The sequence below is a fragment of the Rhinatrema bivittatum genome, chromosome 5 (assembly GCF_901001135.1).
Source record: "Rhinatrema bivittatum chromosome 5, aRhiBiv1.1, whole genome shotgun sequence".
In the NCBI taxonomy this organism is placed as follows: Eukaryota; Metazoa; Chordata; class Amphibia; order Gymnophiona; family Rhinatrematidae; genus Rhinatrema; species Rhinatrema bivittatum.
The window spans coordinates 259,250,724-259,827,439 of record NC_042619.1 but is presented as its reverse complement, the minus strand read 5'-3'; the positions used below and the strand labels follow the sequence as shown (position 1 = coordinate 259,827,439).

The window sequence follows — 576,716 nt, the reverse complement described above, 5'->3', positions numbered from 1 at the left end:
CCTCGGTGCCCGTACCTTCTACAATGACCTGGTAGAATCGCATATCAACAGCAAACACCTAGTGAGTACTCTAACTCTCAGTCTATCTCATCCACAGTATCTCCTCGCTGGGAAACCTGCTGCGGAACCTCCTGACGTCATCTAGGAGAGAAGGGCTCCCTCTGCCGAGGTCCCTGAGATTGCAACTACGAGACTGCCTCACTACTGCCATCTCTGGTGGTTCTCTTCAAGCTGTTAAATAAAGAACACTTGTGTTTGTGTAGTACGAGTCTAGCCCAGTGCTGTGGCTCCTCATGGTGCTCCTCCCCGTGGGCATTGTGACCTCCACAGCACCCAAGGATCCACAAACACACATAATAACAACAGTAGGTCCTCGCCTATGGGTTGCGTCAACCCCACCTCAGCCCAAGAGTCACCTCTGACGCAACAATTTTCTAAGATAGAACCTAACACATCACCTCCTATCCCATGACTTTTTAGTTTTCTTAGAAGCCTCTCATTAGGGACTTTGTTGAATGTCTTCTGAAAGTCCAAATACACCACATCTACAGGTTCACCTTTGTCCTCATGTTTAGTAACCCCTTCAAAAAAATGTAGATTTGTGAGGCAAGACTTCCCGTGGGTAAATCCATGTTGGCTATGTCCCATTAAACCATGTCTATCTAAATGTTTTGTGATTTTTTTCTTTATAACAGTTTTCACGATTTTTCCCAGCACTGAAGTCAGGCTCACTGGTCTATAGTTTCCCGGATCACCCCGGATCTCTATTTTAAATATCAGGGTTACACTGGCCACATTCCAGCTTTCAGGGCCAATGGATGATTTTAATGATAGGTTTCAAATTAATTGAAATAGGTCTGAAATTTCATTTTTTAGTTCTTTCAGAACCCTGGGGTTTATATCATCCGGTCCCGGTGATTTACTACTCTTCAGTTTGACAATCTGGCCTACCACATTTTCCAGGTTCACCGTGATTTGGTTCAGTTCATCTGAATAATCACCCTTGAAAACTGTCTTCAGACTGGGTATCTCCCCAACATCCTCTTCAATAAATACAGAAGCAAAGAATTTGTTTAGTCTTTCTGCGATGGCCTTATTTTTCTTAAGAGCCCCTTTAATCCCTTGATCATCTAATGGTCCAATCGACTCCCTCACAGGCTTTCTGCTTCAGATATATATTTTAAAGTTTTTATTATGAGTTTTTGCCTATATGGCCAACTTCTTTTCAAATTCTCTCTTATCCTGTCTTATCTGTGTCTTATATTTAACTTGCCAGTGCTTATGCTTTATCCTATTTTCTTCTAATGGATCCTTCTTCCAATTTTTGAATGAAGATCTTTCATCTCACTTTTTAGCCATGCTGGCAATCATTTGACCTTCCTTCCACCTTTCTTAATGCATGGAATACATCTGGACTGCGCTTCTAAGATGGTATATTTTAACAATGACCGCGTCTGTTGCACATTTTTAACCTTTTTGCTGCACCTTTCAGTTTTTTCTTTAACTATTTTTCTCATTTTATCAAAATTTCCCTTTTGAAAGTTTAGTGCTAGAGCCATGGATTAACTTACTGTACCCCTTCCAGTCATTAATTCAAATTTGATCATATTATGATCACTATTGCCAAGTAGCCCCACCACCATTACCTTTCTTACAAAATCCTGCCCTCCACTGAGAATTAGATCTAAAATTGCTCCCTCTCTCATCGGAATGCTCCATAAAACTGTCATTTATTCCATCCAGGAACTTTATCTCTCTAGCATGTCCTGATGATACATTTACCCAGTCAGTATTGGGATAATTGAAATCTCCCATTATTACTACACTACCAATTTGGTTATCTTCCTTAATTTCTCTTAGCATTTTACTGTCCGACACATCATTTTGGCCAGGTGAATGGTAGTGTACCCTTATTGCTATATGCTTCCCCAACATACAAGGGATTTCTACCCATAAAGATTCGATTTTGCATTTAGTCTCATGCAGGATATTTATCCTGTTGGACTCTATGCCATCCCGAACATAAAATGCCACCCCGCCACCAAGTTGCTCCTTTCTATCATTGCAATATAATTTGTGCCCTGGTAGAGTACTATCCCATTGGTTATCTTTTTTCTGCCATGTCTCTGAGATGCCAATTAAGTCTATGTTATCATTCACTGCTATATACTCTAATGGGCAGATTTTAAATCAATTGTGCGCTTGCAAAACGTGGGTTATGCACATGCCTGGCCTTGCACATGCCACACGCATTTTCAAAGACGTCAGGCCACGTGCATAATCCCTGTTACGTGCCAAAGTGCCAGGCCCAGATAAAGGGGTGGGCTGGGGGGTGGGGAGGGGTGGGGCTGGAGGTGGTTTCTTCTGCTCCAGAGGAGCAGAAACTTAAAAAATAAAAAAAGTAAAATAGGGTAGGTTTAGGGGGTGGAGAGGGGAAGGGAAGGGGAAGGCAGGGGGTTAGGGAAGTTCCATCCCAGTCCGCTCCTTAATTGGGGAAGGGAAGGGGAAGGCAGGGTTTAGGGAAGTTCCATCTCAGTCCGCTCCTTAATTGGAGTGGACAGGGAGGGAACTGGGGAAGTGCCGATTGCGTTGCTGCACGGACTTACAAAACTACACCTCCCTTGCATGCGCTGCATACGCATGTGCACGCAGATTATAAAATCGACACGCAAATGGATACGCGCACACACGTATTAAAATCTACCTTTAATTCTCCCATCTTACTTCTTAGACTTCTGGCATTAGCATACAAACATTTCAAAGTGTGTTTTGTTTTTGTATTATCATTCTGCTTTTCAGTTGACAGGGATAAATTGGAATCTTATAGCTCAGGTGAGCCTTTAATTATAGGCACTTGGACTACCTTTCTTATTATTGGAACCGCTCTTTTGGGATGTGCTAATGCTAATGCTTCTTTAGTATCCTTCAAAGATACCTCCCTCCAAACCATGCATTGCTGAGTGAATGTCGGCTTTCCCCCTTTGATTTAGTTTTAAAGCTATCTCCTTTTTAAAGGTTAGCGCCAGCAGCCTGGTTCCACCCTGGTTAAGGTGGAGTCCATCCCTTTGGAAAAGACTCTTCTTTCCCCAAAAAGTTCCCCAGTTCCTTACAAAATTGAATCCCTCTTCCTTGCACCATCGTCTCATCCACACATTGAGACTCCGGAGCTCTGCCTGCCTCTGGTGACCTGTGCGTGGAACAGGGAGCATTTCAGAGAATGCTACCCTGGAGGTTCTGGATTTAAGCTTTCTACCTAAGAGCCTAAATTTGGCTTCCAGAACCTCCCTGTGACATTTTCCTATGTCATTGGTGCCCACATATACCATGACAGCCAGCTCCTCCCTATCACTGTCTAAAATCCTATCTCGATGATGCGTGAGGTCCGCCACCTGCACACCAGGTAGGCATGTTACCGGGTGATCCACATGCCAACCAGCCACCCAGCTATCTACATTCTTAATAATCCATTCACCAACTATGACGGCCGACCTAACCCTTCCCTCCTGGGCAATATCCCTGGGAGACACATCCTCGGTGTGAGAGGACATTGTACCACCTGGAGAGCAGATCCTTGCTACATGATCATTTCCTGCTGCACCAGGTTGATGGTGTCTGACCAGAAGACCTTCCTCCTCCAAGGCAGCACCACGGCTGCCAGTCTGGAGTTGGGACAACTACTATGTCCCTGAAGGTTCATCGATATGCCTCTCTGCCGTAGCTCTTCCAGGTCACCCACTCTAGCCTCCATAGATCGGACTAGTTCTCTGAGAAACAGGAGCTCTTTGCACCAGGTGCATATATACAACCTCTCACTGGTGGATAAAATATCATAAATGTGACACTCGATGCAAAAGACTGTGAGGGCCCCCCCCCCCCTAGCTGTTGGACTGCTGCCTTCATCCTAAATTTGTTGAGTTCCTAGTTAAGTTTAGGTTGCTATGGGAGTAGGAATGCGTACAATTAAGGTCCTTTAAATGTATTAGTGTATTCACTATTTATCTGGTAGTGACTTACAAGGGAATAATTAAACTCTTGATAAGGCTTGGGGAATATCTGAATTTAAGTTAAAAGGCTGATTAATTTTTTTTGTGTGTGGGTGAAAGTGTCACCTGCCTATAAATCAAAGGTTGAGCTAGGGGTGGGTGAGAGAGGGGTGGGAGGGAAGTAAAGACAAACACACAAATTCCTGGATTTTATCTCCCCTCTGACTAGCTATTTAATACACACAAACTCCTGGTTATTTTGCATGCCTTCTGACTAGCTATTTAATACAGACACATAAACACACTAAAGAATATTCCCCAATAATTTACTTCTCCCCAAAACTTTGAAGTTCTAAAATTTCCCCAAGCAGTACTTATTGATTCTTTTCAGCCATCAGCAAGGTGATCCTCTCCTCTCAGTGCTCCCACTGGATTGTATGATGACACTTAGTGGGGCACTAGTTCAAATCTAGTTCAATATTAATAGAGCTGCATTGATCGTAAAAGAAACTGGTAAATGGTGCAATTTAACCAAAAGCAGTGCATCATAGTCAAATCATTTTGCATTGAATAAGAGCTTGACTGCTGTGTTTTGCAGTAACTGAATTCTTTTTATGGATGTAGCAGGACAGCTCTGGTAAAGTGAATTACAATTGTCAAGTCGATTGGAAACCAGGGCATGACATAAATATCTTAAATGGAAAAATGTCATGCAGGTCAGGGCAGAAATGTTATTCTGCAATGATAATTTTGAATCCAGCCTGATACCAAGAATGGTAACTGAATCTTTACATAAGAACATAGCAATTGCCATACTGGGTCAGACCGAGGGTCCATCAAGCCCAGTATCCTGTTTCCAACAGTGGCTAATCCAGATGACATGTACTTGGCAAGGTGCCAAACAATAGATAGATCCCATGCTGCTAACACCCAGGGATAAGTAGTGGCTTTCCCCAAGTCTATATGGTTAAGAATACTTTATGGACTTCGCAAGGAATTGGCAACCATTTGTTTAAACCAAGCTACACTAACTGCCTTTACCACATCCTCCAGCAATGCATTCCAGAACGTAATTGTGCATTGAGTGAAAAGAATTTTCTTCAATTTGTTTTAAATGTTTTACACACTAACTTCATGCAGTATCCCCTAGTTTTTTTATTTTTTGAAAGGGTAAATAACTGATTCACACTTACCTGTACTATTCCACTCATGATTTTATAGAACTGTATCATAACACTCCTCAGCTGTCTCTTCTCCAAGCTTAACAGCCTTAATCTCTTCAGCCTTTCCTCATAGGGAAATCATTCCATCCCCTTTATCATTTTGGTTGCCCTTTTCTCCACCTTTTCCAGTTCAACTACCTATATCTTTTTTGAAATGCAGTGACTAGAATTACACACAGTACTCAAGGTGCAGTCTCACCAAGGAATGTTAGAGAAGCATTATGACATTCTCCATTTTGTTCTCCATTTCTTTCCTAATAATTCCTAACATTTTGTTTGCTTTTTTTGAGCACAGTTGCACACTTGAGCTGAGGATTTCAAAGTATTGTCCACGATAATGCCCAGATCCTTTTCCTGGGTGGTCATGCCTAAAATGGAACCTAACATCATGTAACTACAGCGTGGGTTACTTTTTCCTATGCGCATCACTTTGCTCGTAGGTTAAAATAAACTCCATCAACTGCAGGAAAGTGTACTGGTGGGTTGATTCAGTCTAGTGTTGGCTTCATTATAGCCTTGTCCTCTCATATCTGCAATGTAAAGTCCATTTCCTTTAACTTTTGAAGTAGCACGTCTGCCACCCCAGCTCCTGTACTGTCATCTATGTCAATGAATTCCAGGAAATGTTTTCTGACACTTACTACAGAAGTTTCATTTTTAAAAATTCTACTGTTACAAAATGCACCATTAAACTCCTTTGTTCAGTACAGCTGATGTCAGGGGTACAGTCCAGATTTATAGAGTAATATTTTGCAGACGTCAAGTGTTCCAAAATCTTCTTTTTTATTTGTGTGGCCAGTAACCAGACGGTTTCATTTTGAATTACTTTTCCAAGGTAGGTAGTGTGGATTTTCTTTGGAAATTGCTTTTCTTAGATGCTCCTTAAGTATTGAATTAAACTCTCCCATCACCTCCACAATTTTAAGAAGTTTACCATTGTTTGACACAAATACAAAGCAATTTCTGTGTAACAAGAACTTTCATAATTACAATTGAAGCCCAAAGTAGCATTATCATCCATCCAGTGGTCCTATACTCACCCTCCAGACTAGCACCTTGTTACAGGTCTAAAGAGACTAATTGCAGTTAAGCTGGAACAATATAAACCATTAAGAATCAAAGGTGTGGCCTAGGCAGCGTGTGGGAAGCCCACCTTACCTGGTCTGGAGATTCTATTCCAACATTTCTAGATGCTCTCTTTACATGGGGAGAGACACCTAATCAGATCTGGCGTGCTCAGTATCCATAGCACCCCTTTTTGGTCCAGAAGGCTGAGAGTGTATAAATTTACATCCACAGATCCCTTCCGTGCTGAGCCCCTAGGTTCCTATCAACAGACCCTTCTCCTGTGGGTTCTTGTTAACCAGTGCTATTAGGAGCAGAGGCCACTGCTCTCCACCCATAGTAAAGGCAGACCAGTCTCTTAATCAGCAGGTCAGTTTGCAGTCTTACAAAGTTCCACGTGGCAAACATATTTCACACAATGGCTTTTATTTTCAAAGCTGCGTGTGTACAATTTCCAGTCATCAATATAACACATTGATCATTCAAGCAGAAATGAATTTCTTCAAAACTGAGTCATAATTCATCTTCTCTAAACAAAACCAGTTGCCCATTTTCCCACCTTGGGCCATAAAACATGGGTTAACTAGAGTTAACAGAAAAGCCCCTTTGCTGCTGTTATTACTGCTTCCAGTCAGTTCCCCAGTTCAGACAGATACAGCACAACTCCTTGACTAGCAAAAAAATTCAATTAGTTAAATGAGCACATCTCATTCCTTCTGATACCCTTCCTAGGTGTGGTAGTCTGCACCTCTCCCCTCCCCCCCCCCAGCCACTAGTTTCTATATAAAACACACTTTCAAGGAGCAAACCATTCCTCTCAGTCCCTCCCTCATAGAGAGTCTGAATTGGATGTCCAGCCACTTTAGGACATCTTGGGATCAGTTTGAGGAAGCCTTTGAACAGTAAGGATGTTTACGTTATACACTTTGGTGAGGCCCCATCTTCATCCAGACAGAGTTTCATTTAGAAGTGAACCTCATCATGCACTCCCTGTCAGAGGGTCCTTTTCCTACTAATTTACAGAAGAGATAGATTTTTACGCCCCTTTTGGGGCAAAAGGGTTCTCAGCAGAGGAGCAAAGACCTGTGAGCCCATTCTAAACCCTAGGTGGGCAAGCTCCAGTGATGGATCCTGCTGCACGAGAGACGGTGAGGACAGAAGATGTACTCAGTTTTAACTTTAAAATTATTTTTTGGACCTGAATAGTGTGGGGAGGATTTCGGATGCCTCCTTCCCACTGGGGAGTCCCCTCTGACTTTTCCCTACAGGAAGTCCCCCCAGAACCAACAAGTAAGGATGGAAGAACAAGATCGGGGGACCCCATCCGGATCTCCAACCATGGCACCAGGACAGGCTGGGTGTCCGAGGAGAAGAATAACCTAAGGTAGGACTTTTGCTGGGAAGTTGGGGATCCCCTCCACTAGGATTCCCGGCTGGCCCCTGGGTGAGTTTTGCGCATTAAATATCACCATGGGAGCTCTACCTGGATGCCTGAATAAAAGGACATCTACCTACAGAGAAAAATATACTTGTACCAACAGTCAGATGTAACTTCACTCTTATGGGCAAATGGACTTAATTTAATGATTTCCAATCAGTAAACTTTTATTTAACACCATGAGCCTAGTCATGTCTGATTTGTCCCAGCCCCTCACTTCAATGAGATGCACCTACAGTCCACACACACACTGGGAGCAAAACAACATCATCTGGGCATAAGCGAGAGCTTCCCCCCATAAAAAGAATCCCCTATCCCCAGGGATTAAGAGTCAAGCATGGGATGGAATTTGCTAGCTGGAGAAGCCCCTGAAGAGAAATAAATACCTTTGTGTGCCCTTGGGGTAAAATCCCACTAAGGGTTACATAGGGAATGCAGGGGTCACAGTATATAAGATCACATTCTTTAGTTGGTAGGTCTTCTTCTTCCTCAGTTATAACAGCTTAGTCTCACGTCCATCATGTTCCTTCAATTAAAAAACAAACAAATCTCTCTTCTGTGAAGTCTGAACCCTTATTGGTCAATAAGTGTGGGTTTAAGACCTGGCTAGTTTAAACCACTTTGCTGGTGGATCGAACAGTTATCCTCCCCGGACAGTTTGTCAGTTCCCCGGACAGTTTGTCAGTTCCCCGGACTTTGTCAGTTCAAAGATGCAATTTTCCTGAGTAAAACTAACTTTTCTTCTGGATAGTTTAGCTGTAATAACTTCTAGTTACCTTGCACTTCAATGTGAATAACATGGTTAGCCAGGATCACCTGGCCCATCCACACTCACCTCTCCACTCACAAGAACACACTGACAACATTATGGGGTAAATAAGGCTGCAGCTTTATTGTGTAATATATGACCCAAGCCGAAACAAGGAACATCTGTTCCAGCTCTACCCCGAAGCCTGGGTGTCTCACACCTGCATCACTGTGGGGGCCACCTACAACCCACCTGGATCTCATGCTCCTTCCAGCGAGCCACCACCATCTGTTTAGGCCCTCTCCTGCCAAAACTCAACAAGGAAGGCTCTTTGGGGAAATAGCTGCTAATGGCCATCCCCGACCACATATCCAGCGTGCAGCCCCTGGCACACTATCAGCATCCTCTAACTCCTGAATCATAAGATTAACTGCCAACTTAAACAGTGTCACCACACCAACCAACAAAATTGGTTCGGGTCTCCTGTCCCACCACCCCAAACTGCTCTGCTTCATCACATCCAGTCTGCCCTGCCTCATCTCATCCAGCCTGCTTTGCCTTGCCTCTCCAGCCTGCCCTGTCTCGACTCACCCAGCCTACCTTGCCTCATTCAGTCCTCCCTGCCTTGCTTCTGCCCTTGCCTTGAACTGATTTCCTGGATCTGATCTCTGCCTAGACCTTGACCACTCCTCGCTTGCCACCTGCTACTGACCACTGCCTGGACCTGTTCTTGTTGCCTGCTGCCTTCCCCGATCCTTGGCCTGTCCCAAGTATCTTCTTTGATCTCTTGCTGCCCAAACCCAGCTTAGCCCCAGACTCTTGTTCTCAGTACCCTGAGGGACCTCTGCCTAAGTCCTGCTGGCTTCAGAACCCAAAGGCTCAACCTATGTGGAAAGGGATTGGTGAAGCTCCTGACCAGTCCTATTCCAGGGTGCGTCCGCCAGCTGTCAGTGTAGGCCTAGGGGGTTCACTCTCTAGACTGTGTCAACCACACCACAGTACAAAGATCCACCCTCCTAATAATTCTAAGGCAACTGCAACCTCTGGCTCCACCATGCTCATAGATCTTGCTGTCTCTTTATCAGGTACATGCACATCTTCATCCATTTGAGATGTTGCTGTGGATGTAGTGGTTGTCACTTGTCAGCTCTTCTGGAACAACTGGAATATCTGCAAGAGTTGCTCGATTTGAATTGTCAAAGTTAAGACTTTCCATCTTAGAAGATTCTTCATGCTGAGTATCAGTTGCTTCTGTTCTATCAAACAAGCCTTTTTGTTTTGATAGAACAGACTCCTTTGCTTCCCTCCTTTTTTCACATGTGCTCTTCACGTACTTGCAGCAGATTGTGTCCTACTGTGGATTGGTAACTGATGAAAAGATAGGAAACAGAGGGTAGGACTAACTGATCAGATTTCCAAATGGAAAAAGATCATTAGTGGAGTATCACAGGGATCAGTACTGTGAGGTGCGTTGTATAACATATTCATAAATGTTCTGGAAAAGGGAATGACAAGTGAGATGATCAGATTTGCAGATGACACAAAATGATTCAAAGTTGTTAAAACAGCAGCAACAGATTGTGAGGAACAACAGAAAGAACTTGCAAGACTAGGAGACTGGGCAACGAAATGGCAAAACTTCACAGAAATATAGAAACACTGAAATACGAAGGCAGAAAAAGATCATCTCTATAATCTGTACCATACCAACAGCTCTCTATAATCTTCAGAGATTCTTGTGCTTGTCCCATGTTTTCTTGAATTCAGATGCTGTCCTTGTCTCCACCACCTTCTCTGTCAAGAAATATTTCCTTAGATCACTCCTGAGTCTACCTCTTTTCACCCTCATCCCATGGCCCCTCATTCTAGAACCTCCTTTCCATTGAAAAAGGCCTTCTTCCCGTGCATGGAAACCTCTGAGAAATTTAAATTCTCTATCATATCTCCCCTATCCCACCTTTTCTCTAGGTTGTACATGGTCCCCATACACTTTACAGTGACGACCACTGACCACTTGAGTAGTCGCCTTCTGGACTGACTCCATCCTTTTGAAGGTTTGGTCTCTAGAACTGCAAACAGTATTCCAAATGAGGTCTCAAAAGGGACATACAAGGGCAATATCTCCTCCTTTTTACTGCTGACCATTCCTTTCCCTATGCAACCAAGCATCTTAATGCCTTTTGCCATCACCTTATCCACCTGTTTGGCAACTTTAAGATGATACAATTACCCTATGATTTTGCTCTTGTTGCGTGCTTATAATTTCACTACTTCCTTTGCATTTTTTTAGCATTAAATCTTAGCTGCCAGATACTAGACCATTCCTCAAGCTTTGCCAGATCCATCCTCATCATTTGTACACCTTCCTGGGTGTCTACCTGATTGCAGAATTTGGTATCAAAGGACAAACTGTTTTTGATAGTCCTTCCGCAATATCACTTATGAAAATGTTAAAAAGAACTAGTCGAAGGACAAATTCCTGTGGCACACAACTAGTAATGCTCCTGTCCTTGGAGTGAACTCCAGTTACCACTACCCTTTGTTGCCACTCAACCGGTTTCTAACCCAATTATTTACTTTAGGACTTAAACCAAGAATGCTTAAACCAAGGATATTTATAACCAAAAAACCATGCACGCCAAATAGGAAAAACTCTACATCTGCTCAATCCATTGAAGAAAAGAATGTTATCCCAGATTGAACCGCAAAAAAAATGTTTATAGCTGGAAAGTGGTAATTTCATATATAGCAGACTACCATAGCAATTAAGGTTATGGTGCTATCAGTTTTAATCATCAATACCACCTACCCACCTATTCAGTTCAAGCATTCAGTGCAGAATAACAGTTTTTTTTCAAAAAAGATTTTTTCAACTTACATTTAAAAGCAGTCATCTTTGATGACCTTTGAACTTTAACACTCCATCTACTTATAGTGCATACTAGCGCTTAATAAACACTTTATTTTGATGAACCATTCCAACGTGACCACATTTTGAAAAGCTATCTTCTTCAGGGATTAGAATAATGTGCTCTCCGCTGGATCGGCTTGAAGCAGAATCATCCAACCTGCATGCATGAACTTTAAACTTTAATACTGCCAGGAGAAATCCTACCCATTAAAGGCAGCACTGCAAATATTACACCAGGCAGGACACCAATATACCCCCTGCTGGGAAAACAGAATAAGTCAGACTTCTACAGATCCCCGAACAGTAAAATACCTCATTTCTCTCATATGTGCAGAATACAGGCAGACTCCTACCTAATACAGACAAAGAGACTGGTTCATCAAATAGGGAAAACTCTACATCTGCTCAATCCATTGATGAAAAGAATGTTAACCCAGATTGAACTGCAAAACATTTTTTTATAAATGGAAGGTGGTAATTTCATTTGACTGACTACATAGCAATTAAGATGTGGTGCCATCAGTTTTAATCATCAACACCAGTTATCCATCCATTCAGTTTAAGCTACCACCCAGGAAATAAATCTAGGCGTCATAGTAGATAATACAATGAAATCATCAGCTCGGTGTGGTGCAGCAGTCAAAAAAGCAAATAGAATGTTAGGAATTATTAGGAAGGGAATGGTGAATAAAATGGAAAATGTCATAGTCAAATGTCAAATGTCATAGTACTTTGAGTACTATGTGCAATTCTGGTCACCACATCTCAAAAAAGATATAATTGTACTGGTGAAGGTCAAGAGAAGAGTGTCCAAAATGATAAAGGGGATGGAATGGCTCCCCTATGAGGAAAGGCTAAAGAGGTTAGAGCTGTTCAACTTGGAGAAGAAACGGCTGAGGGGGGATATGATAGAGGTCTCTAAAATCATGAGAGAACTAGAAAGGGTGAATGTGAATCGGTTATTTACGCTTTTGAATAATATAAGGACTAGGGGGCACTCCATGAAGTTAGCAAGTAGTACATTTAAAACAAATCAGAGAAAATTCTTTTTCACTCATTGCACAATTAAGCTTTAGAATTTGTTTCCAGAGGATGTGGTTAAAGTAGTTACTGTAGCTGGGTTTAAAAAAGGTTTGGATAAGTTCCTGGAGGAGAAGTCCATTAACTGTTATTATTGGCATTAATAGTATGGGATCTATTTAATGCTTAGATACTTGCCAAGTACTTGTCACCTGGATTGGCCACTGTTGGAAACAGGATGCTGGGCTTGATGGATCCTCAGTCTGACCCAGTACGGCAACTTCTTATTCAGTGCAGAAAAACAATTTTTTTTTTCAAAAAAGACTTCTCAACTTACATTTAAATGCACTCATCTTTGATGAAATTTGATGATGTAGAGTTTTCCTGTTTGGTGAGTGCATGGTTTTTTTGGATATCAATAGGTCATTCCCTGTGTGGAGATTAGTTATTGTCAGTTTATTTGTAAGTCACATAAGAACATAAGAATATGCCATACTGGGTCAGACCAAGGGTCCATCAAGCCCAGCATCCTGTTTCCAACAGTGGCCAATCCAGGCCATAAGAACCTGGCAAGTACCCAAAAACTAAGTCTATTCCATGTTACCATTGCTAGTAATAGCAGTGGCTATTTTCTAAGTCAACTTAATTAATAGCAGGTAATGGATTTCTCCTCCAAGAACTTATCCAATCCTTTTTTAAACACAGCTATATTAACTGCACTAACCACATCCTCTGGCAACAAATTCCAGAGTTTAATTGTGCGTTGAGTAAAAAAGAACTTTCTCCGATTAGTTTTAAATGTGCCACATGCTAACTTCATGGAGTGCCCCCTAGTCTTTCTATTATCCGAAAGAGTAAATAACCGATTCACATCTACCCGTTCTAGACCTCTCATGATTTTAAACACCTCTATCATATCCCCCCTCAGCCATCTCTTCTCCAAGCTGAAAAGTCCTAACCTCTTTAGTCTTTCCTCATAGGGGAGCTGTTCCATTCCCCTTATCATTTTGGTAGCCCTTCTCTGTACCTTCTCCATCGCAATTATATCTTTTTTGAGATATGGCGACCAGAATTGTACATATGCAGCGACAATTGTACATATGCAGAACTGTGTCAAAGGTCTTGCTGAAATCCAAGTAAGCTACATCTAACACTGTCTCCTGATTCAACTTTCTGTTCCCCCCATCAAAGAAATTGATCAGATCCATCTGATAAGCCTACTTCTGGTAAAACCATGCTGCCTCAGATCTTGTAATAAATTAGTTTCCTCTTAGCAGTAATTCCATTAATTTACTCACCACAGAAGTCAAACTAACTAACCAGTAGTTCCCCAGCCACCACTTTTCTGAAGAGGAACCACTTCAACCTGCCTCCAGTCCTCCAGAACTACTCACATACTGGGTCAGACCAAGGGTCCATCAAGCCCAGCATCCTGTTTCCAACTCTAAAGAAGCATTGAAAAGATCAGCCTGCAGAGCTGCCAGAACGTCTCAAAGTTTTTCTAAAAACCTTGGACCTCACTTCCAATCCTATTTGTGTCCATTTGCTGTGAATTTAAGTTGGCCCTTCCTCAATGAACACTGAACAGAAATATTTGTTAAGCAATTCTATTTTTCCTTGTCAGCCTCTACATATTGTTTCCCTTTATCCTGGGTTGGTTCTATGGCAAATTATGCTCTGGTGAAAATTGTCAATGGTGATCTTCACCCCTTCAGGGCTGTGCTCCTCCCCTTCAGGGCTGTGCTCTTCACCCCTTCCGGGCTGTGCTCCTCCCCCCTCGGTGACGCGGCCGATGTCACTGAGAGACCCCGAGGATAAAAGCAAGCTTGGGACCCGGAGGGCACCATGCCTACCTGCCTCCGGACACATCTGAGGCTCTCTCTCACTGATTTTTCTCCCTTTTAGCTCCCAGGTTTCTCTTTTCTTCCCCACAGGTTTCTTACAGCTACCCCGAACCCTCCCGGACTTCCGGGCTGTGTTTCTCCCCCCTCGGTGACGTGGCCGACGTCACCAAGGGACCCCGAGGATAAAAGCAAGCTTGGGACCCGGAGGGCAGCGTGCTCCGAAGGGGCGCACCAAAGGGGCATGCCCCTTTGTATGCCCCTTCGTACAGCCTCTCGGACACCCTGAGCAAAAACAAATGGACAAAGACCACCACCTACCCAAAAACATGACCGTGCCAATGAACACAAGCTCCGCATGCAACATCCAAGTATGCACAGGAAAGGGTAAGTACTCAAACAACACAAGAAAGGGTAAGTTCACAAACAACACAAAGAAACAACACAAATTTCTTCATAGTTATAAAGAAAATAACAATATGACTTCAAGTAACCTCATTCCAGTGAACCGTTCCAACAGTCCCAAATTAAACAGCCTACTTATGATTTCTTTTCTTCTAATCAATGCACAATCAGTCACAAAAAATTTCCCATCATCACAGACCTGCTATATTACACAAAACCTAATTTTATAGCAATAACAGAATCATGGCTAAAAAAATCCGATATAGTTCTAAAAAATCAGATACCTAATAAAAACTACGAGGTCTTTTCAATCCCAAGAATAAACAAAAGAGGAGGCGGATTAATATTAATTATTGAAAAAATATTTAAAATTAAAATAATCCCGATCACATCACCATTGAATCACGAAATTGCCCTTTTTGACACTAACCATTTTCAAATATGCCTGGTATACTGCCCACCCAGTCTCCTAGAGCTAAACATCTCCCCACTAATAGAATTTTTCACAACTCACCTAATCCCCACTAAACCCACCATAATATTAGGCGACTTTAATCTTCACATGGACGCTCTCCCCCTTTCTAATACCTGCCAAACCCTACTTGACATTATGAATGCATTAGGTTTTAAACTGATCACAGATAAACCAACACACAAAGTCGGCCACTCATTAGATCTAACCTTCATTAACAGTAACCTCCTTGAAAACATAAAAACCGAATACACGCAAATCCCATGGTCAGACCACTTCCTCATTAACTCCCAAATTAAGCACACAGAACCAATACAAAAACAAAATAGGGAAACAGCTGAATTCTCATACCGCCCCCCCTTTCAATACAGACATTCTTAAAGACAAATTAAGTAAAGAATTAATACACATCAACCACACAAATAGCCACAATGACACAACCGACTGGTTAAATAGCATTTAATTTAATTTAATTTAATTTAATTTAATTTAAAAGCTTTTCTATACCGTCGTTTAGTAATGTACCATCACAATGGTTTACATTTAGGCACGAAATAGGTTTGGTTTATAAGTTATCCATGGTGTGCCAATATTTGCGGTTACATAGTTCAGTAATATACTCTAATTGATGTGGGTTGGGGTAACCATTTATATGATTGTTTGGATAATCGTATATGTGTATACTGTTTTTAATTTAATATTTAATTATGAGTAATAAAATCAATTTTTTTTTTTATATCTATAGGTGACTTTCAGCTGTGTTTGTTGTTATTCAGCGCCTTCACTGTGAAATGCTTTTTTGAAAAGCCAAGTTTTTAGGCTTTTCTTGAAGAGTTTTAGATCTTTCATTAGTCTTAGTTTGAGTGGTAGTGTGTTCCATAGTAATGGTCATGCCAAAGATAGTGCTCTCTCCCTAACCTGGGTCAACTTTGCTGTTTTGACTGAGGGTATAGTTAGCAGTGCTTTATTGGCCGACCTGAGATTCCTTTGGGGGACATGTAATCGTAGTGCCGTGTTTAACCAGTCAGCATTTTTGTCAACCACCACTTTAGCCAATGAATTAAACCCGCTAAAAATGGCCCGCGTTAAAGAACCAAAATTAAATAATCCATGGTATAATGAACAGATCAAAGAAGTAAAACGGACCCTTAGGAAGAAGGAAAAAGAGTGGGTAAATAACAAAACGAATGAAAATTTAACAAAGTATAGAAAACAGCATACTACAAAAAAACAATCTTAGACACCAAAAAGAAATACTACAGCTCAAAAATAGAGAAATTCGCAAATAACGCCAGAACCCTATTTAATATAGTAAAGAACCTAACAAGCGACAATACAAGCAATCACTCAACTCTACAAGAAAACCAATGCAATGATGTAGCCCTATTCTTTAAAGACAAAATTGAGAACCTAAGAAAAAAAATCCCCACAACTACAAAACAAGAGATTAAGATGCCCAACAGAGACGTCAGTATCTGGTCAGAATTTGAGGAGGTATCACCCTCTGAGGTCGAGAAAATGATAAACCAACTTAACCCTGCTACCCATGCAATCGACACCATACCTATCTTAGAATTAAAAAAAATAGCCAACACAATAACCCCAACTCTAACCAAAATCATTAACCTCTCATTAGATGAAGGAGTAATGCCGGATACCTTAAAAGGAGCTATAATCAAACCAATTATCAAGAAAAAGAACCTCGACCACCTTAACCTTAGCAACTATAGACCAGTCTCCAACTTACCCCTAATAGCCAAGCTAATCGAAAAAACAGTACAAAAACAACTGTCTAACCATCTTGAAAGTAACAACATATATTACCCAGCACAACATGGATTCCGCAAACACTACAGTACAGAAACTTTGCTATTAGCTCTCTCTGATAATATCTTAAGAGGCTTCGATGCAGGAACACACTATATACTGGTTCTATTAGATCTCTCCGCAGCATTCCACACTGTAAACCACAGAATACTGATCAGCAGACTGAAAGAAATTGGCCTCACTAATAAAACAATAAAATGGTTTGAGTCATACCTAAACAATAGATGTTTCCAAGTACAAATCAAAAATATACTTTCAGATAAATTCACACTGCTAATCGGTGTCCCACAGGGATCAGCACTGTCTGCAACACTCTTTAACATTTATCTCCTCCCAGTATGTCACCTACTAGCAGGCCTCGGAACCATACATTACTTATACGCAGATGATATACAACTACTGTTACCCATTGTAAACACCATTGAAGAAACAATGAAACTAGCCAATATGTATCTTGAAATAATCAAACAGCTCCTAAACCAGATGGAACTGGTAATAAACATCGACAAAACTGAATTCTTACACCTTGAACGTAAAAATACACACCATACACAACCTACATTCACAATCAAAAATATTAAAGCCGTTGAGTTAGCATTAAAAGTATGGAATCTAGGAGTAATAATAGTCCCTGAGCTAAACATGAAACAACACGTCTCACAAAAAATAAAGAAGGGTATGCAAAACTATTGATCCTGAGAAAACTAAAACCTTTGCTAACACTAAGCAATTTTCGCACAGTCCTTCAGGCAATGATTTTCGCAAGCACAGGTTACTGTAACTCCTTGCTTTTAGGGCTACCTCAATCCACGATTCAGCCACTACAAATACTGCAGAATTCCGCCGATAGAATTTTGACTGGAAAAAAAAAGAGGGACCACATAACAGGTACACTTGCCGAGCTACACTGGCTTCCAACTGAACAAAGAATACAATATAAGGCCCTATGTATAATTCATAAACTTATCCACGATGAAAAAGCAGACTGGCTTAACACCGCACTACGCGTACATGTCCCCCAAAGAAACCTGCGATCTGCTAATCTGTCAAATCAGCACACCTCACGCAAGTGAGGGAGAGAGCACTGTCACTGGCTGGTCCCGTACTATGGAACACCATGCCACTCGAAATAAGGCTGCAGAGAAATTTGAAAATATTCAAAACCAATCTGAAAACCTGGCTCTTTAAACAAGCTTTCTATAAAGAGAAGGAGAAAAACAGTTGATCTATAAGGACGCACCAAGCCAGAGGTTATATTAACCCACAAACGCATATTAATATTAAATTCAAGCCGACTAATATATACCTGACAAACAAGCTTAACTCACTCACATAGTCTATTATTAGGGATGTGAATCGTGTCCTCGATCGTCTTAACGATCGATTTCGGCTGGGAGGGGGAGGGAATCGTATTGTTGCCGTTTGGGGGGGTAAAATATCGTGAAAAATCGTGAAAAATCAAAAAATCGAAAAATCGCAAAACCGGCACATTAAAACCCCCTAAAACCCACCCCCGACCCTTTAAATTAAATCCCCCACCCTCCCGAACCCCCCCAAATGACTTAAATAACCTGCGGGTCCAGCGGCGGTCCGGAACGGCAGCGGTCCGGAACGGGCTCCTGCTCTTCAATCTTGTTGTCTTCAGCCGGCGCCATTTTCCAAAATGGCGGCGAAAAATGGCGGCGGCCATAGACGAACACGATTGGACGGCAGGAGGTCCTTCCGGACCCCCGCTGGACTTTTGGCAAGTCTCGTGGGGGTCAGGAGGCCCCCCACAAGCTGGTCAAAAGTTCCTGGAGGTCCAGCGGGGGTCAGGGAGCGATTTCCCGCCGCGAATCGTTTTCGTACGGAAAATGGCGCCGGCAGGAGATCGACTGCAGGAGGTCGTTCAGCGAGGGTTCCGGCGCCTCGCTGAACGACCTCCTGCAGTCGATCTCCTGCCGGCGCCATTTTCCGTACGAAAACGATTCGCGGCGGGAAATCGCTCCCTGACCCCCGCTGGACCTCCAGGAACTTTTGGCCAGCTTGTGGGGGGCCTCCTGACCCCCACGAGACTTGCCAAAAGTCCAGCGGGGGTCCGGAAGGACCTCCTGCCGTCCAATCGTGTTCGTCTATGGCCGCCGCCATTTTTCGCCGCCATTTTGGAAAATGGCGCCGGCTGAAGACAACAAGATTGAGGAGCAGGAGCCCGTTCCGGACCGCTGCCGTTCCGGACCGCTGCTGGACCCGCAGGTTATTTAACTCATTTGGGGGGGGTTCGGGAGGGTGGGGGATTTAATTTAAAGTGTCGGGGGTGGGTTTTAGGGGGTTTTAGTGTGCCGGCTCACGATTCTAACGATTTATAACGATAAATCGTTAGAATCTCTATTGTATTGTGTTCCATAATGGTTTAAGACGATATTAAAATTATCGGACGATAATTTTAATCGTCCTAAAACGATTCACATCCCTATCTATTATATTATATTGTTACCGTACTATGATGGCACATGATTAATTTGTAATCTATACCACTCATATCTTATTATCGTTCTTTTTGTAAACCATTGTGATAGTTATTTAACTTAACGACGGTATAGAAGAGTTTTTAAATAAATAAATAAATAAATAAATAAATAAATAAAATTTCACCCCTTTTCTGTCTCTCTCTTCCTCCAGGTATTCTCCCTCACTTTCCCTTCCTACATCCACTCTTTCTCTCCCATCTCCCCATCCATTCTTCCCACTTATCCCTTCTTCCATCTATTCTCCATCTTCTCTTCCTGCTTCTTGGCAATAGTTCCTCCCACCTGGCATTCTCCCTCTCCTCCATTCTCTTTTCCTTTTCCCCTGCCTCCAGGCATTTTCCCTCCTTCTCCCTCCATACATTCTCTCTCCTCTTTCTCTCTCTCTCTCTCTCCCACCACCGAGGTGAGGCTAACCGGCCTGTAGTTTCCAGCTTCCTCTCTGCTCCCACTCTTGTGAAGCAGGACCACCACCGTTCTTCTCCAGTCACTCGGCACCGCTCCCATTTCCAGGGATCTATTGCACAGGTCCTTCAGCGGACCCGCCAGCACATCTCTGAGTTCCCTCAGTATCCTGGGATGAACCTCATCAGGCCCCATAGCCTTGTCCATTTTCAGTTTTCCTAGCTCTTCCCATACATTCTCTTCCATGAACGGAGTTTCATCCATTCCACTCCCCTCCAGTTTTTTGTTAACTAGCGATGGTCCTTCTCCAGGGTCTTCTTTAGTGAACACTGAACTGAAGTATTTGTTTAATATTTCTGCCATTTCTTTATCACTCTCCCCCCATTGATCTTTGTCGTGTTTCAATTTCACTATACCACTTCGGACCTTTCTCCTTTCTCTGATGTATCTGAAAAATGTTTTGTCACCTCGCTTTACCTCTTTGGCAATCCTTTCTTCCACTTGACTTTTTGCTTTCCTGATTTCTTTCTTCATCTCCCTTAGTTTCACCAGATATTCTTCTCTATGTTCCTCTTTTTGGGATCCTTTATATTTCTTGAACGCTGTTCTTTTTGCATTTATTTTATCAGCCATCACCTTTTAGAACCAGATCGGTTTCTTATTTCTCTTACTTTTGTAATTGCTCCTTTTAGTTTGGCCCACTGTTGTTTCACTTCTCATTTTCTCCCAGTCCTCTAGTTCTACTTCCAGGTACTTCCCCATTTCAACAAAGAATGCCAGGGGCACCACAGTCTGAACCCAGAACACCCTACCCGAAGGCCAGTTCTGAGTCTCACAGTGCCACGTTTGCACTCCCTCTTACCACTAACAAATGTTAAAAAAAAAAAAAAGTCTTTGCTATTTTTCTTCTATTACATCTTTGGTCTCCTGACTACTTTCCTAGCTTCTTCCATCTCCGCTAGTCCCCCTCTCTCTCCATCTCCACATCTGCACCAATCTCCCTTTATCTCACATACAACCCCATTCTCACCAGTCTCGCTCTCTCTCACACACCCAAACCTGGGGGTGATCCTCCCATCCTCAAAAATCTCTCTCTCTCTCTCCCTCTCTCATTCCTCTTTCCTCACCAGTTTCCCTCTCCCTTTCTCTCTTTCTCTCTCATCCCTTATCCCCACTATTTTCCTTTTCCCTTTCTTACTCCCTCCACCCCAGCAGTCTATGTTTCACTCGCTCACTCCCTTGCCCCCACCAGTCTCCCTCTCTCTCTTTTTCACTCTCAGGTTGATCCCTCCATCTCCACCAGTCTCCCTCTCTTTCCCCCATCCCTTCCAATTTCCCTTTCTCTCTTTCTCTCTCTCTCAGTCCCCCGACCCGATCAGTCTCCCCAGCTCTCTCAACATCTGTCCCTACCAATCTTCCTCCCTCACTCTCCTCCAGTCACTCAGGTCTCAGCCCCCTCATCCCTCAGACAGGATCTATACAATACAAAGCAGTTCTTACCACAGCACTGCTGCTGAGCCTTGAGTCTTGCCTGCTGTGACTGCCCCGCTGATCAATCTCCCCCTTTCTGTTGGGATCATAACTGCTGGCTGCTGCTGACGTGCCAGTCCAAGGTGGCACTGCTAGAGCCCTGCAGCACTACTGACCTGGCGTCTTGGCACTAGGCAGTGGCGGGCCTACACAGGAGACTGGAGAGTAACAGGGTTTCCATGGTTGGTTAAGCCATCTTCCTGATGCTATCACTTCCAGCCTGCAGGCTGGAGCGCAGGCAGAGTAACCCCACGTGGCCTGATTGAGAATGATTAGCCAACTGCCCAGGGGCTGTACCTTTGCATAACATCGGTGTTAAGATGTTAAGTGAGGCAGCTGCTGCGGGGCATTTTTGGGAGCACTTACTACCATCCCAAAGGTTTGCCACCTGATGCAGCTGCCTCACTCTGCCAATTGATAGAACAGTTCCTGAATACCTCCCTCCACCTTCCCTCCACCCCCTGTAAACACCCACATACACACACACACCCCCAAACATTTCTACCCATCCATTGCACACACCACGCACAAACCCATAACTCACACACTCCTACATTCAAACATCCACACCTCTCACATGCACTATATACCCAACACCCTGCCCCCACAAAATCCCACATCTCACAACCCTCACATTCCTACGCCTGCACAAAATATACTCCCCCACACATGCCACCTTCATCCACTACACCTTCCAACTCCACCTGTACCACAAACTTCCCACACTCACACACACCCCTTCTACAAATCTATTCCTGGAGCTCTGCCTCTGTATGCTTTCCCTACCTGTTATGCTTTCCAACTAATAAGACGTTGGAAAAAAAAAACTATAGAAAAGGGATCAATGTCCATCTACCTGTCCATCCATAGTTACAGTAACCAGGGATGTGCAGGGGGAAAAAAATTCAGTTTGTTATTTTTTTCATTTCATTTCACAATTTCTAATTTCAGTTTGGTTCATTTGCAGAACCAAAATAAACATATAAAAAAAAAAAAAGAACATCCCACTTCCTCCCCTTGAAACCCTTCTCAGTCCCTCTTACCCCTTCATGTGGGTCTCCACTAATGAAAGAGGCAGAAACCCCAGACTCTCTTGCCCCACTGGTTTTGCTTGAAAGTGCCAGCCAGTGCCAGCCATAAATCAAGTTAGCAGCAGCCATCCCTCAGACCGGCAGTGGGGCAGCAGTGACTAGGGATCACTCATGCCCCTCTCATCACTGGAGACCCACGAAAGGGGTAAGGAGGATCCAAAAGTCACACACACACAAACACACTCAACACTCTCAACACTCTCACGAAGTCTAGCTCCCATAACACCCCCATACACCCAATACCCCTCCGCACACACACACACACACACACACACACACACACACATTCCCAAACATACGTCTACACATTCCTATCCTTCATACCCACCATCACTTCCACATACCTGTACATCACATCATATATGACACCACATATGTCTACACACACACACATCCTCACAGCCACATTCTCTCACACACACTCACCTATTCTTCATACACCCCATTCACCTGCCACCCACTAACACATCCACACCACCCTATAACACCTCTACATACCTTCACCCACCTACTCCCTGCTTTCCTCTACACATACACACCCAAATATACTCCACACATTCCTACACACCCACTACACACAAACCCACAAATCTCACACCATCCCCTCCATACAAAACCCCACTCCACACACTCCTATATCCAACCACACACACCTCCCCTCCCCTCCACACACACCCTATACCTACCTACACACTCATGCAGGCATAAACACCCCACAGATACACATGCCCCTCACACCCCACCTACATTCCCACAATCATCCCCATCCCCCATTCTCTCCAAACACATTTCTTCTACAACCCCGCCACACCCATACCCACAACATCCTCTTTACAAATCTATGTTGGAAAGTGTTCCTGTGTGCTTTATGTCTTTAATATTTTTTGTTCTCCTCAACGTATTCCTTTCAGGGCTCTTAATGAATGGTGCAAAGAAACTTGTCCTACAGTCTCACACACACACACACATACACATACACACACACATACACACACACACACATCTCTGGTAACATTAGAAACAGAGCCATAATAGCAAAGAGGTGAGCCTGGCTTCCAATTTCAGCAGAGTTCATGACCAGCTATCCATTGCTCTTTACTCAGAGGTGACTGGAACTGCAGTTGTCCACGCCTGCCCAGGTCCTCGGTTGTACCGCTCAGGTCCGAGTGCTGAGACTGGTTTCCTGGCCATGAGCTCTGATATTAGAGACTGAACTCTGCAGATTCAGAGGTTACACAGTACAAAACCCTCATCCTGCAAGACAAGATGTACAGATGTACTGCTGAATTTAAATTGCTGGACTGGGCTGGAATTCATTCCGGTCCAACCCACTCAATAGATTTGTGTTCAACATCTACTAAAAAGTTCCATGGCTCAAAAAAAACAGAAAAGAAAAAATGAACAGTGCCCAGCGTTATCACTGCAGTTTTCACAGCATTTCTAGCCCCTGCATTCTGCACTTTACTGGAGTCTCAAATCATTTCACCCTCTGAAGTCTTCAATTTGCTAAAGCTGCCCTCATATTAAACAGCCCCATATCAAAAAAGAAATAGCTGACATAGAAGACACTCCATGAAAATAGAAATGGCAGATTTAAAACTAATTGTAGGAAGAACTTTTTCAACTCAGCATACAATCAATCTCTGGAATCTGTTGCTAGATCATGTGGTGAAGGTAGCTAATACTAGAGATGTGAATCGTGTCCTCGATCGTCTTAACGATCGATTTCGGCTGGGAGGGGGAGGGAATCGTATTGTTGCCGTTTGGGTGTTTAAAGTATCGTGAAAATCGTGAAAATCGTGAGCCGGCACACTAAAACCCCCTAAAACCCACCCCCGACCCTTTAAATTAAATCCCCCACCCTCCCGAACCCCCCCCCAAATGCCTTAAATTACCTGGGGATCTAGCGGCGGTCCGGAACGGCCTCCTGCAATTGAATCGTGTTGTCTTCAGCCGGCGCCATTTTTCAAAATGGCGGCGCAAAATGGCGGCGGCCATAGACCAACACGATTCGACTGCAGGAGGTCGTTCCGGACCCCCGCTGGACTTTTGGCAAGTCTTGTGGGGGTCAGGAGGCCCCCCCAAGCTGGCCAAAAGTCCCTGGGGGTCCAGCGGGGGTCCAGAAAACGATCTCCTGCCGCAAATCGTTTTCCGTACGGACCCCCGCTGAACGACCTGCAGTTGATCTCCTGCCGGCGCCATTTTCCGTACGGAAAACGATTCGCGGCAGGAGATCGTTTTCCGGACCCCCGCTGGACCCCCAGGGACTTTTGGCCAGCTTGGGGGGGCCTCCTGACCCCCACAAGACTTGCCAAAAGTCCAGCGGGGGTCCGGAACGACCTCCTGCAGTCGAATCGTGTTGGTCTATGGCCGCCGCCATTTTGCGCCGCCATTTTGAAAAATGGCGCCGGCTGAAGACAACACGATTCAATTGCAGGAGGCCGTTCCGGACTGCTGCCGTTCCGGACCGCTGCTGGACCTCCAGGTAATTTAAGGCATTTGGGGGGGGGTTCGGGAGGGTGGGGGATTTAATTTAAAGGGTCGGGGGTGGGTTTTAGGGGGTTTTGGTGTGCCGGTTTTCCTGCCCTCCCCCTTCCCCCGATTTACGATTTTTTGACGATAAATCGGGGGAATTGGTATTGTATCGTGGCCCTAACGATTTTTGACGATTTAAAATATATCGGACGATATTTTAAATCGTCAAAAAACGATTCACATCCCTAGCTAATACAAAGACTGATGCAATATCATGCGTATAAAAAACATGCTTCCAAACTGTGTGCACCTCTCCCGGGCGCTTGATGCAATAGGCAAATGAGCTGCCATGCTAAAAGGGATGCACAATGGATTTGTGCATCCCTAGCACTCTGCATCGGGCACCCAGGAGACATGGCATAACAGCCTAGCCGGAGCTCACTCTCCGCCCCTGACAGGGCTGCTCCTGATTGGTCCTTTTCACTGACACTTGTCGGTAAAATGACCAATCCCCTTTCAGGAAAGCATTCTGAAAGGGGATTGGTCCTTTCACTGACATGTGACAGTGAATGGACCAATTGGCACTGTGATGGAGTGAATAAATGCATTTTTAAGTGTGGGCACCTTCCCTCAGCAGCGGAGCCACCTGGGCAAGCACTGCTGGAGCCTGCTACCTGCGCTGGTTGGAGGGTATTTATTTATTTACTTAGAACTTTTCTATACCGACGTTCATGAAAAGACATATCACATTGGTTTACATCGAACCAAGGTTAAAATACATCGAACAAGGGTTACATCAAACAGGGGATTGCCATGAACAATAGGTAGTAATGGTCAAAATGGGTGACCAGGGTAAGATTCCACCACTAATCGATAACAAGTGAATAACTGTAGAACGAACAAACGCGAGTAACATGAAGAGAAGGGAAAGGAAGGTAGCCCTCATCTATCAGGTTGAGCAGCAAGTGAGCTGTCAATGCCACCAGACCACATGCCCAGAAATTCTTTTTTTTTTCAAGACTTGCATGTTGCTGCTTTCTGTGGTTCCTCCTACTTAGTATCGTCACAATACTAATAGGAGGAAACACAGAAAGAAGGACTTTTGTTTTTTGTGGTTGAGCCCTTGAGTGACATGCCTTAACGCCTTTTCCCAGTTTAGTGTTAAATTTGCCACGTTACAATGGGAGCGGTGGCCGCATGGGAATATTTTGAATCGCGGGATAATAGTAGCCTCATCTACATGGAATTTACATGTAATGAGCACTATTAGCCATGTGCTGGTTTGGACGCGCGATTTGGACATGCTAATCCCCCGTATTGCATCGGGAGTAATTTTAGCGCGTCCAAAACACACATCCAATCACGTGTTAAGCGGTGCGCTAGCATTGCGTCGGCCTGACAGTGGGGTTCAAATGAGGGGTTGGACAAGTTCCTGAAGGAAAAATCCATAAAGAGTGATTAGCCTGCGCTTATCCCTGGGAATGAGCTTCAAGCAATAGATCAACAACTGGCGATCTGCTGGATACTTGTGCCCCAGACCGGCCACTGGGCTGGATGGACCTTGGCCTGATCCAGCATGGCGTATTCTCATGTTCTTAAGCTGAAGTTCTGGCAAAAGAAATCGACCAGCATGGTTCTGAAAGTTCTTTTTTTGTATGCTCGGATTGAACTGCCTGTACATTATTTCAGGGGGCTGACAATAAAATAAAGTCAAAGAGAAAATGATATAAAAAGAGCAGCTAGTAATGAGCAGGGCTGAGCCCTTCATTTATAAATGTCAGGCTCCCTTGGCCATAACAATGCTGATCCTTCTTCTTTGTAAATGTCACAAAGAGTTCCAGGCAACTTCATCCGGAAAAAAACAGACTCATCACTGGTATGAAGTACAGTTTAATATCTGGGCTGAAAATTCATTACAAAACAAATTACTGATCCTCTGTGACGCTGAGTACAGCAATGATCTGTCAAAATGGAAGACCAGGAGCCTAGATTAATGCCATCACCGAACTTCTCTCTTTCTGTCTCTGCCTGTCTGGGGCCGATGCAATAACATGTGGTTTAAAACCATGCCCTGAAATCCAGCACACAGTTTCTTAATGCACAGGTTAAAATGTTTTTTGTATCTCCCAATGCAGTAAGCTAATGGTATGCTAATGCATCGAGAGTAAAAAAAAAATTGCACTGGCTGGAAAATGTGCACACAAACCGGAGTTATAATATGCGCTCAGCACAGGCTGAATGCACATTTTATACTCGGGGTGGTGGGGGAGTCTCTCGGCCCTGATTTATGCACACAAAACACATGCTTTGTGTGCATAAAAGACTTCGATGAGTACAAAACATGATTTATGTGCACAAAAATGCTTTTCAGCGCAGAAAGCATTTTTTGTGCATGTAAAGCGTGTGTGTGTGCAAAGCTTGATTTCTGAGCATAAATCCTGGTTACAGGTCCCGTGTCGGAACTTCAGCTTCTGCCCATAGACTGACACAAGCGCTGGAGACTTTACTCCATTCCTGACCAGGAGTAAGGTTTCCAGCGCTAGGAACACCTGAGTTTAGCTAGCGGCCCCTCTCTGAATTGGGGGGATAATGGTTAATGCCTTCATTTGCATGGGCTTTCCAAGCGAGGGCACTAAGCAGGATGCACAATTTTACATGCATATTTTTTGTGCTGCATTGGGAGTAACATTTGCACACAAAAAAAGTGCATACAACTGAAGGTAAAAATGTGCACTCTGATGAACGCACCATATTACATTGGCTCCGTTGATTGCCTTTGTCTCCACTCCCATCCACTCAGTCCCCCTGCTCCCAGCATCGCCCTATGTGTGATTCAATCTGCATATATCTTTGTTTCCACCTCTGAAGTGATTGCACTGAAGTTTCTCTCACTCCTCTTTTGTGTTGTTGATGCAGCGCCCTGGTATTCAGCTAGTATGCCATACCAGACTGACTTGACATGCTATCCTAGGCATGCCTCGAAAACATACGGTATTTCCAAACAATTTTTTAAAAAAATCTATCCAAAAATATATATGAGGAATAACACCAGCCAGGGCTGGCTCACCCACAGGCCTGACTTTGTCAGTTGATACATTAGGCATGTGCCTAGGGTGGCAAAATCTGAGCGCTGGCTGAAGATTTGCTGACCTCCCACTGTGCTGATTCAGACCCTCTGCTTCCTGATTCAGTTCCTCCCAATGCTCCCTCTCGGGTTGCGCACATGCACGTGGCCATACGGTTTCTTTCCTGCAGCTGCATACACCGCACTTCAGCCCTTGCATGACCAAAACCTGGAAGAGCGAAAGGAAACGAGGGAGTCCATTCCACCACTCTTCCTGGTGTGCCAGTCCTGTAATCTATTCCAGTACTGAGGGGGGGTGCGTGGGGTGCGGTCAACCCCGGGTGACAGCCAGGAAGGGAGTGCCAACTGGGAGGTCAGCGGCCGCGAGCGGAGCCCATCTCGCTCACGGCAGAAGAGGGAAGCCGCTGGGCCGCAAGAAGTGGAAGCAGGGCTGGTAGAAGCACTGGGCGGCTCCCGGCACTCACAGCTGCGAGCAGTTTTTAAGAGAAAGTGGTGGGTCCACATGGGTGGGAAGAAAGAAAGGCCATGCAGTCGCGGCCCGAAGCAGGAGGAAGATCGACGCGCGTCCCGGGTCTTTGCAGGAAGAGGCAGCATTGGTATTTGAGTGCACATGGAGCAGCAAACAGCGCTGCCCCCTCTCCCCACTGCAGGTGCAGGAAGCAGAGCCGCACCAGTCCCTGCAGCCTCAAGAAAAATGAAGGGGGGGCTGAAGGAGGAATCTGCTGCTGTGCTTCTGATGGGGAGCAGGGTAGGAAGTGAGAGAGAGTGTGTTTGTATCTATGTGTGTGAGAGAGCATGTCTGTGTGTGAGTGCGTATGTGTGTGTGTGTTTGTGTATATGGGAGTGAGGGTGTGAGAGGGAGCCTGTGTGAGAGACAAATGGAGGGAACCTGTGTGCAGGGGTGTGTGAAAGTGTGTGCAAGAGAGAAGGAGCCTGTGTGAGGGAGATGGGAACCGGAGATCACTGGGGGTGGGGAGAAATGAACCTGGAGGAGGGGGAATGGAGAAGTGAATGGGGGAGGGGGATGGAGAAGTGAACCTGAGGGAGTGCCAAAAGAAGTATCCACCCTGGGTGCCAAATAATTTAGGTATGCCACTGGTCTATTCAACATTTGCAAGACTGGTACTTCCTCTATGCTGATCTTACAATGAATGAGATTGGCATACAGGAAATACCAACCCAGCAAGTTTCAAACAGTCTGCAAAACTGGCACACAAGGAGGAGTGGCAGCTCCTGCTCATCAAATCCTCCTCATTTGAAGGCTTAGTGGAAGAAATAGAGAGAGCGATATACTGGTGCGGCCATTAGTGGAGTCTATTCCACTGACGGATGAATTAAGGAAGGCATGAGAGCGTCACCAGAGTGAGAGAGACAGCATGGATGTTTGTGTATGTGAGAGCGAGAAAGCGTGTGTGTGAGGGGGAGAGAGAGAGAGAAAGCATGGGTGTGAGGGAGAGAGAGAGAGAGAAAGCGTGTGTGTGAGGGGGAGAGAGAGAGAGAGAGAAAGCATGTGTGTGAGTGAGAGAGAGAGAGCACTACTGCATGTGTGAGGGAGACTGTGTGTTTCATGGAATGTCTACAGTCCTGGTTCTATTTGAAAGGGATCCCTATTAATTTATTCCATACTGCTCATGACTTTATAAACCCATATGTTTCCCTGAGCCATCTCTTCCATTAACTGAAAAGCCCTAGCTTATTTAACCTTTATTCATAAAAGAACAGTTCCATCTAGTGCTTTCATTCTGGGGGGGCGGGGGAGATGCAGGAATTCTCATGCAGGATCCTTTTTTTTTTTAAGAACCACAGGGCAAATCAAGCAGGTGGAGGAAAAAGATGCCAGTATTCAGTACCAGAAAGTATCTCTTGGAAAAAAAAAAAAAGCCCTGGCTCCATCCTTTTTACTATTTTTTCATCCCTTTCCGGTACCTTTTCTGGTTCTGTCCTATCTTTAAGATGGGGCAACCAGAAGTGCACTCAGTTCTCAAGATGTAGTCACACCCTAGATTTATACAGAAACATTATGTTATTTTCATTTTTCTCAATTCCTTTCTGAACAATTCATATTATTCTGTTGGCATGTTTGACTAGGTCTTTCCTCTGAGTGGTAGCCCCTAATCTGGAACCCAGCATTGCATACATATAGTTTGGATTGTTTTTCCTTATGTGCATCACCTTGCATTAAATTTCATCTGACTCTCAGATGCTCGGTCTCCCAGTCTTGCAAGGTCCTTCTGCAATTTCTCATAGTCTACTTGCAGTTGAACTGTTTGCTCGTGGGGGAATTCTGTGCAAAAAAACCTGAAAATTCTGTGCAAACATTTTCTAAATTCTGCAAAATTCTGCACATTTATTTGTCAAAATAACACAAAATGTTTTGCAAATTATTCTGCATTTAGTGCAATCCAATATGTTCATGAAATGAGGTAAACAGGAACAGAAGCCGAGGTCAAAGGAGGATTCACATCTCCACCTGCTCTAGGCCAGGGGCAGCAACCCACGGCACTGGACAGCTGAGCAGACAATGACCGCCGCCGCTCCCTGAATCAGAAAGCTAGCTCCAAGCCTCACGTGCAGCAGCAGGAGTCCCATTTAACCAAACATCTCCCGCTGCTGTGGGTCCGGTCTCGCATAGCAGGAGATGATGTTTGGCTAAACGCAATCTCTGCAGCGGAAGTCAGAGTCCGCTCAGCTGTCCAGTGCCAGGGCACACATGTCAAGGGCTGCAGACCTCTGGCTTAGAACAAATGGAAATATGAATCCCTCTTGGCTTCTGCCCCTGTCCCCATTCACCTGCTTTCCCTTCATACCTCGAGCCCCCACTAGAAACACTCTTTCCCCCTCCCCCTCCCCCTCCCCTTCCCTTCCCTCTCTCTCTCTCCCCCCTTTCCTCTTTCTTCCCCCTCTCTCCTCCCCTCTCTCTCTCCCTCCCTCTCTCCCCTCCCCTCTCATTCTCTTTCCCTCTCTCCCCCTCCCCCTCCTCATTCTTTCCCTCTCCCCTCTCTCATTCTTTCCCTCCCCCATTCTATCTCTCCCCTCCCCTCCCCCCTCTCTCCCTCCCCTCCTCATTCTTTCCCTCTCTCTCCCCTCTCTCATTCTCTCTTTCCCTCTCCCATTCTATGTCTCCCCCTCCCCTTCCCCCCCCCCCCCCCCCCGTCTCCGATTGTAGGATCCTGTCCTTTGTACAGTGCAGCTTGCTAACCTCGCCCATGCCGCGCTGCCTCTGCTCTCCCTGTGGGAACCTCGCCTGCGATGCCTCCGCTCTCCGTGAGCACGCCCGTGCCGCGATAGTTCTGCTCTCCGTGCGCGGCGAACCTCGCTCGGGCTGCAATGCTTCTGGTTTCCCCTTCCTCTTCCGGCAAAGCATTCGGAAGGGAGAAGCATTCGGCTGCGGTGGGTTCTGCAGGCCAGGGAGGAAATCTGCGGGAAGGGAGAATTCTGTGCAAGTTCTGCATTCCGCAGTCGCGCAGAATTCCCCCAGGACTAAAAACTTTGACCTACTTTGAATAATTTTGTGCCGTCTGCAAATGTGATGACTTCACTGATTTCTCCTTTTCCAGATGATTAATGAATTTGTTAAACAGCACTGGTCCCAGTGCAGATCCATTTTTACCCCTGTCCTTTGGGAACACTGAACATATAATTTCCTAGCCTTGAACCAGTTACCAGTCAACATGAGGATGCTGCTTCCTAATTTATGACTTAATTCACTGAGGGGCCCTTCATGAGGCAATTTGTCAAAATCCGGTTGAAATCCAGATACACCAGTCAAGGGGTTCACCCTTGTCCACATTGATAAGGAAGACTTCCCTTTGTTAAATCTGTATTGTCTCTTTCCCATTAAGCCATGCCAAAAGAGGAGGAAGAAGGGTGGATGCTGGGGATGGAGGCAATGAAAGGTTGTTAAGAATAGAAATGCAGGCATAATATGGATGCTGGATGGTGTATAGATGGGGGAATGGGAGACTAAAGGAAGGCTAAGAGAAACTGAGAAAAGAAAGATGGAGGGAATGAAGGAGAAAGAATGTGGGTCCTTGGTGGTGAGCTAGCAGCAGTGGTGGCACTATCACAGAAATAGCCTCTTGTCTCCCCCCCCCCCCTATGAATACACACTATACAGGCCACCAACATATCTTTCCCCTGCTCACTAATTTATATCAAAATGATAAATCACTTTTTTAAGTGAAAAGGTCTTTTTATTGATTAGATCAAACTTTCATGTATAAATATTATCCTATAAAGCTTCCAAATGGGAAATATATATTATTTTCTCAACAAGCCAATCAACAACATGTCTCAATTTTTCATTCACACCAACATACCCCATACACATCTTTTACCTCATTCATGCACACCTTCACCCCATTCATACATCCCCATAAAACATATACCACTGCTACCCCAACTCCCAAACTATTTTGTAAACATCAAAGTTGCAATGGATTACACATTAATTCTTCACCAAAGGTGAGTATGGTGAAGTCACTTTGGTCCATCAACCATATATTCAAGTCCACTTGTTTTTTACTTTCCAAACCGTGCAAATAAGACTTATCCTTTCCAAGAGAGAACTTGCTGGTCAACAGATTGATAATCATGTACTCCAGTACTCCAAAGGATTATGCTTCAAATGCAACAAAAGTTGTAGTTGAAGGTCACAAGCTCCGCTCCTCCAGAGAGCTCCCACTTTAAATGTGACGCCATAGCGTTTCGGCGGGTCCTGACGCCTGCATCAGGGGATTGTTTTTACTCAGCTTTCGGGATATCATCGGCTCTATGATATACGATGAAACTTCAAATGTATCTTCTAGTTAACATTGATAAGTCCACAAATTATCCTGGAGAGACAGGAACAGATATTTCAGGTTTTATGATATTGAAGATACTGATGTGTTTATTGTTATTTTTATTGTGTAATTATGTTTTATTCATTTTTAATATATTGTTATAAGTAAATATATAATTATGAATGTTTTTATGTAAACCACTTAGAAATGTTGACTGATGGTTTATAAATTTTAAATAAATAAAGTTATCCGGGTAGATATACCCAGATAATTTTAGGTGAGCATATTCAGCGAGACATTTAACCTGCTGAATATCCCTGACAACTGATTTTCTGTCTATTTGCCATTTTTCTGAATATTGTCCTCAGACTGTTTCTGCACGAGTTTATATTGTATTGCAACCATAAATCATCAGTTCTTTCCTTACCTTGCTCCTTAAAAAAAAGGAGAGCAAAGCCATTGCTGAATTTACATCATATTTCTTGCAGGGCTGAGATGCTTTTTCTTAGTTTAATGTAAGCAGAATTCAGAGAGGTGGCAGGTACAGGAGCTTTCAGGACCATAGAGCTGTAAAGAAAGGACCTGTGTGAAGCTGTACAGCCTTGGTCCCAAACGTTTTAAGCGAGGAGCCACATGTGGCATTTCAAATAACAGACAGGGTCAGGGGGAGGGGTCCCCTTGAAATGCTACAAAAGGGGGGTAGACAGGGGGAAAGGACATCCACAGAGGTGTGGCAGATAGGATGTCAGTACAAATATTTCAGGAAGTTGACATCCCTGCCATACTCTGGGCAACCCTTTCACCTGCCTTCCCTCCATCTGCATCTGCCCCTCCTGGAGGAGAATGGCAGGATGGTGGTGGTTATGGCACATGCTCTACAAATCATAACCCCCGATACACTCTTACGCTACCTATTTTCCTCCCCTTTCTCACACTTTTCCTCCACCCCTCTCTTTTCCACTCACTCCTCTCTCATCCAGCCTCCTTCTGTCTCTTCATTCCCTTTCTCTCCTTTATCTCTCCTCTTCTTTCCTCACTCACACTCCAACTCCCTTCCTCTCCTCTTTCCTTCTTCCCTCCCCTCTCATCCCTCTCTCCATTTTCCTCCACTCTCTCACCTCCCTCCATCCATCTCACCTGTTTCCATCTCCCTCACCTCCCTTTCACTCATCTCCCCTCCTCACTTCCCTCCATCCTCCTCCTCCTCTCCTTTCCTCTTCATTCCCCTCACCTCCCTCGCCTCTCTCATTCCCTTTCCCTCCTCCACTCCTTCCCATCCTCACCCCCTTCTCACTCACATTCCAATCCCTTCCTCCTGGCGGTGGACCCTTGGTCTGACATAGTACTTCAAGTCACTCACGGCGGTAGGCGAGGCAAACTCGGAAGATCTTGTGCGGTGTGCAGAGGAAAATCTGGATGCAGGCACCTCCTGCCGGTCATGTGGTCCAGATAGCTGGCACCTCCAGCGGGTCGTAACTGCTCTGGCTCACGCACACAAGTAGTCAGGTAAAGTCCAAAGGATAATCCGCAGCCAGTCCAGGGATCAAGAACCAAACGATACTCCGCAGCCAGTCCAGGGATCAAGAACAAGACATAGTCAGCAGCCAGTTCAGGAATCGAGCATGGGAGGTCAAACAGCGGATCAGGAACGGAACACAGGAACAAACAAACCACAGGAGCCAAGAAGCCAATCCCATTTCCTGTAGTGGCTCCTTAAAAAAAATAGCTTCTGCCACACACGCAGCTCTAGGGAGATCCAGCGGGGGGCGGAGGACGGCCGACGCCACGGCCATGTTGATTGAGCAGCGGAACCGCCGCGGGACGAACCCGCTGAAGTCGAGTGCGGTCACCGCGGGCGGAACGGTCTGCCATGCCGGTGAGTGGCTGGCCCCGGTCGCGGCTTGCCGCCACCGGTGGCCCTAACACCTCCCTCACACTCTCTTCTCTTCTTCTCCCCCTTCACCCCCCCTCCCCTCCTCACATACACTGCCTCCTCCTCTTCTCTTCCCTCACAATACCTTCCCCCTCCTCTCACACTCACTTCTCCTTCTGTTTCTTCTCACTGCCTTTGCCTTCCTTTCACCTCGGTTTCCTCTTCTGCTGGTAGGTATTGGAAACACCACCAACATTGTGGCCCTCGCTGCACCACATTAACAGAGTTTTTCTTTTGCTCTGTGAGTTGAAGGCCCCACCAACCTTGAAGACTTTACTGCTGCCACTGCCATGCATGAGCAAAGCAGAAATTAGTGAACCTTGCTCCATTGGCTGATTTGGCCAAGAGCTGGGAGATTTCAGCGGGCTATAAAAAAGTTGGTCTGCAGGCCAGATGTGGCCTGCAAGTTGTAGTTTGGGGATCCCTGCTGCACAACATCTTCATATAATTCTTCTGTTAGTGCATTTAAAATAAGACAGTCTGCAAGAGGATCATGTTTTATCCAGTACTAACAAGACTACTAGAGTTCTATACTGCAGGCTTACACTCACGTGGCCTGTGTGCCCTTCAAAACGTGCAATACAAATCACCTGGTAGGCGCAACCATTGCAAATTGCAAATTACACTTTAATACATTTGTAGGATTAGTTGTCCCACATAAGCAATCAGATATTCCGGAGCCTGTTATTTGCTTGGGGGAGGAAGGGTATAGAGTATTAAAAATAAAACTTGCATTATAACTGAGTAGCCTCTTGAAATATCCTTTCGTTTTGTTAGCTGTAGCAGCAGGAAAACAGAAAATGTTGCAAATGAAAAAGTCATGTTTTTATAATATGATTCTCTTCCTTCAGTATTTCCTGCGGGCCCTAACACACAGAGGAGTTGAGACTAGAAAGAATGTAGAGAAATGGAATTTCATTTACATAATTGCTTATTAATATGTATGAGATGATGACTGAATGCGCTACGTAGGAGTCATATTGGCATTGCACTGATGATGTATCCATATTGGTTGGAAACTCTATGGTTGCAAAACTACCAGATCTTGCTTTGTGTAGAGACCATACCAAACTCCCTCCTATTGGAACCAATTTCTTCACTATGCAACATGTTTTTCAGACTGAATAAAGATGTTTATCCATCACTCTCAGCATGGCTGTTTCTGTTGTTTATTCACCTTTATAGCCAATTGCATGAACATGTTCAGCTCAGTTTTATACATGTCTATGGAAAATGTCTTGGTTAGCTCCAAGAGTCCCCCCGAGCAAATATTTTTACAGAACAGGTTAAAAGGTTTTGGGGCAGGGGTTCTCAACCCAATCCTTGGAACATAACCTAGCCAAACAGGTTTTCAGAAGATCCACAATGAATATGCATGAGGTAGATTTGTATGCAAAAAATATTTCCTTAGGGGCAGATTTTCAAAGGGTTACGCGCGTAACCCCTGAAAAGCTGCCCCTGCGCGTGCCGAGCCTATCTTGCAAAGGCTCAGAGGCACGCGCAAGTCCCGGGACGCGCGTATGTCCCAGGGCTTCGAAAAAGGGGTGGGAAGGAGGTGGGTCTGGGGGCGGTCCAGGGTCATGGCGGAGGTTCGGGGGCTGTCTGGAGCGGTCCCGAGTCCTCCGGCACAGCGGCCTGTGCCGGGGGCTGGAGAGCCGCCGCGCATAACTTCTACAGTAAAGGTTAGGAGGGGGTTTTAGATAGGACTGGGGGGCGGGGGGGGAGGCAGAAGGAAAGCTCAGAGCGGCCTCGAAGGGAACGGAGGAAGGCTGCGCGGCTCAGCGCATGCAAGTTGCACAATTGGGCACCCGCTTGCACGGCCGATCCTGGATTTTATAACATGCAGGCGGCAGCGCACGCGTGTTATAAAATCGGGCGTAGATTTGTTCGCAGCAGGTTGAGCAAAGAAATCTACGCCTGCGCGCAGGTTTAAAGATCTGCCCCTTAGATTTTAAAGTAAATTCATCCTTGGTCAGTAAAGCAAACTTTCTGGTTCTACCAGTTCTATCAGTCTTTAACAATCCCGCTCCTGAATCTATACTTGGCCTTCTTAAATACTTTTATAATATTGTCTCAGCTCCTCTTGAGCTCGGTTTTTCCACAGAAGATATTTCAGTTCTTTCATTTGCATGCACTGCCTCTAAAACACGCACATTTCCTCTCATGCATATTCATGGTGGATATCCTGAAACCCTGACTGGCTGGGGGGGTCCCCAGGACAGGGTTGGGAAGTGGGAACCAGTGACCACTGCTCTAGGTTCACCATGCTCCCACTCTCTTCAAACTCTAACAGCTCTTTGCAAGTCTCTCTCTAATATTTGAATAAAGAGAAGCAAGAAACAGAGCTCCCCTTCACATAGCTAAATAACAAAATATAAGAAGTAGGGGTGTGCATTCGTATTGAACATAAATGTAAAACGCTACTTTTTTTTTTTTTTTTAACTTAAAAAAGTGATAAGACATAAACGATCGGATTTCCAACTTATTCAACATAGCTATGTTGAATAAGTTGGAAATCGCGATTGTTGATCCAAAATAAAATTTAAACCCCTCACCTTCCTTAATCCCCCCCCCAAAGACTTACCACAACTCCCTGGTGATCCAGCGAGGAGTGAGGATGCCATTTCGGAAAGCCTTTCCGAGGAGCACGTGACGTCGGCGCCACGTCGGAGTGACGCGGCGTCACGTGATTCCCAGCGGGTTCGCGCCGGAACGCTCGTTCGGCCCAAAAGGAACTTTTGGCCAGCTTGGGGGGGTCAGGAGGCCCCCCCAAGCTGGCCAAAAGTTCCTTTTGGGCCGAACGAGGGTGCCGGAGGGAACTCGCGGGGAATCACGTGACGCCGCATCACGCCGACGTCACGTGATTCCCCACGGGGTCGCTTCCGGGATCCTCGTTCGGCCCAAAAGGAACTTTTGGCCAGCTTGGGGGGGCCTCCTGACACCCCCAAGCTGGCCAAAAGTTCCTTTTGGGCCGAACGAGGATCCCGGAAGCGACCCCGCGGGGAATCACGTGACGTCGGCGCCACGTCGCAGTGACGCGGCGTCACGTGATTCCCCGCGAGTTCCCTCCGGCACCCTCGTTCGGCCCAAAAGGAACTTTTGGCCAGCTTGGGGGGGTCAGGAGGCCCCCCCAAGCTGGCCAAAAGTTCCTTTTGGGCCGAACGAGCGTTCCGGCGCGAACCCGCGGGGAATCACGTGACGCCGCGTCACTCCGACGTGACGCCGACGTCACGTGCTCCTTGCAAAGTTGGTCAGAAATGGCGTCCTGACCCCGCTGGACCACCAGGGAGTTGTGGTAAGTCTTGGGGGGGGGGGGGATTAAGGAGGGTGAGGGGTTTAAATTTTTATTTGCACATATGGACATATACTCAACTCATTGAATTCTGTTTATGTCCATATTGACCGCAAATGGGACCCCCTTTGGACATATGGACATATGAACTTAAACTTTTGCTCTGCACATCCCTAATAAGAAGCTCTTATTAAAATAAGCTAAAGTCTTGTCCTCCAAAGAAATGTTTAAATGGTACTTGGTTATAGGCAGTCTAACACTGCTATAGAAAATGTTCTTCCAGGCAGACACATTTGGTATAAAGAAGGACTCCCCAGTAGTACGATAGAGCTTCAATGCATATTGCTAAAATATCACATTTGTCTTTTCCAGGAACTACAGTAATACATAGATGATGCAGCAGCTGAAGGGCTGTGATGGAGGTAGATGGAGGGATACCAACCTCCTTGCATGTGGAGAGACAATTACTCAGTTTGGTTATGAAAACAAAGCATTTGAAAGGTGACCACTCAGGCAATTGCAAACTTGCCATACTATTTTAAGACTGTGCTGCTGCCTGATAACCTAATTTAAAACTCATAGAAGTCAATTTTCCTTAACAAAGCAATGGATTCCATGTAGCACAGTGCCATTATAGAACACAGTACATCATATTGAATTGCATAGCCTGCTAACCAATGGAGTTACTCTTGAATCATGGGATATACAGACTCAGAGACCTAAGTGGAACCTGTATTTGGAAACAGAAATAGTAAGTAGTAACACTCAAGCTGAATCAATTGTGCATTCTACCACAAAGTCAAGAATTTACAAAATTTCAGAAGCTGATCCCTGGCAATTTCCCTGGCAGCAGCCATACATGACCACAAAAGGACTGGAGTTTGGTAGGGTCATTTACTATATGATGTCACAGTCAGTGAGGATCAATCAGATCCAGTGAGTGTGAGGCATTACATGTGATCTACGATGAGTATTGAAATATTCATGCTTGAGATGTGTCCTTTTGAAATAAAGCAGGTAGGGGTTAAGGAGGAGTGTTGTTCATATGCAAATGGAGTTGTACACTTCAAAAGAGAAATAAAATATTTTTGGCCAGAGCTCGGTAGTCAAAGCACCTAAAACCTTGTAGAACTCTGTAACCTTTATAACATTTTTAAAATTTGAAAAGTATTTTTAATGTGGTCAACTATCCGTCTGCCGCAGGAGCTTTCCAACTATGGTGCAGAACTGCAGTGAAACACGCTTTAATTAATCCTAAGGTTTACTGGTCATTCTTGCCTAAAATTGACTTTTGGAAGAAGGAAAAGCTGCTAATGAAAAGCAATATTCTTTTCCCTAAAATATCCCATGCTAAAATTCAAAATAGTGCCCCTCGAAAACACCAAGATAACACTGAGGAAACTGGGATAATTTTAAAAGAAATGATGAGCGATCTGTAACCTCAGCAGTGCCATCAGTACTACAATAAAGAGTTACAAGGCTGGACTGTGGTTTGCTGGTGCAGTGACATAGAATGGGAGTGAGGCAGGGAATTTGTCCAACAAGGACTGGATACAGAGAGGTCAATTTTCTAAATCTTGGAAAATGGAAAACTTGCCAAGTTGAAGTTAGCCAGATAAGTTATCCTCAGATAAAGTTATGTGAGTAACCCACCCTGATAACTTTGAAACCTAACCGGCTATGTTTGAATATCACTAGTTAGGATTCAAAGTTATCCGAGAATTCCTGGATAACTTCAACTTAACCATCTGCATTCAAAGTAAATAGCTGGTTGAGAAGCACCGGCCCAGTCCCTCGGTTCCAGCACAGTGATATCAATGCCTGCCCTGCCTGCCCATGCTTTCTCTCCCTGAATCCCACTAATATTTGTCTCAACTGTTGTGGGCCTACAGGCCTAAGAAGCCTCCCTCCCCCTTCTGCCTCTCACCCAAAAGTCAAAACAAAATTTAAGCAAAAGTTCCCAAGCATATGGGCACCCTCCCCCCCTTTCCCCCACCATATCAACCCATCCCAGCCAGACCCCCATCCCCCAATCCCCTTACCAAAACCAGGAGCTCAGAGCTAGCAGCGGGCTCCTGATGCATCCAGCATTGCTCTGGGACTGGGAGGGGGCCGATGCCATTTTTAAAAGGTTGCCAGTGGGACAGGAGTTGAGGACGTCTGTGGAAGAGGTAAATGGGGCTGGGGAAGTCCCTGCTTTTTCGTGAGGATTTGGAGGGATCTAAGGGGGCCTGGACTGATGACAGAGGGGTTTTTTCGTATTTTAAGAAGTGTTTTAAATACCAAACAAAAGGGAAATCAATGCAATCACATTGTTGTTCATTGTATTTTGAAAACAAATGAAATTAAATAGGAAATTTTGACATTTCCTATTTTGTTTCAAATAAATGCCCATCCCTAGTGTTAACATTCCAAAGCAAAAATTGAGGAGAGGAACAGGGGAACAAGAGTGGAGATACAAACAATACCCATGGCACCAAGAGAAGAACAAGGCAGCAGCAACTGCAGCAATGACACTGGAGACCATGAAAAAGGGGCAAAGTGGCAGAAATAGGGGCATTTATACCCTAATGCACCAAAAGAGGTTCAGAGGAGCAGGAGCGGTGGCAGCAACACGTTAAGGCATCAAGTGAGGGTAAAGAACTGAGCAGCTGTCACGTTAACATTTCAAGACATTGAGTGAGGGCCAAAAAAGCAGGAGCAGAGATGAAATGAACACCCCAAGACACTGCAAGAGGGGCAAAGCTCCAGGAACAGTGGCATGAAAACCATCATGAACAACCCAAGGCACCATAACAGGGGCAAGGCATCAAGCCTAGCTTGATGTTACCCAGGTAGAAAGTCCATCATGCTAGGTTGAGAGAACATTGCACCAATCTCATCTTTGGGTGAGTTTCCTCACTCTGAAGGTCATCAAATCTTCACAAGAGAGCACTGTTCTGTTCGTATGTCTCACTCTGAATGTCAAAGTGGCCCCTAACCCCTACACTAATACCTAAACCTCACCTTGAGTAACTAGGTGGGCCTCATAGAGATATAAATACCTACCTACTCCTCCCCTTTTTCTGATTGCACCGGGATGCGCATATGTCCCGGGGCTTGAAAAAAGAGGTGGGGCATGGCCAGAGGCCTCTAGGCCCGGGGATCGTGTGCCGGTGCATGCAACCTACACCTTCCCAGAGGCAGGCGCAACTTGAAAAATGAAAGGTAGGGGGGAGCGGAAGGAAAGTTCCCTCAGAGGCTGCTCAGATTTCAGAGCTGCCTTGGAGGGAACAGGGAAAGCCATCAGGGCTCGGCATGCACCCCCTTCTGCGCGCCGACCCCAGATTTTATAACATGTGCGCGGCTGCGCAGCGTATGTTATAAAATTGGGCATAGATTTGTGCGTGCCGGGTTGCACGCACAAATCTACACCTGCGCGTAGTTACTAAAATCTGACCCAGAGTGTACAGCAACACAGGAAGCACATTGCCATCAACACCCTGAGACATGGAGAGAAGAGGACTAAAGAAGGAAACACAGTGGTCAACACACAAAGCCATAGAGCAAGAGGAAAGGCAGAATGAAGAGTGGCAGTTAAGTGCCAAAAGAGAAGCAAAGGCACAAACAGCAGTGGCACGAACAACCCAAGGAGCTAAAAAATTGGCAAAGGTCATGAACAACAGTGGCACAAACACCCTACAGTGTTTTGGGGGCAAAAGGCACCAGCAACAGTGACATTAATACCCCAAGGCACTGTGAGAAAGGGAAAGCAGCACAAACACTGGCATGAAGACCCCAAGATACAGAATGCAGAGTGAGGCAGCAAGAAGAATGTCAGCCCTGAGTAAGGGTTAAGGCGGGAAGAAGAGTGGCATGAAAACCCCATGCAATGGAGTGCAGAGTGATACAGCAAGCACAGCGGCACAACACAGCAAGCTGCTGAACCAAGAGAAAGGAATGGCATGAAAGAGAGGCAGGGTGGCAGGAGCAGTTTGGGCAGCAGCAACAGCAGCAGCACCAAGATCTCATGGCTTCCAGAGAGAGAGACAGGTGAGAAGAAAGTTTTTCTTTTCTTTATTCATGTTTTATTTTTTGGGCCAAAACACCTCCGTGCAGTCAAAAGAGAGGCAGGGCAGGGGCAACAGTGACAAATGGTAACAACAAACCAAGGCGTTGAGTGCGAATAAGTGTGAGAATTGGTTCAGTGTAGCTATGCACTCAGTCCTCCTACCGCTTGCATGGAAATTCAGGGAAATCGTGCAGAAGGAGTTTATCTTATGAAGAAACATCAAATGAAAAAGGGATCCCAAAGTCCACAAAGTGAAAAAAAAAATATCATCCAAAAATAAATAAATGGACTTACAAAAATTGTAAACACTTTATTTATTCCATAGCACACCAGTTATGCTAAATATATTTGGCATCAAACTAATAGCTAGGACAAAATTTTCACCTAGCAAGAAGCCCTTTTTTGACTTTTTCTTTATCAATCTTTTTAAGCTTCTTCCAACTTCACGCTCCAATAAACAGTGAAATAAAAATGTCAGTCAATCAGCAAGCACATTTAAAGAGCTATTTCGCTATTTCAAAGATGCAAAATCTTCACAGAGGTCTCAACATTGACAAAGACCAACTTTTCCACCAACTCCGGTACCAGCCTTGAATGACATGGACTCATGATATCCCTTGGAATTGAGAATACCTGTTCAGTAGAAATACTGTTGGTGGGCAGCAAAGGAAATGCTGAATGACCTTGGCATGATCTGGCCATACCATGGCCTTCTGTGCTCAATATTCTAATGGGTCTGTGGCCATGACTGATGGCCTCTCTACGTGCCACATTCCTGAATTTGTGCAGGGGGTCTCCTTTTCTGAGGAGGAGGGATACTCATCTCTGCTGACAACCACTGAAGCTGTGGTCTGTTTCAGAAGAGCCCATTCTGTGGCGGCCCCAGAGGAGTGGCAGATAAAGGTAGGGTCAGAAGTGATAGCTGACAACTTGCTGATAGTAATGGATAAAGATCCCACTTTTTCATCCTCTACATCCCCACTGCACTTCTGCCTCTGGATTGGAAGCCACATTCCTGCACGCTGTTGTTGGAGAGAGAGGTAATTTTTACAATGCTAACTGACAGATTCTCCTTCCAGTAAACCAGAGATTTTGGATTTGAAGACTGGCCACAACTGTGGGTCACAAAGGGTGGCCAGCATGTAACTATTCAGCTAGATGAGGGGTTTGAGCAGATTTTGCAGTTGCAGCTATAAGGAGGCCGTGAGCAGCAATACTTTCAGTGCCATTCTCCTCCAGGATATTGACCTCACAAAGGCTGGCTATTGTTGAACTCAGATCCACTGTAGCATCCTTGAAGGCCCTTAGGACTTGCATCACCTGCATTATGTGTAACCTCTCCTGATGCCCTGGGGAAAATTCATACTGATTTCAGCGTCTACAACTCATGAAGGGATGTCTGTTGTTCCACTAACCTCAGGGGGCCTATCAATCATCAACCCAGTTTCCCTGATAACGTAACTGTTATATCTTTCCCGAACACAGCATCAGAAAGGGTAGAAGTGTAATACAATTTAAATCCACCGCATCTCACCACGCAATGGGCCCCAAGCGATTTCAGCAATAAAACACCTTCAATTGTCACTCATCTGCTGGTTCAATGAGAAAATCTCATTCAAATCCTGACCCTAATTTCTGTTTATTATTTATTTCATTCTTAACCAACCCCAATTGAAAAAAACTCTTTGTTACTTATCTTAAAATTCAATTCATAGAATCCTGCTGTTTATAAATGTTCCACATGTTCGCTTAATTTCAGTCACCTGGCATGAGCTCACGTTGGCGACCACAGCCACCTGCATCAGGGGTTACCAATCTAATTTCACTGTGAAACTCCATCCCAATCCTCTCAATACTTACCTCATGCTTGAATCAGAAATAGTCAAGCTAGGGGGCATTCCATGAACTTAGCAAGAAGCACATTTAAGACTAATCGGAGAAAATTCTTTTTCACTCAACACACAAAGCTCTGGAATTTGTTGCCAGAGGATGTGGTTAGTGCAGTTAGTGTAGCTGGGTTCAAAAAAGGTTTGTATAAGTTCTTGGAGGAGAAGTCCATTAACTGCTATTAATCAAGTTTACTTAGGGAATAGCCACTGCTATTAATTGCATCAGTAGCATGGGATTTTCTTAGTGTTTGGATAATTGCCAGGTTCTTGTGGCCTGGTTTGGCCTCTGTTGGAAACTGGATGCTGGGCTTGATGGACCCTTGGTCTGACCCAGCATGGCATATTCTTATGTTCTTAAGCAGCATGCAGAGAAGACAGGGAAAGGGTGCTGAGAAAGAAACCCATTTTTTAAAAAGTATCTGGGATGCCGTCCTGGGGAATGAAGCTAAAGTCATAAAAAAATATAGCAAGAATCATACATTGCCACAGATCCTGCTATGATTTTCATCTTCTTGCTATAAATTTCAAAACCTATTTAATTCTTTTGGGGCTTTTACACTAATTTAATTAAAAGTACTCCTGGAGCACTCACTCCCAAGTGATGATTTCAGCCACACAGGCCTAAATGATTGTCTCTATCTGTCTTTCTAGTTCTCTACCCTCAAAACATTTCTCTTTGTCCTTCTCTCTTTCCACACCTGAAGAAGGAATCTATGTGATTGTGATTCCGAGTGATCCTTAGCTTACAGAGAGGGTCAGAGGACAGAGTAGTGTGTAGACTCCGGACCTTAGCTTTACAAGATACATTATTATTTACAGAAAGCAGACAAAGAAAAGATTGCTTACTTCAGCAGTTTGACTCTATCACAAAGCTAGGGGTAACCCTGTCACAAAGTTAGGGGATCCAGAACTATAAACTAGTGTCTGGTATAGTCTGCTTACCTCAGCGTTTTTAAATCAAAAGTTACGGCACTTACAGAAAGGGCAGTCTTGTAGTAGGCGCTGCCTTCTGCTCATCCCCCGGGGCCTGTCTGATCCCTCCTTGGCTTAATTTTTTATTCCCCTGTTTAGGGAAATGCCCTGGAACCAAAATTCCTTTCTGAACTGTCTGAAGGTGGACCAGCCTAAATGCCTGGTCCTAGTCTTTTAAAGGGATCTTGATGTACACCCCTTTACAGTGATGTATGGTGGCATTTCTGAGGATTCCTGGATTTGAAGGGATTTGTAGATGTTTCTGGAATCATGGGGACTGGAGGTGTGTATGTGGCTGGCCGGCTGGATAAGAAGTCATTTTGGGGTGTGTGCATGTGTGTGTGTGTAGCTGGCTGGGTTGTGAAAGGGGAATTTTGGTGAGGGATGAGCATGTGGGGGTGGGGTGCTGCAGGGTAGGAGGAATAGCTTGGTGGGGAGGCGTGTGTGGCTAGGGTGGTGAGAGGTTCTTTTTGGTCGGCGGGGGGAGGACTGAGGAACATTTTGGTGAGTATGTCTGTGTGTAGCTGGAGGGTGAGAAGAGTGTTTGGTGCAGCTCCTCCTTTTTATTGACTGGCTGGGCCTCGGATCCCTGCCAGCTGTGCAGCTCTGTTCTGCCAGCACTGTTTCCTCTTCTGCTGGCTGAGCCTGGGATCCATGCCAATCCCATTGCTTGGCCTACTGGCTGGGATCCCAGCCTGAGCTACTGATTCACCTGCTTCCTCTCCAGAACTTATGATCTGGGCTTGTCCGCCTGTTCACCCCTACTCTTTGCCAGCAACATCTGTGTTGCAGATGAACAGACAGGCAAACTCAAGTTTGCTTACCCTTAAATCTCATTAAAAACAATGTTCATTCAAAATAGTAATGAAAAAGAAGCCAATATATTTGTCTTATTTGAAGCTTGTTCATAAAAATGCACATTTTTGATGGAGTTAATTAATATCTTTATGAAAATTGCCCATCGACCTTCCAGAGTAAGAAAAAAATTGTAATTTGGCCCCTCATGTGAAAAGGTTGGACAATCCTATTCTAGAATATTCTTTCCTCTGCAAAGGTTTGCTTCCTGTGCCTGATTTACATCCTTGGAATATTGGAATATCTCTATCATTTTCTCTCCCCCTGTCTCTCCTTTCCTAGGATACATGGATTTAGCGCCTTCAAGTATAATCTCATATGGTTTTTAGTGTTGAACCCATGCCGTCTTGGTAGCCTTTCTCTGAACCACCTCATGGTGACCTAGGAGCACTGCCTGTTTGCAGCCACAAGAGTCAGGTCAGGCCAGTTCAACTCCACAGCTTCCCGCTAATCCGTGGGAGTTGTGCAAGGTGAAATGGAAAAGAACAGCAGAAGGCATCCAAAGTCCAATAGCTTGTCTCCAGCTAAGCCTGATGATAATACAGAGACTGCTGGGTGTGCCCAGGCGGCCCAATCTATCGTCACCCAGGCAAGATCCCCAAACCTTCCTCCTCCTCCCAGCTGCAACACCACTCAGCTTTGAAGGGTGGCAGTACCACATCCGTGCAGCCGCTCTCCTCTCGCTCTCCTTGGCCTTTTGTCCTTCTGGATGGGATGCTTTGCATCCAGAGCTCACTTGTTGGAGACTAGTGTAAGAGAGGAGGGGGATAAAATAAAAGCATGTATTGACCCTAGACTTGGAAGTCACCATATTTGTCCTAGTTTCCCAAAGCTGGTCTATTAGCACTGAAAAGTCCTTATTGTGCATGGGTCAGGCGCTCCTTTGACTATATCTGCTATATTTACCAGATGTTTCCATTATGACATTATTGCTCTTCCCCTTGCTGACTCCAGTGAAAATCCTGTGAATGCTTTTTTTTTTTTCTAATGTACTGAGATAGCATTTAATTGAGCTTTTATTTTGCCATTCAGAGAGATGAGGGCAGAGGACCTAATGACTAGAATACATTTCAAGGTAGAACAGTTGTCTGGTTTCAGGTACTTTTTAAAGCCGCAGTACACAGGAGAGACAGCTGCTGATGGAAGGATGATCCCCTGCTACACTAAAAAAAAGATTTTCCAATGTTAGAATTACTGTTATTAACGAGACACAAAAAGTTCCCAATCCACAGAAAATAGGCTCACCGCTCCAATCATACAGCCACCACCTTGCAAAGGAGTGCCTGTGCCTGTCACGCCAGTCCTCGAGGTGACAGGCTCTGTAGCCCTAACCCAGTCCCTGAGTCATCCAGTCCTAGAGGTGACAGGATCTGCAGCCGTATGCCCATCCCTCAAGCCCTCCAGACCTAGAGACTCTGGATCACTGGACCCATCCCCCTGGGTCATCCAGTCCTGAAAGTGTATCCCTGTGCCCAATCTCTGAACCATGCATCCCCAGAGGTGAAAGTCTCCTTAGTCTAGGATCCTTATGATGAAATGCTGTGTATCTTCATGCTAGTCCCCTCTGCTTTCCCAACCCAAGCCTTTAAAATGTCTGTTTAATCACCCCCAACCCCTCACCCATTCTTACGTTTCTCTCACTTGAACTTGCAATTGGCTGCCCGTTACCGTTGCTGTTTATATCCGCTGTAGTCACATGACTCCACATCTCCCTAAATCAGATTTTCTCCTTCTTAAATACTCCCTGACACTGCAGGCACTCAGCAGGTCTTGGTATGTTGTATGTGGCCACTGCTACACTGAGATGTCCTGAGAAAGTGACACCTATCTGCTGATAAGTTAGACACTAAGACCAGCTACAGAGCTGAATCCATCTTGACTCCTCCCCTCCCCCCAGTAATCAGCAGAGCTTCTGCAAGGCAGCACGAAGTAGATGGGTTGTTTTTATTTTGACATATACAAGATAGTGAACAGTTTGTCCATTATTGCTGTGTCCTTCAGCATTTTGCAAGCACTGACATGTATCCTAGGGCTGAGTTGCTCTGCATCAGATCTGCCAATGAAGAGGGATTAAAAAAATGAAATTTAGGAGCTAGCTTCCCAGTTCAGAAGGTCCCTGCTTTGATTCTCGGTTCAGGCCTTCCACTGCCAGAGCAGACAGGACCTCGGATGTTGCAAAAGCAACATTCTCAGCCCCTGGAGATGAGGGAGTCCCAGTAATTGCACAACAGCAACATCTAGTGGTTTCCTCCTGCTCCTTTAGGCTTCATTCCGCCCACTTTAGCTTTACTTACTGGAATAACTGGGCTAAAGTGAATTGGGAGGGGTGAGGAGTCCCTGTGTAGTTGCAAATGAAGGTTCACAGTACTGGATCTCAGCCCCAGTTCTAACTGAGCTGGAAGTCCAAAGGAGCAGGAGGAAAGAAGAAACTTACTTTTGTCTTCCCTGGGACCCAACTGATTAATTGATGTCATTATAGAGGCTCCTCCATATGTGCATGTTAGGGAGACTTGAGAACATGTCACCTTGTGGTGTCTACTGACTGAAATCTCCATCCTGACCCAAAGCTATTTATCAACAGTATTACAGCAGGGGAGCCAGCTTTCAAAGAGAAAGTGAAATCATTTATAATTGGGTTTTTCCTAATTTCTCTTGCCTCTTTCAGCAGAGTGCACAGTTTTTTTGTTTGGTTTTTTTTTTTTTTTGCCATACTGGGTCAGACCAAGGGTCCATCAAGCCCAGCATCCTTTCCAACAGTGGCCAATCCAGGCCATAAGAACCTGGCAATTACCCAAACACTAAGAAATCCCATGCTACCGTTGCTAGTAATAGCATTAGCTATTTTCTAAGTCAACTTAATTAATAGCAGGCAATGGACTTCTCCTCCAAGAACTTATCCAATCCTTTTTTAAACACAGCTATACTAACTGCACTAACCACATCCTCTGGCAACAAATTCCAGAGTTTAATTGTGCATTGAGTGAAAAAGAACTTTCTCCGATTAGTTTTAAATGTGCTACTTGCTAACTTCATGGAATGCCCCCTAGTCATTCTATTATCCAAAAGAGTAAATAACAGATTCACATCTACCCGTTCTAGACCTCTCATGATTTTAAATACCTCTATCATATCCCCCCTCAGCCGTCTCTTCTCCAAGCTGAAAAGTCCTAACCTCTTTAGTCTTTCCTCAGAGGGGAGCTGTTCCATCCCCTTTATCATTTTGGTCACCCTTCTCTGTACCTTCTCCATCACAACTAAATCTTTTTTGAGATGTGGCGACCAGAATTGTACACAGTATTCAAGGTGCGGTCTCACTATGGAGCGATACAGAGGCATTAGGACATTTTCCGTTTTATTCACCATTCCCTTCCTAATAATTCCCAACATTCTGTTTGCTTTTTTGACTGCCGCAGCACACTGAACCGATGATTTCAATGTGTTATCCACTATGACACCTAGATCTCTTTCTTGGGTTGTAGAACCTAATATGGAACCTAACATTGTGTAACTATAGCATGGGTTATTTTTCCCTAACTGCATCACCTTGCACTTATCCACATTAAATTTCATCTGCCATTTTGATGCCCAATTTTCCAGTCTCACAAGGTCTTCCTGCAATTTATCACAATCTGCTTGTGATTTAACTACTCTGAACAATTTTGTATCATCTGCAAATCTGATTACCTCACTCGTCGTATTTCTTTCCCCAGATGTGTTCAATTTTTATTGTCACTACTGCCAATATAGGCCTAGATTCATCAAAATGCAATAACTTTCACATGATGAATAACATCTGTGATAAGGAAAAGGGGCATGGCTATGATAATGAGAGAGAGACTCTTTATAAGGCTTGCATAGTAGTCAATCTCATCTTTGTGTACTTTTCCTCATTCCAAATCACATCAAATCTTCACTGATGTGTACTGTGCTGTTCGCACATCTCACTGTGCATGTAAAACTGGCCCCCAAACCCTAGTCCACCCCCAAAACCTCACCTCGAGTTACTAGCTGGCCCTGCTATAGTGGTATAAAGAGTTGACTACTAGGTGTGCCAGCCCAGAGATTTTCTCTCTCTCTCTCCCTGCTTAAAAGTGCCCAAAACAGAATTTGCAATATTTATTGCAAAACCCGCTTCAGGCATATCACTCATCTTAACACCAGGAAAAAAAAGTGTAGTTATTTCTGGCATTGATAGCGAGCGTTACACTATTGCACGGTTCAAAAATGCCCCTCATTTTCATTGATCCCGCCCAAATCCTTCCCTAATCCTGCCTCTTTGAATAAATTCAAAAAACTTGCATTCGCGCCCTAACACCATAACACATTTTGATGAATGGCCCTGATAGTAAGGAGTTCTGCATACCAAAAATATGCTCACAAAACTGTGCATTTAACAGGGGTGTCATTAATACTGGTCACGTGGGATGGCCCGAGTCTCCACATATTTGACCACTGGCAGAGCAGAAGAGGCTCTGCGGGAATATCCGCATTTCCCCTGCAGTCGGTGGCCAAAGAGGTCCTGCAGGCTGCCCATGTTACTCCTGCAACCAGTGGAGGAAGATGCCCTGGGAGGTCATCAATAGTTCTCCTGCAGCCAGAGGCCGAAAAGGCCCTGTGAGCGACTTGCATTTCCCCTGCTGAAATGTGGGTTGAAAAAGAGAAGGGGAGAGCCTGTGTGACAGCCTGCTGTTTATATGAGAGTGCCTGAGTATGTGAAAGTGAGAGAAAGAGAGAGAGTGCCTATGAATATGAGAGTCTATTTGTGCGTTTAAGAGAGACCCTGTTTGTGTAATAGAAAGAGAGTGCCTGTGAATGTGTGAGAGTGTCTGCAACAGAAGAAGAGAGAATGGATGTGAGTGTGTAAGAGACAGTGCTTGTGAGTGTGAAAGAGAGAGAGTGTCTGTGGGTGTGTGATAGAGAGAGCTTGCTTGTGTGTGAAAGAGTGTGAGTATGTGAAAGAACCTGTTTGTGCAAGAGAATGCCTGTAAATGTGTGAGAGATCCTGTGTGTGTATGAGTGCCTGTGAGTGTGTGAGAGAATCTGTTTGTGTGTAACTGAGTGTATGAGAGAACCTGTTTGAGTGAGAGAGTTTCTGTGAGTGTGTGAGAGCCTGTTTATGTGAGAGAGTCTTTGTGAGAAAAAAAGAGTGCCCGGGAGTGTGTGAGAGAGCATGTTTATATGATAAAAAGAGAGAATGTCAATGAAAGTTCCTGAATGTGTGTGAGCCAGTTTTTGTGTGTGAGAGAGCCTACCTGTAAGTGTGTGAGAGAAAAAGAAAGTGCCAGTGAAAGAACTTGTTTGAGAGTGAAAGAGTGCCTATGAATGTGTGAGACAGCCTGTCTGTTTTAGTGAGAGTGCCTGTGAGTGAAACAGAAAGTGCCTGTGAGTGTGTGCGAGAGCTGTTACATTTGATGGCTTGTGGGACTTTCCTGCAAGCTGCCATACTCACCCCAATGATGCCGGTACCTGGACCCCTCTTTTGCGGCAGATGCTGCCTCGGCCTGGGCGGCAGCACACCACTCAAAACTGTCACCATCAGCTTTCCTTAGGCTTGAGTGCACTCAACCCAGCATTTAAAGGCCTGAGGCAGGAAAAGGCCACAGCACCCTTGGTTGACATTACCTACAGCTACCCTATATAAGGACTCTCCTTGGACACTTCCTCTTCGCCTCAGCAACGGGTCTCCTGCATCATTGTGTGTTGTGTGTGTTGCTGCTCCTGGTTTCTGCCTCATCTCTCCAGCCCAGCCCAACCTTGCCTCGTCTCTCCAAACCAGCCTGCCTTGTCTATCCAGCTCAGCCTGCCTTGTCTCCTCAGTCCTGCCTTTCTTCAGACAGAATTCTGGATCTGACCCTTGCCTGGACATTGACCACACTTGCTTGCTACCTGCCTCTGACCCATGCTTGGACATGACCATTCTTTTCACTGTGCATGTAAAACTGGCCCCAAAACACTAGACCCCCCCCCCCCCCCGCCCCAAAAAAAAACAAATCACAAACCTCACCTCAAGTTACTAGCTGGCCCTCCTATAGTTGTATAAATAGTTGACTACTATGAAATCCTTATAAAGAGTCTCTCTCTCTCTCTCCACCCCCCCCCCCACCCCCCTCTCTCATCATAGGTGTTGATAAATCTAGCCCTCAGTGAAGGCCTACATGGGTAGGCTAAGCCAACCTCACCACAGAAAGAGAGAGAGCACTATAAAGTACCCCACAACAATCCTTTAGTGTTTTGTAAATGTTTTAAACCTTTAAATATGTATTTTTAATTATTTATTTATTTAATATTTTTCTATTTTTTCAGCTGATTTGAAATATGTATTCTTTTTATTGGTATGGTTGATGTTTTATATTTATTGATTGTATCTGATGTTTAACAAGGAATGGTAATGTTTCTGTTTTTTCCATTGTTGCATGCATACAGAGTCTAACTTGTTGCGGATTCCAGTTCAGTTTCTATCTGCACTTTTCTGTTTATACTTTATGGTCTGTATTTGGTGTGGGTCTGTTTATGTTCTGCATATGTGACCGAGGTGAGATTTTCTGCTACCGTAGACCTTCTGTGTATGGATCTTTAGCAAACTGACCTGTTATGTTTTCCAAATAGGAGGTGTATTGGGTTTTAGGACACATAAACATAGAAACTTAAAAATGATGGCGGAAAAGGACCAATGGTCCATCCAGTCTGCCCGGCAATCTTCCCATGGGAACTATCTGCTGCCCATCCAGGTTACCTCCATGTAACAGTCAGTTTTGCTTGATGTACTTTGCTTATCAAGTACTTATCAAGTGCACTTGGCCATAGAAGCAGTCTTGTGTTTTTTTCTTAACGTCTGAGCATCAGTAGCCCAGACTGAAAAATGTCATGGCACGTGCTGGTTTTTCCCTGAATCCAAATTTCTCTTTACTTTCAACCCCCACTCTCCTCCTTCAAAGCAGAGAGCAATGTTATAGTTGCATCAAAAGCATCAAGGCCTATGGGGGAACCAAGATGGTCGCTCTCAAGCTGTAGCTGACCGGAGTTGCTCCCGTAGCATTCTACCCCTTTCTCCGGATCTTTTCCTGACAGCTTATCTTTCTAGATGGGCAAACGCAAAGGAGCTATTCAGAAGGGCAAGCATGAAGAACATTCGGCTCCCCTCCGTCAGATCACCATTCCGGAGCTGGCATTTACCTCGCAGGCAGCGGCAGTAGCCAGCTTGGCTGGTGTTGGGGCAGCCAGCCCATCGGACGCACAGGTTTCACTCAACTCTGTGCGCTGTTCCACGCCGCGTCTCCCCGATGGCGCCGTCAATCTCCTTCTTTTCTGGAAGGAGCAGAATCACTTCACGGTTCTGCTGTGCCTTCGGGACAAACTCTCTCCGCCCGCCCAGAGCAGGTTCAGCTGCGGGGTTTGGGTGGAGCAGTGCCAGATTCTCGGGAAGCGCTGCTGCATGCAGAGGACACAACTGAGCAGTTTACTCCGACTGGAAGACTTTTAGAAATAAGTTCCAAAGCTCCTGCTGTTTCTTCATTTGCTCCCCTGAGGGTCTGATTAATTCTGCTCTTGCTTTGAAACCTCCTGTAATAAATCTGGAGACTCTATGGACAGCAATGGTCTCAGTTAATAAATCGGTTACATCTCTGGTATCTATGACTTCCGATTTACATAGTCAATTTCATTCTCAAGAGTTTCGTTTAAACTCTGGAAAAAAGAGTGTCCGAAGGTGAAGCTTCTTTGGAGAAAGCTCAAGAAGTTCAGGTTAACATTATTAAAGACCTTTCTTCTACTTCGCATAAAATTGAAAATATTGAAAATTCCTTAAGGTCCTTAAACTTGATGATCCTCAAATTTTCTCAGATTCCTATGATGACACCTGCTGATTTATTTACCACCTACTTGAAAGAAGGTCTTCAAATCCCTGAAAATGCACTACCTCCTATGGAAAAAAAAATCTATTTTTTGCCCATTTCTAAAGGCCCAGGGATAATGTTGCAGCAGAGATTCCCTCTAACCTAACAGATTTTCTGGAAAACTCAGAAGAAGGGAATGTGATCAGCAGGTCTACTTTGTTGGTGACCTTCGTTTTTTCTATCGGTTAATATTCCGTCACAAGGATGCTCTCCTCAAGGATCTAAAAATGTGGATGTTCCCAGATGTCTCAAGAGCTACACAGGAACGTAGAAAGAAATTCTTAGCAATGAGATCTGAAGTCCTTTCTCTGGGGGCCACCTTTATAGTGTGTTTTCCTTGCAAATATGTGGTAACTTTGGAGTCTTCTCATTATTTCTTTTTTGATCCTTCTCAGCTACGGAATTTTGTTGGATTCTAAAAGAAATTCCCTGACCTTTGCCTCTTCTGTTTAATGTGGATGTGTAATGTTTAGGTAGTACCCAGCTTGATTGCTTCCATTCCTTTGTTTGGGAACATTTCTTTGCATTTTTGCCATACCCCAGGGTAGTCCTTTCCCCCCATTCTCTGTGGAGTCTAAATTTGGTGATATATATATATATATATATATATATATTGTTATTTTTTCTTCTTTAAGTTTTATTTTTCTTTAAATTTGATTTCAATATGTGTATTACCTATTTTTCTTTTCAAATGTATTGTCATTGAATATTTGATTAAACTTATAAAGAGTTAAAAAAAAAAAGCATCAAGGTTTATTGGGTAAGGGTAGTAATCCCATGCCTTCTATTAAGGGTGGTAACCACTGCACTGTGCTGGTTACCCCCATGCTCATCAGTTCCACAGACCGTAAAAGTCAGGGCCCTGGATGATTGCTGTCTAAATCCAGTTCCCCTTTTCCCCTGCCGTTGAAGCAGAGAGCAATGTTGGAGTTGCATCAAAAGTATCAAGGTTTATTTGGTTAAGGGCAGTAACTGCCCAGGGCTGGTGCCGGCCTTTTTGCTGCCCTGTGTGAACAATTATTAGGTTGCCCTCCCCCCTTGCATTTTCATTTAATCTCTGTCTTGGGCCCACCAAAAACAGCCCAGCTCCTTCCAACAACCTAAATTTAAAAAACTGTCACTCACCCCTCCCCCTGAAACCATGGCCAGTGCAAGAGTATTAGGTGCCCTAGGCAAATCTTAATACCCTGAATCCCACCCCCACCCTCTCCACACACACAGTTACAAATATGCATTCATAATAACAGATTTTACATGAAAAAGAATATTCAAAGTGCAATCTTCTGAGATAAAAGAAAATCAACATTTATATTATATTTACATGCATGCACTGCTATGTGGCCAACCAGAAAACGCTACAAAAAGACCCTTAGAACCCATATGGCATTAGGGCTACTGTAACACGTGTTGGGTGTGGGCTTGACCCTCAGAAAGCTCTGAGTAAAAATTACAATTAAAATATAAGCCTCCCATACCAAAACAGCACTAACTGCCAGCACTTAAAAAGAAAGAACCCTAACAATGAGAAGGCAGCACTGGAAATATTACACCAGGCCCTAAAACACCAACACACCTCCTATTAGGAAACTAGAACAAACCAAGCTGCTATAGATCCCTAAATGCTAGCAGAATATCTCTCCTTGCTCACACATGCAGAACACAGGCAGACCCTCACCAAACCATAAAGTATAAATAGAAACATGCAGGCAAAACTGAATTGGAAACCACAAGTCAGACTCTGTATGCAGTGCAACAATGGAACAACAGAACCATCACAAATCCTCAGCCATTAAACAACAAAATCAAGAAATATAATAAATACATAAAACATAATAGTATAAACATAAACATACTATAAAAAGAATTTTTCAAAACAGCTGATGAATGGAAGATCCAGTAATTAAAAATGCCTATAAAATTTGTTTTAAATTGCCCAAATATCAATAAAATGTTTCAAAACAGTACACACATCAAATAATATGCAAAAATTAAAACGAATAACTAATAAGGATTCATGCTCTCCATAACTGGGGATTTTTTTATTTCCTGTCACCCTGGGATTGTCATAGATTAGTGGGAGAAGGATATACAAGCTTTCTCTTCCCTCTCTCATAGATATATATCTATACATACACACACACAAACATACAAACATATGTTCTCTCTCAAGCACATGCTCCCTTTCACATACACACACAAGATCTTTCTCTCAAACCTACATGCTCAAACACATACATGCTCTCACACATGCTCAGACACACACATTCAGCATTTCTCTCACACACCACATGCATGCTGACACACACACACGATCCCTCTCACACATACATGCTCAGACCACCACACACATGCTCAGACACACATATGAAGAGAAGTGGCAAGCCTGGACTCCCACCCATTCAGAGAACAGCGTGAGCGTATGCTTGGATACCACAATCTTTCCTGATATAAACTGCAAAATGTATTGCTCAAAAAGAACCATTTAGACCTCTTACTCCATCAACCCTAGAGCTTGTTCTCTTCACCAGTCTCAATGCTCCCTTTCACACATGCTCAGACACACACACCCTCTCACACACACATGCTCAGACACCCACCTACACGTGCAAGCTCCCTTTCACACACATATACTCAGACACATGCAAACACACATGCTCAGACACACACATGCTCAAACATGCACACGGGTTCCCTCCTGCTCATACATACACATGTTGGCTCCCTCTCTCACCCACACACCAAGGACTCTCCTGGCAGCCGTGGGTCCACCTCTTCTTCTCTTCGTCATGGGGAAGGTTGGGAATTACTTTGCAGCCTTTTTTTCTTCTGGCAGCTTGGAACTGCCAGGCAGCCCTGCAACTCCTTGCTCTCAGCTACGCAGCAGGTTGGGAGTACCGGGTAGCCCCGCAGCTCCTTCCATTCATCCATGCGGTGGATTGGGGGCACCGGGCGGCCCACAGCTCATTATGTTCCGCTTCAGCCTTTTCTTGGTCTCCTGGAGGGGGTCCAGTGGTGGTGGCGTCAGCCATATTGTCTTCATCTTGGGGCTGAGTGTGGCCCCCCAGGTCGCTGCCCTTTTCAGGCCGCTACCCCGTGCAAGTGCACGGCTTGCACAGTGGGTTGCACTGGCCCTGTAACCCCCACACCAGCAAGTTACCCCCATGCACGCTTTCTTCGTTTCCTTTATGGCTAGACCATAGAAGCAGTCCTGTGCTTTTTTTCCCCTTATGTTCACATACAGTATCCCATATTATGGAAGTCGAGGCCCTAGGTTGTCATCTGAATCAAATTCCTCTTATCCCCCTGACGTTTAAGCAGGGAACAGTGTTGCAGTTGCACTAAAAGCATCAAAACATGTTGGTTAAGGGTAGCAATCTCCATGCCTTCCGCTAAGGGTAGTAACTGCTGTATCAGCAAGTTACCCCCCTGCACGCTTATCTCATTCCCATCCTCTAGCCTTTAGAGATCTACAGTGCTTATCCCATGCCCCTTTGAATTCTTTGACTGTTTCCTTCTTCTCTGCCTCCTCCGGCAGGGCATGCCAGGCCTCCACATGGTGTAATATTTGCAGTGTTGCCTTTTCATGGGTAAGGTATTACCGTTTGAGTCTGGCAATGAGTGTAGTATGGTATAGCAAGTTCTTACATTTATTTCAAGGTTTTGAAGTATTACGTAACGTTACTGAGATGTGCTAATGAGACTCAGCATGGAAGAACATTCACCAAAATAATTTGGAAATAAGAAAAGTTCCTGATAAAAACATGTCAGGTTAAGACCATGTTCAGGGGATTTTTTTTCATTTCCCTACAATGTTGGTTAGCAGGGAGGATAACTTTCAAACTTATTCACATTACTAGATATGCAAGTGTAAATGGACATGTGGAGATTTATCCTAGTATTTTATAAACCGTGCCAATAGGTTGCTCCATAATTATAAAATACAGCATGGGTTCAGCTCTGAAAGTATGCACTTATATTTCAATATGCACAAATATTTGAAATGCCACGAAAGGGCTTCGTTTCTCTACCTATTTCATAAACATATGCATGTATATTTTATACACAAAATAATTATAACGTGTATGCATAAAACCCTGATTTATACGTGGAGGCCGGTATATTTTTAAAGATGCACATGAACTTGAAATCACCAGTTTGCCGATACCTCCACCAGTTCACCCAGTCCATCTCCAGTTCACTTAGATTCTCTGGTACTTCACCCTGAACTCCCCCTGGTTCACCCAGGCCTCCCACTCAAAAATAACAGATGAGTCTGATTTCACTTACCCAACTCAATAAGCAGGTGTAAAATTGTGATAATAAGTTGGCTAATGTATTCGCAAAAATCGCTTATAAAATCGTAGCTTCCGCACGTACCCGTTGACCCCACCTTGGAACGTCCTAGACTGCCCCCTTTTTCTGTGTGTGAAACTGAAAGTACACATGCACCTTCAATGTTTATAAAACAGCATTAACGTGAATGCGGGCTACTTACAAGCGTATATGCGCTCATTTTCCACCCGCAATGCACTCAGAGTTTGATTAAATGCATTTCTTCTTTCCATGGAGAGGGAGGTGAAACAAAAGTACTGTTTATAGTAATGGTGTGGGAGAGCAAAATGCCACATTAATAAAACCAAAAAAAGTCATCATAATAGAATGGGTGCATTTTGTGAAAATAGATGTTTATTAGTCTTTCTTTGAAGCCATTAGAAAGGGTCGCTGACAGAAATGCTATTGCTTTCTGTTTCAGTTTTCATAGACTGTTCATGGATAACCATGGAAACAAAATACATAATTAATAATAGAAACACTACCACAAAAAAAAATAGGGCATAAACAAAGAAATGTAATTATACTATAATTTTGTGGTTCCAAAGTGATTTTCACAGAAATAATGTTCTTCTGGTTAATCCCTCCATCAGCCAGTAAGGATCTCAGTGCTCTTGTACACACACACAGTTGAACGTTTTAAGACCCTTTAATTAGTGGTTGTCCATACTTTTATTTTTCTCGACATGCAGGGCTGTTAAGGATTTCCATCTCTCTTTCCCCCCCCCCCCCCCCCTCTCTTTGTAAGGCTTTCCCTGGCAGGAGCTGCACAGAGTTCTGGGAGTCACCTGGGTCCAGGAGAAAACTGGATTCTCTATAGGCAGTGATACCGGATAGGGAACCAACGTAAGAATTATCGTAAGATAATGTTACACGTTGTACATCAGCTTCCAACAGGGCCGTCTCTGGTGCCAGTGCTGCCCCATGCCAGAACCGGGAACGGTGCCCGCCGTGGCTGAAGGGGATGATCCTCGCCCATACAGAAGTGTTGCAGGTGGCAGCGCCCCTTCAGAGCTGCTGCCATATCCCTCAAACAGCAGTGCCCTGTGTGATCACACGTGTCACGTACCCATAAAGCCAGTCCTGGCTCCTGGGACCATATCTGAAGAATGAACCTGCGAGCAGCCTTGAAAGTTCATACAGAATGTCTTTGAATTATTCTTTTATCTGGATTTATCCGATGCAAGATAGGTTGGTGGCTTTTACGTTACTCTAATTTCATTCGGGCCAATACAGTAAAGTCCGCGGGAGAGCGGGCGAATGCCCGCTCTCCCAGCGCGCGCACAGGCCACTCTCCTGTGCGCGCGATTCTGTATTCAAATTAGGTCCAGCAGTAAAAACAGGTAAAAGGAGGCGCTAGGGACACTAGCGCGTCCCTAGCGCCTCTTTTTGGACACGAGCAGCGGCTGTCAGCGGGTTTGACAGCCGACGTTCAATTTTGCCGGCGTCGGTTCTCAAGCCCACTGACAGCCATGGGTTCGGAAACCGGACGCCGGCAAAATTGAGCGTCCGGTTTTCAACCCGCAAGCCACGGGCCAACTTCAAATTTTCTTTTCTTTTTTAACTTTCGGGACCTCTGACTTAATATCGCCATGATATTAAGTCAGAGGGTGCACAGAAAAGCAGTTTTTACTGCTTTTCTGTGCACTTTCCCAGTGCCCAGAGAAATTAGCACCTACCTTTGGGTAGGCGCTAATTTCTGAAAGTAAAATATGCGGCTTGGCTGCACATTTTCCTTTCTGAATCACGCGGGAATACCTAATAGGGCCATCAACATGCATTTGTATGTTGCAGGCGCTATTAGGTTCGGGGGGGTTGGACGCGCGTTTTCAACCCCTTACTGAATAAGGGGTAATGCTAGCGCGTCGAGAACGTGGGTTAACAGTTGCTCCGCCGGAGCGCACTGTACTGTTTCGGCCCGATTGTAACTGTTCTCTTACACCAACAATCCTTTGGCTAGAACAACCGGTACACTCTGAGCCTGGCCTCTGGGTGTCAATGCCGCAGGATGGCTGGGTATTCCCTCCCTCCTTGGGCCAGGGAATGCTGCAAATGCTGTGTTTCCTGCTCCTGGCCACCCTCAAGAGCAGAAGCAGGGCTGTGCTGTCACTTCTTGTGCACAGAGCAGTATGAACGTGTTCTCCAATTCTTAAATGTACTGCTGTTGGACAAGCCCCCAGCAGCATTATCTGCCCAAGTATTTCCTTGCACGAATGTTTTCCGTGAATGTTTTATCCCTTCCTGATCCCAAAGGAGAAGATGTGTTATTCCAGAATGGTACACGCAAACTGACCTGCAGGCTTTTTACTCTTTTTTTTTTTTTTTTTTTTGCTTTTTTTTTTATGTTCGAAACTTAAAATCTAGCCCATCGCATTTAAGATTAATTAACAAGGGTAATTGACTGTGGGCTACATAATAACTCAAGCAACTAGCTTACTGTAGAGGATAATGTAAAATGAATGCTTCTGAGGCATCAGGGTCTTGTGCTCCATCAACTGTCCAACAACTAGGGGTGCTCTTGGTTTCTCTGCTGTGTGTGTCTGGGGCAGGATTCTTTGTTGACTGATAAGGAAGGGAATGTAGTTATTATTAACCAGGTTTCAAAGTTCAAAACAGCCTGTGTTTGGAGAAACAGAAAATCAAGCCCATGCTCAACATGCTGTGACATTTGAAAATTGCGCTTCTGCATCTGACCTTTAGAGGAGCTGTCATGGTGCCATATTGTACACCTCGGAGCTCTCTCAGATTATGCTCTTGACTCACCTCAGACCTGTGACAGCCCAATAAATGACAGAAGGTAAAAATAAATCCCGGGTGGCCACCTCTTTAATGAGTACCAAGACACAGGCGTCGTTAATCACCGGGAGCTCACTGCTGACTCCCAGCTTGAAGGGCCCACTCAGCCTCCTCGCTCGCCGAGGGAGGTGGCTCATCGAGCCTGCACTGAGCTTTGGCCTAATCCACAGCCTAGGATATCACTTTATTAAAGGTGTGACTGGTGATGGCCCGTTTATAAGTGCAGGAGGGAAGGGTGTGGCATCAGACCAACCAAATAAATTAAGAGGTTGATATTGAAAAGAGGTTGTTTGGGTAATTTAAAACTGGAGATTTAAATTCCCTGCTGTGCTGACCAGCAAACCTTTACCGGGCTAACGTTTCACCTGGGTAAACTTTAGCTGGATATAAAGCAGGAGGGCAGGGATCATTCCAGGAGCGTGTCCTAAATTTACAAGAGTAGATATTTTAACCGTCTAAAATGGTTAAGCTACTATTTTAAAAATCTTAACTGGCTAGTATATAGCCGGTTAAGTTGGGAGCGTTCTGAGGTTGGGCGATAGACGTTCATAGGAGAAGTGGAGTTAATCAGTTAAGGTTAACCTAACCGGCTAACTCTACCTGCGTTGTCGGGCTGAGATAAAGTTAGCCGGATACACTTTAAGATATCCGGGTATATTCAGCGGTGCTACCACACCTCTGCATATCTCCTGGTTAAGGGCCGGATTTTCTAAACTACCGCGGCTTCCTGAATCCCGACGCTAATGGGGGGGGGGGGCCGGGGGGTGAAGTGGGGGGCAGGCCTGCGAAAGCCGGCAGTGATCGCACCTCTGTGGGTTCGATCGCCGCTGGGTTTTGCACCCAATAGCGCCATCGGCGGCGATACGGGGCCCCGACGCCGCCCTGACTCCTCCTCTTCCGGTGCAGACGCAGCCCCGTCTCCACCCCTTTTTAGCTATCACATGCGAAAAGTCCCTTATCGCGTGCGATACGGTAGGAAAATGACCCCCTAAGTTAGGTGGATAGGTGTATTCGGCTAACTTTACTAGTCGCTCAGTGGCTGAATATGGACCCTCCAGGGTTAAGGTAGAGTCCATATTCAGCGTGATCCAGATACACTTAGCTAGTTAAGTCTGATTGGGGAAATGACTGCCCTAAAGTTACCCAGCTACCTTTATCTGGGTATATTCAGCAGCAGACTCACCTGGGTATATTCAGCTACAGACTTACCTGGGTACCTTTGTATGAGTATATTCAGCTGCAGACTTACTCGGGTAACTTTATCTGGGTAAATCCAGCAACAGACTTACCTGGGTACCTATATCTGGGTATATTCAGCTACAGATTTACTTGGGTGCATTTAGATGGGTCTATTCAGCAGCAGACTTACCCAGGTAACATTGGGTAACTTCTAGCTCATCACATCGCTTAATAAGGATCTCTCAGAGCTTTGGCAGAGAGAGTGCTTCTGTCTTTAAACTGCAGCGTCTGGTAATTTCTACAGTAACTATGTTCTTCAAAAGTTTTTATGTATCTGGAGGTAAAATGGTACAAAGCACCTGACATAGGGCAGTGCCGGCGCTGTGTTGGAAGCTGATGTACAATGTGTAACATTATCTTACGATAATTCTTACCTTGGTTCCATATCCGGTATCACTGCCTACAGAGAAGCCAGTTTTCTCCTGGACCCAGATGACTCCCAGAACTCTGCATTGCTCCTGCTGGATAAAGCCTTACAAACAGGCCGATTCAGTAAACTGTGTGGGAGAGCCGGCACTCTGAGGCAAGTGCCCGCTCTCCCAACACGCACCCAGGCCACCCTCCTGGGCGCGCGATTCAGTATTCAAATGAGGGCCTGCACTAATAAGGAGGCACTAGGGACACTAGTGCATCCCCAGCACCTCCTTATTGGTGGAAGTGGCGGCTGTCAGCGGGTTTGACAGCCAACGCTTAATTTTACGGGCATCGGTTGTCGAACCCGCTGACAGCCATGGGTTCAGAACATGGACGCTGGCAAAATTGAGCATCCATTTTCCAACCCGCGGGCCATGGGCAGATTTTTTATTTTTGGGGCCTCCGACTTAATAGCGCTATGATATTAAGTGGGAGGGTGTACAGAAAAGCATTTTTTTCTGCTTTTCTGTACACTAGCCCAGTGCCAGTGGGAGTTAATTTCTGAGAGTAAAATGTGCGGCTTTTGGTCGCACATTTTACTTTCTGTATTGAGCGTGACTAACTAATAGGCTCAACAACATGCATCTGCATGTGATGCACGCTATTAGTTTCGGGGGGGTTGGCCGCGCATTTTCCATGCGCTATTACCTCTTACTGTATAAGGGGTAATAATAGTGCATCAAAAACGCGCGTCCAAACGGGGGCTATCGGTGCACTCGGCCTGAGCGCACCATACTGAATTGGCCTGAAAGAGATGGAAATCCTTAACAGCCCTGCACGTCGAGAAAAATAAAAGTATGGACAACCACTAATTAAAGGGTCTTAAAACGTGCAACTGTGTGTGTACAAGAGCACTGAGATCCTTTCTGGCTAATGGAGGGATTAACCAGAAGAACCACAAAATTATAGTATAATTACATGTCTTTGTTTATGCCCTATGTTTCATGGTAGTGTTTCTATTATAGATACACCCAGTAGATATGAGAAATAATGGGAACAGATATATATATGAAGAAAGTGACAGACAGAGGGAAACATGGACAGGCAAAGGACAGACAGACAGACTGATTGGCCAATGCAGAGAGGAGTGTTCAGATGAACACAGAATTTTACCAGCATTAGAATGTATATTTTGTGAGCATAAACCTTACTGCCCTCGCATTTAAATCCCCTGCAAATGAGAGCGTTAAGCAGTGCTCCCCGATGCAGAGAGGTGCGCTGGCCAAATGCGGTCTTTCTTAGTATTGTAAACTTAATTCCTGGGTCAGAGATGGATTTAAGTTTCAGCACTACCTAAATTCCTCTAAAATGGACAAAACGTTTTTTTAAAAAACAAGAAGTCTGGACTTATCAGGCTTACCGCTGCCACTTACCTGCATAAGCATGGACTTATCTGGATAAGCAATGGCTGCTGCCAACTAGATGGATACATTTATACTTATCTGGATAAATGGTGGCTAACGGGACTTCATTGGCCTTGGACACCCCACCCTCTCTGAGTTAAAATGTCATTCGGCTAGTGCCAAATGCACACTTTACAATCAATGTGCTTTTTATACTCCTAATGTATTTGCATAGCATTAGCTTATTGCATCCAGAGATAAAATACAATTTTAATCCGTGCCCCGAAAACCAGTGTACGGTTTCTTAGTGCTCAGATCATTCCATTGGCCTGTGAATTAATAGTATAGGTATATGTGTGTTTTTCTGTCTTCATCTGGAGGGAGGGAGAATTTAATACTCTTTTTTTTTTTTTTGCATTCTTTGTGGGGTTTTTTAAATCTAGAAATAGAGCTGTTTTTCTTTTCTTTTCCTACACATCTGTCCTTGGACTTCATTTAGTTCTGTTTCTGGGAACATATCCGAGTACAAGTCCCTGCCGTCACCCACGATTGTTCTAAATCGACAATGCGCTGAAATCCCTGGGTACACAGTGTATCACAGAATATGGACAACATAATAAAACAGACACTGTACAGAGCAAAAGGACTTTTACACACACGCATCCATTTGTACAGCATTGTGTAAAAGGGATTCCAGGATTAATTGATTTGGGGTTACAAGCACATAATTGCTGTACACAGAGTGCTGTAGAAGTTATCGGCAGTTGTCAGTCTTCAGAAACAAAAATAACTCTTGTTTGGAATTACAGATTTTTTTTCATCCAGGCAGAAAATTAGCGTCTTTTGCAAAATAATTCAGATGCATGTATGCAGACATTTCTTTGGCAATACCTTGCTGATGCATCCGGGGAGCATAAATAAGTCTTTATTATTGGCCAATTACAGCTGGGTGAACTGAGGCAAAATTTAAAGCGACGAGAGATGAAAAGAAAGAAGCATTTGCATAGAACATTGTTTCTCAACCACTGGTCCCCAACAGTAGTTCCGCCCATCCAAGGAGCGACGGTAATTGAAGGAGGACGAGGAGGAAGCGAGAACTGCCCTGCACCACAACTTTCTCCTCCCCCTACCCCACCCCACCCCGCCTTGCCCCGCAGACCTTGATTTCATTCGGCCACTGACTGGCAGGGGCGTGGCTGCAGCTGAATGCTAATGAGTCCAGGTCTGCGCCACTCTCAGGCCCCGCCTCCGCCAGAAGGACTGAAGTCTCTTGCAGGTTCATTAACATTCACTTGCAGTTGCCCTTCCTGAAGATTGGGCCAACTGAAAAAACAAAAAGTCAAGGAGGCAGGGGTATTAAGTTTGGTAGTGTTGCTGGCTGTCAGGAGAGAGGGGGAGGGATTTATTATCCTTTTTCTTTAAATGATGAACTGGTGGCTAACTGGATAGGAGAGGAAAGAGAGCAGGAAGGATTATTTTTATCAGTGATCAACTGATGACTAGCTAGGAGGGAGACGGAGGTTTTGGGGGGGTTTTCTTTTCTGTGGATAATACCGTTGGCTAGCTGGAAGAGCTAAGAGAGAGAGAGAAGGATTTATTTTCTTTTTTTTTTAATAAGAGCAACTCTTTTTTAGAATTCCATTTTCTTAAACTGGCTAGTTACCTTCTTAAAATGACACAGATCAGCTACAGGGCTGATCCATAAGATTAGAGATCTGTGATGGAGGGAGTATTGGTTCCCCTTTCCCTGCCCCATTCATCACTGGGTCAGGGGAAACAATATGCTCCCTCCAGGCAATTTATAGAAAGTAGCTAGCCTGTCCCTGGCATACAAAAGGTTAAGAAACACTGCCCTAGAACATGTGGGCAGACTAGGGAGCTGTCAATGTGTGTATTAGAAATAGTAGAAAATAAAGAAGTAAAAAGAAGGGTCATTTTCTGTTTGAGAATGAATGATTCATGGGATGAGCATTGGTATGGAGAAGCCTATCAGCTTTAAGACTAGAGGACTCAGGAGATGGGCACAGGGGTGCAATGCCTGCCACATCTAGGACCAGGAGGCTCCTGGGTTGGGTGGAGGGATATTCAACCTGTTGTCTCTAGGATTGGAGGGCTCAGGGGGATGGACACAGGGGTACAAAGTCTGTCAGCTCTAGGACTGGAGAGCTCAGGGGAAATCAGAGAAACATGATGGCAGAAAAAGACTGTATGGCCCATCCCATCTGTCCAATTAATTTAGCATTAGAGTTCTCATCACTTCCTTAGAGATCCCCTATGTTTTGTCCCATGCTTTCTTGAATTCAGATACTGTTTTTGTCTCCACCTCTGCCACTGGGAGGCTGTCACAGGCATTCACTACTCTATCTGTAAAGAAATGTTTCCTAAGATTACTCCAGAGTTTATCCCCTTTCAACTTCATTGCATGACCCCTCATTGTAGATCCTCTTTTCCATTGAAAAATACTCATCTCCTGTGCATGGAAACCTTTGAGATATTTGAATTTCTGTATCATATCTCCCTGTCTTGCCTTTACTCTAGGGTATACATGTTTATACCTTAAGATCAATGAGTAAATGTTAATCCAGGGATGGCGAACTCCAGTCCTCAACTGCCACAAACAGGCCAGGTTTTCAGGATATCTACAATGAATATGTATGAGAAAGATTTGCATGCATGAGAAAGACTTGCATATAACCTGGCTTGTTTGTGGCACTTGAGGACTGGAGTTCTCCATCCCTGCATTAATCAGTTGTTTACTCTTTTGAAAAGTACAAAGACCAGGGGACACACAATGAAGTACCTAGGTAATACATTTAAAACTAATAAGAGAAAATATTTTTTTTACTCAATGCATAATTAAGTTCTGGAATTCATTGCCAGAGGAGGTGGTGAAAGCTATAGTATAGCTGCGTATAAAAAAGGTTTGGACAAGTTCCTGGAGGAAAAGTCCATTAACCATTATTAAGGTACAGTTGCAGAAATCCACTGCTTATTCTTGGTACAAGCAGCTTGGAATCTATCTACCCCTCGGGATCCTGCCAGGTAATTGTGACCTGGATTGGCCACTGTTGGAATCAAGATACTGGATTTGATTGGCCTTTGGTCTGATCCAGTATAACAAATATTATCTTCTTATGAGATGGTTCGTTGAGCCTGCACTGATCTTTTTTCTAATCCATTCCCTAGGATATCACTTTACTAAAGGTATAACTGATGCTGACTCATGCAGGAAGGGCTATCTGTGCCATTGGCTATCCCTCCATTGCTCCTACCATGTGACAGAGACTGGACAATGGCACCAATAGCCCTGTCACACTGTAAGGGCAAAGGGCCATCGGTGCCATTTAGATTAGTGGCAGCCGACGGCCCGAGAGGGGGAGATCACTCCCGGGACCCCGCTGGACCACCAGGGACTTTCGGTAAGTCTTGGGAGGGGAGGGGTTTGGGCAAGTCTTGGGGGGTCGGAGGGTGGGGGGTTTCAATTAATTAAATTTGAAGGGTTGGGGTGGGTTTGGGGGGGGTGTTTTTTTTTTAATCTGAAGAGTTGGGGTGGGCATCGTTTCAGGGACAGACGAAATAAAATCGGCCCAAACCGCAGGAAAACAAAATTTCCCGCGGCGGGCCGATAACGAAGGACGAACCAAAAGGTTCTGCCAAATCACATCTCTACTACTACATAACCAAGAGCGCCAACTGCAGTCCCTCAGTATTTCTCTGTCTCCAGCAGATGGTAGAGGTGCAAACCTGCAGTCCTGACTGACTTGGAAGTTTGTGAAGTGGTGCAGCTCCCTGAGATGCCAGGTTCTGATTGGCAGGCCATCCCTTGGGTCAAGCTGTTTCAGCCCGCTGTTTCTGGGGCCCTTGATAGCCAGGGGACTGGCTCACTCTCGGCGCCCCGAGCTCCCCTCCTACCCGCTGCTGGACTCTCCAGGGAAGTATCCCCGGTGGGGATGTTTGCTCCTTTCTCTTTGTGGGTAAAGCTAATTAAAAAAAAAAAGTAGAAGTCTGCATTTGCTTCTGCGGAGGTTGTGGAGAGTTTCCAGCCCAGGCTAATTGGCCTGGGGGCTGTACTGGCGGCAGCCAGGCTCCAGAGCTGTTGGGACCGATAAGGGAGTGGGAGCAGTGTGCGCAGGTGCAGGAATCTTCTCCCGACAGGGGATGCATGATTTTAGCGTGCCACATTTTTTTTCTGTGGACCCGCGTTTCACGTGCTCTGCCTGCCTGTGTTATTGATGACTCCTAAAGAAGGAGGAGTTAGCAATCTGTTATCAATTCAGTTAAGATCTGTTTACTCCGTAGGTGGAGTTAGCAATCTGTTATACTCCGTAGGTGGAGTAGCAATCTGTAATGAATCTGATATAGTAGTGGGTGGATCCCTGGGCCGGTGGCAGATGACCACGCTCCCGGGAGGATATCCCGAGAGGGACCACCGGCTAGGCTTGAGTATGGAGAAGGACATACTTTAGTTCTTTTATTAAACAGGTTTATGGAACCAGCAAAGATGGCAATAGTGAGCTGATATGCCCGGCAGGGCTGTAGTCCCTCAAGTACTGGAACTGCGATCCAGGATGGTTGAGCTGTTGAGAAACTGTAGAAAGTGAGTAGGCAGAGTTCATGAACAGAACTAGATGACATAAACTCACATAAGGTCTCAATGGAGCTCAGGAGCTGGAAAGGTTTAGGCCCTCGAGGAGCGAGTACCTGGTTCCAGGTGTTCAGAGACAGCAATGGTAACTCGCAATTGTTTGTAGCAGCGATAGCTTCCAGGCAGTAGAGAATCTTCAGAGTGTCCAGGAACATGGGCCCTCGAGGAGCGAGTACCGGTTCCTATCTGTAATCTGAAAGTAAAGAAAAGAGCGAGGCCCCCGAGGAGCGAGTACCTCTGGTAAGTCCGAGGAGGCAGAGTAGCTTGGAGGAATCGTAGCCGGATCCGTATCTGTATCTTCTCTACTCCTTGCTAACTCAATTCGATAGTGAATAAGAGATCTTTAAATATTGGAAGCAGATGATGTCATCTCAGGGGGATGCCCCTGAGTTTTGCGCCCTTGCTGGTACTTCAGTCAGAGCGTGCGTGCGCGCCCTAGGTCATCAGGCAAACATGGCGGATCTACAGCGTCGAGCCGGTCCGGGGACGATGGAGGGAGACGGCATGGAGATGCCGCGGCAGCCAGATGTCCATCACACCCGGAGGGAGTCGCCACAGAGATAAAGAGGGCGGAGTGAGGGCGTCGAGCAGCGATGGACGCAACAGTACCCCCCCCCCCCCTTCAAAAGGCAATCTCCTCTTCGGGTACCAGGTTTTGGTTTGGAAGGATGCACGAGGTGGAACTAATGGAGCATCTCTTTATCCAAGATATTGGTCTGAGGCTCCCAAGAGATTAAATCGGGGCCGAAGCCTTCCCATATCAGAAGTTATTCAAAAGTCTTGTCTCTGTTACGAACATCTAGAATCTCTTTGATCTTAATTTCTAATTTGTCTTCTGCATAGATGACAGGTGGATCTTGAGATTTGGAAGAATCTTGCAGAGTGTTATTGATGATATCAGCAGCAATGGATTGATCTGCTATGGATGTCACTGAAGGTTTCAGTGGAAGTGGTGATGTTGGGGTACGTCCAAGATCCACTTCTAAAGATGACTCTCCAGTAGAAGATGCTGGATGAGAGATGATGGCATCACCAGCGGAAACAGACTGGCTGGTTGCTAGAGATATCTTCTTCGGATCTATTATGTGCTGTGGTTCATCAGGTACGTCTTCCCACATTGCTTCCTCGGTGAGAACTGAGGAAGGATACACTCGTCCTTCTGGTGGCACCGTTTTGATTCTCAAACCCAGGACACCATCACAAGCCCCATGTAGAGGAAGTACACCGACCACCTCTTCGGAAAACACTTCTCCAAAGACTGCATCTTGGGGCGGCAGTTCTGTCCTCACTGGAGTTGTAGGCATGCATGTGATAGGTGAGATCTCCTTAAGGCACCTCCTATGACACTCTGGGCCCCAACGTGAGTGATCCAGGGATGCCCAGTCAAATTGGGGTTGGTGCAATTTCAGCCAGGGCAACCCCAGGACGATAGGGTGCATAGCCTTTTCCAGTAAAAAGAAGGAGATTGTTTCTGTATGGAGTGCTCCGGTGTGAAGCGTAACTGGTACGGTTTTGCAAGTTACGTTGCCCGGTAAGGGCTCCCCGTGAATGGAGGATAACAGTAGTGGATCTTTCAATTTCATGAGAGGGATCCTCAAGTATTCCACTAAATGTCTGAGAATTAAGTTGCCTCCTGCCCCTGAGTCCACCAGGGCAGGAGTCTGAACCGTGACTGGTCCGTATGTCAAGGAGACTGGGAGAGAGAGCGGAGGAGAGGACACAGTAAGGCCTAAAAACAGTCTTCCCGCAGGACTTAAGTCCGTCCATTTCCCAGACAAAATGGGGCATGAAGAGACATCATGGCCGGGCTGACCACAATACATGCACAGGCCGCGTTTCTTACGAAATCTTCTCTCCTTAGAGGTCAAGTGTCCACGACCAAGTTGCATCGGTTCATCTTTATCAGCAGCAGAAGTTACTGGAACCATCCGAGGTGCAGTGATAGTACTAGCCTGTTTCAACCCAAGTAACACCTTAGGCCGGAGTTCCTTCACCTTGTCTCGGAGCCAGTAATCAATCCAAGTGGCCAAGGCTATTAATTTTTCCAGCGAGTCAGGTGTCTGGTGAGTGGCCAGTTCGTCCTTCAAGCGGGTATTCAGGCCTCTGCAGAAGAGAGTCTCGAGACAGTTGGGGTCCCAGCGAAGTTCCGCTGCAAGAGTTTTGAATTCTATGGCAAATTCAGCCAGTGATCTGTTTCCTTGCTTCAAGTCCACCAAAGCAAATCCAGCAACAGAATTACAAGCAGGGTCATCAAAGACGGATTTAAACAAGTCCATAAATCCTTATATGTCCTGCAAAATAGGGTCCTTGCATTCCCACAAGGTAGATGCCTACGACAGCGCTCTCCCATCCAAATATGACAGGATGTAGGTGGTCTTCAAAAGAGCCGTGGGAAATAAAGTTGGCTGTAAGGTGAAGTGCATGCAGCACTGGTGCAGAAAGCCCCGGGTCTTCTGGATTTCTCCGGAAAAGTGGATAGGAGCCGCCAGTGGTACAGCAGTCTTTAAAGTTACCTCCTGTAACTGACCTTCTTGGTTAGAAGCTGTGCTTTGTATCTTCTGTGTGTGTAGCTGATGAAATGCTGCACTAAGTTTCTCCAGAGTTTCTTGTTGTTCTGAGATGTGTTGGGCCAGGCCCGGTATAGCCTGCAAGGCAGAGAGATGTGCCGGATCCATAGGTTAACAACATCCAATATTAAAGCCGAATCTATTGGAGTAACAACATCCCATATATAAGTCGGATCCACTGGAGTTAGCAATCTGTTATTGATGACTCCTAAAGAAGGAGGAGTTAGCAATCTATTATCAATTCAATTTAAGATCTGTATACTCCGTAGGCGGAGTTAGCAATCTGTTATACTCCGTAGGCAGAGTTAGCAATCTGTTAGCGATTCTGATGCTAGGAGTAGTAATCTGTAATGAATCTGATATAGTAGTAGGTGGATCCCTGGGCCGGTGGCAGATGACCACGCTCCCGGGAGGATATCCCGAGAGGGACCACCGGCTAGGCTTGAGTATGGAGACAGACACACATTAGTTCTTTTATTAAACAGGTTTATGGAACCACCAGAGATGGCAGTAGTGAGCTGATATGCCCAGCAGGGCTGTAGTCCGGGAGGTACTGGAACTGTGATCCAGGATGGTTGAGCTGTTGAGAAACTGTAGAAAGTGAGTAGGCAGAGTTCATGAACAGAACTAGATGACAAAACTCACATAAGGTCTCAAGGAAGCTCAGGAGCTGGAAAGGTTTAGGCCCTCGAGGAGCGAGTACCTGGTTCCAGGTGTTCAGAGACAGCGATGGTAACTCACAATTGTTTGTAGCAGCGATAGCTTCCAGGCAGTAGAGAATCTTCAGAGTGTCCAGGAACATGGGCCCTCGAGGAGCGAGTACCGGTTCCTATCTGTAATCTGAAAGTAAAGAAAAGTGCGAGGCCCCAGAGGAGCGGGTACCTCTGGTAAGTCCGAGGAGGCAGAGTAGCTTGGAGATATTCTGGTTCTGATGACATCCCAGTAAAAGCAAAACAAACTCCTTTTACTACCAGGCACAATAGCCTTCCTTATGGAAAGACAGTAATTTACCACTAAAGCATATCCTATTGAGAAAACACAACAAATAAGATTGATACAAACTACATGCTAGTTAAATACCTCACCTCGGTCACACACCCTTCACCAAGTACAGAAAAACCACAAATTATAAATATGGAGACAGAAACTGGAGTGGAAAACCAAAAAAGCCACTCTGCATGCAGTGTGAACCTGGAGAAATGGAAAGAGAAATATAGCACCTAACAGACTCTCAGGATTTGCAATAATGCACAGAAACTTATCCACACAAAGTTACACCTGTATTATCGAACACACTCAAACAGTAACAACCCTATCTAAGAAATACAACTATTAAAATAGGCCCTAAACACTAATACATTTCCTATTGGGAAAACAGAATAAGCCAAGCTGCTATAGAGCCCCACACAGAAATAATAGTAAAGCTATACTAAAAATGTTACAAAACAGCTGCTGAACAGAATAATATCCAACAATTAAAAACTCATAAAAATTATTAAAACATGTCCAAATATCAATAAAATATTTCAAAACAGCAGACATTGCATAATACCCAATAATTAAAATGGCAGTCAATCAAGAAAAATAAATTTAAAAAGCCACCTTTACTTACCCTCTCCAGCAACTCTCCTACTCCTTTCCCTTCCAGGCCAATAGCACACACCAGAAGCAGCAAGGGCTGCTGAAGCTCTGTCCTCACAGTCCTCTTCCTTAGCGCCCACAACCAGTCACTCACACACATAGCCCCAATTAGACCCCACGACCAGACTTGGTCTCTCTCACACCAGTCATCTTCCTGACCAGTCTCTCTCTCAATCACAATCATGCTCTCTTATATACAAGCACTCAGTCACACACAAATGCTGATGCACCCATTCATACCAGGCACTGATTCACCATTCATACCAGGCACTGATTCACACCCACAAGCTCTCATCTAGGCATCCATTCACACCCACACACACACAAGCTCTCACCCAAGCACCCATTCACACCAGCTCTCACCCAGGCTTCCTTTCACACACACAAGCTCTCACCCAAACACCCATTCATACCAGCTGGCACCCATTCACACCCACACACACAAGCTCTCACCCAGGCACCCATTTTCACCCTCAGACACAAGCTCTCACCCAGGCACCCATTCACACCCACAGATACAAGCTCTCACCCATGCATCCATTCACACCCACACACACAAGCTCTCACCCAGGCATCCATTCACACCCACAGACACAAGCTCTCACCCAGGCATCCATTCACACCCACACACACAAGCTCTCACCCAGGTATCCATTCACACCCACAGACACAAGCTCTCACCCAGGCATCCATTCATACTCACAGACACACAAGCTCTCACCCAAGCACCCATTCACACCAGCTCTCACCCAGGCTTCCTTTCACACACACAAGCTCTCACCCAAACACCCATTCATACCAGCTGGCACCCATTCACACCCACACACACAAGCTCTCACCCAGGCACCCATTTTCACCCTCAGACACAAACTCTCACCCAGGCATCCATTCACACCCAAAGATACAAGCTCTCACCCATGCATCCATTCACACCCACACACACAAGCTCTCACCCATGCATCCATTCACACCCACACACACAAGCTCTCACCCAGGCATCCATTCACACCCACAGACACAAGCTCTCACCCAGGCACCCATTCACACCCACAGATACAAGCTCTCACCCAGGCACCCATTCACACCAGCTCTCACCCAGGCTTCCTTTCACACACACAAGCTCTCACCCAAACACCCATTCATACCAGCTGGCACCCATTCACACCCACACACACAAGCTCTCACCCAGGCACCCATTTTCACCCTCAGACACAAACTCTCACCCAGGCATCCATTCACACCCAAAGATACAAGCTCTCACCCATGCATCCATTCACACCCACACACACAAGCTCTCATCCATGCATCCATTCACACCCACACACACAAGCTCTCACCCAGGCATCCATTCACACCCACAGACACAAGCTCTCACCCAGGCACCCATTCACACCCACAGATACAAGCTCTCACCCAGGCACCCATTCACACCCACAGATACAAGCTCTCACCCATGCATCCATTCACACCCACAGACACAAGCTCTCACCCATGCATCCATTCACACCCACACACACAAGCTCTCACACAGGCATCCATTCACACCCACAGACACACAAACTCTCACCCATGCATCCATTCACACCCACACACACAAGCTCTCACCCAGGCACCCAGGCACCCATTCACACCCACAGATACAAGCTCTCACCCATGCATCCATTCACACCCACAGACACAAGCTCTCACCCATGCATCCATTCACACCCACACACACAAGCTCTCACCCAGGCATCCATTCACACCCACAGACACAAGCTCTCACCCAGGCACCCATTCACACCCACCGATACAAGCTCTCACCCAGGCACCCATTCACACCCACAGATACAAGCTCTCACCCATGCATCCATTCACACCCACAGACACAAGCTCTCACACAGGCATCCATTCACACCCACACACACAAGCTCTCACCCAGGCATCCATTCACACCCACAGACACAAGCTCTCACCCATGCATCCATTCACACCCACAGACACAAGCTCTCACACAGGCATCCATTCACACCCACAGACACACAAACTCTCACCCAGGCATCCATTCACACCCACAGACACAAGCTCTCACACAGGCATCCATTCACACCCACAGACACACAAACTCTCACCCAGGCACTCATTCACACACAGACACATAAGCTCTCACCTAGGCACTCATTCACACCCACACAAACAAGCTCTCACCCAGGCACTCATTCACACCCTCAGACACAATCTCTCACCCAGGCACCCATTCACACACACACACACACACTCTCACCAAAAATTTCTTCTTCCTTCACTGCAGGGATGGGCTCCATCTAAAGATGTACGAGCAGATATGAACAAAGGGAAAACATTGGTGGAAAGCTATTGCGATAAGGCTCACCTCTTTAAAGGAGCTATATCCAAACTGTATACAGTTCTTAATGGGACGTTACCCCACATGGTGGGCCACCTGAAAGCATGGGAGTCTGATTTGGTGGGCATCCTGACGGAGGGAGATTGGGATGCCTGTTTTCAGGAGGTGAGCCGGAGTTCTTTATCTGCTCAGTTAGTAGAACAAAGCTATAAGATGTTGTTTCGATGTATTTAACACCATATAAGTTACATAAAATGGGGCTTAAAGGGGACAATTTATGCTGGAGACAATGTGGGAAGGTGGGCGATTTCTATCACATGTGGTGGACATGCCCGGTTATTAAACAGTTATGGGAGATGGTGGAGTCATGGCTCTGTGACTTGTTACGAACTAATATACGCTGGACTGCAAGGGGGGCCCTGTTGCATGATCCAATGGATGGAGTATCCTCGTTACAACAGCCTCTTCTCAGAGCGGTTGCGTTGGCAGTGAGGGGGGAGATCGCGAAACATTGGAAAGAGGCGAAGGCACCTTCTTTAACGTCGGTGCTCCAGAGACTGAAGTGGACTCACTATATGGAATACCTTACTGCATTACGAAGAGATAATATGAAATGCTTTAATAGTAGTTGGCATATCTTTAAATTATGGATTGACACGAATGACAGCTCTTTGGATTGACTTGAGTCAGGGGGGAGGGGAGGGGAGGGGGGAAGGGACTAAGAGATATCCTGTTATGGTAATAGTCTCAATTTGTGCATATATAACGTGAATGTGTTAGTTGTTCTATGTTTGTTAGTTGTTATCACTCAATAAACAGATAATTGCAAAAAAAAAAAAAAAAGTACGGGTCCCAATACAGATCCCTGAGGCACTTCTCTGCCCACTCCCTTCCACTGAGAAAATTGTCTAATCCTACTCTGTTTCCTGTCTTTTAGCCTGTTTGTAATCCACGAAAGGACATCACCACTTTTCCCATGACTCTTTACTTTTCCTAGAAGCCTCCCAAGAAGAACTTTGTCAAACACCTTCTGAAAATCCAAATATACCACATCTGCCAGTTCACCTTTACCCACATGTTTATTAACTCCTTCAAAAAAGTGAAGCAGATTTGTGAGGCAAGACTTGCCTTGGGTAAAGCCATGCTGAATTTGTTCCATTAAACCATGTCTTTCTATATGTTCCGTGATTTTGATATTTAGAACACTTTCCACTATATTTCCTGGCACTGAAGTCAGGCTAACCGGTCTGTAGTTTCCCAGATCGCCCCTGGAGCCCTTTTTAAATACTGGGGTTACATTAGCCACCTTCCAGTCTTCAGGTACAATGGATGATTTTAATGATAGGTTACAAATTTTTACTAATAGGTCTGAAAATTCATTTTTGAGTTCCTTCAGAACCCTGGGGTGTATACCATCTGGTCCAGGTGATTTACTACTCTTCTGTTTGTCAATCAGGTCTACCACATCTTCTAGGTTCACCGTGATACTTCACTTTAGATGCATATCCAGCATAGCTCTCTGCTTCAACGGCAGGGGAGAAGAAAAACAACCAATAAGGGCTGTATAACATAGTCTGGGTTAAAACAAATAAGCATGGGTGTAGCTTGCTTATTGCGGCGGTTACTACCCCTACTACCCCCTAACTAATCAAGCTAGATATTTCACTTGGATGCAGCTCCATCACTGCTCTCTACATTAATGGTGGGGGAGGAAGGGAAATAGAACCAAGAGCTAAAAGAAACAGATAAGTATGAGAGAAAAAATGTGTGAAGCTTGCTGGGCAGACTGGATGGGCCGTTTGGTCTTCTTCTGCCGTCATTTCTATGTTTCTATGTTTCTATGTGATTTGGTTCAGTCCATCTGAATCATTACCCATGAAAACCTTCTCTGATACGGGAATCTCCACAACATCCTCTTCAGTAAACACTGAAGCAAAAAAAATAATTTAATCTTTCCGCAATGGCCTTATCTTCTCTAATTGCCCCTTTAACTCCTCAGTCATCTAACGTTCCAACTGACTCCCTCACAGGCTTTCTGCTTAGGATATATGTTTAAAAAGTTTTTACTGTGAGTTTTTGCCTCTACAGCCAACTTCTTTTCAAATTCTCTCTTAGCCTGTCTTATCAATGTCTTACATTTAACTTGCCATTGCTTATGCATTATCCTATTTTCTTCTGTTGGATCCTTCTTCCAATTTTTGAATGAAGATCTTTTGGCTAAAATAGCTTCTTTCACCTCCCCTTTTAACCATGCCAGTGATTGTTTTGCATTGAAGGAACTCAAAGATCTGTGCCCATCCAGGGTGACCTGTGACACTGGAGACATGTGCCAGGAGAGTACAACCGTCTTCCCTGGAGGGACGGTCACGGAGGTAGCCAGGAGTTTCTTGGTAGGGTCAATTATATGTCTGGGAGGCTCTGGAATATCCTCAGTCTGGAAGGAGCGAAAGAGAGCATCTGTCTTTTGGTTCTTGAGGATGGGATGGTACCACAGTTTGAAGTCAAATGGGGTGAAAAACAGGGACCAGCATGCCTGCCTAGCATTTAGCTGCTCAGCTTGGTGAACATGTTCAAGGTTTTTATGGTCTATATATATTTTGATATGGTGTTGAGCTCCTTTGAGTAAATGATGCCACTCTTCGAGGGCCAATTTCACATCCAAGAGCTCTCAGTCACCAATGCCATAATTGTGCTCTGCAGGCAAGAATATTTTGGAAAAGCAAGAGTAGAGGTGAAGTACTCCCTCTGGTGAATGTTGAGTTAAGACTGCTCCTATGCGCAGGGTGGAGGCATCAACTTCCAGGACAAATGATCATGCTGGGTCTGGATGGTGCAGACATGAATCTTCTAAGAAGGCATTCTTCAGCCTTTGGAATGCCTCTATGACCTCAAGGAGCCAGTCCTTGGTGTTAGTACCCCTTACATGTGAGAGCAGTGAGAGGCGCAACCAAGGTGGAATAGTTGGGGATGAACTGTCTATAATAGTTGGCAAATCCCAAGGACCTTTGCAGAGCCTGAAGTCCTACTGGGTGAGGCCAATCTCTGATTGTTTTTACTTTGCCAGGATCCATGTGGAATCTGTCACATGAGATGATGTACCCCAAGAAATGGAGCTCTTTGCACTTGAAAATGCTCTTCTCTAGCTTGGTGGACAAGTTGTTCTCTCACAGGCATTGCTGGACTGTGCTCACATCTAGGCCTTGGGTGCAAAGGTCTTGATAGAAGATTAATATGTTGTCTAGGTACACGACTACACAAGTATAAAGCAAGCCATGAAAGATTTCATTAACCATCGTTTGGAACTGCAGGTGCATTGCATAAGCCAAAGGGCATGACTAGCTATTCATAGTGTTCATCACAAGTGTTAAAAGCTGTTTTCCACTCGCCACCCGCCTTGATCTGCACAAGCTTGTTTGCCTCCCCCCCCCCTTAACCCGGAATTCAGTTTTGTCAAGATTATCATGCCTTGGAGGTGGGCAAAAAGCTCTGATATCAATGGCAAGAGATAGTGGTCCTTCTTTGTGATTGTGTTCAAGCCTCGATAATCGATGCACAGCCTAAGGAGTTATGATTTTTGTGGATCCAATGGAAGAAATTAACAGTCTTACCTTGAAATGGAGATCGAGCAGAGACCGTTGATGAGCAGTCCTCAACCAGAGACAAACAGTTGACCAGGACAAGCGGTAGTCGGTCTCGTCCAAAATCAGGCAGAGTGTCGGAGTGAGCAGCAAAGAATCCAAGTCCTGAATCTAGCAATGGGTTGAGGCAGGCAGCGAAAAATCCAGGTCTAGAATCCAGCAAAGGGTCGAGACAGGCAGAAAACAATCCAAGTCCAGAATCCTGCAATGGGTCAAAGCAACGAAAGAAAGCCCAAGAACAGAACTCACACACAAGAGGAACTCACAAAGCAGGACCAGGGAGTGAGGGGAACACAAGAAGCAGGACAATCAGCAATTGAAACAGCAAAGCACCTACTCATGAGCCTGTTGCCAGGCGATAAACTGCAAAAAGATGCTGCTTAAATGCCAACTGCCCCCTGATCTCTTCTGTGGAGACTTCCAACAGGGACGATCAGCGTGGGGGGAAGGAGGGGCCAAAATGGAGCATGCCTCATGTCATGCTCCTCTCCGAGGGAGCCGCTGCTACCACCAACAGTGGCCATCGCTATGCTGTGGGACCGCTACAGACAGGCAAGGATCGGATTGTTTTGTAACAGTACCTCCCCCGCAAAGACCCTTCCCTGCCTCCTAGGCCTTGCCTTAAATGGAAAGCAATTATGGAATTCATGAATAAGTTGAGGAGCTTGAATATTACTGATGGGCTCCCAAGAGTTTTCCTCTGGGCCATAACCTTTCCAAGAGATCAGATATTGTAGTTCTTTTCTTCCTTTCCTAACATCCAAGATCTCATCTACTTCATACTGGGGCGGATTTTCAGAGCCCTGCTCGCCTAAATCCGCCCAAATCCGGGCGGATTTAGGCAAGCAGGGCCCTGCGCGCCGGTGAGCCTATTTTACATAGGCCTACCGGCGCGCGCAGAGCCCCGGGACTCGCGTAAGTCCTGGGGTTTTCGGAGGGGGGCGTGTCGGGGGCGTGTCGGGGCGGGACCGAGCGCAGCGGCGTTTTCGGGGCGTGTCGGCAGCGTTTTGGGGGCGGGTACGGGGGCGTGGCTATGGCCCGGGGCGGTCCAGGGGCGTGGCCGCGCCCTCCGTACCCGCCCCCAGGTCGCGTCCCGGCGCACAATAGGCCCGCTGGCGCGCGGGGATTTACGCCTCCTTCTGGGAGGCGTAAATCCCCCGACAAAGGTAAGGGGGGGGCTTAGACAGGGCCGGGTGGGTGGGTTAGGTAGGGGAAGGGAGGGGAAGGTGAGGGGAGGGAACGGGGGTAGGCTGCGCGGCTCAGCGCGCACCGGCTATACAAAATCAATAGCCTTGCGCGCGCCGATCCAGGTTTTTAGCAGATACGCGTGGCTCCGCGCGTATCTACTAAAATCCAGCTTACTTTTGCTTGCGCCTGATGCGCCAGCAAAAGTAGGCCAATTCGCGCTATTTGAAAATCTACCCCACTGTGTGTCATCATCAAATATTGTAGGTGAAGATTGTTTTGGCTTCCTAGTCGGCCAAGACAGAATTACAGGCTTAAGGAGAAATACATGGAATACATCATGAATTTGAAGAATTTGTAGTTTATATGTGACATTTCCTATATGTCTCTCAACTGGAAACGGTCCCATAAATTGAGGAGTGAATTTTAATGAGGACATTCTTAATCAGAGATTGTGAGTACTTAACCACACCAATTCTCCTGAATGAAAATGTGGTGCTGGTCGTTGCTTCCTATTTGCCTGTTTTTTTAGCATAAGCTGTGGCCTGATCCAAAACCTGACGAGTTTTCTACCATAATTTGAGTAATTCTTGAGTAGCGAGATTGACAGCCGGCATGATGATGTTGTAACAACAGGTAATGGTTTGAGGATGTCGTTTGAAGACAGATTAAAGGGTGATATTCCTGTGGCCTGATTAACATGATTATTGTGACACATTTCGACCCATAAAAGTAAGGAGGACCAATCGCCCTGACGCTGGTTCATGTAACATCGTAGAAAGGTTTTAAGTGATTGATTAGTTCGCTGCACCAGTCTATTAGATTGAGGATGATAAGCTGAGGGAAATCAAAATGAATTCCAAATTTCTTACAAAGGCCCTTCCAATAATGTGCAGTAAACTGAACTCCTCTATCAGATAAGATGTGATAAGGAAGTCTATGAAGTCGAAAAACATGCTGCTCAAACAATCACGCCAACTCTGGTGCAGATGGTAGTCCACGGAGGGCAACAAAATGGGCCATCTTTGAAAAACGGTCAACCACTACCCAAATTATATTGTTCTCTTCCAAAGAGGGCAGATCTGTGATGAAGTCAGTGGCAATGTGGGTCCAGGGTTTCTCAAGGACTGATAGCAGTTGAATTAAACCCCAAAGTTGAGTCCGGGAACTTTTGTGGGCTGCACAAGTAGGACAGGATTCCACGTATCATCTGGTGTCACTCTCCCACTGCGGCCACCAATAGTGTCAGGAGAGAAGTTCCTTAGTTTGTTGAAGTCCTGGATGTCCTGCAAGATGAGAATCATGGGCCCATCGGAGGACTCGTTCCCGCAAATGTTTAGGGACAACTGTTTTCCCCACAGAAACCGTGAAAGTTGCGGCAACCATGATTTCAGCTGGATCTATAATGTGACGAGGTAAGTCAAGGGTTTCACTAGGGTAAAAACTTCTGGACAGAGTGACTGCCCATTGATTCTTCTCTGCTGGATGAATGCGTAAATTAAAGTAAAAAAGGCTAAAAAATAGAGCTCATCAGGCTTCTCGGGGATTTAGCTGTTGGGTGTGAGAAAGGTATACCAGATTCTTATGGTCGGTGTAGATCGTAATGGTATGTTTGGCTCCCTCCAGTAAATGACACCATTCTTCTAATGTTAGCTTAATGGCAAGAAGCTCTCAGTCACCAATGGAATAATTGTTTTCGGTAGGAGAAAATTTGTTTGAGAAATAATTGCAGGTAATTAATTTCTCAGCTGTATCTGTTTGTAAAGGAATTGCTCCAACTCCTACAGCGGAAGCATCTACTTCAACAATGAATGGCCTGGTAGGATCTGGATGTTGCAAACAGGTATCCTTGAACTCTTCCTTTAATTGTTGGAAGGCTTGAATTGCTTCTGGGGTCCAATTACGTACATCAACCCCTTTTTGGGTTAAGGCTGTAAGTGGAGCTGCCAATGAGGAATATCCATGGATGAATTGACAGTAATAATTAGAAAATCCTAGAAATTGTTGTAACGCCTTTAGGCCCACTGGTTGAGGCCAGTCCAGGACTGACTTGAGTTTTTCTGGGTCCATTCATAACCCAGTTCAGGAAATTATATAACCCAAAAAGGTAATTCTTCTTGATGAAAGGCACTTTTCTCTAACTTGGCGTATAATTTATGTTCACACAGACGCTGAAGAACTTGTCATTCATGGTCTTGATGTTGGTTTAATGTCTTGGAAAAATAAGGATATCATCCAAATATACGACGACATGTGAATATAAAAGGTCTCAAAATATGTCATTTACCATGGCCTGGAATACTGCCAGGGTGTTGCATAGTCCGAATGGCATGACTAAATATTCGTAGTGGCCATTGCGTGTGTTGAAGGCAGTTTTCCTTTGTCTCCTTCTCAAATATGAATCAAATTATAAGCTCCGCATAAATCTAATTTAGTAAATATCTGTGCTCCTGTGAATTGATCAAAGAGCTCCGTGATGAGTGGCAGGAGATACCGGTTCTTCTTAGTAATGGCGGTCAGGTCCCAGTAGTCAATACAAGGTTGTAGAGACCCATCTTTTTTCCCAACTAAAAAGAACCCAGCTCCTGCCAGAGGATGAAGAAGGTCTAATGAACCATCTGGCCAAGTTATCTTGAATATATTGATTCATAGCCTCTGTTTCTGGAACTGATATTGAATATACCCTTCCCTGAGGGGGCATTTTTTCTGGAAGTAATTTGATAGAACAATCATAGTCTTGATGCGGAGGTAAGGTCTCAGTTCGCTGTTTACTAAAGACAAGGGCAAATTCTGCATATGGGGTGGGTAACCCAGGAAGAGCTGGAATTGAATGCTCAATTTTGAGTGCTGGTGCCCTTATTTGGATCAATTAATTCTCATGGCATTTTGATCTCCATTTAGCCAAGTGCAAGAAGCTCCAATCAATGTGAGGTTGGTGTAACATTAACCACGGTAGTCCCAGTAGTATCTGATTGACAGTGGAAGGTAGCACATATAGGAATATTTCGTGATGTAAAAGGCTGGTATTCATAGTCAGAGGGATTGTGATTCCAGAAATCCTCTCTGCCAGGGGTTCCCCTGAAGCAGAAGATACCATAAGAGCAACGCTCAGAAGTTCAGTGGGAATTGGTACTACTGCACTATACTTTCTTCAATGAAGTTCCTGGCTGCCCCCATATCTAAGAAGGCTTGAAGATGTATCAGGTTCTTATTCATGGAAAGAATTACAGGAATTAAGATCTGTGGAGAGGAAGCTGAATGACCCAGGGTGGCCTCTCCTACCCACCCTAAGTCTAAGAGTTTCCCAGTTTCCAGGGACAAGAAGCCGCATAATGACCGACTCCCACACAATATAGACAGAGATTATGTTGCTGATGTCGCTGTTGTTCTTCAGATGAAATCCTGAGTCAGTCTATTTGCATGGGTTCCTTGGAGGAGGGTCAAGATTCTTGAGGTTTGGTGGGAAGAACTGGACATTGAAATGTAGGTGCTAATTGCACCGGATAAAAAAGGGAGGTTCTCTCCTGGGATCTTTCCTGAAACCGAAGGTCCAAACATATTGCCAGCTGGATCAATTTTTCTAAAGAATCTGGCAGTTCTCATCCAGCCAACTTGTCCTTTATGGATTCTGATAGTCCTTGGTGGAAGATGGCTATAAGACTATTCTCTCCCCACCAAAGTTCAGCGGTCCGAAACTGAACCGCATACTCTCCAATGGAGCAAGAGCCCTGACAAATTTGTCATAGTTCAGAAGCTGCAGAGATTGAACATCCTGGTTCATCGAAAACCAAATGAAAGTCTCAAAGAAACTGGTCCAAGTTGTCCAATAAAGGATCATCTCATTCCCAAAATGGAGATGTCCAAACTAGAGCTGAACCCTCCAGCAAAGAAAGAATGAAAGTGACCTTTGTTTTGTCAGTGGGTAATAGTGGTGCCTGGAGTGAGAAGTGCATTTTGCACTGATTAATAAATCCTCTGCATTGTCGAGGATCACCATTGAAATGAGGAGGAGGGGGCAATCGAAGAACTGCACTTGCGGATGAACTGGGAGGAGCTGGTGCTGGTGAGGATATGGCAAGCACATCCATTCATGCTGCAAGCTTTCAAGAACCCCATCACTTGATCCATAACTCCTTGCTGTGGCTGAACCTGAGTCGCCAGGCCAGGAATGGCTTTTAAGGCTGTTAGAGCTACCGGATCCATAGCCTCGGCAAACTGTTATGATTTTTGTGGATCCATTGGAATGGAAATTGAGCAGAGACTGTTTGTTGCGTCCGTCAGTCTCAGACAGCTTCGACCTTTGTGCCTCACCTTTCTCTCTGCTCTCCCCGCTAGCTTTGGGAAGATAGCTACCGCCGCATCTGCATGCCGCTCTCTCCGACGTCACTGGAACAGCTATGGCAAAGCCTCATGCCATGTTTCTCCTAAGGGCCTTCTAGGGTGCGCGCGCGCATGCCACCCATGTCTTTATCCACGTCATGGCGGGAATCTCGGGGGCGTCCCCCTCGAGTGACGTCATGCCATCCGGGTATTTAGCCTGCCCTTGTTTGCTACCTCATCGAGTTAGTAAGGATCGTGAATGGATGGAATGCCTCCGGTCTGAGCTACTCTGCCGCTTCCTTGCTGCTGCTGGAAGCTCTCTCTGCCCTTCGGGGTATTTCTCTAACCTGGGTACCCGCTCCTCGGGGGCCCTTTGCTTTCTTTCAGGTGCTTATCTGGGATCAGGTACTCGCTCCTCGAGGGCCTGCTCTCCCGGGCTCGGTGCCTGTATTCAACTACTTCTGCCTGCTGGGATCTCCACCTATCTAACATTCTCAGTCTGTCTCATCTACAGCTCTGCTGCACTGGGAACCTGCATCCGGATCTCCCTATACTAGGGATGTGAATCGTTTTTCAACGATTAAAATTATCGTCCGATAATGTTAATATCGTCTTAAATCGTTATAGAACACAATACAATAGAAATTCTAACGATTTATCATTAAAAATCGTTAAATCGTGTTAGTGCGCACTAACGGGAGTTAGTGCGCACTAACAGAAAATGATACAAATTGACACTTTCCAGGTCACTGAAGGTCAGTTAGGAATGAATATGTATTCCTATTGGCTGGCTGCCCTCTTATCTATTGATGTTACCAAGGTTCACACTGAGGTGATGGTTGGGGGGATGGGAAATGGAACTGGAAACTCACGAACACCAACAGAAAATGATACAAATTGTTGACACTTCCCAGGTCAGTAAAGGTCACTTAGGAATGAATATGTATTCCTATTGGCTGGCTGTGCTCTTATCTATTGATGTTACCAAGGTTCCCACTGAGGTAATGGTTGGGGGGATGTGAAATGGAAACAGTTGGAAGCTTGACAAAAAAAGTAACGTGATGATCATCACTCATGTACTAGAACTTTTTTGTTTATTATTTTTGTTAGCAGGCATGTGAAATGCTAGTGCATGTTGAATTTGCCAATCACTGTGCATTTTAGAAAGGTGGTCCTGGCTGGAACTACACAGTTCAAATATATGTGGTAATTGATTGTTGGTAAGTGTATTTTTTAAGTAGCCACACTGGCCACCAGATCACGGATCATGGAGAGCTGCATCCCTGCTCCCAGCCAGTCTGGGGCTGCCTGTCCCAGTCATCCATGGAGGGCTGCAGCCCTGCTCCCAGCCAGTCTGGGGCTGCCTGTCCCTGTAATCCATGCAGCACTGCATCCCTGCTCCCAGCCAGTCTGGGGCTGCCTGTCCCAGTAATCCATGCAGAGCTGCTTCCCTGCTCCCATCCAGTCTGGGGCTGCCTGTCCCAGTCATCCATTCAGAGCTGTATCCCTGCTCCCAGCCAGTCTGGGGCTGTCTGTCCCTGTAATCCATGCAGAGCTGCATCCCTGCTCCCAGCCAGTCTGGGGCTGCCTGTCCCTGTAATCCATGCAGAGCTGCATCCCTACTCCCAGCCAGTCTGGGGCTGCCTGTCCCAGTAATCCATGCAGAGCTGCTTCCCTGCTCCCATCCAGTCTGGGGCTGCCTGTCCCAGTCATCCATGGAGGGCTGCAGCCCTGCTCCCAGCCAGTCTGGGGCTGCCTGTCCCTGTAATCCATGCAGAGCTGCATCCCTGCTCCCAGCCAGTCTGGAGATCACAACACTCCTGGTATTAATAGGGATAGGGCACTGTGTGCAGGAAGATCACAACACTCCTGGTATTGATAGGGATAGGGCACTGTGTGCAGGAAGATCACAACACCCCTGGTATCAGGGTTAGTGCACTGTGTGCAGGAAGATCACAACACTCCTGGTATTAATAGGGATAGGGCACTGTGTGCAGGAAGATCACAACACCCCTGGTGCCAGGGTTAGGGCACTGTGTGCAGGAAGATCACAACACTCCTGGTATTAATAGGGATAGGGCACTGTGTGTACATGAAGATCACAACACCCCTGATGCCAGGGTTAGGGCACTGTGTGCAGGAAGATCACAACACCACTGGTATCAGGGTTAGGGCACTGTGTGCAGGAAGATCACAACACTCCTGGTATTAATAGGGATAGGGCACTGTGTGCAGGAAGATCACAACACCCCTGGTGCCAGGGTTAGGGCACTGTGTGCAGGAAGATCACAACACTCCTGGTATTAATAGGGATAGGGCACTGTGTGTACATGAAGATCACAACACCCCTGATGCCAGGGTTAGGGCACTGTGTGCAGGAAGATCACAACACCACTGGTATCAGGGTTAGGGCACTGTGTGCAGGAAGATCACAACACCCCTGGTATCAGGGTTAGGGCACTGTGTGCAGGAAGATCACAACACTCCTGGTATTAATAGGGATTGGGTACTGTGTGCAGGAAGATCACAACACCCCTGGTGCCAGGGTTAGGGCACTGTGTGCAGGAAGATCACAACACTCCTGGTATTAATAGGGATAGGGCACTGTGTGTACATGAAGATCACAACACCCGTGGTGCCAGGGTTAGGGCACTGTGTGCAGGAAGATCACAACACCACTGGTATCAGGGTTAGGGCACTGTGTGCAGGAAGATCACAACACTCCTGGTATTAATAGGGATAGGGCACTGTGTGCAGGAAGATCACAACACCCCTGGTGCCAGGGTTAGGGCACTGTGTGCAGGAAGATCACAACACTCCTGGTATTAATAGGGATAGGGCACTGTGTGCATGAAGATCACAACACCCCTGGTGCCAGGGTTAGGGCACTGTGTGCAGGAAGATCACAACACTCCTGGTATTAATAGGGATAGGGCACTGTGTGTACATGGAGATCACAACACCCCTGGTGCCAGGGTTAGGGCACTGTGTGCAGGAAGATCACAACACCCCTGGTATCAGGGTTAGGGCACAAGTTCTAGTCACATTGACTGATCACATTACTTTTTTTGTCAAGCTACCAACTGTTTCCATTTCCCATCCCCCATATACTGTCAGTGGGAACCTTGGTAACATGAATAAATAAGAGGGCAGCCAATAGGAATACATATTCATTCCTAAACTGACCTTAACTGACCTGAAAAGTGTCAAATTGTATCAATTTCTGTTAGTGCGCACTAACTCCCGTTAGTGCGCACTAATCGGAAAAAATGATTTTTAACGATTTTTCAACGAAATAATCGTGCCAAACACGATTTTCTTCTCCTGCCACACGATTTCAATCGTTAAGACGATATGGCACACGATTCACATCCCTACCCTATACTATCTCTGTGAGACGGTCCCCTCTGCCGAGGGTCCCTGGACTGCTACCTCTGGATCACCTCACTACTGCCGCCTCTGGTGGTATACATCAGCTGTATAATAAAAGACGAATCTCTGTGTTTGTGCGTCCTGAGTCTTTCCTAGTACTGTGGTTCCTCACGGGGCTCCTCCCCGTGGGTGTGGTCAGCTCCACAGTACCCAAGAATCCACTCAAACACCTCAAAACCATAACACTGTTGACGCGCATTCTTCAACCAGATTCAAACCATGGACCAGGACTAGCAGTAGTCTGTCTCATCTGAAATCAGGCAGAGTGTCGAGGCGAGCAGCAAACAATCCAAGCCCTGAATCTAGCAATGGGTCGAAGCAGGCAGCAAACAATCCAGGTCCAAAATCCAGCAAGGGGTCGAGATAGGCAGCAAACAATCCAAGTCCAGAATCCAGCAAGGGGTCGAGATAGGCAGCAAACAGGCCTTTATCATTAGCCGGACCAATACTATGGAACACCATGCCATTAGAAATTAGACCACAGAGAGATTTCAAACTTTTCAAAAAGAGTTTAAAAACCTGGCTTTTCAAGCAAGCTTTCTACAAAGAGAATGGAGAATAGTGGAATATGAAATCTGGCAGCAGAACATCAGAACGCAGCACCTTTATTGTTCAATATGTGTGTTTTATTAAAACAAAATATATATTCTGATAGAGTTATACAATGCAATTAAGACTGATAAATGTAGAAAAAGGACAAGATTTATAACACTTTACAAATAGTATTTATTATGAAACTTTGTTACTGGACTTTAATAGCACTTCCTATAGATAGTATTAACTTATACAATTTACCAAAGATGTATTTATGTACCTCAATGTAAACCGTTGTGATGGTATTCAACCGAACGACAGTATAGAAACTTTTTTTTAAATAAATAAATAATCCAAGTCCAGAATCCAGCAAGGTGTCAAGACAGGCAGCAAACAAGCCACATTCAGAATCCAGCAAGGGGTCAAGGCAGGCAGCAAACAATCCAAGTCCAAAATCCAGCAATAGGTCAAAGCAATGAAAGGAAGCCCAAGGGCAGAACTCACACGCAAGAGGAACTTACATGGCAGGACCAGGGAGCGAGGGGAACACAAGGAGCAGGACAATCAGCACAATCCAATTGAAACAGCAAAGCACTTACTGACAATCCTGTTGCTGAGGCGAAGAACTGCAGGAAGATACCACTTAAATGCCGGCTGCCCCTGATCTCTTCCGTGGAAACTTCCAGCTGGGACGATCAGCATGGTGGGAAGGAGGGGCCAAAATGGAGCGCGCCTCACATCCTGCTCCTCTAGAGGGAACCACTGCTGCCTCGGGACCACTACAGACAGGCAAGGATCGGATCATTTTGTAACATAAGGAAACCATTCTTCTTTGCCATGAAGAAGAATCCGGCTCCAGCTAGGTAGGAGGAAGGCCGAATAAAGCCATATTGTAATTTCTCCTTGATATTTATTTTTTATTTATTTATTTATTTAAAAACGTTTCTATACCGTCATTAAGTTAGGTACCATCATAACTGTTTACAATAAGGCACAAATATTAATATTGGAAACAGATAATAAATTCTATCGCTAAACAAGTGCCAAGACTTTACGGTAACATAGCTCGTTATAATTACTCATAATTGGATGTGTTATATCATGTCCATTCTTTATTGTAACAGGTTTTAAAATCAAGAGCTTATACAATATTATTCTGAGGTGGTGAGCAAACATTTTTAAAAATAAAAGTAGAATATATACCCGTGTAGATTGGGGTAGTGTGCTTGAGTGTCATGGCTTGAATCTAGTGAAACAACAAGGGGTAGACCCTTCTCCATGGTGGGGGGCATGGTATCAGGGAGGAGCTCAAGCCTGCAGTCGTATGACCGATGAGGGGGCAGAATCTCAGCTTTCCATTTGGAGAAAACGTGCTCAAAGTCTGCATACTGCGGAGGAATTCCTGGAAGCACATTTGCCAGGGTCAGACGATGAGGAGATTCTACCTGGTCCAGACTGGAATCAGTGCATTCTTGACACCACTTGGTGAGCTGTGAGGTGGCCCAGTCAAATTGAGGATGGTGTTCCTGGAGCCCGGGGTAATCCTAGGACAATGGGATGGATAGCCTTGGGAATCACATAGAAACTGATCTTCTCATGATGGAGGAGTCCCGTGTGCAATGTCACTGGTGTGGTGCTTCAGGTGATCTGGCCAGACAGTGGTTTTCCATAGATAAACAAAATTAAGAGAGGAAATCCTGTCTGCACTGTGGGAATATGAAGTTGGCTCACCAACACTTCCATGATAAAGTTCCCACTGGAACCAGAGTCCATGAATGCTTGTATGGAAAAGCAGGTGTGCTCCAATTCAAAGGACATGGGAAGAAGTAATTGAGGAACTGGAATGGTGAAGCCTAGGGTCACCTCCCCACCAGACTCTAGGGGCCGGATTTTCAAAAGGTTACGCACGTAAATCCATCATACATGCGCTGGGCCCATTTTCAAAAGGCCCGGCGACATGAGTAAACCCCTGGGACGCAGGTAAGTCCCGGGGCTTGCAAAAAGGGGCAGGGAGGGGCGGGACCAGAGGCCTCCAACACAGCGGCCATTTGCTGTTGTGCTGGGGATCACGCGCCGGCAGTTGGCCGGCGTGTGCAACTTACTTCAGCCCCAGGGCTGAAGTAAGTTTGGCAGTAAAAGAAAAAAAAAGAAAAAGGTAAGGGGGAAAGGGTAGGATAGGTAGGGGAAGGGAAGGTGGGGTGGGGGGTAGGGAACAGGGGAAGGCAGCGCGGCTCGGCTTGGCTCGGCAATTGCAAGGTGCACAATTGTGCACCCCCTTGAGCATGCCGACCCCCGATTTTATAACTTGCATGCGCAAGTTATAAAATTGGGCATACATGTGTGCGCGCCCGGTAGCGTGCGCACATGTCCACCCATGCGTACTTCTGAAACTCTACCCCTAGGTGCTGGAGTTTCCTGTCTTTAGCAGGCAATGAGTCACAAGGTGTCCTCGACCAGCACAGTATAGGCAAAGGCCCTGCTGCATGCAATGGATCCCCTCCTTGGGTGCCAGACAGCTGCAGCCTATCTGCATGGGCTCCTCAGATGTGGTAGGAACCAAGAAAACTGAAGTCAGAGGCAAAAGTGGACACTGGAGGGGGGATTCCAAAGTAATCTTCTTGCGTGGAGAACAAACTTCCTGTGCCTTCTGCTGAAGCCAATGGTCAGTCTTCCCGGTGAGGGCAATAATCTCTTCCAAAGAATCTGGGAGGTCTCAGGCCGCAAGTTCATCCTTGATTTTCGGTGCCACACCCTCCAGGAAGATAGTGGTGAGGAAGTCCTTGCACCAATTGAGCTCAGATGCTAGAATGGTGGAGATGCAATACTTCGGTGCCCATGGTGACCATAAGGCCTGGCTCCTCAGAACTGGTCTGAGAATTGATGTAAGTTGAGCAATAGAAGGTCTGCATGCTTCCAGAAGGGAGAGGCCCAGGCTAGGGCTGTGCTGTCCAATAGTAAGAGGATTATATGTGGTTTTTGTAAGATCACTTGGAAAGATTGGTGCCTGTAATGAGAAGTGCATATGGCACTGGTTCAAGAAACCTTTGAACCGTTTGGGGTCTCCAGTATACCAGAGTGAAGTCGATAGCTGGGGTATGGGAAGGTTGCACGCCACAGGCAGTGGCGAGGTTGGTGTAGAGGGTGATGGAGCTGTCACAGAGGAGAGTGCTTCCAGGCATTTGGACAACCATTCCATAGTGCTAGCTAGGATCTCCAAGATCTTCTGTTGGTTCTGGAGCTTGTGGGTGAGACCCAGGATGGCTTGCAGAGCCGTTACAGCTACTGGGTCCATGGCTCGGCAATCTTTTGGAATTGTGGACTCTTGGACTGAGGTGGAATTGGCACACCTGCAGGGAAGAACCCTGCAGGTTCCCACCATCAGCAAGTAGAGTTGGAGGAGGCAGAGGCCCAACTGGAGCTTCTCCTATATAGAAACATAGAAACATAGAAACATAGAAATGACGGCAGAAGAAGACCAAATGGCCCATCCAGTCTGCCCAGCAAGCTTCCCTCATTTCTTCTCTCATACTTATCTGTTTCTCTTAGCTCTTGGTTCTAATTCCCTTCCACCCCCGCCATTAATGTAGAGAGCGGTGATGGAGCTGCATCCAAGTGAAATATCTAGCTTGATTAGTTAGAGGTAGTAGGGGTAGTAACCGCCGCAATAAGCAAGCTACACCCATGCTTATTTGTTTTTACCCAGATTATGTTATACAGCCCTTATTGGTTGTTTATCTTCTCCCCTGCCGTTGAAGCAGGGAGCTATGCTGGATATGCGTGAGGTATCAGTTTTTTTCTTCTCCCCTGCCGTTGTAGCAGAGAGCTATGCTGGATATGCATCGAAAGTGAAGTATCAGGCACATTTGGTTTGGGGTAGTAGTAACCGCCGTAACAAGCCAGCTACTCCCCGCTTTGTGAGTGTGAATCCTTTTTTCTTCTCCCCTGCCATTGAAGTTATGCTGGATATGCGTGAAGTATCAGTTTTTCTTTTCCCCTGCCGTTGAAGCAGAGAGCTATGCTGGAAATTCGTGATGTATCAGTCTTTCTCCCATGCCATTGAAGCAGAGAGCCATGCTGGATATGCGTCGAGAGTGAAGTATCAGGTACATTTGGTTTGGGGTAGTAACCGCCGTAACAAGCCAGCTGCTCCCCGCTTTGTGAGTGCGAACCCTTTTTTCTTCTCTCCTGCTGTTTAAGCAGAGAGCTCTGCTGGATGTGTGAAGTAACAGTTTTTCTTTTCCCCTGCTGTTGAAGCAGAGAACTATGCTGGATATGCATTGAAAGTGAAGTATAAGAATGGAGCCCATTATATATTATATCAGCCCATATTCCCCTCGGGTTGAGCCTTTGGGTGCCAGGGCCAGCAGGTCTTAGGTGGGGGCCTCTGCTGGTGATCATAGGATCCGTCAAGGTTGCTGGAGAATGCAGGCAAGTCCAGAGGCAAGCTAGGGTCAGTATCAGATGACATGCAAGGAGGTCCAGGAGGCAAGCAATGGTCAGAGGCAGGCAGCATTTGATAAGGTCCAGGAGTCATGCAATGGTCAGTGATGGGCAGCGTTCAAGGAGACCCAGAAGTCTGGCCAAGGTCAATACTAGGAGTCTGTCCAGAGGGAAGGCAGGATGGAGAGGCAAGGCAGGAAGACAAGGAACAGCACAGGAGTCAAGGCACACTGAAGAACTGACCACGGGGACTGATGGATGAGACAAGGACCAAAGGAACAGGAGAACAAAGACACTGAAGACACTGAGACCAAAGACAGTGGAACTGAAGAACAAAAGCTCAGGAACTAGAGAACACAGGAATGTTAAGGCAATGCACACTACTAGGCAGTAGGGAGACCTGTTGCTGAGGCCTTGGAGAGGTGTCTGTAGCAGCCTTATATAGGCCAGGGAATGTGATATCATCAGAGAACGCCTGTCAGGTTTTCCCACCACTAGCCCTTTAAGAGTAAGGATGTCGCGTATGCTTGCGTCTTAAGGGGAGCAGAGCCTGGCTGTGTCAGCGGTGTTTGGCTGCGGGGATCTCTGGTGGCATCCTGCCGCAGCACGGCAACCCACCACATTAGAAGCTGAGGCAGTTTGGCGACATCCTGGCATGAGGGTGAAAATCCAGCCTGAAGGGTGAGTGCAGAGGTTCACAGGAAGAGCCCGCAGACCACCAAGCACAAAATTCACTTCCAATACTGTACCTTTCCCTTGGGTTTTTGCATCCTAAATGCACTACTCTGCATCTACTCTTCATGTTTTAGCATTATTTATTTTATTTTATTTTAATTTTTTATATACCGGCATTCGCGATGGGAGTCGCATCATGTCGGTTTACAATTAACAGGGTGTGACAAGAGGAGAAAAACTTAGAACATTAACATGTGATATAAGAAGAAATAGCAGTTACAATAAAACAGGGACATAAAGTAACTTGGAAAGTAAGGAAAGCGATAGAAAATTAACAATGTGATAAAAAGAGTAACAAGGTAATATACCGTATATAATAAATTTATATAATATAATAAAATATAATATATAATATATAACATACCGTATATATAATATACCGTATATAATATACCGTATATAATAAAAGCAACATAAAAAACCTGCTCATTTAATGAGAAATAACATTATGGAGTTTTTAGAGTTTATGTTTACCCTGAGGGGAGGTCTTAGTTGATTTGGTTGAGAGAAAGTTCAATTTGTGTCTGGAAAGGCTTTCATAAATAACCAGGTTTTGAGTCTTTTTCTGAATGTAGGAAGGCAGGGTTCCTGTCTCAGTTCTGGTGGGATGGAGTTCCACAAGGTAGGTCCTGCTGCAGAGAAAGCCCTGTCTCTGAGCGTTGTATGGTGAAAGGTTTTGGCAGGTGGAACCTGTAGTGAATCTCTGTATGACTCTCTGATAGGTCTGGTAGAGGTATGTTTTTTAAATGGTATTTGGAGGTTAAGCGGAGAGAGTTGATGGAATGCTTTGTAGATGATGGTGATGGACTTGTATAAGATTCTATAGTGCACTGGCAGCCAATGTAGGTCTTTGAGAATCGGAGATATGTGTTCTCTTCTTCTTGTGTTTGTCAAAATTCTGGCCGCCGTGTTCTGAACCATCTGGAGAGGTTTAGTATGAGAAGATGGGAGACCTAATAGAATGGAATTACAATAATCTAACTTAGAGAAGATTATTGATTGCAGAACTGTTCTGTAGTCGTGGAAATGGAAAAGTGGTTTAATTCTTTTTAAGACGTGCAGTTTATGAAAGCAGTCTTTAGTGGTTTGATTAATGAAAGATTTAAGATTTAGCCGATTATCAATGATGGCTCCTAGGTCTCTTACGTGTGATGTTTGAAAGCCGGATGGAGGATTTGCGGTGAGATAACTGTTTTCGGGGGAAATTATGATGAGTTCAGTTTTTGCAGAATTTAAGATTAGATTTAGACTGGAGAGGAGGTTGTCAATATTTTGAAGGCAATTTTCCCAGATTTTAATAGTTTTAATAAGGGATTCTTTGATAGGGATGACAATCTGGACGTCATCTGCGTATAGAAAGTATTTGAGGTTCAGATTGGTTAATAGTTGACATAGGGGTAAGAGGTAAATATTGAAGAGCGTGGGGGAAAGAGAGGAGCCCTGAGGAACTCCCAGAGTGGAAGGATAGAACTGTGATTCTTTGTTATGTATTTTGACTTTATATCCTCTGTTTCCCAGGAATGATTTGAACCAGTCTAGTGCAGAGCCTGTTATTCCGATGTTCGCTAGTTGATTTATGAGATGGGAGTGATTCACGGTATCAAAGGCTGCCGATAGGTCAAGGAGTATCAGCAGGTAGGCGTGACCTTTGTCGAGGCCCATGATGAGGTAATCTGTCAGAGATATGAGAAGTGATTCTGTACTTAAGGATTTCCGGAAGCCGTATTGAGTGGGGAATAAAATCTTGTGATCATCGAGGTATTCAGATAATCTGGTGTTGACTAATTTTTCCGTAACCTTAGCTATAAAAGGGAGGTTGGAGATTGGGCGGAAGTTGGAGGGCTCTTTAGGATTTAGATTAGGTTTTTTTAGTAAAGGTTTGATAGAGGCAATTTTCAGGTCATCTGGATAAACTCCTTGGGCTAAGGAACAATTGATGATGTCAGTCAAGGTTTTGGCGATGGTATCAGGTATTAGCAGCAGAAGTTTGGAAGGGATATGGTCAAATGGGTGAGATGAGGGTTTCATTTTCTTCAATATTAGCATGGTCTCAGATGTTGCAATGGGTTCGAAGGCTTGTATAGCAGTGTCTTTGCAGTGATGGTGGTATGTGTTGAATGGAGCTAGGGTATTCGGTTTTAGTAGAGATTGCAGGTTGGAGATTTTGTTACTGAAGTAGATGGCTAGCTCCTCAGCTTTTTTGTGCGCTTGGTTGAGAGGAATGTCGAAGGAGTTGACTTGTGTTAAGTTCGAGACGTAAGTGAAGAGGGCTTTTGAATCGAAGATGAGGTGGTGTATCTTGTGAGCATAGTAGTCCCTTTTTGTTTTTAACGTGGTGCTCTTGTATGTATGAAGCGCGACCTTAGACCTTAGACCTTAGACCAGACCTTAGACCATTCCTCGAGCTTTGCTAGATCCCTCCTTATGTTTTCCACTCCTTCCTGACTGTTCACCTTTTTACAGGTTTTTCTTATCATTGGCAAATAGACAAACCTTTCCTGACATCCCTTCCATTATTTCACTTATAAAAATGTTGAAAAGAACCAGTCCAAGGAACAATCCCTAGGGCGCACCACTAGTAACAACTCTCTCCTCATAGAAAACCCCATTTACCATTACCCTTTGTAGCCCCCAACTCAGCCAGTTTTTAGCCCAGTCAGTCATTTTAGGATCCATACCAAGGGCGCACAATTTATTTATAAGTCTTCTGTGCCATGTCAAAGGTCTTGCTGAAATCCAAGTTTTGGATTTGACAGCCGACGCTCAATTTTGCCGGCATGGGTTCTCGAGCCCGCTGACAGCCACGGGTTCGGAAACCGGACGCCGGCAAAATTGAGCGTCCGGTTTTCGAGCCGCGGGCCGACTTAAAATTTTTTTTTTTTTTTACTTTTGGTAACTTTCGGGACCTCCGACTTAATATCGCCATGATATTAAGTCGGAGGGTGCACAGAAAAACAGTTTTTACTGCTTTTCTGTGCACTTTCCCAGTGCCTGAAGAAATTAGCGCCTACCTTTGGGTAGGCGCTAATTTCTGAAAGTAAAATGTGCGGCTTGGCTGCACATTTCCCTTTCTGAATCGCGCGCGAATACCTAATAGGGCCATCAACATGCATTTGCATGATGTGGGCGCTATTAGGTTTGGGGGGGGGGGTTGGATGCGCGTTTTCGGCCCCTTACTGAATAAGGGGTAACACTAGCGCGTCGAAAACGCACATCCAATCAAGGGTTAACAGTGCGCTCCAACGGAGCGCACTGTACTGTATCGGCCTGAATGAGAATAGAAGCATTGGGAATATGTTCTAAGTTCACTCTCCGATACTCATGCAAGTGTGTAATAAAATATCAGAATTCTACATTTGGTTTTTTTTTAACCATCTCAATTAAGGGCATTTTTGGAATCCCACTCTAGATGACAGCTATAAACTCTGTCAGAGGGCATATGATTAAGGAGTATGAATCTCTGTTTAACTTAATTTTTTTTTGCCACATAAAAATTTCACTTCAGTTTCTATCACTGGCCTCTTGTCTCCCTCCCAATGTTTCCTTAAACTAGGAGGAATTACTTATAAGATAATGTATAATGGAGATGTTTATGTTGTAATCAGTTATCCTTAAGAGAACCTCTTATTTCTGTCACAAATATGTATTTGTGTATAGTTATGAAAAATGAATTTAAAAAAAATAGAAAAAAAAAAACCAGAAAGGCTCAAGGGAGGGGCATGGGATGCAAAGTTTCTTACGATAGATGATTTACATCATTTGTTCCTGTTGAGGACCCAGAAAAAAATCAGAGAGCCCCCGGAAACATGTTAAAAAGTGTGTTTCTATGAAATAACTTTGTGTTCTTTTTTTACTCCAGGGCTGTATTATCCTGTATTGAAGAACTATGCAGCTGAGGGTGTACATTTCATCATGACCTTTTGATGCCAGATAGCCTAAGGCATGCTTAAAGGAAAGGGTACATGTATTTGTTCTAAAATAGAAGTAGAGATTTTTTTTTCCAGACTGTAGCCAGTACTGCACACTAGGACAGCTGGTCCCTCAAGTGATTTCTCAGACAGTTATAACATTATTCAGTGAATCATTAAAGAGACCATCAGATTGCTCACTGCCAAGCCTCCACAGGGCGCCTGAGTGCTCAGACTTGCAGTCCCCTCCCCTCCTCCTTCTCCTCCTCCTCCCCACCCCCCTGCCCATCGCCTTAGAAATCCCAGGTGCTTTTGGGGAAATTCAGATGAAAGAACTTCTTCTGCACCCTCTTATTCCCCCTCCAAAACAAAGAAAATAAAATACTGCTTAGAATTAAAGATTTTGATTCTGAGATTAGTAAAATTAGTGCCTTGAGAATTAATTAAAGCCTAGCCTTCCACTCCCTCCCCCCCAACGTGAAATAGGCATCATAAAAAGAACCCAGCCTTTTAAAGTCTAGGATTCTCCCCCCACCCTGCTGCTTCCCCAGCATAGATCTGATAGCAGTATTTGCAAAATAAATATAGCAATCAAGGCCAATGATGATCGGCCACTTGATGTGTCTTTCCACTGATTGAATAAATGTGTCACTAGTTAACCTGGGTTTAATCTATAGGATGAAAACATACAATGAACTGGTCATTGTGGCATTAGTTTGGTGCAGTTTATATTTTCACTTGATATTCTGCAGTTTAATTGCTGAGGTCTATGCCCCCACTAACAGAATGATCAGTTGGTCCACAGTACATTTTTTTGCCCTCTGTTATACCCGTCAGTCGCAGATAGCTGTGACCTCTCATGCTCAGCTCTTTTCCCCCCCGCACTGTCAATCCTAGGACGAATGGCAGCTTCCGCCAACCATCGCCGACCTCCCCGGCATTCCCAGGATGGTGTGGGCACTGCCGACCGCCATCTTGTTTCCGGAATCACCTAGAGCGCGAGCAAGGGCCTCCTCAGTTCATGGCAGGAACCTAGGGGGCATCCCCTCCCGATGACGTCAACCCACCGTTGTACTTAAGCTGACCGGCCCTCGAGTTAGCAAGGACTTCTCTCGTTGCTGAATCCGCTCCATTCTTGGATCTCCAGTTCCAGTATCTCCTTCTGGTGTTTGGATGCTCTGGGTACCGCTACTCGGGGGCCCTTCCGTGTTCCTGGCTATCTGCTCCTCGGAGGGCCTTCCTGCCTGGGACTTCTCCTGGAACTTCTTCTTGTGAGTACTTTCTACGATACCAGCCTCACTGAAGCTTACTACAGTGTACCCCGTGCCTTGGGCCACTACTGTTCCTCTTCAGTAAATTATCATTCCAGCACATCCTGAGCTGCAGGGTATTGCCGCATCTACAAGATCTTCATCCGGGTTCCTGCACCTCAGATCTTACCAACACCTTCATCATCAATTCAGTCATCCTCGGCATACCCAGCGCTGTGGGCCACTACCGAATCTGCACTTCTGAGGTAATCTACACCCGTCTGCAGGAGTCTCCTGGTGTACCCCACACTGCGGGCCACTACCGGACCTTCACTCCAGCGGTGCCACCCTGAGCATACCTATTGCTCAAGAACTGTGTTTATGTTACGACCGTTGCTGCCTGACGTCTCCACTCCGCCCACCTTACCTCTTTGGCGACTCCCTCTTTGGTTGATGGAAGTTTGGCTGCCGCGGCATCATCTTGCCGACCTCCTCCAGCGTTTCTGGACCGGTTAGACGCTGCCTTCCGCCATGTTCTCCTGAGGCCTAAGGGTGTGCCCCGACTCAAGTACCAGCTGTGGCGCGAACCTCAGGGGCATCCCCCTGAGATGACGTCATCATCGCCAGATATGTTTGTTTTGCTAGCTAATCGAGTTAGCAAAGGGTTTTCTACCTAGCTGCCTCCAGGTATCACTACAGATGGGATTCGCTCTCTGCTTACCTTGCTACTCTGCCTCCTCGGACTTTACCAGGGGTACCCGCTCCTCGGGGGCCTCGCTCTCTCTCTTGCTTTTCAGATCGCATTCTGGAACCGGTACTCGCTCCTCGAGGGCCCACATTCCCAGACCTGCTACCGAATATAACTTCTGCCAGGAAGTCACCGCTGCCTACAACACCAGTGAGTTACCATCTCTCTCTCAGAGCTTTCCCTGGAGCCAGGTACTTGCTCCTCGAGGGCCTACTTCATTCCAGCTCCTAGTCTTCTATGAAACTTTGTGTGAGTGTTACCATCAAGGTTCTGTTCCTGAACTCTGCCTACTCTGCCTACTCACTATATTTAGTTTCTCTACAGCTCAGTTATCCAGGATCACTGTTCCAGTGCCTGAGGGACTACAGCCCAGCCGGGCATTCCAGCTCACCTCTGCCACCTCTGGTGGTTCAGTATACTGTCTAATAAAAGAACTAGTGTGTGTCTGTCTCCCAACTCTGAGCCTGACCGGTGGTCCCTCTCGGAATCTTCCCCCGTGGGCGTGGTCATCTGCCACTAGCCCAAGGATCCACCCACAATTATCACAAATAATAACAGTTTATTTACATTTCCCGCTCCGCGGGCTATGCCTTGTCTTTCCTCTGAATAAAGTCTCTACTACAGCTGTGTCCTACGTCGCTGAGACCACGCCCATCGACGGTGAGGCTCACAGGGGCTCCTCCCTGTGAGTAGAGACATCGCTCATCTCCGCCCAGGGTTCACATTCTTACAAAACCATAACACCCTCAATGTATTAAGGAGCACTAATGTGTGCACACATGCTAACACTGAGCTATGTGCACATTTTGTGTGCACAAACTTTACTCCCAGTTTAAGGAGTTTTCAACACAAAAATATGCCACAACCTGGCACTAACATGTGTGCACACATTAGCATATCTTCATGCAAATGCCATGATAATCAAGCCATTACTCCTCGATGCAGAGAGGTGCATTAAGCTTTCTGCATGGTTTTTGCCTCTAAGGACAATTTCTTTTCAAATTCTCTCTTCGCCTGTCTTATCAGTGTCTTACATTGAACTTGCCAATGCCAATGCTTATGCTTTTTTGGAATGAAGATCTTTTGGCTAAAATAGCCTCTTTCACCTCACCTTTTAACCATGCCGGTACATGTTTTGCCTCCCTTCCACCTTTCGTAAGGTTACGTACCTGATGGTGGAACCAAATGTAGAAAGGACTGCCTTACCTTGCTCTTGCAATTTGTTCAGGTAACCAAGAAACAGTCCGGGTCGAAGCAGGCAGCAGACAAGAGAACCAAGGCGACGTAATCCAAAGGGCAGGCAGCAAGGTAACAGGTCCGAGAGGCAGTCCGGGTCGAGGCAAGAAGCAGTGAGACAACAGGAATCCAGCAGAGCTCCAGCACAAGCAAGCCTGTAGCCGAGGCACTGCTGTGCTGGAGAGCTCCCTCTAAATAGAGCTTTTTCCCGCGCTCTGCAGGAACTTCCGCCAGTAGCTGATGTGAAAAGGGGGCGGGGTCAACCCACGAGTCGCGCGGTGCCGCGTCGAGTTGGGTGCAGCAATCGGGCAGAGTCACGGGAACCTACTGGAGCTTTGCTACAGGTAACAGTGTGTTGAATACATCTGGACTGTGCTTCTAGGATGGTATTTTTTTAACAATGTCCACTCCTCTTGCACACTTTTTACCTTTGTAACTGCTCCTTTCAGTTTTTTTCTATTTTTCTTATTTTATCAAAGTTTCCCTTTTGAAAGTTTAGCACTAGAGCCGTGGATTTGCTTACTGTAATTAAATCAAATTTGATCATATTCTGATCACTATTGCCAAGCGGCCCCACCACCATTACCTCTCTCACCAAATCCTGTGCTCCACTGAGAATTAGATCTAAAATTGCTCCCTCTCTCATTGGTTCCTGAACCAATTGCTCCATAAAACTGTCATTTATTCCATCCAGGAACTTTAAATCTCTAGAATGTCCTGATGTTATGTTTACCCATTCACTATTGGAGTAATTGAAATCTCCCATTATATTACTGCACTACCAATTTGGTTAGCTTCCCTAATTTCTCTTAGCATTTCACTGTCAGTCTCACCATCTTGGCCAGGTGGACGGTAGTATACTCCTGTCACTATACTTTTCCCCAACACACAAGGGATTTCTACCCATAAAGATTCGATTGTACATTTAGTCCCATGCAAGATCTTTATCCTGTTGGACTCTATGCCATCCCAGACTTAAAGCACCACCCCGCCTCCCAGATACTCCTCTCTGTCATTGCGATATAATTTGTACCCCGATATAGCACTGTCCAATTGGTTATCCTCCTTCCACCATGTCTTTGAGATGCCAATTAAGTCTATGTCATCATTCACTGCTATACATTCTAATTCTCCCATCTTACTTCTTAGACTTCTGGCATTAGCATACAAACATTTCAAAGTGTGTTTTTTGGTTTTGGTTGTATTTTCATTCTGCTTTTTTAATAGGGATAGATTGGAATCTTTTAGCTCAGGTGAGTTTTTAATTACAGGCACTTGGACTACTTTTCTTAATATTGGAACCTCACTGTCGGGATGCACTAATTCTAATGCTTCATTAGTATCCTTTGAAGATATCTCCCTCTGAACCATGCACTGCTGAGCATATATCGGCTTTCCCCATTGTTCTAGTTTAAAAGCTGCTCTATCTCCTTTTTAAAGGTTAGCACCAACAGCCTGGTTCCACCCTGGTTAAGGTGGAGCCCATCCCTTCGGAAAAGACTCCCCCTTCCCCAAAAGGTTCCTCAGTTCCTTACAAAACTGAATCCCTCTTCCACATATTGAGACTCCAGAGCTCTGTCTGCCCCTGGGGGCCTGCGCGTGGAACAGGGAGCATTTCAGAGAATGCTACTCTGGATGTTCTGGATTTAGGCTTTCTACCTAAGAGCCTAAATTTGGCTTTGAGAACCTCCCTCCCACATTTTCCTATGTCGTTGTTGCCCACATGTATCATGACAGCCAGCTCCTACCCAGCACTGTCTAAAATCCTATCTAGGTGATGCATGAGGTCCGCCACGTTTGCACCATATAGGCATGTTACCAGGTGATCCTCACGCCCACCAGCTATCCAGCTGTCTACATTCCTAATAATCAAATGACCAACTATCAGCCCGATACTGTAAAACCGCGGGAGAGAGGACGAACGCCCGCTCTCCCGGCGCACGCACCGGCCCTTCGCCGGTGCGAGCTATCCAGTATGCAAATTAGGCGACGCGGTGCAAACGAGGGAAAGGAGGCGCTAGGGACACCAGCGCGTCCCTAGCGCCTCCTTTTGGCCTGGAGCGGCGGCTGTCAGCGGGTTTGACAGCCGACGCTCAATTTTGCCGGCGTCGGTTCTCGAGCCCGCTGACAGCCACGGGCTCAGAAACCGGACGCCGGCAAAATTGAGCGTCCGGTTTTCGGCCCGACAGCCGCGGGCCGAATTCAAATTTTATTATTTTTTTTTTTTTACTTTTTTTTACTTTTGGGGACCTCCGACTTAATATCGCCATGATATTAAGTCGGAGGGTGCACAGAAAAGCAGTTTTTACTGCTTTTCTGTGCACTTTCCTGGCGCCGGAAGAAATTAGCGCCGACCTTTGGGTCGGCGCTAATTTCTTAGAGTAAAATGTGCGGCTTGGCTGCACATTTTACTTACTGGATCCCGCGCGCATACCTAATAGGGCCATCAACATGCATTTGCATGTTGAGGGCGCTATTAGGTGCCGCGGGTGGGCCGCGTGTTTTCCTCCCCTTACTGAATAAGGGGTAAGGGAAAACACGCATCCAGAGCAGGCTGACAGTGCGCTCCGACGGAGCACACTTTACTGTATCGACCTGTATGACGGCTGACCTAACCCTTCCCTCCTGGGCAGTAGCCCTGGGAGACGCAAGAGGACAATGCACCACCTGGAAAACAGGTCCTTACTACAGGATCCTTTCCTGCTGCATCAGGTTGATGTTCTCCAATCATGAGACCTTCTTCCTCCAAGGCAGCACCAGGGCTGCCGGTCTGAAGTTGGGACTTGACTACTATGTCCCTGAAGGTTTCATCTATGTACCTCTCTGTCTGCCTCAGCTCCTCCAGGTCTGCCACTCTAGCCTCCAGAGATTGGACTCATTCTCTGAAAGACAGGAGCTCTTTGCATCACATGCACGTGTACAATTTCTCACTGGCGGGTAAAAAACCATACACGTGACACTCGATGCAAAAGACTGGGAAGCCCCTCTCTTGTTGCTGGACTGCTGCCTTCATCTCAAATTTGTTCAGTTCCTAGTTAAGTTTTAGGTTGCTATGGGAGTAGGACGTGTCTAATTAGGGTCTTTTAAATCTATTAGTGTTTTCACTATATATCTGGTAGTGGCCTACAGGGGAATGATCAAATTCTCAATAAGGTGTGGGGAATTCTTGAAGTTAAAAGGATGAATTTTTTTTTTTTTTTTAGTGTGAAAGTGGCACCTGCCTATAAATTAAAGGATGAGCTGCGGGGGGGAGAGGGGTGGGAGGGTTGGAAGATACAAACACACTAACTTCTGTTTGATATCTGCCTTACTGACTATTTAAAGCACAAACACACTAAATAATATTCCCCAATAGTTAACTTCGACCCAATACTTTAAAAAAAATTCCCAAGCAGACCTTACTGGTTCTTTTCAGCCACCAGCAAGGTGATCCTCTCCTCTCAGTGCTTCCACTGGATTGTGGAGGATTGGTTTGGGTTTTTTTTTTCTTTTGGGGGCTTTTGTTTGTGGGGGGTTAGTGTATTTTTTGTTCAGGAAATGAACTGGACCAAAAGAAACAAAACAAAACAAACTAAAAACATTAAAAACATTAAAGATTAAACAAAGAAACCCCACCATCACTATCCCTCCAAATTAAAAAATGAACTGAATCAAAAGTTTTGGGGCTGCACATCCCTAGTCCACAAGCATGTTTTGTGGGCAGAAATCATGTTTTAAGTGCAGAAGACATAATTTGTACATATAACACATTCTTTCTGTGCAGAAAATGTGTTTTATGTGCACAGATCATATTTTATAGAGATGTGCTTCAGGTTAGGATTTCGTCTCGGGCTTTGTTTCGGGGGCCCCCCCCCCGTGGGAATTTCGTTTTTCCCATGGCTGGGAGGGGGTTTCGGGAGCCCCGATTTTCGGGTTAGTGCCCGCTAACTCCCGATAGTGCGTACTAACGTGGCAGAGTTAGGGCGCATTATCCGAAATTTCAGAAAAAATTCAATAGTTTTTCGGTGCTCCCAAACCATCCCTTTTATGCACGTTCAACCTCTTTTTTGCATACACTTTCAGGTTCCTGTGCTTTTAACTCCTGATACACTTACTGATATCATTAGCTTGCTGCATCCAGATTTAACTCAGTTTTTACCCTCTGAGTAAAGAAAATATGAGCTAAAACGTAACTTACATTTTTTTACTCAGATTTTATTACATCAGTTTTATGACAGGGGGAGATAGACCCCGAGGTTCTTAGCTTTACTCGCACTACTCGAGGGGGTTCGCGTCCCTTCCCCACGCCCTGCCCACAGGGTCCGCGGAATGGCTATGGAAACCTGGTGGCCAGCGATTGTCAGCTAGCGATGCCCATCTGCAGGGAAAGGGACAGAGCAGAGAGCGGGGGGCCGGCAGGGGGAGACGGCAACCTTCCTCTTCCCAGTCTGATTATTCTGTCAAAACGGTGCCTGCCTGCCGCAGCCTCGCTGGCTCTCGGGCTCCTGGCAGCTGCCCTCCGAGCTTCTCCTCTCCTCAGGTGGGTAAATGCTTACATTCGCCCAGAAGGACTTTGCAGCAGGGATTTCTGAAGCCTGGCAAGCAGGTAGGGCGAGGGAGGCGGAGGACGCTACAGCTCCATAAACGGTGCCCAGCTGCCCATCCGTTTTGTTTTGTTTTTTTTTTTAAGTATTTGTATACTGAGGGAAGACTTTACAGTAAAGTGCTCTGGGGCCTCAAATAATGCTACTTGTAATATTTATTATGACAAAGATTCCTCACCAGATGTACTAAAAGTTGTTTTTTTTCCCCGTTTCGTGTCCATGGGAAAAAATGCTTAATATATCCGGCCCAAAGTGCGATAAATAGTTAATCTATCTCGGGGGAGTATCCCCTATTTTCTGTGCTTCCTATGACACGGACTGGATTTTGCTTTTTTTTTTAATTATCTGAAAGAAAAAACATGGCTGGGTTTTAAAAGTTGTCCCGGGCCACTTTACTGAATGCAGCTGGTTGGAGCATCGAAGAGTGGAGCTGAGGTGCGGTGGATACACCTTGCAAACCCCGAACAATTATTACCATAGCTGAATTGTGTTGTAAGGCAAACACTATTCAGGCTGAAATTAAAAATCTTCAAATACAACCTGCTAGATCCCCGAGAGCCTTCTGCTGCAATGGGATCTCCAGATGTAAAAAAACAAAACAAAACAAAAACAAACCCCAGCTGTGACATATATTTAGTGCCAGATCGGTGTATTTAGGGGAAAAGGGAAATTGGATTCAGACAGCAACCAACAAGGACCCTGTCATTTACCGTCTGGGGAAACGCATGGGGGTAACTTGATGGGGCTGTTACTACCCTTAACCAAAAAGTCTGTTACGTTTGATGCAACTCCAGCATTGCTCTCTGTTCAACGCAAGAGATAATGGGGAATTGGACTCAGATAGCAATAAACAAGGGCCCTGGCTTTTACAGTTTGAGAAACTGATAAGTATGGGGGTGACCTATACGGGAAAGCAGATCCTACCATAAACTTGCTGGGCAGACTGGATAGACCTTGGTTCATTTTCTGCCCTCATTTATATGTTTCTATGTTTTGCATGGCAGGGGGCATGCTTAGGACATCTGGCCCCAAATCTATAACTCCAAATATCTCAGATCATTTACTTATTAAAAAAAATTAGTAAATACTCCATATCTCAGATTCCTAAATAATAAAGGCAGGGTATAGGGATATAACAGAGTCCCTTGGTAATAAACCTTGCTTAGTGAATTAAAGGCAAGTATAGTTAGTATAAGTCTTACTTCGGGAGACAGGGGTCAGACTCCGATGATCTCACCCTACAGCCCACAAACCCGCCGATTCCCAGCACAGCTCTTACAACAGGCGATCGCTGAACTTCCAGTCACTGGCGATTTTGATTTCAAGAGACCAGCTTTGTTTATTTTGAAACCATGCATTTGAACAAAACCAAGGTAATCAGTCATCCCTGAATCTGGCAGAGAAAGATATGCTATTGATTTTATCCCTCTGAAAACCTAATTTAATTCTGTCGAAACAAAAATCATTTGTTAGGGGGAGTCAAACACACAGAATCAGAGATGGCAGTAATAGTGATAATGTCTCATCTGCCCGGAAACAACTGGATCGCAACTGGCGGTGCGGCTGCTACGAGGCTCATTTACAAAAGGAGGGCTGGGCAGAGCTGCGGCAGCGCTATCACTTGCTCCCGCCTAATTACAAGAGAAGGGATGAGGGGGTCAATTAATTATTATGCAGCCCGATAGGGGACTTAAGATCTGGCTCAGAGAGCGGCCGGGGCTATTCGCAGACCCACAGATGATGGGGGAGTGGGGGAAAGGGTTAAACTCGATTACAAGTACTGACAAACCTGTCTCAAGTGACCCCCCAAAACATCCTATTGCAAAATTTCAAAGGGGGAGAATGTTTTTAAACTTTTTTTCCCCCCGATCAGCTTGGCCCTTGCTTTTCAGCGGAGCTCATTCTGCAGCCCCGCCTGCTCGGTGCGCTCGCATTTTCAGACACACCGGCAGGGGGCGCTGTTCGGTCACCGATTGCCACGTCAATGAGTCCGAGTCCTTGCTTTACGCTGGGGATGAGCCCCTCTAGGAGTCCAGAAGGCAACCGGCGAGGGAAAGGGCAGAGCAAGACATGCTAGCAACTGATAAGATTCAGCAGACTTATGTGTTTTCCACCCCCGAAAAATCACAGCTTCCTTTGCACTCTTCAACTTCTGCTCTGCACTAAAAGCCATTCGGCCGGCGAGGGGCTGATAATTAATGGATAATGCATTGCTTAGGGAGCCTTGGCGCTTTGATTCCACTCGGGTCCCACTTGTGTCTCTTAGCAGACGAGAAGTTGCAAAGCGCTGAATATTCCTCCTGACTGTCTTTTCAGAACTGAAGCCCGCCGCAGGCACTTCGGGCTGCATCCTCCATGGTACCGCTGGAACCTGAACGGGCAACCAAGTCCTTAGCAACTGGGGAAAAAAAAGACAGAGGACCGAGGAAACTTCAAAGAGATCGTTCATTTGCAAGAGGCCGGGGCTGCCAAGGATGTCGCACCGTGTCCATGTCCTCAGAGCATTAAATGCCAGGCGATGAAAGATGCAAGTCCCAGTTTCCGAGCACCCCCTGCACAGGGACACGAAGGGGCAGCTGGCGCTTGAAATTGCTCGGGGGTGCCAGGAGGCAGTGCCCGCCAGCACCGAGCCTGCACCGAAAAAGTACGCGTGGAAGTTACTAGCGCTGCAGCTCGGGAGACCCGGCTGTTACTTTTAATGCCTTTCCCCTGACTGGAAATCCTGCTTCCAGGGTCCAACGAAAAGCGTTCCCTGCTAGTCATCCTGCCTCCCAGAGCCGGATTAACCGATCAGGGATACCCCCCCCCCCTCCCCCCATGGGATTGTTTTAAGCAGACTTCAGTGGGCTTTCGGCCATGGAGCCTGCGGGCAGCTGCAGCCGCCAGGCGATGCCCAACGCCAGCGTCTACGAGGTCGTCGTAAGGAACGGCACCAACAGCAGCTCCCAGTTCACCGGGGTGCAGCTGATCCAGTCCTTCAAGCCCCTCATCGTCCCCTGCTACCTGCTGGTGGTCCTCGTCGGCATCTTCGGGAACTACCTGCTCCTCTACGTCATCTGCAAGACCAAGAAAATGCACAATGTCACCAACTTCTTCATCGGGAACCTGGCCCTCTCCGACATGCTGATGTGCGCCACCTGCGTGCCCTTCACCCTGGCCTACGCCTTCAACCCCCAGGGCTGGATCTTCGGCAAGTTCATGTGCTACTTTGTCTTTCTGATGCAGCCCGTGACGGTCTACGTGTCCGTGTTCACCCTGACTGCCATTGCCGTGGACAGGTAACTATATGAGCCGCTGCTGGGTTATCATTCATCATCACTGCCTAGAGCCCAGCGGTCCTCAGCCCCTGTGAACTCCAGAAAGTGTTCCCAGCCCGCAAGCGCTGGCAGGAAACCACAGATCTGTCACCGGCTGAGAGCAGACGAGAGGTCTGAAAAGAGCGAGCCCTCACAGTAGGCAGTAATTGACCTGATGATATAATCACAATGTCTTCCGGTGGTTTTAGGACGTCTTTCTAAATCCAATATGACCTAACCCTTCCGCTTCAGAGGGCAACTGGTCCCTCAGAGATGGGCACACTGACCTCCAGGGCCCCTGTCTCTATCATTTTCTCTTAGTCACTCTGGTAGTCAGTATTTTTTCTACTATGAGTCTCATTGTCAGTCCATATTTTCCATTTCTACCTCACTGTTATCTCCTTCATATTTTTGTGTTTTATTATGAACTGATGGTGTTACAGATTTGGACTCTCTCTTCCCTCCTTATTTTTTTTTAAGGCATAAAAAGGGAGCTAGGGCAGGTCAGGTTAGGTTCAGGGATATTTTAAGGAAGGAAAGGGTTACCTAGAAAATGAAGTTTCCCCATTTTTCCCTTCTCCCCTTTCTTCTCCTCTCCCCCAGCATGCAGCAGTGTTTATGCATCACAGTCAGCAATCTGCTGCTTTATATATATTAGACAGGCTCCTGCACACACAGACCAGTGGCTGAGAGCTACAACAAATTTGCACTGACTTGGAGAGCTGGAACTTTCTCAGCATGAAGGCAGAGATAACCTATTGATTTCACTTAAAAAAAAAAAAGAGAAATAGGATGTGTTAGATCTCATTCAGACACACATCACAACAGGTGAGAAAGAGACCAGACTCTAAGGGAGCCAATATGCTATCAGCTAACACAATCATTCTGCAATAAAGTCCAATTCACGAAAAAGCAGCTATTACCCAATTCACCACAGGTCAGACAAATACAACAGAACACTAGAACTACTCTGTACCCTGGTTTGCAAGAGGAATACGGGATGGGGAAGCGCCTTTAGGATGAGCTGGCAGGCTGGAAGGAGATAGCTGAAGTGGAAGAACAATGGGCTGGTCTAAAAGAAGCTAAAATAATGGCAAAAACAAATCTTTATGTAAGAAAAGCAAATAAAAAAAAACCAAGAGGGAAAGGGAAACCACTCCGGTTCTCCAAGGAGGTGGCAGAAAAAAACCAAACCAAACAGATCAGCATTCAAAACGTACAAAAAGATCTCAAAAAGCTGAACACTCGGAAGAAAGAAAGAAGGAAAGAAATCAGGACGGGGGAAAAACACAAGTGGGAGAAATAATTGCTAAAGAGGTAAAGAGAGATGCCAAAATGTTTTTCAGATATGTCAGAGAAAGGAGGAAGGCTAGAAACTGAACTGTAAGGCTGAACAGTGACGAGGTGCAATGTGTGGGGAGAGATGAGTGAAAAGGAGAAATGCTAAACAAATATTTCTGTTTGGTGTTCACTGAAGACCTCGGGAAAAAGAAATGCTGCTGCTGGCTGGCAAGGGTACATGTGGGAGTGAGGTAGACAGCGCCCCACTTACAGATTATAGCGTTTGTGTGGAAGTGGACAGAGCCACGGCACTGGATGAGATACATCCCAGGATACTGAGGGCATTCAGAGAGGTTCTGGTGCCTCTGCTGAAGGATTTGGTCAATGGGAAACGGGCGCGGTGCTGCGGGATTAGAGATGGGTGGTGCGGTTCCTCTGTACAAGAGTGGTAGCAGAGGAGGCTGGAAACCAGCACCGGCCAGTTAGCCTTTCCCCGGTGGTGGGGAAATTAATGGAGATTCTCTGAAGGGAGGCATGGTAAACTATCTACAATCCAGTGGGTTGCAGGGTCTGAGGCAGCCTGTGTTTTACCACAGGAAGATCACGACAAACGAATCCGCCCAATTTTTTTCAACAGGGTGACTCGCGAATTAAATTAACGGTGTGCACTGGATGTGCTTCTCTGGATTACAACAAAGCTTTTGATGCTGTCCCATGTAGGAAGCTGATGAATAAAATGTGCAGCCTGGGAGAGTGGACTGGATTTGAAATTGGCTGACTGATAGATGGCAGAGGAGGAAAAGGTGATTACTAGTGGAGTGTGTCCCAGGGATCTGTTCTAGGGCCATTTCTCTTCAAGACCTTAGGGAACTATCTAACAGAGGAGTTAGAAAGAAAGGTTTGTCTTTTTGTGGACGTCACTAACATTGACAAGAGAGTGGACACCCCTGAAGGAACAGAAGAAACGATCTAAGGAAGCTTGGGGAGTGGTTGAATACGTGGCAGTTAACATTCAGTGCCAAAAAGTGCAGCCATTTATTTATATTCCACCTTAAAACAGGTTGCATTTGGGTCCTGTAGATATTTCCCTGTCCCTTGAGGACTCATGATCTAAGCTCGTGCCTGAGGTAACGGAGAGTGAAGTCACTTCCCCACGATGACAGGGGGGATTTGAACCCTGGTGTAGGCAGCTGATCTAAACACGCACCTTCCCTCCCACTCCATGCATGCACTTATGAGTGCAGAGCTTCAGAATGTGATTGGGGGGTGTGGAGGGGGAAAGACACTGCCTGGGCGAGAAACCTCAGGGGGACAGAGTGACAAGGCAGTGAGTAGGCTGCACAGAGAGGCATAACTAGCAGGAAAAATGAGGGCACCTGCAGCATTATGTTGTTTTGGAGGCCATCACATATAGGATAGAGGACAGCAGCAGCCTAGTTCAAGGAGTGGCCTAGTGACTAGAGCAGCAGTCTGATTATAAGGGAAGCCAGGGTTCAAATCCTGCTGATACGCCTTGTAACCTTCGCCGGGTTACTTCACCTTCCATTACTGAGGGCCCTGTGTACTAAGCATTCTTTCTATAAACACACACACAAGCCAATACAGTAAAGTGCACAGGAAAACAGGCACTCAGTGATAAGCACCTGCTTTCCTAAGCCATGCCCAGCCACCTCTCCTGGGTGTGTGATACTGTGTTTAAATGAGGGGTTGCACTAAAAAGGAGGTGCTAGGGACAATAGTGCACCCCTAGAGCCTCGTTAGCAGCGGAAGCCCAGGAGAGGTGGCTATCAGCAGGGCGCACAGTCACAGGTTAGGAAAATGGACACTTATAAAATTGAGCATCTCTTTTCCTAACCTGACTGCATGCACACTTTTGTTTTTTTAATCTTTTGGTTCCTCCGACTTATTATCGCCACGATATTAAGTTGGAGGATGTACAGAAAAGCAGTATTTTCTGTTTTTCTGTACACTTTTTCAGGCTGCTCAGAAATTAACGCTTGGGCAGGCGCTAATATCTGAGCGTAAAATGTGCAGATCGAGCACACATTTTTTTTTCTGTATCCCGGGCGAATAGCTAATAGCCTCATCAACATGCATTTGCATGTGATGAGCACTATTAGTTTTCGGGGGGGGGGGGGTTTGACGAACATTTTGGACATGTTAAACCCCTTATTGTATAAAGGGTAGTGGACGTGCATCCAAAAGGTGCATCCAACTTCGGGAGAAACAGTGCGCTCAGCTGAGCGCACTTTACTGTGTCAGTCTGACAATGGGAGAAAACCTTTAGGGCAGTGGTTCTCAACCCTGTCCTGGGGACCCCCCACCCAGCCAGTCGGGTTTTCAGGATATCCACAATGAATATGCATGAGAGAAAATTTGCATGTTATGGAGATAGTGTATGCAAATTTTCTCTCATCCATAGTCATTGTGGATATCCTGAAAACCCGACTGGCTGGGGAGGGGGGGGTTGTCCCCAGGACAGGGTTGAGAACCACTGCTTTAGGGGGTCATTTATCAAGCTGCAATAGTTTACCATTGGGAGGGGTGTTCCCGCAATATTTTGCCCCTCCCTGGTTTTGCAGCTATATTTTTATGTTGGAAAAAAATCCACAATACAAAATATTGCCATGGAATATGGAAACATGCACAATGGCGGCCCATTTAGCCCAGGGCCACTATCATGTTAAAGAGCCACATGGCCCCAAAACAAGCCTCCTCCCAAAGTGAAAAAGATCTCCCTGAGGGGGCTTGAGAAAACTCCCGCTGCCTCTAGAGGTGGCTCAGCAGGCCAAAAAGTTAAAAAAATATAAGTGAGGGTGAGTGGCTGTGCAGACTATGAATGAATGTATGATACCATGTGATTGGAGAGGGGAGGTGCTTTGTTAAACGTGTCAATTCAACCAAACAGGCTCCAAATTGGCTTTAGTACATCTCTGCTTTGGTTCTGTGTTTTGCAATACTGTTCAATGAATATGTACGTTGTTGAAATGTAATGCATTTCTCTGCTTACTAGAAAGTATTTTCAAAAAGAAATTAATCATGCAGAGATATCCCAACCCCCTTCCCTTTTCCAAAATTGCTTCCTCCAATTCTAACCCCGCTTATCCTCCCCCCCTTTCCAAGGGCTTCCACTTCTTACCCCTTAGCCCCATTTCCAGAGCTCAAGTCTCATGTCTAGTGGCCCCCCCACCCCCAGACAAGTCCCTGGTGGCCTAGTGGCCCATCCCCTACTCCTCAGACCCTCCCCCTACCTTGAGCAGATATCCCTGGTGTCTAGTGATGGGCTCAGAGGGCTCCTAGGCTCTAGCTGGTCAATGCTATTTTCCAAAATGGCGCCAACCCGTCCTTTGCCCCAGCACATGATAGGGGCAAAGAGCAGTCAGCCCAGTGCCCAGGTGGCACTCTGAGCCACCACTAGACATCAGGGATTTCTTCTCAAGGTATGAGGGGGACAAGGAGTGGGGGGGGGGGGGTCCACTAGACTACCAGAGATTTATTTTTACCTAAACAGGGGGTCTGGGAATGGGGGTGGGAGCCATTAGACACCAGGGACTTGAGCTATGGAAGGGGGGAAGCTGAGGGGATGGAGGCCTTAGGGAGGAGGGGAGGAACCAGTGGGGGGAGTTTGGAATTGGGGAAGATGAGCATCTTGGAAAGTGGAGGGATTTGGAAGGGACGGGATGTTATTGAATGATTATTTTTTTACATTTTTTAAACTTTTTGGCCTGCTGGGCTGAATCTAAAGGTGGCGGGGGTCAGGGTGCGAAGGGTCTTCCAAAATCTCCAGAGGGGAATTTTTCAGTTTTGGAGGATTGTTTATTGGGCCAGGTGGCCCTTTAAATTTTGCCATAGAAGCATCAGGATGTGCGCTAGCATTCCAATGCCCCAGCAGCAAAATATGTACACCTCGATTTCCATTAAAATAATGTGGTTTCCCTTTTTTATGACAAGCTGCATTATTTTATTAGCAAAGGATTACCTACGCATTAGCTGCTTTGCATGCATTTGAACAATTTTTGCATGCATATCATGCAAAGCAGCTAATTTCAATAGGGGGAGGATTTTTAAACAAACTATCATGCAATATCATGAATATCATGTGATAGTGCCACAATATGGATATACCACATGGTAAACAGCATTTAACGCATGAAAAACTCTGTTCTTTGCATGTTATAGCATTTGTGGCACAGTAAATGTACCCCTAAGATTGTAAGCCCTCTGGGGACAGGAAAATACCTACTGTACCTGAATATAACTCATCTTGAGCTACCATTGAAAAGGTGTGAGCTAAATATAACTAAATAACCAATATGGTGCAGGGACTGCACCAAAAGTCCTATGAGATGAAACCTGAGGACCTAAATTTGTACCCTACAGAAGAATCAGGAGGGATATTATACAGACTTTTAAATACCTGAACGGTATTAAAAATGCACAAGCAGCATCTGTTCCATTGGAAAGAAAGCTGTAGAACTAAGCGGTCATGATGGGAGGTAGATTCAGGAAGAACCTCAGGAACTATTTTGTTCATAGAAAGGGTGTGGATGCCTGGAATGCCCTCCCAGCAGAGGTGGTGAAGTCAAAATTGGTGATGGAATTCAAAAAAGGCGTAGGATAAACACAGAAGAGCCCTTAGTGGCAAGAGGATGGTAATGAAAGGGGTACCCTGCACAGAGCAGTGGTTACAACCCTAAACACCTATACTGGACAGACTGCATGGGCCATTTTGCTCTTTATCTGCTGTCATTAACTATGCCACTAATCACCACAAATTTAGACACACAAAGCATGAAGACTGCCCCAAAGCAACCCAATTTTCCAACACAAAGTATTGCCCTGAATTGCTTGATATCAGGTTGTTATGCCACTAAATATACACACATAACATTACTCCTTTTGAAATGATGGTGTGAAGGTATGCACATTATAACTGACATGCATTGTTTTAGGTGGCTGGAAAGCTATTTAAACACATTCAGCTTACCTACATGGGAAACTCCTTATTTTGCACATAGAAGTCTCAAGTAAGCTTTTGAAAATGTTTCCCTTTATATACCCCAGCAAAAACATAGAAACATAGAAATGACGGCAGAAGAAGACCGAATGGCCCATCCAGTCTGCCCAGCAAGCCTCACACATTTTTTCTCTCATTCTTATCTGTTTCTCTTAGCTCTTGGTTCTATTCCCCTTCCACCCCCACCATTAATGTAGAGAGCAGTGATGGAGCTGCATCCAAGTGAAATATCTAGCTTGATTAGTTAGGGGTAGTAGGGGCAGTAACCGCTGCGATAAGCAAGCTACACCCATGCTTATTTGTTTTACCTAGACTATGTTGTACAGCCCTTGTTGGTTTTTTTTTCTTCTCCCCTGCCGTTGAAGCAGAGAGCCATGCTGGATATGCATGGAAAGTGAAGTATCAGGCACATTTGGTTTGGGGTAGTAACCGCCGTAACAAGCCAGCTACTCCCCGCTTTTTGAGTGCGAACCCTTTTTCTTCTCCCTTGCCGTTGTAGCAGAGAGCTCTGCTGGATGTGTGAAGTATCAGTTATTCTTCTCCCCTGTCATTGAAGCAGAGAGCTATGCTGTATATGCATTGAAAGTGAAGTATCAGGCATATTTGGTTTGGGGTAGTAACCGCCGTAACAAGCCAGCTTGTTACGGCGGTAAGGCTCCTCCTTCATGACTATGTGACCTGGGTATTATTCGTTTTCTTACAATAAGGCTGTTGTCAGCCCGGTGGTGGACCACATAACACTGTTTACATCTGCAAAAGAACACTATACTGACATGTCAGCAGAACCAAGGTCTGGAGTGAAGACCTTAGCACTGGGGAAAACAGTTCAGCATTCAACTGATCTATTCTAGCTGTGCCTCTCAGCTACAGTTTGCAAAATGTTCTTTTGAACTGCTTTCATGAAATTGCTTTAGCATTCACTAGACAGAAAAAGGCAAAAAGTGTGTTTTGGAGTTGCTTTTGGGAGAAGAGTATGGAAAAAAAGAAAAGCACATCTGTGGTCTACCTGAAACTAAAATAAAATATTCCATGGCATGGTTGCACAGAGAGAAAGCTCTATAGTATCCCAGCAAATGAAACTCCATATTACAGAACCCAACTATTAGATCAGCAAAGAAGCAAAAGGGAATGCTTTAGATATTTGCATTTTATTATGTTCTTATTGGTTTGGTTGTTGATGTATGTTTTTGTAAATATTTATATTGTTTATAGACATGCACTGCTTTGAAATTGGTTTGAAAGGCAGTAAATTAGTTACATGAATGGGTTGGTGGACTGGTGCCGTGACAATAAATACTGAACCTTTAATTTCTAGGACTGGATGGCTTGGGAGACTGGCACAGGGACAAAGGGGCCTTTCAATGGAAAGGAAATTCTGGATCAAGAAGTCATAATACGAGGCTCAAAGAAGGTAGATTCAGGAGTAACATACAGAAATGCATATTTCTTCACAGAAAGAGTGGTGAAGGCATGGGACAATGGTGGTGGTGATGTGGGAAAAAGACGTAAGAAAACATAAGAAAGCTTGTAATAAGCACAGAGGATCCTTAGTTGAGAGGAAATGAAGGGAAAGTCAGAGATCAAGCACACTCCTCTATATTGCAATAGGAAAGGATAATAGGACTAGTTGGACCTGATGCCTTTTATCTACTGTCATATTCTGTGTTTCTAACATGCTTCAAGCCTAGCATTTAGAGCAGCAAGCTAAGAACCCAGAAATCAGGGTTCAAATCCCCAAGGTCACAAAGTGCAGCAGTAGAAGTGGGTCATCACTTCACCCTTCATTGCCTCAGATACAAACACAGAATATGAGATAGGGAAATATCTATGGTACCTGAATGAAATTCACCTTGAGATTAAGAAGGTGTGTAATTAAATTCAAATATATTTCAAAAACATTTCTGCAGGTCCAGTTGTTTCACTAGACGCTCTTGATGCATGTCTATTCCCCTTGTATCTTTGACATTCATTTTTGTATCTCATCTCATGGCCTTCCAGCAGTGCACACCATGCACCTCTTGCCTTTTCTTTGCTTCCTCTCCATTGTCCATCATTATGCAACTACACAGATTTTCCAGCAATCAATATCTTAGCAATAACCCAGAAGTCACAGTCCCCTCTAAGAGATGGAATTGGCTTCCATAGAAAGATTAGTTAGTTGTGTTGGAAACCTGGTTAGCAGCCCATTTCCACTATTTGATATGGAAAATTAACATGCAGCACAGGGGTCAGCACTATAGTAAAACTTCAGATTAGTTGAATTCTTTCTCAGTGTCCAGTAGCTGATTTAGAGTAGGAATCATTATACACCTACCCTCATCTGGAACTCACTTTACAAAGGGTCATTTATGCTCACAAATGAACTTTTTATACTTCAGCTCCTTATAAATACTGGAATGATTCTTCATGGTTTACCTACTGGTCCAAACCTAGCTGATGGAGTGCTAGAATAAAAAACTTGCAGGTTATAATTTCCATAGCATGGTGCTTGGATTAAGGAAGAACTAGGAAGAATTAATGTCCCCTTCTTTTGAAGCAATTACTGTCCCAAATCATACCAGACCTTCCAAGTCTAATCAAACAACAAACAAAGCAATATCTAAAATCCCAGATTTTGGGGGTCCTTGCCCTTCATCAGATGAAGCTTTCTCCCTTCAAAACAGGTTTCCCATATTCTTCTGTAGTTTAAGCAGTGAGCTGAGGTTCATTGGTCCTACATTTCTTTGGTGTACTTTCCACATCTCTAGGTACTGATGAGACCACAGACCAGCTTAACAATCTAAGGACAGGCAGTCAGGAAATAAATGGTAAATGAGCTCCGGGTAGTTTAAAACTAATGGACTGAAGAACAACGGAAAGAGGGAAGGTCCTGGGAAATGATTTGAAGATGAATGTGGCCAGATTGCACCATAGATACAAAAAAAGGCCTTAAGATTTTCTAAAGCTTAGTAACAGCAGGAGACAAAAGAGTGCACTGATCACCCAACAGCAATATGTCTAAAGCCCTTCTCAGGAGCTTTCAAGGGGATTGCTCCTTCGAGACAATGAATACTACTTGGATTCATCCATTAAGGCCACAGTAGACGTCAGAATGTTCTGCCTCATCCAAAGGGAAGGGCTCTTTGCGCTGAGTGCTTACAGTGTGGCGAATGCTGCTGAGACAGCCAAAGTCACTCTGTAAAAATATTGAGTTGGTTGAGTTTCTACAGAGTAAGGATCACATCATTAGCAGTGGCCATGCACTTCAGATTTGTTTACGGTTTGGGGATTTAATAAACATCAGGGTAACTTGCTGATATGGCACTTACTACCCTTAATCACATACAGGCCGATACAAAAAATGCGCAGGAGAGCCGGCAAGCGCCCGCTCTCCCGGCACACACACAGGCCACTCTCCTGGGTGCGCGATTCAGGAGGGTGGCCTATGCAAATTAGGCCCCGCGGTAAAAAGAGGCACTAGGGACACTAGCGCGTCCCTAGTGCCTCCTTTTTGACAGGAGCGGCAGCTGTCAGCAGGTTTGACAGCTGACGCTCAATTTTGTCGGCGTCGGTTCTCAGACCCGCTGACAGCCACGGGTTCAGAAAACGGACGCCGGCATAATTGATTGTCCGTCTTCCGGGCCGCGGGCCGATTTAAAAATTTTTTTTTTATTTTTAATTTTTTTTATTTGTGGGGCCTCCGACTTAATATCGCTATGATATTAAGTCGGAGAGTGTACAGAAAAGCAGTTTTTTCTGTACATTTCCCCGGCGCCGGCAGAAATTAACGCCAGCCTTTGGGCAGGCGTTAATTTTTGAAAGTAAAACTTGCGGCTTGGCTGCACATTTTGCTTTCTGGATCGCGCGGGAATAACTAATAGCGCCCGCAACGTGCATTTGCATGTTGCGGGCGCTATTAGTTTCGGGCGGGTTGGCCGCACATTTTCAACGCCCATTACCCCTTACTGAATAACGGGTAAAGCTAGCGCGTCGAAAACGCGCGGCCAAACCTGGGCTAACATTGCGCTCTACCGGAGCGCACTGTACTGTATCGGCCCGTAAGTCTGATACTTTTGATGCAACTCCAACATTGCTCTCTGCTTCCACAGCAATGGTTAAGGGAAACTGGATTCAAACAGTATCCGAGGGCCCTGACTTTTAAGGTCTGGTAAACTGATAAGCACGGGGGTAACCTGCACAGTGCAGCAGATACTGGCATCAGATTCAGCATAAGCTTGCTGGGCAGACTGGGTGGATCAATTGGTCCATTTCTGCCATCATTTCTGTTTCTATGTTTCTATGTTGAAGTTTTGAACAATTGCAGCTGATCTTAAACTTGCTCCAATCATCATTTTGGGGCCAGAAAAGAAATTTAGGAGCTATGAAAAATGATAGAAATCTCAAATTAAATGAAATTGGTTGAAGTTGCATGGAATTTATTTATTTTTTTTTTTTGCCATACTCTAGATCAACATAAAGTAATTTTCCAGATCCAAGTCCATGGGTTTCACGTCTTAATTTAAACAATGCCTTTCATAATGCATTGTCCAATAACCAACACAGAAAAAGAGAGTTACTTTCACACCTATTCTATACTAGCCTGACTAGGGGTGGGTTTGAATTGTTGTCTTCCAAGTCCTCCCCTAAATCCCCTATCCTGCCAGTTTGGCGATGCTCAGTACTTTTGTCATAACTGGACTGGGACATAAATTGGCACCGGTACAAGGAATTAAAAAAAAAAAAAAATCCCTGCAAATCTCATTGCAGTGAATGGCAAGGATGATAAGGATTTGTTCACATGCATTTTAAGAAACTTGGGAAAGAAACAGCAAGATTAGAAGAAGAGGAAGGAGAAGACTAAGAACCAGTCTTATCATATGGGCTCCTGTTTGATGCATCTTAATCTCCTTCACATTCAGCAAAACTGACCTGCGCTGCCCTTGACCACCGGTGCTGGTAGGTAAGAATTTACTGAGACTAATTCCATCACATCCTGGGTGAGAGCACAGCAGGCTTAACTCACAGGTGTTAAAAGCTCTTTATTTAAAAACCTTATAGGAACCTGCTGTTGTCCTAGGCAGCTTACAATTTTATATGATGGCAGATAGTCTGTCCAGCTATTTGGGTCTCAGTTGTTAAGGACTGACAATGTTTGCTGTCCTCTTTTGTTCTCTTCTGATTTTGGTAGATGAACACTCAGCCCCCCCTGGTATTTAATCCAACACCCTGCCCGTCTCTCTTCCTTTCTTCCCTCACCTCCATGTTTTCCTACCAAGTTTTGTAATAATCTGAACAGCTAGCAAAACTAGTGAGTCTGTTACCCAAACATTTGCCCGACGAGAGCATTGTAGCCCTGCTGGGCAGTATCCAGCTACCACCAACTTGCTGACTATGACCCACTTGTTTACTGGGGAGTTGCAAACCTTGCATTTCACAGATAATCCTACACCATATGTAAACAACAGAATGACAATTCTTAGACTGTGGTGGAGTACACTTGGTTTGCCAGTAACTCACGGTACTATTGCAATGTCATGACCTGTTGTGATAGGGATGTGCATGGAAAAAAATATAATTTCCTTTTGTGTTTTTTTTGGTTCCTTTTCCTTTTGTTTCATCTATTTTGTTTCCTCTTGAAAAGTATATTTTGTGTTATTTTTAGCACACGTTTTAACACCATGCGCATGCGAAAACTTTTTTTTAGTGCATGTGTTAGTATGCACTAAAATGATATGAACAACAAATGATATCTCAGATATTTGTACCATAGTAACATAACATAGTAATGACAGTAGAAAAAGTCCAAATGTTCCATCCAGTCTGCCCAGCAAGTTTCTTATGGTAGTTACTTCCACTCCCTGCAGCTAATCCCAATTTTTCTATTAAGGATAATAACGTCTGCTCCTTGCTGTTATGACCGTCGGTCGCAGATGGCTGTGACCTCTATTACTCACTTCGTGCCTCACTGCCCTCTCTCCTCTGGGAAGACTCGCAGCTGTGGATAGCCGCCTCCGACCTTCATGGCTCCGTCTCAGGACTCTCCAGGGTGGTGAGGACACTGCCGACTGCCATGTTTCTCCCGGACCTTCCTAGGCGTGCGCGCTCCATGGCCCTCTTTTAAGGACGCCAGGGCGGGAACCTCAGGGGCATCTCCCCTTGATGACATCACTAGCCCTGGACTCTTAGCACCATCGGGGCCTGACTCCAATCGATTTGGCAACGAGTTCCCTCCTTGCTGAATCCTGCTGCTCTCTCTATGGACATTGGTTCCTGCTTCCTGCTTCCCGTGGTGTGAGACACTCTCGGGTACCTGTTCCCACTCCCCCTGCTCCAGTCTCTGGTTATCCGCTCCTTGGAGGGCCCGGAGCCTCGGATGCTGTCTACTTCCCCCGCTCCTCGGGAATAGCTTCAGAAACTACTCTGCTCGTTAGTCTCCACTTCAGTGTACCCCGCTCCGCAGACCACTGCCGAACTACTCTACTCGTGAGCCTCTACTTCAGTGTACCCCGCTTCGTGGACCACTGCTGAACTACGCTGCCCGTGAGTCTCCACAACGTGTACCCCGCTCTGCAGACCATTGCCGTGCTACTCTGCTTCATAGAGAATCAGCCCTGGTGTACCCAGCTCTGCGGGCCATGGCCATCGCTAGGGACCAACCGCACCTCCCATTCCTCAGGTCTGCGCTTGTGAACTGTGACTGCTTGGCATTCTCCCGCTCCTCGGGCTGACACCTTGTTTCTGCTACAACATCTTGCTCCCCACTCCTCGGGGTAGCATTCTGCCTACACTCTGAGACTGTACACACTTCCCTGCTCCTCGGGGTAGTGTTCCCTTGCATTGCCAGTGTCCCCGGGGTTCCCCGTACCTCGGGTAACCTACGTCATCCTTCCTGTGCAGACACTCTCTCTGTGGCTCCGCCCCCGGGGTCATCCTCTCTGTACTCTCCGCTCCTCAAGGCCTGTTCTGCACTCCACCATCAGGGGGATCCTTTCTGGCTCCTTTCTCCCACAGCCCAGTCTCCTACTCTCTTCCCACTCGCTGGGTTGTGCTACCTAAAGCTCTGACCTCACCTCCCGATGGTGAGGCTCAATGGGGCTCCTCCCCGTGGGCGGTACCACCTCTCACCTTGGGCCAAGGGACCACTAACCTACGAATCCTAACAGATTGCCAAGTCCATGGACCCGGCAGAGGTCTCGGCTCTCCAGGCTATTCCTGACCTGGCACAACGAATTTCTGAACAACGAAAGTTCTTAGAAACTCTGGCTACAGCCATCAACAACCTGAGTACCCGGTTGGACTCAGCCTCGATGTCTGCTAAACCTACTCCTGCCTCTCACACGCCGCTCCTCCAGCCTACGGTGCCCTTGCTGGTATCCCCATGTTTCTCAGGAGACCCTCTTATGTGCAGGGGTTTCCTGAATCAGTGTAATATGCATTTTTGCCTACAACCCGCATATTTTCCAGATGTGATTGCCAAAACGACGTACATCCTGTCACTCTTGGATGGTAAGGACCTGGCCTGGGCATCACCTCTCAGGGAGTGAGGTGATCCAGTTCTTCATGATCTGCCGGGCTTTCTCGCCCTTTTTCACTCCTTGTTCGATGATCCAGGTCGGAGAACCATATACGGATCTTCTCTTCTCCATCTCCAACAAGGCTCCAGGACTCTGACCGACTACGTCATTGAGTTCAGGACCCTTTCGTCTGAACTTTACTGGGATTTGGACTGTCTGCGTGCTATCTTCCTTGAAGGCCTAAGCCCGCATATTAAAGATGAACTTGCGGCCCGGGAACTTCCAGAATCCCTGGATTCTCTGATCAATCTCACTGGTCGTATCGATCGTTGCCTTCGAGAACGTTCTCAAGAGGCTAGAGCGCCTAAAAGGATGGCACTGAGTGCACCCCAAATTCGGCGTATGCCTTCTCCCAAGCCTAACACCACCTTGAGTAAAGAAGCAGATGAACCAATGCAGATGGGCCGAAGTAGGCTTTCTCCGAAAGAAAAACACCACCACCAACAATCTGGGCTTTATTTGTATTGTGTCCAACCTGGACATGCTATAGCTACTTGCCCCGTTTGTCCAGGAAACTTCCAGGCTTAGGTCCTGCCGGGGGACTACTCCTAAACCTGACTTCACCTTCTCCTCCACTAACCCTGCCAGTTTCCATAAAGCTGGATGCCCAAGAATTTCATACACTGGCTTTGGTGGACTCTGGGGCAGGTGGGAACTTCATCCTGAGGCAACTTGTGGAACATCTCCGAATCCCCACCATCCGCTCCCCAGTGCCCTTATTACTGTCCTCCATTCATGGCGAACCTCTACCAGGTGAAGTCACGCACTCCATGGTTCCCATTCAGCTCCGCACCAGCTCTCTTCATGTCGAGACCATATCCTTCCTCGTGCTGGATAAGGCTATCCACCCTATGGTCCTGGGGCTGCCATGGTTAAAGTTGCACACCCCGCAGTATGATTGGGTCACATTACAACTATATCGTTGGGGTGACTCTTGCTGCAGTAAATACTTGGAGGCCGAATCACCGGTACCATGTCTAACCACTTCTTCTTCTCTTCTGGGCCTTCCGCCGCAATACTCCTCATACGCGGACTTCTTTTCCAAGAAGGCTGCAGACATCCTGCCCCCACACCGCTCTTTCGACTGCAATAAATTTGCTGCCCAACTCTGAACCTCCTCGGGGTAGGATCTACCCATTATCATTGACTGAAACTCAAGCTATGTCGGAATATATACGAGAAAATTTAGCCAAGGGATTTATCCGGCCCTCCAAGTCCCCCGCTGAAGCAGGCTTTTTCTTGGTGGGAAAGAAGGATGGCTCTCTCCAGCCATGCAATGACTATCATGGCCTAAACTAGATCACGCTGAAGGACCACTACCCACTTCCGTTAATTTTGGAACTCTTTGACAGACTGCAGGGGGCCAAGATCTTCACCAAATTAGATCTTAGAGGGGCTTACAACTTGGTCCGAATTCGCCAGGGCAATGAATGGAAAACCACATTTAATATACCTGATGGACACTTTGAATACCTGATAATGCTGTTCAGCCTCTGTAATGCTCCAGCGGTTTTTCAGAATATGATGAACGAGATCTTTAGAGACATGCTCTACTGGTGCGTTGTTGTCTACCTAGATGACATCTTGATTTTTTCCCAGGATCTTCAGAGCCATCACCAGGTCATCTGCAGTGTTCTTCAGTGTTTGTGGGACAACCGCCTGTATGCCAAGCTAGAGAAGTGCTCTTTTGAACAGGAGTCAATCCCATTTCTGGGCTACATGGTCTCTAGCCAAGGATTCTGGAAGGATCCCCAAAAATCCAAAAGTATCCGCGGTTGGCCTCAACCAACAGGCTTCAAGGCCTTGCGGAGATTCCTCGGCTTCACTAATTATTACAGATCTTTTATTCCTCACTATTCTACGCTGACTGCCTCACTTACGGCCATGACTCGTAAGGGTGCCAATCTGTCTCAGTGGTTGCTCGAGGCCATGACTGCCTTCCAGGACCTTAAAGCTGCCTTCCTGTTGGAACCATGCCTTCGTCATCCAGACCCCCCGACGACCCTTCATCATTGAGGTCGATGCCTCGGATATCGGCGTTGGAGTCGTACTCAGCCAGCATTCAGCCAACCATAACTTACACCCCTGTTCTTTTTTTCTAAACGTTTCTCTCCAGCAGAATGTAATTATGCAATTGGGGATAAGGAGCTGTTAGCAATTAAACTGGCTTTCGAAGAATGGCGTCCCTGGCTCCAGGGGGCACAGCACCAGATTACAGTATTTACCAACCACAAGAACCTTGAGTATTTGCACCGTGCGCAATGCCTCAATCATCGACAGGCCCGTTGGGCCTTTTTTTTTACTCAATTTAATTTTTTGTTACGTTATCGGCCAGCCAGCAAGAAATCTTGTGCCAATGCACTCTCTCGGTCTTTCATCGCTGAAGACATACCCGACCTTCCATGTCACATCATTGATCCAGCCAAGGTCCTTCTTTCTGCCACGTTCACAGTGCCGCCCGGGAAAATGGTAGTTCCCTGACAACTTTGATGGAAATTACTCACGACTCCCTAACTGCAGGTCACCCGGGACAGTCTAGATCCTTGTCTACCCTCCAATGTTTCTATTGGTGGCCCACCATGAAAAAGGACACGCAAGCTTATGTGGACTCTTGCTTTACATGCATGCAACATGAGCCTCCGGCGGGTCATCCTTGGGGGTCTCATGCAACCGCTTCCCACGCCCAGTGAGCCATGGATGCATATAGCCACAGATTTCATTGTGGACCTTCCTCCTTCAAGTGGAACAATACCATTTGAGTTACCGTGGACCGATTTTCGAAGATGACTCATTTTGTAGCATTACCTGGTCTTCCTTCAGCTCCGGAATTAGCGAATTTGTTTATCTGCCACATATTCCACCTTCACAGACTACCTAGACATATATTCTCTGATCGAGGAGTGCAATTCACTGCCCAGTTTTGGAAATCCCTCTGCAAAAAGTTTCACATCACCTTGGACCTTACATTGGCTTATCATCCTAAAGCCAATGGTCAGATGGAGAGAACAAACAGGACATTAAAACAGTTCCTTCGAGCCTATGTAAATTCCCAGCAGCATGATTGGGCTGACCTCCTGCCATGGGTCGAGTTTGCTCTAAATTCCCATCAGTCTGCTTCCACCAAGTCATCCCCCTTTCAGGTGGTCTATGGACATCAGCCACTGCCTCTTCTTCCACTCTCACTGTCCGTACCATCTCTAGCAGCGCAAGCTACCACGCAGGAGTTGCATCAACTTTGGGACCACACCAAGCAACTCCTCCAGCAAGCTGCTCAAAACTGCAAAAGGTTCTATGATGCCCATCATCGAGAAGCTCCGCAGTTTAACCCAGGAGACAAAGTGTGGCTCAGCACTCGCTTTATTCGTCTAAAACTGCCATCGGCCCGTTTTGCCCCCAGTTACCTGGGGCCAGTTACCTACAGCCTGCGACTGCCTGCATCTCTTAAAATCCATAACGCCTTCCATATCTCACTACTCAAGCCTCTGATACTGTCCGACTTTTCTAAGACACCACTTGAACCTCAACCTCTGTCATCAGAAGTGGACATTACCTATCAGATGCAAGATATATTGGATGTCAGGAAGTGTGGTAAGAGATGGGAGTATCTCCTTTTGTGGGAGGGCTTCAGGCCTGAAAAAAACAGCTGGGAGCTTGCGGCCAATATCCTTGACAAGGATCTAATCTGGCAGTTTCATGCCACACATCCTAGAAAACCCAAACACCTGGGGGGAGGCCCTAAGAGAGGGGGTACTGTTATGACCGTTGGTCGCAGATGGCTGCGACTGCTATTACTCACTTTGTGCCTCACTGCCCTCTCTCCTATGGGAAGACTTGCGGCTGTGACTAGCAACCTCCGACTTTCATAGCTCCATCTCAGGACTCTCCAGGGTGGCGAGTATGCCACCGACCACCATATTTCTCCCGGACATTCCTAGGCGCGCTCCATGGCCCTCCTTTAAGAACGCCAGGGCGGGAACCTCAGGTGCGTCTTCCCTTGATGACATCACTAGCCCTGGACTCTTACCACCATCGGGGCCTGTCTCCAATTGATTTGGCAACGAGTTCCCTCCTTGCTGAATCCTGCTGCTCTCTCTATGGACATTGGTTCCTGCTTCCTGCTTATTGTGGCGTGAGACACTCTTGGGTACCCGCTCCTCAGGGGCCCTGCTCCAGTCTCTGGCTATCCGCTCCTCGAAGGGCCCTGCACCTCAGATGCTGTCTACCTTCCCCTGCTCCTCAGGGGCAGCTTCAGGAACTACTCTGCTAGTGAGTCTCCACTTCAGTGTACCCCGCTTCGCGGACCACTGCCAAACTACTCTGCTCATGAGCCTCCACTTCGGTGTACCCCATTTCACAGACCACTGCTGAACTACGCTGCCCATGAGTCTCCACTATGGTGTACCCCACTCTGCGGACCATTGCCATGCTAGTCTGCTTCATGGAGAATCAGCGTTGGTGTACCCTGCTCCTCGGGCCGCAGCCATCGCTAGGGACCAGCCGCACCTCCCATTCCTCAGGTCTGCGCTTGTGAATTGTGACTGCTTGGCGTTCTCCCGCTCCTCGGGCCGATGACTTGTTTCTGCTACAACATCTTTCTCCCTGCTCCTCGGAGTAGCATTCTGCCTACACACCGAGACTGTACCACACTTCCCCGCTCCTCGGGGTAGTGTTCCCTTGCATTGCCAGTGACCCCAGGGCTCCCCGTACCTCAGATAACCTACGTCATCCCTCCTGAGCAGACACTCTCTCTGTGGCTCCACCCCTGGGGTCGCCCTCTCTGTACTCCCCGCTCCTTGGGGCCTGTTCTGCATTCCACCACCAGGGGGATCCTTTCTGACTCCATTCTCCCACAGCCCAGTCTCCTACTCTCTTCCCACTTGCTGGGCTGTGCTACCTATAGCTCTGACCTCGCCTCCCGACGGTGAGGCTCAACGGGACTCCTCCCTGTGGGCGGTACCACCTCTCACCTCGGGCCAAGGGCCCACTAACCTACAAATCCTAACACTTGCAGGTTACCCCCAAACCTTATGTTAAGGGTAGTAATACTACTAGCAACATTTTTACAGGGTGAGCAGCCTTGATAATTCAGACAATGCTGCTTGAACATGCTTTGCTTTTGGACTTGGCTGTAGAGGCAGTCCTGTGCTTTTTCCCTAATGTTTGCATTTCAGTACCCCAGACCATAAAAGTCAGGGCCCAGCAATGGCTGTCATCTAAATCCAATTCCCCATTTTTAACCCTGCTGTTGTATTAAGGCTAATTGGTTAAAGGTAGTAATCCCCATGCCTTCTGTTAGGGGTAGTAGCTGCCACTCTTTGCAGGTTACCCCCATGCTTCCTTTTCTTCATTCCACCTCCAGCCTTTAGGGATCCATAGTGTTTATCCCATGCCTTTTTTTTTTTTAATTCATTTACTATACCAATCCAGATGGGAAATGACGCAAAACGAATATTGCTGATGTTTTCAGGACACTTTCAAATGACAGCATCAGATATGCCTAGGATGAATACCCAAAACTGAACATCAGACTCCAAATGTGATATCACAAATCAAGCCTCTAGGATTATTGTTTTTATTATTATGACTTTGTAACATGACTTAGGAAGTAAAGAAATTAAAAGTTCACAAGAATGTTCCCCTGGGCCAATCCACCAATCGTTGCAAATGTGCCAGGGAAGAATCTTCATCCTATAAACTTAGAAAGCTAGGTTTTCTTCCTATTTCATGTTTCCATGGAAACAGCCTGTTTCTGTGATGCTCAGAGGAATGACACAAAAAAATTAAGCACAGAGAGAGAGAGAGAGACAGTGAAGGATTTGAAACTATGAGATCTGCATCTCTTTCCGATTGCTCAGTTATCAACTGTTTACTGACAAAGGATGGTTAGCAGAAATAGTGCAAATAATATGACATGAGAACAAAGACCGATTCTGCACTAACAGGCCGATACAGAAAAACCCGCGGGAGAGCCGGTGAGCGCCCGCTCTCCCGGCGCGTGCCCAGGCCACTCTCCTGAGCACGTGATTCAGAAAGACAAAATATGCAAATGAGGGCCCGCGGTAAAAGGAGGCACTAGGAACACTAGCGCGTCCCTAGCGCCTCCTTTTTGACAGAAGTGGCGGCTGTCAGCGGGTTTGACAGCCGACGCTCAATTTTACCGGCGTTGGTTCTCGAACCCGCTGACAGCTACGGGTTCAGAAAATGGACAATGGCATAACTGAGCATCCGTCTTCCAACCCGCAGGTCGCAGGCAGATTTTTAATTATTTTTTTAATTTTTAAGTTTTTTTTATTTTTGGGGCCTCCGACTTAATATCGCTATGATATTAAGTCGGAGGGTGTACAGAAAAAAAGTTTTTTCTGCTTTTCTGTACACTTTCCTGGTGCCGGCCGAAATTAATGCCAGCCTTTGGCAGGAGTTAATTTCTGAGAGCAAAATGTGCGGCTTCACTGCACATTTTACTTACTGTATCGTGCGGGACTAACTAATAGGCCCATCAACATGCATTTGCATGTTGCGGGTGCTATTAGTTTCGGGGGGGTTGGCCGCACGTTTTCCACACGCTATTACCCCTTACTGTATAAGGGGCAAAAATAGCGCGCCAAACGGGGGCTAACAGTGCGCTCAGCCTGAGCGCACTTTACTGCATTGGCTCGTATGTAAGGGGAATAAACTCAGCTAGACACCAGAGATCACTGGACTGGGCATTAATTTACTGCCTGACTGGAAGGGATGATTTTTAGACTAATGAGAGTTGCAGTTTCCAAGGCTTAGGTGCCTCCTGATTAGGTTCAAGGCAAAAATGCAAATACAAGCTCGAAGACGAGGGAAGAAGTCTTTGCTTCTGTTGGAAAACTCTTATACTGTATGTTTGTGAGCTTAATGGTGGGGCAGGGGAAGGAGAAGTCCAGCGATGGAGTGAGATGCATGGGAGCACAGTAGGTGAGCATATAGGACCCCTTTTACAGATGGGAAAAAGAAGCAGATGCTCCGGGCCCTGCATAGCAGAGAGCCCATTGCATGTGCACATATGGTTCTACCCCTTTGACTCCATTGGCCAGCAGAGCTGGTGCAAGGGTATTAGGTGCCCTAAGTGAACCTTACTGCTTTGTGCACACACAAACACACACACCCCTCCAGTCCACACACACACACAATTTAAACATTTATGCATTTATAATACATTTTAAATGAAAAGAAAAATGTACAAAATAAATAAAAACCCTACAAAAAGAAAAAAAGCAAACAGACACTTGGAGCCCATATGGTATTGGGCGTGTTGGGTGTGGGCTTGGTCCTCAGAAAACCATCTCTTAACTGAATTACAATTACAATATAGTAAACCTCCCATACCAAAACAGCACAATAACAACCTGACCTATGAAAAGGCAAAACTTTAAATATTATACCAAGTCCTAAAACACCAATACACCTCTTGTAAGGAAAACAGAACAAGCCAAGCTGCTATAGATACCTACACAGAAGCTACACGCTAGTAGAACACCTCACCTCAGTCACACATGCAGAACACAGACAGACCCTCATGAAATACAGAATAAAGAGACCGCAAGTATAAATGAAATGTGCAGACAAATACTAATCTGGAAACCGCACTAAGCCATACCCTGTATGCAGTGCAACAATGGAAAAACAGAATCATTATTCCTCACAAAACTTCAAAACTTTGGGTCAGCCATTAAATGGCTCTAGGTCCTTGTTTAGAACCCTCACATCTATGAGCCTTCCAACCCTCTTTGCCCCTCCCAACCTAGACAGCTTGGATTGGATGCCTCATCATATTTAGTGCAGCCATCTTACTAGCCTCTGTGGTCAGTTTTAAAAAGCCTCTTAACAGTGAAGATTTCTTTTTTCAACTCTCTGATGAGGCCTCCCAGCCTCATCATGCACCTTAGATTTGAAGAGATCCTTCATCATGCTAGCCCTGCCAGAGGGTGCCTCTTCTATTAGTTACAGAGAGATAAATTTTGAGCTGGAATCCACTTTGGGGCACTCAATTCAGAGGACTTAAGACCCGTGAGCTCATTCTACTCCCTAGCGGGCCGATTCAGTAAAGTCCGCGGGAGAGCGGACGAACGCCCGCTCTCCCGGCGCGCGCACAAGCCACTCGCCTGTGCGCGTGATTCTGTATTTAAATTAGGTGGTGTGGTAGAAACGGGCAAAAGGAGGCGCTAGGGACACTAGCGCGTCCCTAGCGCCTCCTTTTGACCCGGAGCAGCTTCTGTCAGCGGGTTTGACAGCCGACACTCAATTTTGCCGGCGTCGGTTCTCGAGCCTGCTGACAGCCACGGGCTCGGAAACCGGACGCTGGCAAAATTGAGCGTCCGGTTTTCGGCCCGACAGCCGCCGGTCCATTTGAATTTTTTTTTTCACTTTTTTTACCCTTCGGGACCCCCGACTTAATATCGCTATGATATTAAGTTGGAAGGTGCACAGAAAAGCAGTTTTTACTGCTTTTCTGTGCACTTTCCCGGTGCTCAAAGAAATTAAGTTCTTAAAGTAAAATGTGCAGCATGGCTGCACATTTTACTTACTGAATCGCGTGCAAATACCTAATAGGGCGCTATTAGGTTTGGGGGGGTTGGACGCGCGTTTTCCGCCCCTTACTGAATAAGGGGTAAGGGAAAACGCGCGTCCGAGGGCAGGCTAACAGTGCGCTCCGTCAGAGCGCACTGTTAGCCTGCAGTACTCCGTCAGAGCGCACTGTACTGTATCGGCCTGTAGGTGGGCAAGACCGGTGACAGCACCTTCTGAGAAAGATTTTGATGGATGTGGGGAGGTTTTTTCTGACACCCTTACCCATGGGGATCCAGATGTGGGGAGGTTTTTTCTGACACCCCTTCCCATGGGGATCCAGAGCTGAAATAGCCTGGTCCTCTCTTTTGAGAGACTTTTCCTACAGAAATAAAGGACATTTACCTAAAAAGAAACTCATATCTGTACCATCAGTCAGCTGTAACTTCAGTATAATGGACTAATTGGACTTTAATTTAATTGTTGCAAAATCAGTAAACTTTATTTTAACACCCAGAGTCTGGTCCTGCCTGGTTTGTCCCAGCATCTCACCCCTTGGGATGCAGCTACAACACGAGAAAAAACCCAACACTGTCTGGGCCATAAGCGAGAGCTTCTCCCCACAGAAAGAATCCACCCTGGGATAGAGAGTTAAGCATGGGAGTAAGTGTTAGCCGGATGTATGCCCCGAAAAGAAGAAATAAGTTTGTGTGCTATTGAGATGTAAAACCCCCCCCCCCCCCCCCCCCCCCAAGTAAGGGTTCCATTAAAAAATATAAATTATTAATAGCAAAACCAAATTAACAGCTGACAGATTGACATTTAATAATTAAAATTTCATATAAATTTTAAACAATTTTGTAAACATCAGTAAAATGTTTCACATAGAAATAACACCAAATAATTAAAACAAATAAGGATTTAAAAAATTCCTCTTCATACCTGGGAACTTTTGTTTTCCATTTGCCCTGAGAGCGTCATGAATTAGGGGGAGGGTTTTTGCACATAAACTTTCTCCTCTCTCTCGCGCTCACACACATCCTCATGCGTGTTCTCGCTCACACATATGCTCAGACGCACATGCTCAATCTCACTTATGCATGTTCAATCTCCCTGTAGAAGCACAAGCAAAGAGCAGCAACAGCTTCTTTCTTCTGCCTCTCTCCTCCTCCCATGGCCCACGGAGCTCTTCTCTTTCTTTGGGCCATGAGTTCAACATTGCTCTGCCTCTCACTTCTCCTTTTTTGGCGCGCAGGCTGAGGTTGCTGCCTCATGCTCCTTCCGGCTCTGTGGGCCAACCCTGCTTCTTCCTGCACTCGGCACATGGGCTGTCACTGCTGCCTGCCATTCTTCCAGGTACCATGAGACAAACCTGCTGCCTCCTCCTTTCGGTGCTCCGGCCGACCTTCCTGCCTCCAGCTCTTCCAGCGTGGTAGCAATGACACCTGCTTCCTGCCAGTGCAGACCCGTGTGGGAGGAAAGAAGATGTCATCACCACCCCCGTACTGCCCCCCCCCCCCCCCAGGGTTGTAGTACCCTAAGCAGCCGCCTTGTCTGCCGAGTGCTTCCACTGCCCCTTATGGCCAGAGCCCAGTCTCAGGCAGCAGAGAACAGCCCCCTGCTTCCTGAGCAGGGGGGCGTTAATTTCTGCCGGCACCCGGGAATTAATTTTTAATATCATGGCGATATTAAGTCGGAGGTCCCAAAAGTTAAAAATAATTTAAAATAATAAAAAATAAAATTTAAAATCGGCCCGCGGCTCGCAGGTTGAAAACCGGATGCTCAATTTTGCCGGCGTCCGGTTTCCGAACCCGTGGCAGTCAGCGGGTTTGAGAATTGACGCCGGCAAAATTGAGCACCGGCTGTCAAACCCGCTGACAGCCACCGCTCCTGTCAAAAAAGAGGCGCTAGGGATGCACTAGTGTCCCTAGCGCCTTTTTTTACCATGGGCCCTAATTTGAATTTATTTTTTTTTTACTGAATCGCGCACACAGGAGAGCGGGCACTCGCCCACTTTCCCGTGAATTTTTCTGTATCAGCCTGTAACTGAGGCTGGTAGGATTAACCTCTTCACAAAAAGCAGTCTTTCTTTCTATCATCATCTGCAGAAGGATTCCATAGTGACACTATTTAATATTTATTTCTGATTTCTACTCTCTAGATGTTTAAGTTGGTTGAGCTGCGGCAGGTCTATCATTAGCCTAAGTATATAATAATAGGGATTTGTTCTCATTTTAAAACCATATATTTATTGTTCCAAAGGGGGGTATATATATATCCAAAGTGTCTGCATGGATGTTTCTGATAAGATTGGGAGGGTTCTGTTACTATAGGCTTTTTTTAATTTTACTTTTACAAAATATGTAATATGTTATAAATATCTGGTTTTAAAAAATATTTGGTATTGGTATTATTATAATTATTCTGGAACTTCTTACAGTCCCTGTCACCAAGGCTGACATTGATTAGCGACTTTAGAGAGAATACAGGCAACTGGGAGAACTCTTCTATAGGTCAGGACCTGAGGAGTGGAGTATAGGCACCCAGGAGAGCTCTTCATCTTCAAGGAGGCATGGTAGGAGGTGCTAAAGAGTAGCTTCAGGCATAATGAAAGCAGTATTTCTTCACAGAAAGGGTGATGGATACATGAAAGTTTCCCAAAGGGAGATGGGAGATAAAAACAGCAGAAAACCTGGAATAAGCACGGAATGTTTGATGGTGAGGGTAAAGCCAGAGATTCAGTACAGCTTGAAGTATAGCAACAGGAAGGGAAAATGAGAAAACTAGATGGGCCAGGAGGTCATAGCATATATATCTATAAGACAATAGGAATTAGGGATGTGCATTCGTTTTTCACAAATTAGACAATGTCAACGATATTGTCTAATTCATCACGGTTCGGTAGCGCCAATATACGAAACGATTTTTGCCGAAATTTCGGCAAAATTTGTATTTCGTGTTAGTGCGCACTAACGGAGTTACTGCGCACTATATATCTCTTAGTGCGCAGTAATACCAATTAGTGCGCACTGTTTCTCTAGCTAACGAACTCCTCATGAATTGAATCTTTTTAATTTTTAAGTAGTATTTTTTTAGTGCGCACTAACATTAGTTACAGCGTACTACTACATATTTAGGGGCAGATTTTGAAACCAGCGTATGCGGGGTACATTTGTGCGCGCTACCCGGCACACACAAAAGTACAACTGATTTTATAGCATGTGCGCTGCCGCGAGCATGTTATAAAATCCAGGGTCAGCGCGCGCAAGGGGGTGCACCTTGCGCGCACCGAGCCCTAGGGGAGCCCCGATGGCTTTCCCCGTTCCCTCCAAGGCCACTCCGAAATCGGAGCGGCCTCGGAGGGAACCTTTCTTCTGCTCCCCCCACCTTCCCCTATCTAACCCACCCCCAGCCCTACCTAAATCCCCCCTACCCTATTTTAAGTATTTACGCCTGCCTCTGGCAGGTGTATCTTGCATGCACTGGCCAGCTGCTGGTGTGCCATCCCCCGGCACAGCCGCTGTGCTGGAGGCCTCAGTCCCGCCCCCAGACCACCCCCGGACCTGCGCCATGCCCACGCCCCTTCCCACCCCTTTTTCAAAGCCCCGGGACATACGCGCGTCCCAGGGCTTGTGCGCACCGCCGAGCCTATGCAAAATAGGCTCAGCGCGCGCAGGAGGATTTTTAAAGGCTTATGCGCATATATTACACGCGTAACCCTTTGAAAATCTACCCCTTAGTGCGCTGTAAGTTCTATTAGGGTGCACTAACTAACCTGTTAGTGCGCACTATCGGGCCTTAATGCACATTAACATCTAGCTAGTGAGCACTATCTCGTTCATTGTACTGTGCACTAATGCGGAGATAGTGCGCACTAACTGGTTGTTAGTGCGCAGTAAAGCCCATTAGTGCGCACTAACACCTTTGTTGAAAATTGCCAAAAAAACCCCAAAACCGAATTGTGAGAAACTGAAATTTCCCATGGAGCGCCCAATCCAAAGCCTGAACCAAAATATTTAAATGAAGCATATCTCTAATAGGAATGGCTTCCTGCTCCCCATGCAAAGCAGAAGAGGTGAGGTGGGGATGTAGCTCCTGAGTGCTTCTTCAGCTGTTACTGTTGATTGTCACCATGCTTTTATTCCTTATTTATTTTAAAATATTTCTATTCAGTAAATAGCAAAAAAACATGCTAGGCAGATTACAATATAAAACAATACATAATAAATACATAACAATTAAACATTGTTAAAACAAATATAAGACAATACATAATTCATAATACAATAAAATATAATATCAAAGATCAGGAGAAGCTGCTTGAAACAGTAAGGTCTTTAACAGCTTATGAAAAATTCTTCTTTCATTTATTTAAAATTTCTCATCAGTTTACTTTCACCCTTAGTGCTTTCCTTTGGAATCATCTGAAACATAAAAGTCAACTTTTCAAAGTGATCTAGGGTGCTCAACTTAACACAATTTACTCCAAACCAGCTAAAAACAGAAAAAAACAACATGGTGGGTCTTGGGTGCAAGCGGTGCAGACATGAAATGACTCATGTGTCCAAAAGAAGAGACTCTCTTGCTCTCTTCTTTCCTTAAACTCAGCTCAGCTTCACCAAATACCCTGCCCCCCTCCCCTCTCAATTCTACAGCTCATCCAACTCTTTCCCTTTCAACCTAGTCTGGCCATTCACCTCCCCCCCCCCCTGCTCTTTCTCTGCCCTCCAACCCAGCCTGCCATCTTCACTACCTACACTCTCTTCCTCCCAGCCAGTAAACAGTCTGTCTTCTCTGTCCAACCTGTACACATCACACATACGGGCGGATTTTAAAAGCCCTGCTCGCGTAAATCCGCCCGGATTTACGCGAGCAGGGCATTGCGCGCCGGCGCGCCTATTTTCCATAGGCCGCTGGCGCGCGCAGAACCCTGGGACGCGCGTAGGTCCCGGGTTTTTTGGAAGGGGGCGTGTCGGGGACAGGGCCAAACGACGCAGCGCTTTTGGGGGCGGGGCGCGGCATTTCGGGGGCGGGCCCGGGGGCGTGGTTTCAGGCCGGGGCGTTCCAGAACTGCCCCCGGGTTGGGTCTCAGCGTAAATCCACGCACTCCAGCAGCCCGCTGGCGCGCGTGGATTTACATCTCCCTCCGGGAGGCGTAAATCCATGGATAAAGGTAGGGGGGTTTAGATAGGGCCGGGGGGGTGAGTTAGGTAGAGGAAGGGAGGGGAAGGTGAGGGATGGGCGAAAGAGAGTTCCCTCCGAGGCCGCTCCGATTTCGGAGTGGCCTCGGAGGGAACGGAGGCAGGCTGCACGGCTCAGCATGCGCCGGCTGCCCAAAATCGGCAGCCTTGCGTGCGCCGATCCAGGATTTTAGAAGATACACGCGGCTACGCGCGTATCTTATAAAATCCAGCGTACTTTTGTTTGTGCCTGCTGCGCAAACAAAAGTACGCGATCGCGCAGTTTTTAAAAATCTACCCCATACTGTCCCCATCCATCCCTACCTCTCTCAAACCATCTTTTTTTCACTTCTTCCTAATCTCTTCTTTCCCTCCCCTTCTGTGGCTAGTGTGGACCCTTGTGCCGAGGTGAGGTTGGTGCTACCTGCAGGGATGAGCCCTGCATGTCCTCACTGTCGGTAGGTGGAGCTGGCTGAAGCAGAGGCCCAACAGGAGCTTCACCAATACCAGCCCACGTTCCTCTCAGATTGAGCTCTTGGATGCCGGAGCCGGCTGGACTTAGGCACGGGCCTCTGGGTGGTGAAGGATCCTTCGTGGAAGTAGAAGGCCAACAAGAAGAAGACAAGTCAGTTCAGGCAGCAGACAGCAGAGACGAGGACAAACCGAGGGCAGGGCGGGTAGCAATCCAACGAGGTCAAAAGGATGTCCAAGGTCAGCCAAGAATCCAAAACAAAAATGAAGCCAGGGTTCAAGCCAAGGTCCAAAGCCGAAGAATCAATTTGGAGGGAGGAAGCAAGGCGTGTCAGCAAGGAGAAAAGAATCACCAGAGGAGGACACAGAACCACCGAAGACACAGGAACAGGAACCAAGAATCGAAGACAGGATGCAGGAATGAAGCAGGAGCAGGAACAGCGTGGCAATCAGCTACTCACAGGAGTTCAACCTAATGCCACACCAATGCTGGAATATCTGAGAAGCCCTTTTATATGGTAGGGTTGCTGGGATCATCAAGAAGAGCCATGGGGCTTTTCTGCCATGGGCCCTTTAAATGTCCAAGAGGGACACGCTCGCGCGCACTTAGAGGCTTTGAATGCAGGGAGATGGAGGCGTCCAGGCCGCAGAAGGCAGGCACTGTTGGCAAAGGTCATGAAAAGTGAGCCTTCAGAAGACTCGATGCCATGACGGAGCAGCAGCAAGGCAGCATTGGTGATGGGAATGCGGCAGATCTGTTCGATGGGTTGGGAGATGAGTGCAATGGGCCGCGGGAACAGCCCACGGTCTGCCATGCATAACAACTTCTTATCCTATTTCTCCCTTCCTCTCTCCTTATTCCCTATGTGAGGGCATGGTTTGACTTCATTTTGGGAGCAGGGAGCTTAATACCCTCTTGCCTGCTTCATTCTCCCATTCTGTCTTGCTGTGCTCCCCACTTTCTCCTTACTTGACTTGCTGTTTCACTCCCAGTTTCTCTTCCCTTCAGGTTCTCTCTCACTACTACTTGGCCAGCATTTCTCCCTTGCAGGCCACTGTAGGCGACTCTTTAATAACCACACCAGATTTTATACAAGGATTGGGGGGGGGGGGGGGGAGGGTAGAGATGGGGTTTTGATAGTGGAGGGGAGGAAAGGGTTAGGTTTCTTTCTCCCTTTTTTTTCTCTTTTCTCTCAGAAAAGATTGAACGTACAAGAACATGGCATCTAATCTTACCAATGAAGGCTTTGACTTGAAACATGATGGGGGGGGGAGTATGCAGGAGAGGGGGAGAAAAGGGGTAAAAGTTTATATTGATGTGTGTATCATGCGATGGGCTGCATTGTTTATCTTGCATGGACTGTTGATATTTTCATGTTATGTATTGAACTTGTTGTGAGTTCCTTTTCCTTTCCACTTGCAGTACCATTTGCTCATGAGTCAATATGAATAAAGATATTTAAATTAAATATGCTACCTATTAGCTTCACGGAGTTTCTGCTAGTCTAGTATGATTGGAAAGGGTAAATAACCATTCCCTGTTTACTCATTCCACCCCACTCAAGATTATATAGACCTCTATCATATCTTCTCTCAGCCATCTTTTCTCCAGAAATAGCCCTAATCTGTTTAGCCTTTCCTCATAGGGGAACTGTTCCCTCCCCTTTATCATTTTGGTTGCCCTTCTCTGTACCTTTTCCAGTTCCTCTATATCTTTGTTGAGATGGAGTAACCAGAACTGCACACAACACTTAAGATGTAGTTGCATCATGGATCAATAGAGAGCCATTAAATTATCCTCTGCTTTATTTTCCATTCCTTTTCTAATAATACCTAATGTTCTATTTGCTTTTTTGACTGCCACCACACACTGGACTGAGGATTTCAAAGTATTGTCGACAATGATTACAAGATCCTTTTCTTAGGTGGTGATACCTAATGTGGAACGCAGCATTACATTAATCTTCCCTATGCACATCACTTTGCATTTGTCCACATTAAATTTCACCTGCCATTTAGACACTCAATACCTCTCACAATTTCTCATGAATCTGCTTCTGATCTAACAAAGTTGAATAATTTTATGCCATCTGTAAATCTGATTACTTCACCATATACTCCCTTTTCTTGATCATTTATAAATATACTAAAAAGCACCGGTCCCAGTACAGATCCCCAAAGGTTACCACTATTTACTTGCAAAAACAAATATTATAAACAAGGGATGATACTTAGGGGTAGATTTTAAAAAGCATTTACTCGAGCAAAACTGGTTTTTGCTCGAGTAAATACACTTTACTCAAGTAAGTGGGCTTTTCAAAATTGCTACAATATATGCCATTGAATTGTCCATAGGATTTACTCAAGTAAGTGCACTTTACTCGAGTAAATAGCTTTTGAAAATTGCTACGATAGTATGTCACATTTACATGCGTAACTCCTTTGAAAATGACCCCCTATATGTTCACAGTTACTCTATAGCAATGTTTCTTCTAATTTCTTGTGGGCGGTGTGTGCAAAATAGGGATGTGAATCGTGTCCTCGATCGTCTTAACGATCGATTTCGGCTGGGAGGGGGAGGGAATCGTATTGTTGCCGTTTGGGGGGGTAAAATATCGTGAAAAATCGTTAAAAATCGTGAAAAATCGAAAAATCGAAAAACCGGCACATTAAAACCCCCTAAAACCCACCCCCGACCCTTTAAATTAAATCCCCCCCCAAATAACTTAAATAACCTGCGGGTCCAGCGGCGGTCCGGAACGGCAGCGGTTCGGAACGGGCTCCTGCTCCTGAATCTTGTCGTCTTCAGCCGGCGCCATTTTCCAAAATGGCGGCGGCCATAGACGAAAAAGATTGGACGGCAGGAGGTCCTTCCGGACCCCCGCTGGACTTTTGGCAAGTCTCGTGGGGGTCAGGAGGCCCCCCACAAGCTGGCCAAAAGTTCCTGGAGGTCCAGCGGGGGTCAGGGAGCGATTTCCCGCCGTGAATCGTCTTCGTACGGAAAATGGCGCCGGCAGGAGATCGACTGCAGGAGGTCGTTCAGCGAGGCGCCGGAACCCTCGCTGAACGACCTCCTGCAGTCGATCTCCTGCCGGCGCCATTTTCCGTATGAAAACGATTCGCGGCGGGAAATCGCTCCCTGACCCCCGCTGGACCTCCAGGAACTTTTGGCCAGCTTGTGGGGGGCCTCCTGACCCCCACGAGACTTGCCAAAAGTCCAGCGGGGGTCCGGAAGGACCTCCTGCCGTCCAATCTTTTTCGTCTATGGCCGCCGCCATTTTTCGCCGCCATTTTGGAAAATGGCGCCGGCTGAAGACGACAAGATTCAGGAGCAGGAGCCCGTTCCGGACCGCTGCCGTTCCGGACCGCCGCTGGACCCGCAGGTTATTTAAGTTATTGGGGGGGTTCGGGAGGGTGGGGGATTTAATTTAAAGGGTCGGGGGTGGGTTTTAGGGGGTTTTAGTGTGCCGGCTCACGATTCTAACGATTTATAACGATAAATCGTTAGAATCTGTATTGTATTGTGTTCCATAACGGTTTAAGACGATATTAAAATTATCGGACGATAATTTTAATCGTCCTAAAACGATTCACATCCCTAGTGCAAAACATTCTTGTGTGCTATGTTTTAGAGGCAGTATTGTAAATAATGTTAGCACCACATATATAGAGTAATTGATTGGAACCTGTATAATGCACAGTATTTATGAATTTATTAATTACTCAGGCTAGAATCGATCAGAATTCATTTTAATCAAAACATGGACTCATTTAGTTTGTCTAACATTAGAGGTTTTATTGAGAGTTTTTCAATTAAATTATAATTGATTGATATAATGATCGTTTAGATGCGCGTTTGTTTCACGACCTGTGCATGGTACGCATGCACACAACTTACAGGAAACATTACTCTAGAGATTCTATAAATTATATAAACGGGGGGTGGTCAACTCCAGTTCTTGAGAGCCACAAACAGGCCAGGGTTTCAGGATATCCACAATGAATATGCATGAGATAGATTTGTATACAGTGTCTCCATTGTATGCAAATCTATCTCATGCATATTCATTGTGGGTATCCTATAAACCTGCCAGTTTGAGGCTCTCGAGGACAGGAGTTGGCCACCTCTGATATAGACTGTATATAGATAATCTATAGATAAAATATATGTGAAGTTAGATGTTGTATATACTTGAGTTTTCTTATTTTAAAAAAGTGCCTATAACATTGAAGTGGAAGGAAAACTAGATTTTAAATTGTGATAGAAACCTAGAACACACTGGCGTATAAAGACCATAAGGCCCGTCTCCATCTCCTATCCCACTTACTGCAGACCAAAGTTGATCCTTGGCATTTCCATCCTTGTTCTTACTCCCAGAATATCCCCTGTGCTTATCCCAGGCTTTCCTGTCATGCTTTATGAAATTAACAACTAGCAAATTTAAAACAAATTATAGAAAGTACTTTTCCACTCAGCACATAATCAAGTTGTGGGCTCTAATGCCAGAAGATGTGGTCAAGGTGACTAGCACAGCAGGGTTTAAAAGAGGTTTGGACAAGTTCCTGGAGGATATGTGCGTAAAACATTAGCCACCAGGTAAAGTAAAGAAAGCTGTTGCTACCCCTGGCAATGAGTAACAGAAATAGGTCTAACTTATGGGATCTGCCAGCTACTTGAGATACCAGACTGACCTCTGTTGGAGACAAGATGCTGGGCTCTCTAGACCTTGGCATTTTTTAATGTTCTTATTAGAACAATTATGGAAATGTCCAAGTTAGAAGCTCAATGTGCAGAACTGGTGCTGGATGACGAGGGTTGTGTGCCCTCCCCCTCCCCACACCACTACCACCACCCAATCCTTGTGTAGGAGAGGCTGAGAGTACTGTGAACAAATGTAGCTAAGTATGACTCAGGGGGACCTTGCAGAAACCTACCCCACAGAGCCGCAGTTAGGAAAACAGCCTTTCAATTCACTGGCATAGGTGGGAGAGAAGGGCACTTCTCCTCAGGTCCTCACATATCCTGCTGAGAAGGTGCTTCACTACATTTTCTTTTTCAATACAAGCTTTTTAACAAAACAACCAGCTCTGTGGATGTTGCTGTGATGTTCTAATTGCATTCAGAATGGGATTGCAGGCATTCAGCTCGGCCATCTGCAATGCTCCTTTTCATTCTGATAGGCCTTGTTACTTTGTGACAACTGCACCCAGAGCTGCATGTTAAAAATTATTAAATTATAGAACAATCAAATGATAATAACATACGTGTTGGGAGGGGTGGTGGAAAAGCTATTCATTATTTGACTAACTAGGAAATAACTTTTGAATCACACAGACCTGCTTTTCATTATTCTTCCAAACTTGAATTAAGAAATGTGTCTATAGAGCATTATTAATGATAAAACTACAGATTCCTCCTTGTTAAGCTGCATACTTAAGTAGCAACATTCTACTTATCTAGTCAAACAAATCGCACATGCAGGTACACATGCAAAACTGGGAGACTGGGCATGCAAATGGCAAATGAAATTTAATGTGGACAAGTGCAAAGTGATGCACTTAGGGAAGAGTAACCCAAATTATAGCTACAAAATGCAAGGTTCCACATTAGGAGCCACCATTCAGGAAAAGGATCTAGGCATCATCGTTGATAATATGTTCAAATCTTCTGATCAGTGTGCAGCAGCAGCAGCAGTCAAGAAAGCAAATATAATGCTAGGGATTATTAGGAAAGGGATGGAGAATAAAACAGAGAATATCATAATGCCTCTAGATCACTCCATGGTGCAACCACACCTTGTTTATTGTGTGCAGTTCTGGTCACCACATCTCAAAAAAGATATAGCAGAATTTAAAAAAGTACTGAGAGTGGCAACCAAAATGATAAAGTGGATGGAACAATTCCCCTATGAAGAAAGGCTAAAGAGGTTAGGACTCTTCAGCTTAGAAAAGAGATGGCTGAGGGGGGATATGATAGAGGTATATAAATAATGAGTGGAATGGAACGAGTAAACATTAATCAGTTGTTTAATCTTTTGAAAAGTACAAAGACCAGGGGACACACAATGAAGTTACTAGGTGATACACGTAAAACTAATAAGAGAAAACGTGTTTTTACTCAACGCATAAATAAGCTCTAGAATTTGTTTCCAGAGGATGTGGTGAAAGCTATTTGTGTAGCTGCTGTTTAAAAAAGGTTTGGACAAGTTCCTGGAGGAAAAGTTCATTAACCATTATTAAGGTAGAGTTGCAGAAATTCACTGCTTATTCTTGGGATAAGCAGTTTGGAATCTTCCTACTCCTTGGGATCCTGCCAGGTACTTGTGACTTGGATTGGCCACTGTTGAAAACAAGATACTGGGCTTGATGGACCTTTGGTCTGAACCAGTATGGTAATCTTATGTAGGTGAGAATTACAGCACACAGGCATTCTGTTTAGGAGCAGAGTGCTTCTGTGTATAAATGCCATAATGAGCACTAACTTAATTCTCTGAATGTGTCCTTGTTTAACTCTCAGCTGTGAACTTCAAGCAGTACTTTATGCTACATGAACATTATTATTAATTTTTTATTATTAGCTGATGTGAATTTGATACAATTTTACTATTCAAGATCAGGCCCAGATCTCCCCCTCTGTGTAATCCTGGGCACGTCCTTGTATCTCCTCCTCATACTTCAGTTCTAATTCCAGGTCAGCTATTAAATTTCAGTATGAATCTTGGACAAGTCCCTTTATCTCCCTGTGCCACAGACTCTTTGTGACCCTGAGCCTATTGCTTTGTGTCTTTGCTCTTGATGTACACACTAAATGTGTACAGTTTTTGCAGCCTCATTTGGATGCTAGACACCATGGCTGGTACTCTGTAGAGGTCACTGATCAAGGCTGTTGTTAAGCCTGGGCTTATGTTATATTACATGTATTACCATTATTTGTGTTGTCTAGTATCCATTCTTCACTCCCTAAAGGTTTGCAGCCAAATTAGATTATTTCCAGTGCCATAAAACAGTAGGTTGTACCAAGCACAGTCCTTCCTAAAAACATATGATCCTTGCTAAGTATATGATTCAGTTACTGACACCAAGAGACTTTTCTGTGACGTTTGCCTTTCTGAGCTAATCGCCTGTCTTTCCTGTCCTAGGTACTATGCCACAGTGCATCCTCTGAAAAAGCGGATATCGGTGACCACCTGTGCATATGTGCTGGGCGGGATATGGCTGCTGTCCTGTGGGCTTGTCGCTCCTGCCATCGCCCACACCTATCACGTGGAGTTCCAGGAAGAAGGCTTCACCATCTGCGAGGAGTTCTGGATGGGCAAAGAGAAAGAACACTTGGCCTACGCCTACAGCACCCTCATCATCACCTACATTCTTCCCCTTTCTGCCGTTTCCCTCTCCTACATTTGCATCACAGTTAAGCTGAAGAACCGGGTGGTCCCGGGCCACCCTACTCAAAGCCAGGCCGAGTTCGACAGACTAAGGAAACGGAAAATCTTCCGCCTCATCGTCTTGGTGGTGGCAGCGTTTGGCATCTGCTGGCTCCCCATACACGTGTTCAACATCCTCAGGGACATAGACATTAACCTGATTAATAAGCACTATTTCCTGCTGATACAGCTCCTGTGCCACTGGTTTGCCATGAGCTCATCCTGCTGCAACCCCTTCCTCTATGCCTGGCTGCACGACCGCTTCCGCAGTGAGCTGAAGAAAATGTTCACCCTCAGGCAGAAAATCATTCCCGCCAACAACTGCGTGGCAGCAAGCGTCATGCTCTGAGACACTTGGGGGGACCCGGCTGTTCTTTGCCTGAGAACTAGGGTTTGGTCCTGTGGAAATGTGCAAATGCTGGTATCTACGTCATTAGTGAGCTGCCCAAGGAGATCTTGTACTGGCCCGCTAATATTATTAAAGAACAAACTGTGCAAAGTAATTACGTTTCAGAATCTCATATTTATCTCTTCTCTAGTCAGTAGTTTGGCTCCGGGCCGGCTTCACTTTCTCTGCTGTGCCCCTGCCGGTCCCCTTGTCTCATGCAGGCACACAGACATGCATGGCTTTCCTCTCCACACTGCCCTTTCTGACAGGAAAGCACTTGTCTTGTCTTTGTCTCTGCGTTGGACCTCTTTCCCATAGGCATTTTCCAGAAAGCCCTCCAAACTCATCTCCTCATCCGGGCCTTCTCAGGGATTTTCATAACATCTCTCCTTTCCCTTTTCTTGCATACAATGGAGGAAGTGCATGCAAATCTGTCTCTTGCATATTCATTGTAGATATCCTGAAAACCTGGTCTGTTTGTGGCTCTTGAGGACTGGAGTTAGCCACCCCTGAGATAGAGCTTCTCTTCCAGGTACTATTGGCCAATGCACTTTATTGTCAAGCCCCTTGCTTTAACAGGCACACCATTGGTTTAGGGAGTGTTAAGGCTTTTCGGTGTGCACTGTTACCAGTCAGAATGTCCCAGTCCTGACAAAACACCAATGACCAAGCAAAGGACTTCAGCGGCAACCTCTCCAACTATGCCATCTCTATTTTCAGGCCACTCTGTGGGTATCCATAGGCAGAAAATGGGGGTTGGGGTTTTTCACCCCTTGGACATCAGAGCAACTGAGAGTCCCACGTTTTGGGCACCTTCACAATTTGGCACCTTAGGCCATGTGCCTACGTTGCCTGTGTCTAAATCCAGCCCTGTCTGAAAGCTGGTTTCTCTTTTGAAAGGTCACAGACACACACACAGGATGATCATGATCTCCTCATTAGGTGTTCTTTCTTTACTTTGTAAATGAATACATAACAGATCCTGTAAAGAATAATAATAATCACTGATGAGTGCATATAAACTCCAGATGTGAGCCTCAAGGAAGCAGATCTTTCCCTGTAATTGAATACAGTAATTATATAAGCCATGCAGATGGAGAGGGGCATCCTGATTAGGGTGACATACTTTGCCACTCTGAATCCCTCCTAACAGTATTCAATTGTATCAGCTTAAGCCACACTTATTTTAATTAGTCTAAAATGTATTTTCTTATTGAGGAGGAAAAAACAAACATGTTAAAGGGCCCATGCACTGAAGGTTTTCTCCCATTTTTTGTTTACAGGAAAAATGCTTCATCCATAAGGCTCTTAGTGCTGGGAATAATTGCTAAAAAAAATAAAATGTCTGTGTGATTCCAGGGAAAAGAGCTAAAAGATAAGGCAAAACATAGGAAAAGTCAAGAGAGGATCCTGCTCATGCTGACTTATAGAACACTTCTGAATGCCACCACATTTGTAACAGCTTTCACTGTGGTGTGCTCGTTACGTCTACGACCCTGTGGCAACCAAAGTCCTCTTACTTCAAAATTGCTTTCTGTATTGGTTTCCATCCAGCTCTCTGCCTAAATGCATTTCCTGTTGAGTTTCAAATAAGGATGGGTGACTAGAGTTGAAATGAATGCAAAATGGGGAGGGGGGGAGAGTAATTAAAGTGATTCGGAGAGGATTAAAGTAATTTGGTAATTAAAGTGATGAGGAGTGATGAGGAGTAGCCTAGTGGTTAGAGCAGTGGGCTACGAACTACGAGACCAGTGTTCAAGTCCCACTGTTGCTCCTTGTGACCTTGGGCAAGTCACTTCACCCTCCATTGCCTCAGGTACAAACTTACAGGCCGATACAGTAAGGAGCGGTAGGAAGAGCTGCGTTAGTGCCGGGCGCACCCGCTGTTGCCGCACGCACCTACCGCTCGATACTGTATTTAAATAGCTTGCAAATGCAAGCCATGTCCGTGAAGCGTTAGGCCCGCGCAACCCATTTTACTGTATAGAGCGCTATACAGTATCCTGGGTGCGCTGGCCTAAAGCTTCACGGACACACTGGTATCTGTCATTTCAAATGTCATTTCAAATGACTTTTTTTTTTTTTAATTTATTCTTTATTAAATTTTTAATGATTTACATCATGAAAACATAACCAAATATGTAACACAGTACAAAGACCATAGTACATATTTACATAATATGGGGGAGATAATCAACTATTTGTCAGGAAAGTTGTACCAAATTAGAGCCCCCAATATCAAATGAGGCTCTCTTTGGACAATCAAACATAAACTGAGACTGGAGTAATTATTTTTACCTAAGGGCCATTTACCATTAATTTCCAATTTCACTTACTGTTTTATCCATTAAGAATGTTTCTAAGTGAATTGGATCGGTAAAGCCAAATTTTTTCCCTTTAAAATTAATATAACACATACAGGGAAATTTTAAAAAGAAAGATGCGCCTAGAGCCACCACGCGTTGTTTTAAAGCTAAAAAGGTTTTCCTTCTTGCCTGGGTGGCTCTTGCTACATCAACCTTCTTGGAGGAGTCCCTGGACCTAATCGAGAATAGGGCAACCCTTTTTATTACTTTCGTTGCAGAACAAGATAAGGATAAATTGTTCAGGAAGTTCTTTTTGTATAAGGATGTTTCTTTTTGTGGATCTAAAGTCCAAGTATTTCAAATGACATTTGAAATGACACCTGGTACCTGTCATTTGAAATGACAGGTACCAGGAAATGGACGGTTCTCCTACGCTCGGGATTGCCAGTCCTCTCTCCCCTTCTCCCGAAGCAAGGCGCAGGGAGGGGGGAGAGAGGACTGGTGAAACGACATGTAAAGTGTAAAGCAACGAAGCGACTTACTTTTCTTGCAGCTTCCCTCCAGAGACGGACATCGGCGGAGGCGGACCGCGGCTCCCCTGCCTCCCGGGGGGGCAGCCGGCGGCGAAAGCGGCCCCGCCGGCGAAGATGGATGCCTGCACGAGCGAAAGCAGCCCCTGTGCGTGCAATTGGGCCGCTCAAGACGTGACGTCACATGCAGTGACGCCAAACGATGTGACGTCACGCCTTGAGCGGCCCAATTGCACGCACAGGGGCCGCTTTCGCCCGTGCAGGCATCCATCTTCGCCAGCAGCTGCCTCCGGGAGGCAGGGGAGCCGCGGTCCGTCTCCACCGATGTCCATCTCCGGAGGAGGGCTGCAAGAAAAGTAAGTCGCTTTGTTGCTACTTTTTTTTTCGCTTTTTTGCTTTTTTTTTCGCTTTTTCGATTTTTTACGCTTTCGTTGCTTCGGAAGGAGGGGAGAGAGGACTGGGGCTGCCCCGGAGACCAGCACCCATGGACGCGGCCAGGGCAGGTGAGCGGGAGCTGGGGGAAAGTTTGCCGCCTACCCTTACCCCTGCCTCTAACGCAGGGGTAAGGGTAGGCGGTAAGTTAGCAGGTTAAATGCACAGCAAAACTGCAGGGTAAAAAAGCGATAGTCCGGACGCGCGTTACTGTATGGGAGGGAATAGCTAATTCGATCGTTTACATGTAATATACATGCCGCGAGCGGAAGGGGTTACCCGGTGATTTAAAGAGGCGGTAAGAATGGGTTAAAGGGGATAGTGTATCGCAGGTTGGACTAACGCGGCCGAAAAGTGAGTAGAAAGCGGGTTAGGAGCAGGGTAACGCGGCCGCACTTTACTGTATTGACCTGTTAGATTATAAGCCCTCTGGGGATAGGGAAATACCTACAGTACCTGAATGTAATCCACTTTGAAGTGCTGAAAAAAAGTGTGAAAAGTGGAATATAAACCTAAATAAATAAAATAAATAATTCATATTAACTCAGGAATTGGTTAGGGACAAATCTGTCTGAAACTCACCTAGAATCTCCTGATCTGCATACGTTTGAATTTTTAAACTGTTTTCCAGTAGTTTGATTCTGTAAAAGTTTGCAGAAATCCAAATGGAGCAGAGCATATCTGAACTAAAAACACAAATCTATCAGAATCTCAGTATAAGGCTCCAAGGGGACAGACTCAGATGCAACATCAGGAAATGTTTATTCCTGGAATGGGTGGTGGCTGCATGGTATGGCCTCCTGGAGGAGGTGATGGAGACAAAAACAATAACAGAATTCAAGAAAGCCTGGGACAAGCACAGAGAATTCCTGGTTAGAAAGGAGAAAGCCGAAGATCAGAAGGGGGTCTATGGCAATAAAGCGGGAAGTTGGGCAGACTAGATGGACTTTGAGGTCCTTATCTGCTGTCATATGAACTAGAAGGCTGGGAGAAAACGAGAGATGTGGGCCAAACTAAAAGAAGCAATTACTGATGCGACTAATATATATCAGGCCGATACAGTAAAACCCGTGGGAGAGCCGGCGCTCCGAGGCGAGCGCCGGCTCTCCCAACACGCACACAGGCCACTCTCCTGTGCGCGTGATTTAGTATGCAAATGAGGGCCCGCGGTAAAAAGAGCGGCGGCTGTCAGAGAGTTTGACAGCTGACACTCAATTTTGCCAGTGTCGGTTCTTAAACCTGCTGACAGCCACGGGTTCGGAAAACAGACGCCAGCATAATTGAGCATCCGTCTTCTGACCCGCGGGCCGTGGGACAATTTAAAAAAAAACTTTTTTTTTAATTTTTCATTTTTTTTAAATTTTGGGGCCTCCGACTTAATATCGCTATGATATTAAGTCGGAGGGTATACAGAAAAGCAGCTTTTTCTGCTTTTCTGTACACTTCCCCGGTGCCGGCAAAAATTAATGCCAGCCTTTGGGCAGGCGTTAATTTTTGAAGGTAAAATGTGCGGCTTCACTGCACATTTTGCTTTCTGGATCGCGCGGGAATAACTAATAGGGCCATCAACATGCATTTGCATGTTGCAGGCCCTATTAGTTTCGGGGGGGGGGTTTGGATGCGCATTTTCGACGCATTATTACCCGTTACTGAATAAGGGGCAAAGCTAGCGTGTCGAAAATGTGTGTCCAAACGCAGGCTAACAGTGCGCTCCACCGGCGCACACTGTACTATATCGGCCTGATTGATAGAAAATTAAAGAAAAGCAAGAAAAGAATGAAACCTATCTGGTTCACAAAGGAGGTGGCTGACAAAATAAAAGATAAAAGAACAGCATTTAAGAAATATAAAGGATCCCAAAGGGAGGATCCAAGGTAGAATATCTGATAAAACTGAGGGAGATGAAGAAAGAAATCAAGAAAGCGAAAAGTCAAGCAGAAGAAAAGATTGCCAAAGAGGTAAAGCGAGGTGACAAAACATTTTTCAGATACATCAGTGAAAGGAGAAAGTCCAAAGTGGTTTAGTGAAATTAAAAGGTGAAAAGGATCAATGGGTGGAAACAGATGAAGAAATGGCAGAAATATTAAATTAATACTTCAGTTCGGTGTTCACTCAAGAAGACCCCGGAGAAGGATCGTCGCTAGTAAACAAGAAACCGGAGGGAAGTGGAATGGATGAAACTCCGTTCACGGAAGAGAATGTATGGGAAGAGCTAGGAAAACTGAAAGTGGACAAAGCCATGGGGCCTGAAGAGGTTCAACCCAGGATACTGAGCTCAGAGATGTGCTGGCGGCTCCACTGCGTGACCTGTTCAATAGATCCCTGGAAACGAGAGTGGTGCCGAGTGACTGGAGAAGAGCGGCGGTGGTCCCTCTTCACAAAAGTGGGAGCAGAGAGGAGGCTGGAAACTACAGGCCAGTTAGCCTCACCTCTGTGGTGGGAAAAATATTGGAATTGCTGCTGAAAGGAAGAATAGTGAACTATCTACAGTTGGGAGAATTGCTGGACCAGAGGCAGCATGGATTCACCAGGGGAAGGTCCTGTCAGACGAATATGATCGACTTTTTTGATTGGGTGACTAAAGAATGGGATCAAGGAAGAGTGCTCGATGTCATCTACTTAGATTTTAGCAAAGCTTTTGATACGGTCCCAGCACAGGAGGCTTGTGAATAAAATGAGAAGCTTGGGAGTGAGTGCCATGGTGGTGGCCTGGATAGCAAACTGGTTGAAGGACAGAAGACAATGTGTGATGGTAAATGGAACTTACTCGGAAGAGAGAGCAGTGATGAGTGGAGTGCCGTACGGCTCGGAGTAGGGACCGGTCCTGTTCAATATCTTTCTCAGTTGTCTGTATTCCTTTCTCAGTTGTCTGTAAACCGACATGATGTTTTTTTACGAATGCCGGTATATAAAAGTTATAAATAAATAAATAAATAAAAAATAAATATCTTTGTGAGCGACATCACAGACGGGATAGAAGGTAAGGTTTGTCTGTTTGTGGATGACACGCCAGAAGGAGTGGAGAGAATGAGAAGGGACTTAAGGAAGCTGGAAGACTGGTCAAAGATATGGCAGCTGAGATTCAATGTCAAGAAGTGCAGAGTCATGCATATGGGGTGTGCAAATCTGAAAGAAATGTATTTGATGGGGGGTGAAGGGCTGATGTGCATGGAGCAGGAGAGAGACCTTGGGGTGATAGTGTCTAACGATCTGAAGTCAGCAAAACAATGTGACAAGGTGATAGCTAAAGCCAGAAGAATGCTGGGCTGCATAGAGAGAGGAATATCGAGTAAGAAAAGGGAAGTGATTATCCCCTTGTACAGGTCCTTGGTGAGGCCTCACCTGGAGTACTGTGCTCAGTTCTGGAGACCATATCTCCGAAGGGACATAGACAGGATGGAGGCAGTCCAGAGAAGGGCGACCAAAAAGGTGGATGGTCTTCATCGAATGACTTATGAGGAGAGATTGAAGAACCTAAATATGTATACCCTGGAGGAAAGGAGGAGAAGGAGTGATATGATACAGACTTTCAGATACTTGAAAGGTTTTAATGATCCAAAGTCAACGACAAACCTTTTCCATCAGAAAAAAATCAGCAGAACCAGGGGTCACGATTTAAAACTCCAGGGAGGAAGACTCAGAACCAATGTCAGGAATTATTTCTTCACAGAGAGGGTGGTGGACGCCTGGAACGCCCTTCCGGAGGAAGTGGTAAACACCAAAACTGTGAAGGATTTCAAAGGGGTGTGGAATAAACATTGTGGATCCATAAAATCTAGAGGATGTGAATGAGAAGAGGCATGGGGGTGGCTTGTGGGAATGATGGCTACAACCTGGTGATTAATAACTTTATTCAATAAACATACACACGGTTAATGCGACTCCAACATTGCTCTATGCTTCAATGGCAAGAGGAAATGTGGAAAAAAGGATTTGCATTCACAAATAAGCAGGGGAGTAGCTTGCTTGTTCCGCGGTTACTACCCCAAACCAAATAAGCCTGATACTTCTCTTGGAATACATATCCAACGCAGCTCTCTGCTTCAACGGCGGGGGGGAATGAAGATAAGAGAATTTACATTGACAACAACCAACAAGGACTGAATTGCATAGTCTGGGTAAACAAATAGGAGTGGGAGTAGCTTGCTTGTTGTGGCGGTTACTACCCCAAATCAATTAAGCCTGATTCTTCACTTGGAATACATATCCAGTGCAGCTCACGGCTTCAAGGGGAGGGGGATGAAGAAAAGAGGATTTATATTCAGACAACAACCAACAAGGTCTGAATTGCACAGGCTGGATAAAAAATAAGAGTGGGAGTAGCTTGCTTACTATGGTGGTTACTACCCCAAATCAATTAAGCCTGATACTTCATTTAGAATACATATCCAGCGTAGCTCACTTGGAATACATATCCAGTGCAGCTCACTGCTTCAACGGCAGGGGGAATGAAGAAAAGAGGTTTTATATTCCGACAACAACCAACAAGGACTGAATTGCACAGGCTGGGTAAACAAATAGGAGTGGGAGGAGCTTGCTTATTGCAGCAGTTAATACCCCTAACCAATTAAGCTGGATACTTTACTTTGATGCAGCTCCAGCACTGCTCTCTGATCAATGGCAGGGGGGAAGGAAATTAGAACCAAAAAGTTACCAATAAGAGCCAAGAGTAGCAGATAAGTATGAGAAAAATAAGAGTGAAAGCTTGCTGGGCAGTCTGAATGGGCCATTTGGTCTTCTTCTGCCATCATTTCTATGTGTTTCTATATGTGTTTCTGTGAGGCCTGAACTAGATCATAGGTGACTCCGGTTCTCTGTGCACGTGTCAGATATGCAAAGATCTGAATCTGGATGAAAAGTGGGGCACAGTAGGATCAGCCATCCTTATTTGCAATGCATTTGAGGTGAGCTGCCCATTGTCTGCCTCACTGTATGATGCATCTCAAATTATCTTTGAAGCACAAAAGGAAATGTACAAACTCATGAGCGAAAATTAATAAACAAGTTTTACAACTCTGACTGGAACACATTTCAAGCTCATTTTAGGAAAAGAAAAACGAGGCTTTCACTGTGTGTTGTCTGGGGACTTGTGAAGTAACCCCCACCCCACCATGGGCAGAAGTTTGCTTTCTTGCTCTTCACTGCATACAAAAGGCAGCCTGAGAAGTTCGGATCTGCTGATCTCTACCGCAAACTGCCCATGCTCAGCTCTTACAGTTCCAAGCTTACCAAACCTTTGCAGGGGCACCTTGGAGCCTTTGAGAGCAGATCTAATTTTCAGGATAACTGAAATATAGGCTTAAACCTGATTTGTAGATCTGAGGTGTGCAGAAACAGCTCATGGATATTCTTTGTACTTATCATATAACCCAGACCAGACTGAGACAATATCAAAGAGTAAAACAACAAAACACAATGAGTGCATGAAAATACCCCTAGGACCCAGCAGGTGGTGCTAATGGTCAGCAAAAACTATTAAATTAAAACGCAATTGCCTTAGTATCCTGGGTTGATGGGGGTCCCTCTGTTCCTTATTAGGTAACCATAATTGTTCTTAAGTTGGGCTTATAGACTATAAATGACACATCCCATATGATTATGAAATACAGATCTATCTTCTGATTCAAGTGGTCAATACCTTTAAAAACCAAACTTTCATTCACGTTTCTGTAACCAAACGTGGAACAGTCCAGCCCACTCACACCTATGCACTTCTTTATATAGTGAAAAACAGTCCTCTTACACAGTCTTTCTCATCATTATCCTGAGCACATTGGCAGATCCTCCCCACAAATATTTTGGGGGGGTTTTCTCCAAATAAATATTCTTCTTACTACTTACTCTCAACTATACTGGAGAGTAAGTAGTTAAAATCATCATGCTATGAGCAGAATACTATGCTGCTCTGTATGACTACAGAAATATAGAACAGAACTATATGCATTTTAATCAAAACAGAGATATATGATTCAAGGTAGCAATTTCTAAGGTAAGATCACATCATCTGATTTAAGAGTTTCCACTTATTTAGATTCAGAGCCCACAACTAGCAGTGATTCCCAGGGATAGCCTGACATCACAGAATTCAATGAATAGCTGGCTGAGATCTAAAATATTTCTGCGCACAGTGCAATACTGTGAAATAACCCTTTCTAAATATGTTTCACCATAAAGAAAAGTAATTTACATTTGAACATATGTTTTAGTACAGGTGACAAACTGCAGTGTGCAGGAGAGTCACAGGTAAGAACACTATTTACAAAACCAGTCAGCAAACACGACACACCCTTCTTTGCAGTTCGGAAATCAAACATTACAGCATGCCTAGTTGTAGATGTTTTTCCACCAGACTTACTTTTTTTTTTCTGTCTTTCGTGTCCATGAACTATTTGCTTCATTTCTCTTTTCAGAATTTACCTGATCTCACTTATCTACACATTTACTGCTTTAAATTGTTATGATTAGTGTGTATGTGGACCCGTGGCCCGAGGTGCAAGTTGATACAGCCTGTGGGGAGGAGCCCCACAGGTCCGCACCGTCAGGAGGCGAGGTGTTGGAGTGTAGGGAAGCTCTGTGCACAGTCGAGGGGAGAGCCCCAGAGACCAGGAGATGACCTCCGTAGGGTAGCAGTCTGTAGATGACAGTTGGAGTGACTGAAGAGAGAGGGCGCCAGGCAGATCACGGGATGATGGGCGCCCGAACAGCCAAGCAGGATATTCTCCGATGGTGCAGCCCGAGGGGCGGAGCCACAGCACAGTTGGCGTAGAGGGAGAGTGTAGGTGAACCCCCCGGGGAGGAGAGCCCAAGTCCAGTAGCTCACATAAACAGGTACCTGGAGATCGCAGGGTAGCTGGCTGAGTAATGGAGAAACAGGCCCGTGGAGCAGGGCAGCTGTCAATCGTAGAATCACAAGGAGCAAGCCCCGAGGAGCGGGAAGCTCAGGGTGGTCTTGGAGTAGGTGAGCGCAGCCCGAGGAGCGGGAAGGCGCAAACAGTCTTTGAAGGATACGGCGCAACCCCGAGGAGCGGGGAAGGCCAGCTGCGAACTCACAAGTCGCTCAGTAGTTCCCAAGGAGAGCCGAATTAGAGCAGGAAGCCAGATGGAACCCAAGAGGTGCGGGGTCAGCCCAAGGAGTGGGGTAGGTCAGGGAACAGGTTCCCGTAGAGTGCACATTGACCCCAGAGGTGCAGGTGCCAGACAGATACAAGCAGGAGTGGCGTCTCAGGAACAAGTCAGGCGTAGGACTCGTACAGAACTTGTTGCCAAGTCGGCTTGCTGGGGGCGAAGCAGGAGCTTAAATACCGGAGTCCAATGACATCATCAACAGGGTACGCCCCCGAGGTTCCTGCCGAAGTGTCTTCAAAGGTGGGACTTGTGACGCGCGCGCCTAGGAGGACCCGACATTGGAGCCAGAAGTAATGGCATCCATGCCTCCGCGAGGAGGCCCGCGGAACACGGCGATGCAGAGAGGCCCGTGCTGCAAGGAGACCTGGGGAGGGTAGGAAAGCAGAACAAGCTGTGAGTACTCACGGTCGCAGCCGTCTGCGACCGACAGGCAGAACATAAATGCTGCCAGAGCCATAACTATACATCCCAAATCTGATCCCCAGGCCGTTTTCACCCTCTCCTCTTACTTTCCCACCAGCCTGGTTGGTAGGAGAAGTGCACTCTTTCTGGCTTCATCTACTACCAGCCCATACTTGCATTCAGTTAATTTTCTGCCTCCAAACAATTTTTTACCTTGGGCAGTTGCCACCCCTAATTACTGCCCTGCATACTACACTGTCACATATGGAATAATTATAATATTGCATCCGGACTACCAAAATGGTGCAGGTTCTGACTCAAAAACCCAATGAAATGAGACTTAAGGACCTAAATATGTACAATAGACTAGAAGACTTATGAGAGAGGGAAGATATGATAGAGGCATTCAAATACCTCAAAAGTATGAATAATGCCCAAGAAACATTTTTCAGTGCAAAGGAAATTGTAGAAGAAGAAGTTATGATAGGAGGTTTGAATGGATTAGCCTCAGGAGAAACACTAGAAAATGTTTTTTCATAGAATAGAATCCCAGGGAGAAGTGGTGAGGAAAAAGCAATAACAGAATTCAAGAAAACTTGGGATAAGGATTCTTAGTTGCAAAGAAGTGAAGGGAAAACCTGAGATCAACTGGGGTCTCTATCATTGTAACAGGAACTAAACTAGGTGGAGACTAGATGGACCATTGCACACTGGCTGGGAATCACTGCCATAAATAACTGCTTCACAGATCAACCGGTCCTAAAACTGATGATGGGGGAAGGGGCCTAATTTAGATTTAGCTCTCAGTGGAATGCAGGATCTGGTGTAAGGTGTAATAGTAATGGATTCACTTAGCAATAGTGATTATAATGTAGTAATATTTGAGATAATCACTGGAGGAAGAATAATGAATAAAACTACAGCAGTAACATATAATTTAAAAAAGGGAGATTATGATAACATGAGGAAACCAGTTAGAAAAAATCTAAATAGAGCAATTAAAGGGTTAAAAGTATATATGAGGTGTGAAGATTGTTTAAAAATATCATATTGGAAGCCCACATAAAATATATTCCACAGGTTAAAAACAGATGAAAGAACAAGCATCTGCCTGCATGCCAAAGCTGTTGTGAAAAAGGCTATTAAATTAAAAAAGACACCCTTTAACAAATGGAAAACAGGAACTGATAGGAAATATAGAAAGGCACATAAGAACTGGCAAATTAGATGTAAAACATTAATAAAGCAGGCCAAGCAATAATTTGATGAGAGACTTACTAGAGAGGCAAAAGCAAATAATAAAGACTTTTCAAATACATTAAAAACAAGAAACCTGAGAGGGAATCAGTTGGGCCATTAGATGACTGGGGAATAAGGCCATAGCAAAAAAACTAAATTAATTCTTTGCTTCAGCCTTTACTATAGAAAATGTCGGGGAGATACCCATGCCAGAACCATTCTTTGTAGGTGATGATTCAGAGGAACTGGAAATCAGTGTGAGTCTTGAAGATCTGCTACAGCAAATTGACAAAATAAATAGTAGAAAATCACCTGGACCTGATGAAATTCAAATATGAAAATTTGGATTTGCTTTTTACCTGAGTACTGGAGGATATCCAATTTTCAAAAAGAGTTCTGGTGTATCACCTATGGTGCTGTGAGAAACATTTAAGGTGGTGTTCAGTGGTAGGATCATTTGTTTTGCCAGCCACCTTCACAAACAGCAATTGTTATGGGACCGGGCTGTGCCCTGGTCCCTCCTCTTACCTCCGGGCCGGCCCGGCCTGCACGGATGCCTCTTAGGCCACGCAGGCCTGATTCACGGCCTGCCGTGGCTCTCCCTGTGCAAGGGAGATGCCACCAGCCCGACGCACTTGGCCACACCCCTTAGGCGCACCCGCGCCCAGGGGGCTGGATTCTTAAAGGAACCAGCGCAGGAAGACAAGAGGGGACACCCCGGATGACGTCAGATGCTGTAGGGTATTTTAACCCTGCAGCTCCAACAGAACAGGGCCTTGCAACGAGGTTCCTCAGTTCCCCTGAGTGTTAGTTGCTGCAGTGTGTCCTGATCGTCTCATCTTCTGGCTCCTGACCTGGCTTGTTCTTGACTTCGTCTTTGGTTTCCGCTCCTGGCTTTGGCATTGACTCCTGACCATTGGCTTCTGACCCGGCTTCGTCTCCTGACTTCTCTTCCAGCTTCCGCTCCTGGTTTTGGTTTGTCTTCTGGCTTTGACCCGGCTCCGACCCATGACTCCGTCTTCTGCTTTCATCCCTGGCTTTGCTTTGGATCTCAGACTTCTGGCTTCTGACCCGGCTTCGCTCTTGGACTCTGACTTCGGCTTCTTCCAATCTCTCAGGTATCTGGTACTTGCTGGCCCAGAGGATTCCCCTAAGTCTCAGCGGCTCGGGCTCTCACGGGCTCCTACCGGGGGAGCCGCGGGCTTCCGAGGGTGAAGACTCTTCAACTACCTGGGCCCAGCCGTCCTTCATCCATCTCTTCGGCGACCGTCCGTATCCTTGGTCGCATAGGGTCCCACCTAAGTCCAAGAGGTCTGGGTCCCTACGGGCACCTCCTGGGGGGACCTTGGACTTCCAGTGGTGAAGCCTCTTCTGAGTTCTTTCAGTGCCACCTCCTGGCTGTGACACTCGCTGTGGGCCTCCGCAGCATACCATCCACTGTCTCAGCCGGCCCAAGGGTCCACAACCGTAACAGCAATGTCTTCAGGAGAGGTCACTGGAGGTTAAACTTTGACAGTTGGAGCTAATACACAAAGCCACTTGTTCCTCTAGGGTATATCAGCAGCTACTGGCAGCTAGAGATGATCTGAAACATCTCTAAGTGGTCAAAATAGAAAAAAACTTTAGATATATGAGGCAAAGATTTTATGAACATGGGGACAAGCCGGGTGCTCTGTGGGCCAAGTCATTGAAGAAGCAAGCACTCAAGTCACATAACAGGTGTTAGGGGGATTACATGGGGCTCTGATGCATCAGTGTTGTGAAAATTCTTGCTAAGATCTTTCAACTGAGATTGGAGTCAATGTTAGCTTATTTGCTCAAATCTGATGAGACTGGCTTTGTAAAGGTCTGGTTGTCCATGAGAAGACTGTTTAATATTGACACAGGGAAAAGTAATCCTAACTGTAGATACAGAGTACTGGGTTCCATATTAAGAGTCACTACCCAGAAAAAGAATCTTGCAATTTTTGTGGACACTTTGCTGAAATCCTCAGCTTGAGCTGCAGCTGTAGCCAAAAACTCAAAAGAATGTTAGGAATTATTTGGAAAGGAACTGAGAATATTATAATGCCTCTGTATAGCTCTATGGTGCGACCACACCTTAAGAAGTGGTTACAGTTCCGACTGCCCCCCCCCCCCCCCCAATCAAAAATGATAAATGGATTAGAACAGCTCCCTTATGAAGAAAGGCTAAACAGGTTAGAACTCTTCAGCTTGGAGAAGAGACATCCAAGGAGATATATTAGTTTATAAAATCTTAAGTGTGGTGATTATTTAATCTTTCCAATAGTATTAAGACTAGGGGACACTCCATGAAAATAATGGATGGCGGATTTAAAACAAATTGGAGAAAGTATTTTTTTTACTCAGTGAGCTGCGGAATTTGTTGCAAGAGGATGTGGTAACGGCATTAGCACAGGTTTAACAGGGGTTTGAATAAGTTCCTGGAGGAGCAGTTCATAAACAATTATTAGTGAAGTAGACTTGAGGAAAGCCACTGCTTATCTCTGGGAGTGACCTTGGCATAATACAATATTTGGCAGAATATGAATTCCAGTTTAGAACAAGGATATTTCCTAAGTGCCCTAAAAACTGCTCAAATGTGCCCAATTTTAAAAAACACACTCTTGATCCAGAGCAGGTCTTAAGTGAGGGTCTCTGCTGATGGCAGAGGGATTTGTCACGGATAGTTCGATTGAAGTAGACGGAGGCCAAGCATATCCAGAGGCAGGCTGTGGTCAGTGGCAGGCAGCGGTTGAGAATATCCATAGGTCAGGCAGTGGTCAGTGTCAGGCCGAGGTCAAGCAAGTCTGAGATCAGGCTGAGGTCAAGCCAGGTATCCATCTGAAGGGAAAGGTGGGATGGAAAGGCAGGGCAGGAATACGAGGAGAAGAACAGGAGGGCAATGAGGGAGACACTGAAGAACTGAAGAGATGAAGACAAGGATGCTGGAACTATAGAACTGAAGTCAAGAACACTGGAATAGGAGGCAGGATGCTGGAGCAACACGCACTACTATTGAGTAGGGAGATCTGGTGCTGAGGTGATGCAGGAATGTCAGCAGAGGCCTTTTATAGGCTGGAGTGGTGATGTCTTCAAAAGGCAAGTCCAGTGTTTTCCCGCCGTAGGCCCTATAAATTAGGTGACTTTGGGCATGTGCGTACCCTAGGAGGAGTGGGGCAAACGGATATTAGTAGCGTCCTACTATGAAGGCTGTCAGCAGCATCCTGCCATGCTGGAGCACAGCAACCCACCGCACTGATGTCGGGAGTGTCAGGGCCATGTCGGAAGATAGTTGGGAAGGCCCTGCCAGAGAGGTGAACGAGGCAATTTGCAGGAGCAGACCATGAACCTCCAAGCATAACAGTACCCCGTCCTCTTAAGCCCCCTCCCTGAGGCTTTTGGTTTCTTGGTGTATCGACTATGGAAATCTCTCAAGAGATTAATATCCAGAATGTTGGAGGCTGGCTCCCAAGAATTTTCTGCCAGGCCATAGTTTTTCCAAGCAATTAGGTACTCCGTTTTCTTGCCTCTATGGCGGGAGTCCAAAACCTCATCAATTTCATATACTAAGTCTCCATCGGTGGTCACATCCAGTGGTTTGGGTGGCGCCTTACAGGGCCAAGAGAATACCAGTAGTTTAAGCAGCGATACATGAAACACACTGTATATCCTCAGTGTAGGTGGCAACTTTAATTGATAAGTGATGGGCTCTAGATATCGGAGTATGGAAAAAGGTCCAATATAGTGTGGGACTAGACGCATGATGGGAACCCGCAGGTGAAAATGCCATGTGCTCAGCCACATTTTCTCCCAACCTTGAACTGAAGGGCTGGTCTTCTGTGGGCATCCGCCGTTCTTTTGGCTCTGTCTGCGGCTTTCTGGATTAGGTGGTTGGTCCATTCCCATAGTTCAAGCAATTCCTGGGCAGACAACTGCACCTCTGGGGAGAGTACTGCCACAGGTAGTGTCAGAGGAAGCAGAGGTCATTTCCCATAAATCAGTTGGAAAGGAGAGGACCCAGTGGCTGCATTAATATGGGTGGTGTGAGAGAACTCAGCCTAGGTTAAAAGAATGGCCCAATTGTCCTGGTGCTCATTGATGTATGAACGGAATAAGGTCTTGAGAGTACGATTGGTGTGCTCTGCTTGCCTATTCCTCTGTGGGTGATAAGCGGTAGTGAAGTCTAGCATGGTGCTAAATTTCTTACAAAGAAAGCACCAGTATCGTGCAGTGAATTGCACCCTCTGTCTGACAATATGTGCTTTGGCAAGCCATGCAGGAAAAAGACATGGAGAGTAAAGAGGCATGCCAATGCTGGTGCAGAAGGGAGGACTGGTAGTGGGACAAAGTGTGTCATCTTAGAGAAATAATCTATGACCACACAAATCACAGTGGCTCTATCTGAGATGGGGAGATCCATGATAAAGTCTGTGGACAGATGCATACAGGGTTCCTTGGGGACTGGCAAAGGCTGTAACAGCCATGCAGTGTCTTTTGCTGTGCACAAGTAAGGCATGAGTCAACATAGGCCTTTACGTCTTGCTTCATTTGGAGCCATCAGTAGTGTCATTGAAGCAATTCAAGTGTTTGTGCCCACCCAGGGTGACCTGCGACATGGGAATCATGGGTCCATTTCAACACTTTCTCATGAAGTCTGGAAGGTACAACTGTCTTCCCTGGAGGGATGGTTGCTGTGGTAGCCAGGAGTATTAGTGGGATCTATGATGTATCTGGGAGGTTCTGGGACATCCTCTGTCCAGCAGGAGTGAGAGAGGGCATCTGCCCTTTGATTCTTGAGTGTGAGGTGATATCGTAGTTCAAAGTCAAAGCAGGTGAAGAATAAAGAATAACTGGCTTGCCTTGCATTTAGCTGCTGAGCTTGATATAGATGTTCAAGGTTTTTGTGATCTGAATATATTTTAAAACGGTGTTGAGCTCCTTTGAGAAGATGGTATCATTCCTCATGAGCTAGTTTGATAGCCAAAAGCTTTCAATCTCTGATGACATAATTACGATCCATGGGGAAGAACTTCTTTGAAAAGAAGGAACATGGACGAAGTACTCCTTTTGGAGTGTGTTGACTTAAGGACACCCTACACCCAGAGTTGAGGAATCAATATCTAGGATAAAGGGCCATATGGGATCTGGATGATGCAAAAGGGTCCATCCACAAAGGCGTTCTTCAAGTCCTGGAATGACTCTAAAGCTCAGTCCTTGGTGTTGGTGCCCTTGTGGGTAAAAGCAGTAAGAGCAGCTGCCACAGAGAAGTAGTTTGGGATAAACTGACAATAATAATTAGCAAATCCCAAGTATCTTTGAAAGCCCAAAGCCCCACTGGATGAGGCCAGTTCCTGATGACCTTTACTTTACCAGAGACCATGTGGAACCCATCACGAGAGACAATGCACCCCAGTAAGGGGAGTTCCTCTTGTTCAAAGAGACATGTTTCCAACTTGGGGTATTATTCTCTCGCAGGCATTGCAAGACTATGTGAACATCTTGACGGTGGGTGCTGAGGGTTTGACAGAAGATCAATATGTCATCTAAATACACAAGCACACAGTGTAAAGTACGTTGCAAAAGATTTTGTTGACCATTTGTTGGAAAACTGCTGAGGCGTTGCAAAGCCCAAAGGGCATAACTAGATATTCGTAGTGCCATCACAAATGTTAAAAACTGTTTTCCACTTGTCACCAGTTTTGATTTGGATGAGATTATTTGCCCCCCTGAGGTCCAGCTTGGTGAAAATCTTCACACCTTGTAGGTGGTCGAAGAGTTCCTTTATTAGCACTAAGGGATAAAGGTCCTTCCTTGTGATGGTGTTCAGGCCATAGTAGTCGGTGCATGGCCTGAGGGAACCATCTTGCTTCGCAACAAAGAAGAACCCGGTTCCAGCCAGGGAAGAAGAAGGACTGATGAAGCCTCATTCCAAGTTTTCCAAAGCTCGAGTCTCAGGAAGTAACAAGGGATAGACCTTTCCTCACAGAGGCTTGGTATTTGGGAGGAGCTCAATCCCGCAGTTATATGTGCGGTGAGGCGGCAGGATCTCAGTCGTTTTCTTAGAAAAGACATCCTCAACGTCCGCGTACTGCGGGGGAAGCCCCGGAAGTGTTGTAGTCATGGTCATGAGGTGAGGAATGCTCCAAGCAGGAATCCGTGCACTCCTGGCCCCACCAGGTGAGTTGTAGAGTAGCCCAGTCAACAGGTGGACAATGATGTTGGAGCCAGGGTAGTCCCAAGACAACAGGATGGACATTCCTGGAGATCATATGTTGGCTGAGTCTCTCCAAATGCAGACAGCCAGTGCGTAAAGTTACAGGTGCTATGATCAGGGTAACCTGGCTTGGAAGAGGGTCTCCATAAATGGAGGAGATTATCAAGGGAGAGGCCCTCCAGACTGTGGGAATGAAGAGTTGAACAACAAGTTACTTCAAAATGAAGTTCCCTTCAGAACCTGAGTCCAACAATACCTGTGTTGAGAAGCATGTGAAGCCCAACATCAAGGTCACATGAAGTAGCTGGAATGGTAAGACCTAAGATTAACTCCCTGCAGGACCCTAGGCGCTGAAGTTTTCCAATTTCAATGGACATTGCGCCAACAGATACAGCTAGCCAACACAGTATATGCATAGGCCCTTCTGTCTATGGCGGAGCCTCTACTCTGGGTCCAAATGGCCACGAGCCAGTTGCATAGGCTCTTTAGAAGGGGTAGAGGTTAAGGAAGTAGGAGCCAGAGGCAAAAGTGGACATTGAAACCAGGGTGCCAATGTAATGTTATAGAGATGGACGAATCTCTTGTGCCCTCTGCTGGAGACAGCGGTCGATCTTTCCAGTTAGCGCGATGAGTCTTTCTATGGAGGCTGGGAGATCCTGATCAATGAGCTCATCCTTAATTTTAGAGAAGATGCACTCAAGAAAGACTGCAATGAGACTGTCCTCTCACCAGTTGAGCTTGGTTACCATGCCTGGAATTCAATAGCATACTCAGCCAGGGTTCTGGAGCCTTGGCGGAGGTGGAGTAAATTGGAAGCCATAGTGATCGTACAACAAGGCTCCTCAAAGACTGTTTTGATTTGAACAGTTTGGTGAATTGTTGCAAATTGTGCAGCAGAGGATCCACACACTCCCAGAGGGAGGAGGCCCAAGCTAGGGCTGGTCCATCCAATAGGGAGAGAATGTAGGTCGTCTTTGTCAAGTCATCGGGGAACAATGGTGCTTGTAGAGAAAAGTGCATATGGCACAGATTGAAAAATCCCTGGCATTGTTTGGGGTTCCTGGCATACCAGGGTGGCATTGGCAGCTGAGTATAGGGTGACTGGAGGCTAAGGGTTATAGAGAAACTGCTGCGAGAATGATGGGACCACCAAGGTAGTCAGTGCATCCAGTCGAGTGGACAGCCAGTCCATGGGGGCCGCCAGCATTTCTAGAATTTTTTGCTGATCCTGCAGTTTATGGGCTAGAACTGGAATGGCTTGCAGGGATGTCAAGTCCGCCTGATCCAATGTCTTGGCAACCTCTTGTGTTCATGGACCCTTGGGCCGAGACAGGGTTGATGCAACCTGCAAGAAGGAGCCCTGGAGGTCCCTATCATCAGTAGACAGACCCAGAGACTCAGCTGGAGCTTCGCCTTTACCAGCCCTCATTCCCCTCATGTTGAGCCTTTGAGTACCAGGGCCATCCAGTCTTAGGTGGGGGTCTCTGTTGATGGCAGAGTGGTTTTAGGACAGCTGGGTCAATGCAGATGGAGGCCAGACATATACAGAGGCAGGCTGTGGTCAGTGGCAAGTGGCAGTCATGAATATCCAGAGGCAGGAAGTGGTCAGTGGCAGGTGGTAGTCAAGATTATCCAGAGGTCAGACAGTGGTCAGTGGCAGGCAGAGGTCAAGTGAGTCTGAGATCAGGCTGAGGTCAAACCAGGTATCCATCCTAAGGGAAAGGCAGGATGGATAGGCAGGGCAGGAATCCAAGGAGAAGAACAGGCGGGCAATGAGGGAGACACTGAAGAACTGAAGACAAGGATGTTGGAACTGAAGAAATAATGACAGGAATGCTGGACCAGCAGACAAGACACTGAGCAACTCACACTACTATCAAATAGGGAGACCTGTTGCCAAGGTGCTGAGGAGTGTCAGCAGAGGCCTTTTATAGGCTAGAGTAGTGATGTCATCACAAGGCGACTCCAGCATTTTCCCTATGCGGGCCCTTTAAATTAGGAAATTTCAGGTGCGTGTGCGCCCTAGGAGGACCAGCGGATGTTGGTGGCTTTCTACCACATGGGCTGTCAGCAGTGTCCTTCTGAGTTGGAACATCCACATGGATGTCGAAAGTGCCAGGGTCACATCGGAAACCAGTCAGGAAAGCCCTGCCAAGGAAGAGAGTGCAGTGGTTCGCGGGAGCAGCCCACAAACCGCCAAGCATAACATTTTGACACTAACAACTAGGATTTTTTGCTTGACTTTAACAGCTGTCTTTCTAAGGTTGCAGAGTGACTGGCAGTATTCAGATTAAAAATTAACCCTGATAAATCAGTAGCCATCTGGTTTTCCAGGAAAATTGACTCTTCTCTCCTTCCAGTTCGATCAGAAATCCAAATTCAGATGAAAACTATAGTAAAACTTTAGAAGTTTTATTTAACTGTAAACTAAATTTTGAACCCCAAATTTCTAAATTTAAGACAGGCGAAGAGAGAATTTGAAATGAAGTTGGCCATAGAGGCAAAAACTCATAATAAAAACATTTTTAAATATATCCGAAGCAAGAAACCTATGAGGGAGTTGGTTGGACCATTAGATGACCGAGGGGTTAAAGGAGCTCTTAGGGAAGACAAGGCCATTGCAGAAAGACTAAATTAATTCTTTGCTTCCGTGTTTACTAATGAGGATGTTGGGGAGATACCAATTCTGGAGATGGTTTTCAGGGGTGATTAGACAGACGAACTGAACCAAATCACTGTGAACCTGGAAGATGTAGTAGGCTAGATTGGCAAACTAAAGAGTAGCAAATCACCTGGACCAGATGGTATGCATCCTAGGATATGAAGGAACTCAAAAATGAAATTTCTGATCTATTTGTTGCGCTTCTGCCCGCAGCTGGGGCCACGGGCAGTATCTCACCTTCCTTCACGGCTGGGCCGCTGACGCCAGGATTTCCTGCGGCAGGGGCCGCCGACCAGACTCCTCTTCTTGCAGCCTGGAGACCGCAGACGCCAGGGGTTCCCGGCAGGGAGAGCCGCCCTCAACGAACTCGTGCGGCAGGAAGCTGCCTCCCACATCTGGGCCTGTCCTGCAGCCTGTCCCTCCTGTTCGGTGTCTTCAGCAGGGCCACTGTCCAAGGTCCTGCACTCCTTCCTGCTTCCTCCTTCCTCCTTAGGTGCGGAGCCGAGCCTCCTTGCCGGATTTAAGGGGCCAGACCTTCTGGCTCTTCCGGTGATGTCAGCTGGGCGTTTCCATCTTCAGCCCTACAAAAGGGCTCAGTCGTCACTTCAGCCCTGCCTTTGCAACAAGGTTCATCCTGTTCCTGTTGGTTTTCAGCTGTGTCCTGGTTCCTGAACAACCTACCGTTCATTATCCTTGGTATCTGACCTCCGCCTGCCTGACTATGCTGACCTCTCCAAGCCTCACTTCCACCTGCCTGACTATGCTGACCTCTCCAAGCCTGACCTCCGCCTACCTGACTACTCCGCCATCTCTCCAACAGACCTCCAGAGGCCACCTAAGTCCAGGCGGCCCGGGTACCCAAGGGCTCAACCTGCGGAAGTCCCAGGCTGTTATTGGCAAAGCTCCAGTTTGCCTCTGTCTCCTTGTGTACTCCACCTCCTGGTAGCAGGCACTCTCTGGGTCCGACCAGAGGGCCATACCAACTCTGCGCCAGACCACAGGTCCACCTCCAGCGCAACACTTTTAGTTAAAATTTGTATCCTATCATTAAAATCATCATTGTACCTGAAGACTGGAGGGTGGCCAATGTAACCCCAATATTTAAAAAAGGCTCCAGGGGCGATCTGGGTAACTATAGACCAGTGAGCCTGGCTTCAGTGCCAGGAAAAATAGTGGAAACTATTCTCAAGATCAAAATTGTAGAGCATATAGAAAGACATGATTTAATGGACACAGTCAACATGGATTTACCCAAGGGAAGTCTTGCCTAACAAATCTGCTTCATTTTTTTATAGGGCTTAATAAACATGTGGATAAAGGTGAATCGGTAGATGTAGTGTATTTGGATTTTCAGAAGATGTTTGACAAGGTCCCTCATGAGAGGCTTCTAAAAAAAACTAAAAAGTCATGGGATAGGAGGCGATGTCCTTTCATGGATTACAAACTGGTTAAAAGACAGGAAACAGAGAGTAGGATGAAATGATCAATCTTCAGTGAAAAAGGTTAAACAGTGGAGTGCCTCAGGGATCTGTACTTGGACTGGTGCTTTTCAATATATTTATAAATGATCTGGAAAGGAATACGACGAGTGAGGTTATCAAATTTGCGGATGATACAAAATTATTCAGAGTAGTTAAATCACAAGCAGACTGTGATACATTACAGGAGGACCTTGCAAGACTAGAAGATTGGGCATCCAAAAGGCAGATGAAATTTAATGTGGACAAGTGCAAGGTGTTGCATATAGGGAAAAATAACCCTTGCTGTAGTTACACGATGTTAGGTTTCATATTAGGAACTACCACCCAGGAAAAAGATCTAGGCATCATAGTGGATAATACTTTAAAATCGTCAGCTTAGTGTGCTGCAGCAGTCAAAAAAGCAAACAGAATGTTAGGAATTATTAGGAAGGGAATGGTTAATAAAACAGAAAATGTCATAATGCCTCTATATCGCTCCACAGTGAGACCGCACATTGAATTCTGTGTACAATTCTGGTTGCTGCATCTCAAAAAAGATATAGTTGCGATGGAGAAGGTACAGAGAAGAGCAACCAAAATGATAAGGGGGATGGAACAGCTCCCCTATGAGGAAAGGCTTGTTATTATTTGTGGTAGTTGTGGGTGGATCCTTGGACCGGTGGCAGATGACCACGCCCCCGGGGGAAGATCCCGAGAGGGACCACCGGTCAGGCTCAGAGGTTGGAGACAGACACACACTAGTTCTTTTATTAAACAGTATATAGAACCACCAGAGGTGGCAGTAGAGAGCTGGAAACGCCCGGCTAGGCTGTAGTCCCTCAGATACTGGAACAGCGATCCCAGGATGGCTGAGCTGTAGAGAAACTAAATATAGTGAGTAGGCAGGGTTCTGGTACCGAACCTTGATAGTAACACTCACACAATAATCTCATAGAGGTAGTCCAGGTGTTGGAATGAGTTAGGCCCTCGAGAAGCGAGTACCTGGTTCCAGGGAAAGCGCTGAGAGATGGTGACTCACTGGTGTAATAAGCAGCGATGACTTCCAGGCAGAAGAGATATTCAGCAACCAGTCCGGGAACATGGGCCCTCGAGGGGCGAGTACCGGTTCCAGAATGTGACCTGAAAAAAACAAAGAGAGAGCGAGTCCCCCGAGGTGCGGGTACCCCTGGTAAGTCTGAGGAGGCAGAGTAGCTTAGTTGGAGTAACCCTTGCTAACTCGATTAGTTAGCGATTTCCGAGACCTTAAATATCCGGTACTGATGACATCATCTCAGGGGGACGCCCCTGAGGTTCGTGCCACTGCTGGTACGTCAGTCGGGGCCGCGCCGCAAGTGTGCCTTTAGGCTCTTGTGAATCATGGCGGATTGCAGCGTCGAGCCGTTCTGGGGACACTGGAGGGAGACGGCAGAAGGACGCCGCGGCAGCCAACCTTCCACTTGAGCAAGAGGGAGTCGCCGAGGAGGTAAGGAGGGCGGAGTGGAGACGTCGGGCAGCGACGGTCGCAACAAGGCTGAAGAGGTTAGGGCTGTTCAGCTTGGAGAAGAGACGGCTGAGGGGGGACATGATAGAGGTCGTTAAAATCATGAGATCCCTTGGTCTGACCCAGTATGGCAATTTCTTATGTTCTTATGATCCAGAAAGCTTATTTCCTTTTTACATCTTATCTGACAAATTAGACCTTTTTTGAATGAAGCAAACTTGAGATATTTAATTCATGCTTTGGTTCTCAATTGATTAGATTATTGTAATTCCCTTTATCATTGAATGTCGTCACACTCTATCCAAGATTACAACTTATACAAAACACTACTGCTAAACTTATTTTTGGAAAAAGGAAATTTGATCATGTTACTCCTCTACTGCATGATCTCCACTGGCTCTCAATCTCCCTTAAAATTCAATTCAAAATGTCTGGCTTTCAAAGCCTTACATTCAGTGACCCCTTCATATTTATCTAATCTTTTAGTACCTTATGTCCCAGGTCGTTCACTCCACTCTTCTCAGCATGACCTGGCCCGAGTTTCAGAGAGATTATTTATGAGGGTACTCGGGAAAAGTCTATCACCTTTCTCACCCCAACTTGCTGGAACTCCTTTCCACTTACTGTTTGTCTTGAAAGGGAATATTTTAAATTCAGTAACTCACTTAAAACTTTTTTATTCGTTCAGGCTTTTCCAGATTGATGTTACTCGTTGTTTTATAAATAATATTCTTATACTGAGTTTACTACTACTGTTGTATACTGCATATTTTTTTTTTACTGATTTTTATGTTTTATTACTGCATTATTGTTATTTTACTATTATTATTTTATTGTTATAGTTTTACTTTTTTATTTGTACATCACTTTGATTTATGTAAGAAAAGTGATATATCAAATTCAATTAACTAACGAACTAACAATGAATGGATCTACTCTTTGCAACTTGCAGATTACTTACTAGTGATCCAGTTTGGCCACAGGTTGCTGGGATTGATGAGCAAGCATAGCAAGTCTTATGTTCTAACAAAGGGGGCAAAAGTGAATTTGCCAAATCTTCCCCTTGATTTGCCAAAAAGAACACAGAACCCCTTAGATTTATGAATGTCTGTAGGAGAAGGAGGCTGGAGGAATGGACTAGCACGCTGAAAGGGTATCACTTTCAATCCTTCACTTTCACAGTTTGTGTGGTTTTGAGCTCTGCTCTGGATGCTTTAAAGACATTTATAAAACAAAGTTATTGTGAGGGGCAGCCCTGAAACAGATTTAAAGAACTCCTGCTTTTTGAAAACATGTCATTGAGCAAAACCATTCCTATTACTGAGCTCCAGCACTGCATTTCCTAATCTAATCTGCTTCATACCAGTCCACACTTGGCTGTTTTAAAAGTCCTTTATTCATTCCAGCTCAAGGTGGGGCAGAACTTGTGTTATGCAATGTTTGACGTTCCTTCAGAACACTGCAATTATCATATGCAGCACATTCCCAGAAATAGACTTTCTTATGGTCAAGGCCCTGTAGTTGGTAAACATGATTAATTTAAACCTTTTGCCTTGAAGTGATTAGTTTGGTCAGTTATTTCATCTTCAGTGTGTAAATCTCCTCACCGCGAGGTATGTTTATCAGGTTAAGAGGTCCAAATCCTTCCCTGTTCGCCATCTTTTTCTACAGTGAAGCATTGGGCTGTTAATGTTGCGTAAACAAGGAGCACTCAAAATAGAGGGAAAGGAATATTATCACCATCATTTGTATAATGCATGTCAGATATATGCAGCGCTGCACAAAGGCCCATAATGCACAGTCCCTATTTCCTGGTGCTTACATTCTCCTCATGACAGACAGACAAGATATACAGCATAAAAATCAAATAAAAACCTTTCAGCTAAATCAGCAAGGCCACGACTGAGAAGATTTAAAGTAGGTGGTTATAGGTGGGATTAAAATGAAAATATTAATTATCAGGAAATACGATGCTGGGGTGTGTAAATATTGATAGGTGAACTTTGATTATGTACTGTTACTAGTCAACCTTTTCTTATTAGTGTAAATAGCAGAGACTATATACCCCAGTTCTAAGAAACAGAGAAATAGTCTCCCAATCTAGAAGCCAGACTGATGACACTTTTGCATGAGCAGGAAGAAAAGGAGGTTGGAGAACGAGGGGTTATGGGATGGGAAGAAAATAAAAGGGAGTAGACTGAGTAATCTAAGGGAATATCTATTTATTTACTTATTTTCAGATTTTTATTTTTTTTTTTTTAAATACTGCCTATCGCAGACAAACTGTGCTAAGTGGTTTACCACAAAATAAAATACATTACAGAAATGATAGTGGTTGCATGGAAGAGCCTCCCCATGGAAGTGGTGGAGACAAGGACAATATATGAATTCAAAAAAGCATGGGACAAACAAACAAAGGGGATCTCTGAGGGAGTGGTAGGGATTGTAAAGCTGAAGAGTTGGTGTAGACGGGCAGACTGGATAGGCCATATCATGTTTTTCTGCCATCATGTTTCTTTATTTCTATAACCCACCTGGCTTAGTTCCTGCCAAGCATGATTTCACTGTTATATCTGAATGCCTTCTCTGTGATTAATACATGAACCTTTATTCTTTGACAGAGGATCTCCACCTCTGGAATTTGAACATTTCTGTCATATCTCCTCTTTCCTGCCTTTCCTCTAGGGTATACCCAGTTAGATCTTTAAGTCTGTCCCCACATGCTTTAGAACCATTTTAGTAGCCACCCTCTGGACCAACTCCAACCAGTTGATATCCTTTTGAAGATATGGGCTCCAGAACTGTACACAGTATTACAAATGAGGTCTCACCAGGGGCTTATACGGGAGCAATATCACCTCTTTTCTTCTACTGACCATTCCTCTCCCTTTGCAGCCAAGCATCTTTGTGGCTTTTCTGTCACTTTATCCACTTGTTTGGCCACCTTAAGATCATCAGATACAGTCACCCCCAGATTCTGCTCTTCTTTTTACTTAGAAGACTTTTACCCCTATAACATACTAATGCCTTGGATGTTTGCATCCTAAATACATAAATCTGCCTTTTTTTAGCATTAAATCTTAGCTGCCAGACCCTAGACCATTCCTTGAGCTTCACTAGATCCCTACTCATGTTTTCCACACTTTTCTGGCTGTCTATCCATGTATCATCTGCAAACAGATGAACCTTTTCCGATAATTCTTCCACAATGTCATTCAAGAAAACGTTGGAAAGAACCAGACCAAGGACCGATCCCTAAGGTTTACCGCTAGCAATGCTCCTTTCCTCACAGTGAGCTCTGTTTACCATTACCCTTGGTTGTCTCCCACTCAACCAGTTAGGTTCAATATTGACTATCCAGTAGAATCAGGGGTAAATTTAAAGCAGTCTGAAAAAGGTTTATATGTAAGGTTTGGCTGGTTGCGAGCCTGTCCTGTGACTGGCTGCACTCACCCTGGGATGCCACGAGCTGCTACCATGGCAAGGACGCCACCAACGCTATCCTCCCCTGTTCCCATGCATCGTGCTAGGCATGTGATGGCCTTCATTGAACAAATGAAATAGGCCCCGCGGCAGGAACAGAAGCTGTGTGCAGGGAGATGATGCCAGCATTGGTTGGGTATTTAAACCCCAGCCTCACTTCAGCCGATGCCTCAGCAACAGGTTCTCCTACGTTGCAATGCATAATGCATGTTGCTACTGTCTCTGTGCCTTTTGCCTTGTCTTACCTCCTTGTTGCCTTCCTGCCTTGCCTCCTTGTCTCATTGCCTTGCCTTACCTCTCTGTTGCCTTGCCTGTCCACCCTGCCAGTGTCTTGGTCCTCTTTACCTTGTCTTGTCCATCCATCTCTACCTGATTCCTGGTTTTCACCTCTGCTATGGATACTGACTACTCTTCTGGACTGCCGCCTGCCTGAACCCCATCTTGGACATGACCTGCCCTCTCGCTACCTGCCTCGACCTTGGCCTGGACCCGAATTCTGATTGCTTGCTGCCTGTCCCAACCTTGGCCGGAATCTGGATTCCTTTGAGACAGAGGACTTGACACATCATCGATCCTGCAAGAATTGTTTAGCCACAGCAGACCCTATACCACTGGGGAAGATAGTAGTTCCCAAACACCTCTGGGAGAAGTTACTCAAGTTAGCCCAGGATTCCCACCTGGCAGGTCACCCCAGAGTAGCCAAAACTATGGAACTGCTCCTCTGCCACTACTGGTGGCATGAAATGAGATAGGAACCCAAAAGAGAAAAATTGTATACAGACAGCAGAAAATAAATTTCAAATTTCAAATTAAAAGAAAGGTGTCAGCAAGCCTGATGATGTATCCAGCCAGTTCAGGCAAGGATCATCCGGACAGTTTGATCATCCACCTTGGTCTAATGTCCAATTATTTTTTTAAACATTTTTATGTTTAAGTATCTTTATTAATTTTCACAAAAAAACAACATTGCCACATAATTAAACAAATAAACTACCACTAGGATAGTAACAACATATATAAACAGAGGCGGTGCATCCCCATAATCCCACGAACCTCCCCCCTCCCCCACCCTCACTTTTTAAACATTTTTATAGCAAATACAAAGCCCAACAGTTTAAGATGTTAATCACAGTGATTAGCATTTTAGGTTGAGAAATACAAGAAACAAATAGATAAAAGGCACTGGCTGGCACATCACCTGAAACTTGGAGAGTTGGTATGGCTGAGTACCCACAACCTATGGCTCAAGAATCCTTCTACCAAGTTCCCACCCCATTTCGTGGGGCATTCCCAGTTATTGGTCAAATTGGGCCGGTGGCTTATTAATTAAAACTACTACCTACCCTTAAGATTCACAACGTTTTCCATGCTCGCTCTTCAAACCTCTACATTTGAAGTGGCCCTCATGACCTCATCCCAAACCAATGGAATGGAGTGGACACCAAGTATGAAGTCCAGGAGACTGTCGACTCCAAGTGAATTTGGAATAGACTCCATTACCTTATCTCTGGGAAGGGGTTCAGCCCTGAAGAAAACACTTGGGAACCTGCTTTCAATGTTCAAGCCCCCTGACTTACTAAGGAATCCCATTGATGCTTTCCCAAGAAGCCTAAGCCAAGAGGCCTGGAGAGAGGGCTTAGAAGGGGGAGTACTGTAACATTTGGCCGGTCACGAGCTATCCCACAAACAGCTGTACTCACCCCAGGATACCGCGAACTGCTACTGTAGCAAGGATGCCGCCAACGCCCTCCTTCCCTGCTCTCGTGCGTCGCCCTAGGCATGCGTGTGTCATTGAATATCTGATATAGACCCCGCAACGGGAACAGAAGCTCTGCGCAGGGAGATGACGTTGTCGTTGGCTGGGGATTTAAACCCCCATCCACACTTCAGCTGATGCCTCAGCAACAAGTCCTCCTACATCGCAGTGCATGTTGCTACTCATCTCTGTGCCTTTTGCCTCCTTGTTGTCCTGCCTTGCCTCATTGCCTTGTCCTGCCTCTCTGTTGCTTTACCTGTCTACCCTGCCTGTGTCTGGGTCCCCTGTGCTTTGTCCTGTCTTATCCATCAGTCTCTGCCTGGTTCTGACCTCTGCTGCTCTTCTGGACTGCCACCTGCCCTGACCCAAGTTTGGACTTGACCTGCCTTCTCACTACCTGCCCCAACCTTGGCCTGGACCTGGATACTGACTGCTCGCTGCCTGCCCCAACTTTGGCATGGACCTGGATATCATTGCTCGCTGCCAGCCCTGACCTCTGCCCGAGACTTGACTTCATTAGACTGCTCCTTACAGGACTTTCACCTATGCTCTGCCGGTCCCTTGAACCCAATGGCCCAACCTATGGGGGAATGGGGCTGATATAGGTGAAGCTCCTCCTCCAGTCCTAGTAAGAATGAGTTCGCCTGCTGTCGACGTGGGCCTAGTAGGTTTGCCTGGGCTCACATCCGTGACATTATAGATCACTTATCTAATTGCTTAAAGCTTTAAAATTTGGGCAATCTATATGTTAATTTTCTTTCCATGAATCTTGCTGCACTAGTCCTGTCAAGTCCTTACAGGTGGGTTATGTCCTCCTTCCAGAAGTTGGAGGCAGCGCACCAAAACCTTCTATGCAACATCATCATCATCCAACAGCACCTGATGCCACATTTCTGCAAGAAGACCCCCCTCCCTGTGCAGTCAACTTACCAGCAGAGGGAAGACTGTCACAAACAGGCCTGCTGAAACCTGTGAATGCCACCAAAGGCCCTCCTGGGCAAAGCTGAGAGTCACTGTTTTCTGTTGCCTTTCTTTTCTAAGCTGCTCTTTAAAGTGACAGGCAGGAGGAAAATAGGAGGGAGGAAGGTTTGAAGGATTCTCTCCAAATGCTGGTCAGCAGAGAAAAGACTGCAGGCAAGGACATGTCTCTTTTTTCTTTTCTTTTTTAAATAGAGAGAAATCTCCCTCCCAGACTCTTATCAAATCCCCTCTGGGACTGGGAGTCTTAGATTTGAGCTTGCTCTCCTGGCAGAACCAGGGGCCTGGCCTGTGGCAAAGTCAAAAACTTCTAGGATCCTGCTGCACCACCAGTGTGTCCTACCAACTGCTGGCAGCAGAGTACACTGAAATTTCTCTGTGCTGCAGCACCTATACATAGAGACAATGATGTAAGGGAGAAGGTCTTGGTGCTCTGCCTCCATCTGCTGGTAGGGGGCCATAACCCACCTGGAAGGACTGGACTGGTACAATGTTGCCAGTTTAGAGATTTATTTATTTATTTAGCATTTTTCTATACCGACTTTCCAATAACAGAATTACTGATCAATTCGGTTTACATTTTAAACAATAACAACAATGACAAGTAAATGTCTTACAATGAACAGGTCGAATTAACTTGGATTAAGATATATGGGGTTAATAACATAATTAACATGTACGGAGATGTAGCTAAATCTGGCAACTTTTTGAACTAAATGGAGATTTTAGAACTGTGAATGAGACGGAGCTAATTTAGCTATTTTTGGACAATTTAATTGCAAATCTAACAACTTTCTCACAGCTCTAAAATTTCCATCAGGCCCCCTTACTTTTGAAGCATATCTGAAAGCAAAAAAAGTACAAAAAAGTGAGACCTCCACCACAGGCCCGGCACAACCAGGTGGGCATACCATCCATTTGCAGAGGTGGCACAACCAGGGGGTTGGTGGGCCAGTGGCAGCAGGAGAGGCCACGGGGCTGCCAACAGAGCTTAACCCACCAGTGACTGAAGAAGAAGAGAGGCCACCGGTGGAATTTAACCCACCAGCAGCCAAAAATGAGAGACCTGGTATTCCCTTGCGTGCATGTGCCCACGCACAACTTTTCCCACGGGTGCACATAGCTTCTGCTCCCCCCACCCTGCAAGCAGGAATGTTGGTGGGACATGGTGGAGCTCATCCCACCATGGCCCGGTGACAACAGGAGGCCCTCGGGGCCATGGTGGAGCTCATCCCACCACGGCCCGATGACAACAGGAGATCATGTGATTATGTGTATCAGCTTGTATGTGTGTGAGAGCCTGTTTGTGCATGTGTCTGTGTGAAAGACTGTGTGTCTGCTGCCTGTGAGAGCCTATATGTCACTTATAGGCTCTCACAGGCATGCACAAACACACATAATGTATCTGTGAGGGAGAGGGAGTCTGTGTACGTGAAATAGAGGGAGTGTGTGAGAAAATGAATGTGTAATTGTGCATGCATGCATGTGTGTGAGAGAAGATAAAATTTGTGTGGCCCTATTTCCCCCAATCCACGACAATCTCAGGTTGACTGGAAATGAAAAGATCCCAGGTATGGAGAGCAGGAGATTTTTTAATCCTGATTAGGTTTAATTATTTGATGTAATTTGATGTTTCTACTCTTTTCAATTATTTAGTTTTTTTTAGGGGAATAGAACATTTTTTATTTATTGGATATTTTATTCATCAGATGTTTTGAAATATTTTATTGGTGTTGGGAAAATTGTGATATTCTATTCATTAACTGGTTTGAAATATTTATTCTTTTTATGATTTTATATTTCTGTTTTATGTTTTATATTTCTTGATTTTATTATTTCATGTTTTATGAAGAATGCCAATAATATTACTGGTTTTCCATTGTTGCTCTGCATGTAGAGGCTGGCTTGTTGTGGGTCAGTCAGTTCTCAGCATGTTTCTGTTTATACTTTCTGATCTCTTTATTCTGTATTCGGTCAGGGTCTCTTTGTATTCTGAATATGTGACCGAGGTGAGGTATTTTGCTGGCATGTATTTTCTGTGTAGGGATCTAAAGCAGCCTGGTTTCCTAATAAGAGTTTTATTGATGTTCTAGAGCCTAGTGAAATATGTGCAGTGTTGCCTTTTGATAGATAAGGTTTAGAATTGTTTTGGTATGGGAGGTTTACTATATTGTAATGGTAATTCTGTTTATTCATGGCATTACAAAAAGTCTGGTTCCAAGTGTCTTTTTTTTTTTTTGCAGAGTTTTCTGGTTAGCACCATAGCAGTGCATGTAAATATAATATGCATATTGTGATATTTTTGCCTCAGAAGACTGCACTTTTGAATGTTGACATTTAAAATTTATTATAAATGCATTATTTGTTGTGTGTCTGCTATAGTTACACAGTGTTAGGTTCCATATTAGGTGCTACCACCCAAGAAAGAGATCTAGGCATCATAGTGGATATCACATTGAAATCGTCGGTTCAGTGTGCTGTGGCAGTCAAAAAAGCAAACAGAATGTTGGGAATTATTAGAAAGGGAATGGTGAATAAAACGGAAAATGTCATAATGCCTCTGTATCGCTCCATGGTGAGACCGCACCTTGAATACTGTATACAATTCTGGTCACCGCATCTCAAAAAAGATAATAGCTGCGATGGAGAAGGTACAGAGAAGGGCGACCAAAATGATAAGGGGAATGAAACAGCTCCCCTATGAGGAAAGACTAAAGAGGTTAGGACTTTTCAGCTTGGAGAAGAGATGGCTGAGGGGGGATATGATAGAGGTGTTTAAAATCATGAGAGGTCTAGAACGGGTAGATGTGAATCGGTTATTTACTCTTTCAGAAAATAGAAAGACTAGGGGGCACTCCATGAAGTTAGCATGGGGCACATTTAAAACTAATCGGAGAAAGTTCTTTTTTACTCAACGCACAATAAAGCTCTGGAATTTGTTGCCAGAGGATGTGGTTAGTGCAGTTAGTGTAGCTGTGTTTAAAAAAGGATTGGATAAGTTCTTGGAGAAATCCATTATCTGCTACTAAGTTGACTTAGAAAATAGCCACTGCTATTACTAGCAGCAGTAACATGGAATAGACTTAGTTTTTGGGTACTTGCCAGGTTCTTATGGCCTGGATTGGCCACTGTTGGAAACAGGATGCTGGGCTTGATGGACCCTTGGTCTGACCCAGTATGGCATCTTCTTAGTGTGGGGGTGGCGTGTGTGCAAGGCTGTAAATTTTGTCTAGGATACCTAATATCCTTCCCTATCCATGGGTTCCGGGGGGGGGGGGATGCTAGTTTTTAAAAATATAGATTGCAGGAGGTAGCTGGGCTTTATTTCATGGGCCTGGGACAGAGATTGAATTAATTGGGTGGGGGTGGAGGGGCAGCACAGTAATTGTTCACACAGGGCAGCAAATAAGCTAGCACCAGCCCTGCTCCCAAAGAATGTACAAGAGTAAGACCTTGTCTGGCTAGAACGGGACAAGAAAGTATGAGAAAGTGAGACCAGTTTTGCCTAGAGTGCCATGCTGGCTAGTTCTGATCTCTCCTCTTACCACAGCCCCTCAACTCCTCAGAACAGGCTCCCCTGGTTCTCTCTCCACCCTCCAGCCAAAGCACTAGAGAATCTGAAGACATTCAAGCTCTTTGTGCAGGAAGGAGAAAGAACAAATTATAGCCAGCAAAAAATAAAAAGCAGGAGCTGCAGTATTATCACCTTATGACAGACTGACAGCAGCAGAACAGAAGACAAAGGTGAGGATTATGTTTTATCCTCAGTAATTTATTTTTGTTTGTTTTTGCTGTGCTGCTGGTAGTCAGGTGAAATTCTCTTTTATACTAATCAGGCCTTTGTATGAGTTGGCTGGGCTGATCTCAAAGAAGGGCAGTGCAGTGGACCATGGTCATAGTGAGCGTCTTGAAGAGGGAGGAGGAAGTGTAAAGGCGGCTGCTGCAGGTTGGATGACTAGCAGCAAGTGCAGAACTTTTCATGACGTTGTAGTAGTCTTGGTTAGCCAGTCCAGGGTGGGTAATACTCCCTAATTGAGCACATAAGCAGAAGTAGAAGCATGTGTGTCTGTCAGAAAATGTGTGCCTGTGTATGGCCAAGTACCTGAGAAAGCATGCGTGCCTGTGTCTCAGAGTGCGTCAGAGTCCGAGCGTGTCTAAGAAGGTATGTGTGATTGAGAGAATGCGAATGTGTGTGTCAGTTTCTGAGAGAACAAGAGAATGCGTGGGATCCACCCCTTTCCCCCATCACTGCCACTGCTCAACAACATGCTTTTAGCTACTTTTTACCTAATCTGGAGATTTTTCACAGTGACTTTTTTTTCACATAGGAGTTGGCAACAACGGACTGGTGTAGCAGAATAAAATGGAAGGAGGAATTAGCGTGGGTGAGGCAGCCGCAAAAAAAGCACAACTCATTACGTCTTCCTTTCGACAGCCAACCTGTTTATAGCCGGGAGAAAACCTGGCACATTAGAAGCCATACGACTGAACAAACATAAATCGAAAATATTGGGTCATTTATTACAGAAACACCACTGCATATTTACCTTTCTGAAATACGTTATACTAGAAGGGTACAAAGGAAACTAGTGGCAACAATTCCCCCACCCTAAAAAAGACAAGGGGCTATCCATATTACAAAAATAAGAGCGAGAGAAAAAAAAAAAGAAAAGGGAAACAGACAACAGCAAGCGGAGATATTGTTCCATTGTACACACGAAACAATTTCCAGCGGTTTCAGCCGCTAGAAGGAAAAAAAGAAAAAAAAAAGTACATCCATAGCGAGGCTTGACACGCACGTGTTTCCTTCTGGGCGCGTGGGCAGCTCCTGCTCTCGCGATATCTGAGCCGATTACCTTAGCGACGCGGCGGTCAGGCGTGCAGTTGTTAAGTAGGAGCGCGTGAGAGAAAGAGGGCGGCCTTTGAACCGTCTGCCCGGCGTGAACTGAAACCGGGGAAAGAGTCCGACGGCAAGTCCTCCGCCACCGGGAAAGATGGCCTTGGCTCAGCAGTCGCAGACCTGGTTTCCCACCCACGTGCAAGTGACCGTGCTGCAGGCCAAAGCCCTGCGGACCAAGGGGAAGGCTGGCACCAACGACGCCTACTGTATCATCCAGCTGGGCAAGGAGAAGTACTCCACGTCGGTGGCCGAGAAGAGCCTGGCCCCGCTCTGGAAGGAGGAGGCCACCTTCGAGCTGCCGCTGCTGCACCAGGGCAACCAGGAGCGATGCACCATCTATGTTATTGTCATGCACCGGGCCCTCGTGGGACTGGATAAGTTCCTGGGTCAGGCTGCCCTCAACCTGTGGGAGTTGCACCAGGACAGGAGCCGCAGGAAAACCCAGTGAGTGCCGGACTTGGGGGTGGGCTATCTGTCGTTCTGTAATGTCTGCAGCATGTCTGTCTGTCTTCTGCTCTAACCACAGGAAGAGCCAGGGAGGTCCCGGTCTTTCGGTTGAATTCATCTCTCGTGAGCATTGATGAGAGCCGAACTAGCGCCACAATAAAAAAAAAAAACAAAAAAAACCTAGGGAGTAACAGGGCGGGCTGGGGGCAGTTTGTACAGGAGCTAACTTTTCAAAACAATTGCGAGTGTAACACAAATTACCTCTCCCTGGACGCAGTGAAGGAGTTTACTCAAGCACCCACAGATCTGGTACCTGTGTCTGCATTGCCTATCTATACATACCCCGAATCACAGAAAAATATGGAGGGGGAGGGAGTAGAGTATAAGGGGCTGCCTTATCTAATTGTCCATAGACCTGCAGGAAAACCCCGTGAGTTTCATGGTAGAATGTAGGCTCCAGAAATAACCTTATTCTTCCAACCCAAACTCACAAGAATGACAGTTTTAAAAGGGTTAAGGTGCTATAGAAATAAAATATTTGTTACTAGCTGTTTTAGGCTGCTTGAATATGACTGTGCTCTCCAGGTACCTTTTATGTGATAGATCTCTCAACCTTGTTTTTTCTTGAGGCACTAACTTTTTGGTTGACTTTTGGATAACTGATTAGTCCAGTAGGTTATGCTTACCTGCATCTTAAACTTTACAATGCTTTCTGGACCTTTATTAAATGATTCCTCACAGGAAGGCTTTTATATAATGGTGGCTGGGTGAACATCTCAAAGATGACTATACTAGTGGAGCTCAGGTAGTGCCTGGGAAGAAAGGAATCGACTGAAGCTTAGTTACTTTTTCACCCTACTCTCTCATTACTAAGTAGTCCTATATTTTCTGTCATTTATGATGTCACTAATTTATATATAACAACTTCTTTGAACATAATTAAAATGAAATGGTTGGTACTAATAAGCTGAGCAAATATTTAGTAGGGTAACGTTACAGAATGGAATAAGTAAAACAAAACTCAAATATTTTCAGTAAAACCTTTTGAGTCCTGCATGTGAATGTTTGCACTCAGTGGATTATAGTATACTGTTAACCTGTGAGTGAGAGGGCTTGAAATAGCTTATTTATCCCAGAACTTTATAGATAAAATGCAGTACCTGCTTTGTATTTCCAACTTCCGTTTTTGTAGGTAGATGAGGAAAGGTTTTGGACAATAGGTGAGTCAAAAGAGATCTGTATGTTGTCAGTCATGAACATCTAAAAGTATTTTGCTAACCTGGTATAAAAATATCTTTATATGGGTTGTTTATAGCAACAACATATTCTTGTTGTCTTCACTAAACTAGGTTTGGTTTCTCTTAATGTGCATTAACACTAGTCCCTTCTAGTTTAAGCTTTTAATCACTGCACTTTCTGCTAAGTGTTTCTCTGCATCAGTGCTACCTTTTACTAATACAGCTGGAACTTGCATAAAGTTGAATTTATATTGCCAGCAGCTATTACGGTACGCAAGGGTGAGAATAAAACATAATATGCACAGTCCTTTTTCACTTTGTCTCATTCTTAGTACACCATCACCAACACAATAAGAAATTACTTAGTGCCACACCTATTTTTGTCAGTTCAACTGTGGGTGGACTGGTAAATTATTAATGTATTTTGGTTTCCCTATGACTCTGATGTTCCATGCAACTAACTGCAATAATATCAAACAATTTTGTATTATACATTTTTAACATAGAATTTGCACATAGAGGGGTTCATTTTTAAAGGGACTTCTGCGGGTTAAACTATTTTATGCAAAGTGGCAGCGCCTGCCAAATTTGCAACCGGTGCGAACAAAAGTACGCCGGATTTTATAAGATACACGCGTAGCCGCGTGTATCTTATAAAATCCGGGGTTGGCGCGCGCAAGGCTGCGCAAAAGGCAACCTGTGCGCGCTGAGCCGCGCAGTCTGCCTCCGCGTCCCCCCACCTTCCCCTATCTAACCCACTCCCTCCAGCCCTACCTAAATCCCTCCCCTACCTTTGTTGTGCAAGTTACGCCTGCTTAAAGCAGGCGTAACTTGCACGCAGTGCCGGGGGACTCAGGACCACACACCCCCTCCCCTCCCCTTTTACGAAGTCCCGGGACTTGTGCTCGCCCCGGGGCTTTCGCGCGCCGGTGGCCTATGCAAAATAGGTGCGCCGGCGCGCGCAGGGCTTTTAAAATCTAGCCCTTAGTATATAATTATGTTCACATGAGGTGGACCTGGACTGAGCAGAGGCATTCCTGGGAGCAAAGTTGGGGAAGGGCTTGGATTTACATACTTACTTTGAAAATTCTGACCATACGCATGTATATTTTCAGGAAATTATTGCGTAGATAGCAGCTGAAAGTTGTATGGGCAGGTTTGGTGAGGATAATTTTCGAAGTAGACTTAAATCTGCCCTGAAAAATGATTGTAACTTATGAATGTTTTTGTGGCATAAGTTATGCAGAATGTTTTTTTAAATTATCGTCAGAATTGCTACAGTTACCTGAAGTAAGCGTTCTTCATTCCACCGCATTATTAGTAGCTATTGTAGTGTGATTCTCACAGCATGAAGCTACAGTTTTTCTAGTACTATAACATTAACTATTCATAAATTTATTTGGGATTATAAACTTTTTTTAAACAAAGCCTGTAAAAAAAAAAAAAAAAAAAAAAAAAATCAAACTCCACAGGTTCTAAATTGTTTTCACAGCTAAAATGTTATAGCACACTAGCTGTTTGTTTTTGTAAGAATACGTCTCTAATTTGGCAAAATTAAAACTAAAGTGTATCCATGCTATGTTTAATGATGAAGCTAAAGCAAAAAGACAGGTGCAGTCACTTGCTAGAGAATACTTATCCCAAGCAATCAGATGGTTTTCATTGAGATCATTGGATGACATTGAGAGAGGAAATCCTGATAGCTCTTGAGTTTGCTTAATGCTTGTAGAAAACTTGAATAAAGCTTGCTTTGGGAAATAGTGTAATTTATAGGCATAAAAACATATTTATGTGCATAAATGCTCTTGAAAATCAGGCCCTATTTAAAAAAAAAAAAAAAAAGCAATGTTTTTCATCATTGCCCAAGTTCCTAACACTTTTTTTTATTTATTTTTTTGTCTTTTATCCAGGACAAAACATATTTGAGTAAAAGGTAGTTTTCAAAAGCATTCTGCAGGTAAATGGCCTGCTATCACAATGCCTGTCCAATATACAAGTAAACTTATGCACATATAGCAGAATTTACACACACACTTGTGCATTTTATAAAAAGTATGCATGTACGTTTTCCGGGTGGGGGGGGGGACGACGAAAACCTTGCGCACAAATTTGCATGGGTAGCTTTAAGGAAAGTTTGCGCTTCCTTTTCCTTTGTAAACTGGTGTAATTTCCATGTGTGTTTGACTTCAGATTTATACGGGCTGTTACAAAATGAGCTTTATGAAAATTGCCCTGGGGGTTGTGTGTGTGAAGGTATACATGGAAGCATTTTACACACATTTTTACACATACTTGAGAGAGATTCTGGGGGGAAGGAGGAGGGAAACATTTACATATATGCTTTTTAAAATAAATGCGTGCATGTTTATATCTGCGCCCTCACATAGTTAAGAACATGAGACACTTTCAAAACAAGGGGCTGAATGGAGATGTTGCATCTCTGCCAAACTACAAGCTCCTATGGTGCAACACTGTGTAGACTTTGCCTATTCGTTTAATGATATCAAGTGGCATACGATAGAACATATATGTGCCAATGAATGGGGTGGTGATCTTGCAAAGCGATTTAAATTACAGAGAACAATTTGGATCTTTCATCTCGATACTGTGCATCCTGATGAACTGAATAATGAAAATGACTTGTATTCACTAATATGTGATTCCATGTCACTTTAGGCCATGCGCCTTTGTAATTGTATTATGTCATTTTGACTGACAGTCTAAGCGCAAGTAGAAAGACCAATCCTAGGGCTTTGACTTGACGTCATTTCCTATCTACACCATTATGCAAGTAAGTTGCTCTGATTTTTGTGAATTTTGACAAGGCTTTTAAGTTTGGATTAATCAATAGCCTTCTGTTTTTAGACTGATTTCATTGTACCCTGAAGAACTGCAGTTTGAAACATGGTCTCGGTCAGGCTGGGAATATTAAGGTGTTCATTGAAGCATTACTGAGTGGTGACTACTCAGCGTTTCTTTGCGTTATGATGCAAAAAAAAAATTTTCTTGTATTTTATTGAATATTTAGCCACTGCTTGTTACCAGCATCAGTAGCTTGGGATCTTTTTAATGTTTGGGTACTAGCCAGGTACTTGTGACTTGGATTGGCCACTGTTGGAAACAGGATGCTGGGCTTGATGGACTCTTGGTCTGACCCAGTATGGCATGTCTTATTATAACAAAATTCTTAATTTTTATTTGCAACAAAAATACCAAACCTTTTTTCAAAGATCAAAAATAGACCAGTGAAACATTTCTTAGATTTTCTGCCTTATATATAATCATTAGTCACGCTGATGTCTAGTATGATCTAATTTACAGGCATATAATTCATTGAGCTGGATTACTGGTATTGCCATTTAGGATATCTGCTCATAAGGTGTTTGGGAAATAATTTTACTCAAAAAAATAATCCTCAACATTTGTATAATGTACACATAATGCAGTCATTAATTTAATTGCATATGAAGCTTGTTAAGTAAGTTAAACAAGCCTGGAGCCACTAGATCAAGGATGAATGCTGTTGTGGAGAGGCAGGAGAGGGAGATGCTCTGCAGCCAGGGTTATGAAAAAGACATGCTAAGCAGGAGATGGGGATAGAGTTGGGGATGCTGCTGAGTTGTCCTGTCTTCTGTCCTCAAATTCTGATATTTATCCAGAAAAATTAGTCATCTTTTCAACTGATTCTCTCCTGTTTTTGTTCATGTCCTAATAAATCCTGATATTTTCTTGGGGAAAATAAACAAACTAAAAATGAAGGTCCCTAGATATCTGTAACAGAGTGAAATAGGCAGAATGAGACCTGATCTAAAAAGCTTGAGGAGTGTTTTGGCAATTAAGATCCAATGCAAGAGTGCAGAGCCATGCATTTAGTGTGCAGGATACTGGTTGAGATACTGATTATACACCATCTAGGAGAGAGAACTTGGGATGATCATGTCCAGTGATCTTAAGGTAGCAAAACAGTATTATAATGACATTGATCAGAGCTAGGATACTAGGGAGCATAGGGAGAGGCATAATCAGAACAAAAAGGAGATATTGCCTCTGTGTACAGATTTTTGGAGAGACCTCACCTAGAATACTGTCTAGTTTTGAGGCCATACTTTCACAAGGGTATATAAACAGGCTGGTGGCAGTCCAGAAAAAGGCTACCAAAATGATATGGAGTCTGTACCAAAAGCCAAATGAAATAAGACTTGGGAACCTATATGTGTATACCTTAGAAGAGAGATGAGGGGCTACAACAGAGACCTTCAAATACATGAAAGGTATATTAGGCACCAAAAGCAAACCTTTTTAAAGGAAAGAATGTGCTAGAAAACTGTAAAAGCCAGGGCCCTTGTTTATTGCTATCTGAGTCCAATTCCCCATTATCTCTTGCCATTGAAGCAGAGAGCAATGATGGAATTGCATCAACAGTATGAAGGCTTATTGGGGAGGGAAAGTGCTGGTTGTATGTTCCCCTGCGTAAGATACTGGACCACAGATGAAGATGACACACTGTCCTGGACAGAGAGTGATGTCTTCTAAGCAGTCATACTGGAATATATTCTTGTAATGTGAACAGGAATGACTGGATGGGCTGGTTGATAGCAGAAAACTATCATCTATTATATTGCTATGCAAAGAGGAAAAGAAAAATTAAGGAAAGTAAAGAAAAAGCTTAATCACAAGAAATAAGTAAGTTATAGAGATTTGCATTGAGGCACCACAAAGACTACTAATTATCACTTCTATAGTGCTACTCGATGTACACAGCACTGTACAAAAACACATGACAGTTCGTACTCAGTAGAACTTACAATCTAATCAAGATAAATTCCCAACGTCTCTTTTGCTTTTGAATGTTTAACTTAAGAAAATGTTAAAATCAATAAGGCTGTGAGTAGGGATAATCATGATTTAAGATTTAAAAACAGCCTAAAAAAATGGATTTTGACTGGATATGAACAAGACTAGATAGGGAGCATGACGCACTGGCTCAGGAAGTCCATGCCAAGAATACAGCATAGTAAGGTGGAAAGGATGGAGTCAGGAGTTGGCAGTGGAAGAGAAGAGCATAGATAAGAGTGACTGACCTGATGAACTGAGTTCACAAGGGGCATAGTAAGCAGGAGCAACAGTGTGAAAAGCAGAAGCTTTAATTGTATGTGGAAATGGATAGGGAGCCAGTGTGCCAATTTGAACAGAGAGGTCATGTGGTTGCAATGAGTGGCAAAAGTCATGCAGCTGAAGTTTGGGTAGCCTAGTGGAAAGATGGTTCACTGGGAGACCTGTGAGTAGGTTGCGGGAGGTGATAAGAGTGGATAAAGGTTCTGATAGTATTGTCATAGTTGTCCACTCTTTTTTTTTTTTTTTTTTTTTTTCCCCTCTTTGGAGATGGGTATGGCTTTTAATAAATTTTTCAGGGACTAGCATTATCATAGTTAGCCTTGTGCCCAGAAGTTTGAGTTCTGATCTGTGAAACCTCTCAGCCTATGTGAGCACTCCAGGGACAGGGAAATAACTACAGTACCTGAATATGGCTGAAAGGTAGAATATAAATCATAAAAAATAATAATCCAAAGCACTGCTAAAATGTTTCTCTGTATCACCACCAAAATCTATCCCTTGCTTTCTGAGCACACTATCCCTTGTTTTTGACAAAATTTGAATATTGCTTGCTAACTGACAAACTTGTAAAGTGCAAGGAAATAAAGGCCATCTGAGCTCTGTAAAACATAAGCCCTTGAAAGATCCAGCCAGTCAGAATCCACTGCATGCCACAGGTTCATGAAGGTATCTGAGACGGTCTCTCAGAAGAATGCAGTCAAACCAGTTTGCTGCGTGAATGGAAACTAATATATTAAATACAGTGGCATGATCCGCCTGCTGACGACAAGTGTGCACGCAATGCATAACAATCCAAGTTTCTATTGTGCTCCTGAAAATACAACAGTTTCTACAACACTGAAAGCTATTTATAGTTAGCCAAACCCAAACCACTTGCCTTTTATATATTTGGGAGTAGCCCAAAATTAGTAGTTAAAACGGGAATGCCTCTACTGATGTCAGCAGTATAATTTATTCTGTAGATCAAACAGGCAACAGATCATGAAAATCCCACCTTTGCTTAAGTTTGTAGCCCAGAAGTTTGTGTTCTGATCTGTGAAACCTAAGTCCTCTCAGCCTATGTGAGCACTCCTGCTGTCGCTCCTTGTGACCTTGGGCAAGTCACTTTACCCTCCATTGCCTCAGGTACAAAAACGTAGATTGTAAGCACTCTGGGGATAGAGAAATACCTACAGTACCTGAATGTAAACCGGTGTGATATCTCAATTGAGATCGAATGTCTGTATATAAAAATAATTAAAAATAAAAACTTCTTGCAAGCTGACAGACAAAGTTTTGCGTTAACTACTTGAACCATTAGATCTTGTGCTCCTCCACTGATATAAAAGATCAAAGATGACATAGCTACGGCACAGAGTATCACAGGCAACATCTGATGAGCAAAGGAATGAAACACCATCACGTGCTGTCTTCGATAGGAAGGCTGGCGGCTCTCTTCATGGTTTCATCCAAGTTTCCATATCCTGACCATTTTTTTTGTGCTATCACCCCTAGCTGCTCTGTCTCCTTTAGTACTAGGTTAGCTAATTAGTAACCAGATCCTCTGTCAAGTATAATTTTTTTTTTTCCCCATTTTGCCAGGTCTTCTTCCTCCCTTTAATTCATGCATTGTTTCATTGAGATGTCCTGCCAGCTAACTTTCAAAATTTGTATAACACCACATTTCATATTCCTGTATTTTCTTCAGATCTTTGCTATAAGCATATTTTTTTTCACTCTTGCATCCTACCACTGAGGAGAAGTATGTATGCAGTAGCTTTTCTTTAACTTTATACCTACAAAGTAGATATTTGCCTGTGTCCCACTGTCAAAATATAAAAGTTACAAGAGGGGAAACAGATCGCCTTGTTAGAACAATGTGAAAAACCACACTTAGAAACTAGGTAAGATGTAAATTTGCACATTAAACCACTGAAAGGGAAAGTCAAAGATCAACTGGGGTCTATGGGATGTAAACTGGGCAGACTAGATGGGTCTTAGGGTCCTTTATTCATAGTTATATTCTGATTTCTGTAAAACAAAATAGCATCAGGAAAAGTATGCAGAAGTAGTGTAGCCCATGGTCTAGACAAACCATACAGTTTTGCTTTAATTTCTTCATATGTAGTCATTCATCTTCACCTGGGAACCAGTGAGAAATTTCTAAGTGCAAGGGATAATTTATGCACAGTGAAATCCTGACTTGAGCAACTGAATTAGCTGAGGGCTGTTAGGCACATAGGGCACCCAACATTCCTGAGGATCTTTATGGCCTAGATAAGTCCAAGGAGCTTACCTGATGAAAGCACAAAATGAGGGGGCAGATGCAATATTGTGCATTCAGGCTAGTGCTCGGGTTAGCCCGTGGTTGGACAGGCACGTTTTTTCGTATTTGGTATTGTATTGGCCCGTGATTGTTAATGTAAATGACTATTCTGGAGATTAACATGTACATTTTAAATATGATTTGTCTATTTTAAAAATATTTTGATATCCTTTCCTGTTTTCATGTATAAAACAATGAACTGCCAGTTGGTGCCATGTGTAGCTACTTATTTTGAATCTCCATCCCATTGCATTCTGAACACATTTTTCTGAACCAGCCCAGAAGGCAAGACTACAAATGTCAAAATGCTTTGGGATCTCCCCCCCCCCCCCCCCCCCGAGATTGCAGACCACACACTCACGATATGGAAGAGGTGGAAGTCAAATTTTGTAGGCCCAAAATCGTACTCGGCCTTATCTTCCATTAGATACTTAAGGGATTTTTCTACGGGACTAGGTAACACCACTTTCCATAAGTGGGAGGATCGTGGCCTGGCAAGTTTAGGGCAGTTGTGGTCAAATGGGATTGTCCCGTTCGTAGACTTCAGAAAACCTTTGGATTACCTAATGTGGATTTTCTAGCTTATTCCCAAGTACGGCACTTTATGTTTACAAGAGGACTTCAACGGGACTTGCAACAAAGCCGTTCAATCTTCAAGGGCTATTGTATTTTAGCTGGTAAACTACAGAATAGTATATCTATGATATATCAATTGCTTATCTCTGGGAAGTCGGCTGCAGCAACTCATTTGGTGGTGTGGGAAAAAGATTTGGGGACCACATGGGTGAAGGAACAATGGGAGGAGTGTTTTTGGACATTAGAGAAGTTCTCCATGTCAGCAGCAACGATGGAAAATCAGTAAACTCCTGTATCAGCATTATTCTCCAGCTAGATTAGTGCATTGGCTACCCAGGGGCTCCCCTTTCTGCTGGGGGATAGTGTTCTCAAATAGGCACATTCATCCATATGTGGTGGCACTGTCCTAAAATCAGATCTTTCTGGGAGGAATGTCAAAGGCTTACTGAGAGTATTCTGGGGGTGCGGGTCCCTTTTACAGATGGAAATTTGGCTATTAGGGCTCACCTACCCAGAATTGGCTGAGAGGCAGGAGTTTACATTTTTACGACTGCAGCCCGCCAGTTGGCAGCCACCCATTGGAAATCTCCTGACCCTCCCAGCACGCCTCAGTTGCTTAATAAACTGCAACAAATTCACTATATGGAAAAACTGACAGCCAAACGACGAGATACTTTACCTAAGTCCAATAGAACTGGACATTGATGATGAAACAGCTAGGTTGAAGGAAGAGGGCTTATAACGACTGGTATTCTTGTCATCTCAGTTGGGCCTGGACCCTAACTGGGCAATGGGACCAAGGCTAGAATGCATTTTTGCTATCTGACCAAACTTATTTCAGTAAGACTAGGATTGTGACACATCTGTTCTGTCATGTTTTCTGGGATTGAGCTAGGTGGGGGGGGGGGGGGGGGGGAGAGGAAGGTCTTAATGGAAAGGGAAGAGTTTTGGGGGGCTTTAGGAATATGTTAAAACTACAGTTTGTATTCTTTTAGATTATATTATGGCTGTTTTGAATGCTGATGTTTGTTGTATGTTCAGTTTCATATTCTTCTCAATACAAATTGTCAACAATTTAAAAAAAAATGCTTTGGGATAGGAAATTACAAAACAATGCCTGATCAAAAGCAGTGTTTACTGGCATCGTCTGATATTCCCAAACTATGGCCTCTGTTCTGCAAGACTCCTCTGTCACATACACATGAATTTTCTTAAATGAAAGAGGTTTTTTGATTAATGCAAATGCCTAAATAACTGCAATGATCCTTGTTAGATTAGAATCCAATTTTACGATTAGGAAAAAATAAAAATGTGGCTGTTTCCTGATGGGTAGTTTGGTGAGGAGGCTATTGTTTGGGGTATAGTTTGCAGGAATTGGCAATATTTGTGGATATTTTGGGAGTAAGGTGGCTTCCTGGGGAGTAATGAAGATCTGGTAGTTTTATGGAAGGTGAAATTGCAAACCCTCTCCCCAGCTCCACGTCCAGTCTGAGTAATCTTAGCTCATACTGGACGTGCCTGCATAAGGTTACCAACCCAGGGGCCAATGCAGTATTTGTGAGTAGGAAACAAGGGCTCAATGTTGAGCACCTGTTTTCCTAACGTGTGCCCAGCCACCTCTACTGGGCACTCGATGCAAAATTTAAATGAGGGGTCACGCTAAAAAGGAGGCGCTAGGGAAAATTATGCATCCCTAACGCCTCCTTGGCACTGGTCGCACAGGAGAGATGGCTGTCAGTGAGGGTTGGGAAAACAGGCGCTCAGTATACACGCACAAGATATATGGCCTGGACAGTATCTTGTGCATTTATATTGGGCACCCAGAATTATTTATTTTACTAGACTTTTTTTTTTTTTACTGCAATCTGTTGTCTTTGGTTCCTCCTACTTAGTATCACGACGATACTAATAGGAGGAATCACAGCAGGATTTTGTGGCTTTTTTTTTTTCTTCAACGAGCCCTTGAATGTGGCATGCCTTTATGCCAGCCACATTGCAATGGGCGCATTGGCCGTGCGAGAAATTATTTTGCATCATGGGTGTTAGTGCTCATCACCTGTAAATTCCATGTAGATGAGGCTATTAACTTCGTGACAGTTTGGACGTGGTAATCCCTGTATAGCATTGGGGGTTATGGGCACGTCCACTCGCGTGTTAAGCCATGCACTAGCCTCAATGTGCAGTATTGCATCTGCCCTATATTGAGTGGACAATTTTATAACCAGCCATTTCTGAGGGGTAATGCATTGTTTTACCTGCAGAAATGCCTTTGAAAATTACCTTCACTGTTTGTTTATAATCTTTTTAGTTTGATAGCACTGTCTGCAATGGATGACTGACCACATAAACCCTGTGTGATCCCAGTATTTCTAGTGAGTTGTCTGTAAGTGCCTTTCTTTGGAACTGTGTAAGTCCCAAGTTGTTGATTTGCAGCCTTCCCAGAAACCATGGGGAAGAGCTTATGGGAGGTTACCAGGATAGCATGTGCATATGTGCAGGTGAGGCTGTTCAGTGCTTGGGACCCTCAAGTGGCCACTGGGTTTAACCCCTGGTTGGGTTTAGGGGTAACATAAAGGCATTAATATGACAATTTATTTAAACTTAGTTTCTTTTAGAACTCTGGTATGTATACCATCTGTTCCAGGTAAATTGCTGCTCTTCAGTTTGTCAGTTTGCCCTGTTACATCTTCCAGGTTCACTATTATTTTTTTCAGCTCCTCCAAATCACCACCACTAAATTTCTAGTATGAATAGCTCCAATATCCTCTCAGTAAACACCGAAGCAAATAATTCATTTCGTCTTTTCACTATGGCCTTGTGTTCAAGTACCCCCTTTACCCTCAATCATCTAAATGGTCCAACTGACAGCCTCACAGGCTTCCTGCTTCAGATGTATTTGAAAAAATTTTCATTGAGTGTTTGCCTCCACATCAAGCTTTTTTTTTTTCAAATTCTTTTTGCCTGCCTTACCAATGCTTGCATCTAACATGCCGGTGCTTATTCATTTTTTTTTCTTCATTTGGAACATCTATACATTTTCTGAAAAAATATTCTTTTGACTATAATAGACTCTTCACTTCATCTTTTAACCATACTGGCAGCCTTCTGCCTTTTTTTTTTTTTTTAATGCATGGCATACACTGATCTGAGCTTCCAAGATGGTATTTTATCACCCCTCACTGTGTGATATTGAGCTCATTGCCAAGCATCAATTCATAATACCTTGAATACAGAGTTCTTATACTTAATTCAGAATCCAAAATGTATTACAAGTATAGGTGGCCTTCAGGGCTGGTGCAAGGGGATTAGGTGCCCAGGCACCTTCTGTCTTGTCAGTCCCTCCCCGAGTCACAGCCCAGACTCCTACCTCTCGTGAGTGGCGGTCTGGAAAAGAGGTGTGGAGACTTGAATCCCCACTCCTCTTTGCTGCCGCCACTCGCACCCCCTAATGGTCTGCACCCTAGGCCCAGGCCTAGCTCTCCTAATGCCAACCCTGGTGGCTTTCTAACAGGAAAGCCAACCCTGGTGGCTTTCTAACAGGAGCTGAACTTTTTGAACATGCTGGTTACCAACGCTTGAAGCCACAATCATTTACACTGGAGTTTCAAGAGGCTAATGATCTTATCCTATTAACTTTAGTAAACTGGTCAAGTCCCCCGCTTCTGGGGATGTTTTATCAACAGTGTTCCATTTGCCCTTTTCCTTCCTCATTCTTAAATCTTAAACACACAGGTTATTCAGTTCAGGAATGTGCAAGGGAGAGGGCCTTTACGCAGTTTACCAGAAAATTCACACTCCCACGGAAGTTTTGCTTGATCGCCAATTCCTCCTAAGTTCCTAACAAAGTGCTGACTTCTAGTCGTGATAACAGCCTTTGATTTTTTTTAAACATTGAGAAAATCTTTTTGGTGTAATAAAAACAGAATAAAATCAACTTCTTGATGTAATGATCTAAAGCAAAAATAGTTCAATCAGCTGTTCACTGAACATAACCAGTAACTTAAGTCTAATAAAAAATATCTGTGTGACTATTTGTTTTAATGATGCTCATTATAAAATCCAGTCTGTTATATCCAATAAATGAAACTGCAGACCCATTATTAATTTGTAACCTATCATTAAAATTGTCTGTTGTACCTGAAGATTGGAGGGTGACCATTGTAATGTCAGCCTTTAAAAAGGGCTTTGAGTGATCCAGGAAACTGTAGACCAGTGAATTTGAAATCTCTGCTGGGAAAAAGTTTCTTCCATCGTAAAGAACAAACTGACACAAGATATAGACAAACTTAGTTTAATGGGACATGGCCAACATGTATTTTACCCAAGAGAATCTTGCCTCACCAATCTTATTTATATATATATATATATATATATATATATCAAAGTTTAGTTTAGTTAATAAACATGGGTAATGGTGAGCAGTGGATTTGGAGTGTCTGGATTGTTAGTCCCTCATAAGACTCCTGAGAGAATTTAAAAAGCCATGTGATAGTAGGTAAATCCCTATTTCTCTTTGTCCTGCCAAACCAGTCTTCACAGTGGGTTTCGTCCCCCTGCTAGCAGATGGAGACAGAGTTCCAGACCTCTTACCTGAGGCTCTCTCCTATGTAGGCTGATTCAGCAGGGAAGGTGTCGGTAGTCCTCTGCCTCCAGCAGATGGTAGGTGGGACTGATTCAGCAAGAGTGACTGCCTCTGAGGTCACTTTCCCCAGGGAAGCACCTGGGTCTGGTCAAGGAACACCTCCTTGGGACGACAGCCCTCCTAGGGTCGCTTTTCCTCCCTCTCCTCCCCCCCCCCCCCCCCACACACACACACAGGTAATCAGACCCCCTGGCCTTGCATTTCCTGGCGACAAAAGGAAGGTTCAGCACTGGCAGTGATAAAATAGACCTCAAACCTAATATTGCAGGACCCAGCCGAAAGTCCCCCGAACTCTTGTGAAGGCAGGTAAGATGGAGAGAGGCAGGAAGAGCTTGCAGTGCGGCGCGCAGCACAACCCACTGGTGGCAGGCTTGTTCTGCTGCAGTTACGACTGCTTACCATTGGGGAGGCCGTTGAGTTCCTTTCCTCCAGCCAGCCCCAAAATGCTCGTGACAGATGTCAACATTGCCGCTACTCAAACTCCTACCACCTCCCCACCTCCTGTGGTTAAAAGCTGGGCAGCAGATTCAGCATTCAAGACTAAGCTGAGTAAATTCCTATTCAAAGGAAAATTGATGGATAGGACCTAGAATATCTCATGAAGAGCCTGGAAACCAAACCACTAAGGCTTCTAGCGGATCGGAGCAGTAGACCATGGAGGGGGACACTAGGCAAGCTAGGTGGATGAGGGTCCAACACAGTGGGGAGGCCAGGTTGCATGGACAGCCCATTTGAGGGGCCAGGTGTGGCTCTAGAGACTCGAGCAGTCAAGGCCAGCCCCCAAAGAATCACAATCAGGCCGATTCAGAAAAACGCGCGGGAGAGCTGGCGAGCGCCCGCTCAGGCCACTCTCCTGGGCATGCAATTCAGGAGGGTGGCCTATGCAAATTAGGGCCCACGGTAAAAGGAGTGGCGGCTGTCAGCGGGTTTGACAGCCGACGCTCAATTTTGCCGGCGTCTGTCAAACCCGCTGGCATAATTGAGCACCTGTCTTCCGACCCTCGGGCCGATTTTTTAAATTTTTACTTTTTTTTTTTTTTATAATTTTGGGGCCTCCGACTTAATATCGCCATGATATTAAGTCGGAGGGTGCACAAAAAAAGTTTTTACTGCTTTTCTGTGCACTTCCCCGGTGCCAGCAGAAATTAATGCCAGCCTTTGGGCAGGCGTTAATTTCTGAAAGTAAAATATGCAGCTTGGCTGAATAAGGGGTAAAGCTAGCGCGTCAAACGTGCGTCCAAATGCGGGTTAACAGTGCGCTCCGGTGTTCTGTATTGGCCTGAATGACAGTGTGAGGGTTCATTTGGTGCTTCCACAGGTGAGGCAGACTGAGAGGCTTCTATCACGAGTGGACCTTAGTAACTACAGACCAGTGGCTAGTAGACATAAGAGGAGTACTGTTTAGAGCAGTAGGCTAGGAACCAAGAGACCAGGGTTAAAGTCCCACTGTCATTCCTTGTGACCTTGGGCAAGTCACTTTACCCTCCATTGCCTCAGGTACAAACTTAGATTGTAAGCCATCTGGGGATAGGGAAATACCTACAGTACCTGAAGGTAATCCACTTTGAAGTGCTGAAAAAAATGTGAAAAGTGGAATATAAAAATCTAAAATAAATAAAAATAAACTAAAAAGCAGTATAAAAGAACAATGTATCCCATTGCCATGCAGCGGCGTGAAGAAACTGGCAGTTCAAGAAGCGGTTGCCAGACTACTAGCCCTAAAAGCCATTACACCAGTCCCACTCAAGAAAGAGGAAAGGGCACCTACTCCATCTTCACAGTGCCAAAAAAGTACTAGTCCTACTGCCCAGTGCTGGACCTCAAGGGAGTAAACTGGGCGCTGAGGATTCTGCATTTCAGGATGGAGTCCTAGCCACAGTCAAAATGGCTATGTGAAGAGGTGAATTTCTCTCCACATTGGATCTAACAGAAGCATACCTACACATACCCATGCAGGAGAGTTTTTAGAGGTTTTTATGCTTTGCAGTCCTAGGCCATCACAACCAGTTGCAGGCTTTGCTGTTTGGACTGGCAATGGCACCTCGAACTTTCATGAAGGTTTTGGTGTAAGTAGTAGCCTCCTTGCTCAAGGAAGGAATCAGTCCATCCCTACCTAGATGACTGGTTGATAAGGGAAGACAAGGCAAATGGGGTCAAGGCAACAGACACTCATATGACAATTAGCCTAGGATGGATAGTGAACAGACTTGAGTTACTTTAATATCTGTAACGGGTTTAAATATCTGAGGGTCCTCTTCAATACATGCAAGGGGATACTAATCCTTCCAGAACAGAGAATAGCCAAATTGCAGCAGCAGGTGGAAAGTTTACTATCCTCCAGAAAGCCCAAGGGCTTATCGAAAAGTACTGGGATCAATGGTGGGGTCCATTAAGGCAGTGCCCTTGGCAAAAGCACACATGAGACTGCTGCAGGAATACTTACTGGTCAGCAGAGCTCTGCAGAAGCTGGATTTTGATCGGTAGCTTCTGCTTCCACTGCCATAAAGGAAAGCCTCCAATGGTAGCAGAACAAAGGCAACCTGGCCAAAGGCTCAAGCTTGGACCCCCTCAGGCCCTTCTGAAGTCAGATGCCAGCAACAAGGGCTAGGGGTTGCATTGCAAGGGACAAGTAGCACAAGAGCTCTGGTCCCAGCAGGAGATAAAATTCTCCATAAACAGGCAAGAGGCCAGGGTGGCTCACCTAACCCTAATCAGTTTCAGAGCCAAGTTGGAAGGCCACCCAGGTAGAGTCCTCTTGGACATTGCAACAACAGTAGCCTACATCAACAGGCAGGTAAGAACCAGGAGTCCGCTGGCATGGCCAGAGGACTACCTGCAAGGCATCTTGGCAGCTCACATTTCAGGAGAGGAAAACCATACAAGCAGACTTCCTAAGCTGACAAAAGATAGACCCAAGAAAGAAGGAGCTGTCTGAGGAGGATTTCAGCAAATAGTGTCCTGATGGGGATGCTCCCAGTGGGACCTAATGGCCAAGAGGAGCAATAGCAAAGCAGGAGAAGAGAACAAGGATCCAAAGGAATCCATGCATTAGCACAGGAATGGCCCACTGAAGCTCTTCTGTGTCGTCCCGCCCCCCCCCCCCCCCCCCGGCCTATGATAAGAGTCCTGTACAGAAATTAGGTACCACCAGGGACAGGTAACTCTGGTAGTATCAGTCTGGTTGAGAAAGCCATGGTATGCAGACCTAAGGTGATTAAGAATGGAGGAGCCAATCGGGTTTTGCCCCGTGCCAGGTCTCCTACAGCAAGGTCTGATCAAGATGGAAGATCCAGCTCCGTTCTTGCTTATGGCATGGCTATTGAGAGGGATAGGTTTGAGAGGATATTCCGCAAAGGTAATCGCCACACTCCTTACGGCAAGAAAAAGATCAACCTCTGTAGCCTAAGACCTGGAGAATATTCGAAGAAGCCTCAGCCCAGGGAAAGCAGGCACAGCATCAATACTGCAGTTCCTACAGGGCAGCCTTGGTAAGGGATTGGCAGTCAACTCCCCGAGAGTCCAGGTTGCAGCTATTTCTTTCTACAGGGGCAGGATCAGTCTCCTCCATTCTGCACTTTCAGACATCGCTTGCTCCCTCTGAGGAGCAAAACATATATGGCCACTGCACAGGTAGTGCTTGGTGCTCAGAACGCTGGCTGAGGCCCCCCAATGAGCTACTTACAAGCATCCAGCTAAGAGATCTAACCTGGAAAACAGCCTTCTTGGTAGCAGTATGCTCGGCAAGAAGAATATCGGAGATCCAAGCCCTGTCATGTTGGGAACAATATCTCTCCTTTTCAAAGGAGAAGGTGGTAATTAGGCCAGTCCCATCCTTCCTCCTCAAGGTGGTGCTTGAGTTCCACCTTAACAAACTAATCTCTCTGCCGGGATTCAGGAGGGAGGAGTGTTCAGAGAAGAGGAAGGACTTGCCCTTTCTGGACATCAGAAGGATCCTCCTGCAGTATTTAAAGTCTACAAACAGGTTGAGAAGGTCAGGCAGGCTGTTTGCTCTGTACTCGGGGGAGGGGTTCAGCAAGGAGAGGCAGTGTCCAAAACCTCTACTGCAAGATGGATCAGGGAAGCTATTTCCTCAGCTTATATAGTAAATGCCAAGGAAGTGCTGCAAGGCCTGAAGGCGCACTCCACGAGGGCACAAGCTGCCTCCTGGGCAGAATACAGGTCAGTAACGCCCATTGACACTTGCAGGGTAGCTACATGGTCTCGGTGCACACATTTACAAAACATGATAGGCTGCATCTCCATGAAAGGAAGGACACGAGATTCGCAACTGGGATCCTGGAAGCAGCACTGGGACTTTCCCAGCCAGGATGACAGTAGCTTAGGCACATCCCACTGTGAAGACCGGTCTGGCAGGACGAAGAGGAAGCTCAAAGTACAGCTTATCTTGCTAATTTTCTTTCCTCAAGTCCTGATAGACCAGTCCAAATTCCCACCTTTTTAAAAGAGAAAATAAAGAGGAGAACCTGTGTAGAAGGGGGAAAATGAATAATATCCCCCAAGGTGACAATCTGTAGCAGGAGGAAGCCACCCTCCCCTGCAAGGGGCCGATGCAATAAAGTCACGTAGAAAGTGGGTGCTGAACATTTGGCACCTGCTCTCTTAACACGCCCCAGGCACCCCCAAGGGGGGTGCCATGCAATATTTAAATTAGGGGGTCGCATTAGCTAACACGAACCAAATCAATTTTCGTGACTTCCATCCGCCGGTCACGAAAACCAACACAGATTAAACCCAGTGTCCATTTTATTTTTCATCCTACTTATCACAATATTAAGTAGGAGGCAGTACAGAAAAGCAGTCTTTTTCTGCTTTTCTGTACTTTTTTGATGCGCTCAGCTATTAACGCCTGCTCCAGGCAGGTGTTAATAGATGACAGTTAAATGTGCTTCCGAGATGCACATTTTTTTTTGCATCGGGAGTGAATGCCTAATAGCCTCATTCACATGCATGTGATGATCGCTATTAGATTCACTCTGCGTTGGACGCGCGATGAATAGGTGCTGATCCCCTTATTGCATTATGGGATTGGTTAGCACCTATTCTACCCACGTCCAACTGCAGGTTAACAGTGCGCTTGGCCCCAAGTGAGTGGCACCCTCAGATTGAGGGGCCAGGGCCGGCCTTGTCTCATTCGTTGGCAGAGAATCAGGCCATGCTTTCATTTCCTATTTGTTCAGGCTACCTCAGGGCGTAGGAGCCAAGGGGTAGGCGAGCAGGTGGCTTTCCTTCCCAGGAGGTCCCTCCAACCACTATCATCTGGCGTGCCCCTTCTTGTTGGGTGACTGGGGGGAAGAGGACATCTTTCAGGAAACAACAAGTATTGGAAAGCAAATTTGGAGGGGAAAAAACCCACCAGCTTGGGTAAAAACCTACTGATGCCTTCCCCGTTGAACCAACTTATTTAAGAGGGCCTTAGGGAAGAGGTCTGGAGCTTTGCCTCCATCTGCTAGTATGGGAATGGAACCTCAAGTCCTAGTCTGTCAGGACTTGAGGAAAACAATTAGCAAGGCAAGCTTTAATTGTACATTGTGGACTGAAAACTGGTTAAAAGTTAGGAAATGGAGAGTAGGACTGAATGGTGAGTTTTCTCAGTGGAAGAAGGTAAATAGTGGAGTGCCCAAGGGATTTGTACTGGGAGTGGTACTTAACATTTAATAAATGATCTGGAAAAAGAAACAAGTGAGGAAATTCAGTTTCCAGACAATACAAATGGCTATAAAATGATCACAAGAAATCATATGCTTACACATAAGTGTCTCAGCTATCAACACACTTTAAGTTTTTAGCTTGTGCTGTAGTTTTCCAGGACCTTGCTGATAGAATACAGTTGGTTTTGCCTTGTGCCTCACAAACCCACCTAGATATTGGAGTCTTGCATCACACTCAACATCTTGAAGTTCGTTCATGATTGTGTGACAGTGAGGATGTGCATTAAGGGGGAGATTTTCAACCATTGTAAAGCCAATGGTTCCTTTTTACCTGCATATGTTGGCTTTGAAAATTATCATGGAAGAAGTACTTGCACACACTTACACCTGCTAATGTGTGTAGGGAACTTCCCTGGTGGAAGTTATGTGAATAACCTTTTTTTAATTTTAAAAAGTAGGTATGCAAGTCAATCCTGTCCAGACTCCGCTCCCTGGAATGCCTTTCCAGTATGCAGGGAAATACACATGTATATCATGTACACACATCAAGAGGGCATTTGTCCACATAAATGCCTTTTTTAAAAATGATCCTCCATTATGTAGGACATTACTGCACATTGTGTTTCACTTGTGACTTTATTTTTCAGTTTATCCTTATGGGCTTCCACCTCCATGAGAACTAGCCTCTTCGGGGGCTGTGGTCTATAGTGCCATGAACCTTCATGAGATGGTTCCCTACATTTTTACCTCCCTTTCAGCAGAGTGACAAGGACCACACATACCTCAGCTCCCTCTGGGACCCTGTATGTGTCCATCTGAAGTCTGGCAAGCAGGTGTTGTGGTTGGGCAATGGCTGGGACTTCCTCTTTCCCTCAGGGCCTGTGATTTTGTCTTTGTATTGCTGACCTCTCAGAATTCTTTAGTGGGGTTTTTTTTTAATCATAGCTATAATACGGCTGTATAGGTCCTAGAGGAAACAAAATTCTTTGGAAGTGTTGATGCTGAATATTAGACCAATATAAGCTATCCAAAGTGGGAAGTCCTTGACCTTTTGAAACCACATCCAAAGAAAGGATCTATGTGGGGACCCAAGCTTCTGTACATTATCTTGTTAGAAATAAATAGTAATAAGAATAATCCATGGCACTACTAAATGTATTCAGCATTGTTGGAGTGGAAGAGTAGACTAGTGGTTTGAGCAGCAGGCTAAAAACCAGAGAAGCCAGGGTTCAAATCCCATTAATGCTCCTTGGTCAAGTCACTTTATCCTCCATTTCCTCTTTATAACCTAAGAACAAGATTTACTAAAGTCTTTCTCTCATTTTTGTCTATAGGGAAAAAAGTGTATTAAATCGGGCCCTTAGAGTGTAAGCTCTCTGGGGGCAGGGAAGTGCCTGTAGTACCTGAATATAATAAATTTTTGAAGTGGGTAACCAGCCACAAAAGGCAGAATATGAATCAAAATCAAGTAAGTCTTACAGTCTGCAAAGTGTCAATTGCTGTATTGGAGAAATCATAATATTTGAGGGCAACACTATTGTATACCATAGAAGGAAGAAATGTAGCTGGAAATATGAATATTGGATCTGGCATTACTATGATTTTAAACCTATTGTTGTAGGGTCTTACCAATTTATGTTCCAGATATGTCTTTAGTTTTTTACTCACATTTTTTTCTTTTCTATACCTATATATATATATATGTGTGTGTGTGTGTGTGTGTGTGTGTGTGTGTGTGTGTGTGCGTGTGTGTGTGGTCGGAGGATCGCGTGCTGGCAGGCTGCCAGCATGTGCACCCTGTGCCTGCCTTTTGGCAGGCACAAAATGTACGATAAGAATTTGGCGGGGTTAGAATAGGGATGGGGGGGGGAAGCTTAGGGGAACAGGAGAAGGCAGCGCGGCTCGGCGCCTGTTATAAAATCAGGCATACTTGTGTGTGCGCCGGGTAGCGCGCACACATGTACACCCGCACGCACCTCTTAAAATCTGCCCCATTTTGTTTAATGGAATGTAGATACTGTTTCAAGATCATATTTAGGACAGGTAGTGGGAAATCCTTTTATATTGATCCACTTTTGGCTAATGCAGCATAGATTAATACTCAACCATCAACTATATAGCGCAGAGGAAAGTAGATGATAAAAGGATAGAATAAGAAAAACCAAGAACTGAATCTGTAGCATTGTTTTGATTCCTGAATTTGGGAGTTTTGTGTATTCAAAATATCAAAAATAAGTGAGAATCTGCAGGCTCCACTGGGAAACTCTTTTGCCTCATGTGTTGGCATATCTTATGTTGCCAGGAAATCTTAATAAATATAAAGCTTTAGTTTTTAATCTAAAGTTCCATCAGGAAAACAGATCCAATTTCATTTTAACTTATGCTGCTGCACCTTCTAAAGTTGCAAGAAACCAACCCTGCATCCCTATCTCAAACTCCTATCTTCTCCTGCTCATTTTGCATATAATGTAGCTTCAGCTAGCTGTGCCCCCTTTTTTTTTTTATTTTTTTGAAATAGCAGTTTACTTGGACCCTTTTCACCTAAGCCTGTGTCAGTACTCACTACTTTTCCCTTTCCTGTTGGGGCCAACTCTAATCTTCTCTTGGAACATTGGTGGCTTGGTTTTTCTTTATAGCATTTTGGAATATATTTATAGTATGATGCTGTAAAATATTACAGTAGTCGAGTCTCTGCCACTACTTAGCTGTAGGTCCCAAATCCACATTCCCCCAAACTAAGTCACGCAAACTTAGAACACCAATGTGAGCCATTAAAGTGCTGGTCATCTACAGAACAAAAAAGATTATAGTCTTTTTATCTTGTAAGCTGCAGTTGCATTTTATTTTTCCATGTGACTTCGGTGACTGTTCTGCCCTTCCTTTCCTTGGTATGCTGTTGATTAGCACATACCTTTCGGGTCACTGCCACTTTGACAGAAACCGAGAAACAATTAAGTCTCCTTCCCATGACGTTTTCAGTACTGCAGGTTAACAATAGGAGTGCCACCCATGTCACAAGGATGGCATTTGTAACAGTAGTAAGGGTCATTTTTTTACTGCTCCATGGAGGCAATGTTTACTAAATTAAAAAGAATGTAGTCCTAGTCACTAAGGGGATAAAAGTCAAATTTACAGCTGAAGATGCTGATCAATATCTTTGTTCCCTCATGTGAATAAGGTTGAAATGTGCTCCATTCATCAAGAGATTTATTTATTTTCAACAAGGTACGAAGCAGATTGCAAACATTAACATTTAGGCAATTCTGATACGACATAACATCCAATCCAATTATGTCTTCTCCACAAATGTAGGTTCCTGCATTAGTAGGAATTCTTGCCAATCTGAGAAGCTGCTGCTATCACTAACCAGTAAAAATTCTTATGGCTATAAAGACCATAGTTAAGAACTGCAGTACATGCACTAAATACAAAAGAAGACACTTGAAGGCCAAAAGATAAATGAGTTTCTCCAGTGACTTGATTGGATATATACTGCGAGCCATTATAATTTATCAAAGCTAGTGCAGCATGCTTAGTGGGCATACAGTTATGTGCAAAGGTTTAGGGACCCCTGGTCAAATTGTAAGTTTCCTTGAATCTCTTAAGTGACCAGAAGCTGACACAGCCTCGACATGGTACAGAGTTACACATCTTTATGCAATTTTCAATTCAAAATTACTAAATTTGCTGATTTTAACAGATTAAAAATAACAGTGAATATGGCACATGCAAAAGTTTGTGCACCTTCTAATCAATACTTTGTCATACTTCCTTTGGCAAAAATAGCTTCCAAGCATGTTCCTTTAGGCAGCTGAGTCTTTTAGTCTTACTTTCTGGAATATTTTTTCCCACTCTTCCTTGCAGAACTCTTCTAACTCAAAATAATCTTAGGCCTTCTTCCATGCACTGCATGTTTGACTTCTCTCCAGATTTTCAATAATCATCATTCCAAAACTTTGATCTCTTTCCTGCAAGTACGGTACTTCGTGATTGATTTTGAGGAATGTTTCAGATCTGTGTCTGGCTGAAATATCCAGCCTCTCTTCAGCTTCAGTTCCCTCACTGACTTTGGGACATTAGCTTCTAGGATATGCTTAGTTGGATCCATTCTTTCTTCCATCCACAATATTTCTTGTGCCACTGGCTGTTACACACAAACCCAAAGCATAATAGATCCACCTTTGTGCTTAATGGTTGGCAAGGAGTTTTTCTCTTCAAATGCTTTACTTTTTTTTTTTTTTTTTTTTTATCCACATGTATTTTGTATGGTGGTGGCCAAACACTTCAATTTTAATTTCTTCAGTCCAAAGCACTTTGTTCCAAAAAGCTTCAGGGTTATTCAAGTTTTGTTTTGCATACTTTAGATAATGACTTTTGCAATGAGGTTGTAGAAAAGGTTTCCTTCTGACACTCCAGATCACTATTATGTAAGCAACGCTGTACTATGGACAACTACTCCAGCATCAGCTGAACTTTTCAGCATGTTGACATTTTGCAGATCTGACCAGTTTTCTGGCAGTTCTATCAGATTTTTCTTGATCTTCCAGATCTATCCTTGACCTCCTATAGATCTATGTAACTTCCATTTTTTTTTTTTATAGCCTTCCTTTGCTTTATAAGAGTGGATTATCTTCATTTGTAGCTGCTCAGACAGCAGCTGCTTGGAGTCTATAGTTAGAAGTAAAACAATCACAGCCTGAGTATTTGCTCTACTATGGAGTTATCTTTACCTGACTAATAGGCTTAAGTCAATCAACTTTTTTAGCCTTACTATTTTTTTAAGTAGAATCAATTGGAAGGCTGTTCAAACTTTTTTGCACATCATATTCATTGTTTTTATTTCAATCTGTTAAAATTATCAATTTGTAACTTTGCATTACAAATTCCAGAGATGTTTTTAATTTTGTCATTTAGATCTATCCCAATGATGATACTTCTGCAGAAAAAAAAAGATAAGACTAGTAGAGATTCTTAAATCAAGATTTCTTTTTTTTTATAATCATGTATAAACTGTTACACTTTCTAACACAACTCGCTGCTATGGTTCAAAGTTATAATAGGTCCCCTAACTTTATTTTGTGTATTTTCTTTTTTTGTACGATAAATAGATGGAATATAAGCTAAGTAACTTATCAGTCTGGATATGGGTTTCGCTTCACCTTGTATCAGGGAAAGCTTCATAGGCAAGTGGCTGGTGTATTGTTCACCTTAATCATCGAATAGTCGTAGCTCAATATTATCCTTCGGATAGATCTGCACCTGTGTGGCAGTTTGCAATATTCTTTTCCCATCAATTTTGTGTTTACTTTTGTACCATTGTATCAACTTTTTAACTTTATTAATTGAAATATATAATTTGACCAGGGGTCCCTAAGCTTTTGCTCACAACTGTATGTATATCTGTGAAATTCAGGGGTGTGCAAAAATATTTTATACAATAGTAAATATCTGAAGGATAGAAACAGAATAGATAGCCATTTCCATGACTCAGGAATTTAGCAGAATAGAGGCTAGTGTGTGCTTAGCTAAGACTATAGTGTGTGTCCTTTATTACTGTGTAAATATTCCCCCATTATAACCAGCAAGAAGGAACTGACCTTATTTGGATCCTTGCATAACATAAGTGTCAAAACCAACTTTCATATTCTGGGAGCATGGGGTACATAAGTTGATCTTTCCATCAAGCCACTGCCATGGAACCAAACGTGTGTCTTCTATAGTCCTCTATAATTAACTACTATATAGCATATTATACAATCTAGGGTAGGGTTAATGCATCTGTACCTAATTGGAAATTACACCTATTAATTTTATTTTAAGAAGTTAAAATTATTTTCTATAGAGAACATTCACTTGTTTCTGTATTGAGCAATGAGGTGCGGTGATCGGGCATTGCCACAGTTTAGATGTGAGGTGTAGGTGGCTTCAGCCACATGAGAAGCCTGGTTATAGTAAAAGGCACACCCTGGAGTGACTTAAAATGCTGTGTATTATATAAGCTACACATTTTTGTTCTTAATGCCAGTGAAACATTTTTGGTTTGTTTGGCAAAGACAAATGCCATTACTTTGCAGTTCAGGATTAAGTAATACTCTTCTTCAAGAATGTTTGGATTCTCACTGATGTAACTGCATGAAAAATGTTACCTTCAGAGAACAATTCCAGGGAAGTAATTACTCCCAATTAGACAGTAATGAACCTGGGGGTTTTTTTTGCAGGTATTATATGCACATCTGGCGACATGGTGGTGAAAAATATCTGGAAAAATTAATTTTTTTTTTTGTAAGAGGGGATGGAAGGCATCAAGGAGGGGGCCATGACTAATATATATAACTAGTCCTTAAGCCTGTCCACAGACTAGCACATCCCGTGAAGCGAGCCACCTGACCCTGTGCCATATTCCCGCAGGTGCCACAGGAGAGAGAGTCCATGGTTTGTTCTCTGTGCTTGAAGAGACAGGTGTCTAAGGCACATGCTCCCAGCTGATGCGACGCAGGTGCAGGGCAACTTTCCTCTTTATTATATAGGACATACATAACATTTTGTGGACACATTTAAAAGTTGCATTGTATGTACACCTACTTTTCCATTATTTATTCATGTGCATGGCAGACACCACAAAAGGTATAGTAGAAGAAAACATCATCCATAATATAGGCTAATTGGATCCAGTGAGTAGGAGGTAAGTTTGTGAGACTCAAACTAATATGACTGCTTCATGGGATTCAGGAGAATCATGTGAAGATGCTTAAAGAAGAATGGTTTGAGTTATTTTTTTTTTTTTAAATCTGAATTTTTGATTGCGTTCTCTTCATATTTGTCCCAAGCATGTCCAGAATCCGTTCAAGCATAGAACTCTACCATCTTCACTGGGCCATTTCAGGCCTTTTCATCTTTCTCTGTTTCTTACAAGACCAAGACTAAATCCAACATCCAAATCTCCTTCCATATCTTATCGCCCATTTTTTTTTTTCCTAGTTTTTGTGGCTGTGTGCATTACTAACAGTCATTATCCAAAACATTTGGTCTCCCCTTACTACTGATGTTTGGGTTTTAACTCTGGTTGCGCCATGCACATTACCCGGCCCTGAATTTATCAATAGGCACCCATTATGCCTGTGAGTAAGGTGGCAAAAATTTAGGGGCAGCAGGCTGGCTAAGATTTGTTGCCTTCCAGCTTTGCTGAATCAGTCAGCAGAGAACAGCCCTCTGCTACTCTGTAAATAGACCCTTACAGGAGTCTGGGGGATGAAAGCACTAAAAATGCCTAGTAGTGACAAAATCCTAAATCCATCCCTGCCATTACCCCAATACCTTCTTGGAAGCCTGATGCAGCTTTGTCACTATTTGGGGTCATAACCACTGCTCTGTGCAGGGTACTCTACTGTCTTTGTGGAAGCCCATTGCAGTGATACCACTGCTAGTAGGGTCAAAACAGAGAATTTACAGCTTGCTTTTTAAATTTAGCATTTACACTTTGTCACAGAAGTACAATTTTAAAGTAAGTAGTAATTGTCTTTTGAATGACTTAAGTGAAGCCTAAAAAGCCATCCAAAATAACTCTGACAAGCTGGAGCTGTGACTTTCAAGAATAGTTAGGCCTCAGGAAAGCATTGTGAATCTCGTGCACTGCAGCTAGCGCAGAAGACAAACCCAAGATGTATATAGTTCAGTGAATGCTTAACCTTTTAAAAATAGATTTTTATGTAAACTTATTTTGTGAAAACACTTGCATATGGAATAGCTTTTTTAAAAAAAATTTCTATGACTTTTAGGCAGTAAGTGCTTGAAATCCTAAATAAAGATATTTGAATAAGTTTTTAGGCAAAAACAACTGTTAAACTCCTGCTGTTGCTACACGGTGCCATGTGAGATGGCTGTATTGACTAGTTACCTTTTCCCATAGATACAGAATGGGACAAAACTAAATCTGGTCTTAAATCTTGGAGTAAGTTTACTGGTTAAGTTTCTGTACTGCTAGCCCAGATCCAACTTCTCTTGTATATAGTATTGACTTTTCTTTTTTTGTAGCATAATAGTGACCACTGCAGAATTAAACACCTTAGGAACATGGGGTTGGACCCAGAAAATATTTAGGGCTGGCTTTTGAAATGTTTATGCATCTCTTTTTATTTGGCAATGCTTGTGTGCTCAAAAGTGTTTTTTTTTGTTTTTTTTATAGGTTTGTAGCTGGCTTCTTTCTAATGATTGTGTGCCAGCTTTCACTCCCTCTTTGAGTTTCCTATTGATGCCAGATGTTAATCTCTGTAATAACTGAATATTAACACCAGTGATACTCTTGTCTCTTGAAAGCCACACCTGTTCCTCGGAGCCCTCTGTTTGCCTCTCGTTTGGCACTTGCATTTCACTCTGGCAGCTAGTGTGGCTCTGTGATAGTTTTTAGTACTGCTGATTTATAAAGGCCACCTTCCTTTGCTCTTAAGAAAACCAATATGAAATGCTTTTTTGAAATGTTACTGTTTTGCTGCTTCTGGATTTCTCTCTGCCTGTGCATTCCCTGTTCTTAGTCAAAGGCTCTCCAGGCACCCCACCAAATGCAGTGGCTGAGTGGGAGGATAAGCTTCCTCTTAAGTTTCTGTAAACACTACATGGGTGATGTCATCTATTTGCCAGTTACTGTGGTAGATTGATTATTTATGTAAACAGTGGTCATCTAGTTTGCACACATTACTGACTGCTTTGTGTTTTTTGTTTTGTTTTTTTTAAACACAATAATTCTGAATGTGTCTGTTAAAATGCTTCAGTTGTGTCCTTACTACTTGGAGCAGTAAATTGTGAGTCGGGTATCACAGAATATAAAGCTGCCTTTTTTTTTTTTTTTTCAAGGTAAAGATAAAGCCCTCAGTAAAATAGTGTAGCAGATCTCTTCCCCTCCCATACCTCCAAGAGAGCTAGAAATGAACTGAAATTACTCTATCAATGACCAACACATTTATGCATGGGAAAACAGTATCCCTTGAAACTAGCTTTTGGGTTTCAGCAATTGCATCCATAAAGGAGTTTGCACAAACTGTCATTTAAAGGTATCTTGTTTCTGTATAGCTGTTTGGGCAGTAGCTTTACCTCCTAACACTAAACTGCCAAATTGTCAGATTAAAATGTTCATCTAGCCCAGCATCCTGTCTACAGCAAGCAACAGAGGCTCAGAGGAAATGTATATAAGAAACCTGCCATGTATAGAGCAGTCCAGTGTCATACCCTTCCACTTTTCAACAGTGATTCTGTCAACTTAAAAATAACCTTGATTTATGCAGAGCCATGCATTTAAAACATTTAATTTAAGATGAGATTAGAATTGACAAGACTTCTCCAATGAGCATCATAAAAATGCAGTTTTAAGTTAAATACATCACTATTGCTTTTTGGCTCTTGGCTATGACTAGCTGGGAAGTCGTGCTTAAACCATCAGTACCTAGAAATCTGTAATAAAAAAAACTGTAGTGGAGCAAGATAAGGTTTTAGATCTAAAAATTTCCTATTCTGTGGGCATAAGCTACAGATGTTTCCTGATGTGGCTAGGGCCACACAACTTAGAAGAAAGTATCTTCTATCATTAAAAGTGTGCGTACTTGCAATAGGCGTGACTTTTTTCCTAAAGTTCCCCTGTTTATGCTGTATCAATTATAGAGGAAAGAGATTTGGATTTCTGGACCCTACACATTTAGAACCCTTTTTGATTGATAAAACTCAAGTGGAAGTACCAGGAGAGCATGCCCAGTAAAAATAAATACACCTCCCTTCTCTTTAAATACTGTTTACTTGAAATGATTAGAATAAGAATTTTTTCTTTTCTCTGTTAAAGTTGTTGAATATTTTGGTAATATTTACCTGTTTCCCCCCTATTATGGAATATGTAGCAGCAGTAATGTTGTTGTTTTTAATTTCTATATTGGTTACAGTGTTGTGAAACATATTTTCCAGTTTTCATGATGTAAGTCATTTGTGAAAAATTAATAAAGATTAAATGAAAAAAAAAATTGTGGCAAACTATTTTTGAATGTCTTATTGAAAGAACCCTTTTAACCCACAAAATAATTTTTTCTCCCATTGCAGATGGTATAAACTACAGTCAAAACCAGGAAAGAAGCAAAAAGAGAGAGGTCAGGTTGAAATAGATGTCCAGTTTATGAGGAACAACATGACAGCAAGTATGTTTGACTTGTCCATGAAGGAGAAGTCCTTGTCACCTTTCCGAAAACTGAAGGACAAAATCAAGAGAAAGCCGCACGATGGTCTTCCTGACACTGCTTCTGCCATTGTGCCTAGTATCACTCGGTCAGCAGCTGACAGCGACGAGGAGATTGCTCCGCAGAAAGAGAAGAAGAAAAACAAGATTAAGACCTTATTTTCCAAGCCTGGGCTACAGAAAAACTCCCTCTCCCAATCCATGTCTGTTCTGCCCACATTTCAGCCAGTGCCTGCTGCATCTGAGAAGACTGTACTAAGGCCAAGTGATTTCAGACCAAGCTTAGGTGATGAGCCACAGTCTCCAAAATCAGACAGTGAGTGGCATGCACTATTATAGTTATTAAAAAAAAACAAAAAAACAAAAAAAACAGAAACACTGGGAAACTGTCTGCTAGTCAGACCACAAGATAAGATGAGTGTTTTATTTAGTTAAGCCATTTCTAAGACTAGCATGGGTCCCTGCATGAGTTGAGTATTACTGATTTATAGAGCATTTTTTCCTTTTAGGGAATCATTTCTTAGAATTTTATCTTTTATTGATAGTTCCTGATACCTTTGCTTGAATACTTTTTGAGCCTTCGTGTTTTCAGGGTGCCATAATGGCAAATGGTGTAGGTGCAATGAATTCCTACATGTAAGAGTGTACTAAGTGGTTTCCTAAGGCAACGCGACGAGACATAAATCGATGTTTCTCAATTCTTTTGCAGATCTATTGCAGAACAAAACAGAAGGAAGATCATCCAAGTTGCCTCATCTTCCAGTAATTTTGTCTCACAAAAGAACAGTCAGTGCAGATCCTAATCAGATGAATCAGATGACTTTGGGCAACACCAAGAAAGAAGGGCTTTCCTTCTTCAGTGGCCTTCGGTCCAAGAATGACCCTATCACACGATCCAATCTGTGCATTAATGGGAACCACGTTTACATGGAGGAGACGGAACCTAAAAATGACACCATACCAAAGGACAATAGTCTTAGCAGTTCTCCTCTGGCTCTTCGAAAAACACCAGTGTATGCATCAGCAGAAAACCTCTCTTCCAGAAGCTTAGAGGCGGTCACAACAGCAGACATACCTGCTGATAAAAGCTTGCCACGATCTGTTTCTAAAGATTCCCTCAAAACAATGACTATGCCGGCCTACAAACCTTCTGGCAGTGAGGAATCCTGGGGCAGCAGTGTACTTGCAAGTTTCCACCCTCCAAAAGAAACCGAGGAGAAAAAGCAAGAGAACAAGAAGCCACCACTTGAAGAATCCCAGGATAGCAGTGCTCCTGTGAACATTGACCCTCCCATGGAAACAAAAGAAAGCAAGAAGTCTTCTCTGTTATCTTTTGTGACAGGAAAGAAGGATGTTGCTAAAAACAATGAAGATGGGCTCTTTACTGAAGTCTCCTTGCAAGATAAAGCAACACCCGATGCTCCTAAGAAGGAATCTGAGGCAGTTCTTGTAGCAGATGCTCCTAGCAAGAAGAATCCATTCAACCCATTTGATGAAGATCTAACTGCGGAAGAAAAGAAACCGGCTCCCCCTCTAGCTTCAGCAAGGGCTGCAAAAACCACAGCTGTCAAGCCCAGGTTAGTCTTTGTATATTCACATTGTACACGGTGGGGTACATTGCTTAGCCAAAATGAGGTAAGCAGGTCTGTTCCAAGGTTGTGCTTTTTCTTTCACAAACTATTTTCAAAGCCATTTACCTGGGTAAATAGCAATTGACTCAAACTGACATGGCTAAAGGTGCAGCAAAAAGTATGAACAAGCCATAGGAAAAAGGCATTCCTGTGGGTGCGCTTAAGTCAGGGAGGAAAACTGTGCATTTACATTCAATTTGTAAATGTATGTGCTATGTTCTAGCTCGTGCAGAGTACACATATGCTTTTAGCGCATATATTAACTGATTTTCAAAAAAAGAAACAATATGGGTATCTTTTTATGCAGATTTTCAAATTGCACACACAAGTACCTGCAACTTGCAGTCGCATAAGTTATTTAAAAATTGCCCCTGTAACCTCAGATGCTTGACAATTACAAAATGTCATCAACCAGATGAGACTAGGAATGCTTTTTTAAATGTATAGTTTCCAGTGAACATTGGGTTTTTATGTATTTAGTGTTTTATATACAGTGTGAAGATAATGTTTAAAGTCATTTACACACATGAAACAGGATTAGATGCATAAATGGCTGGCTATAAAGTTGCCGGGTATTTATGCATGTCAAAGTGCATGCATGACACAATTTTGCACAAACTTTGTGTACAAGTAGGGATTTAAATGCATGTTTGATTTTAAAAAGTATGCATGCAAATTGCACAGGTTAGGCTCTGCAAAGAGCATGTGTAACTTGGTACAGAAGAGTTCATGCACATTCTGGAGATAAGTTTGCTCTGAAACTTAAGTTCACTTTTAAAATTGATGTAGTCATAGGGATGTGCATTCGTTGCTCCATTTGTTTCATTCATTGCGGCGGTACACACATACCTCACAGATTTAGAGTACATGCATATGTTTGAGTTGCGTGCATACTATAAATCCGTGAGGTACATGCATACCACTGAAGCAAATGCACATCCCTACTTATGCATGTAGCTGCCACATAAGTTACTTGGCAATATTAGAAATTCACCCTCCCTGTGTGCAAAGTAATTGGTGTTTAGACATTGTGAGAACCAGATAGGTTCTTCAAATTACTTCCTACTTAGAATGTTTGTTTTACTGAAGGTTTATTTTCATCACTGACCAGTATTCTACTTTATGCTAAAATAAAAGGTGTGCTGGTCCATATCCTTGTTCAAATATGTAATTGAAACACAATTTCAAAAGGAATGTTTTTATGTAAATACTTTAGAATGTTTCGTTGAGGCTCCTAAAGCAGGTGGACATTTTGAAGCCATGACTTTGCCTGACTGTGATTATTTTAGGCTTAATGAGCATGTTAAGTGAGAGCTTTCTTTAAAACACACTATTTCCTCATTTGCAATCAAGTGTATGTCTTGGCTCTGGTGTTCTTTTTTACAAAACCATTTCTCTGTGCAGTGTTAGCCCAGTGAGGTGTTGCAGAAGGAGGGACTCCCTACAGAAGTTTCTTTATTACTGATCTTTCAGTAGTGCAGACCCATTGGTTTGGGTGTAGGAATTTTTAGAGCATTATGATTCCTATCCTGACAAACATTATCCCTTGTTTTACAGCTACTTTATCTGAGTTTCCTTTCTTCCTATTTACAGCTGTTTACCATTCATTCTTACCTTCAAGTAGCATCTTCACAACTTAATAGGCCAGCATTAACATTGGCTTTTGTGCACAATTTAATTTTCTGTTTAAGAGAACAACAAATTGTTGTATTACTGTACTAATAAATCCTCTGATGGGAGGAAGTTTGCAACAAAGGTAAAAGATCCTTTGCACATCAGGCATTTTTTTTTTTTCTAGAACAAGGAAGTTGAATTGGCTTCAAAGCTAGAGCCATGAATCACAAGTCAGGAAAGCCCCAGGGATTTTGCAAGCCCTATAACCTTAGGCATGTCAGTTTATCTAAGACTCCATTTATCCCAGTCACGTAGAAAAATAGTTCCTCCTTCCTTTTCTCCTTTTGAAAACTGGCATATATTTCTGGTATCAGAATTCAAAGCTATGCTCTTCACCCCAGTGGGGGTGACATCTTATGCTTTTCAGAAGTATAATTCTAAAGCCTTCACTGTCATTATGAAAACACAAAGATGCATTCCCTGTACGTACCCGGATCAGTCCAGACTCCTGGGTTATGCCCCCCCTCTAGCAGATGGAGACAGAAGTTTACAAACAAAAACTCCGCCTATATCTAGGCTGGTGCCACCTACAGTCTGGCAGTCTTCTTCTGTCTCCTAGCAGGTGGAGAGGGTGCAAAACCTGCAGTCTGAGCTGAGGCCTAGTTTAAAAAAAAAAAAAAATGAGAAAGGTTTGACTTTTTTGAGAATTACGGATTCGGGAGTGTCGCTTCGTACAGTGCCTTCCTTCTTGCCTAAGGTGGTTTCTGCGTTTCATCTCAACCAGACGGTAGATTTGCCTTCGTTTTCTGAGGCTGATAGGTCGCTTCCGAATTATCGAGACTTGCGGCGCCTGGACGTAAGGAGAGCCCTTTTACGTTATCTGGAGGTGACGAACCCTTTTCGGAGGTCGGATCATCTCTTTGTCTTGTGGGGCGGTCCTCGGCGCGGGCAGGCGGCTTCCAAGACTACTATTGCCCGTTGGTTGAAGGAAGCCATTGGTTCCGCATATTTGTTGCACGGCAAATCGGTCCCGGTGGGGCTCAAAGCCCATTCTACGCGTTCTCAAGCGGCTTCCTGGGCGGAGTGCAGTCAGGTTTCTGCGGAGGATATTTGTAAGGCAGCGACCTGGAAGTCGTTGCATACCTTTGCGCGTCATTATCGCCTGGATGTTCATGCACCAGGTAGTGGCGGTTTCGGGGCAGGGGTGCTCAGAGCGGGACTCTCCGGATCCCACCCTAGTTAAGGTAGCTCTGGTACATCCCAGGAGTCTGGACTGATCCGGGTACGTACAGGGAAAAGAAAATTAGGTCTTACCTTAGTTAATTTTCGTTCCTGTAGTACCACGGATCAGTCCAGAGTCCCGCCCGTTGAGTATGCTGTTCTGACGGAGAGTCTGGGGGAGACGATGCTTTCTTTCTGTCCTTTCTATCTCTGTTTTCTCTTTCTCCGTTATCGATGGCTCTGGTTCTGGTCCCATTTGGGGGATAGTGGAGCCGTTAGTTTGGTTGGTAGGTTCCTGTATATAGTTCGTTTGTAGTGATTTTGGGGCCTTTATCTGCTTTGACATTAAGTAAGACTGCCAGACTGTAGGTGGCACCAGCCTAGATATAGGCGGAGTTTTTGTTTGTAAACTTCTGTCTCCATCTGCTAGAGGGGGGGCATAACCCAGGAGTCTGGACTGATCCTTGGTACTACAGGAACGAAAATTAACTAAGGTAAGACCTAATTTTCTTATATTTGCTGTCAGTAGCCTCTTGCCATGCAGAATTTAGCACATACTGGTGACAGTGTAGTAGACAATTGCTGTCCAAATTTGCAAACTTGGAGTCTAGTTGACAAAATTGAAGGCTATACGTTGTAATAGGTTTTTGATAGGCAAATGTTAGGTTAGTTTTACATTGCCATAAAACAAAAGATTTGTATGTGTATGCTAGGTTCTGCTGTGATCAATAATTTATTGGAATATTGTGAAATATGTTTGTATAAATAGTTCTTATTAGTTGATCTATCCATTTACGTACAGGACAATATCCAGCTGTGCATTTAGTAGTTTCACCGTGTCGCATTTGGTAACAACACTTAGACACCATCAGGTGTATGTTAAATCACTTCTTGGGTAGATGAAATCTAATTCTATCTTTTTTTAGGCTTTATATCTTAAAATGCATTTGAGTTTTGTTTGAATCATGGAACATACCCTGTCATGCTTTGCTTTGTTGTTTCAGCAATGTATTGCAAAGTTGGTAGGAAAGGATCTTTTTAAGATGCCTGGGATTTTGTGCTTCATATCTTTAAGATAACTGACCTTTAGATTTTATTTTGTCCTCTTTGCAGACTGGACGTGTCTTCAGAGGATGAAACCAAAGCCAAGCTTGCTTCTGCTTCTTTCTCTCTTCCCACACACCTTTCTAATGACCCTGATGACCCTTTTTCTCTCGCTCCTAAACTGGCAAAGGAAATAAAACCACAGGACTCTGAAAATCTTTCTTCTTTGCACTCTACTTTTACTCCTTTGGATATTTCTCTCTCCTGGTCTTTTCATAGCGACAGTGTACCCTTCTCAAAAGAGAGACTCGATGATTCAGAACTGCCCAAACCACAAAATGAGACCTTCAGTAATAAACATAATATCCCAACAAGAATCTTTAGCTCAGGTTCTGAAAGGTCCTTCGGGCCCTCTCAGGAGAAAATAGGGATTACCACAAAGAAACCCTATGAAGTTAAAGATGTGCAAATTGTCACGCCATTTGTTGAAAAAAGCACAAGTGGTAAGAGCTCAGTGAAATCCCTTCTAGATGAGCTGAAAGGTAAAAGGGAAAGATCAAACTCTGAGCAGGATGCTGAACCACAGGATGGAAGCCTACTCAATCAACAACATAAAGAGAAATCTAGTGTGGAGCAAACAGAGTCTTCACTGGGAAAATTACTAGAATGTGCCTCTGTATCAGATGATGTATATACCCCTGATAATTCTTCCCTTAAAACCAAAGTGATACCTTCAGCCTTTGCTGAAATCAAAATTAACAATGAAGACAGACAGACATTGGACAAAACAAAAATAGAGGTCACTCTGAAAGAGAGAGAATGTACTTTTCCGTTAGATTCAACTTTGATTCATTCAAAAATAAGTGATGCCAATTCAAAGCCTACTGACAACCATCAAGAAAGAGATGAAAGCATGTTTTCCTCAGTTGAGATTGCACCCAAAAAAGAACAGAAGTCCCCCACACTTTTGGCTAAAGTAATTACCCCAGAAGCTGATGAAGTAAAGAGCAAATCAGACAAAACAGCTATTAATGTCTTACTTCATGAAGAGCCACCAAAGCCAGCTCCAAGAGTTCAGACTTGTTCCAGCAAAGAAGTGAAGGAAGGGCCTTTAATGGAGACTGAACCTAAATCAGTACCACCAAAGCCAGCACCAAGAAAATTAAGTAAAATAGAGTCTGACTCATTAACAAAAAGTGTTTCTTTAACATCCGATTCCTCAGTGACCATTGACTCCACAATCTCGACATTGACGTCTGTGGTACATAAAGCAGAGCCTCTTAAGAGAGACTCTGAAAAAACACCTGCTATCTTAGATATGTTGATACTTGAAAAGTCTGATTTAGATGATGATAAAGGTTCCCTAAGTAAGGCTAATGTTCATAAAGACATGCATAACTTTGTAACAGAAGATTTGAAAATGGCAGCCACAGTTGTTGGTGATCTAAATGTTCAGGTGGATGAATTTTCAGTTAATCCAGACAGATCACAAGTATTGTCAGAGGATAAGTGGCTGACAAACAGAAACAGCGAGCAGGAAGTCACTGGAAAATGTAAAGATTTTTGGGAGCCTGCAAGACTGAATTCATATCTTCAATATTTTGGTGAAGAAAAAATTGAAAGCTCAAGTCAACTTCCCTCTGAGGATACATGGCATTCAAAATGTAAAAATGACCTGATTGACAAACAAAGTGACTATTTTAAATCCAGTAAACCAAACCAAAATGTGTCGTCTTTAGACAATAAACAGGTGACTTATCCAAACAAATCTGGTCAGCAAGAATCAGACCAGCAGTTTGGGGGGCTTAATGACATGACGAGCAGAAAAAGTGATAGATCTGACAACAGTAAAAATACTTCCCCCAAAGAATCTGTTTCTCTATCTAATCATTCCCTTTCTAGTCCCTCTGCACCCTATTCTTCTAGCTTGCATCTCCCTTCTGACACACATCACAGTCCTAGAGCAAAGTCTCCGAAAAGTCCAACAGCAGAGGGTTCTGAGAAACCTGAAAACGCTGGCAAGAAGAAACTTCTGCAGGCAAGGGTTTCACCCTCTGAGACACATCCAATCCAGGCTCAGCAGAGTGACCGGATTGTGTCTGCCAAGCACAGGTGAGAGAACTGAGTTCTAAAACCATGTCTTCTGGGTCAGGTGGAACAGCTCTCCTATGAGGAAAGGTTAAAGGGGTCCGGGCTGTTCAGCCTGGAGAAGAGATGGCTAAGGGGGGATATTGCAGAGGTCTCTAAAATCATGAGTGGAATAGAACAGGTAAATATAAATCTGTTGCTAACTCTTTCAAATAATACAAAACTAGGGAATATGCCATGAAGTTAGTAAATAGCATATTTAAAACCAGAGAAAATTATTTTTCACCCAATGCACAATTAAGCTCTGGAATTCATTGCCTGAGGATTTGGTAAAAGCAGTTAGCATAGCTGGATTTAAAAAAGATTTGGACAAGTTCTTGGTGAAGCCCATAAACTGTTAACCAGATAGACTTGGGTAAAAGCTACTACTTATCCCTGGGCGTTAGCAGCATGGGATCTGTCTACTGTTGGATCTTGCCAGGTACTTGTATCCTGGATTTGGCCACTGTTTGAAACTGGGCTTGATGATACTCTGTCTGATCCAGTATGGCAGTTATGTTCCATTTACCAGTGTCTGCTTTCTCCTCATTAGTGTCTCATACTGCTGTTCACTGTGCGTTCATAGTTACAAGGATAGGGGCATGGATATTAGTCTACCTTTTTTTAAAGAACTGACCCTGGAGTGGAGGACTGACCTAATGGTTAGAGCAGTGAGTTGAGAACCAGGGAAGCCAGGGTTCAAATCCTGCTTCTTTAATGGATGTTCCTTGTGGCCTTAGGCAAGTCACTTTGCTCTGGATATAAATTTAGATTGTAAGCTTTCTTTGCAGCAGGTACCTACATACTGTAACTGAGTTGTAACTTGAGCTTTGTTTTTGGAAAGGTGAGTAATTAAATACCAAATCTATTATTTCCAAATCTACTTTAGAATTTTCTTCCATCTTAAATTTCCAACTCTTGTTATAAGGCGGTACATTTCTACCTTGGATATGGTTTGGTACAGTGGGGAACACACAAGAAGTTGATAAGTTGCCTTTAATGAAATTGTTGTGCTCCTTTTGCTGTGCACTTTTCTCTGGCACTACAGTTTTATAGGATGATTTGTTTTGCCAGGCTATACGGAGCCTAGACTTATTTTGTGTTAAAATGTTGGTGTTCTCCCTGTGGTTTCTGCTATAAACTAGTTTTACCTAAGATGCTACAAAGTTTGTGGCTGCAAATGCATTCTTCCTTTTTGTGATAACAATTTGAGTTATTCAGCTGCTATACATATATATGCATGTGTGTACATTTTCAAGTACCATGGGGAATGCATCTGAAAAATTTGGACAATACAAGGCTGGGGTCATTAGTGCAACTTCTTGGCTATAAGAGGTTTGCATGAAGTACAGATATGCCTTTTAATGTCAAGCATGAGAATTTCAATGTCTTGCTTAGTTTGATTGCAGTTCTCACAACTGTCATATCAGCCTGGAGAAGAATATGAGCCAGAGACAGAATATGAGAAGCTGTTCTGAAAATAAGGTTCTGGGTCATTTAGGGTGTATAGTTCCCATCCACCTACCCCTTGTGGGTAGAGAAGATCCATTCTAGATTTAAAAATTTTGCTTGTGTGCTCTTTTCTGCACTAGCAACAAGGAAATTATAACAGCATAGGCTGTGGATGGCAGGAACTAGATCATGCTTTGAAATTATAGCCTATGCTCCTCTGCCAAAAATGAAGTAGGCTCTTTTCCCATTAGGCATAGCTCTATCAAAGACAAAAATTTGAAAGACTTTATGCTTTGATTCATCTCTAAATATTAGTATGATGGTATTTTGTAAGTAATTTAATTAAGAAGCAAATGAAATGTGACTCTGGATAAAACACCATAAACCTCATATTTTATTTAGAGGTTTTATATACAGTCGTTCATCTAAAAATCACTAGATCACATATGAGACACAAGTGCCTTTAAGCTACCTAGAAAATAATTGTGGTGGTGCAGGATGCACACCCTGAAGTATCATTACACTTTTATAAAGTAGCTGCTCTTAGTTTCTCACTATCAGAAACCTGATTTCTCACCCTCCTTGTCTGTACTGCAGTTGTATAGGCTACAAGAATCACGAACCAATCTCATAGCCCTTAAGTATTAAAGCTTACATACTGCACCCATGTTCATTTACACTACATGTTGCAACATAACGGATATTTTAAACAAAGCTTTTTCTTTAGCATGGAGGCATGACAAAAGATGGCAAGTAGCCTTTCAATCCTGCTGCTTTTGCAGAATTAGGTTTATTAGATTAGAGCTCTTTTTGATAACTATCTTCTTGTTAATGTATCAAATAACATTAGTTTGAGGCTTGTGTGCTGTCTGCTAATTCAATGCTTGCCCATTACTATGAATGATTGTTACAGCTTCCATCAGGTACTACAGATTACAATTAAGATTGAATTGAAAAAGAAATGAAGGGTAAGCAGTTAAGAGCCATCTACATGTAAATGTGTACAGATTATTGCTGGCTCTGTTTATAACAGCAGTAATAGCTGTAGAATCTAAATGAGCAGCATCAGATAAAAAACAAGCATAATGTAAGAGATGGAAATAAATCAAGTAAGAGCCAGAAATTGAATGTTTTGAAGCCAGGAGTGTGACATTTAAATTCGTAGGCAAGGATGTGAAAAAATGAAAATATTTCTGAAGTTCTTTATGAAAGAAATTTCTAACTTTTTTTTTTTTTAAAGCTCTTCATAATTTTCAAAAAAATTACATAAGCAAAAACCTACTTGAAAACAAGTCTTTAATCGCTTTATTTTCTTATTTTTATTCTGATATTAAATATAAATCTGCTGTAAAGTCTTACCAAACTGCAAAAGAAAATAAAATACTGATTTAAGAATTACATCACAAATATGCCCTTTAACCATAGGCTTCTGGAGTAGAAGAGGGAATCCTAACCATTTCACTATCCCAAAAAGCCTTTAGCAGAATTGGCTTGAAAAAAGGTATAGATTTCCAGATAGTTTAACCAAAAATTTAGCTAGGAATCTCTCAGGGAAAGCCCCCCCCCCCCCCCCAAAGATTAACCAAAGTATCCCTGATTCATAGAAACGCTTTCTGCCTAACTTGAGTCTGCTTACATACATCGAGAAATATCCAGATCTTTTGCTCCATAAACAAGGTTTTTATTTGCAAAAAAAAACAGCCTCATTATTAGATTGATTTCCTGCATATTTGAGGCAGATAATCATGTAGCACAATCCTGAACTATATCTGTGGATTGTTCTAGAAAGTTGGTTAAATTAAGAGGATTAGTCAGAAGAAAAAATTTTATTCCCAACATCACCATTAATTTTCTTAAAAGGTAAATATATCACTTTAGAAAGAGGGAAGAGAGTCCTCTGCTATTCAGATCTTCTTTCACATAATTCTGGAACAGCTGAAAATTCAAGCAGTTTAATGCCATTGAAAATGTTGGCTGCAATCTAATATCACACTAATACATCCTTTGATAACAATTTCTTAATTTCTATGATAAGGTAGCATGGCTGTCATAACATAAGACTTGCCTTACTGGGTTAGACCAAGGGAGCATAAATCTCAGTATCCTGTTTCCAACAGTGGCCAATCCAAGACACAAGTAGCTGGCAGGATCCCAAGAAATAGATTCCAAGCTGCTTATCCCAAGAATAACCAGTGGATTTCTAGAACTCTACATTAATAATGATCAATGGATTTTTCCTCCAGGAACTTGTCCAAACCTTTTTTTAAACACAGCTACACTAACAGCTTTCACCGCCTCCTCTGGCAACGAATTCCAGAGCTTTAATTATGTTGAGTAAAAGAAAAAATAAGAGAATTAATAGTTTTAAATGTATTACCTAGTAACTTCTTTGTGTCCCCTGGTCTGTGTACTTTTCGAAAGAGCGCCCATTTTCCTTATCTGCAGCCAGCCACATCTCCTGGGTGCTCGATGGCATGGACGTGCAAATTAACCATTGTGCATCCCTTGTAGCACGCCAGCTCATTAGAATATAAGATCTAGCGCCCAAGAGAGGGGATGTGCGTCCATGTTGGACACGTGTTTTGCGCACACGATATTTCATTGGCCCCTTAATGTTTTGCTTGGTTGTTTTTTTGTTTTGTTTTTTTAACTTGGGAGACAACAGAGCAGGGCCCCAACTCACTTGCCTTCATTTGAGCTGAGAATAGTCCTTTCTTGACCTTTTGGCCAAAACAGGGAGTCTGTATCATGGGGTGAGATGTTTAATGCCAACCAACCCTACTGGAGATGTAACGCCCATTGCAAAAGCCAAGTTAAATCTCCTGCTAAAATTAAAAAAAGAAATGAATGGTGTAAGTTATTGCCTAGAGTAGTGGTTTCCACCCCTGTCCTGGGGACCCCCAGCCAGTCAGGTTTTCAGGATATCCACATTGAATATGTATGAGAGAAAATGTGTATGCACTACCTCCATAACATGCACATTTTCTGTGATGCATATTCATTGTGGATATCCTACCAGTATTGACTGGGGATCATAGAACAATTCTTTGCCAGTTTTGAATAAGTTTACGGACCTAACTTGAGTTCAGTGTCACATCCCCTAGTATTGGCTGTTTTAGCCAGGAACCAAAGTAAATTGTTACATTATCATTTGCTGTCCGTTTCAGACTTCATCCAGTGAAACCCATGAATACTACACAAACTAGAACCTCAACCACTTCAAGTTTTGGAACAATGGGCAAAAACCAAGAAAATATAATCAACGAGCTCAACACAAAGGTATGTTCTAGCATGAGACGTGCAAACGATGGTGCTTGGTAATAAACATTTGTAAAGATAAATCATACAGTGGGGACATCTAGTGGCTAGATTTGGGAGCTAAGCCGGGTTCTGGAAGGAGTCCCTGGTGCATGGCCTCTAGCTGGGAACGTTTACTGTAATGACTGGACTAAAGTAAACTGGAAGGGGATATAATACAGTGACTTCAGATCCTAGTTCTGATTAAGCTGGAAGCCCAAAAGAGCTGGAGGAAAGTGCCAGGTCAAGAAAAGAAAATAGTAATCACAAAGTATATTGTGAACAACAATGAGAAAAAGGAGAGAGGTGTATTTTGAGTACAAATGAGGAAATCTAGTATTTCATGTGTTCTAAGAAATCAGTATAATTAACAAACCAACATGACACAGAATTTCTTTTTAATTGTCTGATTTCCATAGCACTGCACCAGGAATTACAGAGAGAAATTGACCTATAGCCTAAAATGTGAAACGTAAAGTAAAATGTCAGAGTAGGTCAGGATGACTGGGAAGTAGGATATAGGAGAACCAAGGCTTGTGAGATTCCCTGCTCCTAAGTAGGAAGTAACATTTTCCTCCACTCTTCTCTAACTCTTTCAAGAAATACAACCCATCTGATCCTGCCTCTGCGTATGCACAGCTGACACATGATGAGCTGATCCAGCTGGTTTTGAAACAGAAGGAGACCATTTCGAAGAAAGAGCTTCAGGTGCAAGAACTTGAGAAGTACATTGACAATTTGCTTGTGAAAGTAATGGAGGAAACGCCCAACATTCTGCGGATATCTCAGTTAACCAAAAAGGCTGGTAAAGTGTAAACCCTTCACAAGGAAACTGTCCTAAATCCAGAAAAACTGAAAGGCTTTTTGTTAAAGGTTAACTTCACAAAGATATCTGGAGCTGAGCTGATGCTTAATCCTCCTAATGGGTCTGTGCACTGTAAAAGGAGACACATACATCATCTTTCCCCTACTTAGATGGTCAAAAGTCAGCCACCACTCATCTGATTACTGGTTAATGATTACAGGTTTGCAGTTCCTATTCCAGTGAATAGCTTTTGTCAGGCTTCACTCTGTGCCTGTGAGTACTTTAAATATTTTATTTGTACAAGATCTTATCGACCCTCTGCTCAGGGATTTAGAGCCAGTTTGTATTCCTGGAGCGAAAGAATTGAATTTCATCTCCATGGTTCCATTTCTTCAGTGACTTCCACAGACTCTGAAAAATAAAAGAATGTTCTCTGTGCCTATTCAGACATCAGAAAAATAAATCAATCCGTTTCCTATCCACTTTAAGGAGATGTGAGCATATGGTGCTGAAGCCCTCCTGGGAGCATGGTTTTTAGCCATGTGGGGATCACAAAAGAGATGAGTTTTGTGAGTCTCAACCTAGTTCCCACAGAATAGGCATTTGACCAAACAAGCTCCTAGAAATTAGGAGAGGTTGAAGGATGGTATAGGTTAGGATTGAGATACATTGCCTGAACCTGGTGGAATTTTGTACAGTCCTGGTCTGCTCCAAGCTTGAGCTGCTGCTAAATATCAAAGTATGCGTAACTTTTGAAGGAAAAGAGAATTCTAAGTTTTCTTCCCATATAAAGCTATTCCAACTCTTTGGACTCTTCAGGACAGTACAAACAATGAGATCATTTTTTTCATGCTGGCTAGCACAGACTTTATTTGAAAAACACCATACTAAACACACTTTATAAAAGCTTTAGGGCTGTACATTTTAAATAAACTGCATTATATGAGCTTCTGACTTACGATCAAAGCAGTGATTTTTTTTTTAAATAGTTTCCTCAGAGAGAGGATATTTTATACATCCTGAACCCATGATAGTAAACCAGTAGAATGAGAAAATTACTGATTTTGACAAAAAAAATCATCTATTTGGAGAATCTGAGTTCTTAGTAATGCAGGAAGACCAGATAGAGCAAAAGTAGAAAACATGAAGGGGAATTTTCATCCACAGGTACTTCTGTAATTGAGGATCTTCAATCTAATTTTTCAACAGGAAACTATTCCCTTTGAAAATTCACTTCAGGTACAAAAGTATTTGCAGACTTTGTACCTGCTTTAACTGTAGGCATAGTCTAGGCAGGAAAGTGTGCAGAGGGATTTTGAAAATCAAATCCCTATGCTACTTCCGGTCCCCTAGTTTGCCCTCTCTGGGAATGCCAATCTGAGAATCTCCAAACTAAGAATGTTTACCCATCCCATTGACTCTGCTAATGAGAAGTTTTATGCCTGAGCTTCTCTGGAGATGGAAGGAAATGGTGCAATTAAGGATGTGTGCCTTAAGCTTAGGTGAGCTAGCTAGGTACTGTACAATCTGTATTGCTTTTTATTTTACTATGTAACAGAGTTGCTCTGAAAATCTGTCTTCCATTTAACCACTACTTGATTTAAAGAATAAGAAATCCACCTGAGGCCTTATGTAAAAAGAAAAGTCAAAGTAATCCACTCGTGACAATGTGTTTCAGTACTGCTGGTATATAGGTCTGCTGTGTCGACCTGCTGTATTCAGTCTCCCAGCTCACGTCCTATGTGCCTGTCTCTCTTCTGGGGAGGGATGAGCACTTCTCTCATACACACTTATAGCTGAGGAGAATCATGTACACATTCACTCTCCCTCCTTGAGTCGGAAGGATTTCTGCATGATTCATGCTAAACTGCATACATTAACATTTTGTTTTTAAACTGTGGGTTACATACAGCATTACACAAATTTTGCTGTCTGCCCTTTTCTCTAGTTTGATCTGCTGATTTTGTGCAGGTTGTAGATGTAGTATTGACTTTCTTTTTATTAACACTGGTTTTAGTTAAGGAAGTTAGTATGTGCTAGTCACTAGGGGATAGATTTTCGCTGAGCAGCAAAGTCAACTGGTTAAATTGAATCTGAATATTCAACTGCAGCTAACCTGCTAAAAGCTATGTCTGAATATTCAGTTGAATCTAACCACACTATACTTGTGTGATTAGATCTAAGGCAGTCATCTGTGTGGACACATTTTAGCCTATTGGCTCTGAATATTGTGTTAACCTTACTCAACCGCTTTTTTGTCTAGTTAAATCTACGTGTACGGTGACTTTTTTTTTTTTTTTTTGGTGTGTGTGGACACATTTTAGCCAGACCAGGGGTGGGGAAAGGTGAATTTTTAACTAGTTAGATTTATATGGATAAAATCTGATTTTTAATTGTAGAATTCTTTTGAATATGGATTCCTCCCAATTCCAGCCACACACTTCCAAGTGCCATTATGTAGCAGTTGCTTTGTGTCTGTAAAGTTCTTGGAAAAAAGTTGCTCAATGAGAACTATAAAGTGACTATGTAAAGCACCCTGAAAGATGAAACAACCTGTTCTGCATTTGATTGTAGGTTAAGTGCTATGGGAAAAGACTCCTACAGCATAAGTGAGAAGGCTATGAGGCACAGCTGATGCATTCTCACTGTTCAGACATGTTGATAAAAATGGCACACTAAGTTTTATAAATAGCTGAAACTGTAGTTTACCCCTTTTTTTCCCTCCCTCCCCCATTTATCCTCTGATTAATGGAAGGGTCAGCAGGATGCACACTTTGGAGTGCAGGGAAATGTTCCATGCCCCCAACCAAGACGTCTCGCCACAATATAGGAGGCATTGGCATGTATGCAAATGCCACATCGCTGCAGCTGAGTTCTGCCATTTCTGCAATTTAGAATTGAAAGCTTTCACACACTGGAATGGCTAGCTGTTGCACAAACAATGCGTACTAAGTATTTTACAATCCAAATTTTGTATGAAGCTTTAAGCCTTTTACCTAACAAAACAAAGGCTGATTAGCTGCAAGTGAAAAGTGGTAGAAGACTTTGTTGCTGTAAGGAAGGGAATACATTATTGTACAACTCAGGTGTGACTTGCTTCTAGAATGGAATTTCAGATCATACAAATCTTTCTGCCTTTAGTGCCATTATGAGATGAATTGGTGTTGCTAAAATTCATTCCTGTCTGGTGTCTGCATTCTTACAACTGAACCTCATAGAAGCTTCACCAGACTCAGAATGCAGGCCTCTGTGTCATTTTGGTGCTAAAATTATATGGACATAACTCATCTATATGTCAGTCAAATCAGTCTGAAAATCCTCTGGCTAGCATGGCTGAGATCATTCTACTTCAGTTGAGATTTTGAATTAGAAACTTTCCCTTGAATTCAGTAGTTAACAGGTTAAAACTAAAGGCCTCAAAGCCTGTGATATAAATGTGTATATATTGTCGGGTTTTTTTTATTATTTTCAGGAATGGGAACACATTTACCACAGTATTTATTACCTTAGCACTTTATATTTGTCCAATAAAACTTTTGTATTATGCAAATGTTTCTAATACTTTCTGTTCTGTCCTTTTAATAAAACATTGGATGCCACTGCAAACCTCTCAAAGACCTATGTTTTTAGTAATATGCACAGGAAAAATATTTGTAGATCAGGGGAAAATGTGTATTTGCACCTGAAGCTGGAAAATAATTGTGCTTGTTTGGATAAGCCCAGTTTGATTACTAAATGAATAGGAAGACCTAGGAATCTCAGTATATCACCCTGAGCTGCTGGTTTTATGATATTTGTTTCATTCTGTTTTGGGCACACTGCCAAAATGACAAAGTTCACCAGCGCAGATCAGATTGAAGTAACACACTACCAGGAGCCTGATAAACTATAGAAAGTGTCTAAGTTGGCATTGCGTATGAATCTCTGCACAGTGTACGAGTTGGGAGTCGTCATTGTGCGGTCTGCAAAAGATGAGCCTGTTATGCTAGCTGCTCGAGACATCATAATCCATTTTCACTGAGCAGAAAAGTGATTTTTGTGTTTAAATTAATATAATAAACTAGAAGTCCTAAAATGAGAATGCAAAGATCTTGTTTTCATAAAGTGAATTTTATCACTGTAGAAAAGCTTTAAATGTAATTTCTTCCTCCTGTAATGGGGTGAACATATCAGGGGAAAGTCTAAAAATATATTTTGTTAAATACTTTGGATTCTAAGATGTTTTTCATTGAATGTTTAAGGCCTTAAACCATATAGTTATGGTTCTAAGGGCTGAATTTTTAAAAAGGCCCTTCTGTACCTTCCACTATTTTTCATAAAGACTATTGATGTAAGATGCATCTTGCTGTAAGATCAGTTTTTGTTTTTTTGTAACATCATGCACCACTGATTGAGCTCGGGCCTACTGTGACTGAATTTTAATCTAGAGCAATGGAGACGTTTTTTCAGTGACCTTGTTAACCAAAAGTGAGTTTCACCCGAGAAGTTTTTGGCTACATTTTAGTCTGGCAAATTTTTGTTTCCTGCTGGCTCCCTCTCCTGTTGGCAACAAAGCACTGCTGTGAAAAGCACCACAGAAGCCAGAACCTGGACAAAAATGTGGTGAATGAAACTGCATGAAGGAAGTGGGAACCTTTTGGTTGAAGTCTGAGAGAATGCCCAACTCCTTAACACAGCACAGTTACTGAACAACTTGTAATTTATGAAATACTGCTCTCAAAACAGCAGATGAATACAATCCTAGCCAATAATTCACTTTTGCCCTCCTGAGGTGTCTGTAAAAGAAGTCTGTGTTTAACAGGTCCTTCTGTACCATGATATGTTAGGGGTGCAGTTTATATGATCCAAGAAATTAGGTTTGTCCTCCACCCCAAAAGAATACCTGAAGATGCTGTCTCTGCATCACAAACACAAGTCTAGAAGGATATCTGAATGTATTTTACCACTTAAAATGAAAATTGTTACACATTTATTACATGCATATTTTGGTTTTATATACTAAGTGCTTTTGTGTTAGGGTGTCTACATATATGTTTGGAGTGTCAGGGAAATGTGACTTAAAACAAAAAAAATAAATGTATCTATTGAATACTAACAATAAAAAAAAATTTTGTTTTAATGGTTTGTGTCTGTGTTTTGTCAGCCTACCGAACTTTACACCAGTACTAATATACATATGACAGATTAAAGACCTTTTCTGAAGGTCAGCAAGTTATACAGCTTTGTTTTAGTAGCCTTGCTAGGCAGAGGCCTAGTGTGAGCCATTGATTCCTGGCAATATCTATTGACTCGACTCTTATGTGTCTATCCACCAGTCCTATTTCTTTCCACCAACGAGCTCATTTCAGCACTGGTGAGTTAGCCTCAGCAGAATCCTGCACTGTGCAGTGGCTATCCTTAACCAAAAGGCAGAACACCCTGTGCTGCATGGTCAGCTTCTTCTCACAACCACAGCTTTCAGGTCTGGTAGTATTTCCATTTTAACCTAGTGATTTAGGTATGGAGGTTATCTGGGACTGTCCAGGGGATTCAGTTCATGTCAGACAGCTAGGCTACTCCTAGTGCAAGGCTGGACAAGCCATGCCTGCTACCTCTCCTTACAGGTGTTAATTACTTGTGTAGGTATGAGGATTTGCCTATGGGACTTCAGTTTTCTTGGATTTTATGCCAAGAACTTCAAAACTATCCAAAAACCAGGACCAATGTTAGGTGGGCACCAATAGGACAAGTGCCAAGGCCCCAATACCTGCAAGCCCACTGCCACCACCCTGAAGCTGAAAGAAACATAGCCCAGTGGATGTTTTAATGTAGCAGCGCTAACAAGAAAAATCAACACAGAGCATAGCAATGGATGCTACTCACAAGACCTGCAATGGCCTTACCCTTCCTCCAGCACTGGCTTCCTGGTACCAAAGAAATCCATGCAAGAGCCTGTGAGAATGTATCATCTGCTAAATTCAATGCTGATTTATCACTTGAAAATATCTGCTAGGTCAGGGACCAGCCAAGCAAGGGTAGGAGGGAGAGGATGCAAGAAGGGAACAAGGAGTAGTAGAGAATGACCCAGTTGGAGAGGTGGAATAGAGGACATAGAAGATTCAGGGAGGAGGCCATAGCGAGTGGAGAGGGAGGAAGAGGATGGAGAGGACCCAGGATGGTGGGCAGCAGCATAACAGGACTCTTGAGGAGGGTAGGATACAAAACCCAGGATCAGGTTCCCATTCTGCTATGGAAACCAGAGCAGTGTTTCCCAACATTTTCAAGCCCAAGGCACACCTACATTAACAAAAATGTATGGCACACCAGCCTCCTCAGAGCAGGCACTATGGACATGGAGAGGACACATTTGGCTAAAAGTGAAATTTAAACTTACTTGTTAAATTTCTTTTCCTTTAGTCCTGCAGACCAGTACAGACAAGTTGGTTAAGTCCTGTCAGCAGATGGAGACAGGGTGACTTCATGTCTCCTATAAAGGTCTGGTGCTGCCTTCAGCATCCAATGTCAAAGTGAAGACAATCAAAAGCAATTGTTTTGGTTTCCAATTCACCACCACAACCAAAACCTGATTAGCAAAAACTTCACTCTGTGGTTATTAACCCAAGAATAAGAATCTCTACAGTAAGCTCACAATTAGATCAGGTGCTTTCAAAGTGAGTAACAATGTATATGTTAAATTTCTGAACCTATCAGACAGATTCCTTGATCGCCATAGCTTCCTTGAGTGGGTTCTGGACTGGTCTGGTAGGAATAAAGGAAAAGAAATTAACAAGCAAATTTAAATTTCACCTTCCTTACTGTCCATGTCAGACCAGTGGTGTACTCTTTCAAAAAGTACAAAACCTAGGGGACACGCAACGAAGTAACTAGGTAATACATTTAAGACAAATAGGAGAAAATATATTTTTTTTACTCAATGCATAATTAAAACCTGGAATTCGCTGCCATAGGATGATATAAAAGCTGTTAAGTGTAGCTGAATTTAAAAAATGTTTGGACAAGTTCCTGGAAGAAAAGTCCATAAATCATTATTAAGGTGGAGCTGGGGAAATTCACTGCTTGTCCCTAAACAGCATGAAATCTATTGACCTTTTGGGATCCTGCCAGATACTTGTAATCTGGATTAGCTACTGTGGAAATAGGATACTGAGCTATATGGACCTTTGGTATAACCCAGTATGGAAAATCCTATATTTTTATGTTCTTAATTGAGATGTACAAATACTCCACCCAGACTGGGCAGGAAATCACAATAGCTCCTAGGACTCCTGTGTCCAAGGTATTGCCTTGCTCTGCCTGTACACCCACACTGAAATGCTTAGAGCAGGGATACAATAAAGGCAAGGGTGCTTCTGGAAAGACAGAATTTGACTCTGCCTGAAGACTGCTGTACCCTTGTTGAGCAGGATCAGTAATCCCAAAACCTTTAAACTTTTACTGGAGCAGGCCAAAGTGCTCCTCTCCTCAATTTCTCTTGCAATGGATACCTTAGAAATCACCATGTTTTTACATGAATAGACCAATACGTATCCAAGAAGAAAGTGGTCATCTAAAAGCATCTCAAAGGTAGCCTACAATGGACACAAAGTGGCCATCTCTGTCCTGGCCTACATCGCCTGACTTTCTCACCACCATAAGTGAGAAAAGCCCAGTTCTGACAGAACTGAAATACTACTCTCCAAAAAAGGTGGTTCTTAGGCACAGAGATACTCTTTCCTTTAAAATTACCAAAGGACTGACTTCAACAAAAAGACTCTGACATGCTGCCCTATAAAGCTTGAGAGGAAAGGATGCCAGATCCCTTCAAAACTAAGCTCACTTCCAAGCTGAGGAGACCTTCCACAGCAGGGTATTTTGTTCGCGACTCCTATGAAGAAAGTATCTAATCTGAGAAAATTGTGATAGAACTTCAATGACTATGTATCTTGAAGCAAGCCAGGGTCAGTCTCTGCCCTCTGCGAGATTTGCAAGTTATACCTTCATACCAATCTCCTCTAGTGGAAAGATAAGATTGAAGGAAGGGATCCCTCAAAGGCAAATTTTGTCTCCTCCTATAATCTTACCTTGCAGAGACTCAAAGCTTTCAGGTCCACTACGTGGTCCTCTTTCATGCCACCAAAGGCTCTAACCCCCAACCTTAAGTCTCCTCACTACGTAGTCTGGTTCTCTTTAACAGCCAAAGTTGTAACAGAATGGAGAGGATCTTCTAATCTAGAGAACAATTCTTTGACTAGGGGAAAGAGTGAAGGAATGCCCTTGCTTGCACTTTCCCAACTCAATCCAGAGAATGTCCAAGCTTCCAGCTGAAACATACGCCAAAGACTGGATGCTGATCATGGTTTTACCAGGAAATCCAAACCCCTTGGGCTCCTGCTTTCCTTTTTCGGCCAAAGAACTTGCTCACCTTGGAACTGCTTGTGTCTGATCTGAAATCCACTCATGGAAGCACCCCATCTGAACCCTATAGGGCAAAACACACATCTGCTAGGCTTTACACTTGAGGGTCTCGAAAGTGTCAACTCAAATATTTGTCTGTTTGATGATGGTGTTGGCCATATTAGCTGCTGCAAGATCCTGCAGGGGAACTCTGTCCCAAACCAAATTTGACTCACTTTATAGGGTACCTAAGGGCTACTAGTTCCCTCAGTTTGTTCACATCAGTTAATAGTATTACATTGATCACAACCACCCGGGCTGCCTTCTGAGCTAGAAGCCAGGATTTGTGGAATGCTAGACAACTGGTTCTGGCCCTTTGTCTAGACCTGAAAGTGTCCACTAATTCATTTCCTCTCCCCTCTTCAGTTGCTCAGGATAATTCTCCACTCAACCTATAAGAATAGAAGGCTCACGCCTACAGCGTGAAAGAACCATAAAGACGACGCAAGATCCATTTTCTACAGGAGGCAACTATGAAAAACTACCTGTTTTGGCTCCTTATAACCTCCCTAAAGAGAGGGAAAAATAACCCTGTGACATGGGCCATCAAAAATCCCTGAGAGCGAACTGAACGAGATGCACATGGATCTGTTCCTGAGGTACTTCATTCAGGTCCACTGCCCTGAAGCCTAGGATCTGCAGAATGGACCATACTCAGGGTGGATGTGGAAATCAGAAAACTGGACACCAGCAGAAATGCCTTGAACCCATGACATCCAAGGCAATAAAGGGGTAGATATTCAAAGCCTATCTGGGTAAGTAACTTAGCTGGATATAACTTATCCGGCTAAGTTACGTGGATATTCAGCAGCATGGTTATGCTAATGAGCAGGTCTAACTTAGATGGACAACTTATCCAGCTAAGAAGCAATGCCCCAATCCGCCCACTGCCCACCTACAAAATTCTCCAGCTAACAAATAACCGGATAAGTGACTTATCCAACTATTTAGTGGCCGCTGAATATAAGCAGATATTTAGCGACTGCTAGATAGCTGGATAAGTTGGACATATCCGGCTATCTGCTGTTTGAATATTAAGCCAATATCACTTTTTTCTTCAGGGACATGAGGGCTTCCCTATACTCCAGAGACTGGGAAGGACTAATTACTATTTGAGATAATTATCAGTCAGCTTAGGGTTTCCACATCTAAATAATCCTGGGCTTTCCTACTTCCTTCTCATCCCTGAAGAGTCAGATGTCTAACTAAAGGGAGGAACAAGATTCCCTCTTTGAAAAGGGAGACCTTTACTATTCCTTGACCAACATATATCTGGAGTCTTGGTTAGCACAGCCTAAGAGCTGCCCAAGAGCCATTAGGATAATGCATCTGATAGTAAATCCCTGGAAGGAATAAGAGGGAATGCCCCTATATATCTATGTGGGAACTGACTAAGAGGACAGGAGGTTAGGGCTGTTCAGCTTGGTGAAGAGACGGTCTTGAACGAGTAGATGTGAATCGGTTATTTACACTTTCGAATAATAAAAGAACTAGGGGGCATTCCATGAAGTTAGCAAGTAGCACATTTAAGACTAATCGGAGAAAATTCTTTTGCACTCCATGCACAATAAAGCTCTGGAATTTGTTGCCAGAGGATGTAGTTAGTGCAGTTAGTGTAGCTGGGTTCAAAAAAGGTTTGGATAAGTTCTTGGAGAAGTCCATTAACTGCTATTAATCAAGTTTACTTAGGGAATAGCCACTGCTATTAATTGCATCAGTAGCATGGGATCTTCTTGGTGTTTGGGTAATTGCCAGGTTCTTGTGGCCTGGTTTGACCTCTGTTGGAAACAGGATGCTGGGCTTGATGGACCCTTGGTCTGACCCAGCATGGCAATTTCTTATGTTCTTCTAAAAGAACTGCAACATACCTGGAGATCACCTGCTACAATAATAATTCTATAGCAAACTGGAGCTGTGCAAACTCTGCTGTGTCAGATGATAAATATGTAACCCCCATGCAATTTCTCCATTTAACTATCCGAGGGGAGAAAGGTAAAATGTTTGACATGCTTGACTGACAAATAATTATATTTTTCTTTTGGCTCAAAGCAGCAGTAAAATAGCTGCTAATTATTCCATCTGCACCACAGGGCTTGAACTAGGGTACCCATCCAGTTTTACTTTTGGCAGGATGACTACCTTCCATGGATCATGCCTGGTACTTGCCTGCTCGAAAGCCAGGCAAGATGCACAAGCTGACATGCTTAGCTGCCCTGACTTACCTATGGTGTCTCTCCCTTTTTTTCCCATGGAGAAACCGGAAGAGGGAGAGGGAGGGTGATCACCTCCAACAGAGTCCAAATCCATCATAGGATACTGGGAGGCAATCCAAGGAAGAGGTTATGCTGAAAGCCTATTCTCCCAGGACAAGCAGGATGGTAGTCCTCACAGATGGGTGACATCATCAGATGGATCCCTGTCACAGAGCACTTTTGTCAACATTTCTAGAACTTTGACTAGCACACTGTGCATGCCCAGCATGCCACCATCCTATGCCCACACGGGGTTCCCCCTTCAGTCTCTTTTTTTCCGCCTAGCGGTTGCCTTGCGATTAGTGGAACTCTGTGAGAATTTTTCCTCACAATTTCCTCATGGAACAATTCGAAGTTTTTCTTCAAGTTTTTCCCCACTCCGGAGTCCCCCTTTGCGCACCGATTCCTCCAGCGTTCAGTAAATCTGTTTCGCACTTTTGTGGTCGGTTCCCAGCTGTCTACCTCCCGATGGCCAATGGCCACCGTCCGCATGTCGCCTCTTTTTTACACGGTGACCGGTTTTCGGAAGCGCCCGGAGTGTCCGTGGACTATGTCCATAACGGACCCACACAACATCTGCGTCCTGTGTCTCGGGCCTTCCCATGACGTCTGTCGGTGTCCCAGCTGTGCTCAGAAGACCCCCAAAGGCTGGCACGCCTGCCTAGACAAGATGGAGTACTTGTTTGGTTCCAAGCAATCTGCTCCATTGACTCCAGTGCCGGGTGCATAGAGTCGTGGGGATCAAACTGACTCGGGACCTTCCCCATCGAAGCTCCACCGAGAAGACTGAGGAGCGGGAGACTGCCCCTCACCAGCATCGAGTCAAAGACTTTGGCATCGTCGCCCTTGGCGTCTGAGAAGGACCGGGCTGAGTACCATGGGAAGCATTGACACCGGCACCAACAGTCATCACTGTCCGGTGCCGGCACCGACACGGAGTGGCATCGGCCTCTGCCAAACCCCCTCCAAAGAGGCCCCGGGGAGAGGAGGCCCCATCCTCCTCTGGACCCAGGAGCCCAGGGCATTCCCCACCGATATTGGTGCTGGGCACAGAGCCTCCGCGAAACCCCGTGGACGCGCTGGTGACACTCAGCCTGCCTCCTACTTCAGGGTCGGTTTTGTCCGCACCCTTGTTCCAAGAGGAGTTGGCCCAACAGGTAGTGCTTAATGGCCTTTGGTGTCTCCAGCCACCACCGACACCGGCCCCCATACCGCCATCGGAACCAGCGCCCTCCATGTTGGTGCCTCTACTGGAAAGTCTGACGTGCTGCTTGGTGCCTTGCCGACACAGCCCATGCCAGCGGCCCCCTCAGTACCCTGCCAGGCACCGGGGCCTCCTCCTGCCTCAATCCCGATTCCGGGCTTCTCTGAGGAGGAAGATGCGCCACCTCGCCCATTTCCACGGACGGAACCGCCGACGCCGGATCCCATCCCCAGGCCTCTCGGTACCCCGTCCATCGCATGTCCCGATGCCCTCAGTGCCGGCACCACCGCTGTCAGTTCCACTTCACCGACCATCGGTGCCCGCCCCCCCATACTCTGGGTTTTAGCCTCCCTCCTCGACCTGGGCACTTTGCCAGTGAGGAAGAGGCCCCTTATGACCCATGGGGGGGGGCACCTCCTCTGAGCATTCCTCGGAGGCCTCCTTAGACCTTCTGTCAGAGCTTTCCCCCCCCCCAGAAGAGAGTCGTGCTCATCGCCAGAGGATCTCTCCTTCGCAAGTTTTGTCCGGGAGATGGCGGAAACCATTCCCTTCCAACTTTCAACAGAAGAGGGTGCCCGCCACAAGAGTTGGAGGTCCTATAGTTTGTGGACACTCCTAAGGAGAGGTGATGGCTGTCCCAGTGCATGAAGTTCTTCTGGACCTCCTTCACCGTCTCTGGGAACATCCAGGTACTTTGCCTCTGGGTCAGTAGGAAGACAGATGCCACCTACCTAGTACAACAGGCCCTAGGCTTTCAGAAGAGCCATTTGCCACACCAGTTGGTGGTAGCTGAATCAGCCCAGAAAAAGGCCAAGAGGACTCGCCCTCACTCCTCCGCCCCTCCAGAAAAAGACCAGAGAGCCTTAGATGCCAAAGGAATAAAGTCACTGAGGGCCACCCGATGCTTGATCTACTGCTGCGGGAACTCAGACCCCCAAAGCAGAATGGTGAATCAGTCCTAAAGGACTGTTGCATGGAGCACCCTCAGGACTCAGTCTATGATCTACCAGGAACTTAGGCATAAAGCCTTCCTGGGAGCAGTCTACTAGCTACAGCACCAGTCCACATATCTGCACCCTCTACTGGAGAGAGAGAAATATTGAAGAGTTGAAGGCAGCATCATACCTTTATAAGGAGAGTGAAGTCCGCTTTGAACTTTACTTTTACCATCTACCGGCAGATGGGCATAACCCACTTGTCTGGACTGGTCTGGCATGGACAATAAGGAAAAAATAGCTAGGAAAGCACTGAAAGCCCCACCAATCTCTTTTCCACATTTTAAAACAAGGGGAGAGGAGGCAGAGACAACATTAAGCTATTAGTGAACCAGCTACCTCTATATTCAAGTGCAGAAGTATGTGTGGTGTGGGCAGCCAGCTCAGTGGTTACCTTGGTTGCTGGATGTAGCAGACACAGCTCCTTTACTGCTGCTATTTCTACCCATACATTCAATTCAAGTGCACACTGACCCTGTCTCAGTCAACCCGGGGTAAGACAAAGGCTAGGACTCAAAAGGCAGAAGAAGGATGATGAGGAGTTGCTGTAGGCTACACAAACTGGAGCCGCTTTCCGTGCCCTGCATGTTACACATTAATTACCACACTCATGCTCATACTATAGCTAGGAAAAAGCATGCACGCTTATACTCTCAGAAAACAGTTCCTATATGTCTAAGAGCTATTACTCTGCTCTCAGCGCAGAATCCAAGTGCACTAAAGAATGATGCGAAGAAATAAGACAGAGAGCTCCCAGTCTCCACTTACGGATATACAAAAGGGAGTAGCGCTAAGATACCTACTTACCCACAACTAAACAAATAAAAGGTCCCCACACTCTTTCCCTGCTGAACTTTAATTCTAACAGAAGTTTACTCCAAAATAAACCGGATACAAAGAAAAATGGATTTAAACATTATTGTTTTAAAGTCATAACATCCCATATGAAAAAGAGAGCCCCTGACAGGAACAGGTCTGTAACGACGTTTCATTCCTGCCAAAAGGGGCGGAGAAAGTTAATCGTTGAAACAGGAAGTTACGTTTCCCGCTAGACCCTCTCTATCTATGTTGCTGCAAGTCTTGGGAAGGGAACGATTTCTTGCTGCGCAAGCGCTGGAACCTGCTTGAACGGGCCGTCGGCTGCCAGTAAGCAAAATGGCGCCGATGGCCCTTTGCCCTTTCCATGTGACAGGCTATCGGTGCCATTGGCCGCGTCTGTCACATGGTAGGAGCAATGGACGGCCCATTGCTCCTACCATGTGACAGACGCGGCCAATGGCACCGATAGCCTGTCACATGGAAAGGGCAAAGGGCCATCGGCGCCATTTTGCTTACTGGCAGCCGACGGCCCGTTCAAGCAGGTTCCAGCGCTTGCGCAGCAAGAAATCGTTCCCTTCCCAAGACTTGCAGCAACATAGATAGAGAGGGTCTAGCGGGAAACGTAACTTCCTGTTTCAACGATTAACTTTCTCCGCCCCTTTTGGCAGGAATGAAACGTCGTTACAGACCTGTTCCTGTCAGGGGCTCTCTTTTTCATATGGGTGCCATTGGCCGCGTCTGTCACATGGTAGGAGCAATGGACGGCCCATTGCTCCTACCATGTGACAGACGCGGCCAATGGCACCGATAGCCTGTCACATGGAAAGGGCAAAGGGCCATCGGCGCCATTTTGCTTACTGGCAGCCGACGGCCCGAGAACGGAAGATCGCTCCCAGGACCCCCACTGGACCACCAGGGAATTTCGGCAAGTATTTTGTGGGGGGTTGTAACGAATTAATTTGAAGGGTTGGAAGTGGGTTTGTTTGTTGTTTGTTTGGTTTTTTTTTTACAACCCCCCTCCCTTCCCCAGGGACTTTCGGTAAGTCTTGGGGTGCAACCGTGCGTCCACCTATAACTAGGGCTTATTTTTGAGTAGGGCTTATATTTCAAGCGTTACTCCAAAAATCCTGAAATCCAAGCTACGGCTTATTTTCAGGGTAAGGCTTATTATCGGAGAAACACTGTACCTGTGCAAAACCTGGGTGTATGGCACTATTTTCTACCTCTGTTCACCGTTAAATTGAAAAAAAGTAACCCTTTTCTTACAAAGAAGCTAATATGTACCGATGAATGAGCTCAAGAAGGTTGAATGCAATGACCAAAAAAAGATCTTATTGTGTTGTACGAGCAGAATCACAAGATGACAGACCACAAGCGATGTCCAGACTGTGGTTCCACAGATATAGTGGATGATGCTCATTACTCCCAGAACCAGTTGGTGTGTGCAGATTGTGGGTTTATACTGACGGAAGGACTCCTCACTTACACACATACAGAAGAAGGATTCTTACAAGGTCAGAAAATATTAAACCTATAAACTATAATTTATGGTATGGTAGACATGTATGAAGAGGGTTCTAAGATGTCTAAGCATCGCCAGTGCAAGAGTATTAGGCACCCTAGGTGAGCCTCCCCTCTCTATTGTGATGTAAATCTGATGAGTGTATAATTGGTGATCCTCATTGAACATGAATTTGGTTTTAGCAGAATATAAGAGACAGATACATTCTGGCAGCAGCTCCAACATAATGCTCCTTTCTTTGGTAGTATTGACTCTGGCCTAGTACCCCCTCTGTCACTCTGCCCTGCATCTCTTTGCTCTTCTCACCCCCCTTCACTTCATGCTTAGCATATCAGCATCACCCCACTCTTTGTCCTCTTTTTGCGATGCCAACATCATTCTTTTCACCCCATGCTTATCTGCCCCTCTCTTTCTCCATCATACCAACTGCTCAGCAATTTCTCTGTCTCCACCCTGACTCTCTCAGCATACATACCCTCTCCACCCCCATCCTCTCAGGGCACACACTGTTTTGCCACCCCACTATCCTCCCAGTACATTTTTGCCATCCAACCACCTATCCAGTACTTACTCTTTCTTCTGTCTCCACCTCTCCATGCTTACAGGCATTCATTCATTTCTCTCTCTCTCCCCCTCATAAAGTGGCAGCTGCAGGCCTCCACCTGCATTCTTCAGCCACTGGTGGAATGGACTCTGCCAGTGTACCTGGGCCTCTTACTGGTGGAATTTTGCCATCTTCAAAGTTTTGGGGATGGTTATTTTCAATGTGGTGTTTAGCAATATTGCTAAGGAATGAGGGAAACGTATGCTTGTTTGCAAATGATAAAAAATATCTAAGAGTAAACACACCAAAAAGGGTGAATAAAATGAAAATGGACCTGAAAGAATTGTCACAGGTTTGACAAATGTAGATCCAGTTGTAAAATCATACATTTTGGATGCAAAAGTCCTTTAGCCATATATCAATTAAAAGGACAAGAACTGGAAACTGTCAAACTAGATAGATATCTAAAGTAATCTTCCTCTTCATCCTGCCAGACCAATCCAGACAAATGGGATTTGTCCCTACTGCCAGCAGATGGAGGCAGGGGGGGGCACGTTGATTTGGCCCGATGTCCTCCCTAAATAGTCTTGTGCAGCAGGGAAGGCATCAGTAATTCTCTGCCTCCAGTAGATGGTAGATGTGTTCTGGTCCAGGAGGAAGGTGGAAAAACAAGACTCCTGGGACAAAAGCCTATGTCAGAGGCTGATTTCCCCATCAGAGGCCAAGGCCAAGAAGGGGACTTCTCCCAGGACGACAATAGAAAGTGGCTGCTCTTCCCTCCTCAGGGCAGTCAGGGCTGAGTCTTCCTTGTATTTCCCCTTCTGGCTAAAGAGGAGGTACTGTACCTTTAAAAAACAAACAAACAAACTAACATTGAGGACTCAGCCCATGGCAGAAAGTAGAGCAGACTGATAGAATACCACAAGGAAGACTTCCCCAGGTAATAGGAGCATGGCCACCAATGTATCACTTGTGGAGTGCGCCAAGTAACCAGCATTGCAAGTTCCTTTTGTAGGACCTTCAATTGAGGGGGGGAGGGGGAGTAAAAGCATTATCCATTAATTGCCAGTCTCTATCAGTCTCTAAAGTTAGAAGAGGAACAGCCCAAGAAAGAAGGATCAGGGGCAGCCTATTCTCATAGGGATTAAGAAATCATCTAGGGTATTCCTGGTGCTTGCAGCCATATCAGGCATGCTTGGGGCAGAATGGGATCGCCCAGATGCCTCCTTTAAATGCAGGAGAGCTATGGAAAGTCTATGTCCTGAAAGACCGGGAGTGACTTTAGATTCCCTAAGGCAGATGCAGCAGTAACAAAGAAGGCTACAATTCCAACTGATTCACAGGATATGAAAGTGGAGATCATTCGAAGTGGCCAGCTTATCAATCCAAGCAGTGATCCGTGGGAGAGATGTAGAACAGGCACTAGTAAATTGGATGTAGCAGGATCCATGGAGAGCCAAATTGGAACCCTCACAGGCCAGTTGGTAGGACCCAGAATATTTGGAGGCCAAGGTGGCTTTCGTGACAGATACTCTGTGTGACTTGATTAGGTCAAAGGCCAAGCAGGTAGCAGCGATAGTGTTGGCCAGTCTGAAGGACTGGACTGCAGACCCTGCATCCCAGGCCAGGCTGAGCAGGCTGCCGTTCATTGAAGAACTGGAGAAGTTGGTTAAACCCTGAGGGGAGTCAAAATCCCAGAGGCAACCAGAGGACATAAGTAATTTGTCCACACGAGGAGTTTTTGGTAAAGCCCGGCGTAAGGACAGTAGGCAATGTAGACCTTTCAGTGTGCAAAAATCCAAACTACTAAGGCAAGTGCAACCCTTTCAAGGGTGTAGGTGAAGTGCTGGAAATAAGGGCACTAGAGGAAAAAAACAACCCACCCCCCGTGATGGTGGGCAGGGCCACTCTTTGGTCCCTCTGCTAAGAGGTGCACACAGCAGTTTTACAGGGAGTGGGCCTGCATTAAAAGGGAACAGTGGGTCCTAGAGATCATTCAGTGAGGATGTGCCTTAGAGCTGAAACCCCCAACAAGAGATACCTTTCTCCCTCCCCTGTGCAGGTTACACAAAACGAGGCAAGTCAGGTAACAATAGACAGATTACTTTGTCTGCAGGCAGTGGTACTGTTATGAAAGAGGAATGGAGACAAGGAAGATAGTCAATCTACTTTGTGATTCCAAAACAGGAAGGGATATTTTGACCGGTTCAAAGGAGTCGTCAAGTTACTCAGGGTTCCATGCTTCTGTGTGGAGACTTTGAGGACAGTGATGAGAGCAGTTAGAAAAGGAGAATATCTGACAGCCTTGGACCTATCGCAGGCTTACCTCCACATCCCACTCAGAAGCCACCTTGAAGACGGAATTCCTAGGAGCTATTCAGCTAGGAGAATCTCAGAATAGCAGGCATTGGAGGGAGCCCTACCTTTCCCTTTCAAATGAAAAGGTCAAATCAGACCAGTTCCATCCTTCTTGCCAAAGGTGGTACCAAGTTTCCATCTGAATCAGGTAGTCTCTTTACCAGGTTTTAGGGAAAAAAAGGATGCCAAAGACTGAGGAGGGAACTCTGGTTCCTGGCTGTGCAGAGGAATCTGTTGAGGTACCTGGAAGTTTATGAATGATTTCCAGAAGTCAGATAACTTGTTTGTGTTTTTTTGCTAGGACCCACAAAGGGGAAGAAGCCTCAAAGGCTTCAATTGCACGATAGATTAAGGAAACGGAGATAGCATATATTCTGAAAGGGAAGCCGGTGCCAAAAGGCCTTAAGATGCATTCCACATGGGCTCAGACAGCATCCTGAGCAGACCACAGGCTGGTAACACCAACAGAAATCTACAGAGCAACTACATGGGCATCTATGTATTCATTTATGAAACATTACAGGTTGAATTTTTAGGACAAGGACACAGCCTTTGCCACAGGGATTCTGGAAGCTGCTCTAGGGTACTCCTGCCTTAGGTAATGCTTAGGTACATCCCACTTGTCTGGACTGGTCTGGCAGGATGATAAGGCAGGTTCAATTAGGTTCTTACCTGCTAATTGTCTTTTTGTGAGTCCTGACAGATTGGGGAGCCTCCTGCTGTGTGTGTGTGTGTGTGTGTGATTGGGAGACCGCATGCAAGTATAAGAGAGAGTCTGGGAGCCTGCTTGTGTGTGTGTGTGGGTTTGAGAGAGTGTATGTGCACATGTGTGTGTATTAGAGAGAGGGAGAAAGTAGAAAGTTTATGCACCCCCGTCTCTCCTGCTAATAATCCACGACAATCTTAGGAATACTGGAAATCAAACGTTCCAAAGTATGGAGAGCAGGGGATTTTTTTTTTCCCCCGCAGATAAGCAGGCTGAATTAGTCATGCTTTCTGGGGATGACCCTCTGGGACAGCTGGGCAGAGGTTGACAAAGATGACGGAGCTTTGTGTGTGGCTGCGCGTACTTTCCCACGCAGCGCCATTTTCTCCTCAGTCTGTTTCTTCCGCGCTGCAGGCTGCACGCGGAACTTTTTCTCTCCTCAGAGAGCACTGTGTTTGCAAAAAGAAAAAAAAAAGGATCGAAAATATGCCGCCACGGCCGCCTGGCTTTAAATTCTGCCAGTGCGGCAAAATAATGTCCGCTACCAATGGGTACAACTACTGCTATTTGTGTCTCAGCCCGGACCATGACCAGGTGGCATGTCAGGACTGCAGCCGCAAGTCCCCTGGGCCCAGCACCAACGCGCCACCAAGATTGCCTGACTACAAGAAGGTAACTTGGGGTCTTTTGCTGCCAGTTCAGAGCACCTGTCATCCCACTCCTCTCCGGGGCCTTGTCTGGACCATCTCAAGAAGTCTAAAAGGGCCTCCTTGATGAGACCACCGGATAAGCAGCGGGGCCAGGTGGGCAAAACCCCCACCTCTCAGTGCTCCTAGACCATCCAGATGCAAAAAGCATCAGGAGATGCACCGACGCATCCGCCACGGCACCCTGCGTCATCCGGTGCCAAAGCCCCGACAGCCATCCGATGCGTTGCGCCGCCCCACAAAGCATCACGTACGTCAAGCTCCAATAACGCATGTGTCAAAAATCAAAGTGCAAAGAGGATTTGATGCTCGATACACCGAAAGATGTCCGAATTGACTCAGGACGACTCATCAGCAAGAACACTGACGCAGACCCACGCTGCTCCATGCAGCTTGACGCAGAAATCGCCTGCAAGTGACAGGGATCCAAAATCCTCCAAGGATCCAGCCCCGGCCAGAGAACCAAATGGGGCTAAGCTCCCTGGCTTAGATCTCGTTTTCTCAGACAATGAACCGGCATCTGACTGGACCCACGGGCTCCTCTTGCTCCTTGGACCATATTTACTCTGATTTGTCTTTAATCTCCAGGCAGAAGAGATCAGTGGGACTTTGCAGGAACCCCTCTGAAAACGATACATGATCTGCTTTAACAGAACATGTGAAGATCCATCCCTGACTCGGACATCCTTCTGGCAGCATTACTGCCAAGGAACCCCGCGACAGAGGACTTTTCACCTTGCCCTGGGCGAGGGACCTTGGATTATCAGGTGATGCCTCAGATCTCTAAGATCCTGACCCAACTCTTCTCCTCCATGGAGGATCAAGGGAGCAGCAAGTTCTGTTCTATTCCAAATGAGGACTCCCCCCCCCCCCCCCCCCCCCCCCCCCCCCCCCCAGGGCGGGCCACCTTCACCTCCGCAAGAGGAAGTCAATCCCGACCCCCGATCCAGCAACCCGGCTTGTTTAAAACAGCTGAAAGGCAGCGGGTGTGAAGACAAGTGTGGCAATGACAGTATATGCCCTCTCTCCCCTCAGCTGGAGACAGTCTCTGTACTCCGCCAGGAAGGGCCAAGCTCAGGTAAGGCTTAAAAAAAAAAAGACAGAGTAGAAGGGTTGTTTGTAAGGTCTCCCCCTTCCTCCAGTCTCTATGCTCAGCATACCGTTCCGAGATAGAGGGCTCCTCTCTCTCACTTATCAGAGGTGAGTAAAAAAAACATTGGACTAATGGGCCCTGGAGTTGATACGAGAGGGATATGCGCTGGAATTTCAGTGTTCAGTGTTCCTCGAGACGTGTTCATGGTGTCTCCCTGCAGATGAAGCAGGTAGTGGAGTGTACATTATCAAGATTCCTCAGTCTGAGGGCTGTGGTTCCAGTGCCTACGTCTCAAGAAAATACGGGTCGATATTCCATTTATTTCGTTGTGCCCAAGAAGGAGGGCTCCTTTCGTCCCATCCTGGACCTCAAAGGGGTTTAGTTTAGTTTATTGTATTTCTATACCGTCACATCAGACGTGCCTTCACAACGGTTTACAGAGTTTAAAACATATAATAAATACAATACATTTATAAAATAGTAATAACTAACTCTGTTAAAAGTATGAAATAAGTTAGTTATTAAAAGCAGTAAAAGTAAAATAGGTCAATTAAAATATAAGATTAAAACAAATAATCAAAATCACAAAAACAGCAGACAAACCATAAAAGACTCAGCCCAATTAATTCAACAAAGCTGGTATAGCTGGTGTTTCTTATTTGTATCTTACTACAGTCTTCATTATTTGGTGTTCGATGTTAAAAGCTCATATTCGGTAAAAGCACATTTAAATAGCCAAGTCTTGAGGTCAGTTTTAAATTGTTTTTTTTCAGTACATAACCTCAAAGACGTTGGTAAGGAGTTCCACATTTTTGCTCCAGCGACAGACAATACGCGTTCCCTCACCTGGGTAAGCCTTGCCGATTTAATATTGGGAATTGATAACAAGCCCTTATTAGCCGATCTCAGGTCTCTCTGAGGTATGTGCAGGCGTAGAGATGTATTCAGCCATTCTGTTCGCTCCCCGTGAGCCGTCATTTGCAGGTGACTCATTTTCAAATGGAAACCATTGTGCTCAGTGATAATGGCTGTGCAGTTGGAGGAATTTCTGACCTTAGATCTGTCCGAGGTGAACCTGCATATTCCCATCTGACTAGAGCACCAACATTTTCTGCTATTCGCGGATTTGGGACACTATTATCCATTTCAGGCACTGCCTTTTGGTCTGGCCACCCACACCCAGAACCTTTTCCAAGGTTATGGTGGTGGTGGCAGCAGAGTTGAGGGAGGATGGGATCCTGATACACCTGTATTTGGACGACTGGCTGATTCTGGCCAAGTCTCTGGAAGAGAGCTACCTGGTGACCCACAAAGTGATTTCCCTGTTGCAGGGGCTCAGCTGGGTGGTGAACCTAGCCAAGTGCAGTCTTTATTTATTTAGAAACTTTTTTATACCGATATTAGTGGTTACATCATATCAGTTTACATCGAACTGCAGGTAGAAAGTACATAGAACAGGGAAGGGGAGGGGGACTGCAATTAAACCAGAAGTCAAGGGAAAGAAAAGGAGAGAGGAACTGGAAAATTTAACTGGCGAGAGACATGTTAACTTAAAGAATGTAACAATTAATGACTTAGAGGCAGTAATGAAGCGATGGGATTAGTGCGCAGGGGACCTTTTCTTGAATTTGATGGAGCAAGGCTCGAGGCGGAGATCCATAGGTAGCGAGCTCCAATGGGTGGGACCTGCAATGGAAAGAGCTCGATCCCTGGTGGAGGTGAGGTGTGCATTTTTAAGGGATGGGATGTGGAGAGTACCTTTCAGGGTTGCTCTAGTGGGGCGGTTGGAGGGGATGAAATGGAGAGGCTCGTCAAGCCAGTTGGAGTTGTGATTGTAGATGGATTTGTGAATAATTGTAAAGGTTTTGTAGAGGATGCGTGAGGGTATCGGGAGCCAATGGAGATCTTTAAGGATGGGGATTATGTGGTCGGATTTGCGGGTATTAGTAAGGATTCTAGCAACAGCGTTCTGCAGCATTTGTAGCAGTTTTATGGTAGAGTAGGGTAGAGTAGCAGTCTTTAGCCTTCTCAGACACTAGAGTATCTCGATGTTTGTTTGCTTCAGCAAGAAGCAGCTACCAAAATCAACAACCCACATAGAAAAAATTTATTTTACATTTATTTTCCTTTCTTCTTGTCTTCCATCAACTTATAAATCTCCAACCTAGATTACCAACATGATTCCAAGCGCTTTCTTCAAGACAAAAATTCTTTTCTACAAAAAACGTTTTATAGAGAAAAGTGGTCATTTCATAAAGTTTAAAGTTACCATCCAGGTTAACTTTATTACTATTTTTAATCATGAACAACCACCATCCCCCAATATTTTATTTACTATTTATTTAAAAATTATTTTTTGTAACTTTTTTTTTATAAAATTAAATTTTGTCAAAAATGAATTTTTGTCAAAGACAGATGGAACAGTCCGCTGCTGTCAACAAGGAACTCTTCGTTCTTCATACAACTGAGATCTAAATAGTTCATATGCATTCTCCCACAAACATCACGATTGCGGGACACGCTAGAGAGATAACGTTCCTGGATGGAATAAATGATAGCTTTATGGAGCAATTGGTTCAGGAACCAACGAGAGAGGGAGCAATTTTAGATCTAATTCTCAGTGGAGCACAGGACTTGGTGAGAGAGGTAGCGGTGGTGGGGCCGCTTGGCAATAGTGATCATAATATGATCAAATTTGATTTAATGACTGGAAGAGGAACAGTGTGCAAATCCACGGTTCTCGTGCTAAACTTTCAAAAGGGAAACTTTGATAAAATGAGAAAAATTGTTAGAAAAAAACTGAAAGGAGCAGCTACAAAAGTAAAAAATGTCCAAGAGGTGTGGTCATTGTTAAAAAAATACCATTCTAGAAGCACAGTCCATATGTATTCCACACATTAAGAAAGGTGGAAAGAAGGCAAAACGATTACCGGCATGGTTAAAAGGGGAGGTGAAAGAAGCTATTTTAGCCAAAAGATCTTCATTCAAAAATTGGAAGAAGGATCCAACAGAAGAAAATAGGATAAAGCATAAACGTTGGCAAGTTAAATGTAAGACATTGATAAGACAGGCTAAGAGAGAATTTGAAAAGAAGTTGGCTGTAGAGGCAAAAACTCACAGTAAAAACTTTTTAAAATATATCTGAAGCAGAAAGCCTGTGAGGGAGTCAGTTGGACCGCTAGATGATCGAGGGGTTAAAGAGGCACTTAGAGAAGATAAGGCCATAGCAGAAAGATTAAATTATTTCTTTGCTTCGGTGTTTACTGAAGAGGATGTTGGGGAGGTACCCGTAATGGAGAAGGTTTTCATGGGTAATGATTCAGATGGACTGAATCAAATCACGCTGAACCTAGAAGATATGGTAGACCTGATTGACAAACTGAAGAGTAGTAACTCACCTGGACCGGATGGTATACACCCCAGAGTTCTGAAGGAACTAAAAAATGAAATTTCAGACCTATTAGTAAAAATTTGTAACCTATCATTAAAATCATCCATTGTACCTGAAGACTGGAGGATAGCTAATGTAACCCCAATATTTAAAAAGGGCTCCAGGGGTGATCCGAGAAACTACAGACCGGTTAGCCTGACTTCAGTGCCAGGAAAAATAGTGGAAAGTGTTCTAAACATCAAAATCACAGAACATATAGAAAGACATGGTTTAATGGAACAAAGTCAGCATGGCTTTACCCAAGGCAAGTCTTGCTTCACAAATCTGCTTCACTTTTTTTAAGGAGTTAATAAACATGTGGATAAAGGTGAACCGGTAGATGTAGTATACTTGGATTTTCAGAAGGCGTTTGACAAAGTTCCTCATGAGAGGCTTCTAGGAAAAGTAAAAAGTCATGGGATAGGTGGCGATGTCCTTTCGTGGATTGCAAACTGGCTAAAAGACAGGAAACGGAGAAGTAGGATTAAATGGACAATTTTCTCAGTGGAAGGGAGTGGACAGTGGAGTGCTTCAGGGATCTTTATTGGGCCACTTACTTTTCAATATATTTATAAATGATCTGGAAAGAAATATGACGAGTGAGATAATCAAATTTGCAGATGACACAAAATTGTTCAGAGTAGTTAAATCACAAACAGTTTGTGATAAATTGCAGGAAGACCTTGTGAGACTGGAAAATTGGGCATCCAAATGGCAAATGAAATTTAATGTGGATAAGTGCAAGGTGATGCATGTAGGGAAAAATAACCCATGCTATAATTACATAATTTTTGGTTCCATATTAGGTGCTACAACCCAAGAAAGAGATCTAGGCGTCATAGTGGATAACACATTGAAATCGTCGGTTCAGTGTGCTGCGGCAGTCAAAAAAGCAAACAGAATGTCGGGAATTATTAGAAAGGGAATGGTGAATAAAATGGAAAATATCATAATGCCTCTGTACCGCACCTTGAATACTGTGTACAATTCTGGTTGCCGCATCTCAAAAAAGATATAATTGCAATGGAGAAGGTACAGAGAAGCGCTACCAAAATAAGGGGAATGGAACAGCTCCCCTATGAGGAAAGACTAAAGAGGTTAGGACTTTTCAGCTTGGAGAAGAGACGGCTGAGGGGGGATATGATAGAGATGTTTAAAATCATGAGAGGTCTAGTACGGGTAGATGTGAATCAGTTATTTATTCTTTTGGATAATAGAAAGACTAGGGGGCACTCCATGAAGTTAGTATGGGGCACATTTAAAACTAATCGGAGAAAGTTCTTTTTTTACTCAAGGCACAATTAAACTCTGGAATTTTTTGCCAGAGGATGTGGTTAGTGCAGTTAGTATAGCTGTGTTTAAAAAAGGATTGGATAAGTTCTTGGAGAAGTCCATTACCTGCTATTAAGTTCACTTAGAGAATAGCCACTGCCATTAGCAATGGTAACATGGAATAGACTTAGTTTTTGGGTACTTGCCAGATTCTTATGGCCTGGATTGGCCACTGTTGGAAACAGGATGCTGGGCTTGATGGACCCTTGGTCTGACCCAGTATGGCATTTTCTTATGTTCTTACTTAGCTTTTACTCAATCCACATTGAAAGATGCCGAAACATCCATTCACAGCAGCGTGTTAGCCCGACATGGCCAGGATTCGAAGAAAATCTTCATCAGGGGAAAACCGCTTGCCCACCGCTCCACTCTGCTCAAGAATGTAGATCATTACTCTTGTCTATTCCTTTCTTTCATAATTTCAAACTGCCCACTCCACATTGCAATGACTTTCTTTTTCTCAAAAATGGCGAACCTATATGCCCATCCGTAACGTCCTCATTTAAAGGGACTACATCATGTGACACCGTCCTGACATAATAGAGAACAGCCTCCCCCTTTCATTCCAATTAGAGTAACGATAACCAGTCCACCTGGTCATTTAATCCAAACGGGGCTTCTGTTTTAAGTTTATGGATCCATAATTGTTCTCTATAGTTCAACAGCGCTGCCATATCCGCAGAAGCCACTGTACTCTCCACTTTCTTGATCACAGTCCACTTAAGATCCGCAAAACTGTGCTCTTGCTCAATACAGTGTTCTAGCAACGGTGCTGTCAATACCTTGTTGTTAATTCTGGACCTATGTTCCATCAATTGTATTTTCACAGTCCTCTAAGTCCGTCCTACATAAACTTTCGGGCATCCACAAATGATTGCATAAATCACATTGCTTGTATTGCAATCAGTCCAGCAAGTATGGCTCACCTTCAAGCCAGTATTGGGATCAACCCAAACATCGCCTTCAATGGCATTCTCACACACTGTACAGGCTCCACATTTCAAATGTCCTCCTTCTCGAGGCAGGTTAACTTTGCTGCTCATGCTAGCCTTCACCACCTTATCTCGAATATTTGGGCCATGTGTAGTGGCAAACATAGGCATCCCCACAAACGCATGTACAACCTTCAACCTGAAGATTAAATGAATAAATGAACTTATCACAACTACAGACTATAACTAAGAAGTTAAACGTAAAACAGAACAGTAAATAACTAACATTTGATTCCCCTATGTTTAACAACAGTTTGAACCTTTTTTGAAACTCTGTTTATCCCTTAACATTGTAACCTTCATATTTGTAAACCATTATGATGGATTTATGATAAATTCGAATGACGGTATATAAATCCTGATAAATAAATAAATGTTAACCCAGCACATGCCAATGTTTCTTAACCGAAGCAAATATGGCAGGAGCTGAAGTACTCTGCTGTAGTACATACACCAATCGGTCTTGTTCTTTATGAGAATGATATTGTAACAGCTGTGTCTGGTCACTAAATCTCGCTCTTTTTATATGCCTGCTGAATCACTTTGGAGGGATACCCCCAAGTTTTAAAGCTCTCCATCAATACACCCGCTTGAACCTCAAACTCCTCTTTCGAGGAACATATCCGTTTAATCCTGAAGAATTGGAAGACATGTAATCCTCTTTTAAATGAAGTGGCATGGTGACTATGATAGCGTAGGAGATTATTTTTATCTGTCTGTTTTCTATTTACCGTCGTAATTTGCTGATCTTGAATTTTTACCAAGACATCAAGATAGCCAATGCAGTACTCACTATACTGGTGTGTGAACCGTAAATTCTTATCCAAAGAATTTATCCATACCATAAATTCATCTAAAGACTCTTAAGAAGATTGCCAAACTATAAACACATCGTCTGTGTAGCGATACCATGTAATGATCTTTGACCACCACTGAGAAGCATAAATGTACTTTTCTTCAAAGTTAGACACATATAGATTTGCTACTGACGGTGCAAGTGATGATCCCATGGGTATATAATAGTAATAAAGTTAACCTGGATGGTAACTTTAAACTTTATGAAACGACCACTTTACTCTATAAAAATTTTTTTGTAGAAAATAACTTTTGTCTTGAAGAAAGCGCTTGGAATAATGTTGGAGATTTATAAATTGATGGAAGACGAGAAGAAAGGAAAATAAATGTAAAAAAAATGTTTTCTATGTGGGTTGTTGATGTTGGTATTTGTAGAATTACTTACATCGGTGGATCTTGGGGTTGGTGTGTCAACACGAAGCAGTGCAGGTGCGTCTCTTAATGAACACTCAGGTCGATGCAATACAGTGCGCTCAGCCGCGTGCACTGTTTAACCCGTGGGTGGACACGTGTTTTAGACGTGCGCCCACGACCTCTTATGCTATAAGGGGATTAGTGCATCCAAAACGCGCGTCCGACCCCCCTGCAAATCTAATAGCACTCATCACATGCAAATGCATGTTGATGAGGCTATTAGCTTTTCTCCCCGATTCAAAAAAAAAAGAGCACCCAATGCGCACTTTTTTACCCTCAGAAATTAACGCCTACCCAGAGCAAACGTTAATTTCTGAGCAGCCCAAAAAGTACTGCTTTTCTGTACTTCCTCCAACTTAATATCGTGGTGATATTAAGTCGGAGGAACAAAAAGGATGAGAATGTTTAAAAAAAATAATTATTATTTAAGTGTGCCAGCGTTCAGGTTAGGAAAGTGACGCTAATTAACGAGCATCCATTTTCCTAACCCGTGGCTGTGCACAGGTTAGGAAAATGGACGCTCGTAAAATTGAGCATCCGTTTTCCTAACTCGCTGACAGCCATCTCTCCTGGGCACCTGCTGCCAAGGAGGCACTAGAGGCGTACATTTGTCCTTAGTGCCTCCTTTTTAGTGTGACCCCTTATTTAAATATTTGATTGCACGGCCAGGAGAGGTGGCTGGGCACGCGTTACGAAAGCGGGCTTTGAGCACCAGTTTTCTGCACAGATTTACTGGATCGGCCTACATATAAGCCTGACAGTATGGTCCTATCTTCAAGTACTCGGTTTGATGGCAGCAACCCTGGAAGTGGTGCCATGGGTGAGGGCGCATATGCATCCTCTTCAGCACTCCCTGCTGTCTTGTTGGAGCAACAGTTTCAGGACTATTCGATTTGGCTCCACCTACCGATGGAAGTCTGCTCTCAACTACAGGGTGGTTACAAGTGGATCATCTAAGAAAAGGAATTTCCCTAAAATCACCGGACTGGTTAGTGCTCACGACAGATGCAAGCCTCCAGGATTGGGGAGCTCACTTTCAGGAATTGACGGTGCAAGGGCGCTGGAGTGCAGAAGAGTCTCTCTCTGGAAGCCTGGATGGTTCAGTTGGTGTGCTTGCAGCTCAGCGGCAGGTTGCAGGTCGAGTGATCTGGATAATGTCAAAAAATGCAACGACAGTGGCGTACATCAATCGGTAGGGAGGAACAGAGAGCCAGCAAGTCTAACAGGAGATAGACTAACTTATGGAATGGGCGGAAGTGCATTTTCAGGAGATCTCGGCCTCGCACATTGCAGGAAAAGAAGATATATAAGAGCAGACTTTCTCAGCAGGGAGAGTCTGGACCCAGGAGAATGGGTATTGTCAGATAAGGCATTTCAGTGATAGTGGATCGCTGGGGCCTTCCATTTGTAGACCTGCTGAAGACTTCTCACAATTCGAAGGTTCCTCGATTCTTCAGTTGCAGGAGAAATCCAAAGTCATTGGGTATTGATGCTCTTATGCAGGAATGGCTGGAGGACAAGCTGCTGTATGCCTTTCCCCCCGGGGCCATATTGGGCAGAATGGTTTGAGAGTTGATAATCACAGAGGGATGGTGCTCTGGTGGCACCAGATTAGCCCAGGAGACCATGGTATGTTGGATCTGCGAAGGCTCCTGGTAGTCTCCCCCCCTCCAGTTTCCAGCGCACAGGAATCTGTTGAGGCAGGGTCCTGTTCTTCATGAAGGTCTGACTCAATTTTTTCTTATGGTATGGCCCTTGAGAGGGCTCACTTACTGAAGCGTGGATATTCTACTGTGTTGATTGCCACTTTGATATGAGCAAGAAAGTTTTTTCCACTTCTTAACCTATGTATGGGTTAGGCGAATGTTTGAGACTTGGTGTGAAAATCGAGGTGTTCTTCCTCGTTCGGTTAAGATCCCGCTCATTTTAAAGTTTTTACAGAATGTATTGAATAAAAGGTTGGCCCTTAATTCCTTAAAGGTATAAGTAGTGGCTCTAGTTGTTTCAGGGATCAGGTGAATAGTGTCCCTTGTCAGCTCATCCAGATGTGGCCCGTTTCTTGAAAGAAGTGAAGCATTTTCGTCCTCCCTTGCAGTTACCAATGCCCTTGTGGAGTCTTAATCTGGTTTTGGATTTCTTAGTGGGCCCTACATTCAGCCCGATGCGTAACCTTTCCTTGTGGTTACTGACCTTGAAAATGGTGTTTGTGGCGATTTGTTCTGCGCGTCGAATTTCTGAGCTTGCAGGCCTTGTCTTGCCGGGAGTCGTTCCTTCGAGTGACTCCAGGGGCGATATAGCTGCATACTGTTCCTTTTTGCCAAAAGTGGTCTCAGATTTTCACTTGAATTAGTCCAGTTCCCTGCTGTCTCTAGATAGGACTATAGCTTGTTGCAAACCTTGGATGTTAAGAGACACATCGTACAGTATCTGGAGGTTTCTAAACCTCTCAGGAAGATGGATCGCCTGTTTGTCCTCCACGGTGGTAGTAAACAGGACGAGCCAGCTTTGCGGGCTATAATAGCTCGCTAGATTTAAAGAGGTAGTCACAGCCACGTATGTGCATGCTGAACAGCCGTTGCCTAGTCAGGTTAGGGCTCATTCCACTAGGTCTCAGGCAGTGTCAAGGGCAGAAGTTAGATTATTGTCTCCCGTTGACATTTGCCGAGCTGTGATGTTGTCCTCCTTACACATCTTTTCCAGGAATTATTGTCTGGATGATCAGGCCCGAGAGGTCGCAGCCTTTTCACGTGCGGTTTTGACTGGACCACAGGCATCCTCCCACCCTATTCGGGAGTAGCTTCGGGGATATTCTACTAGTTCTGGATCCATCTGACTAGATGCTAAGCATTGAGAAATTACTACTTACCTGATAATTTCCTTTTCTTTAGGATAGTCAGATGAATCCAGCTTCTCACTATTGGCTGCCGAATGATTGGGCTATGGTCCTCCTGCGTGGCTACGTGTTCCAGGGGTTGATGGTAAGTGTTAGTCCAGTCCCTAGACTAGTGTTGATGCATTCTTTGTCCAAGCTCAGTGTTTTCTGTTGGCTGAGTACTGAAATGGTTATTTGTTATTAATCAAGTTTTTGCTAATCTGTCTACAGTTGGCTTTTGAAGAGAATACTGGCAGGCTGATGTCACTGCTGAGTATGTATCCTGTGATGTTAGCTTTGCTCCATTTCCATCTGCTGGTAGAGGTGCATAACCCACTGGTTCTGGATTCATCTGACTATCCTAAAGAAAATGAAATTATCAGGAAAGTAGTAATTTCTCATTGGCCTAGAGAGGTCTAGAACAGGTAAATGTGAATCGTTATTTACTCTTTCGGATAATAGAAGGACTGGGGCACTCCATGAAGTTAGCAAGTAGCACATTTAAAACTAATAGGAGAAAATTATTTTTCACTCAATGTACAGTTAAGCTCTGGAATTTGTTGCCAGAGGATGTGGCTAGTGCAGTTAGTGTAGCTGTGTTTAAAAAAGGTTTGGATGGCTTTGCCATGGCAGCCGCGTTCCACGTGGGGTTTGTTTTCCTATTTTCCCATTGTCCTCCACACCACCTTGAAGGTATGGTCCCACTGGAAGCTTTGTCTAGTGGGTAAGGGTACTCTTACGTTGCTGACCCATCTATTCACAGACTTCGTTCTACCCCCTGCGGCTTCTACCACAGCTTCCCAGGGATGGTATTCGGCGGGCATGGTCACGATAGCTCATGTGGTGGCGCAAGGGAAATTACTGACAGCGGAGGAACTGGGTACCCGATATCATTTACCAGATGTTGATTTCTTATTGTACGCTAAACTTTCTTATTTGCTGCGACGGGCGCTTAGGGCGGGCACAGCCCGGCTTACTAGTTCATTGTTTGAGTCCTATTGCCTTAATTCTACCATGTTGAGGGGTATCATCTCAAAGATTTATGCTCTACTCAACAGTAGGCAACGGGGACACTTTACACAGCAGGCAGCTTGGACGGCTGATTTTGGCCGGACACTGTCGGATGAGGAATGGGACACTGTGTTCCTCCATGCTTCTAAATGCTCCATCTCTGCCGGGTTGCAGGAAAATTGCCACAAAATGATATATAGATGGCATTACACACCCGATCGTTTACATCGGTTTGCCCCCTCTGTATCAAATCTCTGCTGGAGGGGGTGTGGGATGTTGGGCACATATTTTCACGTATGGTGGCAATGCCCGCAGATTCGTGAATTTTGGGTATCACTGGAAGTGTGGATAACAGAATGCCTTAAGATTGCTGTTCACTTAGAACCTTGGCATGCCTTATTGACATTACCTATTGAGGAGTTGGATAAGTTTCAGTGTCGGTTAGTACAGCAGGTTTGTGTTGCAGCGCGCTCGGAGATAGCTAAGCTTTGGAAGCAGCAGAATCCACCTAGCCTAGCACAAGTGCACGCGCGTCTGCACACCTATTATCAATTGGGTCGCCTCACGGCCGTGCATTATGACAGACTAGGAGCCTTTCAGAAAACGTGGGCTCCTTATGGTGGGTGGTTGGGTACTCTTTCCACTCCAAGCTCTTGTTAAGGGATTACCTAATTCTTTTCTCTTCTACTTCGGCGATGTTAAAGATTCAGTAACTCATGCCCTTTGACGTATTGTTCTCCCTTTAGTGTATGTAGAGGATGCTTCACGGACCCATTATCCCCTTTTTCGTCTATCTCATTTGTTTGTATTTATCCTTTTGTTGTTGTTGTACATACGTTGCAAGGGGAGGGGGGTGGTAGGTAGGGAATGCGCTATGTATTCTAATTCAGTACATTATGTAACTAGTTAAGTGCATATCATGTTGAAAAACGGATTTAGACGGTGTTATTGTTATACGCTTTTCTTTATTATTTTGTTGTAAGTGATGTATACATTCACCTGTTTGAGTCAATAAAAATTTTGAAATACAAAAAAAAAAAAAAGGTTTGGATAAGTTCTTGGAGGAGAAGTCCATTAACTGGTATTAATCAAGTTGACTTAGGAAATAGCCACTGGCATCAGTAGCATGGGATCTACTTAGCGTTTGGGTACTTGCCAAGTACTTGTACCCTGGATTGGCCACTATTGGAAACAAGATGCTGGGCTTGATGGCCCCTTGGTCTGACACAATACGGCAATTTCTTATGTTCTAAATTTCTTGTGGCCATGCTGCCTTATATTCTGCCCAGGATAAGGCCGTTGCTCTGGTAGAGTGTGCCCTCAACCCCTCTGGGATTTTCCTCCTTTTTAGAATATAAACTGAGGCAATTGTCTCCTTAATCCAGCTGCCTATGGATGATTTTAGATGCTGGTTCCCCCCTTCCAGGGGCCCAATATAGTATAAAACGCCTGTGACTTTCGGAACAAATTTATGACCTTCAGGTATCATAGCAGTGCTCTACATATGTCCAAATAATTTAAATCTATATTCTTTCCAAAGCATTCAAATGCTTTATAGAAGAGCAGGTAGTCTGATTTAGATAGAATCCTAGTATCACCTTATGCAAAAGGTCTGGCCCTGGGCAAATTAGGATCTTCTCTCTAGAGATTACCAGGTACAGATCCCAAAGGAACTCAGTCTTGAGCATGAGCTCCTTCACTATGGCTTTTTTAAGGGATTCAAATGGGGCTGCTGTCAGTCTCTTTAGGACCAAGTTTAGATCTCATGCTGGAAACAGTGAATAGAGTGGAGGGCATACATGTTTTACTCCCCTAAAGAAACAAACTGTATCTGGATATGCTGTCACCAAGTACCCCAATCTGGCCCTTATAAAAGGAAAGGCTGCCACCTGTATCCTGAGTGAGTTTAGGGCTAGCCCATCCTGTGAAAACTTCAGTATTGAGGGCATCTGTGTTCTAAAATGACGTCAACACTTTCTCTTGACTCCAGGCTTCTAATATCTTCTACATGCTAGTGTATGCCAAGAAGACAAATCTTTTCCTCGCTCTTAATAGTGCTCTGGAGTACCACTTCCTGCATAGGTTTGCCCTCTCAAGAGCCAAGCTGTAAGACAGAATGGGACTGGATCCTGCAGAGGTACTGGCCCCTGGTCTGTACAAAATTATGGGGTGCCCATTTGCAGTCTGACTAGCTCTGCATACTGAGGCTGTCTGGCCTAATCCAGACACACCAGTATGACAGGACCTGGATGCTCTGCAATTCTTCAAAGTATCTGCCCTACCAATGGCAAGGGATGAAACACATAACAGAGAATATCCTGTGGCCATGGCAGTGACAGAGCATCCACTCCCATAAGCCCCGATTCCTTTCTGCAGCTGAAAACATTTTCTGCCTTGTCTTTCTCCTGTGTTGCCATGAGATTCTATTGTGGGTTACCTTGCTTGTTCACAATCTGTGCAAAAGCCTCCTCTGCCCACTGCCATTCCCCTGGATCTAGGGTCCTTCAAGTTAGGAAGTCTACCTTCTTGTTCCTGCAATATGCATTGCCGACAGGCCTTTGATGTGATCTTCTGCCCACTTCATTAACAGTGCTGCTTCTTACTTTGTGTGAACTTCTTGTGCCTCCTTGTTCGAGTTGTCCGACAAAACTTGGAACGCCTTCCCTTTCACCTTTGGCAAGAATTTGATAACAGCTAACCTGGTTACTCTGGTTCCCAACCTGTTTATTGGCCACCTCGCTTCCCTTGGGGTCCAACACCCCTGTGCTACCTGCCTTTCACAATATGCTCCCCATCCCCTCAGGCTTGCATCCATTGTGACTATGATTCTCTCTAAGGGCTCTAGGCTGACCCTTCTCCACATATTGGGTTTGGTTAGCCACCAATCCAGACTCCTCTTGACTTGTTTTGATAGCACCAAAGGTCGGTCGAAGTCTTGACTTGGGATAGGCTACTATCCCAATAGAGCTTTTTTCTGGAAGCGTATATGAGTTCTTTCCCAGTGATTGTAGGCAGACCTAGGCTGTGAATGTCCTGGACTTCCTTAGCTCTCTCACATGCCTCTAATTTGACAACTCTCTTGGATGTCATGAATATTATCCCCGTCTTTGTGACTATGAGGGCTGAAATTTACACCCAGCCCAACTTTTCCGGTCCTGATGCCAGTCACCAATCCACCTCAAGGGTCCAAAGAGGATCTGGCCACCCTTCCTTCCTCCCAGTGTTGGCATTGGCAATGTTTGAGGAGGAGCTGGAGCATTGAGTCCAGCTAGCTGTGGAGCAGGTGCTGCAGGGTCTTTGTCCTGTGGCACTGACTTGGTGCTGCCCATCCTCAAACTACTTCTGGAGAAGCTCAACATGCTCATCAGTTCTTTACTGACCCAGCTGGCATCTGTCCCAGGACAGCATCGGTGCCCGGTGGGGCATCGCTTCTCCATACCAATATGGTGGTCATCGCCGGTTCCTCCAAGGAAGAAGTTCCACTGAAGCCAGCAGAGATGCCAAGGCCTATCTCCCCCCCCCCCCCCCCCCCCCCCCCCCCCCCCCCCCGTCCATGTTTACCGGTGCCTTTATCTATGGACGAAAGCCAAGCAAGTAGGGCTTACAGTGAGGATGAGGAACCTTATGACTCCTGGGGGATGTCATTTCGGAGCCCTACTCTGAGGGTCTCCCTTCAGACCCTTCTTCTCCAGAGGAGGGAAGGAAGTCTCCACCTAAGGACAACCTTTGCAGGTTTTGTGAGGGTGATGGTGGAAGCCATCCCATTTCATTTATTAAAAGAGGAGCTTGAGATCCTCCATTTCTTGGAGTCTCCTAAGAAAATCATGGCTGTCCTGGTATACGAGATTCTTAAGGAGCTGCTGCTGAGGATATGGGAACACCCCCTCACCGTGCCTCCTGTTAATAAGAAGGCAGACAGGGTCTGCCTCATCCAGAAGGCTGCCAGATTCGATAAGCGTCAGTAGCCCCACCAGTCTGTGGTGGTCAAATCTGCTCTCAAGAGGGGCAAGCGCTTTCAGACTCATTCTTCAGTGCCTTCTGGGAAAGGTCCACAGAGCGATGGACGCTCTTGGGAGACAGGTATTTCAAGGCACCATGCCTACTTTGCTGCCTACCAGCTCTAAATGAGTCTGTACTCGCGGGACATCTGGAAGCAGGTGCAGGAGGTGACCAAGCAGTTGCTTCAACAGCAGCAGCAGCACACTCCCATGTCGCTGGTGCATAAGGCCTGGAATGTGGAAAGCACAAGATCTGTGCGACCTATGATGTTTTCGAGACGGCAAAGAGAGTCTCTACAGCAAGAATCAGTGCCTGCAGAATGGCATGGCTGCAGGCCTTTGATCTCTGACCAGAGGTACAGGAATGACTCGCTGATGTGCCATGTATGGGGAGAGTCTCTTCAGAGATAGGGTGAGGAATGCTGTGGTCCAAATTCAGGACCACCATGAAAATCTCCAACAACTCTCCGCCAAAACTCCAGATCCATCCTCCTCTTCTAGGAGGCGAGCGAGACAGGGGCCAAGTCTTTCTTTTGCCAAAGGAAGTACGATCCTCTGCTCTCTCACTCCCATCAACACCAACAGGGCTCCCGCGTCTGTCCTAGGCAGCAGAGAGCCCCTATCCCCAGCCAGCTTCTCAGTCAACTCCAGGGATGGGATTTTGACTGGGTCTAGGGAGTGTAGGCCAGTGGCCTGTATCGGGATGTTGGACCCTCCAGTCAAGGGCAGGCTGCAGTTCTTTGCAAACTAGTGGCCAGTATAACCTCGGACCAGTGGTTATGTCCACTGTTCGTCAAGGGTACCAATTGCATCTGTTGGGTTTCCCGCCAAATTGCTCTCCATGTCCATTTTGGGGGCTGGTAGCGTATCATGAGGTATTACTAGCAGAGCTCTCCTCCCTTTTTAACAGCCAGAGCGGTCGAGCCCATACCACCAGGGCAAAGAGGGCAGGGATTCTATTCCAGGTACTTCCTGATTCCAAAGAGAACAGGAGGACTCTGTCCCATCCTAGACCTGAGGGCCTTGAACAAGTCTCTAAAAAAGGAAAAGTTCAAGATGATTCCCCGGGCACCTTGATCCCCCTTTTGCAAAAAGGGGACTGGCTATGCTCCCTTGAGCTAAAGGACTCATACACTCATATTGAGATCTTCCCTGGTCACAGGAAGTATCTCCGATTTGTGGTGGGGAAAACAAGCACTTCCAGTACCGGGTGTTGCCATTCAGGCTAGCGTCTGCCCCACAAGTCTTCACAAAATGCTTGGCTGTGGTGGTTGTTCAGCTCCGCAGGCTGGAAGTATACGTTTTCCCTTATCTGGACTATTGGCTGGTCAAAAGCACGTTTCAGGCAGGGGCCGCCAGGTCCATACGCTTGACCATCCGGGTGTTGGAGTCACTAGGGTTTGTTGTCAACTACCAAAAGTCCCATCTCAGCCCATCACTTCAATTGGACTTCATAGGAGCCATGTAGCCCTGCTCAGGCCAAGGCTTTCCTACCTTGCCAGAGGACCATCACCTTGAAAACCATCGCAGCATAGACTCAACCGAGCCAGCAGGTATCAGCTTGGCACATGTTGAGGCTGTTGGGCCATATGGCTGCAACTGTCCATGTCACTCACTTGGCACATTTACACATGCGCAGAGCCCAATGGACCCTGAGATTGCAGTGTCGCCAGGCCACTCAGAGCCTCCAGGATAGCATCAGAGTCACCCTGTCTCTCCGGAACTCATTGTCCTGGGGGCAGGAACTTTCAAATCTGGAACAGAGGGAACTATTTTCTACCTAAATTATCCTATCCATGGATGCGTCCACCCTGGGGTAGGGAGCTCATGTAGATGAGCTCAGCACCCAGGGTCTCTGGTCCACTCAGGAACAATCTTGTCAAATCAACTTCCTGGAAATTCAGGTAATCAGATATGCGCAATGGGCTTTCAGAGATTGGCTGTCCAACAAATTTGTCCTGGTCTAAACCGACAACCAGATAGCTATGTGGTATGTCAACAAGCAGGGAGCCATAGGATCATACCTCTTGTGTCAGGAAGCAGTCTAGATGTGGTCGTGGGCCCTGTCCCACAGGATGGTGCTCAGGGCCATGTACCTGGCCAGGACGGAGAATGTGGTAGCAGACAGGCTGAGTCAAACCTTCAGATTCCATGAGTGGTCCCTGGATCAGGGGGTAACGAATCGGATATTCCACCTCTGGGGGAGGCTGGACGTAGATCTGTTTGCATCCCCTTGCAACAGAAAGGTCCCTCGATTCTGCTCCCTGTACAGGTCATATGGCAAGCCAGCCTTGGATGCTCTTGCTCATCATTGGGGCAAGAGTCTTCTGTATGCGTATCCTTCTATTCCATTAGTGGTGAACACCCTCTTGAAGCTTCTTGAGGACAGGGGGACTATGATCCTCATAGCCCCTGACTGCTGAGACAGGTCTGATTTCCACTCCTATGGGATTTGTCCATCTGGAGACCAATCAGTCTGGGTACTTCCCCAGATCTCATCTCGCCAATATCAAGGCAAGCTACAGCATCCCAACCTCCAGGCCCTGCCACTCTCAGCCTTGGATGTTGAGAGGATAATTCTGCAGCCATTTGATCTTTCAGAGAATGTGGCTTCTAGAAAGCCTTCAGCTAGAAAGTCCTATGGACTGAAGTGGAGGAGGTTTTCCATGTGGTGTGAGCAGAAGGCCCTAGATCCATTCTCCTGCTCCACACAAAAACGGCATGATTACCTTCTACACCTATCTATCGGAAGCTGGCTTAAAGAACAACTCCATTAGAGTTCATCTTAGTGCATTTGGCGCATATTTATTTATTTATTTATTTTTAATTTTTATATGCCGGAATTCCTGTATACAATACAAATCAATCCGGTTTACAATAAACAATAAGTTACCCTGGTTGGGGCGGTCCGACCTGGGCTTATTACAAGGAACATTGATATATACCAAGGTGTAGATGGTACGCCCATCTCTGTACAGCCTATAGTTGTATGCTTCATGTGGGGCCTGCTTCAATTGAAGCCTGCCCTAAGGCCTCCCGCTGTGTCTTGGTACCTCAACATGGTGTTTGCTCAGCTTCTTTGGAGCCACTTTGCACCTGACCTGAAGTACCTGACCTGGAAGGTCACCTTAGTGTGCAGGGTCAGCGAGCTCCAGGCCTTAGTTACTTATCCACCTTACACTACGTTTTATCATGACAGGGTGGTCTTGCATCACCTTAAGTTCCTGCCTAAGGTGGTGATAGACTTGCATCTTAACTAGGCCATCATCCTGCCAACATTCTTTCCCAGTGAATGACCACTGCACATTTTTGACTGCAAGCAAGCTTTAGCCTTCTACCTGGAGCAGACAGAAGCCTATAGACAGTCCACCTAACTTTGTATTTCTTTTGATAGGAATAGGTTGTGCGTTGCCATTGCCAAACAAACACTAACCAATTGGCTAGCAGGTTGCATCTCCTTCGGTTATGCTGGTGGGACTGTTTCTTGGGGGTCATGTCAAGGCTTATTCTTTCAGAGCCATGGCAGTGTTGGTGGCCTACTTGCAAGAATTTCCCATGGAGGAGATCTGCAAAGCTGCAATGTGGAGTTCTCTCCACACATTCACATCTCACTATTGTCTGGATAGAGATGACAGACTTGACAGTGAGTTCGCCAGTCTGTCCTTAAGAACCTGTTTGAGGTTTAGAACTCAACTCTCGTGGCCTAGGGCCCATTGTTATGGTTCAGGCTGTCTCCTCTCTCTGTTACCAACAGCACTCTTATGCCCATTGGTCCCCTTTTATGTTGATGAGCTAGGGATTCACTCATGTGTGAGGACTACCATCCTGCTTGTCCTCTGAGAAAGCAGAGTTGTTTACCTGTAACAGATGTTCTCAGAGGACAGCAGGATGTTAGTCTCACAAAACCCAACCGCCACCTTGCAGAGTTAGGTTTCTTCTGTTTTTTATTTTAATTTTATTATAATTTTATTTTACAAGAATGGAGAAGGACCGCATGTGGACACATGGTATAGGGCATGCTGGGCATGCTCAGTGTGCCTAGTCAAAGTTCTAGAAACTTTGACATAAGTTTTCCACATCGAGCTCCATTTGATGTTGTCACCCATGTGTGAGGACTAACATTCAGATCTTGAGAACATCTGTAAACAGGTAAGCATCTCTGCTTTCTGTAAGTTCCAGACATTCTGCCTTTTGCTTGTTTCCCTGTTTAAACTGTGACCAAAAGAAATACATCTTAAAATCTGCAAATATCTTGCTCTTTATTTTTTTCAAAAGCAGAAGGCATATGTAATGTAAAGGATTTACACATAAAATCAGTAAGTGCGAGCCGAAATGTGTGAAATAGAATTGAATGTTCAAAAAAGCAATAAAAAGTTCCAAAATGCTGGCTGAGTTTAATTAAAGGTTTTAGCAACAGTACAGTCCCCCAACATGGCTGTTTTTTTGCTGGTGGGGCTGCATCGGGCGGGTCCTACAAATAATTTTAGAATAAAGATAAAAATAGGCATTAGAATAACAGAATAGTGGCTAATGCAGCAACGGAGACAAGTAGTGTATTCATTTTCAGGAGACACAACAAGCAGTTCAACAGGTACCAATACACACAGGAATATATAATAGAATTGGTTACTGTACAAACTGTAAACACTGCTATAACATGAAGAAAGTGCCAGCTGAGCAAATTGCAGTATTAAAGGTTTGGTAGCAATACAGTAACCCCCAGTATAGTTACTTATTTTACCAAGTCACATCCAGCAAATATAAAGCATTACGGGAATAATGTAATACCACAAATTACCTTAAAGTAGTGGCTAAAATTGATTTAGGGACAAGGGAAAAAGCCGAGGGTCAGTCTGGGTGGTACAGCGCTACTAGTGAAGTATCAGCTGAAAAGATAAACAACCGAAAGTGCATAAACAATAATAAACCAAATTGTGACCATGCTAGCCTTCACAATGTAGAGAGAATACTGTATAGTGCCTGGTGCCCAAGAAGAGGTACAAGAGAAAAACAGAACGAAAACACACCTGATTTTAGGTGAAACTGGCCTGAGAAAGTGAAATGGGTACAGTGCAGGGGTGACTCATTTGCACCATATGAGGACACCGTGTAAAAGAGGTTTGAAACGAGTCAGAACAAAAAATGAACAAGGAATAAATACTGTCAAAAAGAGATGTTACTTACTTAGATCCTCTGCATTAGGGCAAGCACCGCGGTTCCCGTGCAGTGACAGATCACGTACCGCTTGAAGCGGGGGAGAATCTAAAGAACAAAAAGGTGCCAAGAGGAGGGCCAATCAAACAAGATCACATGATGTGTTGTGGCCAATCAAAGCTAGAGCAATGAGAGAACGGGAGGGAAGGGAAACCCGGGGTATGTGTCATTGTATCAACACAGAGAGGGAATTGCAACCCTAGAGAGGGAAATGAATCAGAGAAAATGGTGCCATTCAGTTTCCTTATTGAAGCCGAAGAGAAAAAGAAATTGTAGTTCAGACTCCCCACTGTCCACATCAGAGATGATGTGTGGAAAAATCCTGCCTTCTATTGAAAGGCTTACAGACCTCTAAAAGAACTGTAAATCAGAGATAGTATGGACTGTCCCTGCCAGTGAGATACTGGAGGGGCCTCTATATGGCCTATTCTTAAACAAGACTGGTGCTCAATGATCCAAGTGTGCAAAGCTCTGTAGTTTTTACAAACACAAATTAAAGAGCATTGGCATAAGATAACATAGGCCACACTTGTGGAAACACAATTCGAGCAGTGCTTTCAATTATACGTTTTTGCTGAAGTAGGATATATGAAAGACGAGAGAGAGAGACAAGGGGGCACATGGAACATTGATTACATGGGTAGTGACCAATGGGCTGAAGTTCTGAGGAGATCAAACAGTCCCGTAAGTTGCCACCCCTGCGGAAAGCAAACCCTGGCGGAATATGGAATACTGTGTGTGGACATAAAATTGACCAGTATTTACGAGTAATGGAATAGACCTGAGAAATGTGATTAGAGAAGGGCGGGACACAGGTTAAAGTATCCGAAGGAACCTTAGATCGTGGAAGAAATAGATCTCTAATGTATAAAGCCCATTTGTAGGCATTTTTCATGATAAAATAATACCCTCTTGCTTTAAAGCAGGCAATCATGGATGTTGCTTTAGCAATGATATCACTTCAGGTAGAGCAAAGGTATCCAAGTCTGAAAAATTGTCCCAAGGGAACGTTGCGCAGGAGAAAGCACGGATAGTGGCTAGAGTAATGAAGCAGAGTATTACGATCTATAGATTACAGAAAATAGAAGTTGCAAATGACTGCTGTCCGACTGTTACCGAAGTATCCAAAATAGGCAAATGTGAGGATTGTATGTGAAAGTCAAATTGCAAGTGAGGATTACAACTGTTCAACTAATCCAAGAACATGAAGAACTGCACGTCAGTCCCTGTTCATAACATAAAGATATCATCTATGTAGCAGAGCCACAAGGGAAAAACAGGTTTAAACAGAGAAGAGTAAATGTGTGCAGATTCAAAATGGGGCACATAAAGGCAGGCAATGGAGGGTGTCATTATGGCCCCATTGCTATTCCCTTACTCTATTGGTAATAAGAGTCAAAAACAAAATAGTTTTGTGAGAGGGCTAAACATGTAAGGGACACAGAAAAGATGTAGGGATCTGGCAAGGTGATTCCCTTTGGTCCAGTATGTGTTCTACAACTGCAGTGGATTCCTCCTGGGGAATGTTAGACTAAAGAGACAATGTCCAAGGAGACCAGGAAAAAAGGTGAGGAAGGTAATGGGTACTGTTCCTAATAAAGTGATTAGTATCTCATACATATGATGGGAATCGGAGACAAACAGGTGCAAGAAAAGATCCACAAATTTAGACAGTGGTTCAAGAATTGAATTGATACGTGCCGCTGCTTGGACTGTACTTCCACTAGTGTGGTCTGTTATCTTATGCCCCTGTTATTTAATTTATGTTGATAAAACTGAAAAGGCTTTGTGCACTCGAATCATCGAACACCACTCCTGTTTAAGAATTGGCTGTATAGAGGCCCCTTTAGTATCTCACTGACAGGAGCAGTCCCATACTGTCTCTGATTTACGGTTCTTTGATTTATAGGTCTGTAAGCCTATCAACCCATTCTGGATCTGAAGAAGGTGCATGCAGCTCTGAGAGTGCCCTATGTACGATGGAAATCACTGTGCTCGGTGACTGCAGCTGTATGCAAATAAGAGCTCCTGGCTTCTGTGAATCTCACAGAAGCATATCCTCATGTACCTATGAGGGAAGAGCATTTTTAGGGTCCCATGCTCCTGCTTGGGTTGGCAAACACTCATCGGACATTCACCTAAGTGATAGTGGTAGTGGCAGCAGCACTCAGAAGGGAAGGAATACTGGTGCACCCATATCTGGACAACTGGCTCATTCAAGCAGAGTCGGCAGATCTGTCTGCAATCAGTACAGCATGTCCTAGAGAGGTTGAAGTCTCTGGGTTGGGTGGTGAATTTGGCAAAGAGCCATCTCACACTTTAAATCCCTGGAATACCTGGGTGCTCTCTTTGACACGTGAGTGGGGAAAATGTTTCTCACGAAGGACCCGGATGCTGAACCTTCAGTCTCAGGGACTTTCAGTACCCAAGGTCTGGGACTACTTACAGGTGCTGGGTTTTATGGGGTCAACACGGGAACTGGTTCCTTTGGCATTTGCTCATATGTGACCTCTGCTGTTGGACTCTGCTATTGGAGGAATTTCATCTTTCACTTCCACTCAGGGGGATGCCAGGTCCAGTCTTTTATGGTGGCTTGGTTGGGTCAATCTGAGTTAAGGAGAGGAGCTAGAAGTCCCGAATTGAATGATAGTATCCACCAATGCCAGCCTCACCGGTTGTGGAGTGGTGTGCACAAGGCCAATGGTCGAAGAGTGAGGCATCAAGGTCTATCAGTTGCTTGCCTTTCAGCCACGGTTAAGTGGTCAGCCAGTGCGGGTTCTGTAAGACAGTCCTACAACAGTGGCTTACATCAACAAGCAGGGAGAACCCAAGAGTTGGGTGGTGGCTCAAGAGTTGGTTTGGGAGGAACAGCATCTGTCACTCCTGGCGGCATCTCACATTGCCAGGGTAGACATCTAGGTGGATTTTCTTAGTCAAAGGCAGTTAGATCCCGGAGAGTGGGAGTATCAGAGGAGGCAATGAGTCTCATTCAGATCAGATAGGGAATGCCCTACATGGACTTACTGGCAATAGGGCAAAATGCCAAGGAGGCAGGTTTTTACAGTCGCAGGTGGGAACACGGGGAAGAAGGCATAGATTCTCTAGTGCTGCCATGGCCTCCGGGAATTCTGTTTTATGTTTCCTCCATGGCAGCTAGTAGGCAAGCTGCTTTGGCGAATAGAAACATAGAAATGACGGCAGAAGAAGACCAAATGGCCCATCTAGTCTGCCCAGCAAGCTACGCACTTTATCCATTTTTTTCCCCTTTTTTTCTCTCCCACCTATTACTATTGGCTTCCAGTACCCTCCAGCCCTAATCAATTAGGGGTAGCAACCACTGTAACAAGCAGGCCACACCCTTACCCCATACTCTTACCCACCCCTGTTTTTATTTTATTTTTTTTGAGATAGCAGCCCTCCATCCTTCCGCTCCGTGAAGGTGGAACACCAACTACTGGCCACTGGCATCCCGCTCCGTGAATGCCTCTGTGGCTACTGCTGCTCTGTGCAGTGTTTGAATGCCTCTGTGGCTACTGCCGCTCCGTGCAGTGTTTGAATGCCTCCTCTTTATTCACACCCTCTAGACTTGATGGATCCACAGTGTTTATCCCATGCCCCTTTGAAGTCGTTCACAGTTTTAGACTTCACCACTTCCTCCGGAAGGGCATTCCAGGCCCATCTAGTCTGCCCAGCAAGCTACGCACTTTATCCATTTTTCCCCTTTTTTTCTCTCCCACCTGTTACTATTGGCTTCCAGTACCCTCCAGCCCTAATTCCCCTCCACCCCACCACCAATTTAGAGAGCAGCGCCGTATCAGCATCCAAGTGAACGTCCAGCTCAATTAGGGGTAGCGACCGCTGTAACAAGCAGGCCACACCCTTACCCCATACTCTTACCCACCCCTGTGGGTGGGTAAGAACAGCATCCGGGGCAGGTAATTCTGGTGGCTGCATCAACCTTGGTTCACAGATCTGGTCAATATGGCGGTGGATGGGCCTCTTAAGATTCGGTCACCTATTGAGGCTGGGTCCAATATTTTTGTCTTGCAGCTTGCTGCAGCGCCACCCCTAATACCCTCACAGGGTAACCATGTGGCCACCTGGAGGGTCTTGCCAAGCATGCCCAGGCCCGCCTGCACAAGTGCTTCTATAGTGGCAACCTTCCCACCCTCTGGGCAAGTTCCCTGCCCACAAGCTCTATCCCCTGGTGGTTTCTAGGGACACTGAGACCCCTCACAACCAAAGGTCTCACAGTTCCTAGAAATACACCCACAAACCAAATAAACACAATAGTAGGACCGTTAAGTCAGTCCAAGACAGGCAGAGCTGACAAACTAATAAGTTTATTAAGAAAAAGTAGGAACAGTGAATAGATAAAAGATTTAAACTGCAAACAGAAACAGGTAAACCAACAAGGATTATACAGCAAAAGTTAACTGAACACTTTTCACTACTAATCAAGTGCCTGAGGAGGTTAGGAAAAGGTTGTCCCCCAAGAGCTGAACAGGGCCTTAGCACAGAGATCTGCTCCCTCTGCACTCCCAGCCGAGACTGGAGAGTTCCAGAACCCTCAGTGTGAGTCCTCTGACTCCAGGGCCAATCAGGGCACACAGTATTAAGCGTTAGCTTTCTGGCCATTGGCACTGCAGAGTGTTTCAGTGTTACATGCACCTCAGGGCTGCTGGGATGTGTATGCTGATCAAGCAAACTTCAGTCAGGGCATCATCCAAAGCCTCTGCTTGAACTACAGTACAGAGATCAAACACCACCTGCAGGCCAGCACACAGGAAATTAACTCTGGGGAAAAGTGTCACAGGGCAGAACAGTTTAACTACAAAACATGCCAAACCCCTGTTTCACCACAAAGGGTTATTCTGAGGACTTTATCTCTACATTATTCTACAGGCTAGAAAAAACATTCACATCCATGGCCTACATGAAGATTTGGAGGGTTTTCGAGTCCTGCTGTACCAAGCAGGGAGTGCAGCAGACACGTGCTTCGGCTTCACACATATTAGCTTTTATACAGAGGGATTGGTAAAAGGATTAGCCTTTAACTCCCTTTGAGTGCAGGTGGCAGCTTTGGGCTATCTTCAGGATAAAGTGCAGGGTATCCCTTGGCAGCTCACCCAGATGTATTTCGCTTTCTTTGAGGGGTGAAACATTTGCTTCCTCTGGTGCGGCAGATGCGCCCGTCTTGGAATCCTAATTTGGTTCTGAGAGGCATGTGTAAAGTACCATTTGAACTGCTGAACAGGGCAACTGTGAATGATTTAACCCTAAAGGTGCTTTTTCTGGTGACAATCTGTATGGCCAGAAGGATTTCCGAGCTTCAAATGTCATGTAGAGATCGTTCTTCAGATCTCGTTGCACACAGTATCCTCCTTTTTCCCCGAAGGTTATTTCAGTAGTCCATCTTAATCAACCAGTGGAGCTTCCGGCCTTTCCAGATTTGGATTCATCCATGCCTACGCAAAGGAACTTTGGGGTTGGATATACGTCGGGTGGCATTGAGGTACCTCAAGGTTACTAATAGTTTCTGTTTGTTAGATCACCTCTTTGTGCTTGGGAATGGTCCGAGGAAAAGGGTGTAAGGTATCTAAAGCTACAATGGCCCATTGGCTAAAGGAAGCTGTTGGTTCAGCTTAGATTTGTAAGGGTTGCCTCATACCAGAAGGTTTGAGGGCTCACTCTACTCGCTTTCAAGCGACCTCCTGGTGTCCCTGCAAGAGATTTGTCGGGCAGCTACTTGGAAATAATTGCACATTTTCGCCAGACGTTACCGTTTGGATGTCTGGCCTTCGGATTCCATGGGATTTGGAGAGAATGTTCTACGAGCCAAACTGTCTCGGTTCCACCCTGTACAGAGAAACTTAGATACATCCCAGGAGTGTGGACTGATCTGGGGTATGAACAGGAAAAGAAAATTGAATCTTACCTGCTAATTTTTGTTCTTCTAATACCACAGATCATTCCAGAGCCCTACCTGTTAGAGGAGTCCACTCATACTGATATTTGATGTATAATGCAGAGTTATTGAGGGATTCAGTGATGTTCTCCTTGATTACAGTTGGAAGGGATTTCCACCTTTGAGGCTTCACCTTTTCTCCTGCTCATTGAAGGGATGTTTGGAGTTGTAGTTGTTAGTGTTTGTTTTTAACCATTTTGGCTTGGGTACAGATCAATACTGAGAGACTGCAGGTGGCATACTAGGTTATATGCAGCGTCAGTGAAACATTTTTTTCTCTGTCTCATCTGTGGGTAGGGAGGCAAAACCCAGGAGTCTGGACTGATCTGTGATATTACAGGAATTAAAATTAGCAGGTAAGATCCAATTTTCCTGTAGTTGGGTATATTCAATAATGTGGCTGAGCTGCTGAATATCCTGCCAAGCTAGCCAGTGGCTGAATATTATCCCCAAAATGTCTATTACATTAAGATTTTTAAAAATTGGATTGAATTACCTTGAATTGTATGTTCTTTGGCTAGGGTAATAGTTTATCCAGAGCTTGCAGAAGTGATTCACATGATTTATATATAAATGCTGTAGATATTCCTCTGTGTAATAATTTATTCTTTGCTTGCAGAGGTGAGATTTACAGATAGTACCGGCAGGAATGCATCTCTGAGCAAGAACAAACTGCATGGTAAAACTATTGTATTATTTATCCTTCTTCTGAAAGCTCAGAGGTGGGGAACAGGGGTGTGAGAGAGAGGGTAGTAATGCTTTATGTAGAGAAGTCAGCCTCACTGCTTGGAACAGTTCTGCACAGAGCAGAATGATAGGCAACTGCAAATTGGCAGATTTGCATACTTGAAACATTTGCACCACTGCCTGTCCTGGGTTCATTGTTTTATTTAATATATTTTTGGATTGAGCATCTGTAATGTTTTAATGTTGCTTCGGTCCTTTCTAACATGCAAGTGATTTTGTGAGGCTTTGTACCTCAGCTGTGCAGGTGGCACGGTGGAAGAAGTACCGTGAATCATTTTTAGGCCCAATCATTCAGTTTGTGTTTTCTGCAGGGACACAGCTGAGGCTGCCAGACTCATTACTTGTATGGCATAGATGCGAGTATACTGTACATGTATAAGAGAGGCAGGGAGATGAGAAATTTAAAATGTCATGCTTCTATTTTAGGTCTGAAACGTGTGCGCGATCTGTGCAAAGTTCTACGGCTCCCGCTGACCTTTGAGGATACGGCGGTGTCCTATTATGAGCGGGCATTTGACAGCCCCTCCTATCACTCTGTCACCATTCAAAAGAAAGAGATCCTGATTGGGTGCTGCGTGTATGTGACCTGCCGCCAGCACAACTGGCCCCTGACCATGGGCACCATTTGTTCTTTGATCTATGCAGACAAGACTAACTTTGCCAGCATCTACCTCCATCTGCTGCAGACCCTGAAGCTGGATGTGCCAGTGCTGAGTCTGAAGGATCTAGTGAAGACACACTGCAAAAAGTAATTGATATCCTTTTTTTTATGCTTGCTTTTTTGGTGGTGTTAAGTAGCAGTTGATTAAGACCTGACACTGTCATAAGAGATCATAATATCCCAAGTGGCTCATTCTTGAATTGCACAGCACTATGGGGCATGTGGTTTGGGGACTTTTACTACATTTCTTTCTCTGAGCATTTAGGGGGCACTTTCATAACAGCCCACTTAAGAAAGTAGGAAAATACATGCGCAAGCTATATGAATTTTCAAAGCAAACTTACATATGTATATTTTCTGTTAAAATTACCCCTCCAAAAATACCCTCACACACAACTGCTAATTTGTACACCCATTTTTTGGGTAAAATTTATGTGCATACTTTTGAAAATGCACACATACTTTTTGGAAATTCAAACTCTGTTCCCGGAAATTCCGCCACTCATTCTAGATAAACATATATGCATAAATTTACCCACATAACAAGCAGGCGGTTTTATGATGAGCTATTTCCATGGGTATAGCATTGTTTTACTTGTGGAATCTCCTTTTGAAAATTGCTCTCCCCGTGTTTCATCTTTTTGACATTTTAAGTCCTGCCTACTGCAATCACGTGATTAATCAACATATGCAAATTATAATTTCATCCTCATCCTTCCAGACCAGTCCAGACTTAGGGATTTGTCCCGCCTAACAGCAGATGGAGGCTGAGAGCGAAAACTTTGCACTGATAGCCCCAGGGCAGCAGGACTCCTTTTTGATTGGAGGGGGACCAACCAAGCTCTGTCCCCCAGCTCCACCCTAAGCTCCGCCCACATTCCCACTGCCAAGTTTTACTGTACATTTGCTGTTAGTTATTCTGTTTTACATATATTCTTCGCATTAATCAGAGTGTAATTTTACATTCCCAGACCAATTAAATGCTTGATACTAGAAATCCAGACATAAAATTACAAAAACAGCATTACTAATAGAAATGTCAGTACTAAGTGACATTTTGTCATCACAGACCACTCCCAACATACACACCCACAACCCTTTAACAATAGGATATTTTCCCCTACACCTCACCATACAAACATATTCTGGTATCATCATCTAAGTAACAGAAACACACATTTCTTCCACTGTCAGGTACATTGTGAAATACAAAATTCTGAGGGGAAAAAAACCCCCCAAAAATCTGCACATATGTAGCAAACCTACCATATACTACAGTAGCACTACTTCACAAGACTCCAAAAGCACTATACTAGCCCCAAGAACACCAATAATCCTCCAGTTGGGAAAACACAATGAACAAGACTGCTACAGATGCTTACACAGAAAGTACATGCTAGCAGAATACCTCACTTTAGTCACACATGCAAAATGACCCTCAACAAATACAAAATACGTGATCACAAATTTAAAACAGAAATATACAGACAAAAACTAGAACGAAAACCTCAAGAAGCCAGACTCTGCATTCATTGCAGCATTGGAGCACTAGAAAGACATGCATTTCCTCATAGACTAAGGAGAGCCCAGTCAATGTTGTGGGGAGTGAGGATTGTTATATAACATAAACCCCCCTCACAAGAAAAATGACAGTGTCTCGGCAGCACCCGCATAATATAGTAATATATTATTATTATTAGCCTCTTGAGTGTTTGTCATTTTTCTTGTGGGAGGTGGGTAGGAGGAGAGAGAGCAACCGGAGAGGGGTGGGAGCAGGGAGACAGAAGGGGGGGGGGGGTAGGACAAGGGGTGAGAGCAAGAGGGAGCAGAGATGGGGGAGGGATGTGGAGTCCTGAAGGGGGTGGGGGGCAGTAACATACCTACAGTATTTGGCACCCGGATTGGATAACTTCTTTGCCCCCCCCCATATATAATTTTAAAATTTAAACACACTGAAAAATGTATTATTATGTCTGCAAGTAGATTTTTAAATAGTACACTAAGTACAGTACTGTCATAAAATTGTAAATAAGAAAAATGCAGCACATAGAAAAAACAGAATTCATACACCTTCAACGAAAAAACATTGTAAGAATTCAAAACCCCATTAAACTTAATAATAATAAATCAGTGGAGCTAACTGATAAGGCTAGAAACCTAGGAGTGATTATAGACACAGAACTCAGCCTTAAGCAACACATATCGGTAAAAACAAGAGAAGGCTACGCCAAACTAATGGTCTTTAGAAGGCTAAAACCCTTATTAACTCAAGAACACTTTCGTACAGTACTACAAGCACTAATATTTGCTAGCACGGACTACTGTAACACACTTTTTCTTGGATTGCCATATACCACAATCAGACCACTGCAAATACTACAGAACTCGGCTGCCAGAATACTTACTGGGAAAGGCAGAAGAGATCATATCACCCAAACACTGGCGGATTTACACTGGCTCCCAATAGAACAAAGAGTGCAATTCAAAACACTATGCACAATTCATAAACTAATAAATGCCGACTGGCTAAACACCGCCCTTCGATTACATGTCCCTCAAAGGAATCTCAGGTCCGCCAATAAAGCTCTACTAACCATACCCTCAGTCAAAACAGCAAAGTTAACCCAGGTTAGAGAGAGAGCACTATCATTGGCAGGACCGCTATTATGGAACACATTACCACTTGAGCTAAGACTAATGAAAGATTTAAAACTCTTCAAAAAAAAAGCTTAAAAACTTGGCTCTTCAAAAAAGCATTCCACAGTGAGGTCGCTGAAGAAACAACAAATACATTCAGCTGAAAGTCATCTATAAAAGCAGAGTTGTTTGTTTTTATTATTTTGCTCATAATTAAATATTAATTTAAAAACAGTATGCACATATACGATTAGCACAGCAATCATAAATAGCATCTCCAACCCACTTTTCAATTAGAGTATATTATTGAACAATGTAACCGTAAAATATTGGCACCGCTTGGATAACTTAGAAAACTATCAAACCTATTTCATGCCTAAATGTAAACCATTGTGATGGTGCATTACTAAACGACGGTATAGAAAAGTTTTTAAATAAATAATTCGATGAATAGGTATTTCTTAGCATTTAGACAGGTTAATCCACATCAGTGGGTTATGCATCCCTACCAGCAGATGGAGACGAAGCAAAGCACTGCACTGACATCAGGCTGCCAGTATTCTGCGGCAGATAATGGATGTGCATCTGCCTGCTGGGGATTGCTTAAAAAAAATTTAAAAGGAGAAAAAAGAAGGAAACTAATTCGCCCTGCTCTCCTGTGGTGATACCTTATGGTCCCTCCTCAGTCGAGTTTTCCTGAGGTGATATCTGCGGATCCCTCCCTCCATAGAGTGCCTCGGTCCGGTTGCTGGTTTTCCGGTGTGGACTTAGCTGTAGAGAGAGAAACAACTGGGAGGCTAGTGGGTGCAAGAAGCAGAGCGCGGCAGTGAAGGCCTTTGCCCTCTTCCCCCCCACAGCCGGAGACCGACTCTGTACTCGGCCGGGATGGGCTGAGCTCAGGTAAAGCATAAATATAAAAAGAAAAAAAGAAAAAAAAAGGAATGAGGGATTCCCTTCCTCTTCTGGTCTCCAAGCCTCAATGCACTGATCCAGCATCCATTCCCGCCTCCAAGAGAGCTTGGGGCGTCGTGGAGCTTGGCGGGTTGAGCAGCCTTTTTGCTAGGCCCCACTCGCAGGCTTTGCTCAGAAGGTGTGTGGTAAACTGCGGCAGCGTTCACGTGCTTTTCTATGCACAAGTCTGCCGCGAAACACTGTCTGATGTCGGTTTGGGCTTGCGTGCCCGAGTGAGCACTCGGTTGGGTGCTCAGGTAATCGCCTACCTGGACTGCGTATTGGGCGCCTAAATTTTGGGCATCCATAGTGTTCGCTTATTGGACAAAGCTTCTTTTTCGGTGCCCTGTCCAAGCTCACTTGTGTGCACACGTAGTTGGGCGCACAATTGTCAGACGCCTTTGGGAGCATGCTACTAGTGGGTGTTTATCCATGGCACCAGTAGCAAAGAAAACAACAAAGAAATAGATGCCCAAGGAAATCTTTGCCAAAAAATGAACACGTCTCCACCCAATAAAGATTTGGCAAAGATTTCCTTGGGCATCTATTTCTTTGTTGTTTCCTCACGGCTTTGTTAGATCGCCTGCCTTGCTGTTTTTTGGACCAGTAGCAAAGAAGCCTAAGTGCCTTAACCTTTGTGCTGCTTGCCATATTCAGGCATCTCAGCTTGGCATCCCCTCTAACTTATGTCAGTGCTACTTGGAGGCTCAGGGAGAGTTGTCTCTGGCTGATTTTGCTGAGCCCGGTCCTTCCCAGCATGATGTGGGAATGGGACCAGAGGGGGACCTGTCAGGTTTCATGTGGTTTTGGGGCTTCCCTAACTGATTTGCCAGCAGGGGAAGGCAACTTGGGCGCAGGACCAACACCCTCTGGTTTTGGTATGGATTTTTCTACCCTTTCTTGGGTGGAATTTTTTTTTTTCAAAGGCTGCAGTCCTTTCTTCAGGCACAATCGGTGGAGCCGACCAAACCTAAGAGTTCAGGATCGCAGACTGCAGATCCCCGCATGCCTGGTGCCGGGGGTATGCATTGGAGTATGTCTTGTCCTGCTGCGAGTCACACTGATAGGGACCTAGATGGTATAAATGATGAAGGTGATCCTTACTCCCTGGAGGATGGGGAAATTCCTCCAGGGTTGGAACCATATAGAACTATGTTGATGGCCCTGATCTCCCAGACACTGAAGATGCTAGGGTTGCCGGGTGCTGATTCCATGTCTTAGCCAAAGCAAAGCCAGCCCACTTTTTCAGAAATCCCACCCCGGATTCCTCCCCAATCCCTCCCCTTTTAAAAGTTTGCATCATGCTATGCGTTATGGCACTTAGCGCGTACGTTAAGGTGTTTTCGCATGCCGAAATGCTGTAACATGATTTGATAAATGACCCTGTTGCTTTTCTAAAAGTCTCAGGAAGATGGACCAGCTGTTTATACTCCATGGTGGGAGTAAACATATTGAGCCGGGATCACGGGTTACAGTAGCTGCTGGATTAAGGAGGTTATCACAGCCGCATATGTGGATGCTGAACAGCCATTGCATAGTCAGGTTAGGGCTCAGGCAGTGTCATGGGCGGAGATTAGATTGTTGTCTCCTTTCACACCTTTTCCAGGCATTACCGCCGGGAGGGTGCAGGGTTGATCAGACTGCGGGCAGCCTCCTGCCCTGTTCGGGTGTAGCTTTGATTCATCCCACTGGTGTGTTGATTAACTTGTCTGAATGCTAAGAAAGAGAAATTACTACTTACCTGATAAATTTCCTTTTCTTGGTTGCCGGATGGTGGTGCTATTGTCCTCTTGAGTGGCTGCGTCTCCAGGGATTACTGATAAGTATCATATCCAGTCCCTAGATTAGTGATATTACACTCCTTGTCTGAACTCAGTTTTCCTGTTAACTGGGTTTTTGTCATGTATTGTTTAGTTGTCCACAGTTGACGTTTGCAGAGAATACTGGCGGGCTGATGTCAGTGCAGGGGTATATATACCATTATGTCAGCTTTGCTATATCACCATCTGCTGGTAGAGGTGCATAACCCACTGGTGTGGATTAACCCGTCTTCATTAAAGAAAAGGACAGATAAGTAGTCATTTCTCATTACTGCACATGTACCTAAAAATATTGTACAAAAACTTTTAAAACTACATATGCCCATTCTTCAGATGTCAGATCAGAGACATTCACATCTAAAGATGGGTCCTACATTGCCTCAATAGCTCACACACAGTATTTTTGGGTAGTATTACATAGCTCCAATAAAAGCTTTCACAGTCTGCCATGCCATACAGTTTATCCCAAGAGACAAATCTGTTGTATCAAACCAACACTAACCCCCAGGACTCAAACAGCAACAACTCTACCCAGGAAAGAACTGCATTGCAAATATTATAACAGACCTTAGAAGACCAATACACCTTCTATTAAAAACAGAAATATAGAACCCTACCCAGAAACTATACATTAACAGAATCCCTTACCTCGGTCACCCATACAAAACACAAAAAGACCAAAAATAAAAAAATCAAGAAAAATAAAACAATAATAGTAAAACCATACTAATAAAAAAATAATAAATATTTCAAAACAGCTAATGAAGAGAACATCCAATAATTAAAATCTCATGAAAATGTTTATAAATTTCCCAAAACACCAATATATTTGAAAACAGCAGACCCTTAAAGCAACATCCAATAATGAAACTATAATAAGGATTAAAAACTCTGCTCTCCATATATGGGATTTTTTATTATTTCCATTCAATCTGAGATTGTCGTGGATTGGGAAAAAGGGGGGGGGGGGCACACAAACTTTATCCTCTCTTTCATACACACATGGTACACACGTTCTCACATTCCCCCCTTCCTTTCTCTCACACAGACTCTCATACATATCCTCTCTGATCTTCACACACACACACACACAACCTCTCTGTCTCACACACATAACCTCTCTGATCTTCACACACACACACACCCAATCCCCCTCTGGCTCTTGATACACATGCACATACAGACACAGGCTCTCTGGCTCTCAAACACCCATCCCCAGCAGTCTTGCTTATCAGCCCCGTCTCCCCTCTCAATCCCCCAACTCACCAGCACTCCTGGTTCCAAGTCTTCTCTCCCTTATCAGCCTCCCTCTCCCCTCTCAGATTCCCGACTCACCAGCACTCTTGGTCCCAAGCCCCCTCTCCCCTCTGATTCCCAATTCCTCACCACTTTTGGTCCCAAGCCCTCTCAGACCCCCAACTCCTCAGCATTCTTGGTCCCAATCCCTCTTTCTCCTCTCAGACCCCCAACTCTCAGCAGTCTTGCTCCCCAGCCCCCCTTTTCCCTCCCCCTCCTAGACCTCCTACATCTTAGAAATCTTGTTCCCCTTCCCATATCTTCTCACCCACAATCCCCTCACTGACCGCAGGTGGCCAGTGCATTATTTCCTTATTGGCACCACAACCCAGTGCGGCCACGACTCCCCTCACTCACACTCCATGCTTCAAACATTCAGAGGATCGTGGCCTTCTAGCATGGGCCGCTTCTTTCCTCATTCAGGTGCTGGCAGCTGGGAGGGAGGAAGAAGTCTGCGCTGCAAGGCCGCGATCCTTTGATTCTTCAGGCGCAGGGAGGGTGAGTGAGGGAATTGCGGCAACACCATGGGGATGAATAGTGGAAAGAGAATGTGTCCTCCCACTGCCACCTGTGGTCCCCCTCCCCCACCATTCCAATGCCTAGGGATATCCCTCTTCCCTATGTAGTCTGATGAAGTAGAAGTTGTCAGTAGTTCTTTGTCTTCATTAGATGGTAGGAGTCTGGTCTAGTTCAGCAGGAAAGTGAAGTGGGCTTCTGGGGCAACAGCCAATGGCAGGTTGATTTCCCCAGTGGCAGCTAGGACCGAGTCTGGGGACTATGGACGCTAGTCTTTGAGGCTGATCTTCCTTTTCTGGAGCATAGGGGTCTCTTCAGAGCCCAAGATTTCCTCCCTTTAGAAGTCAGCACAAGGTAAAGTCTTCCAGTCTTAAAAAATACTTCAGGATCATGGTGAGTGGAGCTGGGTCTCCAGGTCTGCAGCATAGACTTGGTCCTACCTCTGCTTCTGTCTGTTTCTCCGCTGGTTCCCCAGCAAGAAACAGTTATGAGAAGGGGAGGAAATGCATGAGTGCTGTGTGTGCCAGCATTGTAGCATGGCTGACGCCTGCAAGGTCTTCCTTAGCAGCGAGGCCCTTGAGGGAGCCAGAGCTCTGCACAAGTACAGCAGCCATGTTCCTTGCGTTGTTGCTATCTTAGAATTTAGCCACGACACAGTCCCAGCACCCAGCTGCATCAGAATTGCTCTGCACAGGCCTATGGGAGGAATATAAGCCAAAGGAATCCTTAGACACTAGAGGGAAGGAATTCTCTGCGGAGTTCATGTTTATTATGCATAAGTTCTATGGGGAAATGAAAGGTGGCAAGGGAAGAAGGGATCTTCCCAGGAATCCACCTCTGGAACAGGAACTGTGGCTGAAGAGACCCGGGCTGGAATCAGAGCAGGAGTATCCGATAAGGGTGTCGCTGCTTCCCTGGATGCCCACAGTAATCTGGGGAAAAAAAGGGGTAGTTGAGTAGGACTCATGGGAGGAAACATAGGAAGGAGAGCTGAGCTTTTCAACTGGGGAGGATTCAGCCATGAGGTTATTTAGAAGCAAGAAGCTTGGAACCCTCATTACAAGAATATCATGGGCCTTGAGGCCGACTGAGGAGCAGCAAAACGATGTGGCATCTAAAGGGGTTTTATCTTGACAAAGTGTAAAGAAACAAACCAGAGTATTTCCCATATATCCAGGTAGGCAGGATATGATTGGAGCTAAGTGGGACAACCAGACTTAGCATTAACAGGTACATTTTAAAAGCATTGCTCATGTAAAAATGTCCATATAAGCACATGCGAGCAACGTGGGTTTTAAAAAGCCGCAAAGTACGCACATATATACCGGAGTGTGCATCAAAAATAAAGAGGGCAGCAGAGCATGGGCATTTCAGGGTGAGGCCAATAGATACACGCATAATGCCATGTTTTAAAACCAGAGTCCGTGGTGCGCATTAGCTTATTATCCATGTAACTTTACTGCTGTTCCAGATGAGGAGAAAGTCTGTAGATCTTGAGTTTTAGGGCTTGCAGGACAGGTGAGGGGTCTGGGTCAAAGGAGCATGCAGGATGAAGAACCAGAGGGGTCTAGAAGACTTCGATGTTAACTAGGCAAACAAACTGGGTTGTGCCTTGCGCGAGCATGTTTTAAAATCCTCCTACATACACGTGTGTAAAAGCCGGCAAAGTCCTATGGAAGACACAGGCACTAGCTGTGCTCGAGTAACCTCTTAAAATTAGGAGCATGGTTGGTGCATTTTAAAACATACTTGTGCACATGATTTAAAATTCCAGCGTATCTTTGCTCACGTGCCTACATGCGTGTGTATGGACACATGAGCGTTTGTTTTAAAATTAGCCTGTAAGGTTTACAAGGTCTGTGGAAGCTTTGTATCTGCTCCATCAGAATGAGAAGGAATGCTTATTTAGAATGCCAAAAGTGGATGCCTCGGTAGCGGCAGTCATGTAAAGACTACTATTCTGGTTGAGGAAAACATAGCATTTGAAGGACCCTTAGGGAAGAAAGGTTCCAGCTAGTTGCTATGTGGCCCGAGTAGTGGTTCATTGGATCAACAATCTCGGTCAGAGACGGAAAAGAAGGTGTTGCAAACCAGTAGTAAGGAGACCGCCTGCCTGCAGTTGGGCAGCATTTATAATCTAAATAGAACATCATCTAAACAAATGGTGACAGCGGTGATGGCCAAGTGTCTGTTATGGCTGAGAAGCTGGTCAGCTGACTCGGCGTCCAAGGCTAGATTAAGTAAGCTTCATTTCAAAGGGCATCTGCACTTTTGGCAAAAGCTAGGAAAACTGGTGAAGGATTTAGGGGAATTGAAGCTCCTGATGCTTCCAGAAGGACAGGTCCAGGGGCACTGTTAGAGGAAGTTTCGCTAGAAATTGCTTGAGAGATGCTGGGCAATACACACTAGGCAGACTCTACAGTGCCCAGAAAGAGACAGTCATTTTGGGTGAGTAGACAGGATGCTTAAACGGAAGGGCGCAGAGACCCACAATGATAGTACTACTAGGAGGGGATCCGCTACACAGAGGACCAATGGTTCTTGGAAATCATCAGTGAGGTACACCCTTGAACTGAGCACTCCTATGCCAGAAGCATTCATCTCGCCCCTTGCTAGGCCCCAGTAAAGAAGGTGGTCATTCAAGCAACAATAGACAGTTTTGGCTGGAAGCAGTAATGCTGTTCCCAGGGAACGCCACAGCGCTACCCCTAATACCCACACATAGTAACTCTGTGGCTGCTTGGAGGGTCCTGCCAAGCACTGCACAGGCCCGCCTGCACCTGTGCACGTGTTTCTATACTGGCAACCTTCTACCCGACATCTGGGTACCTGCTTGCCTCTGGGCAAGTTCCCTGCCCGCAAGCTATCTATCCCCTGGTGGTTTCTAGAGACACTGAGACCCCTCGCAACCAAGGGTCAAAAGTTCCTAGAAATACACCCACAGACCAAATATAAATAATATCAGGATTGTCAGGCAGTCCAAGACAAGCAGAGCTAACAAACTAATAAATTTATTATGAAAAAATAGAACAGTGAATGGATAAAAGATTTAAACTGCAAACAGAAGCAGGTAAAACAGGGATTATACAGCAAAAGTTAACCGAACACTTTTCACTACTAATCCAAGTGCCTGAGGAGGTTAGGAAAGGTTGTCCACAGGAGCTGAACAGGGCCTCTGTGCAGAGATCTGCTCCCTCTGCACTCCCAGCCGAGACTGGAGAGTTCCAGAACCCTCAGTGTGAGTCCTCTGACTCCAGGGCCAATCAGGGCACACAGTACTAATAGTTACCTTTCTGGCCAATGGCACTGCAGGGTGTTTGAGTTTTACATGTACTCAGGGCTGCTGGGATGTGTTTGCTGATCAAGTCACCTTCAGTCAAGGCAGCATCCAAAGCCTCTGCTTGAACTACAGTACAGAGATCAAACACCACCTGCAGGCCAGCACACAGGAAATGAGATCTCCGGGAAAAGTGTCACAGGGCAGGCAAACTACAAAGCATGCAAAATCCTGTTTCCCCACAAAGGCTTTCTAGTGCACCCACACCTAGACGCTTAGCTAATCAGGGGCAAATCTTTCAAGAAAATCTTCAGTTAGGCTTTCCAACAGTGTCAAGGCTTACTAAATTGAGTGACAATAAAATCAAAAGTCAGTTTCAGTCCTCTCAATCATACATATACCTAGGGGCAAGGTTCAGAACGAGCATAGAGAGGGTATTCTTAACGGAAAGGATCAGCAAGCTGCAGGAGCAGTTGAGAAAATTCTTGGCCATAAAATCACCTCATGCTTAGTCTTATTTATAGGTGCTAGGTATAATGGTTTCAGCCATAGAGGTGGTGGCATAGGCAGGGCCCATACACAGCCCTGGTAGAGGGCCCTCCTGTAGAGATGGTCTTCAGAATCAAGACTTCAAAGAAACATTTCCCATCACATAGGGCAGGAAAAGCAGCTGATCAAAGCCAGCCTAGAAATAGAGGTCAGACTAGTGCCCCAGATTGGATTATGATAACGATAGACGTGAACATGACTGGATAGGGTGCTGTCTGCCAATGTCAGGTAGGTCTGGTCCAGGACAGTGGCACCATGGCCAATTAAGCCATCTGGAGACCAAGGCCATCACCTTGGCTCTAATCCAACTTTTTCCACAGATAATAGGGAAAAGCAGTTGGAGTACTTTCAAATAATGCCATAGTGTAGCTTATGTGAACTGGCTAGGAAGGTCCAGAAGACCACGATTAGTGAGAGAAGCGGATCAATTAATGACCTGGGCAGAAGCACATTTGCATTACCTTTCAGCAGTGCACATAGAACAGATGTTGGTCAAGCAGATTTTCTGAGCCAACAGATGCTAGACCCTGGAGAATGGGAGCTAGCCAAAAAAGCAATTGACCAGGTAGTGGTCAGAAGGGGGCCACCCTCAGCGGAATCTGATGGCGACTCATAGGAACGTGAAGGTGAAAGATTTCTTCAGTCAGAACCAGGATCCAGGGGGCTAGATGCACTGGTGCAATGTAGCCACACGACAGCCTCCTGTATATCTCACCGTGGCCAATGGTGGGAAGAGTAATCCTGGGAAAGTCATTTTCATAATCCCAGTTTGGGCAAGGAGTCCATGGTATGCAGACCTGATCAGACTCAAGGAAAGGGAAGCATGCAAAGTCACTCAGATAAGGGGGGTTGCTATACCAGGAACCAGTCCCCATGGCAAATCTTGCTCCGTTCCTTTATGGCCAGGCTCTTGAGAGGGCGAAGTTGCACAAGTGAGGATATTCAGGACAATTGATATTGACTCTAATGAAAGGAAGAAATCAATGTCCTTGGCTTATGTCAGAATATGGAGAGCTTTTGACGTTTGGTGTAAGAGGAAAACGATGTTCCCGTTTAAGGAGCAACTGGCTTCAACTCTGCAATTTTTACAAGAGAGGCTAGATAAGGAATTAGCCCTCATCTCATTGAGAGTGCAGGTGGCAGCAATAGCCTGTTACAGAGGACAGATTAGATATAGCTCTGTGGTGGTGCACCTGGATATGGTGCACTTCTTTAGAGGAGTGAAGCATGAATGTACATCAGTATGATCATTGACATCACCATGGAACCTGAACCTTGTACTGAAAGCCTTGATGAAAACTCTGAGCAATTGAAAAGAGCCTTACCAAAGGATTTTACCCTGACGATGGTGTTTTTGGTAGCTATCTGTTCAGCAAGGAGCATCTCCAAGCTCCAGGCACTGTCCTGGCCAGGATCCCTACTTGATGTTTGCAAAGAGAAGGTTACCATCAGGCCAGTGCTATCCTTTTTACCTAAGGTGGTTCCATCTAAATCAGGACGTCTCACTACCCTGCTTCAGCAGGTCAGAATATGGAGGTAGAACGAAGGGCCTATATTTCCTGGATGTACAAAGGACATCATTTCTTACTGGAAAGCACAAATTTGTTTTGCAAGTCAGACTTTTTATTCTGTTTTGAGCCCAGAAGGGAGAAGCATCATCAAAAGCATCCATTCCTAGACGGATTATGGAGGCAATAGCTTTGGTCTATATTGCTAAAGAGAAACCAGTTCTGAAGGGATTGAGAGCTCACTCTACTAGGACACAGACCCATCCTGGGCAGAGTGCAGGCTGGTCTCTCTGATAGACCATATACAAGACAGCTGCAAGGGCCTCATTGTAGGTTTTCATTAAAGGATAGACTTGCAGGTGAAAGGGGACAGGGCCTTTGTAAGAAGTTCTCGAAGCAGTCTTGGTCTAATCCCACCTGGGATAGTCACTGCTTAGGTACATCCCACAAATCTGGACTGGTCTAGCAGGATGATGAGGAAGGTGAAATTAGAACTTTACCTGCTAATTTCTTTCTTGAATCTTGCCAGACCAGACCAGAGGCCACCATGAGTATAATGGGGAGAAGGAATACTTGGGAAGAAGGAAGCATTAAACAAAAAAAGAGGAAAAGTAAAGGAGAGAATGGAAGATGGCGCCATTAAAAAATAAATAAATAAGAATAATACCCTCTTCGCAGATGTTGTTCTGCTTTTCTTTCCTCAGACTGAAAGACTGCTCAGTTTTTTGTTTTGGGTTTTTTTTTCTTTCCATTTTCTCTGTTCTTTATTGGAAAATATTTTTTAAAGTTATTCCAGGGGAACTCAGTCGTAATTTAGGCAGGAGTCTACTGACTACTTCCCCTGCTGTGACAGATTATATAAGAAAAAGGGATATCAGTGCAAAGTTTTTGCTCTCTGCCGCCATCTGCTGCTCATAGGAGGGACAAATCCTATGACTGATCTGGCAGGACTCAATGAAGGAAAATCAGCAGGTAAAATCTAATTTCACTTTTATTTGGATTAATTGTTTTGCTGTTACATACATACATGAGAGCAGTGAATTATGAACCAAGAGTACTCCCAAGATTTGTGAATTCAAATTGGGAGTATATAAGGGTCTCACTGTGTGACCTTTAAGTCTTCTTATCTGTTTGTCCAGCTCTAATTGGGATTTAACAACTACATTGGATCTCCTTCCTGCTGTCTTTTGGACACTGCCATACAAGTCAGGCATCAAAATTGGAAGGCAGTCTTGCATCCCAGAAGTGGCTATATGCACGAGTCTGAAGTATTACATTAAGTGTTTTACTATATGGTTGGGATGAAACTTGTTTAGTAAGACCAAATTATTGTTTTCTGTGCTATGGTGATAAAGAAGTAATCGAGGTTGACTGGAACAGACATTAGAGGCTCTTTCGTGTTTCTGTGCAATATTCAAACAAAAAAGAATCCCCAGGGTTATAAAAATTGGGTTGTAACTGAGAATCTGTTGACAGTCGCAATTCGATTCTTTTCATTGTGCACCTTCAGTAATGTGGTTTCTAAGGTAAAATAATGCATTTCCTCACACTGAACCTTTCCTTCTCTTGTGGTGTTTTGGTAGTCTCAGAACTTCTGTTCTGGTTTATAATTGTAGTGCAGATTAATACAAATTCTCACTTACACTAAAATTCTCTCTCTGAAAATATTCCTTTTTCTTTGATCAGTTTCAGGCTGTTCCAGGCATCTTCCACCTCTGTTCCTGACCACTTTTTAGAAGGCATGGAGAGAGTGGTGGAGAGGACCCTGCAAATTGTAGAACTGGCAGGTGAGACCTGGCTAGTCACTGGCCGCCATCCTGTACCCATCATTACCGCTGCTGCCTACCTTGCCTGGCAGTCGCTGCGCCCTATGGAGCGCTTGACCTGCACCTTACCTCGCTTCTGTAAACTGGCAGATGTGGACCTTCCCCCACCAGCCCAGCAGCGACTGAAGGAAATCCATAGTATCCTACTGAAGTTGGCCTCCCAGCTGTCTTGGCTGAATGTGCTCAGCATCAATAAAAAGACAGTGGTTCAGCATGTTGGAGACATCCTCCAACATCGTAGTTTCCTGCTTAAGAAATCTCTACAGGACTATGCAGCAGCTACTCAGGATAAAAGCCAAACTATGGCAGCAAAGGACTTGGGAAATTCTGCAATGGCAGGGGACATTGCAGAAGCTGATGGCCAATGCAAGAACCAGAAGGCTGCCACTAAAAGGTGCTTTCTGCCACCATGCCTGACAAACCCAAAGAAGAGACCCCGAACAGCAGTAGCCACTGCAGAACAGGTATTCACTGGAGAGGAGGACATTTCTGATAGTGAAATAGAGCTGTATCTGCGCACCCCCAGGGAAATGGAGGAATTCCAGAGGGCACACCCCTGGGACTGACCTATACTCTTGATCCAGCGCTCAGCATTTCAGAAATACACATGGCAGGCAAACTCGCTCTGTATCATTTATAAACTGCATTATTACTTTGGTACTTTGGAAAAGCTGTTTCTCTAGCCTCCGAAGCAGCCATGTCCTGAGAGGTGTCGCAAATGATATCACATACAAATTCTGATTAGTTCATGCAGAGCGTGTTTGTTTTATTTTGTGATGATCCAATCAGTAAGATCTGAGAAGAGGCATAACTACTTTAGAGCAGGCAAGGGAACTGTAAAATGTTTGATGAATTCCTAAATAATGATTTATTGCATTAATTGTGTTATGGAGATGCATATTCCTAATCTTCATATCTACTTTTTGCTATGGTAAAGAACAGTTAAGGCAGAGTGTGTATGTGTGTTTCATTTTTACTAAACTGATGATAGGTGTTAGGCTCCCTAGCCACAGCAGACTAAGAGAAGATGAAAAAATGAGACAGCTTCAATGAGTTTGGACTCAGATTCAGAAAAGTGCTCAATCATTGCACAGCTCATCCTCCATTTTGAACTGTGCTTAAAGCCTGTTTCGTGTCTTGATGAGGATGAAAAAATTGATAGGAAGGAAGAGCATGTCCAGCATTGTACAGAGGCAATGTGAGGCAGTACCCTTAGTGTTTTCCTATTTACCTGTGCAGGACAAGGCTAGATACCTGGTCCACCTTAAATCCACTAAGGAGAGTATGCTGTATGGGCGGGATCCTGCGGGGCAGGTGGGGCTCAGGGGGCATAACCAGAGACTGGGGAATAAGAGCTGGGATCCAGGTGAGGATAGCCAGACCAGGTTCAGGTCTCCAGGAGGAAGGCAGTTCCTGTAACAACACAGTCTAAACACTGAGCTGAGATGAAGCAGTACAAAATGTGAGTAGAGTACACTGTCTGAAGGTAAAGGTAGTCCACTGTGGTGAATATGACTGAAGCTGTGAATAAAGATTGTTTTAAGAAAGGCTGGAGTCAGATTAGTTTTGTCTCCAGGCCTATGGGAATCACTACTCATTCCCACATATATTTTCATGCTTGGGATTTTTTCTAAAGCTTTGCACAGAACCCCAGAAAGTGTCTGTTTGGAATAAAGAAAGAGTTGTGAAGAAGACCTGTTGTTCTAAACTTAGTACAAAACCCAGGGGCCTGTGGCTCTAAAACAAAGTACAGAGCGCAGGGGTGCACAGAGCACGGTAGCTTGTCTGAAAGGGCGTGGCTCAGAAGATGCACTGAAGAAAAAAAAACAGTTTAAAATTTCAGGTAGAGAGGAAACTGAGTGGACCTGGTTGCAGGGACAGCTAGGAAGTGGTAATTTTGTACCAGCTAACGGGAGAAGCCTGGCTGGAGATATATATATGGATTAAAAGTGATTTAGTTAATGCTGGTTTGCAGGCTTTTTTTTTTTGCCCTCAAAAAGAAAAGAGAAAACACTAGTGTGCAGCAAGGCTGTGCTAATAAACTGGGTGTGGCCATGGAAACGCTGCCAGAGTGGGCTGTGAGTGTGGTGAATGGAAACAGGGGCCTTCTTTCAGCAAGCAAGCTATTCTGCAGTCAAGAAGTGTAGCCATGTATGTCTGGCTGGTAGGAGTTCTCAGATCTCCAGAGCCGGTCATAAGAAAATCTGAGGCTGGAGGTATGAGTGCTTGAGAGGCAAGCCGAGACTGGGAAGCCAGAAAGCCTGCTCCCAGGTGCCCTGGCAGGGCGATGGATGGGTGCAGACATGGCAGAGATAAAGCAATTGCAGCAGAGATTAACCAGGTACTCGGTGAGCTCTGGTAATGTGCCCTAGGAAGAGAGGCTGCAGTAAGTCCAGAAGGGGGCAGCATTGAGAAGCCAGAGGATGGTGCTACAGATAATCCTGTTGAAGATCCTGTAGGGTGCCCAAACACTACCGGGAGTCCCGAAACACCTCCCCTAAGAAGACCCGAGATGGGGGTGGTGAGAAGCCCAGAGCGAGAGAGCACAGAAAGGCAAGTGAGAGATACCATGGAGAGCCCAGAGGGTGGCGCTGCGGAGACCCCAGTGAGTGAGAGCGCAGAGGAGCCAACGACTGGCATGGGCAAGTGGCCAGAGTGTACAGAGGAGGAAACTGCGGAGAGGCCATAGGAGGTGAGGTGGATAACCTGGAGAAAGAGACTATGGAGATCCCAGAGGATGGCACTGTGGAAGAGCCAAGAAGGGCTCTACATCAGAGATACCAGATGACAAAAAGCGGGCACAGCTGGTTATAGAGGAAACAGCACTTGTGGTTCCCCAGTCAGTCCATAAAGCTCCATCTGGGTGGAATTTGAACCCGGAGCCAGCAAAGGACTCAAAGGATTGGGGATGTGAAACTGCACAAATGGCACACTGGGTGGTGGTCGTGTCACTGTTGAGGGTAACCCTAAGAGATGGGTGTGAGCATGTCGCTAGGTTCCTGTTACCAAGCGTAGCTGGTGGGAAGCCAGAGGAAGGGGGATGGGATGTCTTGGACTCTCCTAGATGGGATCCAGGTGGGAGTAGGAACTCTTGGCCTGACAGATCCAAGCTGACGGGAGAGGGACATGTGAGGCAGTGCCCCCAGTGTTCCCCTATTTACCTGTGCAGGATCAGGCTAGACGCCTAATCCACCTTAAATCCACTTAGAGTATGCTCTATGGGTGGGATCCTGTGGGGCTCAGAGGGTGTAACCAGAAACTGGGGAATAAGAACTGGGATCCAGATGGGGATAACTGAACTAGGCCCAGCTCTCCAGAAGGAAGGCATCTCCTGTACGTAACACTGTCCAAACACTTCTCTAAGACTGAAGCTGTGAATAAAGATTATGTTTTAAGAAAGGCTGGAGTCAGACTAGTTTTGTCTCCAGGCCTGTGGGAATCACCGCTCGTTCCCACAGGCAGATCGAGTCAAGCTCCTCTTGTTCTTACTCCATAGTATGAATACAGCATCTGGAAAATGTACAGCAGCCGGTGAATCAAACCAAAATTCCTTCTAAACGTGATACTAAAGGAAATGTGAACTGGATATTTTTTAAAGGGATATGGCAGGGCAACATAGGTTACCCAGATAAATCCCCCAAGTTAAAAATTGGCTCTCTTAGTGGCCAAAAGCATGCACGGTTTCACATTGTACATACTTTTGCCCACAGCAAAAAGGAGCAGGCTTGGAGCAGCATTAAGCAGGGAAGGTACCATATATGCGGGGATTACTTTCAGAAATCCCTGCTTTAAAGCAGTTACAAAGTCCATGGGTAATTTTCTTGTTGCTGGTCCCGGCTTTTCAAAGGGAAACTTAGTGGGGAGATTTCCTTTGAAAATTAATTTGCTTAGATCTGAACCTGCATGATCTTTGGGCAGTTTCAGAATTGACCTTTTAAAGAACATACATTGCTCAATCGTAATTTCAACTAATTTGGGAGCAAGCCTCACGAGCCTGTAGGTGAAACGTTCTTGTATATAACTTGCTATATACATTTTTATAATATATGCATGTATGTATACAGTAAAAATTGTGGAGATGAATCTCCCCCCAACATAATTTCTCTTTGAATACTTCATGTACACTGTATTGTTTGTCTAAGTTCTGAGTAGACCTGAGCATAATTTGTCTTCATTCAGATTTCTCAAGATTTTAGGGAGTGTATGTTTTTGGAGTTAATGACTATAGAGGGTTGTCTCTCACAGCATTGAGATGGCGGTGGGATGCATAGTCTCTCTGTGGTAAGCAGGTACGTTGCAAAAAGTGAGTGCACAGCATTTGTGAAGAGGGGTGTGTCGGGGGGAGGGGAGTCTCCCTGTAATGTTACTATTTTAACAAGCAAGTGAATTTCTGAACACTCTGTTAAACATCGAAATTTTGTAAACTGTTGTGATGGCAAAACCGAACGATGGTATATAAAACTCGTGAAATAAAAAAATAAAAAAATAAATAATGAACACGGTAGATGTGGAGTAGGCATTTCAATACTGGAGGTGTTCTTTTTCAATTCTTCACAGAAAGGGTGGTGAATGCATGACACAGCCTGCCAGGGGAGATGATAGCATAACAGAATTCAAGAAAGCCTGGGATAAGTGCAGTGGATCCTTAGATGTGAGGATGAGGTTGGAAATGATGTAAACTTTGGTATTGCATTGGGATTGGGTAGACCAAACGGGCCGCCTTCATGGCTGCTGTCAGTTTCTCTTTAATGTAGACATCAGAAATCCTAGAAATAATGACAGGGTCTTCATTTCAGTGCATCTTGCATACCTTTTAATATATTAACAAGATATATCTGCTAAAAACATTTTATTTTATTTAGGGGGAAAAACCCATTTAGGCACAATTTCTTTGGCACATCATACAGGTGTGTCTTGCAAAGACAGCAGTGAGCTCCCATTTGCTATTTCATTCCTTGTTATGTGAGCAGCAGACAGATTAAGTGTAGCAATGCAAAGCTCTCTCATCACATATATATTTAAAATACTGTTGCCACGCAACAGGCATACACAAAAGCATTAAGCAACATTTGACACTATGCAGTTCCTAACATAAAATAGTTCAAATCATTAAATACAGTGTTAAAAAAAAACATACAGATAATTTTCACACAGAACTGGTAACAGGAGAGTATGGGGGAGGGGGAGTACTGTAATAGCCTGGACTGAGCTAGTTGGGATGATGCATTTAACAGGGGCTTCAAGATAAAGGTCATAATCAAGAATTGAAAAGTAGCTATTTTATATGAGAAAAATATCTTGCTGTTTTAAAAAATTACACTATATACATTTTTTGGCATTTGAATATTGCATTATGTGTTAAGGTGACTACCCCTGCCTGTCTTGGGAGTGTTGTATGAGGATTTTGTGAGCCATGGAACCTTGGATCAAAGCTTGTTTTGCTATTTCTCACAAGAGTGCATCAGAATAAGGTAGTAACAGAAACAGATCAAGTAAAATTTTATTTTTTTTTTTATTGTATACCCTGCAACTGGGTATTTTGCTGGTTCTGCAGTGGGATTGGCCTCATTTGTTAATAATTTGCATAGCAATATTACTATGATACCATTATGTCCTCACGCACTCATAATACGAGCATGCTTTGTTTAACTTCTGCAAAAAAAGCCACAGTCTTTGTGCAGAAATGATGGCATCTAAGCTTGTAATCTGCAAACTGATTTGTGAAAACAATGATTGTGGATATTTAATAATACTTACATAGCAGTCCTATTTTGTGTATGTGGTATGAGAAGAGGTTTAGATGTTGCCTGCTAACAAAGGACTCTGCTTCTGGTGCCAGTAACATCAGTCACTTTTCTCAGAGAGCATCATTTAGGAAAAAGGGGAATAAACATTCTGGATCCTGCTCTGTTAAGTTTAGCCACATAATCAGGTTGTATATTAACGATGTTTTAGTTACAGAGCTTACAAATGCCGAAAATGAATGAAACTAAATATACAAAGCAGATAAAATGTCTAGTTCTGAGCCAATCCCAGTTTATCCCAAGAGGTGGCGCCAGTGTGCTGCAAAGCTCATCTTATGGTTGAGACCTGTTGCCATTTAGCCACTAATCTTGCAGTATGTTTTCCCTACATGTTTACATTGTTTTGCAGAACATACATTTAAAATATGTGGAGGCTGAACCATGCCTCCACTGTTACTGTCTGAACCCTTTCCATCTGTAATTAGCAATCCTGGGTCATAGCCTGACTCCATGTCATCATGCGATTACAGTTCATGCCTGAGTTTCTAATTAGTATTCTGGCTCTTCTCTCTCTGCTTTAAACCAGCACCAAACTCGACAGCCTAAGTACAAGATGTGCTTTGCATTTGTTTTGAAAATAAGTGCTTATAGGAGCATCTATCTGCCCTGGACTGATGCTACTTTGGTAAACCATCGGAAGTCAAATATGTACTATGCCTTGTGCAGCTGGGCCAGATCTGCCAAAAACAAATCAAAGCAACCAAATTTTGGCTGTTTCCATCAAACGCCACCAAAAAGTATGACTGATCTGCAGCTGCCAAAATCCTATATATATATCAGATTCTAAGTGCTATTGCTGGCTATCTCAGCCCTTACAGTCCCCCCTCTCCCCACCTCATGACTGAAGAGACAAAGACAACTAAGCAATTCGGTGTCTTCCTTTGTCAGGGTTTATATCTTCATTTTAAAAAAAAAATGGTTGCAAAATTAAATTTTTCTTCATATCTAAAAGCTTTGGTTTGTTTGGGTTTTTTTTTTTTTTCAATTGTTTGATACAACAATTATTCTTGAAGGCTTTACTGAATTTCTTTTCTAGTTTTATTACTTTTAGAAAGTGAGCCGCAAAGCCTTAATTGTAGGAGTGCAGTGTTCTTCCCTATATACATCTACCTCTTTGGTTGTTTTTCAGTGCTTCTCCCCCCACTGCCCCAACCCCGACCATGCTCTATATATATGGTAAAGGCACAGTCATTTCTAAATATTTATTTTTGCCCTTACTAATTCTATCTCCAACTCTCCTTCCCCAAGCCCTCAACTCTTGTGGCTAAACCAGTACATTGTGCCTTTAAGGACGTGTGTACCTCCAGCAACCTTCCCAAACCTTTTTTGCTGCTGCATAGTCTCACTAACATCAGCTTCATTTAACATTCAGAGCTATGGCTTTTCTTTGGTAGTACTAACATTAACCCATAGGGCTTAAATATTCTTTTCACCAAAATTCAGGTTAACTTTTTTATTCATGCATATCAGCGCCAATCCAGACTGCCAGCGAGATCTTGAGGATGTAGGCAGTACAACCCTTTCAGGCACTGAGGTGGAAAATCCTTGGGCCAGTTGAGGACTACAGGATTTTCCATATTTCCATATAAATGATGGCAATGCTCATGTTGCAGTTTCTTTCTTTAGATTTAAGGTATGGATAATAAAAGTATCTTCTTTCTTTGATTAATAGCCATCTTTGGTTCCACAGGCAACATATCAAATTTCTCCCTTATGGGGAGAGGGGGTAAGAGGAAAAAAGACCCTCATCGGGGAAAAGAAATCAGATTCTTGGGGAAAATCATCCTTCATAAAATAACTACTCAGAAAAAAAAAATCACACCATTCTCCAAATAATGGCCTATCTATACATATATAATATATATTTATATATTTGAAAAATAAACATTTTTCTCTGTATATTATAAAAACCGTATTTAAAAAGCAGTTTCCAAATGAAACCTATCATGCAAAACTGATCAAGAAGATGGTTTCCCCTTCGGTTTGAATGGGTGATTGTCTGCCACTCTTTCACTGATTTTCTTTCTAGTCTGATAGGCCTGTGCTGCCAAGTAACCCAGTTTCTATAGGGAGACTTTAGCTTAGCGTAGGCATTCTGACACACACTTTTATTTTCCCTCTCCCTCTCCCCCTCCTCGTGCCTGATGCTTGCTGGTACTTATAGTGCTAATTGCACATGGAAGAAGTAAGGACTAGAATGTAAGGCACTAGAATGTAAGATCCAAAACCAGCACTGGCCAAAAGCCTTCCTCAAGGAGCCGAGTCATTTTTCAGCTCTCTGACATCATGCTGGACAGAGCAATGAAATGTCTGTTCTCTGCTCCCTGGCTTTAAAGTTGCATATAATCCTGTTCCCCCCGTGTCAGGGTTGGTTCTGTAGGTTGCCAGTTGTCTTTAACAACAAGGAGTGCATAGCACAGGAGTTTAGTAATGACAGATGGCATCTGTATATGTGTGCATACATACAAATGTACATTTAAATACATGGATAAACACTGAACTAGTGAAAGCTCTCCAAACCTCTCTGTTTATGTCTCTGCAGAGTGCTGGACTTTTGGATTATTTATAACACAATTGGGTATCATTTGATGGTTGCAATAGCAGGCCAGGTTGTCCTTCATGTGGGCTATCCTCTCGGCCCTTTTTTTGCTTACTATATCTGTCAGTCGCCACACTGGGTCAATAGATGAGCAGCAGGCCTTGCAAGTCTTTGTACTCCAAGTAAAGCCAAACTTACACACAAATATTGCTAGTTGAATCTCGGTGTCAAACTACACAGTAGTTTCACTTTTCCAGAGGCCCGTCTTCATGCTCATGGTGCTTTCAGCACTCATGAGGTTGACGTCATACTTGCTACCCTTCAGCGCTCCATTCTGATTAGCTGTGTTGAGTGGATAGGATCTACGCTTAGATTCTTTCTCTATGGTGTTGGCTTGTTTCAGGTTGTCCCTGCTGGCACTTCTTCTCTGGGCCCTGCTAAAGTCCCGAGTGGGCTGATTGCTGGTATCACTTCCTTCGGACTGTGTCAGTGTTACATCCTGATCCCGAGGTACTTCTTCAGTGCTGCCGTTATTGAGGGGACTGTTCCTACTACTATGGTAGCTCTCAGAATGGCTATTTTGGACACTTCCGCTCTCACTTGAAGGGTGCTCCGAGGATGGATTTCTCAGCAACTTCAATCTGTGGTGTTTCCCTTCTCGGTACTGCTTGGTTCTGCTTTTGTGATTTCTGCGGCTGTGTAAATTATTGGCATGCCTGCTGGGAACACTAATATTTTGATTGTTCACGGGCTCAGTTTCTTCACAGTAGGATGGTTTGGGAGGACAGTTTTCTACCTGATTCTGAGCCATATGCAGATTGGTTAGTTTGCAGTGACCCAGGTTGGAGTTGCTGCTGCTACTTGGTGATGATGATGACTTAATGGAATTGGCTACTTCAGGGTTGCAGCCAATGAAAATCTGTGAGCTATCAGCCATTGCCACCCCAGGGTGAATGTAAGCTTGCATGGGCAAAGTGTCCCCATAGGACGGACAACACACCAGCCAAGAGTTCTGAACATCCTGCCGTCTAGCACAATGGTGGATGAAGATGAAGAGTCCAAGCAACACTGCCATGATTCCATAGAGACAGCTGAATATGATATTAAAGTACCAACCCTGGGAAACAGCCAAGGCGCCAAAGGTCCACAAGGCAATGTACAGAAAATGGGTAATTACCAAGGCCCAGAACTGCACTTTCAGGGAGTAAACATTGTCCACATCATCTGTGCCCTGAGTCCCAGAGTTCATGGTAACAGAGATGGAACCTGAGTCTGTCAAGAGATTGTTACTTCCACCCAGTCGCAACGGAGGATTGTTAGACTCTGAGGTTTCTTTCTGGGTCACAGGTTGGCCTCTCAAATTGACTGCAGCACAGAGGAAGTAGATCCAGGTAATGAGTAGAATGAAAGCTGCTGGGACGTAGAAAGCTCCGAGGCTTGGTCTCCAAACCAAGCAACAGCTTGAAAAGAGAAAACAAGAAGAGGTTCAGCAAGCACCATTTAGACAAAGCCCTCCTCGCCCCCATTTTTGTCGTTCGTTAAACATCTTGTTACCAAATCAAGCTTAGTTGGAGTCTGCTAGGCAGGAACAGTCATCACTAATGTTTACTAATCACTGTCAGGCTGATACAATAAAATTGCATGGATAATGCTTCGGCCGCACATTTTTTTTTTTTTTTGAATGGGGGAGACTAGCTAATAGCCTCATCAGCATGCGTTTGCATGTGTAGAGCGCTATTAGTTTCACGGGGGGTGTTGAACATGTGTTTTGGACACGCTAATCCCCTCCACTAATGCCGCGCTGTGTTCCTGCTTGAGCTGCTAGCTCAGGTTTCTGACGACACAGAACACTGAGGCCTGGCATTACTTAAATCCTTCATGCTTGGAAGTAGCTTAGCCAAAAGAGCTTCCAAAAAAAAGTTACTACTTATTTTACCTCGGGGGGATGAAAATAAAATAAAAGGATGGTGCTGCTGCTCTTATGTGTGCTTAAGCTATCAGCAGTGGGGGCAGTTTTCAGACTGTCTGCTTTGGGACTTTACAAGAGCAGGCACATACTTTCCCTTTTGAAAACTGCCCTGGGTACTTTTGCACCCACTTTTGTGGGAGTAGGGTTGGTAAGCGAAACCCAGCAGTCCGAACTGATCTGGGTACGGACAGGGAAAATGTACTTGGTGCACAAGTGGAGATACACTGCAATTTTAAATGAGGCATGCGCGTGTTAAAATGTACCTCCCACCCGTAAGCATGCGCCTAATCTTAACATTGCTCGAGAAAATGTACCGTATTTTCCGGTGTATAAGACGACTGGGCGTATAAGACGACCCCCCCTTTTTTATACATATTTTTAAGAAAAAAAATAATTTTACACTCAAACAGGAGCAACCCTATCTATGAAAAGGCAACACTACAAATACTGTATATCAGGCCCTAAAAACCAATATACCTCTTATTAGGAAAACAGAACTAGCAAGCAGCTATAGATCCCCACACATAAATAATTGTAAAACTATACTAATAAGCAGAATAAATGTTTCAAAACAGCTATGAACAGAATAACATCCAACAATTAAAAACTCATAAAAACTATTAAACATTCTCCAAACACCAATAAAATATTTCAAAAAAGCAGACACATCACATAATATTAAATAATTAAAATGGCAGTCAATCAAGAAAAATAAACTTAAAAAGCCACCTTTCCTTACCCCCTCCAGCAGCTCTCCTATTCCTCTTCCTCTTCCTTAGGGCCCATGTCTCTCACACACACACCATACCAGTCATGCCCCCATGACCAGTTTCTGTCTCTCACACACCAATCATTTCCCAAACAGTCTTTGACACACACACCAGACACCTTCCTGAACAGTTTCTCTCATGCCATACACACACACAGGCTTCCCACTCCCGTGTTCTGCTTACCGTACATATACGGGCTTCTCACTCTCATAATCACTTTCTCTGTCTCACACACACACACACCAGTCTCTCATTTCCATGCTCACTCTCCACGTGCACAGGCTTCTCATTCCCTGAATCACATTCTTTCTCTCACATTCACACACAGCAGTCTCTTTCTCTCACACACACCGTCACCTTATCAACCAGTCTCTCTCTCATGCACGCGCACACACACACACAGCCAGTCCTCCCGCTCCCATGCTCTCTCTCACATAATCAGGCTTCTTACTCCCATGCTTTCTCACATACCCAGATTTCTCACTTCCATGCTTTTTCTCTCTCTCACACTCACATACACATCAGTCATCTCTCTGAGCAGTCACTTTCATTGTCTCTCACACACATGAGCTCGCTGACCAGTTTCTCTCAATCACACACATGCTCTCAATCAAATGCATTCTCTCACTTACACACAGGCTGGCTGCTTCTCTCTCTCTCTCACTTACACACAGGCTGGCTGCTTCTCTCTCTCTCTCTCTCACTTACACACAGGCTGGCTGCTTCTCTCTCTCTCTCTCTCTCTCTCACTTACACACAGGCTGGCTGCTTCTCTCTCTCACTTACACACAGGCTGGCTGCTTCTCTCTCTCTCTCTCTCACTTACACACAGGCTGGCTGCTTCTCTCTCTCTCTCTCTCTCACTTACACACAGGCTGGCTGCTTCTCTCTCTCTTTCTCTCACTTACACACAGGCTGGCTGCTTCTCTCTCTCTCTCTCTCTCACTTACACACAGGCTGGCTGCTTCTCTCTCTCACTTACACACAGGCAGGGTGGCTGCTTCTCTCTCTCTCTCTCTCTCTCTCACACACACAGGCTGGCTGCTTCTCTCTCTCTCTCACTTACACACAGGCTGGCTGCTTCTCTCTCTCTCTCACTTACACACAGGCAGGGTGGCTGCTTCTCTCTCTCTCTCTCTCTCTCTCTCTCTCTCACACACAGGCTGGCTGCTTCTCTCTCTCTCTCTCTCACACTTACACACAGGCTGGCTGCTTCTCTCTCTCTCTCTCTCTCACTTACACACAGGCTGGCTGCTTCTCTCTCTCTCTCACTTACACACAGGCAGGGTGGCTGCTTCTCTCTCTCTCTCTCACTTCCACGCCCCCCCCCCCAGCACAAATAGTAGCTGCAGCAGCTTCCTCCTCCAGCCCCCGCAGGCCAAGAAAGAAGAAACCCATCGGCCGCGGGAGGCTCACGCTGCTGTCTCCTTTCCCGATTACCAGCTCCTTCGACTGCTCGGGGGCCGATGCTGCTGCGCCGCTGCTATTTTTTCACGCGGCACGGCTCTTTCTTCCCGCGCATCACTTCCTGTTCCGGTTCAAAGGGGGGCGGGGGGCGGGAAGAAGACAAGGCCAGCCGCGGATGCCACAGCTTTTTTTTTTTTTTTTTGCACTGCTGCCGTTCCCGCTGGGCTTGAACGTGCTTTTAGCCCAGCGGCAACAGCAGTGCGGTGCGCGGGAAGGAGAAAGCCGTGCCGAATGAAAAAATTGCAGCGGCGATAGCAGGAACGGCCCCGAGCAGTCGAAGGAGCTGGTAATCGGGAAAGGAGACAGCAGCGTGAGCCTCCCGCGGCCGATGGGTTTCTTCTTTCTTGGCCTGCGGGGGCTGGAGGAGGAGGTGATGCAGCTACTATTTGTGCTCGGGAGTGGGGGTGGAAGTGAGAGAGAGAGAGAAGCAGCCAGCCTGTGTGTAAGTGCGAGAATGCATTTGATCGAGAGCATGTGTGTGTGATTGAGAGAAACTGGTCAGAGAGCAGGTGTGCCCGGCGTATAAGACGACCCCCGACTTTTGAGAAGATTTTCTTGGGTTAAAAAGTCGTCTTATACGCCGGAAAATACGGTACTTCACATATCTTTCCTAGGAGGTTGGTGGATTTTAAAACATGCTTACGTGAGGGACAATCCAGTTTTTCCAATTAGTTCACCAGTTTGCCCAGTTAATATTGAGATCTTCAAGAATCCTCTGGTTCTTCATCCTGCATGCTCCTTTGACCCAGACCCCCCTCAACCTTGTCCTGTAAGCCCTAAAACTTGAGATCTACAGACTTACTCCTCATCTGGAGCAGCAGTAAAGCTACGTGGATAACCAGCTGATGCATGCCGCAGTCTCCAATTTTAAAATATGGAGGTACGCGTGTAATGCTTGGTCCCACCCCAGAATGCCCATGCTCTGCGCCTTTTCCACCCTCTTATTTTTGACACGTGGACCAGTATATTCGCAAGCACTTTGTGGCCTTTTAAAATCTGAATTGCTTGCGTGCAGCCCACGTGTATGTGTATGGCAGAAGTTTTGTGTGAGCAACACTTTTAAAATCGACCTCAGATTTGAAAATATAATCTGTGTTTGTTATTTTCCAATTCCATCAATTGCACACACTGCAAAAATCTCCCCTAAATGCTCTTTCCCGTTCATACCCCAGATCAGTCCAGACAAGTGGGTTTTGCATCTCTATCGGCAGATGGAGGCAGAGAATGAAATCTTTTCAGGCACTGCTAAGTAAGAGAGAGCGCCACCTAGAGTGCCTCGGTATTTCTCTGTCTCCAGCAGATGGTGGAGGTGCAAGCCTGCAGTTTGAGAGTAATTAAAAAGAAATAAGAAAGTCATCATGAGAAGAGGAGCTCCCTGAGGTGTTAGGCACCTTCGTAGGCCATTCCTCAAGTAGAGCCAGGCGGGCTGGGGGTTGGTGATCCCTGTCTGGTCTCTGCCTGCAGCAGCCGAGAGGGACTGAGAGCCAGGGGTCTGGCTCCCTCTCTCCTTCCCTGGTCTGCTCCCTAGTGCCTTCGTCCAAATTCAGGGGAGTATGCCTCTTTTTAGTGAGGGTTATCTCCTGAAATGGAGCTGTGTCTTTAAATTGTTTTTAAAAAAAAAAAAAATCTAGGAAGGCTTATTGACGGGTGGTGTGAGTCTTCAGCGGGAGCTGATAGCGCTGTGGTGAGAGAGAGTGACAGGCCCTTGTCAGCACCGAGGTCAGAGCAGTTTGAGGAGGGTGGCACCCGCCGGTAGCAGGATTCCTGCGATTGAGCATCTCTGCGGGCCTACTTAACCACACGGAGCTGCAATCGGGTCATATGCAAAGGGACAATGGCACCAACCTCTCACTATGGGGGATCCTGCAGGGCCTGTGGCTTATGGCAGAGCCGGCTTATTTCCATCATGATTTGCACGGACTGTGCCTGGGGAGGGATGGAACCTCTGCCGAGGCAACAACAGAAGGAGAATTACCAGGTCCACAGGGCCCACTGCAGAAGTCCCTGGGGGGATCGGGGATGTGACTAATTTGGTTGAGGCAAGCAGTAAGAAGCAGGAGGCTTCCAGAGGGCTCAGAGACTCCTACCCCCCCTCCCCTATCTCCGATGGTCAATCTGTAGCAGAGGACCAGGAACGGGGGGCAGAATCTGATGGCAGCATACAGGCTGAGGATTCTGCAGAGATGGAAGATTTCTCAGTGGATTTTGTTCTCCTTCACAAGGTCTATTTGGCAAGGAAGAGCATGGAGGAAGTGGCCCCTGGACCAGCAGCAGTAGCACCCCTCTAAGAAAACGATGATAGCCTCGGGGGGGAGGGGTCTGGGAGCTTCCTCAGACGTCTGGGTCTTGGGTGTGCTGCAATTCAGGGCAATGATGACTCTGATGACCTGCAGGAGGATCCAGCAGATGATCCGGGGGATAATGGTCCTGTGGATGGTAGCCCACTTGAGGATGTGGACAAGGACCCCCAGGATCCAGATGACATGCCGGTGGTGGAAGGAGATGATCTGAGGGTTGACAGATTGTTCAGGAAGGAGGAGTTATGGTCTTTTATTCCACAGGTCCTGGAGGAGTTAGGAATTAAGGTCGTCAAAGAGGAGTCTGATAATGAAGGGGTGCACCTGGTTCTAGATGGACTGCATGGCCCCCCTAGGGCTTTTCCAGTGCCCAAAAAGGTGAATAAGTTATTAAATCGGCAGTGGGATTCTTCTGAGGCAGGCCTCACGGTCGTTAGGGCGATGGCAAAGTTATGCCCGTTGACGGAAGAGACCATGGACCTGTTTGATTCCTAAAGTGGATGCTTTGGTCTCAGCAGTGACCAAGCAACTATTCCAGTGGTGGGATCAGCCGCACTGAAGGATACCCATGACCGTAAACTAGAGATTCAGTTAAAATGGATGTTTGAGGTCTCTGCCTTGAGTCTGCAAGTGGCTATCTGTGTTAGCCTGATGTAGAGGGCCTGTTTATATGGGGTACAGAAGGCTCAGGAAGATTCCTCCCAGACAGCCAATTCCATGCAAGTGGCCCGGTTGGAGGCCAGGGATAGCCTATGTGGTGAACACGCTGTATGATCTGGTCCGCACGTCAGCCAGAAGTATGGTCTCAGTGGCTTTGGCTTGCCAGCTATTGTAGTTGGGAAACTGGTCAGTGGATATGTGGTCCAATACCCAGTTCTGTAATCTTCCCTTTAAGGGGAAGCTGCTCTTCAGTGAAGATCTCAACCAGCTGATGAAGCAGCTGGGGGAGTCAAAGGGAAATAGGTTGCCAGAGGACAAGAAGAGTAGCAAGAAGAAGTTTCCTCCCTGTTTTCAGGCTACAAGGAGTTTTTGCTTCAGCAAGAGTTCTTCAGCCTCTGGGCAAAAGCAAACCTCGGGAAGGCAGCAGTCCTTTCAGGGTGCTCACAGACCCTCCAGGAGGGACTCTTATGGTCAGGGATCTGGAGGAGGAAAGTCCTCACAATGAGGCCAAGGGGGTCCAATCTTCTGTAGGGGGAAGATTATCCCACTTTTACGAGGAGTAAACCAAGATCATGTTGGACCAAATGGGTCCTGGAGGTGGTAAAGGATGGTTACACATTAGAATTTTCATGCCCGGTCAGAGAAGCCTTCCTGGAGTCTCATTGCTCATCTTGAAGCAAGCAAGAGGTGGTTCAGGATGTGCTACATCGGTTGCAAAGGCTGGATGCTGTTGATCCAGCCCCGCCAGCAGAGCAGAGACTGGGGAGGTATTAGATTTATTTTGTGGTGCCTAAGAAGGAAGGCACCTTTTGGCCTATTCTGGATCTTCGGAAGGTCAATCTGTTGTGGGTTTTGAGCTCTTGCATGGAAACATTGTGTGGACAGTGAAGATCTCAACCAGCTGATGAAGCAGCTGGGGGAGTCAAGGGAAATAGGTTGCCAGAGGACAAGAAGAGTAGCAAGAAGAAGTTTCCTCCCCGTCCCTGTTTTCAGGCTACAAGGAGTTTTTGCTTCAGCCTCTGGACAAAAGCAAACCTCGGGAAGGCAGCAGTCCTTTCAGGGTGCTCACAGACCCTCCAGGGACTCTTATGGTCAGGGATCTGGAGGAGGAAAGTCCTCACAATGAGGCCAAGGGGGTCCAATCTTCTGTAGGGGGAAGATTATCCCACTTTTACGAGGAGTGGACCAAGATCATGTTGGACCAAATGGGTCCTGGAGGTGGTAAAGGATGGTTACTCATTAGAATTTTCATGCCCGGTCAGAGAAGCCTTCCTGGAGTCTCATTGCTCATCTTGAAGCAAGCAAGAGGTGGTTCAGGATGTGCTACATCGGTTGCAAAGGCTGGATGCTGTTGATCCAGCCCCGCCAGCAGAGCAGAGACTGGGGAGGTATTAGATTTATTTTGTGGTGCCTAAGAAGGAAGGCACCTTTGGGCCTATTCTGGATCTTCGGAAGGTCAATCTGTTGTGGGTTCTGAGCTCTTGCATGGAAACATTGTGTGGACAGTGATAGTGGTCCGCAGGGAGTAGTTTCTAGCATCATTGGACTTGTCAGAAGCCTACTTGCATATCCCCATACAAGCAGAAAATCAGACGTTTCTGAGGTTCATGGTGTTAGGGCAGCACTTCCAGTTCCAAGCTCTCCCTTTCAGGCTGGCGCCAGTGCTGTGGACAGTCACCTGGTGGTGGCGGTACCCTTAGAAGGGAGGGGATTCTAGTCTATCCTTACCTGGTTGACTGGCTCATTTAGGAAAAGTTGGAGGAGGAATGCTGTCAGTTGATTCAAAGGGTCATGGAAAGATTGTAATCGCTAGGTTGGGTGATAAGTCTGGCGAAGAGACATCTACTAACCGCCCAGTCTTTGGAATACCTGGGTGCATGATTCGACACGTTGCGCGATTGCAGGTGCTGGGCTCCATGGCATCCCTGCTGTATTTGGTGCTGTAGGCGTTTGTTCACATGCGTCCGCTGCAGAGGGCACTTTTATCCTGTTGGGATCTGTTATCAGAAGAGTATCGTCTTCCCTTACCTCTGCAGGAGGAGTCGAGATCCAATCTCTCCTGGTGGCTGTCTCGCCACAATTTGGAAAAGGGAGTGGACCTGGAGATTTCAGACAAGGTCGTAACCACAGATGCCAGCCTCAAAATTTGGGGAGTGATCTGTCAGGGATGGATGGCGCAAGGTCTGTGGGCACCAGCGGAAGCGGCCTAGTCTATCAATCGCCTAGAAATGAGGGTGGTGCACAGAGCGTGGTTCCATCCTCAGGTTTTTGGGAAGATGGTAAGGATCTTCTCAGACAATGCGTTGAAGGTGGCAAACATCAATCATCAGGGAGGGATGAATAGTTGCATGGTAGTCCTGGAGGCTTGGGAGCTGTTTGCCTGGGCAGAACTTCATCTGGAAGGAATAGCAGCATCGCATGTCGCAGGAGTCAACAATGTAAAGGTAACCTTTCCTCAGCAGGCAGTAGCTAGACCTGGGGGAATGGGGGTTATCCTCGGAGGCTTTCGACCTCCGACCTTGTTTTTGCCAGGTGAGGTAACCTGCAGCTTGATCTGATAGTGTCGCTTGGCAATGTCAAGGCAGCTCTGTTCTTCAAGTCGCAGGCGAGAGGTCTAGTCCGAGGGGATGATGCTCTGGATCCTCCTTCGCTGACAGGGATCCTGCTCTAAGTGTTTCCTCCCTGGCCTCTCTTAGGTTGCATCGCATAGAGGGTCACCCAGGGAAGGTAATTCTGGTGGAGTGGCCACGCTATCCGTGGTTCACAGATCTGGTAATCTCATAATAGATGGCCCTCTCAGATTGGCTCATCTACAAGGGTTGTTTCAGCAAGGACCCATCTTTTTGGATCGGGTGGATCTCTTTTGTCTTGTGACTTAGCTTTTGAGAAGCAACGCTTGCGACTGAAAGGGTATTCTGAGTCATTTATTGCCACCATGCTGCAGGCTAGGAAGCCTGCTACTTCCATAGCATATTCCAGGGTGTGGAAGATATTTGAGTCCTGGTGTTTGGAGGAAGGTCTGGATCCATTGTAGGTGGACCTTCCTCACATCATGGGCTTTTTGAAATGGGGTTTGTCAAAGGGACTGGGCTATAATTCGCTCTGGGTTCAGGTGGCAGTCTTGGGATGCCTTAGAGGTAGATTACATAGGAGGTCTTTAACCTCTCATCCAGATGTTGTTCACTTTCTGAAGGGGGTCAAGCAGTTGCGGCCTTCACTTCGGAACTTGTGTCCGGAATGGAACTTTAACTTGGGACTACGGGTTCTGTATGGTCCTCCTTTTTGAGTCTTGAAGGGTGACATCGGTGAAGGACCTCACCTTGAAGACTTTTTCTGGTAGCAATTTCTTCAGCCAGACGGATTTCAGAGGTTCAGGCTCTGTCATGTAGACATCCTTTCTTGAGGATTGTGAACGATGGTGTGATGTTATATACGGTTCCCTCCTTTGAACCAAACAGTGGAGCTTCCCGCTTTTCTTTTTTTTTTAATGCCATTTTATTGCTTCCCGCTTTTCTGAATTGGTCACGGGAGACGCAGCCAGCAAGAGAACTTCATTTATTGGATGTTCATCGAATTCTGTTGTGGTGTCTTAAAATCACAAACATTTTTCATCGCTCGGATCATCGCTTTGTTCACTGGAGTGAAGAAAGGATGTCAGGCATCTAAAGCCAAGATTTCTCACTGGTTAAAGGTGACAATTTTTTCTGCCTATCTTTGTAAAAGACATGCGGTCCCAGTTCAATTGCAAGCACATTCTACTAGGGCGCAAGCAGCCTCCTGGGAGGAGTGTCAGTTGGTGTCGCCTCAGGAGATCTGTAGAGCTGCAACATGGTCTACGCTTCATACTTTCACCAGACATTACTGACTGGATGTTCAGGCGTGGGAGGACACAATGTTTGGCGAGAGTGTTTAGCAAGGGTCTTTTAGGATCCAACCCAGTGTATGGGAGCTTGGGTACATCGCACTTGACTGATCTGGGGTATGAATAGGAAAGGAAAATTGGTTCTTACCTGCTAATTTTTGTTTCTGGAATACCGCAGATCAGGCCAGAGGCCTGTCACCTTAGTTCCAAAAGACAATTGTAGCTGCGATTAGAAGCCAATTCAGAGCTTTCCGCGTGTATATAGATTGAACCAATGGAGCTAGTTAGTTTTCAGTTCCATGTTCGGGTGTGACGGCTCCAGCCCTGGGTTCTTTGTTTGCCTTAGAAGGGAAAGTTTGAGTGGGAGATTTTTTTTTTGGTGGGGGGTTCTTCTACATTGGCTTGGGTACAGGTCAATACTGAGGGACTGCAGGTGGCACTCTCTGTTAGACAGCAGTGCCTGAAAAGTTTTTATTCTTTCCTCCATCTGCTGGTAGGGATGCAAAACCCACTTCTCTGGACTGATCTGTGGTATTCCAGGAACGAAAATTAGCAGGTAAGAACCAATTTTCCTTTAACGTATGGATGCAGAAAAATGTACATACTTTTAGCCTTATTGTGGGAAAGTTTTCAGACAGCCAATTTACACAGGTAACAGGCTAAGAAATTGTCCATTTATTATTTAAATAACTAGCACTGACTGAAAGACCTGAAGTCACCATAGTGTTCTGCTGGTCATCTAGGTGCTAGCCGAGGTCAAGGAGGTCGTGAGAGTAGGGTGAGGCAAAAGGAAGTGTAACTGGTGGTTACAGAGCACTTACTAAGGATTACTGTCTCTTTGATTGTTCATGTTGACAGCTGCAGTGATGCCGCAGATAATAAGAGGTATACCTCCAGCAATAAGGTAAAACCTGTAACACAATGAGTGACACACTTTATTTGCATACAGGACACATTCCAGTAACTAAACCAGGATTGCATTTGGAACACCACAGAATAAGTGAGGTCCCTTATCGTAAAGTAACTAACGCCCAAATTTTCGATGGCCTGCATGCGCAACTACTGGGGGATACGCGCATGGCCAGGCTGTGTGCGCCAAGCACATTTTAGAAAGGGCCCGGTCATGCACATAACTCCCAATACGCGCAGAAGTACTGGGTCAATGGAAAGGGGGGGAGGGGGGCCAGCCAGGACAGCGGCCATTAGGTACGGGAAAGGGGTTTTAGGGGGTCAGGGAGGCAGAATAGGAAAGGAGAATAGGAAAGTTCTCCTCCAGTCCGCTCGTTAATTGGAGCGGACTGGGAGAGAATCGGTCTAGGCCTGAGCGTGTTGCTGCGCGTTTTCTAAAAAAAATCCTCCTTCCCCCACGCGAGTCCCAACCCGCCTGCACATGCATGCACGGATATTAAAATCTGGCACATGTGCGGTCGGGGACCGTGTTTTATAACATGTGCATGCCGGGAACAGCATGCACATGGACACATGCGCACTTCTTTTAAATTGACCCCTAAATGAGCTAGGTGAGAGGAGTCCCCTTCAGCTATAGCAGACTCTTAATATATTTTGTAAACTAAATTAGAACAACCTGGATCAAGATAATAGGATCATCTGGCCCAGCATCTTATCTTTAATAGCAACAAGAAGCGGGTGCCTAGAAGGGTATTTACTGTCAAACCCTTCCAGTTCCCAGCAGTCATGGCTTAAAGGTACACTGGACTTGGACTGACATCACTTTTTTATGTGAAATAGTCTGGGACTGATTTATAAATTAAATGTTTCATTAGATCCTGAGTAGTCTGATTGCAAGACGGGGCCATTAATCCCTTAAGAATACTCCCTATCTCCCTGATTTAACCATTGCTGTAGTCACGTCCACTGTTACAATTGGAAACATATAGAGGTAAAAAATGTTTAAACCCAACACAAGCATGTTTTAACTTACACAAATATTACCCTCAGTGTTAGGGTAGTAAATTCCTTAAGGGCCCATAAATCGCGTATCCTTAAGAGAAGCATTGTGTCTGCGGTTGCAACTGTTTTTACTAGACACAATGCTATACTAATGGTTATAAAGTTACCAATAATCCCAACCTGCTTATTTTAGTTTGAGCCCACAGCAGTGAGTTTAGAACTTCTGCTTTAATGGTTCGAATGCCCTGCTACAGTCTGTTGGCAGTCGCCTCTCTGTGACTTCAGCTAAACAAACCAGAAAGGCAATTGGCATCAGTGGGAGAGGTAGGGAGTAAAGGGCAATAAGCTATCGTTTCACTTCCTGTCTGATTCTGAGCCCTGCTTCAAAGCTGCTTTCTGCTTGGCTGTTAAGGCAAATGGCTAAAATGTAAAATAAATAGGATGCATCTTAATATAGCTGAGATTCTTTTGTGCGTTCTATACTGCTGCTGCTGCTTCAAATCTCACCAGCAGTCCCAAAACCCAGGCTGCAACCTTCTGTAGTGAATCTGTACAAAGTGAACCTGACTCGGACAGCAATTCCTCCCCTTAAACTCGGCTTAAACTTTGACATTAATTAAAGCAGAATTAAACAAACTTCTGCTCTATGATAAACTACCATTAAGGCCCCTAAAGTCTCTGCTTTCCAGACTCTGTGGGAGTTTAAAAAAAATAAAGGACAATTAGTGCACTCTGAATACATTCAAGATAAATATTATGGAGGCACAGAATAGAAAAATGTTTTAAATTAGCAAAAATAAACAGTTTATGCAGCATGTCCCATCCAGATACTGAACACTTCCTGTTTACAGTACAGTCCCCGGAGGTGGATGCAGGGCAGCGCTGACAGTTTAGGCTGTAGCTTATTTTTCTTTCCTCTAAGGAAGGGGTCATGCTTATGAAAGTTACAGGCCCATAGCATTCACTAGAGTCTGACTGCATTCTTTTATTCTGCTGAAACCTAGACTTCTGCTGAGGCTCTGAGCTTAATGTATCAGAGACTGATCGAGAACAGAATCCAGAGCCGTTAGTGCCGAGTGAAAGTTCTCCTGCTCCAGCCTCACCCCTACAGCAATAGTCCTCGGCTGAGATGCATGGACCACCGCTCCCTTTGGATCCCAGAACAAAGGCGGGAAGACTGAGGGCCAGGACTCCCTCCCTCCCAAGGGCTTGCATGCTACTCAGCATCTTTAATTTGTCTTATCCTGAAAGTGACAGTGGCTGGCTTTGCACAGCAAGGACTGAGTACTGATGACACAATCCTACCTTAGCATTGGTCTTTGTACTACTTGTGGAGTTTCCCCTTCCTGCTGCGGTGGAGGTTTGCGTGTAAGATCCTTGTAGATGAGTCGTGCCTTCACTCCCATCCATAGTAGGGTGGATAATGAGGAATAATGTAAAATAATACCAACCTGAAATAGAAAAGCCTATTAGTAATTTGAAGAGTGTTAAATTTCTATAATCTGCTTAATTGTAGTTCTGTTCCTCTCTGTCTGTTTGTTTTACTCTTAAAGCTTCTGGCCATTTTGCCTTATCTATACTTATAAAAATGGTAGGAGCTCCAGGTGTGGCTCTCAGGACGAGGGCAGATGGAGACCTGGTACAAATTATAGCATAGATAGGGGGAAGGCCAGGCATCAGTAACGGGAACATACTGGGAATCATCCAGGACTCAGACTTCACCATGCTTCCATAAATCCAGGCTGCCATTTCCAACTACAAAACTTATAAAGGCTCATCTGCTCGTTGAGAAGACAAACCTATGCCCTGTGGTACATGTCACAGTTAACCACAAGACTTGACTCCTGCAATGCATTGTACAAGGGTCTAACTGCTAATGCCCTCCACAGACTTTAGATAATTCAAAATGCTGCTGTACAACTAATAGGATGAAAAAACATGACCACATCATTCCTGTCCTACAAAAACTACATTGGTTACCAACACCACAGAGAATGAAATTCACTGGTTCTAATGTTCTAAGAGGAGCTCGACCTACGTACCTAAATGATAGTCTATCTGTATACATGCCTGCTAGACAGACCACTACGATCCTCACTCGGATTCTGTCAATTTAGTCATCAAAAATAATTAAACAAACAGACACCTGAAACGGATCCTTCTCTGGAGAAGCACCAGCCCTCTGGAATTCCCTCACAGAAGAACTGTGAGAAATACAGAATTACTCCCAGTTCTGCAAGTAAATAAAAGCCTGGCTTTTCTGTCAGGCCATTAATGCCAACCCCGAAACACAAAGATACTAAGTGCTTACAGAACACTCTGGCATCACTTCAAAGGCCTCAGCTATGCTGTCATGAACAAACATTCTTGCTCCAACTTTATCTTTCTGCATTAAAAAAAATGTTAGCGTCGGTTACTGTGTTGTTTCATAGAAGTTAGTATTTGTCTGAGCACTTTCCACTGCCATGTGCATTGTAATCTGTACTGCTATTTAACATTGTGTACACCGATTTGTGAAGCTGCAGTTGTCGTCACTCATTTGCTGCTATTTTAATATACTGTAAACTGCTTTGAGTAAATTTTGTATTCCAAAAGATGGGTAAGAAATCCAAATAAATACTTGGCACCGCAGCCTCCAGAAAGCATGACCCGGAAGAAAAAGCACACTCCAGCTGCTTTTCAGCACTTGATGTGTCACTGATGGAGCCAGAGGGGAGAGCAGGAGTCAGTGGCAGACGACAAGCCCATGCACAAAACACTGAAACTCCAGCCCTTTGTAAACAGCAGGTCATGTGGCCAAGGGAGGAGAAGGGCAGGAGTACAGATGGGGGAGAAGATAGATGTGGAATGAGGATTGGGATGGGAAGCTGACATTGTAGAGTGCAATAGGAAAATAATGTCCTCGCACTCCCATCAACACCCCACAGTGCTCCTCACCAAGCCATAAGCATAACCTACCTCCACTCATACTACTGATACCATCTGCTTATCCGCCTGGGATGAGCCCCACTCCACCCTCACTCACAACATGAGCACCACTACAAACCCAGTCAGCACTCAGCACCTCACATCACTGAAACCGGTCACTCAAACACCAAACGTACAACCCCCCCTAAAGCCACTTATGCCACCAGAAACCCAGTTGCAACGGTGCATACTATCACCCCCGTAGTGCCAATGAAATAGCTGTAGCTATTTCCGGCACTAGTGCAGGCGCTAATGTGCGAGACATTATCGCCTGCAGTGCTACAGCCCCCTACTTTGCCTCCTCCCCTTTCCCTAATTTGAATGTTGATATCGCGATGTGGTCGTTATCGCTTTGATAAATGACCCTGTAAGATTTTAAGCCCTCTGGGGACAGTGAAAATGCCTACTGTACCTGAATATTACTCACCTCAAGCTGGCAATGAAAATGTGTGTGCTAAATGTAAATAAATAAGCTGATACCATCACACACCTCCCATTTGCCTTCCTTGCACCAGACCAGCCATTTTCCCCTCCCCAGATTCCATTAACACAACCACACACGATTGCTCACTCCATTGACACCAGCACATACCAGCAGCTGCTTGCAGCTCCCCCCCCCCCTCCCCCCCAGTGACCACACCTCAAAAACATATCCTCACACCAGGGGTATCGCTAATCCATGGACAATCAACTATAATGCCCCCAATCTACTGGCCAGTACCCTGCATCTCAGCTGTCTATTTACTTCTCTCAGAGACCAGGAAGGGATGGTCTGGAAAAGGCAGCAGGGCACTTGTTTTCTCTGCAGTGTCTGCTCCAAACTCATTCCCTGTCCCTCCTGTTCGATGATCCCATAACTCAGGATTCAACTAAGGGCAGATTGGGGGAAGGGGAAGGAAGCATCCTATAAACACACTCACAGGCCGATGCAATACCCTGCGCTGCAGCCAGCACATGGGGGTCAACATGCAGTTGGACGCACGTCCATAACCCCCAATGCAAAATGGGGATTAGTGCCTCCAAAACGCCCATCCAATCAAGCACGTAGCTGATAAAGCTCATCATATGGAAAGTACATGTAGATGAGACTTATTAGCTAATCCCCGTAATGCAAAAAATTTTCCCATGTTGCCAATGTGCCCTTACAATGTGGCAAATTTTACGCCAGCCCTGTCTGGTGTACTCAAGGGCTCGTCAAAAAACAAAATTCCTGCTTTCTGTGATCCCTACTACTAGTATTGTGGCAATAGTAAGTAGGAAGCACCACAGAAAGCGGAATCAGTTAAAAAATCCTTTTTCCTGGTGCCCAATATACACCCAGGAGAAAATGGCCGCTTAATACAAGCATTTTCTAACCCGCCCTGACAGCCACCTTTCTTGGGTGCCCGATGCTGAGGAGGCACTAGGGACACACAGTTTTTCCCTAACGCCTCCTTTTTTACCGTGGCAGCTAATTTTAATATTAAATCTGGTGCCCAGGAGAGGTGGATAGGCGCGCGTTAGAAGAGCTGGTGCCCGTTCTACTTGTGCTGATATTGCATCGGTCGTGATTGATGGAGAGGGACAGGAGGTAAATGCTGAAAAGGGATGAGGTGATGGGGTGAATGCTGGTGGTGGCAGAGGATAAATGTTTTGAGGGAGATGAAAATGGAGTGAATGCTTGGCAGGATGATGGGGGGGGGGGTGTTAATGTTGGGGGAGGTGAGGAGGAAGTTGAATGTTGGGGGTGAACACAAGAAGGGGGCGGTAAATGCAGTTTCTTCTCCAAACTCCCTGACATCAGCAATGCGAACTTGGACTGTCTGAGGTGATGAAAGAAAACCAGGATATAGAGATGGATGAAGTGATGTGTGTGGGCGCACAGGGGCACATTACATAGGGAGGGGGGGGGGGTGGAAAAGAGAGCCAGATGAGGAAGGTCTGAGTGAAAGAAAGCCAGAGGTGGGGATGGGGGCAGACCCAAATTTACCTGTCATGCCATTAGCTGGGCTTGCCATCACCCTGGTGCTGACCCCTCCGGCACTGAAAGGGCTTCTATTGGCCCCACTCCCTCCAATTACCATGGAAACCCATGTAAGGGGTGGGGATACCTCAGGCTCTGTTTGTGAGCCAGGGCGCGCAGGCACTGTGCTGAATTTGGTTGACATTGCTGCTGTGGGGTTGACAGCAGTCGTGAGGCAGCAACTCTGAGGTGTGAATGGGCCACCAGGAACAGGAAGAATCTGGCTGGGGTGGGGATGTTCTGTGTTTCTGGCTCAGATTAGCTTGGGTGGAGCCCCCACCACCACCCCCACCCCCTTTGTCTATGGCTGCCCCGATGTTTCATATTCTCTTTATTGAATTTAATCAATAATAATTCAAGTGGCATAAGGAACACATTCTGTGTGGCTGAGGAGAATAAGCCTGGAGGGTTGTGAGATGCATTTTGTAATTCAAATTTCAGAATTGGGACTTTGGTGAGCACAGCTACTTACAGCTTGACAGATAACCAAGTAATTGGTGAGGGTGATTCCTCCAGCGAAGACAGCCGATGTCATTGCAATGTGGAAACAGAGATTGAGCAGCATGTGCCAGCTCTTCCGAGAGATGTGGATAGTGCTGAAAGGAAAGAAGGATTTGAACCAATCAACCTCTCCAACAACGGTGGGGAAAGAGCAGGGACCTGGACTCTCTGTATCCCAGATAGAAGAAGCACACTTAGGAGGAGCGCTTGAATACCAATATGATATTGGCTGAAGGTACACGATTTGTAGAGCTTTAACTGTGTGCTCTTCTTGTTTTCAAATTTACAAATTGCTCCCTGATTGACACGGGTGATATCAACTATGGCAGATGAAGGAGTTTTTTTGTCAACTGTATGCTGTAGACAGGAATATTTTATATCACGTCAAAGGAAAAGGATATTCATAGGCATGTTCATTTTTATAAACTGCATTTATATAGAATATGACAATTCCCCAGTCAGAGCAATGGAATGCTTCACACCATCCTTCTCAAAATGTTAGACTTTGTTAATCAGCCAGTTCGGCGATCTGACTGGCAAAAGGTTCTCACCTGCTTCTTAAGACGTTTGGAAGACCGTTACAAATGGGCGGACCAAATGGTCCTTTTCTGTTGACATCATCTATCTTTTACATAGGTAGATTCTCTTAGGCAAAAAGAAATGGTAAATAAAATCAAACCCCTGGTTTCTTTTTATTCTTGTGTAACACTAGGATTATCAAATGGCCTCATGTAAAACGGGGTCAGGCTGAGCCAGGCCTGGGCTGTACCCCATTACATGCGTGCACCACAGTCTTGCTTTTCTTGGGAAAAAAACTAAAAGGAGAAGTCGGAGGATGCAGCTCGGCAAAGCCGGGGCCTGCCCAGTTTGTCATCCTGCCATTCCCATAGTCTTAGCGCAGCCTCACCTGTGGTTGACGATGTAGATGATAATGGTGGCAAAGAGACACAGCAGCAGCACAGCTGTGCAGGTATAAATGACCGGATGGAGCACCTCTGCCGCATTCTGGGACTGGTTGGGGAAATTATTCAGTTCCTGTTTAAAAAGAGAGAAAAAAAAAAAACCTGAAATGGGCCTGGCTGAATGAACCTGGCTTTGTCCTCCTAGCTTTTCTCACTCTGGAAAAGGCTTCAGTTATCCAAGTTACTCTGGCAGGAATGGCTGCCAAGTTTACATTATGTGAAATCTACTCGATTTATTACCCATTTGGCAAACATATTTGCATCTCTAATGCAATCTGAGAAGCTGCGTTCTCAAAAATCAACTTAATCATTCTGTATTATATCTGGCTTTGGGAAATGCTTTTTAATAATTAGACAACAAGAGAAAGCTGTTTAAAGTTAATTCTACTTTTCCTCCAGCCTGATTTTTTTCTCCTTTGACTCTAGGGTTTTTTACAGCCTTTTGAACTTGCAAGAAACACTTTCTTTGCCGGGACTTGAAAACTGGCCATGTCTATGCTTCCTTACAATAAATTAATTAAAAAAAAAGTATCATACAACAGTGCAGAAAAGAATGGAAGAGCTTACAATTAGTTTGCAGCCCATGAGCAGTACCCGACTTGTCATGATGCCAGCATACAATAACAAGCTACTCTCCAAGGACGTTCAAATCAAGGCTGGTGATTTTTCAGCAAGTTTACTGGAGACATAACTGCAGTGCATTGCTGAATGTGTTGAAGACATGGAGGCAATATGTAGTAACAGTGTTACTGATCATTGTAATGGCTCTAGGTACTCACTGCTCTGCTGCACAATCAGCCCTTAATTATTTTCTTAGCTTGTTGCTAAAAAAATATGATGAAGCCATATTTAAAATAGAAGGGGCATTCTGTGGATAATATCCAGTAATAATGGAGGTTATCTATAAGCTTTATGTTTACTGGAAAGAAGCTGTGGGAAAAGCATTAAACAATATTCCTGTGATCTCGTTGGCTACCATCCATTCCATTCCTGTATAATGAACAGTACGTTTATATCAAATGAGGCACCAACTATCAAATCAGACAGAAGAAATTAGAGGCTGAAAAAGAGAGGTTGTTTTTGGTTGACTGGTTTTCCTACCATAAGGACAGCAAAGTTGTTCAGGTGCTTGCAGTGGATGGTGGTAATATTGGGCTCTGCATAGGCAAACTGACACCCTTCTGAGCTCCATCCCCCGTAGCCTCCCAGTATGTCAAAGTTCCAGTAGGCAGCGATGGGATCCATGCCATCCACAAAGTGGCGCAGCGAGACTAGGACAGGATCTGTGAGGTTACTGATGCCACATCCTCCTGAAGAGTAATCAGACGTATATTACAATACCGTCATTAATTGTTCATCCTGTTATCTCTGCCTGCTCACATCTCTGTTATGGTTAAATTCTGCCCTCTGAACTTAGCAGTTGTGAGAAAGGCAAAACATTGATTATGGATATCACAAGGTCCCACAACTGCCATGTGTGTCCCATGGGGAGAAATGTGCAAGATTGTTCTACCAGCAGTTGCAGTCCCTGAAATGGACTTCCACTCAAAACCTCACCCGGGGTTAGAACTCAGGAATGGCAATGGAATCTTGCATGCTGGTGTCAACAAGTACTAGGGTTATCTCTGTAGTACTCAAAGGTTTTTTAAAAATGGGGTTTTCTTACTATTCTGAGTTCTAGAAATACGAGAACACAGGAATACATGGAATAGATGGACGTAAAAAATTTAAATTTTAACTGAACCCTAACTGACATCTCAATCCTCTGATAGAGAGCCAGCACTAAGACAGACAGATCTGTTCATGACTAATGCTAAATACAATTAAACTCAGACAGCCAATGAGAAAATAAAGCGCTGATTGTTATCTCAGCTTCTGATGACCCGACCTTTGGTCTAGTGGCTTATGATGTCACCAAAACCATAAAAAACAATTAGTCTTATTATGTAGTCAATGCCCTGTATTATTTTGGGAACAGAGGATAGTAGGGATGGGTACAGTGTGACCTTGCAGTTTCAGGAACCCCCACAAATGAAATGAGGGGTTTTTTATATTGCTGTTTTTACTTTTTCTGCATTGAAAGAGCTTACAGTTTTCTCTGTGGAGCTAGTGTTAGGAAGCATTAAATAATGACAAATTTCAGAACAGCATTTTGGGAAGATGAGATTAGTAAAGGACTTGATGTTGAGGTTCAAGCCACAATTCAGCAACGTTATGCTTGGGTCGGCAAAAATACAAGTGCAGCTACACTCTGGGCTGGCTTCCATCCTCTAATCTGCTTGGTCTTTGATGCTAAGCATCCTTCAGGCAACCAAAATCCCTTGTGGAAATCCAGGAAGGCTATACCCATACATCATACTTGAATTTTTACAGGAGACAGCTATAGGTTTGTACATTTTAGTGGTGGGACCCTAAGGTACACTACACAGCATGCTGTGCTCTAGTACAAAAGTATATCAGCCCACATATCACGTGTATGATAATTGAACACCACATTAGAATAAATTACTTTTAAAATATGATGGAATGGACAGAAAGTGACGCGGACACTTGGCATGAAAGTAAGCCTTGCTCCAGTGTTACTAGGGGTGCATTCTTACGGTGCAAACTGATGCAGGAGCAGTGTTTATAAATATGGGTGCAAATATAGCAAGAGGTTTTTCCAACATATAGACGGGAGCAAGGCCATTGGATAATATATATTACCCCCTTAGTGGAACAGAGGTGAAATGCATAGGGAAAGATTTACCCGCTATGGGGTCTGCAAATGATGATCAAGTTAGAGAAAATTCACAGACTTTGAATAGGTGATACTGACAGTCTGATCTTCCTGCATCAGGCTGCACTATGAGCCTGCACCCTTAGTAAAACACTGGAGTGAGGTTCAGCATACTTTATCTCACCTCCATTAAATTTGTCTCCCGCCCTCCTGGGGTTGTGACTTTTCTTGCACATTAATACAACATGAACGAAGATGGATACACACACTTGATACCTTAGTTCCCCGGGGTCTCAATGTGAACACTGACTGGTCAAGCTTCCTATGAGAACTTTAATATCTAACCATATTAAGCAGCTGCGCTGTTATTTTTAACAGGATGCTACTTTGGCTTTTATTTTTTATTTTGGTATATTCCATTTGAATCCTCCTACAAACCTAGTAATTGTATTTACCACATTTATCAGTGTGTTCGCTTACACTGAACACAATCTCTTCTTTTAATATATGGAATTTGCTAGCTCTTGTAGTGTTTTTTGTTTTTGCCTTGCAGCATTTTGGATAAATTTTATTTACAGCTCCTCATAAACCGAACAATCATATTTATACCCTTTGGTGGTTTGTTTTGACAGCATTATCACGTGACTCTAGTTTGGCATGTCTGCCTACACTGAATGTAATCTCGGTTTACAATGGACGTAATCGTTAAGTGACAACTTGTGATCACATGACTCCTTTTTGACATGGTTTGCTTGCTTGAAGGCTATTTAACTATGCTCCCTGGAAATCTTTTTGATGTGCCATTCGAAATTTATCTATAAGCTTTTAAGTCTTGGTAAGTTTGTTCTATACATTCCCTGTATGTACCAGGATCAGTCCAGATGGTGGGTTATGTCCCCCGTCCAGCAGATGGCGTCAGACAAGGCTTCGAAGGGTGCTGACATATAAGCCAGTGCACCCTCTGCAGGAGCTTAGTATCTTTCTGACTCCAGCAGATAGGAGTAGGGGAACCTGTCGCTTCCCCTGTATGAAGACTAATTTTCTTCAATTCTTTCTCTTTTGCTAAGTTTGGATCAAGTTAGTTTAAAAAAAAAATTAATTATCTTAGTAAAGGGAGTTGCAGGTTGTGGCTTGCAGGCTGAGCTGCCTCCTTTCACTTCTCTCCTCCTACTCCCTCCCTCCTCCCTCCTCTGGGGTAAGTGATCCTGTTGTATTTTGTTCGGTTTCTCTCCTAGTTTCTTTTACTAGCTTAGGTACTGCGTTTGTCTGGATAGGTGGAAGCTGGTGGTGCCAGCCTCTCCCCGTTTTGCCGACTTCTGCCCTGTGGCCCCGAGACGTCTTCTTTCCCCGGGGCCGCTGCAGCAGGGAGGGGAGATTCCCCTTCTGCCTTCTGGGGCATTTGCGGGTAGTGGAGGCTTGTTTCCTGCCCCCCCCCCCCCGCGGCATTCCTAGGAACCTTCGCCCCCCCCCCCCCCGTGGCTTGCCCCTCTCCTCCCCTGGCCGCCGAACATCATGCCACGGCCGTCCCGTTGCTCGGCCTGTGGCAAGCCGGGGTCGAGGATATCCCCGAGAGGGCATCTGTTCTAGGTGCCTCCCCGGTGGGGAGGGCACCTCAGGGCCGCTGAATACCTTTTCGTTCCGCGCCTCCCTGCGGTCTGGGCAGTGTGGGCCCGCCCCTTCGCCGCTTTCGGCGGGAATGGTGGCCATTTTGAATCATCCGGATCACGAGTCGCAGCCATCAGAGGAGGAGGAGCAGGATTCTCGGGGCGGTTCTCCCCCGGATTCTGACGCCGGTGGAGGCTCTCAGTGCCCAGGTCCCCCCAGCTGATCCCGTTATCGCCCCCTCTTCGGGCCCGCCGATTTTCTCTCCAGAGTTTATTGTGTTCATGCACAATGCATATCTGCAGCGCCTGGAAGCTCCCAGGGCGCCTACCCCGGGCCCACCTCCCACCAAGACACCCCTCTTAACGGACGTGCCACATGAGACCCCGGACAAAGCGGGGGGGGGGGGGCACCAGGGGCCCCCATGGGACCCCCAGAGTTCATTTTGCACCACGCTCGCTGGGAGGGGCGGGTGCTCTCCCGGATCAGGGGGGGGTCCCCCAGGTCATCCGGATGTTACTCAGAGGCTCAGCTGGAAGGGGATGACCCGCGGGTACTCCGCATATTCCGAAGAGAGGAACTAGACGATCTCATCCCCCAGATCCTTTAGGAGCTGGACCTGGATCCTCTGCCCGAACCACCGGCGCCCTCTGCTCCAGCTGTTGCTTCGTCAACCAAGAAGGGGGACCCAGTCCTGGCTGGCCTCTGTCCTCTGTCCCAGGCTTTTCCTACCCATCCCACCTTTCTACAGCTTTTGGCTAGGGAATGGGACACTCCCGAATCCTCCTTGAAGGTCAGAAGAGCAATGGAGAAGCTTTATCCACTCCCGGAGGACTTCCTGGAGTTGATCAAGGTCCCGAAGGTGGACTTGGCGGTGTCGGCGGTCACCAAGAGGACAACTATCCCGGTTACGGGTGGCACGGCCTTGCGGGACCTTCAGGACAGGAAGTTGGAAATTTACCTCAAGGGAGTCTTGGGTATGCGTGCTACTATCTGTAGCTCTCTCGCGCAGGGGGCAAGTGTCCGCTGGGTTCAGCAGCTACTCACATCGCAAGCCTTGCCACCCGAGGAAGCCACCCAGGCTGACCGTTTAGAGTCCGCCATAGCGTACGGGGCGGATGCCCTGTATGACCTGTTCCGGGTCCTGGCGAGATCCATGGTCTCGGTGGTGTCAGCGAGGCGTCTTCTGTGGCTTCGCAACTGGTCGGCAGATTCTTCTTCCAAGTCCAGCCTGGGCTCCCTCCCTTTCAAGGGCAGGTTCCTCTTTGGTGAGGATCTAGACCAGATCATCAAGTCTCTGGGAGAGAACGCGGTCCACTGCTTGCCCGAGGACCGCCAGCATAACTTCAGGTCCTTTACTCCCTCCAGGACTCGGGCCAGGGCCCAGTGTCGATACCTGGGATACAGACAGATGGGGCCCCAGACGCCTTCTTTCAGATCCCAGTCTTAGCCCCGGTCCTTTCGTGGCCGCAGGCCCGCTCGGGAGGGGACCAACCAGGGGACCACCTCCAAATCCGCTCAATGATGCCAAGCTCACCCACTCCTCCACCCCAAGGATTGGGGGACGAATCTCACACTTCTACGAGGAGTGGGTTCACATCACCTCGGATCAGAGGTCCTAGATATCCTAAGGAATGGCTACGCATTGGAGTTTGTCCGCCTCCCAAGGGACAGGTTTCTCTTTTCTCCCTGCAGCTCAGACATCAAGAGGCTGGCGTACAACAAACCCTGGACCGGTTGCAGGGTATAGGGGCCATCTCTCCCGTCCCCTCAGGAGAGGTGGGCTCGGGTCATTATTCCATTTACTTCGTCATACCCAAAAAGGACGGATCCTATCAGCCAATTCTGGATCTCAAGGAGGTCAACAGGTCTCTCAGGGTCCTCCGGTTCTGCATGGAGATGCTGCGCTCCGTCATTGCGGCAGTGCATCAGTTGGAATTTCTCGCCTCGCTGGATCTGACCGAGGCCTATCTCCACATTCCTATCCTCCCGGCACACCGGCGGTTCCTTCGCATCAAGATTCTGGACCAGCACTTTCAGTTCCAGGCTCTCCCCTTCGGACTGGCGACCGCCCCGCAGACTTTCACAAAGGTCATGGTGGTAGTGGCGGCAGCCCTGAGGCGCGAGGGGATTCTCGTCCATCCCTACTTGGATGACTGCCTCATTCGGGCGAAGTCTTTTGCGCAGGGACAGTCGGCGGTCTCCAGACTAGTCCGGCTTCTCCGTTCCCTGGGCTGGGTCATGAATTTCGACAAGAGCTCCCTCATTCCCTCACAACACTTGGACTTCTTGGGAGCGCGGTTCAATACGCTTCAGGGCAAGGTCTTCTTACGCCCGGACAACGCCCAGTCCCTACGAGAACAAATACGTTTTACTGTGTTACCAGCGCCCACGTCCTGGGACTATCTCCAGCTCCTGGGCTCCATGGCCTCCACTATCGATCTCGTCCCCTGGGCCTTTGCGCACCTCCGGCCTCTTCAGGCGGCTCTGCTTTCCCGCTGGAAGCCAGTCTCGCAGGACTATCAGATCGTGCTCCCTCTCCCACAGTTCACCAGGGACAGCCTGCGTTGGTGGTTGGATCCGAGAAATCTGGCCCAAGGCGTTTCCCTCGAGGTACCAAATTGGGTGGTAGTCACCACCGATGCCAGCATCTCTGGATGGGGGGCAGTATGCGAACAGAGCTCGGCGCAGGGGCAGTGGACGAAGGCACAAGCGTCCTGGCCGATCAATAGCCTGGAAACCAGAGCGGTGCACTTGGCGCTCATACACTTCCTTCCCCTGGTGCGGAATCGGGCAGTAAGGATTCTATCGGACAACACGACCACCGTAGCGTATATCAATCGCCAGGGAGGCACAAGGAGCCGACATGTATCGCTCGAGACGGCGCGCCTGATGGTGTGGGCGGAGAATCACCTAGCACGAGTGGCTGCTTCACATATTGCGGGCGTAGACTCAGGCAGACTACCTGAGTCGTCAGCAGTTAGACGCATGAGAGTGCCACTGGTCTCTTTCCGACGAAGCAATGCAACTTCTCATTCATCGTTGGGGGTCATCTTACCTGGATCTGATGGCGACGTCTCTCAACACCAAGGTGTCCCGATTCTTCAGCCGCAGACGGGAGCGCGGCACGGAAGGGGTAGATGCTCTAGTACTGCCTTGGCCACGCCACTTCCTACTTTATGTCTTTCCTCCTTATCCTCTGGTGGGCAAGGTCATCCGGAGAATAGAGCGCCACCAGGGGCCCGTTCTTCTGGTGGCTCCCGAATGGCCACATCGTCCCTGGTTTGCGGATCTGCTACAGCTAGCAGTCAACGGTCCGCTTCGGTTGGGACATCTTCATCGGCTGCTCCATCAGGGACCGGTATTTTTCGATCAGGCAGAACGCTTTTGTCTTGCGGCCTGGCTTTTGAACGGCGCCGCCTCAGACACAGAGGATACCCTGAGACAGTAGTCTCGACCCTACTAAAGGCCCAAAAGACTTCCACTTCAGTGGCTTATGTGAGGGTTTGGAAGGTTTTCGAGGTGTGGTGCACCGCACATGGTACTCGTCCCATGAGGGCCTCGGTCTCTCAGATTCTGCAGTTCCTCCAAGATGGACTGGACAAAGGTCTCACCTACTGTTCTCTGCGAGTTCAAGAGGCCGCTCTAGGTTCGCTCATCCAGTACGCAGATCATCCTTCGCTCTTGGTACAGCCAGATATCGCCCGGCTCCTCAAGGGAGTGAAGCATTTGCGGCCCCCGGTGAGGGACCTGTGCCCCTCTTGGAGCCTTAACTTGGTTCTTCGGATGCTGGCAGGTCCTCCCTTTGAGCCTCAGCGCAACGCCACCATCAAGGATCTCACTCTCAAGACAGTTTTTCTGGTGGCCATCTGCTCCGCTCGTCGCATCTCAGAACTTCAAGCGCTATCATATAGGCAACCCTACCTCCGCTTCACGGACTCCGGTATCTCTCTATGAACGGTTCCTTCCTTCTTACCCAAGGAAGTCTCTGCTTTTCACCTGAATCAGATGGTTGAGCTTCCATCCTTCACATCCGACGATCCGAGGTCTCTCCGTCTCCTAGACGTCAAACGTACACTACTTCGCTACTTGGAGGTTACAAACGTCTTCAGGGTCTCGGACCATTTGTTTGTCCTCTGGTTGGGGCCGAGAAAAGGGTCCCAGGCCTCAAAGATGACGATTGCGAGATGGCTAAACGACACCATTACGTCAGCCTACATAGGGGCGGGGTGGACCTCTCCGCTGTGCGTTATAGCCCATTCTCTTTGCTCACAAGCAGCCTCCTGGGCAGAGGTTCGGTCCGTTTCCTCTCAGGAGATTTGTCGAGCGGCGACTTGGAAATCACTACACACCTTTGCAAGACATTATCGCCTACACCTGGCGTCGTCCGCCTCCAGACACTTTGAGGACCGGGTCCTCCGAGCAGGGCTTTCAGGGGCCCACCCGGTATAGGGAAGCTTTGGTACATCCCACCGTCTGGACTGATCCTGGTATGTACAGGGAAAAGAAAATTATTCCTTACCTGCTAATTTTCGTTCCTGTAGTACCAAGGATCAGTCCAGACGCCCACCTCGTTGGTTCTCTGGGTTTATAGCCTCTTTCCTGCTCGGACTGCTCTGCTCTTTCTGAAAGATGTTGTTCTGCTCGTTTTATGAGCCTGTTTTCCCAGTTCTTCTGCAAGTTACAGTTATGACATGAGTTGTCCTGATTCTTTGTTTATGACCTGCTATGGTTGGGAACACTTGATCCATTCTTCTTAAGTTCTTTATTCTGGCTTTGATATACTCTATACTGAGCTCCTGCAGAGGGTGCACTGGCTTATATGTCAGCACCCTTCGAAGCCTTGTCTGACTCCATCTGCTGGACGGGGGACATAACCCACCGTCTGGACTGATCCTTGGTACTACAGGAACGAAAATTAGCAGGTAAGGAATAATTTTCCTTTTTCTATACTGTTATATTTTTATATTTCTTTACTAGCATCTGTTGCTTGTGCTAGGTTGTCTATGATGTCCTCGTATTCCAATTTGGATTATTTCTGTTGTTTAATAGATCAAAGGTCCCTCCCCACACAGTTACATCAAAACACGGTCCATGTCGGAGGACCGTCATTGTGGATTATAAATGCTATATGGTGACACGTCTTTGAATCTAATAAATATTTATACTTGAACTTTGAAAGGTTTGAACATCTAAAATGTTTGACCATTCCTCCCTGCCTATTGATGTGATACTGAAGGCCTGGTCTCCCACTGATTTTGTGTCTGAAGTGGAGGAGAACAATAGTGGTTGTGATATGTGCCTCCTACAGCACGTGTACCATATCTCAATATGTGAACTTTCCTTATTCTAAATGATCGATTTTTCTAGGTGCTTTTGTGCAACGCGTGTACATAGCGTGTCAGCTGTGGTTTTGGCTTACGTATTCCGGCGTAGATTACTGGCGTGGAGATACTTCTTCGCTTGCCATCATCTGCCAGTCCCGAAGAGTTCCCTGTGCTGCGGAAGAGCTTGCCATTCCTGAACACCAAGAACTGTAGTTTGCAATCCAGTTGTGGCGATGAGGCGGCAGACGTGGAAAAGAGGCTGGGAGGCAGCTGGATGGAAGCCAGTGCAATGCTTTTCTAATGGGACATGGCAGTAGGTTAGTCAAGAATAAGAATGGTGGTGAATCTCAGACAGGTGCCGAACACATTATACACCAGCATTACATACACTCGGGTATTTTATTGATCTCTTTTAATGGATTCTTCTTCTTCTCTGAGTTTTGCCCATGGGTATCACCAGCAGCTGTCTTGGCAAGGAAATAATTTTTGAAAAGTGCCTTCTTTGCAAGCTCAGGTACAAAGGTATGAGAACAGCACACCTGGCCAAAGTGACTTTTTAAAACGAGGGCATTCAGTCACTCACAGGAAACTCATGGAGCAACATCAGGAAACAACTGTAATTCACTGTCTTGCGTTTGATAAAAACACCTGTTTAATAATAAACCCTGAGCTCCTTATTTTATTGCAGTGACTTTAAATGTAGCATCATTTTAAATGCAAACCTATATATCCTACCTAGATATTTTTACTATAAAAAATCACTTATATTACTGACCATCATACTGGGCATCATTAGGAATGCTCTTGCATTATAACTCCATTTGCCATTGCTCAACAGAGGCACATGTGCAATCTTGCTATTTCTAAATCATTCCCTTTTTTCTTTTTTTTTTTAATAATTTTCTTTTGCTATTAAAAATAGAAAATCTGGCATTTATCTCATATCATAGCCTCTCTTATACACTTCCTTATAAATATTATATGACAGTCTTTTTTGCCTGATATTTCCAATGCTTCTTATACCCAATGGCTCTTATGCCCGTATCTTTGCTGACCAATGGGAGATGGAGTTATAATGCGAGAGCATTCCCGATGATGCCAAGTATGATGGTCAGTAATATAAGTGAATTTTTTCAAGTAAAAATATCTAGGTGGGATAGAAAGGTTTGCATCATGTTTCCCACATAGTGTTAACGGTGGAACAGCATAAGTGTTGGGTTGTTTTAAATAAACAATATACTATATTTCTCCACTCAAGGGGTTAATCTCTAGTATAACCAAATTTATTCATGCCAACTCCCTCATTATCGTAAACATCCCGGGATAAAAATCTTCTGTGCAAAAAATCCATCCAACAATCCAAAAACAGCCACATTTGTTTAAAAATTATTGAAGAAAGAGAGTGGTAGTTTCATATCTTGACCCGTTAGTAATGTGCCAAATTAATGGTACTGTTACTGGTCTCATACTTTTTCATAATCATTAACATACCACCTTCCTCCCTTGTCAAAAAAACAGAAAAACCCCACTCTTGTCTACTTAAATGCTTTTTGACTTATTTTTATATATATGTGCACATCAAGTGTCATAATCCTCCTATACAAAAAATCTTTTTCTTTTCTTTACTACTATAATAGATCAGAGCTACTATTCAATCTAAAAAATGTTTGAAATCTTACCGTGCTTAGCTTTTTAATGTTCATCCATTCCTCATGAAGGACCTCCCGACACGGTCATGTTTTGAAATCTGTAATTCCTTTGTCAGGGGAGACTGTGACTCCTGCTACCTTCCAAAATGCTAGTTTGAAATAGACGGGAACTTAACTAAGTCTTGAATTAACCATTGCTTATACTACACCTTTGAATTTGAAAGCAACCAATAGAAGGGGATCTTTTCACCCACTTATTAATGACAACCAATCCAATTCCTCATTAAGACCATTGGGCATAACTGTGTTTAATTTGTAAATCCAAAACTGCTCACGGTAGTTAAGTTTAGCTGCATAATTTCTTCCCCTGATTGTCTTCTTCAGGATGTTAATTATCAGATAATGGCACAGGATCTGATTGATGAGTTACTGCAGCAAATAAAAAAGTGTGTGGATGGAGCAAGATTTCTCACCGGTAAAGAGAAGAGATTTCTAGTGAAAGATAATCCAAGTACTCCCATCATATACTCAGTTCCGAAAATCCATAAAAATGTACAGGCCCCTCCTATTAGACCTATAGTGTCATTAAGAGGTTCAGTTTTGGAACCACTTGCAATTTTTGTGGATACATTTTTGCAACCTTTGGTGGTGCGGGCTCCCTCATATTTGAAAGATACTAGTCATTTCCTAAAAAAATTACAGGAGATAGCAGTGTGGGACTCGTCATGGATATTGGTGACCAACATTCAGGCACTGTATACCCAAATTCCTCAAGAGGATGCTTTTGAGGTAGTATCGAAGAGGTTGATGGAAGACAGCGAGTCACAACGGATCTCTGTGGCATTTTTGATACAATTGATTAAGTTTGCCATCAGACCCACGGGATAGCTATGGGATCCTCTTTGGCCCCATCGGTGGCTGATTTTGAATCCAAATTTATTTACTCTTCTAAATGGTGGAATTCCATCTCATGTTGGAGTCATTATATAGACGACATATTTTTCATTTGGGCAGCATTAGAAAATGAATTGCTATTATTTATAAGTTGGATTAACACCTTGAATCCGTGTTTGCACGTCACACATAACTCTAGCAGAGAATCGATCGCCTATCTTGATGTGTTGGTGAGCGGTAAAAGTGCAGACTTGCAACTATAGTGAATCGGAAATCGACAGACCGGAACAACTGTCAGGCCAATACAGTAAAGTTCGCGGAAGAGCGGGCGAGTGCCCGCTCTCCCGGCGCACGCACAGGCCAGTGTCCTGTGTGCGCGATACAGTAAAACAAAATATTTAAATTAGGGCCCGCTGTAAAAAGAGGCACTAGGGACACTAGCGCGTCCCTAGCGCCTCTTTTTGGACAGGAGCGGTGGCTGTCAGCGGGTTTGACAGCTGACGCTCAATTTTGCCGGCGTCAGTTCTCGAGCCCGCTCACAGCCATGGGTTCGGAAACCGGACGCTGGCAAAATTGAGCGTCCGGTTTTCAACCCGCGAGCCGCGGGCTGATATAAAATTTTTTTTAACTTTTGGGACCTCCGACTTAATATCGCCATGATATTAAGTCGGAGGGTGCACAGAAAAGCAGTTTTTACTGCTTTTCTGTGCACTTCCCCGGCGCCGACAGAAATTAACGCCTACCTTTGGGTAGGCGCTAATTTCTTAAAGTAAAATGTGCGGCTTGGCTGCACATTTATTTACTGTATCGCGCGAGAATGACTAATAGGGCCATCAACATGCATTTGCATGTTGCGGGCGCTATTAGTTTTGGGGGGGGGGGTTGGACGCACGTTTTCGACGCACTATTACCCCTTACTGAATAAGGGGTAAAGCTAGCGCGTTGAAATCACGCTTTCAAATGTGGGTTAACAGTGTGCTCCACCGGCCTGTGTTTGAGATATCATAGTCATCATCTGATTTCCTTCAAGAAAGGGTTACCGGTGAGTCAATACTTTCGGATTAGATGAATCTGTTCGACATTAGGAGAGTTTGACGTGCAAGCAGGCATTTTGTCTGATCGTTTTCAATCTCGGGGATATCCCCGAACAGTGATTAAAAAGGCATATAAACAAGCCAAGTATTCAGACAGGGACCAATTGCTGCACTATCAACATAAGAAAGATCAAGATAGACTAGTAAGTGTGTTACAACAGAGAACATCCACGGCGATGATATCTGCTTCATTACGCAAGCATTGGCATGTTTTAGCCCTACACGAGATATTTAAGGTACATCCATTGATAGTCACCACCCGAGGCATGAATATTCGGGATCAGATCGTATATACACATTTGGAGGGTCATACAGTTCCATTGAGGGGCTCACATAATAGATGTTATCAGTGTGATTATGTGTCCTGACTATAGAAGGTGAGGAGTGGGTCGAGCTGACATCTGGGTTTATGATCAAGCGTAGACATATAACAGACTGTACATAAAAAAATGTGATATATCTTTTGATTTGCCCTTGCCCAAAAGCCTATGTGAGGCGTACAAGTCGGGTTATTAGAAAACGGTTGTTGGAACATCGATCCCGGATGAATACACAGACAGTGTCTGCCCCCATAGTACAACATTGTATGGACAATCAACACACGTTTGAAGAACTACGGTGGACTGTGATTGATCAAGTTCAGAAGACAATCAGGGGAGGGGATGATGCAGCTAAACCTAACTACCGTGAACAGTTTTGGATTTGCAAATTAAACACAGTTATGCCCAGTGGTCTTAATGAGGAATTGGATTGGTTGTCATTAATAAGTGGGTGAAAAGATTCCCTTCTATTGGTTGCTTTCAAATTCAAAGGTGTAGTATAAGTAATGGATAATTCAAGACTTGGTTAAGTTCCCGTCTATTTCAAACGAGCATTTGGAAGGAAGCAGGTGTCACAGTCTCCCCTGACAAAGGAATTACAGATTTCGAAACATGACCGTGTCGGGAGGTCCTTCATGAGGAATGGATGAACATTAAAAAGCTAAGCACGGGAAGATTTCAAACATTTTTTAGATTGAATAGTAGCTCTGATCTATTATAGTAGTAAAGAAAAGAAAAATAAAAAGATTTTTTGTACAGGAGGATTATGACACTTGATGTGCACGTATATATAAGAATAAGTCAAAAAGCATTTACGTAGGCATGAGTAGGATTTTTCTGGCTTTTTGACAAGGGAGGAAGGTGGTATGCTAATGATTATGAAAAGTATGAGACCAGTAACAGTACCATTAATTTGGCACATTACTAATGGGTCAAGATATGAAACTACCACTCTCTTTCTTCAACAAATTTTAAACAAATTTGGCTGTTTTTGGATTGTTGGATGGTTTTTTGCACAGAAGATTTTTATCCCGGGATGTTTAAGATACATGAGGGGGTTGGCATGAATAAAATTGGGTTATTTTAAATGGCAGGGCCTCACTTTTGTAGTTCACACATTTAGCAGATTTGCAAGATCACTTATCAGTGTGACAGGGTCTCCTTAGCACAGTTTAAGAGGAAATGAATAATGTGTATATATATTTTCAAGCATGCTTCTTTTCCTGGAGACATAAGCTGGGATGTGTGCTTTTTTTAAGTATATCTCTTTGCTTACCTTGATGTGAAAGTTGGCCAGAGAGACATTGGACCTGCCTGTGGTACACCTGAATTTCAGCTGCTGATCTGAGATTAGATGAGCTTCCTGCTCTTGTCTATTTCCCCCCTGCGTTGATGACCAGCTGCCATCTTGTCTCTGAAAAGCAGTGCAGCTTAGACCAATGTAGCTGTCTGGTTTAATCAAGTAGGCTTCCAGGGCAATGTTTCTGGAGTTCTGTCAAGGAAATGGTTAAGAAATAATGAGGCACATGTTACTGACGAAATGAACATCAAGTTACTGGTGTGTTGTGAATGTATGGCTGTACCTGCACAGTGTATATTCTTATAATGAAGTGTGAACTGGAGTGCTGAAGTTTTGGTAATGCATGGTGGAGTCTGTACTGTACTAGGACATACAGTTGCAGGAACATGTGGTTGGAACTGTGTTAGGGCTATATCATACCACGGATATGTCCTGGGAGTTGCCGCTGAGGGTGAAGCCTGCAATTTTCTCCACCGACTGGATGATGCTAGTACATGCTTTGTTTTCAATCTGTGCCATCCAGAGAATGTGCTCATCCACCAGCATCATGTTACTGGCCATTTCTATAATCACATCTCCCAGCTACAAAAGACAAAGGCAGGCACCTTAGAGAGGCTAAAGAGTATTGGTCTTTGCTGATGTTTTATTTATAACCTGAAATTACCACTTTGGCAATGATTTAGAAGAGACCTTACCATAATCAGAGAATTGCAGAAAACCCTTGGCAAGTCAGACCTTCATTTTTAATTAATAATGGCCTATCATAAGGATGCTAATCTTATCTCTACTTGACACCTTCTTAACAGTGTCTTGATATAATTAAAAGGCAGGCTAGGAAATATGCTTTCCAAAAGTAATATGGTAGAGGTCCTTGATTTTATTCCATCCTTCTTTTGATAAGAATCATTTGGGAAGTTTTCCGGTAAAACTAAATTTTACCTGGCCTTTTCATATGGGATCACAGGAAGACGCAAATTAGGGTGGCATGATGGGATAGGGGTTTGCAGGATTCTTCCTAAAACCCACATACTGTTTTGAATGAGGGCAGAGGCATTATGGTGCTCTGATTGGTCATTTTTGCATGTGGAGATCCCTAAAATATATAAGGGACACCTCCACCCCTTCCTTGCCTGATAATTTTTAAATGCGGACTGACTTAACTTGTTTCCTTTTGCTGCTGTGGGTCTGGTCTTTTGCTTTTCTCCTCAGGGTCGAGTTGGTGCTGGTGAGCCAGATGTCTGAGGCTGGAGGCATGGGAATATTGTCGGAGAGTATACCTGAATCTGGAGATGAGGTATTAGATCCTGTTGATGAGCAGTGTGTCTTACAGGTTCCCAGGGTTAAAACTAGCGCAGTGCCTGCAGTTGCCAAGCCTGGGCCTTCTGGTGTTTCTTTTGCTCAGGCGAGTTCTGGTCCCACTAAGAGCTCTGAATGTGCCGTGGGGATGGTCAAAACCAATTTAGAGGGTGGTTTGTGAGAAAATGTGAGTGGCACTGGGGGCAGTAGCTGTGCCATGAGTTCAGTGTAAGCCAGCGAGGTTCCCTGCGGTGTCTTTCTTGGGAGGGTGCAGTTTCCCGATGGCAGGATCAAGCCCTGAGTCGAGCAAGGTGGTAAGTGAGGCTGGCGCGCCTGTGGTCTCAACAGGTGCGATTGCATCTGACGCAGCAGTAGGAGGGTCCGGTGAGTCAGTGGAGGGGGCAAAAAGGGAAAGGGGGGCTGAAGGGGAAGGGCAGGACCCAGAAGTCTGTTCCTTCTGCGGCTCCAGGTGTGGAAACTGCCTCAGCATCTGTTTTTTCAGGGCAGGCTGATGCGGAAGCCAATGTGCATGCCATGGGTGGTCAACTGGACAACTTCGGGAATCCATTTGCAGTGGCTTGGAGTGCGCAGGCCCTCTGGGATGGATTGGCGGACGTGTGGCCAGACCAAGGTTTTGATGAGTGGATGGGTGAGGTCTGCTAGTGTCCAATTTTCCCAGTCAGCAGCTGGGGGGATTTTACTGAGGGGATCCTGGATGGTTTGGTCGGGATGGGCACAGTTGGGGTGGTTGCACTCCTGATCTTAGTTGGACAGGGTCTGGGCAGTGGGATGGAATGGTGGATGTGCTGTTGACTGGGAGGGGTGTATTCCCTAGGAATAGAATGGGAAGTGCCTCTAGGGGTGGGCATGCGGTAGCAGATGCATCCGGGCAGTCTTTGGCAGAAAGGAGGTCAGCCAGGGGAGGGGTCAGTTGGAGGGCAGGGTCTTCTCTTTCAGGGGCTTCTGATGCTGATGTCCTGGATGGTCTGCCTACGTGCAAGTCTCTTGAGGTGAGTGTGCTGTCTCGGGATGTTCCAGATGGTTCCAGCAGTCAGAAGGGGGACTCAGGTCCCGTAGTTCCTGCTGCTGTACCACAGGTGCCTCCAGGTGAATCAGAAGTTCAGGGTGAGGTGGCAGCAGTGGCCAAGAAAAAGAGGAGGCATCGCTGTTCCCCTTCGTCTTCTTCATCTTCTTCTGTGGGGGTATTGAGCAAGAATTCAGGGTGAGACCTCCATAGGTCTGAAGCAGGACGTGGGGCACCCCGTCTTTGGTGGCTTTAACCAAATTGTGGGAGGGGGTTCCTAAATATCTTAGCAAGAAAATAAGGAAAAGAACTTACATTGATATTTTTAAGTTGTTGGAGTGCGGAAGGAGAGGAGGGAAGAGTGGTAGGAAGAAGCATAAGTATGATAAAGTCAGTAGTAGGGGCCCAACTGTACCTACTAACATTTTGAATTGGGTGTGCTGTTTTCTTTGTTTGGCCAGCATGGTGGGACATTATGATCTTGCGCAATATGGTGCTTTGTTGCCTTATGGTGATAGTATCATTGGTGCATTCAGGGATTACGAGGGATGTTCCTGGTTGAATTATGATGAAAAATTCAGGGGTAAGATGGAGGAAAATATTGTACTGAAGTACTCAGGAAATAAATTTGTGGTTGACACAGATGACTAATAATCTAGTGTCTGGGGCAAAAGAGGGGGCTTCCAGGTCCAGTTTGGCTTCCTTTCAAGCCAAATTAGATGCAGGGACTGCAGTTAACATGGGAGGTTCAAGAGGCGCAAAGAGAGGTGACTTTGATGTGTGCTGGAGATTTAATAAATCTGCATAATTGTTCCCAGAATGTAAATTTAGCCATGTATGCTCTTTCTGTGGTGCTGAACACCCAGCTAATAAATGTCCTAAGTGTGCCTGGTCGGTAGCAGCAAGGGGGAAAAACAGTGAGATCTTGTGGCAGATAACCCCCTCATCGGTTGATGTTCTGCTATGCTGCCTTGGTTGGATGCCTATCCGGATGTTGCTGCAGCGGAGTTTTTGAAGACAGGATTTTCATTGGGTTTCCGGGTTCCTTATGTGGGTCTGGGGTTTGGGGGTGGGTTCGTAATTCTAGGTCTGTGTCCCTTTTAGAGGATTTTGCATGGATTAAGTTGGCATCTGAATTGGAGTTGGATAGGATAGTTGGCCTCTTTGCTTCTTCCCCCTTTTCCTTGCATACATTTATCCTCTTTGGTGGTGATTTCTAAGAAGGAGGAGGGAAAATTCTGGTTAATTCTGAACCTTTCCTACCCTCCTGGTTCTTCAGTGAATGATTTTATCCCTGAGTGTTTATGTTCAGTGCGTTATTCCTCTTTTGATGATGCTGTGTCTCTGGTACATGAGGCTGGGAGAGGTGCATTATTGGCTAAGGCGGACGTTGAGTCTGCTTTTAGATTGCTGCCTCTTCACCCGGAGAGTTTTCTGTTAATGGGGTTTCTCTTTCCATGGTCATAATTTTGTGGACAGGTGCTTGCCAATGGGTTGTTCGGTTTCTTGCGCCGTCTTCGAGAGGTTTAGTTCATTTTTACACTGGGTAACAGCGACTGAGGCTGGGTGTGATAGCATGGTACAATATTTGAATGATTTTCTGTTTGTCGGGCCAGGTCAGCATGGGAGGTGCGAACATCTGCTGGGAATCATTTTGGCATACTAATTGCCAAGGATAAAACGTCCAGTGTCCTTTTTGAGTATAGAGTTGGATTCTGTAGATATAGTAGCCAGAATGCAGAAGAGAAGATGGTGGCTTTGAGAACTTTGATGTGTCAGGTGTGTTCGACCAAAAAGGTGACGTTGCATCAGATGCAATCCTTGATAAGGTCTTTGAATTTTACCTGCTGGGTTATTCCTGTGGGAAGGGCTTTTATAAGTTGATTATCTGTGACCACAACAAGGGTTCATTGCAAGCATCATTGTATTAGAGTAACTAGGTAGATTTGCAAAGAATTGACTGTGTGGGATTCCCTTTTGGAAACATTTAATTGAATTTTTGTTCTTTAGGAGGCGGTCTAATCTGGACTTGGAACTTTATTCTGATGTGGTGGGTGCTACAGGTTTTGGGGTTTATTGGAGAGGTTTGTGATGCACATAGCTGTGGCCTGGAAAATGGAGGGAGCAAGACCTTGTTAAAAATATTAGTTTCCTGGAGCTCTTTCCATTGGTGATGGCTTTGGCAATTTGGTGGGACCACTTGCAGAACAAGCAGATTGTATTTCGGTGCGATAATCAGGGAGTAGTGGAGTACATTAAAAGAAGGTAAGCTAGCTGTGTTCTGATATCTGCCCATTTAAGAGTCTGTTGTGTTTACATTGGAATATTACTGTGACACCATGTCATGTGCCTGGTAGAGAAAACTTATTGGCTGATGCACTCTCTCATTTCAAGTGGGCAGTTTTCCAAAGATTGGCTCCAGAGGCCAACAAGAAAGGTATCTGTGTCTTGATACCTGTGGAAAATTGGGATGCTGAGGCCTTTGAAATAATACGTGCTTCTGTGTCTCCAGCTACATGGTATTCTTATGTTAAGGGTTATGGTGTGATGTCTCAATTCTTGAGACAACTGGGATTGAAGGGGGCCCAGTAATGGACTGATATGTAATGCAGTACATCTTGTGGGAGAAGTATTTGGGTTATCCCTGGCAACTGTACATTCCAGGGTGGCGGGCTTTTCCTTCATGCAAAAGGTTAATGGATGTGAGAACCCTGCATTGAGTTTTCATATATCCCACATGTTGGGGGGTTGGGAGCGGATGGAGGGCAAGGCACAGGATAGGAGGAGGCCTTTACTTTTTCAGCATTTGTAGGGCTTAGTTGTTGCCTTGCCTGGAGTCTGCTGATCTGTGTTCGAGACCTCGATATTTCGCATGGCATTCATGCTTTTTTGGGGTTTGCCTGTGAGGAAGTTGGTGGCGTCTTTGGTTAGGGCCCCAGGGTTGTCAGCCCGTTTGTGGGAGAATGTGGCTGGAGGGGGAATGCATTATTTGTGCAGTTGTAGATCCAAGACAGATCAGTTGGGCAAAGGGCAAGTCATGGTGATACACGATATTGTTAGGGAGTTGGTGTGCCCTGTAGAGGCGGTCCAGCAGTATATGGGGGTTCAACCTTCATCAGGGGATTACTTTCTGATATATGAAGATTCTACCTCTTTGACAAGATACCAGTGTGCAGTTGTGCTGAAGAGAGCTATTGAGGTGGCAGATTGGAAACCTGGGGATTATGGAACACATTCCTTTAGAATTGGAGCTGCTTCTAGCATGGCTAAGGCTGGGTTTACAAGGGAAGCTACACAACATATTAGAAGGTGGCATTTGTGGGCTTTTTTGAATTACATTTGTCATGAAGTTGAGACCTTTGGATCCTTTTAGGTGATTGTTATACTAATTCTCTTGTTTTCTTTCAGATCACAGGGAGGGGTCAGTGAAGAAAGACCGTGCCTGGGTGGTGGGCCACTCTTTCATTTATTGGGTTTATCAATGGGCTTTGATTCGCCCATACAGGGAACATTTGGGGAATCAGCTGATACCGGTGGTTTTGGAGGAGCTGCAGACAGCCAGAGCCCCTGAAGTGTTGGTGGTTCATTTGGCTGGTAAAGATTTGGATTGTTGATCTTGCAGGGCATTTATTACTGTGGTCAAGAAGAATTTTTTTCTACTAATGAATGTTATGCACCATACGTTTTTCGTATGGTCCGGCATTATTAACAGAATTAAATACGCCGATCAGCCTTTGCGGTAGCGTGGTATTGCAAAAGTCAGTGCTCAGATTGGCAAATGGTTGGCTTACCAAGGGGATTTTTTACTTCATCATGATTGGGTGAATGACTGTTGTGTGGGTTTTTATAGGATGGATGGCGTCCACTTGTCCGATGTGGGCCTTGACCTGTTCAATTATGCACTGCAGGAGGCACTGTTTACATGGAGTGATGGGGGCTGCAGTGGGGGAACAAACGTGATCCTACACATCACTTTTGCTTGTGGAGGGTAACCGAAGCCCGGATTGACCTTTGTAATGCATATGATTGAGATGAAATTAACAGGTAGATTTTAAAAGCATTGCTCACGCAAAAATGGCCCCATACACGTGTATGTGGGCTGCGCACAAGGCACACGTCTGGAGATTTCGAGCCAGAGGGGTCCTGAACACTGGAAGGAGGGAGGGGAGAGAGAAGGAGAAGGAGAGGGAGAGGGAGAGAGAGAGAGACAATCTGACACTCTATATATCTCCCACTGTAAGAGGAGCACTTTCAACTTAGGATGGGTTTTTGGGGGGTGATGTTACATTGGTCTGCCTAGGGCACAAGGGTCTATAGACACTTGTAATACCGCCCCCCCCCCCCCCAAAAAAAAACAAAAAAAAAAAACAACCCACCCTGAGTTGAACGTGCCTCTCTTAGAGTGGGAGATATACAGAGTGTCAGATTCTCTCTCTCTCACTCTTCCCCCAATATGGTCACTTGTGCAAGTATGCTTGTAAATGCTGCACAGATATGCGTGGCAGGGCTATTTTAAGTGATACGCATATACTTGCCTGCACAATATAAAATTAAGCATATCTTTGCTTGCATGCCCAGTACATGCATTTATAGTTGTCAGTATTTTGGAAAAGGTGGTTGGGGTTATAAACCCCGGATTTGACATGCAGGCGGGCTTACCAGGATTATTGGGGATTTATCCCTGCTGGATCGTGACGGGGAAGGAGCGTGAAGGTGGAGGATCAAAGGTGCTGGAAATTTTGAAAGAGTAGGCCACACTGGAAGCTATCTGGGCTGTTGGTGATTCAGCTGGTAGGTGGCGGATCACCCCTAGAGTGGTCTGGTGGGGGATTTTCTGAGGAATCCATATGTGTTGTGATGTGATCCTCTTGGACTGGGCTTGAGTGTACGGCGTTATCAATAAACTGCAGCCATATTTACTCCATTCCTGCTTGCTTGTCTTGTTTTATTGTAATAGGTGCGAGGCTTGAGAAAGAAGCAGGAAATCTATCTGATTGCCGCATCTCATAAAAGATATAGTTGCGATGGAGAAGGTACAGAGAAGGGTGACCAAAATGATAAAGGGGATGGAGCAGCTCCCTTATGAGGAAAGGCTGAAGAGGTTAGGGCTGTTCAGCTTGGAGAAGAGACGGCTGAGGGGGGATATGATAGAGGTCTTTAAAATCATGAGAGGTCTTGAATAAGTAGATGTGAATTGGTTATTTACACTTTCGGGTAGTAGAAATACTAGGGAGCACTCCATGAAGTTAGCAAGCAACACATTTAAGACTGATTGGAGAAAATTCTTTTTCACTCATTGCACAATTAAGCTCTGGAATTTGTTGCCAGAGGAAGCTCTGGAATTTGTTGCCAGAGGATGTGGTTAGTGCAGTTAGTGTAGCTGGGTTCAAAAAAGGATTGGATAAGTTCTTGGAGGAGAAATCCATTAACTGCTATTAATCAAGTTGACTAAGGAATGGCCTCTGCTATTACTGGCATCAGTAGCATGGGATCTTCTTAGTGTTTGGGTACTTGCCAGGTTCTTGTGGCCTGGTTTGACCTCTGTTGGAAACAGGATGCTGGTCTTGATGGACCCTTGTTCTGACCCAGCATGGCAATGTCTTATGTTCTTATGTTGCCCATATTAATACATTTTCCTTCAGCCATGCGGTCACTTCTAAAGAGACCTATTTGGGCATAAAAGCTCCTGCACTATACTATCTTTGGATATTATAGAATGGAATCCAATATAAGATATCAGAACCTGCAAAGAGCCCAATCTTCCCCAGACCCCATAGAGGGGCCGATGTAATAAAGTGTGCCCAGCCTAGCGCCCAGCTTAACGAGCGGGTTGGAAGCGTGTTTTGGACTCGCATCCATAACCCTTGATGCAATAAGGGGATCAGCGTGTCCAAAATGCACATCCAAACACAGGCACAACTAATAGTGATCATCACATGTAAATGCCATATAGGTGAGGCTATTAGCTACTACCCCGTGATGCAAAAAATCACCGCACGTCCAAGGCACACTTTTTAACCCCTCAAATTTTACGCCTGCCCTGGAGCTAAGTAGGAGGAACCACAGAAAGCAGCATCTTAGAAAATAAAAATGGCTTGACAGACAAAACAATTTCTGGGTATACAATATACACGCACAATATACACACCCCAGGCTGTGTATATTGTGCGTTTTTTTTGTGCCAGTAATTCGCTGCCACTGATAAAACAGGCATTCTTATTGAGCGTCGTTTCGCTAACCCGCACACAGCCACTTCTCCTGGGCGCCCTTCGTGAGGACGCACAGTTTCCCTTAGCGCGTCCTTTTTAAACGCAGTGTTCATTTGCATACTGCATCGCACGCCCAGGAGAGATGGATGGTCGCGCATTAGGGAAATGGGCGCCCAGTTTGGATGCCCGTTTTTAGCCAGTTCATATTGTTTAGGCCTGAGAGTTAGCAGAAGTCTGCACTAGGAGTGCGAGTCTAATTACATACTATCATCCATCCGGAAGATTTCCTATATACTTCAGACAGAGCATTTTCAAAAACTAAAATGAGCTCTAAAAAAACCCAAAAAACTTCTGAAGCAGACTCTCTTAGCTAACCCATGTTCTTCTGTATTAATTCACAATACCAACATGTTACTGAATGTTATCCAATTACTTTTCTTATTACAAGCATTCCCAGTGGTGTGCTAGAAAAGTCTGAATATCTGTTTGGAGCTCATGAGTCTGCAATGAGACAGGACAGCACGATAGCTGAAGTCTTTTGAGTTCTGACTGAAGCGGCACAGCTTTCACAATGCTTGATGCCACACAATCCTCTTCCCACTATCTTCAAGCTGCAAGCTGATTATGTAATGCAAACTAGCATAAACCATTCTCAACATTAACAAAAGCCAATGTATTGAAATCAGGTTTCAGTGCGAATAAAGGTAAGTTTACTCGTTATTTATGTAGTAACAGGTGCTGCGAGTGCTATCTTCATTTTCAGTCTGCAATGTTATCTCAGGTCGATTTAGGAAGAGGATAAAGAATGAAGGTAAAGGGCATTTGTCTGTTCCAATTCGTGCAAGGTTTTATATGTAGGGCATATAACAGCCCAGCATTAGCAAGAATGGTCCCTTATATTGGTTGTAAAAAAAATAAAATAGCCTTTACTCTATGCTACAAAAATAAATAGTAAAATCAAATCTATTGCATTTCAGTGGGACTTGACATGCCCCTCAATCACTCAAGAAGGAGAAGCTGTCTCTTGTTAAGAACCACACACACTACTTATTCACATTCTCAGTCCATTACCTGTTTTATTTGATCCACATAGCCAATGAATTTGTCAATCATCTGAGCCACATAGATGACATCCATCATGTCTGAGAAGCTGGCTGCCTCAGCAGTGTAGACACAGAGCTGGTGGGCAAGCGTCAGTGCATTGGAGGCATTGATGGGCATCTGGAAACACACCAGCAGATTACACAGAGGTCCGTATTCAGCAAGCCAGTGAGCAGACAAGTTATTCACTAAAGTTAGTCGGCTAACTCGTCAAGTCTCCTGCTGAATATTCTTGGCTAAAGTTACCCAGATAACTTTTAAACCTAACGGGGGCTATATTTGAATATAATCGATTAAGTTTAAAGTTACCTGAATAAGTTTAATCCTACCTGGCTATATTCAGAATAAAGCCAAGTTAAAAAAAAAAAAAAACCTTTGCAGCCCAGCAAGCATGAACCTTCTCCTCCCCCCCTCCAAAAAATACTTTAAATATTTGTGGGCATAGTGCCAGATTTCCCACTCATCAAATAAAACATACAAAGGTATGGGCCATAGTGACATGAGGCCCCACCTCCATGATACTTTCATATAAGCCCCTGAGTCCTCTTCTGCACCCCCCCCCCCCCACACACACACACACATACTCTCTCTCTCTCTCGTGCACTAACCCCCCAAACTTTCAAACCCGAGTCAGAAGCCGCCAAATCGTACCACAGTCCTGGCCATTTCCAGCACTACCCCAGTAGCAACACACTAATACCGCTGTGGAGACCCTCTGACAGCTTCTACTGTTGTCGGAGCAATGCTGGAAGTGGCCAGGAGCATAGTAAAACTGTACTAGCTCCTGGCTGGTTTGGGAGGGTCGGTGGGGGCAGAAGGGGACTTAGGGCCTTTTATTAAAATATCATAGGGGGGTAAGCCTTGGGTCACTATGGCCCATGTTGTTTTATTTTTTATTTTAGTGGGTTGGGAGTTGGGGGTGGGGAGGAACTGTTGCTACACCCATACACATTTTAAAGTATTATTTGGGAGTGGGGGGGATCAGGACTGCTGACCTGTCTGAATAGAGGCTGGTTAAGGATAAACTTATCCAACAGACTTAGCTGAATAAACTCAGTTGGATAGTGTTGATATTCAGCATTACCTAGCTATGTTTAAGCTCCACCCCTGGAATGCCTCTTTTATAATAATGACTTACCCAGCTAAAACTTGTCTGATCAGCAGAAGAACATGTTTAAAACCCCTGGTTTGTCCAGCTAAATCCCAAACTTAGCCAGACAAATCATTTTGACCAGAATATCTACAGCAGTGTTATTCATTTCCAGTCCTTGAGGGCTGCAAAGATCAAATGCATGTTGATGGCCCTATTAGTTATTCCCGTGCGATTCAGAAAGTAAAATGTGCAGCCAAGCCGCACATTTTACTTTCAGAAATTAGCGCCTACCCAAAGGTAGGCGTTAATTTCTCTCGGCACCGGGAAAGTGTGCAGAAAAGCAGTAAAACCTGCTTTTCTGTAACCCTCTGACTTAATATCATGGTGATATTAAGTCGGAGGTTCCAAAGGTTAAAAATAATCAAAAAGAAAAAGAAATTTTTAAATCAGCCTGCGGCTCGAAAACTGGATGCTCAATTTTGCCGGCATCCGGTTTCCGAACCCGTGGCTGTCAGCGGGTTTGAGAACCAACACGAGCAAAATTGAGCGTCGGCTATCAAGCCCACTGACAGCCGCCGCTCCTGTCCAAAAAGAGGCGCTAGGGACGCGCTAGTGTCCCTAGCGCCTCTTTTTACCGTGGGCCCTAATCTGAATATTTTTATTTACTGGATCGCGTGCCCAGGACACTGGCCTGGGTGCATGCCGGGAGAGCAGGTGCTCGCCTGCTCTCCCGCGTTTCTTTCTGTATCGGCCTGTTAGTAAAGAAAACAGTTCTGCAGTGCAGAATGGATCTGAGATACCCTGCAACCTAATGGGATTAACTGGGGTTGCTATTTAACTGATAGACCAGAAAAATGTACATGTTATTGTAAGATAGAGCCAGCTCACATTTCAAAGCAGAAACAATGTGAGGTTGAGTTTGATGAGAAATACCTCAAACTGGTACAAGGCAATAACTAGAGAATTATGTCTTGTGTTTCTAGTTTTAGGAGCGCACAGCAGTGACCAAACTAATCTCTGGAAAAAAAACCTCACTATTTTTCTCTAATTACATAGTTCAGCTCTTTTTACTAACTGGCATCTGGCACACACAGCTCTGAAAGCCAGGCAGTATCTGTGGCCACTGCAGCCAGCATTCAGTACTCACCAAGACGAAGGTGTAAAGGACCCTGGTGATGTCATTGGTGTACAGGCAGTTGGAGTAATCCCCCTCTTTCCACCGCCCCGTGCGGTCGCATCGACGTGAGGCCCGCTTCTCCTGAGCCCCTCCATTCACGGTTACAGAAGTAAAGGGATACTGCAAACAGGACTGATACGCAGTGATTCCTGCCAAGGTTCGCGGCCACCTGGATAGAAAACAAGCAGCACACTCACAAATAATGCAGCACAGGCTCGGCCCAGACTTAAAGGCCCTCATGCTGCAGGATCTAATCAGGGTGGGGGGGGTTATAGTATGGTTAACACAAGGACAAGAAAGAAGACGGAGTTTCAGGCAAGGAAAACTGAGGGATCTCATCGAGTAAAATAGGAGATTTTTTTTTTAAAGAACTGTAATCCCAAGACTATGACCATATTCTCTAACTACTGCCAGCGATCTTGAACTACTTTTTGTAGCCCTTGATTACTGCCTACAGATTCTAACTATTGCTGATGACCCTTCCAGTGTCTCAGCTGCACACACTGACATTTTATTGCCAGTCGAAAAACCCGGATAACCACCAACAGACGGAAGAAGCCACAGATTCTTCTTCTATGGTTTAGATAAAATAGTCAAGCACGCCATCTAAAATCAGAGAAACATATGAATCAGAAAGCTCTCCACAGATGTCAGTGAGGACACTCCAAATTCTCTCTCTCTCTCTCTCTCTGTATCAGAGATTTGCAAATATTTCATTAAATGTGTGAAATCTGAAAATCACTGTGGGATTTCAGGCATAGTCAACAAAGCTGGTGAAGCTTTTCCAAGAATCTTTCCCTGGCAGGCTGTACAGTATTCCAGGGTGAAGATTTAATTACTTTGCCTTTCCAAATCCAAGCTCACGGTGAGTTACAATCAGCAGGTACAAGCGGGTAGCTCCCTAGCCCAGAGCGGCGCATTTAAAAAGCTGCATTAGGCCGTTTACCACACGATAAATGGCTTAATGCAGGGATAACATGGGGTATTTAAAATGTCTTGCGTTATTCTGTTGCCGGCAACACACTTATTATAATCATAACCTAACACACGAAAATCAAATAATGCGGCTTTCCTCAAAAATCGTAAGCCATGTTAAATATCTGAGTTGAAGTTAACTTCTGCACACCCTCCAATTAATTCTCAGGCTTATTAGCCCCTCTTCCCCCAAGATTAAACTGATCAATCATTATGACCCTGTCACAATCCCTCCCAGAATAATCCTGTAAAAACATATAAACTAGACATTATCTGGTGAGTTTTAAAAGTCCTGTGCGCGCCAAAATCGGGAGATCTGCGAGTATCGGGGGCCGGCTCACCGAGCAGATTTTAAAAGCTGCCCGAGTACGCGGGTATCTCCTGCTAAGCGCACAAAGTTTTTTTCTCAAAAAAGGGGCGGGGTGTGGGCGTGGTCTGGGCAGGCATGGGCGTTCCTGGATTTCTCGATGAAACCAGCGCGGAAATACCGCGCACAAGCGCACGCCAGGGCCCCCTACTACGTAACTTTACTTCTGCTATAGAAGGCGTGTCAGTCCTACAACAAAAAAAAATAAAGAGGTGAGCGGAGTTTTAAGAGTCGGGGTTAACGGGGAAAAAAGGGAGGGTATTTAACTAGGGGGTTTAGGAAGTCCTATCCCTTACACGGGCGAACTGGGAACAAACTGGGAAAATGGCCAATTGCGTTGGCGCTCATCCCTTATAAAAGTCCCCCACTTACTCGCTAGAGGCAGCATTTGCACACACCTGCACGCACCCATTATAAAATTATGTGCACATGTGCGCGTGCTCAGCCTATTTTAGAACATGCATGCATATATGCGCAAATGTTATAAATTGGTCGCATCCTTTTACGTGAGCCGGCATGTGCGCCCATGCGCTGCTTTTAAAAGCTGCCTTTTAAAAGCTGCTGCACACAACTTAATATAAATATGTTTCATAAATCATGTCACAGTTTCTCATGAATGTGTCATCTGTGATTTTTGGGGTTAGACAGCACAAAAACCACCAAGACATACCTGTTTATAAATTAAAAGGAATCTATATTGCATTATTTGATGATAATATCTGGAATGGCTGGTTGGGCCGAAGGAAGATGTTTTCCCTTACTAATCACAATAGAAAAAAAAAATCAAATTCTGTTATCACCTCAGTAACAGGGGCACAGACTCCCTTCATTATCAAATATTTTGTGAAGTAACACAAAACCCTACAAAAATGTCACTCACAACTCGTAAAGCATACCAGTCATATCAAAACAGCACGAACTCTCAGAACCGAATCAGCAATATTTCCTATATGAAAAGACAAATATTCCACTGGGCCTTAAAAAAAAACAATACACCTCTTATTAGGACAACAGAATGAGTTGGATTGTTGCAGATCCCTACATAGAACCTACACAGAAACATAGAAATAATGGCAGAAAAGGTCCAAACGGTACATCCAGTCTGCCCAGCAAGCTTATGGTAGTATCTGCCACACCATGCAGGTCACCCCCATATTTATCAGTTTCCCAGACTGTAAAGTCAGGGCTCTTGTTGGTTGCTGTCTGAATCCAATTCCCCATTACCTCTTATCTCTTGCATTTGAAGCAGAAAGCAATGTTGGAATTGCATCAAAAGTATCAGGCTTATTGGTTACAGGTAGTAACAGCTGCATTAGCAAGTTACCCCCATGCTTATTTGTTCCCCCAGACTGTAAAAGTCAGGGTCCTTGGTTGCTAGCAAAATACCTCACCTCAGTCACACACGCAGAACACAGACCCTCACCAAGAATAGAATAAGGGACTGCAAATTACAAATATGCAGACAAAATCTGAATTCTTTTGTTCTACTCCAGCTTCATTCCTACCCCATCTTTTCTCTGCAGACAGGGAGGGGGCATGGGGTCAAGAAGAGAGAAGGGACTGGATTAGGGTGCAGAATTGTTATTCTTTGCTCTGCAGTACCTTTTATTTTAATCATTGTATATAGTACTTTGGCAACACATGTAAAATTGTCATACCAATGAAGTTATCTGAATCTGAATCAGTATCTGCTTCAGGCTTAACTTCTTCCCTCCTGCCCCTGAATGACAGGAAGGGAGGGTTTGGGCTAAGGAGCAGAGTGGATCTTCTTTGCTGTGCTTTGTGCTTAGTCTGCTCCAGGCTCATCCCTCTTCTCCTGTTCCCTGCACACTGCCTGGGAAGAGAGGCGCTAGAGCTGGAAGCAGAAGGCTCTTCTCTGCTGTTTGAGATTCAGGACAATAGCCAAGCTTGATGCAGAGTCCTTTATGATCAGGAGATAGGCCCCCTGCTATGCAGGATCCTGGACAGCTGCCCTTTTTGCCCATAGGTAAAAGGAGCCCTGTCATAGACTAACAACTTTAAAAAATGTTGAGTTGAATTCTAAGATTTAGCAATCCTTTCCTCTCCTGCTAGCAACACACCACCTTCTGTGCCACCAGTGCCCTTGGCCTTCATCCACCCTGCTCTCAGTAGTTCATTCTTCAACCAAAGAATCCCCTGTTTGGGAAAACAGTGCAATAGTGCTGACGCACTGCATCAATCTCAGGCTACACTGACCACCCAGGTCTTTGTTTTTCTGCAGCGCCCCAAAGTCCTGGTTCTTCTCCTTTCTCTCTCTTCTGAGAAAATGACTCCTTAAATTTCAATATTTTCACACAGGGCCTCATGATTATTTTGATTCCACCCTTCTTAGTTTCACTAGCTAGGTTTTTCGATCATTTCCAAGTTTTATTTATCATCAATCACCGGGTGCACAGACATTTGTGCACCAGGTGACCTCAATCAGATTTTTTGTTAAAAATCAGCCATTTGATTTTGCCTTGCTTGTTTTTCAGCCAATATTCCAGAAGGTGAAGAAGATCAGCAGTTTTAATAAATGCAAATGCATCATATCTATCATGGAACCTCATCATAGATGTGTGCTTTGCCTGGGTGAGGACCATGAAATTTTGAGGTTTCACATGGGGAAAAATGACTCCAGGATCTGATGGAGAAGCTTGTCGGGAAAGTTAAGCTTGACCCATTGTCATTGGAGACCCTGGCATCAAGAGACCCAAGAGCTGCACCAACTGCTGGCAGTTCATCAACATAAAAACATAAGAACATAAGAAATTGCCATGCTGGGTCAGACCAAGGGTCCATCAAGCCCAGAATCCTGTTTCCAACAGAGGCCAAAACCAGGCCACAAGAACCTGGCAATTACCCAAACACTAAGAAGATCCCATGTTACTGATGCAATTAATAGCAGTGGCTATTCCCTAAGTAAAATTGATTAATAGCCATTAATGGACTTCTCCTCCTCCAAGAACTTATCCAAACTTTTTTTGAACCCAGCTACACTAACTGCACTAACCACATCCTCTGGCAACAAATTCCAGAGCTTTATTGTACGTTGAGTGAAAAAGAATTTTCTCCGATTAGTCTTAATAGGAGGGCATCGATCCTCCTCGGCATCGAACACCTATAAGGGTCAGGAAGATAGGCCACGATCCAGCTTCTCCCACCTGAAGAATGGGTAGGGTTCCACTTATTTGGGTTCTGTATCAAGGAGCTCCAATGATGTACATTGAATTAAAGCCAAGAAGCATCAACATTTGTGTCCAATGTGTGTTGCTGAGAGAAGGGAAATTCTGACTGCTGTCATAAATTCCCCAAAGTGTTCCCATAGAGAGGACAGCTCATCCTTGCATCATTCTTAGGAATCGCAACAGATTCCAAGGGTCCAGATGCTCGCCACTGATCTCAAATGACTCAGGACGATGTGGCTTCTCCTCCTACTACTCATGCAGTTTTTGAGGAGGAATTGGACAGAAGGATCCAGGAGATGGCAGACATTGGTATCAACATTGGTGGCTTTGTAGACTGAGGTCTAACATCTGCTGGAGACTATCTGGCATAGGGGCCCCCAATGCCGGTTCCCAGAGGGGTGTCGACATTGGGTACCACCACACTAATGTTAATTTCTAATGCATCAGGTAAGGAAGCTTCTTCAAGGCACAGAAGATCATCGGGGGTCTAGACCCCAACAGACGAGAGCTGTCCTCAGCGACAGCTTGTCTGTTAGCTGGATGCAAACTTAGTCAACACCATTAACTTACCATTCTGGCTTGGACTGCTAGTATTTCTGGGATTAAACTTATGGATCTGAGGGCATCTCTCATCAAGAGGGGTCAACAGGTATCTCCTTGGACCCCTCTCCTCCATAGAAAAGGAGAATGTTTCCTCCAGAGGATCTCTTGTTTGCCAACTTTGTAAAGAGAATAATAGCAGATGCAATTCCATTTGATTTGCAGGAGGAGGAAGATTCCAGGGCCAGAATGTTTGACATCCTTAAGTTTGTGGATTCCCTCAAGGATATTATGGCAGGACCCACTCACAAGATCCTTCAGGAGATGCAGATGAGAATGTGAATACAATATATTACATCCAGAACTCTTCCAGATTCAAGAAGCAGCAACTCAGTCAGCAGCAGTCAGTCAGCAGCAGTTGAATTCAGTCTCAAAAAAGCCAAGAGTTCTAGAACCCACTCCTCAGTGCTCCTGGGGAAGGATTCACCTACACTTGATCTTACTGGGAGAAAGATATACCAGGGAGCTATGCTCAATGCCCAAATAACTTCTGCCAGTTCTTTGAGCCAATATATGCAAAACATCCTGTTACACTGCTCGACCACGGAGGCTGTGGTTGACCGTGCTCACCAACTTCCACGGCGGGCCATCAGCCCCGGAGATGCCAAAGCAAGGGTGGACAGTACGCCTGCTCCCCCTAGGGCCTGCCACGAGGCCGAGGAGCCTTCCTCCGCGGCAGGAACGCTGCCGCTGCTGAAGCCCCACCCCCTGACTTCGCCTAGACGCGCGCAGCGACGACAGTCCTTTCTTTAAAGGGGCTAGTGCGGGAAATACCCGGGTCAGCCCCAGAGGTTCCCCACCTCTGTGGGGGTATTTAGGATGCAACTTCCTATCTTCCGGTGAGTTAGCAAGGATTGGAATGCCTCCCGTCTAAGCTACTCTGCCACTTCCTAGCTGCAGCAGGAAGCTCTCTCTCTGTCCTTTGGGGTAATTCATCGCTAACCTGGGTACCCAGCTCCTCGGGGGCCCTTATGCTCTCTTTCAGGTACCTATCTGAGATATTGGGTACTCGCTCCTCGAGGGCCTGCTCTCCCTACTCTGGTGCCTACTACTGAACTACTTCTGCTTGCCAGGATCTTCATCAATACAGCTACCTACTTCAGTGAGTACTAACCCTGTCAGTCTGTCTCACCTTCAGCTTCAGCACTGGGAGTCTTCATCCGGGACCTTCCTCGGCTACCCTGCATTGCCTATCATCTACTCGAGTGTGGGACTGGTCTCCTCTGCTGAGGACTCCTGGACTACTACTACTGGGTTACCTACACTGCTGCCCGCTCCCCGGGCAGTACCATCGAGCTGTATAATAAACTCAACTTCTCTGTGTCTGCGTGTAGAGTCTAGCCTAGCACTGCGGTTCCTCATGAGGCTCCTCCCCGTGGGAGTGGCCATCACCGCAATACCCAAGAGTCCACTCCAACACCTCATAACCATAACACATCCTGAAAGATGTAAGGGGTTTGTCAGAGTATCTTCCTCAGAAGCAGTGTGATGCCCTGGAATCACTAGTGGACAAGGGAATGGAATGTGGAAAGCACATGGTCCAATTGCTTTCTAATGTTTTCAAGATGCTATCATGAGTCTCTGCAGTAGATATTGGTACCCAAAGACTTGCATGGCTGCAGGTCTCAGACTGCAGACAAGATGTCCAGGACAAGCTGGCCAATGTGCCTTGCAAAGGGGAGAATCTCTTTGGAGATTGTCAAGGAAGCAGTGGCTTAAATGAAAGACCACTGCACTACATTCAGACCCTCTCCATAGCCACTTCAGATCCACCCTCCTCAACCATGAGGTATTGAAGTGGGGTGCTGAGGAGATCATTCTATCCACCAAGAAGATTTACTCTCTGCCCCCAGTCAACAGTGGGAAACTCGCTCTCATCCTAGATAGCAAAGGGCCCCAAAACCACAGCCAGAATTCCAGCCAAAACCTGGGATGGGGTTTTGACTGGATGGAGAGGGCATAGCCAGTATCCTAGTATTCATACCAGAGAACCTTCCTATCAGGACGCGGCTGAGGTTTTATATAAACAGTTGACCCAGAGTAACTTCAGACACTGGTGTTCTCAGCATGGTCAAGGATGCATACAGATTACCGGTATTGGGAAACTTGCCAAATTGCACACTGTCTGCTTCTCAGAATCAGGAACTACTTGAAAAGGAACTCTCAAACTCGTTCCACCAGAGCAAAGAGGGCAGGGTTTTTATTCCAAGTACTTCTTGATCCCAAAGACAGTAACTTTTAAACAGCCATGCGGGTATACATGTATGCACATATGCTGGCTCGCATCAATGGACACGGCCATTTTATACCATAACCACATGTTATAAAATCAGCAGTATACGCGTACATGTGTGCACAATTTTATATGGACGCACGCATGTGCGCACAAATGCCGCCTCTACCACGAAAGTGGGGGGATTTTGCAAGGCATGCGCGCTGACACAAATAGCCATTTCCCCAGTTCATTCCCAGTTCACCCTGGTAAAGAACAGGACTTCCTAAACCCCCTAGCCAGATAGCCGCCCTTTTACCCTAATAGCCCTGACCCTTCAAATCCCACTGACTAACCCTGATTTTTTATTTTAAAACTTACACGTCATCCATAGCAGAAATAAAATTACAGGTAGGGGAGATCCTGGCACACGCCTGTGCGTATAAATACTTACATGCAGTCTCCATGTTACAGACCCGGACCGCCCATGTCCCACCCAAACCCACCCCTGCCCTACCTCTGTTTTTCCTTTTCAATTTGTGCCCATACCAGGAGATACACGTGTACTCGGGCGCTTCTTAAAATCCACGCGGCACACACCAGCCCGAGACTCGCGCTTATCTCCTGGCTTTGGCGCACATAGGACTTTTAAAATTGACCTTAAAGAGAGTAAGGGGACTTCAACCCATCCTAGACATAAGAGCTTTGAACAAATTCCTGGTAAAGGAAAAAGTTCAAGATGGGCATTCAAGACGGGCATTCATTCACTGCCGGCGGGGGCCGTGCATTCATCCAGGCAGAGGGAGCCGGAGGCCGCTTTCGCTGCCGGCTCCCTCTGCCTGGATGAATGCACGCCCACCCGGCCGCCTTGAGCGCCGAAATCGGGAGGAGAGGAGAAGGGAGAAGGGACTATCGTAGCAGGCCTGAGCCTTGCTACTTTTTTGTTTTTTGTTTTTTTTTGCTTCGGGAGGAGGGGACAGGACTGGGGCTGCACCGGAGACCGGACGGGGCCTTGAGCGCCGAAATCGCACGGGCATTCATTCACTGCCGGCGAGGGCCGTGCATTCATCCAGGCAGAGGGAGCCGGAGGCCGCTTTCGCCGCCGGCTCCCTCTGCCTGGATGAATGCATGCCCACCCGGCCGCGGCCTGGATTGAACATGCGCCCACCCGCTCGCCGGCTCCCACCACCGCCTGGATCCAACGCGTGCCCACCCGCTCGCCGGCTCCCGCCGCCGCCTCGATGACCGCACGCCTGGGGGATTCGGAAAGTGACAGGTATTTATACAGATATATAAACAACTTACGCTGCAATGTTTTTTACACTTTACGGTTTTACCCCCATTTTTTACACTTTATTCCCGTTTTAATTTTCGAACACCACACTAACACCAGGTAGAGGGTAGGTGGTAAACTAACAGGTTAAGGACGCGGCAAAATAGCGGGTTACAAAGGAGATAATCTGAGCGCGCGTCACAGTATCGGAGGGGAATAGCTAATTCCTTCATTATACAGCTAATTCGTTCATTTACATATCATATACATGCTGCGTGCGGAAAGGGTTATGCGTCTGTTTTAAGAAGCGCTAAGGACGCGTGAAACTGGAGACTGTATCGCTGGATCGCCTTACGCGTCCGAATTGTGCGCTCCCAGCACGTTACAGACGGGAAATCTTCAACCGCACGTTACAGTATCAACCTGTGTGTGTTCATGAAAGATTTGCAGTGGTGGTTAGGCATCTGTGCTAATTGGGGTTACACATAATTTCCAGCCTAGATGATGCTCAAAAGCACATCTCAAGGGGGTGCTGTAAAATCAAGGAGCAAAACCATCTGTGTGTTGGGAGTTGCGAGGGTTCATCATCAATTACCCAAAGTTTCTTTTGAGCCCCTCATCTCAATTGGAATTTATAGGCATTCTGTTGGATACAATCCAGGTGAAACCCTTCCTTCCACAGGAGAGAATCATCATGCAGTGGAAGGGATAAGAATGAATCAGCAGTCATCAGAATGAAGCAGGTGGAGGATATTAGGCTCATGACATCACTCCCTTGGCACATCGACATATCAGATGGGTCCAGTTGTCTCTAAGATATACTCGGTATCTTCGAGACAGCATCTGCATCAACCAGCAACTCCGGAACTCTCTGTGTTGGTGGCAGATTTAATCAAATCTGACCAAAGAAATCTCCTTCCAAATGTCTCCAGTGCAAATGTCCTAACCATGGATGCATCCAAACTGGGCTGGGGAGCTCATGTAGAGGAGCTTAATAAGCAGGGCCCCTGGACTGCTCACAAGAGGATTGTGAGAAATTGCAAGAGGACCTTGTGAGATTGGGATATTGGGCATCCAAATGGCAGATGACATTAATGTGAACAAGTGCATAGAGATGCATGTAGAGAAGAGTAACCCAAATTATAGCTTCACAATACAATGTTCCACATTGGGAGTCCCCACCCAGAAAAAAGGACCTAGGCATCATTGTGGATAACATGTTTGAAATCTTCTGCTCAGTGTGTGGTGGCGGCCAAGAAAGGAAATAGAATGCTAGGAATTATTAGGAAAGGAATTGGGAATAAAACAGAGAATATCATAATGCTTTTATATTGCTCCATGGTGTGACTGCACCTTGAGTATTGTATGCAGTTATCGACACAGTATCTCAAAAAAGATATAGCGGGATTAGAAAAGGTTCAGAGAAGGATGACCAAAATGATGAAGGGGATGGAATGATTCCCCTACGAGAGGAAAGGCTGTAGGGCAGGGGTGGGCAATTCCGGTCCTCGAGGGCTGCAAACCAGTCGGGTTTTCAGGATATCCTTAATGAATATGCATGAGAGAGACCTGCATACACACTGCCTCAGTTGTATGCAAATCTATTTCATGCATATTCATTAGGGGAATCCTGAAAACCCAAATGGTTTGCAGCCCTTGAGGACCGGACTTGCCCACTCCTGCTGTAGGGGCTCTTCAGCTTGGAGAAGAGACGGCTGAGGGGAGATACGATAGAGGTCTATAGAATAATGAATGGAATGGAACGAGTAAACATTAATCAGTTGTTTACTCTTTCAAAATGTACAGAGGTCCATATTCAGTAGGCTGGTCAGTGGACAAGTTATCCAGCTAAAGTTAGTCGGATAACTTGTCCCATATATTCAGCGGGATAAATGTCCCGCTGAATATACCAGCCTAAATTTATCCGGCTACCCAACTAAAAACCTACCCAACTATGTTTGAATATAGCTGGATAGGGTTTTTAGTCATCCAGCCTTTTCAGTTATCCGTCTAAATGGCTTTTGAATATTGACCTCATAAAGACATGGGGACATTCAATGAAGTTACTATGTGATACATTTAAGATAAATAGGAGAAAATATTTTTTTACTCAACACATAATTGTTGTGAAAGCTGTTAGTGTAGCTGGGTTTAAGAAAAGTTTGAACAAATTCCTGAAAGAAAAAGTCCACAAACCATTATTAAGGTGGACTTGGGAAAATCCACTGCTTATCCCTAGGATATTGACCTTTAGGGATTCTACCATATACTTGTGACCCGGCTTGGCCACTGTTGGAAACAGTATTCTGGGCTTGATGGGCCTTTGGTCTGACCCAGTAAAGCAAATCTTTTATGTTCTCATGTTTCCACTCCTATGAGAGATACTGTATTTATCAGAAATTTGACCAGGTTGGGGCATTACCCATCTCTCATCACTCAGAATTGGGAAATGTTGCATCATCCCAACATTAGGTCCCTAGCCCTCTCAGCCTGGATGATAAGAGAGTAGCATTGCATTCCCTTAATCTATTTGAGGTTGTGTCTCATATTCTTCTGGCTTCTCGGAAGGATTTCACTTGAAAACCCATGCTTTGAATGGAAGAGGTTTGTCTTCTGGTATGAGGGAAAGGCACTAGACCCCATGGCCTGTTCCACACAAAAACTGCTTGAATAACTTCAACATCTTTTAGATTCTGGTCTGAAAATTAACTCCATTAACGATCATCTCAGTGCAAGTGGTGCTTATCACCATCATGTAGAAGGTACACCCATCTCTGTGCAGCCTTTAGCTGTTTAGTTTGTGCAGGGCAGTAACTTTAGCATACAGAGTCAATGAGCTCCTGATCCTAGTGACTTTCCCACCTTATACTATTTTTTTTTAACAACAGGGTGGTTCTGTGCATGCATCCTAAGTTCCTGTTGGACTTTCATCTTAACCAGTCAGTCGTCCTTTCAACATTTTTCCCCAGGCCACATGACAACGTGGGTGGTCAAACATTGCACAATTTGGATTACAAAAGAGTTTTGGCCTTCTATCTGGAGAGCACTTTAAAAAAAATCTACTTTAGATGCCAGTAATCCTTTCAATTATAGACCTATTTCATCACTCCCCCTTATCACTAAGGTAATTGAAGGGATTGTTTTAAAGCAATTAACAGATTTCTTAGAGAAGAATGAAATTTTGAGTCCTCATCAATTCGGCTTTCGTCGTGGTCTTAGTACTGAATTACTCCTGATCTCAATGGTCGATTCTATCAAACGGAGTCTTGATAATGGACAACAGTTTCTCTTAGTTTCACTTGACATTACCTCTGCTTTTGATTCCATCGATCATCAAATTTTACTTATAATGTAAATACTCATTTTACTTTTACTCATAATTTTACTTTTACTCATAATGTAAATAATGTAAATATTTTAATCCCTTCCGTTCGTCTCTCTTATTCTAATTTCTCTTCCCAGTTTTAAGACCCTGTTGTAATGTAACTTTTGTTCTCCTTGCACTTGTTTTTCGTTTCTTGTTCTCACCCCTTGTTTTATGTAAACCGGCATGATGTGGTTTCTAATCATGAATGCCGGTATAGAAAAACGCTAAATAAATAAAAAATAAATACTTTTTCGTCTTCGGGAATGTGGTATTTCAGGAATAGTACTTGATTGGTTTGAGAGTTACTTGTCTGAGCATTCTCAAGTCATCCGATTTAATAATTTGTGTTCTTTGTCTCAGCAGGTGAAGGTTGGGGTGCCACAGGGTTCAGCCCTTTCGACAATGTTGTTTAATATATATCTCGCCCCCATTACCAAATTGTTAGCTACCATTTCAGATGGGTATAAGATCTATGCTGACGACATCCAGTTCTATATAAAAGTTCAGAATTCATGGCAGGAAACAGTGAATTCATTATCCTTGTGTTTGGATACTATTAAGCGATGGTTGAAGCACAATAAGCTGTTGCTAAATACTGGTAAGACCACAATGTTGTTAATTCATCGACCTCATTCTGTACCTTTACAGGACACTATTTCAATAGACAATTTCTCATTTTCTCTTACTAAACCTATCAAGAGTCTAGGTATCATGATTGACTCTACCTTATCTTTTAAACCTCAAATAAAATCGCTGATTAAAACAGGCTTCTTTAAACTTCGGCTGTTAAGAGGCCTTCGTCATTTGTTGTATGATAAAGATTTTCTGATGGTTGTTCGTGCCATTATGTTTCCGCACATTGACTACTGTAATGGGTTATATATTGGTTTACCGAAGTGTTTAATTCAATCTGTACAACTTTTGCTAAACTCAGCCGCTAGGCTGGTTTCTCACACAAAGCGCTTTGAAAAGATCTCGCCGACCCTATGTAGACTTAACTGGTTACCAGTGAATGAACGTATAGGGTTCAAGATAGGCATGTTAGTTTACAAGCTCCGTGTTTCAGATTCTACCTTTTGGTTTAATGCATTGCTATGGATTTATAATCCAGTTAGATGTTTGAGATCTTCACAATTTAATTTGCTAGAGATTCCCTCAATTCGTCACGCCCGTTTATCCTGTACTAGGGAGACTTCTTTCTCTATAGCGGCACCCACTCAATGGAACCTCCTTCCTTTTGACCTCAGATCTTTAGAAGACGTTAAAAGTTCAAAACGGAATTTAAGGAATATCTGCTCCATCGTGCGTTCAATGATAAATGAGGCGGCATGAATGTTCTTAATCTGCTTATTAAAGTAAATATGATTTAATAATTGAATATTCCATTTTTGGAATATGCTCCCATGCCTAAAACAGTAAATGTACCATTAATATTTGGTATTTTGCTTCTTGGTTTCTGTGAAGTTGTAATTTGTTGTTTGTATTTTATTTTGTTTTTATTATGTATGTACTCTTGTATATCGCTTAGGCCTTGTTAAGTGTTAGGCGATTAATAAATTTTAATAAATGAAATGAAAATGAAAAAGTCCACCCAGTTTTTGTTTTTTTGACCACCAACAAACCTGGAACTGCTATTGACAAAAGCACCCTTTCTAATTGGTTAGCAGGTTGCATCTCCTTCTGTTACTGTATGCCCAGGCAGACTTGAATCTGATATGGCTCATAATGTCAGTGTTATGGCAGCATCAGTGGCCCACTGAGATAGGCCTTCCTGGAGGAGATTTGCAAAGCTGTGACGTACAGTTCTTTCCACACATTCACATCTCACAATTGTTTGGATAGGGACTAGGCTTGGTCAGTCTGCCCTACTGAGTCTATTTGAAGTTTTAAACCTAACTCCATCTTCCCTAGGGCCCATTATCTTTCTTTCCAGGCTACCCCTAAAAAAAAAAAAGTTAAATAAATAGTTGGTTGCTATTTTTCTAGTGATATTTCCCCCTTTTTTTGTTCAGCGCACTCTGTAGCTAAGGATTCCCCACAACTGAGGACTTCACATCCAGCCCATTCTCAGAGAAAGTTAAATTTGCGTATACTAACTGATATTCTCTGAGGATAACAGGATTTTTTTTAAATGTTTATTTATATTCTGCCTTTCAGTCATTGTAAGTCCTCATAGAACCTGCCTGCCTCCCCTTGGAGTTGGTTCTTCATGTGTACGCATAAATATCTATAGAAGAACTAGGGTGATCCTGCGCAACAAGGTGGCGTGGGTCATGCTGCACAAGCTCAAAGATTCTAGAAGCTTCTAAGTAAATCTTCCACACCAGGCTTTATCTGATGATGTCACCCACATGTGAGGACCTGCATCCTGCTGTCCTCGGAGAATGCCTTTTACAGGTAAGCAGCTTTGGCTTTCTCCCAAGTGTCTTCCCATCTAAGGTCACTCATGGGTCACAGTAGATGGACAGCAAGCAGGTGTTCCAGAACACCAGAGCAGTGAACACCTCTCCCCATTCCCTGGAGTGGGGATGATGAAAGGGTGGGTTGGAGGGAGGACATATTCCAGCCTAGTAAAACCTGAGGCCTCAATTGGGGAGTTTTCAAAGTTGTTATTGCATGTGGTCACCAGCAGTACAGTGTCTACATCCCTGAGCTGCTCTTGCTCTTCCCTGATTCTCTGCGCAGACTCCCTGCAGCTGATCAGGCTGTGTTTTTTTAACACCATATGTTTGGCAAGCATGCTCTTCCATGAAAACGAGAAGATTTCCCGATATCTAATCCTATATCCTTTTTAACTCTGGTGGAGGGATGGGGGTGGAAGAGGAAAGGAAGATGAAAAACTGAGTTAATTTACTCCATATCCACTGTACGGGTAATTTATATTCCACAAAGGATCAGCCGACAGTTTACATCTTGCTCCAAAAATATCTTTTTTTCTCTTGCCAGCAAAATTCCAACACCTCTCATTTTAGATTCCTCACAAAAGGCCAGGGAGGAAGCGCCTGAAAGGAATTTGCTGTCTAAAACGCTATAACAGCTAACAGATGCTTCAGTCACCTGCAGCTCTCAATAACTAATACCCCATTTCTTCACACACACAGGGAAACGGCGAGGCTACAAGCTCAAAGACCTCCTGAATTATCCAGTCCAACTCATGTACTGTTTCAGCCAAACCTGGTGCTTTAGTGTGCAGGGAGCCATAAGATTAAGCTGTCAAAAAAAAAAGGAAACAGTTGAGGCACTCCTGAAAAGCAGAGCTGCCAAGCAACTCCGGTTCTGGAGGGAGACTTTAAGTTGGGCCTGGCTTGACGGCGCTCTCTGCTACTGTCTACTGCTGCCTGGAGTGCAGACTTCAATTTGAAGAATCAGAACCACAGCTGCCACAATACACTGGGTTGCAAGTTCAGAAAAACAGATTTACCTTGAAACTGGATCACTGGGGCAAGTAGCCTGAGGGTATTTTTAATCAGTGGCTAGTGAGTTTTGTCCTGTGATGTTGTGAGCTGTGTTAGTATCTTTGGGAAAGAATAAGATGATATTTGAGGAGTAGGCGAAATATAAGAATACTCTATAGAGACGGTACTCATGGCACCATACATATTAATTGGAAAACAGCAGTAACTTAAAATGTGTCTATGATTTATTGCTGTAGCAACAGTGATTGTTCAGTCTGGAACCACTAGCGCAGGGCTGGCCGACCCCAGTCCTCAAGAATCACAAACAGGCCAGGATATTCACAATGAGTATGCATGAGATTTATCTACATGCAAAGGAGGCAGTACATGCAGATCTCTCTCATGCATATTCATTGTAAATATCCTGATAACCAGACCCATTTGTGGCTCTTGAGGAACAAGAGTTGGCCATCCCTGCACCTGTGTATGTTTTTTGTGCATCTTTTTATATTATTTATTTATTTAAATTTATTTAAAAGCTTTTCTATGCCGTCTATACAATATGTAGGTCTAAGCGGTTTACTTCTGTATGGTAGATCTTTTACTTTGTGCCTGTTGTATTCTGGTGGAAGGCACTACTTGAAATCACTGGTGCATTTCTCCAGTGGAAACACAAATAAGGACTGATTTACAAAATAAATGTGGCTTCCATGCTGAGAACCTGACAGGGTACCTGAAGTCCCCTCGGTTGTTGGTGACTCTTTCCATAGGGCAATAGGAAGCCGACGTCTCTAGCACCACAATCTCCACTTTCCTGCTAACATTGCCTTGTGCCGTGGAGACACAGCACTCCCACTCACCACTGGCCGACACATGGATGTTGGACAGGATCAGTTCACTGTGAAAACAAAACCAGAAGTTACAGAACTGCTATAGATTAATAGATACATATGAACAGATTGATTGTATTGTAGCTACATATAGTATATCTGCACAGATCTTCACTCACTGTCAATAGCAATCAGATTTAGATTCAATTAGCAAACACTTAGAAATATTATGAGCAAGGACATTTATGGCTCTCACCCCCCCATATGTACACTTCCTCCCCATATGTACACTTCTTTTCTTCAGCCTTGTAATCATAGCTAAAGAAGAGACCTGTGTGGTCTTTTATGGTCTCAGATGGCATCATCTTTGGAAAATTTGTATACTTTGCCAATAAAAATTATCAAAGCTTTCTCCAAGACCATATTGACTACTGGAACCTAGACCAATAGCTGCAGAGATAAACAGCACTTTAATGGTCATATCCCTATTCTACTACTGCTTTTGTGTGCATGTGGCCTTGGGTACATCAGCCTTCCACCTCTGTGCCTCCGTTTACTTAACACTAGTTGGGTAATAAGAACATAAGAACATGCCATACTGGGTCAGACCAAGGGTCCATCAAGCCCAGCATCCTGTCTCCAACAGTGGCCAATCCAGGCCACAAGAACCTGGCAAGTTCCCAAAAACTAAGTCTATCCCCTGTTACTGTTGCTAGTAATAGCAATGTCTATTTTCTAAGTCAACTTAATTAATAGCAGGTAATGGACTTCTCCTCCAAGAACTTATCCAATCCTTTTTTAAACCCAGCTACACTAACTGCACTAACCACATCCTCTGGCAACAAATTCCAGAGTTTAATTGTGCGTTGAGTGAAGAAGAACTTTCTCCGATTAGTTTTAAATGTGCCACATGCTAACTTCATGGAGTGCCCCTTAGTCCTTCTATTATCTGAAAAAGTAAATAACCAATTCACAGTTACCCGTTCTAGACCTCTCATGATTTTAAAGACCTCTATCATATCCCCCCTCAGTCGTCTCTTCTCTAAGCTGAAAAGTCCTAACCTCTTTAGTCTTTCCTCATAGGGGAGCTGTTCCATCCCCTTTATCATTTTGGTCGCCCTTCTCTGTACCTTCTCCATTGCAACTATATCTTTTTTGAGACGCAGTGACCAGAATTGCACACAGTATTCAAAGTACGGTCTCACCATGGAGCGATACAGAGGCATTATGACATTTTCCGTTTTATTCACCATTCCCTTTCTAATAATTCCCAACATTCTGTTTGCTTTTTTGACTGCCGCAGCACACTGAACCGATGATTTCAATTTGTTATCCACTATGACACCTAGATCTTCTTTCTTGGATGGTAGCTCCTAATATGGAACCTAACATTGTGTAACTAACTATAGCATGGGTTATCTTTCCCGATATGCATCACCTTGCACTTATCCACATTAAATTTCATCTTCCATTTGGATGCCCAATTTTCCAGTCTCACAAGGTCTTCCTGCAATTTATCACAATCTGCTTGTGATTTAACTACTCTGAATAATTTTGTATCATCTGCAAATTTGATTACCTCACTCATCATATTTCTTTCCAGATCATTTATAAATATATTGAAAAGTACAGGTCCTAATACAGATCCCTGAGGCACTCCACTGCCCACTCCCTTCCACTGAGAAAATTGTCCATTTAATCCTACTCTCTGTTTCCTGTCTTTTAGCCAGTTTGTAATCCACAAAAGGATATCGGCACCTATCCCATGACTTTTTACTTTTCCTAGAAGCCTCTCATGAGGAACTTTGTCAAACGCCTTCTGAAAATCCAAATACACTACATCTACTGGTTCACCTTTATCTACATGTTTATTAACTCCTTCAAAAATGTGAAGCAGATATGTGAGGCAAGACTTGCCTTGGATAAAGCCATGCTGACTTTGTTCCATTAAACCATTTAGAATACTTTCCACTATTTTTCCTGGCACTGGTCAGGCTAACAGGTCTGTAATTTCCCGAATCGCCCCTGGAGCCCTTTTTAAATATTGGGGTTACATTAGCCACCCTCCAGTCTTCAGGTACAATGGATGATTTTAATGATAGGTTACAAATGTTTACTAATAGGTCTGAAATTTCATTTTTTAGTTCCTTCAGAACCCTGGGGTGCATACCATCCGGTCCAGGTGATTTATTACTCTTCAGTTTGTCAATAAGGCTTACCACATCTTGTAGGTTCACTGTGATTTGGTTCAGTCCATCTGAATCATTACCCATGAAAACCTTCTCCGGTACGGGTATCTCCCCAACATCCTCTTCAGTAAACACCAAAGCAAGGAATTCAGTTAATCTTTCCGCGATGGCCTTGTCTTCTCTAAGTGCCCCTTTAACCCCTCCATCATCTAACGGTCCAAATGACTCCCTCACAGGCTTACAGCTTCGGATATAGTTTAAAACATTTTTACTGTGAGTTTTTGCCTCTAAGGCCAACTTCTTTTCAAATGCTCTCTTAGCCTGTCTTATCAATGTCTTACATTTAACTTGCCAATGCTTATGCATTATCCTATTTTCTTCTGTTGGATCCTTCTTCCAATTTTTGAATGAAGATCATTTCGCTAAAATAGCTTCTTTCACCTCCCCTTTTAACCATGCTGGTAATCGTTTTGCCTTCCTTATACCTTTCTTAATAAGATGGTGAAGGCTGAGGCTGCAAAGCATTCTACAGCTTTTTGTTATGAAAATTCAAAATATCAACTGAAATGAATATAAATTCAAAAATTATTATGATAGAATTAAGTGGCATGAATGCCTTGTGTTTTCTAGAAAGTATTCGGGTAAATTGCATGGCGTGGCCATTACAATCCTAAACAGCAGTGGTTTGATTGAATTGTGCCTCCACGAAGGCTGGGGCACCTGCATAGAGAGACCATGGATAAATCTAACCTTTAATGAACAAGGGGAGACTGGATTTTAACACAGAAGGAACCTTCTAGCAGAGATGGTGGGGGCTGTCACTGTAACAGATTAGTCGGACACACTGGACAGTCTGGGTTTGACCCAGGATACAGAGTGGGAGGAAAAGGGTAGATGGGTCAGTTAAAAGATGTGGGGAGGAGGATTTCATATTGGGTTGCATGTGGAAATTCATATGCATGAAAATCAAGTGGGCAGACTAGATGGGCCATTTTGGTCGTTATCTGCCACCATTCAGTACGTTATTATAGCAGGCACAGCACAGCTGACTGGACAGGAGAGGGAGAGTCTGCCCCTTTTCCAGATCTCTTCTGCTTTATTCTGCTTGTTAGCATTGGCAGGAACATCACTGGAGTGTGGAAATGATGGCAGGATGTAGCTCCTTGATGGACAGGATATGCCTCCCCACTCCCAGAGAAGGAAACACCTGATTTGTTAGCTGGGAGTAAGTTTATGGACCCTGCCATGACCCAAGTGCTGAAAGCCGACCAACTAATGTCAGCAGGAAACAGAGCAACAACCCCACAGTACTGTCTAAAATTAAACACAGACACCAAATGTAAACAAGACATTTCTGGTTTCCTAATATTTCCTCTGGTCTGGGTTGCACATCCTTCAAGAGTATTTATTTATTTTTTATTTATCTTAACATGTTTTGTATACCGTATATTCGGTTTTGCCATCATAACGGCTTACAATAGGAGAATAACATTAGAGTTTTAACAAATACAATTTAAAGATAACGTTGGGTAGCAATGGGGGGTAATAGAGGGTTAGATTATATAGGGAAAAGTTCTTAGATGTCTGTTTTAGAATTTGTGGTTTGATTAGTCTGTCATAAGTTGATAGGATGGTTTCTGTTAATTTAGAGTTGTCTGGTTGGGAGTTTGTTGGTGTTGATAGTTAAGATCTTCTGAAAAAGCTCTGGTAAAAAGCCAGGTTTTTAATTCTTTTTTGAAAATTTTGGTGTCAACATGGGTTCTTAGATTTAGGGGTAAGGCGTTCCATAGCGAGGGGCTGGCGATGGATATAGCTCTCTCTCGGGTTGATACTAGGTGCGTGATTTTAGCATGAGGAATTTTAAGGAGGCCTTTATTCATTGAGCGAAGGTTCCTTTTTGGGGCATGTAGTTCAATGTGTTCAGTTAGCCAATGGTTTTGTTGTTCTGTGATTAATTTATGGAGGATTGATAAAACTTTGTATTCTATTCTGTATTTAATTGGGAGCCAGTGCAAGGATATGAGAGTAGGTGTAATGTGTTCTTGTTTCTTGGTTCCTGAAAGAATCCTGGTGGCTGCATTCTGAAGAATTTGTAGTGGACGTATGGTGGTAAAAGGGAGGCCAAGGAGTAGGGCGTTGCAGTAGTCCAGGTTTGCAAAAAGTAGTAGTTGCAGAACTGTTCTAAAGTCATTTTGAGTGAGGAAGGGTTTGAGACGTCTGAGTGTCAATAATTTGTGGTAACCTTCTTTGATTTTATTTGTTATATGGGTTTTGTAGGATAATTGTCAATTGTAATTCCGAGGTTTCTGGCATGGTCAACAGGAGAGATTATTGTTTTTGGGTTTTCTGTTTTGAGTGATTGTCTGGGTAAATCGTTGATTTTTTTGTCGAGAATGATTAATTCAGTTTTATCAATGTTGATTATGAGTTTTAGGTTGGAGAGACATTGCTTGATCTTTGAGAGATAAGAGGTTATTTTCTTGTAGGTTTCTTCTAGCGTATTTTGGATTGGGACTAAAATTTGGATGTCATCAGCATAAAGGAAATGGGTCAAACCCAGACTGTCCAGTGTGTGACAAATAGGTAGGAGATAGATATTAAAAAGTGTTGCTGACAGTGCAGATCCTTGTGGGACTCCTGTATTTAGGTTCACTTTATTTGATAGGTTGTTGTTGAGTATTACTTGGAAACTTCTTTGGGATAAATATGAGGTGAACCATTTTAGAATAGTACCTGATATTCCTATTTCAGAAAGTCTGTCAAGTAAAATAGCATGGTTGACTGTATCAAAGGCGGCTGACAAATCCAGGAGTATTAAAATATAACTTTGTCCTTTGTCAAATCCTCGAAGAACTGTGTCATTCAGAGAAAGGAGTAATGTTTCCGTACTTAAGTTATTAAAGTTATTAAGTTATTAAGTTAAGTTATTAAACTGTCTTCTTCATACAAATTGTTTTTACTTGTGCTCCGTTTAGAATGATTACATGAGCATCTTGCAAAGCATATCAAGATATTTTTCCCCTTTTTCTCTCATGGTCTTCGATCCCTGTCTCCAATGTCCATACTTTTCATTACAATGAATTCTGGGAGATGCAGTTTTAGTTTTCCTCTTGAAAAGGCAGAGGTATGAACCACATAATATAGGATGGAAGGCACTGCTGACCTTAATAGCTTGATGTTAACAGTACTGAAATAGTGATTTGCTGAAAGGGGGATCTGGGGCAGCTGTCAAGATATTTTATGAAAATAGAGTGTTCCATAATGTGTAGCCGAGCTGCAAAGACCCCCTTGATTAGACAGTGACAGCAGTAAGAGCCCCTTGATTAGAAATTGGTAGCATATCACTGAAGTGAAAAGAAAGGATGGACAGAGGGAAATGAACTATTCTCTGTCCCCATTCTACTGCAGAAGGAAGATCTTTGACAGGTAATGAAGGTGCCTAGAAGGAAGATGCTGTCATGGATCAGGATCTGTGTACCTGGCAATCTAGGTGAAATCAAGGATCAGGCTCTGTGTGTCTGGATCAAGATCTGTGGGTACCTGGTAAGGAAGGTGCAGTCATGGATTATTGTCTTCTCAAGGGTAATTCCCATCTCCTCGTCTTCTTCCACCAGCAGCCGGTTATGGTACCACAGAATCCGGGTGCTGTTGTCCAGATAGGTGGCTGTGCACTGGAAGGGCAGGCGATCACCCTGGAAGACCACCTGTCGCAGGGAGGGAATCAGCTGGTGAGTGTGCAGCTCCGGAGCGCCTGCTAGAAAGAAAGCACACGTATCCAGTCAACAGCCAAATAGGTCAACTGTCAAAGATCAGTGGCAGAAAAGTCTTTTGCACCACTAAAAAAAATCTGGAATCTTAAAAATGGTTGAGAACTGCATCTGGTATATCCAGCAGGACCACCTCATCCTGGTGCAGAAGAAACACACTCCATTACAGGCACATTCGCCTCAGAGCGCACACTGCTAATCTCAGCTCTGACTTTCCGGATGCAGTGTCCTGCCCTCATTAAACATTAATGGCTGATATTTTCATGACCCTTTTGAAAAGCACACAATGAGAGAGAGATCCCACTCAAGAAGAGACAGATTCCTCCCAAAATCAGATGCCTTTTAGTTAGGGCTGCCAACTGGCTTCAGATTTTCAGGACAGGTTGATCCAGTCCTGGTTTTGCTCCCCAGCCTGCAGGTACTTATATTCTTGTTTTTCTTAGGGAATAAATAGGGAATAAATAAATCAGAATAAATAGGGAATAAATAGGGAATAAATAAATCAGAATAAATCCCAGCATACAATGGGGTAAAACCAGGACTGGATCAACCTGTCCTGAAAATCTGGAGCCAGTTGGCAACACTACTTTTAGTATGACATTCTTCTCCCTACTACATTCAGAGTCCTTAACCAACCCTTTCCATTCCAGATTTTTAACAGTTGCTTAGTAATAAGTGAAGATAGATACTACATTTAAAAACAGAAAATGTCATAAGGAACGGCCTACTTGGTTTACCCAGTCTGAACATTTGAATCTGCCTACTATATTGTCACAGATTGCACTTGACCTGTGGTCTTCTCCCTCCCTCCCCTCTCCTCACTAAGATCCTTTTGTATTTATCCATGCATGCTTGAATTCTGCCACAATTTTGGTTTCTACACCCTCTACTGGAAAACTATTCCAGGCAGGCCCGGATTTCCCATTAGGCCAAGGAGGTCTGTGCCTTAGGGGTGCTATGGTAAGAGAAGTGCCTCCTTCTCTCTCCCGGAAGCATTTTCCTGTTATCACTGCTTGGGCTGAGCAGCAGTATCCTGTCAGACTTGCCACCTTAAAGTCGCTGAGCAGTCGGCGACGTTTGGAGCACTAAAGAACTGCCACTGGTCCACCACCGAGCCTTTAAGGGGGCAGGCCCAACAGGTCGCTGCTGCCTTTAAGTACTGAGTGACTCTTAGAAGAAAGTATTGCCGGGACAGAGAATGAGGTGCTATCGTGAGCTAAGAGTGCCGCGAAGATGAATCCAGCTCTGGTTCCCAGTGGAAGAGTATTTTCTCAAATTCGCTTTTAGCTTCCTTGCCTTTAGTTATATGTGATGTCCCCTGATATTGTATTATATTATATTATATTGTAACTGAATTTTCTCTGAAGACAAGCAGAATGATGCTAAGTCCTCCCCACTGAGTGATGTCAACCGACAGAGTCCTGTGTGGAAAATGTATACAGAAGCTTCTAGAAGCTTTTGGCATGCTTGTTTGAGCATGTGCAGCCCCATATCACGCAGGGCTCCCTCAGTCTTTGTTTTTCTGAAGTGCAGTTTTTCTCTCTTGTGAAAACAAGTTTCTCAAAAATGCTGAAAATCCTGTATTTTCACATGAGGTCTCGTGATTCTCTCAGTCCCATCCCCCCTTAGTCTCATTTGGTCAGTCAATTTCAGATTTTCTTTCTTTTTTGTCAGCTGCCAGGTTCATCAACATTGGTGCCTCGAGTGACATCAGTAGGGGTTTTTTGTTAAAATCAAATCAAGCTCATTCATTTTCTGGCCAGTTTCCCAGAAGGTAAAGAAGGCCAGTGGCTTCAACAAGTGCCCCTGGTGTGAAGGCATCATGTCTGCCATGAATTCCCATGATAGATATGTGTTTTTCCTAAGGAAGGTACCATGATGACTGGGTTGCTCCACATGCAGGAAGATGACTCCAAGAGCAGTGGTTCTCAACCTTTTCTCGGTCGGGACACACCTGACAGATGGTTCTCACATGCGTGACACACTGCTCATTACAATCTATGGTGGAAAGTTTTAAAAAAGCCCCATATTACTTGTATTGTTAAGAATGACACAAGGGAAAAATAAGAGTACGTTCTCTGAACATAAATTATATAAATAGTAAACCTCCTGTACCAGAACAGCACCAACTTCCAGTACTCAAACAGTAACCACCTTACCTAAGAAAAGGCAACCCTGAAAATATTACAGCAGGCCTTAAGACACCAAAACACCTCCTATTAAGAACAAGCCAGGCTACTATAGAGCCCTAAACAGAAACTACACGCCAGCAGAAAACCTCACCTCAGTCACATGTGCAGACCCTCACCTAACAAAGAATAAAGAGACCATAAAGCATAACTAGAAACATGCAGACAAAAACTGAACTGGAAACCACATCAAGCCCAGAGAAACTGTATGCAGTGTAACAAAGGAAAAAGAGAAACTTCACCAGTCTTCAAAACAAATAAAAAAATATAAAACCAATAGCAGTAAAACCACACTAATCAAAAGAACAGATTTCAAAATAGCCGATGAATGGAATATCCAATAATTAAAAACTCATATTAAAAATTTTTTTTTTCAAAATACTTTTTATTAACAGGGAAAGTGGTACATCAAGACATCAAAAAACAGCCTCAATCATGGCCACAAGGTACAAGTAACAACCGACGTAACCAGTGAAACAGAACTAATAGAAAAAGCACACGGTACCATCATACCCTGACTTTAAGTTTTCTCCCCAAAACCCTTCTCCCCCATCCGCACCCCAAACCATGCACACCACAGGCACACCACATTCAACCATCACGCATCCCTTGATCCCAAAAATGTCTAGATACCAATAAAATATTTCAAAATAGTAGACACGAAGGCCCAATAATTAAAAATAATAAGGATAAAAAAATGCTTCGCTCTGCATACCTGGGAACATTTGATATCCAGGAGTCCTGAGATTGTTGTAAAATAGGAATGGGGAGGGTTTGCTTGCAACTTTCTCCTCTCTTTCTGTCATGTTCAAGCTCTCTCTCACTTACACAGGCTCTCAATCACACACATATGCTCTCTCTCTCTCTCTCTCTCACACACAGGCTCTCAATCACACAATTATACACATGCTCTCTCTCTCACACAGGCTCTCAATCACACTACACACATGCTCGCTCTCTCTCTCTCTCACACACATAGGCTCTCAATCACACAATTATACACATGCTCTCTCTCTCACACAGGCTCTCAATCACACTACACACATGCTCGCTCTCTCTTCTCTCTCTCACACACACAGGCTCTCAATCACACAATTATATACATGTTCTCTCTCTCACCAGGCTCTCAATCACACAATTACACACATGCTCTCTCTCTCACACAGGCTCTCAATCACACTACACACATGCTCGCTCTCTCTTCTCTCTCTCACACACACACAGGCTCTCAATCACACAATTATACACATGCTCTCTCTCTCACACAGGCTCTCAATCACACTACACACATGCTCGCTCTCTCTTCTCTCTCTCGCACACACAGGCTCTCAATCACACAATTATACACATGTTCTCTCTCTCACCAGGCTCTCAATCACACAATTACACACATGTTACAAAATGCCACTGCGAGGATCCTGACTAAATCTAATAAAAGGGACCACATTACTCCCATTTTAAAGAACCTTCACTGGCTCCCTATCAAACACAGAATCCTCTATAAATCCCTATCAATAATCCACAAAGCCATCTATAACTCCACCCCAATGGACCTCACCATCCCTTTACAGCTTCACTCCACCTCTCGTCCGACTAGACAAGCTCAGAAAGGCACGCTAAGAGCCCATCCTCTCAAGACTTCACTTAGCAAAAGAGCTATTTCCACTGCCGGTCCTAATCTCTGGAATTCACTCCCACCAGACCTTAGAATTGAACAATCGACTCCCACCTTTAAAAAAAGACTAAAGACCTGGTTGTTCAACCAAGCATTCTCTTAATTTCAAACTTAATACCTAAGCTTTGATCTCCAGGAAGGTCCAATACTTTGTATATAATTACCCTTAAGTTATTATTTTTATTTTCTCCAAGTTCTATTTATCCTGTTCATTGTAAGACATTATTCTAAATACTGTCAATCTATTGTTGTAATGTAAACTGAAGTGATTAGTAACTTTGTTACCAGAACTTCGGTATATAAAACTGTTAAATAAATAAATAATTGCTCTCTCTCTCACTCACATAGGCTCTCATACACACATGCTCTCTCTCATTCACAGGCTCTCAATCACACAATTACACACATGCTCTCTCTCTCACACAGGCTCTCAATCACACTACACACATGCTCGCTCTCTCTTCTCTCTCTCTCACACACACAGGCTCTCAATCACACAATTATACACATGTTCTCTCTCTCACCAGGCTCTCAATCACACAATTACACACATGCTCTCTCTCTCACTCACATAGGCTCTCAATCACACAATTACACACATGCTCTCTCTCTCACTCACATAGGCTCTCATACACACATGCTCTCTCTCTCACACAGGCTCTCAATCACACTACACACATGCTCGCTCTCTCTTCTCTCTCTCTCACACACACAGGCTCTCAATCACACAATTATACACATGTTCTCTCTCTCACCAGGCTCTCAATCACACAATTACACACATGCTCTCTCTCTCACACAGGCTCTCAATCACAGTACACACATGCTCGCTCTCTCTTCTCTCTCTCACACACACAGGCTCTCAATCACACAATTATACACATGCTCTCTCTCTCACACAGGCTCTCAATCACACTACACACATGCTCGCTCTCTCTTCTCTCTCTCACACACACAGGCTCTCAATCACACAAATGTTCTCTCTCTCACTTATACAGGCTCTCAATCACACACATATGTTCTCTCCCTCACTTACACAGGCTCTCAATCACACAAATGTTCTCTCTCTCACTTACACAGGCTCTCAGTCACACACATATGCTCTCTCTCTCTCTTTCTCTCTCATTCACAGGCTCTCAATCACACAATTACACACATGCTCTCTCTCTCACTCACATAGGCTCTCAATCACACAATTACACACATGCTCTCTCTCTCACTCACATAGGCTCTCATACACACATGCTCTCTCTCTCACACAGGCTCTCAATCACACTACACACATGCTCGCTCTCTCTTCTCTCTCTCTCACACACACAGGCTCTCAATCACACAATTATACACATGTTCTCTCTCTCACCAGGCTCTCAATCACACAATTACACACATGCTCTCTCTCTCACACAGGCTCTCAATCACAGTACACACATGCTCGCTCTCTCCTCTCTCTCACACACACAGGCTCTCAATCACACAATTATACACATGCTCTCTCTCTCTCACACAGGCTCTCAATCACACTACACACATGCTCGCTCTCTCTCTCTCTCACACACATAGGCTCTCAATCACACAATTACACACATGCTCTCTCTCTCACACAGGCTCTCAATCACACTACACACATGCTCGCTCTCTTCTCTCTCTCTCACACACACAGGCTCTCAATCACACAATTATACACATGTTCTCTCTCTCACCAGGCTCTCAATCACACAATTACACACATGCTCTCTCTCTCACACAGGCTCTCAATCACACTACACACATGCTCGCTCTCTCTTCTCTCTCTCACACACACAGGCTCTCAATCACACAATTATACACATGCTCTCTCTCTCACACAGGCTCTCAATCACACTACACACATGCTCGCTCTCTCTCTCTCTCTCACACACATAGGCTCTCAATCACACAATTATACACATGCTCTCTCTCTCACACAGGCTCTCAATCACACTACACACATGCTCGCTCTCTCTTCTCTCTCTCACACACACAGGCTCTCAATCACACAAATGTTCTCTCTCTCACTTATACAGGCTCTCAATCACACACATATGTTCTCTCTCTCACTTACACAGGCTCTCAATCACACAAATGTTCTCTCTCTCACTTACACAGGCTCTCAGTCACACACATATGCTCTCTCTCTCTCTTTCTCTCTCATTCACAGGCTCTCAATCACACAATTACACACATGCTCTCTCTCTCACTCACATGGGCTCTCAATCACACAATTACACACATGCTCTCTCTCTCACTCACATAGGCTCTCATACACACATGCTCTCTCTCTCACACAGGCTCTCAATCACACTACACACATGCTCGCTCTCTCTTCTCTCTCTCTCACACACACAGGCTCTCAATCACACAATTATACACATGTTCTCTCTCTCACCAGGCTCTCAATCACACAATTACACACATGCTCTCTCTCTCACTTACATAGGCTCTCAATCACACAATTACACACATGCTCTCTCTCTCTCACTCACATAGGCTCTCAATCACACAATTTCACACATGCTCTCTCTCTTATACACACAGGCTTTTAATCATACATACACATACTCTTTCCCACTTACACATACAGGTTCTCAATCACACTTACATACATACTCTCAATCACACAAACAGGCTCTGAATCTCACACTTACATACATGCTAACACATATACACACAATCTCAAACACATATGCTCACTCATTCACTCTCTCTCTCCCCACCAAACTAGCAGCAACAGGAAGCGTTCCATTTCACTGGGGCAGGGGGAGCAGCTGGGCTAGCGGGAGACCCACCTGCATGTGCTTGGTAACACACTGGTGTGTCGCGACACACCGGCTGAGAACCGCTGTCCTAGAGGACTTCATTTCCAACTAGAGATGATGGAGACAAGAACACAAGGCAAACTAGCCTAGGATGTCTTCTTCCTAGATTGAGGATGGGATCTCCTGTATGCTTATCCTCCAATTCCTCTGGTGGCAAAAACCCTGCTAAAACTCAAAAGGGGACCATGATCCTTATAGTCCTCTACTGGCTGAGACAGATTTGGTTTCTGTTCCTGTGGGAGATATCAATCAGGAATCCAATCAGATTGGGGAATTTCCCATCACTCAAGATCATGGAATGTTGCATCATCCCAACATCAGGTCCCTAGCCCTCACAGCCTGAATATTGAGATGGGTAGCATTGCTTTCCCTGAATCTGAGGATGTGCTTTGCCCACCTTCTTATTCATTGGAGACATAGAAAGGAGGCTCTCCCTCACTCTCATCTGTGTCTCCTAAAATCTCACGGATTGCCACAATATCCTTGGAATCCACAAACTAAAGGATGTCAAGCATTTTGGCTCTGGACTCTTCCTCCTTCTATAAATCAAATGAAATGACTTCCACCATTCTCTTAACAAAATCAATGAAAGAGAGGTCCTATGGAGGAGACCTGCTTCTTTCCTGTGAAAGAGAGGAATCCAAGAACAGGTAAGCAGCTTTGCTTTTCATTATTGAAGCTTACTAGATACTTGAATGTTTGTACCAAGTTCCCCTCTCTCTTCTTTGTTCTGGAGGGTACCGCTTGATCTCCTCGTCTCTCTATGGACGGTGCAGTCCCCGTGCCATTTTGGTGAATCTCCTTTAATTGACCAGCACCTCATAAATGTTCTTTTCTAGATTAGTTTCCAGAATGAACTCAGTATTCAAGGTGGAGTCTCACTCATATATATATATATATATATATATATATATATACACACACACACACACACACACATATACATATATTAATAGCCAATTCGTTTGTAAAAGTACCCCAGTAATTTGGACTTTTGCTCAGTTTTCTTCTTTCCCTTCGCATTGTTTCTAGTAAAAGAACACAGAGAGTGTAAACAGTGTAGCAGGTGAATTTTACCCTGTGCAGGAGAAATTGCTCCTAGGAGAGGAAGCATGGAAGAGACAGGATTATAGTACCCCACAGATTATTTCTCGTTTTAGAGTAATCTTTTATAAAGATTTCTTTTTTCATAAAAGATTCCAGTTTTACTTCTTACACCCATGCGAGAGCAGTTCAGTAACCCCTCCCTCTCTTTCTCCTCCTTCCCGGCTTCCCAGGTATCATCAGTGGCAAAGTCAACGGGTGACTTACCGCAAGTCAACTGGCCTTCCCCGACATTCTTGAGTGGCCTGTCGTGGAGTGAGCTCGGATACATGCACAGCGTTTTCTCAGAGATCTGAGCCGACTGGTTCTTGGCCCAGGAAAGAACCCACAGCATGTTACAGTCACACGTCAAATATTCACTTGCAAAGTCACTGCAATGACAATTCCACAGCCCTGAGTCAGGAGGAGGGGGAGGAGGTGGCAGAGAAAGGGACATAACCAGGACCTCCTTCAGGAAGCCCCACTAAACAGCAGGATTTAGAACAGACATCAGAGTCCCGCGGCTTGTAAACTAAATGCAGATTAACCCTAGCCCTTTCCAAGCCACAACACAACTAGTGACATCTCTTATTTTCATGGAGTTAAGCCAAAGTTTTCCGCAAGCCTTCAAAAGGTATTTGCATCTCCCCCTTGGGCAGGGAGTGACACTGGAACCCTCTACAGATCAGGTGAGACATCTTAAGCCCGTTTGGCAGCTAAATAGAGGGGTTTTCAATTTCCAATGCTGTCACACTCTCACTAGTACTGGATTCATGACAACAAATATCAAGGCCCCTTCATCCAAGGAGGGGACAATATTGCACTTGATGCAAAACTCTGCAAAGAGTTCTCTGTGGCTGGATCCTTCCCAGCAGCCAATCAGCTGAAATCATAAGTCTAAATAGGGCTGGAAAGATCAGGGATTGGTCCCCATCATCTGGCTGACTATTTTGTTTTCTGAATGTGACAGCCAATGGGATAGAGCCTCCTGCAGCTGGCTCCATTTATATTTAGTGTAATCCGTATGGTGGTCCTGGTTTTGTCCTACTGCATTAATGAGCTTGTGCTTTCTACTTTTCTCAAGGAAATCATTCCTACATGTCAATGCATGCCATCAGGGTAAAACCAGGACTGGATCAGCAGAAGCTTTAGAAAACATTAAAAAGTGCCAAGAGAGCATCATCTCATAATATCCTGCATAAGGAGGTGGTGAGGTTATGCTTGCAAAGCCCACACATTAAGCCAGAGCTAGGGGGCACTTCCTCGGAAAGAAGCAACATTCAAAAGATGCTCTGCTAAGTGGAGCGGGCTTGGAACATCTGTCCTGCCTAAGGTGTGCGGCCACGTGAACAGAATAGCAGTACAAAAATAAGGGATCAACTAGTTAATGATTAGACCAGAAACATCACTAGTTGATGTAACCTGTATTGGCACAGGATTAATTCCCAATATTTGAAGTTGTATAGTAAAAGTAAAATATTCTTTCTATTATCATATAATTAAAATTACTATCACAATTTAGATAGTTTATAGTAATGACTGTAGAAAAAGTTTTCGTATCGAAAGATAAGACCTCAGCACCGGCATAGAATCTGATATTTAACAGAAACTAATTGACCGGTCGGTACAATCACTGGTCTATTATCTCTCTTTTCTTTTTTTGAAAACCAGTCTCTCAAATTTTCCATGAAAGTGCTGAAACGTGCATTGAAACTGTATATTACACACATTGCAACTTCTTCAAAATGTTAGACTTGAGCTTTAAACCGTGGAGGTTTTGAGCTATCGGGTTTTTTTTTTGGTAAGACCAGTCTCTCAATTTTCCATTAAAGTGCTGAAACGTGCATTGAAACTGTATATTAAACACATTGCAACTTCAAAGTGTTGGACTTGAGCTTTAAACCATGAAGGTTTTTGAGCTATCGAACTTGAAGTTAAACTGTGGTAGTTTTGAATTGTGCCGCCCGACTGAGCATTTGCAAAGCAGCAAAATTACTTTTAAATTTCTTGTCCTCCCACGTGGAGAGTTACTGTCCCGACATGAGTGTTAGAGATGTGAATCAGAACCGGAATTGGTTCCGATTCCGGGTTCGGGGACTATCGGGAAATTTTTTGCCTGCTGTCCGATCGGTTTTGGTTTTTTTTATCGGCTGCGCCTGAGCTGATAAACAAAAAACCCACCCCAACCCTTTAAAACACATCCTTTAGCTTCCCCCACCCTCCCGACCCCCCCCCCCAAACCTTTTTAAAAGTACCTGGTGGTCCAGTGGGGGTCCCGGGAGCGATCTCCCGCTCTTGGGCCATCGGCTGCCACTAATCAAAATGGCGCCGATGGCCCTTTGCCCTTAGCATGTGACAAGGTATCCGTGCCATTGGCCGGCCACTGTCACATGGTAGGAGCAATGGATGGCCCGCACCATTTTGTCGGGACAGTAACTCTCCATGTGGGAGGACAAGAAAATTAAAAGTAATTTTGCTCGCTTTGCAAATGCTCAGTCGGGCGGCACAGTTCAAAACTACCACAGTTTAACTTCAAGTTCAATAGCTCAAAAACCTTCACGGTTTAAAGCTCAAGTCCAACACTTTGAAGTTGCAATGTGTGTAATATACAGTTTCAATGCACGTTTCAGCACTTTAATGGAAAATTTGAGAGACTGGTTTTCAAAAAAAGAAAAGAGAGATAATAGACCAGTGATTGTACCGACCGGTCAATTAGTTTCTGTTAAATATCAGATTCTATGCCGGTGCTGAGGTCTTATCTTTCGATACGAAAACTTTTTCTACAGTCATTACTATAAACTGACTACAATGTCATAGTAATTTTAATTATATGATAATAAAAAGAATATTTTAATTTTACTATACAACTTCAAATATTGGGAATTAATCCTGAGCCAATATAGGTTACATCAACTAGTGATTTTTCTGGTCACGTAAACAGAATGCCAGTGCCAAGGAGGAGTGTGCCACATCTCTGGGGCCAAAAACCTCACTGAGTGACTTTCAACAATGCTCAAAGCATGGAGAGTAGCCACAGAAATGCTCTCGGTACAGGCAGTGGTATAAAAATAATAACAATTGTCATAATAAAATGTGTCCGACTTAGTTCTGGAGAAGCAAAGAGTAACCATGGAAGCAATAGATGCAGCAGGAAGAAGAAATACGGAGGGTGGTAGGGAGGGAAGACAGAAGGAGGGAGGGAAGGAGAAAAGAGCACAGGAGGGCACTGGCATGCTCTTGTTTTAGTAGATCCTTGTGAAATACTCACACAGCTTTAAGAGACATCAGTTCATCAAAGAGACCTGGTTGGAGACTGGAGAAAATGTTCCCTGACATGTTCCTGTCAAAGAAGAGACAAAATAGACCTTTGAAGCAGTCCAGAGCTGTGACAGATAAACCCTGAGAAGTAAAAAGGGAAGCGTAATGGAGGCTCAGCCAGGAAATGATTAAGTACCAGCAGTTGGAAAACGCATAAAGGATGCCAAGCAGGAAACCTAGGCTTGAACTCCAATCATGAAACCTTTGGGACAGGGGCATGGTAATAATGTGAATCTTGCACAATACTATTGGTGACTTACAGGTCTGGATTTACGCAATAGGCATACTAGGACCTTGCCCAGTGTGGCAAAGATCCTGCCCTGCAACCTTCCAGTTCCATCTTCCTGCCAAGCATCACTGCCAGCCCCAGCTGCCCTGCAGTCCGACTGAAATCCTGCCTCCTTCCTCTAGCTTGGCTTCCGATTCTTTTCCGCCCCTATCAACCTGAAAGCTGAGGCTCCGGTACGGGCACTGCTCTTCTGACAAGACAGGGTGCACTGTGCAGAAGGCTCTGATTATGTAGTCCAATGCTCACAAGCTCGGTCTGCCATACAGGAGCCTAGAGCAGGAAGGGACACTGCACTTCCTGTGAGTGCCAGACCGTGAGCTTACAAAGAGGATAACTACAAAATCTGTTTGCTCATGCCATAGTCACATGTATATGGGTGCGTACAAATTTGCTAAAGTATTTTATAATCTGCATACGAATGCTATACGTAGGTTATAAAATACAAGTACATATGCATGCAAACATGCTCGTGTATGTGAAAGACGCAAGCCACGCACGTTCAAACTTATCTGTATAAATAGCAGCATTTAGCCGGATAAGTCTGAAAAGCGCTATTTGTCCGTCTAAGTATCGCTTTTCGGACTTATCTAGTATGTAAGATAGTCAGATAAGTAAAAAAAAATAAAATAAAATTCTACTTAGCCGGATAAATCAGATAGCTGGATAAGTTTAAAAACGCTGCTTATCTGGCTATTTGTTTTAGCTGGATAAGTAGTGCTCTTTTGACTTATCTGGGTATCTAACTTAGTTCCTGATTTACTAAGGGTTTTTCCCGTAGACACAAAATAGGAGAAAAGCCTTGATGAATCTGGCCCTTAGCCAGATAAGTAGTCTTCTAAGACTTATCCTGCTAAGTAGCACTTTTTTCCAGATTTATCCAGCTATCTTACATACAGGTCGATACAGTAAAGTGTGCTCCGTCGGAGCGCACTGTCAGCCTGCTCTGGACGCGTGTTTTCCCTTACCCCTTATTCAGTAAGGGGAGGAAAACACGCGGCCCACCCGGAGCACCTAATAGCGCCCTCAACATGCAAATGCATGTTGATGGCCCTATTAGGTATGCGCGCGGGATCCAGTAAGTAAAATGTGCAGCCAAGCCGCACATTTTACTCTAAGAAATTAGCGCCGACCCAAAGGTCGGCGCTAATTTCTTCCGGCGCCAGGAAAGTGCACAGAAAAGCAGTAAAAACTGCTTTTCTGTGCACCCTCCGACTTAATATCATAGCGATATTAAGTCGGAGGTCCCCAAAAGTAAAAAAAAGTAAAAAAAAAAAATAAAAAAATTTGAATTCGGCCCGCGGCTGTCGGGCCGAAAACCGGACGCTCAATTTTGCCGGCGTCCGGTTTCCGAGCCCGTGGCTGTCAGCGGGCTCGAGAACCGACGCCGGCAAAATTGAGCGTCGGCTGTCAAACCCGCTGACAGCCGCCGCTCCAGGCCAAAAGGAGGCGCTAGGGACGCACTAGTGTCCCTAGCGCCTCCTTTCCCTCGTTTTTCCCGCGTCACCTCATTTAAATACTGTATCGCCCGAACCGGCGAAGGGCTGGTGCGCGCGCCGGGAGAGCGGGCGTTCGTCCACTCTCCCGCGGTCTTACAGTATCGACCTGTTAGTCGGATAAGTCCGAAAAGCGCTACTTAGACAGACAAGTAGTGCTTTTCAGACTTATCCGGCTAAGTAGTGCCTGCTGCTACTTATTTTTATTTTTATTTATTTATAGGTTTTTATATACCGATAGCCGTTTGCACATCGTATCGGTTTACAGATAACTAAAACTTTTTGACAGTGTCATTATACAGAACTTTTGGCACTGCCATTACATAGAACAGTAAACTCTGCATACAAGAGATAAACATCAACAAACAGTAACTGGGTAACTATTTACAGGGAACTTTCCTCAACTGGGAGCAGATGAGGGAAAATTAACAAGAGCACATTGTGAAGGTAATACATGGAAAGCATTGTAAACAAATCAGGAGGTCATCGGGGAGAAGGTAATTGAGAGAAAAAGTCAGCAGAAGCACATTGTAAAGGGTGATACAGGGAATGCATTATACACAGCTTAGGGGGTCATCAGGAGGATGGTGGTTGAGAGAGGGGTAGGCCTGTAAGAATAGCCAGGTTTTTAGCTTTTTTTTGAATTTGGGTGTTGATGTTTCAGTGCGCAAGTCTGGGGGCATAGAGTTCCACAGGATGGGGCCGGCCAGGGAAAAGGCTCTGTTCATTGTGGAAATAAGTTTAGTGGATTTGATAGAGGGGGTACGGAGTGTCCCTTAGTCGGATAAACCGGAATTTAGCCGGATAAGTGTGCGCAAATAATATTCGCACATATTTTTTTTTATGTTTAAATATATTTATTATTGAAACACAAAACAACCAATACAGATCATTGGTAACATACTCAGTAAATAGAGTAACATCAAATTAACAAACAAACAGGATACACAATTATTCAGAATTACAGCTGCCTCAATAGTACATTTTAGTCAGTGTTTTCCCTCTCCCCCCCCCCCTCCCATTGGCAGCAAATTTTTTGATAAACAATTATGGGAATTTACTAGCGTGGCAAACCTCTGCTGTTAGAATTAAAAAGTATAAACATAAGTGGGGAACTCCAAGACCTTCCGCGATACCTTACTCAATACATAGATTTCAACATCATGAATCAAACATTAAACATTAAACGGAGACAGTGCTCCTTACCCCTGGCTGTCCAGCCAGCTAACATAGGGCTGCCATTTGAGAAAGGGTTGCAGCCTGTTGTGATGTACTGCTGTAAGGCGTGCCATTTGATATGTTGTATACAGCCTGTGGAGTACCTTGGCCAAACTTGGGGTCGCAGTAAGTTTTCAGTGTGCGGCTAGCTCTATTCTAGCTGCAAGAAATACTTGTTGAAGAAAACGCTGGTAACCTTTATTTAGTGTGTCTACAGGTAAATTTAGAAGTATGTGCCACGGTTTCACAGTTAGGGTATATTGTAGGACAGAAGACAGCCATGAGATTATTAGCGGCCAATAATTCTCTAATGCGGGACACTGCCACCACATATGGTAGTACGTGCCCTTGGCGCCACAATTTCTCCAACAGTTCTCAGATGATAATAGTTTAAACCTATGTACATGTACAGGGGTATAGTGCCACCTATATATCATCTTATAGCAGTTCTCCTGCAGGTGAGATGATATGGAACATTTATATGCCGAGATAAAAATAAGATCCCAATCCTTATCCGTAAGTATCTGAGCAAAATCTGCATCCCAGGCCAATTGTTGAAGAAAGTGCCCAGTTATTTTACCATTCAGTAATTTATAAATTTTGGAAATAATGCCATGAATAGTATGAGCATGAGTACAATAATTTTCAAACAAAGAACCAGAGAGTCGTAGCATTCCAGTACGTATCGTCCTTTTGACTGAATGGTACATAAGGGCATACAGCAAAATGTCCACTGACTCCAAATGATAGCAAGAGCACAGTTCCTCCTGAGACATAAGTTTTCCCTGGATTTGTATGTGCTCTAAACAAGTAATACCTGCTTGGACCCACTGTGCGGAGGCCCCCCGTTGCTGATGTATGGGAAGTAGTGCATTGCCAAAAAGATGAGTTAAGAGTGTGTATTGTGCAGAGCCTACCAGAGAAGATCGCCATTGTGACCACACCCTAAAGGTATTGCTAAGCGCGGTCGGTAAGTAATCAACCCCCCGCCAGATGGATTTGGGTTGCCAGGGTAATGCAGACAGAGGTTGATGTCCAGAAAATGTCTGTTCTAGCAATACCCACTGAGGTATGGCAGTCCTTCTGTGTAATGTCACTAGTGCTCGTAACTGGGCAGCACCATAGTACCAAGTTAGATTTGGCACACCGAGACACCCCCCCCCCCCCCCGCCCCTGTTTTTAGGCAAATATAGCGTACTTCTAGTGACTCTCGGCGGTCTTTTCCTCCAAATGAAGCCAAAAATGATTTTTTGCCACAGTTTCAATAAAGAGGACGGGATAAATATCGGTATTGTGGTAAAAAAATATAATAGTCTAGGTAGTACATTCATCTTTATGATGGCAATACGGCCCATCCATGAAAAGGTGTCCCTGGACCAATGACCCAGGTCCTTCTGAATAGAGTTCATTAAGGGCACGTAGTTAAGGGCATGCAGCTGGCTAGCATGACCCCCAATGCTTACCCCCAAATATTTCAGTGCTTTGGGAGCCTATTTAAAAGGAAATTGTTGTTGAAGAATGGACGCCTCCAATATTGGGAGATTGACATTAAGAATCTCTGACTTCTCATAATTTACTTTTAGCCCAGAGACCGCACTAAAAGCTGACAATTCAGTCATGACTCCCTGCAAGGAGTTGGCTGGTCAGTCAGAGTGAGCATGATGTCATCAGCAAATAAAGAAATTTTAAAGTGGTGTCGATCTCTCTCAATGCTTCGTATATTAGAGGCTGCTCTAATACGAGTTGTGAAGGGTTCCAAAAATAATGCAAAAAGTAAAGGTGATAACAGGCAACCTTGTCTTGTGCCCCGCTCTATAGAGAACATGTTACCGTAACCACCATTAATCTTAACTCGAGCAGATGAGAGATCATATAATTTCAATATCCAATTAATAAAATGGGTACCAAATCCCATGTGCCTGAGCGTGTCAAATAGAAAAGGCCAATGAACTAAGTTGAACGCCTTTTCGGTGTTGAGGGAGAGTAGTATAGCCAGAGTAGAGATATGATGGACAAGATATACAATGTCCACTATTCTGCGAACGTTGTCGGCTGCCATGCGACCAGGGACAAAGCCAACCTGATCAGAGTGGACAAGGTCAGGTAAAACTCCATTTAACCGTGCAGCTAGCACCCTGGCCAATATTTTCAGATCCAGATATATCAAGGAAATCGGCCGATATGAGCCGCATACTTCTGGGTTTCTACCGGGTTTGGCTATAACAGATATCCCAGCTGTATTATTAGCACCCTGTGCTAGTCGATCATCCCCTCGTAATGAATTAAACATATCCGTAAGGGGTGCTGTCATGGTAGTAGATAATTTTGTATAATAAGCTGTGGTAAAACCGTCCAACCCAGGGGCTTTTCCCAGTTTTAGATTTTTTATGGCTCCCTGGACTTCCAGAGTTGTAACTGGTTTATCCAGGAGCTCCTGGCTGACCTTCGAGAGAGTTTAAAAAATCAACCCTGGCGAGATAATTTTGTATGCTGGAGCTCCCTATTGTTTTATCAGAGGCATATAGAGTGGCATAGAAATCCGTAAAGGATTGTCTGATCCCTGTCGAAGATGTTTCCAATTTCCCTCCAGAATTGCATACCTTAGCAACCAAGGTGCGAGCTCTAGCAGCTTTCAGTTTTTGAGCTAGATATCTACCTGCCTTGTTACCCCCCTTCATAAAAGTGTTGTTTTAGCATGGATAGATGATGGCTTATAGCCTCATCATCCAATGCTTTAACTGAATCCCGAACCCTTACTATTTTTTTGTAGACACGCTGGGATAGTGTAGGCGTATGTTGCTTTGTTAGTACATCTAACTCTAGTAAAAGAGACGATCGGGTAGCTTCTCTCTCTTTATTGCAATGTGCCGCACGCGCTATTAAAAGACCACGGGCCACTGCCTTTGAACATTTCCATTGCGTAGAATAGGGCATGCCTGCTGTCTTGTTAAGCCTAAAATATTCTTGCACTTGATGCTCAAGATTCCGAACAAAGACATCATCTTTCAATAGACTATCATTGAGCTGCCAGGTTTGAAGCCCAGTATCAGAATCTTGCAATTTGACCTCTATCCAAATGGGGGCATGGTCAGACCATGTGATGTTTTCAATTCCTACGTTTGGCACCGCATTCTGATAGGTCCCACTTATGAATAGATAATCAATGCAGGAGTATGAATTATGAGGTTTGGAAAAAAAGGTATATATCCCAACCTCCTTCCTTCACCCTCCACTCCCACACTACCCATTGCTCATTCCCAGTCAATTCTTTGATAAGCTATTCAGCTCCAAACTTTCTGCAGCCATAACATTAATTTCATCAATGCAATCACCATTATTGTCTCCTCAAGACATACTATTGTAACCATTATTGAACAGTAGGGATCTCATGGCCGATCTGCCTCCCACTCATGTTGATCGGAGCTACTTACTCTGAGCTGTTTATTTAATGGTATTCTATGTTTATCTGTTACTGTAAATAAGCCATGTTTAACGTTTTCAATGTAAAAAGTTTTAAAGTTTTAATGCAATGTTATGTAAATTTTAATGTTTTAATGTAAAAAGCCCTGGCCAGACAAGCCCCGGGCGAGTTCCCGTTCTCTGTAAACCGGATTGATTTGTATCTCATACAGGAATTTCGGTATAGAAAAATTAAAAATAAATAAATAAATAAATATATGAACGGGATCTAGGAAATCTCTGGTGCCAGATGTCAATTAAACTCCATTTCTCCAAGAATTCACGCCAGGCAGTCCCTAGACTCCTAGAAGTGGTGCTCTTAGTTGAGCTATCTAGTTTAGGGTCCCGTGTGGCATTAAAGTCACAGCCTACAATGAGTTCGCCTTCAGCAAATTGGTTAAGTATTCGATCCAAATGTACTAGAAATGCCTTCTGGTTCGTGTTAGGAAAATAAACATTAAGGAGAGTAAAAATGTTGGCACCCACCCGTAATCTAAGTAAAATGTATCTACCACTGGGATCAATATATTTGAACAATAGCTCATGAACCAGTGAGTTAGCAATCAAAATACCCACCCCTGCGTATTTGGAATTTTTAGTGCTGGCAGCCCAATGTGCGCACGTGTACTGTGGGAATTTAAGTAGTGATTCGTGATGTTTCCTTAAATACGTTTTTTGCATGAAGGCCACTATTGCATGCTGAAATTGTAACTCTTTCTTTAATAATAACCTTTTCCTTGGGGTGTTCAACCCCTTCACATTAAGTGACCAGATACGTGACATCATCATGATACCTATAGGAATTTAGGTGACTGTGATATGCGCCCTCCCTAACTGTGTTAAATGTAGCCATGCATCTTAGGTCCCATCCCCCCAGAATGTAGCTTCTCCCATACACAAGTAAAGAGTATTTCCCCACATCATCCCAATACATATCCCAAAAAGAAAAAATCTTTGCTGCCATACCCTCGAACTGAAAATCATTCCAATAACCTATCTTGGAATGATTAACTCTGGGGAATACCGGCAGATCAAGGAAGTCAGATCTTCCACCGCCCTCCCCCCCCTCACAAGCACACATGCTATACAACTTATAATGTGAAAAAAGAATAAAAGTCATTAGGTAGCATAATTAGAAAAGTCCCGTCCAACCTTGAAAAAGATGTAAAAACCCCGAACCAATGAAGAACAAATGTCTCTATATAACACTATGGAATATACCGACTTGTAACTGAAGTAAACTGCCAGACCGGCCAAAAATCCATCCATCGAGCACTCTTACCAAGAACATGGTCATAGAGACAGAACATCAGCCTTGTTCGTTGGTAGATGATCGTTGCGCGTCTGACTGCCGGCGCAGGCGTTTGTCTCCCTTCCTGGCCCTTTGCCATCGAGGGTGTGCATCCATCTTATGAGCAGTCGCGGCCATCTTGGGAGCCTGAAAAGTGATATTGAGCTGCACCTGCTGAAAGATTTCTGTGGCCTCCTCCAACGACTTAATGTGGTAAGTAATCCCCTTCACCTGGAATTGCAAGCCGAAGGGAAAGGTCCACCGATATTTAATCTGACACTCCTATAGATTATTAGTGACCTCGCGTAGTTCATATCTTCGACTTAATGTTGCTGGGGCTAAATCTTGAAAAATTGTGATGCTGATATTTTTCCATTTGATATCTTTCTGTTGGCGCGCTGCTTCGTAGGCCCTCGTTTTTTGAAGATAGTCATGGAAGCAAATGATAATGTCCCACGGGCGCGTGTCGAACGTTTCCCAAGCGCGCGGTGGGCCCTGTCCAGCCGTATATCCGAAGGTGCGGGGGATCAGATCATTCGAGCCCAGATCCTTACCGGATAGGATAAAGGTGCAAATTTGCTGGGCGATATTGTTTGCATCCGCAAAATCAGCATTATCCGGTACTCCTCTGATGCGCAAGGCTGCGCCGAGCCGCTGACTACGATTTTCAAGATCTTCAAGTTTGTTGAAAAGAAGCAATATTTTGGATTGAAAAGCTGTGTGCTGTGCTGCGATTTGATTAAGAGATTCTCCATGTTGCTCAACCCTCGTATCGATTTCATCAACCCTAGTCCCGAGTGCATTGAGGTCCTCTTTGAGGTCGGCTACGGCGGCCATGATGTCGGATTTGTGCTGACGCATGTCCGACCTCAGCTGGATAAACCAGTTTCTTATCTCATCTCGGGACAACGCATCAGGGTTATCGCCGTTGTCGATAGGCGAATTGGACCCTCCAGCATCTGAAGGTGTTTCGGGTAAGTCTTGACTTTGTTCCGCCTGCACACCCTGCGTAGGCCCAGGATCTGCAATCATCTTGCTATATGAAAACTGTCTTAAATCTGCAGTTTTCCTTTTCGCTGCCATCGCGCTAATAAAAAGGGTGATTTATGACCGGGAATACTCGATTTCACGACGTGCGATGGCTTTTTTTGCTATTTTAGACGAAGATTAGTGCTTGTGAGGGACGGAGCCCAAGTATCAGACGTCCGCCTCCATCAACCGCCGAAGAGCGCCCCCCCCATTCGCACATATTTTTACTTTACATTTTAAAGGGATACACACATAGATTTTGCCTGCATTATTTAAATGCATTTACCCCCATAAGTAGGCTTTACATGCATAACTGGGGATTTTCTAACATGCAGCAATGAAAAAACAGTTTTACCAAACACAACAGTCTACCAATTCTCCCGGTCCAATTGCAGCTCCTGCTCTTCAGCCGGAAGTCCCCCATTTCACCCAGACCCCCCCCATCCACTTATGTTTTCATTTTTAAGAAGTTAGCACCAATATGCGCAAGTAAGATGCCAAATTTAAATGCATAAATTGCTTATAAAATAGCAACTTGCTTGCATAAATGTTGGTCCCTCCCCAGAATGCCCCTGGCCCGCCTCTTCTTTTTAACACACGCAAATTCACTCGCGGGTCCTGATTTCCGCGTGTAGATTTCCGCGCGTAACTTTTGAAAATTAACCTTTTAGTCCCCACCCAGGGCACTCGCTAGCTTGTCAGATGAGTGGCGCTTGTAGCAGAGCCACAGTTTTAAGTTTCGTGGGGCGATGGGACAGCGAGAGGGAAAGAAGAGAAAGTCCGGCTAAAGAGGATGGAAAGTGAATCACTGGGTGGAGGAATGGGGGGGGGGGGGGAGGAAATCACAGGGCTGTGGCAGTGCTACTGGAAGGATGTCCAGCCACCCTAGGCAGTGATCTCTCTCTCCCCCCGATGCCCTGGATTGCACTATCAGCGACCTCGCCTACCTTCACGTCGCATCGCGCGACTCCTTCCCTTTCAAACATGGCGTCTTCCTATCGACCTATGGCGCCACGCCCCATTCCGGCGCCCTAGGCGGCCATCTGGTCCACCTGGTACGTCCTGCCGGCCCTGGACTATGGGAACAACAGTCTGCTTGCTGGGGGAGAGTGGTACCTCCATACCTGCAAGGACAGCATTTAGGGGCAGCAGAAGACAAAAATCTGTCTTTCCAAACTATTCACTGCTAACAGTTAGTGTTACTAGTTATTGTACCCCCACGGGAGGCGCTCCCCGCTTCCTCCACCTTTGAAACTCGCTTCCTCCAGAAAAGCATTAGAGTTCCACAGCTGTCATCCATCAGACACAACTCCGGAGCCATTTTTACAGGCATGAGCCGCCTGTCTAGCTTTATTCCGTGTCATTTGATGGTTTCTGTTTCAGATTTGCAAGCAGCCATGCTGAACCTGCTCTTCTGCTGAAGGGGGCTCTTTTTTTGGTTCATGTAATTTGCATGATAGGATTTTTGCAATCTTCAAATGCAGCAAGTGACATGGAAAATGTTTTAATTTTAAAGAGCTCTGGGAACCAGGGATGATTTAAAAAAAAAAAAACAAACAAAAACAGGTCCCTTCTTCAGCACCACAGTATTTGACAGATTTTCCGAAGGCATATAGATCTGGCAGAGTTTTCACTCTGTGGATAGGAAATGACTGAAACCTCGCTCTTTGAGGATTATGAAATTGCAGAGAATGCATCAGAGGAAATGCTGGTACACGGGTCCCATTTTATGGAACTCATTATGATGAGTACCCACTTAGTGCTGAATTACTTGTCCTTCAGGAAATAGGTTAAAACCACCTTATTCTGCTCTTCAAACTAATGGATAATGGATCATCTTTTATTGAAAGAGGAGGAGAGGCCTTGGTTAGTGCACTGGCTATTTCTGATGATCTGTTTTGGAAAGGGTTAGTCCTTAAGGGTTTGGACTTGACAGATAGACAAGGTGGCATGCGCTAGCATGTGTCTTTGTATGTAATGAGTCTCTTAGCGTCAAGGGATTTATATGGATATAGATATAGAGGGTTGCTTGGCAGATTTTAGTGGAATGTATGTTTGGATATACAATTACATTGCAATGTGGATGTATTTTGTTTCCCCGAGTGATATGGTATTTTGTTATGTTTATTGGTTTTGCTACTGAATTCTCCTTTCTGTATTGTCCTCCACTTGCAGCGAACCTTTTGATGTGATAAGTGGTATATAAGCACAAAGAAATATATGCAGAAAGAAATATTACTGCTAGCTGGGCCATGTGTTTGAACATGTAATGGGAAAAACAAACAGTGATCAATCTGCATAGAGATACAAAGTGACCCCAAAACATTACGAAATGTGGGTGTGCAGGGCAAAGTGGCACCAAGGACAAGGGCTGCTTTTATTGTCTCCCCCCTCTTTTGACCCTGAATACTCGGGGGAAGGGCAGTGAAGTGCCCCCACAGCAGGGAACTAGCTTTTTTAATGCCCCACACCAACAATTACTCTGCTCCCCCCCCCCCCCCCCCTCCTTGTTCTGTTTATTTTTAAACTTTACTTTTGTTGTTTTTCCAATCAGGGCCAGTGCAAGGGTGTTAGGCAACCTAAGAAACCTTACATACAGCCTTGTGCCCTACCCTTCCCCTGCTCCCCCGTGGCCCTCTCCACACGCAACTGAAAATCCCGCATTTACAATAAAAGATTTTATATGAAAAGGAGTATTCAAAGCACAGTCTTCCAAAGTAAAAATATCGCTAACAACAGCATGTATATTCTACTTGCATGCACTGCTGAGGTGCCAACCAGAAAGCAACACTTGGAACCCATATGGTATTAGGTTTAATGTAACACGTGCTGGGTGCGGGCGTGGCCCTGGGAAAGCCATGAGTTTAATTTAGTTTAAATGTTTCTTGATTAATCACAACGTACTACATTATAACTCAGTGCACAACAATAATTTATGAAAACTAACAGACCACCAAAACCATAAAAAATGCAATATATAAAAACAAGGAAAAATGGCTAAACAAATTACAAATAATATTAAAAACCTAAGTAAAAATGACCTAAAAATAAACCCCTACTATCCGAATCTAAAATTATCAAAAGCCTGAATCAGTAAATCTAGCTCAAAATGACTTAATTAAATGGGAAAAACTTTCAAAAAAAGAAAAGCAAAGCAGACTTTCTAAATTTTGATAATCTTATTCGAGGTGCAAGAAAAGCGGCAATGAATTCCAGAAACAAGGAGCCAAATAGGAAAAACTAATTTCCCTGGTTCTTATCTCTTGATGAGGGGAAATAAGACTCGAGAGGTATGAAGGTGTTTCCAAGCTCAAGGCTTTAAAAGTCAGGCATCCCATCTTGAATATAATATAGTAAATCTCCCATACCAAAACAGAACTAACTGTCAACACTCAAAAGAGTAACAATCCTACTTATGAAAGGGAACACTGCAAATTTTACACCAGGCCCTAAAACACCAATACACCTCCTATTAGAAAAACAGAACAAGCCAAGCTGCTGTAGATCCCTATACAGAAACTACATATGGCAGAATACCTACTTTGGTCATACATGCAGAACACAGACAGAAACACAGAAAAAACAATATTCCTCATAAAACATCAAACAATAAAATCAAGAAATATAATACATTAGTCAAAATAGTAAAACCATGCTAATAAAAAGAATAAATAGTCAAAACATCTGACAAATAGAACATTCAATAATAAAAACTCATAAATTTTTGGTTTTAATTTCCAAACACTAAAAAAAATGTCAAAACAACAAACACATCAAATAACATACAATAAATAACACTAATAAGATACAAAAAAAATCCCCTGGTTCCCATACTTGGCAACTTCTGATTTCCACTCACTTTGAGTTTATCGTAGAATAATGGAAGAGGGGGACACAAATGTTCTCCTCTCTTTCTCATACACATACGCAACACACTCATTCTCTCACACACATGCTCATTCACATAGTCCTCCCTTTCTCACACATACACACATACTCTCTTTTTCTCTCTCCCTCAAACCAGGCCTCTTTGTGTCTCCTTTCTTTGGCCGCTGGTGGGAAGGACTCCATGGCTGGTGACAGCACATTATAACTGCAACAGCCTACTTCCTACTTCCTCCTCTGCTAGCTCACTATGAAGTTTGGCCTGTGCAAAGCCTGTAGTCTCGCAGGATGTGCTGAGTCTGCATGGATGAAACTTCCTAGTGAGCCAGCGGAGGAGGAAGCAGGCATTTGTTGCAGATAAGAAATGCTGTCGCTGCTTTCATCCTGCTGCAGAAGGACCGCTGAGGACAGGGATGATGGGACAGGAGAGGGTGGATGGAAGGATGCCAGGAGGGTGCAATGCAATTGCAATGCTACCATGCCCTAAATCTTCTCCTGCACAACTGGCCCCCACAGTGGATAATAATTGCATGAGGCAGGTCAGTGGTGAAGTGCCCTTCGGTGCCTATGAACAAGGCCATATTGGTCATAGCATCGCTACAATTACTTGTATGCTTTCTCTTTTTTTCAGTTTTTGCTTCATTTTCCTTGGGAATTTATCACTGTTTATTATAACCAACCAAATGGCAGAAAATCAGTGGGAAAAAACAACTCCTTTTTCTTCCCCAGTGATTATCTCCTGTTTTTATTGACTATAATACATATGGATACATTCTTGGGGGAAAATAAAATAAAAACTGAAAACGAAGGCCTCTGCTTACTAGGTAGTACCAATAGGTCCACATTATTGCAGAATTCCTCCCATCAGATGCTGGGTGTAAGACAATTGTGCACTCGTTCCATGCAGCAGGGTGCGATTTACTTCTGAAGGAGCCTCACTACCCTACGTGGATGAATCTGAGCAGTTCTTTCCTGAACCAGTGAAAGATTTGAACAAGCGTGGCATGCACAGGGTCCTAGGTCCTTACAGTTTAGTGAGGCTGATGAGGCCATGGAAGATTGCTGAGGTCAGGCAGCCAATCCTGTTGTTGGAGATGTCTCTGAAAGTAAAAGAAAAATATAAGAACTAAGAACATAAGAACATGCCATACTGGGTCAGACCAAGGGTCCATCAAGCCCAGCATCCTGTTTCCAACAGTGGCCAATCCAGGCCATAAGAACCTGGCAAGTACCCAAAAACTAAGTCTATTCCATGTTACCTTTGCTAGTAATGGCAGTGGCTATTCTCTAAGTCAACTTAATTAATAGCAGGTAATGGGCTTCTCCTCCAAGAACTTATCCAATCCTTTTTTAAACACATCTACACTAACTGCACTAACCACATCCTCTGGCAACAAATTCCAGAGTTTAATTGTGCATTGAGTGAAAAAGAACTTTCTCCGATTAGTTTTAAATGTGCCCCATGCTAACTTCATGGAGTGCCCCCTAGTCCTTCTATTATCCGAAAGAGTAAATAACCGATTCACATTAACCCATTCTAGACCTCTCATGATTTTAAACACCTCTATCATATCCCCCCTCAGCCGTCTCTTCTCCAAGCTAAAAAGTCCTAACCTCTTTAGTCTTTCCTCATAGTGGAGTTGTTCCATTCCCCTTATCATTTTGGTAGCCCTTCTCTGTACCTTCTCCATCGCAATTATATCTTTTTTGAGATGCAGTGACCAGAACTGCACACAGTATTCAAGGTGCGGTCTCACCATGGAGTGATACAGAGGCATTATGACATTTTCCGTTTTATTCACCATTCCCTTTCTAATAATTCCCAACATTCTGAAATGTGATGGGAAGACAACACAGTATGTAAGGATGTGCACAGAAAAAAATTGTTTTGTTTTTTTAAATTTGTTTTTCAGCTGTTTATTTGGGTTTATTAACCCTCCAACCTCCCTGGAGCTAGCTTACCCCATCTGTGGGTTGCAAGAAGTTGAAATGGGGCAGGAACAACTGCCAGTTACTTCTGCCTTGCCAGGTCCCATTTTCAAAATGGCACCAGCTGGCCCTGAGAGTGTTTTGTTGTGCTTTTCTTGTTGTTTCAATAGATGGTCCCAGGCTAACTGCAGGTATAGGATGGTGTCTGCTACATTAAGTACGATGTTCTAGGGCGATGATCCTGCTAAGGTTGGGTGAGGCCTTTTAAGTCAGGACCCTTCTTAGCTGTACACAGCTAAAGCCATCTTTGAGAGAGATTTCTTGCCTCCCAGGTATGTAGACATGCTACTCTAGAATCTGACACTGGGAACAGCATCCTAACATACAAAATGCTCAGGAGTATGCATATATCCTACACCTTTGATACAGGGAGAGTCATGCCAGTCAAAGAGAATCTGCCTGCTTCTGAGATATGTCACCATCCTGCCTCCTACTTTCATGTGGAGTTGTCTGTCTGAGTTACACTGAAAAACAATCACTTCTTGGCTTTTGGCTAAGATTCAAGCCAAGGACTGAACCATGAGCTAAGAACAGTCCCCTCTTAGCTTTTTGGCTGAGATTGAGAAACTGCACAACACGGAGGGGGGATTACCGCTCTGATGTCCAACCTCACTGGGGACAGGATAATGTAGCAGCCACTGCTAAAGCAGGAAGAATAAGCCTCCTGTTTAAAAAAAATGTATATATATACCTTTACTATAGGTACTAGCCATTCTCTTGGTTATGACCTGAAACTGTGCAAGTACCGTTTCACTTTCATTCAAACAGCAGTTCCAGTGGTAGCCACATAACTGAAGAACGCCGTTTTCAACTCTCTCTAGCCCCTGAAGCAGTCGCGTGTGGTCTGAACACAGGCAGTGTTTGGCGGCACTTCCCACAACTACGGAACACATATTGAACAGAATGCTGTCAAGTAGATCCATCCTGCACTTCCTTTGAGATAAGTGTTACAAATATGTTTTTCCTCCAAAGTTGTGAGACTGTAGACATCGAGAGAATTTTGTCGCTTCACATAAAAGAGACTGAATACAGTTTAGTTGCATATATACAAAAATGTGAAAATATTTATAAACACAAAGTCACTAGAACTGCTGTTTGAATGAAAGTGACTTGCACAGTTTCAGTCATAACCAAGAGAATGGTTAGTACCTATAGTAAAGGTGCCGGACACTAGAGTTTGGTCATCAAGTTATAATACCCTGTATCGATTTTCATTTTCCAGGTATCGGGGCTGTACTTCAGAGGCTTTTTCAGTTATTATAGTTAACACTAAAAAAAAAATACACCAAAAAAAATCCCATGGCCAACTAAATTGTAACCAAGCTGCAGACCCCTGACGTAAGACACCTGAATCTGACATAGCTTAGTGTCAGATTCAGGTGTCTTACGTCTCACTCTGTGACACTTGGTTCTCTGGGCTCCTGGAGGGGCTTAACCGGTAGGGAGAGGACAGAGAAATCCCAACACTTACAGACGTTTCAGTTCCCACAGCCCATGGAAAGCGCCCAGCTCAATGGTGCTGATCAGGTTGTTCTTTAAATCTCTGGAGAGAGAGAGAGAGAGAGAGGGAGAATTTAAAACAGCATCAGAAATATTGATATGTCTTGACACAATGCATAGGCCCAAGCTGGGCTACAGCAGACTTGGATTGAATTACTTGTTTTTCCAAATCCCAGCTCAAGATGAGTTGCAGTTCAAGTATGGTAAGCATGTTGCTGCTCCAGGGGGCTTACACTCTCAGTTTATACCTGAAGCAATGGAGTGACTTGTTCAGGATTTGACCTCTGGCTTCCCTGGGTTTATAGATTTATTTCAAGAACATACATAATCTATAATATATAATAATTGTTAAACAAGAATATGAACGATGATTTTGTAAACCGTTGTGATACCTAAATAAATAAATGAATGAATGAATGAATGAAAAGAATACACTTCTAAATTGCTTATACACAAACTTAAGAATGTATGCCCTCATGAGCAGGGAAGGTGTAGCCAGGTGATTGATATTATATAGTCCTGTGTAGACTAATTTTGGTCCTACTCATGATAAATAAAGCTCTCAGAGCCACCACCACTTCTTGCTATGCTTGGGGCACAGCTTCCCAAACTGTGGCTCGGGACCCCAAACAGGGCCACAAAGCCTTCAGATGGAGTCAGAAGTAGCAGCTTTAGTACTGGAAGTCAGAATGGGGCCTATGAGCCAGCATGGACCTGCAGGCCCTCCAGTGCTCCTATCCCTGCATGCATTTCTATAGTTAACAGGCAGTCCTGCACAAGGAGGGACTGGAGCTGCACTGACACATAGGTCCCACAGTGACTTTCAGTACTAATGCTGCTGCTGCTGCTGCTGGCAGATCACTATCAGGCTTAGGGCCAGCCATGAGGGGATGGGAGGGATGAATGTGCATGGGCCTGTGGAGATTGCCATAGATCCTCTCTCCCAGGGCCAGTGCAAGGGTCTTTAGTGCCCTAGGCAGACCAATGTAATGCTGCCCCTCCCCCAAACCTACCCTCAGTTGAATATGCCTCTCTGAGAGTGGTAGATATATAGAGTTATGGTCACCCTGTTACAGTGCTCTCTCTCTCACACCCACACCCAAGTGAGCAATCTGGGGCTACTGTCACCTCTCTCGTTTTGAAAATGACACCTTTGTGTGCCCTGGCTGCACCCCGCCCACTGATGTCACCCTAGGCGACCGCCTAATCCTGCCTAATGGTCACACCGGCCCTGCTCTCTCCTCACCCACCACTGAGCCTACTCAAGAGAAACATGTTGCCCCTGACATCAGCCTGCCCTCTCTCCTCACCAGTTGTCATCCATCTTTGGCCTGGGACCCAAAGGATGATATTGCCAGAGATCGGGCTAGGGTGATGTTTAGAGAAGGGGTTGCTTGAAGGGAGGGATCAAAAGGTAGGAGAAGTTTGAGTGCTGGATCAGCTAGAGAGGGAATGGCTGTGGAAGGTGAGAGAGGAGGAATGAAAGAAGACTGACTTGTTCTGTAAAGAGGAGCTGGAGGGGTAAGGGGGATCAGGGGAATGTGAGAGGATTAATGGGAGATGAGAGGAGTTGGGGAATGAAAAGGAGAGGATGACAGAGGTTGTGGTTTATAAGAAGGGTTTGGGGTGAGAGATGATCAGCTGGAGGATGTGAAGAGAGCTGATGGGTCTGGGTGGTGAGTGGAGCTGGGGGATATAAGAGGGGTTCAGCTGAAGGGGTGGAAGTTGAGAGAGGGACTCCGCTAGCGGGGATGCAGTTAAGAGACGAGATTGAGGGATAGGCTGGAGGTTGAGAGAAAGGATCAACTAGAGAAGGTGGGAGGATGAGAGGGGAGGGCTTGTTGGAGAGGGATCACAACCCTGCTAAATTGTTTTGGTCCTCTGGGGGTCATGTGAATTTTCAAGTGCTAAAATGGGATTACAATGGCTAAAAATTTGGGAAAGCCTAATTTAGGGTTTCTTGGAAGTCTGATCAAAACTAGCACTGCTTAGCCTCTGACATTTCACAGAATCACTAACCAAGGTGTAATATGAGGACAAGGTGCAAGGCCGAAGACCAAATGATCCTTCAACCCTGATAAAATAGGTTTAAAATAAAAGGATTGCTGGCAAGCTCGGGTTCTTTCAAGGGAAACAGTTTCTGCTAAAGTCTCCTGATGCTTTGTATTATCTGATTCTAAACAGGTAGGGTACCAGAAAAAAACAATTAAGAAATGAAAGATGAATTTGGTTCTATTTCTTGCATCATGCACTTGGAATTCTTTGCTCACACTTCCAGATCAGATTAATCAGGCAACTGCTTTTAGTTATTTAAAATATTTGTATCCCCCCTCGATAATCAGTTCTTGGCAGGTAACAGAAAACATACACAAACCATGAATGCACGAATAACAAACCGAACAAATAAAACATCTAAAACGTAAACAAGAAGGCCAAACAGCTGTGCAACTGTTTGATTGCAAATGCAAATCAATTTATCAATACCATCAGCCAGACCACAGACTACATCTCAGAATAAAAGCTTTGTTAAAAAGGTAGGCCTTCAACTGCTTCCCACAGTGAAGATATGGGGATTCATTCTTGATTTCTCCAGGGGACAGCAAACTTTGTCCTCACAGAGGCAAACACCAGACACAGCATCCTGTAGGGACATTTTTCATGGAAAAAAATTTTTTTTCTACAAAAAGGGTTTCACTGACCTATGCAGTGATCTGAAAAGGTTTGGGATGTTCACCAGCGCTCTTCCTTCCTACTGATACGACATCACAAAAGCTGCCCAAGCAGGCTGCAACATTGACTAAAGCAGTGTTCAAAGCTATCATTTCCAGTACAGACTAATTTATGACGACATCACAAGGAACCAAATACCAGTCAATACTCTTGGCTAGCCAGCTATCCAAAGATGACACGTTGAATGCTGGTATCATACTTTAATTAACTGGAAAGGGATCTCACTTGGCAAGAGATGATGTTGAGTGTATTTTGAAAAACATGAGGAGCAGGACAAGCACCACCAAGCTCCCATGTGCTGAAGACTTGGAAACACTACAGTCTTCCGGGCTGGGTTTTATATTCTGCCAAGAACAATGAACATATGTTTTCCCCAATGGACAGCATTCATCATTACAAACCTATCAGTCTGACCTCTATTGGGGGAGGGGGGGGGGATCTTCTGCCTGGGCTTTGATTTATTACCTTGAGACAAAATTACCTCAACTCCTAGACCTGATCCAAGCAGACATGTCAGAATATTACAGCAAGGGAGAAAAACACTGCATTTAAATATAGAAATTTTACATATAACAGTGATAAATGGAACACAGTGTCCATTTCAAGATTTTTCAAGGCTTTTACTCATCTGCAGCTGGAAATGTTCACATACTACAGTCCCTGGATCAGAGGATCCAGGGACTGTAGTGTTGCAAAGGAGAACCCAGAGGATCCAGAGGCTGCCCTGTTGCAAAGGAGAACCCATCAGCTTCCAAATTACATGTGCAGCTACGCAATGAGATTTCCTTTTAGCTCACAAGGGGGCCGATCCAATACAGTGCGCTCAGCCGAGTGCACTGTTTAACCCGTGGTTTGTGCGGGTTTTGGACGCATGTCCACAAACCCTTATTCTATTAGTGTATTAGCACATCCAAAATACGTGTCCAACAGCCCACCTGCAAAGCTAATAACACTCATCACATGCACATGCACGTTGATGAGGCTATTAGCTATTCTCCCCCGATTGAAAACAAAAATGTGAACCCAATGCACACATTTCTGAGCTGTCCAAAAATACTGCTTTTCTGTACTTCCTCTGACTTAATATTGTGGTGATATTAAGTCGGAGGAACCGAAAGGACGAGAATGTTTAAAAAAAAAAAATGTAAAAAAAAAAAAGTGTGCCGGCAGTCAGGTTAGGACAAGGGACGCACAATTAACGAGCGTCCATTTTCCTAACCCGTGGCTGTGCACAAGTTAGGAAAACAGGTTCTCGCAAAATTGTGTCCGTTTTCCTAACCCGCTGACAGCCAATTCTCCTGGGCGCACGCTGCCAAGGAAGCACTAGGGGGCGCACATTTGTCCCTAGCGCCTCCTTTTTAGCACGACCCCTCATTTAAATATTCAATCGCACGCCCAGGAGAGGTGGCTGGGCCTGCGTTAGGAGGGTGGGTGCTCAACAGATTTATTGCATGGGCCCCAAGGAGAGGAAAGCTGTGAGTATTGCAAACAAGAATTACCCAAAGACTGGATAAAGGGTTTATTCTCACTGGCCATAAAAGAATAATGAAATTCTCTCTCTCCAGCCTGACAAGTACCATGCAATGCAAAAGCAGTATAAATGGGATTAAAATGCTGACACCCTACTGGATCCATGTAAAGATACATCCTGAAACATTACGGTTCCACGTCAGAATTTTTTTCCCCCCACTTTTGGACAGTATTTGCAATGCATGCCATATACATTTCCAGTAACAGAGGGGACTGTGACCCTGGCTTGTGCCTCATCAATTGGTGTAATTGAGTGCCTTCTCTATAAACTGTGTTTCAATGTTCTTGAAAAGACAGGGGAGGAGCAATGGAAAACGTTAGGAAAGAGGTCCAGGATAATAAAGGGAATTAGGGTTACGTTAAAGCAAGCCAAGCACTGAAATATACTCCAGAGGCTGGATTCATGACTGCTTATTTATTTAAAAAAAACTTGTAGCCTGCTCCAGCCTCACTTCTAGGAAGGTAAACACAATAAAATCCATAATTAAAAAACAACAAACAAATCAACTAACAAACACAAACAGACAGTCTCAAATGGAACTCCCACTGATTACAATGGGCAGTAGTGATTTTCTCCCCTTCTGTGTCTATGGGAAAAGTACAGTGAATCAGGGCTAGCGTGCTGTTTATACCCGTGCCAGGAGAAGTCTTTTCAATAGCAAACTGTTTTATCCAAACAGAGGGCCCGGCACGCCTGGAAAGCATTCGTTTCCTCTGCAGTGGAGCTCTGACCCCTAGCCAAATCCATTAAGGAACCCCACAATCTTGCAAAGCTGTAACAAGAGTCAGAGGGCAGGTGCCTGGAAAGCCAGATGTTACTGGACTTGGCACTGGTTTAATTGCACAATTTCATATTTTAATATTACTTGGTGGAGAGATTGCCTCTGATGGGGTTTGTTTGTTTTTTCATGTTCTTTTTCCAGCATTTGCTGTCACTTGGCTTGGTTGTATCCTTTATCCTGTTCATTATAATTTAATGTGATCTAAAAAAATTTTTTAAAAATTAAAAAAAAAAGAATGCCTAGACATTTTACAGAAAATAAGTTAAAAGTTATAGTTTCCTTCCATGGGGTAGAAAGCACTTTGGTTTAGCACTAGTGTGGGAGCAGGGCAATATGGTGGAAGAGATTTTCTTCCATCTCAGCTGGGGGTGAGAAACTTGCTGGACAGGGCTCGGTCTCCAGGTTCACACCTCTGTGCTCACTGCAGCTGTTTTCACAGATCGCAGGTAGAAAAATAAATCTCCCACCTGGAACCTGAGACGTGAAGGTTATAATGCTCCATGAAACAAGAGAAATACAGGAGCAACTGCACAAACAGGCTCAGGCAGCTAATCTTCCCCAGAGACTTACTGTATTTCAACCAGATCAGCTTTCTCCAATGATTTATGGCTGCGTGCGTTATTCCGTTGATACGCTTCATAATAGCACAGTAAATGACGGCAGAAAAAGACACAAATGACCCTTCTGGTCTGCCCAGCAAGGTTTTTGGGTTTTTTTTAGTGTTGTAACTGCTACTCTGTGCCTATTACTCCAGTGCTTTTTTACCAACCTAGAGATCCCTAGTGTTCGTCCCACGGCTTTTAAAATTCCAGTACCATTTTTTTTCTCTGCCACCTCCACGTGAAGGGCATTCCAGATAGCCACCAAGTTTCCGTGAAAAATTATTTTCTGATGTTGGTCCTGAATCTGCCTCCTTGGAGCTCCACATTATCCTCCCTAAGTTTCAGAACTTACTTTCCATTTAAAATGGTTTGCCTCTTGTGCATAACTAATATCTTTCAGGTAAGCAAAAGTCTGTTTCATATCCCCCCTGCCTCTCCTCCATTTTTAGATCCCTGGAAGCAGGATGCTGGGCTTGATGGACCCTTGGTCTGACCCAGTATGGCATGTTCTCATCTCATATGGCTATATCTGGCAACTCTCTGGACATGGCCCGGGGTCTCTGGAATTCTTAGGTAATTGCTGGGTCTCTAGGCCAACACTGGAAAGCTCCGGGTGCAGCCAGGAAGTACCTACATTGGCTCAGAAGAGGAAACAACTTGGGCCCACACAGGCAGACAGGAGGTGGAGAGTTGGCTGTACAGGTGGGAAGAATCAAGAAGAATCCTGGTGGCTTGCATGGCTGGAAGAAAGAGCAGCGGTAGCATCATCCCACGGAGCCAAAGAAAAAGGAAGAACCCTGTCTGTCATGCAGGCCAAAGGAGAAAGCTGCTGCTGCTACTGCTGCTGCTGGAGGATTCAGGGTGGGAGAAAGATAATGAGGGAGCATGTATGAGTATGTGTGTATGTGTGAGATAGGGGAAGAAGTGAATAAGTGTGTGAGAGTGTGTGTGACTGGGCATGTGAGTGTGTATGTGAAGGACTGTATGTGTGTGGCCATGTGTATGCGAAAGAATGTGAGTGGCTGTGTGTGTAGCTATGTGTATGTGTGTGAGAGAGAGAGTGTGTGTGGGCAAGTTAGTGTGAATGTGTATGAGAAAGTTTGAGTGGTTGTGGGTGTGGCCATGTGTCTGTGAGAGAGTATGAATGACCGTGTGTGTGTGTGAGAGTGCATGTGTGTGTGACAGTCAACGTCAGTATGCTAGAGCGTATGTGTATAAAAGAAGAGAAGGTTTAGAAGGCTGTGTGCATATCGCCCTCCCCCTTTTTTCCCCCGCCCCTCTAATCAACAACAATCTTCGGGTGACTCCACATCAAAAGTTCCTAGTATTTGTATGACTTCTGATGCAGACTTCTTTCTCTGGACTGTCGCTAGTCTTCCTCTGTCCCTTTTGAGATTCAGTCTCCAGACCTGAATAAGGTATTTCAGATGAGGTCTCATCAATGACCACTTCCTTTTTTTTTTCTGCTGGTTATGCTTCTCTATGCATCCCAACTTATCCACAAAAATATTTCTATGGGGTCCTGATTTTTTTTTCTTATATATTTTTCTGTTTACCTCACCTATATATTATTTTATTATTTTTTAAAAAGAAATGTTTAAAGATGGAGGTGGATGTCTCATTCAATGACTCACTTGATTAACTTCAAATCCATTGAGTTAATGTTAGTCTGATTCATGTAGTTAATCATTGACATTCCACCTACCATCCTATTTTTTTATTCAAAATCTAAAAATCCCATTTTTTTCTTTTAATTTTATTTCAATCTGGCAAAATGCTTCCTTGAGTTTTTAAATATATTTTCCTGTCGTTTTACTTAGCTTAGTGCTGTATCATGTTTCTCTGTTAAACGGCCTCCCAACAAGGCCTTGTTTCGAAATGTCCAAATTTCTTCTTCAGGAGAAATAATGATACAATCTTGTTCCTTCAAACGTTCTTTTGCTCTGCAAAAGTGTCGCACCGGTGTTGCTGGCGGGTCAAGTTAGGAAAACGGACACTCAATTTTACAGGCGTCCATTTTCCTAATCCGTGGCTGGCAGCAGGTTTGGAAAATGGACGCTCGTAAAATTGAGCGTCGGTTTTCTGAATCCACTGACCGCCACCTCTCCTGGGTTTCCGCTGCTAAGGAGGAGCTGCGTACGCGCTATTGTCCCTAACGCCTCCTTTTTAGCACGACTCCTCATTTAAACACAGGATCGTGCACCCAGGAGAGGTGGCTGGGCGCGCGTTGGGAGAGTGGGCAATTAACACTGAGCGCCCGTTTTCCCGCGCACATTACAGAATCGGCCTGCTAGTACCCATGGCAGCTGGGTGAGAGACCAAAGTATGTGGTGGTGGGATGGATCAGGAGGAGAATCAGAGAGGCGGACAGGATTGGGAGAAGGTTCTGCTGGGGGAAGGCAGTGGTGATAGGATCTGCAAGAAGATGAGAGGGAGCTCTGGTAAATATTCTTTGAAAATGTAAGCCTGAATACAGCAAATAAAGAAAGAGAGTGCTGCGCATGGTTCTTGCATTTTGTGCATGTGGTCCACGATTCAGAATACATTTGTGACTTCTCGGCAGAAAATTCAGAATGTTAGGAATCACAATTATTTTAACATTTTTTGTCATATTTCCTTTAGCCTATTCCATAACTAACGTACAATTAGCTCTCAAACAGGTACTTGAGCCTTACCAAAAAAAAGTCCCCTTGCATGAATTACTACTCATGAGCAGAGCTCTAAAATATAGTGCGCCATGCTCCTTCAACAGGAGAAAATAACTTTTAATTTCGAAGTTATTTTTTTTTCTGTAATTTGAGGTTTGGCGTTCACCAAGAGAAGATCTGTTCCTTTTGTGGAGATGCTCCAAGTCCTTGCAGAGGCTGCCAGGGAGGTATGCAGCACCTCCAAGACAACCTCAGAATTACAGAGAAAATAAGTTTAATTTAAGAGTTCTTTTCGTCTTCTGAATTCCTGTCATAGACTTCTTCTTTAGGCTAGCATGAAATGTCTCTCCAATGTGACAGTTCTAGCTAGAGCGTTCATGCAGTCAATTTAGTTTCAAGGCTAGACCCTTTTGCCTATTTGCTCCCAGTAGTAGTCTTTAAATATTTTTTAGCTAGTACTGTTGCTTTAAGATGCCCCATCGCTGCCCAAAGACCATCTCCATAGGCCCCTCTGGTCTTTCTGCCACTGTTTAACACATCCTCCTGCTTTCCGGCGAGTTTGTGCGTTGGCTGAAATGCTGCTTGCTACAAGAATGGTGGACATCTCTCTGAAAGTGAACAAACAAGAGTGCAGTGACGGGTTATAGGGCAGAGAAGAAAAACTGCTGTTCTTTTCAAATGCTTCTTCTATCCATACAGTTTGGAGAGCTGCTTTGAAATGAAAAATAGTCCAAGTTGTTTCAAGATTTCCATGACATGGTTTCTTTTTCTTTGTATGACGGCACGTAACGCATCCTTCTTTTGATAAAGATAGAATCTTAACCTACCCTGTGTATGTGACTTCTCTACAACTTCCAAACCGTATCTACCTTGTATGAATGTCTTTTGTCTTTTTTTTACACACTCAAGTTACTGCACAATGGAAACAGAATACTAAGTCAGGTTGAGCTTTTCTCTCTATTACTAGATTTTTGACATTATTAGACCATGACTGTCCACTCATTTGATGACATCAGCACCAAAAGGAACAAATTCAGAAGCCATTTTCACCGTGCAGTACAGGTGAACATGGCCACCCTCTTTAGCAAATAAAAATACTCGGCATCCAAATGGCAGATTAAATTTAATGTGGACAAGTGCAAGGTGCTGCATATATAGGGAAAAATAACCCTTGCAGTAGTTACATGATGTTAGGTTCCATATTAGGAGCTACCACCCAGGAAAAAGATCTAGGTGTCATAGTGGATAATACATTAAAATCGTCAGCCAGTGTGCTGCAGCAGTCAAAAAAGCAAACAGAATGTTAGGAATTATTTGGAAAGGAATGGTGAATAAAACGGAAAATGTCATAATGCCTCTATATCGCTCCACAGTGAGACCACACCTTGAATACTGTGTACAATTCTGGTCACCGCATCTCAAAAAAGATATAGTTGCGATGGAGAAGGTTCAGAGAAGGGCAACCAAAATGATAAAGGGGATGGAACAGCTCCACTATGAGGAAAGGCTGAAGAGGTTAGGGTTGTTCAGCTTGGAGAAGAGACAGCTGAGGGGGGATATGATAGAGGTCTTTAAGATCATGAGAGGTCTTGAACGAGTAGATGTGACTCGGTTATTTACACTTTCGAATAATAAAAGGACTAGGGGGCATTCCATGAAGTTAGCAATCGGAGAAAATTCTTTTTCACTCAACGCACAATAAAGCTCTGGAATTTGTTGCCAGAGGATGTGGTTAGTGCAGTTAGTGTACTGGGTTCAAAAAAGGTTTGGATAAGTTCTTGGAGGAGAAGTCCATTAACTGCTATTAATCAAGGGAATAGCCACTGCTATTAATTGCATCAGTAGCATGGGATCTTCTTAGTGTTTGGGTAATTGCCAGGTTCTTATGGCCTGGTTTGGCCTCTGTTGGAAACAGGATGCTGGGCTTGATGGACCCTTGGTCTGACCCAGCATGGCAATTTCTTATGTTCTTATATGTGGAAAGGACTTCAACGCAAACCTCAATTTCAAACTTACCAGCCTGGGTCTTCCCTCCCATCAGCCATTCACAGTCCTTGGGTGGGAAGGTGTCCCAGTTATCATGCAACAGCGACACCCTGTGGCTGGATTAGGGCCCATGATTGCGGTGGTCCAGAAGGAGCCCTGGTGCATGGCCCCCAAGCCAAGGACTGTCGCTGCACTGACTAAACACAACTAAATTGGGAGAGGACAGAAAAAAGAAGAAAAACCCTTGGGCGGTTGCAGCTAAAGGCTCGTGGCACTGGATTCAAGCTTTCAGTGTGACTGAGCTGGAAGGCAAAAGGAGCAGGAGGAAACTGCCAGATAAGCCCCCCCCCCCCCGTTGAAGTCCTTTCCGCATATACCTCTGCCAGATAACCCCCTGGCAGTTTCCTCCTGCTCCTTTTGCCTTCCAGCTCAGTCACACTGAAAGCTTGAATCCAGTGCCACGAGCCTTTAGCTGCAACCGCCCAAGGGTTTTTCTTCTTTTTTCTGTCCCAATTTAGTTGAGTTTAGTCAGTGCAGCGACAGTCCTTGGCTTGGGGGCCATGCACCAGGGCTCCTTCTGGACCACCGCAATCATGGGCCCTAATCCAGCCACAGGGTGTCGCTGTTGCATGATAACTGGGACACCTTCCCACCCAAGGACTGTGAATGCTACCTATGCAGCAGCCCCAGCCCTGGCTGATGGGAGGGAAGACCCAGGCTGGTAAGTTTGAAATTGAGGTTTGCGTTGAAGTCCTTTCCACATATAAGAACATAAGAAATTGCCATGCTGGGTCAGACCAAGGGTCCATCAAGCCCAGCATCCTGTTTCCAACAGTGGCCAATCCAGGCCACAAGAACCCCCCCCCCCCCCCAAAAAAAAAAGAAAACCCTCATTCGCTAATAGCCCTGGACGTTCTTAGAAGAGAGGGCTCTGCACAAACTGAGTTTTCTCATGAAAAATCCTCAACCAATCATAGGACAGTTTATTAGGAAGATGCAAGCTTAGTTTTACCAAATGCATGCAGGAAAGAGTAGTTCTGATTGCTTTTTTTTTTTTTTTTAAACAACCCAGGAACAAAATTTCCATACATGCAGTGGGGGTAAAACCAAGCCTGGACTAGTCTGTGCTTGAAAAACTGGATCAAGATGCTGAACTCAATTAGTTTCCATGGGGGAACACCTAAAGCAGTGGTCCCCAACCCAGCCAGTAGGGTTTTCAGGATATCCACAATGAATATGCATGAAAGGAAATTTGCATGTTATGGGTGCATGCAAACTTTCTCTCATGCATATTCATTGTGGATATCCTGAAAACCTGACTGCCTGGGGGGTCCCCAGGACGGGGTTGGGAACCACTGACCTAAAGAAAGAGAGTACCTGGAGAGAAAAGTTAGTAACCCAGGAGTGGGCCTCTCTGGCGAGGTGCTGGCTCCTCGCCATCCTCCCTTCCAAGGGAAAAAGAGAAAACCTTTTAATTACAGTAATTGCATATTCTTTATCTCACAGAAATCTTTTTCCATAAACACACAGTTTACAAAACTCAAAAGTACTATGGGCTAATGAAGTCTCTGGGCAAAACAGGTCAGGGAAGAATGTACCGAAGCACGCTGTGTGCTGCGTGGGGAGAGGACGCCTTCCCCCCTTCCGTCTCGCCACCACCCTCCCTCGCAGCATGGAGCCAGCCTGCATCCAGCGAATATCACAACCACCCCCCCCCCGAAGCTGAAAGCCTTCCAGCCCTAAGTCACTCAAACCACCGACGCCCCTTACTTAAGGAGGGGAAACCCACAGGTCTGCTCTGCTGGCCTGTTTTAAAATAGGATAGTTCTACTCTTGCTGTTATGTCATCTCTGGACCTGATGCCCTGTTTAAAAAAAAAAAAAAAAAAGAGAGAGAGAGAAAACCGGAACTCCAAGTCCAGGAGTGGGCTGGAGGAAGAGCAGGACTGGCTCAGCCTGACCCCGGGGCCCTGGCGCTATCTGATAGATATTAAACACGGGGGGGGGGGGCCAGGACTTTCCCAGCTGTAGATTTGCAACAGCTGCAAGGCAGGCGGGGAGAGCTGTCCCGGCGCTTTCCAGGCCCCTGTCTGCAGGCACATTAATGACATAACCCAAGTAAAACAAACAGCAGAAGTGGGGATAGGAAGCACCAGATCACCCGCCTTCTACAGAGACTTGCTGGGGACAAAATAGTACCACACTCACTAGGTCTGCATAGTTGAAGTGTAAAGTAAACTGTGACTGCTGTTATTTAAACTGTTACACAAGTAATATTGTACAGCTGCTATTCTAATACATTGTAAACCACTTTGGGTGAATCATGTATTAGAAAAAGGGGGAACAAATCCAAATAAAGAAGATGTTATCCAGCTGGGGGCCTCCCTATCCAGCGCACCTCTGCACGCCTGGTTATTTTCTGGAGAGCATTGTACAATGCACCTCGGTTTAGTTCTCTGGGGCCATGATTCAGCTGTTGGCTAGTTAAATGGAAGAACAACAGGAAAGAGGAAGGTTAGAGGGTGCATCATTTTATTTTTCTTCTTTACGGTTGGATGGACTCTGCCTTTATCCAAAGAACCCATTACACATTAAAGAAGAAGTTGCTTAAGCCACCGGAACTGGACCATATTTGGGAGACAGCCTTGGACTTAAAAATACTGAGGTCTATAACAGGAGCTCCCTCTCTGAGTGTGAGAATGGGATACCTGTGCTTGGGTACACAAAAGCCCTTTCAGAGCTAAAGAGTTGGATTATTTTCCACACCGTATGATCAAATGCAAATTTAGGGTTGACCTACGGCTCCAGTTTTATTTTTCCAGGAAATGCTAATCCACTCCTTGCTTTACCACATTAAAATTCAAAAGAAAGCAAAATAAAGAGTGGCGCAGTGGCCTAGTGGCTAGAGCAGCACGTGGCAAACCAGCAAAGGGAGGGCTCAAACCTCACTGATGCTCCTTGTGACCTTGGGCAGGTCACTTTATCCTCCATTTCCTTGGGTATAAGTTTAGATTATAAACTCTCTAGAATAGGGACTATCTACTGTACCTGAATGTAATCTACTTTGAAGGGCCAAAACATTGAATATAAATCAAAGAAAAAAATCAATATTTATTTCTATGATTGCCTAAGCTTGCCTCTTTGCTTAGGTCAACCCAGACTGACCCAGATCTGGTTTTGCCCCACCTGCATACAAAGAAATGTAGTTTCTCTTTTTCATTCAGCAAATCAGATCTACAACTCTTTGCATGCAGTGAGGCAAAACTAGGACTGGATCAGCCCATCTCGGCTGTCCTGGGTGAGGTGGCAGTTCTTTAAGTGCTAGAACCTTCCAGTCTTTCCCAAACCTCTCTCACTTTCCAAGTTCTCTTCCTTTTCCCTCCTGTGACACCAGACGCTGTTTGTGTACAGGTTGCCTCTGCTCGTTCCTCCAGCGATCTGATGGAGACCAGGCTTCTTGAAACACATAAAGATTGAAACAAGACAATACTGGGATCACATGTAAGAAATATGAAAGATCTGCTGTGCAAAGCGATAATGGTAAATGGTGTTGGCGGCCTGTGCTCAGCCGTCTGACACCAACTCAATTCGCTTGTGACCTCAGCCTAGGACTAGAGACTAGGGCTGCAGAGGGGGAAGGATGAAGGACTCGGGTTACCGCATGGCCTGGAACATAGGCCTCCATCCATTTGCAAAGGCTCCGTCACAGTATTTCACAAAACAACTCACTTCTCCCGCACTTTGTACAAAGCAATTGTTTTGGGGAGTAGAATAAAAAAATGTTCCGTTATGCTAAAGACTTGCAAATCAATTCCTGTGCAGCTGACCAGCTGTTCCAGGACCTAGGTCGGGGTGCTGCCCTTCGAAAGTTTGCCCACCTCAGTTTGTCAAAGCTTATTTAGGTTTCACAGCAGTCAGTGCTGAATCTCCCAGCAGAGACCCGAACCTGCCCTCGACTCTAGCACAAAGTCAATCAGCAATATTTTGTTTTAGGGGATTTTTTTTTTCTTATTCACATTACAGCACTATCAGTGCCTGAAGAATTCACCAGCATGTATGCTCCTGTGAACTAAACTTGACTCCAGGCCAACATCAACACTGCTCCGAGAAAGACAACGCAGCAAGAGCAACAGAGGACTTCATTTTCACTGGCAGAAAGGCTTAGGAACAAACTCAGTACCATTTCCTTTGTACAAGAAGTCAGTTCTCCAAAGAAACAATCCAAACCCTTTATACACAAAACCACCTTCCCCTGTCAGGTGAGCAGGTTGTTTCAGGGCTGGTTTTTGCCATGATGCATGCATGCAGTTATAGGGTCTGATTTTCCCACTGATTTCCCTACAAAAACAAAATCAGATGCTACAGATCCATAATCTAGTAGGACCAGTTTGGATGACGTGGAGTGTGTTGGTAACCCTACTAACACATAGGGCCGGATTTTAAAAAGGTTACGCGCGTAAAGCCAGAGGCTTAACCGGGTTTATGAGCGCCGGGCCTATTTTCAAAAGGCCCAGTGACATGCATAAAGCCCCAGGACACGTGTAAGTCCCGGGGCTTTACTAAAGGGGCGGAAAGGGGGCGGGGCATGGGCGGGGCGGTCCGGGGGGGTCAGAGGCTCCAGGCACAGCGGCTATTTGCTGCTGTGCTTGGGTTCGCGCGCCAGCAGTTGGCCGGAGCGCGCAACTTGCGCCTGCCCAGAGGCAGGCGCAAAAGGTAAATTAAAAATTTGGGGGGGTTTAGAGTAGGGCTAGGGGGAGGAAAGGTTAGGGGAAGGGGTGGGAAGATCAGGTTAGGGGGGAAGGGAATGGGGGAAGGCAGCGCGGCTCGGCGCGCGCAAGGTGCATAATTGTGCACCCCCCTTGCGCGCGCCGACCCTCGATTTTATAACATGCGCACGCCTGCGCGTGCATGTTATAAAATCGGGCATACATGTGCGCACGCCGGGTAGCAAGCGCACATGTAGGTCGCGCGCACTTCTTTTAAAATCTACCCCTCAGAGTTCAGGAAGGATCAAAGGGTCATGATTCTCAAAACACTTCCCCTCCCCTCTTCTGGCGCCCTCTAGTGTCTATAAGCAATTTGCCAGGTCTGGTGAAACATGTGGCCCTGTGTGCAACAGGGGCCACACGAAAGTTCATCCCAAACTTGCCAATGTTTGCAACAAAGATGGGACCAGCAAGCTGGGATTCACCACTGACCTTCCCCTCTCCCCAAAATCACGTGCCCCAATTTTTTTATTCTAGTTTCTTAATATCCCGCCTTTCTCTTAAAACCAAAGCAGTTAACAATCAAATACCACAATAATACATAATTTAACCATAGGTAATAAAAACGCATAAAGGTAAACTGTTTAAAATCGTGCTAGCTCTCCAGATGTTATCAGGCATTTCCAGTCCTCGCGTGCTGTAGGCCGGTCGAGTTCTCAGCATACGCACAATGAATGTTCATGAGATGCATTTCTAGGTGCACAGATCACCCGTGGACCTTTATCCCTATGCAGTTTGAAAACCGCCCCCATTGCCAGTCACCCCTTCCAATCTTTGTTGAATGAATCAGGAAAGTCCTGAGGAAAACAGGTTGTTATCTCATTACTAAAATGATCCTATCATAAAGATGCCTCTAGTAAGATGAAAGGTGCGGCTTCTGGGGACCCCCTGGACTTGGGGCCCACTGGGGCGGACAGGCCAGGTTACTAGATTTCATGATGTTTGATTTTGTATCTACACCTCTCCCTAGACGAAAGCCAAATTATGCACCGGGCTATCAGGTTAAAAAACGAGCATCCATTCCTCTTGTGGAATTCTCGCTGGAGGAAAGACAAAGGGAGTTCTTTATCTGAACATATTAAACACCCCTTTCACTGCCTTCCCCTTGGATACTGAAGCAACAAGCCTTTCCCCCCAAAAGCTAGCTGCCAGCATTCAGAACAGCATGACATTCCCGCTTGGTTTTTCTTGGCTGGAGTATAAATAGATCCCAGTCTACTCAACTAATAAACACAAGAAAATGAATCACAGAAATCGAGCTGCTGGAAGTGTTTTATTTGTAAATATTGGGGGGGGGGGGGGGGGTTTCTCAGCTGAAAAAGAGGCAGATGGACTGAAAGTGAAGGGCATCTTCTTTACTTAAGGAAAGATGAGAAACAACAGCGGGGGAAGAGCAAAACAACTCGCTCTGTCACGACAGTTTCCAACTTCTGATTTTGTAAAACTACACCATAAAGGCCAGGATTCTGCTTTTCTGATTTCCATGGCATTTCTCTTTTCGTGTTCAGTGCCAACAGCAGCAGAAGTGACCCCACTGCAGGGTCTGCACCATAAGAACACTGAGGATATGATTAGGGGAGGGTGGGCTTTAAAAGCAGATGAGGCGCAGATTAGTCTGGGATGATTCAGGGATGGTGGATCCTGTCAGGAGACAACCTCCTGAAGTCCCTGCCAGCAATGTATTTCTATGGCCCCAGCACAGGATATGCCTCAGCTATACAGCATGTGAAGGCCTTGCGTCTGGAAGTCATCTTATCGGGGCCGGTGATAACAGTGCAATACCGCATAACAACTGTCAACAGCTCAGAGGGCTTTCTGTTCAGAGCTGAGCTTGGAATGAAACAAATTCAACTTAGTAGCCCATTTTTAAGAAAAAATATTTAATCACAATTTCAAAGTGGCTATCTACCAGTCACGGACAGCATTTGAGAATGCTTAATACATGGTCAGCCCAGTGCAGAGCCGTAGCCAGGCAACTGGGTGACTATGGCCAAGTGAAAAACTGCGCCCTCACTCATTACACATAACATGACAGCATGAGTTGGGAGACGCTAGTAAATGTTTGTAAAGTAATGTCCAAGGACGGTGTGAGGGTATTAGAGGCCCTAGAGCAGTGGTTCTCAACCTTTCTAATGCCGTGACCCCGAAATACAGTTCCTCATGTTGCGGTGACCCCTCGCCCCGCGAGGGCGAGGCTTTGGTCATATGGGGGCGGGGTTATGGATGGGGTTGGATTTTAGTGCATACTTATTTATTATGACATTTATAAACAGAACCACCATTCCTCATAAAACAATAAAATTAAGAAACATAAAGCATCAGTTATAATAGTAAAACCATACTAATAAAAGAATATTTTAAAATTACTGATAAATAGAATTTCTATTAATTAAAATCATATACATTTTTATAATTTCCCAAACACCAATAATATTTCAAAACAGCACATATATCAAATAACACACAATAATTAAAACTAATAAGGATTTTAAAAAGCCCCTGCTGTCCATACATGGGAGCTCTTGATTTCCAGTCACCCTGATATTGTCGAGGATTAGGAGGTTATCCTCTCTCTCTCACACATACACTCACATGTCCATTCTCTCTCACACATACACTGTCACATACATATACATTCATGCTCTTATACCCACCATAACCTCTCGCTCTCACAGACACTGATACACTCTCAGGGTGTAAGACACTCTCCCCCCCCCCCCCCCCCACACACACACTCTCACTCCCCTGGATTTTCTCATACACACTCATGCTCTCACTCTTACTGGCTCCCTCACAACCTCAGAGCCTCTCAGATAAAACTCTATGCAGCAGAAATAATGCTGAATGTTGAGAATTGTGTTATGCAGACTAATCTGGAAAATGCACTAATTTCTACATGAGTCATAATGAATCAGTCCTCAGCTGCAGGCATCAATTGATTATCCTGGCTCCCTTTATGTTTGCCAAATACAGTTCATGTGTAACAGCAATCCTAATTCTCCACCAGATCAAGCTGATTTCACATCCCACTTCATACTTTGTCACCTCCAGCTGAGTCAAACAATTAATCTAATTACTGCCACTGCTGCCACGTGGCTATTGGGGAGGCGCTGATTGCTGCTATTGGCACTGAAGCCCATTCTGCTGCCTCCTCTGTGCAGGCCCCATGGGTTTCCACTTCCTCCATGTTGATCTCGTACATTGTGAGATCCGCCATAGAGAAAGTGCTACTCTTGCACATTCCCAAAGATTACATGTACCAATCAGTAAAAAGTAATTTATTTTTTTTTACATCTGCTTCCCTTTCTAATTTTTTGCCATTTCCTTTTATATTGCCTTTTTTTCTATTTCTTTTCTCTCCACCTGTCTTCTTCCCTCAAACACACAGTCAGGTTCTCATTCTCACATGCATTTCTCTCTCACACACACATACACAGGCTCTCACTGGCACAGGCTGTCTGAGTCTCACACACAGGCTCTCTCACACCCCCACACCCCCACATGCTGCCTTGCTCAAGCACAGGCTCTCACTCTTACATGCTGTCTCTTTCACACACACAGAGGCTCTCACATGCTGTCTCTGCAAACACACACAGTCTCTCAACTCATCTCATACTCGCACACACCTCTCTCTCACCTCTGGGCCTCTTCTTTACGGGTTGCCACAGGATGGGCTCTGCAGTGGCCCTAGTCTTCCCGGCCCCGCTGCTCCTCTTCTGCACGCGGCTGAAGCGCCTCTTCTACCCACGCGGCTGACGCGCCTCCTCCTTCCTCCCCGTGCGGCTCCGGCAACATTTGTCTTCCGGGGCAGGGCGGGCAGGAAGGAAGTAGGAGGAGCACCTGCAGTGGCTGATACACCTCCTTCCTGCCTGCGCGGCTCCAGCAACATACGTCACTGCGACGCGCTAGCTTTTTGGGCCATGTCTCTTCCCTTTTGGGGTTGGAGGAGGCAGGTCGCCAGCTTTGCCCCTCCTCTCCGCAGCAGCCGCGGCGCCGCGGTCCGGCAAAAAACCCCAACGGCCCGGTACTGGTCCGCGGACCGGTGGTTGGGGACCTGCTTTAGGCGACCCCTGCGTTTTGGTCATTCGACCCCCGCCGGGGTCGCGACCCACAGGTTGGGAACCGCTGCCCTAGTGGAACCTTACAGCCTTGCGCCCCTCCCCCGCCCCCTTTATGCTTTCCCTACACACAATTTAAAATTATGCGTTTATAAGAACAGATTTTGCATGAAAAAAGATATTCAAACTACAGACTTCTGAGGTAAAAGTATCACTTACAAAATGAATATTATATTTATATGCACTGCTGTGGTGTCAACCAGAAAACCCTGCACAAAAGCAAATGACACTTGGAACCCATGTGGTATTAGGCCTACTTTAACATGTCTTGAGCATGGCCTTGGCCCTCACAAAAGCCACAAGAAAACAAAGTTACAATAACAATAAGAGATTAAGGCTTGCCATGCTCGGTCAGACCAAAAGTCCATCAAGCCCAGTGTCCCGTTTCCAAAAGTGGCTAATCCAGGTCACAAGTACCTGGCAGGAGCCCAAGAGGTAGATAGAGTCCAAGCAGTGGATTTCCCCCAAGTCCACCCTAATAATTGTTTATGGATGTTTCCTCCAGAAATTTAGACAAACCTTTTTCTAAATGCAACTACACTAATAGCTTCACCTCACCCTCTGGCAGTGAATTCCAGAACTTAATTATGCATTGAGTAAAAAAATATTTCTCTTATTAGTTTAAAATGTGTATTTATTTATAACATTTGTTAATTGCTTTCCAGTTTTTACAATAAAATTTTTTAAAGCAATGTACATAATGACAAAATAAAACAAGACGACAATAAAATCCAGAAACATAAAATAACAAATAAAAAAATTACCAAACACATAATAATTCATCCTTATTTCTCTACCTTTAGCCTCTAATAGGTTTGCACCCATCAGGCCAAAATCACACCAAAGTAAGTCCCAGATTCATCATTTTGTGATACATATTGCAAAAATAGTGCCTGTGATTTAAAAAAAGGGGCATAGTTAGGGTATTTTCCAGCTTCTGCATTGCATAGTTATTTTATTGCAATGCATGTTAAGTTTGCCATGCCCAGGGCTGCTGGAAGAGGGAGGGAAGAAGAGAGAGAGTGAGAGTGAGCTGAGGAAGAAAGAGCCTCTGTAGAGGCTCACCAAAAAGTTGACTATTTATACCACTGTAAGAGGGGGCACTAGAAACATAGAAACATAGAAATGACGGCAGAAGAAGACCAAACGGCCCATCCAGTCTGCCCAGCAAGTTCCACACTTTTTTTTTTCTCATACTTATCTGTTACTCTTGGCTCTTAGTAACCTTTTGGTTCTATTTCCCTTCCACCCCCACCATTAATGCAGAGAGCAGTGTTGGAGCTGCATCTAAGTGAAATATCTAGCTTAATTAGTTAGGGGTAGTAACCGCCGCAATAAGCAAGCTACACCCATGCTTATTTGTTTACCAGTCTATGTAATTCAGTCCTTGTTGGTTGTCTGTATATAGATCCACTTATCTTCATTCCCCTTGCTGTTGAAGCAGAAAGTTATGCTGGATATGCATTGAAAGTGAAGTATCAGTCTTTCTCCCCTGCCGTTGAAACAGAGAGCTATGCTGGATATGCGTGAAGTATCAGACTTTCTCCCCTGCCGTTGAAGCAGAGAGCTATGCTGGATATGCGTGAAGTATCAGTCTTTCTCCCCTTCCGTTGAAGCAGAGAGCTATGCTGGATATGCGTGAAGTATCAGTCTTTCTCCCCTGCTGTTGAAGCAGACAGCTATGCTGGATATGCGTGAAGTATCAGTCTTTCTCCCCTGCCATTGAAGCAGTCAGCTATGTTGGATATGCGTGAAGTATCAGTCTTTCTCCCCTGCCGTTGAAGCAGTCAGCTATGCTGGATATGCGTGAAGTGTTCTTTGTGAACTGATGCGATGTGCAAACGGCTATCGGTATATAAGAGACTTTAAATAAATAAATAAATAAATAAATAAATAAATAAGTATCAGTCTTTCTCCCCTGCCGTTGAAGCAGACAGCTATGCTGGATATGCGTGAAGTATCAGTCTTTCTCCCCTGCCGTTGAAGCAGAGAGCTATGCTGGATATGCATTGAAAGTGAAGTATCAGGCTTATTTGGTTTGGGGTAGTAACTGCCCCAAAAAGCAAGCTATTCCCCGCTTTTTTGTGAATGCAAATCTTTTTTTCCACATTCATTCGCGTCCTCTAGACTTTATGGATCCACAGTGTTTATCCCACGCCCCTTTGAAGTCTTTCACACTTCTGGTCTTCACCACTTCCTCCGGAAGGGAATTCCAGGCATCCACCATCCTCTCCGTGAAGAAATACTTCCTGACATTGGTTCTGAGTCTTCCTCCCTGGAGCTTCAAATCGTGACCCCTGGTTCTGCTGATTTTTTTCCGACGGAAAAGGTTTGTCATTGTCTTTGGATCATTAAAACCTTTCAAGTATCTGAAAGTCTGTATCATATCACCTCTGCTCCTCCTTTCCTCCAGGGTGTACATATTTTCTTCAATCTCTCCTCATAAGTCATTCGATGAAGACCTTCCACCTTTTTGGTCGCCCTTCTCTGGACTGCCTCCATCTTGTCTCTGTCTCTTTGGAGATATGGTCTCCAGAACTGAACACAGTATTCCAGGTGAGGCCTCACCAAGGACCTGTACAAGGGGATAATCACTTCCCTTTTTTTACTCGATATTCCTCTCTCTGTGCAGCCCAGCATTCTTCTGGCTTTAGCTATCGCCTTGTCACATTGTTTCACCGACTTCAGATCATTAGACACTATCACCCCAAGGTCTCTCTCCTGCTCCGTGCACATCAGCCCTTCTCCCCCCATCGAATACAGTTCATTTGGATTTCCACTCCCCATATGCATGACTCTGCACTTCTTGGCATTGAATCTCAGCTGCCATATCTTCGACCACTCTTCCAGCTTCCTTAAATCCTGTCTCATTCTCTCCACTCCTTCCGGCGTGTCCACTCTGTTGCAGATCTTAGTGTCATCTGCAAAAAGACAAACCTTACCTTCTATCCCGTCCGCAATGTCGCTCACAAAGATATTGAACAGGACCGGTCCCAACACCGATCCTTGCAGTACACCGCTTAAAACCGCTCTCACTTCAGAGAGAGTTCCATTTACCATCACACATTGTCTTCTGTCCGTCAACCAGTTTGCAATCCAAGCCACCACCTCGGCACTCACTCCTAAGCTTCTCATTTTATTCACCAGCCTCCTGTGCGGGACCATATCAAAAGCTTTGCTGAAGTCCAAGTAGATGACATCGAGTGCTCTTCCTTGATCCAATTCCTTGGTTACCCAGTCAAAAAAGTCAATCGGATTTGTCTGACAGGATCTTCCCCTGGTGAATCCATGCTGCCTCTGGTCCAGCAATTCTCCCAACTGTAGATAGTTCACTATTCTCTCTTTCAACAGCGACTCCATTACTTTTCCCACCACCGAAGTGAGGCTAACCGGTCTGTAGTTACCAGCTTCTTCTCTGTTCCCACTCTTGTGAAGCGGGACCACCACCGCTCTCCTCCAATCACTCGGCACCACTTCCGTTTCTAGGTATCTATTGAACAGGTCACACAGCGGACCCGCCAGCACATCTCTGAGCTCCCTCAGTATCCTGGGATGAACCTCATCAGGCCCCATGGCTTTGTCCACTCAGTTTCTCCAGCTCTTCCCATACATTTTCCACTGTAAATGGAGTTACATCTACTCCACTCCCCTCCAGTTTCTTGTTAACTAGGGACGGTCCTTCTCCAGGGTCCTCCTTAGTGAACACAGAACAGAAGTATTTGTTTAATATTTCTGCCATTTCTTCGTCTCTCTCCACACATTGATCCTTTCCACCTTTCAATTTCACTATACCACTTTGAACTTTTCTCTTTTCACTGATGTATCTGAAAAATGTTTTGTCACCTCTCTTTACCTCCTTGGCAATCCTCTCTTCCGCTTGACTTGTTGCCGTCTTGATTAATTTCTTCATCTCCCTCAGATGTACCAGATATTCTTCTTTGTGCTCCTCCCTTTGGGATCTTTTATATTTCTTGAACGCTGTACTTTTAGCCTTTATTTTGTCAGCCACCTCCTTTGAGAACCAGATAGGTTTCATTTTTCTTTTGCTTTTCTTTACTTTTCTAACATATAGATTAGTTGCCTTGGTAACTGCTCCTTTTAGATTGGTCCACTGTTGATCCACATCTCTCTCGTTCTCCCAGCCTTTTAGTTCTTCCTCCAGGTACTTCCCCATTTCATCAAAGTCCGTGTTTTTGAACTGCAAAACTCGGGTCTTTGTGCTTCTTTTCCGTATCCTTTTTGTGATATTAAACCATACCGTTTGATGATCACTGGTGCTGAGGTGGGCGCCCACCTGGACATCAGAGACATTATCTCCATTAGTGAGCACTAAGTCGAGTATAGCTCTTTCTCTCGTGGGTTCCATAACCATTTATTTGAACAAAGCTACTTGCAAGGCATCCACTATTTCTCTACTATTATTAGATTGTGCAGATGGGATTCTCCAGTCTACATCTGGCATATTAAAGTCTCCAATGATCACCACTTCTCCCTTCTTTCCCATCTTTTGGATGTCTTCAACCAAATCTCTGTCCAGCTCTTCTTTTTGGTTTGGAGGCCTGTAAACCACTAGTATATATATAGAGTAACTCGGGGTGAGGTTTGTGGGGGTTCTGGGGGCAATTTTACATGCACCGTCATAAGTACGAACAGCACAGTTACCATCCGTGAAGATTTAATGTGATTTGGAGGGATGAAAGGTGAAAGAAGAGTAGATTTGTACCATGTTCTCTCTACCTAGCTTGATATACTATCTACCTAGCTGCAATCAAGCAAGGTAGAGAGAACAATCTACTCTTCTTTCACCTTTCATCCCTCCATATCACATTAAATCTTCACTTATGGTAACTGTGCTATTCATACTTATGACTGTTACTAGTTACTAGTACCCCCTCTTAAAGTTCCAGAAATAGTTCAAAAATCAGTGCTCCAGGAACTTGCCCAGACCTTTTCTAAACACAGCTGTACTAATAGCTTTCATCACATCCTCTGGAAATGAATTCCAGAGCTTAATTATGCATTGAGTAAAAACATATTTTCTCTTATTAGTTTTAAATGTATTCCCAGTAACTTCATTGTGTGTCCCCTGTCTTTGTGCTTTTCAAAAGAGTAAACAACTGATTAACGTTTACTCATTCCATTCCACTCATTAATTTATAGACCTTTATCTTATCTACCCTCAGCCCTCTCTTCTCCAAGCTGAAGAGTCCTAACCTCTTTAGCCTTTCTTTATCGGGGAATTGTTCCATCCCCTTTATCATTTTGGTTGCCCTTCTCTACACCTTTTCTAATTCTGCTATATCTTTCTTGAGATGTGGTGACCAGAAGTGAACACAGTACTCAAGTTGAGGTCGCACTATGCAGCGATACAGAAGCATTATGATATTCTCTGTTTTATTCTCCATTCCTTTCCTAATAATCCCTAGCATTCTATTTGCTTTCTTGGCTGCTGCTGCAAACTGAGCAGAAGATTTCAACATATTATCAATAATGACACCTAGATCATTCTCCTGAATGGTGACTCCTAATGTAAAATCTTGCATTGTGAAGCTATAATTTGGGTTACTCTTCCCTAAATACATCACTTTGCACTTGTCCGCATTAAATTTCATTTGTCATTTGCATGCCTAGTCTCCCAGTTTTGCAATGTCCTTGTGCAATTTTTCACTATCCTCTTATTATTTAACAACTTTGAATAATTTTGTGTCATTGGCAAATTTAATCACTTCACTCACTCATTATACTCATTTCCAGATTGTTTATACTCTAAATATATTAAAGCAGTAGTTCCAGAACAGAAATAAACTTTCTATACCAAAAAAGCGTTAACTGCCAGAACTCAAAGAGCAACAACCCTACCTATGAAAAGACAACACTGCATGTATTATACCAGGCCCTGAAACAGCAATACAGCCCCTATTAGGAAAACAGAACAAGCCAAGCTGTTATGGATCCCTACATAGAAACTACACACTATTGGAATACCTCACTTCAGTGACACAATCAAAACATAGATAGACACTCAAATATAGAATAAAGAGACCATACAGTATAAATAGAAATGTACAGATAAAAACTGAACTGGAAACTACAACAAATGGAAAAACAGAAATATCAACATTCCTCATAAAACAATAAAATCAGGAAATATAAATATCAATAGTAGTAAAGCCATACCAATAAAAAGAATAATTAAAAACAGCTAAGGCACAGAATAATATCCAAAAATTAAAAACTCATAAAAAATTTCCAAATACCAAAATATTTCAAAGCAGACACATCATATAACACTTAATAATTAAAACTACTAAGGATTTAAAAAACAAAAACACTCTTCATACCTGGGAACATTTGGTTTCCAGATGCCCTGAGATTGTCATGGATTAGCAAGCAGAGGGGAAGGGGGTTGTTTTGCATACACTTTCTTTTGTCTCTCTGTCTCTCACACATATGCGCACACACATACACACACACAGGTGCTCTCTCTTTCTCTCACAAATAGAAACACGCTCTCCCTTTCTCTCACAAACATATACGCGCTTTCTCTCTTTCACAAACACACATGTGCTCTTTCACTTTCTCTCAAACACAAATGCTCTCTCACATCCACACGAGTTCACACAAACATGTGTGCTTTCATGCATGCTCTCACACGCATACACAGGCACTCATGTCTATCACTCTCACACACACACATGTGCTGTCTCACTCTTGCACACATATAGAACATGCATGCTCTCACACACACACATGGGCTCTTTTACTCTCGTACACACACACACACACATGCTCTCATACATTTGCACTCTCTTACTCTCACATAAGCACATGCTCTCTCTCACTCCCGACACCCACAAGCACTCTCTTACACACACACACACACACACACACACACACACTCATACTAATGCATATGCTCTCTCTCACACCCCCATGCTTACACCCACTCACTCATTCTGTCATTCACTCGAAGCAGCAGCTATAGTCTCCTTCTTCAGCACCCCCCTATGCAGCTAACAGGACTACTTCTTCAAGCCACGAAGGCCAACCCTGCTCTGTCTATGTGTTCTTTCCTGCAGGGTAGTCCGCGCATCTCCTCCTCTTCCTAGGTCTTGCCGATGAGGCTGCCACTTCAGATGGGGCAGCACAGTGCAGATCCTCCTCTCCTTAAGCCCCACTGCCACTCATCTTTCTAAGGCCCGGCCTGCGTATATTTACTCTTCTTTCTAGGCCGCACTGGCTATGCTGCCAATTTTGGTGGGACCATACTGCTTCTAATGGCTGTAGCAGGCAATATCTTCCCTTCTGCACTGGCAGCACTATGGCACCCTTTGGATAGCGGCACTATGGTCGAGGCCATATTGGCCATAAACCCGCTACGGCTCTGGCCCAGTGGCTCAGTGGTAGTGTCGTGCATTGCCATGCAGGAGATATGGATTTGATTCTGAGGGCCAGGCTTCTATTCCCCGGGCTGGCTGGTGCCTGAGTTGGAGATGTTGCACAGGCAAACATTCACAGCTCCTCATGAGGAGGAAGCCTCAGTCATTGCTGAACAGTGACACCTAGTGGTCAGACTTAGGTTCCGTATTTGTCAGGTTCTGGAGGGGACTGTAGTTTGCAGCCCCTGGCCAAAATCTGTTGCTGTAATGGATGGGCTGAGTTGAAAGGGGATATAAAAATTGTAGAAAAAGCCCCTGGGTGGTAAATGAAGGCTCAGAAAGCCTTAGCCAACAAAGGCCATTTCTGATTGATTTAGAAGCCTAAGGGAACCAAGAAAGGAATGCTCAATAGAGCTAAGCCATTTAAAGAAACAGTCCATCTCTGCATCAGAACTACATATCAGTCATCACGATGCCATTAACAATTGGCCCCTATTATTAGATGTGCATATATACAGGGCTCTGAAAGCCAACTTGCTCCACTTTTGCCATATGGCCCCAGGAGCAGAAAGCAGCAGCATCTTTGCCCCAACCAGGGCCTAGGAGGAGGCAAAGGCTGGTGCAAGTGTATTTAGTGCCCTAGGCAAATCTTCGGTCAGGCACCTGCCCTTCCCCAAAATATGGATTGGCAGCAGCTCCAGCACGGCGCTCCCTTCTTTGACAGTATTGGCGTTGGCACAGCACCCCCTCTGGGCCTCATGCTGGTGGGATTTGTGCTGCCCCCCCCCCCCCCCCAAACATTCTGCACTCTAAGCAACTGCCTAGTTTGCCTAATGGAAACCCCTGCCCTGGGGGGGGGGGGGGGGGAGGCGGCAAAGGAGGCATCTTTATCCCCAGTCAAGGACTGGAAGGCAGCACTGGGGGGCAGGGAGGAAAGTAAAAGGACTGGTGGAAGGAAGAAAGGATGGCGGAGAGCAAGCAGAAGCAGGCAGGAGAAGGAAAGGAGAACTTCAGCCGGGCGGAATGGGGGTGGGGGAGGAGTGAAAGGCCTGCAGGGAGAGGGCAGGGAGGTGCACTCACCAGAGACCTGGAGCACTCTCCCTGTCCTTAAACAAATTATTGGGGATGGGGGGCGGGGAAGTCATCCGGAGTACATGAACAGTGCATTTTGTCCCCAAGGAGAGAGGCAAGGATCAGCAATAAAGAAAAGCTGCCTTCAGCAGAGTTTGCAAGTAAGATCCGTGCAGCCACACGGTCTCAGCAAGGCCCACTGCAGCACAGGTGGGAGACTGAACCAGTTCCAGGTTTTATATTCAAAAGAAAAATAATAGAAAGGGCCGAAAACTAAGAAGGTGAACAGTTCCAAGGTTTGAAAAAAAATAAAAGCAGAATTAAAGTGCTTTTGTTTCCCTAAAAGATTAACAATAAAAGGCAAACTACTTAAGCTCTGAATGCGAGAAATTCTCTCTTTTGTAACACGTCCACTCCACCACATTATGGCACTGAGTGCAAACCTTAATAATGAAACATTTATTTACCAGCTGACAATTCAGCCACTGGGGAGACGAGGGTAGGGTGCAGGGGCAGACAAGATACTTCTGAAATGTTACCCTGTCCATTTAAGTCGCTTCCCAGAATTCACAGGTTCGCTTTTATCTGCCAACCACTCGGACGACCAAAATGCTCCTCTGTTGCTGAACTCTAAATTAGAATGAAACCTGCTTTCTATAAATGCAAAGCAAGTGTTCCCTTTTACAGCGTCCCAGACATTGCTAAAGTAAGAGAGAAAGTATGGGCATTGAACACACCTGCCTTAAGATAACAGTGACTTGTTATCTTAAGGCAGTGATCTTAAGACAGTGAAGTACAATGTTCTTCTGATCATGTATCTACCAAGAACAGGCACGGACTCTGTACTGTGAATATTTACTGTAAGACAGAAGTGACTTTGTGTATGTAGAGGGGCTGATGCAATAAGATGCGTGCTGAAAACGGAGGCTTGTATTGGGCGCCCATTTTCCTAACGAGCATGCAGCCACATCCCCTGGGCACCCAATGCGATATTTAAATGAGGGGCTGCTGCGCAAAAAAAGGTCGCACTGGGGAGGAATTGTGCATCCATAGCGCTCAAATGCCCGCAACTGCAACAGGCGCTCAATATGAGCATCCGTTTTTATCCCGCTTCTTCAGGCCAATTTCTGTGCTATCTTGCTGAGGTTGCAGAAGACGCCCATAGCTAAGCACCCCTTGCTATGGGCATCTAAATTGTGCAGCCATAAGAATTTGTTTTTAATCAAGCCAATATGCATTTATTTTTCAATACCGCAAGCAGTAGGAAAACACACAGAGGACCGTTTTTTTTTTTTTTATTTTTCATGAGCCCCTGACTCCGGGGTTGGAATTAAATTTGTGGCATATAAAAAATATGCATTGGCACCCTGTGATTTCCTGCATCAGGGGGTAATAGCTAATAGCCTCGTCTACATGGAATTTACATGTGATGGTCGCTATCGGCTACATATTTGTTCGGGCGCACATTTTGGATGTGCTAATCTCCTTACTGCATCGGGTGCTAGTCTAGAGCATCTAAAGCTCGCACCCAACCACAATCAGACCCATATTGGGCGCACTTTATTGCATCGGCCCCGGAGTATTTCTGTTCTACATATGCCATAAATGCCTTTTTTTCATACTGGGAAATTGTCTCTTTTTCAAAGGTCCAGGAAAATAAGTACCATCTAAATGTATTAATTTAAATTCCCCTTTGTGCTGCTGCACTGCAGAGTAATTTCATGAACCTCCACACATTATCAGTCTGAGAAACTGCTCACCCTGATTCTCCTGCAACGCCTCCACAATAGTCACACAGGCCAAAGAACAAGCATCTTGCTGTTCACTGATGTGCCCAATACTGAACCCTCAATGGGGTCCGTGGTAGTGGCTTTTCCTCTCACGTTCATTGAGTGGTCTGATCCCACGCTGCTCGCATGATGCTAGCTGGCCAACTGCCTGTTATTATTTGCTCTGAGAGAAATGAGAAGGAGACTATCTAGGAAATGAATGAATGTATAAACAGAGTCAGAAAGATTATTTACCCATGTACGGACAAAGAAAATTTCCTGGCAAGGATCGTGCAGTATCCAAGGACAAAGAACACCAAATCAGTAAAGGACATCCAAGAACAATAACTTGTTTGTTCGCTGCGTCTTCATTAACAGAATTTAAATGGAGATGATCTAACAGTTAGCTGTCTGCCTCATAGCAGGCAGCTGAGGTTCACCCTGAAGTCCTCAGCCAGTGGTCCCAGCGCTGCCCTGGAATCCTCAGCTCTAAAGTCTCTCATGCAGGTCTCTTCCATAGACGTCTATACAATATCTATAAAACATATCTACAATTGTTATGTTTTTGTGGGGATGTGAACCCTGGGCTGAGATGAGGGATGCCTCACTGTCAGTAGGCGCGGTCTCAGCGGCGTAGGACACAGCTGTATATGGAGACGTTATTATGCAGGAAAGAAAGGCAGAGCTCGCGGAGCGGGGAGATGCAAATAATACAGTTCTGAGCAGTGGGGTATACCCAGGATTGTATCAGAGATATGAAGATCCGGTAGTGGCCCACAGAGCGGGGTACGCCAGGAAGTCCCTTCAGACGAGTAGAGATTACCTCAGAAGTGCAGATCTGGTAGTGGCCCGCAGAGCGGGGTACGCCAGGAAGTCCCTTCAGACGAGTAGAGATTACCTCAGAAGTGCAGATCTGGTAGTGGCCCACAGAGCCACTACCAGATCTGTACTGAAGATGATGTAGTCTGAGGTACAGGATCTGTACTGAAGATCTGTACTGAAGATCTGTACTGAAGATGATGTAGTCTGAGGTACAGGAACCCGGAAGTGGATCTTGTAGTTGGTTTGGCAATACCCTGCAGCACAGGGTATACTAGAACAACAGGTACTGAAGAGGAACGGTAGTGGCCCGAGGCACAGGGTAAACCGCAGAGGCTTCAGTAAAGCTGGTATCATTGAAGTCTGTAGTAAGGTACTCAAAAATGGTGGATCCAAGAGAGTGACCCGAGAAGCGGGTCAGGTAGTCCAAGGCTGGAAGGCCCTCCAAGAAGCAGATAGCCAGGAACGTGGAAAGGTCCCCGAGGAGTGGGTACCTAGAGCATCCACACGCTAGGAATTGGAAGTCCAAGAATGGAGCGGATTCAGCAACGAGGAATCTCCTTGCTAACTCGTAGTAGCAGAGGGCCGATCAGCTTAAGTACAGCAGTGAGTTGACGTCATCGGGAGGGGATGCCCCCGAGGTTCCCGCCATGACGTGTACAAAGGAGGCCCTTGCGTGCGCGTGCCTTAGGTGATTCCGGAGTCAAGATGGCGGTCGGCAGCACCCACACCATCCCGGGGACGCCTGGAAGGTTGGCATTGGTTGGCGGAGGCCGCCATTCTTCCTAGGATTGACGGTGCAGGGAAAAAGGAGGTGAGCATGAGAGGTCACAGCCGTCTGCGACTGACGGGCGCAACAACAATGTCCTGGAGCAGATCCAATGGCAACTGACAGTAAGAACAGCTTGGATTTAGTGTGTGCAGAGCTCCGTCCCAATACAGGTTTGAGCATGGTGACATGGGACATGTGGTTGGGATCAAGCAGCTCAGTAATGGCAATAGTAACATACAGTAACAGCCTGGGTGTACAGCTCTGTCAGTTCTCCCCTCCACTGACCCTCTCCCCTCCAGCTCCTGCTCTTCCTCCCTGTCTTCTGACTACACTGCTGTTAGCTCTAGGGTCCTAGGCAAATATTTAAAAAATGAGATTTTCTTTCCTTCTGAAAACCACAGCCCAGAATCTTATCCCTTCCAGACTTTTGTTTCTAAAGATCTGAAGACGATCAAGGATTTGGGCTATGGATTGATATTCTGGAAATATTTTATGATACATGTCAAAGTGACCTCATCCCTCGGATGTATATCCAGTGCATCCAACAAAAACAGACATCCAAGGCTGATTTGCTGAGTCCAGTGTGAAAGGAAGTTGAAAGTGGCTAATTTCTGAAAGACGGGATAGTTAACTTTTTGATAGCTGGCTCCAGTTTCAGCAGGAATTTGTGTGTGTCCGTGTCTGTTCTTGCTATACATAAACAATATCTTGGGAAAGATGGCACGGACTACCTCTCAACTGCCTAATCATTCCAGGCTCTCTTATCTTCATTACGGATGGTATGTTGTGAAGACGAGTAAGGTGGTGACCAGCACAGGTTGTACAAGAGCAAATGTCGTTGACTTCAGCATGTTAATCAGCCATATTTCCACGTAAAACACCGCACAGCGCAGTTCAAATGTACTTCTCCTTCAAATGCACCATCGAGTCCGCTAGGCTGCAGCTGTTGGGTCAAGCATTATGGCTGCCGGGAAGGGACCCATTAACGTATGAGGGGAATCCTATCTAAGGCAGACACCCAGAGGGCAATTCTGAAAAGGTGTTTATCAAGTAAATAGGTATTTCCTCAGGTAACAGGCTTGACCAAAACCTGCCCTCCTCCAATGTGGGCTCTATAGCATGTGTGCATTTATAAAAGGCATTCTTGGAGGGGGCGTTTAAGTCACGAGCAGAAACCAGAGGGCACACTAGGGATATGAAGCGGGGGGGATTGGTTCTCTCTTTTTGTTTCCAGGGGGAGTGTTTAAGGATTTGTTTCCTTTTTTTATGTTTAACTTTGTTTATTGAAACAAATGCACATTAACAATTTGACACTACAACAGGTTCCCTTGGATTTGTTTCCTTTATTTCGGTTTGGTACATTGGCCTAACTGGAATAAACACTTTTTTTTAAATGCCCTCTTGTTCCCCCACAGCCCCCAGCTTCCCCACCCCAGTTCCTCCTGGCCCCTACTTACCCTATCGAGGGGTTTCCAAAGGAGAACAGAGCAGGAGCGAGCCCCCTAGTCACGCCTTCTCCACCAGACGCAATTTAAAAATTATACTGGTTGCCAAGTGCCAAGATGTTTTAGGACCATAGCGCTTTATCGCTGTTATTGATTTAATTTAAAAAAAAAACAACCCTTGTACTCCACTGATCTACAGTTCTCAGTGGATCACATCACGTGCTTAATCAGTGATACAGAATAGACAAAATGACCAGGGACGCACTGTAAGTACAAAGTGCAACCCTAAAACAACCTGGAACCAGCTAGCCCTGTGACAGGTGCCATTTTTAAACTGGAGCCGAGGGGGGACAGGAGTGACTGGGATTTGCTCCTCCAGGGCCGGGAAGGCAGCAAGGAGATGGCAGGAGAACCGAAAGTACCATTAAATGATTACTAATTGCAGGCCCACACTACTTATCAAAACAAATATCCAAACAATATTCAGATTTTTTTAGCATTTCTGGTTCGTTCCATTTGGAAAAAACTGAAAATGGATTTGTTTGTTGCATTTTACCCATTCATGTAAAGCAAATACTCGTTCACATTCAATTTTCAAATGTATGCGTGCTATTTTATCCCTCTTCCCTTCGTCCCATCACTACATTCACACAAATAGCAGGTGCAAAGTACACAGATGCTATTAATCATATACTTTGCTTTTCCTAATTTTTGAAGAGAAATAATGTGGATGGTTTCTTTTTGAAAATTTCCCTAAATTTGTATTAAAAGCACCCAGGTAGTTTGCAACTGGTTGGGCTATTTGAAAATTCCTCCCTAGCATCAAAGCACATGGCAAATGTGCAGCAAATACACAGCAAGCAGGTGGTCATGGTCACAACTCACTAGGGATGTGCAGCCATTTCTTTTCAATTCAGTTCAGTTCTTAACTTTTTGTCGCATTTTCTGGCTGAATTTTGGTTGGTTTGTTTTTTTTCTTTGGAGTTTTTTTTTGGGTCATTCATTTCTAAAATTGTGCACACAATTTGCAACATGCACACACAATTTGCTGAAATGAATGACCTCAGAATGAGTCATGCTTTGATTTGGTTGGAGTGAACCAAACCGAAAATGGACTCGTTCGGATCAATTCGCATTTTCAGATCATCCAAATATGCATCCCTGCAACTCAACGCGCTGACAATAGATTGTGTCAGCAGCTTTGTTCGCAATGCAGTGTAAGGAAATTTTCATGCATGTTCTATTCTATTGGTGCTAAAAATGTGCCTTATGCTTATGGCAATGAGTTCACCTGCACCTGTCACTTGACAAAGAATGCTAGTGAGACCATTTTTAAAAGCACAAGGGAGGCTCACATGGCATCAAAGATGGAGCATGGGAGGGGTATTGGCTACTGGACCCCTTGGTACAGAAGTCTCTTCATATACCAAAAGAGTTTCCTATACCTGCCTCTTCTTTCAGTTATCAGGCTAGAAGTTACCAGATATTCAGCTGTCAAGCTCCAGCTCTCTGGAATACCCTCCCTCTAGACCAGGGGTCGGGAACCCATGGCTCGCGAGCCAGATATGGCTCTTTTGAGGGTTGCATCTGGCTCGCAGACACGTGTCGCCATACTTCGTGGTTCCCCGCTGACCCAGCTGCTCCCCGGTCCTCCGTCGCCCGGGCTTAAAATGCTGTCAGCCCGGGCGGAACGCGGCAGGACAGCTGGAGTCAGCGGCACCGGCGTGCTCTCTTCTCCTCCCCCCCCCCCGGCCCGGAAGAGGAAGTGGAGAGCATCGGGTGCCTGCGCGGGAAGAAGAGACCACACTAGCGTGTGTGGTCTCTTCTTCCCGCAGGCACCCGATGCTCACCACTTCCTCTTCCGGGCCGCGGGGGGGAGGAGAAGAGAGCACGCCGACTGGAGTCATCCGGGTGCCTGCGCGGGAGTCATCGGGTGTCAGCCGGGTGCCAGCGCTGGAGTCATCGGGTGCCTGCGCGGGTCTTCCCGCGCAGGCACCCGATGCTCTCCACTTCCTCTTCCGGGCCGCGGGAAGAAGAGAGCACCGGCGTGCTCTCTTCTTCCCGCGGCCCGGAAGAGGAAGTGGAGAGCATCGGGTGCCTGCGCGGGAAGAAGACTGCAGCGCGGCTCGGAGGAAAAGGAAAATCTTCAACCGCGGCCGATGGGACTCCGCCTTCGCCTCCGCGAGGGCTGAAAATGAAGGAGGTTAGCGTTGGGAGGTGGCTGCTGCTGCCGCGAGTTCCCGGGGGGGGGGGGGAGAGAGAGAGTGAATGAGCGAGCAAGCATGTGTGTTTTGAGATCCTGTGTGTGTGAGTGAGAGATTGCATGTATGTGAATGATTGAGAGCCTGTATATGTGAAAGAGAGTATGTCTGTGATTGAGATCCTGCCTGTGAGAGAGAGAGCATGAATGTAAGTTTACCATTGGGAACCTGTATGTGTAAGTTTTGTAATTGAAAACCTGTTTGTTTGAAAGAGTATGTGTGTATGATTGAGATCCTTTGTGTGTGAGAGAGATCATGTGTATGTATGATTAAGAGCCTGTGTGTATAAGTAAGAGAGAGATCATGTGTGTCTGTGTCTGATTGACAGCTGGTTTAGGTGATGGAGCATGTGAGTATGTGATTGAGAGCCTGTGTTTAAATGAGAGAGAGAGACCATGTGTGTCTGTGTGTGATTGAGAGCTGATTTAGGTGAGGGAGCATGTGAGTATGTGATTGAGAGCCTGTGTGTAAATGAGAGAAAGAGAGGACATGTTTGTAAGCATGTGAATGAGAGTCTGTGTGTGAGAGAAAAAGACAGCATGTATTTATGTGATTGAAAGCCTGTGTGTGTGTAAGCGTGAAAAGATAGACAGCATGTGTGTAAATGTGTAATTAAGAGCCTATATAAGTGAGAGAGAAAAAACATTTGTATATGTGAGTGACTGAGAGCATGTGTGTATAGGTGTGTCATTGAGAGCCAGTGTGAGAGAGAGCGCTGGTATGTGACAGAGAGGAGAAAGTTCCAAGCAAACCACCCCACCTCCTGCTAATTCAGAACAATCTCAGGACACCTGGATATCAAACGTTCCCAGGTATGCAGAGCAAAAAAATTTTTGTATCCTTATTATTTTTCATTACTGGATCTTTGTGTCTGCTATTTTGAAATATTTTGTTGGTATCTGGAAATGTTTTATATGAGTTTTTAATTATTGGATATTCCACTCATCAGCTGTTTCGAAATATGTTCTTTTTGTTAGTACAGTTTTACTGCTGATGATTTTATATTTCTTGATTTGTTTTATAAGGATGTGTGATGTTTCTTTTTTCCTTTGTTACACTGCATACAGAGACTCTGGCTTGTTGCAGTTTCCAATTCAGTTTTTGTCTGCATGCTTCTTGTTATGCGTTTTGGTCTCTTTATTCTATGTTAGGTGAGGGACAGCACGTGATTCAGGTGAGGTTTTCTGCTGGCGTGTAGTTTCTGTGTAGGACTCTATAGCAGCCTGACTTGGTCCGTTTTCCTAATAGGAGATGTATTGGTGTCTTAAGGCCTGGTGTAATATTTTCAGAGACTTATTGTACTTTAAAAGTGTGATCTTACATAAAATGCACACATTTACTTGTATTTAGTTTTAAACATATTGTATGGCTCTCATGGAATTACATTTTAAAATATGTGGCGTTTATGGCTCTCTCAGCCAAAAAGGTTCCTGATCCCTGCTCTAGACATTCCCATAGCAAATTCTGGAAGGCAGTTAAAACATGGCTCTTTAGTCAGGCTTTTGATTCTTAAACTTCCATCATGTGCAGATCTGTCAGCACTACTTGCCAGGCTCTGCCTTGTAATAATTTGTTTTGTGGTTGAACACTGTTTGTTCTCTATATGTACTTCGAGTGATTTTACATATTTTGTTTTTATTGCAAATAGCTTGAATAAATTATTTTACAGGTGATACTGTATATTAAATTCAATAAATAATAATACGATGAAGGCACTATATTGATGATCTGCAGCACAACCTGTAATTTAAACATAGAAACATAGAAATGACTGCAGAAGAAGACCAATCGGTCTATCCAGTCTGCCCAGCAAGCTTCACACTTCTTTTTTCTCATACTTATCTGGCCATAAGGCAATTAGGATCTTGTCCTAATTGCCTTATGGCCTGGATTGGCCACTGTTGGAAACAGGATGCTGGGCTTGATGGACCCTTGGTCTGACCCAGTATGGCAATTTCTTATGTTCTTAACTAAGAGGGTTCCTGTGTACATGAATGGATTTGCCTTTTGCTTGTAACTGTTTTCGTTCAGGGTCATCTTTCCTTTCTTCTCCTAGTCCTTAGGGGCCTGCTGGTTTTGCAGCGTTAACTGTTTAACACTCATGTACTAGATGGTTCTGTCTGGCAGGAATGCAGACCTTGAGGTATCCAACCTAAACAGAAAAACTTGTACTGGGCTAAAAAGAAAAAAAAGAGAGTTTCAAATATTGTTCTATGTCTGGCCATGTAAGCATAACATGCTCTGGTTTGGCGGTTGCTTGAAGTTTATGAATTCCAGGTTCAGTGGAATCTGGCATGGGGCCATGCAGTCTGCTGCCCTGGCCACTCCTCCCAGTGCCCCCCACACACACACCCTGTGCTACAGAATACCTAGTATACATTCATGGATTTGCAGCCACACCCCATCCTACCAGACACATGTTCCCCTCAGTAAAAGTAAGATAATAATCCAACCTTTTAGAAACTTTGTGATGCTATGTGAGCAAACATCAGTTATGTAGCAAAGCTGCAATGTTTTGTCTTTCATCTAGTGAGTGGACAGAACCACAGAGGTTTCCCTTCTTCATATGAAGTAGAAAATACCTATACAGTTCAAATGTTACCCAGATGTTTTTTGAAAACATCTGAAATTACTCTCAGACAGCATCACGGAGTATTAAAAATAAAAACAAAACAGTTTCCAAGGCTATAGGCCTTCATCGAATACATTTATTCCACATAGAGGATAACACATTCAAACCAATCAAACTGCAATCAATACTAAAGAAAAATTCTAAGGTGAGCTGCAGAATGTCTTTGCCAATTAGAACCCTTCCCCAGCCATGACAGAATGTTCTAGAAACTGGAGAACCCGACACGTTTTTTGGCTGTATGGGTGCTGAGAAATATCTCAAAACCAGTCAGGAATAACAGATCTGTTACTTCTGGGGTTTTTGGGGGTTTTTTTTGCTCTAAAGGACAAAGTTGAGCATTAAATACAGCAAAAAAGATTTGGCTACATCTTACTCATTGAAATGTTTACTGGCACTGATCAGATTTCTCTTTAACAACTCTACCTTCATTTCCCCCCAAAACAATATCTAGCATTCTCTTTTTAGACTTGGGTTGATATGAAAAGAGGCATCAGATCATCCTGATGCCTGTGTGTGATGCAGTTTCTGTGTCCCCTTATATCTTTTCAAAGAGCTGTCTGTAGCTCCCTGGGATCCAGCTTTTCAGAATGAGTGGGGGGTGCTAATGACCCCTCCCTGGACACAGTGAAGGAGTTTGCTCAGTTCTGGGGGTGCTCAAGCATCCACCCAGCTGACACCTTGCCTAGCTCAACCAAAGATTCCCAAAGATTACAATAAAGCTAAGTCAAGGGGGCTCATTAGACTGTTTCTGTTTTCAAATGGGGAGTGTTTTCAGGAGGCCAACTTGGAAGGACGTTCGTTGGAATTAGAACAGAAATTAGATGGAACGTTGTTTTTATTGTCATTTCTTTCCTTGTAAACTAATACCTTGTTCATTTAATTCCGTGTACAGTTGTGGAACTGTTTTTTTTGCACCTAAAAATAATAACTATACCTCAACCATCTATATTGTTTTAATCTCCTTTATAAATATTTCTTGATTATTAAATCATAGAAACAGATGTGGTAAATATGTAATGCAATACTGGAAAAGATTTCAATACAAATTGAGTTAAAAGGAAACTATATTCCTTAAGAGCTCCAGGTGAGGAATTAGAAAATCATGTTGAATGCAATACATGAACCCTACTAAGAAAAACATGAGGCACTCCAAATGTACATGCTGGAGGAAAGAAGGAAAAGGGCAGATATTACAGAAACATTCAAATGGTTGACAGGCTTGAATACATGGCAGAAGGGAGAAATGTTCCCTAGCAGAGGGAGCAAGGTTCAGAAGAAGCATGAGAAAATTCTTCTGAGAGCATGGCAGATGCCTGGGAAAAGCTACCAGCAGAGGTGGCAGGAGCCAGCACTGTGACAGAATTCAAGCACGCCCGGGACAGATGGAGAGGAGAGCAGAAGGAACAGGATTGGGAGGTTGCAGTGCTGTAAACATCCTAGGTTCCTTCTCTCAAGAGCAGAGGTAATAAGGAGGAATAAAGAAGGCACACACTAGCAACACTGCAGGTCACGGGGTAATCATGTGGGAGCCACCAGGCTAAAAAGCCAACCAGTTGGTGGAGTCTGGGTGCTGTCCAGCAAGGTGATAAGGAAAAGACCAGGGACAACCTAGTGACACAGCAGTCATAGAAGTAGCCAGATGTGGTAGCTGCAGGCTACAACTCACCAGAAACCAGGTCAGTACCAGCAGGTTGGTGCTGGTCAGGAACCATCTAGCAAGGCCAAAGTGATCTAGCAGGATAGATATTTGGGCAAAAGCCCTACTAATTTTGGTAGATATTTAGATTACTACAAAATTTAGTAATAAGTCATGTGGAGGAAGAGAGAAATGGAATTGGGGGTTATGAGCTAGATTAAGTATGGGAGCTTGTACCCTTTTCTATCCAGGATGGTAGAAAACCAAACAGGAAGATGACAAAATGTGACTTGGATAAGGAGTGATTTCTTACAAGTGCTCAAGCTTCTACCGCTGATAGCTGTCCATAGCAACGTGGACAGGAATAATTGGCCAAAGTGTGGAAATGGATGGGTAAACTGTGTATGCTATTACGTAGTGGTGCTACGAACTAAGTGGGCTGGTTAAGGGGCACAGCCTGACCCAAAGTGTTTCATTTGTTTCCTCTCAAGACACACAGTCAGTCACTCTGACTTTCAGGCAGTCACTTAACCTTCCTGTGCTAAAACTGGTTGAGCCAGGGTCATTGTAATCAGTTGATTTAATCTTGGACAATGCTGTGTACACTGATGGCATCTATATATATATATATATAATGCACTTAGGAGGAGGTGGGGTCTGTCCATAGCAGAGGACTGGAAGGCTGATCTGCATACTTCTGCCAGGAGTCCCAGCAGAGCACGCCAGAGGACCCTGAAAACTGTCTAGGTTTCAGCTTTCGCAGCCCCCCCACTCTATTTCCATCAGTAGAAAACTGGAAAGCGTATTTGCATACTTTTCCCAGAAGCCCAAGCTCTGGGCAGGCGCTAATTTCTGAGGGTAAAAATGTGCAGGTGGGGCACACTTTTTTTTGGGGGGGGGCGGGGGATTGAGGGAGAATAGCTAATAGCCTCTTCAACATGCATTTGCACGTGAAGAGCGCTATTAGTTTCGTGGGGAGGTTGGACGTGCGTTATGAATGTGCTAATCCCCTTATGGAATAAGGGGTTGTGGAGGGGCGTCCAAAACCAACCGCAGGTTAAACAGTGCGCTCGGCTGAGTGCCCTGTATTGGATCGGCCTGCATGAGCTTTCGCACCTCCTGCATCCCTCTCCAGCAACAGCAGAGAGGCCCAGAAGGCACATCTGCAATACTTCTCCCAGCAGAGATCACGGTGAGCCATCTCATCTTCAGCTTCCACATCTCCCCTTCTTTTCAGCAACAGAGGAGCGGAAGCCATGTACAAAAAAAAAACCCACCACTTCCTTTAAATTTGCCAGCTAGCGGTCTTAACCATTCCCCAGCCTTTACAATTTTCAACAACAGATTTATTTATTTAATACAATAACAGAGAATCAGTTTAAAACAAGGGTCAATAAGATGTGCAACCAGGTAGTTATGAGTAGATTAATTGTAGTCTCTGGTATGATCCCTGACAAATATAAAATAAGCCTAATAGATGTTAGATTAGTTTGAACATCCCTGCTCCCTTAGAAACTTTAAATCACTATTTATTTATTTATGAGCATTTGATATTCCGTCTTTTCCCAAAGATTACAATAAATTTAAATGAACAGAGGAATTAGCACTAATAATCAAATCAGAATTTGTAATTAACGTAGCATTGGGATCCAGCATAACTGAACAAGATTAGGAGGGCTCTCCAATCTCTTGCAATGAGTGCCCCATGTACGATTACCTACCAGTTGGTGCGAGGTTGATTGCGTGCACTTGGTGGTGCAAAGAGCTCTTAGCCTTCAGGCAGAGAGTCTGATATCTGGAGGCTATAGTGGCTGTGGCGCAGGCTGGTTGGCGGGAGGGGCAGGTTGTACTGTGGCTGGAGGGGAAGGGCTCGGCCTAGGAGGGGCTAGCTAGGCTGACTGCAGGCTGCTGGAGGTGAGCGCAGGCTATGCTAGAGCTGGGGCTGCAGGGGCAGGGTAAGACTGGAGGGGGAGGGCAGGCTGTGTTGGGTCTGGAGGGGGAAGGGGAAGGCAATAAATAGGAGCCTCTGGGAAATGTCCATGGGTGGCAGTGCTGCAGTTGGGGATAGGGCTGGGAGTAGCCTGGACTGGAGTTGAAGGAGAGGCAGGCTGTGCTGCTCCTGGGTTTCAGGGCTGGGTGGGGGGAGGGGGCAATTCATATGGGCCTTTGGGGGATTTCCACAAATGTCAGACAGCTATGGATGTAATCAAATTATGGTAAAAACCGATGGCATCAAACTGTTCCCCAGCCTTTGCTTTCAACCCTTAAATAATGCTTTAATTTCATTGGCTGTATGACAGTTGATCCCTTTTTTTCTGAGGACTTGGGTTAGACATTCACAAAAATTAAATAATGATTTTGGAAACTCCCAGGTGAAATGTGAGTAAAGCAAAAAAAAAAAAAAAAAAAAAATCAGTGAAGCAACAGGGACCCAGATTGCATGTTTCATTGTTCCAGAAGAGAGCTAGTCTCTCCTTCCTCCCCTCCTCCTGCTGAAAGACTGCATTCCCAGCACAGGAACATGAAATCAATAATATTGGACTCTTCTGCACAAAGCTAGTCATTGACTGCTGCAGTAATTATTATTTGCATATATAGATATATATGGCATCTTTCATTTAAAGGAAGCTTGGAATGCACTTTGTAGTCTAATACTTCAGAAACATGCATGCAGCCAACTCTGAGATGTAAAGTCTACCTACCCTGCGGTAATAACATTTCCAGAGGCGTAGCCATGTTAATCTACAGCAGCAGAAAGGACACCGAGGCCGGTGGCCCCTTATAAACTTACAGGTTTACAGAGGCACGAGCTTTCAAGGACAAGAGCCCACTTCAAGTTGTATTTGCCCAAGTGGATTCTTGCCCTCCAAAGCTTATGCCTCCTTAAATCTCTTAGGGCCTCATTTTCCAAACGTATCGCACGTAGTAAGGGACGTTTCGCACACGAAATGTCCCTTTTCACATGCGATACCAAAATGGGGGCGGAGTTGGCCCCGGAAGAGGAGGAGTCGGGGCGTCACTGGGGCCGACTCCGCGACGACGGCGCGCACAGCGCCTATTTCGCTCCCAATAGCTACACCTCCTATGGTGGCGCTATTGGGTGCGAAACCGGCAGCGATCGCACCACGATGGTGCGATCGCTGCCGGCTAGCGCAGGCCCACCCCCACGTTTCGGCCCCCCCCCCCCCCCCCCGCCCCTCATCTTCTAAAGTATCGCAGGCCTGCGATACTTTAGAAAATGAGGCCCATAGTCTAGAAGATGCCACCAGTTTTAACCTGCCCTGTGAACTTTTAAAATGGCAGCCATCTGCCTCTAGGTGAGGTGCTACATCGAAAGCATATTCTCATTAAACCTGCACAGAAAATGAGTTGCTGCTATCTGCCATGGTTACAGGTCTCTGCTGAAGTTATTTACCTTAACACGTGAGTTAATTTCACTTTGAAACTGGACATGAAGCAGCAAGCTATCCAGAAGAGTCACAATGTTTAATCTTCTGTGGATATTCAGAGAATATAGGTACAGTTAGCTCTGCAGGCAAGCGCTCTCGCCTGGCCAGGCCCTGCAGGTGGAGCATGGTGCTGAAGGGACAGCTCCTGCTCTCACCTGTACCTGAACGCCAGGTATTCCGCACACAGCACGAGTGCTGCTTCCAGAACATCTTCCCCTCTCCATCTTCATCCGCCTTATCCTTCCATACCCAAAGAAGTCGGCTTCACTTGTCCTCCCTCATGGGCTTATTTATTTATTTAAAAACTTTTCTATACCGTCACTAAGTTAGGTCCCAATGTAACGGTTTACAATAAGACACAAATATTAATATTGGAAAAGATTATGAATTCTATCATTATACATGTGCCAAGACTTTACGGTAACAAAGTAGTAATTAAATAAAAAAAAAAAAAAGCACTGACTCACTTAAAAATGGGTTTTACATGTGTAAGGGCACTTTACCCTTGTTAAATGGGGTTTTGAAACCTGCTGCAATATACGTCACTGAATTGTCCATAGGATTTATCCACATAAATGTACTTTACGTGGGTAAATGGTTTTTGAAATTTGCTACAACCATAGTTACATTTGCACATGGAAATCCTTTTGAAAATCACCCCATACTGTGGGAAAGTTCCCTCCAGTTGATGCCATTTATGGCGAGATGTCCCGGATCACTGCGGAGTGCCACTTCATGAAATGCCAGTCCTGAAACTGGTGACTGTGCAGCAGTAATGGGGGCCGTCCCTGGCAGCCCTCATCCAGTTCTGAAGAACGGCAGGATGGAAGAGGCAGATTCACAGGGAAAAAGGAAGGACAGGACCTGCAGACTCTGCATCCCCCCCCCCCCCCCCCCCGGCTCCCACAAGAATATACATTCGGCTCTGAGCCAAACATACTCTTGCTTTAAATATAAACAAGAAGGGATAATATAAACTTTCCTCAAGGCCTGTGCAAAGCTCCCCTGGGGCAGTTCATATCCATAGGACTTTATCCAGACTATGTGCCAGGAACCTAAACAAATCACTGACATGAGGCCACTGTGCCTGCCTGCGTTTCCTTCAGTCTCCTGTCTTGACTAGCCTCCATATTTTTTTTGAAGTCAGAAAGGCCCTAAAATAAAACAGATTGATGTCAACAGGAGACATCCTGGCCCTTGGCATTATTTTTCTAAGGATCCTCTCCAAGGAAAACTAATTTCTGCTCCGGCGATAGTGAGAGTAAGCCCTAACTGCTGAGGTCACCTATTACCACGGATAGAGCCCCTGCTCGTTTATTTTTACAAATTGTCAAACGCCCGAACAAGTGGCAGCACATTTCATAAGGGAAGCAAACATTGTACCAGCAGAAATCTGGAAACAGCTGGGCCCATGGAAATGCATTTTTCCTTATGCCACTTCCCTCAATTTCCTGCCAAGGATTGCAATCGGCCTCCTCCCCCCTCTTCGGGCCAGCGATTTTAGGATAAGGTTCTTCTCTTCATGCAATGTTTATTTTCTTTGCAGTTTCCTCTAGTTTGAAGATTTTCCCTCGGGCTGGCTTACTAGTAAAAAGGCTCAAGTGCAGTTCTGCTGGGTCCCTTGAGTTTAATCATTTCTAGTGCTCTGTGGGGTGTTCACGTGGAGGGTGGGTGCCGATAAAGTCAGGGCTGCTGCTTCTGTGGAAATCCAGACCTTTCACTTGAAGAAGTGTGAAAAAGAACTTGTAATCTGCTTGTGCGAAACTTTCCACCCCTGCCTTCTTCCAGTCAATGGGAGCGCCTCCTACTGGCAGAACCACAGAACGCCTGTTGTTCCGTGGGTCATAGCTACTGGGTGCAGCCCACTGCAACTTGTATTAATCTTTGAATTAACACAGCTACTATTTACAGTCTCAGTCAACACATATTTAACCAATATCGCTTGTTCACCAGCAGAATTAATGAGTCGCAGAAGGCCTGGGGTGTCTCACTCCGTATCCTTCAAATCCCCAATTATTGATTTAAAACAAACTCTTGATTCATTTTATTTGTGTGATGCACTCTACACATATTACTTTAGCTTAGCCACGTGAGTTTACCTAAAGAAAAGACAACAGCCAAATTCAAAGTGACTGGTGCACAAGCTCTGTCCATTGTAATCACATGCTGAATTCCAATGAGAGAATCGCTCCTGTCTTTCCTGTTGGATTTTAAATGTCGACCTATGAAAAGCTGCAGCTTGCTCACCTCCAACACCCCCCCCCCCCCAAGCTTTGGTGCGGTGGATCCCAGAGAACTTTTTTTTTTTTTTTTTTTTACATAGTCCCAGAAAGTTCCTTCCATATATCAACATCATTTTACAGTCCTAAAGCAGCAATTCCAGTTTCAAGGGGATATTCTCCTTACACTGTGCTCCTCACACACATGGTCCCATGTCCAACATGCTTTGCCAGCATTCACAAGTTGGCCCACGGCTGGAGTCCAGCCTAGTTTCCAGTAGTTCCCTGCAGTCTTTCTCCGCAAGGTCCATTAAAAATCACAGCTTTGTGGGAGCCACTATTTGTGCAGTGTACGAGTTCCTGTAAGAAGGCTCCATTCTTCCCCTCCGGTCTCTTTTATGTCAAGAAAGTTAATAGCCCTGTTTCTACTGAGCCCACCTTGGGCCGGCGTTCACAGAATCTGGAATTCATTTACGTTAAAAGCTGTCTTACACACTGTGCCACTCAGTGAGTTTATACCAGGGCCTTTCAAGGCTAAAGTCAACAAGGGTGTTTGGCTTCCACAGCAAGGGGCTGGATATTCCATCTTTATTTCTTTTTACTTTCCACTCAAGGGGCCTAAAATAATCAGTAGAATTCTGAGTAACGTGAAACCCATTTCTCAGTACTTCTGCCAGGTATTGTGGAGGAGGGGGACTGGGGAAGGTGGGTGGTTGCTAGGCTCTCTCTGAGCTCCAGCATATCCTACAGGGAAGCAGAAGCAGAGAATCATACCGAAACAACCTTTTTGAACTGATTTTTCAGCCAAGACGATAGCTTTAAGTTTCTGCTCATATTATTACTGATAAAAAAAAATAAGAGCCTCACTCTAACTTTCTTTCTACCGGATAGCAATATGCTTTAGATCCTTGAAATCCTACATGCAGGTGAACTACCTCTAGAGAGCATGGCCCAGCAGATTTCTGGATAGCTTCTGAAAGGTGAGAGAGGAGAATCAAGGTCATTTTTATTGTTGTAGCAGGAAAATGGTACTTTTAAGGGTAGTGCTGTGATGCCAGCTCTGGAGCACTTTTCTATACACATAGAAGGGAGTACTAGGGCTACTTTTATATAACTTGTATTCATGTTATCCAAAGTTTTCTGGTTTCTAGTGAGGGGGTTAGGGAGAGTTAGAAAACCAAAACCATGGAGGAGGCAGACGAAGCAATTATGCAGCCTCCAAACAATAAGGCACCTGAGGCAGGTGGGTTCATGATTACATTTTATAAGAAATTTGCTACAGAAGGACTCCTGATTGCCATTCAGCATGGGATATAATTTATGCCAGGGATTTTGTATATGATTCTATGAAAGTACATCATTTTTATAGCATGCTGACTTTTTTTTGCTTACTGCTGCAGTTTTTTGAACTTCTGGTCACTGGAAAAAATAATTTAGTACATTCCCCACTGTTGGCTAGGAGCAGTGCACTTGAAAGAACTTTCCCTTCCTTTTCTGACAATGTGTGGGAAATTATTTTAAGGAGGACGTTAGATTGCTTGAAGAGTACTGCTCCGCGACAGAAAGGAATGAAGCAGAGATATTATTAGTGTAATTATTTGATATAAGGCCTATAAGTTCTGAGAATGAATATGCTATTTTTCTTAGCCTGCTTGTAACAAAAACAAGTCCTGAAATCAGATATATTGGAGGGCAGTTATTCAGAAGGCTAACTGCAGATATCTGAGGAAAATAGGACACTAGCCTCTTGGCCACACCTAACTGCTTGCTGATCTGATAACAGTTGGGGCCTCGAGAACACATGGCAGTGGCCCAGAGGAAAAACTGGAGCAAAGGTCAGAAGAATGAACTTAAAAAGACCAACATGAGACAAGCTGTTTGAAATGGGAGAAAGATAGCTCAAAAGAATAGCTTTTGAACATTAACAGTGATTAATGAAGTGCCTGATGAGCTATTGCTGATTTTCTAATGTGTTGTGTTCCCAGATTTCCAAAAATATATCACATTGGGAACTGTGAGGGAAGTATTTTTGTGTATATATTCTTTAATGCAAACTCTAATCTTGTATGCTTTGATTGCTTATTCTCAGACTTATTTATAAACATAGAAGTTTTACTTATAAGTGTGTTGTGTAATCTATGTCAAAATAATCACCAATTTTACCACCCACTACACAATGTGGCATAGAAATGTATGGGATGTTGCTATTTATGAAACATTTAAAAATTCTCACATAAAACAATAGGCCTCCTGGTACCCACTGCAGAATATGCTAAAGCATATGCAATAGTAGCAAACCATCCACCCTAAATCAACAATTTGTACTGGAATAACCTTTCAAACCAGAGGTTGTCAAGTCAACTCTAGTTCTTGAGGGCTGCCATCATGCCTGGTTTTCAACATGTCTACACCTGATTGCAGTCCTAGGGGATTGAAGCTACAAGATCCTGTTTAGATACTGAGATAGCTGTTTACTCTTAGATAAGGGGTCCTCAACTCAGTCCTTGGGTTTCAGGATATCCACAAGATAGATTTTCATACAATGAAGACAATGAGATAGATTTTCATACAATGGAGACAATGGAAACAAATCTATCTCATGCTTATTTATTATAGACAAGCCGTTAAGCCCGTTAAAACGGGCTACATCCCTCTGTCTCTCACCTCCCCCTCATTCTCTCTCCCCTACCTCCCTCATTCTCTCTCCCCTACCTCCCTCCCACCCACTCACCCACTCCTCCCCAGCCTCCCTCTCCTCTCACTCAGTCCCTCCCTCCCACTCAGTCTCACTCACTCCCTCCCCCTCTCTCCCTCTCACTCACACTCAGTCCCACTCACTCTCCCTCAGTCCCACTCCCTCCCTCCCTCTCCCTCAGTCCCACTCACTCCCTCCCTCTCCCTCAGTCCCCGCTCACTCCCCCTCACTCAGTCCCTCCCCCTCACTCCCTCCCCCTCACTCAATCCCTCCCTCTCACTCAGTCACTCCCTCCCACTCTCTCTCTTCGTCCCTCCCACTTAGTCCGTCCCTCCCTCCCTCTCTCTCTCTCCTCCCTCCCTCGCTACTGGCCGCTGCCGCTACCGCCGCCGCCCGCCACCGCCGCCCGCTACCGCCGCCACTGCCGCCCGCCGCTACCGCCTCCGCTGCCGCCGCTACCGCCGCCGCCCGCTGCCGCTACCGCCGCCGCCCACCACCGCTGCCGCTACCGCCCGCTACCGCCGCCGCTACCGCTGCTACCACCGCTGCCGCCATGTTTTTTGGTTTTTTTTGACGCTGCCTAAGACCGACGTGCTCGCCCGCACATGCGCAGTAGAGCTGCTCTCTACTGCGCATTTGCGGGCACGTCGGTCAAGCTTCATTTATCTAGTTAGATATCCTGACAACCTGACTGGCTAGGTCTGTCCTGAGGACTGGGTTGAGAATCCCTGTCCGGGATCAATGCTTCTCAAAATGGTCCTAGAGTGCCCCTAGGTTATGGGTTCTCAACCCAGTTCTCAAGTCCCACCTAAGTAGTCAGATTTTCGGGCTATCCACAATGAATATGCATACAATGGAGGCAGTACATGCCAGTCTCTCTCATGCATATTCATTATGGATATCCTGAAAACCTCAATTGGCTAAGTGTGTCCTGAGACCTGGGTTGATAATCATTGCCCTAGACACAGGTATAAGAACATAAGAACATAAGAAAATGCCATACTGGGTCAGACCAAGGGTCCATCAAGCCCAGCATCCTGTTTCCAACAGTGGCCAATCCAGGCCATAAGAACCTGGCAAGTACCCAAAAACTAAGTCTATTCCATGTAACCATTGCTAATGGCAGTGGCTATTCTCTAAGTGAACTTAATAGCAGGTAATGGACTTCTCCTCCAAGAACTTATCCAATCCTTTTTTAAACACAGCTATACTAACTGCACGAACCACATTCTCTGGCAACAAATTCCAGAGTTTAATTGTGCGTTGAGTAAAAAAGAACTTTCTCCGATTAGTTTTAAATGTGCCCCATGCTAACTTCATGGAGTGCCCCCTAGTCTTTCTATGTTCTTCCAATCCTTGAGACACAAATGGGTCAGGTTTTCAGGCTATCCCTGCTGAATATTCATGAGATAGATTTACATACAATTAAGGCAGTGTACATGAAAATCTCTCTCATGCATAGTCATTGGGGATAGCCTGAAAACCCAACCCTTCTGAAGCCCTTGAGGAATGGAAGTGAATACCACTGACTTAGCCAGTCTGGTTTTCAGAATAGCCATAGGGCTGGATTTTAAAATCCTACACGCATAGCGGGGGTTATGCGCGCCGGGCCTATTTTATAAAGGCCCGGTGATGTGCGTAAAGCCCCGGGACTTGTCTAAGTCCCGGGGCTTTACAAAAGGGGCAGTCTGGGGGTGGGGCCAGAGGCCTCCTGCACAGCGGCCATTTGCTGCTGTGTCAGGGGATCGCGTGCTGGTAGGCTGCCAGCGCGCACAACCTGCACCTGCCCCGAGACAGGCACAGAAGGTAAATTCAAATTTGAGGGGGGTTTAGGTTAGGGCTGGGGGGGATAGGTTAGGGGAAGGAGTGGGAAGGTTAGTTTGGGGGGGAGGGGAGGGAACAGGGAAAGGCCGCGGGCGTCAAAGCATGCAAGATGCACTAGTGTGCACCCCCTTGCGTGCGCTGACCCCCGATTTTATAACATGCGCGCGCATGTTATAAAATTGGGCGTACATGTGTGCGCGCCGGGTAGCGAGCTCACATGTATGCCCGCGCGTAGGTTTGAAAATCTACCCCAAAATGAATATGTATAACTCATGAGATACATTTGCATGTAGTGGAGACAATGCATGCAAATCTATCTCATACATATTCATAGTGGAAATCCTGACTAGCAAAGGCAGGGGTCGCCAACTCCACTCCTCAGGAGCCACAAACAGGCCTGGCTTTCAGGATATCCGCAGTGAATATACATGACATTATTTGCATGCACTGCCTCCATTGTATACAAATCTAACTCATGCATATTCATTGCAGATAACCCAAAACCCAGGCCTGTTTGTGGCTCTCGAGAACTGGAGTTGGCCACTCTTGAGCTTGGAGGTACTCCAAGACCGGCTTGAATAATGCTGTCTTAGATAATCATCAGAACATGTGTCCAGCATTGTAAATTTGTATACATAGCTATATAAGATTAATGCTTACTGAACTAAAGTTTAGCAATATTTATTTAAATATCTTTGGCTATGCACACTGGGCTGTAACTTTCTCATTAAAAAGTAAGTCTGCAAGGAAACTAGGACTGGATGAGAATGTCCTTATGACCAGGAATTGGGTTGGTACCAAGAAGGTCTCTATATTTAAGGTAACCATATGTCCTTATTAACAAGGGATTGAAAATGAATTGTTTACCTATAGAACAGCATCAGTGCTGCCTTTTTTGAGCCACGTTCAAAATCAATAAGAGAGAGGTGCCTTTTGTTTTTCATCATCATTCTTATTAACAAGGGCACATTTTTCTGCTGCCCTGTTTTTTGTTTTTTTAATTCTACCCTATTTCTGAGTGGTTTTTTGTTTGCAGAGAAATGACAGGACAACATATCCCAGAGTGCTTAGTGATAAAGAGTTTAAAAAGAAAACAGGATCCAGTAGAAACATCTTATTGTTTATGAAGCTATCTGGTTGGGGATTCCTTTGTCCTAGTTTCTCAAGACTCTACTGCATTTCCCCCTCCTCCACCACTGCTGCAGGAGTTCTGATGCCCCAAAAGTCTGTGCCAAGCCCCAGTGGAAGGATAGCCAAGTGTCTGTAGCCCATGGCTCAATGATTAATGAGAAACAAACATCAACACTTTTTACTGCAACTGACGGAAGATTAGGTTCAGCAGAGTGAGCTCTGGTACATAGGATTTCCCTATCAATACCACTAGTTACACAAAGCCTATGCTAACATAGACAAGTTGGTTCTTTATCTCAAACCACAACATTCTGTGGTTTATTCTCCACATGTAATACACTCCTACTGCAGCTTGGCACCCACAAAAAATTTGGTGGAAGTCCAACCGGTGGTAAACCATACCGAAGAATTCTGATTTTCAGCCTTGTAGCTACTTTGAATTACATTTAAGCAAAATAGCTAAGGGTATGCACAGCAAAATCTTTTGTCGCATGTCTCTTTTTTTTTTTTTTCCATTTTATTTCAGGGGTAGGGGGGGGGGGGGAGTGCGCTTTCATTTTATTTATTTTTTGTTCCATGTTATTTTCAGGCTGTACCACGTGCTACTACCATTTACCATGCAGTAAAAACATTTAGCACAGGTTAAATGGTGTAGCATGCACCGAATGGTGTCAGTGCCCTCTAAAACTTGAAACAAATATTGTGTGTTTTATTCATTTGAAAACAACACAACAAACGCCAGCGTTTTCAAATGTCCGTGCACCCTGTAACAGAGTACATCCAGCCCTTCCCCAAAGCACGTGTGCCGCAGGTGCATCGCAAGCTTTCAAGGGCCCTGGTCTGCAATTTGCAAGTATTTCTGCAGGGAGGGTGCTCATTAATGCTCATTAATCGGGGACTCCCCTGAAAGCTCCTCTGTATCCAGACTCTGCATTCTGAAGCCCCTTCCCAGGCATCGGAACACAAGATCCCACCGGGTTCCTGCTGTGTCAGGTTCAATGGCTCTGTTAATGCTACTGAACAATACTGAGAGTCTGTTTCAAAAGTGGCAAAAAGAAAAAAAAGAAAGCTTACAATCAAATCTTATCCTGAAAACATGGGTTTGGGCCTTCTGCTGTTTATCAGATCATCTGCTCAAAGTCCAGGAGCCACTGCATCCTTCGGCCGCTGAAAGTAAACTCTCCAGTCCTGTTGCAGGCTCACAACACGTGCACACTGTTAAATGCAGATGTGTTTACATGTCCAGTATGAGGGTTCAGAACATTTGCTCCCCAAATTGGGGTGTAATCCTTCCTCACACAAAGTCTTCAGACACTCTCCTCGTGTTGGTAACCAGACCAGCTCACAGGATTCAACAACTCACTCAGCTACTCCCCAACGCTAGAACCACAGCTGCTTTGAACTGCTGACACCACTTGGAAAAGTCTGGGTTCAGAAAAAGGCGACCAAAATAGATCCAGGTATACATCAAAAGCCTTATGAGATCAGTGGTCCCCAAACCTGTCCTGGAGGGCCACCAGCCAGTCGGGTTTTTGGGATATCCTCAATGAATATGCATGAGAGAAAATTTACATGTTATGGAGGCAGTACATGCAAATTTTCTCTCATGCATATTCATTGAGGATATCCCAAAAACCCGACTGGCTGGTGGCCCTCCAGGACAGGTTTGGGGACCACTGGATCAGACATAAGGACCTAAATATGTACAATCTAGAGCAGGGATGGCCAACTCCAGTCCTGGAGAGCTGCAGACCGCCCAGGTTTTCAGGATATCCACAATATGCATGAGCTAGATTTGCATACAATGGAGGCAGCACATGCAAATCTATCTCATGCATATTCATTGTGGACATCCTGGCTCTCGAGGACTGGAGTTGGCCAACCCTGCCCTAGAGGAGGGAAAAAGACTGGGGGGAGTGAATGGGTTCTAAGAGACATTCAGATACCTCAAAGATATAAACAATACACAGGAAGCAAACCTTTTTCAAAAGAAAGGAAGCTATAAAACAAGAGATCATGAAAGGGCTCAAAGGGGGTAGATTCAACAGTAATATAAGAAAACATTTCTTCATGGAAAGGGTGTTAGATGCAAGGAAGGGTTCTCGGAGAGGAAGACAAAAACAGCAACAGAATTCAAGAAAGCCTGCGATAAGCACAGAGGATCTCCAGTTGCAAAGAAGGGAAAAGAAAGTCATAGATCAGCTGGGGCCTAGGAAGTAAATGGGGCAGACTAGATGAGCCTTGATGTCCTTATCCACTGTCCTATTCTGTTTCAGCGTGTCACTTTTGAATTATTTAACTTCCGGCGGCTGATGACAACAGAAAGAGCCTGACAGCTCCAGTCAAACCAAAACAACCTGAATCAGCTACATTAGGATGGTTATATAATTTAACAATATTTTAAGCAGAATTCCATTAATTGATGGCATAAACAGCTGTCTGCTGCTTTTTGCTACTTGCCAGAGTGTGTGTGTGTGTACTCAGGACTGGTCTGGTACTGTAAGCACCGGGATAGACGGAGGGACTCTTCCTTACCGTCTCCCTGAGAGAATTAAAAACAGGCTGAACCAATCAGAGCAGTAACTGTGCCTCTTCCACACAGGCCTAATCCACTTAATGATCATTAGCACTGTCAACTTAAATTATACACATCAGGAGCTGCCGATTAATAGAGCTGTTCTGAAGCTTTTCTGAGGGGGAGAGAGAATTGTAAAGTTTGCAAAGCTGACGATCTCGTGTTTACAAATTACAACCATCTGGGCCAAGTTCAGAGTCTGCCAAGCTGTGGGAAAGGACAATCCAGACACAATCTGTTTGCGATGAGGGTCAAACTTCTGGCAGCGTCCCCTGCATTCATTTTAAAACGAAATGAAACCTGCAACGAAACAGCCATAGCTCGTTTTGTTTAAAAATGAAACAGTCCCAAGATTCGAGGGAAGGGGCACTGACGCTCATTTTGGAAATTCAAGAAAAAAAAAAAAAAGCTATGGGAGCCACTAAAACATTAATATTAATTCCCTCCCCCCTTCCTGGGGTCTACGCTAATTGGCCAGACAGAAAGAGCATCAGTCAGTCCTGCACTGCTGGGTCCTGGTTCCACAATAGCGCTAGGCAGCCCTGAGGTCACTGGTATTTCGTTGCACGGCTGTAAAAGGAAATTGCGCCAGCCTGAGGAGTGAGGAGCAATCGCCGCCATTTTGAATCCGGGCAGGGCAGGGTAGGTGTGAGTGGGGGCGGGGGAATCCCCCTTTCCGCTTGGCAAATTTATGCAGACACCCTGAGAAGAGGGGATCTTAATTTAAGTGTTGAGTACGGGGGAGCATCAAAGTCATTTTTTCGTGGAAAGCAAGGCTTTACCTGCATAAATGGCCCCTTTTGAAAGTTGCCTAGCAACTGTGGAAGTAGGTTAAGGCACACACACACACACCAGGAGGGGCATTTGAGAGGCACATGAATCCCACTGGAAGAAGCAGGTGCAAGTCTGTGCACATAAGAACATGCCATACTGGGACAGACCGAGGGTCCATGAAGCCCAGCATCCTGTTTCCAACAGTGGCCAATCCAGGTTACAAGTACTCGAATATTAAATAGATCCCATGCTATTAATGCTAGCGATAGCACTTTTTCTGATTCCGTTTTTGAAGGGAACTCCTGCTTTTTCAAAACTGACGGAAAGTCTGTGTAACTGCCCACAGTCTATACCCTTGGGTGAGCAGTCTGAACGTTGCCTATTTTGTGTGTGTGTGTGTGTAAACCCATCCTTTGCAAATCAACCTGGGGGTTTTGGGTGTAAAAGGATGCACAAAACACCATCTCATGTGTACTATTGCGGCCATTGGAGGGGATGGAGCAGGAATGGAGAAATCATTACCTGTCTCGCTGCAAGTATGCGGCTAAAATGAATCCAGAAACATTAGTCCTATGTGGGTAGTTCTAAAATTACCCTCCAAAATGAACCAAAATGCAAAAAACAGGCCAAAATACAAAAAGAAAAAAGCACCCCAAATGAACAAAAATGAAACAAGGTTTCCCTGTATAGGGTAACCCCCTCTATCCCTGCAATTCTTTAGTTGCATTAAGAAACTGCCTTGAGATGGGACCCTGGGGATGGATCCGCTGCGTCACCAAAGGGCAGGAAATGAATGGACAAGGCTGAAGCGCCCCTTTCTCAGGGACTGACTTGGGATTTTACTGAGCTGGAGGTGCACAGTGGTATTTCTGGTGTCTCCATGGCATGAAAATCAAGTTAGCAAAACCGGTCTCGGGCATGGGAAGCAAGTTATCCGATCATCCTTCAGGCACATTAGCAAATGGGATGTGCTCTACACCTTCCCTTTCAATCATTCCCCTTCCTATTCTCTCGCCTCCTTCACTTCACTGGACCCCCTCTTACTCCCCCTCCCAATCCACCTCAGAGCCTTCTTGATCTTCTGCTGGCTGGCGTCTCTCCCACTGGTAGGATCTGGCCTCCCCGCTTTTCATTCGTGCGAGCCTGGCCAGCCTTTATCTCGACACTGGCAGGTCCTGGGAAACCACCAGCAGCCTTTTTGCACCAACCCATGTGAGAAAAAGAGCACCTTCCTCAGGGCTGCAGCTGTGAGAAGGGGAAACATGGCAGGCTGAGGTACCACAGACCAGGTCCGGCTTACAGGCCCGATTAGGTGCTAGAATTGTTTACTTATTTGGATAGCAGAAGAAGAACCCCGAAACTTAGTGGCCAATCCTCCCAGTGGGCTCAGTGTAGACCTGGAAGCCTGATTTGTCTTTGTGCCAACAGGCCAGCCTCACTCACAGGGCAGAGCAGTTTAAACAGCCCTTCTAGAGGAAAGGGGACGCTCCTAAATCCTTCAGAAAATGAAGGAGGAGGGGGGGATGCAGGCAAGAGGTCCTCTTCCCTGAATAACAGGCCGATACAGTACAGTGCGCTCCGGTGGAGCACATGTTAACCCGCGTCTGGACGCGCAGCCAACCCCCCCCCCCCCCCCCCGGAAACTAATAGCATCCACAACATGCAAATATATGTTGATGGCCCTATTAATTATTCCCGCAAGATTCAGTAAGTAAAATGTGCTGCCAAGCCGCACATTTTACTTTCAGAAAATAGCACCTACCTAAAGGTAGGCATTAATTTCTGCCGGCACCGGGAAAGTGCACAGAAAAGCAGTAAAAACTGCTTTTCTGTCCACCCTCCGACTTAATATCATGGCGATATTAAGTCGGAGGTCCCAAAAGTAAAATATAATTAAAAATTAAAAAAAAATTTTTTTTTAAATCAGCCCGCGGCTCAAGGGTTGAAAACCGGACGCTCAATTTTGCCAGCATCCGGTTTCCGAACCTGTGGCTGTCAGCGGGCTCGAGAACAGATGTCGAAAAAATTGAGCGTCAGCTGTCAAACCCGCTGACAGCCGCCGCTCCTGTCCAAAAAGGAGGCGCTAGGGACACGCTAATGTCCCTAGCGCCTCCTTTTACCATGGGCCCTAATTAGTATATTTTTCTTTACTGGATCGCGTGCCCAGGACACTGGCCTGTGCGCTCGCCTGCTCTCCCGCTTTTCTTTCTGTATCGGCCTGTAAGTGACATACAGAACTTCTGTGGGGGGGGGGGGAGGGTCCCAGGTCACACAGGCTCAGCCTTTGCTCTTTCTGCTGACTTCTGATATGGAAGCCTCCCTGTTGCAATGTGCACCAGCCTGTGGGGGAGGGGATCCCCTCTCCCTGCCTCCTCTCATGTCGTTAGTGCACGCGCGGCACTCCGGATACTACGGCAGCGCATCCTTTTCCTTCCACAGCCCACACCATTAGCCTGGATCCACCTCATTTCTTCCCATGGAATAACACATTTTTTCATTTTTCTTTTATGAAACAGGGAATAAATGTTTTCACCATTGTTAGTGTTGTGTTATTTGTGGGAGGAAATTCGTTATAGTAGTTAAGAATAATCTTCTCCTCCTTCATATCTTCATCTCCCCCCTCTCCCGGCTGCTTCCTGATCCTCCTCCTCCTCACAGTATATCTCATCTTGCAGTCTCCCCTAGAGTCTCATTCTGGCTCTCCCTTCTGTGATCTCTCCCTCTCTCTTCTTTCCCCCTCCCTTGGTTGATATCCAACTCTCCTCTCCCCCACCCTACAGGCAGTGTACACCTGGGGTCCTATATCCTACAGGGTTATGCTGTCAAAGCTGGTTGGGAGGTGCCCTTTGGTGAAGTAGACCTGGCGCTGTCTCTGCAGCTTTTAATTGGGTTGCAGGAAAACAAATCTCAGCTTCAGCCGAGTACAGTTAATTTTGAAATGGTCCATCCCAGGGTTGAGGAGAGCTGAAGAATGGGAGAGAATTTCAGAGGAGAGAGGGGGGCACTTGAGCTGACTGAACAGACCAGCGGTGACCAGGAGGATAGGGCTACTCTTCTCTGCCCACTGAGAGGCACCAGAAGGAGGAGACTTTAGAGCGAGTGCCAGAAACCTGGGCTCCAACTCAATTCGGCATGCTTTTTCAGTTTGGGATCTTGGAGATAGCTAGGTGGGTTTAGATTTTTTTTTTTTTTTTAACAAGCATAACAACAGGACTAGGACAAATATAAGACCGACCTGGTTACCTCATCACAAAATGCTCTCCATTGCTAACTTGTTTTTCTTAAAATGATTTAAGTTAAATCACATTTTTTGCAGTCATAGACATCTGATTTAATGCTGCAAAACATCTAGTCTCTTCCCATCAGAGGGCAAGTTAAAAGTCTGAAATCCCTGTCTTTTACAGGGTGCTAGGGATATTTTATGGGCCTGCTGATGTTTCCATTCTAACGGGCTTGGGGCAATTGTCTTCTTTAGGTATCAGAAGCAGATGGGCAGGCTGCCCAGAGTCAGGCTCTGGAGCCTTGCGGATGAGATGATGGTGCAGGAAAGAGGACTTTGGATTCATTGTTAGGAACTGTGGAACATTTTGGTGAAGGGGCAGCCTCTTTGACAGGATGAGCTTCACCTTAACCGGGGGGTTCCCCAGCTGCTGGCACCAACATATGAAAAGGATTTAAAGCAGCTTTTAGCTTAATTCTTCTTTATTACATTTTAACAAAGCAAGTAAACATACACATTGCTACACTGAACATATCGGGTACGCTGGTGTGTTCTGTCCAGTGTCCCCATACCTAAAGTCAGAATTCAAGCAGCTTTTAAACTACACCATGGGGGGAAACAGTCACTCAGGAGCACATGGTTTTCTGTTAACCTCTATAAATAAACTCTTCAAGATTAACCTAAAACCAGAGTAACCTTGATAACAAAAGAAAGTTGGCCTGTAGCCAGTGTTAAACTCAGAAACTTTCTCCCAGGGAGCACCAAAATTACTACCAATGCACCTGGAGTGTAAAAATATGAATTCATTTTCATTCATATTAAATCCTGCGTCTTCTCTGGGGGCCACCCACATTTCCTTGAGGGAGGAGGATAGCAGGAGCCCTAGGAAAATGTCTGAATTTCACACTTCCTGTGGCAATGTTACCATAACTGTGTGTGCACACTGTCGGGCCGATACAGTAAAGTCCGCGGGAGAGCAGGCAAACGCCCGCTCTCCCAGCACGCGCACAGGCCACTCTCCTGTGCACGCGATTCATTATTCAAATTAGGTCCGGCGGTAAAAACAGGCAAAAGGAGGCGCTAGGGACACTAGTGCGTCCCTAGCGCCTCCTTTTGGACTGGACCGGCGGCCATCAGCGGGTTTGACAGCCAATGCTCAATTTTGCCGGCGTCGGTTCTCGAGCCCGCTGACAGCCACGGGCTCGGAAACTGGACGCCGGCAAAATTGAGTGTCGCCATGATATTAAGTTGGAGGGTGCACAGAAAAGCAGTAAAAACTGCTTTTCTGTGCACTTTCCCGGTGCCCGAAGAAATTAGCACCTACCTTTGGGTAGGCGCTAATTTCTGAAAGCAAAATGTGCGGCTTTGCTGCACATTTTGTTTTCTGAATCGCACGGGAATACCTAATACCAATCACCTCACCGATATAGTCCTCTCAGATCCCAACACGGCCCTACGCTCCTGGAATGCAATCACAGAAAACATAGCCAACAAACTCTGCCCTCTAACAACTAAAAAATCCCACCCAAACTCCTCCAAAAAACAACCATGGTTCACTAACGAACTCAGAAGGCTCAAACAAAATTTAAGACAAAAGGAATCCAACTGGAGAAAAACCCCAAACGCCAACACACTCTCAACTTACAAATTCACGCTTCATCAGTACAAGGCCTCCACCTACAAATCAAAAAGAGACTTTTATGCTTCCAAAATCCACAACTTGGTCTTTGACGCCAAAGCCCTATTCAACTATGTATCCACCCTCACCCAAATACCCTCACCAGAGTGCCCTAGTAACCAAGCTCAATCTAAAGCTGAAGAACTTGCACTATTTTTTCAAAATAAAATCACGAATCTTCTTACTCAACTTCCTTCCAAAATCGCCCCCCTTCCATCATCTCTACTGCCTCCCATCAAAAATAATCACCTCGAATTCTTTGAACCTACCACAGCTGCTGAAATCCAAACTATCCTTAGAAGAATGAAACCTTCTTTGCACCCAGCAGACCATATCCCTACCAAACTTCTTCTTTCAATCCCAGACACCATATCCAAAACACTGGCAGACATCATCAACTGTTCACTCTCTCAAGGTTCCTTCCCTGAAGACCTCAAACAGGCTTCACTCAAACCACTCTTAAAAAAACCAAACTTGGAACCAAATGACCCTAACAATTACCGACCTATAGCCAATCTTCCTTTCATTGCCAAGATTATGGAAAGGCTGGTGAATTCCCAACTATCAGACTACATTGAAGACAACAAACTGCTATCCGCCTCGCAATATGGATTCCGCAAGAACCTAGGTACAGAATCCCTCCTCACCTCCCTCACAGACCTCCTTATTCTTGGCATAGACAAAGGCCAATCCTTCATATTGGTCCTTCTAGATCTTTCAGCAGCCTTTGATACCGTCAATCATTCTATACTCTTAAACCAATTATCTACAATAGGAATTTCTGGATTGGCGCTCTCCTGGTTCAAATCGTTTCTCACTAACAGAGGTTATAAAGTTAAAATCCAAAATAAAGAGTCATCACGTTTCGACTCGACCATTGGAGTCCCTCAAGGCTCCTCTTTATCCCCTACACTCTTTAATATTTACCTCATGCCTCTTTGTGAACTCCTCACCAACCTCAACTTAAATCACTTTCTTTATGCAGACGACATACAAATACTGATCCCCATCAAAGAATCATACTCAAAAACACTCGATTTCTGGGAGTCCTGTCATCAAGAAATCAAAAACCTCCTCAACAGCCTAAATCTGGTACTTAACTCCAATAAAACAGAACTATTACTCATTTCTCCTGAGAACAACAATCCTTCAACTTGTCTTCCAACCAACCTACAAACTACTCAAGTAAGAGATCTAGGTGTTCTAATCGACAATAAACTAAACTTCAAAGCCCACATAAACAAAACAACCAAAGACTGCTTCTATAAGCTGCATGTTTTAAAAAGGATAAGACCCCTCTTCCACACCAAAGACTTCAGAACCATCCTCCAAGCTCTCATATTCTCCAAATTAGACTATTGTAACTCTACGTTACTTGGCCTCCCCTCCACCTACACCAAACCCCTACAAATGGTCCAAAACGCAGCAGCCAGACTACTAACACCAGGAAGAGAGACCATATCTCCCCAGTCCTAAAAGACCTCCACTGGTTACCAATTCATTTCAGAGTAATTTACAAATCTATCACCTTAATATACAAAATCATTCACCAACACACCACAATTGACCTACAAATTCCTATACGTTCACACAGATCCACAAGACCGACCAGAGAAGCTTACAAAGGATGCCTCATTGTTCCACCTACAAAAACCACTAACCACAGTACCTTAAGACACCGAGCCTTCTCCACAGCAGGCCCACAATTATGGAACACCATCCCACCAGATCTCAGAAATGAGCCATGCCTCCTAACTTTTAGGAAAAGACTTAAGACATGGCTGTTTAGGCAAGCCTTCCCGAACTCCACTTAACACGCCCACCATTAAAGACTCCACTCAGCAACTGTATATTTCGGATTGTGTATATATACTGTACTATTGTATATAATTAACCTCCTTTTTCTCTTTCTATTTTCCCCCTCCCAGTTATCAGCCCCTGTTAATTGTAACTGCATCTCTTCTTCACGTTTATTTATGTTCTTGGTTGTTTCTTCACACCCCTGTTTCATGTAAACCGGCATGATGTGAATGCTTTCATGAATGCCGGTATAGAAAAACCTTAAATAAATAAATAAATAAAAATAATAGGGCCATCAACATGCATTTGCATGTTGCGGGCGCTATTAGGTTCGGGGAGTTGGACACGCGTTTTCAGCCCCTTACCGAATAAGGGGTAACACTAGCGCGTGGAAAACGCATGTCCAATAGAGGGTTAACAGTGCGCTCCATCGGAGCTCCATCGGAGCGCACTGTACTGTATTGGTCCGTCTGTAAGGGAGGAGCCAGCTAGGTGGCTCAGGGCATGATGTTTTAGACAGAAGAGACAAACCGAGATGAGATTTGTGCCCAGGCCAGGAATGATGAATAAAACGGAAAATGTCATAATGCCTCTGTATCGCTCCATGGTGAGACCGCACCTTGAATACTGTGTACAATTCTGGTCGCCGCATCTCAAAAAAGATATAATTGCGATTGAGAAGGTACAGAGAAGGGCTACCAAAATGATAAGGGGAATGGAACAACTCCCCTATGAGGAAAGACTAAAGAGGTTAGGACTTTTCAGCTTGGAGAAGAGACGACTGAGGGGGGATATGATAGAGGTGTTTAAAATCATGAGAGGTCTAGAACAGGTAGATGTGAATCGGTTATTTACTCTTTCGGATAGTAGAAGGACTAGGGGACACTCCATGAAGTTAGCATGGGGCACATTTAAAACTAATCGGAGAAAGTTCTTTTTTACTCAACGCACAATTAAACTCTGGAATTTGTTGCCAGAGAATGTGGTTCGTGCAGTTAGTATAGCTGTGTTTAAAAAGGGATTGGATGGGTTCTTGGAGGAGAAGTCCATTACCTGCTATTAAGTTCACTTAGAGAATAGCCACTGCCATTAGCAATGGTTACATGGAATAGACTTAGTTTTTGGGTACTTGCCAGGTTCTTATGGCCTGGATTGGCCACTGTTGGAAACAGGATGCTGGGCTTGATGGACCCTTGGTCTGACCCAGTATGGCATTTTCTTATGTTCTTATGTTCTTATGTGTTTCCTGTGAATCCTCTAAAATATTCACTATTAATGGGTAATGTGCTACCTGCAGCCTTTCAGTATTTCTCTGTCTGGGTGGTGTTTTAGCTGGTCTGGAAGGAACAATAAGGAAGATAAAATTAGGTATCTGACCTGCTAATTTTCTTTCCTGAAGTCCTACCAGAACAGGCCAGAATCCCATCCGTTGTCCTGCTCCTTTGTGTGTATATTCTTCTTGCAGTGTTTTGCATACAGTGCTTTCTGAGTTTTTAGAACTCCTTTGTTAGGGAGATCAGCAGTTTAAGCAGTTCACTAAAGTTTGAATAGTTTTCTTGTTTGATGGTGTTTCCCCTCTGCTTACGAGGAGGGCTGGCTTGGGGAGGATAATACTGAAAGGCCACAGGTGGCACGCTGCCTTATAAGGCTGCTTCCAGCAAAGCTTTCCTTCTCTGTCTCCATCTGCTAACAGGAGAGAAACCCAAGCGGCTGGACTGGTCTAGGGGACGATAAGGAAGTTACCATAAGTGTGTGTGCGTACTGTGTAAGAGGAGGAGCCAACTAGGTGGCTCAGGGCATGATGTTTTAGATAGAAGAGACAGACCGAGAAGCGACTTGTGCCTGCATGTTTCCTGTGGATCCTCTAAAATATTCACTATTAATGTACAAAAATATTTATACATAAAATATATAGAACAAATCATTGCCTGGCTATGTGTGTTTTCAGTCCCCCCCCCCCCCGAGGAGCTATTTCCAGGAACTTGCCTCCTCTGAAGATTCACGCAGAACTTCCGTTTTCCCAGTTCCAGTTTCTGGGTGTGGGATATTGGGCTACAGATAAATGAGGGCAGTGGCTGTGCACCAGAAAATAGATAAGGTTAATGCCTTCTCAATGAAGCTGAAAAGGTAGTTGCAGTGCCAGCTGAAGTTATTTATGTTACATCAAAGGGAAAGAAACAGGACCCTCTTACACTGAACACGCCTCCCCCATCAGGCAAATAGCATAGATCAGGAAATTCAACAGTCATGTTTAGCAGTTACGGTAACTTATGCCACATCAGTGGTGTAACGGCACTGTACAGAACAAATCACATGCACTGAATGGGCCAGGCCGAAGAACCCAAACGTAGGCGGAGAGAGGCTAAGTCAGGCATTGAGGATGAGAGGGGGATGGGTTCCACATTAGCAGCTCTGGGCACAACGCTGCACCGGAAGAGAGCACTTTTGCCTTCACTTCCGCCAAAGATTGCTAAAAAATATCAGAAAAGTAATGTCAAGGAATATCTTTCACTTCTTTCTCACATCATTATGATGGAACAGGCAATTGCTTCTACTTATTTTTTAAATGTTTTTATTTATTTTCCTATAAGCAATCAAAAAAACAAGATATCCAAACTTTATCCACTTGTGCTGTTATCAACACAAAATTTTATCCAATAATTTTTGAATAATTTTTGAAAAGGTATGTGAAACCGCATCAGCAAGCCTGACAACGGCAGTGAGCCCACTTGCCGTCCGGACTTCTCGTCATGTGCAGCGTGTTGTTGTATCAAATTTTTTATCTTTTGTTATTTTTATATAGAGGCAGCTTATTGTATATCCTCTAAGTCCCGTTTACAAGTTGTGAAATGCATCATTTGTCCCGCTCCGTCCCAAATGTCCCGCTTCGTCCCCAAATGGGACGGAGCGGGACAAATGATGCATTTCACAACTTGTAAACAGGACTTAGAGGATATACAATAAGCTGCCTCTATATAAAAATAACAAAAGATAAAAAATTTGATACAACAACACGCTGCACATGACGAGAAGTCCGGACAGCAAGTGGGCTCACTGCCGTTGTCAGGCTTGCTGATGCGGTTTCACATACCTTTTCAAAAATTATTCAAAAATTATTGGATAAAATTTTGTGTTGATAACAGCACAAGTGGATAAAGTTTGGATATCTTGTTTTTTTGATTGCTTATAGTTTGATACATAAAACAAGAGCTGTGGTTCTTTGTGCTTGAATTTATTTATTTTCCACCATTTGTGACACTTCAAAGCAGATTACATTCAGGGACTGAGGTATTTCCCATTCCCACAGGGTTTACAATCTAAGGGTGTTATTTACTAAATGTCTTCTACCATCTTGGATCTGTGGGGAAAATGCTTAGTAAAGAGGGCCCTCGGTTTCTGTCTGAGGCAGTGGAGGGTGAAGTGACTTGTCCAAGGTCACAAGTGGGATTTGAACCCTGGCTTCCCAGTGTTGTAACCTGCTGCTCTAATTACCAGACTACTCTTCTACCCTGCTTTAATTTATAAGAAAACTGTATCATCTTTATTCTGAATAGCGCGTCCATTAAAATCACCTCTGGTCTTCAGCCCTGTTCTGGAAACACAGCACGTGATTCTGGGTTTCTGAACAGCCACAACAAATATGCTCAAGATAGATCTGCATAACCAGGGCCTCCTCTATATGCAACATGTATCTCATGCATATTCATTATCAGGGGCGGATTGGCCTATCAGGGGATCGGGCATCCCCCGGTGGGCCGATCGCTCCGGTCACGTGGTCTGCCGTGGGTGGCCGTGACAGAGCCACGCTCGGCAGACCACGTGACGTGTCCTGGGCCGGCCTGAGCGGCGAATACCCGGGCCGGTCCGACATCGTGAGTCCGCCGCTGTTCATCATGGGTAATCACTTCTTAACACCAGGCCAGCGAGGTGTGTCTCCAGGACAGGACTGAAAAGCCCTGCATTAGATAACAAGGACTAGGAGATCTCATCACTTTAAAAATTCCCTGTTGACATTTACGGAAAGAAAATGTCTTCACGGGATAAGTGCACCAGATCTGGAAGCTGGAGGTAACAGGGTTATCAGTAGAACAGCAGGAAGAGGACAGCTTTGAGAACCTCCTCCCCGAGCTGTACTCCTGTCCTGAAGTCAGTAGGAGGGAATATAAGACTCAAAAGTAGCAAATACCAGGGCCTCACTTCAGAAAGTTGTGGAAGAGGGACCCTTCCCCTTCATCCCCCTGCTCCTCGCTGGAAGCCAATGGAAAACCAGCAGCTCTGCCTCAGACCCAAGCCCAGCTGCAGACCAGCACTGAAGGACGCTTATAGTGCTAAAGTTCCCTCAAAAGAAAGCTCTCCGTGGCAGGCAGACCTCCACTCGTCAATGGTTACTAATTTGTGAAATTTCTAACTGGGCCAGCATAGCAGCAACCAACAGCTCATGCCTATTGTACAAGTCTTCAGTTTACTACTGTGACCCAAGGTTGTTGTACAGAGGGATCTTTGTATATGGCTTAAATGTAGCAGTTTGCAGTTTTCAATAGATGCCTTTCTGCACTGAATTCCCCTCCTGTCATCCTGCAGAAGGGACCTTTGCACTTTTTCAGCGAGAAACACACAGGATCTCTCGCAAAATAAGAAACCCGTGGCGAGATTCAGTGGAACCCAGACAAAATAAAAACATGCAGAGTCCCTGTGCTGTACAATCCCATCTGAAATAACTCGACAGCTCCGACTACAGCAATAGCAAACAGAGCAGAGACATGGGATTAAAATGCAAATACTGTGGGGGATGGAAGAGAGAAATACCAGGCCATGATGCCTTCATGTAGGTGCCTCCTCAGGTCAGACGCTACCTAGAGAGCCTTCTGCTGTTCCTCTCCCGGGCCAGACACATCTGGATGTGAAGCTGTGTCTGATTTGTGCACATACCCAAACACACACCCCCCCCCCTCAGGGGAGCTGCGGCATGGGAGGAAGTGGATGATATTAATAACCTATTGAAGGGTGGTCAATCAAATTGAATAAATAACAATAAGAATAGACAACCTGTTTACATTGCTCACGTCAGGGAGATGGAGGGAGAACTATTACACGTGGACACTGCTCTATCCTACCCCTACCACTAAAAAAATGCCAAAAATAGCACATTGTGCATTTTAGGAACATATATATATATATATAGCACACATCATTTAAAAATTAATAACATGTAAATAAATTGCACATACAATATAAAATAATTTAGTACAGATTTCAGTACCTAAACTGGATATAAAATGTGGGAAATGGATGGGGGGAGGGGATGTTCTACCTTGGTCGTTTTAATGATTTTTTTTTTCACCTCAGTCTCTTCTCTGCTTTCATTGTTCATTTTCTAATGTCATTTTATGTTCCTCCTTTTCCCATTTCTTTGCTACTCAATGTTTTCTCCTTCTCACCTTTCAGATGTCTTTCAGATGCTTTGAGTCTGCTCCCCGGTTGCCATGGGAAAGAAAGATTGGGAAGTGGGAGATGGGGCCTGAGAGTTGGGGAGAAGAAATAGAAGTGCTAGAGGGCTGACAGGTGGGGCAAGAGAACAAGCAGGAAGATGGGGAAAGCCAGAAACAGGAATGTTTTTTCTCTTCATTACCAGCACTTTAGCACTCTTCTTTCTCTCTCCCATCTATCACCCTTCCTCTCTTTATTCCCTCACTTCCACGTCCCTGCTTATTTGCCCACTGACCACTCTAAGCCCTACATTTAGTTTTCACCAACTCTCAAACCTTCTTAGCTCTTCCTCTCCGTCTCCATCCCCGACTCTTCCCCCACCATCCCAACTCTCCAGCTCCTTTTCCCTGGCTCTTCCCTGACCTCCCCAGCCTCCTATCTCCCTTCCCCTTCCCCCGACATACACCAAGATTCCATCTGGCTCCTCCCACTGCCCAGGCTTCCATTCCTGTCTCTGGCTTTCCCCATCTTCCTGCTTGTTCTCTTGCCCCACCTGTCAGCCCTCTAGCGCTTCTGTTTCTTCTCCCCAACTCTCAGGCCCCCATCTCCCACTTCCCAATCTTTCTTTCCCATGGCAACCGGGGAGCAGACTCAAAGCAGCCAAGGAACTCCGGAAAGGTAGCAGACACCGTGGAGAAGAGTGAAAACGCTCCACTTCTGTGCCTTGTGACCGCTTCCTCTTCCTCCTTCTTTAATCAGGAAGGCCATGCAATCGGAAGACGGGAGGAAGCAGCAGCTGCAGGGACAGGTAGCACGGTGCTTTCACTATGCCCCGCAGCACCTGCTGCCTCTTCTGCTTCTCTCATGCCAGTTGTAGCCATTTTACCTGCTTCTCAGCTGCTGTGAGACTCGATGATTGCGCAGGTGATCTGGGAGGCAGGAGAGAACCAGATCAATGCTGGCAAATGGATCACTTAAAGAAACAAGGTTGGCTATTCCTGCGGTAATGGCAGCAGTTTACTGCCTCCTGCAGTTTGGACTCCCTTCCCCCATGCGGCATTGGGGCTCTGGCTGCGTGGCCTGTAACAGGCTTCCTCATTCCCCTGAGAACCTCCGCTCGCGGGTCACATGGCACGGGCTGGGATACCCGAGTCTCTTAAAAGCCTCCTCCCCTCCCCAAAAGCCTGTTTCTGTGACCAGCAGCAGCAGCAGCTCTTGGAGGCTGCTGCAGAGCTGAAGAAAACAAAGCAAGGCCATCTCCTAACAGTTCCCTACACAATGTTTGAGGATACCTCATCTTGGGTCTATGAGAAAAACGCCCTGTACCCCCTGGTCACATGATAGCGCAACCGCTGCTTTACAAACAGCTCCTGTACAGAGCTGTGCAAATCTGACTCCCATAACACTTCAACAGGTTTCACTCCCTGCTCAGTCAAAGCCATCGCAATCGGGCACACGTGTTGCAGAGAAACAGCAGCATTCTTATAAAAGAGGGAGACAATTATATGCAGGGCTTAATTTGTGGGGAAGGCTTGCTGCCCTGCTTCTGTTCAGGGGATGCTCTGCTCCAGCCCCCTCCCCTCCAGGCAGCCTGCAAGGAAGATGAGGAAAGGGCTTGTGCCGGGAGCAGAGAGCAGACCCATCCTCCTATTCTGCAGGGACGAGGAGAGGGCATGTGTGATCCTGAAGCAGGGCGGAACAGAGCCAAAGCCCATTCAGATTTCAACCCTGGCATCAAGTTTTGAACTTCTGATAGTTCCACATTCTTTTTGTGTCTGTTACGTGGACACGCAGAGCAGGTGTGTCCTGCCACCTTTCTTCCAGGACCTGATGAAGCAGAGCACAGCTGGCAATGCAAATCAGTGATGGCTCCCCCCCACCTGCAGAAGTGGAGTGTGAAGAGGGTGTTGCGTGCGTGTGTGTCTGTGAGTGTGTGAGAGAGAGACTGTGAGTGTTGGGGGGGGGGGCGCATTTCACACCCAGTCCTGGCCCCTCCCCCAGCCACCCGCACACCGCAGTTCCACTTCCTTTTTGTCTATAAATTAAGTCCTGATTATATCCTATATCAGAAATGTTCCCATCCCATTTTTTGGTGTTGCAGGTTCTTTTCTCTAGAACCCACTCCCAACCCCTTCTCTGAAATGCACCGTTTCCCTCCTCCCCCCACCATAGATGACGTGGCCAGCTGTGCTTGGTATGTGTCTTGCTAAAGCAACCAGGCCCAGGCTGAATGCTAATAAACGTCTCCTGGAATGGTTAATCCAGGCCTTGCTTGAGCTGCTCCTGGATCCCCCGAGGAAAGTGATATGGTGTCAGTACCCCTAAATCCTCCCTGGTGTGGCCAAAATCTCTCAGAAGGGAGCAAGATAACTACAGCCAAATGTTTTCCAAAATGCATTACAGAGACTAGAAGTCAGGCAACTATCGGGCAGCTTCCACGTGGGATCGGGTTTCCTGCCGCCTTCAGCCTTTCACTTAGCAGTGTTTAGCACGTGGTTTTAATGAACGGGAGCTGCAGCCCTGATGCAGGGGAAAATGTGGGTATGTTTTCCAGCCATGGTTTATTGAATTGCTTCTGTGCGCCGAGTGACAGGCCCAGGGACTGTGCAGTGGGCCACTCAGCTTCTCCAGTCTTGGTCTGTGCTTTTTCACACAAATATTAAGACCTATATTACTAAGAGCCATGAGTCTCCGCTAATCCTCAGCAGATACAGACAAAGGCATGCCGAGCTCGCTGCTGCCTGTTTAGGGGGGAGGATTTAATGCCAGTTCTAGAAGGGGCATTAAATCCTCCCCTGACAATGTGTAATGAATGGGGGGGGGGGGGGGGGGAAAGCGTCACCCAGATCTTCAACCCTGTACAGCAGAAGGAGTCGCTGACTTCGCTCCCTCTAAAAAGTCCTTCTGTCTGTCTGTGGATGACTATGTTTCTGACGTGTCATGCTTAATTTTAGTGTTATTCAGCAAGACCGGCCTGCATGCCAAAGGCTACATTAAACCTAGCTCACACGCTGGCTGGGGAGTGAAAAGTTGCTGGAAACGCCAGGTTTCTAGGGTTTTGCAGCCTTCCAGTCTGACTCGGATAATACTTTGGCCTCGGTGCTCCCCTAACTCAGCAGAAACTGTCGGGCATGGCAGTAACTGGTTTTCCAGCATGTGAGCAGTGTGGAAGACTATTACATTACAGGGTAATATGCAGAGATACCAGAAGCAGTTTTGACATCCTCCTCCAACATCTGGACGCCCTCCTCCCTCACCTCCCAGGGCCGACTAACATCTGCATCCGAAGCACAGAAACTTGTGTGATTAATCCACATCCACTGTAAACTACTAAACCAGAGCGGGAAGGAGAAAAAAAAAGGCTTTAGGGCTGACCCTGCTGGAGACCACACTGCTGATATCAGTGATGGCTGGCTTGTAACGAGCCCACCGGACAGTACTACCCCTAACTAATCAAGCTAGATATTTCACTTGGATGCAGCTCCATCACTGCTCTCTACATTAAAGGTGGGGGTGGAAGGGAAATAGAACCAAGAGCTAAGAGAAACAGATAAGTATGAGAGAAAATATGTGTGAAGCTTGCTGGGCAGACTTGATGGGCCATTTGGTCTTCTTCTGCCGTCATTTCTATGTTTCTATGTTTCTATGTTTCTATGAATAACGGACCAGTAAATACTATAAATTATACAGCACCAACAGAAGGAAGCGAGGGCAGCCTGGAGGCTCAGTGGCAATGTTGCACTCTGCCATGTGGAGGGACCTGGGGCCCCATTCCCAGCCGAGCCAGCACTCACAGCCCCCAATGACAGCCAGTTGCCCTATTTAGGGTCCATGATTGCAGATTTCTGGAAGGAGTCCTGGTGCATGCCCCCCCCCCCCCCCCAAGATTACAGCTGACGCTGCAATGACTGGACCAGAGCAAGCTGGGAGGGGATTTAGAAGTGGGCGGAGAATACCCAGGTGGTTGCCAATGAAGGATCATGGCACTGAATCCCCAGTCCGACTGAGCTGGAAGCCAAATGAAGGAAGCAGCAACAACAAAGTTCCTACATCCAAAAGGCAAGAGAAAACATTGCCCACAGCCAGTTTCTGTCAGCACACAATCCTCAACATGTGCAAAGAGACAAGATGGAAACAGTTCGGTTATAAGCCATTACTGTCTTTGTGCACGTGCAAAATAATACTAACCCAACAGGGAAAATTCGGTGCTGAGCTACCAGCACCCAAGGACTGACACCTTGCCACCTGCATCAGAAAAGGTCTCGGACTCCTTGAAACATCCACAGGGAAACCCACACAAAAAAATACTTAACAGCAGCCACAGTGTCAAACCAACTTACTTAAAATAAAAAGAGCTGAAAAGGGCCGCAGGGGCAAAACTTACACAGCAGCACTGTAGTTTTAGCAGACAATAGCCAATCAGGACGCTGGCAGCAAATATCAATTTAAATTAGCTTAAGCAAATGATAATGATGTCATTGCCCATTCACAAAGAAAGCCACAGTCATGTGAGCCAGAACTCCCTCACAGATCACGTGAAGCAGAAATTCAGGGAACAAGCAAAATAGCGGGAGATTCAAAAAGGAAGAATCAGCAGCACACTCTCCCAAAAGATGTTATCCACATTTAGCAAGAAACAAAAAACACGCCACTCTCTACCACTGTTCAAGCCCAACAGACACGCCCAGTTAAGTTTGCAGAGCCACATCTGTTCTCTCCTGGAAAGTACTGCTCCTCTGTCTCCGCCATGTCAATGTGTTTTTAACTATCTGATCTTCAAAGACATGTTGATACTGTATAGACAATGCAAAGCTAACGAAGTTGCCATACACATTATCAAGCTGTGGAATCTGTCGCCAGAGGACATGGTCAAGGCAACTAGCGTAGTGGGGTTTAAAAGAGGTTTCAGCAAGTTCCTGGAGGAAAAGTCCATAACACAATCAGGTCTATCCTGTAAAGTGCGTCCGCGTCACATCCCCGTTCCTAACCGGCTCTCTACTCACTTTCCGGCCGCGTTAGCCCTTCCTGCGATCCCGAATCCCCTCTAACCTACTCCTACCGCGTCCTAAAATCCCCAGCCAACCCCTTCCGCACGCGGCATGCATATTGCATGCAAACGAGCGAATTAGCTATTCCCTAGCATCCCGTAACCCGCGCCCCGACTATCGCTACCTTTCCTGCCGTTTGTCGCGCGTTTAACCTGCTAACTTACCGCCTACCCTGACCCCTGCGGTAGAGGCAGGGGTAAGGGTAGGTGGCAAGCTTTCCCCCAGCCCGGACCCGACCCGGACCCCCAACCCAGACCCGACCCGGACCCGACCGGCCAAGAAGGTATCGTGGCTCCCTTTTTTTTTTGCTTCGCCGCTGTCAGTCTGTTCTCTCTCCTCCTCCCGGAGCAAGGCTGCTTTCTTCCCGCCCTGCTCCGGGAGGAGGGGAGAAGAGATGACAGCGGTGAAGCAAAAAAAAAAAAAAGGGGAGCAATTTTCCAAAAGCGACAATTTTGGGTTTTTTCCAAAAGCGACTTATTTTTGGGATCTGTCAAGATTCCAAAAAGTAAGTCGCTTTTGGGCGCCTGCACAACTTACTTTTTTGCAGCCATCAGCAGGAACACATGGCGATCGTGGCGCCCGTAGCTCCTCCCGACGAAGATGGCCGCCTGCACGGGGGAAAGCGTGCAATTGGCCGCTCAAGACGTGACGTCACGACGTTTGGCGTCACGGGATGTGACGCCACGTCTTGAGCGGCCAATTGCACGCTTTCCCCCGTGCAGGCGGCCATCTTCGTCGGGAGGAGCTACGGGAGCCACGATCGCCATGTGTTCCTGCTGATGGCTGCAAAAAAAGTAAGTTGTGCAGGCGCCCAAAAGCGACTTACTTTTTGGGATCTTGACAGATCCCAAAAATAAGTCGCTTTTGGAAAAAACCCAAAATTGTCGCTTTTGGAAAATTGCTCCCCTTTTTTTTTTTTGCTTCACACCGCTGTCATCTCTTCTCCCCTCCTCCCGGAGCAGGGCGGGAAAAGCAGCCTTGCTCCGGGAGGAGGGAGAACAGACTGACAGCGGCGAAGCAAAAAAAAAAAGGGAGCCACGATACCTTCTTGGCCGGTCGGGTCGGGTCGGGTCCGGGTCGGGTCGGGTCTGGCTGCAAAAAAAAGTAAGTTGTACTTTTGGGATCTTGACAGATCACTTTTGGGGTCTCTTCTCCCCTCCTCCCGGAGCAAGGCTGCTTTTCGCGCCCTGCTTCGGGAGGGGGGGGAGGGGAGCTGGCGGTCCCGACTTCCTGGTATCTGTCATTTCAAATGACATTTGAAATGACAGATACCAGCGTGGCGTGAAGCCTTAGGCCCGCGCAACCAGGATCCTGTATAGGGCGCTCTATTCAGTAAAATGGGTTGCGCAGGCCTAAGGCTTCACGGACGCGGTTTACATTTACATAAAATTAGTGTTCAGGATCGAGCGGTAGGTGAGCTGCACTGTGCGTGCGGAAACCGCGGGTGCCGCAGGCACTAACGCAGCTCTTCCTACCGCTCGGTACTGGATAGACCTGATTATTAGCCAGGCAGACTAAGGAAAGCTACTGCTGTCCCTGGGAGTGAGTGACAGAAATTAGATCTGTTTTATGGGATCAGCCAGCTACTTGCAACCTGGATTGGCTACTGTCAGAGACAGGATACTGGGCTCAATGGACCTTGGTCTGACCCAGCAGGGCAATCCTTATATCCTTGCGTACGTTTTAGCTTCATACAACTGGGATGCTCCATCATTCTCACACACAACTTTCTCTTTCCTTTGCCTACAGATATCAAATTTCATGAACAGAAAATTTCATACATTACAAAGCTGGTATTACAATTGATTATAGAACTGAAACATTCTATGAACATAGCTTGCTTTTACTATATATACAGTCTCAACAATGTACACAGCTCTGTTTAAGATAAATCATATATGTTTGCATCATCACTTCATGGAAGTTTTATAGCATAAGTTTCCACAGAAAGTAAGAGAGACCTGCAGAAGTTCACCTAGCGAGCTGGCACGAGCAATGATATTAAATGCCGGTTCTCAGTATATCTTAGCTCCATGCATAAAAAACTAATTTAGATGGCCAGTGCCACAACTTGCTTCTCACTGTATGTGATCGAAGATAAAATCAACAGGCACCGTGACTTATCCAACAACAAGCACAAAAGAGGTTTTTTCATTTACTTATGAAATAGACATTTCCAGGATAGTGAAGGCTGGTGTCTGACACACATCTGCCAGCCCAAAGTGGCTATAGCATTTCCAGGGGACATCAGTCATCCCATCACCTCACTGCAAAGGTGTGATTTGCAGTCCTAGTCCCTGGCCAGAAAAGCCATGGGAATCTCAGTACCTTTCTCTTACTAGTCTCCTCATACAGATCTTTGTGTAAGCTCCTTCTCCCAGATATAGAATATGATTTACAGACAACTGATTGCAGAGCCTGTTCTGATGAAGAAAGGTGCCATCTGCAGATACAAGAACGTGCTAAAAAAAAAAACCCCAAACACTGCAATCTGTTTTAAAATGTTTCATACAATTTGCACTGCCAAAGATTATGGAAATTTGTAAACTGAGACAAATTGTTTAACGGACTGGAGAGTACAGAGGATGGGTGGAGGGAAACAAAGTCTGTTACCTCTAGGACAGGAGGGCTCAGGGGATGGGCACAGGAATACTGAGCCTGTCACCTCTAGGACAGGAGGGCTCAGGGGATGGGCACAGGAATACTGAGCCTGTCACCTCTAGGACAGGAGGGCTAAGGGGATGGGCACAGGAATACTGAGCCTGTCACCTCTAGGACAGGAGGGCTAAGGGGATGGGCACAGGAATACTGAGCCTGTCACCTCTAGGACAGGAGGGCTCAGGGGATGGGCACAGGAATACTGAGCCTGTCACCTCTAGGACTGGAGGGCTAAGGGGATGGGCACAGGAATACTGAGCCTGTCACCTCTAGGACAGGAGGGCTAAGGGGATGGGCACAGGAATACTGAGCCTGTCACCTCTAGGACAGGAGGGCTAAGGGGATGGGCACAGGAATACTGAGCCTGTCACCTCTAGGACAGGAGGGCTAAGGGGATGGGCACAGGAATACTGAGCCTGTCACCTCTAGGACAGGAGGGCTAAGGGGATGGGCACAGGAATACTGAGCCTGTCACCTCCGGGACCTGGAGGGCTCAGGGGATGGGCACAGGATACTGAGCCTCACCTCTAGGACAGGAGGGCTAAGGGGATGGGCACAGGAATACTGAGCCTGTCACCTCTAGGACAGGAGGGCTCAGGGGATGGATGCAGGGATACAGAGTTTGTCACCTCTGGGACTGGAGGGCTCAGGGGATGGGCACAGGATACAGAGCCTGTCAGCTCTAGGACAGGAGGGCTAAGGGGATGGGCACAGGGATACTGAGCCTGTCATCTCTAGGACAGGAGGGCTCAGGGGATGGATGCAGGGATACAGAGTTTGTCACCTCCAGGACTGGAGGGCTCAGGGGATGGGCACAAGAATACTGAGCCTGTCATCTCTAGGACTGGAGGGCTCAGGGGATGGGTACAGGGATACAGAGCTTTTCACCTCTAGGACTGGAGGGCTCAGGGAATGGGCACAGGGATACAGAGCCTGTCACATTTAGGAGCAGAGGGGTTGGGAGATGGGCACAAGGTCATAGAAATCAGGTTGGCAATGATAATGTCAGTACCATCTGAAAGATGGTTAGCGGTCCCTGTGGACCGAGTTGATAATCTCAGTCCATTTCCCAAAGGAAAGGGGTCCCTATCACTAAAAGGTCATCAGTACTGGCTGTCTGAATGCTCAATAGGCGTGTAAAGTGCAGTGAACTGAACTGAGGCACGCCAAAGAAGCCGGAGACAAGCAAAGCTTCCTCTTCCACTGCACGTGTACTTGTGCCTGTCCTCTGAATAAATGGAAAACTTCAAGTTCCAGCACCTTTTACAAGCACTAAATGTTCATTAGAAAAACCCCCATATATAAACAAAGAAAGAAAAATGTCCAGCTGACACAACTGGCTGTCTTAACCTCCTGCGTCTACCATGAGTGCCTCTTCCCATTCCATGCGCTACAACACATCTGCAAATTAACCCTCGGAAGCTGGAAGAACAAGTCAGAAACTATTCAACAGAGGGAGAAGGGGGTGGGGGGGGGGGGAGCCTTTCACTCCAAAAGCTTCCGTCCCCCTTCCACCCCCTCCTCCTCCTCAGCGCTGGAGAGAGCCCACCTAAGCAGATTAGCCCCTAGAAACCCAGGGTCTAAAATGCGGCCTCTCTTTTTGCCATGGAGACTTCCACAATGGAGGAACAAGGAGTTTATTAAAAGCCCCACAGGCGCACACTTTTGCTGCAAGGGCTGCCTCCCACCCACCACTGTGCCGCTCAAAAAAAAAAAAAAAAAAGAGCCACCCACTTCCCTTCAGGCATTAAAGAGGCTCTGGAGGGCAATCAAAGGGGGGGGGGGATTCAGAGCCCCGAGTGAATGGGCTGTTTGTACAAGTTCAGTGCCAGCTGCTGATCATCTCAACGTATGTGGCACTCTCCCAGACACTTTGCGGCACAGCTCTCCCCCGGCCCCTGAGCAGTACAAAAAAAAAAAAGCAAGAGTACCTGAAATGCTTCTCTTCCCGCTCTGACCCGAAGGGAAAGGCATGAACTTGGACAGGGCTAATGACAGGGGCGGCCCGGCAAGGAAGAGCACAGGCATAAACGGGCAGAGAGGAGCCCAGGAAGAGGAGGGAGCAGACGAGATTTGTGTCCTGCAGGCAGCAATCCCCAGTCACAGGAAAGGCTCCTTGTCTTGGATCAGTATTATGATGTTACATTAATCCCATCCCTACCTGCGTTCTGGCAGCCTCTGCTGCTTTTGGGGGTCCGGAGTACAGATTCTGTGTATTAAGATGATGAGCATTTTTTTTTTTGGAGACATGAAAGTGATTAATCGTGGGCCCTTTCAGTGCTCTCGGCGCAGCGTACAATCCCGTGGTGAATCAGCGCCCTGACACTATCAGTCACCGTGAGGATCTGTCACATCCCACCCAACCTCAAATATTTAACAACTTCCTGGCCCCTTACAGATAGATCCCTTTGGGGAATTTGTAGCTGCAAAGTACGCAGGCACTTTTGCCATATTTATTTGCAACTAGTTTTCAAAGAAAATTTGAAAAAAAAAAAAAAGTATCTGAGAAAATTAGCTAAAGTATGTGGCTCACAGCGCCCGCAGGCTTTGCTGTTTGTGCAGCCGGTGGGGGGAATGGCATGCATACCTTTGGAAATCGTATGTACCCAGCCTGTTTTTCTCCCCTTCCCCGCAATCTGACCTAGAAAGGCCTGCATTTATTCTGGCTAAAAGCCTGCACACTATGGAAGCCCATGCCCAGGGAAGGGCAACTGTACAATTTACCCCAGGTAAATCACTGGGCCCGTGGCTTTTGGAAATTGCTTTCTTTACAGTAAACTTCTCTCGGCCGGGTCCTCTGATCCGGACAGTTTTCCCAAAGGTATGCATGCCATTTCAAATGTTCGCCCCTCACGGGTAGAGAGCACTTAGCAACAACTTCCTGAACCTTTTCCTTTGACTACATTTCATTGTGGACCATGCAGGCCGCGGCGTTCTTGAGCAACCTTGATCGAAAAGCCATTGGGCATGGGCACAAGTGAATCTGAAATATTCAGCTTCTCGGCTGGATGCTTAACATAACAGAAACCCCTTACAGGATTTGTATCTGGGAAAAGCAACCCCCCCCCCCAACATACACACCACCCCCACCTCCACCCCATGCACATGCACAATATCCAAAACCTTGCAGTCCAGGATAAGAACATAAGAACATAAGAACATGCCATACTGGGTCAGACCAAGGGTCCATCAAGCCCAGCATCCTGTTTCCAACAGTGGCCAATCCAGGCCATAAGAACCTGGCAAGTACCCAAAAACTAAGTCTATTCCATGTTACCATTGCTAATGGCAGTGGCTATTCTCTAAGTGAACTTAATAGCAGGTAATGGACTTCTCCTCCAAGAACTTATCCAATTCTTTTTTAAACACAGCTATACTAACTGCACTAACCACGTCCTCTGGCAACAAATTCCAGAGTTTAATTGTGCGTTGAGTAAAAAAGAACTTTCTCCGATTAGTTTTAAATGTGCCCCATGCTAACTTCATGGAGTGCCCTCTAGTCTTTCAATTATCTGAAAAGAGTAAATAACCAATTCACATCTACCCGTTCTAGACCTCTCATGATTTTAAACACCTCTATCATATCCCCCCACAGCAGTCTCTTCTCTAAGCTGAAAAGTCCTAACCTCTTTAGTCTTTCCTCATAGGGGAGCTGTTCCATTCCCTTTATCATTTTGGTAGCCCTTCTCTGTACCTTCTCCATCGCAATTATATCTTTTTTGAGATGCGGCGACCAGAATTGTACACAGTATTCAAGTTGCGGTCTCACCATGGAGCGATACAGAGGCATTATGACATTTTCCGTTTTATTCACCATTCCCTTCCTAATAATTCCCAACATTCTGTTTGCTTTTTTGACTGCCGCAGCACACTGCACCGACGATTTCAATGTGTTATCCACTATGACACTTTCTAGCTTACAAAGAATCTTCCTACTCCCACAAAGCCCCAGTTTTTCCTGTGGGGAGCATCTGTTCACAGTGTTTTAAAATAAAAATTTTTTTTTTTTTTTTTTAAATCATATCTTCTGCCAGACCTGTGCATGCTCCAGCTTTACCCAAATGACTGACGGTAGTCACAGCCAGGGCTTGAGAATTTTGCTCAGAGCAGAAAGAATTCCCTGGAAACTTCAGCAGGAATGTGCGATACTGCTCGGTCTCTGGTTCTGAAATGAGCCCCTTAGTGGAACATGCCCCCTCCCTTCCTGCATACCTACAGATCAAGCACATATGAGAACTATAAATCCTCCCCTGATTAAGGCACTAGTGGCCATAAAGATGCCGTTCACTGCCAGATAAGAAGGTTGGCTGTGCTTGGCAGGCAAAGTTGTTTTTCAATCCTTTTTTTTTTTTTTTTTTTTTTAATCATATGTTTTTCATTGGCTTTCAGAGGACTTGTTCTGAGTTTATGGCAAAAAAAAAAAAAATGGGATTTCAGAATTGAGGAGGGTGACTAGAATAACAAGCTGGGTCCCGGTCACCTGAAGAGGATCATCCAGTCCTGGTTCTGCCTCATTGCATCTCTGGAAATGTAGGTCTGGTCTTTCTTAAGTAAAGCAGGACTGTGTTAATCCAAAGGCACCATGCAATGGGGCAAACCAGGACTGGATCCGCCCGTGCCAGGTCACGTGCAGCCAGTGGAAGCCCTAGGTGCGGTCAGAGCCCAGAGAAAACTTGGAGTTCCCCATTTTTGGTTTTGGACCAGCACTACTCACAGCTCATCTTCCCACACTTTGCAACTTTTCTCGAGCAACTAGCACACAGCAGTGTACAGATTCCCCAATTCCAGCAGCCCCCGGCTACCAAGAAAACTAAACTGCCACAGGGAAGGCTCACAACCTCCCAAGCTGTGGGCAAAGCACAGAGGTATTCCAGAACACAGTGGCGAGGTTTGCTGCGTGGGTTGCTCTGGAAGTCATTCCCAAAGACAGAAGTGGCCTCCGTCCTCCGTTTAGCAATTTGCGCTTCTCCCAGGCTAATCCTTGTGTTTCCCAGCCCCCTCCAAGTCTAGTGCCCTTTACAGTTAGCAGGCAGTGACTGCCACTGGTACTTACAGCTTCTCGAGAGCATGCAGTCCAGAGAAAGAGGCATTCTTCAGCAGAACTATCCTGTTGTTGTTCAGAACCCTGTGAAAATAAGAGAGAAAAGGGGGAGGGGGAAAATCCTGGTTATTCAACCCGAGTTAAACAAGCTTGCAAATCTTGACTAACCAACACCCCCCCCCCCCCCCAGTGTACTGCTAGGTGTGTGGTCTGAGAGAGTGTCAGCTTCAGTAACATCAGGAGGAGACAGGCCGGCGCACGGTTAAAAGCACCGACCTGCTGTCCCCAGATCCAATATGGGACATGTCGCTGCCCGCTATGAACGGTGAAAAAGGGATCCATAGAGGGGGAGCCCAATACAGGATTTAATATTTAAACCGGTCCCACGTAGACGAAGACCCTTCACTCTCCTCCTCCAGATCCTTGCGGGCAAAGACTACGCAGGAAGTGTGGGAAGAAGGCACACCTGGGAGCCAAGGAGAGGGCACCAAATATATGGACTTTACGGGAGAGGGGGGAAAAAAATGAAGGAAAGCAAGAAAGAACAATGGAAAGGAGAAGGGAAGGAAGAAAAGAGAAGAAAGAAAGATGAAAAGGAGGAGCAAGACAGGAGAGAGCCAGGGCGACTTTGCTGGCCTAGGAAGGCGTTATTATATTCACGGGGAGGAAGCAGCTCTGAGTGTCCATATTCCTGTATTATAGGAAACGGCACTTGAAATCTGGAGAGCTTTACAAGTGCCTGCCCATCTCCAAAGGATGTCCTGTCATGCTGGCGAGAGGAGGAAGCACTGGCTGCATGCCCTTTGTATAAGGGGCAAGGACCTTCCTTTTCAGCTCTTATTTTATTTTCCCTGGAAATTTATCAGTGTTTATTACAAATAGGACAAAAAAAAAAAAGGTATTTACCTGGAAAAATTGACATTTTTCCCCACTGATTTCTTCCAGTTTTGTTTTTATTGTAATTAGCACTGATAAAGTCCCAGAGAAAACTAAAATAAAAACAGAAATCTATGGTCCCTGCGTACGGGGCATGCGGGTTTAGTGGCTATTGCAACCAGTCCAAGGCATTCACACGTGCCCAGGTGTCAACTGCCGTGGACGTCTGACTACTGGCCAAAGCATGGACCTCAGTTTTCATTGTAAGAATGATCATTTTTGGATCCTTACACGGGGGTGACTGCCATGTTCCAGGGGAACAAGCTGAGGCAGCCCCGGTTTTTACCCCATTGCATACATGAAGAAGTAGTTCTGATTTCCCTACTATAATAAGTTTCATTATAAAAAAAACAAAACAAAAAAAAAAAAACAGGCACAGCTGGATTTTGGGCTGGGTGAGTTGAGCGGTCAGCAGGGCCACCCTGGGCACCGCCCATCCTGCAGCAGCATGGCCACAGTGGATCCCATCACTCCATGACCGAAGAGAGGCCCGGGGGGAGGGGAGGGCTTTTCTCCCAGGGTGCCATTTCCCCAAAATCTGCCCCTGAAAACAGGACTACATCCCCCATGCATGCAATGGAATAAAGTCCAGGAATGGCTCAGCTTATGCCCCCTCCCCACACACATACCCTATCCATAGAACTCTTATCCAAACAGGGCCTGCAAATGCTTTACACTTCAGAAACATACAGGAAACCATCGGTGGTGTAGGGGGATTATACAAGGTCTAACCTGCCTTGAAAGTGCCAGGTTTTTTAAACAACACTAAAATGTGTCCTAGCGTTGTTCGTATGAAAAAGCAGGCCTGTAAGTCCCAGAGCAGAAGCAGGCAAAGCCCGACTCATGGGAGCATGGATCATGCTCGGGAGACCCAAGTCATAAGGCAGCAGTAGACGGCAGGGGCTTCAACAGCTTAGCAAACTAGGATAGCGTTAAGTAGAGAGCATACATTCAAGGGAGTAGGTTCACCTGCTGGAAAAAAACCCACAAAAAAAAAAAAAAAATCCTTTTCTTGGGACAAGAAGAGGAAGTTGTGGAAAAAAAATAGGACTAGAGACCTGACTCGGTATGCCAAAAATTAAGTATCTCCGTGTCTGTGAGGAGTTTTGTGAGCTGAGCTCTCAACAGACCTCATTCTTTATCTCAAAGTAAACAGCTTTCAGTTGACCACAAAGGAGCCCATAGTCATGCTAAGCAGCAGGGAGTGAGAAGCCGGCCCCTGGAGTAAAAAGAATGGGCTTGCACACAACAGCTCATCTGAAAGCTTATTAAGACTTTTAATGAACAATTAGCACTTCTGGACACAGACAGCACTCGCCCAAACGATTGACGGTGCAGCCAAACCAGCCCGTGTGCCACTGCCTGACCAATTACCATTAGCACAAGCCAGTACATCGGTGAGGCCAAGCCTGGGTGAGGGGGGGGGGGCACTGGGACACCAGTCAGAGCACTGGAGCGGGCCATGCTTAGTGGTCCCTCTAACTTCCTTGGGAAGATCCCCTTCTGGTTTTCTCATATCCCATCCAACTGCATTCTCCCCTGGGAGAGGAGTCCAGAGGTCACCGCAAGCGATCCAGGGATTGACTTCCACAGCCCAGCTTCCAGAGGCCCCGCACCCTTTGCAGCAGAGGAGGACCGGAAGCACCCACCAAATCTCAAACCCTTCCATTAACTGAATGAAGATTAATTTAACCGTGGTTAAAGAGGATTGGTAAGTATAGCTTTCAGATATTTTGGGGCTTATAAAAGTTTGGTGAAAGGCGAAATTAAGGGATATATTATTTAGAGTTTGCGTGCGTCTGAGGTAATAAGCAAGCCAGAGATAGTTAATTCTAGCGTCTGTCTTCCCCACCCACTCAACCCTTGATTTTTAGGCATGAGACACTTTCTCATTAAAAATAAATCAGGATCTTATCTAAATCATACTATTGTATCAGCCCTTATTGAAAGTTTAATCATTCCCTTGTAAGACACTAGCTGATTAATTAGTAAATTCACCTGTAAATTTAAAGTACTCTCATTCCAACTCCCTTAGTATCCTAAACTTAACTAGGAACTCAATAAAACTAAGATGAAGGCAGCAGTCCAGCAGCAAGAGGAGGGCTTTCCAGTCTTTTGCATTGAGTGTCACATGTATGATTTTTTATCTGCCGGTGAGAGATTGTATGTGTGCACTCGGTGCAAAGAGCTCCTGGCTCCTAGGGAACGAGTCTAATCTCTGGAGACTAGAGTAGCAGACGGAGGAGCTGAGCGAGATAGAGAGGTACATTGATGAGACCTTCAGGGACATAGTAGCCAAGTCCCAAATCCAGTCTGGCAGCCCCAGTGCTGCCTTGGATCAGACAGGTCTCCCAGTAGGAGAACATCACCCTGGTGTAGCAGAAGTGATCCTGTAGCAAGGACCTGCTCTCCAGGTGATGTTATGTCCTCTCGCACTGAGGACAAGTCTCCCAGGGTTACTGCCCAGGAGGGAAGCGTTAGGCCGGCCATCATAGTTGGTGATTCAATTATTAGAAATGTAGATAGCAGGGTGGCTGGTGGATGTGAGGACCACCTGATAACTTGCCTGCCTGGTCTGAAGGTGGCAGACCTCACGCGTCACCTAGATAGGATTATAGACAGTGCTGGGGAGGAGCTGGCTGTCGGGGTACATGTGGGAGAGAGGTTCTGGAAGCTAAATTTAGGATTTTAGGTAGGAAGCTGAAATCCAGAACCTCCAGGGTGGCATTCTCTGAAATGCTTCCTGTTCCACGTGCAGGACCCCAGAGGCAGGCACAGCTCCAGTGTTTCAATGCGTGGATGAGACAATGGTGCAGGGAAGAAGGATTCAGCTTTGTAAGGAACTGGGGAAACTTTTGGGGAAAGGGGAGACTTTTCCGAAAGGATGGGCTCCACCTTAACCAGAGTGGAACCAAGCTGCTGGCACTAACTTTCAAAAAGGAGATAGAGCAGCTTTTAAACTAGAACAAGGGGGAAAGCAGACAGTTATTCAGCAGTGCATGGTTCGGAGAAATGTATCCTTGAAGGATACTAATGAAACAGGAGAGTTAGGGCATCCCAACAGAGAGGTTCCATTAAAATCAAATATAGTCCAAATGCCTATATGTAAAAAATTACCAAAGCTAATGATTTCCGAATTATCCCAAACAACTGAAAAGCAGGTTGTTAAAACAAACAAAAAACACACTTTGAAATGTCTGTATGCCAATGCCAGAAGTCTAAGAAGTAAGATGGGAGAGTTAGAGTGTATAGCAGCAAATGATAAGATTGACATAATTGGCATCACAGAGACTTGGTGGAAGGAGGATAACCAATGGGACAGTGCTATATCAGGGTACAAATTATATCTCAATGATAGGGAGGATCAACTTGGTGGGGGTGTGGCACTTTATGTCCAGGAGGTATAGAGTCCAACAAGATAAAGATCATACAAGAGACTAAATACTCAGTAGAATCTATATGGGTAGAAATCCCATGTGTTGGGTAAGAGTATAGTGATAGGAGTATACTACCATCCACTTGGACAAAATGGTCAGACAGATGATGAAATGCTAAGAGAAATCAGGAAAGAAAGCCAATTTGGCAGTGCAATAATAATGGGAGATTTCAATTACCCCAATATTGACTGGGTAAATGTAACATCAGGACTTGCTAGAGACATAAAGTTCCTGGATGTAATAAATGATTGCTTCATGGAGCAATTGGTTCAGGAACCAACAAGAGAGGGAGCTATTTTAGATTTAATTCTTAGTGGCACGCAGGATTTGGTGAGAGAGGTAATGGTGGTGGGGCCACTTGGCAACAGTGATCATAACATGATCAAATTTAAACTAATAACTGGAAGGGGGACAATAAGTAAATCTGCAGCTCTAACACTAAACTTTCAAAAGGGAAACTTTGATAAAATGAGGAAAATAGTTAGAAAAAACTGAAAGGTACAGCTGCAAAGGTTAAAAGTGTTCAACAGGCTTGGACGTTGTTTAAAAATACAATCCTAGAGGCGTAGTCCATATGTATTCCACGCATTAAGAAAGGTGGAAGGAAGGCAAAACGATTACCGTCATGGTTAAAAGGTGAGGTGAAAGGCTATTTTAGCCAAAAAAACATCCTTCAAAAATTGGAAGAAGGATCCATCTGAAGAAAATAGGATAAAACATAAGCATTGTCAAGTTAAGTGTAAAACATTGATAAGACATGCGAAGAGAGAATTTGAAATGAAGTTGGACATAGAGGCAAAAACTCATAATAAAAACCTTTTTAAATATATCCAAATCAAGAAACCTGTGAGGGAGTCGGTTGGACCATTAGATGACCGAGGGGTTAAAGGGGCTCTTAGGGAAGATAAGGCCATTGCAAAAAGACTAAATTAATTTTTTGCTTCTGTGTTTACTAATGAGGATATTGAGGAGATACCAGTTCCAGAGATGGTTTTCAGCGGTGATGAGTCAGACGAACTGAACAAAATCATTGCGAACCTGGAAGATGTAGTAGGACAGATTGACAAACTAAAGAGTAACAAAACACCTGGACCGGTGGTATGCATCTTAGGGTACTGAAGGAACTCAAAAATGAAATTTCTGATCTATTAGTTAAAATTTGTAACCTATCATTAAAATCATCCATTGTACCTGAAGACAGGAGGGTGGCCAATGTAACCCCAATATTTAAAAAAGGCTCCGGGGCGATCCGGGTAACTATAGACCAGTGAGCCTGACTTCAGTGCCGGGAAAAATAGTGGAAACTATTCTCAAGATCAAAATCGTAGAACATATAGAAAGACATGATTTAATGGAACACAGTCAACATGGATTTACCCAAGGGAAGTCTTGCCTAACAAATCTGCTTCTTTTTTTTGAAGGGGTTAATAAACATATGGATAAAGTTGAACCGGTAGATGTAGTGTATTTGGATTTTCAGAAGGCGTTTGACAAAGTCCCTCATGAGAGGCTTCTAAGAAAATTAAAAAGTCATGGGATAGGAGGCGATGTCCTTTCGTGGATTACAAACTGGTTAAAAGACAGGAAACAGAGAGTAGGATTAAATGGTCAATTTTCTCAGTGGAAAAGGGTAAACAGTGGAGTGCCTCAGGGATCTGGTACTTGGACCGCTGCTTTTCAATATGGGGCGGATTTTCAGAGCTCTGCTCGCCTAAATCCGCCCAAAACCGGGCGGATTTAGGCGAGCAGGGCCCTGCGCGCCAAGTGAGCCTATTTTACATAGGCCTACCGGCGCGCGCAGAGCCCCGGGACTTACGTGAGGGGGGCGTGTCGGGGGCGGGCCCGGTCGTCGCGGCGTTTCGGGGGCGTGTCGGCAGCATTTTGGGGGCGGGTACGGGGGCGTGGCTGCGCCCTCCGTACCCGCCCCCAGGTCGCGGCCCGGCGCGCAGGAAGCCCGCTCGCGCGCGCGGATTTACTTCTCCCTCCGGGAGGCGTAAATCCCCGGAGAAAGGTAAGGGGGTGGTGTAGACAGGGCCGGGCGGGTGGGTTAGGTAGAGGAAGGGAGGGGAAGGTGAGGGGAGGGCGTTAGAGGATTCCCTCCGAGGCCGCTCCGATTTCGGAGCGGCCTCGGAGGGAACGGGGGTAGGCTGCGTGGCTCGGCGCACGCCGGCTATACAAAATCGATAGCCTTGCGCGCGCCGATCCAGGTTTTTAGCAGATACGCGCGGCTCCGCGCGTATCTACTAAAATCCAGCGTACTTTTGTTTGCGCCTGGAGCGCAAACAAAAGTAGGCCTATTCACGGAGTCTGAAAATCCGCCCCTATATATATAAATGATCTGGAAAGGAATACGACGAGTGAGGTTATCAAATTTGCGGATGATACAAAATTATTCAGAGTAGTTAAATCACAAGCAGACTGTGATACATTACAGGAGTACCTTGCAAGACTGGAAGATTGGGCATCCAATTGACAGATGAAATTTAATGTGGACAAGTGCAAGGTGTTGCATATAGGGAAAAATAACCCTTGCTGTAGTTAGGTTCCATATTAGGAGCTACCAACCAGGAAAAAGATCTAGGCATCATAGTGGATAATACTTTAAAATCGTCGGCTCAGTGTGCTGCAGCAGTCAAAAAAGCAAACAGAATGTTAGGAATTATTAGGAAGGGAATGGTTAATAGAACGGAAAATGTCATAATGCCTCTATATAGCTCCATGGTGAGACCGCACCTTGAATACTGTGTACAATTCTGGTCGCCGCATCTCAAAAAAGATATAGTTGCGATGGAGAAGATACAGAGAAGGGCAACCAAAATGATAAAGGGGATGAACAGCTCCCCTATGAGGAAAGACTGAAGAGGTTAGGCTGTTCAGCTTGGAGAAGAGACGGCTGAGGGGGGATATGATAGAGGTCTTTAAGATCATGAGAGGTCTTGAACGAGTAGATAGATGTGACTCGGTTATTTACACTTTCGAATAATAGAAGGACTAGGGGGCATTCCATGAAGTTAGCAAGTAGCACATTTAAGACTAATCAGAGAAAATTCTTTTTCACTCAATGCACAATAAAGCTCTGGAATTTGTTGCCAGAGGATGTGGTTAGTGCAGTTAATGTAGCTGGGTTCAAAAAAGGTTTGGATAAGTTCTTGGAGGAGAAGTCCATTAACTGCTATTAATCAAGTTTACTTAGGGAATAGCCTCTGCTATTACTGGAATCAGTAGCATGGGATCTTCTTAGTGTTTGAGTAATTGCCAGGTTCTTATGGCCTGGATTGGCCTCTGTTGGAAACAGGATGCTGGGCTTGATGGACCCTTGGTCTGACCCAGCATGGCAATTTCTTATGTTCTTATGTTTTCAGGGGCTAGCAGGGGCCTTTCTATTTTAAGATGGAGGGTTAAAAGGCCCAGGCTGCAAAAGAACAGATTGCTATATAGGCAGACCTTCACTTGCTCTGCGATAGAAAATTCCCTAGAAACTGCTGAGATGCCAGAAAGTTTTGCGTGGGGGGGGGGATCGGCATAGAGCGGGCACAGTGCATTTCAGGGTGGGCAAGCACCCTTCAACCAATGAAGGTGGTCCAGCCAGACTTGGGGAAAGGGAGGTGTCAGGTTCCTAGCCTGGTGGACGGGAGGAGGCCCCCCCCCCCCACGGCTGGTCCTGACGATACAAATAGCGGAATTCTCTCCGGGGTGCACGTAAAGCTCGTCAGCTGGTGCCTGAACAGCTAAAGGTGAGGGCGGCAGAAGAATCTCTCGGAGCGCTGGAAAGTCTGCGCAGTAACTGTCGGGTGGGATCTGTTGGTTTAAGCGCTGTAATGGATTGTTGTACAGCTCCAGGTCACCAGAGCTTCGAGCTCTTAAGACTTTACTAGAAATGTGCCACACTGATGACAGATGAGCCCTTCAACCTTCCTTGCACTAAGTACTGGGGGGAAAGTGACAGGAAAACAACAAGTTTCCTTAGTAGGATTAAAACAAAAAAAAGGAGAAAAGTACTTCATCCATAATGCGGGCGGGAGGTGCATGCAGCTCATCAGGGACACAGGAGGCGAGAAGGAGAGGGTAGGAGGAATCCAGCACGAGGCAGGGCGAAACGCCAGCTTGCACTAGGAACAGCTTTTCATAATACTTGCATGTAGGACATCATACAAGCAAAAATTGTTCATACTGAGTCAAGACCGAGAACTGAGACAAGGTCATAAACAGATGATTTTATCCTCTGCTGCCTCTAGGTATTTATCAGGGTTTCTTTCGCCCTCTGGCCCCAAGCACACAAGTGATTTCCTCACCCCCACTCTCCCCCCAATTGATTCAGTTTTCCACTTCCTCTAGCGGGGCTCTCTCTTCTCTACCGGTGAAGGTGCTGCTCTTCTGATGAGGTGGCGTGTGCCTTGGACGGCGATGTAAAGAGATGTAAGTTCAAACTGCGCGCTGAAATTCAGTTTAATTAAAAAACTTAACTCCGGATGCAGTAAGTTAATGGAATGCGCTATCGTTGGAATATGGGCGCCCAAACCCGAGTTAAAATGTGCATTCAGCAGACTGATTGCACATTTTTTTTAAAACTCTCAGACATAATTTATGCACACAAATTGTGCACATAAAATACTTTTATGTGCGCAAAACATGATTTGTGCTTGTGTGCATAAAACAGAATTGATGTACACACGTTTTGAGCACAGAATGTATTTTTTTGTGCACCTAAGTCATATTTATGTGCAGAAAACATACATTGTAAGCAGAAAGCATTTTTTCTGCAGTTAAATCTCGATTACAGATCCCAGAGTCTGAACTCTTGCTTCTGCCCATCGACTAACACTAGCGCTGGAAACTTTACTCCACCTCTGACCAGGAGTAAAATTTCCAGTGCTAAGAAAACATGAGTTAAGCCGCGCACTCCACTGCACTGGAAGATAAGTTAATGCTTTTATTAGCATGGAATTTCCATGCAAAAATGCTAAGCAGGATGCACAGTTTTAGACGTGCATTTTTTGTGCACAAAACTCATTGCATCAGGAGTAATATTTGCACATAAAATGTCTGCACAACTGTGGATAAACCTCTGCGCTCTGTTGAGCACACCACCTTATTACATCAGGCCCTAAGTGAGCTTGCCTTCTGACACCCACAGGATGTGGAGTGTCCTGCCCCCTCCTGCTTGCCTATGAGAGGCGGGGCTTGTGAGCACTAGAGATGGCAAGCTCACTCAGTCCTCCTGCTCAGCACAGGCTGCTTGGTCAGAAGAGTAGTGTCCGTAATAGAGCCACAGCTTTCAGATCAATGGGGCAGTGGAAAAGCATCGAAAGCCTGGCTGGAGTGAGGGCATGAGATTTCCACCACCTTGCATGGCAGCGATAACTGGAGGGGAGAATGTGGAAGATGGTATTGAAGGGTGGCAAGAAGTAGGAAATTTCTGCCTCCAGAATTTGCTGCCCTAGGCATAAGGCCTAGCGTGCCTGTGTAAATATAGACTTGGGCATAAATAGAAAACGGAGAAAGGAAACAGGAAAAGAAAAATGGGAGTGGGGAAGTCAGATCCCAAATAATGTTTTGTAGCAAACTCACCAACACCGCCACCCAAAGACCCAACTTGAAGTGAACCAGAGACCTTCCACATGGCAGTGCGCAGGATTGCCACCGAGCCATCAGGCGCCAAATTGTCCTGGTCCTAGCGTGAGCAGTAACGCACCCCTCTAGACAGGTTAAAGGCAGATCTCCCTGTAGGTGGGGGGAGGGTGGGCGGCAGGGGGGACATGGAGAAGGTTCATTCAGACAAAGCTAACTTCAAGGTCAGGGATAGCCAGCTTCAGTCTTTGAGGTCTGCTTTTCAGGATATCGACAATGAATATGCATGAGATATATCTGAATGCCTTGCCCCCTACAGTATGCAGATATATCTCATGCATATTCATTGAGGGTATCCTGAGCACTGGACCTGTTATTGGCACTTTAGGACCAGAGTTACCAGTCCCGTTCAGGGGAGACCATAGCAAACAAGAAAACCTGCAAAATTCAAAAGAAACACTATTTTTTTGTTTGCGGGAAGATAGAACCATGGATTTCCCATCTGTAAGAGAGGTACGAGACTGTCCTGGAGATCTCAGACAGTGGAGCAGTTGCTGGAGAGTGTTTGCTTTCTTTGGCAACTTTCACTCCATAAATTCTTGACAAAGAAAAATTGCATCTGGTGGACAGGACAACAGGCAGTTTAAAAACAGATTTGGGGTGAACCAAATGAACCAGTGATGATGCGTTAAAACATTATTTTTGCCTTTTGATTTAAAGAAACTCATTTTTTTTTTAAAGTTGAAAAGAAGTGATAAGGAAAAAAAGAATCAAATTATTTTGATGGTGTAAGTCTACATTCATATGAGTAGGGTTCTTTGTTTTCAGTTTTTATTTTTCCTGGGAATTTCTCCGCTGATTTTTCTTCAGTGTGTTATAATAAGGTTATTTTTCCACTGATATTTTTTGTTCTAGCTTTGAAATTTCCAGGAAAAATAAAATAAAAATTGAAAAAACCAAGGTGACGACACATGTGTCACTGATAAAGTCTGCATTATATGAACATAATCCAAACCTCACACACGGTGTTATCAAAAATCTACACCCCCCTTGAATATTTTTCACGTTTTGTTGGGTCAGTGTGTCATACATGCATACACTCAAACGAGAAGGGGGTTTTTCTTTTCCACTTATCAACACACCGTATGCCGCACCTTGCAAGGCCTGGAAGTGGGGGGTGAAACAGGAACTCTCTGTCGCTCCCCCTCCCCCCTAGCATGGCTTTGTTTGTGCAGGCAGAGAAACTGCTTCCAGCAGGAGCCAAAAAACGGGAAATGGGAACAATTAGTTACATACAAAATGCACAGCGGACTCCAGCTGTGCGAGGGCAGGATGGTGGCTGGGAAAGGGAGGGCCGGGAGGAAGGACAGCACTGACCCTGCACACAGCTGTGAAGCTCTGGGGGCCAGCGCTCACCTCTGCCTTCTGCACTGCCCCCCTGGTAGCAACCACCGCACTGCTTCCCTGCTCCCCGCCCACAGCCTGTTTTTGGATCCCATTCGCTTACAGTCCGGACTGTCAGCTCTCCATCGTAGGGACCTGCAGTCTCGGCCCCGGTAAGTCTTGTGTAACTACTGCGAGGTTCCTCTCTCATCTTATATGCAATGAATGCTCTTTATATTATTCACCGTGCTCTATGAAGGGCAACTTTTCTCACTAGCTCAGCCATGCTCGACTTAAATGAGGGCTAGGCATTCAGCCACATTTCCCCTCACATTGGATAACTATGGATGATGTGCAGAAGGATCTCAGTGGAGGAGGGAGAGCTACATAAAGCAATCTCTCCCATTCAGTAAGCGCTGGACAGTCCAAATGTTGGGATTTTTAGCCCTTCTTTCCAAAGATGCTGAAGGCAGCTTACAGCCTTATTTGAATTCAGGTACAATCATTCCTTTCCCCAAAGAGCTTACAATGCAAGTGAGCAGCTGAAGCAACCGGGAGATATGACAAAATGATTTGTGCAAGGTCACAAGAAATGTGGAAGTGCAATTTGAACCCTGGTTCTCAGTCCATTAGCTCTAATTACTAAGCCACTCCATCAACTACTCTCCCCAATCTTCAAGACACTAACTGGAAAAGCAGACACCCAGCCTAGAAATTGTTCACCCTTTGATAATCACTGCTGTATATAACTAAAATTTAAAAAAAAGCTTAAAAATGAAATTCTGCATTTTTCTGTTAAATAATTCCTGGGCTGTCAAATGGCCTAAGGATAATGAGCACATGCCCGCACTGGGTCCCAGTCAGAGCTTGTTAGGTTACAGGGCTGGCCCTCAGCGCAGATTTAAACAAGCCCCTCTTCACCACAGTCGGTTTGATTTCTTAGGCAGCTCCCAGCCCACCGGTGTTGGCAGTAGGAATTCCTTCCTCCTTCTGGATTTATTTGTTCAATCAAGGAATGCTTATCAGCAGAAGCTCAGTTTATTGTTGGACACAGATTGCACTCTGGAGTCAAGAAGGCAGGTTTTCCTGCCTCTTGTGGGACTGAAGGATCTTGGCATGTTTAGGGTGTGCCTCTCTGCCACCCCCTGACTTTTACCAAGGGGACCTCCCCTCTTCCTTGCATCATGAGCACTCCTTCACCTGAATTCCCTGGTTCCTGGGTGGTGCCCTGGATGTGGGAAGGATGCCAGGGAAGTCTATGCAATGAGGGGAATAACTAACCCTAGGCTCAGACCAGAGTTTCCCAACCTATACATCAGCAGGCAGCGCGGACATGGAGAGGACTCATATGGCCAAAGGAAAAGCTAAAGAAACAGTGATTAACCCACCAATCTCGCTTCCAAATTTTAAAACAAGGGAAGAGAAGGGGCAGAGACACCCATGAACCCATTGCAATGGATCACCCTCCTCTCTAGAGGAGGTTGGTGTGGTACGGGGCAGTCGGCTCGGTTAGTTATCTTGGCTGCTGCACATGGCTGCCAGCACTCGGAGCGAGTCACTTCTAGAGCTCAGTGCACGCTTTGCCCCTCTCGCTCAGCCAGGACACAGGCTGCAGGAACTCGGAAGAGGAGTCTCAGGATGGCAAAGATGAGAAGAGAAAGTGCCGCATGCAATAACGGTAACTTTCAAACCGGCGTGCTGCGTGTGTGCGTCGGCCCGCGCCCTGGAACGCGGCCATTTTATAACATACCCGCACCTGTTATAAAACAGTCTGGCCGCTCACGCATGTGTGCCAGATTTTAAGCGGGCATGTGCATGTGTGCACAAATCCCACTTCTACCATGCGAGTTGGTGGATTTTAAAAGTGGCGCACATCAACGCCATTTCCAGTTAAGCCAGTTCATCCTCTGTTCGTCCAGTTAAGGGGTAGATCCTCCAAACCCCCCCTAGTTTAATAGCTTCACTCCCTCCAGTTAGCCCCAGCCCTTAAAACCCTGCAGATCTGCCTATTTTTCTTTATTTCATAACTTACACCTCCTCCATAGCAGAAGCAAACTCACGCAGCAGGGGATCTGGGCACACGGCCAGACGCATAAGTATGTACACGCAAATCTCTGGTTCACGCCCCGAAATGCCCGTGCTCCGCCCCCTTTTTGGAACTCTGGAGCTGTGCGCGCTACGGGAGATAACGCACGTATCCAGCCGGCTTTTTTAAATCCGCTAGGCTTGCGCAAGCCAGACTTATTCATGCATTCCCTAATTAACGCGCGTGCGCTGGGCTTTTAAAATTCACCTTACTGTGTGCCTACACTAAGTGGGGCCCATTTATCCTTGCCCTCATGCTGCCTATTAATTACCCTACCATGGGGCTGAAGCTAAAGCTAGGAGGAAGAGGCATGCATGACCTCACCTGTTCCCAGAAAGGCGCTCATACATGTTTAAGAGTCACCGCCGGTGTCTTCCGTTGCTGTGAGATGCTAAGAGCAGAGCCCAGGCGCTGTCCTGGATCTGAGCATCAGGCACTGGGTGTCCTCCGGGGCACAGCTGATCAGGACTGAAGGCACCCTGACCGAGACACACGGGCTCAGACAGAGGGTGCAGACAGCCCGGGTCTCCTGGATCATCCGGGAAACTCCCAAGCTGCCTCTCCATTCTCCTGTCTCCCGAATCCCCCTCCAAATCTCCAGTAGTCAGGCCACCTTTGCCAAGCAGCAGCAGCAGCACAGGGGACCATTCTGGCTGTGTCCCCTTAGTAATGAAGAGGTGCTGGAAGTCTTATTTTTGGAAGAGGTCCAAAGTAACTGCCAACTGCATCAAGCACAACAAAAATCAGGAGACCCGTCAGGGAAGGAATGAAGGTGACATGGGAGAATCTGTCTCTCTGCCAGCCATTATTTGTTTATTTAGATTTAGCTCACACCTTTTCATTGGTAGCTCAAGGCGAGCTGCATTCAGGTACTGTGAGTTATTTCCCTGTCCCCCTGGGGCCGGGAAGGTTGCATGCTTTCTCTTCCTCTTCCATGTAAACAAACCTGTTTGGTGGAATTCATTAGTCTCTACACTGCACTTGTTAGCACTGAAATGATTCTCAATATATTATTACTGACAGCCTGAAGAGGCACCAGATTAGCAAAGGAGCGCACACTGTACTGATAACTCCAAAAAAGGTGCAGGGACTGAGCCTCTGCTGCACAACAAGGCCGGGGACTGACCCCAGTGAGCTCCCGCTGTGTAACAATCGCTGTGATTGAGCCCCTGGGAGTTCTTGCTCTGTAAAAGGGCAGGAACTGAGCCCCTTGTCAGCTCCTGCCTATATCCTTGTGATTGAGCCTCTGGGAGTTCAGGCTAGCTATATTTTGCTGAAGTGTTTTCAGTGTTTGCTGGACCCATTTCCTACCTATTGAACTGACAGTTTTGGTCCCAGTTTGTTAAAAAGTTTTTTCTTGTGTGAAGGATACAACCTGTGATAAACCGAGCTCTGTATTGGAGGTTATCAGATAGATTTTCAGGGCCCTGAAAATGCTGGTGGAGGGCAACATTGCCCCGGAGAAGCCAGTGATGCCTGAAAAGGCTCGCCACAAAGATTAAAAACTTACAGAGTAGTGGCAAGACCCAGAAGCGGTGGCTTCTCATAGGCTGACCGATTTATTGAGGCACAAGTTTTCAAGCATGCACCTGAGGAAGTGGGGCTATGCCTCAATGAATCGGTCAGTCTATAAGGGACTACCAGCCTTTGTGTCTTTATATATATATATATAGCCCAGAAACAGAGCCCAAGTGATTTACAGCTGGAAAAGGTCAAGTTAGAACTAACTTCCTGCTCCATTGTGCTCTGGTAACCATCTGTCCTGGGGCCACAGGAAAAGGACTTGGAGGCTATTTTCCACTGAAATCTAGAGACCACCCTAGTAACAGGTCTGGTAGAGGGGGTTCCCGAAATGCATGCCTAATTCTCTGCCCTAAAAAAAATGGTATTCACAGCACACCCGGCCTCTTCATTAGAGTGCCATGCAATCACAGCCTTGCGGATGATTGTGGTTCAGCCATATATTCCCCCTCTAACAAACAAACTTTCCTTCTTTTTTTTTTTTTCTTTTTGAGAACTGTATTTATTTCACTTTTTTTTTTTTTTTTAGCCAATTAAGAACCTTCTAATGGGGCTGCTGGAGGCCCTGGTCTGCTTTCCTGTGTTAATAGGCAGCTGTCGCCAGGTTCTGCTGTGTCAAACGCAGCCCGGGACCGAGAGAGAGGAAATGACACACTGGCCCAGCCTGCCCAGATTGTTTCCACAAGCCGAAGATTTGAGAAACCGCAGGCTGGGAAACAGCGACTCTCGGGCCTGCCACGTTTCCAGACTCTTCTGCAACCAGTCTGCTCCGCAGAGGCCTTCAGTAGCAGCAGCAGCAGCAGCAAACAAGCAAAAAAAAAAAAAATTGTCAATTGAGATTTAATCCTGAAACCAGCAGCTTCAGAAGTGCAAATGTATCATTTAGAAAGGAACAACACAGGGTCGGCCTTACACCTCCTGCTATTCCTTAAATCTAGGTGGGGCTGCATTCATTATTGATTGTGCACATAAACACATTATCCAAAAGTAGGAAAAGCCTGGAATGCGGAGACACAGACAGACAGACAGACAGCCCGCAGCCCAGGCCCGGAATGCAGAGCCACAGGTGCCGCTGAGGTCTAATTCCCTGAGGCCATAATGTGGCCCCAGCACAGCGAGCTAATAATGAGCTTGAGGAGGAAAAAGGAGAGGGAGAGCTGGAGGTGGGCCAGCTCACTTTGACAGGGAGTGGAGCAATCTGCTGCAGAATAACGAGGTGTCCCTTCCTTAGCAGCATCCTTTTTTCCCCTATAAACTACATGAGGGAAAGGGTCCGCATTGCCGCAGCATACAAGCAGGGCCAGTGCAAGAGTATCTGGTGAACCTTTGGTCATGCATCTGCCACCCCCAGCCTACCTATTGGGGGCAGCTCCGGCACAGCACTCCCGTCTTTGGTGATATTGGTTTTCTCCCTGTGGACCTTGCGCTGGTGAGATTTTGCTGCCCCCTAAATTATGGCGTTCTAGGCAACTGCCTAGTTTGCTTAATGGATGCACCGGCCCTGCATGAAAGCCTCGCGGCGTAACTAACCCCCAGGAGAACAACCACAACAACAAAAATCAAGTATGGTGCCAGCAGCACACGAAAAGGGCCTGGCTGGGGGAGCCAAAAGGCAGCACTTAGCAAGGAATGGCTGCCAGCCCTGAGTGTGGCATCTGCTCCCACTCTAGCTAAAGAAGCAGCAGCCAAAAACCAGCAAAAGGCAAGAGCAGGCGGCAGACCTAGGGCTCAGACAACCATGAAGTGGTGGAGACCATGCAGAGGACCCTGAACAGCTCATCCCGCAGCTGAGGTGCAATGTCACACGTGACACAATGGGCGAGGGACAGGCTGGAGGCCAGAGGAAGGCAACCCCCAACGTAGCAGAGAGTGACATGCGGGGCCAGCAGGGCAAGGTAATGTCGATGACCAGGCATCACATAAGAACATAAGGTCAGACCAAAGGTCTATCGAGCCTGGCATTCTGTATCCATCCAACACTGGCCAAGCCCAAAGATTAAATCCAATTTCTTGCTGCTCACTCCTTAAGATAAGTGGTGGGTCTCCCCGAGTCACCGGGTCCATAACTATTTATGGACTTTTCTTCCAGGAACTTGTCCAAACCCCTTTTTTAAACCCAACTAGGCTAGTAGCCTTGATCACATCCTCCAGCAACAAATTCCACAGCTTGAATGTGTGTTGAATGAAAATCTGCTACCTGTTAGCTTCAAGGAATGCCCCTTAGTCCAAGGGTTATTTGATAGGGGAAACAGCCATTCCCCATGTACCTGTTCTTCTCCACTCATGATTTGTAGACCTCAGTCATATTTCCCCTCAATTGTCTCTACTCCAAGCTGAAGAGCCCTAACCTGTTTAGCCATTCCTCATAAGAACATGCCATACTGGGTCAGACCAAGGGTCCATCAAGCCCAGCATCCTGTTTCCAACAGAGGCCAATCCAGGCTACAAGTACCTGGCAATTACCCAAACATTAAATAGATCCCAAGCTACTATTGCTTATTAATTAATAGCAGTTTATAGATTTTTCTCCTAGGAATTTATCCAAACAGAGACTCTCCGACATACGGGCCGATACAGTAAAAGTCGCGGGAGAGCGGGTGAACGCCCGCTCTCCTGGCGCGCGCACAGGCCACTCTCCTGTGTGCGCGATTCTGTATTCAAATGAGGGCCCGCAGCAAAAAGAGGCGCTAGGGACACTAGCGCGTCCCTAGCGCCTCTTTTTTGACAGGAGCGGCGGCTGTCAGCGGGTTTGACAGCCGACGCTCAATTTTGCCGGCGTTGGTTCTCAAACCCGCTGACAGCCATGGGTTCGGAAACCGGGCGCCGGCAAAATTGAGCGTCCGGTTTTCAACCCGCGAGCCCATTTCAAATTTGTATTTATTTTTTTTTAACTTTCGGGACCTCCGACTTAATTTCGCCATGATATTAAGTCGGAGGGTGGACAGAAAAGCAGTTTTTACTGCTTTTCTGTGCACTTTCCCGGTGCCCGGAGAAATTAACGCCTACCTTTGGGTAGGAGCTAATTTCTGAAAGTAAAATGTGCGGCTTGGCTGCACATTTTACTTTCTGTATCGCGTGGGAATACCTAATAGGGCCATCAACATGCATTTGCATGTTGCGGGCGCTATTAGGCTTGGGAGAATTGGCCGCACATTTTCGGCCCCTTACTGAATAAGGGGTAAGGGAAAACGCGCATCCAATCGCAGGTTAACAGTGCGCTCCACCGGAGCGCACTGTACTGTATCGGCCTGCTAGTGAGTCTCTGTTATGGGCTCATGACAATGATCATGCAAGTGATGATCAGGCCTGGATTTACGCATAGGCACACTAGCAGCAAAATTCCAGGGGCGACCTTGCTCCTGCTGCCCTGCAGTCCCATCCTGCCACTGCCTTCCATCACCCCACCTCTGCTTCCAATCCAATGTTATTTTGTGCAGCCCACCCAAAAACAACCTCAGAGCTCTGGGGTGGGGTACTCCATCAAGGACCAGGATGATTATTTTCTTTTTCCTGCCATTGACTGGGATGGGGGGGGGGGGGGGGGAGGGAGAGCTGAGCCAACCCTGCCAGGGATCAAGAGGGAGGGGAAGCAATCGCCCAGCATTGACCTTGCTCAGCCAGAGTCCAACACACAGGAGAGCGCGCAGGGCTGGCACAGCTATTATCACAGTGCAGCGCGCTCTGCCCACAGGCCTCGCCTCTCCTCCAGTAGGGAAGCTCAGAAGGGGGAGGGAATGCTTCAGTGCTTGTGCATGTGGGGCCATAGCCTTACTCAGTCCTTGCTGCTGTGTTATGATAACAGATGTGCTAGCATCGCAGGCGGAGCACTGAAGTTGGCTGGGGGGGGGGGGGGGGAGGAGGGGAACAAAGATTCAGAAGACCAGCTAGAGGGAGTGGGGTGAGAACTGAGTCTGATGCAGTGGAGGAGGAAACCTCATGTCTGTAGGGCCTGGGGGACTGAGGTTAAAGAGGAGGGCCTCAGAGAATGGAAGGTCTATAGGTGGGGGGTGGCAGTACCCCCCTAAATACTGAGAATGCCTATGGGTGGTAGAAAGCAGAAGCCATCGCTGATGATGATGAGGGATGTATTATTGGTGAGACAGAGGGAGCTGACAGTGGAGCAGTAGCACATAAGAGGGATGAGAGGAACACGAGGAGAGTTCTGTTCAGATTCTTGGACAAGAAAACTAAAAAGCAGGGCAGAGGAGCTTTTAATGACTGGGACTCCTCAGGCTTGATTCATCCTCTGTTTCAGAGACTCCAAACACTTGTTAGCTACATGGGAGTGCAGAGCTGGATGCAGTACAGGAAATGTTAGTGATGGCAGTGTGGTGACATGCCCGATAGCACTGCTTGGTGCTTGTGTGCCAAAGAAGGAAACACACAAAGGGGCGAAGCAATAAATGTGCTGAACAGTCAGCGCCCGCTTTCTTAACGCACCCCCAAGGGGGGCGCCATGCAATATTTAAATTAGGGGGTTGCGTTAGCAAGGAGGCACTAGGATCGCTTGCGCACCCCTAGTGCCTCCTTGCTAATGAGAATCCAATCGGTTTTCCTAACTCGGCCGTCTGCCAGTTAGGAAAACTGACGCCGAGTTTAAGTAGGAGGCAGTACAGAAAAGCAGTTTTTTCTGCTTTTCTGTACTTGTTTTAAAATGCACTCAGCTTTTAATGCACTTTTTTTTTTTTGCATCGGGAGTGAATGCCTAATAGCCTCGTTCACATGCATTTGCATGTGATGATTGCTATTAAATTCACTCCGCGTTGGACGCACATTGAATATGCGCTAATCCCCTTATTGCATTACGGGATTGATTAGTGCCTATTCTACCCGCGTCCGACTGCGAGTTATACAGTGCACTCAGCTGAGTGCTCTGTATTGCATGGGCCACAAAATATGGAAGGGGAAGTGTGTGGATAAGAACATAACAAGATAAGATATGCCATATTAGGTCAGATCAAGGATCCATCAAGCCCAGTATCCTGTTTCCAAGTGGCCAATCCAAATCTCAAGTACCTGGCAAGTATCCAAACATTAAATAAATCTCAAGCTACTATTGCTTACTAATTAACAGCAGTTTATGGATTTATACTCTAGGAACTTATCCAAACCTTTTTTAATCCCATTTACACTAACTGCTGTAACCACATCCTCTGGCAATGAATTCCAGAGCTTAACTATGCACTGAAAAAGAATTTTCATCGATTTGTTTTAAATGAGCTACTTGCTAACTTCATGGAGTGCCCCCTGGTCCATCTATTATCTGAGAGAGTAAATAACTGATTTACATTAACTTGTTCGTCCCTTCATGATTTTGTAGACTTCTATCAAATTGTTGTTGAGAGATTCTGAAAGGGCAAGTGTTGAAAAGAAAGTGGGTTAGATCCATAAATATGTGAATTCTGGGTTTTCATGTCTTGGCCATCATAACTGGGGGGAAAAAGACCCAATCTGCATGTAGGCTTATTGAGATTTTCTGACATGATAATTAGAATACACAGTAATTACAAGGGCTGGCTGTAATTGCATTATGACAAGGTTAGGAAGAAATTAGCAAACGATAAGGCAAAAGCTTGGGGGTGAAGGGATATAGACATATGGCTTAATTAGATGATGTCACAGCATCCCCAGTGCTTTCAGGGTTCAGGATCTAGTGAGACCCAGCAGTCCATTTTTGGGGGTCTTGCAGGGAATGGGCAAATCAGGTTACCTCCTGAAAGGTGGCACCAGCAAGACCCCATGTTAGTGCTACGGTAATGGGCAACAAACCTGGATGTGGGCCTACAAGTTCAGGCACAAAATTACTAAATGTGGAGAAGGGCCCCCAGCTGCACAATTCCAGAAGAGAGCCCAGAGGCTGGCTAGGCAAACTGCATGCAGTGAGCCTATGGCTTCATTTGTATCCGAATCATTTACTATTAAAGGGGTTTTCATTAGGCTTTAACATTCCATACAATGGGCTAGAGGGATCATTCCAGGTTTTAAGAAATGCAGCATCTGTCAGGGAAAAGCGGAACCAAGTAAAGAGGAAGATACAGAAACAGACAGAATTGAGTAGAGTAGTGGGCCCCTTGAAAGAACCTCCCCAGAGCCGGATTTGAGATTATGGTGTCCATAGGCAGAGGATCAGGGACAGGAGCCAGAGCAGCCAAGGGAGATTTTGGGCACTTTCAGAATTTGGCATGCTATGCACGGGCCTATGTTGCCTGTGTCTCAATTCGGCTCTGGGTCTCCCAACAGCCAGTTTGCATATATCGCCATTAGGTTTGTTGCCCTAGGAGAAAGAGGGCAAATTTAGGATGACTCATAATCTTTCATATCCCAAGGGGGCAAGATGTAGCAGTTTTTCTATCAGGCATGCTACTCTTTTGACAAGGCTGTTGAAATGGCAACAATTGTGGACGAGTGATCCTAATGGCAAAGGCTGATATTGAGTTGAAGACAAAACTGAAGGTCCTAACCACAGATTCCTTTTTCTGGGTACTGAAGGAAATAGCGTTGCGGTTGCCAGTTGATAAAGTGTGAAAATTGTTCAAGGCAGTACAACAGGCATTGTGACTCAAGAAGTTAATTCTTAGACAGGTTCCGTCTCTAATAGGGCAGCTGAAGTTTGCATGCAGGGTCAAAGTGATGGGTAGGGTATTCATTTGGAGACTAGCAACAGCAAGAATAAGCGTGAAGCATCGCTTTATTCGGTAGTCAGGTCATTTGAAAGAAAATCAAAGATTGGCAGGACTTCCTCAATCACTATAAGCACTAAAAGTTTTGGACAGGGACTTAGAGCTCTCTTCCGATGGCTCAGGGGAACAAGGTTTTGGCATCTTTTTCCAAGAGGAGTGGTGTACTGAGCCCTGGACTGAGCGATGGCACAGCACAGCTAAGAGCATTGCCTTCCTTGAGTTGTTGGTGATGTGAAATAAAAGGCTAGCCAACAAGAGGTTGCTGTTTTGTTCGGATACAGCAGTAGTGGCTTTCAATAAACAAAAAATGAAATAGGAATACTTAGTGAGGTTAATAAGGAAGGTGGTTTTGCAGGCACTGCATTTGAATCCAGTGATGAACATGAAGCATGTCCTCCAGGGATTCATAATGAAGTTGCTGATGTTTTGCCTCACTTTAAGTGGTCAGTACTCAGAATGTTGTCACTGGCAGCAAAAAATGCAAGAAATGACAATGTGACCCAGCTTATTAGTCCTTATGGACGGTATATCAAAAGTCTCATGAAGAAGGCTTTGTCACCCAACACATGGAGAGCCTCAAGGAGAATGGCACCTGTTTTTGTCCTTCTGTAACAAGGAAGATAGAAGAGCCAATCTATGAAGAGCATCTAGCTGGATTCAGAATGCATTCCCGTGAATCAAGATTCATAGCTAGTATGGGAAGGATAGCTATGGCTGGTATCGCCTTCTTTGCAAGTTGCAGGAACAAGCTGACCCAATGGCAACTTTCTTAACCTGGAGTAGGGACTGGAGGCAGATGAAACATACTGACCAGCCTAGACTGTCCACTAGATATTACAAAGGATGTGGTGATCAGCAGTGGCCATCTGTTTCTCCATACATAAAATGGTGTCATTCAGGGCAGTCTTTGTATTGACTTTCTGTGTGGCCTTATAGTTTAGTGAGCTATTGCCTTCAGTGAAAGGGGGATGAAAGAGGGTTGTGGAAAGACAATGTAATGCTGCATGGGGGTTGCTTAAGTATCCGGTTCAAAAGGCTTAAGACAGACCAGGAAGGGAAGAGAGTTTGGGTCAAACTGAAACATAGAAACATGATGGCAGAAAAAGACCATTCGGCCTATCTAGTCTGCCCACCCAAACCAAATAATTCAGCTTTACAGTCTCTACCAATAAAGGTCCTCTGTGCTTATCCTATTCTTTCTTGAATTCAGATACTGTTTTTCTCTCCCTCCACTGGGAGGCTGGTCCATGCATCCACTATCCTCACTGTAAAGAAAAATGCCCTTACATTACTCAAGTCTACCCTTTTCACAAGGATCTGTAACACTCCCCTCTTGAAAACCACCCTGAGTTGAATGTCCCCTCTGACAGTGGTAGATATATATATAGCATTATGGTCACCCTCTTACAGTGCACTTTCTCTCTCTCTCAACAGGAGTGCTCCATGACTGCTGTTGCCCCTTCTTTCACATTTTTTAAAATGATGCCCTCACATACCCCATTGAGGCCACCCTTGGTGGCCACCTAGTCCTGCCTAATGGTCGCTCCGGCCCTGCCCTTTCATCCTCATCCCATGACCCCTCATTCTAGAGTCTCCTTTCTGTTAAAAGAGGCTCACCTCCTGTGCATGAAACCTTGGAGATATTTAATGTCTCTTTCATATCTCCCCTTTCCTCTAGGGCATACATGTTTAGATCTTTAAGTGTTCCCCCATATGCTTTAGAATGAAGATCACTGATTGTTTTAGTAGCCTCCTTCTGGACCAACTTCAACCTGTTTATAGCTTTTTTGAAGGTGCGGATCCAGGATTGTACACAGTATTCCAAATTAGGTCTCACCAGGGGCAATATCACCTCCCTTTTTCTGCTGATTGTTTCTCTCCTATTCAACCAAGCATCTTTCTGGCTTTTGCCTTCACTTTATCCACCTGTTTGGCCAACTTAAGATCATTAGATACAATCAACCCCCCCCCCCCCTCCCCCAATCCCACTCTTCTTTCGTGTTTAGAATTTCACCCACTAAACTGTACTTCTCCCTTGGGACTTTGCATCCTAAATGCATAACTGCATTTTTTAGCATTAAACCTTAGCTGCCAGACCATATACCATTCCTTCCCCATGTTTTCCACACCTTCCCGGCTGTCTACCCTATTGCAGATATTTGTATCATTATCAAAAAGACAAACCTTTCCTAACAAACCATCCGTAATGTTGCTCATGAAAATGTTGAAAAGAACCGCTACAAGGACTGATCCCTTTATGGAACACGGCTAGTAACGCCTCCCTTCTGGGAATAAACTCTATCACTACCCTTTATCAGCTCCCGCTCCACCAGTTTCTAACCCAGTCAGTCACTTTAGGACTCATACCAAAGGCACTCCCGTTTATTTGTAAGTTTCCATGCAGAACCTTGTCAAAGGCCTTATTGAAATGCAAGTACACTACATCTAGCATTCTCCCCTGATCCAACTCTCTGGTCACCCAATCAAAGTGACGCTTGAGGGGTACTGGCATTGGGTGCAGCGTAAGCCAGTTTAGGGCTCTACTGGCACGAGAACTGTGTCTGTTAAGGCAGGGACCTGGAGAGAGTATCATTCCCTCCATTGCCTCTGGGTTAGGGAACTATCTATAGCACTGAATGCAATCCTCTTTGGAGTGTCACACGAGGTGGAGCACATACAGAACATTTTCTTTTAAAAAATGTATTTTAAATAAGCTCTGGAATAGCAGGGGATGTTGCAGGACAGGAGCATGGATCACTAGCTGAGTTATATGCACGAGAAGAGGTTTCCGTATTGGAATCGCAGGGTAATTCTATTTTATTTGTAAACAATAAAATATTTAAAGTGTTTTAACAGTACAAACGGACATACACATCACATAGTTAATGCATTTAACAGCAGGATGTTACAGCCAGGTTTGCCCAGAAAGTTCTTGCTGCAGGGCAGGAGTAAGATGCACTGGCAGACTTATCGGTGGGAGGTTGTCTTCACTACCAGTATGTCTAGTTCTGGCCAGTGCTTGCTCTTCCCTTTCATGACCACAAAAAAAAAATTAAATCCAAAAACCGCTGCATGCACTACACAACCTTTAAGAACATGACCATGTCCTTGCTGCAGGGCCGGAAAGATCCTGTTCCAGTTTATAGATGCCAAAAGAATAAAACAGCAGCCATAAACAAGGCTGTGGACATGAGCATTCCCAGCAGGCCCTGTTTCACATCCTGGAACCTGCTCGGAAACACAGAAATAACGGCAGAAAAGGAACAAATGGTCTGCCCTGTTAGCTTATGGTCATATCTGTTGCCCCTTGTAAGTTACCCCATGCTTATCAGTTTCCCACACCATAAAAGTCAGGATTCTCGTGGGTCGCTATTTGAATCCAGTTCCCCGTTATGCCCTGCTGTTGAAGCAGAACGCAATGTTTGAGTTGCATCAAAGTATCAAGGCTCAGTGGCGAACCTAAAGTATTTGGCACCCGGGGTGGATACTTCCTTTGGTATCCCCCCGATTCACTTCTCCATCCCTCCCACCCGCCCAGTGATCTCTGGTTCCCCTGTCCCTTACACAGGCTCCTTCTCTCTCTTGCAGACCCCTTCACAGCACTCTCTCTATGCACCCTTACTCCCATACACACACAAACACACTTTCTCTCTCACTTCCTACCCCGCTCCCCATCAGAAGTACAGCAGCAGCTTCCTCCTTCAGCCCCTGCAACAGTCAGGGACTCTTCGTTTTTCTTGAGGCAGCGCGGGGGCTGGTGCGACTCTACTTCCTGTATCTGCGGTGGGGGGGGGGGGCAGTGCTGTTGCTCTTCCCCCTGCTTCGGGCTATGACTGCATGACCTTTCCTTCTTCCCACCCGCATGGGGGGTGGGAAGAAGAAAAGATTACGTGGTTGCCGGCTCCAGACCCCTGGAAGCCCAGTGCTCCCAACACTCGAGGCCCGGAGGCCTCCCTCTTCTTCTATCGTGAGCGGGATGGGCTCCGCTGGCCAACCTCCTGGCTGTCACCCGGGGTGGTCCGCACCCCCCCTTAGTACACCTCTGTCAAGGCTTATTGGTTAAGGGTAGTAACCGTCGTATCAGCAAGTTACCCCCATACTTGTTTCCCCAGACTGTAAAAGTCAGGGCCCTCATTGGTCGCTGCATGAATCCATTTCCCCCTGCCGCTGAAGCAGAGCGCAAAGATGGAGATGCATCAACAGTATCAAAGCTTATTGGTTAAAAGGAAGTAACCGCCGCACCAGCAAGTTACTCCATGCACTCTTTTCTTCGTTTCCATCCTTTAGCCTTTAGGGATCCACAATATTTATCCCATGCCCTTTTGAATTCTTTCACTGTTTTGGTTTTCACCACCTCCTCCGGAAGAGCATTCCAGGCATTCACCACCCTCTCTGTGAAGACATATTTTCGACGTTGGTTCTGAGACGTCCCCTGGAGTTTCAATTCCTGACCCCTAGCTCTACTGATTTCTTTCCAACGGAAAAGGTTTGATGATTGTACATCATTAAAATCGTTCAGGTATCTGAAAGTCTGTATCATGTCACCTCCTTGTCTCCTCTCTTCCTGTGTATACATATTCAAATCCTTCAGTCTCTCCCCATAGCTTTTCTGATACTGACCCCACACCATTTTGGTCGCCCTTCTCTGGACCACCTCCATCCTGTCTCTATCCCTTTTGAGCTAAGGGCTCCAGAACTGAACTCAGTACTTCAGATGAGGCCTCACCAAGGATCTGTACTAGAGCATTATCATCTCCTTTTTCTTACTGGTTATTCCTCTCTCTATGCAGCCCAGCATTTTTCTGGCTTTAGCTATCGCCTTGTCATGTTGCTTTGCCATCTTCAAAGATTATCACCCCAAGATCCCGCTCTTGGTCCGTGCACATCAGCCTCCCCCATCACATACAGCTCTTTTGGATCACTGCACCCCAGATGCACGAGTCTGCGCTTCTTGGTATTGAATCCCAGGATTTGAAGATGGGGGGGGGGGGGGGGGGGGGGAACAGCACAGGCCACCCTGTAGCTCTCTAGGCCCATCCATGACCACCTCAGAGGTTGTAGCTGAGGAGGAGGGGGAATCGGTTGCTTCTTTGTAAATACCACATTCTTTTTGCTTTGTGCTCTCTGCCTTGTGGTGAGTCCCTGTGGTCTGTACCACACAGCACACAACAGAAGACAAGCTCAAAAATGGCTTCAGGGTGGCCTCTTAGGCCAGCAGGTCTGAGGCCAAGGAGCGGAAGCACAGACTGAGCAGAGCACTTTACACTGGAATTACCAGATTGCTCAGGTTTTTGTCACCACATAAAAAGCAAAATGATCTGCACAGCTTTGTACATTTCAACCTGGAGATTCTTTTACACAAACAATTTTCTGATCATACAAGGGACATCTTGTACTTTTAAAAACTGTCATGCTGACGCAAGCATAGATTTTCCTGACAAATAGCTGCGTTGCATCTAGCAGTAACAATCACAGAGCTGTACAGTAGTGAGAGCCCGGTTCCAATTCCATCAGGCTCACTTTCTGAGTATAGTGAAAGGAAGGTTAGTAAATAGCTTTTTTTTTTTTTAAGCAGCAGGATTAAACCTTCTGCTTTGACCATGGTTCTAACATCATCCTGTCCCCAGTAGTGGTTAAAGGCAGGGCATCAAATCACCCCCCATTCCCGCCCCCAATGTTGTACAGGTTGTCAGTCTCAGCCAAGAGGCCAAGAAGGGGCTGTAGTGTCTTCAGTTTATTGTTCAGACCCTATGCTTGGATCTTAGCCAAACGGCTGAGAAACAATGCCCCAATCTTTCTACAAAATGAGCTTTCCTAAGTTGTAATGGGAAGATTTCTGGTTTACTGGCAGAGCCGTAGCCTGGCAATTTGACACCTATGGCCAAGTTCCCATAACACCCAACACCAGAAGCTGGGAGACGTCGTTACATTTTTTTTTGGGGGGGGGGGAGGGGTGCATAATGCTATTATAAGTAGACACAAGTATGACCTTCAGGTCTATACTGATATGATCCTTAACCTCTACCCAATTGATTAGAAATCTCTATCTTGTTAAACAGGAGGGGCTGAAAAAGGAGTCTATGCCTTTAAGCTATGATGTCATACCTTTTTTACTTCTATTGAATTATATGATTTTTGATTATATTAAACTAATTAGGTTCTAGATCTCATTTACAATTAAGCAAACTCCCTCCACTTCCAGGCACATTGAAAACCCTTTCAATCTCATCCTCAGCAGTTTTATAGCAAACCTTCCGGGGCATATCAGCACTAACTAACACAGCAACAGCCTTATTGCAGTGGCCTGTGGCTCCTGTTACCCAATGCCCTTTGCACAACAGACGCCTTTCTCCACAGACCTAGCTGAGCCACACGCCCACTACTAAACACTTTTCACAGCTTAGATTCTCACTAGTGTAGCCTCTCTTCTAGGTTGTGCTATGAAGGCGGGGGTCACACTCAGTCCCAGGTGCAGGGTGAAATCTTTCACTGTTGGTATGATCTTAGTAGTAATGGATGTATGTGCCAGTCTGTGGACACGTTGGTTGGGTGTTCAAGTTGACTGCGTGACATCTTCAGTGGTGATAAGCTGGCACCATGCACTTTTCCTTACTGTTACATCCATGATCAATGCAGAATCCCAATTTGTGATCTGTGTAAGTGGCCCTCAGTGATGAAGGCTCTGGGATATCCTCTTTCCAGGGTCCCCTAGCTAAAATTGATTTTCCCTTTCCAAAAGTGAAAAAAATACCTGAGGTCACAGATGTTTTCCCAGAGATTCCAGTTCTTCCAGTCCTTTCTCTTTTCTAGCTAAAATCATTTTCAGTCCAAACTCTATTCTCAGATGTTAAATGGATCTTTCTGGCTGAAGGTCCCAAAATCAGCACAGCAGGGAAAACCCCCCACATTTTTTCCATCTCACCTCCAGTGGTTGGAGTGTGGTAACTCTGTCTTTGATGAAGCTTTTTGAGATTTTGAGAGTCTTGTCTCTTGGTTTTGGTTCTTCTACCTTTCTTGCCCAGTAGTGGGGAAAAAGAGGAGTTTCTCTCTTCCTTGTCTTCCCAGAGCAGGGGGAGTTAGCCTTCCCTAATCAGGACTAGGAGAACCTGGAAAAATCTCAAGAATGAGGTCCAGAATCCTTACAAGAAGCCAAAATACTACGATACACTTACTGGCCAGGATGCAGACTAGAAAGGTGTTCTCTCACTTTCTATTCTGATTAGCCATGAATAGCGAAATACTTAAAAACAGCTCCTTCTCCTTTGAAAGTTAACCCAAAAATCCACACAGATTTGAAAAGCCACGTGCTCTTGAGCAGGCAGGAGCCCAGCACTGCAGCAGCCTCACCGTGGGTGATGTAGTAAAGAGGTTTGTTCCACTCCTACTTCCCTATAGAGCCTATACTAGGGCCCAATTCTAGTGGAGATCGCATAGGAGTCTCTACATTAGATTTCTTAGGTTGACACAGATCCATCAAGTCTTGCCAACTGTACTTTTCTCCTTCACAACTAGTTAGTTTTCTAACCCAATCTTTTTTTTTTTTCTTTTTTATGAACGGGATCACTTTGGAGGACAATGCTAGGCCTGGTTACATTTCCAGTGCATGGTGTTCTTATATGGTTTGAAAAAGCAAACCCTCCTTCCAACATCTTTTCCCATCCTGTCATCTCTTGGCAAATACAATATCTGGGAACCTTTGAGTTGTGGTCACCCTGAAAGTCAATGTACATTGGGAGAGGGGGCACGCATCAACTTTCTGTCTTCTACTCCCCCCACTGTCTTACACGCACATTCTCTATCTTCCCCCCTCTACAGATGATTCCAACACTCTCCCTTCCATCCCCAAGCCTGACCCCAACATTCTTCCCTTCTCTCGTCATAGGCATACAAGGGTTCTTCAAGAAATCTCATTCAGCAAAGAATAGCCCTCTGCTTCACCCAGCCCCTTCCTTCCCCTACTAGACAGTCTTCAGCAGAGGCTGGAACAGAGAAGAAAAAAGCCATCCTGCTCCCTAATTCTCCCTTGACCTGTCTGCTGCTTTTGACAGTGTTGATCCCAACCTACTTCTTGATACTCTGTCCTCGCTTGGGTTTCGGGACTCTATTCTGTCTTGGATCTCTTCTTAGCTCTCCTATTGCACTTTTAGTGTTTTCCTTGGTGTCTCCTCCTCTACTGCCATTCTAATATCAATTGGTGTTCCTCAGGGCTACATCCTGGGCCCTCTTCTCTTCTCACTAGACTCTAAATCCCTTGGAACTCCAGTTTCCTCTCATGGCTTTCAATACCATTTTTATGCTGACGACTCCCAGATCTACCTTTCTACACCAGAAATCCTGTCGCGGATCTCGGCCTGTTTGTCTGACATTGGTGCCTGGATGTCCCATCACCACCTTAAACTCAACATTGCCAAGACAGAGCTCCTTATCATTGCCCCCCAAGCCCATCTCCCCTCTTCCTTCTTTCTCTGTTTCTGTGGATAACATGGTCATCCTCCTGGTCCCATTAGCCCATAACCTAGGAGTCATTTTCAACTCCTCTTTCTCCTTCTCTATGCATATCCAAACTCTGCTAAAACATGCATTTCTTTCTCTGTAGCATTGCCAAAATCTATCCCTTCCTTTCTGAACACACTACCAGAACTCTTATCTACTCTCTGAACTCCCATTTACACTATTGCAACCTGCTCTTCACAGGTCTCCTGGAAAATCTTCTCTCTCATTACAATCTATCCTAAAGTTAGCTGCGCGACTTATCTTTTGCCAAAGTCATGCTCATATAATCCCTCTACTGAAGTCACTATATTGGCTCTCTATCCGCTTCTGCATACAGTTCAAGGTCCTCTCTCTCAGCTACAAATGTCTTCACTCTGCAGCGCCTCACTATCTCTCCTCTTATCTCTCTCTCTCTCTACATCCCTCCTCTCTGCTCATCAGATAAGTCACTCTTATCTGTGCCCTTCTCCTCTACCATCAATTCCCAACTCCATGATTTCCACCTGGCTGCACCATGTACTTGGAATAGTCTTCCTGAACTGGTGCAACAAGCGCCCTCTCTCACCGTTTTTAAATCCCATCTAAAGGACCATCTTTTTGAGGCTGCTTTTAGCCTTATTAACTAACTTTCTTTTTTAGGACTCTTCAGCTTGGAGAAGAGACAGCTGAGGGGAGATATGATAGAGGTCTATAGAATAATGAGTGGAATGGAACAAGTAAACGTTAATCAGTTGTTTACTCTTTTGAAAAGTACAAAGACCAGGGGACACACAATGAAATTACTAGGTAATAAATTTAAAACTAATAAGAGAAAATAATGCATAATTTAGCTCTGGAATTTACTGCCAGAGGAGGTGGTGAAAGCTGTTAGTGTAGCTGCATTTAAAAAAAGATTTGGACAAGTTCCTGGAGGAAAAGTCCATTAACCATTATTAAGGTGGAGTTGCAGAAATTCACTGCTTCTTCTTGGGATAAGCAGCTTGGAATCTTTCTACCCCTTGGGATCCTGCCAGGTAATTCTGACCTGACTTGGCCACTGTTGGAAACAGGATACTGGGCTTGATGGACTTTCGGTCTGACCCAGTACGGCAAGTCTTATGTTCTTAATCATTGTATTGTTTTATGAAATGCCCCAAGTCTCTTGTCCTGTATGTTTGTCTTATTAGATTGTAAGCTCTATTGAGCAGGGACTGTCTTTTATGTGTTTGTACAGCACTGCATATGTCGTGTAGCATTATAAAAATGTTAAGTAGTACTAAGACTAGTAATTCAGTTCATCTCTTCCTGTCTTGCAGGGAACAGGGAGGGAGGAGGAAAATTTGAAATACACAGAACAAAACAGAAAAAAGAAATACTACTCTGCTCTCTAATCCCAAATCTTCCTTCCTGTTTTTCCCCACTCTGGGCTACAGGACCAGGGTGCCCTTCTGGTCGTAGTGCCTATGGTCCTGCCATATTGGCTATAGGCTTAGCTACTGCTCTGCTTATTATTTTGAGTGTAGAACACCTAGAAGCTTATCTCTTCTTCATCATGGACTCTCTGTATGACCGTGGCCACAGTCCATAAGAAGTTGCTATACTGGGTCAGACTAGAGGTCCACCAAACCCAGCATCCTGTTTGCAACAGTGGCCAATCCAAGTTACAAGTACCTGGCAAGCACCAAACATTAAGTAGATATCATGCTACTGAAGCAGGTAATAAGCAGTGACTATTTCCTAAGTCAGTGATGGTGAACTCCAGTCCTCGAGTGCCACAAACAGGCCAGGTTTTCAGGATATCCACAATGAATATACATGATATATATTTGCATACAATAGAGGCAGTTCATGCAATCTCTCTTATGCATATTTATACCTCTCCTCCAGGAACTTATCCAAATCTTTTTCAGACCCAGTTACACTAACTGCCTTAACCACATCCTCTGGCAATGAATTTCGGAGCTTAATTGTGCATTGAGTGAAAAAGAATTTTCTCCAATTTGTTTTAAATGTGCAACTTGATAACTTCATGCCCCCTAGTCCTTGTATTATCGGAAAGGATAAATAACCAATTCACATTTACCCGTTCAAGTCCTTTCATGATTTTATAGATTTCTATCATATTCCCCCTAAGTCATCTCTTCTCCAAGCTGAACATCCTTAACCTCTTTAGCCTTTCCTCATAGGGGAGCTGTTTCATCACCTTTATCATTTTGGTTGCCCTTCTCTGTACTTTCTCCAGTGCAACTATATCTTTTTTGAGATGCGGCGACCAGAATTGTACACAGTATTCAAGGTGCGGTCTCACCATGGAGCGTTACAAAGGCATTATGACATTCTCTGTTTTATTCACCATTCCCTTCCTAATAATTCCTAACATTCTATTTGCTTTTTTGACTGCCGCAGCACACTGAGCCGACTATTTCAATGGGTTATCCACTGATGCCTAGATCTCTTTCCTGGGTGGTAGCTCCTAATATGGAACCTAACATTGTGTAACTCCGGCAAGGGTTATTTTTCCCTGTATGCAACACCTGGCACTTGTCAACATTTGGATGCCCAATCTTCCAGTCTCACAAGGTCCTCCTGCAATTTATTTCAATCCGCTTGCGATTTAACAACTCTGCATAATTTTGTGTCATCTGCAAATTTGATCATCTCACTTGTCGTATTCCTTTCCAGATCATTTATAAATATATTAAAAAGTACAGGTCCAAGAACAGATCCCTGAGGCAAGTTGACATAGGGAATAGCCACTGCTGTTACTGGCATCAGTAGCATGGGATCTACTTATTGATTTGGTACTTGACAGCAGAGCCGTAGCCAGGCCATTTGGCACCTATGGCCAAGTAAAAAAGTGCGCCCTCACTCTTAACACAACACACAACACCAGGGGGCCAGGAGATTCTGTTACATGGAGGGGGTTTTGATTTATTTTGTTCCAGATGTTTCAGCTTGCTCCTATGGGCTCCCAGATCAGTCTGAATGAGTACAGAGATCCTGAAGCCATGAGCTTTCATTCACAACTACCAGGGATCTTTTTCCCTCTTATTTTATAGCCCCTCCCAACTTTCTTTACTCCAGGCATTGCAGTGTCAGTCCTGGGCTGGGGGCCATACACCAGGGCTTTCTTCAGAACCCTGCAATCATAGGCCCCCCAATCCAACCACTATGTGTCACCACCTCCCAGCCACACCTTCCCTGCACACAATTACAAATGATGCATTTATAATACATGAACAAGGACATTCTGAGGTAAAAATAGCACTTCCAACAACATGCATTGCTGTGGTGCCAACCAGAAAACCCTGCTAAAAAACATAAATAAAAAAGGCATTTGAAACCCCTATGGTATTAGCCTATGATAATGTGTGTTGGGTGTAGGCCTGGCCTCCAGAAAGCCAGGAATAAAACTGAATTACAATATAATAAAACTCCCATACCAAAACACTACTAACTGGCAGCACTGAAACAGTAGCAACCTACCTATGAAGAAACAACACTGTAAATATTACACCAGGCCCTAAAACACAAATACACCTCCTATTAGGAAAACAGAACAAGCCAGGCTGCTATAGATCATAAGAACATAAGAAGTTGCCATACTGGGTCAAACCGAGGGTCCATGAAGCCCAGCAGCCTGTTTCCAAAAGTGGCCAGTCCAGGTTACAATCACCTGGTAAATAACCAAATATTAAATAGATCCCATGCTACTGATGCCAGTAATAGCAGTGGCTCTTCCCCAACGCCCCATTTTAAAAAGGGCGTGTGTGTAAATTTCTCGGGTTACACGCGTGGCCGGACCTCGAGCGCACTGCGCGCATTTTATAACAGGCCCTGCCCCGTGCATGTCCCCCGATATGCGCCAAAGTGATGACCTGTCTGAAAAGGGGTGAGCCGGGGGCGGGCAGGACAGCGCCATTAGCCACTGTCCCTGGGAAGCATGCACTGGCAGCCAGCTGGCGCACGGAGCATACTGCTTCTTCGAAAGAGCAGCAAGGTAAATTTTAAAAATGATAATAGCTAGGAAGGGGTTAGGGTTCGGGGAGTAGAGGGGAAAGGGTAGGAAGGTTAGGTAAGGGTATAGGGAGCTGGGGAAGCCTTACTCGCGTTGCCGCACGTAGCTTTCTAAATTCCCCCCCACCCCCGCATGAGCGAGTCCCGACCCGCCCCGCATCTGAACGTAATCCCTTTTGAAAGTTTAATGCTAGAGCTGTAGATTTACGTATTGTCCCCCTTCTGGTCATTAATTCAAATTTGATCATAGTATGATCACTATTGCCAAGTGGCCCCACCACCGTTACCTCTCTCACCAAATCCTGCGTTCCACTGAGAATTAAAATAGCTGCCTCTCTTGTCGGCTCCTGAACCAATTGCTCCATGAAGCAGTCGTTTATTCCATCCAGGATCTTTACCTCTCTAGCATGTCCTGATGTTACATTTACCCAGTCAATATTGGGGTAATTGAAATCTAACCACAACAAAAGAGAGTACAAAAATCCCAATCTTAGGGAAAAAAACAAAAAACCAGAGAGATGGGATAGGATAACCAAAAATTATTAACTCCGGTAGACAGAGGGATACAACTTATAAAAAGCTGTCAGCAAGCTTGACAGCATGACATGCACTGCAGTGCTAAGACCGACCGACCCAATCAATCATCCACCTTTTAAAAAAAGGTCCAGGTGATTTGCTAGTCTTCAGTTTCTTTTTAACAAGGTGGATGATTGATTGGTCCTGGTGGACTTAGCGCTGCGGTACATGACATGCTGTCACACTTGCTGACAGCTTTTTATGGGCTACTTTTGCTTTTATTGGAATCTCTCTGTTGGGATGCCCTAACTCTCCTGTTTCATTAGTATCCTTCGGAGATACTTCCCTCCGAACCATGCGCTGCTGAGTGACTGTCGGCTTTCCCCTTTGTTTTAATTTAAAAGCTGCTGTATCTTTTTTTTAAAAGGCTAGCACCAGTAGCCTGGTTCTATCTTGGTTAAGGTGGAGCCCGTCCCTTCGGAAAAGACTCCCCGCTTCCCCGTAAGGTTCCCCAGATCTTTACAAAACTGAATCCCTCTTCCCTACACCATCGCGTTATCCATGCATTGAGACTCCGGAGCTCTGCCTGCCTCTGGGGACCTGCGCGTGGAACAGGAAGCATTTCAGAGGTTCTGGATTTCAGCTTTCTACCTAAGAGGTACATATATTATACATAAAAGAAAGATGCTGAATACAATAATACACAGTGCATTACATGAATACATACTATGATCAATTACCATGTTACAGAGGTAAACGAGTACCTTGCTCCAGAAAGGGACCCCATACCGTGACATATTTATAATATGCATTTTGCAACTCATATCTCAACAAGTCAATGTCAGCAATATCCCTTGCTTGCTTTCTCCAGTCATCCAGGGAGAGATTGGTGTTCCAGAATGTGGCAATAGTAAACCTAGCAGCCAACAACAGATGACCCACCAGTTTCCCACTGGTATCCCAGACCCCAACCAATTACCCAGTAGCCCAACTTCGGGCCCGATAAACACTTCAAGCCCCAGAATATTAGCAATCTCTTGTGAAACCTCAGACCAAAAGTAACAGACACCTTGACCTTGCCACCACATATCCTTCTCCTCCCCACCAGCTTTCCAGCAAACACTACTCACACCTGGGAGAAGTTTTGCATAATACCCGGGGGTTCTATCTGTTCTGTGCAATAACCGGATCATCACAGCCACCCGCTTAGCACATATTGACCTATGATGTGCTTCCCTCCAAATGTGCTTCCAGTCTCTAACAGTCAAGCTGAAGTTTAAGTCCACATTCCAGGCATCAGTACGGGCCTGCGGAGTATTACGCCCAAATGTACCCATAAGTAGTCCCTTATACGCCAAAGCCACTCCAGGTCTACGGGCATCTGGGTCACTAATAAATTTCTCTAAACCGTTCAGCGGCCACAATGGGCCTGTCAGACAGAGTCTCTCAGACAGAGCCTGCCTCACTTGTAAGTATTGCGCATATCCATCTGGGCTAATGTCAAAATCCTCCACTAAACTCTGAAAAGTCTCCATTCCAACATTTCACCCCATAAATGTGCCACAGTGATCAGACCATGGTCCTTCCAAGCCTTTATCACCGGAGAGAAGGTAGGACTCCAGATACAGGAGAAATAGGTGAAAGATCCACTTCAATACTTGCAGCCACACTTGCAACGAATACGCTAACATGGGACTGCTCCTACCTATCTGACAGCTGCGCAGGGAAGCAGGAGACAAAAAAGGAAGAAGCATTTGCCAGATCAACCCGTATCCGCCTGCTCCTTTTCCAAAGCCAGCCAGGAAATGTGTATCACAGAGCCAGTGCTGTAGGCAGGCCAGCCAGGCCACCTAATAATAAACTTGGAGGTCAGGCAGGTAGATTTTAAAAACCTTGCTCGTGCAAAAACAGCCACATACGTGCCTACGTGGGCTGCACGAGCCACGCAAAGTTTAAGAAGCCGGGAAGGGCAGGCGTACACGCGTTCAGAATAAGGAAGCAGAAAAGGGGCAGGTTATGGGTGTTCCCAAGACTGATGCACGGAACCACAAATTTTGCAAGGGCAATGTATGTTGTCTGCACAACCTGAGAGAGAGAGGGGGAAGAGAGAGACTCTCTATATGTTCACCACTCTAGAGGGGCACTCTGAATCGGGGTGGGGGAGAGTTGTTACAGACACATTCAGAGGTATTTATTGTAAAACTGTCACCAGTAAAGAATTATAGCCCTTATAAGTGGTGAAAAGGAGTAGATTTGTACACTGCAGCTAGCAGAGACTGCAATGTACAAATCAGCTCCTCTTGTTAGACTTTTCAATCACTTATAAGGACTATAATTCTTTACTGATGTCAGTTTTACAATAAATACCTCTGAATATCCCCCAACCTAACCCACCTCCCGAAAACCCACCCCGATTCAGAGTGCCCTCTAGAGTGGTGCACATATAGAGAGTATCAGAATGACTCTATACAGAGGTGCTCTCTCTCTCTCTCTCTCTCTCCCTCCCTCCCTAGCACACAAACTATACATGTAAAGCTGTAAACGTATGCACAGCAGTATTTTAAATGCTATGCGCGTACCTTATAAAATGAGATTTATTTATGCTCGCACTGCAATATGCATGTACCTGTTAAAATTGACCCGTAGGAGCCTAAATTTGGCTTCCAGAACCTCCCTCCCACATTTTCCTATATCAGTGGTGCCCACATGTACCATGACAGCCGGATCCTCCCCAGCAGTTTCTGAAATCCTTTTATCTTCCTGTATAACAGAGTAAATCCTCAATCCGCAGGGGATTAAACATCTGGTTTCCTTAATCTCCATCTCCTCTCCTTTGTAAGCACAGATGGACCCTGAATGTTATGAAGCCCAGTCTTCCACCTAAGGAGCACTACCTGGATACCGCACTTTTGGAACAGTGTCTGGGTGGAAAGCATCATAGATTTGCAAATGATCACGAGGAGGGGAACAGATGGTAGAGAGGACCAAGGTCTCTTGTAAGTCTTCACGCTCAATGTTGCTTCTCATTTTAACCTCCTGCAGTCAACAGCATCCCTTTAATGCTGAAGATCCTAGGCAGGGGAGAGGGAAAGGTTAATGAAAAACCTTCAATTCAGGGTCTCAGCAGAGAAGAGAGTTTCCTCATGAATAGGAGTGAAATAGACCAGCTGTTTGGGCCTGAGCCATGAGCAAGCATGAGCCCTTCTTGGCCTTTTAGTTGAGATTGAGTACTTGTGTAGCATATGGGGTTAATACCCACCATCCCACCAAGGAGATGACTGCATTACAACCTTTGCCAAAGTGGCAGAATAAAACTTCCTATTAGAAGATCGTGTATTTTGGTTTTCCAAAAAACACAACACTCCAGCACAAAAATTCCTTATTATGTAGGAAGCAGCGAGTGTCTATTAAACACCAAGGTGTTCTGCATCCTGTATATGCAGGTGCAGAACACATGGGGCCAGCAGATCTCGCCAGTATAAACACCACATTGGTGAAGTATGAAATCAGACTTCCAAGGGAGTTCCAGCCAAATAGTCCATGTGTGCAGCAAGGAGGGGAGAGATAAAGCCAGGAGGGGGATCTGCTTATTCTGTCAACATGGAGTGAGCTGGTCGCCCTATCTCACGGGCTGAGAAATCCGTGCAAGCACAGGAAGCTCAGCTGGCATCAGCAGGGAGGGCTGCCTCTGACAGGCATTCTAGGAAGGCAACAACCCCGGCCCCCAACCAGCCAGAAAGCTGGGGCAGCAAAGCCTGCCTTCTGCTCAGGAGAATGCATCAAACTCAGTCCTCACGGCAAATACACAGAACAGCACTCACCATGCCAAGTGAAATCTCTTATTTGTAACGAGCTGGACATTCTTGAGAGAGCAGAAAAATGAAGGAGTGAACTAAGAAAGCTTGAGGGATGGTCAAGATTTCCATGGATAAGATTTAATTCCAATAAGTACAGCGCCGTGCATCTAGAGGAGAGTACAGGATAGGAGGTGAGATACTGCTGAGCACCCATCCGGAGAGATCCTCTGGGGATAGGGAAATATGTACAGCACCTGAATGTAATCCACTTTGAAGTGCTGAAAGGTGGAATATAAATTACATTAAATAAATAACATCAATCTCAAGGTAGAAAACATACTGCAAAAAAAAAACAAACCCCTTAATAATTAGAAAGTCGCATGCCCATTGGCAGCACCTGTTGCAACCAGGGCGAGGCGGCACTAGTCCACCAGTCTACATCATCTATTTATTTATTTATTTAAAGTTTTTGTATACCAACATTCGTTTAGAAAACATCACATCGGTTTCCATAGAACAAAAAATGGCCAACAGGGCTTTACATAGAAAAGCCTCCATAGACTCCAGTGACTTCAGTGGCAGTCTACCTCCATAGACTTCAGTGGCACCACTGATAAATAGCCCCCCACCTGCACCCACTGCTCCAGTATAATAACGGAAACTCAGCCATTAGTACCGGCTCCTTTCTGATTAAAGCAGAGAGCTTTACTGGCTGGTAATATGGCAGTTTGACATCTGTTCCAGTTATGTTATCTGTGCGGTATCCACACTTAATAACAAACTCTTGCTCTTGGCTTTAAGTGTGCTGGAACATTAATACAAAATGATTTACAAAAAGAGAGAAACTGCATGGCTCACCGTAGCCTTGTCTGGGTCACCTCTTGCCCTTGCCTCCACCTTTTATCCCAGTCACAACCTGATTCCCAGAAACTGGGCTCCCAAAACAGTTAGTGGACCATTTGCATCCGAGTTATTTTGAAAGCGCCCGCCTGCACTATGTTGGAGTTTGTGCTGCAATTACCTCGCGGGTGCAGCGTTTCATGGTGGAGCAGGCTGTAGTCTGTGGGCAGCAGATGCACTGGCCAGAGCCTGCAGTACCACGTGCGGCTTTCATCTGCCGCCTCGCCCTGAGGCCCCACTGGGGACACCAGACAGGTAACGGCCGTCTTTCTGCAGCCCTTTGTGTTTTCCTGAAACCAAAAGCCAGACACAGCAGTAAACACTGGCCACTTTCAGGTTACAGCAGTAACCACTGAGGGCCAGATTTAAAATGATGGCGTCCATAGGCAGAGGACAGGGGGGGGGGGCTTTGGCCCCCGGAAATCAAAGAGCAGATGGGGCGGGGGGAGGAGTCCTAGTTTTTGGGCGCTTTCAGCATGAGGTGCCCTAGGCACGTGCCTGGGTTACCTGTGCCTAAATCCGGCCCTGATCCATCCATCTCCCTTACGCCATGAGGAAAAAGGCTTGCGGGATTTTCAGGGGAGGAGGGGAAAATATTATTTCCTGCCAATAATTTTAGCTGCCCTGAAGCACGTTTTCATTATAGTGTGGAAAACACACACATTGCATGGGACTATACACACATAGCCGTGACTATATTTCCCCCCTTCCCAAAAGCAGGCAGCAGCCTCTGAACCTATTTGTATCCATAGAAACTAAACTGCAGACCCCACCTGTGCTGTGTCTCGGACAATCAGCCCACCAGACAAACTGCATGGGACAGCCCTCTACTCCTAGAAGGAATGCCACTCGCTCAGAAAAGGCTAAAGAAAAAAGACAAAACAGAAAGAGAGCATGGAAGGAAAATAAATATGGCAATCAGGAATCTTCCATATGTTGAACTGTAGAATAGGCTGTGAGGGAAGCTTACCCTGCTGCTGCTGCTGCTGCATGCACTGTGCCTGGTTTAGATAAGATAAGATAAGAAAATGCCATACTGGGTCAGACCAAGGGTCCATCAAGCCCAGCATCCTGTTTCCAACAGTGGCCAATCCAGGCCACAAGAACCTGGCAAGTACCCAAAAACTAAGTCTATTCCATGTTACCATTGCTAATGGCAGTGGCTATTCTCTAAGTGAACTTAATAGCAGGTAATGGACTTCTCCTCCAAGAACTTATCCAATCCTTTTTTAAACACAGCTATACTAACTGCACGAACCACATTCTCTGGCAACAAATTCCAGAGTTTAATTGTGCGTTGAGTAAAAAAGAACTTTCTCCGATTAGTTTTAAATGTGCCCCATGCTAACTTCATGGAGTGCCCCCTAGTCTTTCTACTATCCGAAAGAGTAAATAACCGATTCACATCAACCCGTTCTAGACCTCTCATGATTTTAAACACCTCTATCATATCCCCCCTCAGTCGTCTCTTCTCCAAGCTGAAAAGTCCTAACCTCTTTAGTCTTTCCTCATAGGGGAGTTGTTCCATTCCCCTTATCATTTTGGTAGCCCTTCTCTGTACCTTCTCCATCGCAATTATATCTTTTTTGAGATGCGGCGACCAGAATTGTACACAGTATTCAAGGTGCGATCTCACCATGGAGCGATACAAAGGCATTATGACATTTTCCGTTTTATTCATCATTCCTTTTCTAATAATTCCCAACATTCTGTTTGCTTTTTTGACTGCCGCAGCACACTGAACCGACGATTTCAATGTGTTATCCACTATGACACCTAGATCTCTTTCTTGGGTTGTAGCACCTAATATGGAACCCAACATTGTGTAATTATAGCATGGGTTATTTTTCCCTATATGCATCACCTTGCACTTATCCACATTAAATTTCATCTGCCATTTGGATGCCCAATTTTCCAGTCTCACAAGGTCTTCCTGCAATTTATCACAATCTGCTTGTGATTTAACTACTCTGAACAATTTTGTGTCATCTGCAAATTTGATTATCTCACTCGTCGTATTTCTTTCCAGATCATTTATAAATATATTGAACAGTTTCAGGTCGATACAGTAAGAAATGCGGGAGAGCGCGCGCTCCGTGTTGAGAGACCTCTCCAGGGCGCGCGATTCTGTATTTAAATGAGGTAGTGCACTAATAAGGAGGTGCTAGGGACAATAGAGCGTCCCTAGCGCCTCCTTATTAGCGTTAGGGATGGCTGTCAGTGGGTCCGACAACCGACGCTCAATTTTACCGGCGTCGGTTGTCGAACCCGCTTGACAGCCACAGGTTAGGGAAACGGACGCCGGTAAAATTGAGTGTTAACCGCTGACCAGCAGGCAGATTTTTTTTTAAGTTTTGGTTCCTCCAACTTATCGCTAGGATATTAAGTCGGAGGGTGTACAGAAAAGCAGTATTTTCTGCTTTTCTGTACACTTTTCCGGGTTGCTCAGAATTTAATTTCTGAGAGTAAAACGTGCGGCTTGGCCGTGCATTTTACTTTCAGTATCCCGGGCGACTTAACTAATAGGCTCATCAACATGCCTTTGCATATGATGAGCGCTATTAGTTTTCGCGGGGGTTAGCCGCCCGTTATCGACTATTATAGACGCACGTTGAAAACGCGCTGCCAACTCCCCGAAAGCTAATAGCGCTCATCACATGCAAATGCATGTTGATGAGCCTTACAGTATAAGGGGTAATAGACGTGCGTCGAAAACGCGCGGCCAAACGCATGCTAAACTGCGCTCAGCCAAGCGCACCGTACCGTATCGGCCTGTTTGTGGGGAGGGAGTGTGTGCGTAGCTTCCTCTGCTCCTGCAGGTGCTGTCCCTGTTTGGTGGGTGGGTGTGTGTGGGGGGGGGGGAGGGCAGGGAGGTGTGTGGGGGGGGGGGGGCAGGGAGCAGGTTGGTTTGCACTGCTGTTGCATGTGCTTTGCCTCTTGGTGCACAAAGCTCCGTTTTTTTTCTCTGCTCCAGCCCACGGCCAGGTTTTCACTCAGCTCCAGAGAAATGCTTCATTAGGCTCTAGTGTCTGCTAAGTTGGCTGCTCCCCAGAACATGCAGATAAGAAAGTTGCTGTGTGGCTCGTTCATCAAAAATAAATCTATCCAAGTACACTTATGAGGCCAAGTAGTCAAGTGGCGAGAAAAGCCAGCGATAAGCAGCTCGCGAGTACTTCCCGGGGTCTGGCCCCTCGCATTGTACAGTGGCTAGGACAGGCCCACTTCCCATGTGTGCCAGTCTGAAGGGCCTTAGAGCTTCTTGTGTCCGGCGCACGAAGCAGGATCTGCAACCAAACGGTTAGAGCTGTACGAGGAGACCATTAAAGAGCCATGCAAGCATCCGTCTGACTGCACCAGATATTTGTCCCTGTGGTCATTCTGCTCCATGCTCTCCAGCTGCCCCTTCCGCCTACAGGGCTTCTCAGTCACAGCTTGATTTCTTTTTGAGTTGCCTTTGCACAAGGAGCTGACTTAAAGAGTTTTGCACCCATAAGCAAGGTTGGAGAGCAGAGGGATGGGATAGCGGCGTATGTATGTGTGTATGTATGTATGTATGTATGTATGTGTGTGTGTGTGTGTATGTATGTGTGTATGTATGTATGTGTATATGTATGTGTGTGTGGGGGGGGGGCTCCAGGAGGGGGAGAGAACCCGGAGATCAGCAAATGGAGGGAGACCCTTTCCCCTTTCCATTTCCCCATTTCCCCATCGCCCCAAAGTCCCACAGAGGCACAGCGGTGCCCCTTGGAAGTGGATTGCTGGAGCGCAGGCTCCTTTTTGGCACAGCCGCATGCTTTTTTGGCCCGGATATCTGGCACCTTCAGCATCTGGAGCCCTAAGGCGATTTCCTATGTGGCCTCTGCCTAAATCGTGAGAGGCAGCACTGCGGAGGCTGTGGGACTTTACCAACTCGTGCAAGCTACTGGGAGGGACGAGTTCGGTGTGCAAGCTACTGGGAGGGACGGGTTCGGAAGGGAAGGGAAGAGAGGAGAGGAGAGGAGAGTGGGGAAGGTATGGGAGAAGCAGAAAGGGAGATATTTGAAATCATGAAAATGCGTTGTTTATTTATAAACTTAAATATCCCGCTTTCCAGAAAACGTCACGCAGCCTCTCTGCTGTACAAGGCATCTGGTTAACGCACTGATGTTAGTGTCCCTGCTCTTAAATTTCATAGTCACCCATCCCTCTGTGGCAGCGTTTGTTTCTAACATCTGTCTAAAACCTCAAGTTCACAGATTCAAATCCTGCCTTAATCAACTCCAGTCCTGTAAGAAAAATAAAATCAGTCCAAATTGTAAATCATTAATAATAAAGTGGAACCAGTTTATAAAGGTGGCATTTAAGTGTTTAATTGCTTTGGGAGGAAGCAGCAGGAATACAAAATGGGTGGTTTTTTGTTTGTGTTTTTTAAAGCCACAGTTAGCAATCCTAGACAAAAAAAAAAGCCCTTTGGGAACCATGAGCAAACTCCATGGGATTTCTGAGGGCAAATACACTGCTATCTGTGATGCTAAAAGCAGTCCCTCTACCTGTGATCCAGAAAAGCAGAGATGAAGGGGAGGAGGAGGGAGCGTGCCCGAGTCGGCAGCACACTGGGGAACGATATCCATTGGAAAAGGCCCATTAGGAGACACGGCAACACCAAGATAAGTGGCAGCAGATGTTGACTCGAGTGATGAGGCCTGAAGGAATGTGAGAGGCTAGAGCAGGGGCAAGCCTCTGGCACAGCAGCTGCAAACTCCGCCAAAAGAAAATAGCAAGGCAGCTGCCGTGACCGTAGCCAGTACCGCTGCCGGGTACATCCGAAGGAGTAAGGATGCACAAGGTAAACCCATTCCCCAGCCCCCCTTTCCTGAAAGCAGATATCTTGGTACAGAGGGAGCAGCAAACTTTTCAGCTGCAGCAGATGTACTCACCCCGGGCCATGGTGGGCTGCACAGCTGCACCACCGCTCGCATCAGAAGGGAACAAGGAACAAAGGCCGAGGAATCACAACAGGAAAGCAGAGAGAAAGGCAGTAATACTGGGCTTGCTTTAATTGTCATACAATTCCAATTTATATCTTACCTTATGCAATATAAAAATACTACTCAAAATGGCTAGAAGTGTAATAACCACTTCACTTGCATGCCAGCAGCAGTGAGGTGAGCTTAGGGTTGTGGCTTCACATAGGGGCTCTCAGACAGGAAAAATTCCAGTGCGGAAAACCGGTAGGGCCGAAGGAAGACCAATTACTACCGTCTGCCTTAATTATGGAAGAAAAGAAAACAAAGCATAGCTGCCCGAGCCAAGAATCTTTTTTTTTTTTTTTTAAAAGGAGCCCCCTGCATGATGGGCACTCTTCAGGTTTCCAAGAGGCTATGGCTTAGAAGCATCCTTCACACCGCAGTGCACCCTACCATCCCTGCACAGGGGAGATGAACTTCCTCCTACAGTAAGACCTTTCTCATAGATCCTGGAATGGTCAGGAAGGCTGACAAGGCCAGCACCACCCTCTGTCATCTCATTGTAATTCCTGGAAGTGGGTCTCATGCACATTACTGGCAGTAAAATACCAAGGAACCATCAATGAAAGGTAACAGTGAGGCTTCCCTACCTTAACAACAGGGGCTCACATTTACCTTCTGCCACCTGCTGCCCTACCAACCCCAGCGCTACAGATTAAGCAACCTGCATGCTAAAAACTCACTCCCAATTTGTGTCCAGGGAAAAATCGTTCCTATATAGTGCCCTAAGAGTGAGAGGGACGCCCCTGGAGTACCAGAGCTGCCACGTGACCAAGTTCCGTGAGAGAGATTTTAGTCCAGCCCTGAATTTTAGATAACACCCATCCTGATGCATTTTGGTACCTGCAGCGCTGATTTCAAGCCATATAATCAGGGACTACAAATACCACAATGCATTGGACTGTAAATTCAAAACCAGGAGTGACAAATCCTGAACTGGGTAACTTGGCTTGGCAGCTTTTTTTGAAGAGTCTCACACACAGAGGCATGACAATTGAGAAAGCCGTCTATTATTTGCAGTGTACTCAAGGGGAAACGAGGATGCTTATTAAGCAGTAGCTCCTGCTTGCTGGCTCATTTTTAATTCTTTCAGTATTTAAATTGAAGCAAAGTTTGTCTGGTGGCCAGAATTCCCCAGGCCCCCCCTCTCTGAGCTGATACTGCTTCCTGGCTTTCCTAGGTCTCCTTCAGGAAATAATTTTCTAATTAGAATGGTGTGGGATGAACAAAGCTGAATCGAGGCACCCAGGCCTTTTAAACAGCAGGCTGGCTTCAGGAGGGTGACATATTACTGTGAGCTGGAACTGAAGGACCCAAGGGGTTCCTGCTGCAGTAGGATGCATGAATACTGGCCCTCAGAGTGGCAACCATAGCAAACCTAGAAGATACTGTAACTGTACCCTAGCACTACCCTGGTCCCTCATTTGTTTATTCTCTCCTACAAGATAGCTTCCTGATGAGATCCCAGCGAGCCAGAGACAACGTGGAGGCGCAGAGCCATAGAGAAAGCATTCCAGGTGCACTGCTATCCAAACACCAAAATTAATTCTGCGGCAATCGTGGCAGCTTTTCCAGGAGCTGAACCAACAGGTGTATTCATCGAATCCAACTCCATCCCAATGGAACAAAGACCACACTCCCACGACACTCACTGCAGCTTTCCACAGATTTCACAAGTCACCTGAAATTCCACATTAGCTGTCAACCACATCCCAGTTTTGACTTGAAGCAGTAGCCATAATAGCTGGGGGAAAAACCTTGCTGTCGGTCAGCTTTTCTTCTCCCATGGCTCTTCTTTGCAGACGTGCCCACGTCTAAGACAGATTTACCCGAGGTCACCACTTCCAGCAAGCGCTCTGAAACAAGAACCAGTTACTTCTCTTTGCCCATTAAACTGTGCTGTTTGCTCGGGCAGGAAAGGAGCCGGAGGAAATGCCCCGCGTCCCATTAAAGCAAAGCTTCTAATGGCGACCAGACCTACCCCAACAGACTAAACATTCAGCAGAAAAAAATGTGCGCTCAGCAGTGTTATCTAACCAATAAACTAGGCCAGATTTCTAATTATCCACATTACAGTAATTGTGGGATTTAGAGGTTCTAATTAAGAGACAGCTCTAAGGAAGGGGAAAAGGGAAGGCAATGCGACTATAATTGTTCCCACATTACAGTACCATAACGTGATCCATTGTAGAAATCCAAGGGATGTAAGATGGGCTGTCAGGGAACCAGATTGGGGTCATTTTTGGCCTTAACCAATGCTTCCTCCAGTTCCTGAAAGGCTACGAACGAACACAACAGTGTGTGGGAGGTTTTTTGTGCAACTTTTTATAAGCCGAGTTAAAATTTGTGTGCCACGAACCGGTATAATGCTCGCTGTGTCTTGCCGTGTGCATGGGGTTCATGACCCGTGTGCACATGCTTACACGCACAAGTTAGAGGGAACAGTGGCTCTGACGTACAGGCTGCACGGGTCGCAGGCACATGCCATAAAGAAGAAACTGCAATTATCCAGCTCTGCACCGTGACCCAATTGAACATCTTACTGCTGAGCTGGCCCGGTGGCTCAAGTGGCAAGTGCTGTACATTGTTAAACCAAAGGTCCCCAGTTTGACCTCTGAGTTGAGTTTTCCTCTCTCTGGGTCAGTTAAGGTTGGGATGCTGTAGAGGCAGTATCCATAGGAGGAGGGGAGGGAGTAATGGTCATTGCTTACCAGTGACATCTAATGACTGGATTCGGGCCCCTTGATTGCAAGATCCTGGAAAGAGACATGCTGCCCAGCCCCCAGATGAGGACTGTTGCTTTAATAACCAGGTAGGTATATTGCAGGGGGAAATAGATAGAAGAAAAGAAATTTCCTGTATAATCCCTTTTTTTGAAGTAGTGACTTCTTTCAGGGCACACAACTTATTGATATCTTCAGGGGCTCTCTGGATAGCATGCCTCCCAGGTCCTGAGCTCTCTATCCCAGAGGGGGAATTCTTTTTATGGGGGGAGACTCTCGTTTATGGCCCAGACAATCGTAAGAAAATCCTGGGTGTGTTGGTAGCTGTGGCAACCCCAGGAGGGAGTTGATGTAACAAAACAGTCAGGACCAGGCACTAGGTGTTAAATACTAATTTACTGATTAGGTAAAGCCAGCTTAAAGTCCATCTTTCAAGAAGTATGCAGTTACAGCTGAAGGTGTCCTTTTCTTCAGCAGACTAGTCGAGCTTCCCATGGTGATGTAAAATGTGCACTAAAAGCTCTCCCAGTGGCTCACCCAGAATTCCTATGTCAGAAAAACCCATCCTACCTCAGTTTCCAGGTCAAGTCTGAACACCCAGGCCTGGGTCCTGGCCCCATGTAGAAGGGGATCCGAATGGGGTCTCTGCAGTAGAAGAGGACCAGAAGGATTATCTGTATATTCTACCCAGCAGCCCCCAGGAGAGGACTCCAGAAATCACAGCAGGCGATCCAGGCTTCGAGCTCTACAGCCTCAGCTTCCAAAGGCCCCAGCACCCCTTGTGGCAGAAGAGAACAAGAAGTGTGTGCCATTTTCAAACTTCCTTACTATACTCTGTCTATTTACCTTGCTATATCTTATCTGTTTATTAGATGTTATCTGTTTTTATATGTTTTGATTTACATGCTAATCATGTTTGGACAGAGTAATTTGTTGCAGATTTTATACGTAAGAAGTCTAATTCAGAACAAGAGTCAATAAGTGGGGTAACTAAAGAAGATATAGATAGATTAATTGTAGTATATTGAGAGACATTGCCAGACATATTGTTCCATGGTGAGACCGCACTTTGAATAATGTGTGCAATTCTGGTTGGCGCATCTCAAAAAAGATATAGTTGCGATGGAGAAGGTACAGAGAAGGGCAACCAAAATGATAAAGGGGATGGAACAGCTCCCCTATGAGGAAAGGCTGAAGAGGTTAGGGCTGTTCAGCTTGGAGAAGAGACGGCTGAGGGGGGATATGATAGAGGATTTTAAGATCATGAGAGGTCCTGAATAAGTAGATGTGAATAGGTTATTTACACTTTCGGATAATAGAAGGACTAACATGAAGTTAGCAAGTAGCACATTTAAGACTAATCTGTGAAAATTATTTTTCACTCAACGCACAATTAAACTCTGGATGTGGATGTGCCAGAGGATGTGGTTAGTGCAGTTAGTGTAGCTGGGTTTAAAAAAGGTTTGGATAAGTTCTTGGAGGAGAAGTCCATTAACGGCTATTAATCAAGTTTACTTAGGGAATAGCCACTGCTATTAATTGCATCAGTTCACCAACTCGAGCGTACAAGGGAATCCTTGTGCGGTGGTAATCTTGTACGGAGGTATTTGATGAGGATAACCGATTTGCAGTTATCCTTTCTTTTACCTCCGTCTATTATTCTTTTTATTAAGGTCAAAAAATTATTTTTTAAGTGCTCTTTCGTGTGTTTTTTTCTTAAAATCCCTTCTCCCCTGCTGCTTTTCCGTCCCACTGCTAGTCTTTCGTCATACTTATCAAGGGCATCGCCTGTGTTGATTTCTCATGGGTACGGAGCTGCTCGTCCGACACGGGCCATGTTTCGGCACGGGTGCCTGCTTCAGGGACTGTGGGAGAGTATGCCGTGTCCTATGTGGGGTTCACAGCATTCTAAAGTCCTTCAATATATAAAAGTATTTAATTGAACATCAAAACTTTGTGTCATATTTGTTCATTACTTTCCGATTTTTACCCACCTTATCTTGAAAAACTTACTTGTCAAAAGTTTCTGCTGTCTCTCGTGCGACGCCTTCTGTGTTTGCCTGGGCGTCTACTCTATTCTAGCTGTTCTTATATGCCTGCCTGGAAAATCCACCGCCCTCTCTGGCCAGAACGAGGCTATCTCAGGTGTGTACTATGAAGTGTTTAAATTCTATTCTAACTCTCATATATGATGCTGAGCCCTTATAGTAATACTACTGAGAAAATAAACATCTTAGCAACATGTTATGTAGTGTGTTGACTTGTAACCGTAATTAATCACGGTTACAAGTCATTACTACAAGTATTACTATAAGGGCTCAGCATCATATATGAGAGTTAGAATAGAATTTAAACACTTCATAGTACACACCTGAGATAGCCTCGTTCTGGCCAGAGAGGGCGGTGGATTTTCCAGGCAGGCATATAAGAACAGCTAGAATAGAGTAGACGCCCAGGCAAACACAGAAGGCGTCGCACGAGAGACAGCAGAAACTTTTGACAAGTAAGTTTTTCAAGATAAGGTGGGTAAAAATCGGAAAGTAATGAACAAATATGACACAAAGTTTTGATGTTCAATTAAATACTTTTATATATTGAAGGACTTTAGAATGCTGTGAACCCCACATAGGACACGGCATACTCTCCCACAGTCCCTGAAGCAGGCACCCGTGCCGAAACATGGCCCGTGTCGGACGAGCAGCTCCGTACCCATGAGAAATCAACACAGGCGATGCCCTTGATAAGTATGACGAAAGACTAGCAGTGGGACGGAAAAGCAGCAGGGGAGAAGGGATTTTAAGAAAAAAACACACGAAAGAGCACTTAAAAAATAATTTTTTGACCTTAATAAAAAGAATAATAGACGGAGGTAAAAGAAAGGATAACTGCAAATCGGTTATCCTCATCAAATACCTCCGTACAAGATTACCACCGCACAAGGATTCCCTTGTACGCTCGAGTTGGTGAATTGTTGAAAAGGGAAAGAGGTTGGTTAGTGACTAGTGAATACTGATTAATTGCATCAGTGGCATGGGTTCTTCTCAGTGTTTGGTTACTTGCCAGGTTCTTGTTTGGGTAATTGCAAGGTTCTTGTGGCCTGGTTTGGCCTCTGCTGGAAACAGGATGCTGGGCTTGATGGACCCGTGGTCTGACCCAGCATGGCAATTTCTTATGTTCTTATATATATAAACTAAATCCATAGACTAAAAGTACTTTAGATTAGCTTTACATCCTTGCTCCCTTAGAAATTTTAAATTGATATCAAATCAACAAAATTAAGATGCAGAAGGTAGTCCAGCAGTGAGAGGGAGACTTTCCAGACTTTTGCACTGCGTACCACATGTATGATTATCTCCCAGCTGGCGAGAAGTCATATGTGTGCTAAGTGCAAAGAGCGCCAAGCCCTCAGAGAACGAGTCCGATCTCTGGCAGTTAGAGTGGCAGAGCTAAGGGAGACAGAGAGGTATCTAGAGGAGACCTTCAGGGACATAGTAGAGAAGTCTCACCTCCAGTCTGGTAGCCCCTGTGCTGCTTTGGAGGAGAAAGGTCACCTGGAAGGAAAGCATCAGCTTGATGAGGTAGGAAGCAATCCTGTAGCTAGGACCTGCTCTCTTCTTTCTTCTTACATGTATTTATTCATTTTCAAAATATACATTTGAACAGGACACGAGTACAACTTACTGTCTAACTCCAACAACTTGAACCTATATTCTCCCATCCCCCCTCCCACCCCATATACCCTAACACTTGCATTGTGAAGGAAAGCCCCCATGAAGAAAACCTATCCAGAACAGGCTGGCCAAACAGTCTTTTGAACGGCTGTAGAAAAGGTATCCCAGTATCCTTGCCAAATATTCGTACATCGTTGGCAGCGTTCTCAAGATTTGCTTTTCGCAGACATATTCTCAAATTGCATGAGATTGTGTAAGCGAGATTTCCATTGTGAAAAGATCAGTGGATCTGCCCTTATCCATACAGCCGGAATCATCAAAAAACAGCAAGGTGACTTGCCTTCCTAAGAAACAGTTTTCCATGCTCAGCTAATTCTTCCAATTCCTCCCTGAACAAACCTAGTGAACACACCCTCGGGGATAAAGGAACAGACACATTTAACATTTTACCAATAGCCTGAACAGTCTCTGACCAGAACTGAGAAATCTTTATGCATTCCCAAATACAGTGATTAAAAGATCCCTTTTCAACCCCACACTTTATAAACAACGATCAGAGTCACATAGCTTAGCCGCATATAATCACGCTCCAGACGCATACATGCAGAGGATCAATTTGTATCTAGATTCTCATATTTGCACATTTTCAGAAATCAGGAAAGTATCTTGTGCAATAGCTTGTACCTCTAATTTAGTTAACTTTATAGCAGCATGTTTCTCCCATTTCGCAATTATACTTTCAATTTTTATATCATCCTTAAGAGACAAAACAGCTCTTCTAAAGGAGGCACAGGAATTCGGTTTTCTCCCCTTCCAAAACAGTTTCTCTTTTATAGCCGTATCCTCATGAAAAGCACTATTACTGCAACATAGGGATAGAATATAATACTGTACCTGCAGAAACCCCTAAAAGTCTGCTGTCCCCAAATGAAAGCTCTTCTGTAAGTCCTGAAAACTCCTTATCTTATTCTTATCACTCACCAAAAACTGCAGAACACTAGTGAGGCTCTTAGCCTCCCATCTTTTGAACAACTGATTGTCAAAACCTGGCAGGAATTGCAGATTACCTCGCAAACAGATCGATACAGTAAAGTGCGGCCGCGGTTACCCTGCTCCTAACTCGCCTTCTACTCACTTTCCGGCCGCGTTAGCCCTTCCCGCGATACACTATCCCCTTTAACCCATCCCTACCGCCTCTTAAAATCCCCGGGTGCCCCCTTCCGCCCGCGGCATGTATATTACATGTAAACGAGCGAATTAGCTATTCCCTCCCATACAGTAATGCGCGCCCCGACTATCGCTTTTTTACCCTGCCGTTTTGCCGCGCGTTTACCCTGCTAACTTACCGCCTACCCTTACCCCTGCGTTAGAGGCAGGGGTAAGGGTAGACGGCAAACTTTCCCCCAGCCCCCGCTCACTTGCCCTGGCCGCGTCCGGTCTCCGGTGCAGCCCCAGTCCTGTCCCCTCCTCCCGAAGGAAAAAAAAAAAAAAAACCCCGAAAAAAAAGTAGCAAGAGAGCAAGGGGAGAGACGGGCAATCCTACGCTCAGGCCTGCAGTCCCTTGTTCTCTCCTCCCGAAGCAGGGCGCGAAAAGCAGCCTTGCTCCGGGAGGAGGGGGGGCAGTTTAAAGCGACGAAGCGACTTACTTTTGCAGCCCCCCCCCGGACATCGGCGACGACCGCGGCTCCAGCCTCCAGCCTCCAGCTGTCAGACAGACGCATCGCACGTGGGAAAGCGGCCCCTATGCGTGCAATTGGCTGCTCAAGACGTGATGTCACATGCCGTGACGCCAAACATTGTGACGTCACGTCTTGAGCAGCCAATTGCACGCATAGGGGCCGCTTTCCCACGTGCGATGCGTCTGTCTGACAGCTGGAGGCTGGAGCCGCGGTCGTCGCCGATGTCCAGAGGGGGGGGCTGCAAAAGTAAATCGCTTCGTCGCTTTAAACTGCCCCCCACCCTCCTCCGGGAGCAAGGCTGCTTTTCGCGCCCTGCTTCGGGAGGAGAGGAGAAGGGACTAGCATTGCCCGTCTCTCCCCTCGCTCTCTTGCTACTTTTTCGGTTGGTTTTTTTTGCTTCGGGAGGAGGGGATAGGACTGGGGCTGCACCGGAGACCGGACGCGGCCAGGGCAGGTGAGCGGGGGCTGGGGGAAAGTTTGCCGAGCATCGGAGAACATAACTGTCCACTTCCTGGTACCTGTCATTTCAAATGTCATTTGAAATGACATTTGAAATGACAGGTACCAGCGTGGCCGTGAAGCGTTAGGCCCGTGCACCCAGGATACTGTATAGGTGCTCTATACAGTAAAATGGGTTGCGCGGGCCTAACCTTCGCCTAACGCTTCGCAGACGCGGCATGCATTTGCATGCAATTTGAAGAGAGTATCGAGCGGTAGGTGAAGAGAACTGTGCGTGCGGGGAACGAGGGTGCGCCTGGCACTGCCGCACTCTTTCTAACGCGGCATAACTGTATCGACCTGAAAGTTAGAAGAGGTGTGGAGGCCTCTGGCCTATGTAATTTCTGTACACATAAGTAACTCTAAGCAGACCTTCCTGTTTTCAGCAATAAACTCTGCTTGAATTGTACAGGAACTTCAGAAAGATTGATCTGAAATATGTTTCCTGGCCAACACGGACAAAAGCCAGCTGGTGAGGAAATCATAAGGAGAAAAATAGCTTGATCCCATCAGCCAGCCCTGTAACGGGTCTCGAAACACATGCTAAATTGTAGTCCCTCCACGATGGTCAGCCCAAGCCCCCACGACTGTTGTCTGCCATCAGCGTGAGAAGAGGAACCCTAGCCCCGTGTTTACCTCATAAAAACTTCCTTATAAGTTGGTGGATGGTGGAGATATCTGACCTGCTTAGCCATAATGGCAGTTGTTGTAATACATACAGCCATCTCGGCAACTCCATCATCTTTAATAGCTGTATCCTCTCCACGAGAGAAAGAGGCAAAGCCACCCATCCAGATAACGTCTGCCGCATTCTCCTAATCAAGCGACCTATATCCTCCTCATATAAAAGATCTAAATCATTGGTGATCAAAACCTCCCAAGTATTTCATCTTATGCTCCACCCATTTTAAAGGGGAACGCCCCCTCCATTTGTCTCACAAAGCCCCACATAGTTCCAAAGCCTCAGATTTGTCAGTATTCATTTTTAAGCCCGAAAACAGCCCAAAACTCTTTTTGAATGTTTAGGACTCCCTCCAGCAACTTCTGCAGACCACACAGAAATATCAGAATGTCATCTGCAAAAGCCACCACCTTGAACTCATGTGACCCCCATCTGTAAATCCCCCACCTGAAGAAAGGGCTGGGGGGCTTTTCCTGCCATGGGCCCTTTAAATCTGCAGGAGAGGTGCACATGCACATGCTTAGGAAGGTGCCATGCAGGAGTCAGTGGTTGGTGGCGTCGGAGCAGAGTCGGTGTCCCAGGCCACGAAGAACAAAAAGGCGGCATCGTGGCTGGCAGCTCGGGGCTGCAAAGCAGAAGGGGAGTGGCTCCTGCCATGAAGACGCAGTGGCAGTGGCTCAGTGCCGCGAAGGGAGGTAAGAGAGCCGTGTGCATACCTTCATATATCCTGTGGAGAGTCTAATCTTTGCTCCGCCCATGACAAAGCCTGGGCCCTTGTGGAGTGTCCTCTCAGCCCCTCCAGGACCCTTTTGCCTTTTCTGATATAAGCTGAGATAATTGTCTGCTTAATCCACCTTGCAATGCATGCTTTTGAGGCTGCCTTTCCCTTTCGCCGTTCTCCAAAGAAGATGAACAGCCTTTCTGACTTCCAGAAGGCATTCGTGACTTCCAGCCATCTAACCAGTGCCCTATGCATATCCATAAAGCGTAAGGTCTCCTTTGACCCTGTACACTCCTGTCTCCTGAACGTGGGCAGTGATATCACCAGAATGACAAATAGAGTAGGAACAGTATCTCCCAAACCACTTTTAAGAAAAGATATCTTTTTTATACATTACAACTGCCAAATATAGACAATCCATATGAATGTATCGATGTAGCACAAAAGTCATTTGGAAAAAGGAACGGGCATCAAAGGGACTGTCAAGAAAATGGATTTTATACTCTTGGCTTATATCCTGACCATCATCACTCGCCCTGAATTTCTCTTTTCAGCATTTGTAGGTCAAAATGTGAAAAAGAACACATATATCAATCCATTTGTGAGCTTCCATCAATTTTTTTATCAAATTTTGGCATCCCATAAAAAGTCAGTATCCCAGGTTTAATTTTTGTGTGGACAGTTTATTCCTCTGTTTACATTTTTCATATAGAACTCTGACACCACTTTCCGTAAATAGGAACGCTCTGGCCAAATGGTGACCAGGTCCTTCGAAAACACCAAATACGAATCTCTACATGACAGTGCCTGGAGCTCCAAAATTCTTCTGGTCGAACAGATGACCACGAGGGATTCCATCTTCATAAGATCCTTGACCGACACCTGTGGCTCAAAGTGGGCCACTACTAGAAATCTTAGCACTAAGTTCAGATCCAAAGACAAGATCACCTGGCCGACTGGAGGTCACGCACGTTTCACCCTCCTGAAAAAATGCACTACATCCCAGTGCGAGGCCAAGGGACCACCCCCAACCTGCCCCCATATCATGACAGAGCTGCCACTTATTCCTTTAAAGAGTTTAGTGCTAAACCTTTCTCCAAATGAACCTGCAAAAACTCCAGGATTGAAGCCAATCAGGCTTTGAAGAGGGACAGACCCTTGCTATGGCACCAGACCCCTAAAGATCTTTCATACTCTGATGTATGCCAGTGAAGTGGACATCTTCCTTGCCTTCAGCATTGTCCCAATTACCACTTTTGAATAGCCATTCCTTCTCGGTCTCTTCCTTTCAATAGCCAGGCTGTACAATAAAATGGTACCAGATTCTCCACTGTCACTGGACCTTGTCGAAGAAGCCCCTTGTCTGAAGCGAACCAGAGTGGTTTCTCCTTTAACATAATCAGATCCACAAACCAGGGGCATCTGGCCCAATCCTGAGCTACTAGAATAACTCACCCAGGGTGGGGTGTGATCCTTTGAGGAACCCGCCTTATCATGGGAAAGCGAGGGAATACATAAAGAAGTTTGTTTGATGGCCAAGGTTGGGTCAGGGCATCTACCACTTTTGAGCTCCTCTCACTTCACCAGTTGAAAACATTTGCTATCCTGGCATTTCAATAGGTTGCCATCAGGTCCCAAAAGGGTCCCTCATCTGGAAACAATCAGGCAAAGGCCTGTTCTGCTAATTCCCATTCCCCTGGGTCTAAGGTGTACCTGCTCAGGAAGTCTGCTCTCAAGTTGTCCACCCCAACTATATGCAACCCTGACAGTGCCTCGAGATGTGCTTCTGCCTAGCTCATTCGCAGACTTGTCTCCCCTGTCAACTGAGGGTTCTTGGTACTCTCCGTCTTTGTTCACATAGGCTACTGCTGATGCTCTGACTGACAGATTTCTTACTGCCTGCCTCTTTAATGTCAGGAGGAAGTTGATCAGTGCCCGTCTGATTGTCCTGTTCTCTAACTGGTTTATTGTCCATGAGGCTTCCAAGGTCTATCAGTGTCCCTCCTCTACCTGACTCATATAATGCCCCCCCCCCCCAGCCTTCTAGGCTGGCATCTGTCACTTCTGTGATCCAATCTGGGGGGGGTCCAGATCTACTCCTTTTGTTAGAACACCCTTGAACAGTCACTGTGAGGGTACTGTATGCACTGCTGCCCTCCTGCCAGCAGAGGCACTCAGTGGGCTATGTTCCTTCCTGCTCTGGCTTGGAGGTCCTGCTAGCAGTCATTTTCCAGCACTACCACTGGATAAAATGTGTCCCCCACTGTGAGTATCCTGCCTCATTCTGAACTTGTGTATTCCTAGTTGTGGCCTTTATCTGTCCTAAACTGTAGCTCTAGCTCCACGTTACTGGCCCCAGTACAGTGGCCTGGCCACCTGATATTCTGTGATGCATGCCTGTGTCTCTAGCCTTAGTCTATATCCTGGTCTTGTGCTTTTGTTTGTTTCTAGCCTTAGCCTTATGTTTCTGTGTGCTTTAGTGATAGCCTTGTGTTTCTCTGTTTTCTTAGCCTTAGCCTTTGTTTGTGCCTGTCCTGGTTTGGGTCGCCTGTCTGGTTTTGTGGTGCCCCCCTAGTCCTTCTTCTGTGCTTGTTTTTGGACACCTTTTAGTTCCTGGTAGTTGCCAGAGGGCGTCTTTCTGAACCTTCCTTGTTGTGCACCGCCTCCTCAGTTCTGCCGACTGTGAACCTGAGGACTCGGCCCGAGAAGGAGGGAGCTGGCCAGGCAGAAGACCCCGGGGACCAGGCTATCCTCGTTCCTTCAGGTAGTTGTTCTGGGGGAACACTACCTGTTTGACCAATGTCCCGATTACATCACCTCTCTATTCCGGGCATCCTAGGACTCCTCATCATCCGGTTGCAACTGCTGGGCCACTGAATCAACAATCCAGCCACGTATCCCCCAAAGACCACCGCCTGTAGGGACATTCTGGCAATCTCGAAGGATCTTTTCTGAGTAACTTCAATCTTCCTATTTTACGGGTCATTCAGGGCCATTCCCCCTTCCACTGGGATTGCATTCTTTCATGTGACTACAGCCACTGGTGTGTCCACCTTTGGCATATGAAACAGGCGGTCCACTTCTTCCCGTTGGATTGGGTAGCATGTTGGCATGGCTCGCCTGATCTTAAGGGAGGAGACCGTTTACCATAATCATTTCTTGTACTGCTAGGTTAAGAGGGAAGGCTACAGTGGGTTTCTTAAGCTCCACTAAAACTGGACCTGCTCGTGGGGCTATTTCCTTTTCCTGTTTACCTGAAAGCTTCAGAGATTAGATTATTCTGGCTTCGTAAAGACCTCACCACTGCATCCTCACCTCCAAGTGGCGTCACCTCTCCACTTCTTCAGAGCCGTCCCCTGACTCCTGTGTCTCCTGGCCTCCCTCCCATGGTTCACGCTGGCTGCTGGAAGAGGTTGATGAGGGGTCCAGAGAAGGATCTATATCCTGTTTCATCTGGGATCTCTTTAAACCTGAAGACTGTTCTTCTCCAGGCTTGGGGGCAGGGCCAGTGTTTCCATTAGGCAAACTAGGTGATCACCTAGGGCGGCAAAGCTTTGGGGGTGGCAAAATCATGCCAGTGCAAGGCATAGAAAGGCACTGTGCCAGATCTAATACTGCTAAAAAAAGGGAGCCCTGTGCTGGAGCCACTGCCACTGCCACTGCCAAGAGGGAATGCTGTGCTGAAGATGCCATCAATAGGTAAGTTGGAGAAGGGGGTGCATAACCGAAGGTTCGCCTAGGGTGCCAACTATTCTTGCACTGGCCTTGCTCAGGGGGATAACCAAGCCTCTGCTGGTTTTTCTCCTATCTTCATTGCACAATAAGCCTTGTGCATAACCAGAACAAACTCCAGGGAAAACCACTGTTCCGCTATAGAGTCCTGTTAAGAAACCCCCGGCGAAGCCCTCCATGAAGCCTGCTGCTGCTGCTGCTTGGCTGCCAGGGTCTGCGGTATTCTGCCTGCCCCCCACTGCTTCTCTGGCGTGCTGATGCCACCTCACCCAGGGCGCCTGCCAGGCTGGCAGTTCCTCCCCTTCAGATGCCATAGTGGATCTCACTTCCTCCTGTGGTGCCTCACCAAACACTGACTCCTCCAGGCTCTCACAGTTCCTGCAAAGGTAACCTGCAATGATATTTTGCCTCCGGCCACCACATAACAGCCACTAGTTCCTATCCTTCTCCACCCACCTTCTGCAGCCGAGGGGAAGCATGGGAGAAACAGAGCTCTCCCGCAGGCCCACCACAAGAATCTGTATTCTCTCTTTTTTTTTTTTTTTTTAATGCTTCCACTACTGGGTGTAGGGCTTCTCAGACCAGGCCCAAACGGGAACTGGAATTCGTTTTTTTTCTCCAGGTAAGGAAGAGCAGTCAATCCTGACCGTCACCCTCCTCCATTTTGGCTTGGTTTTAGGTTTATACTCTCCCAGGAAGATCCACCTGCTGGGGCCGGAGTCCTGGCATCCTGGGAGCTTAGCAAAAATTTATTTATTTATTTATTTTTTTTAAATCCTTCCTGCTGCACAGTCCTTTCTTTCCTGGAGTTAGAGAACTACTGATAACCTTTCCTGCTGCACCCAACTAGATAAGGGAACCTGACATCAGAAAAAGTTTGCATTCTCTGCCTCCACCTGCTCACCAGCGAGATTAACCCATTTGTCTGGACTGGTGCAGCTGGACGATAAGGAAAGCAGATTCCGGTAACTCAGTTCATGAAGGGCCCCCTCCCCCCCTGGCAGGCCAACAGCCTTCATCCCACATAGGCTGCCCTCCCCCATGCCCTCCTCAGTTCCATAAAACCAGTTCTGGACAATCTCCTTTACTCCACATAAAGATAGGAAATCCCAGTGTACGGGGAAGACTGTAAAGATGCTTTCCCAGAGAAAAAAGAAGCAGGAATGGGTTGAAAGGCACCACAAGCTCATGATTAGACCCTTTTATAAGCCTGGCAACAACTGCGAGCTTCTGTGACGGTTCCTTCTTCAGACATGCCAAGTTTCATTCCGTCGCATGGCACGGACAACCGGCGCACAGAGAGAGCTCTAAATGATTGCGGTATGATAGGAGCCTTAGCCCAGGGGGCTCTAATGTTAAATATTTGCATTTAGATAAAGCTCTTCATCCATACCAGATGCCAAGACATTGGGCTAACACAAGCTCTGGAAGAGGAAAAGAGAAAGCAGACAGTAATGAGGAGGAAAGATTGATCTTTCCTGGCCACACCGTGCTACTTACTGATGGGACAGTAAAACTATTGGGATGTTAAGGGGCACACCACAATGTTACCATTTGGATGCAAAGTTATTACCCTTGCAATGCACTCCTGGGGGAATTGTGCGCAAAAAAGTTTAAAATTCTGCGCAGAAAAACTTAAAATTATGCAAAATTCTGCAAACTTTATATTGGTCAAAATAACACAATTTACATGACAGTCTTTAAGTAATTACATTTTAATACAGAAAACAGTTATTACTTAAAGAAGCAGAGTTTTAAATATTTTGAGCAGAATTTCCCTAGAAGTTCACTTTAAGAGTGTCCCTTCCACTCGCTCTCCCTACTCCCCTGGCCACTTTGCCCTCTCAGGCCCCAACTCCTCCACCTTCCAGTATCTCTCCCCTCCACCTCTAGGTTCAACCAGTCCCAGAGTTTGACCCCGTTCTCAGTACTGCCCCCTCACACAGGCTCCCTCACTCTCTCGCGCACACACATCTCCTCATACAGGGTCCCCCTCTCTCTCTTGCATACACACCCACACAGGCTCCCTTTCTCTCTCACACACATCCCTTCACACAGGCTCCCTCTCTCACAAACTCAATCCCATCACACAGGCTCCCTCTCTCTCACATATACACAATCCCTTTTTCACACACACCAGCTCCTAATCTCTCACAGATATTCACACTCCTTCACAATCTCTTCACATAGGCTCCCCCTCTCTGGCACCCACACAACCTCACACATGCTCTCTCCCCCCCCCCCCCCCCCCCCCCAGGCTTGTAGTCTTACACACCCACCTGCAAACCTCTACCACTCTCAATGGGGCCTGCTCCATCTTCGCCAGGGCTGCAGCATGCCAGGGCCTTCATCTTTGCCATGAGCGGGACGGGCTCCGCACGCAGCACACCAGGGCCTTCATCTACACTGCGAGTGGGACAGGCTACACTCATGGCAGGCCGGGGCCTCCTTCATTCTGCGCCGAAAATGGCAATTCTGCGCAGGGGGGAAATTCTGCGCAAATTCTGGGCTCTGCAGTAGCGCAGAATTCTCCAGGACTAATAGCATTACCACTAGGAGGTCACAAGATTACCATTCAGATGTAGCAGTATTATCCTCAGGATGCCACTGTATTAGCTGCCTGTGACCTAGCAGCTTCAGTACAGAACTATGAAGCCTGGAGGCCTGGGTTCCAATCCCACTTCTGCCACATGTGTGTCTCTATGAAAGAGAAAGGCAGTAGTATTGTATCCACCAAAAGCAGTTAAAACAAAACCAGACTATTTGAATAGAGAAAAAAATTGGTTGGCCTAAAAAAAGTATTAACAATTTCTTTAATTGATTTGCAGAAGAAATTACAATGAAAAGCAGCATCTGACATTGCCAGATCTGATTAAAAACCATTACATGTTCCAGAGGAGAAATCAGAGAAGCACATTATATCAAACAGCAAATTCCCTATTATTCATCAACACAACACAACCACCAAGGAAAATGTGAAGAGATACATACTAATCGGGGGAGAACTGTCCTTGCTCCATCTTTTTAATCAAGTACCATTCTGCATTCCACTTCACCTAGGAATGGAGATCAAATTATTCCATTATTCCCCCTACTCTTATAAATACATTTCTCCCCTGGCACTTCTATCCACTTTTTGTGATCTTCGGATCTGGAAAGAGCTGTAAAAGAGAGAGCTTTCTACTAGGTCCTCAAGGGTTCAAGGGGGAATTGGCAGCAGGAAGCTCAGTCACAGCCCTCCAGAAGACCAGGGATTCTCCTACAGTCCCAAGCCACGCTACGTGTTGTGTTGGACACAGATAAAATGATATTGCATGGAAACCTTTTCCATAACAAAGGTTGGCTACAACAAAAGTTTTCATCCTTCGTTGTCATAACTAGCATCATACCTTCTGTACAATTGCTACAATATATCCTTAATTTTCAAAATCTGATAAAGCAACAGTTCAATGCATTTACTCCCCCATGTTAACTGGTCCTAGCATTTTACTGTTCCATCATCATTATATCAAATTGTACCATCATGCATGACAATAGTTCCTAAAATAAGGGAAATGTATATCCCTCTCCCCCTCCCCAACACACACACTTGATGTATTACAACCAAAACCCATATTGCTTCCATTCCAAAGAGCAAAATGATCTTTCATTGCCCTGCAGTACCAACTCCTCTCTATTTCAGAACATAAGTTCTGGAAAAGTCACATTAAGCACTCCTCTGAGATTGTGAAACAGTGACCGCCCAGGGATAAAACTAAACTGAGCCAATAAATTCAGAGATGCAATGTGTCCTTCTAATCTTAAAGCAAGTATTTTGGCAAGGATCTTAATGTTCCCATTTTCTGTAGAAGGGATTTCTTAGATCAATGTCAGTGTTCTGTAGAAGGGATTTCTTAGATCAATGTCAGTGTTGATCTAAGAAATGGGCCTGAATAATGAGCATTCAAGTTTACTATTACCTGGTTTTAATAAGATCATAATCGATGCAGTTTTCAAGGTAATCAATACATCCCCTTCACATAGCAGCTGACGGAGATTATAATACCTTAATGAGCTCCTTCTAGAATTCCACATGAATACCTTCAGGACCTGCAGATATGCTATGAGAGAGATTTAACTGATGCATCAACTTCCAGCACTTTTCTCTAGCTGTTAGCTATCTTGGAAAAAGATTAATTTTTATAGATACAGGCTTTCAGGACTGCCAAAAGTATTCAAGTTACTAGCTGACAAGAACCTTTTTGTTTATAAGTAGCAAAATGAGACTCATCTGGTGTCATGTACTTGCTTCCAACTACTCAGACTATTCTAGGTGGTCTTGGAACCATAAGAAAGGCCATAACTAATGCAGAAGTTAATTTCTAGCCCTCCAAACCTTGCTTATATCAAACAAGCTGTTATGGACTTTATCTGAGACTTCTTCCCACTAAAGACTCGATTAGAAATCCTATGCCTATGGACTGACCATCCCAGCACCAGAATGCCCCATCTCAGCAGAACCAGACTTTCTATAAAGGCCCTCTCTTTAATATCAGGTCTTGGCCAGAACACAAGAATTAATCCAGTTATTTCAGTATCTTTTATTTTATTTCAGCACCCTGGGATTACACGGCACTATACATCAACATCTATGGATGGGAAAGCTGCAGACAGAGAGAAAAAGTCCTGGAACAAACTCCTATAAAAGGGTTGGATTTATTTAAGATGGAAACAAATCAAACTGAAAACTGATAAGTATATTTGGTAAGATGCCCAACGCATTCCCTCTACAAAATGTGATTATCCCATCTGTGGTGAGCAGAGACACATTTCAGAGCCTTATGTGGTCCTGTTTCTCAGTGGACAAATTCAAATACAGCAGGAATTGAGACCTTGGCTCCCAGGTTTTGTATAAATGCTTCTTTGGGTAGAAAGGAAGATCTACAACAAGGAGGTAGATAGAATCAGGAATAAAGATAACAGAGTATTTCGTCACAAAAAGGGTGGTAGACACATGAAAAAGCCCCTCAGTTCATAGGTGCCAACTTTGTGGGTGCTTGAGCAAATTGTTTTACTGTGATCAGGAAGGGGTACCGTAATTCGTATTGAGTTTGGCACACCGATTTTTTTTTTTTTTTTGTGAAAAATTGGCTCCTATGCCTCCATGGAGGAGGTAGAGGCAAAAACAAAACCAAAAACAAGGCAATAATTCAAGAAAGCTTGAAACAAGTACAGAGGATTCTTACTGGAGAGAAAGGGAGGGTGAAGCTGGAGATCAGAATTAGCTTACAGTATTGCAGTAGGGAGGGAACATGGGCAAACTGCATGAACTTTACTGTCTTTATCAGCTGTCACTTTCTACATTTCTCCAGCCATCTCAATAAAAATTCCAGTGGTCCATCCTACAGAGATTACTAACTTTCTTACCCTGAGTTGGTTCTCTTGTATATAGTTCATGGCTTCTACCACATGGTACCTTTGTATGTGCAATGGGAACATTCACAGTCCTATCCTTGTAAAAAAAAAAAAACAAAAAGAAGGAAAGAAAAGCAAACAAGAATTCCACATGCCAAAGTCCCAGGAGGTGGAGGCGGTCCAAAGACCTGCCTGATTCCAGCTGTTTGTATCTGGCAGGGTATGAAAGCACAGCTGTATGAACTGGGAGCTGGAAATTCATTTCAGATCCTGAGATAATGCATCAATCTCATTCAGAGAGGAGCCATGATTAAAATCCAAACAGCCCTGAAAGGCAGCTTGGGAGTCTGCAAACTCATTTAAGATTCCATGCCCTCTCCCTAGCACACCAAGATGCAACAGAATCTAAAGACCACAAGTTCATAAAATCATATTTAAAAGACAAAAAAAAACCCCCTAACTGCAACCAGGCAGCCTAGCAACATGCTGGCCATGCTGCATGCTGACCTACAGGGAGGCTCTGGGTTCTGATGAGCTCAGGTTCCCTGTAGCTGCTGTTCCCGACTCCAGTTCTTGAAACTTCACCTCCAAAAAGATCTTGTTTATGGAGCAACCAAATGAACCCATTCTTAGACCTGAACATTTACTGTCGTCACAGGATGAGAGCTGGGCACCGCCCATCTATGTGTAGCCCCTGGCCCGGTCAGCTCTTGGGCACAGGGGCACACAGGGAGGGCCATGGACCATATGCTGCTCTATGACCTTCCAAGGAGGGGGTGGGGGTGGGTGTGAGGAAGATTTACGTTTCAAAGCCCTTTGGGTTTTCTCTTTAATCTGGGGCTCTTAAAAAAAAACAAAAAAAAAAAAAACATCACTCTTCAATCCCAAAGCTGTTGTTCAAAATAAAGTCTTTAATGAATTTGGTGGCAGGAAAACAAAGTCCCGCAGAAGCTTACCAAATGGTAGTGCATGCCAGCAACACAAATTCCAAAAACAGCACAAAATCCAAACACAGCCTCTTCTCATATTCTCTCTCAAACAGGTCATCTCTTTGGGTATGAACCCTCCTTTTGTGGACCCTCCCAACCAACATTGCAAGCTGACTGTTCTCCTGGCACACTACTCATTCATGACTCTGCTGAATTCCCTTCACTCTTGGGGCTCCTCCGAATCTCTCTCAGGAACTCTTCTTCCCAACTCTCTTTGGAATCCCAGAACTTCCCCCTTCTGGATGCCTTTCCTCTGGGCCCCAGGTACATCTCTTCCTAGAATCCTAATTGTCCTTCTCCCCAACTTTCCCTATGGAGGTGTAAGGATAATAAGCATAAACCTATCTCACCAGATAAGTCTACACCAGATACTGATCTCTTCTCCCCTCCCTGTAGGAACTGACAGTGCTACAGAAATGACCACTTATTTTACCTTTATATGTGACCCGATCAGCCCAGGAATTCACACCCCCCCCCCCCCAAAACCTAGAAGTTTAATCTAGTTAACGTTCAGTCTCTTCTCTAATCGCCTTACCTAGGTCCGCTTGACCCTTTTATTTCCTCTGCTCTTCCCAACTTGTTCCTTCGATCTCCCTGTTACATGTAACTTTTATTTTTCACTTTCCTAATTTATGTTTTTGTATGATCCCCGTGGCTTGTAAACCGATGTGCCATGCATATGAATGTCGGTATATAAAAGGTTTTAAGTAAATAAATAAAATAAGGCATTAGGTTGCCAGATAAATTATTAACAACTTAAGGGTAGATTTTAAAACGGGCAAGTGTGCGTCCATGTGCTGCACGAGCTACCCGGCGCGCGCACACGGACGCGCCAATTTTATAACATGCACGCTCTGGCGTACGCATATACGTGCCGGATTTTATAATCCGCGTGCATATGTGCGGGCGGCGTGCACAAGGAGGGGGGTAAAACTTTGCAAAATTTGTGCGGCGACAAGATCGGGGCTCCCCCAGTTCCCTCCCAGTCGGCTCCAATTTAGGAGCCGACTGGGAGGGAACTTTCCTATCCCCTACCCTAACCTCCCTTCCCCCTCCCCTCTCCTCCCCACCCTCTAAATCCCCCTTTTTTTTTTTTTTTACCTTTTATTCTTCAAGTTACTTGAGGGCCCGACCTGAAGTAACTTGTGCGCACTGGCAGCCGGCCGGCGTGCGAGGCTCCAGGACAGCGATGAATTGTGCTGTCTGAGCCAGCCCCCGGCCCACCACGCCCCGGCCCGCCCCCTGGACCACCCATCCCCCCCCCCCGGCCCGCCCATTTATCAGGACCCGGCACTTATATGCGTATCGCCACTTACAGACATGGCCAGGCCCTTTTTCAAACACGTGCAGTGTGTGCAGGGCCCTGATAAATGGGCGGGGCTGGGATGGGTGGTCCAGGGGGCGCGATTTCTACGCGCGTGGCCAATTTGAAATCCAGCCGTTAGTAATCTTCGAAATTTTTAATAAATTCTTAGCAAAGAATACACTTATGGTTATTAGCCTGACAGATATGAGTACATTAGCTGTAACTTGCTTATAATTTATAAACAATTCTAACTTACGAAACCCCAGACATGACTCATGAAATGAACCCTGGTCTGACCACTTTGAAGATTCGTGGTCTCTGAGCCGGAGAGCAGCTGGAGGTCCCGAACACTATCTCTGTCACTGGGAAGCAGGCTGTGGGTCTCTGCACCTGGGTGAAGGGCAGAGGACTCCCCTAGTTCCTTGAGAAGAACCAGGCACGTTCAACTCTGGCTAAAGTAGCAGGGCTTGAGATCTTCTTTCAAGCAGTGCTCCAGGATACTGGGTCCCACCTACCAGCTTAGTTGCAGGGCAGGGTGAGGAGTGATGACTCAGATGGCTTCTTAATGGTGCTGATGGAATCTTTATAGCCAAGCCCCGATTCCTTTTTCCAAGCTGATTTTAAGAGTCAAGGTATGCATATTCAGTGGCTTCATGCATATAAAAACAGGGACATGAGTCAAATTCTGATCAGTTGAAGTGAAGAAGGAAGAACTATTTGACCTCCCCAACTTGCCCCCCCCCCCCAGTTGGGCCAATTTTCTGCCACATGGCAGGGAGCTGACCAGAGAGTTGACTTAAATCTGATAAGGCTCCTCTTGGGATTGGAGGCTATGTTGCCAGGTACTTCTGAGCTTTTCTGAAGCCTCAGGTCTTCCTCCCCCTCTCGGTTTGCTGAGAGAAGATTTCATTCTTTAAGAAAGGCCTGGTTAAACAGTGTGTGCTAGCAGATTAGATAATTCAGCTATGTATTGCAGCTTGTCAGGAGTTCATCATCTCTGTATTTCTCATCTGAAATACAGGCCAAGTGTCTCTTTTTTGAAGTAAGAATCCATTTTGCTGCATAGATAGGATTTTTATTCCTACTGAGGGATAAAACTCACCAAGTGTCCTCTGCAAGGAGAGACACTTGTTCCTTCAGCCCTATATTAAGCCTGATTCAACTCCCCAAGTCTCCTGGACCCTCTAACTGCATCACATGGATGCAAGGGCTTTTATACACCTTTACCACCTCCACCCCTCAAATGGAGAGTAGTACACTACACTAACAACCTCACTACACTGACATCATACATAAGGGAAGGGTCTGGATAGAGATCTTTGACTCACACTGCTGGCAAGCTGACCTACTGAGGTCAATAATACCATACCACTAAGGGGCAACCACTGGGAAGGGGGATTTTTGTCCATTATAAAGTTTCCTACTGCACCAATAATGTGTAACCACAACATTTATATAACTATAAAAGAGCACAGAGCAGATCAGTTACCAAATTCAGTACATTTATTATAAAACCCAACTGCACCATATATTCCTTAGGCAACACAATCTAAGACTTAGATCTAGAAAACAAGGAACAGCAACAAAGTATAATATTTATATAATTGCTAGGATCAATTGGCCAGATTGAGTCCCTCCACTATCTTCCTTCCAAGCACACTGGGGGAGACCAATGTTTGAGTAATATTTATCTGGTTTTTGCTTCATGAAACTCCTGCCTACTGGATACTCCTTCCTTACCCTGTCATACTGCAAATTACTCAGATCCTCCTTTGATCCCATCTTGTCAATCATTCTTTCTTGGGTAGGCTAAACAAGATGCCTATTGCAGATAGTAACTGTTTACTGACTAATCTCATTAGGTTATCAAAGAATCTGGATTTGCCACATTGTCCAATATGCAGATTGTTTGCACAACTATGAAGACCAGTTTTTGCATTGTTCTTGGGATGATGAGATCATATCGTCTTCTTAGGATGATATCACATTGGTCTGCTTGCTGTATTTTATTGTCTGCAACTCAGTGTGATGTCAAGGCTAAGAAATTCAGTGCACTAACTGCATCGATAATTGGACATAGTGTAAGTACTATCCAGAGGTGGATTGGCCAAGAAGGGGATCGGGCATCTGACCATGTGGTTTCCTGTCTTCAGCTCATGCTCAAATCGCCCATTGATGGCCAAACAAAAGTAGAGAGGCTGTGGAGGAGCCCATCCCATCACATCCCAAGAGAGGACTGCGGGGCCATAATGGAGCCCATCCCACTATGGCCCGAAAAGAGGAGGAGGCCCTGAGAGTGTGAGTGTGTGTGAATGAAAGCCTGTGTGCATGTGTGAGGGAGAAAGCTTGTATGTGTGTATGAGAGAGTGAGAGCCTGGGTATGGATATGATTGTGTGTGTGTGTGTGTGAGAAAGAACATGAGCGAGTGTGTATGTGTGAGACTATGGGTGGGTGGGTGTGTCTGTAAGATCACAGTTGGGGATGGGGGTGTGTAAGCATGGGTGGGGTGGTCTGTGTGAGAGCACAGGCATGTGTGTATGTGTGTGTGTGAATACGGATGGGTGTTTGTGTGCATGTATGTGTGAGCACAGGTGTATGTGTGAGAAAGCATGATTTGGTGGGGTGTGTGTATACATATGACAGAGAAGATAGTTAGTCTGCCCTTCCCCCACCTCCCTTCCCCTCCCCACTAATCCAAAATAATTGTAGGATGACTGGAAATCAATGGTTCACAGGTAAGGAGATTGGAGGATTTTTCATCCTTATTAATTATAATTATGGCCTGTTATTTGAATATGTCTGCTGATTTGAAATATTTATCATTTTGTATTAATTTGTTTAAATTGTTATGAGTTTAACTATTGGATATTATTCTATTCCTCATCTGTTTTGAAATATTTATTCTTTTGATTAGTATAGTTTTACTATTATGTTTAATGTTTTATATTCCTTGATTTTATTGTTTGATACTTTATGAGGAATGGTGTTATTTATTTTTTTCACTGTTGCACTGCATAGAGTCTGGTTTGTGGTTTCCAGTTCAGTTTTTGCCTACAAGTTTCTGTTTATAGTTTATAGTCACTTTATCAATAATATATAACACAAACAATAGATAGCCTCATAAGATATGATAAATTACAAACAAAATTAAACTAGCAGAACAAGGTAAAATCAATAATATAGTAAAATACAGAATAAAAAAACCCCAAAACTAAGATATAAATAGAATAAAATAATAAAATGCTGGCATAAGAAATAAAATGCAAGAATGGGCAGCAGTATAAAATAAATAGACCCACACATGGTTCATGCTTTAAGCATTTTCCTGCAACTTTTAGAATTTAAAATTGTCAAGACAGGTTTGTCTGCAAGCTTCCGAAGGATTTATCTCCCAACCCCCAACCTGAGAAAATATCTCTCTACCTTCCCCCAATCCAACGCCATCAATGTGAGATACCCTCTCTGACCCTGTACGTGTCCCATTCCTGGATTCAGAAACCTCAAGGGTCTATTCAATTCTGTCTTGCATCTGCCCCAAAAGTGAGTAGCTGGTGTTCTTCTGGCAGAAATTCATTCGTCACCACACTTCATAAAGGATAAAATATGCTGGAACATATAACAGAATTGCCTAATTGAGAGATGATTAAAGACATCCTTCAGACAATACACAGGGATTAGGATTCAAACCACAGAGCAATGACCAGCTATAAATAACACCACAGTCATGCCAGGAGGATCCAGTGATGTCAGGAAGTTATTTATTCTCGGCGCATTCTTATACAGCATAGATCCCTCTAGATCCTGCACACACCATTCACACCACTAGTACACACGCTGCCCGGCTATAATTAAACCGCCCCCCAGTTTTCTTCTATCGGGGGTGAATGAAAACAGAATTGTGATATAGTTAGTGAAACTGCTCCCCCCTCCCCCCACCCCACCCTTAATTTATTTTCTGGGTTCTACCAAATGAATGAACTTAGCAAATACCACAGCCCACTGTAATTTTCTCATGTTACAAAGAAAGAAACCCAAGATTAGGACTGTACAGGAGTATTTGCACCCTTCAGATTTTCCACAGGTTGAGTCTAGAGAGAAAGAAACAGAACTCCCCATTAGACTTCTTTCACATTTGCAACCCTAGTCTGTCCACCAAAACACACAGGCCGATACAGTAAAGTCGTGGGAGAGAGGGCGAGCGCCCGCTCTCCCAGCGCGTGCACAGGCCACTCTCCTGTGCGCGCGATTCAGTAAAAAAAAATATTCAAATCAGGGCCCGGGGTAAAAAGAGGCACTAGGGACACTAGCGCGTTCCTAGCGCCTCTTTTTTGACAGGAGGGGCGGCTGTCAGCGGGTTTGACAGCCGACGCTCAATTTTGCCGGCGTCGGTTCTCGAGCCCGCTGACAGCCATGGGTTCGGAAACCGGACGCCGGCAAAATTGAGCATCCAGTTTTCAACCCACGAGCCGCGGGCCGATTTTACATTTCTTTTTAAAATTTTTAATTATTTTTAACTTTTGGGACCTCCGACTTAATATCGCCATGATATTAAGTCGGAGGGTGTACAGAAAAGCAGTTTTTACTGCTTTTCTGTGCACTTTCCTGGTGCCGGCAGAAATTAACGCCAACCTTTGGGTAGGCACTAATTTCTGAAAGTAAAATGTGCGGCTTGGCTGCACATTTTACTTACTGAATCGCGTAGGAATAACTAATAGTGCCCGCAACATGCATTTGCATGTTGCGGGCACTATTACGTTTCGGGGAGGGGGTTGGACGCGCGTTTTCGACACGCTATTACCCCTTACTGAATAAGGGGTAAAGCTAGCGCGTCGAAAACGTGCGTCCAAACGCGGGTTAACAGTGCACTGTATTGTATCAGCCCGACAGAAAGCAGAGAATTCACAGCCACATTCTAAATACTTCAGACAAAAGGGCTTTTATAGACACAGGAGCCACTCCCTTACTGATAACATTTTTCCTTCCTGTTTCAGGCACTTTGGAGGGATAATCCCTCCCACAACCCCCCCCCCCCCCAGCCAGCTGTGCATAATCATGTCCCTTCAAACCCTGGCCCTTCCAGGCCCCCAGCCCTAGGATGCAGAGACTCTGAGAGAATTCACTTTTCTCATGGACAGCAAAGCCACACAGTAATAGCACTTCAGCCCTCCATGCCCCAATTTTTCCATGGTTAAAAGGGTTTTACGCTTAGGAGCAGCTAATTCAGATTCCCATAAAAATTGAGGACCCTTGCATACTAGTTTGGTGTCCCATGGCCCTAGGTTTGAAGGCTGCTTCTGGAGGTGAAAGTACGCTACAGTTTGTAACTCAGCAAAGGACAGTGGACAGGAGTGGGAATGACAAGAACTGGGAAAATAAAGGAGATGGTTTTAATTACATAAACTGAATAAGTAACTGCAACAGAAAAAAATTAACTCCCTGAAGGGAAGAATCCAGCAGAAGGGATCCAATTATTTTCTGGATCATTCAGCTTTTACTGTGAGATTGATTCAATTTGTATTCAATTTATTAATTTAAAATATCTGAATCATTTCCCTGGCCCATCCAAGGTGCCAAAAGCAATGTACAGACCAACAGCCTGAAAAGCACCCTTCCTGAAGCACCGTAGCAGCCTGTGTCTGTGAATCGCTTAGGGAAGCCCATGAACAGGCTATTGTTGTAGTCCTCAATGCAGTGTGACCATGGCCTGAATTACTGTCTTGAAAGACCTCAAATCCCAGAAAAGGACCAAGTCTCCAGACTAGGTTCCATTTCCATAAAGTGGTTTGAAACCGCTTGGGAGATGTGAGGTTCCAAATTAAAACTGGAATCTAAAAGAAATCTATGACAGATAGAGAAAACTTTACAATATTCAACTTCCCCTTCACTAGAATAGAAAAGTTATCCAACCCAGTGCCACCTATATTTAAGGCTTCGGTTTTTAATGAATTCATCAGCAAGTTTGTCATTAGAAACCAATTGGAGATCAGCATGCCCAGCTGGAACTGCATTTTGGATGGTGTCAGCATAGAGATACTCCTTCAACCCTAAGGAAATTTTTTCTTGATTATAAGCTTATTCTTGATTTCGATTAAGAATTAGCTTTATAAATTTCATCTATTGCATATATCTTAATACAGTCAATTGTGTCTATGCATGGTATATTCTATGAATTTGTATTGTGTTTATTATAACTTGTCTATACAACATAGTCATAATGTGTTTGTTTTATATATATATATATATATCTTCATTTTTTTATTTTATGTTGTATGTTTTGTTTCTCACCTCAAGTCTTTGAGAAAAGGCAGTCTATATAAATTGAAATAATTAATAAGTACCTACTGCCAGAAGTGTTGTTAGGTACTTAAATACTGGGCCCTTAAGGTCTGCACCAAAGATTTAGATAATTAAATCAAACAATCATGATCAACATATCCCTCCCCACCTTGCCTTTTCCCCACCAACAACAATCTAATAAAATACAGGACACTGGTGTTACTGAGATCCTGCTGGTCTTATGGGAACAATTTTGAAAATCAGCACCAATTACATTAGAAGAGTCAATATACTGGAAGAGCCAGGGGGATACACCATACTATTCGATTCTTACATGATCAGTGAGGTGCTGCTATTTCTTATCAAGGGGATATGACTAGCTTTATTTCACTTAGTGAAACACTCTTTTGTACAACATTATTTAACTCTCCTCCATCTCTCTCTATATAACAAGAAATACATTGTACATAAAACATACAATAACTTAATACTGCATAGCTGCAAGCCCGGCACTACCAGACGGGCAAACTGTGCAGTTAAACAGGATGGCACACCCAGAAGGGGCCCGCCAAAGAAAGCAGCGAAAGGCTCATGTGGCCACCAGTGGATCCCATTCCACCAGTGGCGGAAGAAGGAGGCCTATACTCCAGCAGCTAAAAAAGAGAGTCCATTCTGCAGCTTCTCCTCGTGTGCCGACTGGCCTAGTGGAGCTAGCACTTCTTCTATGTTCATCCTGAGCATCGTGAGATGAGCATAGAGGAAGTGCTAACACCACGCGTGTTCGATACAGGGACCAGATGGCACATGAACAAACGAGGCATCGGGTGGCAGCAGCAGCAGCGGAGGAGTAAAAGAGACCCCATGGATCCTGCTGCCTGCCTGCATAGATTGCATGTGTATATGAATGGGAGCCTGCCTGGGATGAATAGGTGGGTTGTGTGTGCCTGGAATGGATGCACGAAAGTTAAACAGTGGAGTGCCGCAGGGATCTGTACTTGGACCAGTGCTGTTTAATATATTTATAAATGATCTAGAAAGGGAGACGATGAGTGAGGTAATCAAATTTGCAGATGATACAAAATTATTCAGAGTAGTTAAATCACATGTGGATTGTGATAAATTGCAGGAAGACCTTACGAGACTGGAAGATTGGGCATCCAAATGGCAGATAGAATTTAATGTGAATAAGTGCAAGGTGATGAACTTATTCAAAAATACAAAAACAATCCATGCTGTAGTTACACAATGTTAGATTCTATATTAGGAGCTACCACCCAGGAAAAAGATCTAGGCGTCATAGTGGATAATACATTGAAATCGTCAGCCCAGTGTGCTGCAGCAGTCAAAAAAGCAAACAGAATGTTAGGAATTATTAAGAAGGGAATGGCAAATAAAACAAAGGATATCATAATGCCTCTGATTCGCTCCTTGGTGAGACTGCATCTTGAATACTGTGTGCAATTCTGGTCACCTCATCTCAAAAAAGTTATAGTTGCAATAGAGAAGGGCGACCAAAATGATAAAGGGGATGGAACAGCTCCCCTATGAGGAAAAATTAAGAACATAAGAACATAAGAAAATGCCATACTGGGTCAGACCAAGGGTCCATAAAGCCCAGCATCCTGTTTCCAACAGTGGCCAATCCAGGCCATAAGAACCTGGCAAATACCCAAAAACTAAGTCTATTAAAGAGGTTAGGGCTGTTCTGTTTGGAGAAGAGACGACTGAGGGGAGATGTGATAGAGCACTACAAAATTATGAAAGGCCTTAAACAGGATGTAACTCAGTTATTAACTCTCTCAGATAATAGGACTAGGAGGCACTCCATGAAGTTACCAACTAGCTCATTTAAAACAAATTGAAGAGCATTCTTTTTCACTCAGCGCATAGTTAAGCTCCGGAATTCATTGCCAGAGGATGTAGTTACAGAAGTTGGGTTTAAAAAAGGTTTGGATAAGTTGGGTTTAAAAAAGGTTTGGATAAGGTCCTAGAGGAAAAATTCATAAACTGCTATTAATTAATAAGCAATAGTAGCTTGAGATTTATTTAATGTTTGGATACTTGCCAAGTACTTGTGACTTGAATTGGCCACTGTTGGAAACAGGATACTGGGCTTGATGGATCCTTTTTCCGACCCAGTATGGCATATCTTATATTCTAATTAAGCTCTGGAATTTGTTGCCAGAGGATGTGGTTAGGGAAGTTAGTGTAGCTGGGTTTAAAAAAGGTTTGGATAATTTCCTGGAGGAAAAGTCCGTTAACTGCTATTAATCAAGTTGACTTAGGGAATAGCCACTGCTATTACTGGCATGGGATCTTCTTAGTGTTTGGGTACTTGCCAGGTACTTGTAGCCTGGAATGTCCACTGTTGGAAAGAGGATGCTGGGCTTGATGGACCCTCAGTCTGATCCACTATGGCAACTTCTTATATTATGTTCTTCTGCCTGGGGTAGGAGGATGGTTGGGTGTGAATGGGAGCCTGCCTGGAGGATATGGGTGTGTCTAAGGGGGGGGGGGGGGGAATTAGAGCCTGCCTGGGGGGATGGGTGTGTGTATGTGTGTTTGAATGAGAGCCTGCCTGGGGGGATGAGTGTGTGTGTGTGAATAGGAGTCTGCTTGGGAAAGATGGTGTGTGTGAATGAGATATTGCCTGGGGGGATGTGTATGTGTGTGAATGGGAGCCTGCCTGGGGATGTGTGTTTGTGTGTGTGTGTTTGTGTGTCTGAATGGGAGCCTTCCTGGGGGGGATGAGTGTGTGTGTGTTTGAGAGCCTGCCTGGGGGATGGGAGTGTGTATGAATGGGAGCCTGCCTGGGGGAGATGATATGTGTGTGAATGAGATCTTGCCTGGGGGGATGGGTGTGTGTTTGTGTGTGTATGTCTTACTGGGAGCCTGCCTGGGGGGGATGTGTTTGTGTGTGTGTGTGTGAATTAAAGCCTGCCTGGGGGGGGATGGGTATGTGTGAATGGAATCCTGCCTGGGGATTGGGTGTGTGTATGTGTTTGTGTGTCTGCCTGTGGGATGGGGAGTGTATGTGTGAATGGGAGCCTGCTTGTGAGGGATGGATGTGTGTGTGTGTATGTGTGTGAATGGGAGCCTGCCTTGGGTAACGGGGATGAAAAAAAGTTTGTGTCCACCTCTAATCCACAACAAGCTCAGGGAGACTGAAAATCAAGTTTTCAGGTATGGTAAGCAGGGGATTTTTCTATTCTCGTTTTAATTATTAGGAGTTTTATGTGTGTTATTTTTAAATATTTTATTGTTTGGAAAGTTTTAATTATTGGATGTTATTCTAGTCATCTGTTTGACAATATTCTTTGTGTTAGTATGGTTTATTATGATTGATTTATATTTCTTGGTTTTATTGTTTCATTTATGAGGACTGATGATGTTTCTGTTTTTCCATTGCTTCATTGCATAGAATCTACCATGCTGCAGTTTCCAATTCAGTTTAAGTCTATACCTTTCTGTTTATACTTTATGGTCTCTTTATTCCGTATTTGGTGAGGGTCTGTCTGTGTTCTGCATGTGTAAGTGAGGTGAGGTATTCTGCTAGTATGTAGTTTCTCTATAGGAATTTCTAGCAGACTGGTTTGTTCTGCTTTCCTAATTGAACTTATTTAGGGCTTAGTGTAATATTTGCCTTTTCATGAATAGGGTTGATTCTGTTTGAGTGCTTGCACTTAGTACCATTTTGGTATGGGAGGTTTGTTTATTTAAAAGGGGTTTAGACAAGTTCCTGGAAGAACAGTCCGTGGACAATGATTAACCAAGAACACTTGGGGAAAGCCACCACTTATCCGTGGAAGTGGGCAGCAAGAAATGTCAGAGATAGGATGCTGATCTAGGTGGACCCATGGTCTTATCCAGCATGGCACTTCTTATGTTACATGAAATCACTGCATTCTTGGCAGATTCTCAAACCTTTTACTGGATCAACATATTGGACATGAGCTTTAGAAACCACAGAAGTTCCTTCTTTAGAAGTCACAATAGAGATATTTACATCTGGAAATGTTCAACATTTGTGGATAATACTTGCACTGATTCCACAAAAGTCAACAAAGCATACCAATAATTCAATTTACTCCAGGAAATGTATAGCTACTAGATCACTGTGTTATATATTCTAGTCACCAAACTGAAAATAAAATGTTGTTTTACTACCTTTATCTAGAAGAAGGGGTTTTTCGCATTGGTCTTTCATTCTGTCTGATTTCTTCTTGTATGTCTTCTCCTAAATCATTTTCCAAGTTATCCTTTTCATTTTACTTTTCTTCTCTTTTCAGTCTTCATTACTTCCTCACCTCCTCTGATATCTCTCGTTCCATTTCATCTCATTTTTCTCTATTTCTGTCTTCCCTGCCTTTAAATTTCTTCTTATATTTCCTTTCATTCTCTACCCACTCACACCTGGATCTCATCTCTCCTCTCTTACACCTCTTCTATCCTTCACCATCTCTGACTCCAGTTCTTCTTGTCCCAACACTATGGATGTGCAACTATTTTTGGTTCTCTCATTTTCAGTGCCTTTTTAACCAAATTTCTTTTTTTTTCTTCAGATTTTTCAGGTCATTCATTTCAGCATATTGCAAACACAAATAGCAATTTGTGCACACAATTTGCATTCTATGCATGCAATTTCCCAACATGAATAACCCAAAACATTTTCCAACTGAGATAAGTTTCAGTTTGTTCCATTTATAAAGGACCAAAAAGCAACTCATTCAACAAGTCTTGTGGGGATCAGGAGGGTCCCCCAAGACTTTGCAAAAGTCCCTGGTGGTCCAGCGGGGGTCCGGGAGCGACCTCCTGCACTCAGACCGTCGGCTGCCAGTATTCAAAATGGCGCCGATAGCCTTTGCCCATACTATGTCACAGGGGCTACCGGTGCCATTGGTCAGTCCCTGTCACATGATAGAAGCACAAGATGGCACCGGTAGCCCCTGTGACATAGTATGGGCAAAGGCTATCGGCACCATTTTGATCGAGGCAGGCCCGAAAGTCAGACGGCACGGAGAGAGAAATCCCTCGCGGGACCCCGCTGGACCACCAAGGATGTTAGTAAGTCTTGGGGAGGGATCGGGATGGTGGGGGGGGGGGGGGGTTGTATTTAATGTATTAAAGTGAATTTTAATGCTTGGGTGGGTTTTTTTGAGCTTCGTTTTCCCGCGTCATTTTTTAGTCTGGTTTTGTTTTTCCCTGTTTAGTTTTTGTTCGTTTTTCCAAAAATCTAACTGAGGAAAAACAAACTTTACCCCGAAGCGTCCGACTCAAAAAATGACCCGGTAGAAAAAAACGAAGCTCATATCTAATGCTCAATAGTTTTCATGACCTTCATAATATGGGCCATTTTCCCTAAATCTTTCTTAGGTGCCAACATTAATGTTTTTAGTACTATAGAAAACTGGTAATAGTTGCACTCTAGTTCATCCTCTGTGTTCCCATAGTTTACAGAGGCACTGTGTAGGGTACAAAGTCAACATAGGTTGATATTATAGATTTGGACTTGAGTAGCAGTTTTCTTATTTCTGAGAGCTCTTCAAGTTCCTTTGTCATCAGCTGAAGTGCATAAGCAGTTAATAGCTTCTGGGTATTCACTAGATGCCAAAGGAACCACCACACTTTTGGGGCAAACCCATTCCAGGGAGCCCTTTCCTGCGCAAAGGAAAGGGAACTCTCCCCAGGTGTAGCCAACCTATCTCTTAGTACCCACCAATCCATGTTGAAGTGCTGTTCACATAGGAACCTCCTCCACGTCGACTTGCCACACTTTGAAGGCTCGTGCTCCACTCTAGGGCTCAACCCATTCTAGGGAGCCCTTTCCTGCGCAAAGGAAAGGGAACTCTCCCCAAGTGTAGCCAGCCTATCTCTTAGTACCCATTGACCCATTTATTTAATTTATTTAATAACTTTTATATACCGGCATTAGATAGGCACATCATGCCGGTTTACATATTAACAAAAGCGAGGAAACTACATTATAACAGGGAGTGGGAGGGGATATAACAAACTGAGAAAGGCAAGAAATACAGAGTTGTGAACTAGTTAAATAAGTCAAAAATCAACAACAAGTGCAATAAATGCAACAACGGCAACTGGTAAAAACTTAACTCTAACCCATGTTGAGGATGTACTTAATTCCTCGAGTAGATCTCTCTAAGAGCCCTACTAGAGGGGGGTCTTGATGATGGGCATTGGTATAAGAGGTACTGCCCGTACCTTTTGGCCAGAAGGGATTTGTGATTTGGCAGGTAGGGCAAGACTACCAATACAATTGGACCTGTTTATGTAGGCCCAGCCAATAAAACTGTGCCAATATTTTCTCTCTGATCTTTTCCTCCCCCAGGTGACCACCTAAAAGATAGCTGTGCGCTAGTTGCATAACATTTGGGTGATCTGGTTTGGGAACTAGGAGTTGTTCTATCAATTCCCCTTCCACACTTCCCTTTGTGACTTGTTAAAATAGGTCCCCTTTCATTACAATATAAGGAAGAATAGGGTCTGTAATCTGTGCTCCAGGAAATAGCTTTCCATCCATCCTCTGTATATACTCCAGGCCCACTTAAAGGACTCATCTTCCCTCTGGGCCTATTGAAGCTCCATTTTCCCATTCAAAGGGGCTAGGTATAACATCCTGGGTGGGTTGCTGCTCTTCCTCTGGCTCTGACCTTTCCTGGTTCCCTTTAGATTAGCAGCATAACTGTATTTTTCCTGTTTGCATTGCCTCTGGGATTTAGTAGTCTTAGAGTCTTTATGATACAGGTCTGGATCTTCTAAGGGGAAGAGCTTTGGAAATGTCAATTCTTCATTGTGGTGAAAAGTCCTAATAGATTTGTGCTACTGATTGTCAGGGCCTCTGGCTCTTAGGACTCCGTTGACCTCTACCTGGGTCAAGTGGCTTCTCTGAGAATCATGGCGATGATCCAGTGCCTTTTTGACTTCCAGTGCTTTTTCGAACATAAGGTTTGGGTGTCAGCAGATCCACTGCCACATAGGCCATTCCAGGACCTGTTCCAGCAGAACCGCTTTGGCTACCTCCACTCTGGTCTTCCCTTCTGGGCACAGCCATTTCCACAGACTCAAGGATGTCGTTTGGAATAAGTTTATTGGATTTTCCTCAGCTTGAAGAATTCCCCGCCGAAATCGCTGTCAGTAGGCTTCAGGGATGAGTCCCACTCTTTCTAGAATGGCAGCCTTGACTTCCTGGTAGGTGGCCCTCCCTTCCAGACTGGCGGTTTGGAAGGCATCTTGACTACTTTTGGTGAGTAGATTCCCTAGATAGGTAGTCCACCTATATTCTGGCCAGCATGTCAGCCAAGCTATACTTTCAACATGTTTTAGGAAACAAATGGGGTCTTCTTTCCAAGTCATCTTAAGTAGTATCGATGACAAGGGAGGTGGCCTGGTCACAGCGGTCTGTATGGCCTGTATACCTGAGTCAGCACTATGTTTTGCTTCATAACTTGCTCTCACAGTGCCTGACCCTGCTCATTTTGAGTTTGAAGGGCAGTCTGCAAATGCTGCTGCCCTGTAGCGAGAGTTTGGATCACTTGCTTCATCTTCCCTGCTTTCCCAGTGGCCTCCAAACTGTGTATCTCTCCAGAGAAAGAAGAGGGAAGAAAAGTTTAAAAAAACCTGCTCGACTGTCCAGCCCTGATTCTCTGCTGAACCCTGACTGCACATGCGGGGCTAACCTCCTTGGCCTGTTGTAACTTAGGCTGGGTGAGTGGAACAGTGAGGCCCCAGGAAAAAGAAAAACAACCTCTGTAGGGCTTTTTTGTTCCTTTCTACTGAGGTTGTGGGCTTCTACCTGTGCTTCCCGCTTAGGTAAGAAGAACCCCACTACTACCACCATATGAGGTAACGTGGCCAGTCATGGCTTAGGAAACAGCCAAAAGAAATAAGGAGGCAGACTCTGGCCTTTTCCTTAGGTGCAAATTCATTTACAGTGAAAAACAAACAGAAAGAAAATAGTTTACTTTGCAGTGCTGGATACAAACAAACTCAAACATAATTGGTCTTCACATATGCTGGCTTCCTGCCTGTTTCCCAGGGCCCATCTAACCCTTCTGGGCTCTGACTCCTTATAGTATGGTGAAGAGAGCCTCCCTTCACCCAGAATCCCTTGTAGGGCTGATCCTTAAGGAGGACCAGGGTTGATAGCTGTGGCCAGACCCTTAAGATGGTTTGAGGGAGTTTCCTGTAAACTCCCTCACAGACCACCTTCTAAGTCTGTGGCAAACCCTTCCAGTCAGACAGAGCATTAAAAAGAAAAAGCTATGCCTCCTCTTCTCCTATGCTTTTGGGCCATGAGGCCTGGCCACAAGAACAGGGGACCTACAAAAACGGAACAGGCCCTACTCAGAAAACTAACTAAAAAATGCCACACAGCGCTCTATCTCCACCTGCAGTCATATAGGCAGGAGCTACCAGGTCTAGCATCCTCACAGGGGGTGCTGCCAGGAATGGGGTACCCCTCCTATTTGTGGAGATCACCGAGCAAAATTATTGTGGCTGTAAGGTTAGTCCACTTAAGTGATGGAAGGAGTATAGATGTATTGAGTTAGTCCAATAAAAAAAAATATTACATGCAACTGGTATATTGACCCTTATTTCTACAACCACGTTCACTGGAACAAATACATTTCCTGAGTCCTCCTGTTTGTTTTGTCTGTGTGTCTTGACTAAATTATGAGCTCCAGAGAGCAGGAGCTGCTTCATGGGTATCTGTACAGAACTTGCCTGCATGAAGAAGCACTACAGAAAAATGAGTAGAAATCATCGTCAGTGGCACAGGGAACACACATGCAAGAGATAAAAACTTTAATACCCTGCTCTCAAATGGAACTGCAGTCAAGGTATTGGGAGGGGGGAGGGGGAAGGTCCGTACTGCCCTTAGCAAATCAGAATCTAATAGGGCAAAGCTGTGTTGGGCGAGAATGAAAACAAAGGGTTCCAGGGATGGCTGAGCTCAGCAAAGTCTCCGCATCCTTCGCTGTGTGAAGGGCAGCACAGGCCTCCATACAAGAAGGTGGCACCCAAGGCTCTAAAACTGCCTTCCCTCCCCCACCCAGGACAAGGCACAGGCTGGGAGCAAGGACTCGGTCAGGATCGCGCTCCCCTTCCCGGACATGTCGCATACAAGCAGAGCCCATTGCAGGATGGGATTAACGGAGCAGTGCAATCCCAGCCTCATACTGGCGTCTCACAGGATGGTGAGTGCATTGACTTCTGCCCGTGCTCACACCAGAAAGAGATTGCAGAGCAAATTCCCAGTATTCTCTAGTAGGTAAGGGGAGGAATTGAAAGCAGATTAAACACACGTGGAAGGAGTTGTGATGTTAAGCCCATCATTAAGCGTGAGCACAACACAAAATGAATCCTGCAGGTTTCTGCCAATGTGAAATCTGATTAACTACCTGAATGAAAACCGGGGAAGCTGCCAGAGACCAGAAAGTGCAAATCCCCAACACTAAGGGCATGTTACTAGGTTACTCTGCCCCCTTTAAGAATACTTAGATTTTATTTATCACACACCTTTTCATTGGTGAATCATATTCAGGTACTGTAGGTATTTTCCCTATCCCCAGTGGGCTTGGAGTCTGTACTGAGGGAATGGAGTGTCAGCAGGATTTGAACCCTGGGACCCCTGGCTCTCAGTCCATTGCTCTAACCTCTAGGTTTGCTCCTGGGGGGATTCTGTGCACAAAAACCTAAAATTCTGTAAAATTCAAAATAACACAATTTACATGACGGTCCTTAAGTAATTACATTTTAAATGAATACAGAAAAAAGTTAATACTTGAAGATGCAGAATTTTAAATATTTTGAGCAGAATTTCCCTAGAAATTCACTGTAACAGTGTCCCTTCCACTCTCTCTCCCTACTCCCCTGGCCACTTTACCCTCTCAGGCCCCAGCTCCTCCACCTGCCAGAATCTCTCACCTCCATCTCTAGGCTTAATCAGTCCCAGAGTTTGACCCCGTTCTCAGTACTGCCCCTCTCACAGGCTCCCTCTGTCCCTCCCTCTCTCACACACATGCTCCCTCTCTCTAATACACATACACACACCCTCATACAGGCTTCCTCACTTTCTCGCACACACACACATCCCCTCATACAGGGCTCTCTCTCTTGCATACAAGCAAGCTCCCTTTCTCTCTCACACATACATTCTCACATAGGCTACCTCTCACATGTGCACAATCCCTTCACACAGGCCAGCACCTCCCATTTTTATACAAACGAGCTCCCAATCTCTCACACATATACACACTCCTTCACATTCTCCTCATATAGGCTTCCTCTCTCTGGCACCCACACCCTCCTGCTCTCTCTCTCACCCCCCCAGTTTACCCTCCCTGGTCTCTCTCACACTCCCCTGCTCACCCTCCTGCTCTCTGTCTCTCACTCCCTCCACCCTCCTCTCTCTCTCACACCCCCTCCCCCTGCTCTCTCTCTCTCCCCCTTCCCCCTTCCCCCTCCTCATCTCTCATCCTCCCCTCCCCCTCCTCTCTCTCACACCCCTCCCTTCCCCCTTCTCCCCTCCCCCCCTTCCACTCTCTCACAACCCTCTCCCCATCCTTACACACACACACACACCTCTCTACATTCATTCATGCTCACCAAGGCCTTCATCTTTGCCGCGAGTGGAGTGCGCCCCGAGACACGCAGGGGCCTTCATCTTCATTGCAAATGGCACGCTCCGTTCATGGCATGCCGGGTTCTCCTCTGCCATTTTCTGCGAAGAATTGCTAAATTCTGCACTCCGCAATAGCGCAGAATTCCCCCAGGACTATAGGTTGCTCCTCGCTGCTTTGAGGTGGTCAACGATTACATGCCTGGCTGGCATATAAAGGTGTTTGAAATGACTTTACTCAAATCCTCTAATTTACTGCAGTCACAATACAAACCACCAGGGCCGGTGCGTACCATTAGGCAAACTAGGCGGTTGCCTAGGGCACCAACCATTAGGGGGTGGCGAAGAACAGGTATGTGGGGGAGCGAGCAGAGCCTATCCCTCTCGCAGCCGAGAGGAGTAGAGACTCGGTGGTCCGCGAGCGACACCCATCCTGCTCATGGCCCAGAGAAGCATTGAATCGGCTGGCTGCGAGTAGTGCCCATCCTGCTCACGGCTGAGAAAAGCAGATACTCGGCGGGCCACGAGAGGCATCTCAGTGAATAAGGTCGGAGCCGGGACTGAGGGAGGGTCGGAGGGGGGTGGGTGCATGGCAGAAGGTTCACCTAGGATGCCTAACACGTTTGCACCAGCCCTGCAAACCACATCTGTCAATACCAGATGTACAATCAGGTTATCAAATTGTCTTTGTTCCACCTGAACAGTCTGAGCTAGTTCTGGTTTTACCCTATCGCACTTACAAGCTTGGATCCAGACCACAGAGCTCAGTTTTGTGGCCTACCATATAATTTCCTATGGCAGCCAGGCTGACAGAAGATTTTTTTCTCACCCCCCTCTCGGGTGAGAAGGAATCAGCAACAGAAGAGCACCAGGGCTCCGCAGGGCTGGAGAAAGCTGCTGCCGGAAAAACTAGGTACAACAGCAAAAGATTAAGAAGCACGGTGCTTGGGAGGCTGAGAGGTAGGGCAGAGGGAGTGAGAAGGAGGGGAGGGAGTATGTAAGAGGATGTGGGAGCAGAGCTGAAAGTAGGAGGTGAGGAACAGGAGAGTGGGAGATAGAGGGAGTGTGTGTGAGAGAGGGGAGGGAGTATGTAAGAGGATGTGGGAGCAGAGCTGAAAGTAGGAAGTGAGGAACAGGAGAGTGGGAGATAGAGGGAGTGTGTGAGAGAGGGGAGGGAGTATGTAAGAGGATGTGGGAGCAGAGCTGAAAGTAGGAGGTGAGGAACAGGTGAGTGGGAGATAGAGGGAGTGTGTGAGAGAGAGGAGGGAGGGGAGGGAGGGGAGGGAGTATGTAAGAGGATGTGGGACCAGAGCTGAAAGTAGGAGGTGAGGAACAGGAGAGTGGAAGATAGAGGGAGTGTATGAGAGAGGGGAGGGAGGGGAGGAAGTATGTAAGAGGATGTGGGAGCAGAGTTGAAAGGAGGAGGTGAGGAACAGGTGAGTGGGAAATAGAGGGAGTGTGTGAGGGAGGGGAGGGAGGGGAGGGAGTATGTAAGAGGATGTGGGACCAGAGCTGAAAGTAGGAGGTGAGGAACAGGAGAGTGGAAGATAGAGGGAGTGTGTGAGAGAGGGGAGGGAGGGGAGGTAGTATGTAAGAGGATGTGGGAGCAGAGCTGAAAGGAGGAGGTGAGGAACAGGTGAGTGGGAGATAGAGGGAGTGTGTGAGGGAGGGGAGGGAGGGGAGGGAGTATGTAAGAGGATGTGGGACCAGAGCTGAAAGTAGGAGGTGAGGAACAGGAGAGTGGAAGATAGAGGGAGTGTGTGAGAGAGGGGAGGGAGGGGAGGAAGTATGTAAGAGGATGTGGGAGCAGAGCTGAAAGGAGGAGGTGAGGAACAGGTGAGTGGGAGATAGAGGGAGTGTGTGAGGGAGGGGAGGGAGGGGAGGGAGTATGTAAGAGGATGTGGGACCAGAGCTGAAAGTAGGAGGTGAGGAACAGGAGAGTGGAAGATAGAGAGAGTGTGTGAGAGAGGAGAGGAAGTATGTAAGAGGATGTGGGAGCAGAGCTGAAAGTAGGAGGTGAGGGACAGGTGAGTGGGAGATAGAGGGTGTGTGTGAGAGAGAGGAGGGAGGGGAGGGAGTATGTAAGAGGATGTGGGACCAGAGCTGAAAGTAGGAGGTGAGGAACAGGAGAGTGGAAGATACAGAGAGTGTGTGAGAGAGGGGAGGAAGTATGTAAGAGGATGTGGGAGCAGAGCTGAAAGTAGGAGGTGAGGGACAGGTGAGTGGGAGATAGAGGGAGTGTGTGAGGGAGGGATGGGAGGAGGTGAAAGGGAGTGTGCTACACACAAGCCTCCCCACCTCTACACCTCAGAGGGCACAGTTTATGGGAGTGTGGTGTAGTTGCCAATTGCCATGAAATGTAGAAATATTATTAATGACACTCATATGAGCCCTGCCCCCGATTTCCTCCTTTCCCAAAATTCCCTATCAATAACAGGCCAAATATGAGGCGTGCCCCCCTCGCCGCAGAAAACTCATTGCTCAGCAAAGTCTGAGGGTCTCTCCCAGTCCGCTCTCTCCATGATTTCAAATGTCTGATATTGCTCTTTCTCTGAAAATCTTGGGGATCCCTCCTCTAGTGCTATCTTTCCTCATTGCATCCTGACCAGTAGGAATCTAAGGTGAGAGAAACTGGCATGCTCATACTCCATTCTCTTCAGGGTTTGTTTATTTTGTCCTGTGCCCTTCTTGGGCTGTAGTAATACCCTATGACCCAGCAGAGGTAACAGTCCATATGCACCTCAGTGACCAATTAGTTAAATGTCAGCTGGGCAGACTGATTCAGTTCTTATTGGATCTGCAGATATTTATTAACTGCAACTCTCGACCTAGCACAAGAACCCGGTCTCCATGCTGGGCCCCAGATCAGGCCAGGGCCCGAGCTCTGACCTAAGCTAATGCCAGGCGTCAGGTCTGGGTCCAAGCTCTGGTCTAGGCTGAGGTCCAGGTGTTGGGACCTAGCCTCCGGGCCTGGCCACGGCATCAGTCCCAGAACGCATGGGGGTAACCTGCACAGAACAGCAGTTACTACCATAAGCAAATTGCTGGGCAGACTGAATGGACTATTTGCTCTTTATTTGCCATCTTTACTATTAATATGCAAAAATTGAAATGGAAACCCTGAGAAGCCACACTCTGCATACAGTGCAACACCGGAGAAAGAGAAACAGAAATGCATTTCCTCTTGTACCGAGCAAATTACAAAGATATTAGAGATGCACATTCCAAAGCTGACATATTCCAAATCACTAAACTGAAAAAAAAAATGCTAACACAGACACCACACTGTGCAAGCCAATCTGCTACAAGGACTGATGACGTGCTCTGTGATACAGAGAATGGCTGGTCCTGGGATCAGAGGGGAGCTGAGTAAAGGACAATGTTGAGAAATTAAGTGAGTCAGGGGATAGGAAGCGATGTCCTTTCGTGGATTACAAACTGGTTAAAAGACAGGAAACAGAGAGCAGGATTAAATGGACAATTTTCTCAGTGGAAAAGGGTAAACAGTGGAGTGCCTCAGGGATCTGTACTATGGACCGGTGATTTTCAATATATATATAAATGATCTGGAAAGGAATACGACGAGTGAGGTAATCAAATTTGCGGATGATACAAAATTATTCAGAGAAGTTAAATCACAAGTGGATTCTGATACATTACAGGATGACCTTGCAAGACTGGAAGATTTGGCATCCAAATGGCAGATGAAATTTAATGTGGACAAGTGTAAGAAGATGCATAGAGGGAAACGTAACTCATGCTATAGTTACACAGTGTTAGGTTCCATATTAGGAACTATCACCCAGAAAAAAGATAGTGGATAATACATTGAAATTGTCAGTTCAGTGTGCTGCGGCAGTCAAAAGAGGAAACAGAATGTTAGGAATTATTAGTAAGGGAATGGTGAATAAAATGGAACATGTCATAATGCCTCTGTATCGCTCCATGGTGAGACCACACCTTATTCTGGTCATTGCAGTTGCGATGGAGAAGGTACAGAGAAGGGTGACCAAAATGATAAAGGGGATGGAACAGCTTCCCTATGAGGAAAGGCTAAAGAGGTTAGGGCTGTTCAGCTTGGAGAAGAGACAGCTGAGGGGGGATATGATAGAGGTTTATAAAATCATGAGAGGTCTAGAACCGGTAGATGTGAGTCGATTTACTCTTTCGAATAATAGAAGGACTAGGGGGCACTCCAAGAAGTTAGCAAGTAGCACATTTAAAACTAATCAGAGAAAGTTCTTTTTCACTCAACGCACAATTAAGCTCTGGAATTTGTTGCCAGAGGATGTGATTAATGCAGTTAGTGTAGCTGGGTTTAAAAAAGGTTTGGATAAGTTCTTGGAGGAGAGGTCCATTACCTGCTATTAATTAAGTTGACTTAGGAAATAGCCTCTGCTATTTCTGGCATCAGTAGCATGGGATCTTCTTAGTTTTTGGGTACTTGCCAGGTTCTTGTGGCCTGGATTGGCCACTGTTGGAAACAGGATGCTGGGCTTGATGGACCCTTGGTCTGACCCAGTATGGCAATTTCTTATGTTCTTATGAGAATCTTTTAACAGATCCTGGGTGGGTTATTGACTTCTTTCCATGGTGAATGGCAGGGCTGGTGCTTCCATTAGGCAAACTAAGTGGATGCCTAGAGTGCCAAAATTTTGGGGGTGGCAAACTCCTGCCAGCATGAGGCCCAGAAGGGAGCTGTGCCAGAGCCAATGTCACCAAAGAAAAGCGCACTGTGCTGGAGCCACGACTGCCATGTGAAGGAGGTGAGCTGGGTGAGGGGGCGCACGGTTCTCCTGCAGCGTAGGTGCTCTTGATGTAGAAAATTAGAAAGATCAGAGGACCCAGGTTGCTGGGCTGCTTGAGGGAGCCTGTTGGCAGCTTCTGCTGTAACAACCTTTTTCTCATCCTCTTAATCCTCTTTAGGGCCCAGTAATGCCTTTTACATGCCGATTCATGCCTTACTGACAGATACAAGTGTTATTAGCAGCTAATCCTCTTTCACTCCACTAGCAGCTTTATGGATTTAAAGAATAAACCGCCCTCACTTAATGCTTTTCTCCTTAACGGGTAGAGGATACTCAAGGAGGGTTTCAGCATCTGCCCAACTTGGGGCTTTTCATGTCTCCTGGCTGAAAGGAAATGATGTCAGTGGAGTTTAGGGAGCAACTCAAATGCCCCAGACCCTGCTAATGTCCTGATGCATTTTACATGGTTATCGCTTCATCGGAAAATGTTCCTTAGCTCCTGGTAGAGACGACTTGAACTGCAGGCAGTTCCCCTGCAGAAACCCAAAAGAGGTTCTGTGCCCGAGTCCTTGACAGAGGTCTGCGAGGACTGCCTCTCTTGCTGAAGCTTTAACAATGTCACTGATTGCAATCTGAATGCAGCACTGCCAAGTGATCGTACGCCTGGATGGGGACTACTGGGCCAGCCCTGGCTTTAGGGTTCCTCTCCCTGATGCATTCGGATATGCTCAGTGCTCCTTTGACATGGAAGGCAGAGGGGACTATAAAATCAGATAAGAAACCAGGACCTGGGTCACTGGCTGTTCTGATCTAGTTACACCATACAGAACATTTCTTCTCAGAGATTTTGGTGGCAAAAGCCAGGGCATTTTTTTTTTCGAGTCACCGGCAGCTGCTCACAAAAGCTTTCCGCACACAGTAACTATCCCTTCCTGTCCTCCCAAGTCTCACAAGAAACATGGGAAGAGAGAAAGGAAAAACATCCTGATGTGACTGGAACAATCTGTCACCATCCCTTCCCCCCCTCCGTGAAAGGAATATGACAAACAAATAAAATGAAATAAAAGACAGGTGAACGCGGCACACTTCCCGTGGAAAGAAAGGCGCTCTTCCACATGACCACTTCATTCACTAATTCTCTTCCAGACCTCTGCAAGGTGGGGATCTTTAACCGGCCAGCTAGACGGAGGCGGAGGTATGGGAGAGCAGGTGCACCGTTTCTGGACAGCAGCATAGCTGAAGGTCAAGCTCTTTATATGGCAAGGGTAAGAGTGGAGGGGATCGGGGGCTAATCAAGCAGATAGCAGTGGTAGCTACTGGCCACTAGGTCACCAAGAAGAGGTGAGGGCACACTGCTCGTCTAACTTCAGGTGGAGACTTCAACCCAAGTAGCATTTTTTTTTACCTTCCGACCTAAGACACTTTGGTCCCTGGACTCCTGCAGGGTGACACTGACTAGGACTCCTGGCCTTCTCAATTCCAGTTTCAAAGCATCCATATGAAAACTGAAGGAGTTAAAATAAATCCCACAAACAAAACCAGCTCAACTGGAGATGATTACCATGATTACCCTAGCTAAAGTCAAAGGCAAGGAATGCAGGACCCTGGTCTTCTGTTTAAAATGTCATGAGATTATGGTTTTCAAAATCATTTGACCAGATGGCTGTGTGTCTGCTGATGCACAAATCTCCAGCCATGTCCAAAATTATGGATTTTGTAGTCTTATTCCATAGAAAAGAGAACTACAAATCCCAGAATGCTTTGTGTGGGCAGTGAGACGCAAGCTGGAGCAGTGTCCCAGAGGCAGAGGCCTGGTCGGGATTCTAAGTCTGTCCTGCTTGGTAGATGGGTTTTCCTCAGCCTTCCTATGGCCTGTGACACTCTGTACTCAGCCATAACACTTCACTGCAGCTGTTTCATTTCATGCTTGAGCTATATACATTTTACATTCACAAAAGTCTCAAATGATACTGCCAATAAAAACTTTTAAAATGTTAATTTATTCTGAATTTAAAACCAACTGAAACATTAAGAATATTTTTTTCCTCAATGTCTTTATCATCGAATACCTGGTTTTGGATAGTTTTATCTACCTAGCTATGCTCACCATTATAACGCTAGACAATACGGGTGCTGCTGTGCTGATTGTCACAAGAATACCAATACATGCAGAACTCCAAACAACAGTGAATATTTAATGATGTATTTTGCACTGTTTCTATACTAAATTGGATGGTCTTAGTATTAGAGTTAAAAAGAGACTTGCTGACAAAGTGGGACAAGTATCAAGAAACATGCAAATTATATTTGTCCTCAGGTTTGGAACGGGTTAGGGAGAGCTGCTTCCTAATTATACTGAATTTCCTGATAGGATTTCAGTTTTGACAGTAAAATGAACCCTGAATTTTCTAGAACTGGCTCTAGACTTCTGGGAAATAGAATCACTGGGGTTACAGCTAATGCTTCTCCCTTGTTATCCCGACTTGTGTTGCAACGTCCACATTGCACACCAAACAGATAATAATCATTCTCTGACCTGGAAGGGATGTATGGATATAAGGGGAAGGAAAGACTCTCCTTTTTTAAATGTGCATTTCTTTGGCAAGGACTCCAACACGCAAGCCAAAATTGTTACCCAATCCCCCCCAGCCTGGGGTAAGTGTGTTTTTGTAAAGGGGGAGGGGGTCAGGGCTTCCTGCATGCTGGTTTGTTTATGGCTTGCAAATTCACAAAATAAACAAGCCCTCTATGGAAGCCTGAACTGAACTAGGAGGAGATCATAAGCTGGAAACTCAATATCCCCCTAGACGATATGTAATTTCACTGCAATCAAGCCTTTCGCATAAGCGAGCTCTGTTCTAGGACTTGCACATCTGGAAGAGGTTTAAAGTACCCTGCCTTTGACAGTAAGGTTGGCCGTATCTTTCTCCACTCTCCACGTCTGGTTACAAAGACTGCACTTTTTCCATCTCACTGACTAGGATAGAGGTCATCCTGAGAGAGGGAGGGAGGGGATAGAGACACAAAGAGAGTGGGAGGCTGGGAGAATAAAAAGAAAACAAAATCAGAGCAAAGGGAAACAATGAGAAACTAAGGAAGAGAATAAGAACAATACAATGTACTTAGGATAAACCAACCTCTCCTGGGTTCTCTATTAACTTTGCAAGTGTCAGCTGACAATATCTTTACCTGCTTACTGAGCATACAACGTCAAAATGTTTTGTGAATCGGTCTCAGCATATGCAGCGGACTGCAGTCCACCCTTGTCTCTGGGGGATGGCGGAGGAGCCTTCATCCCGCAGGCACATTTTATAGCAGGCCCTTCCTTAAAGGAAGCAAGGAAAGGGAAAAGGAGGCAATCAAGCCCCTAGAGATGATGCAGCTTGTGCAAGGAATACCCTTCAAGTGACAGGATACTGCAGATGAAACCAAACACAAGCAGCAAGCTCAGGGGGTCATTTTCAAAGGCTTATTGCGTGCGGTAGCATGCTGGGGGTGGAGTCGGGGTGGTGAGGGGCGGAGTCGGGGCGGCGAGGAGGCGGACTCGGCGGTGTCTTCGCTGGCAGCGATAAGGTTAGTAAAGTTATCGTCGCCAGTAGTGCGGTGGTGCGAAGGCTGCCGGCCTTCGCAGGCCCGCCCCCCCATTTTCGCTGGATTCACCATTCTGCGATAGAATTGGTGAATCCAGGCCTCAGATGGTAGGAAATACAGGCTTCTGTCTGGGCCGCCCTGGTGGCTGAGTGGCAGTACTGCAGGTTGCCCCACAGGAGTTCTGGGTTTCAGAGTCCAACCTGCCCTTGCTCCCTGCATCAGTAAAGGAGGCAGTGCTTATATAGCTCTCAGAGAAAGAAGCATGGACTTCTAGGGTCCAAATGTCTGGTGGATGCATGGAACAGCTTCCCGGTCATGGTACAATAAAACCCCAAAACTGTCAAAATTTAGCCAAAAGACCCATGTGATGTAATATTGAGGGCCAGAGCTCTGCCCCTTGCTATCGGATCTACTTTTATATGTCTGGGCAGTGCAGGTAGCACCGGGCGAGAATTCACATCCTGGTAATATTCCTGCAACAAAGGGTTTACAGGTCAGACAATTTAGTCAAGTTAAAAAAAGCCTGGAATAAGAACGGAGGATCCTTGGCTGTAAAGATACAAGAGACAGCCTGAGATGAAGTGGAATCTATCTACTATGGGAGTGCAAAAGGAATCAGTCTGAATAAAGAGACTGAGCCTTGTGCGCATCTGCCTGCCTCAGATTCTCAGTCTGAGTTACAGATTGGAGAGGGCAGTTGCTTAATCTAGATACCTCCTGGTTCTCTGGGCAGGACGACAGATTTAAAAAGGTATCAAAACCTGTCAGACTTTGCAAATATTCTGCCCCTTAGAAATCACAGCTATCAGGAGAGTTCTGGAGCTATCAAAGCCCAGGAAAGGCTTCTCGGAGCAGCCAATACAGGCTGAAAGGCGTTTGCTACAAGCTGGCAGTTCAGGTTCAAATTTTGTTTTTTCTCTTAGCAAATTGGAGCGGATTCCTTCCATAATGTCTCTGATTTCCTTCAAGAATCAAATGGCATTTGCTGAATATCATGGCGTTTTGTAGGGAGAAGATTTATCAAATCTTTGCTCCAGATTTCCCTTCAGTGCAAAAATTGTTCCAGATTGATCAATGAAAATATCCTAGGATTTTTGATGGGGAAAATGCCAGGCCAAAGCTGGCCTGGCATTTTCCCCATCCTTAAAGTGAATGGTCTCTGAGTCCGGGGAATTTAAGTAACTTGCTCAGCATCGTACTACTAGTGGGGGGGGGGGGGGGGGGGGGAGGGGAAGCAAACTGGGAATCCCTGTTCACCTCACAGCTTGACTAAATTGTCTGACCTGTATGCAGACCCTGAACCCTTTGTTGCAGGAATATTACCAGGATGTGAATTCTCGCCCGGTGCTACCTGCACTGCACTGCACAGACATATGAAAGAGGAACCCATAGCACAGTGGCACAGCTCTGGCCCTCAGTACTACTTCACATGGGTCTTTTGGCTGAATTGTGACAGTGGAATGAATGTACTTATTTGATAGCCTGAATAAACTTAGTGCCCATTAGGGTCGGGGGTCAGCCTTCTGGTCATCTGTGGCAACAAACCACCCAAGAGTTGTAAACTACTCCAATCCTTTATCTATAAATGATCAGTGCCCACATCAAAATATCCCTCAAATGATGGACAGATGGCCGTGCTAGGTAGAAACTGCCCTATGTGCAAGAGTTCTTGCTTAAAATAATCTTGCATTTTTATTACACCTTTGATGAACGACTTCAAAGGGGCGTGGGATAAACACTGTGGATCCATCAAATCTAGAGGGCGTGAATAAAGTGGAGGCAGCAAAACACTGCACGGAGCGGCAGTAGCCACAGAGGCATTCACGGAGCGGGATGCCAGTGGCCAGTAGTTGGTGTTCCACCTTCACGGAGCGGAAGGATGGAGGGCTGCTATCTCCAAAAAAAAATAAAAAAGCAAACAAAAAAATAAAAACAGGGGTGGGTAAGAGTATGGGGCAAGGGGGTGGCCTGCTTGTTACAGCGGTCGCTACCCCTAATTGAGCTGGATGTCACTTGGATGAGATACAGAGCTGCTCTCTAAATTGGTGGTGGGGTGGAGGGGAATTAGGGCTGGAGGGTACTGGAAGCCAATAGTAACAGGTGGGAGAGAGAAAAAGGGGAAAAAATGGATAAAGTGCGTAGCTTGCTGGACAGACTGGATGGGCCGTTTGGTCTTCTTCTACCGTCATTTCTATGTTTCTATGTCATCTGTCCAAGATTGCCTGATCCAAAACAATCAAACGTCCACTTCATCGGAAAACTAACCCCAGGGGGTCAGTTGGGCAGGAGCTAAACCGAAGTGCCCGAGAGTCTATCCCCTTTCCTGCTGTCTCCCAGTATCCTAATTCCGCTCACAAAATCAGGCTCCGAGCCGATGCAATGCAGACGGGAAACGGCGGAAAGCAACCTTTTAACGGGAAAAAGAAACCTGACCGTGTTGGGGGGGGGGGGGGGGGATGTGGCACCGCCACATCCCCCCCTATCTCCATTTGCACGGCAGGAAACCGCTCCACTTCTCAGTCTCTCCCCAAACAGCGACCCAACCACAATAAACACTCTCTGATTTCCTGGCCATCCCAGGGGGGGCCTCGGCTAGGAAGCCAGCGTGCAGTATGGGCGCTCTCCCTGCCCCCTACCCTTGCAATACATTGCATGTCACTTGTGTCTTCTGGCAATGGGACCTCTTGCTCTGACCTGCTCATTCTGATGGAAATAAAGCCAGACAAGAAAATGAAGTCAGTCCAATAAAGAAGCATTGCCTTATATATATAGAGAGAGAGATAATTTTTTTTTACATAAGAACATAAGAAAATGCCATACTGGGTCAGACCAAGGGTCCATCAAGCCCAGCATCCTGTTTCCAACAGTGGCCAATCCAGGCCATAAGAACCTGGCAAGTACCCTAAATCTAAGTCTATTCCATGTTACCGTTGCTAGTAATAGCAGTGGCTATTTTCTGAGTCAACTTAATTAACAGCAAGTTATGGACTTCTCCTCCAAGAACTTATCCAATCCTTTTTTAAACCCAGCTATACTAACTGCACTAATCACATCCTCTGGCAACAAATTCCAGAGTTTAATTGTGCGTTGAGTAAAAAAGAACTTTCTCCGATTAATTTTAAATGTGCCCCATGCTAACTTCATGGAGTGCCCCCTATTCTTTCTATTATCCGAAAGAGTAAATAATCGATTCACATCTACCCGTTCTAGACCTCTCATGATTTTAAACACCTCTATCATATCCCCCCTCAGTCGTCTCTTCTCCAAGCTGAAAAGTCCTAACCTCTTTAGTCTTTCCTCATAGGGGAGCTGTTCCATTCCCCTTATCATTCTGGTAGCCCTTCACTGTACCTTCTCCATTGCAATTATATCTTTTTTGAGATGCAGCGACCAGAATTGTACACAGTATTCAAGGTGTGGTCTCACCATGGAGCGATACAGATAACCTTTATTTGCCATAGTCTTACTTCCAGAACTAGCCGTGCTACGGGAACAGAGAGACTCTTGGACTGAGCCCGAATAGCACACAGGTGGCCCCTCCAGCAGAGGCAGAAGAAGACCAGGCCAGTAAAACCGAAGTGACACGGCTGGGGAGGGGGGCGCCTCCACCCTAGCCCCGATCTAATCGGATTTTATTTTCCCACCAGGAAGTTGCTGCAGACTCCTTTGCAGCGCAAATCTCAAAGCGACTTCTCCAGATGCCCCCACCCCGGGAGAGGAGAATAACTCCAGCCTATAGACAGTAAAGTGCACCACGCATTTTCCACCTATTTACTTACCCCTTCCCAAACCTTTACATATTTTTTTTCTCAACCTAGCGTAAGTCATCTTTCAAGGAAGGAGGGAGGGAAGAAGGATCACCGGTGCCCGGCGGCATCCTAACGACACCAAGGCATGCGCTATGTTTCGCGTTCTCCCGCAGCCCGACTGGAGAGCTGAGCCGAAAGGACTGCCCGACTGCACCGGGCAGAGGCGCGCAATAAAGGCGCCCAGTCAGGAGACTTCCCTTCCCTGCGCCGAAATCAAAAAATATAAGATCTCTACCCCAGACACACATCTAGACGGGCACCGTCTCAACTAACCACAGTCAGTCCTAGCACAGCGAGAAGAAGAACGCGCAACTCACCAAACCGAATGGATCGAGGAGAAGAAAAAGGAGCTAGGAAAACAGTGAAACAAACAAACAAAAAAAAAGAACGAGACAGCGAAAAACAGGAGGGGAGCAGGATGGAAAGAATGACAGAAAAAAAGAGAACGGAGGAGAAAGCTGGGAGAAAGAATAAATGCAAGAGTGGAGACGCCAGCAGGCGACAGCTGCCGTGACTGACAAGTGGAAAGAAGAGCGGAAGGGACCCGAGCTCTTGCCGGAGCCCCGGGCCCGGGCGAGCAGGCGCGCCTGGCCAGCGGTGCGCGCGCGCGGTACTCACAGCGTGACCGTCCGGTTGGGCAGGAGGCCGGGGGCAGGAGGCTCCTGCAGCTCCTCGTTGCTGCACACCACTTTCTTCCGGGCGGCGCTGGGGAGGCCGGGCCCTTGCTTCGCCCTCTCCCCCACGCACTTGCAGCTGTGGATGGGGACGGGGCAAGCCTGCAGCCCCGAGGCGGAGGAGAGCAGCAGCAGCAGCAGCAGCCGCCGGCAGCAGCCGCCGGCAACCCCCCGCGGCATCCCGGAGCAGGGCGGCAGCTTCCAGCCTGGGACCATCGCGTCAGCCCATCCTAAGGGCTCCGCCGGCTCCCCCCCCCCCCCCGGGTCTGATCAGCCTCCTGCAACCCAGCGGCTGGCGGGGCGGCTCTAGGTCCTCGAGGGCTCCGCACGCCGCCCGGCCATAAGGCAAGGCTTGGGGGGGGGGGGGGGGGGGCAGAGCTCGAGCACGTCCTTCGGAGGTCTTCCGCGGTTCTTCCGTCCTTCAGTATCTGTTCCCTATCCCACTATTCATTTCTCTTTTCCTGGCTTCTGGATCCAAACTGCATGGCAAAGAACAGACTGTAATTTTTTAATTTTTTTTAATGATCTCTTGTAAATAAAATGCAAGAAGAAAAGTGATCTGCCAGCAAGGAAGCTGCTTCTTTTTTTTTTTTTTTTTTTCCCCAGCCTGTTTTCTCTGCAGTTTCCTTGTAACTTTTTTTTGTCCCTGTTGCTCCTCCTATAGAGGAGAAATGATCCCCCTTCACATCGGGCTCTGCTTGTCCTCCCCTCTCTCTTTCAGTAAATGATGGGAGCTAGCGGATTCGCCCTGCTCTCTCTCTCTCTCTCTCTTGTCGGAGGTTTCTCCGGGACTCCAGATACCGCTGCTCCATGCTGGGATGAATCCCAGCCCTCGCCGCCGCCGCCGCCTCCTCCTTCCCCTCCTCCTGCAGCTTCACACTGGAGGCCGCCGGGTCCTAGCGGCTCCCATCGCCCAGCTACACAAGGAGCCCGGGTCCACGTCCTACCGCGCCTAAGCTCACTCATGGGAGATTTCACACACTGGCAATTCGGAAGCTCTGGCAGATTCAGATGACTTTATTAGCATGGGAACCAACTGAAAGACTTTCTGGGATCACTGGTCTTGCCCCCAAATAAAGATCCCCTCAGATTTTTCCTTACACCCGTAGGACTCCCTTCTGGATCTCTGGGACTCCCTTCTGGATCTCTGGGATTCCTCTAACCCAGTGATGGCGAACTCCAGTCCTCGAATGCCACAAACAGGCCAGGTTTTCAGGATATCCACAATAAATATGCATATCCTGAAAACCTGGCCTGTGGCACTCGAGGACTGGAGTTTGCCATCGCTGCTGTAACCCATAAGACAAGGGTGGCCAAGTCCTGTCTGAAAACCACAAGCAGCCTGCTTTTCAGGATATTCACAATGAATATGCCTGAGATAGATATGCATGCACTGCCCCCATTCTATGCAAAGCTATTGCATACATATTCATTGTGGATATCCTGAAAGTCTGGTTGTTTATAGCTCTGGAGGGTCAGAGTTGGCCACCCTTGCCATAGGACATCTGGAGATGGAAGGCTCCTTATTCCTAGAAATACACCCTAAAGTTTCCAATGTTTGACATAGCATTGGGAACATTTTTCTTTCCGGTTTTGTCTACGCAGAGATCACTTATTAAAAAGTTCAATTCTATTTCCCCTAATAAAAAAAGGTAAAAAGACATTTCCTTTTTTTTTAAATTTTTAATTTATCATTTTTAGCAATTAAACAAAGAATACACTTTGTATGAAACATAGTTCAAGAAATGAAGGAAATTCTTTACAACCACAGCTTCAGTAAAGATAATTAAAGGATTCCAGGGAACATTATATTCATGACCCCGGCCCAAAAATCTCATATCTCAGACCTAAAAAAGGAAACATAAAGGAGAGGGGGGGGGGGGGAGTAATTTCTAACATATATTGAGGAGTATTTATTTCATACACTACAAGGTAACCGATGATCGATAATCTTTGATCCAAGATATTAATCACTGGTAGGTGTTTGTCTTCTGTTATTACAGAAGTTCTTCAAATGGCCTGGGTTGAAAAATATAAAGGTATTATTAGAAATTTTTCTGACACATCTGCATGGGTAGCGAAGCTGGAAAATCACCCCCATAGCCATGACTTCAGGTCTCATAGAAAGGAATGCTTTTCGTCAAAGTTGTGTTGGTCTGGTTAGATCAGGAAACACTCGAACAGGCTGTCCTTGAGAAGGTACACTTACATGTTTGAAATAAGCTTTCATAATAAGACTAAAGTCTTGTTCTAAGTATAGAGAAACACATAGTACAGCTCTTTCAATCACTTCTAATTCTGAGTTTTCCAGATATTGGGTAAGATTTAGGAAATCAGGCCTAATCTCTTCTGCTTTTGAAATATTACCAGTTCTCTGGACCAGAAAACTGATTTCTTTTTCACTGGGGGTATCTGTTCCAAGGGAATTTTGAAAGCCTCTTGCAAATATCTATTAAAGGTTATAAGTGGTAATTCACCCATTATCTGAGGAAAGTTCAGCAACCTTATATTTAAATGTCTTAAAACGTTTGCAACCGCCTCCAGTCTTCTTAGGGAAGTTAAAGAGTCCCACACCAAGTCAGCAGAAGTGTCTTGCAAGTTCTTAACTTCTGTTTTTAGAGACTCAGTAGCCTGCACTTGCTCTTGCTGTGCCAACTGGTTATCCCTTGTTACTGAGCCCAATTTCTTTCCCATTTCTTCTATTCGACAGGTTTGTTCCTTAATTAACTTAGACATACCTGCCACGAGTCTCCATAGAGAATATCCTCTGCCCATACGTTGGTCAATCCAGCTCCTCTCGCTGCATCTCTCTCCTCTCCTACGGAGGCATCGGCACCTCCAGCCGCTCCCCTCTCCCTGGGATCCCCAGATCTCGGCAGGCTGGAAACGGGCAGTTCTTCTGGGTCATCGCCGGCGCTCCCGGTCGGCAAAGGTCGTCCGATGACACTCTCACCTTTCTCCTGTGCAGCGGCGGCGAGACTCGGCGGGGAAGCTAAGGTAGGTTGCCTAGGATCAGGCGGGCTTAGTGAGATTTCCCCGGGCAACAGCGGGTCTCCTCTATCCATTTCGCCAATGGGGCTAGAAGCCCGCACTCCTAGAGTTGGCGCGGCGTACTCTGTTATTAATCTCTGCTCCTGAGGAAGAAAGGGCTCTGCTGGGTTTATGGGGCATTTTCTGAAGGAAATATTCCGACCCAAAGCCTCAGGTCGGTATTTAGGAAAAAAGCGAGAGGAGCAGCGTCGAGCACGTCCGTCTACATCGCCATCTTGGAACTCCCCATGGCCTCCCATTTCCCTTTTTTTTTTTTTAATTAGGAGAATAGTATTTCCTTTCCACCTTCATATTGTATATTTCAAATACTGGCATTTGCATCCTACATATCTGAGCCACAAGAACAAAGAAAAAGATGCATAGAAAACTAAGGGAGGCAGTCTAGAAAGCAGGAAGGAGGAAGGGATGGAGCCTCATGTGCCGAGGTGGCCTGCTCCAGATCAGCACAGGCTTGTACCTGGAATGAAGCACTTGGCACTCAAGGCCAGTGCTATTCAGTTTTTTCAAGATGCAGAAAACCCGAGCCAGCCGTAGGTGAGGGGGAGGGGAAGTTTGCCAGAGCCAGCTCTGGGTAGGGGGAGGAGCACAGCCAGCAAGTCCACTAGGCAAACTAGATGGCCACCTAGGGAGCCAACCATTAGGAGGTGGCAAAAAGCAGCCGTGTGGAGCTGCGAGCAGACCCAATCCCATTTAGGGCTAAGCAGAGCAGGTACTCGTCGGGCCACGAGCAGAGGCCATCCCGCTTAAGGCCAAAAGGAGAAGAGACTTGGTGGGCCACAAGCGGAGCAGGTACTCAGTGGGCCACAAGCAGAACCCATCCCATCTGCAGCAGAAGAGAGAGGCAAGTGCCTGGGAATGGCCAAAGAAAGAAGAGATAGGCTGCAGAGATCTGGGAGCAGAGCCCATATGTTTGCAGAAGGAAAAAGGAGAGGCCAAGAGAACCTGTGAGGCAGAGAGAGATTGGAAGAGTGCGTGTGTGTGTGTGTGTGTGTGTGTGTGTGTATATGACAGTGCCTCTATTTGTGTGTGTGTGTGTGTGAGAGAGAGAGAGAGAGACAGAGAGAAGGAGCCTGTGTGAGGGAGTGAGAGTGCTTGTATGTATGTGAGAAAGGGAACCTGTGTAAAGGTGTCCGTGCCAGAGAGAGAGGGAGCCTGTGTGAGGGGGGGGGGGGTGTATGTAAGAGACAGATAGGTGGTGTATGAGAGAGAGAGAGGGAAGGTGTGTGTATGTGCGTGAGAAAGAGAGAGAGAGCTTGTATGAGAGTGTGTGTGAGTGAAAGGGATTGTGTGCGTACGAGAGAGTGCTGGTATTAGCGTGAGAGAGGGAGGGAGCTTGTGTGAGGGTGAGTGTGTGAATGAGAAAAGGAGCTGATGTGTGTGTGTGAAAGGGGACCTGAATGAATGAAGGCGTGTGTATGTGAGGGAGAGAGCGTGCGAGAGCGAGAGAGCATGTGCATGTATGTTTGGTAGAATGTGCATGTGTGAGAGAGAATGAACGTGTATAATTTATGTGTATGTATGTGAGAAAGTTTGTGCACAACTCCTGCTCCCCACCCAATCAGCTAATGCAAAACAATCTCAGGGCGTCTGGAAATCAAAAGTTCCCAGGTATGGTGGTGAGTGGCTCATTTTAAATCCTTGTTAGTTTTAATATTTGATGTGTGTGCTGTTTTTCAATTTTTGTTTTGGAGTTGGAACATTTTTTTATTTATGAGTTTTTAATTATTGGATGTCATTATATTTGTCTGCTATTTTGAAATATTGCTATTTCTAGTATGGTTTTACTATTATTGATGTTTTATATTTTATCATTTTATTGTTTGATATTTTATGAAGAATGGCAGTGTTTCTGATTTCCCATTGCTGTGCTGCATCCAGAGTCTAGTGTTATGGTTTCCAGTTCAGTTTTTGTCTACACATTTTAAATTTTTACCTTAAGGTCTCTTTATTCAGTATTTGGAGAGGTTTTGTCTCTGTTCTGCATGTGTTATCAGACTTGAGATATTCTGCTAGTATGTAGTTTCTGTGTAGCTGGGCTTGTTCTGTTTTCTAATAGGAGGTGTATTGGTGTTTTAGGGCCTGATGTAATATTTACAGCGTTGCTTTTTCATAGGTAGGATTGTTACTATTTAAATGCTGGTATGTAGTGCTCTTTTGGTGTGGGAGGTTTACTAGGGATGTGCAGTCGTTTTTTGATGATTAGGAAATTCATACGACATTTCCTAAATCGTCATGGATCAGGAAACCGATAAAATGATTGCATTTTCCCCGAATTTTTGTTAAAAAATCATTTTTCGGCTCAGTGCGCGCTACATTTGTTTTTGTTACTTTTTGTTATTTTTGTTAGTGCGTGCTAACGGGAGTTAGAGCACACTGAGCCGAAAAACAATTTTTTACGAAAAAAAAATGCTGATCCGCAGGAATACGATATTTTCCCGCGGCCACACGAATCCGAAAGCGGAAATGATCGGGCACCCGATGCACATCTCTAAGGTTTACTATGTTGTAATTGTAATTCGCTTTACTCATGGCTTTGAGTACCAAGCCTAAACCCAACACGCATTACAGTAGGTACTATGGGTTCCAAGTGGGTATGTTTGCCTTTTAGCAGGGTTTTCTGATTGATATACAATATGTATGTCTAACCTAAAAATTCAGCTATCACTTATTATTCCTCACTGGCTCCAAATTCTTTTCCTTGCATTTTGTATTTACATTCTGCTATTCCATACCCCCCCACTGTTACTCAATTTAGGCTATTGTATGCAATGTGACATTGGTCTCGCTGCTGACAGTTAATTTGCTCCTGCGAATACATGGTTATTTATATTTTATTGTTTGATATTTTAATGATGTATGCATATTATCTTTAAAACCCTTGTTTCTGTAAAGCCTGTTGCTGTCAAATGTTTTACTGTTTTTTAAACTGTTACATGTAAAGCCTGTTGCTAATTTATTGTTTCACTGTAAACCGAGGTGATGTATGTCTATACGAACCGCGGTATAAAAGAATCTATAAATAAATAAATAAATAAATAAATACATGCACTGTTGTATGTGATACTTTATAATTGCATACTTTTTACTTGTGTTTTTGAGCTGGAGGGAGGGGAGGTTGGGAGGGGTGCACGGACCCAGGGGAGGAGAGGGGCAGTTTGTTGGCAGATTGAACCACAGGGGAAAGGGAACCGGTTCCTTTCATTTGAAGATAGCGAGTGAAGGTCGTGCAGGTTCAAGGGGATGCGTCGGAGAGATCAAAGACTGAGAGAAGAGGTGGGGAGCTCAAGTCACACCGCCTTGACTTTCCCATCTCAGAGAATGAGATGAGAGGGATGTTGGAGAGAGGGATCTGCCCTTGGCTGAGAGCCATAAGGAATCACTGCAATTCATTTCTAAAGAGATCGCAGCTTTCCTACTGAGTCCAACAGAACCAGGACTGGCCTTCAGCTGTCCGCTTGGCTCCTGCTTCTCCCGAGGGAAAAGTTCCCTATCAAACAACCTTTCTCTTAAGAATTCCCAAAGACAAACGCATCCTCCTCCAAGCCCCTCAGTCTAACATGCTCCTTAATGAGCAGTAATTGCAAATTATAAGCCTGTCAGAGAGCTCTCCATTTAATTAGTGGAAAATGGGTCCCTTCCCTGCCAGCGCAGCTGTTTTCTGAACTCCTGCTAGCACCGGCGGCTTTCAGCAGCACAAGCTTTGCTGGTCCCTTAATCACAGCTTTATTCCAGATTTCATTACACTTTAATACACTACACCATTCTGCTTCTTACCATGTTTAATTTCCAGCCTCCTTTGGAGCTGAATTCCTTGCCCTGCGTATCTTGCCAGCCTCATACGTCCCTGCATTCCGCTGTGCGCCTCGTGTGCCACACATTCACCAGGCCCATAGTCCAAAACCTAGGCGTCCAGGTTATGCAGCTGTCGGTGCAAACCCCCTGCCTGTCCGTGTGGCCAAGGGGGCGTGGGCTAAAGCAAGAAACCCCATACTACAGTTCTGCCGCCAAGACTGACTGTGGCACCTTCAGGAAGTCATTTAAGGCAATCTTTGTGTGTATGTAGAAAAACAGTTTGGTATCCCAGACCATTAATGTTTGCTGATAAACTGTTCAGTGCACAGTTCTTATCCTCATAAGTTCTACCTTGCACAGGTACAACTCTGTACAGATGTTACTAGCAAGTTCATATGTCACTGGAGAATGATACATATGCCTGGTAGCATTATACCAATAAATAATTATTATTATTATTATGATAAATAAATACTTTTCAAGGACTCTTGGATATATGCATTTGTGTTGCCGATTATGGAGAGTGCCATTCATACAGATAAAGCCTTAATTATTGACATCATATAATCTTTTGGGGGAGGAAACTGATCAATGAACCCTCTGAGGCTGCATAATGTATTGCAAGCCAGGTTCCATGTTCCAGCAGCGATGGGGAATCTTTGTGAACACAGAATTAACAAGCTGGTGGGTGCCTATTTCTAGGGAGCTGTTCCTCTTCAGTGTCAATAGACTTGATCATGAGTACTTCCCCCCTCCCCCATGCCATGATCATCATCATCATCATCACTTTATTCATGGAGATCATTCCTCAGTTCTTCTTGGTGACCCCATGTAGTCCATTGGAATTCTTTGTTCCAAATTAATCCTTTGTGAGAAGATGTCCTTCTGTCCTGAGGACTGTGCTGCTGGAGATGGAGCTTTTATGACTCAGTGATTTCTGCAAGGTAAATAATCATAGTATCCCCACTACATTCTGTTAAAGATTGTATATTGCTGGTCCAGGTCACTGATAATGCACCAGTACTCTTGGGAATCACCATGTGACATTCAGAACTGTATCAGTAAAATAATATGTGGCAGGGTGGTACTTCCTGTTCTGTATGGACCACTTCCTGTTTTATGACACCATATTAGGATTGGCACAGAGCCTAGAATTCACCTTGAACCACAGGGAGGTTTCTAAAAGCAAAATGATCGCCAGAGAGGTAAAATTCTAAATCCCAAAGGAACAGAAACACAACTTTATTAAAATAAATTGCTCTTAAGAAAGCTCAGCCATGCCAGTGATTTACTAAATCTGAAATAAATTGAATTCATCTGGAAATCTTCAAACAAAAAATATCTTTGAAAGGCTTGGCACTGAGTTTGAAAATGAGTTCCAGATTAACTCCAACCTTTTGCTTTCTGTTCCAGTGCATAATAAAGGTGAAGGACTGAATTTAACAGGTTTCTGGCCCAGATGTATGGCTGGGATATGAGACGTTTTCTGATGTTTTCAGCCAACTAAAATAATCCTGTACTGGCCAGTTGACTCTCAAACAGAAGAAGCAGCAAAGACTGTGTTTACAATGGAAAGGTCTCTCTGCCTGCCACATGGCTCCTTGGCTGTGTTGCAATGCAGAGAATCAAGAGCTGAGCCATATCTTCAAAGGGCTTATGTGTGCTTTTGACATGTTTAAAAGTATGTGGGGGGGGGGGGGGGGTGTGTGTGGGGGGGGGGGTGTTCCAGTATTCAGTGTTATTCCCTGACTTCGGTTCATAAGTAACTGTTGAGTCAATCCTGGAGTTATAGAGTTGGTTTAGGTTGCAAGAAGACCAGAAGTCACTCAAGTCTAATCTGCTGTTTGCCTAACAGCTCTCTCTCTATATGGTAATACAAGGGAAGGTTAAAAAAAAAGCACTTAAATTCAAAGTGGGAACTGAAAATCAAGGATTGATTTAGCATTCTTATGATCTGGAGACAGGTTTTCTTCTTGTATCCTGCCAGAAATGTGCAGAAAGAAAGCCAGAGTACAAGGCAAGATAAAGAGCTGTGAAATCTATAATGTACAGGTGAGATTCTCTTCTGGAAATAAAAGGGTCTCAGTCACAAGGAGTTGAAGGCATCCAAGTAGCTAATTTCTATATCAGCAATCTGTAATGCACACAGGTGGGTGGACAACCCAGGCCTCTAGAGATGGATTAGTGTCCATAAATTCATCTCCCTCCCCTTCTCACCTTTTTGCCTGCAATAAGTAGTGAGCAGGGCTAGCTCAGGGTGCTGTAGGACCTACCTTGGGCACCTGTTGAGCTGGTCAACTGATGGGCCAGGCAGCAGTGGTAATCATAGGCACCCGAAGCCTGGTGGGTCGTATTCCTCCCTGCACACGGCTGGCAGGCCAAGTGGTGCTTAATAGCACATCAGCTACCTTACTGGGTCAGTCTTGAAATATGAGCCATGAAATTCCATTATGGAATATTGTGTCTCCGATCAAGAGACTGGTCCCATGCAGCAGCGGAGACCGATATGCTAATAAGCACCATTTCTTCCAGCCATGGGGGTACCAAAAGAAGAGCTAAGAAATCAGCTCGGGGGGGGGGGAGGGGGAAGAGTGAAAGTACTGAGAATTGGGGGCACAGAGTAGGACACCTACATTATATAGAGAAATGGAAGGGGGAGGAGGAGTCTGTACATGGGGAGGTGATAGCAGTGATGGTGTGTGTGTGCGGCGGGGGAGGACATGGAGAAAGAGATTGCATATGGGGTGGGGGGGGGAACAGAGATAAGGAGACTGCATGTAGGATGGTAGGATAGGGGGAGAGAGAGAGAGAGAGAGAGGAGTCAGAATGGAGACATGAAGTGGGAGAAAATCTAGGGCTCAGGATAGGGAAGGAGGAGAGAAGACCACAAACAGAGGGAGAGAGGACTGGAGAGTGAAGAGAACTGGGATGGGTAGAACAGAGAGGGTGAAAGGACCACATTTGGGTGAAGGGAAGAAAGAGTATACAGGGAATTATGGATTGGAAAGACTAAATTGGTGGAGGGAGAAAGGAAAGAGAAAGATAGAGGACATGGGGATGGAGAAAACTAGAGTGTTGTGTCGGAGGTGGACCCTTGAGCTGAGGTGGGGTTGACGCAACCCATAGGGATCTATGGGTCCCCACCATCAGCAGGTGGAGTGGGCTGAAGCTAGAGGCCACTGGAGCTTCACCTATACCAGCCCTCATTCCTCATTCCCCTGGGGTTGAGCCTTTGGGTGCCGGGGCCGGCAGGATTTAGGTAGACCTCAGAGTTAGCTAGAGATGGAAGGTGGTTCAGCCCAGAGACAGCAGCCGGTACATGGCGTAGTCCTAGCCTGGACAAGATTCGGAACAGGAACTAGGGCACCAGAGGAACAATAGGTAGCTGGAGGCACTCGAGCAAAGAAAGGCCTAAGCCTTGTAAGTCCATGTCCAGAGAATAGGCAAGGAGTGTAAACTCTGGACACAGAAGAGTCTGTAGTGTAGATGTTCAAAGCAAGGGTCAGAGCACAGAGAAGGCAGGCGTGGTCAATCAAAGCAATGGTCAGAGCACAGAGAAGGCAGGTGTGGTCAATCAAAGCAATGGTCAGGGCACGGAGAAGGCAGGCGTGGTCAGGCATAGCGGAGGTCCAGGGCTGGAAAGAAGCTGAAGAGTAGTCAGGCGTAGTGGAGGTTTGGGGCTGGAGAGAAACTGAAGAATAGTAGTCAGTCCAACATAAAGACGAACAGGAACAAGGAGAACAGGAACTGGGAACCACAGGAAACTGGAACACCACGAAGACACAGTTCTGTGATCAGCAACGAGTACTCGGAATACGAGGAGACCTGTTGCAAAGGCAACGCTAGGGAGTGAGGCCTGAGCTTTTATACGCTGAAGAGTCTGACGTCAACATCCGGGTCCGCGGCCAGGTTCCCGCCGCAGGCCCTTTAAAAGAACTAGAGATGCACGCGCGGCTAGGAAGGGGCATGGTGCTGATGGTGGCATCTCTCCGCAGGCCACGCGGAGAGACCCGAGCAGGGACATCTTGGCTGGCAACACTGGGTGGTGAGGCAGGACCAGAGGCACTGGAGGGAACCTGAGGTTGGAGCTGGCGGCTCACCGCCACCAGAGAAGAGGAGCCAGGCCCTGGAGTCCGTCTGAAAAGCTGAGAGGAAGTGGGAGCAAGGATCTGAGATGGCAGAATAAAAGGATTGGAGCCAGGGGAGAGGGTAGGTGACTGGGAAGGAACTTGAGCTGGTGAAGGGATGATAAGCAGAAGAAATTAGATGAGGTCTAGGGCTGGAGTGAGTACAAAGGATGGAAATGGGGAGCTAGGGAGAGAGTGAAAGACAGGAGGACATAGGAGACAAGGAAAGGAGTGAGAGAGAACAGGGGAAATGGAGAAGAAGTGAGAGGGGGTGGGGAAAGGAGGTGAGTTTGGGAGAAAGCTGGTAGGTAGGTGAGAGATGAAAACAGGAGGATTGGGGATGACATTGGGGGTAAGGGATAGAGAAGCAGGATGGGGTGAGATGAGAGAGGGTTCCAAACAATAAAAGATGTGGAGAAATGGCAAGGAGAAAGAGGTAAAGCCAGGAGAGCTTGAAGGGGGTTGTTTGGAGAGACAGTCAGCCTAGAGGCAGCAGCTGCGGGATAAGCACAATGGAGTCAGATATCTGGAGATCAGTGGGGGGGGGGGGGGGGGGGGGGGGGGGGGAAGAGATGGAAGGCTGAAAAGAGGCAATAGAAGGGAGTTAGGGAGATGAAAAGTTGGAGAGAGAGAGAGAGGGTGAAATCTAGCTGTGAGTAAACAGAAAGGCAGAGAAATGAAATGACAGGAAAAGATCCATGTCAGAGACATGTAGGGGAGGAAGTGAAGTAAACAGGAGGAGACGGAAGAAATGACAAGTGGAAAGGAGACCCTAGAAAATGAAAACGGAGAAGAGGAAGACACTAAAAGCAGCAAAAAAAGACCAGGACCAATATTCCCTCAAATTAAAAAAAAAAACTGCATGCACAAAAATTTTCTTTTTGTGCAATTTATGCACGCCAAGTTCAAATTAGTGCACTCTGAGCCAGTACCAGTATAATGCAAATAATATCAGGCTTTTTTGTGTGTACTGTGGGGCTATGTGTGCACCCCCACACACACACACACACAGCTTAGAGGAAACAGTGACCAGGAGCAACCACATTAGAAACAAAATGCCCAGACAACAAAGGAAGAAAACATTTTAAGTTTAATGAACGGAGTCTGTTCATTCTTGTTGGTTTAGTATTTTACATATAAAGACCTTTATTTTCAATTTTTATTTTATTTTTCCCAGGAATTCATCAGTATTTATGACATTTACCTAGAAAAATGATCATTCTTTTCCCACTGATTTCGCTTGCTTTGGTTCTTGTTGCAATAAGCACCAATAAACAAAGCACAAACTGAAAACGAGATTTCCTATTAGCACACTCCAGGAGATCCACTTTTATTTCTCTTTCTTCAGTGTTACACTGTCTGCAGAATTTGACTTCTTGGGGCTTCCTGTTTAGTTTTTGTCTGGTTTTCTCTTTCTAATTTGTGGTCTCTTACTCTGGAGTAGGTAAGGGTCTGTCAGTGTTCTGTGTATGTGATGGAGGTGAAGTAGTTTTACTTGTGTTGAGTTTCTGGGTAGAGATCTGTCACACTCCGACTTATTCTGTTTTCCTAGTAGGAAGTGCTTGGTGTTCTAAGGTCCATTGTCATTTTTAATAATATTTTGCAGCACTGCCTTTCATACGCAGGATTTTTATTGTTTGAATCCTGAGATTAGTGCAGCATTGGTATAGCAAGTTTGCTCTACAGGGGGCCGGATGTAATAAGGTGCACTCAGCCAAGTACATAGCTTTAACCGCAACTGAACTCCCATTTTCTGCATACAAACATGACTCCTGATGTGCAACGAGTTTTGCGCGCAGAAAATGTGCACTTAAAACCACCAGCAAAGGTTAGCACCCTCCTATGGAAATCCCATACAAATCAAGGCATTAGTTATTACCTCCAATGCAGAGAGGCACGCTGGCTTAACTCCTGGTTTCTCACCACTTGAAACTTAACGCCTAGTCAGAGGTAAAGTTCCCAGTGCTAATGCTCTTTAGGGATGCCGGCTGCAGAGCAGCTACAGCCACAGTGGCAGCAGCTGAGTGCCCTGCTTCTTCCCTGTCTTCTTTTCTCTCTCTCTTTTTTTTTTAATCTAATGCTGCTGCTGTGCCATTATTTCCTGCTGCCTCTCACACTCCTCAGCAATATTAAGTTGGAGGCTCCCCAAAAAAAAATCTAAAAAAAAAAAAAAGGACACTCAGTTTTGCCTGCGTCCATGTTCTGAACCCGTGGCTGTCAGCGGGTTCGACAACTGATGCCGGTAAAATTAAGCGTTGGCTGACAGACCCGCTGACAGCCGCCGCTTCCCCCAATAAGGAGGCGCCTCCTTATTAGAGCGGGGCCCTAATTTAAATACTGAATCGCGCGCCCAGGAGAGGTGCCTGGGCGCGCGTTGGGAGAGCGGGCACTCGCCTCGGAGCACCGGCTCTCCCGCGGAGTTTACTGTATTGGCCTGAATGTGAACGCAAAAGGCTTTTATGCATGCAGAACACGATTTGTGCTTGCTTGCACAGCTAAATAACGAGAGACTCCACCTGCCCCCATACTGAGATAAAATGTGCACTCAGCCTATGCAAAATGCTGAATGCCAATTTAGCTCCATTTATTGTGCATATTCATGTGTCTGAACACATTTTTAACTCCCAATGTATTGGCTGGGGGGGGAGGTTTGCATGTGTGTTAAACTGTGCATTGAATTTCAGCGCACAGTCCAAATGCATGGCTTAATACATCAGCACCTGGGTTTGGACTTTTTTGTATTGGATTTTGTTTTATTTCCAAAGTGCCTGCTAGTGGAGAGTTTGTGTTGCTTTTACTGAGCAACTCCAGAATTTGTATACTAT

General features: G+C 45.1%; 4 protein-coding genes across 8 annotated transcripts; 3 read left to right on the top strand and 1 right to left on the bottom strand.

Moving 5' to 3' along the window:
* The first annotated feature begins 107,833 nt into the window (after positions 1-107,833).
* Positions 107,834-144,253, top strand: PRLHR (prolactin releasing hormone receptor). Of its 2 annotated transcripts, none has more exons than XM_029601771.1 (2): positions 107,834-108,299; positions 143,491-144,253. In XM_029601771.1, exons 1-2 carry the CDS (start codon positions 107,878-107,880, stop codon positions 144,122-144,124), a joined length of 1,056 nt encoding a protein of 351 aa, XP_029457631.1. In that variant the 5' UTR covers positions 107,834-107,877; the 3' UTR covers positions 144,125-144,253. The 2 variants fall into 2 exon arrangements, 1 of the variants encoding a protein (XP_029457631.1); XR_003856782.1 differs by lacking the exon at positions 107,834-108,299 and adding an exon at positions 119,372-119,550 and having other exon boundaries at positions 143,491-143,602.
* Positions 144,254-178,354: 34,101 nt separating this feature from the next.
* On the top strand, positions 178,355-227,663 carry RAB11FIP1 (RAB11 family interacting protein 1). Its single transcript, XM_029603899.1, has 7 exons — positions 178,355-178,416; positions 178,583-179,598; positions 209,221-209,669; positions 210,063-210,930; positions 214,933-216,975; positions 221,610-221,721; positions 222,340-227,663. Exons 2-7 carry the CDS (start codon positions 179,249-179,251, stop codon positions 222,553-222,555), a joined length of 4,038 nt encoding a protein of 1,345 aa, XP_029459759.1. The 5' UTR covers positions 178,355-178,416; positions 178,583-179,248; the 3' UTR covers positions 222,556-227,663.
* A 9,454-nt stretch (positions 227,664-237,117) lies between these two features.
* Positions 237,118-286,001, top strand: BRF2 (BRF2 RNA polymerase III transcription initiation factor subunit). Of its 2 annotated transcripts, none has more exons than XM_029603896.1 (5): positions 237,118-237,172; positions 237,599-237,761; positions 269,883-269,942; positions 270,437-270,758; positions 284,912-286,001. In XM_029603896.1, exons 2-5 carry the CDS (start codon positions 237,608-237,610, stop codon positions 285,615-285,617), a joined length of 1,242 nt encoding a protein of 413 aa, XP_029459756.1. In that variant the 5' UTR covers positions 237,118-237,172; positions 237,599-237,607; the 3' UTR covers positions 285,618-286,001. The 2 variants fall into 2 exon arrangements, with proteins under 2 accessions (XP_029459756.1, XP_029459757.1); XM_029603897.1 differs by lacking the exon at positions 237,118-237,172 and adding an exon at positions 237,267-237,286.
* A 4,553-nt stretch (positions 286,002-290,554) lies between these two features.
* Positions 290,555-563,742, bottom strand: ADGRA2 (adhesion G protein-coupled receptor A2). 3 transcript variants are annotated; one of them, XM_029603893.1, is made up of 19 exons: positions 562,866-563,742; positions 467,479-467,550; positions 388,954-389,025; positions 386,522-386,593; positions 372,780-372,851; positions 369,740-369,903; positions 361,504-361,717; positions 355,678-355,842; positions 339,538-339,736; positions 337,268-337,417; positions 328,088-328,249; positions 327,644-327,859; positions 322,506-322,707; positions 313,864-314,072; positions 312,708-312,835; positions 311,772-311,895; positions 307,636-307,781; positions 305,241-305,330; positions 290,555-294,854 (listed from the first exon to the last, which is right to left on the bottom strand). In XM_029603893.1, the coding sequence occupies exons 1-19, from the start codon at positions 563,135-563,137 to the stop codon at positions 293,627-293,629; spliced, it is 3,957 nt and encodes a 1,318-aa protein (XP_029459753.1). In that variant the 5' UTR covers positions 563,138-563,742; the 3' UTR covers positions 290,555-293,626. The 3 variants fall into 3 exon arrangements, with proteins under 3 accessions (XP_029459753.1, XP_029459754.1, XP_029459755.1); XM_029603894.1 differs by having other exon boundaries at positions 361,504-361,714; XM_029603895.1 differs by lacking the exons at positions 467,479-467,550; positions 562,866-563,742 and adding an exon at positions 440,320-440,610.
* Between the last annotated feature and the right edge of the window lie 12,974 nt (positions 563,743-576,716).

Coding starts and splice junctions, on each gene's coding strand:
- PRLHR (XM_029601771.1), top strand. CDS start 107,878: ATGGAGCCTGCGGGCAGCTGCAGCCGCCAGGCGATGCCCAACGCCAGC. Junction 108,300..143,490: donor ACTGCCATTGCCGTGGACAG/GTAACTATATGA, acceptor TTCCTGTCCTAG/GTACTATGCCACAGTGCATC.
- RAB11FIP1 (XM_029603899.1), top strand. CDS start 179,249: ATGGCCTTGGCTCAGCAGTCGCAGACCTGGTTTCCCACCCACGTGCAA. Junction 209,670..210,062: donor ACAGTCTCCAAAATCAGACA/GTGAGTGGCATG, acceptor ATTCTTTTGCAG/ATCTATTGCAGAACAAAACA. Junction 210,931..214,932: donor ACCACAGCTGTCAAGCCCAG/GTTAGTCTTTGT, acceptor TCCTCTTTGCAG/ACTGGACGTGTCTTCAGAGG.
- BRF2 (XM_029603896.1), top strand. CDS start 237,608: ATGACAGACCACAAGCGATGTCCAGACTGTGGTTCCACAGATATAGTG. Junction 237,762..269,882: donor AGAAGAAGGATTCTTACAAG/GTCAGAAAATAT, acceptor CTTTGCTTGCAG/AGGTGAGATTTACAGATAGT. Junction 270,759..284,911: donor GTGAAGACACACTGCAAAAA/GTAATTGATATC, acceptor TTCTTTGATCAG/TTTCAGGCTGTTCCAGGCAT.
- ADGRA2 (XM_029603893.1), bottom strand. CDS start 563,137: ATGGTCCCAGGCTGGAAGCTGCCGCCCTGCTCCGGGATGCCGCGGGGG. Junction 361,718..369,739: donor GGAAGGCCAGTTGACTTGCG/GTAAGTCACCCG, acceptor CTTTCTTTCTAG/CAGGCGCTCCGGAGCTGCAC. Junction 294,855..305,240: donor CAAAGAGACAGTAATCCTTA/GTAAGTGCTCTG, acceptor TCTCTTTTCAAG/CTGTTGCTTGGTTTGGAGAC.